This window comes from Octopus bimaculoides, chromosome 2, assembly GCF_046866305.1.
Source record: "Octopus bimaculoides isolate indiv1 chromosome 2, ASM4686630v1, whole genome shotgun sequence".
NCBI lineage: Eukaryota > Metazoa > Mollusca > Cephalopoda > Octopoda > Octopodidae > Octopus > Octopus bimaculoides.
Window position 1 is genome coordinate 995 of NC_142929.1, and position 576,716 is coordinate 577,710.

The 576,716-nt window shown below is 39.3% G+C and overlaps 14 protein-coding genes and 3 pseudogenes across 38 annotated transcripts in view; 5 read left to right on the forward strand and 12 right to left on the reverse strand.

Annotated features, from left to right (window-relative positions):
- Positions 1 to 2,281: 2,281 nt before the first annotated feature.
- Positions 2,282 to 29,440, reverse strand: LOC149136849 (glutamine amidotransferase-like class 1 domain-containing protein 3, mitochondrial). Of its 3 annotated transcripts, none has more exons than XM_089339982.1 (7): positions 29,226 to 29,440; positions 24,032 to 24,084; positions 17,900 to 18,010; positions 14,958 to 15,077; positions 10,714 to 10,806; positions 4,659 to 4,812; positions 2,282 to 2,724 (listed from the first exon to the last, which is right to left on the reverse strand). In XM_089339982.1, exons 1-7 carry the CDS (start codon positions 29,331 to 29,333, stop codon positions 2,599 to 2,601), a joined length of 765 nt encoding a protein of 254 aa, XP_089196108.1. In that variant the 5' UTR covers positions 29,334 to 29,440; the 3' UTR covers positions 2,282 to 2,598. The 3 variants fall into 3 exon arrangements, with proteins under 3 accessions (XP_089196108.1, XP_089196112.1, XP_089196120.1); XM_089339986.1 differs by lacking the exon at positions 29,226 to 29,440 and adding an exon at positions 28,970 to 29,131; XM_089339994.1 differs by lacking the exon at positions 29,226 to 29,440 and adding an exon at positions 28,310 to 28,372.
- An 11,727-nt stretch (positions 29,441 to 41,167) lies between these two features.
- Positions 41,168 to 80,406, reverse strand: LOC106870756 (nicotinamide/nicotinic acid mononucleotide adenylyltransferase 1). 3 transcript variants are annotated; one of them, XM_052975170.2, is made up of 10 exons: positions 80,187 to 80,406; positions 79,028 to 79,123; positions 66,842 to 66,930; positions 60,886 to 60,953; positions 56,331 to 56,455; positions 51,252 to 51,382; positions 47,314 to 47,415; positions 44,253 to 44,311; positions 43,467 to 43,565; positions 41,168 to 42,429 (listed from the first exon to the last, which is right to left on the reverse strand). In XM_052975170.2, exons 2-10 carry the CDS (start codon positions 79,119 to 79,121, stop codon positions 42,162 to 42,164), a joined length of 1,035 nt encoding a protein of 344 aa, XP_052831130.1. In that variant the 5' UTR covers positions 79,122 to 79,123; positions 80,187 to 80,406; the 3' UTR covers positions 41,168 to 42,161. The 3 variants fall into 3 exon arrangements, with proteins under 3 accessions (XP_052831130.1, XP_014772438.1, XP_014772437.1); XM_014916952.3 differs by lacking the exon at positions 79,028 to 79,123 and having other exon boundaries at positions 80,187 to 80,390; XM_014916951.3 differs by lacking the exon at positions 80,187 to 80,406 and having other exon boundaries at positions 79,028 to 79,692.
- Positions 80,407 to 84,513: 4,107 nt separating this feature from the next.
- On the reverse strand, positions 84,514 to 108,046 carry LOC106870754 (uncharacterized). 2 transcript variants are annotated; one of them, XM_014916950.3, is made up of 5 exons: positions 107,878 to 108,046; positions 104,557 to 104,673; positions 99,396 to 99,521; positions 95,107 to 95,241; positions 84,514 to 88,628 (listed from the first exon to the last, which is right to left on the reverse strand). In XM_014916950.3, exons 1-5 carry the CDS (start codon positions 107,884 to 107,886, stop codon positions 88,569 to 88,571), a joined length of 447 nt encoding a protein of 148 aa, XP_014772436.1. In that variant the 5' UTR covers positions 107,887 to 108,046; the 3' UTR covers positions 84,514 to 88,568. The 2 variants fall into 2 exon arrangements, with proteins under 2 accessions (XP_014772436.1, XP_052831135.1); XM_052975175.2 differs by lacking the exon at positions 107,878 to 108,046 and adding an exon at positions 105,736 to 105,800.
- Positions 108,047 to 118,386: 10,340 nt separating this feature from the next.
- LOC106870749 (Fanconi anemia group I protein) lies at positions 118,387 to 221,982 on the forward strand. 2 transcript variants are annotated; one of them, XM_014916943.3, is made up of 33 exons: positions 118,387 to 118,476; positions 129,231 to 129,346; positions 130,968 to 131,043; positions 133,811 to 133,941; positions 139,516 to 139,601; positions 150,014 to 150,142; positions 152,259 to 152,424; positions 155,318 to 155,400; positions 155,985 to 156,120; positions 159,285 to 159,377; positions 162,222 to 162,358; positions 169,468 to 169,642; positions 172,352 to 172,442; positions 179,347 to 179,548; positions 182,569 to 182,683; positions 183,496 to 183,624; positions 184,898 to 184,966; positions 188,465 to 188,566; positions 190,761 to 190,985; positions 191,634 to 191,755; positions 193,230 to 193,382; positions 195,930 to 196,109; positions 197,859 to 198,016; positions 198,472 to 198,557; positions 200,840 to 201,005; positions 202,588 to 202,718; positions 204,361 to 204,529; positions 206,223 to 206,407; positions 209,594 to 209,710; positions 216,557 to 216,628; positions 217,370 to 217,468; positions 219,366 to 219,512; positions 220,516 to 221,982. In XM_014916943.3, the coding sequence occupies exons 2-33, from the start codon at positions 129,263 to 129,265 to the stop codon at positions 220,573 to 220,575; spliced, it is 4,074 nt and encodes a 1,357-aa protein (XP_014772429.1). In that variant the 5' UTR covers positions 118,387 to 118,476; positions 129,231 to 129,262; the 3' UTR covers positions 220,576 to 221,982. The 2 variants fall into 2 exon arrangements, with proteins under 2 accessions (XP_014772429.1, XP_014772430.1); XM_014916944.3 differs by having other exon boundaries at positions 155,991 to 156,120.
- Positions 164,220 to 166,405, reverse strand: LOC149136850 (uncharacterized; annotated as a pseudogene).
- LOC106870748 (tudor domain-containing protein 1) lies at positions 221,183 to 282,995 on the reverse strand. Of its 5 annotated transcripts, XM_014916939.3 has the most exons (24): positions 282,851 to 282,985; positions 280,017 to 280,047; positions 279,019 to 279,126; positions 267,922 to 267,976; positions 265,739 to 265,824; positions 262,975 to 263,116; positions 259,907 to 259,972; positions 256,098 to 256,123; positions 255,228 to 255,292; positions 252,193 to 252,417; positions 250,311 to 250,364; positions 249,015 to 249,114; positions 248,439 to 248,526; positions 244,827 to 245,180; positions 244,431 to 244,529; positions 244,016 to 244,243; positions 243,193 to 243,349; positions 242,905 to 243,013; positions 241,383 to 241,583; positions 236,596 to 238,028; positions 233,061 to 233,174; positions 231,165 to 231,329; positions 228,496 to 228,666; positions 221,183 to 227,269 (listed from the first exon to the last, which is right to left on the reverse strand). In XM_014916939.3, exons 2-24 carry the CDS (start codon positions 280,025 to 280,027, stop codon positions 227,208 to 227,210), a joined length of 4,119 nt encoding a protein of 1,372 aa, XP_014772425.1. In that variant the 5' UTR covers positions 280,028 to 280,047; positions 282,851 to 282,985; the 3' UTR covers positions 221,183 to 227,207. The 5 variants fall into 5 exon arrangements, with proteins under 5 accessions (XP_014772425.1, XP_014772426.1, XP_014772427.1 ...); XM_014916940.3 differs by lacking the exon at positions 279,019 to 279,126 and having other exon boundaries at positions 282,851 to 282,995; XM_014916941.3 differs by lacking the exon at positions 252,193 to 252,417.
- A 12,290-nt stretch (positions 282,996 to 295,285) lies between these two features.
- On the forward strand, positions 295,286 to 323,226 carry LOC106870745 (polyamine-modulated factor 1). The gene is made up of 5 exons (XM_014916935.3): positions 295,286 to 295,585; positions 303,952 to 304,057; positions 310,764 to 310,867; positions 315,292 to 315,490; positions 320,215 to 323,226. The coding sequence occupies exons 1-5, from the start codon at positions 295,419 to 295,421 to the stop codon at positions 320,266 to 320,268; spliced, it is 630 nt and encodes a 209-aa protein (XP_014772421.2). The 5' UTR covers positions 295,286 to 295,418; the 3' UTR covers positions 320,269 to 323,226.
- A 7,121-nt stretch (positions 323,227 to 330,347) lies between these two features.
- On the forward strand, positions 330,348 to 387,519 carry LOC106870753 (eukaryotic translation initiation factor 2-alpha kinase 3). 2 transcript variants are annotated; one of them, XM_014916948.3, is made up of 19 exons: positions 330,348 to 331,114; positions 335,294 to 335,420; positions 344,560 to 344,757; positions 348,416 to 348,552; positions 350,855 to 350,994; positions 352,403 to 352,509; positions 355,015 to 355,135; positions 357,093 to 357,209; positions 357,410 to 357,535; positions 360,288 to 360,393; positions 360,797 to 360,935; positions 364,915 to 364,971; positions 366,381 to 366,487; positions 367,154 to 367,276; positions 369,052 to 369,195; positions 370,329 to 371,010; positions 380,152 to 380,355; positions 381,529 to 381,708; positions 382,298 to 387,519. In XM_014916948.3, exons 1-19 carry the CDS (start codon positions 330,897 to 330,899, stop codon positions 382,457 to 382,459), a joined length of 3,195 nt encoding a protein of 1,064 aa, XP_014772434.1. In that variant the 5' UTR covers positions 330,348 to 330,896; the 3' UTR covers positions 382,460 to 387,519. The 2 variants fall into 2 exon arrangements, with proteins under 2 accessions (XP_014772434.1, XP_014772435.1); XM_014916949.3 differs by lacking the exon at positions 364,915 to 364,971.
- Positions 387,520 to 388,455: 936 nt separating this feature from the next.
- On the reverse strand, positions 388,456 to 406,772 carry LOC106870758 (ras-related protein Rab-28). The gene is made up of 6 exons (XM_014916955.3): positions 406,534 to 406,772; positions 400,010 to 400,106; positions 397,051 to 397,139; positions 394,470 to 394,602; positions 390,321 to 390,424; positions 388,456 to 388,733 (listed from the first exon to the last, which is right to left on the reverse strand). The coding sequence occupies exons 1-6, from the start codon at positions 406,606 to 406,608 to the stop codon at positions 388,563 to 388,565; spliced, it is 669 nt and encodes a 222-aa protein (XP_014772441.1). The 5' UTR covers positions 406,609 to 406,772; the 3' UTR covers positions 388,456 to 388,562.
- A 3,429-nt stretch (positions 406,773 to 410,201) lies between these two features.
- LOC106870746 (chitinase-3-like protein 1) lies at positions 410,202 to 443,888 on the reverse strand. Of its 2 annotated transcripts, none has more exons than XM_014916936.3 (11): positions 443,761 to 443,888; positions 442,340 to 442,462; positions 436,549 to 436,720; positions 433,805 to 434,063; positions 432,439 to 432,539; positions 424,800 to 424,923; positions 423,471 to 423,656; positions 416,455 to 416,571; positions 413,094 to 413,248; positions 411,407 to 411,474; positions 410,202 to 410,400 (listed from the first exon to the last, which is right to left on the reverse strand). In XM_014916936.3, exons 1-11 carry the CDS (start codon positions 443,789 to 443,791, stop codon positions 410,246 to 410,248), a joined length of 1,491 nt encoding a protein of 496 aa, XP_014772422.1. In that variant the 5' UTR covers positions 443,792 to 443,888; the 3' UTR covers positions 410,202 to 410,245. The 2 variants fall into 2 exon arrangements, with proteins under 2 accessions (XP_014772422.1, XP_052831173.1); XM_052975213.2 differs by lacking the exon at positions 443,761 to 443,888 and adding an exon at positions 443,208 to 443,450.
- Positions 443,889 to 474,308: 30,420 nt separating this feature from the next.
- Positions 474,309 to 516,084, forward strand: LOC106870744 (chitinase-3-like protein 1). Its single transcript, XM_089340101.1, has 12 exons — positions 474,309 to 474,368; positions 479,570 to 479,624; positions 481,031 to 481,226; positions 488,214 to 488,466; positions 497,482 to 497,591; positions 500,095 to 500,218; positions 500,878 to 501,063; positions 502,477 to 502,596; positions 505,684 to 505,817; positions 507,339 to 507,364; positions 508,306 to 508,502; positions 515,863 to 516,084. Exons 2-11 carry the CDS (start codon positions 479,570 to 479,572, stop codon positions 508,494 to 508,496), a joined length of 1,395 nt encoding a protein of 464 aa, XP_089196227.1. The 5' UTR covers positions 474,309 to 474,368; the 3' UTR covers positions 508,497 to 508,502; positions 515,863 to 516,084.
- On the reverse strand, positions 492,157 to 492,915 carry LOC149136851 (uncharacterized; annotated as a pseudogene).
- On the reverse strand, positions 493,753 to 494,965 carry LOC149136852 (E3 ubiquitin-protein ligase arih1l pseudogene; annotated as a pseudogene).
- Positions 516,085 to 517,822: 1,738 nt separating the features above from the next.
- LOC106870750 (uncharacterized) lies at positions 517,823 to 553,718 on the reverse strand. 13 transcript variants are annotated; one of them, XM_089340161.1, is made up of 6 exons: positions 553,477 to 553,718; positions 552,503 to 552,783; positions 534,818 to 534,869; positions 526,211 to 526,396; positions 521,278 to 521,413; positions 517,823 to 518,615 (listed from the first exon to the last, which is right to left on the reverse strand). In XM_089340161.1, the coding sequence occupies exons 4-6, from the start codon at positions 526,277 to 526,279 to the stop codon at positions 518,179 to 518,181; spliced, it is 642 nt and encodes a 213-aa protein (XP_089196287.1). In that variant the 5' UTR covers positions 526,280 to 526,396; positions 534,818 to 534,869; positions 552,503 to 552,783; positions 553,477 to 553,718; the 3' UTR covers positions 517,823 to 518,178. The 13 variants fall into 13 exon arrangements, 12 of the variants coding, with proteins under 12 accessions (XP_089196287.1, XP_089196276.1, XP_089196266.1 ...); XM_089340150.1 differs by having other exon boundaries at positions 553,314 to 553,718; XM_089340140.1 differs by having other exon boundaries at positions 553,294 to 553,718.
- Positions 537,311 to 565,248, forward strand: LOC106870751 (lupus La protein). Its single transcript, XM_014916946.3, has 13 exons — positions 537,311 to 537,436; positions 543,738 to 543,808; positions 544,090 to 544,159; positions 545,552 to 545,658; positions 545,976 to 546,077; positions 546,715 to 546,822; positions 548,603 to 548,703; positions 550,503 to 550,574; positions 550,759 to 550,783; positions 551,483 to 551,623; positions 554,264 to 554,381; positions 555,719 to 555,847; positions 564,799 to 565,248. Exons 2-13 carry the CDS (start codon positions 543,746 to 543,748, stop codon positions 564,837 to 564,839), a joined length of 1,077 nt encoding a protein of 358 aa, XP_014772432.1. The 5' UTR covers positions 537,311 to 537,436; positions 543,738 to 543,745; the 3' UTR covers positions 564,840 to 565,248.
- Positions 565,249 to 565,391: 143 nt separating this feature from the next.
- On the reverse strand, positions 565,392 to 571,511 carry LOC106870752 (uncharacterized). The gene is made up of 3 exons (XM_089340197.1): positions 571,079 to 571,511; positions 566,206 to 566,368; positions 565,392 to 565,599 (listed from the first exon to the last, which is right to left on the reverse strand). Exons 1-3 carry the CDS (start codon positions 571,155 to 571,157, stop codon positions 565,449 to 565,451), a joined length of 393 nt encoding a protein of 130 aa, XP_089196323.1. The 5' UTR covers positions 571,158 to 571,511; the 3' UTR covers positions 565,392 to 565,448.
- Positions 571,512 to 575,827: 4,316 nt separating this feature from the next.
- Positions 575,828 to 576,716, reverse strand: part of LOC106870757 (mitochondrial pyruvate carrier 2) — a 16,016-nt gene continuing 15,127 nt past the window's right edge. Inside the window, exon 5 of the mRNA XM_014916953.3 lies at positions 575,828 to 576,001. Coding sequence (XP_014772439.1) covers positions 575,977 to 576,001 — 25 coding nt within the window. The 3' untranslated portion in view covers positions 575,828 to 575,976. The remainder of the gene's footprint in view (positions 576,002 to 576,716) is intronic.

Genomic DNA, 576,716 nt, shown 5'->3' on the forward strand with positions numbered 1-576,716 from the left:
TATACATATATATATACACATATACATATATACAAAAAGCACCATTTGAGCATGATCGTTACCAGCGTCGCCTTCCTGGCACTTGTACTGGTGGCACATGAACAAAACATTCGAGCGAGGTCATTGCCAGTGCCACTGGACTGACTCCTGTGCAGGTGGCACGTAAAATACACCATTTGAGCGTGGCCGTTGCCAGTAGCGCCTGACTGGCCCTCATGCCGGTGGCACGTAAAAGCACCGACTACACTCTCGGAGTGGTTGGCGTTAGGAAGAGCATCCAGCTGTAGAAACTGCCAAATCAAATTGGAGCCTGGTGTCGTCTCCTGGTCCACCAGTCCTCAGTCAAATCGTCCAACCCATGCTAGCATGGAAAGCGGACGTGAAACAACGATGATGATATATACCTATGACAGGCTTCTTTCTGTTTCCATCTACCAAATCCAATCACAAGGTTTTGGTCAGCCTTAGGCTCTAGTAGAAGACAGTTGCGCAAGGCGCCATGCAGTGGATCTGAACCCAGAACTATGTGGTTGTTAATCAGTCTACTTACCATACACACACACACACACATATATACACATATGATTTGATTTGATCTAGTTTCTGCTCATGAGTTATGGCCATGCTGGGGCACCGCCATTTGGTGTTGCTACATAATTTTACTTCACTAATGCATTTTAGAAATTGACGTTTGGTGCATGAGGGAGTTTGATGCCGTTGCCCTCATCTTCTCCACCTGCATTGAAGTTGGCTTGACAGTAAGAGGTCCAGTTTCATTTTGAAGCTACCTACATCAACCCCATGCAAGTCTCTCAGGTCCTTTGGGAGGATATTGAAGAGCTGTGGTCCCCTGAAGACCAGGCTCTTGCAGTGTCTTGTCCTATCTCTTCAAGGCAAATCTGGAGTCCTTGGTGACCTGTTCTAGTATTTGTGTAACTCTCGATGCCAAAGTTTGGGACAAGCCCCTCCAGGATCTTCCAGATGTATATTATGGCATATCTTTCTTGCCTATGCTCTAAGGAATAAAGTCGAAATCTTGAGTCATTCTCAGTAGCATATATGCTGTAAAGAAACTATCTTCTTCGTGTAGCTTTGTTGGATTGCCTCAACTTCTGAGATTAATTTGACACTGGTTGGTGACCATATCTGAGAGCAATAGTCAAAGTGGCTTAGGACAAGTGTCCTCCAGAGGACCATCATGGTTTCCTGATCTCTTGTTCTAAAAGTCCTAAGAACCCATCCGGTCAGTCGCCTGCATTTCATTGCCAACTTAGCAACATGTACGTGGAAGGATGCATCATTACTCATGTAAATACCCAGGTCTCGCACTGACTGTGTCTCTGGGATTGCAATCCTTCCAGGTCCAGTGTATTTAATGGGTATTGCATTTAGTTTTGCATGCTGATAGCACAAGGCTTGAAACTTTTCAGCATTAAACTGCATGCTATTCTTTTCAGCCCACCGGCATATTCCATCCAGCTCACATTGCAGGTGCATAGTGTCTTCAGGGTTCTGTATCACCTGTGAGACTTTTGTGTCATCTGTATAACTCATGATTGTGGCTCTCTGTGTGACTAAGGGCATGTCTGAGAGGGCCATTATGAACAGTAGTGGTCCCAAAACAGTGCCTTGTGGAACACCACTTACTATATGCGGGTCATTGGAGGTGGCCCCATTGGCTACTACCACCTGACTTCTATCCTTCAGAAAGTCATACAGCCAGTCTCCCAATTTTCCGACTATGCCAAGATCATGCAGTTTGTGACATGCCATACCATGATCGACTTTATCAAAGGCCTTTGTAAAATTGAGATATATCCCTTCCACATTTGAGTGGGAAAAGGGACCAATAGAATAAATACCAGGCTTTAAAAAATTAGTACTATGGTTGATTTGTTTGACTAAACTTCAGAGGAGGGTGGATGTCCCAACATGACTGAAACATGTAAAAGAGAACAGATTTATCTGCTTGTCTCTAGTTTCTCTGGTCATTAAATGGATTTTAGAAAAATCTAACCCCAAAAAGATCAGGAACCGAATTTGGCACTGAAGGCTAACAAATTAAGTCATTTTACAGAATGAGTCCCGCTTCAAAGAGCAAAGTCATTGCTACAGGTAAAGTAAAGTAGTTGTGATAGGGCAGGAAAATGCTAATCTTTTAGCTGTCCAGTCTTTTAGCCACTCAACTACCTGAGAGATCCCACTTGCATTAGATAAGATGAAATAAATAAAGAAGAAATATACACTACATTTTCAAAAAATATAATAAACCAAACCAGAGTAAATGTGTAGAAATATAATAAATATATTTGACTAAAATTAAATACAGTAAATCTTGATTGAGTGTTTTATTGGGAACACCTGCCCAATTTTACAGCATCTTCATTTCAAAATTTCTCTAAATTTCCAAGTGTGAAATTAACTTAACCATTGAGGGAGATCTTTCTTTGTTTTAGTTCCGTGTTATTTAATTTTTTAATAATTGAATTGTTTTTTTTTTTTACTGTTATCTAATAAGTGAATGAAACTGCAATCAGAAGTGAAGAAACAAAACAGCAATATTTGCTGCATTCTTGGAGGTAAAAAAAAAAAAAGAAGTTATTTAACCAGCTTCAGTACTCCCGTTACCATTTCACCAATACCATCAAAAACTTCGTGTACTGCTGTTTCACACATGAAGGCTGGAGCAGTCACAATGCGGTTATTGATATCAATATGGGCTTCATAAAAAAACAAATGTCAAGGAAAATAACAAAAATAAATAAAAACATTTTATCAAAACTGTTTCAATACCAACCTGCCTTAGACTGTATCATAGAACCAAGGGCAACTATCTTTTTAAAAATCATTTAATTAAAACCTTACATCAAAACTTCATATGTTCCAAACTCCAGTTTAATAACAATTATTTGAATAAATTCATCGATATTTTCAAAATGAATCATTAGGGTCATCCATTACCCTGAGAAAGTGCTTGAGAACCACTGATGACACTTTTACCTGGGCCAACCTTATCAACTCCTTTCGGTTTTCTGCTTACCTTTGTGAACTGAAAAAAAAAAAAATTATATTTCATATGCTCTTCCAACCAAGGAGCAATATACACAGGCATTCAACCTGCTAGAAATAGCAGACAAATTTTCCACAAATCACATATCATTTTAAATACTCAAGAAGACAAAATAGTAACAAGTGGGACACCTTTCATCATAAGTTTCTTCATTCAGGGCTAACCTTCAGCTGAACAATAATTTGCTCCTTTGGAAGGCTAAGGTCTTGAAACCTCCATCATAGTATTCCAAATATATGAAATCTATAAGCCACATAGGTTATCTGTCTAGAAGGGCAGATACTCAGATAACATCTGATGCAGAGTAGAAGGAATTTTTTAGTCCAGTCACACACAATCTTCTTTCTAATGATGGTAGCACTCTAATAAAAATTCGTACTGTAAGACACAGACATCAGAGTTGACCATCTTTTTCTCTGCTGTATATGCTTGATGGGTGGAGGCGCAATGGCCCAGTGGTTAGGGCAGCGGACTCGCGGTCATAGGATCGCGGTTTTGATTCCCAGACTGGGCGTTGTGAGTGTTTATTGAGCGAAAACACCTAAAGCTCCACGAGGCTCCGGCAGGGGATGGTGGCGAACCCTGCTGTACTCTTTCACCACAACTTTCTCTCACTCTTACTTCCTGTTTCTGTTGTGCCTGTAATTCAAAGGGTCAGCCTTGTCACACTGTGTCACGCTGAATATCCCCGAGAACTACGTTAAGGGTACACGTGTCTGTGGAGTGCTCAGCCACTTGCACGTTAATTTCACGAGCAGGCTGTTCCGTTGATCGGATCAACTGGAACCCTCGTCGTCGTAAGCAACGGAGTGCCAACATGTTTGATGATGAAAAGCAGCAATGAGTGATAATGATACAAAATGAAACAAGTCTTCTTTCAGTTCCCATCTACGGCCTGGAGATTATAGTAAAAGAGGTGACATGCAGTGGGACTGAATCTGAAACCACATGGTTGGAAAGTGAAGTGCTTCACTGCATAGTAATGACTATGCTTATACTGAAAATTAGAAATGATTGTGTGTTCCATCTAAACATGATTAATTTCTATCCTCATATATGTATTTTTCAGATGTCTTCAGTTATTTCAGGAGGCAGAATTTTTCCACCAAATAGTCAAAGAATGTGAACCATAGAATTTCTTAAGACAAACAAACTACAGACACTAACTAGAGTAGTGCCATCATGAGCAACCTGATGAAGGTAACACAAAGATATGAATTTCATGTAAACATCTCATAATATATTGTTAGATATTCATAATCTATGGCAGCATACGCTCTATAAATTTGGTGATAAGCCATAACAAAAGAACACTGCCTCAATGAATATGGCGGCTTCTGTCAATTCTGTGCATTATTATTCAGCAATTTCTTTTTTTTAATTGTTCATACTGCCATTTTCAGCCAAAACCATTTAAATGAGAAAATAAATGGATAAAACTTTAAGAAAAAGGCTACCAGACAGGGTTAATTTTCCAATTTCTTAATAATACAATAAATGGATTTCTGCAATCCAAAAAAGAAGAAATACATTTCATTTTAGTTTTATGAAAAGAGAACCACTTTTTAAATTGGAAAGCAAAGGATATTGTAACATCTTTGTTAATATGTGTGGCACCCAGTTCCTTAATGTCCTTTGTTGTTCTTGCATATGGCCATCTTTCATCTTCTTTGTCAGATCCTACTGTCACCTCACAACCAGGTATCACTTTAGCAGCCAAGACAGGAGCAATGCAGCACAAACTGGTTTAATGAAATAAAAAATTCAAAAGAAATATATCCTGTCAATTATCATTGTTATTCTCTTCACAAAAGGAACAACTGTCTTAACTATAACTTTGGTTATAATAATAATAAATTTATTGTATACAATGCTCAGGTGCACTCAGCAGAAAAAGTAGCCAAAAGTGCATGAACAGTACATGGAACATGCACAGGAAGTGAACAGTGAATAAGTTGTTTAAAGAAAAGTAAAATAAATTGGGGGTGGGGGGTGGAAACCAAGTGTAAGGAAGCATGGAAGCTTTGAAGATGTAGCATCCCAACAGCTGACAACTGATGCAGGTAACTTATTGCATTCTTCAGTGATTCTGAGTTTTAAAAAATTGTTCCCAGAAGTCATCGGTGCTGTATTATGGTGATTGGCAAAGTCTCACTCACAATTCCTTTCTCATAATCTTGCAGATACCTATTTTTGGCAGGGTATTTACCTTATGAGATATTTAAAAGGAATTTACTTACATTTACAAGGAATGTGATATAAATCAGTCTAAAAACTCAGTCTTCAACTATGCAACAGCACTAATAATACACAACTAAAATTGTGTTGAGAATATTAGACATTCAAGTTCCCTTTTAATGGTTGTCTATCTCTTACTTAGAACAAAGAATTATTTTATCCATTAATGGATATCGTCACGGTTTCACTGTTACTTGTTGCCATGTGATGGAGTATAGGCCAGTTTTCAAAGTCACAAATAAGCTATTACAGCACATTTGTTCTGCTGAATAAGATGTCAGACTCTTGTATGTTCAATACTGTTGTCTATCAAAACAGTCATATAATTACATGATGCAATTACCTTCTTATCACTTTTTGTCAAATAGAACTCTGATTGAAAGCATTTCAATCATAACCATCCTGTCTATTTTATATAATATCCAATATGTCCTTCTTTGTCAGTAGAATATAATTTGAGGAAGATTTGGCTGCTATTTCAAGCAGACAAAGAGACCATAGTGAAATGAACATTTGCCAATGAATTTTTATAAAAGTAGATCAACGCTTAAGGGGAGGTAATTAGCACGAAAACTTAAAAGATTAGTATTTCTTGCTTAAGACATTGGATTAGGGTTAGGTAAATCCCTAAGTAATAATCAGTAGCTGCTCATGAACAGTTGAGTGCAAAGATTGTTGATGCCTGCCTGGCTTTGATACTGCACTTTTCTGATCCCAAGTAGTTACATTTGAAAATAAAATGGAAATAGAATGTGTACTTATTGAAACTCATCTTTTAAACTGTTTGTTTTAAATAATTAATCTGCAAATCTCCAAATAACAAGTAAATATTACAATATTCATCTACTGAACATGTACAATTTAATCTTAATAAATAAGATGTATATACAGGGAGGGGATGATGATAACTTCAGAATATACAACATTTCTAGTTAGTTTCCGTATATCATGATGGTCCCAACGTCTTGGATTTGAATTGTAATTGAGAAACTCATTTTGGTCAGCATAAATTCTTATCTTGTCTGGGTCTCCAACCCTGCTTATAGCAACGTATAATTGACCGTAAGTAGAAACTGGATTTGGTTTGTAAATGGCACATTATGACAGACTCTGTCCTTGGCTTTTATTTATGGAAATAACGAAAGCTGGTCTTATTGGAAATTGGCGTCTTTGTAATGTAAAGGGGAAGTCAGAATCAAAAGGCATTAAACTGATCCAAGGAATCAGAACCATTTGTCCCACATCAACTCCAGTCAAATTTTTGGGAGTTATTAGATTGTTATTTGCAGTTACAATTTTATACCTTGTGCCATTACTATGACCGTTTTTGTGGTCAAGATTTCTGAGTAACATTATTGATGCTCCAATTTTTAATTTAACCTCATGCGGAGATAGACCACTGATAGAAAGTCTTCTCTTCTTTCCTGTGATAAATTCTCTCAAGCTGTGCGATGTTGTTCAGCATTTTGATGTAAAATTCCTCCTCTTCTTTCCTGTGATATATGCTCTCTTTCTACTCAATGTTGTTAAGAGTCCTGCAGTGAAATTTCAGAGCGCTGAGCTTGGCTCAAGTTAGCCTGCACTTCTCTCTGTCATGCAGCATTTATGTTTCTTACAGCATCTTGTCAGTCACTGCTCAATCTTCTTCACCTCTCCTGTTGATGAAGTCTGGCTGCTTCTCTTCTCTGACTGGCAATATCAATACTCATAATGGGGTCTTAATAGTTACAAAAAATAAGAAAATGTGTGTTTAAGCAGTGAATTCATATTTATCAAAATAAGAGCTTAGCACATTTACAGGGTTTTCAGTGCACATAATTGTTTTAGGAACACCACTATATATTCTGCTTCATATCCATTAGTATAGTATAGATTTTAATGAGCAAATATTCATCAACCTATTACAGAAAAATTAAACCTCCTTGTACTCCTACCTTTATTATATTTTAAATAGTTATTTTATTTTCTCTCATCTTCCTTCCTATCCTACTAATGGTATTACCCTGCTGTCTTATTAAAATCCAACCATGTTGCCTGAGATACACTAACACAAGAGGGTATCATTTGAAGGAGATTTGGTTGCTATTTGTCACAAGTCGGGCGACTACATAGATGTTTTTGGAGTGTCAAATGCTGAAAGAGCAACAGATAAGAGAAAAGAGTCCCCAATGTCGCCCGCAGAATACTGCAATCTGAGTCTATGTGTCTATGTACCAACTTTTCTTTTCATCTATGTATCTACTGTCTCTCACCTTCTCTCTCACTTCCTCTATGCCCCTCCTCTCTCCCGCTTTTAATTTAACAATGTGTGTATGTGTCTATGTATCTACTTTTTTTTTTTTTAATCTATGTTTAATCAGGCACAGGAGTGGCTTTGTGGTAAGTAGCTTACCACATGGTAGACGGAAACTGAAAGAAGCCCATCGTAGATATGTATATATCTATGTATGGGTGTGTATATGTTTGTGTGTCTGTGTTTGTCCCCCCACCATCGCTTGACAACCGATGCTGGTGTGTTTACATCCCCGTAACCTAGCGGTTCAGCAAAAGAGACCGACAGAATAAGTACTAGACTTACAAAGAATAAGTCCTGGCGTCAATTTGCTCGACTAAAGGCGGTGCTCCAGCATGGCCGCAGTCAAATGACTGAAACAAGTAAAAGAGTATGGATCTATTTTCCTTTGTCTGTATCAGTCGACTTACAAACATTTTTCCTCTCTTCCTTTCCACTCATTCCTCTCTCTCTCTCTCTCTCTCTCTCTCTCTCTCTCACTCTCTCCCATTTAAATAGAATTATTTAATCTTAGAATGTGTGATACCATTCTTTTAAGTTAACTGCTTCAATTTCTTCCTATGTAATTAACTACTTGAATTTCTTTCTATCTTAATACTGAAGTGTGATGGACAGGCGGACAGAGAAACAGAGGCATGTGACTCTTATAGTACAGATTAATTCTTGAGGAAGGAAGGAAGGAATATATTTTTCTTCATTGTTCACAATGTCTTGCCAATGTTCCAGTGGCATGTCAAAACACAGGTAACTCAAAGAATTCATTAAGCCATGTTTCCAGTTCCATGTCATTGATGAACAAAATACCTCACAGTCTGCTGGAAAGTGACCAAAAAAGGTGATAATCTAAAGACCCTATATCAGAAGAATATGGCAGGAATAGCAGAACTTCCCAACAGAGCTCTTGAATAGCATTTTTGGTTAAATTAGTGACATGGGGGCAAGTGTTGTTGAGTTGAAATTGTACACTGTGTCACTGGTCTGGTCGTTTCAGCTGCATTACTTCACTCTGCTGGTGCATTTGGTAAATGTGAAGCTCTTCATTGACAGTGTAGTTGCTTTCAAGCATATTGTAGTGGATTAGTCCTTCCTAATCTCACCAAACACAAATCATTGTTTTGTGTGCATGAAGCTCAGGCTTAACTTGAGGTGTTACTTGCTTGCCAAGATTCAGCCAGTCTTTCCTCTGCTTCATACTAATATTAAAGATATTATTTATCATCACCAGTGATAATGCAACAAAGAACTCTACATTTGTCCACAAGTAACCCGATGCAGAGTGAGCAGACTGGTGGTAATGGAGGAGCACTGAAGTGCAGAGTATGTGCAACCCTTGCAACAAGTTCTTAGACCTTACCCATCGAGTGAAGGTGACAAACGATAATATGAGTGTACCCCATCAGCTGGGGCTAGTTTTCTGGTGGATTGGCAAAGATCCTCATGGATGAGCTTATTCAATCAATTCTTATTGAAATGAAAAGGTCAGCCAGAAAGTGGAGAGCAAGTCTGTGAAGTTGTGCAAAAAACATTTCTGTACAGTTCTTTCAGCACCTTCTCAATACACAGTACAAATGTCTCAAATAGTAGCTTTGGAACCTTGATTGAAAGCAAAAAGAAGCAGGTGTGAAAAACGCTTTTTTTTTTCTTTGGTACTTGGCACCACTTTGCCATGTGTCTGAAAAGTGGTAAAGTTTATTCGAATTTCAAAAATGATAAACAAAAGTTGTTGAAGAAGAATAGAGCTACAACCCCCACCCTAAAGCAATACAATAAAAATATTTGTGATGATTTAAATAACTTTCGAAAGAAACAAACAAATTCTTCTGACAACCAATCTTCACCGTTACCATAAAAGTTTGCTTTCACTCTATGAGATGGAACTGCAATTCAAGGAAAGACTGGAGGCAAAAGTAACAGCATAATTCCAAAAAGTGTAGAAAAACGCAAAATCTAAAACTCCACTCACTGATCAAACAACACTGCTAATAATTTATTATTTGAAACTATAAAAGCAGAGTTTACTTGGTAATATTGTTACCATTATCTTTAGTGTTTTCCAAGGTGGTATGATTTAAGGAGATCTGTATCACAGCATCTTTTGTGCATCTTGATCCCATGTCATCTCATCTTTGAAAGTCCATGCTGATTATTTTATATTTGGTCTTCATTGATCTAATCCAATCTTATATCACCTATTTATAATAGATCTCTAGATCTGCAGCTCCATTCCTTTATATTTTGATACCACAATTGACAATAATAATAGCTGACAGTTTTTTGCCATTTGTTTCTCATAATTACATAGTCAATAGAAAATTTATTATTCTTCTCAAACATTGCATAGTTTCTGTTTTTACTATCAATGTAAACAAAACTGTCAATCAACATCATTATCATCATTGTTTAAGGTCCGTTTTCCATGCTGGCATCGATTGGACAGTTTGACTGATGTCTGGAGAGCCAGTGGGATGCCCTTCCTAACACCAACCACTCTGAGAGTGTAGTGGGTGCTTTTTACGTGTCACTGGCACAGGGGCCAGTCAGGTAGGCCTGGCATCGATCACATTCGGATCGTGCTTTTTACATGCCACCAGCATGGGAGCCAGTCAGAGGGGTACTGGCATCAGCCACATTTGGATGGTCGAAATGATAATTTGGCCCTGTCTTCTCATGGCATCAAAAACAGGATCAAAACATTTGTTATACCAATCTTCCTTTTTGTTCATCAAACTAAGTGAAATAGGTGCCAAGAGAAACATTGCAGCAAATGATAGCTGAAACACTCATTAAACAAGACTTGTTGGCATTTCAATCCTTTCCAAATGTGCTAACTTTTTTTTTGACTACACTTTTATACTGATTGCATATAGCTTGTCAGCATGTCAAAAGACTTTTTTCAGTTATGGGCAACTAAACTGACAAATGTTATCCAGTGCTTTGGTAGTAAATTCTGAATATAGTTGTTACTTATGATACCAAACAACCCAAAGGATGAAAGGTAAATATTAATTCCAGCAAGGAACACCATCAATAATACAATCCATTTACATTACCTCAGGTAACCAAAAGATGTGACTGTCTGCAGCAAGATGGTTTTAATGCTTTGGCTACTTACCCAACAGGTTTCTTGGCCTCATGAAACTCTTTAAGAATCCGCTCAACATCTGCAATTACCTTCATGTCAGGCCCATCAATTGCAAAAGAAGATCTGAAATGAAATTATTTATCAAACATTTTAATCTGTATTTTCTTTTTATCCTGGAATGAGTTGGCCTACTCTCAAATAAATCTTTTTCCCTGAGGCTCAACATTTTCAGATCTGAGCAAAGCACTTCTGATATTTTCCTTGGTTGACTACTACCATGGACATCTTCTGCTACAAAAAAGTGTATCCCCTGTAAACACACAGTCATCACTAATGCTTTTGATGTACAATGTAATAGCCTCTGTTTAATTCTGTTTCCATTGTGAAATGATAAAATTAATTCTTCCCTGGATAAGAAGTCAGTAAACTGCAAGTATCATGACCAGGAAGTTCTCAAAAGCTCAGTGAACACAGCACAGAAAATACATTGAGTGTCCAAATGTATGCAAATGGTTTTGAATTGTCAACACAGCAACCAGTAGGTATTTGAATAGTGTATCCACTGAACTGTAAACATTTGCTATCCAGGCATTTGAAGTTTACTTCCCAACCACATGGTTCCGGGTTCAGTCCCACTGTGTGACACTTTGGGCAAGTGTCTTCTACCATAGCCCCAGGCCAACCAAAGCCTTGTGATTGGACTTTGTTGTGAGTGTGTGCGCACACACATGCTTGTGTGTGTCACATCTTGATATCATGCAATAGTTGTAAACAAGTGTGACCATCAAACAAGTCGTTTTGTTTGTTTCCAGTGTTTCAAGGAAATATGTCCGACCAAGGAGAATAATTACCTTGAAAACAGGTGACAGTTGATGACATGATGGAATAGTGGATGTTAAAATGATGATAGTGAGTACAAGAATTTAGACAAACTGACATCTACAAAAATGCTTCAGGGATTCAATCTCAATCAAAGTAATGCATCTTTCATTATCACTGACACCACCACCACCACCACTCAAGGTGACAACATTCCAAAAGAGTGTATATGCAGATACTAACAGAGCTATCAGTTATATATAATAAACATAGCGGAATAGCATAAACAAAAGCCCTACCATATCTCATGCTGTCTTCATACAGCTACAGGGTAGATTTTGCAACATGGCCCCATCCCACAGTTGTGCATGACAACTTTAATGCAGAACCCAGAAGTTGCATCATAGACTGAGTAAAGAATACTTACTCATGGATTGCAAGTACTACAGCTTTGTTTCTAGGCCGAATTACATTTAATATACACAATTTCATTCACTCAGCTGAACAAGAATCTACCAAAACAATGTTACCTACACCCTATTCAGAGAATTATTAGCTTTCATCTGTTTAATGCCAAAATGTCAGTATCGGCTCTCAAATGTCTCAGACTGTTTAGAAACATATTCTATACAATTTGTTTCCTTAGTGCTCAATTAGCTCCCTCCTCTTTTTAAAGTTACTGCTCACAGTATTCCGCCAAGATCAACTTTGCCTTTCATCCTTTCAGAGTTCATAAAATAAACAGCAGTTGGAGTTGATGGAATCAATTGAACTCCTTCCCCAAAATTGCTGGCCTTGCACCAAAATTTGAAACTAATATCACTGCTTCACATTAAAGCAGCAAGCTGTCAGAATTGTTAGCACACCAGGCATTTTGTCCATCTTTACATTCTGAGTTCAATTTCTACTGAGATCAACTTTACCTTTCATCCATTCAGGGTCAATAAAATAAGTACCAGCTGAATACTGGCTTACCTGCCTCCCTTGAAATTGCTGGCCTTGTGCAAACATTTGAAACCAATATTACTGCTCACAGGCTTATGAAATTACCCACCCTCTTAACGTACTTCTGAAGGATATTCAGAGTGACACAGAATGTGACAAGGCCAGCCCTTTCAATTTCAGCTACCCCTCAATTTTGCCAGCAGACTGGACTGGAGCAACATGAAATAAAGTGTCTTGCTCAAGGACACAACGAACTGCCAGGAATTGAACTCATGACCTTAAGAGCATGAATGAGCCAAATACCCTAACCACTAAGCCACATACCTTCACAAAGACAAAAGTACACATGCATACAACAGGCTTCATTCAGTTTCCATCTACCAAATTCACTCACAAGGTTTTGGTTGGTTCAAGGCTATAGTAGAAGCCACTTACCCAAGGTGTCACATAGTGGGACAGAACCCAAGACTACATAGTTAAAAAGCTTCTTAATTATACAAGCACACCTGCATCTACAAATCTCTCTACTAAATAACAATTGGCAGCAGCAGCAGCAATTTAATGTCTTGAAGAATCCAATACTATTGTTGATGAGAGTCTCCATGCATTGGTACGGACAATAGTTGAGGAGTCACGACACAGCGAGCGGCTGAAAGCACCAACGAACGAGCTGAAACAATTGTTCAGCATGCAAGAGACAGCAGCCAAATTTCACTGAAATCCCACTCTAAAGTCTTGATAAAAATGAAGGACACACTCGATAAAACAGTCCTAGGTACACTTATTTTTATTTTTTATCTTTTCCTTGTTTCAGTCATTAGACTGCGGCCATGCTGGGGCAATGTCTTGAAGAATTCTTAGTTGAATAAATCGAGCCCTAAACTTATATTTTTTAAAGCCTGGTGCTTATTCTATTAGTTACTTTTGCTGCACCACTAATTTATGTGGATGTAAACAAACCAACACTAGTTGTCAAATTGTGACACACACAATGGGTTTCTTTCAGTTTCTATCTACCAAATCCACTCACAAGGTCTTGGTTGGCCCAAAGCTATAGAAGAAGACACTTGCCCAATGTGCCATGCAGTAAAACTCAACCTGGAACCATGTGGTTGAGAAGCAAGCGTCTTACCACACAGTCACACCTGTGCCTATCTGGGAAAAAAGATGCTATTGTCATGATTGGAAAAACCTTTGACTATAAGTTCTGCTCAATCAAGGATGACCTGCAGCTAAACAACAACTAACAGCAACAGTAGTAGCTTTGTCATTGTCTATGGTCAGATGCCCTTCCTGTCACCAACCATTACCTGTTTTTAACTAAGGTAGTAATTCACTGTAGCTGGAATCCATGGAATGCTGGAGATGAATAACATTGTTTATAGGCTAAGTGAAATCATAGTTGTGGCAGATACTGGTGTTATGTAACTGGCACCTGTGCCGGTGGCATGTAAGAGCACCTATTACACTTTCAGAGTGGTTGGTGTTAGGAAGGTCATCCAGCCATAGAAAACCATACCAAATCCAACTAGAGTCTGTGCAGGCCCTCAACTTGCCAGCCCTGCTCAAACCATCCAAGCCATGCCAACATGGATAAGACATTAAATGATGATGATGATGATGATGATCTCAGAAGGCTGCCAAAGAGATAAAATTAAATACAAAAAACAAAAATCCTTTTGTTCAATACACTAGTGTTTCTGTCACTCATGCATCAACATTCAGGAATAAACACAAGGTAATTTACCAAAATTCAAATAGAAACAGGAATGACTGGTGGCTGTGGCAATAGAGCTAGCAACAATAAAAAGAAACATGTTGGAAAGAAGTGGAAATATGAACATGTGGCAAAACAATATGCTTGAGCAATTTATCTGTATTGTTAGATAAAAGAAAGAAAAATTAAGAAGAAAATAATAATAAAGAGAATAGACCCAGGATGACCTGGGATGAAGTGGTGAAACACAACCTTCAAACGTTGAGCCTCACAGAGGCGATGACAAGTGAGCGAGACCTTTGAAGATATGCTGTGCTTGAGAAGACCCAGCAAGCCAAGTGAGACCGTAACCGTGGCCTGTGCCAGTGCAGCATAACCGGCCCATTTAAGAGCACCCTTCAATCATTGGGCAATAAACTGCACTTACGAAGACCTGTGGAGGCAAGGGAAGTCATTGTGGCCGATGCCAGCACTGCTTGATTGGCATGTAAAAAGCACCATTCGAATGTGATCGATGCCAGTGCCGCCTGACAGGCTCCCATGCAGGTGGCACATAAAAAGCACCCACAACACTCTCGGCATAGTTGGCGTTAGGAAGGGCTATGCCAAGAGTGTTGTGGGTGCTTTTTATGTGCCACTGGCATGAAACTTTCCAGATCAGATTGGAGCCTGATGCAGCCTTCTGGCTTGCCAGTCCTCAGTCAAACCGTCCAACCCATGCCAGCATGGAAAACAGACGTTACACAACAATGATAGTGATTAAAAAAAAAAAAAAACAGAGAAAACAACTTACAAATTTTTGGCAGCTCCAAATCCCCCAGGAAAGATTACTGCATCAAAGGCACTTGCTTGTAGTTCAGAAAGAGAAGAGATTTTGCCTCTTGCAATGCGAGCAGATTCTAACAGCACATTCCTGAGGAGAAGAAAAACGGAAACGAAAAGAGAAAATTTTGAAACCCAGAGAGCACAAGATGAGGGATTGTGTCACCATATCAAATGATTTCTCCAAATTGATGCATGCTAGGTATGAGGGGGGCAACCCAAAAGAAACTGGTATTTTGCAATATTATATTATTTTATTCACTTAGTTTTACATGTTTACACTTTTAATGCCTTTAAATTATTCTCCATTTGAAGCAATACACTGGTCCGGATATTTTTTCCACTGTTTGAAACAGTCCTGGAACTCTTGCAAAGTTATGCCTTTTAATGCCTCCGTTGTTTCTTCACCTCTTCCACATCTGCAAAACATATTCATTTAAGGACTATTTCATTTGGGGAAACAAAAAAAGTTGCAAGGAGCAAGATCGGGTGAATAGGGATCATGCCATTTTTGGTCAAAAACTGTCTCACACTCAAGGTGGTGTGCGAAGGTGCATTGTCATGTTGAAACCACCACTCTCCACTCTCTGGTTAGCAGTTTGAACTGGAGCGACAAATTCTGTGTGGACAATTCCTTTTGCACCAATGAAACAAAGCAACAGCATCTTGACATCGGACTTCACTTGATGGACATTTGGTGGGGGGGCATGGAGACATTGAATGCTTCCATTGATTTGATTGCTGCCTTGTTTCTGGGTTGTAGCCATAACACCAGCTTTCATCACCAGTGAAGAAAACCTTTGAAAAACGTTTGGATCAACTTCCTACTGACTGTTTTTGCAGCTCATGGCATGCATGACCATTTTTGATCTTCTGTGAGCAACTGAGGCACAAGCTTTGCTGCAGCTCTTTCCATTTGTAATTCTTCGCTCAAAAGTCGTTGGGAGGAGCTCCAGCACACAGCAGTCATATCAACAAGTTAGTCATTTGTTTGGCGATGAGGTTGGTCTTCATGCGACAAGTGACCATTCCTGAAGTGTGAAAACCACTCATAAACTTGTGTTTTGCTTGTGGCAGTGTCCTTGTAAGCTTCACAACTGTTTTGGCCACCATTTTCCCCAGCAGTACAATGAATTTCATGGAAGTACACTGTCCCTTCATTTCAACCATCACAAAAATTGACAAACAGGGGGGAAACCCTGCAAAGCAAGACACACCATGCAGCAGTAAGAGTTCACTTGACAATGCCAGTCGGTAGATTAATGACTGAGGGTTGCATCAAGTGGCTTCTGGCAGCAGAAACCTGAACTACAACAGTCTTGTCCCGCAGACAATGTTTCCGGTTACTTTTAGGTACCCCCTCGTTTTTGAAAATGCAAAGTCTTTCCCAGCTGATGAATGTACACCTCAAATGGGTTACTGAGGAGTAATTTCAATCTTAGAGCTAGAAGGACTCAGACATCTTAACTGAAGCTTTTAATAAACAGGAGTTAGTGATGTATAGCACAGAGAACAGTCAGAAGTTCCAACAGGACAATCTACGAAGGGCTGCAGAGAGCTACAAATTTGTAGGTGACCTCAAGATCCTGAGCCAGACAGAGGAGATGACAAAGGACAGGGATCTCTAGTGACAGGAAATTGTTGACAAGGCCCATCTCATTGGCAAAACCGAATTCTAGAAGTGCTTTGTATTGTGCTTACCACCCATGTTTATGGTGACTCTTCTCCCCCTCCCATGCATTAGGCCTACCTCTTCTCCCTGCCTCGTGCAAACTACCAACCATCTCAACCTTCTCTTTTTCCCTCCCCACCCCGAACAATTATATTATATTTACTGCTCCCCCACCACCCCAACCCCAGATCTTCTGCAACTGTCCCCTAATTCATGGCTCCTTGCTCATTTTCCCTTCAACCCTGCCCATTCCAGTAGTTTACTCCTACCTTCATCCCACTTCCCATAGAATTTTGCAAACTGATTCTTCAACTCACCTTGTGCCCCTTGTGTGATCATCTAGGGATCCCATTATCCCATTATCTCTTGCAGCCCCTGCTGCTGTTCATTTGTGTCTTCCCTTTCTTTACAAGATGTGAGGAGCCATGCAGATCCTCTACAAGAACCTGCACTGCTACACCTTCTCATATTTCAATCCCTCATCCCCTTAGCATGAAGTTGACGCCCTGCCCCCAGGGCTTATAGTGGTGTTTTACATGACAGACCCAAACTGTTAAGTGGTTAGTGTTAAGAAGGACAACCATGTCGAATCAGACATTGGAACGTGATGCAGTCCTTGGACATATCAGATCCTGTCAAATACGCTGAAAAAGAGCAAAATCATGGGAAATGGATGGGAAAAATCTTGCTCAGAATCGTTCATTTTATGAAGGTAAGCAGTGTACGATAGGAGGAAAGAATTTGAGCAAAAGAACATCAAGCATGAACAACCCAAGAGATGTTGTAAAAATGTTGATGTGAATTTACCAGAGTTTATTCACAAAGCCTAATCTAACATGCAATGAATGTGGGTGCGTCTGTCTAAGTAAGGCAGCTCTTACAAGTCATTAGAGTAACCACATACTCAGGGTAGTTATTAACCACACATGATATGGCATTTCTATTTGGAGATAGTATGGAAAAGACTGAGACAGCATATGAAGGTTCAGCGAAAAAATATTGTAAGTTACAAGAGGCACCTATCATTTCCACATTTCTACAAAAGAAAGTCTTTCACAGGACTGAAAACCCACATCCATAATGTTTAAGAAAACAATCAAGCATTGGCATTGCTTGAAAGTGAGCTGCAGTCATTATGTGTGTGAGCATGCAGGCTAACACACACACACACAAAAAAAAGAATTACTAACAGATTACCATGTGTTACTATGGTTAGAACCAAAAAAGATATTTACCCCTACCTGTTTGGCTCCATTGGTTCTCCCTTTTGGTGGTTGATAGTGTGCATCTGTTCAACATCTGGTGCAAACATGGACACACAGGCTTGATTACGACTCAAGTGCACCAATACACTGTCATGTAAAAATTGAGGAGAAGATTTTAAAATATGTTAATTTTAAACACTGGTTTTAAATATCAACAGCGTCTCTGAAAAACACGAATCCTCAGGTATGCAAAAGGGTAACAGAGAAATGAAACATTTATGATGGTTCTCTACAAAGTATAAAGCAACAGCAATTTCATGTAAGGATTTAGATATATAAAGGACCCGGTAGTCTGATGACATTCTAACCCTTCTAACATGCATTAGTAATACAAGTGAAGTGAAATAGTTACATCAAGGACTTGAAAAGGGATTCATATGGCAAATAATACTCTGCAATGCTGGTAACTATAACAAAAAGAAAAAGAAAAAAAAAGGAAACAACCCTCAAAACCAAATCCATTTTGGTTTCCATTTTTCTATATTCATTTTAATCGTGTTTATTGAGTGACATCTACAACATTGAAATGGTATCTAAAACAAAGCAAAATTATCAAAAGTATAAAACTAAAAATATAGCAAACAAATCAATAAACAAGTTATTGACAAGGCCTCAACTGATTGGAAATAACAGTCAAATTTTCTCAACATCTAAGAAAAATAATGAATTAGTTTCAGATATATAGAAATACCGGATAACCATGGCAGAAACATCTTTGATCCTAGATATGTTTATCCCTATTTGTTTTAGTACAATGTCTTGTCATCTCCTTCATGAGATTCTGTATTCTGAGGTCAACCTTCACCATGAGCTTTTTCTTTTCTATAGCTTCATTCCATTAACATCATTTGCCACATCCTACATTCATACCAACATCACTACATTTGACTCTTTTCTATTGTTTCGCTCTCAGTTCATTTCTCTCCGTTATCCATTCACATGAATGTCATGTGGTCTGGTGGAGTGTAAGGGTCTCATTTCTTTCCAACCTTTCAACATATTTTGTCCTTGTTTCAAACTGTGGCAATGCTTGGACATTGCCCTGAAGAAACTTTGAGTGAATCAACCTCAGGAATTATTCTATCAACCCATTTTGTTAAACCACTAAGTTACAGAACATAAACACAGCACAAACACGACGGGCTTCTTACAGCTTTTGTCGGCCAAATCCACTCACAAAACTTTGGTCAACTTGAGACTATAGTAGAAGACGTTTGTCCAAGATGCCATGGAGTGGGAGTGAACCTGAAACCACGTAGTTGGGAAGCAAACTTCTTACCACACAGCAATGCCTGCACCTCTGTTTATATTTTGCTGTTATGCAATATTGCATTTTGCACAAATGCATCCTACTCTCTGTCCTTAAAAGGATAATCCCTTTACTATTTCAGCAGAGATAATAGCTCCTTGAATGATGTCCACCCACTTCTTACTCGGGCTGCTATGTTTTTGGAACACCTACCCCTAACTCTTCAACAGATTTAGCTAGTGTTCTCAGCAACTAGACTACAGTGTGTGGTACTACATTCTTTTGCTAACCTGAGTGGCATGTTATCTAAGCTAATTTTCTTACTAATTGTACTCTTCATTAATTAATCTTTCTGTTATACTCCTTACTCGCTCCATCAATTTCATGCATCCACAGTCACTTCATTTTGTCTTGAAATGTAACAATTGATAATGTAGAAAATTGCAGAATTATCTCCCTTCGCATGAAAATCAGTGAGTGAGCTCCCTTGATTGCAACTGATTATCGCGTGCGTATTTGGAAGCTTCTAGAATGTTCTAGAAAGCTCCAGGATTCTCCTTATAAAAGCTGCTCGCAAAACCAGAGATTTGCTCTCAGCTATTCTCTACTTAGAGCCAGTCACGGGATCTTTTCCTTTTAGCCGGCACATAGAAAAAATAATTTTTTGTAACTAAACACTTTCAAATTTCGTATACTGGTAAAATGTGTCATTTAAAACATCATTTACTCTTGGCGTTTTTAAGAAAATTCTTTATTTTCGAAGTTATTTCTTGTTAAAGTTGTCGTATTTCGGTAATTTCAACCAATCAATGACGTCTATTGAGGTGAAAACAATTACTGCTGCTGTTTGTCAACAACTTCCGGCGGTGTATATTTAGTTTGTCACTGTTATTTCTGATATATTTACATTTGAGATACACGTGTGTATCATCATCATCATCATCATCATCACCATCGTTTAACGTCCGCTTTCCATGCTAGCATGGGTTGGACGATTTGACTGAGGACTGGTGAAACCGGATGGCAACACCAGGCTCCAGTCTAATTTGGCAGAGTTTCTACAGCTGGATGCCCTTCCTAACGCCAACCACTCAGAGAGTGTAGTGGGTGCTTTTACGTGTCACCCGCACGAAAACGGACACGCTCGAAATGGTGTCTTTTATGTGCCACCCGCACAAGCCAGTCCAGGGGCACTGGCAACGATCTCGCTCGAAAATCCTACGGGAGCCAGTCAGGCGGTACTGGCAACGGCCACGCTCAAAATGGTGCATCTCATGTGCCACCCGCACAAGAACCAGTCCAGGGGCACTGGCAACGATCTTACTTGGCTTGCCGGGTCTTCTCACGCACAGCACATTTCCAAAGGTCTCGGTCAGTAGTCATCGCCTCGGTGAGGCCCAATGTACGAAGGTCTTGCCTCACCACCTCAGCCCAGGTCTTCCTGGGCCTACCTCTTCCACGGGTTCCCTCAACTGTTAGGGTGTGGCACTTTTTCATGCAGCTATCCTCATCCATTCTCATCACATGTCCATACCAGCGCAATCGTCTCTCTTGCACACCACAACTGATGCTTCTAATGTTCAGCTTTTCTCTCAAGATACTTACACTCTGACGGGTATTCACATTGACATTACACATCCAACGGAGCATACTGGCTTCATTCCTTGCGAGCTTACGTATGTCCTCAGCAGTTACAGCCCATGTTTCACTGCCATGTAGCATGGCTGTTCGTACGCATGCGTCATACAGTCTGCCTTTTACTCTGAGAGTCCCTTTGTCGCCAGCAGGGGTAAGAGCTCTCTAAACTTTGCCCAGGCTATTCTTATTCTAGCAGCTACACTTTCAGCGCACCCACCCCCACTACTAACTTGGTCGCCCAGATAGCGGAAGCTATCGACTACCTCTAGTTTTTCACCCTGGAATGAGATAGAAGTTGTTTCCTGTTTGTTTACAGTCTTTATTGCACCTGAACATCTGCCACAAACAAAAACTAACTTGCTAGTTAACCTGCCTTTGATGTTGCTGCACCTCTTATGTGTCCATAGCTTGCACCGGGTACATCTTATAGAGTTACTACCTACTCCTTTTCTACATACTGAGCAGGGCCATCTACCTGAAGGGGTTTGTGTTTTATCTACCTTCCTACTTATTAGGATTTGGGTTTTAGCTAGGTTGACTCTAAGGCCCTTCAATTCTAGACCTTGCTTCCACACCTGAAACTTCTCCTCTAGTTCTGATAGTGACTCCGCAATTAGGGCAAGGTCATCAGCATAGAGGAGCTCCCAGGGGCAACCTGTCTTGAACTCCTCTGTGATTGCCTGGAGGACTATGATAAATAAGAGGGGGATGAGGACGGAACCTTGGTGGACCCCTACCTCTACCCGGAATTCATTGCTGTACTCATTTCCAACCCTCACCTTACTGGCAGCATCTCTGTACATGGCTCGCACAGCTCTCACTAACCATTCTTCTATCCCAAGTTTCCTCATTGACCACCAGATAAGGGATCGGGGGACCCTGTCAAAGGCTTTCTCCATGTCAACGAAAGCCAGGTACAGAGGTTTATCCTTAGCTAGGTATTTCTCCTGCAACTGTCTCACTAGAAATAAGGCATCAGTAGTGCTTTTACCTGGCACAAACCCAAACTGCATCTCATCTAAATTGATTCGCTCCCTAATTAGTTGGGCTATGACCCTCTCTGTAACTTTCATTACCTGATCTAACAGCTTGATGCCTCTGTAATTATTTGTATAGTTTAATCAATTCAGTTATCAGTTATTTTAGCGTTTTCGAAATTGCCTATTTTGATTGTTGAATAATTTTCGTTTGCTTAGTGTTTCGTTACAAAAAATTAATTTCTCGATGTGCCGTTCAAAGGGAAAAGATCCCATTTTGCGCCCCTCCCCTCCAATTTCTTCATTTTTCCGTAACTCTAACCCTAACCCAGACCCTAAAACCCTAACCCTAAAGCTAAAATCAGTACAAACGCACGAACGATGTCATAAATAACTGATAAACTAAATATACACCGCCGATAGTTGTTGACAAACAATGACAGTAATTGTTTTCACCTCAATAGACGTCATTGATTGGTTGAAATTACCAAAATACGACAACTTTAACACGAAATAACTTCGAAAATGAAGAATTTTCTTAAAAACGCCAAGAGTAAATGATGTTTTAAATGACACATTTTACCAGTATACGAAATTTGAAAGTGTTTAGTTACAAAAAATTATTTTTTCTATGTGCCGGCTAAAAGGAAAAGATCCCAGTCACATCGTTTCTATTGTCGTATTCTTTTCGTCTCTGTTATTACATCATCATCATCATCGTTTAACGTCTGCTTTCCATGCTGGCATGGGTTGGACAATTTGACTGAGGACTGGCGAGCCAGATGGCTGCACCAGGCTCCAATCTGATCTGGCAGAGTTGCTATGGCTGGATGACGTCCTAACGCCAACCACTCTGAGAGTGTAGTGGGTGCTTTTATGTGCCACTGACACGAGGGCCAGTCAGGCGGTACTGGCAATGACCACACTCAAATGGTGTTTTTACATGCCACCTGCACAGGAGCCAGTCCAGCAACACTGGCAACGACCTCGCTCGAAATTTGTTTTTCACGTGCCAGTAAGGCGACACTGGTAACGATCATGCTCGGATGGTGCTTTTCATGTGCCACAGCACAGGAGCCAGTCAGCAGCCCTGGCAATGATCACACTCGGATGGTGCTCTCAGCGCTCCACTAGCACGGATGCCAGTCATGCAGTGCTGTCATCGAATTTGATTTCAATTTCACTTGCCTCAACAGGTCTTCGCAAGCGGAGATTAGTGTCCAATGAAGGAAAGGTACGCATAAGTGGGCTGGTTACACCACTGGCATAAGCCACGGGTTATGGTCTCACTTAGCTTGCCGGGTCTTCTGAAACACAGCATATTTCCAAATTTCTGCTTTTCCTGCAAAGACTATCTAACTCTCCTATTTATACAACTAATTTTCATACCTTGTAACATTAGATTTAAGTAACTCTACTTTGTAATTCAAAGAAAATTAAATATATATTTTTATGTAGCAATTCGTAAATTCATTTCCTTTCTTCTTTTGTACAAGAAATTTTGTTACTTTGCCACAAACAGCCAGAAATCAAATAGCAACGATCTATATCTTTCCAAACTATCCACTGTCGACTACGATAATGATTCTGCTATAATGAACCACTCTGAATTCCCTGATTAGCTACAGTAGTGTACAACATGTTCTACTTGGGTAAGAGAGGGGATGTGGCTTCATGGCTAGGGTATTTGGTTCACAATTGTAAGATCATGAGTTCAATCTTGGTGGTGTGTTGTGTCCTTGAGCAAGATATTTTATTTAATGATACTCAGCTGGCAAAAATGAGTTGTACCTGGACTTCAAAGGGCTAACCTTGTCACATTGCATGACACACTGAATCTCCCTGAGAACTACATTCAGGAAATGTGTGTCTGTGGAGCACTCAGCCACTTGTACATTAATTTCACAAGCAGGCTGTTCAGTTGATCAGATGAAGTGGAACACTTGTCCTCATAACTGAAAGACAGCCAAACCACATTGCTAAATATTTTCAATGTCTCAGTGATCTTTGATGGTCCAGCTCCTTTCTCTACCTTCATGTCCTTGATTGCCCTTTCAGCTGTTTCAATTGCAGTAGTTGGTTGTGTTGAGTACATGAGTAGACTCCCACACACACACCTCTCTCTCTCTCTCTCTCTCTCTTATGCATACTCTTCATATATGCTGTTTTCTTTTCAGTACAGATGAAGGCAAGTGTGTTGCTATCATGCCATAAACAAGTTTCTCATTATCATCATCTACTTACGCAGAAGCTTCATGGATTTCACTGCCATCATAAACACCACAACCAGAGAGAACCTAAAAACAAACAAAATTTAAAGTTATATTTTAATATTTCTATTAAAAAAAAAGTGTGTCTATGTGGTAATGTGTATGAGTGTGTATATGTGCACAATGCAGTGTAGGGTTAGGCTACAAAGTAGAGTATGATGTAGATTGATTTCTCATTTAACTTACTTCTTCATCATCATTAACTTAGCATCTACTTTTCCATGGGCTAGACAATGTTGGGGCAGATTTTGCAATGGTTGAAAGCTTTTCCTATTTCCAAATGAGGCAATAATCCCGAAGTCAATCAAACAACAGCCTTCTAGTTTCGGTCTAATAAATCCACTCACAAGGTTTCAGTCAGCCAACAACTATAGTAGGGGACCATAGCAAGGAGTCATGCAGCGGGACTGAACCCTAAACCATGTGGTTGAAAATCAAACTTCTTAACTACCCAGTTATGCCTGTGCCTTTATACAAAGCATTATCTCATCAACATCATTGTTTTAACAATCCCTTTTCCTTCCATGCTTGCATGGGTCAAATGGAATTAGTTGAGGTAAATTTTCTACAGCTGGACGTCCTTCCAGTTGCCAACCCTCATCTATTTCTAAGCAAGGTAGCAATCCCTTAACCAATTGAGCAATGAACAGAAAACAAACAACATGGTCTGAGTGAAAGATCCCACGTGTAAAGAAGCAGAGACCTGCCTCTACAACTGACTGCAAGCAAAAACACAGGTTGCAATGACACTGTTGTTAACAGTTAGGGAAAATAGGAACCTATTCACACAAAGACAAATAGACATACACAGTTTTATTGAAACAAAGATTATCTCCTGACTCAAGCTTCAATAAAGCCATATCCTTGATAAATACTGAGCAATTATTTCTCATTAATCCAGCATAAATCAAACATATATATATATATATATTTATATATATATATAAAAAATAAAGAGAATGAATGGGAGAAAGAGAGCCTGCCGTATGTCGACCCAATAGAGGGACCAGCTATCCGAGTTGATAGTACCAGGGTAGATAAAGCAATTAAGAGTATGAAGACCGGGAAAGCCCCCGGCCCATCAGGAATCATTGCAGAGATGCTCAAAACATCTGGCAGTGTTGGCTATAGCCTAGTCACCCGTATTACGAACCAGGTGATACACGAAGGAGTCATACCCAATGACTGGTGTAGCAGCATCATAGTCAACTGCTACAAAGGTAAAGGTGACGCTTTAGATACAAATAATTACAGAGGCATCAAGCTGTTAGATCAGGTTATGAAAGTTACAGAGAGGGTCATAGCCCAACTAATTAGGGAGCGAATCAATTTAGATGAGATGCAGTTTGGGTTTGTGCCAGGTAAAAGCACTACTGATGCCTTATTTCTAGTGAGACAGTTGCAGGAGAAATACCTAGCTAAGGATAAACCTCTGTACCTGGCTTTCGTTGACATGGAGAAAGCCTTTGACAGGGTCCCCCGATCCCTTATCTGGTGGTCAATGAGGAAACTTGGGATAGAAGAATGGTTAGTGAGAGCTGTGCGAGCCATGTACAGAGATGCTGCCAGTAAGGTGAGGGTTGGAAATGAGTACAGCAATGAATTCCGGGTAGAGGTAGGGGTCCACCAAGGTTCCGTCCTCAGCCCCCTCTTATTTATCATAGTCCTCCAGGCAATCACAGAGGAGTTCAAGACAGGTTGCCCCTGGGAGCTCCTCTATGCTGATGACCTTGCCCTAATTGCGGAGTCACTATCAGAACTAGAGGAGAAGTTTCAGGTGTGGAAGCAAGGTCTAGAATTGAAGGGCCTTAGAGTCAACCTAGCTAAAACCAAAATCCTAATAAGTAGGAAGGTAGATAAAACACAAACCCCTTCAAGTAGATGGCCCTGCTCAGTATGTAGAAAAGGAGTAGGTAGTAACTCTATAAGATGTACCCGGTGCAAGCTATGGACACATAAGAGGTGCAGCAACATCAAAGGCAGGTTAACTAGCAAGTTAGTTTTTGTTTGTGGCAGATGTTCAGGTGCAATAAAGACTGTAAACAAACAGGAAACAACTTCTATCTCATTCCAGGGTGAAAAACTAGAGGTAGTCGATAGCTTCCGCTATCTGGGCGACCAAGTTAGTAGTGGGGGTGGGTGCGCTGAAAGTGTAGCTGCTAGAATAAGAATAGCCTGGGCAAAGTTTAGAGAGCTCTTACCCCTGCTGGCAACAAAGGGACTCTCACTCAGAGTAAAAGGCAGACTGTATGACGCATGTGTACGAACAGCCATGCTACATGGCAGTGAAACATGGGCTGTAACTGCTGAGGACATACGTAAGCTCGCAAGGAATGAAGCCAGTATGCTCCATTGGATGTGTAATGTCAATGTGAATACCCGTCAGAGTGTAAGTATCTTGAGAGAAAAGCTGAACATTAGAAGCATCAGTTGTGGTGTGCAAGAGAGACGATTGCGCTGGTATGGACATGTGGTGAGAATGGATGAAGATAGCTGCGTGAAAAAGTGCCACACCCTAACAGTTGAGGGAACCCGTGGAAGAGGTAGGCCCAGGAAGACCTGGGCTGAGGTGGTGAGGCAAGACCTTCGTACATTGGGCCTCACCGAGGCGATGACTACTGACCGAGACCTTTGGAAATGTGCTGTGCGTGAGAAGACCCGGCAAGCCAAGTAAGATCGTTGCCAGTGCCCCTGGACTGGTTCTTGTGCGGGTGGCACATGAGATGCACCATTTTGAGCGTGGCCGTTGCCAGTACCGCCTGACTGGCTCCCGTAGGATTTTCGAGCGAGATCGTTGCCAGTGCCCCTGGACTGGCTTGTGCGGGTGGCACATAAAAGACACCATTTCAAGTGTGGCCGTTTTCGTGCAGGTGACACGTAAAAGCACCCACTACACTGTCTGAGTGGTTGGCGTTAGGAAGGGCATCCAGCTGTAGAAACTCTGCCAAATTAGACTGGAGCCTGGTGTTGCCATCCGGTTTCACCAGTCCTCAGTCAAATCGTCCAACCCATGCTAGCATGGAAAGAGGACGTTAAACGATGATGATGATGATGATGATGATATATATATATATATATGCTAGCATGGGTTGGACGATTTGACTGAGGACTGGTGAACCAGAAGGCTGCACCAGGCTCTAATCTGATTTGGCAGAGTTTCTACAGCTGGATGCCCTTCCTAACGCCAACCACTCCGAGAGTGTAGTGGATGCTTTTACGTGCCACTGGCACGAAGGCCAGTCAGGCGGTACTGGCAATGGCCACACTCAAAATGGTGTATTTTATGTGCCACCCGCACAAGAGCCAGACCTCTCTCTTTGCAGCCTCTTTAAATGCAAGTGAGCCATCATCTATGCAGATACATCTCTCTCCTACGATATCACGATTCATTCTCACACACTGTCTTTCAACATGAAACACCTCAAATCTTAGGTCCTCACGATACAGAACACTAGCAAATCTTTCTCATCTGCTTCCCCTCTGGCTAAATAAACCTGTCTCCTAGCTTCCTTTCTGGCAGTCTGATACAATTCGCTGCTACCTGTTTTCTTTCCCTAGTGGCCCTGTCAACTACATTGTTTACTAAAAGACTAAAAATTTATATCAAATAAGTATTGATACATATGCACAGTGACTTCACAGTATCACAGACTTACAGGAAAGCAACCCATTATGCTTTTAATAATATTAGCTATGATGCCAAATATATAGTCTTTAAAGTTGGTATAGAAGATAGGGTCGAGACACTTGTGAAGAAAAAGGCTTTTATTAGAAAGATTATACGCCAAACTTTGCTTTTAACCCCTACATGCTCTGATGAGCAAGTAGTTATTACTTAACCATGCTCTTATCTAACATCTGGTTTAATACCCAGAGTGAAACTGGTGGGTAACAGCTGTAATGGATATTATAATACTGTACATTTTGATTAATATATATAAATATATGATTGGAAGAATAGATGGGGATCTTTCATATTAGGTACACAAAATTCAAACAGAAGTGAATTTGTAAAACATTACAGAAAAATGCAATGGACGTGTTGTTAATACGACTGCAGATGGATTGGAAACAGTTGAAAACGGATAACTGAAACTTCCATACACTTTTTCACATTCAATGTTTGTAGACAACATTAGGAAAGTGTTTGAATTTTATGTACAGATACAAATAGTTTAGAATCAATGTAAAAATTATAAGAAAGTTAACAAACGTTTTTCCTTGGGTCTTCCGAAAAGCATATTTTACTTACATTAACAGAATAATGTGTGGTGTGTATGACAATCCGAAAGATTGTCATATAAACATATTTTGTTAAGTGTTAAATCACGAAACTCTCAGCTCTTGTGTCACTCTGTTGATTCAGTTAAATATCAATAACACACACACACACACACACACACACACACACACACACACACACACACACACATATATATATATATATATATATATATATATATATATATATATATATATACACACTCATGTTCTGAGTTGTATTTTTCCTGTTTGCATCGCCAGAACTATGTGTGTGTGTGTAGATGAACTTGCCCGCTATAGCTTAATAATTGAAAATCATCTGCCTATGACCTTAACGAGGATGTTGTTGTCGGTCGTATTATCGGGAATTGCTTGGTGTAGGACACTTGCATCACTCAATTGGGTAAAGGACATTGGGACCGTGTGCTTTTCAAGGTGCTCTGATGTGGCTACGGAATTATATATGTGTGTGATGAATATTTAATAATATAAAATTCGGATTATATATATCAATTAAACTTTTTTACTGTAAAAACAGTTCATTTCCACCGTGTCTTGTAAATGTCCTAATTTGGTGTCCTTGTGATAAGTAAATAAAGACATATTTCATATACAGGTATTTTAAAGTTACAACTTTCTCATAACCTACCTCTATAAATCTGTGAAAGAGGAGATAGATAGATAGATAGATAAATAGAGGGAGGGAGGGAGATAGAGAGATAGAGATAGAAAGATAGATAGATAGAGAGAGAGAGAGACAGAGAGAGAGATAGGTGCACTGAGAATACAGGATCATGTTTGTGCGTTAAATGATCATAATTAGTAAATTAATTACTGAAGTAAAAAAGAAAGCGAAAGCGAGAAGATAGAAAGAAAGAGTTGAAGGCTTAAGGATTGATACTTACCACAGCAACTTTGGCCTCGGCCGGGATTTTTGAACTGAAGGCCCTGCGGAGAATAGCATTCGAACCGGCGTACAGGGTCCGACCTGCGGAAGCTGTAAAAGATAACATGATGAACCTTTCTTGATCAAACAAATCAAACAAGAAATTTTTCACTACGCCACGAGTGAACAGTGACGGCGGCTGACGGAAATTAACGAAAGTTGCCGAAAATATCACACACACACACATTTTATGTGTATGTGTGTGTGTGTGTTATATATACACACACACTACATCATAGATAGACGGAGACGAGACAAACAAACGTGAAAAAGCCATGAACTCGTTAGGAGAATCGATCTTTTTTTAAAACAAAAACACAGACTTTTACAAAAGGCAAAAGAGAAACTCAAGGTGGAAATGGAAAGAAATTTATTGTCACGTAAACAAAACTAGGACGTGAAAAAAATCTTTCTTCCGTGGTGGTCACGTAATGCTATTTAATTCCTTCGCAAAACATTTATTTATTAGAAATACTTATTTTTAAAGGGCAAAGGAAGATACAGAAGAATCGGTAAATAGACAATCAAAATAGAGGCGTGAAGACGAGAGATGGCGGTATGCATGAACACACACACGTACATAGTAAAGACCACCTTCGGTCAAGATTGACCATGGGATTGCACCTAGAAAGTTACCCTCAGAAGCACAAGTCTGGAGAAGGTTGCTTATAGAAGACACGGCAATTGCCCACCAGTCTCCCCTCCTATGTCAATGATGTTATCCAAAGGAAAGACGAAAAGAACAACGTGAAATAAAGTGTCTTGCTCAAGAACACCAAACACAGCCGGAATCGAGAATCGAACTCACTACCTCATTATTGTAAGACTGACGCTCTAACCGCCGAGCCATGTACCTTCACATGTGATATATCTATCTATCTATCTATCTATCTATCTATCTATGTATCTCTCTCTCTCTCTCTATATATATATATATATATATATATATATATATATATATATATAATCATAAATATACAGGGATTAGCATTGAGTTGCTTCTCCAACATACTGAAAATTTAGAAATAGCAGTCAAAGAACTACTGATTCTAAACTACAAATTTTTCTCTAAACGGATGGCGATATTTATGGCACACATAGAACAAAAAACCGGAGGGAAAAGCGTAAACAAAACAAGTCTTTAGTTAATTGGATACGAATCGTTTCATGGTTAAGCGAATGAAAATTTCACTATTCTAATCTTCAGTCCAATAAAGTCCGATAAAGGTTTTTTCATACTGAACTACTTGGCAAAATTGTTAATTATTAATTCTATTATTAATTGACGATTCCCTGCCCTTATTCTTGTATATATATATATATATATAGTTATGCCTATAGATGTTACCCCATCGACTTTGTTGCCTCATAATTTCCAGAAAAATGGATATTTTTTAACGAAACTTTCTACAAATAATCGCTTAAATCCTGTAGATTGAGTGTATGTAAAGATTTATTGGAAAATATTTTTCCGATAGGTTGGGGAGAGGAGTTTCGGAAAATTCACATGACTCGACATTTTCCCCCTCATAACTTTCAGAAAAATGGATATTTTTTTAATGAAATTTTATATGAATACCTTTCAGACAGTGTAGATTACGATTACAAAGAAATTTGTAGGCAAAATCTTTTTGGAAGGAAGGGGAGTTTCTGGAAAATGGTTTCTTGAAACCCGTGTGGGAAACATTGTTGGTTAAAAAGATATTATTAATAATTTCAGAGTACAATATGTGATTTAAAGGAGATCTGGCTGTTGTTTCTAGCACAGCCCAAGACCTCCCTCCTCGGTTCTTTCTCACTCTCACATCATGGCCTTTCTTGCCACCTGAATGCTGGTCGCTCCGCATGTCATATGGAGTTGAACCTCATACTTAAGAGGAACTTGGCCCAGGCAAACATCTCCTCCATCTTGGAACCATCTGGATTGTCCAGATCTGATGGAAAGAGACCTGACAGCCTCACTCTGTGCCCCTGGTCGGACCTTATTAAATTGTATCTACAACCTAACCCCACTTCACCCCACCCTTCTCCTACAGGCACCAACCAGTCACTGATCCCAATCCTGCCACCACAAATACACAAGCATTCACACAGGAGCCTCTAATCCTGAGAAAAGAGTCCCATTGTGTTGTTGTTGCTTAATAAAGAGAATGAATGGGAGAAAGAGAGTATTGCTTAATAAAGAGAATGAATGGGAGAAAGAGAGTCTGCCGTATGTCGACCCAACAGAGGGACCAGCTATCCGAGTTGACAGTACCAGAGTAGATAAAGCAATTAAGAGTATGAAGACAGGAAAAGCCCCCGGCCCATCAGGAATCACTGCAGAGATGCTCAAAATATCTGGCAGTGTCGGCTATAGCCTAGTCACCCGTATTACGAACCAGGTGATACATGAAGGAGTCATACCCAATGACTGGTGTAGCAGCACCATAGTCAACTGCTACAAAGGTAAAGGTGACGCTTTAGATACAAATAATTACAGAGGCATCAAGCTGTTAGATCAGGTTATGAAAGTTACGGAGAGGGTCATAGCCCAACTAATTAGGGAGCGAATCAATTTAGATGAGATGCAGTTTGGGTTCGTGCCAGGTAAAAGCACTACTGATGCCTTATTTCTAGTAAGACAGCTGCAGGAGAAATACCTAGCCAAGGATAAACCTCTGTACCTGGCCTTCGTTGACATGGAGAAAGCCTTTGACAGGGTCCCCCGATCCCTTATCTGGTGGTCAATGAGGAAACTTGGGAAAGAAGAATGGTTAGTGAGAGCTGTGCGAGCCATGTACAGAGATGCTGCCAGTAAGGTGAGGGTTGAAAATGAGTACAGTAATGAATTCCGGGTAGAGGTAGGGGTCCACCAAGGTTCCGTCCTCAGCCCCCTCCTATTTATCATAGTCCTCCAGGCAATCACAGAGGAATTCAAGACAGGTTGCCCCTGGGAGCTCCTCTATGCTGATGACCTTGCCCTAATTGCGGAGTCACTATCAGAACTAGAGGAGAAGTTTCAGGTGTGGAAGCAAGGACTAGAATCGAAGGGCTTTAGAGTCAACCTAGCTGAAACCAAAATCCTAATAAGTAGGAAGGTAGATAAAACACAAACCCCTTCAGGTAGATGGCCCTGCTCAGTATGTAGAAAAGGAGTAGGTAGTAACTCTATAAGATGTACCCGGTGCAAGCTATGGACACATAAGAGGTGCAGCAATATCAAAGGTAGATTAACTACGAAGTTAGTTTTAGTATGTGGCAGATGTTCAGGTGCAATAAACACTGTAAACAAACAGGAAACAACTTCTATCTCATTCCAGGGAGAAAAACTAGAGGTAGTCGATAGCTTCCGCTATCTGGGTGATCAAGAAGTAGTGGGGGTGGGTGCGCTGAAAGTGTAGCTGCTAGAATAAGAATAGCCTGGGCAAAGTTTAGAGAGCTCTTACCTCTGCTGGCGACAAAGGGACTCTCACTCAGAGTAAAAGGCATACTGTATGACGCATGTGTACGAACAACCATGCTACATGGCAGTGAAACATGGGCTGTGACTGCTGAGGACATGCGTAAGCTCGCAAGGAATGAAGCCAGTATGCTCCGCTGGATGTGTAATGTCAATGTGAATACTCGTCAGAGTGTAAGTATCTTGAGAGAAAAGCTGAACATAAGAAGCATCAGTTGTGGTGTGCAAGAGAGACGATTGCGCTGGTATGGACATGTGGTGAGAATGAATGAGGATAGCTGCGTGAAAAAGTACCACACCCTAACAGTTGAGGGAACCCGTGGAAGAGGTAGGCCCAGGAAGACCTTCGAACATTGGGCCTCACCGAGGCGATGACTACTGACCGAGACCTTTGGAAATGTGCTGTACGTGAGAAGACCCGGCAAGCCAAGTGAGATCATTGCCAGTGCCCCTGGACTGGCTCCTGTGCAGGTGGCACATAAGATGTACCATTTTGAGCGTGACCGTTGCCAGTACCGCCTGACTGGCCTTCGTAGGGTTTTCGAGCGAGATCGTTGCCAGTGCCGCTGGACTGGCTCTTGTGCGGGTGGCACATAAAAGACACCATTTTCGAGCGTGGCCGTTGCCAGTACCGCCTGACTGGCCTTCGTGCGGGTGACATGTAAAAGCACCCTCTACACTCTCGGAGTGGTTGGTGTTAGGAAGGGCATCCAGCTGTAGAAACTCTGCCAAATCAGATTGGAGCCTGGTGTAGCCATCTGGTTTCACTAGTCCTCAGTCAAATCGCCCAACCCATGCTAGCATGGAAAGCGGACATTAAACGATGATGATGATGATGAATGAAGAGCTGGTGAAGGAGTTAAGATCCCTACATTCAATTCAATTCTCCCTCTTTCTCGCTTCTCTTTCAGGCTCATTTATTATTGTTATTCATTCATTTATCTAATGTTGTCACAGTTTCGCTGACCGAAAACTGTTGGCCATAGCTCTAGTTTAACAATGCAAATGTCCAATTCAATCTCATCATCATCATTTAACATCCGCTTTCCATGCTAGCATGGGCTGGACGCTTTGACTTAGGACTGGTGAACCAGATGACTGCACCAGGCTCCAATCTGATTTGGCAGAGTTTCTACAGCTGGATGCTCTTCCTAACACCAACCACTCTGAGAGTGTAGTGGGTGCTTTTACGTGCCACCGGCACGAAGGCCAGTCAGGAGGTACTGGCAACGGCCAAGCTCAAAATGGTGTATTTTATGTGTCACCTGCACAGGAGCCAATCCAGTGGCATTGGCAATAACCTAGCTCGAATGTCTTTTTACATGCCGCCGGCACAAGTGCCAGGAAGGTGACGCTGGTAACGATCACGCTCAAATGATACCTTTTATGTGCCACTGGCACGGAAGCCAAACAGCTGCTCTGGCAATGATCACGATCTTGTTATTATTATTATTATTATTATTATTATTATTATTCTTTCCCACCAGCAGCCAGAGCAATTGCTGTTTCATGGTGCACCCACCCATCCCACCCCTCCATCTAAACCGGAAGTCTTTATCCTCTCACCTCTATTAGATGTCTTTCCCCTAAACATCTCCAACGGCTTAAATGTTTCCCCCATCCCTTCTTAGTGTTTATCTCCCATGGAATGTAGTGATTATGTAGTGTATGCAGGTTGAAGGCTATTGTATGTTTATGAGTTCTGCCAAATGTGAGCTTTCTTTTCATATACATGATGCTGCTGTCCCCCATCCCAGGGTCTCATGGGCTCACACCTACCACACCCTGTGAGTTGGCACACTTAATATTGGCACGTTGAAAAGTACATCTGGTGAGATTGTTGAGTTGACTGAATGGAAACATGTAGATTTGTGCTGCATCCAAGAAGTAAGGTGGGAAGCTAGTTCTGCTAGGTTCCTCACAGGCAAAGAACATAGGTATAAGATTTTCTGGGTAGGGAACCCTGACAAGGTCAGGTGTGTGGATATACTTCTTGCAGATAAATGGGTTGATAAGGTAATCGAGGTAGTCAGAGTCTGTGATAGAACACTTAATCTTAGATTAGTGCTGCAACATGGATTAGCAACCATTTTCTTGGTTTATATCCATCAGCCAGGGCTAACTGATGAACAGAAAGACCGATTTTATGACACCCTCCTGCAGACTACCTTGTTGATGAATGACAGGGACCTTCTCATTGTGACTGGTGACTTCAGTGGGCATGTTGAACAAGAGGCAGGGAACTTCCATGGTGTACATGGTGGCTATGGATTTGGTTCCCGCAATGAGGAGGGAATCAGGCTGCTGAAGTTCTGTGATGCAAATGACTTTATGGTTTGTAACACTAACTTCAGGAAACCTGCCAGTCATCTATTCACCTACCGGTCTGGTGGATACACAATGGCTACTTATAAATGCCAAAGCCTTCCCAGGTGAAGAATGCACCCCACAACATAGGTTAGAAGTTAGTGACTACAGGATCAGGGCTAAATAGATGCCCAGAAGACGACCAGCATAGAAAAGAAGGGTCTGGAAACTTAAGGATCTTGTGAATGGACAGAGATTTAGAGACGTATTATTCAAAGATTTTGACGATGAAGAGGAGAATATACCATCACATAATGTGGAAGACAACTGGGGGTTTCTACAGGACAACTTGTTGAGGGCTATTGACCAGATCTGTGGATGATGCAAAGTCCCCTCTCGACATAAGGCAACGTGGTGATGGAACAATGTAGTTGACAGGGTCATCAGGCAAAAGAAACAGGCATGGAAAGACTGGAAGAACGGTAGTAGCAGAGAACTGTATCAGATCACAAGAAGGGAAGCTAGGAGACAGCTTTATTTAGCCAGAGGGGAAGCAGATAAGAAGAAATTTGCCACTGCTCTGTGTTGTGAGGACCAAAGACTTGAAGTGTTTTGTGTTGCAAGACAGTGTGTGAGAGAGAATTGTGATGTCATAGGAGAGAAATGTGTCCACATGGATGATGGTGCACTTGCATTTAATGAGGCTGCAAAGAGAGAGGTTTGGAGATGCCACTATGAAAGGTTGCTAAATGAAGAGAATAAATGGGAAGAAGAGAGTCAGCCACATGTCAACCCAACAGAGGGACCAGCTATCTGAATTGACAGTACCTTGGTAGATAGAGCAATTAAGGGTATGAAGACAGGGAAAGCCCCCGGCCCATCAGGAATCACTGCAGAGATGCTTAAAATATCTGGCAGAGTCAGCTATAGTCTAGTCACCCGTATTGTTAACCAGGTGATACACGAAGGAGTCATACCCAATGACTGGTGTAACAGCACCATAGTCAACTGCTACAAAGATAAAGGTGACGCTTGAAATACAAATAATTACAGAGGTATCAAATTGTTGGATCAGGTAATGAAAGTCACAGAGAGGGTCATAGCCCAACTAATTAGGGAGAGGGTCAGTCTAGACGAGATGCAGTCTGGTTTTGTGCCAGGTATAAGCACCACTGATGCTATATTTCTGGTAAGGCAACTGCAGGAGAAATACCTAGCCAAAGATAAACCTCTGTACTTGGCTTTTGTTGACATGGAGAAAGCCTTTGTCAGGGTCTCTTGATCCCTTATCTGGTGGTCAATGAGGAAACTAGGGATAGATGAGTGATTAGTGAGAGCTGTATGAGCCATGTACAGGGATGCTGTCAGTAAGGTGAAGGTTGGCAATGAGTACAGTGAAGAATTCTGGGTAGCTGTCCACCAAGGATCAGTCCTCAGCCCCCTCTTATTCATCATAGTCTTCTAGGCAATAACAGAGGAATTCATGAGAGGATGCCCCTGGGAGCTTCTCTATGCTGATGACTTTGCTTTAATAGCTGAGTCACTATCAGAACTAGAGGAGAAGTTTCAGGTATGAAAGCAAGATCTAGAATCAAAGGGCCTTAGAGTCAATCTAGCAAAAACCAAAGTCTTAGTAAGTAGGAAGGCAGACAAATCACAAATCCTTTCAAGTAGATGGCCCTGCTCGATCTGTAGAAAAGGCATTGCTAGGAATAAAAGTCAAAGAGGAGACAACCTCCTCACCACAACTGAGTGGCATGCTGAATTCACGTGAAATTTAATGCTCATCAGTAATGCTTACTCCATAGTGTATGGTGATGTTAAATTCTACCCTGCCAGTATAGATAGAGTTTACCATACGACTAGGAGTTTACCAGTGACTGATTCCACAAAATAGTAAAGTGAAAATTATAAAATAATTAAAGTGGCTAGACACAATTCAAAACCAAAAAGGAAATAATTCACCGTCCCTAAAATGTAGTGAATGGTGCAGGGAATACCAGCATTGCTAGAAATAAGAGTCAAAGAATTCTTCAGCTACAGAAAGTACATTTTCTATTTACTGACAGGGGAGACAACCTCCCCAAAGAGAGAGAGAGAGAGCAGAAGAGCATAATTTCACAAATAATTCATATTTCACTTCAGCAACAGCTATTTCATTAGCAATAAACATTGATAATTACAGAGTTACATAATTATGGTGCATAATTAATTGAAATCTAATTTAAAGCAATATTTATCTCAAATAATCAGGAATATTATGATTTGTGTCAGCCAGAAACAATTATGGGCTGAATAAGGGGGACAGAAACCAATAGGAGAATGAATATGTGTGTCTGTGTTTTTACATGTGTGTGTGTGTATATATATATATATATATATATATATATATATATATATATATATATATATATATATCGTTGCATACTGCAGCCTCCTGAGCACCACCAACATGGCTCCAACAGTCTAGTCAGCAGTAAGGAAAGCCACAGGTCAGCCCAGCAAGCCAACTTACTTTGAGAGGAAGTAGTAGTTATAGAAGTCAGGAGAGTTGACAATAACAAACAAAACCATTGAGTATAAGCAAAATAAAAGAACTTTAATTGTGAATAAAAATTCATGGAGTATATTTTAGTGAGTTCTTTCGTTTACCTCTAAAATGTGTAGAATCAAGTTCTTTTGGTGAGCTCTTCTTTAATTCACCAGCCAAAGGATTTATTTTTTCATCTTTTCACGACTGGACTCTGTTGTTACTTCCGATTCATGTTAATCCAGTAGCCAACTTCTATAGATTGTGAAGGAGTTTGTGACTTCTCTCTATAGTAACCGGCACCCATGCCAACGTCTCTTTCATTGAACACTAAACTCGGTTTGCAAAGACCTGTTGGGCCAAGCGAAGGGTCGTGATGGCACCTGTAGCAGTGGAGCACTAAGAGCACTGTCTGAGCGTCGTCTTCCTGGCACTTGTGCCAGTGGTATGTGAAAAGACATTTGAGCGAGGTTGTTGCCAGTGCTGCTGGACTGGCTCCTATGCAGGTGGCACGTAAAATACACCATTTTGTGCGTGGCTGTTGCCAGTACCGCCTGACTGGCCTTCATGCGGGTGACACGTAAAAGCACCCACTACACTCTCGGAGTGGTTGGCGTTAGGAAGGGCATCCAGCTGTAGAAACTCTGCCAAATCAGATTGGAGCCTGGTGTAGCCATCTGGTTTCACCAGTCCTCAGTCAATTCGTCCAACCCATGCTAGCATGGAAAGCAGATGTTAAACGATGATGATGATGATATACACACACACTATTTTTATACCATATTATATCCTTTCAGATTTTTTCAAAATGTTGATAATTTTTTTATATACATATTTTTCCAAGGTTTTTAAATAAGTGTACCTGTTACAGAAATATCATATTTTTTAGCCCTTAATCTTTTGTTTTGAGACAATAGAAAATGTATACCCCTACTCAGATGATATCTGAATTTTATTACAGATTCATTGTTGAATAGTTTTATCTAGAACACCTTAACATTATGCTAGAAATAAGCATTATGAGGTTTCTTTTTATATAAAAGGACCCCACTCTTATGGCTTACATTGTTTTATCTATCCTTCTTTTACTGGGTCCTTATATCCTTTTCTAAATTTTAATATTTTAGTAGATAAGTTTAGATGCACATTCCTACCCCCACCCCACCCCGTATTCCTAGTTCTCACGCTTAGATCTCAATATGACCTCCTTTGTTTTTCCATTTTAGGTGCCTTTTAGTTTATAATGGTAATATGTTAGACCACCCCTCTTTCTGGTTATCACCTTGTCTTAATATTATCTCACTACCATCTTCTGAGACATTTTCTTTTATGTAGGGATGGCAGACTTTATGAAATAAGGGTAAGAAAGAGTATCTGACATTAATTAATTTATCACCAACAACAAGAACTGTCAATTCCCAATGGTTTCAATTCTAAGGGGATGTAGACTATTTGCTGCATTAGGTCTGTTGAATGTGATAAGGGGAAAAAATGAATGTCGCTCTATCACCATTCCTTTTTATTGACCCCAATTATTGCCTTCTGCCACTCTTAATTATAGAAGGATTTAGGTATTCTTTTCCCCTAAATTCATTCTGCTACAAGAATAGCAGAAAGAAGCAATGTATTTTAGTCTCTGGTACTGATGAAAAATTTGCTAAAAAAATTATATGGAGTATCCTGTATGTTGGAAATCTATCTGGTCGTATGTTTCCGAGGAGAGCAGTTTCTTTCAAACTGATGTTATGTTTGCAATGATCAATTAAATAAAACCGCTTGAAACAGCCATAATGTGCTGATGCCTGGACATCCTTGTTACTTATTTGTGTTATATATATATATATCATCATTGTTTAACGTCCACTTTCCATGCTGGCATGGGTTGGACGATTTGACTGAGGACTAGCGAACCAGATGGCTGCACCAGGCTCCAATCTGATTTGGCAGAGTTTCTACAGCTGGATGCCCTTCCTAACGCCAACCACTCCAAGAGTGTAGTAGGTGCTTTTTACGTGCCACCGGCACAAGGGCCAGTCAGGCGCTACTGGTAATGGTCATGTTCAAGTGGTGTTTTTTACATGCCACCTGCTCAGGAGCCAGTCCAGCGGCACTAGCAACGACCTCGCTCAAATGATTTTTCATGTGCCAGTAAGGCGATGCTGGTAACGATCACCCTCAAATGGTGCCTTTTATGTGCCACCAGCGTGGAAGCCAGTCAGCAATCATGCTCAGATGGTGCTCTTAACGCTCCATTGGCATGGGTGCCAGTCATCGAATTTACAAATTTGATTTGATTTTGATTTCACTTGCCTCAACGGGTCTTCGCAACAGGTCTTGCCGGGTCTTCTCACGCACTGCATATTTCCAAAAGTCTCGGTCACTAGTCATTGCCTCGGTGAGGCTTAGTGTTTGAAGGTCGTGCTTCACCACCTCATCCCAGGTCTTCCTCTTCCACAGGTTTCCTCAACCACTAGGATGTGACACTTTTTCACACAGCTATCCTCATCCATTCTCGCCACATGACCATACCAGCGCAGTCATCTCACTTGCACACTACATCTGATGCTTCTTAGGTCCAACTTTTCTCTCAAGGTACTTACAATGTCGAGTATGCACACTGACATTACACATCCATCAGAGCATACTGGCTTCATTCCCTGCAAGCTTACACATGTCCTCAGCAGTCACAGCCCATGTTTCACTGCCATGTAGCATGGCTGTTCGTACACATGCGTCATACAGTCTGCCTTTTACTCTGAACGAGAGTCCCTTTGTCACCAGCAGAGGTAAGAGCTCTCTGAACTTTGCCCAGGCTATTCTTATTCTAGCAGCTACACTTTCAGCGCACCCTCCCCCACTACTAACTTGGTCACCTAGGTAACGGAAGCTATTAACTACTTCTAGTTTTCTCCCTGGAATGTTCTCTGCATATTCTCAGTGTTTATTGCTCCTGAGCATCTGCCACATACAAAAACTATCTTCCCAGTTAGCCTTCTTTTGATATTGCTGCACCTCTTATGTGTCCATAGCTTACACTGGGTACATCTTAGAATTTCTACCTACACCTTTTCTACAGATCAAGCAGGGCCATCTACCTGAAGGGATTTGTAGTTTGTCTGCCTTCCTACTTATTAGGACTTTGGTTTTAGCTAGGTTGACTCTAAGGCCCTTTGATTCTAATCCTTGCTTCCACACCTGAAACTTCTCCTCTAGTTCTGATAGTGACTCAGCAATTAGCACAAGGTCGTCAGCACAGAGGGGCTCTCAGGGGCATCCTGTCTTGAATTCCTGTGTTATTTACTGGAGGACTATGATAAATAGTGGGGAGATGAGGACTAATCCTTGGTGGACCCCTACCTCTACCTGGAATTCTTCACTGTACTCGTTGCCAACCCTCACCTTACTGAGGGCATCCCTGTACATGGCTTGCACAGCTCTCACTAACCATTCTTCAATCCCTAGTTTCCTCATTGACCACCAGATAAGGGATTGGGGAATCTTGTCAAAGACTTTCTCCATGTCAACGAAAGCCAGGTACATAAGAGTTAAATGATGATGATGATGCATTGTACTTTTTAATTGCTACAAGAAATATTTTAATTATATTCAAAAGTTAATGATATTGTTGTTGCTGATTTTGTTTTTATTGTTTTTCTTAAAATAATAACAAACAATGAAATCATTAACAAAAGTGGGAGATACAATGGTGTTGTGTCTTGCAGGTTTATACTTTGTTGATATTACACAATTATATTTCATTCATCAGCATTTTTACATCCCTTTCCTTATCCTACCAAAGCTTGGACAGCTCAGGTTTCATACAGTATCCTCTCCACATGTTCTAATATATATTTATACATAAATAAATATAGAAAACAACTTGTTATTCATCATTCATTTATACAAGCATAGTTGTGTGTGTATACATATGTATGTGTAAAAGAATTGATATGAATATAAAAATGTACCCAATATAGGAGTGGCTGTGTGGTAAGTAGCTTGCTGTATAAGCGCAGGTAAGCAGCTTGAAATGCGTGGTAAGTAGCTTGAAATATAAGGGCAAGAGTAGCTGTGTGGTAAGTAGTTTGCTTACCAACCACATGGTTCCCGGTTCAGTTTCACTGCATGGTACCTTTGGCAAGTGTCTTCTACTATAGCCTTGAGCCGACCAAAGCCTTGTGAGTGGATTTGGTAGGCGGAAACTGAAAGAAGCCCATCGTATATATGTGTGTGTGTGTGTGTGTGTATGCATGTCTGTGCTTGTCCCCCCAACATCACTTGACAACTGATGCTGGTGTGTTTACGTCCCCGTAACTTAGCGGTTCGGCAAAAGAGACTGATAGAATAAGTTTTTAGGCTTACAAAGAATAAGTCCTAGGGTCGATTTGCTCGACTAAAGGCGGTGCTCCAGCATGGCTGCAGTCAAATGACTGAAACAAGTAAAAGAAAATATATATATATTTATATAATAACAATAATCCTTGTGTTTGCATAGGTAATTACATCAACAATAAGCCACACAGAAAAGGCTAAGAGGAACAGTCAGAAGTTATTTTTAAGGGGGGGTTCTTGCTCAAGTATTTGTTTTTCCTTTTGCATGTTTTTAAAATTCTTCTTTAAACACATGTTTCCGGTGTAAAAGCCATTCTAGCACTTTTCACTTTACGCATCAAGCCACCAATATCTCCCATACACGTCCTGCGCTTCGGTGAATTTTGAATGTAATCAGTTTCATCAAATTCCCTTTGCCTTTTTGGTGAATGAGATGAAGATTCTGTGGAACTGAAGGTTGATGATTGCAAAGACATTCCTTTCACTTCTACTACATTCTTGAATGTGTGGGAGTACATGAACTTTACAATCTCATTAAGATTCTTGTTAGACCTGAGAATAAGAAATGAAATGATGAGTTGCAACCTTCTCTTTCACACATAATAAATATGCTCAACAGTGCTTTAGTAAACAATACAAACCAATATAAACAATGTATTACAAGATGTATGTATGTATGTGTATAGATTGTTTGAAGTAGTGTACAAATTCTATGCATTAAGAAAAAGGAGGTAATCAGGATTTGGCTGAAAGCTATTGATTGATTTGTTTTCACGGGCTTTGAAAGAAGGGATTTTGGGAGTGGTTATTTGAAATGTTCCAGATGTCATTTGGAATCTATATGTGTGTGTATTCCAGGGTAGTGCACAAGACTTACAAGGTGGGTATGCTCAAAACTTGCACTCAAATCCAAAGACAGGGGGAGCTCCACCCACACATCCCCATTTTATCTGGAGTCTATGAGGCCAATAAATTGTTACACCCCACCTACCTTTTTCAACCAATGCACTCAGCAATGGCCTTTGTCTCTGTGAGAAATTGTACATGCTGCAGCAGCAACTAGCTATATCTCCTAACAATAAAAATGAAGTGACATTCTCCTGATCTAATCAAGACTAATTTGAAATCATTAACAACTACTAATTATCCCATAAATTTTACCCTCACAACTTTTCTTTACATGAGAACCGGTCTTCTTACGATGACACTAATGACACTGAATGCAAGACATTAATGACCGATACCTTACATAAGTTTTTTTCTTCTGATACTTCCATAATATTTACTTCAACAATCTTCTGTAAACTTCCTTCAATGCTTCAATGTATATCATAAGAGCGAATTTAACACATAAAAGAGAAACAGACAAGTGCAAGATAAATCTTTCGGTGGCTTGATTTCTTGTCCCAATGCAATTGGTGCTAATAATGTTTAAAATCCTTTGTGGTCATTTCTAGTTTCAGTAGTTGTTCAGGTATCAGAGAAGACACTCGAGTAATCAGACAGGCTAAATACTGTGACATATGGTGGTGGCAACAACTTGATACAGGTAAAATTAAAAGAAAATTGAGTAGAAATTGAAAACTTACTTGAAAGTGTTTACGTTATAGAGTTGGTGCTGGTGAATATAATCTATAACTGGTTCTTGCAAGAGGAATTTCACGCTTTCACCACGCCGCAAGGCTCGGCTGCAATATAATTTCATAATCACAATCCTAATCCTCTTTATTAGTGCCCCCACCACCACCACCACCACCACCACCACAAGACAGAAAGAAAGAAATAAAGGAAAAGAAAAGAAAAATAAAAGACAAAGGGAAAGGTAAAGACAGATGCAAAAGAACATATAACAAACAATATATCCATGTAGAGGAATGGTGGGGGTGAGAGAGGCGGGAGGGGTATAAGGGAGTGAGAGAGGGGAAAGGGGTAGACAGGAGGGGAGAGAGAGAGGGAAGAGTAAGATGGGTAAGGGATGAGAGAAAGGGATAGAGGGGGAAGAGGACAGATGGATACAAATAATTGATTACCACAACCAGTCATAGTATGATGGCTGCAATATAATAAGAGGTATCCATTTCTTATCAGTTTGTAGTAGTCCTCTTTCTGGTATCTGATGCTGAAGAGAAATAACCACTCTGAAATACATGCATCCATTGACCTGGTTCTCCATAACAAAATACAATGAATGGATTTCCTACGGGGTTTGTATATGTGAGAAGCATATTTGAACTGGTAACAAGTTTATATTTATGTACATCATTGTTTAGCACTTCTATTTTATATAACAAACAATGTAGCCATCTAGAGGGAAGAGAGAGCGAGAGAGAGAGAAGGGTGACAGAAGGGGAAAAGAAACTGAAAGATAAACTCACCGAATCTTTGTAGAACTAATGTCATTTCGTATCCATTCTGGGACAATAAATATATTTTCCTAGCAAAAAAACAAAAACTTGATAACTTGAAGTTGAAAGAACAAATAGATGAATAATGACTGGACACACACACACACACACACATACATACAATCCAGCATCCAACCAATGTCAATATGAAAATCACATATAAGTGAAGATATATTTTGTTTGTCCATTTTTATGCCTGTTTTTCCATGTTGCCATGGCTTGAATGTGTCATTTTACATGGCTCAACATGGATTTCCTTAACCCAAATCTCATTTACAAGGGATAACTTCATCATGTCTTTGAATATTTAAAGCAAGCTATTTGTTGACAGGAGAGGGGACAACAGCAACATAACTTAAAGCTTAGATAAACACACACACACACACAAATAGCCTTTAAAGTTCATGCCATTTGTGTTGCTTTTCTATGTATGCCAAACCTGAAATCAACCCCAAAATTGCATTTATGGCTTAAATGGGATTCGACACTTCCATCTCTCCAGCATCCTCCCAACACCTGATATCTTCTTCATTGTTATTTACCTCACTGTAAACTCTATGTTATTTTGTACCAACCATTTCTGGCTTCCCACCTGTTGATGTTCCAATGCTATATTGAATACTTACAACTAGAAGATATAACACCTGAAGAGACACTAATAGTCTATATATCATTGATGGAAGATTTGGTTATTATGCTGCAGCTGGCCATCTATCATAGTAGGGTGAAATCACATAATCTGGTCATTCTGGCAGCCATAGCAGATAATTCTTGCCTGTCAACGATACAATTTTGAATGTTCTCAGGCACCACTGGTCCTTATTCAGCTCCTCTCAGGGTAAATGACACAGTATTCTGTGTTCTAATACAACCTCTACTTTAAGTGTGAGGTCAAGATTACTTTTTTAAGTATTAACACTGCTTCCAATGTTATTAATTATATAAATATATATATCGTTGCTTTTTAGGAGCCACTGGCATGTAAAAAGCACCCACTACACTCTCGGAATGGTTGGAGTTAGGAAGGGCATCCAGCTGTACAAACCTTACCAGATCAGATTGGAGCCTGGTGCAGCCTCCTCGCTTGCCAGTCCCTGGTCAAACCGTCCAACCTATGCCAGCATGGAAAGCAGATGTTAAACGATGATGATGATGATGATGTTAAACTGTCGTATGTCCAAATTTGGCCAAATGCATATTTTTCAATATTTATTTTTGCTTACAATAGCCGGTTCTTTTGGTCAAACTATCATATCTCCAGCTGCTTCAGATGCCAAGATATCAAAAATTGTCAAAGTGTAGTTCAACGTTTTTGCTATAGAATGGTGAAACTATTTTTTTGTTTTCTGAAAAAGCAAAGTTTTGGACTTATGACACTTTTGTATAATAGCAACAATATATAGGTTTGTATATTATTATACAAATAACTTTTCACCATCATCTTTGTCCTTTCTTCTTTTCTTTTTATTTCACTTCTCCCACTGTTTCTCTTCCTAGTTTCCTCCATAGGGGCTTTTATTACTCATTTTTATCTACCATAAGCAATAAACATCTCAGCTTTCAGCTCAATGGTTTCCCATCATTGACACTACATATATATTAATGAGATTATAATCTACTGAAACTACTCCATAAATCTGAGGATGCTGATAACAAAATGAAACCCTAACCCCTATCTCACTAAAGTAATTGGTGAATAAGCATCGCTTCTTCGATTCACATTTATTTTCATTTTTTTCCTGTTAACCGAATCTTTGCATTCTTCTCTGCAGCAGTCTAATTTCATAACTAAAAAAGTCCTGGAGGACAAGGCACAGACAGGAGAGTTATGGGCCATTGGTAATGTTATATACGATGCATCCAATGTGCTTTTGAAACAATTGTAGGGTCCAATAATCGTTTCCATCCCTTTTACCTACAGACTTGGTTATTGCATTATAAGCAACATTTGTAGCTTTCAAAATGGAATTGTATTGCATCTGCCATGTTATTGGAATTTTTTGTCTAATCTTGATAAGGAATGACCCATTAATTAATTAGTTTTATTGATCAATTATCAAGTCATCAGTGTTCTCTATAGAAGCTGTGTTTATGTTGAAGACTAATAAACTGTGTTTCACCACAGCTATTCAACTAAAATTCTTCAAGGCAGTACTCCAGCATGGCCACAGTCTGATGAGTGAAAAAAGTAAAAGGAAAAAGATAAAAGGTACGTATATATATATTTGAGATGGGCTTCTTTCAGTTTCTGTTGTCCAAATTCACTTACAATACTTTGGTTGGCCAAGAGCTATGGTAGAAAACACTTGTCCAAGATGTTGTACAGTGGAACTGAACCTGAAGCCATGTGCTTGCAAAGTGAACTTCTTAACCACACGGCCATGTCTATACACACACACACACACACACACACACACACATATCCTCATCATCTAACATCCATGCTCCATGCTGGCATACACTGAAGAATGGATCCAAGGACAGCAAAGTGTCCACTGTCTGCTTTCATCTGGTTTCTATGTTCGGATGGCTTTCTTAGTGCCAACCAGTTCACAGCATAGACTCGGTGCTTTTTCTATGCTACTGGTGCTACTGGTGAGGTTGTCATCCAGACACACAGAGATGAAACCAGTTATTTGAAGTAAATTAAATATTACACCTGTTTTTGTCTCTTTAATTTGTCTTCAAGGGCTACAATAATTATATAAACGTTTGCACATTTTACCAATTTGTGTGTGTGTTTATGTTTATTTATTTTTTATTTTAGACATTTATATTTTTGATTTTTTTTTTTACAATGGGAGGATTTGAATTTCAGAATGAAGATCTATGAAACAGTATCAGTTTATAGTGTTATTTTTATATGTATCAGAAGAAAGAAGGTGCCATCTAATATGAGTGATTGTACCTGAACAACATAACACTGCCGCCGCCACCACTCACAACACCACTACCAGCAGCAACAACAACAACAACACTGCCACCACCAACACCATCACCATTAAAAAACAAATTCAAGCAAAACATTTACCTGGTATTTGTTTAACATATCATTTTCATAAATGAACTTTCTTGGGTCTGAGTTCTCTCGAGTGATACAAACAAGACCATATTTGGAAAGTATTTTCTCCAGCTAAGAAAACAGAATGAAAAGAATATAAGAAACTGCAATACATGAATGTATATTAAAAAAATCAAAAGTTATGAAACCATAACAACTCCAAAATGTCACAGTGGTTTGTTAATAAAATTTAGTTCTACCTTTATTTTCACAGTCACAAATTTACAGGTATGTAAACTTGTGTAATAAGAGAAGTATTTAACTAAGAACGACTTGTTGTACTTGGCATTCGTTGGTCTAGAGAAAGTCTGTGACAGAGTACCCCACTCTGTTATACGGTGGTCGCAGAGAAAGCTAGGGGTAGATGAATGGCTTGTGAAAGTGGTGCAGGCCATGTACAGGGGTGCTGTTATTAAGGTAAGAGTTGGCCATGGCTACAGTGATGAATTTAGTGTACAGGTAGGTGTTCACCAAGGCTTAGTTCTCAGACCCCCTCCCTATTCATCATCATCCTCTAAGCCATAACAGAAGAATTTTATACTGGAAGACCATGAGAACTACTATATGTTAATGATCTGGCCCTCATATCAGAATCTGTAACAGAACTAGAAAAGAAATTCCAGGTGTGGAAACAGAACCTGAAATCAAAGGGTCTTAAAGTTAACTTAGCAAAAACCAAGGTTCTTGTAAGAAAGAAATTGGACAGGACCCTTCACCTTTCAGGTAAATGGCTCTGCTAGATATGTAGGAAAGGTATGGGCAGAAATTCCATTTGGTGCACCCAGTGCAAGCTATGGACACACAAGAAGTGCAGTGGAATAGAAGTTAATAGAAAAAGCAATGCTTGTGTGTGAAAGATGTATGAGAGCCATAAAGACCACAGATACATGGGAAACTGATTTCTTTAAATGTCCCAAATTTCTGCTACCTAGGTGATCTAATTAGCAGTGGAAGAGGATATACAGAAAGTATAATTGCTAGAATAAGAATAGGATGGAGAAGTTGAAATAGTTTTTACCTGTTTATACTCTGCTGGATATGCAATGTCAGTGTAAATGTGCAACAAAGTACTTGAGTACTGAGAGGAAAGTCAGGTGGAAGTGGAATTGTATACAGTGTGCAAGAGAGGAAAGTCAGGTGTTGATATGGTCACATGATGCAGATGGATGAGGTCAGTTGTATAAAGAAGTACCGATCAATTTAAGTGGAGGGAAGCTTTAGAAGAGGGAGACCCCCCAGAAAGACAGGGGGCAAAATAGTAAAGCTTGATCTCAAAACCCAGAGCCTTACAAAGGAGATGGAAGATGACTGAGATATGTGGCACCCACCACAACAGCATTCCTATCCTAAAATCAAGGTAACATGTCACAAGTAACCAGTATGCTGAGCCAAACTGAGCCAAAACAGACTATGGAACCCATTGCAGCCCTTGACAAGTGACCAAGACCTTTGGAGATCTGCTGTGCTTGAGAAGACCCGGCAAGCCAAGGGAGACCATAATCGTGACTGATGCCAGTGTCACATGACTGGCCCATTAAAAATCATCCTTCAATCATCAGGCAACATGCTGTGCTGGTGAAGACCCATTGAACAGAGTGAAATCATAGTTGTGGCCGATGCCAGTGCCAGTGGCAAATAAAAAACACCATCTGAGCATGCCCAATGCCAGTGCCACCTGACTGACACCCATGCATGTGGCAAATAAAAGGCACCATTTGAGTGTGGCTAATGACAGTACCACCTGACTGGCTCCCATGCCAGTGGCATGTAAAAAGCACCCGCTACACTTTCGGAGTGGTTGGCATTAGGAAGGGCATCCAGCTGTAGAAACCTTGCCAAATCAGATTGGAGCCTAGTGCAGCCTCCCAGCTTGCCAGTCCTCAGTCAAACCATCCAACCCATGCTAGTGTAGATAGCAGACATTAAACAATGAAGATGATGATGATGATGATATATATATATATATATATACCCTAGCACCTGCCACCATCCCTCTCCTGCTCTTGCTCCCTCTCTCTCTCTCTACGTAACTATCTCCCTCCTCTTTAGCAGTACACCTGTTTCTGCCCTCATTCATGTTAACACACACTCCCTCTCTCTTTCCCTCTCTTTGGCTGGGTAACCAGGTTCCTCCTCTGCAGCAAGACATCTGTTTCTGTCCTCCTCCAATGCCCCCCCTCTCAAAGATGCCTTGTCTTGCAAAGTTACTTGGTGACCCGGTCAGTGCTAGTGCTACTTAAAATGCATCCAGTTCACTTCTGTAAAGTGGTTGGCATTTGGAAGGGCATCCAGCTGTAAAAACCATGCCAAAACTGCCCCCCACCTGTGCAAGTGCCATGTAAAAGGCACTCAGCCCACTCTGCAGAGTGGTTGGTGTTAGAAGGGGCATCCAGCCATAAAAAATCCCTGCCAAAACAGACACAGACGCATGGCACAGGCTCCTGCCTGGCCAGCTCCTGTCAAACTGTCCAACCCATACCAGCATGGAAGGAGGACGTTAAATGATGGTGATGATGATGATGATGTATTACCTATGCATATATAATACATACACACATGTATTACATCTACCTATGTAATACATGTATAGAGCTACATTGTAAAAGGTGAAAAACATCCTGAAACCAATACATCATCATCAGAATCTCTAAAAGCCATCCAAGTGTCTGGCTATTGAGACTCTGTTAGCCTGTATGTCTTGTGTTAGAACAACACACAGGACCACTTAACAACCAAATAACTTCAAGATCCTTGCTTCCAAAAGGGAATTATTCCATTTTCTTTTAAAAGTTTTAAAATTTCTTTTTGTGTCAACAACAAACACTTTTCATAGGTAAGAATAAAGTCTCTAAAATGCAGTTGGAAATTCCAAGGATTGTTTTGGTCTAATGGTAGAAACGTCTGTCATGTCTACAGGAGACATGTGTTTGAGTCCCATGAGCAGCTTTTGACTTCTTCTATCCAAAATGGATTTCCAACCTAATATTTATATGGTATCAGTTATAGCTTTATATGTACTTTGAGGTCCAACAGAAAAAAATGAAGTGACTGCATGGTAAGAAGTTTGCTTCTCAGCCACATAGTTCTGGGTTCAGTCCCACTGTGTAACACCTTGGACAAGAGTCTTCTATTATAGCCTCAGGCTGAACAAAGCCTTGTAAGTGGATCTGATAAACAAGAATTGAAAGAAACTCGTCATATATATTTATATATACATCTGTGTATGTGTCTTTATTTCTGACAACCAGTGTTGGTATGTTTACGCCCCTGTAACCTAGTGGTTCAGCAAACGGAACTGATAGAATAAACACTAGTCTTAACCCTTTCGAGACCAACCCAGCTGAAACTGGCTCAGGCTCTGAGTACAAATGTCTTGTTTTCAAAAGTTCTGAATTAAAATCTTCCACCAAACCTTAGTCACAATTTATGTTCTTAACACCAGCTTAATGACAACTAAGTTATTTTACTAAATTCTTTCTAATATTCAAAATTAATTTAAAGAAACACTGAGCATCTCAAAAGAAATCTGATAATGAAAGGGTTAAATTAGTACTGGGGTCAATTCGTTCAACTAAAATACTTCAGGGCAGTGCCCCAGCATGGCCACAGTCTAATGACTAAAACAAGTAAAAGACAAAAGGTTATGTTCTCTTGAAAGTTTTTAAAATCTTTTAAACATTCAAAAAAAGAGAAAAATAGAAATTATATATTTTTCTAAATAATTATTTTTTGATTATGTGACCTCGTTAGCTTCAGTTGTTTCTGAGATATGCAAAGTAAACATTCAAATAAAGAAACATCATAAAAGCAGTGGCACTTAATATTTTGGAAGATGTATATGTTAGAAGAGGAGAGAATAATGGTCAAGTAAAGAAATATGAAACTAAAATAGAATGAGTAAAACACACATCTTCATCTTTCCAAAGTCCTGGTTTTGCAAAGGATTCTAAAAGATCAGCACCACAGAGCAGCTTGATTTGGAGAGTTGGCTGTGTAAAACACAAGTTCTGCAGAGTCATTCGTGTGCCATCAACTTCATCTGAAATGCAAAATTCAACAAAACAATTCTCTTAGATCGGATGATATATACTATCTCAGATGTTACAGTTTCTCAATCTACTGAGAAATAACTAAATTAGACCTGTTTATATATACATAGCTTGCATATAATAGCTTGGATGATATATATCATCCAAGCTATTGTATATATATATATATATATATATATATATATATATATATATATATATATATATATATATATATATATATATATAATAGCTCAGATGGTATATAATACCAATTAGCCTTCTAAAATAATAAATATTTATGTTAGAGCCATACAAGACATGTACAGGGATGCGGTCAGTAGGCTATGAGTACAACGACAAATTTGGTGTACAAGTAGGGATTCACCAGGACCCAGTTCTCAGTCCCCTTTTATTCATCATAGTCCTCCAGGCCATAACAGAGGAATTTAAAACTGGTTGTCCCTAGGAAATACTATATGCTGATAACCTCACTCTTAACATAGAATTTGTAATGGAGTCAGAGAAGAAATCCAGGGATGAAAGCAAAACTTGGAATCAAAGAGCCTTAAAGTTAATCTAGCAAAGACCAAAGTTTCTGTGAGCCAAAAAGCAGATAAGACCATCTTTCTGTCAGGTAATTGGCTCAGTTCCATTCATTGCACCCAGGGCAAGCTATGGACACTTAAGAAGTGGAATCACATGCTGGTTAACAGAAGAAGTTGTATTTGTATGCGGCAGATGTACAGGAACAATATGTGACAAGGACACACAGGAATTAGATACTCAAATTCCTAGGAGACTCCATTGAGGTTGTAGATAGTTTCTGTTACCTAGGTGACCAAATCAACAGAGAAGGAGAATGTTCTGAAAGTATTGTTGCTAGAATAGGAACAGTATGTAAGAAGTTCAGAGAGCTATTATGTCTGTTGACAACAAAAGGACTCTCTCTCTCTCTCTCTCTCTCTCAGAGTGGAAGGCTTCGATACGAACTGCTCCATGGTCGTGAGATATGGGCTCTGAATTCAGAAGAAATGCACAGACCAGAGAAAAATGAAGCTAGTCAACAAATGTGCAAAATCCATGTGCATATACGATGAAGTGCAAATGTGCCCAGAGAAAAAGTTGGACATAAGAGGAATCAGATGTAGAATGCTAGGGAGAGACTACGATGATTTGGACATGTGATACATATGAATGAAGACAGCTGTATAAAGAAGTAGCAATTGCTTAGATTGGGTGGAATCTGTAGAAGAGGGAAATCCAAGAATACATGGGATGAAGCAATGAGGGCCAATCTCAAGATATTGGGCCTCACAGGGATGACAATGGACTGAGATGTCTGCTGATATGAGATTCTTGAAAAAGATCCTCTCACCTCAGCAAAACTGAGTTCTGAAAGTGCTTCATATTTCACCCACATGTAACATTAATTAACATGCCCTACACCAATGAACCAATTTACATCTCTTCTTCATGCACTCTGCTTTTCTCTCCCCAACCATTCCTACAGCCAAACACTGCTCTGTCAACTCTATCATTACTCTTGCGTCTCTTCCCTATAAACTCATAATTCATCACTCACTGCATTCTCCCTTTTGCACTCTCATGAACTCCCTACCCATGCACCCACAACAACTCCTTACCGTTCCATTTATATTCACATACCTTGAGAGTATGGCCCTGGCACATCACCACCATCTCTCTCTCTCTCTCTCTCTCTCTCTCTCTCCTCTCTCCTTCTCTCTCTCTTTCTCCCTCTCTCTTTCTCTGACTGGGATATCCATATATCTTCTCTACAGCAAGACACCTGTTTCTGTCCCTCTACCATAGTGTAACCTTTCATCACCTGTCACAAATCCATGTCCTTCAACACCACTCCCCCTCTCAGTTGAGGGATCTTTGTCTTGCAAGTTACGTGGTGACCTCACCAGTGCTGGTGCATGGACCCAACACACACTAGCATGGGAGATAGACATTAAATGATGATAATAACAATGATGATGATGATGATGATGATGATGATGATGATGATGATATGTGTGTATAACAGTTAAACTTCTGTACAACATAGTCTTGTAAATTTCTGCCAATGCTTTGATTGAATCACAACGGGACCAAAGTCCAAGCTGATGGTCGCAAGACAATCTTGATAAACTCACCTGTAGCAATTGATCATTTTGGTTCATTTTATTTGGAGAATTACAAACCTTTTCACAATACAAACCCAAATATTGCCTCAACAGCATATCACATAAGGAATTACAGCTTTCTTCCACAACATATGGCAAGAGAAAAACCTTTCCTTGGATAGAACATCAGGATGAACACAGTGCAGCAGCAGTAGTAGCAGCAGCAAGCTATCAGTTGCAAAACTACCCTGTTATTTGTGAGAGATGCAAAATCTCCACTAAAACACACCTGTTCTTGTCTCCAGGTAATTAATGTAATTGTCTTCTTCTATGTTTCACTTTTTTGTTTTTTTTAAAGCAGATTCACATCCAATGCACTTCCGTTTGTTGTATTTGGTCAGCATGAGATAAATTGTGTTGGCCAATCAAGATCTTCTCCAGGAGAATCTGAAGTCAGAATCTGCAGGAGAATCGAACTTTTTCTAGAAAATAGTTATTTTTAGTGTTCTCTCTCTAATTGTTTTGTCTGTAAAGAAACATCATTAGGGCCCGACATAAAAAAAAAAACATAAAAAACAAATCACTAAGAAACTGTACTTATCATCATCATCATCATCATCATCATCATCAACGTCCATTTCCCATGCTGGTATGGGTCGGAGAGTTTGACAGGGGCTGGCCAGGCAAGAAGCTGCACCAGGCTCCATTGTCCATTTTAGTATGGTTTCTGCAGCTGGATTCCCTTCCTAACACCAACTTTATAGATAAGATACTGGTGCTTCTTATGTAGCACCAGCACTGACAGGGTTACCAAGTACCTTGCATGATCAAAAGAGCAAAAGTTCCTCTGCTGGAAGGGGGACAGTTGTCGCAGGATGGCTGTGTGGTCAGGCTGTGCCATTCATAACGAGATGGCTTTGGATTCAGTTTTATATGGGGCAACAAGGTTCAGATCTTGCCTCTGGAAGGCCTGCAAAAGTGACAGTTCCTATTCTTGGATTAGTAGATTTAATCCATAGCTAAGTTTAACATCCGCCCCTGGGTGCCTTTATTGGGTTCTACACTGTTGCAAGCATTGATGTCTGCTACGCAATTTACGGATAACTTTCTCATTTCTTTGCACCTTTCAATCTCAGACACCTTCCTCTTCTTCTCAGTTGTACCAAAAAGCAAACAAGACACTTTAATCCCTTGAGTCTAACTTTCTCCTCCACCTGGGCTTTTGAGCAAAAAAAATAAATAGATGCATACACAAATCAAAAGCAATGATTGGAGGTAAACTAATGGATGGAATCACAAAAAAAAATTCAGGTGAATAACAATAATGAGCCCATCTCCCGAATCACTACCTTCCTCATCATATTCTCCAGTCTCATTGTCCAAATCACACTATTTGTTCACCCGAATCACTACCTTCCTCATCACATTCTCCAGTCTCATTGTCCAAATCACTCTCATTGCCTGCCTAAGGGTAGACTCTTCAACTGAAGAATAAACATCATCAATAATTTCCTCATCTGTAAAGAATCTAGGCCTTGCTCATTTACCAGATGAAGTGCTGGGTTCATCCCATGCTCATGTAATTGTAAATAAATCTTCTTTTTTTATATATTTTCGATTAAAAACGAAAATAAACAACAGCTATGGGGTAAACCATTAAAAGTGAGTCACAAACACACTTGACTACAAAAGCTGCAACAAGATCTCTTGTCTATTTTTAGCATATCTTTCTTCTCTATGTGTGTGTGTGGTTCATTATAACTTTATTGAGAATCTGGTAGAAATTATGTTTTGGCTATTCTCGCTATACCAGGAACGACAACACAATATAGAGTTAAGATATGACACTCTGAATGTGTATATAATTTAAAGAATTTTTTTTTTTTCTGAATGAGTCCATTTGAGGAATATATCCGGCATCCCAAGTGTGCTTGTTTGCACATGTATAACCAATTAATGTTGTATTTAGGTGATTTACAATATATGAAGTGAAGGTTTGGCTCACAATCATAATGGTGTGGGTTCAATTCGTGGATCAGATGGCACAGTGTGTCCTTGAACAAGGTGCTTAATATCACATTGCTCCAGTCTACTAAGATGACAATGAGTACAAACAATGTTGGTGCAGCTCCCTCCAGCCATGACATTCTCTATGGGCCATTGGATCATATCATAAGATAACAAATTGAGAGAACGCCTATGTCTGCTCACAACTATATAGGTACCTTCAACAATTTGTTAGAGTACAGTCTCTTATTACCAAATCGTACTCATTCAAGAGTGACAAATGGTTCTCTCTTGAAGCTGAATTTAAACATCATATAAAATCCAACATTTTTTATCCATTTCTGGTGTAGAATCTGGTAGTTTTCCATATAGAGAAGTATTTGAGGCAAGCTTCTCTGTAGATTTTACCTTCAACATAATACAGGACAATGATTGAAAAGGCATTCTAAGAATTGCACTCAGTGACAGTGCCATTGGAAATCAGTATTACCTAGAGTTTACTCTACATCTACATCTATACAAGCTATGCCTGCTTCTACGTCTCACATCTGCTATTTATGAAAACACCACTACCTCCACCCCCTTACATCCTCATATTCTAACAGTCTGTAAACATTAGTGGTTTTGTAAAGATTATTGGTAGGAAGAATTTAAAGTCCACTGACATTATTAGTCTGCTGTTCTAAATAAACTTTAGTAAAACAAATTTAAAGTGTTGACAAAAGATTCTGCATAATTTGTAGAAACGCTTCTGAAAAACAAAAAAAAAGGATTGATTTAAAAGTTATTACTGTTAAAATCCTATTCAGATAGTTCTTACCTTTCGAAACATTTTTTAAAGATATATTAGCATTGCTGTCAACTGTACGTAGTTTGGAACTATGATGCTCCAAGACATGGAGAGTCTCTGTCCATTTGTCTTGTTCACTTTCCCATGTGTCTAACCTAACATGGATAGAAATGTGAAGAAAGAAAGAAGAAAAATATGAAAAGACAAAAAAAGACTAAATAAAGAATAACAAAAAGAATACAAGAGACAACAAAAGAATGAAAAAAAAAACAAAAAGTTATTTTGGTTAGTTTGGAATTAATATTGGATCTTTAGTGAAAATGGTAAAACAAAAACCACGCAGTGAGGTCAGGTCAGGTAAAGGGAAAGGACATGCACTGTTGCGGTGCATTGCTGCATTCACCATTTGTCGATATATTCTGGGGGTTCTTCTGGGCAACCTGAATCCCAGTTCTGTTCCCACAAGATACCTCGTCTGACATGACCAGGTGCCATATGGTCAGCCATCAACCCAACCAAACCCTCACTGAAGAGAACATGGTAAGTAGGGTCTCTAACTCAGAAAATCAAGCAACTTGGCCAAACAGTCTGAGATGGCACTCTCAAATCATACAAGTAACAGGGTGCATCCCAGTTTCTGAGCAGAATTGTTGGTAAGATACAAAATCCAACAAATGGTAACCTATAATCCTGTGGAGTCTCCAAGTACCAAAGGAGTTGAAGCAGCTCCTAAGGGCCTTGGACAGTGTCCAAGTCTCACAACTATAGAGCAGAGGACAAGAGACATAAAGGTCTGAACTGTTGTTCCTCTGCACAGATATTGCTGGTGCCCAACATCCTTGATCAATGAGTCCACAACTGCACCAGCTCATCTAAGTGGTTGTAGGACTTCAGATTCGCAGTTGATGCCTCTATGAATCTTGCTGCCAGAATAAGTGTACCAGATAATGTTTTGATTGTTCTGTTTAGATTTAAGCTTATTTATTCTATTTTGCCAAGACCTAAATCAAGCAGGTGATGACATAAACTGCAATCCCTCTGACTTACCGAATATGATCAACAATAGAAGTGGATGGCAACACAGTCACGTACAAGTTCATACAAGCAGTGTGACCAGATGAGGACAATGAATGATGAGACTAAATAGTTCAAAGAATATATGTATGGGCTGAATGGTTTCAGACTGAAGAGAGTCTCATCAATCTCTTTGGTGCTTCCATATCAGCCAATTTCTATTGCATACGTTTGCTGCATTGCTCAAGATTAGCATGTGTGGATTGTTGGCATTGTCATCATCATCATCATCATCATCATCATCATTGCTTAATGTCTGTGTTCCATATTGGTATGGACTGGACAGTTTGATGGGAAACAAATCAGAGGATTGCCTCAAGCTCCGATGTCTGCTTTAGCATAGCTTCTCCATCAACACCCTCTACAGAATGTTCTGGGTGTTTTTTCCATGACAGTGGCTCTAGTGAGGTCAGCAGGTAACTTGCCAGACAAGAGCCCTCAACTGAGTGGAGGTGTAGTATTGAGGGAAGTAGCTTTACACCAGATGTTGAGAGGTTAAAGTATGATAAAGGGACAAGTGCAGATGTCTTGCTGCAGAGGAGACAAATGGCTTCCCCAGTTGGCAAGAGAGCAAAGAGACAGTGAGGTAGAAGGTGAATAGAATAAGGATTCAAAGTCAGAAGGTTTGTGAGAGTGTGAGAAGAAAGAGACAAAGGGTTGGAGATGAGGTAAATGTGGTCTTGGTGAGTGGGAAGACCAGGGTGGGGTGGGGTTAAATTATGAGTGTGTCAAGGAGGAAGAGGAGGAGGTAATAAGTAGCAGTAATAAGCAGACGATATAAAGTGTTGGGGGATAATTTAGAGCACTTATGCTCTAGTTAGAAGATTGATAGAAGGGTGGGTATTAGAAGATAAATTATGGGGGAAGGTTCACTGGACTTCATTTTTTCTGACCAAATCTTCTCAAGTACAACATATGGACAAAATCATGTCAGTCCATTGTTATCTCATCCCTGAGGCTCAACATCTGCAGGTCAACCTCAACTACTTCATCCCATGTCGTTCTGGATCTCCTTTTCCTATAAGTTCTATCTACATTTAGTAATTACCACTTCTTTATGCAGCTGTCCACACCTTTGCACTTTCTTGTATGTGCACACTGACATTGCACATCCAGTGCAGCTGACTTCATTTCTTCCTAGCATTTGCATATCCTCTCCATTCACAGCCTACCTTTCATGGTCATGGAGCATTGCTGTTCATACATGACAACATTCAAAATAGAGTTAGTTTTTTCATTGTATCCAGAGTAGGGAGGTGTGGTAAGAAGTTTGTTTCTCAACTGCATAGTTCTGGGTTCAGTCCCACAGCGTAGCATCTTGGACAAGAGTCTTCTACTATAACCTGGAGCCAGCCAAAGCCTTGTGAGTGGATTTGGTAGACAGAAGTTGAAAGAAGCCCATCGTGTGTGTGTGTGTGTGTGTGTGTGTGTGTGTGTGTGTGTGTGTGTGTGTGTCTATGTTTGTCCCCCCCCCCACCACCATTACTCAACAACCAGTGCTGGTGTGTTTATGTTCCCATAATTTAGCAGTTTGGTAAAAGACATCAAGAGAATAAGTACCAGGCTTTTAAGAAGAAGCGCTGGGGCCAATCCATTCGACTAAAATTCTTTAAGGCGGTGCCCCAGCATGGCTACAGTTTAATGACTGAAACAAGTAAAAGATAAAATAAACTGTTTAAAACTTTCATCAATTTGGAAACGAGCTTTCCCATTTATGATCTAATCAGCATTTTCTGTAAACTATGAACTTCTATTTTCTTGGTTTGTCAACGAACAACAAAAGGTAGGCAGACTAATCTGTCAAATAAATATCACTTTGCCGCAACAAACCATCAAATTGACATTCTAAAACACACAAATACATATGGACGTTCCCATAACATATATCACAGTATTTCGTTTTGCAACCCTTGCAATACTAGCAAGAATATTCAAGGTTTATAAGTTAATACTGTGTCTTACATTTCATGTTAGCAGAGTGATATTCTCACGCTAGTTTATTTCTATGGAATTCAAAGCCAACACTGCAAGTTACAATGTTGCATTGTGTTACACCCCTAAACTAAGTGGGTGTTTTAAGCATTCAGGAATATTTAATGGATTGGATTTGGTGCTGATTCGTGAAATATCAATATATATCCATTACCTATTTTTTCTATCTATGATTGCATTGTTTACATAGACAGATTCATATACAAAATTCTGTAACTTACAGTGGTAGCCTTTGAATTCTTTAGAAAATCTATTGGGATATACTTAAAAGTGATTCTATCATTCACCATGATCAGTAATATTTTTTTAAGTCTACTGAAGCAGTATTTTACAGTTGGATACTGTTCGAGTCATTTTAGTTACATCTCAGAACACATAGGTATACAGGTCACCTATCTTAAAACTAGGATGCAAGCAGTAAATGATATATATTAATATATTTAACTTGGTATCATGTAATCGAAGCTTGTTTCTTTTTTATCATGGTTAGTGTTTGTAATGTTATAGTTCTTAATCTGTATTCACAAACACGTTTATATAAACTTTGTCCTCAAGATTAGGTCTGGTTCAAAGAGTTATCCTGCTAGACCCCTATTCCAGGTAACATAATCCATAGATTAAACAGATACCAAAATGAACAGAACGTATCAAGTGTCAGGAATTATTATGAACCACAGAGAACAACACAGCAAGAAAACTTCCTGCTTCACATTCGGGAAGACCACCATTTACAAGTGTGACGAGTTCCTAATCATGCACAGTTAACAGAGTAGTGCAAGGGAGATAACTTGCGATCATGAAGAAACAGAACTTACTAGAACATCGCCTAAAGATCTGCTGTGCTCTGTGGATGAATTCTTTTTCTATTTCAAAACTTTATTCTGAACCCAAATGCTGCTGTGTAATTACTGTTGCATTAGTATACCAACAAAATTGAAATAAAGCAATAATTATAATTATTTCTATTGTTATTCCTTTCAACTTCCTACATGTGTTTCATTGGTTGGCAATGTGAAGTTCTGACTCTTTTTTTAAAGTTATTCTTCATCCAACAGAGATTTAACAGTGGCAGTGCATATCAATTCTCTTCTCACTATCATCACCACTAAAGCACAAGACTTTAGATTTGAAGGCAAGATGTCATTAGCACAGTGAGAAAAAGGCTTAGTGGCATTTTGTCCATCTTTACATTCTGAGGTCAAAGTCCACCAAGGTCGACTTTGTCATTGGTTTCAATGTAATCAGCTTACCTCTGCCCCCAAGATTACTGGCATTGAGCTAAAATTTAAAACTAATATATAACAACTGGTACTAATTTTCTAAATCCCACTGGAAAATAAGAAATGAAAAAATTCAAAAGTGACACCAGCCAAAATTGAACTCAGAATGTTGTAGGGGAAAATTGATCACTGCAGTGCACTTAGACTGCTGCTCTACTTCTGCCATATCACCACCCTCAATAAAGAGAATATTGGAGAGAAAAAATAGAAAATCTAAATGAAATTTCTTATACTGATACCTGACCCAGTCCATTGATTCTAATGCTAACTGAACCATTTCACAGCGATGAGAAGCTTTCTCCAACCCCTGAAAGAGAAATTTTACAGTCATTAGGTAGAAGCTTTTGTATATGTGTGATTGGGTGTGCATACGTTTTACACAATCATCATAATCATAATCACCACCACCACTGCTACCATCGTCGTCACTGCCACCACCACCACCACTACTACCATCATCATCATCATCATTATCATGGTCACCATTTAATGTTCGCTCTGCTATGTTTGCATGGTCAGACAAAATAACTTGAGGCAGATTTTTCCACTGCCATATGTCCTTCCTGTCACCAATCCTTGCCTGCTGTTTCCAAGAAAGGTAATAGTTTTCAGAGTCCTTTGAATACAAACAGCACAAAGGCTGCGCATGACTTCACAGAGGATTAGAAATGAAAGACATTCACCTGTATTTGATGGTGACATTCATTTAAAACAAGGACATAATCCAAACACAATAGGACACAGACACACACACACACACACACACACAAAGGGATCTTTCTGTTTCTATCTACCAAATCTACTTGCAAAGCTTTTGTTGTTAGGTTGGTACAGGGATATAGTAAAAAACACTTGCCCAAGATGGATAGTGGAATTGAACCTGAAACCACATGGGTAGGAATCAAATTTCTCAACTGCACAGTCATGCCTGTGCATAGCTATGTCATATATATATATATATATATATATATATATCATCATCATCATCATCATCATCATCATCGTTTAACGTCCGCTTTCCATGCTAGCATGGGTTGGACGATTTGACTGAGGACTGGTGAAACCGGATGGCAACACCAGGCTCCAATCTAATTTGGCAGAGTTTCTACAGTTGGATGCCCTTCCTAACGCCAACCACTCAGAGAGTGTAGTGGGCGCTTTTACGTGTCACCCGCACGAAGACGGCCACGTTCGAAATGGTGTCTTTTATGTGCCACCCGCACAAGCCAGTCCAGGGGCACTGGCAACGATCTCACTCGAAAATCCTACGGGAGCCAGTCAGGCGGTACTGGCAACGGCCACGCTCAAAATGGTGCATCTCATGTGCCACCCGCACAAGAGCCAGTCCAAGGGCACTGGCAACGATCTTACTTGGCTTGCCGGGTCTTCTCACGCACAGCACATTTCCAAAGGTCTCGGTCAGTAGTCATCGCCTCGGTGAGGCCCAATGTACGAAGGTCTTGCCTCACCACCTCAGCCCAGGTCTTCCTGGGCCTACCTCTTCCACGGGTTCCCTCAACTGTTAGGGTGTGGCACTTTTTCACGCAGCTATCCTCATCCATTCTCACCACATGTCCATACCAGCGCAATCGTCTCTCTTGCACACCACAACTGATGCTTCTAATGTTCAGCTTTTCTCTCAAGATACTTACACTCTGAGGGGTATTCACATTGACATTACACATCCAACGGAGCATACTGGCTTCATTTCTTGCGAGCTTACGTATGTCCTCAGCAGTTACAGCCCATGTTTCACTGCCATGTAGCATGGCTGTTCGTACGCATGCGTCATACAGTCTGCCTTTTACTCTGAGTGAGAGTCCCTTTGTCGCCAGCAGGGGTAAGAGCTCTCTAAACTTTGCCCAGGCTATTCTTATTCTAGCAGCTACACTTTCAGCGCACCCACCCCCACTACTAACTTGGTCGCCCAGATAGCGGAAGCTATCGACTACCTCTAGTTTTTCACCCTGGAATGAGATAGAAGTTGTTTCCTGTTTGTTTACAGTCTTTATTGCACCTGAACATCTGCCACAAACAAAAACTAACTTGCTAGTTAACCTGCCTTTGATGTTGCTGCACCTCTTATGTGTCCATAGCTTGCACCGGGTACATCTTATAGAGTTACTACCTACTCCTTTTCTACATACTGAGCAGGGCCATCTACCTGAAGGGGTTTGTGTTTTATCTACCTTCCTACTTATTAGGATTTTGGTTTTAGCTCGGTTGACTCTAAGGCCCTTCAATTCTAGACCTTGCTTCCACACCTGAAACTTCTCCTCTAGTTCTGATAGTGACTCCGCAATTAGGGCAAGGTCATCAGCATAGAGGAGCTCCCAGGGGCAACCTGTCTTGAACTCCTCTGTGATTGCCTGGAGGACTATGATAAATAAGAGGGGGCTGAGGACGGAACCTTGGTGGACCCCTACCTCTACCCGGAATTCATTGCTGTACTCATTTCCAACCCTCACCTTACTGGCAGCATCTCTGTACATGGCTCGCACAGCTCTCACTAACCATTCTTCTATCCCAAGTTTCCTCATTGACCACCAGATAAGGGATCGGGGGACCCTGTCAAAGGCTTTCTCCATGTCAACGAAAGCCAGGTACAGAGGTTTATCCTTAGCTAGGTATTTCTCCTGCAGCTGTCTCACTAGAAATAAGGCATCAGTAGTGCTTTTACCTGGCACGAACCCAAACTGCATCTCATCTAAATTGATTCGCTCCCTAATTAGTTGGGCTATGACCCTCTCCGTAACTTTCATAACCTGATCTAACAGCTTGATGCCTCTGTAATATATATATATATATATATATATATATATATATATATATACAAGGGTTGGACAAAATAATGGAAACACCTAGCATCATAATTTTGAAATATCTATAAAACTGTCAAAACCTTGTTTATTTTTGTTTTTTTTAAATTTATTATTAGTGTTGCTTAATATGTTTTGCTAAAATTGTTGTTTCTTTTCAGATATCATCAGGAAAAGGTAATTAAAATTCATTAAAACGACAGATCTATCAGACTTACAAAGAGGTCAAATTGTTGGTGTTCGTATGGCAGGTGCTAGCGTAATGAAAACAGCTGAAATGTTTGTTGTATCAAGAAGTATTATCTCAAAAGTAATGACAGCTTTTGAGAAAGAGGGAAACACTTTCAGATAGGGCCTGTCAGACTCATATGCAAATTGTTAAAAAGGATCACAAAAGTACAGCTCCCCAAATTACTGCAGAGCTTAATGACTACCTCGAGAACCTAGTTTCCACAAAAACTGTTCGCCGGGAATTGCACAAAGCTGGATTTCACAGGAGGGCTGCAATCAGAAAACAACTACTTGCAAAAACAAACATTGCATAGCATTTAGTGTGGACTAAAAACCTACAGAATTGGTCCCTAGAATAGTGGAAGAATGTTATTTTCTTGAATGAGTCATCCTTTACCTTATTTCTGACCACAGGCCAAGTATACGTGTGGAGACACCCAAAAGAAGCATTTGACCCAAACTGCCTTCTTCCAACTGTTAAACATGGAGGAGGATCTGTGATGATTTGAGGGGCTATATCTTGGAAATCTGCAAGCCCAATGGAAGAATTAATAGTCAAGACTATTTAAGCATTTTATCTGATCAAATTCATCCTATGGTTGCAGAACTGTTTCCGGAGGGAAACACAATCTTTCAGGATGATAATGCACCAATTCACACAACTAAAGTTGTTACTAAATAGCACGAGGAACATTCTAGTGAAGTCGAACATCTTATCTGGTCATCACAGTCTCCAGATCTCAATATTATTGAACATTTATGGTGCATTTTAGAAAAACAAGTAAGGAGTCAATATCCTCCACCCTCATCACTACAAGAACTGGAGACTGTTTTAGCTGAAGAATGGACAAAAATTCCGTTGGAAACAACTCAAACTTTGTACTAGTTCATACCTCGTAGAATTCAAGGTGTAATTACTGCCAAAGGTGGTCCTACCCCATATTAAAATAAATTTGTTTGAAATTTGAAGATGTTTCCATTATTTTGTCCAACCCCATATCAGTGGCATGTAAAAAGCACCTATTACACTTTTGGAGTGGTTTGGTATTAGGAAAGGCATCCAGCTGTAGAAACTCTGCCAAATAAGATTGGAACTTGAGCAGCTCCCTGGCTTACCAGTTTTTAATCAAAACATTCAAGCCGTACCACCATCGAAAGCAGACACTAAATGATGATGATGATGATGATACACACACATATTTATATATATATATATATATATATATATATATCATTATACAAGTGAGTGGACAAACAAGAAGCACTTGCCCAAGGAACTGGTTTCCATGCCGGTGGCACGTAAAATGCACCATCCGAACATGGTCAATGCCAGTGCCACCTGACTGGCCCCTGTGCCGGTGGCATGTAGAAAGCACCCACTACACTCTCAGAGTGGTTGGTGTTAGGAAGGGCATCCAGCTGTAGAAACCTTGCCAGATCAGATTGGAGCCTGGTGCAGCCTCCTGGCTTGCCAGTCCCCAGTCAAACTGTCCAACCCATGCTCGCATGGAAAGCGGATGCTAAACAATGATGATGATGATGAGGATGATGATAGCTGTTACCACCAGTCTACAGCCATTTCTTCTTCAAACTACGTGCAGTCTTCTCTTCATGGCAACAACGGTAGCTTCAGCATTTGCCATCATTTCACTTACTATATTAGTTGTGCTTTATTAACATTATGTCATCTGCTTTCCAACCGATTTCCTCTTTTTTTGAGATTCTAACTCAGGATTTCATTTTTCTTCATCTGATTGGATTATAAACACCATTTTTTACCGGTTTGAAAACAATGCGAAGAGAACCTTGTGGAATTACGATACAGCTTAGCGGGGAGCACACTGTCGTCATTGTGTCTGTGTGTTTGCTACATGTGAACTGTTTCGTTACAAGCTCCATACTTCACTATTTTTTTCCCCCTTAATCAGGTACGACTCAGTTTTTCTCGCCGAAGAGAATCACATCACTCTGCCCCACTATCATGGCTGTCCTAAGATGTGGCTTGCCCAGCTGGAATCATACTTCGTATCCAATAACACTCAGTTGGCTCAGCAGCAACTGCACATCATGCTGAGTGGAATTCCTTCGCCATTAGTGCTCATCATCAGAGACCTGATCACAGACATACCACCCAACGCCTCCTACGACAGCATAAAGGCAGAAGTCCTCCAAGAGCCACTTTCACACACTCTTAGAGGACAAATATTTGGGAGACAGAAGAACCCCAACAAAGTTTTTACGCAGAATTCGTGAGTTGGGCCAACGGCTCAACAGAAGAAAATTTGTTCATGAAATAGTTATTTTTCTCTTGACTGCCATCCAACGTCCAGTCCATCTTAGTGCCAAATGAAGGAGGTTAACTCACTGGAACAGATAGCTACATCTGTGGACAAGAACCTGGAGTTCTCCAGGCCTCCCTTCTCTGCTGACAAGGGTGTAGCTATCATTTCATCTAAAAGTAGTTGGGATTCTTCATCAACCAATGTGGCAGACCATGCAGAAACCTTGACGGCAATTAAGGACTTGGTGCAACAGGTTTTGCAGTTGTGTTGTGTGCACACCGTCTTTTTCCTCCAATTGCATTCCAGGAATTGTTCTTCTTCTCGCCAGCGCATCATCACTTTGTCCAACATGCAGTGTTAGTACCATGAACAATTTGGGGATAAGGCACATCAGTGTGTGGCTCAAATCTTACATTAAATTAAGGGGTTAAAAAACTTGATAAATTTTAAACAACCAAGACTGCATACAAAGTTTACTGATTGAAACACAATTAGAATGCCAGTGAAGCACAACAAAAACAGAGGCTTTTGAGGGTCACTGGGGAAGCTACGCTCACTGGACTCCCTTAGCTATGAATCTCATGCCTTTGGCACCCAAGCTATTTCCTGCAAAAGCTTGGGGTAGTCTTGTACAGCAAGTATAGCTCAAAACCCACTTTATAAATGGGGGTCGTCTTGTACACCCAGTCAGATTATACACCAGCATATACGGTATATAGTTTGCAAATTCATTCCAATGCTTGTTGGAAATTAAGGAGTGAAAATAAATAAAAGCAAAATAAAAACAGTTAAGAGGTCCTCATAATATATACAAAATAGATGTTGAATTTAGGCAATGGTAAAAATAAAAATGGCACACTGACCTTTTTGGAATAAAAGTCTGAGACAGGAGACATAATTCCACTCACAACTTGATATCTTCCTGTTTTGTTTAGAGAATCTCGAGCTAGTTCTAAAAGTGAGAGACAAAAGTGGATTAATGTGGTGAATCTGAACATTCACGTGTGTGTGTGTGTGTGTGTGTGTGTGTGTGTGTGTGTGTAAGTGCTTGAATTATTATGGTTATTAAATTATTAATTCAAAAGTTTTAAATTCACATCATCCACTGCAACACATATTCTGATGCAAGTCACACTTGAGTTTTAAAAAATTACCCACAAGAGATCAGACACAAAGTATTTTCTGAACCTGAATAGGAAATCTGGTCTTAATGATGACGTTTTGGCAATGTGTGTGTGGTGGTGGTGGGGTGGGGATTGTAAAGCAGTCACAAGCATTCCCCAGAGATTGTGTGACCCAATATTTGTAGTGACATTGAGGGGTTTTAGTTGTTTATGATTAGAGAAGGTAGACTATAAAATTATATCATCTCTGTAATATTGAAGGGGTCTAGTTGTTAGAGAAGAATGTTTGCTTATGGAGATGTTATCATCCTTCTGGTGTGTTGACTGTGTGTGTGTGAGAGTCATCTAGGTATGTGTATAATTAGAAGTATCAATTAACAGGTCCTTAAAAGTGTACGGGGCTTGACTGAACCCTGACAAATTTTGAAGAATTCATGTTTAAAATTGCCTTTACATCTCAGTATTTGATAAGCAAAACAAAAAACATAATTCTAGAAACAAAACTTAGTGATTGTTGTTGTGAATGGAGCATAAGAAATGAGTGCAACAAGTGGTAAGATATGAGACATGTTGTACCTTATGAAAGCATGGACAAAGAAAAAAGTAAAACAATGATAAAGAGAAAGACAGAATCTCTCTTCCATCTCTATGAAAAACAGATGTTAAATGATGATTAAATCAGTTTATTTAAATGTTACAAACAATTTCATAATTTTTTCACTTGGATATTTCCTGTAAGTGTCCAATCTTTAATAAAATATCGCAGAACACCCAAACAAACATTTACATATTTTATTCACTGCCTTTTGGCAATCATCACAAATTCCTTTACATTCTAGTTTTTTTCTTTTCCATTTTTAAATTTATTTATATCAAATATTTTTTCATTCATTTTACGTCTGTTTTCCCCCACAGACATAGGCTAGAATGATATGTTATTGAGGCATTGTTTTGTGGATGTCTGTGTATGAACAGTGATGCTACATGGCAGTGAAACATGTGCTGTGACCACCATGTGTAGGCTTGCAAGAAATGAAGCTAGTATACTCCGCTGGATGTGTAATGTCAGCGTGCATGTACAACAGAGTGTAAGCATCTTGAGAGAAAAGTTGGGCATAAGAGGCATCAGATGTGGTGTACAAAAGAAACAACTGCACTGGTATGACAAAGTGGTGAACTCTAACGGTGGAGGGAACCTGTGGAAGAGGTAGACCCAGGAAGACATGGGACAAGGTGGTGAAGCATGATCTTCAAATGTTGGGCCTCACAGAGGCAATGACAGGTGACCAAGACCTTTGGCGATATGCTGTGCTTGAGAAGACCCATCAAGTCAAATGAGATGATAGTCATGGCCAATGCCAGTGTTGTGTAACTGGCACGTAAAAAGCACCCTCGAACTTTGGGCAATATGCCATGCATGAGAAGACCTGTCCAGTCAAGTGAGACCATAGTCATAGTCTATGCCAGTTTCACATAACTGGCACCCGTGCCAGGTGATTGAGATCTTTGGTAGTATACTATGCTTGAGAAGACCTGTCAAGCCAAGTGAGATCTCACTGTCATGGCTGATGTCGGTGCTGTGTGACTGGCAACTGTGCTGGTGGCACACACAAAAAAGCACCCACTACACTCTTGAAGTGATTGATGTTAGGAAGGACATCCAGCTGCAGAGACCATGCCAAATCAAATTGGAACCTGGTGCAACTCTCCAGCTTACCAGTTTTCAGTCAAACCATCCAACCCATGCCAGCATGGAAAACAGATGTTAAATGAAGATGATGATGATGTCCTTCCTGATGTTAGCCCCTATCTGTTTGCAAATAAAGGATCTCTCCATTATTTACATTGGACAGATATGTGTCCTCATATTGTCTGTTGTTACCTCAGCGTTTCGGCTGATTTACTCTCCAGCCTTCATCAGGTGTCCTGGCAGAATTTTGAACCCAACCTTAGGTTCTCATTCCTAAGGTATTTTTTTGCTGATGTTATTATTATTATGATTATTATCATCATCATCATTATTATTATTATTATTATTATTATTTATTCAAGGCACTGCCTGGAATTGAACTCGCAATCTTGGGGTTAGTAGCCTACGCTTTTAACCATTACACCATATGCCCGGGCGTACCATGAAACGGCAAAAACTCAGGCTGCCAGTGTGAAAAAATATTAATGATAATGAGAGGGAGAAGGGAAAAAGAGGGAGAGTTGGATTGAACGAAGAGATCTTAGGTTTTTTTTTTAAATATATGGCATGGAAGACGAAACTGTGTTTACATCGATAATGAAATGAAATAATAAAGTAACTGGAAAAGCACTCGGAGAGCGCAGACCTCCGCCAAGCAGCTCGTTTTAAGATAGATATGTCAGTAAAATTACTAATAGAGAAACAAAAATAAACTTTAAATACAGCAACACCAACATAGGTTACGTTGAAACGATGAACGTGTTTTCAAGGGAGATAATCAAAGAGCGTAACATTGTAATACTTCATGTAAAGTAAATATAACAAATGAAAAACCCTTCAAGAATCCATAAAAATTCCCAGATCACTACCAAAATTTCATCATCTGTTCCTGGTGTCATTACCAACTTTTCCTGCAAGTTTCATCAAATACTGTCCACAACGTTTTGAGTTATTTTGCACACAGGCGGACAGACAGACAAACCAACACTGATGAAAACATAATCTCCTTCTTTGGTGGAGGTAATAATAATTTGCACTGAAAAGGAGGTTTTAGATGTGTACTGGGTTGGAAAACAAGGTTGTTTATCTGAACATCTTCTTATATATATATATACTCTTGTGTCTGGGGAGAGTCATTCTCTTTTGGCGCCTTATAATTTAACACACTCACTTGTAAAATTTCCACTTATTTTTTAAAATTTTTCTAAAACTTTCATTGCGTCTTGCAACCTTTTAGAAAAATTTTCGAAAAAGGAAAAAGAAATGAGTGGAAATTTTACCGGTGAGTCTGTTAAATTATAAGGCGGCAAAAGAGTATGGCTCTCCCCAGACACAACAGAATATGCTTCAACACACAAACTCACATAAAGAATCTTGCAGACCAAATCCCAAAACGAAATATATATATATATATATATATATATATATATATATATATATATATATATATATATAGATGTACCCGGTGCAAGCTATGGACACATAAGAGGTGCAGCAATATCAAAGGCAGATTAACTACGAAGTTAGTTTTTGTATGTGGCAGATGTTCAGGTGCAATAAACACTGTAAACAAACAGGAAACAACTTCTATCTCATTCCAGGGAGAAAAACTAGAGGTAGTCGATAGCTTCCGCTATCTGGGTGACCAAGTTAGTAGTGGGGGTGGGTGCGCTGAAAGTGTAGCTGCTAGAATAAGAATAGCCTGGGCCAAGTTTAGAGAGCTCTTACCTCTGCTGGCGACAAAGGGACTCTCACTCAGAGTAAAAGGCAGACTGTATGACGCATGTGTACGAACAGCCATGCTACATGGCAGTGAAACATGGGCTGTGACTGCTGAGGACATGCGTAAGCTCGCAAGGAATGAAGCCAGTATGCTCCGCTGGATGTGTAATGTAAATGTGCATGCCCATCAGAGTGTAAGTATCTTGAGAGAAAAGCTGAACATAAGAAGCATCAGTTGTGGTGTGCAAGAGAGACGATTGCGCTGGTTTGGACATGTGGTGAGAATGAATGAGGATAGCTGCGTGAAAAAGTGTCACACCCTAACAGTTGAGGGAACCCGTGGAAGAGGTAGGCCCAGGAAGACCTGGGCTGAGGCGGTGAGGCAAGACCTTCGAACATTGGGCCTCACCGAGGCGATGACTACTGACCGAGACCTTTGGAAATGTGCTGTGCGTAAGAAGACCCGGCAAGCCAAGTGAGATCGTTGCCAGGGCCCCTGGACTGGCTCTTGTGCGGGTGGCACATAAGAGGTACCATCCTGAGCGTGACCGTTGCCAGTACCGCCTGACTGGCCTTGTAGGGTTTTCGAGCGAGATCGTTGCCAGTGCCCCTGGACTGGCTCTTGTGCAGGTGGCACATAAAAGACACCATTTCGAGCGTGGCAGTTTTCGTGCGGGTGACACGTAAAAGCACCCACTACACTCTCTGAGTGGTTGGCGTTAGGAAGGGCATCCAGCTGTAGAAACTCTGCCAAATTAGATTGGAGCCTGGTGTTGCCATCCGGTTTCACCAGTCCTCAGTCAAATCGTCCAACCCATGCTAGCATGGAAAGCGGACGTTAAACGATGATGATGATGATGATGATATATATATGTGTAGTGTGTGTGTGTGTGTGTGTGTGTGTGTGTGTATATATATATATACTCCATAAATATACATATATATGTGTGTGTGTATATGTATATATATATATATATATATATATATATATATATATATATATATATAAGCAATGTTAATTCTCTAAATGAAGTATTAACAGTAACTGCACGATAAAGTGTAGTATATTGCCACTTAAGTGTGGCTGACCCCTAGGGGTGGATGTTACTGTTGCTTTTAGCCCCAGGAGTACATCTCCTCCAGCTGGCTTATCGACACACGACTGTGTCCTGTTTGCCAAGGGAAGTTATCCCTCTCACCTCGATCAGCAGCACGAACGTATCCGGATTTCAGGGTTATTTCCCTTCGTCGGCGTTCGACAGCTGATGACCTTGGTGAGAGAGACAAAAACCTGGCAAATTTATATCTTCTTTTCCAGTGAAATTCTTCACTGATATTGAAAAGGTGAAAACAAGCAATGTTAATTCTCTAAATGAAGTATTAACAGTAACTGCACGATAAAGTGTAGTATATTGCCACTTAAGTGTGGCTGACCCCTAGGGGTGGATGTTACTGTTGCTTTTAGCCCCAGGAGGACATCTCCTCCAGCTGGCTTATCGACACACGACTGTGTCCTGTTTGCCAAGGGAAGTTATCCCTCTCACCTCGATCAGCAGCACGAACGTATCCGGATTTCAGGGTTATTTCCCTTCGTCGGCGTTCGACAGCTGATGACCTTGGTGAGAGAGACAAAAACCTGGCAAATTTATATCTTCTTTTCCAGTGAAATTCTTCACTGATATTGAAAAGGTGAAAACAAGCAATGTTAATTCTCTAAATGAAGTATTAACAGTAACTGCACGATAAAGTGTAGTATATTGCCACTTAAGTGTGGCTGACCCCTAGGGGTGGATGTTACTGTTGCTTGGCAAACAGGACACAGTCGTGTGTCGATAAGCCAGCTGGAGGAGATGTCCTCCTGGGGCTAAAAGCAACAGTAACATCCACCCCTAGGGGTCAGCCACACTTAAGTGGCAATATACTACACTATATATATATATATATATATATATATATATATATATATATATATATATATATATATATATATATATATATAATAATAATAATAATATTAGGGATAAAATCCAAAAATACAGGTAAAAACTCAATTAAAATCAATTTATTAAAAATTAAAATTAAATTAAGCTTCACAGTATAAAATATATTAATATATATTTTATACTATCTTGATCTTATGATATTTACTTTGTATTATATTATACTTATTTACTGTACTTTTAATTATAAATTTTTTCTATATGTGACAGTGGATTTTCATCGATGAGTTCATAGATCTTGGTTCTTTTCCCTAATACTATATATTAATATATATATATATATATTAATATATATATATATATATATATATATATATATATATATATATATATATATATATATATAACTATAAGCTTCTATCTTAATTTATGTCTCTTTACAAATTAACATTTTCTAATTACAGATTGTTCAAAGATGTCCCCAGGGTGGTGACCACCATGGACTGCTGGTCAGTCTACAACAGATCCTACCTGGGGATGATGGCACACTGGCTGGGCCCCAAAACCCACATGAGACAACACGCAATCCTGGCTTGCTCTTGGCTCAGAGGACATCAGACCTTGATGTTCTTGCCTAAGGCCATGGTGGACACCCATTACAAGTTCCATCTACAAGACAAGGTGACCAGGACCGTGATGGACAATAGCAAAAACTTTGTTAAGACATTTATGCAGTTTGGTAGAAAAGTTGCTAGACTCTTGCCAGACATTCCTAAGGCTGCTGCCAATCCAAACATGGAGGACACTGAGGATGTGGACCTGCATGTGGATCCCAAGGCTGGGGATGTGGACGAAATTGAGTACGTCTCTGTTGATGCCATCCTTGATGAGTCCAGTGGCCTGGGCTTAAACTTGCCAGTGCACACGAAGGCCCATACCTTCAAACTGGTAACCAAGGCCCATACCTTCAAATTGGTAACCAAGGCCCATACCTTCAAACTGGTGACCAGCGTGAATGCCGACAAGGCATCACAAAAAGGTTTGTGCTCCTCTTAGAAGATCTATAGTGACAGCTAGCTGCTGCCTTCCATCCCAAGTTTCACCCGTTCTAGCTGGAGCAGTATAATAATAACCAGGTTAGCAGAGTAACGAACGCCATGGAAACCGTCATAGAGACAGCCCTAATGGAGACCAATGAAGAAGGCAGCAGCACCAGCAGCAATAAGGATGAGGAAGATGATTTCTTCAGCAACATCACTCAATTCCAGGAGAGCAGGAGCCACAGGTCACTGAAATCCAAGGCACAGAACTTGGTGAAGAACTGGCTGGAGGCCATCTCGAAGAAGGTCCTGACTGAAGTCTTGATCAATCTGTTCACCAAGTATAACACCACCATCCAGTGCTGTAGTTGAGTGCCTATTCTCTATAGGCAAAGATAGTTTGAGGGCCAAGAGAGCCAGCCTGTCAGGTGGTAACTTTGAGAGGCTGATGTTTATGAAGGGCAACCAAATCCAAAACCAGGAGAAAACACAAACATGAGCAAAGAAAGGAAAAAAAGGAGACAAAGAGGAAGAAAGAAAAGCAGAAAAACATTAATGCAACACCAAGTGCATCAGCTGGTCACAAACCACAAGATTCAACGGAACCTACTGAAGCAAGCCAACATGCTTGTGGCATTACAATGGGCAATGGCAGGGTTAAGGTATTAGAACAGGCAAGTGCCTTCACAAGCAGTACCCCAAACGCCTTGGTGAGGCAAACCATCAATGATGACAAGAGCTTCCCTGTTAGCAGCCTTGCCCTTCCAAACATCTCAAACACCACAGGCTGAAAGAAATGGTTCACGGACAAGACCCAGTAGTTAAGGATTTTGTTCCGTTTAGCTACAGAAGCAGTGACCATCACATTTCCTGCAGAATCCAGGATGTAGGAAGCAGCAAAGGAGTCAGAGACTGTGACATCCCAGATGAGACACCTACCTCTTACCCAGGGACAAAAAATAAGACCATTTCTTCCCATCACTTCCACAACTGAAAGGATTTTAACCTGAGCCAGGGCCCACTTAATGATTAAGAAAGAGAAAAAAAACATTGGTGTGACAAGCAAAACAACCAGCATTTAGGCAGTAAGACAAACCATGGAAGCCTGTGACGGCTTATCACAGCACCATCTCAGACCCCCAACTCTGAGTGCAATGGAGACGCAGAGCTCATCCAGGCTGAGTAGACCACCAATGTTGACCACAGGCAGGGCATCAATCCAGTCCTCCGAGACACCTTGAAAACTGATCAGATTTATGAGAGAGTTCTCCATATTTTCAATTCAAATGATCACCAGGTACATAATGACTAGTACTTTTCCAACCATGAAAGAGGAACAGCAAAGATGAATATTCTGCAGGATTTGAACTCAGAATGTCAAGAGTCAAAAATAAACACAGCAGACATCTAACAAGCTGCAAAACTCACACCACTACACTATGCCTCCCTAATTATTTAGTGTTTAATAAAAGGGTCTGACATGAGAGATGGCTGGAATAAAATTTTTTGAATGCATTATTTCATTTTTTTTGCCTCAACTTGTCTCTGGGTAATGTCAATAGAGTCCTTGAGAGGGTCTATGAGGTGTCATGCAAACCTTATTGGGCCTAAGACTTTGCAAAGGCATTGTTGACTTTTTCCTTTACATGTGTATTGCTTCTTTCTCTCTCTCTCGCTCCCTTTTTTTCTTAAATACATCATCATCATCATCGTTTAACGTCCGCTTTCCATGCTAGCATGGGTTGGACGATTTGACTGAGGACTGGTGAAACCAGATGGCTACACCAGGCTCCAATCTGATTTGGCAGAGTTTCTACAGCTGGATGCCCTTCCTAACGCCAGCTGTAATTTGAAAGTCCTTGGTGATGGGAAGCATGCAGACCTGACAGATTGGAAGCTTGTAGTCAGCGACCTGCATGTAGGGAGCCCATGTTAGATATAAAGTCATCTCCTTGTCACCAAAGACAGTGACGGGATTTGGTTGCTGCATGGGTATCTGAGCAGCTCCATTTGGGGAGGGCACTGCTCACCCAGAGGCCAGGGAGGTTCCAGAAAAGGTGAACCAAAAATTGCCTGTCTTTCACAACTGATAGATGTCCATCTTGCGCTTGAAAAGCAAAGAGAATACTTATAAAATCTTGAAGAGTGACTGTAGGCTTGAAAGATGCACTGCACTTGTTGCTTGCAAGTTGAACCGTTATAACACTGATATAGCTGCACTTTCAGAAATTCATGTAGAAGGTGATGGTCAGCTTGAGAAAGTAGGAGGTGAATACACCTTTTTTTTTGGAAGGGGAAACCAAAGGAGTACAAAGAGGCTGTTGTTGGCTTTGCAGTTTGATCTGAAATCTTTAAGAATTTGGAGGAGCTTCCTGTTCTTATAAATGAACATCTAATGACTCTACATTTGCACCTGAGAAGTGGGCAGTTTGCTACTTTAATAAGTGCCTATGCACCTACTCTGACTAATTGTGATGAAGATAAAACTTTTTTCTATACCCAGTTGAGAGCCATACTTAGGAAAATCCCCAATTCTGATGAAGTCACTCTGCTGGGGGATTTCAATGCCAGGGTTGGAACAGATTGGACGTTTTGGTATAGGGAAGATGAATAAAAATGGTCTCATGTTTCTGGAGCTTTGTGAGGAATATGGACTTTACATTGCAAGCACTCATTTCATGCACAGGGGTGATCACACAACAATGTGGATACATCCAAGGTCTAAAGTTTGACACTTACTGAACTATCATTTGCAAGCATGACATTTTGTGATGTCAAGTCCTTTCATGGTTCAGAGCACTGGACAGACCACAGCCTGGTGCAAGCAAAGCTCCAGATGATGATCAGAATGAAAGAAAGAAGAGGACCAGTTGGCATTCCTCAGTGTCTGAATGTCCATAAGATATATGATGCTGTGATGAGGAAAGAGCTTCAGAATCCAGCATTGAAAATACTACAACATGGGAAGATTTTCGAGACCAAGTTTTTCAATGTGCTGCTGAAACACTGGGATGTGCTACTGCCAGACACAGAGACTGGTTTGATAAAAATGATGCTGAAGTTCAGTGACGATTGGTTGTAGAGTACCATGCCCTCAATGTATTGCTGCACAGAGGACTTTCAGCTGTTCCGCAAAATTTAGCACTGGCCCACAACAGCAGTGTAAAATCACTATTGTAGCAATCTCTCAGGAAGGTGCAGAACACCAGGTGGGAGGGTCTTGCTCATGATGTTTAGGCTGCTGCTGATGCAAATGACAGCAAGAAGCTTTACCATCTTATGAAGCAAGTTTATGGGCCTAAGAGCTCTACATCAGCTCCTTTGCATTCCAAGGAGTCTTCCACTCTATTTACTAAACCAACAGAGATCACGGGTCGCTGGATTGAACATTTTTCTGAACTCCTACACCACGAGTCATTTGTGGACAAAGCAATGACTAACACTATGCACAAGAGACCTGTCATTTGCTCTTTAAATTCCATACTCTTAATAGATGAAGTAATGACAGCAAAAAGTGGATTGAATCTTGGTAAGGCACCTGGTAAGGATGGTATTTGTGCTGAGGTCCTGTAATTTGGTAGTGATCACATCACACAGTCCCTTCATGAACTTATTAGTGTAATTTGAAGGGAAGGTACAATGTCTAAGGACTGGAAAGACGCAATTATTCTTCCTCTCTATGAAAGAAAGGGAGCCAGAGTAGAGTGTAGCAACTACAGAGCTATTGTTCTACTGTCAGATCCTGGCAAGTATTCTTCTTACCTGCCTGAATAGGTGTCTTGTAAATGATGTCCTATCTGAATCTCAATGTGGTTTCCGATCTGGAAGAAGGACAATGGATATGATTTTCACAGCAAGACGGATGCAGGAGAAGTGCTAGCACCAGTTACGTTGGACTGGACACCTTGTTAGAATGAATGATAGCAGGATCCCTAAACAGATGCTATATGGGGAACTTGTTTGTGGAAAGCAACCCTGGCAGAAGCCAAGACTGCAATTTAAGGAGTGCGTAAAGTCCTCGTTAAAGGCCTGTGAAATGTGGGAGGTGACTGGGAGAGCAATGCTTGTCATCACCACGAATGGCAGAAACAGGTAAAGGAAGGATACCTTTGAAAGAGCACACATTCTTCATGAAGAATTCAAGTGTGCTGCTCGAAAATGCACTGCTAGTGTAATGAATAGAGAAAGCTTGGTCTGCAATGCTTGCAGTCATGTATGTTTGTCAAAAGCAGGGCTTGTTGGTCACCAACATAGATGCAAGTGTGAAGTATAAGGTAGTCTTGAACACACAATGTTCTTAATGGTCAGTACTGGTTTTCCTCAGTCATGAGTGGATGGCCATCATCATGTATGTATGTATGTGTATATATATATATATATTATGTTCAGTTATAATAAAAACATTTCGTCTTTGTAATTTTTTGCAAGATTCCTGTTGTAAAATCGTGTGATGAATCAGAAATTGTTATATTTGGAGATGGTCATGAAAAGACAGAATGGATTAAACAGAACAGGAGGTTATATGTGGGATGGAGAGTTGCTGAAGAGGTCACAGCATGTGTGACGAAAGATTTACAAAAGACACTAAAATAAGAATAATAAGAATAAAACTTAGCTGAAGACCAAGGATATATTGTGTTAAATTTGGCAAAAACACGATCATCCCCAAATATAATAATATAATAAAAACAATTTTACATTGATTTGATGGGTTACTCTATTTTTGTAGAGTGCGAATTTATTATTCTTATATAAGAATGCTGACAGTGACTTCGAAGTTTTGGCCAGTTCAACGATGGCTTTGCTAACTGAAATCTCGTAGTCACTGTCAACATTCTAATGTAAGAATAATAAATATCTATTTCTCTTTCTATACACATACGCACGCACACAATCTACCATCACTGGGGACATTCAAATTTCATAGGTTCCCCACTTCATGAATTTATATTTCCGCTTCAAAAGACAGTAATTAGCCTGAATAGAAACAAGTTTCTAAACAGAGACGTATGAATTCTAAATTATGAGACGAGCGAAAAAAGCTGTTCGTGACATTTCTAGATTCACTATCTTCACTTTCACTTTCGTCTTGATTTGCCGAATTTAATTTCTGGATGGCTTTCAAGTGTTTAGCTACGCATACATACACACATACATATATACACGCACACATACATAAATTCGCACATATATGTCATGTTATGTTATGTGTGTGCGTGTATGTATGTGTCTGTGTGTATATATATTTATATTTTTGTGTGTATGTATCTGGAGATTAGACACTGTAATTTGAGAAAGAAATGGAATAAACCAACCGATAGGACAGAATTCAAACACAACAGCCACTCTCTTTTATTTTCCCATCGTAAATTGGTCTTTATGATATCTAAAATAATTAGAATTTTAGCAGTTAATTGTGCGTGTGTATGTATGTGTGTATCTATGTGCGTAAATGTGTGTATGTATGTCTGTATACACGTACCAATGATGATTATGTTATTAAATGGAAATTATTAAAGGACCTTTAACTTACCGAACATCCTCAAATGCATGTTGGTGACAGGGTTAAAAGATCCACAAGCAATTAAAACCACCCGTGTCGGTGACTGTGTTAATGGTAAGGCCATGTCTGATAGCAATAGATAATTATTAGTAGCTGTTATATTAGTATATACGACAGATATAGATCAGTAATAGTAGGTAATATATATATAGCAGAGATCAGAGATAAATATAATCAAGCAGTTATACAGAGAAGAGAGAAATAGACGAGAGTCCAGGGGCTTGACTTCACAACAAATGTGTTTCTACAACGTTTGGGATGTTTTTAACTGAATCGGTTAAAATAAGCTACCGGGTGTCTCAGTGTGGTTTCCCTTGTAAATTATGAATACATTGCGTCACCAACAAACAAAAGTAACTTGGTCGACGGTCAATGTTTGCGGTTTTTTCTTTAAAGTTCCAGTTACGTATTTCTATAACATTTTCATCAGTAGTAAGACTATTTAATGGTTAATGTCCATTATGGATATTTGGCATTCTTTCGTTCCACGTGCTTCGTTGACGTGAATGCTGGCACTAACGAAAGAATAGTTAAATTGTCGAGATAATATCGATGTGTTTTGATTGTTTTTGTAGCCTGTTACTTGGTGCGCGCGTGCAACAGTTTCATTCATGTGTGTGTGTGTGTGTGTGTGTGCGTATAACTCTCTCTCTCTCTCTCTCTCTCAGTTTAGTCCGAAATAGATGCTAACAATCACTAATTACTGATTTCAGCAATAAAATGCCTCCCAACGAATGTCGATATTATATATATATATATATATATATATATATACATATATATCATTGGAGTGAACGAAGAAAATACAAAAAAAAAAAAAAGGAAGAAGAAAGAAATTGTTGTGATGTGACTGATGGATGGATTTATTAGTTTTGCAGAAACTGCGTCATTCATTCTGACACTGATTCGAATGAATCGATTTCAGGACAGGATACAGGATGGGAGTTTCTTTCTTTCTTTTTTTTTTTTTTTTTTTTTGTATGTATATATTGATGTTGGAAAGAGTTAAACTGAAAATATACACACACTGACACATACACACACACATTCTTGTGTGTTTGTGATCGGGTAGAGAGAGAGAGAAGAGAAGAAAAAGAAAGAGATTGAGTGTTCTAAATATGGCACAAACCTTAATAAGTCATTGGGTCATCACTAAATACAATTTTCTTTTTTTCTTTTTTGCAGCATTGTATAAAATAGTTTACGCGATAATCACTGAATTATTTTTTCCAGAAAGTCCAATGGTGACCTCCACTCCATATCAGTTGGTTGTATTCTGCAACAACTCACAGTAAAAGTGTGTCTGTCCTCGGTTTCTAACTGCCTGTCCACTGAATTTTTCCCAACTCAGCTAGGGGGGTGGGGGTGCAATGCTAGGTTGTGAGGGGCTGCTGCTAATGCCACTAGGGTTTTCACTAAGTTGCCTTCTAAGTCTCCAAAGGTCATCTTCAAACTAGACTTCAGGGATGCCTTCAATTCCATCACTCAGGATGTCATCCTCCATGCAATAGGGGGAAATGCTCTATAGCCCAATCAGTTTGCTTGGTAATCTCATCAGGAACCCTCCTATCTCTCTTTTGGTGACCAACTCATCCCATCTGCCTCTGGAGTCCAACAGGGTGACCCACTAGGACCAGCTCTATTCGCACTGGGTATTGACCATGTTACCAAGATGGAAGCTGGCCTGGACTTGAATGTTTGGTAACTTGATGATGCTTGTTTGGGAGGGCCCTCCTGATAGGGTCCTTGCAACTGTGAGGACAATGATTGAGGAACTTGGTCGTAGGGGCTTTAGCATCAACAGTCCCAAATGCAAGCTCTGGCTCCTCAACCCTCCAGATTCACATTAGCAGACTGTAAACCTGTTTACAAACTCCTTCCCCTCTATCACGGTTCTTCCGTCATCAGCATGGAGCTCTCCAGAGTCCCAATTATTGTCACAGCTTTCTTAAGCTATACGTAAACAAACGAGTAGAGATGAGTATGCATTTACTAAAGGTTTATTACTTTAGGTACAATAGGGCTTAAGTCGTCAGTTATTTTTGTATAGTTCCCTTAGATTCTTTTCAGCTACGTCACTGAGTCTTCTGTTATCATTCTCCTCCCAGAAGTCCTTTTCTTTCCAGCTGACCAACTTCCGAGCTAGCCCACAGCGAAGTATCCGTATACAGTTCGTTTGCCACGAATCCTACCCTACACCATCTTTCAATCCATGATGGTTAACCTTGAGTAACTTTTAAAAAAACCTTGAGGTAATGGAGCCCCACCAAGGTTTTTTTTACACTTAGGAATTACTTATAGATTCCTAAGTTATAGTATTTTGTCAGCATTAGTCCCTCTTATAGATTTTCATCATCTCTCCAATGCCAATCTAATATTCAGGGAACTCAAATGTTTGGTCAATGTCAGACTCTCTCTCTAGAGTCCTGCAACAAGGCTCCTTAGCCCAAATGGTTTCTGTGTCTAAGTTTGCGCAAGTGCTTGTCTCTATCTCTTCCCTCCATCCATGCTTGCTTCCCTTCGGTAGGCAACATCCTCTCTTTTCCAACATGGACTAGTTCCAACAGGAAGATGGATGAAACTCTGTTACAGTGAGAGAGCTGGGTTTGTCAGTTCCTGTTACAGTTGAGGAGAGATGGAAGCAGAAAATATGAAGCAGTCTGCATTCAGGTGCCACTTTCGACTCTTTCCTTGATCAATTTTCAAGGTGTCACCTACTTTCTGCAGGTGTGAAATTCTCAGGGAACTGGATTAACGTCTTGCCTGTGGCCAACTTTGGAGGAGGTCTACTCAGACTAGATGAGCTCTGCATCATCATTGCACTCAGAGTGAGAGCCAACACTTGTGGGGGGCTGAGATGTCACTGTATTAGGTACCTCAACTCCACAGATCTTTACAGTCTGTCTTGCCACCTAAATGCTGGTCATTTCACATGTCATACTGGGCTGTGGCTCAGGTTAAAATCCCTTCAGTTCTGGAGCTGATGGGATTATCTAGAAGTGATGGGAAGAGACCAGATGGCCTTACCCTTTGTCCCTCACCTGGGACGCCACACAATCCGTTACTCCCTCCCATATCCTAGATGCTGTAGTAAATGGGATGGTCACTGCTTCCATAGCTGAACAGAGCAAAATCCTTGCGACCTGTCAGTGAACCATTTCTTCCAGCCTGTGGTATTTGAGATGCTCGGAGGCAGTGGGCCACTAACGGTGAAGTTCTTGTCATCGTTAGTGTCAAGTGATGTCCATGTGCAGACTTGGCTGTTCCAACACCTTAGCCGCACCATCACCCATGGTAATACTGCAAGCGTGTTGGCTTGCTTCAGTAAGTTCCATTGAATTTCTGAGTAGATTCAAACACAAATATATGCAGCCATCTTTTTTTTTTTAGTGCTGCACCAACTAATGGTGAAACCCATCTTGTGGAAGCCATTAACATTTTGAATTGTAAAAGATTGATAGTTGCAATAGCGACATTAGTCTCTTTCTATCACCTTTCAACAGCATTATATATTAAGGAACAGTAGAACGATTAACAACATAATAAAAATAAGTTTTATTTTTGATGATGCTTGGTTTTACAAATCCTGTGTCATTCAGCTTAGCAGCCGCTAATTAAGTTCTAAATGGAATTGGAAGGTTAAGAGCTTCCTTGATGCATGCCAGAGGAGCAAATAGCCATCATATCGATAGCATCGTGGTGAAAAGTGCTTCGTTGAGGAGCAAGGTGTTGTCACGTCGAAGGTATCGTGCTGAAGAGACTTACAAAGTGAAACAAACTCTTTAAGTACTAGTTTTACTACGCATGCGCACTCAAGGGGCTTCTGGAAAGGCAAGTCCATTGCGCATGTGCAGATAGTACTTCCTCAATGGTGGCTATAATTTCGTGCCACTACAGAATCATATCCAGTCTTAACGCATGTTTAATTTCTTCTAATTCTTTCTTTGCACAAAACAGCATTTGTTTTACAACCTGTCATTCGGGTTTTATATCATGGTTGATTGTCAATTTTAACAAAGTCTTTCAACTTACCAATGCCTTTGAATACTTCAGAGAATCGATTAGTAATTAAATAGTTAACGATTCATTAAAAATCCACCCCAACTTAAACATCTTTTTAGGTTTTGCAATAATACCATTTGGTACCCCTGCCCCCATCACATCATAACTCTGCAAAGGAATATTCTTACAGACATATGTAAGCAAGGTTCACAGACAACAGGTGGACCTATGCAGTTGCCATGTGGTAACCAAGAGATCATAAAACCCCATTTGGAAGATCGCCATGATGATTGGAAGAGGATTTCGTTAAGCAATTTGGGTCAGGATGGAAAAGAATGATGTAATCAAGACAGAAATGGAAGTGCATTGCGACCAGCCATGTATAACAGCATCTAATAAATATCTAACATATTTAGCTACTGATATGTCTACTTCTACAACTATGTCAGTTTACAAATACTTCCATATTCAGATTTCTTGCAACAAAAACCTGTTTCACTGATAGGAAGTGAAAAGTTTTCTCATTTTTCTCACAAACTAATAAGAACAAAAGATAGTGATCTTGACTCCTGCTAACACAAACCAATGATTGTCCTCTCCTTGTAATAGCAGTCAAATCTCCCTCAACTCCAAGCTGTCTGAGGATATAGTAATGGATGCAGAACGCCTGAAATGGCAGTCACAGAATGATTGGCTACAACCACCACCAACAACTATTAGCTGTATAAAAATCAAATGCTTTGTTAGCTTGCAATGCTGCATCTGCAAGTGTTGCCATATATGGAACTGGGAATAGAATCAACTGAACAAGTTAATCTAAAGCTAGTTAGTGTGTAATAATGGCCAATACTAAATAAACACTGCAACAGGTTAAATAAGTTGAAACCTTTGATGTCTGATACACTTAAGTTACAAATAATACATTTAAGAAAACTAACATTATTATATTGTTGTGCTGATGAGATCCAAATATGCCCAGAGTCATCTCTTATAGACTATTACCATCAGAGTAGAAGTCAGTGTTTAATGCTCAAAGAACCAAATACAAATGACAAAAGGCATGTGATACTGAATTAAGGCAAATTTATTCAGTATTTTAAATTTGATCAATCTTAAACCTAAAAGAGAAGAAACAGTTTGTGGAGCATTCATTGCTTTATTTATTTACATTAAAATTAAGTAAACCATTAAATCCAACCTTATGTAAAAAACAAGAGAATATTTTCTTTGCTGTACTCACTGTGTTTTCTTTGCTGAGGATCCAGTTGGCAGCTTGTATTGATCAACCACATCACACGGTCACAGCAGATGAGGGCTGACTGTGGCTCTGCCTGACAGGACACCCAGAAATGACCCCAGAATATACCAGCAAATGGTGAATGCAGCCACACTGCATGACACATGCCCCCACACCTCACCTGACCCTTGCATTAAGTAATCAACAACACCACACCATTTATGAGACATGTTTATTAACAAATAAATTACATGAAATATTAAACCATCATTTCTACCAAATTACATTAGTTAAAGAGGTAAAAAGAGAGAGAGAAAATATTGCAGACATTTTCTGGAACACAGTAAATATCTTTTTTAAGACATTAGCTTTAAAAGGAAGAGAAAAGTCCATTAATTCTTCATATTTGAAGAGTTAGTATATTACTGAGATAAACTTCGAGTTCAGATAGTTGGAGATTTTATAATAACCATTCTCAACTAATGATTCCTGTATTTAGAATAACTTTGGTATTAAAAAAAAATTATTGCCAGTTAATATATTTATTATTTTTTTAGGCACAAGTCTACACATTAAAGTATGGAAATGGTACTGTGTGGAGTTTCTCAAAAATGAAAAAGTCATTTGAGTCAATTCGTTTCAAGCATCAAAATGATTCTCAACTTGCCAACAGCTTTGTTCATTCTTTCAGGCATTCACCTGTCCTGATCAATATTGATTACTTTTTGGATTAGGCATAAGACCTTGTTTGTTTGTTTTGTTAAAGAGGATAAAATAAGCTGAATCCCCACCAATATTACAGGGAGATAGACTTCAGTCCCACTCTTTAAGATCTAAGTTTACAGAAACTAGCGCTACTATTTCTGTTTGTTCACTGCACCTTGTTATAAACCAAATTAACAAAATTTATTAAATTTAAAAATAAATGAAGGAAGACCAGTAAATTACCTTTAGCTGCTACACAAATATTTTTTTCAAAATATAAATCGGTCTGAAAAGTCTCTCCTAGATTCAAACTGGCATCATCAACAGAATACTTAAACTTCTCTCATTTGATGTTTTAGTCTTTTCACAAACTAAGTTAAAATTGTGAATAGATATATGTTGTGGAGTTCATACCTTTTCTAAAGGTATTTTAAGTGCAGCGACTCTGCATTGGAATCAAAATCCTACAGCAGAGAGCATTTATTTGCAACAAGATGTTCGAAACTGCTCAAGGAAACAACAGTTAAATGCAAGAAGATTTGAGATCAACACAATTCCTAATAACATAAACAGTGTATTTGGCAGTGGTTTTGAAAATATTTGTGATTGAGATCAATATCAATGAGATGAAAAAATAAACCCAACCTAAAGTCAAATTACAAAATTTTCTAAATATCTTTTAAAATAAGGACTAAAGTAGAAAAAAAGAAAAAAAAAGATGGGGAGCTGAACATTTTATGAGGACAGAAAACTGGACAATTCTGCAAATGGACAAAAACAATTTCTTTCTTATGAAACAGGAAAAAGAAAATCTAGGTTTACATTTTGAAGTAGAGCAGAATAAGGTGAGAGCTGAGAGAAAGGGGGAAAAAACATTCCACTAATTAAATTTGATATTTTTAAGAAAAATTTAGATGAATAATCTGTTATAAAAAGGAAGACAAGAACTTGAAATTAGTTTTTATTTTCACAATCCCCTAACTTTTGAGTACTGGTCCCTTAAAGTGACTCCTCATAAACACTAACACAACTGAGACGACATCCAATTCTTTGGTTCAAAACTATCCATTTTGAAATGAGAAAATCTAACTCAAACCCTTTCCATCCAATGCCATGTATGAAGCCCCTCATGTTGCATATAATGTTTCTAATTTAGGGAGGAGGTCAGAAATTTGGAGGAAGGGCTTAAGTTGGACAACTCCAGCATTTGACTGGTCCTCTATTGACTCTGGCAGGATGAAAGGCAAGGCTGAATAGAATTAGTTATTATACTAAATGCTTCCAACTTATTTTCAAATAACTAAAAGACAGCCAGTATATTTCATAAGAAAGCATGCAAACTAAAATCTGTATTACAATCTGGTCTTACATGTACAACCATTTCCCATTATTGCACATTAATCATTGAATTTGTTTACACAATATCATTATTAATTAATAGTAGCAGGAATTTTTGTTTTAATGTAAATTATAGTTCACACACAAAAAAAAAAAAAAATCTTATGAAACATATCGACAGTCTAATCTGAAATTTATAAAAAAAAAGGTATTTTACTACATTATAGTTGGTCGTTTTAGAAGTTAAAATCTGAGATAATATGAAAGTGGAAACATCAACATCATCGTTTAACGTCCGCTTTCCATGATGGCATGGGTTGGACGGTTTGACTGAGGGCTGGCGAACCAGAAGGCTGCACCAGGCTCCAATCTGATTTGGCAGAGTTTCTACAACTGGATGCCCTTCCTAACATCAAAGAAAATAGAAAATTTTAATCAAAATGGAATGTATTGCTTGCTCCATTGAAAAATTACTTGAATTCAATACAACTATTTAAGAACTAAGTGGAGTTTTCTCTGGCAATCTTAATAGTTTCTTTTGAGATCCTGAGCCAGGTTTCATAAGTAAAGATTTGAGTGAATCATCCCAAGTGTATTACTGATTGTTATTTATGAAAACATGGAGGGAGGAAAGATAAAGTTAACTGGCAGGAATTGAACTTGACACATACAGAGCTGAAGCAAGACACTAAATGTAAACCAGGAACAGGTATCTTGCCGTTCGACCACCATTTCTGAAAAATTATCACCAACTTCTAATATGAAACATTTTAAAAATGACCCAGAAAGTTATCATATTTGAAAATATGAAAAGAAATAGGGAAAAAAAGCAAACAAAATACTTTGATAAATGCTAAATTTAAAGTTAAAAACAATTTTTAGGCTTCAGGATAAAAACCAAAGAAAAAAATAAACTTTATTAGGTTTGCTACAATTAATATGAGAACCGAAGTGATGTAAAAATGATGTGGAATTATTTAATTTTAAATTGGTCAAAACATTAGCAACCATCCTGCCAAAACAAAAGATCAAGGAGATCCATAAAAAAAAAAGCTTTTATTCTTTATAAGAATATTAGAATATCTGCAATTTGAATCAAATGACATGCTTGGGACATAAATATCCAGAACATGTTACTTTATTGGTTTACATTTTTAGGCACAATTTTTACAAACTAAATTTAAACAAACGGCATATAATTTATAAAATAATGGTGGAGTTAATCTTATAAAAGGTTCAGCATACTAAATATTCCACCCACATACTTACACAACACTTTTATACTATATTTATTTCATATTCTCCTGTTTTTATAAAATGAAATGCAAAGTAACTTATAATGTGAAGATCAGCTTCTTTCTGCAGCCACAATATGCCGTGTATACCTGTGCAGTACTGTGTGTGCGAGAGAGCGAGAGAACAGAATATAAGAACTAAAATAAAATGAAAAAAATGGTAAGTCAAGAGTTGCTTTTTCATTTTCTCAGAAAAAAATAGTTTCTAACAAGATATTAAAGAAAGATTAGATTTATAAATTTTCTTCTTAACGAGAACTTTTGATTATATCTACAGAAATGAACAAATGGCAGTGATTAAATAGAGAGTGAAACATATATATATATATATATATATATATATATATATATATACACATACATACACAGATGTAACTTTCTACTCTGTGTATACAATGTAAAGTTAAGGAATCTTTATTCCAAAAATGGAGGAAGTGGAAAACTGGAAACAAGAATATATACCAATTTTGGAAACATTATCCTCTTTTCTTACCTTGCTTCTATTTTGAATGTGTGTGAGTGTGTGTTTGTGTGTGTAATTCAAAGACTATTTTACTAAAACAGTTAAAAAAAACAAAGAATGAAAATAAAGGGACTAACAAGTTTTCTCAAGTCTTCATCAATTGCAAAATAAATTCAATATATTGATATGAAGTGGTAGGGTTAAAACTGGATTATTCCATTGATGTCTAAAATCTACCCCAAGACTACAACCCCTCCCCACCTTAATTTATTCTTTTTGTAATTGTAAATCAATTCCAACAAATTGCCTTTTTCTTACTGGAAACAAAATTAACCGAATACAGTTCACTGTTTTAGGGGTTTTCTTCTTTCTCTTTCAGACCATATTTGTTAAATCATCCAAACTTCAACCCCAAGTATCAAAGCTGCCAAAAGTAATATGGAGAACAGGTTAAACGGACATCAGCTTATGCTAAAAGCCAGTGGAAGGAATAAACTCTGGAGCATTTGGATTTAGCCGACTATTTGCAATCTGAAATTTAAGAAATAAAATAAAGTAAATGAAAAAATTTTTTAAATTATAAATATATCACAGAAAGAAAAGCAAATCTAAAAGAGGAGTTTTGGGAGTTTTTGTTAAAAAGTCTAAACATATGCCTTGTATTAGCATAGTTTTTATGTTGAATTAGATAATTTAGGAATTTACAAACTTAGGAACAAAGCCAGTGATTTTGTTGAGGCCCCAGTGCTCAACTGGTACTTATTTTATCAAACTGAAGAGGATGAAAGGCAAAGTCGACCTCACCCCAGCAGCATTTGACCTCAGTAGTCACAGTTCTGTCAGCTCACTGCCTTATTTCTTTTCGTGATATTAATACTAAATATGGTATGCAGGAGAGGAGGATGCGTATGAGTGAAGGTAGCTGTATACAGAAGTGGCTGGTACCTGTGAAAAAAAAAGGGGGACATAGGACAAAGTGGTGAGGACTGATCTTGGGATGTTGGGGCTCACAGGGGAAATGACGGTGGACCGAAACGTTTAGAGATATGAAGTTCTAGAGAAGATCCATCCATGAAACTGAGTGCTAGAAGAGTTGTGTCCCATCTACTTTACCCTAAGAAATCAAACTGCAACTCCTCTTTTAAACTGCATCTTTCACTTCCTCACATTTCCTCTTCATAAATTATGATTGTTTTCCAATCCCCTTTCTAGCCCTCACTGTATCACTGTTCCCCACACCCCCAACTCTCACCGCCTATTTTTCTAACCAGGTTCTACGCTCATATTCTTGTTACTTGTGAGTATACCCCAGCACTAAACCATCTCTCTTCTGCTCTCTCTCTCTCTTACACTTTTGCTGTTTCCTACTCACTCTCTCTCTTACACTTTTGCTGTTTCCTACTCACTCTCTCTCTCTCTCTCTCCATTTCTCTTTGGTCACTCTCTCTCTCTCTCCTTCTGTTTAGGTAACCAAGTATCTCCTTTACATCAGCACACTTGTTTCTGGCCTCTCTCTCTCTCACTGGGTAACCATGCACCGCCTCTATAGCAAGGCACCTAGTTCTGCCTCTCTATTTTCCTGTTACATTCTAACCTTTCATCACCCCTTCTAATGCCCCCACCCTCTCTTGTGGGAAGACACCTGCTTCTGTCTCTGTTGTATTCCTCTCGGGAGACTCACAGAGAAAAGACGAGTTGTACAAATTTATATATTACATTTATTTACCAATTACAGACAAAACGCACTCACCCAAAGTTCGTTATGAATAAACAAGAATCATGTCCGCGCCATATATATCAATGACCTTTTACTACTGCAGTCACACAAAACAACAACGAAAACAAGGAACTTAGACGAACCACATTGACACACAAGACGTCAGTCGAACAACTTATCCAACAGTCCATATAACACCTCCCCACTGAAATTGATGCTACACAAGAAGTATCAACAGCAAAGTTTCTCTTGGGTTTTACGGGTTCTCTTGTCCATACTCTGGAACGGGTAACATGGTCTTGGGTCTGGTTTGTCTTTGAGTTAGTGGCACAGTTTCCGAGATCTCCATCGGGTGATCTGTTGCAAATTGAAATAGTGTTTTCTGCATCACCAGGTTCATTGTCTTCCTCAGTTGTGTACCGCGGTCGCAGCTGTTCCCAGTGTCGTCTCCACATCGGGCCATGAGGTATGACCTTGACGTTAAAGCAACGAGTACCCAATGACTTCTTAATGATTGCTGGTACCCATCGGGGATCTTTGTCTCAGCGAGGTCCATAGTATAGTGCATACACAGGATCTCCGGCCTTGTACTGCCTGGTAACTTTAGCGATATCAGCCGAGCTCGGAGTCACCTGAGACTTATGTGCTTCCTTAGACTGTTTGCCTTGAGCAATGTGTGCTGGCGATGGCAGCAGAGAATCAATCCTTGTTCGTATCTGCCGGTGATTCAAAAGTTCACTTGGAGAGAATCCACAGGATGTCGGTGTTCTCCGGTACTGCATCAAGAACTCTTGAAGTGCTTGTGTCGGCGGAAGAGAAGACTTCCTCAGAGCTTGTTTGAAGGTCTGCACCAAACGTTCCGCTGCTCCGTTGGTAGCTGGGTGGTAAGGTGCCCCTGTCAGGTGTGTGATCCCACGTTCTTTGCACCAGCTCTGGAATTCCTCAGACGTAAAAGTTGATGCGTTATCAGTGACCAGTGTGTGAGGAAATCCGAAGTGCGCAAAATCTTCCTCAAGCAGATTTAAAGTGGCTTTGGAGGACGTGGAGGAAGTAGGATGAATGCATGGATACTTGGAATAAGCATCTGTGATCACCAGCCAATCTCTACCCATAAAATTTATTGCGTGGTCCAGATGTATGCGGCTCCACGGTTTTTCTGGTAACATCCATGGGTGAACTGGAGGCTTAGATGGCTGCCTTTGATGTTCATTACACGAATCACATCGTCGACTGACTATCTCTATAGCAGCATCGATACCAGGTCAATAAACAGCAGTTCTTGCTAGTTGTTTCATGCGTTCCATGCCAAAGTGTCCAAGATGCAGAAGATTGAGGATCTTTGGCTGCAAGCTATGTGGAATCACAACTCTAGATCCATGTATAAGGCATCCATGGCAGATACTGAGTGAGTTTGATAACTTACGGAACTTGTTGATTTTGTCATTAATCTCCTTGTTCTTTGGTGGCCAGCCTTCACGGACGTAACGCATCACTGTAGATATCACTAGATCTTTCCCTGACTCTTGACGGAGGACGTTAGCATCCACAGGTTGGACTTGAATACTAAGAGCTTTGATGGCACACACCATGTCTATGTCTTCACCATTTTCCTTTCTGTCAAAGTCGTTGTCATCACCGAATGGCAAGCGACTGAGGGCATCAGCATTGCCATGATCTGCTGATTTCCGATATTCAATGGTGTAGTCAAACTGGTTCAGCCACAGGGCCCACCGTGCTAGTCTGTTAGCAGCGAGAAGTGGCGTCCCTTTCCTCGGACTGAATAGTGATGTCAGTGGCTTGTGGTCAGTCACGAGTACGAATTTACGACCGTACAAATACTGGTAAAACTTCTGCAAGCCAAATATGATAGCCAGGGCTTCCTTTTGAATTTGGCTGTAGTTACGCTGTGCAGAAGTGAGAGTCTTGGACATATTGGATATTGGGCACTCGCTTCCATCAGGATAGCGGTGAAACAGGACTGCTCCAATACCAACGTTTGATGCGTCGCAAGCCAGTCCCAAAGTTTTGTTTGGATCAAAGTGTATCAGAACTTGACTCGATGAAAGTACATTCTTCAAGTGATCAAAAGCTGACTGTTCCTCATCTCCCCACTTCCAAATAGTTGACTTTTTTGTAAGGCAATAGAGTGGCTCTGCTATACTGGCTAGGTTTGGGATAAACTTTCCATAAAACTGAACTGAACCCAAGAAAGATTTCAAGCTTGATTCGTTCGTTGGAGATGGCATCTTTAAGACTGCTTCGACCTTGGATCCCTTCGTGATCCCTTCAGCCGACAAAATGTCTCCAAGGTATTCTACACTGGGTAGTGCAAACTGGCACTTTTCATGGCGACATCTGAGTCCATTGTCGCTAGACGTGTGAGCAGACACTTTAGGTTGTTTAGGTGACTGTTTGCATCTTTCCCACTGATGAGCATGTCGTCCTGGAAGACGGCCACTCCAGGTAGATCATGGGTCAGGTTTTCCATGATCTGAAAGTAACCAGGTGCTGACTTGATTCCGAAAGGGAGTCGTTGTTGCAGGAGTACTCCACGGTGAGTGCTGAGTGCGAGTCTGCATTGACTCTCTGGAGCCAGCTTGATCTGATTATAGGCATCAGCAAGGTCAATCTTTGTATATCCGAATCCACCTCCGAGTTTCTGCATCAGTTCAGCAGGGAGTGGCATTGGATGACGGTGATCAGCAAGTTGGTCATTAATTCCCACAGAGTAGTCACCACAAATCCGTAGTTTGGGCTTCAGGTTGCTTGAAGCATGTGCTTTACGAATCGGTACCACTGGCGTTCCGTATTCGTTGAACTGGACTGGCTTCCAGATTCCCTTGGCAATGCCTTCTTCGTAACCTTTGTCCAGGTCATCACGAAGAGCAAACGGGACCGGACGTGCCTTGTGAAAGACTGGTGTTGCGTCCGATTTGAACTTCACTTCCAGTTCAAAGTTCTTGAGACATCCCAATTCTTGCTTGAAAAAATCTGGAAATTCATCACACATGTTGTGACAATCTTGTTGCAGGGAAACATAGGGCTTACTTGAGGTCTTTGGATACATCACTTCAGCACCTTCCCTCTTGGCTTGACTGTCTATGCTTTTCAAACCTAGAGCAGTGTCCACAGATATTCCCAGAGTCTGGATAGCATTCCGACCCAGCAAATTAAGATCAGAGATCTTGGTGACAATATAAGGTATAAGATCCTGCTTACTGGTTGTTGGATCCTTGGTTTGGCCCATGAAAGTTCCCAGAACAGGCAGGTCGTGCTTGCTGGCAGATTCATAGCGATGCTTGACATCTTGCAGCTTTGGTTTTCCTAGTTGTTTCCAGACTGACAAGGAAACAAAATTGCTCGTAGTGGCAGTGTCCAATTCCATTGTGAACAGTCTGTTCTGGATTGTTATTGGCACAATCAAACTATGAGCATCCAGGGAAACTTCGCCTAGGATCGCCTTGACCAGCTCAGCTTTTGTGATTCTTTTCACGGGAGTTTGTGAATGGCCATTGCGTTGCTGATGTTGTTTTTTCCTACACACCGCTTGCAAATGTCCCTTTTTGTCACAAAAATGACATTTGGTTTCTCTGAAAGGACAGTCTGTCGCTTTGTGGGCCTTTCCACATCGGTAGCATTTCTCCTGGTTTGTGGAATAAGACTGCTCATGTTTCTTTTAAGGACTCTTATTCTTGTTCTGTTGGACCTTGTAGACTTGCTTGGTTTTGGAACTGTATACAGTTTCTTTTGCAACCTTTGCTGCGTCTTCAGTCTCGATGGCAACTTGGACAGCATGGGAAAAATCTAGTTCTGTGTCTTTTATCTTAAAAAGCGCCTTCAGAACCGCTTCATTGTTGACCGAACATATGAATCTCTGTCTCAAAGCTTCATCCTGTGGGTTGGTGATCGCTGGAAAATCACAGGTAGCCGCATCCTGACGTATACGTGCTGCCAGCTCCTGGAGAGTTTCGCCTGGCTTCCGTTGCATATCACTCCAAAACTTGAAATGCTCTCTCACAATGAAAAGTTTAGGGTCGAACTGTTCCTTCATGAAGTCAACGATTTCGTCCATTATCAAGTTGTTGATATCTTTAGGCGGATTTTGTTGGGTAGCCAGATTAGCAAGTTGTTTGTAAACAGTAGCAGTCTGATTGGTCAGGAACACTTGTGCCATGCGTTGTTCAGGTACAGCATTAGCAGCCACAAACGTACGGAATCTTGACCAGTAATCAGGCCATAGTTCTGTCGCTGAATCAAATGCAGCAAATGGTGGAATCGACACTGTTGTCGAAGCAGCTGAAAAATAGCCACTGGAATTGCCTTCAACTTGTCGAGCACCAAACAGTTTTAACAGAGTGTCCATATCTCTCTGATGTTGTTGCATTTGCTTGTCCATTTGTTCCCTAAACAATTTAATAAGTTCTACTGTCTGTTTTTCAGCCATTGTTATTAAGATAAACAATTTTACGGCAAAGCATGCATGTAATCCTATCGGCGACGCCAATAAACTCTGTTGTATTCCTCTCGGGAGACTCGCAGAGAAAAGACAACGAGTTGTACAAATTTATATATTACATTTATTTACCAATTACAGACAAAACGCACTCAACCAAAGTTCATTATGAATAAACAAGAATTATGTCCGCGCCATATATATCAATAACCTTTTACTACTGCAGTCACACAAAACAACAACGAAAACAAGGAACTTAGACGAACCACATTGACACACGAGACGTCAGACGAACAACGTTTCCAACAGTCCATATAACAGTCTCTCTGTCCCTTTCTAACACTTTCTAATACAAGTTACCCCCTCAAATGCCCCCCTGCCCCTCTCAAAATTCCTTGCCTTGTGAGTTACTTGATTACCCTGCCAGTGTTGGTGCCATGTTAAAAGCATCCAGTCCACAATGTAACGTGGTTGGCATATTTGGAAGGGCATCCAGCTGTAAAAATCATGCTAACCCTAACCTTGCCTATGCTAGTGCCGCATAAAAAGCACTGAGTCCAGTCTGCGGAGTGGTTGGTGTTAGGAAGGGCTTCCAGTCATAAAACCCCTGCCAAAACAAACACAGTAGCCTTGGGTAAGTCTTTCTACCTGGCCGGCTCCTGTCAGCCATCCTACTCATAGAAGATGGACATTAAACAATGATGATGATGTAATTGATTCAACCCCTGCCCCTAGACTGCTGGTCTTGTACCAGAATTTGAAACCATTATTAGTTACTCCATCTAAGAAGTTCAGGCAAATGATCAGACTATCAAATAGATTTCTTTTAAAAGAAATACCTGTTCTTTTGTGAGTGGAGTCGATAAATGAATGTCATTGAATCTTTCCGTTAGACAACTGTTTGATAATAAACTGGATTGTTGCTTCTCATTTAACATTTCTTCGTAGGCTTCTTGCAGGCGATTCCATTCCAACTGAAAACCAAACATGCTATGATTATTAGCCACAGACAAAATATCAAACACAGACATTTCATTTCACCTAATTTGATAAAGAAACCAAATTTAATTAGGATTGTCAAAGAAGCTCTAAGTAAGCCCTGATTAGGTTGACTTCTGATCAAAGGCTCTCTAACCATGACCATCTCCTCTTTAATTCAGATCTAGTTTATCTATATACTCCTAAAGCTCTCTGATTGCTTGCTTGTCTGTCATTTAATACAGCCAGACGGGCACATAATGGGAAAATACTATGAATTAAGGTAACCCTGAAATGTGAACACAAACAGAATAACACAAGTTTCGCGTAAATCAGACCAGAGGTAAGTGGGGTTTTGCGGGTATTCATAAATATCCAAAACAGTGCATAAAGGAAAAGACTCCAAAAATAACAAAACCCTGAAAGGGGAGAAACTCTAACCTTTTGATTAGAGACATTATGGTCCATGTCTTCTGTATTTTGAAGACAAACTTCATGACCTGGACAAAGGTCATGAAGTGACCTTAACTTGCCAATGAAAAAATACGAGTTTCTTATAACAGTAAATGTTTCTATTTTTGCTTTTGTTAAACACAATATTGTAATCATTTAGAAATATTTTTAAGTGAATTTGAGGTAAATATTTCATAAAGGACCCGTTCATACCTCGGTGTGAAATCCTTTTTTTCCACAGGTTTTTGTGAGTGCATTCAACGTATTTGACCTCCAACCTGCTGCAAGCCACTTTTTCCTGGAAAAGAAATTGGTGGACGGGTGGTGGGGATCTCGGAGTTTCCCAGCAATGGAGTTTTGTTTCACAGGTTTTCTTTTTCTTTTCCAGGTTATTTTGCATGCTTTCAACAAATGTGACATCAAAATCATGTGTAATCGGCTCCTTTCTCCAGGAAAGGAAAAATTTGGCTGCTATTTCTAGCACACCCTGCTACCATGTAACAGCTATTTATGTGGTAGCAAGGTATGCTATAAATAGCAGCCAAATCTTTCCTTTTTTCTAGATAAAGGAGCCGTTTACGTGTGATTTCAATGAAACATTCATTGAAAGCATGTGAAATAACCTGGAAAAGAAAAAAGAAGTGCTAAACAAAACTCCTTTGGTGGAAAACTTCGAGGTAGCTCATCCCTTTGCCCCTTTCTTTTCCAAAAGAAAGTGGCTTGCAGTGGGTTTGGGGGTGAGATATGTTGAATGCACTCGCAAAAACCTGTGGAAAAAATTATTTCCCACTGGTGCCAGTGGAACATTGAAAGCACATCCAAGCGTGATTGTTGCCAGGGCCATGGATTGGCTCCCGTGCCGGTGACACGTAAAAAGCACCATTTGAACATGATCGTTGGCAGCATCACCTTACTGGCACATGTGCCAGTGGCGCCAGACTGGCTCCCATGCAGGTACCACATAAAAACACCTTTTGAGCGTGATCGTTGCCAGAACCGCCTCACTGGCCCTCGTGCTGGTGGCACGTAAAAGCACCCACTACACTCTCGGAGTGGTTGGCGTTAGGAAGGGCATCCATCTGTAGAAACTCTGCCAGACCAGATTGAGCCTGGTGCAGCATTCTGGCTCACCAGTCCTCAGTCAAACCGCCCAACCCATGCTAGTATGGAAAGCGGACGTTCAACGATGATGATGAAGTACAAACAGGTCCTTTACGAAATATTTATCCAAGATCGGGACAGGCATGCAAATAGAGGAATCGATGTGGCTGATATAGCAAACGGCTGAGCATCTGGCAGAACAGAGAGAAAGAGACAGAGGCAGGAGACATTCTGAATTGGATATTCATAGGAATACAAAGAGAATAAAACAAGTTTCATGTAAGTTGGACCATGGATTACTGAGATATATGGGTTTTTTCAGGTATCTTTATAAATAGCTAAACCAGTGTATAATGGGGAAAATGCTTTGAAAATAAGGTACCACTGAAATGTGAATCATCATCATCATTGTTTAACGTCCACCTTCCATGCTAGCATGGGTTGGACGATTTGACTGAGGACTGGTGAACTAGATGGCTACACCAGGCTCCAATCTGATTTGGCAGAGTTTCTACAGCTGAATGCCCTTCTTAAAGCCAACCACTCCAAGAGTGTAGTCGGTGCTTTTATGTGCCACCGCCACGAAGGCCAGTCAGGCGATACTGGCAACGGCCACGCTCAAAATGGTGTATTTTACGTGCCACCTGCACAGGAACCAGTGCAGCAGCACTGGCAACAACCTCACTCGAATGTCTTTTCACGTGCCACCAGCACATGTGCCAGGAAGGCGACGCTGGTAACGATCATGCTCAAATGGTGCTATTTACATGCCACTGGCATGGAAGCCGCACAGCTGCTCTGGCAACGATCACGCTCGGACGGTGCTCTTAACCCTTTAGTATTTAAACCGGCCATAATATTTAATCTGTTTTATGTTCAAACTGACCAGATCCAGGCTCTCACACCTACCCTACAATGTTATTCTACATTAAGTAGTTACACCATCAAGATCTTGAAGATGAGATAATGCATGATTAATTCAAATCAATGTGAATCAATAAGCATATTATGTTTGATAGAATAATCTGAACACTAAAGGGTTAACACAAGTTTCATGTAAATCGGACCACAGATTCTTAAGAGACGTGATTCTTTTGGATACCTTGAACTATTGGTGACCCAACGGGTCACGGGTAGTCTAGTTTAGGATTACATTATCCAATCAGTCCTTCTAGTAAAGTTTCATGTTAAATAGTTTGTTTACTATTTCTAACAGATAGAACCTCCTTGATTGGCTCAATTATTACAAAGTCGATGGACAGTGGAAATTCTTTGTAGTACTTATGTGTTGGGTGGATGCTCCAAGAGCATAGCTGTGAGAATAAGAATAGGCTGGGCAAAGATCAGAGAGCTCCTACCTCTGCTGGCAACAAAGGGTCACTCCCTCAAAGTGAAAGGTAGATTGTTTGATGCCTGTGTGCAAACAGCTACATGGCAGTGAAACATGGGGCTGTGACAGCCAAGGAAAATGCATAATCTTGAAAGAAATGAAGCCAGTATGCTTTGCTGGATGTGCAATGTCAGTGTGCATGTTCGACAGAATGTAAGTGTCTTGAGAGAAAAGTTGGGCATAAGAGGCATCAGATGTGTGCAAGAGAGATGACTGTGTTGGTGTGGTCATGTGATGCATATGGACAAGGACAGCTGTGTAAAGAAATGCCAATTTCTAACTGTGGAGGGAACCTGTGGTAGAGGTAGACCCAAAAAGACATGGGACAAAGTAGTGAAGCATGATCTTCAAACTCTGGGCCTTACAGAGGCAATGACGAGTGACCAAGACCTTTGGTGATATTCTGTACTTGAGAAGACCCCCTCAAGCCAAGTGAAATCATAGCTGTGGCTGATGCTGGTGCCATATGACTAGCATGTAAGAAGTACCTTTTGAGCGTTGGGCCTCACGGAGGCAATGACTGAGATCTGTGGCATTATGTCGTGCTTGAGAACCACACCCACGAAGCTGAGCAAAATCACAGTTGTGGCAGATACCGGTGTCATGCAAATGGCACCCATGCTGGTGGCACATAAAAGTACCCATTACACTCTTGGAGTGGTTGGCATTAGGAAGGGCATCCAGCCATAGAAACCATGCCAAATGAAACAGGAATTTGGTGCAACCTTCCATCTTGCCAGCCACAGAAAAACCATCCAACCCATGCCAGCATGGACAACGGATGTTAAATGATGATGATGAAAGCTAAAGGAAAATTAAATGAAATGAATTAAACAGGGTCGTAGACCCAGTTCAATGTTGTACCCAATACAATTGCTGTAGATGTCTTATTGTAGGAGCCTCCATGTGGCCAAATACTCTATTCTTTTAAAAATGGGAAGAACACATTGGATAATGTAGTCCGAGATACACTTGTTCAGGAATAATCATGAATGAAATGTGTTACCATTAATCCACTCCATCAGGATTGACCCATGGTTAAACAATAACTGTGTCTAAAAGATGGAAAACAAAGTTTTATTGAAATTGCAAATCCAAAATACTGAATTAAGAATCATGCAAAGTCCTACATATCATCATCATCATCATCATCATCATCATCATCATCATAGTTCTGTTTAAGAGGTGGGATGAAATAAAAATTACCTGCTCTTCTGTGATGGGTAGAGAAGGTAGCTGATCTGCATTCAATTCAGATTTTAGCTGAGACCCTGCTGAGAAGAGCCACCAGTGCCCTTCCTTCAAGATTTCTTCAAGGATTTCTTTCTCAACCTAAATGTTGGACAATTCAAAATAAAGAAAAATATTGGGTTTATTCTATTTCTATCAAATTATAAAGGAAAAACAACAACGTATTGGGAGAAGTCATTGAACAAGAATATAATTGATTTCAATTTGGCCTGAATACTTGAGCAATTCAGTGAGATTTGAACAAAATATAATAACCATTTGATATGAAGGTTTCTTTAGCCTTTCTGTGAATCCTTTCATTTCAGCTTTTGGCTGAGTTACACATGTGATATTTGAGCAACAAGAAGTAGTTGAAGAGAACTGAAGGTGAGGGTGATAAAGAGAGTAATGAGTAAAGATGGTGGGGGGATGATACTGACTTGATTTTCACAGAAAGTTATGCTAACTTCTTTCTAGCTTTTTAAGAATTGGAGAAAAGAATAAACCATGTGATGAAATCTGAAACTGGAGTTTTGAAGCCAGTCTTCTTCACTGAATTGCTCAGGACATTTCCACAGCGACACCAATATAGAGCTGTTTAGTACTTGCCAATCCCTCAAATAACAGAATCCTTGCTGGGAAGGGGAAAACCTATTGTATAGATCACAGCTACTCCTTTTTACTAAACTATAGAAGAGAGAAATATCAATGATGCATTTCCATAGCTTTTTGAAGACAAAAGGATACCAATGCCAACTTTGGCTAGTAATTAGTGTGTGTCTAATTAATTAGTATTAATTAAACACACATACACTAATTTACCTCAGAGATACAAATAGATATTATTAATGATGAGGCCAAAAATGTACAGCAAAACCTAGCGTTGTTGACTTTACAGAGAACATTTGAATGTCAAAACAATCCTTCACTAGACATACAATATTAATAACAAATCTCAACACCAATCCTCTAGAATCTTGCCCCCCCCCCCCCTCTACTGCCATTCAGAATTTGAATGCTCAGAAAATAGATTCCCTCACATGCCAGGGGGAGAAACTGGAAGTAGTTGATAGCTTCTGTTACCTAGGTGACCAAGTTAGTAGTGGGGGTGGATGTTCAGAGAGCATTGCCACTAGAATAAGAATAGCCTGGGCAAAGTTCAGAAAGCTCCTACTTCTACTGGTGACAAAGGACATCTCGCTCAGAATGAAGGTTAGATTTTATGATGCATGTGTGCGAACTGCCATGCTTCATAGCAGTGGAACATGGGCTTTGACTGCTGAAGACATGTGTAGGCTCGAAAGAAATGAAGCTAGCATGATCTGCTGGATGTGTAATGTCAGTGTGCACACACGACAGAGTGTAAGTGCCCTGAGAGAAATGCTGGACATAAGAAGCATTGGATGTGGCATGCAAGAGAGACATTTGCTTTGGTATGGTCATGTACTACAGATAGATGAGGAGAGCAGTGTGAAGAAGTGCCACTCCCAAACAGTGGAAGGAATGCAGGGTAGAGGGAGACCCAGGAAGACAGGGGATGAGGTGGTGAAGCGTGACCTTCGAATGTTGGGCCTCACAGAGGCAATGACGAAAGACCGAGACCTCTGGAGATCTGCTGTGGCTGAAAAGACCCGGCAAATAAAGTGAGTTCACAGCTGTAACCTACACCAGTGTCACATAACCAACCAACTCAAAAGTACCCTTGGATCGTAGGGTGACATGCCGTGCTTGAGGAGACCTATTGAGTCAAGAACATTAAATCAAATTACAATCAAATGTAAATTGCAGTTGTGGTCTCTGTGCCGGTGGCACGTAAAAAGCACCCTCTACACTCTCGGAGTGGTTGGCGTTAGGAAGGGCATCCAGCTGTAGAAACATTGCAAGATCAGACTGGTGCCTGGTGCAGCCCCCTGGCTTTCCAGACCCCAGTCGAACTGTCCGACCCATGCCAGCATGGAAAACAGACGTTAAACGATGATAATGATGGGGATCCAGGAAGACATGAGACAAAGTGAGAAAGGCAAATCTTAGGACCTTCAACTTCATAGATGAGATGACAAAAGACTGGGATGACTAGCAATATGCAATTCTTGAGAAGACCTGCCTACCTCAGTGAGACTGAGTTATGGTTGAGTTATGTCTGTATATGCTCAACTACTTCCCCCAATTGCCTTCCTCTTCAAGATACCTTCACCACCTATCCAGTCCCTAAGACACCACTTACTCTCCTTCCTCCCCCACAGCCATTTCATTTATTATCCACCTGTCAACCATTAAACACTGTCCTCCTCACTGGCATTTCCATTGGTCACACTCTACCCCCACCCTCAATCATCTCTCCTCATCCTCACTCTGTTAATATACTACACCTGCCCCCCTCTTCCCCATCTACTCCTACAACCAAGTAACATCGCACTCCTCTTGTCTTCCTCACAACTGCTTCATCATTGTTATTCTGTTACTCAACTCCTACCCTCCACCCCAACTCATCACTCTTTGGTTCCATTCAGTCATCCCCACCACCCTCTTTTCTAAAATGTGAGTGGTCACCAGCTCCTCTAAAGTAAAAAAAAACCTCTTATATTCTGGCTCCTTTTCTCACACTTTTTTTGCCCTTCATCTCCTAGTATACTGTTATACCCATCAAGTTTGCAGTCATACAAAATTGCATGGTGGCCTCACTGGTGCTGGTGGCATGAAAAAAGCACCCAGTCTCCACATACTGTAAAGTGGCTGGCATTAGGAAGGGCATCCAGTTGTAGAAACCATGCTAAAGAAATCACTGGAGCACAATGTGTTCTTTGGGCCCATCAGATCCTGTCAAACCATCCAACCCATGCCATCATTCTCCGCTCTCAGCTGAGGAGTCTTTGTCTTGTGAGCTCATGAGTGCAGGTGAAATGTAAGAAACACCAGTGCTGGTACCACATAAAAAACACCCTTTGTACACTCTATAAAGTGGGTGGCATTAGAAAGGGTATCCAGCCATAAGGGTATCATGCCAAAACAGACAACTGGAGCCTGATGCAACTCCCTAGCTTGTCAGCTCCTGTCAAACCATCCAACCCATGCCAGCATGGAAAGCAGCCTTTAAATGATGATGAAGATGATGACATAGCCAGGCCTGCACCCATTAGTGTGTGTGTGTGTGTGAATGCATGCAATCTGCATCCTAAGCATGAAATTGAGTAAGGAGTAAAAGACCCTGGTGACATTTTGTGGAGATCTATTGTTAATACATGACTCCATAACTCTGCCCTTTCAAAGACAAGTGAAATATAACAAAAAAATTCTTTGAAAAAGAGTAAAAGTTTTATTGATAGGAAGAGTATCCGGCTAATATTATTACCTCATAAATAAATCTTTGTCCAACCTCTACTAGTATGGAAAAAGCAGATATTCAATGAACAAAACAACCTATGCATCATATCTCATTTAATCTGAAACATTCTTCAAACCTGCGCAACATCAAATCCAAAGTTAACAAACTGATCCACAAGAGAGAGAAGTGGGCTTTATGATTCATATTTTATTGCTTTACATTCAATTTCTTCCCTTCTAGCATGAGTGCAATGTCCAGGAACCCAATCAACTAGAACAGGACCCCACTGTCACTTAAGCAAGCTTCTATGTCATACTCAAAGCACCAACCAATGATTCTAATAAAACACCATGAGTGTACAAGACTAGTGTATATAAGGAATAATCCAGTTTTTTCACTGCACAATTTTTATCTTTTATCCCTTTTTCAATGCTGATGTTAGTGGGGTTCTTTTTCCCACATATTTGTAACTTTGCATCTCAACTCTCAGATCAAAAAGAATTAAATGTCAACCTAAGGCACAATAAATGCGCTTTGTCCAAAAATATTGCACTGTGAGAAAAGTTTCAACTTGTTAATAATATGGTCAATAAAAACATCTATACCACATCTGCATAACATATATTGAACATCTATACCATATTCATAGGACATCTATGTAACTTTTATGTAACATTAAATCTGGTCCAATACAAGGAATAGTGTTGCACTATGGAAGGCAAAAAATAAACCCTTTAATGAGTCAAGTATTCATGAAAAAATACTTAACCAAGATATAGCAGAATGGAAAACTGAATTCTTCACATTTTGTATGAAGAACCAGTGTTTGTCTGTTCAGTCAATTATCTTTTTTATTAGTAAACAATTTTAATCCTAATGGGAAAAGGGAGAAAGATTTCAAAGAGAAGGAAGAAATTAATTTGGCATTCAGTGAATTTAGAAAATTACCAAAAACATTTTGATTACATTGGACTAATATTCTATCAACTAGCTTCGCTGGTTTAACAGATCAGTCCATGTTGATATTTCATCCAGAACATTATTATTTTCATATTAAGTCTTAATCGACAAATTGAATAATCATCATTCACCATCATTGTTTAACGTCTGCTTTCCATGCTGGCATGGGTTGGACGGTTTGACTAAGGACTAGTGAGCCAGAGGCTGCACCAGGCCCCAATCTGATCTGGCAAAGTTTCTACAGCTGGATGCCCTTCCTAACACCAACCACTCCAAGAGTGTAGTGGGTGCTTTTACATGCCACCAGCATGAGGGCCGGTCAGGCGGTTCTAGCAACGACCACGCTCAAAAGGTGTTTTCACGTGCTACCTGCACGAGAACCAGTCCAGCAGCACTGGCAACGACCATGCTCCACTGTGCTGTGTTTATAGACAAAATAACTAGTTTGTTCAGTTCACTTGAGTGTAAGGATCAAGAATGCACTGTGGCAGGTGTCTTGTTAGCTTACACCATATGAAGCTAAAGGAAAGTGGAGCTTCAATAGACAACCTGTGTTGGTCCACTTTGTAAGAACTGAGACCAGGCTCTGACTACTAGTTGTATGTCGTGTCCTGTTGTTTAAAAGTTCATCTCATTTTAAATTTATTAAGCAGACAATGGAGCTTAGTGCAGTCCTCTCGCTCACTGGATCCTGTCAAACCAAAGACAGACGTTAGATGATGATGATGATGTGTACAAGCTTCCATCACCAGCTATGTTAGTGAAATAGGTAGAATATTAGACAAAAGCAAGGACGCAATAATTATTTTGAATTTCCATCTAAAAAAATTAGAACATAAATAAAAGCCAGTTTACCTGCCGATCAAAATTCTCTACACCTTCCTCTCCCATCCACATGTATTCTGAAAAATCAACTTCTGATTTCACAGGGTCTGCTTCCATCTTAATTTTATTCGAATACTTCATATTTGCCTAAAAAAGAAATGAAAAAGAAAACATGAGTAAGAATATCTTGTAATATAGAAACAAAGACTCCCAGCAGGCCAAGACAAAATAGGGTCTCAAACTGCGTCATGTCCATTCATCAAAAGTTCATATTGTATCAGAAGCTTGCAGATGTTTTCCATTTGAATATTGGTTTCAAATTTTGATACAAGGCCAGCGAATTCAGAGAAGGGGCTAAATTGCTTACATCAATCCCCAGTACTCAACTGGTACATATTTTATCAACCTCAGCAGAATTTGAACTCAGAATGTAAAGATGGGTAAAATGTCTAGCAGTATTTCATCCAGTGCAGTAGCGATTCTACCAGCTCTCACTGCCTTTCATAATAGGGATTTCAAATTTTGGTAAAAAGTCAGCAATTTTGGAGGAGCAGAGTAATTTCAATTATATCAACCCCAGTGTTTGATGAACCTCTTTTATTAACTCAGAAAGGATGAAAGGCAAAGTCGATCTCACTGGAATTTGAACTCAAAGAAGAAATGCCATCACAAAAACAAATTCAGCATGAAAAAGTACATCAATGCACCAAATTTTAAAGTTTAAAATTTCAAAATCTGTGACAAAAACAGAAAAGATTTTTCTCTCTTCTCTCTTTGTCTATCTCTTTCATTTTTCTCTTTTCTCATTATAAATTTCCCCCCTCTCTATAAATTTATCACTCACTCTCACTCTCAAATATAAGTATATTGCTCACATTGAGCGTGTATATGTGTGCATGCATGTGTGTAAGGAACTTTATTAGGGTGATGGAGTGATTTTGAAAAACCTATTTAAAAAGATAATTTATTTTAACGGCATACTTATCTGTCAGTAAATATGTTTTCCTTACACACACACACACAGAGTCACTTGGTTCGGGGTGAAGGTTAAAAATTAGGATTACAAATTTTTTTTTTGGTTGTTGCTTAAATCCCAGCCTGAGCTAAGCAAACTATAACATCAGCATCATTATTCCATAAAATGTGTTTATGGGGAGGAAAATATTGAAAGACATCAACACATGAGAGACAAAGAAATTAGGGAGGTACCAAGTGATCGTAGGATGTGTCAGAAACAACAGCTAAACCTCCCTTAAATCATACACCTTTTCAACTGAAAATTATTCTGAAATTATAAACAGAAACAAATTGCAGATTAGGACTGCCTGTAATCAAAAATTGTGATTTTCAAAAAAAATTCGATAAATAGTTAATATTTTAGGATTTCTGTGATGGGGTGGGGATGAAAGAATTTTTTAAAATTTCACTATGTTTTTAAATTACATTTCATTTTCTGTTTGAAAATAAAGTGGGAACTGTAATTAATGGTGATCACCGATTTCCCAAAATTTCTTTTAACTGATAAGGCTTCTCCCACTGCTAAGTGCATAATGCAAAAAAAAATTTTTTTTTTAAAGGCCAAAATTGGAACTCAAGGTGGGGGAAGAAAGGGGGTTTGAAGAAAAAATTATATTTTCATTTTTTTTTTCTTTTTTACCGAAAAGGCATCTTCCATTATTTTAAATGCATAATGCAAAAGAAAAAAATTTGACAAAATTGATCCAGAAGAGGAAGATGGGGGATTTATAAATTTAAAAAAATATTTTTTATAAAAAGCTTCGAGAAAATCAAACTTATATGTGCGTGCTATTCCGAAAGTCCGCCAAGGCTTTCTAGTGTGAAAATTACCAAGTAACGACGGGATACTCAGCTAGTGTGTGTGTGTATGAGTCTGATAGTAGTACAGATAGCCGATACTTCGAAGTCACAGGCAATACTATTTTTGTTAAAGAACAATGAATTTATATTCTAGTAAATATATTGAGCAATCCTTCAATTTAAATTTGAAATTGTTATTATAACATAAAATCAAACATTAACATACACACATAATCATCGTCATGGTTTTAATGGCCATTTCAACATTTGCATGGGTATATATTCATATATACACATTATACAGACATTACATATATGAATGCACATCTTTGTGTCGGTTTGTCTCTCATCACCGCTTAACAACCGGTGTTGATGTGTTTACGTTCCCGTAACGTAGCGGTTCGGCAAAATGGTCTGATAAAATAAGTACCAGGCTGTAAATTTATCAAAAAATACTGGTGTCGATTTGCTCAACTAGAATTCTTCAAGGCAGTACCCCAGCATGACCGCAACAAGATATTGTAAGGCAATATTAAAATAGGAGATTCTTTCCAAGTCTTACAAACAAAAAGAATCCCTTAAAATGGTACCAAATATTTCATTTCAGCTCTCTCCCTCTATATTATAACTCTATCGTACATTTCTCTCTCTTTACACACATATATATATATACACACACACACACACACGTATATTTTTTGTTAGACGTTTATATATATATATATATATATCTATATATATATATATATATATATATATATATATATATATATATATATATATATATATAGCCATAAACGTTCTACACCCGATTTAAAAATTATCGTTAAGGATGTTGATTTAGTTCAGTTTTTAGTTCTAACCGTTCCATGTTTTTGGTGGTGGAAACAGTAAACAATGACTGTCCTTAAATGACCACCACCCCGCAAAATATTTCAGCCTACCTATGTCCTACCTTTTTAAAAATTATTGTAGCAATCAAACCATTTTAAAACAAGAATCCTCTGATGTCGATATTCTTAGCTGGAGCAAGTGTTTGTGGTTTTAAACCTGGGTCCGTATCACCTGAGGAGGGGATTCCATATAAGATTGAGGGGGGGGGGCATGCAAGCAAATATCAAATAGGGAATCCACAGCAGTATTTAAGGGTCCATGAAAAATATTGTTTCAGATATATGACTGCAAGAAACAGCTTGGTTTACTTCTCCAACATTTTACATTGTAAGATCTACACACGTGAATGAGTGAAAATCAAAATAGACATTTTGAAAGAAGCATCTTTAAAACTATTTTTTTAAAAACATCGAATGGTTGCTTATGGGGTCTGACAGAATAAAATAATAATTAAAAGGGGTCCAAAGATAATAATAAAGAAAATGGTTGAGAATCAGTGTGGGAAATAATAATAACTGATTGATTAATTATAATTAAAACTAAATAAACAGGTTTAGTAGATAAAGAGTAATAAGAGTCAAAGTGAAGCAAGATGAAGCGAATAATAATCATGAGTTGAAAACCAAAACAGAAGCTTACCGACGACATAGAGGAAAGTGATGAAATGAGACAAGGAAAGCAGATGGTGGTGGTGGTGGAGGTGAAGGAACTGATGTGGGAGGAGGAGGAAGAGGAGGAGGAGGCGTGTAATTAGTGCTGATGGTAGTGGTGGGAGATAATAGTATCAGAAATAGTAAGAGGGAGAGATGTACTACTGGCAGTTGGGCTGACAGCAATGGTGATGGTCGTGGTTGTGGGAATAGTAGTACAGGTAGGAGTGGTGGTGGTGGTGGTAGTAATAGCAGTGGGAGTAGTGATGGTGATGGTGGTTGTAGTAGTAGTAATAGGGGGATAGTGATCGTCGTCGTTATAATGGCAGTGGTTCTACTCAGCTAGTGTATACATATACATACATATACATACATATATATATATATATATATATATATATATATATATATATATATATATATATATATACACCATCATCTTTTAACGTCCATTATCCTTGTTGGCATGATTTGGACGGTGTGACCAGAGCTGGTAAGCTGGTGGTGACGGGGGATGCATCAGACTCCAGTCTGATTTGGCAGGGTTTCTACAGCTGGATGCCCTTCTTAATGCCAACCCCTTTACAAAATGTGCTGGGTGCTCTTACGTGACACTGTACGAACGCTTTTACATATATATTCTTTTATTCTTTTACTAGTTTCAGTCATTTCACTGCAGCCATGCTGGAGCACCGCCTTTAGTCGAACAAATCGATCACAGGACTTAATCTCTTTTGCTGAACTGTTAGGTTTCAGGAATGCAAACACACCAACATCGGTTGTCGAGCAATGGTGGGGGGGGGGGGACAAACACACACACACACATATACGATGGGCTTCTTTCAGTTTCCATCTACCAAATCCACTCACAAGGCTTTGGTCAGCTCGAGGTCATAGTAGAAGATACTTGCTCAAGGTGTCATGCAGTGGGACTGGCCCTGGAACCATGAGGTTGGGAAGCAAGTTTCTTACCACACAGCCTCATCACCATCACCATCATCATCATTTAATGCCCATTTTCCATGCCAGCATGGGTTGGATGATTTGCCAAGAACTATCCAGCTGGAGGGCTACACCTGGCTCCGGTTGTCTGTTTTGGCTTGGTTTCTATGGCTGGATGCCTTTCATAATGCCAACCACTTTACAGAGTGCACCAGGTGCATTTTACATTGCATTAGCAACAGTGCTTTATTATATGTGGTGCCAGCACAGGTGCTCTTTGCATGGTACCAGCAATGGTGTTTTTTTTATGTGGCACTGGTAGAAGTGTTTTTACCTGCACCTGCGAGCTCCCAAGAGAAGGATCTCTCGGCTGAGAGAGGGGGAGTAGAACTGAGAGATCACAGCATGCCAACTGTAGCTCTCTTACTATCTGAGGAGATACTTGGCTACCTTAAGGAGGTTGGTGGGATCTGCAGTGGGTGGTGGACGTATGGGGAAGATGGTTTGTGGAGGAGTTTGATAGAGGACAGAATTATGTGTGAGTGGAGGAATGGTTGTAAAGGACAGGCCTGTACGCATGGTCGTGATTTTACTTAGTTTGACATGTCTTCTCAAACACAGCAAATCACCAGAAGCTACGATCTCTTGTCATCTCTTCAGTGAGACTCAACGTCTGTAGATCCTTTCGCATCACTTTGTCCTACATCTTCCTGGGTCTACCTCTTCCACACATTCCCTCCACAATTAGAGATTAGTACTTCTTTATGCAGCTGTCCTCATCTATACACATCAGATGACCCTACCAGCACAGTCTTTTTTCTTGCATGTGACATCTGAAGCCTCTAATACGCAAGGAAAAGCTGAGTTTTTGTAATGAGCTGTAGGCTAAGATAGGGTAGTAAACAGGCTATCCTGCATGATCCAATTTAGAGCCTCTGGCTGGTTATCTGCGACAAGTTGGTGCAACCGAGTAGGAGGACAAATTGCACTGATACCAACCAATCAGAGTAGTGCACACAACGTGATTCAAAGAGCAGCCAAAGACTAGCTGTTCCCTGCTATGTATAATAAGTGGGAGAGAGCAATTTCTCACAAGTCTACATTACAAACCTATAGCATTTTATTAAAGTAACAGTAGTTGTCACCAATGTAACGTGGGTTCGATTATAACATGGTGTGTGTAGTGACTAATTTAGAGTGAGTGTTCTGTGATTTAATGTATGAAGAGCATCTGTGAGAGAATCCATTTCAATGTCCTTTTCAATAAACATGAATAAAGAATGTTCAGAAAGCAGTTCATTTACAATGAAACATTGCAAACTTTACTTAGATGAAACAATTACTGGCAAGTAGTAACAATGATTAATCTGTTTGTGTATGGGAACCAAATGCACATGTATGCGAGACAGGAAAAAATCTCATGACTGACTTCGTACACAGAAGGGTTATGTGGAAGCCGTTGTAAGCTAACAAGAATGAGAATGTGCCAATCGTTTTGAAGCAGAGTGATAGCTGATATCATTCAAGTGAGTTGCATGCAGCTGGTGGTGATCACAAAAATTGTTGCAGCTGGTGGTGAACACAAAAAATGAAGAGAAGTTGTTTCTAGACTGTCGTTTCTGCAACTTGTTTAAAACTGTCACTTTGCTGCTATAGTGAGTTCCCTGAGCTAAGGCAGATCACTGCTTGTTCATATGCCTCCAGCGCTGATTAGCTGGAATCTGCCACAGTACAACTGAACTGTGCTGGTGAAAAAATAGATCTTTCCTGACTCATTGCAAGCCTTTTGTTGCCAACAAAGGTAGGAGTTCTCTGAACTTGGCCCATCCTATTCTGATTCCAACAACTAGATTCTCAGAACATCCACCTCCTCTGCTAACTTGGTCACCTAGATAATGGAAACTATCAACTACCTCTAGCTTACTCCACTGGCTTTTGATGCAGTCTATTTTCTGTACATTTTTAGTGTTTATTGTACCTGTGCACCATCCACATACAAAAACTATTTTCCCAGTTATGCTTCCTCTGATATTGCTGCACCTCTTATGTCTCCATAGCGTACACTGGGCATATCTTTCCTATAGATCAAGCAGGGTCATCTGCCTGAAAGGATTTGTCATTTGTCTGCTTTCCTACTTACAAAGACTTTGGTTTTCGCTAGGTTAACTCTAAGGCCCTTCGATTCTAGACCTTGCTTCCACACCTGAAATTTCTTCTCTAGTTCTGGTTAGTGGTTCAGCTATGTGAACAAGATCATCAGCATAGAAGAGCTCCCAAGGGCAGCCCATCTTAAATTCGTTGGTTATTGCCTGGAGAACAAGAAGAGGCTGAGGACTGATCCATGGTGAACTCCTACTGGTACACTGAGTTTATCACTAAACTCATGGCCAACCCTCACCTTACTGGCTGCATTCCTGTAAATGGCTTGTACAGATTTCACCAACCACTCATCTATCCCTACTTTCCACATTGACTACCAGATAAGAATTCAAGGGACCCTGTCAAAACTTTTCTCCATATCAACAAAAGCCAAGAACAGAGGTTTATCTTTGGTTAGATACTTCTGCAGCTGCCTTACCAGAAATATAGTATCAGTGGTGCTTCTCCCTGGCACAGAACCAAACTACATCTCAACTACACTAACTCTCTCCCTAATTAGTTGGGCTATGACCCTCTCAGTGATTTTCATCACCTGATCCAACAATTTGATATCTCTGTGCTTATTTCTTTCTAAGGCATTACCCTTACCATTGTAGCAGTCGACTATGGTGCTGTTATCCCAGGAGTATGACTCCTTTGTGTATCACCTGGTTAACTATATGGGTAACTTGACCATAACCCACACCACCAAATATTTTAAGTACCTCAGAGATTATTCCTAATGGGCCAGGAGCTTTCCCTATCTTCATATTCTTCATGGCTTTGTCTACAATGCTACTGTCTATTCAGATTGCTGGTCCCTCTTTTGGATCAACATTAAGCAAACTCTCCTTCTCCCATGTATTCGCTACAGTTAGCAGTATTTCATAGCGGCAGAGTCACTAACTGCAAGTGAACCATCATCCATGCTAACACACTTCTCTCCCACAACATCACAATTTTTCCTGACACACAGTTTTGCAAACCAAAGCACTTTGAGCTGCTGGTCCCCATGCTGCAGAACATTGGCAAACTTCTTCCTTTCTGCTCCACTCCTGGCTAAGTGTACCTGCTTCCTAGCTTCCCTTCTAGCTGCCTGATATAGCTCCTTCCTTCTGCCGCACTTCCAGTCCTTCTAGGCTTGTTTCATTGATCAAATGGCCCAGTCAACTATTTTGTTCCACCAGCATGTCACCCTAGGTCTGATTGGAACTTTGCACTACACACAGATTTGATCTGCAGCTCCCAGTAAGTTGTCTTGTAATGTGTGTGTGTGTGTGTGTGTGTGTGTGCATATTTGTGTGCGTGTATACAATCATCATCAGCAGCATTTAACATCCATTGTCCATGTTGGCATGGGTTGGACAGTGTGGCCAGAGCTGGCAAGCTGCGGGTGAGGGATGCTGCACCAGGCTCCAGTTGTCTATTTTGGCAGGGTTTCTATGGATGCCCTTCCTAACACCAACCACTTTACAGATTGTGCTGAATGCTTTTACATGGCACTGCATGGGTGGTTTTACATATGCCACCACATGGGTGTTTTATGTGGTACTGTCATGGATGCTTTACACAACCAGAAGAATCGGTCTTAACACTTCTGCTGTGGCATAGAGCTCTTCTTGAGTACAGCCAGGTGCCAGGTATCTCAGTCCTTTGTCATCTTCCCTGACAGATTCAATGTCCTGAAGTCATTCTTCAGTACTTTGTCCCATCTCTTCCTGAGTCTCCCTCTTCCACATGTTCCATCTACAAGAGATCGGCATCCATCTGCATCACAAGACCACACCAGTGCAGTCTTCTTCATTGCACACTGCATCTAATTCCTCTTCTGCCTAATTTCTCTCTCAAAACACTGGCACTCTGTCGAACATGTACACTTACATTACACATCCAGTGGCACAGACTAGCCTCATTTCTTTCTAACCCTCACATGTCCTCTGCATTCAGGGTCCATGTATCACTACTATGTAGAATTGTTGTCTGTATACACGCATCACACAATCTTCCTTTCACTTGGAGAGAGAAACCTGTCATGGCTATCAGAAGTAACAGCTCTCTGAATTTCCTCCATCCTAATCTTATTCTAGCTATCACAATCTCTGTGCATTCTCCCCCACTACTAATTTGATCCCCTAGGGAGCAGAAATTATCTACTATCTTTAATGAGCTACCAAGGCATTTGAGAGAATCGATTTCCTGAGTCTTCAAAGTTGTTATGGATCCTGTGCATCTTCCACATACAAAAACTATCTGCTAATAACCTTCCAATTAACCCATTGCACTTCTGACATGTCTGTAGCTTGCACTGGGTACCCTGTATGGAGTTCTTACCTACACCTTTCCTACAAATCAAACAAGGCCATCTGAGGTGGGTAGGGTCCTGTCAGTTTTCTTGCTTATTAGGACTGTATTCTTTTTTAAGTTAACTTTAAGGCCCTTAGATTCCAGATTTTGCTTCCACACTTGGAATTTCTGTTCTAGCTCTGATATGGAATTCACTATGAGGGCAAGATCATCAGCATATAGTAGTTCCCAGGGGCTGCCGGTCTTGAATTCCTCTGTTATGGCCTGGAGGACAATAATGAAAAGGGAGGACTAAGGACTGAGCCTTGATGAACCCCTACCTGTACACCAAATTCTTTGCTGTACTTGTGGTAACTCTCACCTTACTGACAACATCTTTGTATCGCTTTCACCAGAGAACATGTGAAAGCTTGAAAGAAATGAATCTAGTAGGTTCCACTGGATGTGCTATGTTAGTATGCATGTACGACAGAGTGTTAGCATCTTGAGAGAAAAATTGGGCATAAGAGGCATCGGATGTGATGTGCAATAGCCTCGTCTGCACTGGAATGGTCATGTGACATGTATGGATGAGGAGAGCTGCGTAAAGAAGTGATCTCTAACTGTGGAGGGAACCTGTGGAAGTGGTAGACCCAGGAAGACATGGGATGAGGTGGTAAAGCATAATCTTCGAATGTGGGGTCTCACAGAGATGATAAGTGATTGTGACCTTTGGCAATTTGCAGTACTTGAGAAGACTCGTCAAGCCCAGTGAAATTGCAGTTGTGGATGATGCTGATGATGCATAACAAATTCCATGCTGATGACGCATAAAAGAACCCATGCTGGTGATATGTAAAAGCACCAGTGACAGATCAGCACAATCTTCTTTCTTGTACACTTCATCTGATTCCTCTTGTATGTAGTTAAGGATTTTCAGGCGGCGTTCGATGGTCAGCGGTGGATGATAGAGTGGCAATAGAATGACAAGCCCCTGATGCTGAAGAACAGGGTGAGCTGCTGCCAGTGTACCCTGAAAGGTCATGCCAGAGTTGAGTTTGAAGACAAGGTGGAGAGATGGATCAAGGAAGGAGTCCTTATCCTGTGGAAGGAAGAGGTGGTGAGTGGAGTGCTACCTCTGATGGTGGTAGTGCAGCTAATGAAGGGAAAAGTCAGACCGGTGCTGGACATTAGAGAACTGAACAACCATATATCATTCCACATGGGAGGCAAGGCGACGGACATTTGTGGCAAGACATTCATTACATGTGTGGAGACAGTTGACCAAGGCAGCAATGATTGTTGACTTGAAGTCGGCATATTTGCAGCTCCATGTGAGTGACAAACTGTGGCGATATCAGCTGGTGCGGTACAAATGCCGGACATACTGTTTAACCAGGCTGGGTTTCGAACTGAATTCCACTCCAAAGTTCATGGTAATGGTGCTCAAGTCCATCCTAGAGAAAGAGGAGAAGATAAGAAAGGCCACCAGTTCCTACATAGATGACATTTTGGCGGACGAGACTGTAGTGCCAGCCACTGAGGTAGTGAGACATCTGGAGAAGTTTGGGCTGATTGTGAAGCCATCGGAAACGAGGGTGGGGGAAGCTGCGCTGGGGCTGAAGCTATGAAGAGATAGATTGGGTGAGCTGGTGTTCCAGAGAAGAAATGAAGTCCCAGAGCTGAGTTCCAGCGTCAGCAGGAGAGAGCTGTTCTCGGTGTGTGGGAAGTTGGTCGGTCATTACCTGATCGCTGGATGGTTGTGCACAGCATGCAGTTACACCGTTTGGTGTGATGCTAGCAGTATAGCAATAAGGGATGTGTTGGCGATCGAAGACGCTGGCGTGGAGGACACGGCCTGACTTCGGAAAGCAGACGACTTTAACCACATCAATGTTGCTGAATTAGATGCGGTGCTGAAGGGGGTGACCTCGGCCCTGAAATGGGGGCTGTGCTCAATCAAAATCCAGACGGATTTGGCCACCGTGCTTGGCTGAGTAGAATTGGTGATCACTCATGAGAGGAGAGTTTGGACGAAAGGTACCATAGAGATGTTGGTGAAGCGCCGCCTAGGAGTTCTAGGAGAGCTGATTGCCGAATTCGGATTGAAGCTGAACGGGGTTTTCATGCCTTCAGAGAGAAACAGGGTGGATGCACTGACCAGGGTGAAAAGGGGAATGGTTGGAGGAGCTGGAGGAGGCAAAGAAAGGGATGACTCCGAATTGAAGAGACTACATGCTATGCATCACTTGGAGTGGATAGGATCCTGTATCTTATGAAGATGATTGATGCTGACATCACTAGGAGAAGCATCTGGAAAGTGGTCAGGAGCTGTCAGTTCATTGACCCTACTCCGTGTGGGCATGAGCAGGAAACCTTTCGGTGGAGCACAACTAGAAGAGACTAACTGTAGATGTGACGCACTACCGTTAGGGAACATATCTCTCCATGGTCGACTACGGGCCGGGCCGCATAGCCATTTAGAGGGAATTGAGGATGGGCATTGGTGACAAGATTGCACAGATCTTGAATGGGATATTTTTAGAGGGGGTCCCATGGAAGAACTGCTAATGGACAATGGGGTGGCGTTTCGTTTGGAAGCGTTGAGGGATATGCTCAACCAGTGGAAAGTGCGTCACTTGTTCAGAGCAGCGTATAGGCCAAGCGGTAACAAAATCATAGTGAGGCACCATCGGACAATCAAGGCCATGGAGGAAAGAGGGCACATTTTGCCGTTGGAAGCTGTTTTCTGGTATAACATGTCTCCTTGATCCAGACAAGCTGAAGAATCTGTGCCACATGGAGCAGTATTTAAATACAATTGGAGGCATCCCAGTAAAGCGCCGGAGTGTATCAAGGTAGAGAAGGAACCTGTTTGCATGAAAACAGAGGAGAAAGTTTGGGTTAAGCCACCGAAGGCATGCTGCATGTCTCAATGGAGCAGAGGAACGGTGAAGGCAGTCAATTCCAGAAACAACGTCTCCGTGGATGGAATGCCGCATCACATTTTGGACCTTCGTAGGATTGTTGCTTTGTTGGATGACGATTGTGGAGAGGAGAATGAGGTGCCTAGCTTGAGGAGATCTCGATGCGAAAGGCGCCCGCTCGGTTGGATGGTGGACTTCGGCGTGCAGTAGGGGGGATGTGATCTTTAAGATCAGGGTGGTGTATGGGATGATGTCAGTGGCTGGGGAGCTGACTGGAAGAGGAAGGGCACGTAGGTGATACGTGCACAGGGGGGGAGATTGTACCCTTTTCGATTGGGGAAGCCGCGAGTGCAGGACGTGTCAGTGCTTTGTTTAGGTGAAGGAAAGTAGCTGCTATTTTTAGCGTTGCGGAACGGGCCACGTGGAAGGATATGTTACCACCCAACAGATCTGCACTGACGAAGAGAAGATAGGTGTCTTACTTCTAATCTCCCGCATTCACTACAGAAATTTTAAAGTTTATTGAAAGTTTGGTAAATTGATGTAGTTTTCCAAGCTGAATCTCAGGAGATATTTCACTTTTTCTAGAAATTTTTTTTAAAAACAGTTATACAGGTTTAAAGTTTCGTAATTTTCCCCCAGTCAAAGGTAGTGAATTGACAGAAACGTTAGCATGCCGGGCAAAATGCTTAGCAGTGTTTTGTCTGTCATTATGTTCTGAGTTCAAATTCCACCAAGGTCGACTTTGCCTTTCATCCTTTTGGGGTCGATGAATTAAATACTAATTGCATACTGGAGTCGATCTAATCGACTGGCCCCTTCTTCCAAAATTTCGGGCCTTGTGCCTAGAGTAGAAACGAATTTTTACCCAGTCAAAAAACAGAATCTGCAAACTGTCATTTTGTGTGTTTTAAAATGAAACTAAATAAATCAACTCCTGCTTTATGCCCAACAGATAACCCCTTATAACTTTTTTATTTTGGGGAATTTTCTGAAAACTTTTTGCAAATTTGTATTCTATACTCAGGAATTCATACAATTATACAAAAACATAAACGAAAAAATTGGGGCGGCGGTGCTTGATTTAAGGCCTATTTAGCTGTTATTTTTAGCACATCTCTTGACCAGAGTACAACCAGCAGATGGGCACAAGCAACAGAACACAGGGTCGACGATCACGCTTTTGCGAAAAATATGTTTGTTAACACGTACTGTCTCACAGACAAAAAAAGTTCTCGGAAAGAGGCATGAATGTGTCTGTGTCTTACAATTAGCTACAATTACCCCAAATTTGCAAACTTTAAAAGTTAACTCTTTATTCATTGATTTATGGCGAAAATGAATTTGATAGTGGATCTGTTCAATCTCAAACACAGATTTTTTAATTAATTAAAAAAAAAAACTAAACAGTTTGAAACTTCGGATATTGGTTGAATGTATCACGTAGAACACGGTTTGAGATTGAAAAGATCCTTGATAGCATTGATTAGCATATCATTACACCGAATATAGAATAAATTCGAACAAAGATTGAAGAGATTGAAAATTGGCAGCCAAACAGAAAAGGTCTGTTTTCTTAGTATTGAGCATCATAGAATCGTTAGCACGCCGGGCGAAATGCTTAGCGGGATTTCTTCTGTCGTTACGTTCTGAGTTGAAATTCCGCCGAGGTCAATTTTGCCTTTCATCCTTTCGGGGTTGATTAAATAAGTACCAGTTGCGTACTGGGATCGATATAATCGACTATCCGGTACTACTAAAGCAGCGCGGACACGAACGCGCAGTCGCACGTCCGCGCTAGCTAGTCGTGAGTGGTTGATCCTAACCCTATTCCTAACCCTAAACACGTATTCATTTGCACACGCGGGTTAGGGATAGGGTTAGGGTTAGGGACAGGGTTAGGGTTAGGGTTAGGGATAGGGTTAGGGTTAGGATCGACCACTCAAGACTAGCTAGCGCGGACGCGCGACTGTGCGTTCGGGTCCGCGCTGCTTTAGTAGTACCCGACTATCCCCCCGCCTTAATTTCAAGCCTTGTGCCTATAAAAGAAAAGATTTAATATCTCTATCCTTTTTTGTTTTGAAATTGTAGTGATTTGAGAGAAATTTGGCTGCTATTTCTAGCAGGGCTTCTTGATTAGTTCACCAGGACGATTATAATTAAAACCCTTGTGTAGTAGAACTCTCTACTTTTTGAGGCTTAAATATGCTTTTGGCGCGCTAATTGTATGGCGATATGAAACCAAACGGACTTCACCGGTCGAACATTCTTCTCCGCTGTTTTTCCCATTTATTTCAGTAAGTTTGCAATATTTCTGTTTTCTTAAGGCGGCAAGTTAGCAGAAACTTTAGCACACCGGGCGAAATGCTTAGTGGTATTTCGTCTGTCTTTACGTTCTGAGTTCAGATTCCTTTCGACAGCTATAAATTAAGTACCAGTTGCATACTGAGGTCGAGCTAATTGACTAGCCCCTTCCCCAAAAATTTCGGGCCTTGTAGAGTAGAAAAAAAAAAATTCTCTTTCCTCTCGCCAATGTATGTTTTCTTGAATGTCTTTGTTGTTTATTTTTCATTTGTTTTCAACAAATTATGAAGCAGCGAAAGTGGCGAGAAGTCTCAACAGGTGTCAAAAAATTACCGTCATTTTTCTTGGAGAAGTTAACAAAATTCAACCAAGTGTTTAAATGTCAATATTTTTCGAAAATAAACCTGATTTAGTTATAAAAATTTAGGGCAGGCAGCAAAAGACGGTCAGTTCACTTTTTGGCGGTTAATATAAAGACCTTCACCCGGGAACAAAAAAACAAAAAAAAAACTAGCTTGGGAGGTGGGGTGTTAACAAGTGTGTGGAAAACGAATATTAAAAAAATGTGCGCTGACAACCTTGGCGGCGTGGCGAGTGGACTTTCGGAAAATTCACAAGATCCGATTTTTCCGTCATAACTTTTGGGAAAATGGATATTTATTGATTTTTTTTTTTTTTTTTACGAAATCTCACGTTTTAGGGTATAGCGATTCGGATTCTGAAAAAAATTTTTTCCAAAAGCACAACTTCAAAATTTCAATTTCCCGCCCCTCCCATTTCTTTATTTTTCACTTTTTCCGGAATTTTTTTGGCAAAATACGTACACATGCTAGAAATTTGTAATCAATCTTCTCACCTTTCTGCAAAGATTTCTTTCAGAGTAATTTCCCGCAGTAATATGAAATTAAAGTTTTTTTTTTTTTTTTGAAAGTTACAAAAAAACGTGAGTTTTGTCAAGAAGTATGTTCAGGGAAGCCGCACCAGTGGAATTGAGGTGAGTGGGGGGGGGGGATAAACTTCTGCAATGTGTTTGAGAAATGTATAGAAATTCTGGAAGTTTTTCTTCGCAGTAAATCCATACATTTCTCGATACATCCATTCATTGACATGGGACCATTTCATGTCGCCCGATGATCCAGTCACATACATTAGCCGTCTTTTGATACGGGGTTCGTGCAAGCGCCAGTTTCAAGGTGGACGAAATTCTTTGAATGGTTAACCGTTCTGTAAATGTAACCCAGCTGTTGTATGTTCCTATAGCTGGCCCATTTGTCTGTATGAATTACAGTACCGGGCAACACATTTTCAATTATAACAGCTTCTAGTGTTGCTGTGCTTCTGTCGGTACACACTGTAGAAATCCTTTTTCCACAGTGGTGTCATAGCACCTGACAACCCACGTTTGATGGCCTATTCTCCCGATGTGGTTCTTCTTTTAAAGAGCAAGCTCTCATCTATTTCTACCTCATGGAGCACTAAGTGGATCTTTGTCTCGAAGCATCGTCCCCGAACACACTTCTCAACCAAACTCATACCACTGGGTCACGGTTTTGTTATCTACTCCGGTATATAAAGCCGCAGTAGATATAAGTGCCTCGAACACGAAATGGAAGACAATGTGAAATATTTTCTGTAAGGATAACTTTGACTTTTCCATAAAAGTCTTCATCCTTATAGAAATATTTTTCTTACAATTTCATTTGAAAAAAAAAGAAATTTAAGGGGGGAAGGGTTCCGTTTACATATCCTCCATCTGGACCATCCCGTCAACCCATCTGTTCACACTCAAAATAGTGAGCGTTTATGGGGAACTCTCAAGAAGAGCATTATTCGACCCTGGAATGGGGCCTGAGTACCTGAAGCAGTATGTTGCTCGGTTCCTTTTCCTATGGGCTGCCTCACCACCAACCCAACGACTTCATAAGTTTCTTGTGGAGGTTGCAACATTATATCCAGGTTCCCAAAGACACAGCAGACTATACACAAAAATGATTTTAATTAGTATCTTTTAAAACACACCCAACACATTTATTTGCAGTTAACAGAAACAACACAACACCACACGTTTTCATAACACAAGGTATATTCATTGACTAATATGTTTTCTCTCTTTTCCAATATTTAATGAGAACGTATGTTGTTCCCCAAAATGTCAGAGTTTTAATTTCAATACCCACTTTCCTATCATTTACATGGAGAATTGCAAATATGGTATATAAGGATAACTTAGTTTCATAGAATTTCTATCAATACCTTTCTGTAAATGTTTTTCTTGCACACTCCCCACTTCACACACACACACACACACACACCTGCAGGCGGATACACATGAACGAATCCATAAAGTTTTTATTCTTTCTGAATGAAGAACACAAACATATTATTGAACATCATGTTTGCTTCTATCAGGACTGTTTACCTTTAAAGCAAAAATGCAAAACCAACGTATATAACACGTATGTAAGACATATTTCGGTGTATTTTCTGTTCATTCATACACAAACACACACAAGCTGTTCATTTTCACTTTTAGACAATGGTGAACAAATGCAAAGAGTTTGTATTTAATGGAACTGGAAAAAGACCACCACTACTGAATGCTCTGCCTACAATGAAATATCAATGGTCTCCTGAAGGTTCTTACAGATTAAAACAGCTGCTCTGTATTATTGAAAACCTTCCAAACTGATTCAGTAGGTTTTCATATGCAAACTTTGCCATTTATGTGCTCAATGATTACATGGTGCATTTAATGCCGGAGGTGAGAGACTCCTTCTGGAAAAGGGGTTATGTGCTCGTCATCATCGGTGGTGGTGGTCTCACCAGATTTGTTCAAGTTAACAACACGCACTTTCACAAACAACTGAAAGCAAAATATCACGAAATCGTCATCATCATCATCATCATCGTTTAACGTCCGCTTTCCATGCTAGCATAGGTTGGACGATTTGACTGAGGACTGGTGAAACCGGATGGCAACACCAACCTCCAATCTGATTTGGCAGAGTTTCTACAGCTGCATGCCTTTCCTAACGCCAACCACTCAGAGAGTGTAGTGGGTGCTTTTACGTGTCACCCGCACGAAGGCCAGTCAGGCAGTACTGGCAACGGCCACGCTCAAAATGGTGTATTTTATGTGCCAGCCACACAAGAGCCAGTCCAGGGGCACTGGCAACGATCTCGCTCGAAAATCCTTACAAATGTCACGGGCACAAGTGCCAGAAAGGCAATGCTGGGCACAGGTGCTATCCCGATTTTGCTATTCGCTTGCCCCAATAAGTCTTCGCAAGCTGAGTTTCGTGTCCAATGAAGGAGACGACGTTGGCATGGGTGCCAGTCATCGAATTTAGTTCGATTTCACTTGCCTCAACAAGTCTTCACAGGCGGAGTTTAGTGTCCAATGTAGGAAAGGTACGCATGAGTGGGCTGGCTACACCCCTGGCAGAGGCCTTGGATTATGGTCTCACTTGGCTTGCCAGGTCTTCTCATGCACAGCACATTTCCAAAGGTCTCGGTCAGAAGTCATCGCCTCAGTGAGGCCCAATATTCGAAGGTCTTGCCTCACCACCTCAGCCCAGGTCTTCCTGGGCCTACCTCTTCCACGGGTTCCCTCAACTGTTAGGGTGTGGCACTTTTTCACGCAGCTATCCTCCTCCATTCTCACCACATGTCCATACCAGCGCAATCGTCTCTCTTGCACGCCACAACTGATGCTTCTAATGTTCAGCTTTTCTCTCAAGATACTTACACTCTGACGGGTATTCACATTGACATTACACATCCAACGGAGCATACTGGCTTCATTCGTTGCGAGCTTACGCATGTCCTCAGCAGTCACAGCCCATGTTTCACTGCCATGTAGCATGGCTGTTCGTACACATGCGTCATACAGTCTGCCTTTTACTCTGAGTGAGAGTCCCTTTGTCGCCAGCAGAGGTAAGAGCTCTCTGAACTTTGCCCAAGCTATTCTTATTCTAGCAGCTACACTTTCAGCGCACCCACCCCCACTACTAACTTGGTCACTCAGATAGCGGAAGCTATCGACTACCTCTAGTTTTTCTCCCTGGAAAGAGACAAGTTGTTTCCTGTTTGTTTACAGTGTTTATTGCACCTGAACATCTGCCACATACAAAATCTAACTTCCTAGTTAACCTGCCTTTGATATTGCTGCACCTCTTATTTGTCCATAGCTTGCACTGGGTACATCTTATAGAGTTACTACCTACTCCTTTTCTACATACTGAGCAGGGCCATCTACCTGAAGGGGTTTGTGTTTTATCTGCCTTCCTACTTATTAGGATTTTGGTTTTAGCTAAGTTGACTCTAAGGCCCTTCGATTCTAGTCCTTGCTTCCACACCTGAAACTTCTCCTCTAGTTCTGATAGTGACTCAGCAATTAGTGCAAGGTCATCAGCATAGAGGAGCTCCCAGGGGCATCCTGTCTTGAATTTCTCTGTGATTGCCTGGAGGACTATGATAAATAGGAGGGGGCTGAGGACAAAACCTTGGTGGACCCCTACCTCTACCCGGAATTCATTACTGTACTCATTTCCAACCCTCACCTTACTGGCAGCATCTCTGTACATGGCTCGCACAGCTCTCACTAACCATTCTTCTATCCCAAGTTTCCTCATTGACCACCAGATAAGAGATCGGGGGACCCTGTCAAAGGCTTTCTCCATGTCAACGAAAGCCAGGTACAGAGGTTTATCCTTAGCTAGGTATTTCTCCTGCAGCTGTCTCACTAGAAATAAGGCATCAGTAGTGCTTTTACCTGGCACAAACCCAAACTGCATCTCATCTAAATTGATTCGCTCCCTAATTAGTTGGGCTATGACCCTCTCTGTAACTTTCATAACCTGATCTAACAGCTTGATGCCTCTGTAATTATTTGTATCTAAAGCGTCACCTTTACCTTTGTAGCAGTTGACTATGGTGCTGCTACACCAGTCATTGGGTATGACTCCTTCGTGCATCACCTGGTTCGTAATACGGGTGACTAGGCTAAAGCCGACACTGCCAGATATTTTGAGCATCTCTGCAGTGATTCCTGATGGGCCGGGGGCTTTCCCTGTCTTCATACTCTTAATTGCTTTATCTACCATGGTACTGTCAACTCGGATAGCTGGTTGGGTCCCTCTGTTGGGTCAACATACGGCAGACTCTCTTTCTCCCATTCATTCTCTTTATTAAGCACTCTATCGTAGTGGCATCTCCAGACCTCTTTCTTTCCAGCCTCATTTAGTGCAAGCGTACCATCATCCATGCGAACACATTTCTCTCCTACAACATCACTATTCTCTATCCTACACTGTCTTGCAACATGAAATACCTCAAGTCTTTGGTCCTCACGGCACAGAACATTGGCAAATCTTTTCTTATCTGCTTCCCCTCTGGCTAAATAAACCTGTCGCCTGGCTTCCCTTCTGGCAGATTGGTACAATTCCCTGCTACCACCGTTCTTCCAGTCCTTCCAAGCCTGTTTCTTTTGTCTAATAGCCTTGTCTACCTCCTTTTTCCATCACCACGTTACTCTGGGTCGAAAGGGGACTTTACCCCAGCCACAGATCTGGTCGATGGCTCTCAGCAGGTTGTCCTGCAGAAATCTCCAATTTTCTTCCACGTTGTATGATGCTATATCCCCTTCTATTTCGTCAAATATTTCGTGTAACTTGTCTCTAAGTCTCTCTCCATTTGCAGGGTCTTTAAGTTTCCACACCCTTCTCCTCCAAGCCGGTCTACTTCTGGGCACCCATTTTGCCTTGATCCCGAAGTCGCTAACTACTAATCTGTGTTGGAGTGTACATTATTCGCCAGGGAAGGTTTTGGCATTTATAAGCCGCCCTCTTTCCCTATTTCTGGCGAGGATGTAGTCGATTTGGCTAGAGTGTCTGCCGGATCGATAGGCAGGGTTTCTGAAGTTGGTATTGCAAACCATAAGATCGGTTGCATCACAGAACTCCAGCAGTCTGGTTCCCTCCTCGTTGCGGGAACCGAAGCCATAGCCTCCATGTATGCCATGGAAGCCTCCAGCACGACGTCTGACATGACCATTGAAGTCACCAGCCACAAAGAGAAGGTCCCTGTCACTTGTCGACGAGGTAGTTTGCAAGAGGGTGTCATAGAATTGGTCTTTCAGCCCATCCGGTAGCCCCGGTTGAGGGGCATAGGCTGAGATGACAGTAGCTAGCCTTTGATGAAGCACTAGTCTAATCTTAAGTACTCTGTCACATACTCTAACTACCTCGATTACCTTATCAACCCATTTCTCTGCTAGAAGTATTCCTACGCCCCCGACCCCGTCAGTGTTCCCTGCCCAGAAAATCTTGTACCTGTGTTCTTTGCCTGTGAGGAACCTCGCAGAACCTCCTCTCCATCTTACTTCTTGGATGCAGCACAGATCTACGTGTCGCCGTTCAAGCATCTCAACAATCTCACCAGACCTACCTTTCAGCGTGCCGACGTTGAGAGTGCCAATCCTGACAGTGTGGGAGGAGTGGGCCCGTGTGACCCTGGGATGGGGGAAAGCAGTGTCGTGTACCTGAAAAGAAAGCTTGCATTTGGCAGAATTCATAAACAAAACAATACCTACAACCTTCATATACTACCCAATCTTTATACGTTATAAGGTCGATAAGAGGGGAGGGGTGGTACAAGGTCACTACCAGTGTTCGCGGGAGACAGCTAGGGATGGAAGATGATCAAACTTCCGGTACTGGTGGAGGGGGTGGGAGGACAGGCGCCGGGCTAAGAGAGCTTTGTTGTGGGTTCTATCAGCGTAGAAATTCCAATACGAATTGGGATGAAGTTGGAAAGTGAACTGGTTATAATAGGTTTGGGGACACGTACGAGTCGAAGAGGAAGTGGGGGAAAGAAAGTAGTGATTCAGAGAGAGAGGATAGAGACAGTAAAGATGCTAGAAAAGTTAGTTCAGACTCTGAATAAAATACCCATGCCCAATCGATCCGAGATGATGCAGATGCTACATGCAATTGGAAGAATGATGACAAAGCTGTTCTCAAGTCGACATGGGCAACAAGCACTTTTGATGGCTCTGAAGATTATAAGGTGTCAGGCTGAATCATGTACCTCGTTGGTCCATCAGTTTCGTCTAAAGATGATGTCAAAACCCTGCCCAAATACTATTCAGAAAGCCATTAAGAACTTAATTCCTCAGAAAGGGATCAAGTGTGCAAACAACATTGAAGGTTCAGAACTATTTGATGGTGACAGCATCGAGGAAAAAGCTGCCCAGAATGAGTCGGAAGATGAAGGCAAGCCATCTGAGAAACTTTTGGAGGGGATTGACCTATCTGGTGAAATCCCCACGGCGGTTTTGCAGGAGCCAAAACACGATCAGCCAAGCATGATGATGAGATGCTCTGTCTCTCTTGTAGGACTCAGCAGTGATGATCGGGTTAATAAAGATGCCCTGTTCCTTGGAAAATTCAGAAGGAGTTGGACAAAAATGAGACCTCTACACTTTTCTTGATGTATCGAAGCAAACTCCTGTCAACTGTCAGTGAAGAAGTGAATATTGAAACCAAAAAACCTGCAGAAGGACAGTGATGAAAAATCATGAGTCTATCATTTTATACCCATTTATGGAGTGCTATGTTTTATTACGTATAGTAGAATAAATACTGCAAGTTCACAAAACAGTAATTATACATGTTTCGTTGTGTTTTACTTTTCTTTCTTTTTAAGACGTCTTGTTTGTATCAATATCTGTTTAATCCACAGCATTAAAAAAAAAAATCCCATAATTACCAAATGTCTTATTTTTATTATCCAAATGTATATCTTAATTACAGTGAATGTTTGAAGCATATCTATGTGCTAATTTCACTTGCCTCTTGTTAATTTCTTTTGCCTCGTTAAGCTTTAAGATGCTTTTTACCTAATTTTTGTACATACACTATACAGTTACTGATTCCCACCCACCCCTGCTTATTCCAACCCACCTGCTTATAACAATTTAAGCAAATCTACTCACCTGCTTATTCCACTCCCCCTATTATTTGGGACTCGAGAGTACATATACAGGGTTCTCAAGATATTTGAGGACAGATTTGTTTATAAAAAAAAAAACATAACAGATAATAACTTTATTTATCAAAAAATACTTCTTTTCTCTGATGTTATTCAGTAAAGCCACCTTCAGCTTCAACGACTCTTTCTATATGAGATCTAAATCATCTTCATGCTTGAATCAAATGGTCCTGGTTCATTACTCTGACTATGGCAGCTTTCAAAGAATCTTTGGTATTGTGGGCGTGTTCATTGACCTCTCTCTCAACAACGACCCACATGCAATAGTCCAATAGATTGAGATCTGGGGAGTTAGGAGGTCAAATGTTAGGGGTTATGTGATCATGAAAAATTTTCAGCTTTTCATTCCTGTGTTACTAGAGCCATGTGTGATAGCACAGTCTTAATGAAACATATGGCTTTCCATTGCATACACTGTCTATCCAGGGCTTAATTATTTCCAGGACCTTGATGTAGGTGGCAGAGTTAACTCTAAGGCCTTGTGGAAGGAAGTAAGGAGGCATCACATGTCTTTCATTGCTGACAACCCCTAAAACCATGACAGTTTCAGGAATTTTTGTATGCATAACACTTGGAACTTCAGAAGGGTTTTCCCATAACCATCTGTTACCTCTTCTGTTAACTTTTTGATCTTGGTTGAAGTTTTTCTCGCTTTAGCTATGGCTTGTTTTGTGGATTTGAAGGCTGAGGTCATTGCACCATCCCACTCCATCTGTTACCTCTTCTGTTAACTTTTTGATCTTGGTTGAAGTTTTTCTCGCTTTAGCTATGGCTTGTTTTGTGGATTTGAAGGCTGAGGTCATTGCACCATCCCACTCCATCTGTCTTTTTGAACCATCTTTTGACAGTGCCTTGTATAGGGGTCTCATCACTCCTGCTGCAGAAGGGATGAAGGGATGGTAAATATCTATCATATCCAGAAATTGGCATAGAGCTTACTTGTAGTTGGGCATGGAAAAGATGTCCTTCGCTTTTTCTGGCAGTGGTGTAACACCAGCACCTGTGGTTTGATGTCTCAGGAAGTCGATTGCTGTAACACCAAAAACATACTTGGTGGGTTTGATTACTAGACCATACTGTTTCAGTCAGTGGAGGTGCAATGGCCCAGTGGTTAGGGCAGCGGACTCGCGGTCATGGGATCGCGGTTTCGATTCCCAGACCGGGTGTTGTGAGTGTTTATTGAGCGAAAACACCTAAAAGCTCCACGAGGCTCCGGCAGGGGATGGTAGTGAACCCTGCTGTACTCTTCCACCACAACTTTCTCTCACTCTTACTTCCTGTTTCTGTTGTGCCTGTAATTCAAAGGGTCAGCCTTGTCACACTGTGTCACGCTGAATATCCCCGAGAACTACGTTAAGGGTACACATGTCTGTGGAGTGCTCAGCCACTTGCACATTAATTTCACGAGCAGGCTGTTCAGTTGATCGGATCAACTGGAACCCTCGACGTTGTAAGCGATGGACTGCCAACAACAACTGTTTCAGTCAGTCAAAAAGAGTCACTAGGTACTTCTTGTGTAGCTCCACATTTTGTCTTGTGATAAGGATATCTAAGTATATGCAAAGACAAAATCAAGACCCCTGCACAGAGTGTCAGTCAAATATTGGAAGGATTGTGCTACATTTTGCAGGCCAAAGGGTGTATGTAAGAATTCATACAGCCTGAAAGGAGCGATCACAGTGGTCTTCGGTACATTGTCATCATGTACTGGTATTTGGTGGTAACCTTGGATGTGTTTGACCTTTGAGAAAACCAAGCTCCTGGCTAGCTGCGCTGAGAAGTCATATTTGCATTGAGACAGCAGTAATCTCTGCAAAGTCACCAACCTTTGTTGGGTTTTGGTACCACATGCAGGGGTGACAACCAGGGACTGCTTGATCAGCAAACTGTGCCCAACAGCTCCATATTAGCTCCTTAAACTTTTTCCAACCCATTCTTACCCTGAATACTATACTTTCAGAGCAGCCACCTCCCTCGGTAATTACATCTAAGTAACAGAAGCTGTCAACTACCTTCAGTGAAGAGCCTGGGAATCTAAGAGACGTGATTTCTGGTGTGTTTCTATGAACTGTTCCAGTGCATCGACCGCATGTGAAGATTACATTTCTACTTAGTCTGCCAGTGATGCCATTACATTCCCTGTGTGTCCGTAGCCCAATATATAGAGTTTATACCTCCTCCTTTTTTGCATATTGAGCAAGACTTTTTCCCTGAAGGTACCAGGTTCCTGTCTTCTTTCATCATCATCATCATCATTGTCACCATCCTTTAACATCCATTGTTCATGCTGGCATGGGTTGGCCGGTTTGTCCAGGGCTGGCAAGCCAGAGAACTGCACCAGGTTCCAGTCTGATTTGGTTTCTACAGCTGGATGTCCTTCCTAACACCAACCACTTTACAGTTTATACTGGGTGCTTTTAACATGGCACCAGCACAGGGTTCTTTCTTACGTGTTAAAACCCTTTGTCTGTCTGTGTGCTTTTTTTCTTATACATTTCATTATCCCAAGGACCACTCTCTGTTTAACAAGAAAATTGAAAAAATTCACACTTGTCATGTGACTCGCCAACATTAATTTTTAATTAAACCTTTCAGAAAGAATTGTTATTCCTGCATTAATGCTGATAACTGTAAGAAACGAACTTTTAGGTTTGAAGTTCCATATTATGTATGTTTATATCATAAATGATTACAGATTGGCAGTGAACTGAAGTATAAAAAAGCACCATGGATGCGAAAGTTATTGCATTGGCTGACGAAAGGAAGACAGACGAACTGAGCAATGTCTTAAAAGAGGTTGACAAAAATCAGGTAAGGATGACTTGTCATTTTGTCCTGAATCTTTGCTGAAGTTGATCACATCTTTTGTCTTCCCTGTTCCCTGCTGATATGGGTTGGATGATTTGACAAGATCTGACAGGCCCACTGATTGCATCTTACTCCAATATCTGCTTCCTTATAGTTTCTATGACCAGTTGACTTTCCTAATGCCAACCACTTCACATTGTATTCTGGGTACCTTTTTTTTTATGTCACCAACTCCCGTGAGGTCACTATACAGCTTGCAAGATTAAGATCCCTTGTGACTGAGTGGGGCTGCTGTACTAAGGGAGATGGGGTTATACAAGGAGATGAGGCTAAAGAATGAGAGAAGCAACCAGAAGGGAATAGGTTTCTTGCTGTAGAGAAGCTCCATGGCTACTTCTATTATAGAAGAGAGGGTGGGAGTGACTAGGGTAGAGGAGTGGACCTTTAAGCTACAAGATGGAGTAAAAGTGATTGGGGACAGAAGAATAGTGTGTGGATGGGTAGGGATTGCAAGTGTGTATGGGATGGTTAGAGATTAAGGTCGGGTGAAGGGTGAGGGATAAATATAATGAATAAAGGACAAGTATGAAGGAGTAGCTATGTGGTTAAAAGCTTGCGTCCCAACCACGTGGTCCCAAGTTGCTTACCTTGGATAAGTGTCTCCTATAACCTCAGGTCAACTAAAGCCTTACAAGTGGATTTGGCAGACAAAAGCTGAAAGAAGCGTGTCTCATATATTATCTCATCGTCTTCATTTTGTTGTCCAAGCTGGTATGGGTTAGACGGTTTGACCAGGGCTGGTAAGCTGAGGGGCTGCACCAGACTACAGTCTGATTTGGCATGGTTTCAACAGTATCACTGGACATGGCTTGTACAGCTCTTACCGATCACTCATCTATCCCTACTTTCCGCATTGACCATCAGATAAGGGATTGGTGGACCCGTCAAAGACTTTCTCCAAATCAACAAAAGCTAAGTACAGAGGTTTATCTTTGGCTATGCATTTCCCCTGCCGCTGCCTTACCAGAAATATAGCATTGGTGGTGCTTCTCCCTGCCACACACATATTTATCTCTGTGTGTCTGTCCACTTGACAACTGGTGCTGGTTTGTTTACATCCCCATAACTTAGCAGTTTGGTAAAAGAAACCAATAAAATAAGTACTAGAGTCAGTTCATTCAACTAAAAAGTTCTTCGAGGCAGTGCCCCAGCATGGCCAGTCAAATGACTGAAACAAGTAAAAGATATATGTTGTTTGTGTAAGGTAGGGAAAAGTAGGTGATGGGTTGGGGAGTGGTGGTGGGGGGTTGATCAGTGATAACAAACAGAGAAGTTAAATGTAAATGTCTCTGTGATCTCCAAGAATTCTGAAATATTTTGACCAAGACATTATTACTCTTAATTGTAAACACTAACGAACAAACAAGAGTCTCTACTTTTTCGTGAAGTGCACAAGTTCTTTCCAAGGACAAAGGAGGTAACTGGTTGCCTCATATTCATAAGAATATTACTTATATTCATTTATGAAAAGAAAAAACAATCTCCTTGTCATCGCTTGGAACTTTATATTATTTAATCTCTGGTTTCATTAAATTCCCATATTTTTATGTCTTTTCGTATAAAGGTCGACAAGTTGTTAGAAGACCGTATTGTGAAAGAAACCAGTGAGCCCATAGCGCTAATAAAGGCCCTCTTATTTGGTAAGCCTTTTTTTTTTGTCATCAATTTATCTTTATTCATCTACTTTTGAATTGGGTTCTGTTGAAAAACTTGTCTTTTCTCTTTTCTTTGTTTCAGTGATTAGACTGTGGCCATGCTGGGGCACTGCCCTGAAGAACTTTGAGTCAAACGAATCTATTCTAGTACTTATTTTTTTAAAATCCTGGTGCTTATTCTATCAGTCACTTTTGCCAAACCACTGAGTTATGGGAACATAAACACACCAACACTGGTTGTCAAGCAATGTTAGGGAACAAACATAGACACAAAGATACAGATGCATATCAGAGGGAAAAGGACAACAAAAACCAAGGCAGGACGAGTATCTCAAGTCATTTAGAATAATTTAATTAAGGTAAGGTGAATTTTAAGTCTTACAGCTGTTTCTCAGACATCCCAAGTGATAGGCTAGCAATGTCTATACACTGGGTATTCCATCATCAGAGACAAGGTTTTCATGAAAGTTCTAGGCAGGGGAATTCACAGTTTATAAACAATAAAATAGGAGATAGAAGAATAGTTTTCTATCTACTATTTTATTTTTCTATTTATTATTCTTCCATCTACAATTTTATACCTTATAAACTGAATTTCCCTGTATAGAATTTTCATACATACTCACCTTGTCTCTGATGGCAAAATACCCAGTGTATGGACATGCCAGCTTATCATTTGGGATATCACAGAAACAGTTGTTAGACTTCAAATTCACATTAACCTAATTAAATATTCTAAATGACTCAAGAAGCTTGTCCTGCCTTGGTTTTGATATCTTTTTCCTCTAATATAATATATACCTGCTAACTCCGAAGCCTACTACGGATCCCTAGCTCCAGCCTCAGCTGTGAATTTGGAACCTAACGGTTGACCAATTATAGCACTTACTCAATGTACCTATTTGTTTAGATCACCAGTGAAGTAAACCCCTTATATTCTCTCCCTGCACACACGCATATATACAAATGATTAAAGACGTAACATTTTTCTATTTTATTTAAAAACTGCTCACTGGAATTCAAAGAAATTTTCACAGAATGATGGCAACAGTTATATGCCCATGATGTGTAAAAAGACGTGCGGTTCTGTAAAACAACACAGAAACTATGGCCATTTACCAAATTTAAATAAACTTTCACCGTTTCAAATTATTAGCAAGGTGTAATTAAAACTTATGTAAACAAGAAAATACCAATTTAATTGTTTAATGTACACGCTAGAATGAACAGATACAGTCATAAACATGGAAGAAATAGAAATAAAGAAGTCAGCAGCATTCAGAAACGAGAGGTGAGCTGGTTAGGATTTGTTTGAACTAAGTTGGAAATGGTTCATGGAAGATACTCATTTCTGGATTTCCTTTGATCTTATACCATGGGATACATCCACTGTTGCCTGCCACAGTCCATCCTTGCTTCTAAATTGGTGTTTATTCTCGTAAACTCATTGCTTTAGAATACTCCACAAATTTTCTATTGGATTTAAGTCAGAACAAGCAGGCCACTTCATCTTCGAAGGTTCACAGAAGCCTAATTGTTGCAGATACTCTGTAGTTTTCTTTGCTGAGTGTAAGGGTGCATTATCTTGCATGAATATTATGGTTGCCTTGAAGGTGATCCTTTGCTTTTTCAACTAAGATTCAAGGTGCTCCCTCAGAAAGACTATATAAGCATCTGCAGTCATTTTAGCACTGTCAGGCTCCTTCCAAGGACCAACCATAATGCCTTAAATAATACCTACCCAAATCATAATGTCTCCTCCCCATTGTTGGTGTCTCAAACATTGATGATGCTCTTGTCCATTTACATCTCATCCCTTGCTCAGGTCCATTAAGTGTAGCACAAGTTTCGTCCATAAACAAAGCGTGTGGAAAATTGACCTTCATGTTATCTTTTGCCCATTTCAGACAATTTTGTTTGAGGGAAGCATTTCAACTGTCATTGGTTTATCAACCTTTTTCAGAAGACGACTTCAGGTAATTCTGCACACAGTTGTTTCACCAATGCACCTGAAATGTCGCCTGACCCTTGTTGGCTCCTTTACGTATCTTCGTAGGAGATGTATCAAATTTTTTCACAGATTGGTGATATCATCATCATCATCATCGTTTAACGTCCGCTTTCCATGCTAGCATGAAAAGCGGACGTTAAACGACGACGATGATGATGATATCACCAATCTGTGAAAAAATATCTTTCTAATTATTTTAAATATTTCTAATGTGGAGTTCAGAAGTAATAACAGATTTCTCTGAAGCAGTTAAGTCACATTTACGACCCATAATTACACAATTATCAGACCACTCTTAATTTGGAACACTGAAAGTTTGTGGAAACCATGCAAATGGCTGCGATTTGTTTACACTTGTGCAAAACCTCATGTTTTTTTTATGCACCACGTGTATATAGCTGTTACCATCATTCTGTAGAAATTTCATTGAATTTCAAACGAGTAGTTTTTAAATAGAATAAACAAATGTAATATTATTAATAATTTGAAATGCAGAGATGGCAAGGGTGCATGAGATGGAGTGGGATCACAGGCAGGGCTGATAGAGAAAAGAAGCTTTATATGTGTAGGAGTAGTTTGCAATAAAAGTACCCTAATGTTTAATGGTTCCCTCAAAGGAGTCGATAGCGTGTGTCACCTCGGTCAATAATTTGTTCCTGTTTATATAACTTGCTGCAATATTCATTTATAGACACTCGTTCTTATAGTGTATTTAGAGGTACTTATGTCTTCTTTACACAGGATATTCTTTGAAAGAAGAGGACAGAGCTGCAAAATGGTTGGACATCTATTTGTGCTGTATTAATTGTCTTCAGAAAAAAGACCAACATTCAAAGGTTTCTGAAAAAGTCATAGATTTCCTTATTTGGCAGGTAAGGTTTTTGATTTATTTTGAGAAGAGTAGCCCCAAGACATTTCAGATATTGTTCACCTGGAGGTCTGAGTTTTATTACTCATCACTTAATGTTCTTCCAGGCTGACCAGGCTGGAGAGCTGCACCAGGTTCCATTGTCTGCTTTGGCATAATTTTTATGGTTGAACACTCTTCCTAAAGCTAACCACTTCACAGAGTATATTGTGTACTTTTATGTGGCACTAGCACCAGTGGAGTCGACAAGTAACTTGTGAGACGAAGACCTCTCAGCTGGGAGAGGGAGTGTAACCAGAAGATGTAGGTTTGTGCCAGTTGAGAGATTAGAATATTAGAACAGAAGGAAAGAGATACTTGGCTGCCCCAGTAGGAAAAGACAGGAGAGATGGTGTTAGAGGTGCATCAGGAGCTACTCTCAGCTAGCAGTAGGGTGGGGAGTATAAGTGGTAGAGAAGGGATGTGTCCATAAGAGTGTGAGGGGTGAGATATTTAGAGGTGACTAACAAGTGATGGTGAGAGAAATTGGAGTGGCTGGTAGACATGTGAAGGTATGGCAAGTGTGTGGATAGGCACAGGAGGGAGAGAGGAGGGGGCCTTTAGTGGGTGGTGGAAAACTCATTAAAAGAAGGAAAAATGGTACTAAACAATATCAATTACAAAACAAAGCATTGTGAAATAAAGGAAATCAGTAGCTGTTTCCTTTTTATCATATAATAATATATATATGTGTATATATATATATCATCGTTGTCGTTTAACATTCACTTTCCATACTGACATGGGTTGGACGGTTTGTCTGAAAACTGGTAAACCAGGGGCTGCACCAGGTTCCAATCTGATTTGGCAAGGTTTCTATGGCTGGATGCCCTTCATAATGTCAACCACTTTACACAGTGTAGTGGGTACTTTTTACATGCCACCAGCACAGGTGCCATTGAACTGACACCAGCATTGGCTATGACTACAGTTTCACTTGACTTGACAGGTCAACGCAAGCACGGTATATTGCCAAGGGTCTTGGTCCCCTGTCACTGCTTCCATGAGGCCCAATACTCAAATGGTACTTTTTACATGCCACCGTCACAGATGCCAATCAGAAGGCACTGGCATCAGCCGCGGCTACAATTTCACTCTGTTCAACAGGTCGTCACAAGCACAGCATATCGCCCAACGATTGAAGGATGTAGAGTATGTCACTGATTGAATTAATCACAGTATATTACTGGTACTTATCAACCTTAGAGGAATCCATGCCAGAGTCTCTCCAGAGAAAAAAAAAGCACTGAGGACAGCCGTGTGTGTGTGTATTTATATTTTTCATTCTCATTTATTTTGCCCTCTGTGTATATCTCCGGTATCAGTGGCAGTGGCTTTATCTCATGTCCAAGAATTTAGTTTTCTTCTTTGTTGAACGCTTCCTGTATAGTGATGATGACTAAGTAGATCAATTCTTGCATAGAAGAGTCGATGGCATTGACTACATGGAAATATTGGTGGAGGTCAAGGTTGATTTTGTCGAGCCTTTCTCTCCTCTCATTTGATTTCTTCTTTTTCTCTTCTGGTCACTTCAAAACTTTTGGTTCTGATGGTAATGGAGCACTGCCACTTGGTATGGTCTTGGGTTTGTGTTTCAAATGATTTAGGCACAAGTCCAGTGACTTTCAGTGTTGTTTTGAGTTGGTCTTGTAATCTCACTGAATAAGTCTTGGTATGGGAACCATGGCTCTTCCATTCTTGCTACATATCCTGACCATCGAAGACAGTGTTTCTGTGTGGACTGAGATCCCCGTTGGCAGGCCCCTGATATTGAATAAAGTCTTGTGAGCTCACTGAATAAGTTTTCCCTGATATTGAATAAAGTGTTTACACCTATGGTATGCAAATTAGTAGCCCCAGTTCTCTGCAGCCACTGGAATTGATGAAATTGATGTGGACACCTGATGAGAATCCAATAAGATTCCTAAATCAATTAAAGTCGTTCATTTTTTTTCAGTCTGCAGAGAAATAACTAAACTTGTCTTGTTTATATATCTACTGTATAGGTTACATCATCATTTAACGCCTACTGCCCATACTGGCACCAGACTCCAGTCTAATTTGGCATGGTTTCTATATCTGGATGCCCTTCCTAACATGCCAACCACTCCAAGAGTGTAATGGGTGCTTTTACATGCTAGTTGTGTGACACCAGCATCTGCCACAATTACGATTTCACTTGACTTGAGTCTTCTGCTCAAGCACAGCATATTGCCAAAGGTCTTGGTCATTTGTCATTGCCTCCATGAGGCCCAAACTCTCAAAAGTTGCTTTTTACATGCCACGACTATGATTTCACTTGGCTTGACAGGTCTTCTCAAGTACAACATATTGCCAAACATTCACAAACCATGCTTCATCACCTCGTTCCATGTCTTCCTGGGTTATATATATTATTATATTATGTTACTGTTGTGTAAACACTGCTCTGCATTTCTGTTATTTCTCTCACTTCCACTGTTCTATGTGCTTCTGCTAATTATTACGTAATAATCCCCTTATTGATGAATTAAATTAAGGTTAGGTATGACTGAGTTAAGTAATTCCATTTGTAACCATGTGGCTTTAGGGTTTCTCCAATTCTGCATGACATTGTAAGCAAATGTCTTCTCTGGTTTTGGGTTGACCAATTTTTTTGTGAATGAAATTGGAAGACAAAAATTGTTTGGAAGCTCATCTTGTATGTGTGTGTTGAAACTGTTCACTTTAGTGTAAAACAATGCTGCCACATAGGTGTTGATGTCATTTAAGTCTGCCATGACAATGTTTGGCCATTGAGCGGTTCATTGTGCAAAAGATTCAGAGAGTAAGTACCTTACATGGAAACAAGTAAAATACTGCCTCAACACGTCTTATCTGATCTATGCCAGTAGAGAAACAGAAGATATAAAAACAAAGATGATGACTTACAAGAACTTATATGAAAAACCTTATCAAAAAACAAAGGTACAAATGTAGCATTCAGCTTCTTGAAGAGTCTGCATAAAGTATTTCACCTTAATCTCCTTATTGCCAAAGAATTATGGCTCAGCAGCATCTTTTATAATTCACACACAGTTTACTTAAAATGTGCCACAGCCTAGCGGTTGAGGGTACCTGTGGAAGAGGTAGACCCAGGAAAACCTGGGATGAGGTGGTGAAGCATGACCTTCGAACATTAGGCCTCACCGAGGCAATGACTAGTGACCGAGACCTTTGGAAATATGCTGTGCATGAGAAGACCCGGCAAGACAAGTGAGACCATAACCCGTGGCCTTTACCAGGGGTGTAGCCAGCCCACTTATGCGTACCTTTCCTTCTTTGGACACAAAACCCTGCTTGCGAAGACCTGTTGAGGCAAGTGCAATCAAAATCGAAATTGAACCAAATTCGATGACTGGCACCCATGCCAACCTTCCTTCATTGGACACTAAACTCAGCTTGTGAAGACCTGTTGGGGCAAGTGAGATTGAAACCGAACCAAATTTGATGACTGGCTCCCGTGCCAGTGGAGCGCTAACAGCACCATCCAAGCGGGATCACTGCCAGAGCAGCGGTCTCTCTTCCGTGCCGGTGGCAGGTAAAAAGCACCACTTGAGTGCGATCGTTTCCAGCGTCGCCTTACTGGCACTTGTGCCGGTGGCATGTGAACAAAACATTGGACTGACTCCTGTGCAGGTGATATGTAAAAAACACCATTTGAGCGTGGCCGTTGCCAGTACCGCCGGACTGGCCCTCATGCCGGTGGCACGTAAAAGCACCCACTACACTCTCAGAGTGGTTGGCGTTAGGAAGGGCATCCAACTGTAGAAACTCTGTCAGATCGGATTGGAGTCTGGTGTAGCCATCTGGTTCGCCAGTCCCCAGTCAAATCGTCCAACCCATGCTAGCATGGAAAGCGGATGTTAAATGATGATGATGATGATGATATTATGTGGGTTGTACCAAAAATAATGCAAAAATGGATATAACTTTTTTATTAATTGCCATATCATCATCATCATCATCATCGTTTAACGTCCGCTTTCCATGCTAGCATGGGTTGGACGATTTGACTGAGGACTGGTGAAACCGGATGGCAACACCAGGCTCCAGTCTGATTTGGCAGAGTTTCTACAGCTGGATGCCCTTCCTAACGCCAACCACTCAGAGAGTGTAGTCGGTGCTTTTACGTGTCACCCGCACGAAAACGGCCACGCTCGAAATGGTGTCTTTTATGTGCCACCCGCACAAGCCAGTCCAGGGGCAGATTGTTCAAATTGCACATTCAGTATAGTAACTCTTTTTCATTTTCTTCATTGCCAATAAAATAACCGGTTTCAATCAGAAGTAATGTGTTGTCCTTGAATTCTTGATAAAAGAGGGGCTCCAGCTTTCTGATGTACACAAAAGTTTGAAAGTTGTTTATGAAGACGGTATTATTGAGAGGAGTAATGTGTCCAGACGGATGATGAAGTTTCTAGAAGGGAGACCAACATTGAAGACAGCCTTACAGAGGGAGACCATCAAATGAGACTGCTGCTAGGAATCAACAGTGAATGGCTGAATTAATTCACAGACTGTCCATCTGTGAGTTTGCTACACAATTAGACTATAGTCTCACAATGAATTATGGAGGCTGGTGGAAAACATTGGGTCCTGGAAAGTGTGTGCCAAGCGGGTACGTTGGCAATTGATATCTGACTAAAAGCAGAGAAGGTTACAAGTCAGCTTTGATCTGCTGGAAGTGTTTGAAACCAATGAAGACCTGTTTTTTGTTTTCTTATGTGGTGATGGATGAAATGTAGGCCTAACTGTATGATCTGGCAACAAAGGCTCAGTCCAAAGAATGGAGTCATACCTATTGTCTAAGACCTAAAAAATTTAAGAGCCAGTGATTAGTAGAGAAAATCATGGTGGCTGTTTTGAAGGATAGCAAGGATGACATTCACCTTGATTTTCTGGAATGTGACTACACTATGGACACCTGGTGGTACATTGTGACATTCAGAAAGTTCAGAGAAGCCATTAAGAGGAAGAGATTGAACAAGAATCTAAAAATGATTTACATTTACAACAACAATGCATAATTACATGCATCCTTGACCAAAACTAAGGCCATTGGCAAATTGGGGGAGTTGTTGGTTCCCCTTCTATCATACATCCCAGTCTGGGTGTCCTGTGACTTTCACCTGTTCAGTCCAGTGAAGAACAGTCTTGGTGACAATGATTTGATGTAGAGGAAGTGAAAGTTGCTGTGAAGAAGTGGATTCAACAGTGTAGACCGACATTTTTTCAAACAGGATTTGAAAGTTGATGGTCAGTGATGGTACACCTGTATTGGTTGTTTTGGAGACTGTTGAATCGTTTTACCTTTGTATTTGAGGAAGTGTTACTCTAACAACATATGTCATTCAAAAATATTTTGCCCCCTTTTGCAGTAAAACCTTCATATTTAATATTATGACAGACTCATATTGGTTTATATCCAGAAACAACAGCAACTTGCATTTTTCTTTCTTCCCTTAATTTTTCTGTTTTTATTCTTAAATTCATATTTTTGCATATCTGGTTGTTTCAGGTGGAAAACTTAACTGATACCAACTTAGTTTCTCTTCTCAAATATTTTGCTGAAATCATTAAAACTGGAAATCTACAAAATAGCAAGTAGGTTTTTTTATGAATTTATTATGTGTTTATTAGATATCTATATTTGCATATTTATCCAACCCATGCCAGCATGGAAAACAGATGTTAAATGATGATGATGATTTCATTTCCACCACCACTACCATCATTACCACTGCTATCATCATTTTAGCAGCCACTTTTTTCTGCTTGCTTGAGTCAGATCAAATAAGTAAAGGCAAGTTTTCTGTTATCAACCCTTGTTTCCAAGCAAGGTAATATTTACCCTTGGCCAGACGTGTTTTCCACAGAAAACTGGAAACAAACATCACCACTTATATGATGTGAAGACACATACACTCTTCATCATTATCATCGTCATCATCATCATTTACCACTTGTTTTCATGCTGTAACTGGTTGGATGCTTTGACAGGGTGCGTCAAGCTCCTGAGTCAGTTTTGACTTCTCTGGTCTGATGCCCTTCCTAACGCCAACCATTTAACAATGTATTGGATGCTTTTTGTATAGCACCAACACTGCTAGGGTCAACAACTTGCCTGATAGAAAAAAATAAGGAAAAGTGCCCACGACTAAGGAGGGGAAAGGAAGTGGCTAAAGAAAAACATCTTCAGCCACTTTTTGAGGCCAAAGAGAGATGCTCAGTTTTGGTTGTCTCTGACCTGTTTTGTAGTTATTTTTAACTCTTGAACTGTGACATATATTTCAATGTGAATTTATATAATCATACATATAATGTGTGTTAAGGTAGTGAAGAAAACAGACAGAGAAGAGAGAGAGAGATGTGAAGAGAATAGAGAGAGGAAAGGCAGAGAAACATGGATGGCAGTGCAGAGACTGAGAGAGAAGAAAGAGAATAAGAGAAAGGGAGTCAAGAAAAGGTGAGAGAAAGAGACAGAGCAAAAAAAGAAATTGGAAATGAGAGAGAGAGAGACGTAGATAAATTGGTGTATATTGAAGTGGTAAAATACACAGATCAATGAGAATGCAATTATAGATAAGATAAATATAAAAGGTGGATGCTTTCAGGGTAAGAGAAGAGATAAAGGAACAGTGAACGTAAAAGAGACTGAGAAAACAAAGTAAAAAAAATAAGAAACAGCTAAATTGAGATATATATATATATATATATAGGTAAAACCTTGGCAAAATTGTTAATTATTAATTCTATTATTAATTGACGATTCCCTGCCCTTATTCTTGTATATTTTATATATATATATATATATATATATATATATATATATATATATATATATAATGTTATACTCATGTGAGCATGGAAAACGGTTGCTAATCAATGATGTTGGTGATATATATACACACACACACACAAATGGAGAGATATACGAGGCGATACCCAAAAGAAACAGGAATTTTGCAGTATTATTTTATTCACTTAGTTGTACATGTTTATTCTGCATTTGAAGCCAATGCCTTGGTCCAGACACGTTTTCCACTGCTTGAAGCCATGCTGGAACTCTTGCAAAGTGATGCCTTTTCATGCCTCCATTGTTTTTTTTTTTGTTTTTTTCGCCTCTTCTACATCCGTAAATTCTGTAGCCCCAGTTTTTATCACCAGTGATGACCTTCAAAAAAAAAAAAAACGTCCAGATCAACTTCCCATTGTTCACAACATGCATTTAGTCATGATTGCCTTTGATCATCTGTGACGCTGTTCTTTCGTTTTAACCATCGCAAAAATCGACAAACAGGGGAAAAGCACTTATAAGCACTTTTTCCCCTCTTTTTTTTTACGTTTTGAGCCTACGTTCTTCGACAAAGGATTAGGAGGGGGGAAAAAGATTAAGGAGAGATAGTGAAAAAAATATTTTAGGAATTAACAGTTCAACCTGATAGAAGGGAGGTAATTATGGTGACCCAGGAAAATAAATTTAGTCTCAGATGCATTTGTGTATGTGTGGGCGAGCTACTAAATATATGGGGACCTGTATGTGTGTGTGTAAGTGACCCAGTGCGTACATTATGTGGATATGCGTTACATGTACTGGCATGCATGTGTGCAGTTATCATGTGAGTGTGCAAACGCATTGGCCTGGATGTGTGTATATGTGAACAAGTGACCTAGTGTATGTGTTGTGTGGAATGATGTGCATTTTGTGTATTTGTGTGTGCATATAGACGCGTATATATGTGCGAGGCTAATATGTGTGTGTGTGTGTGTGTGAGAGATCATGTAGTGTACATGTGTATAGTGATGTTTGTGGGCAAAAGTTATCTGTGTCTATGCATGTTGCATTTGTTTATGCATGTGTGTGTATATATTGTCTGTGTTCAGGCATTATATTTTTGTGTGGGAGTGTGCATGATGGCATGTGGTGTCATCATCATCATCATCATCATCATCATCATCATTTAACGTCTGTTGTCCCTGCTGGCATGGGTTGGACGGTTTGACTGGGCTGGAAGGCTGCACCAGACTCCAGTCTGATTTGGTTTTCTATGGCTGAATGCCCTTCCTAACGCCAACAACTCCAAAAGTGTAATGGGTGCTTTTATGTGCCACCGATATGGGTTCCATTTTCGTGACACTGGGGTGCGTTTATGTGCCACCAGCATGAGCACCAATTTGTGTGACACTGGTATCTGCCATGACATATTTTGCTCAGCATGATGGATTTTCTTCTCAAGCACAACATGGTGCCAAAGGTCTTGGTCATTGCCTCCATGTGGCCCAACACTCAAAAGGAACTCAGCCATTGTGCCTCCGTTGGGTCCAACACTTGAAGGACAATCAGCCACTTTGCTTCTGTGAGGCCCAACGCTCAAAAGATGTTCTATATGTGCCACCAGCACTGGTGCACTTGGCTTGACAGGTCTTCTCAAACACAGCACATCACCAGAGGTCTCGGTCACCAGTCATTGCCTCTGTGAGGCTCAAAGTTCAAAGATCATACTTCAGCACCCCATGCCATGTCTTCCAGGGTCTACCTCTACCACAGGTTTCCTCCACTGTTAGAGATCGGCACTTCTTCACACAGCTGTCCTCCATACACATCACATGACCACACCAGTGCAGTCGTCTCCCTTGCACAGCACATCTGATTCCTCTTATGCTTAACTTTTCTCTCAGGATGCTTACACTCTGTCGAACATGAACACTGACGTTGCACATCCAGCGAAGCATACTGGCTTCATTTCTTTGGTTTTTGCTAGGTTAACTCTAACACCCTTTGATTCTAGACCTTGCTTCTATACCTGACGCTTCTTCTCTAGTTCTAGTAGTAACTCAGCTATAAGAGCAAGGTCATCAGCATAGAAGAGCTCCCAGGGGCAGCTCATCTTAAATTCCTCAGTTATCACCTGGAGGATTATGATGAACAAGAGGGAGGCTGAGCACCGATCCTTGGTGAACCCCTACTTGTACACTGAATTCTTTGCTGTACTCGTTGCCCACCCTCACCTTACTGGTAGCATCCCTGTACAAGGCTTGTACGGCTCTCACCAACTACTTGTCTTTTCCCACTTTCCGCATTGACCATCAGATAAGGGATTGGGGGACCCTGTCAAAAGCTTTCTCCAAGTCAACAAAAGCCAAGTATAGAGGTTTATCTTTGGCTAGGTATTTCTCTTGCAGCTGCCTTACCAAAAATATATAGCATCAGTGGTGCTTCTACCTGGCACAAAACCAAACTGCATCTCATCTAGACTAACTCTCTCCCTAATTAGCTGGGCTATGACTCTCACCATAACTTCTGATCCAACTGATTGATACCTCTGTAATTATTTCTAAGGCATCACCTTTACCTTTGTAGCAGTTGACTATGGTGCTGCTATACCAATCATGGGGTATGACTCTTTCATGGACCACCTGATTTACAATACAGGTGACTAGACCATAACCAACACTGCCAAATATTTTAAGCATCTCAGTGGTGATTCCTGATGGGCCAGGGGCTTTCCCTGTCTTCATATCCTTAACCCTTTTGTTACTAACCCGGCCGTAGCCAACTGAAAAAATTTTTTGTTCCTAAGACTTAGCCGCCCGAGCGTACCCATTGTTATTTAAATGTATATTTGAACCCAAATCTCGTTAGTACATTCGTTAAAACACTTAATTTCACTTTGCAAACAGTTGAGTTATTGTCTCTGACATTGTTTGGCGTGATATTTGAACTCAGTGAATTTTGGAAGATTTTTTTCCACATTTTTTGCGGCGTTAATTTTTTTCAACTTTGACGATAGAGAGGAGTTTCATGCTATCAAGCAGTGATTCCGAATTTGAAGGTTTTTCAGCAGAAGATATGGAGATATCGAAGAAAAGAATGAATGAGCTACAAAAGCACGTGGTGAACGATAATGAATCGGATATTTCTGTCTCCGAAACCGAAATCAGCGATTCTGAAAGCGGCGACGGTGACAGTGAGGATGATTTTACACCAGAATGGAGTAAAAATTAAAACAAACGTTTTTATTAACAATTTTTGTGAGGAAACAGGGTCTAGCCCTAGTCTTTCTCAGGAAGCGAAACTTTTAGACTTCTTTTTCATGCTTGTTTGAAATGATTACTGCGGAAACAAACCGTTACGCAAAATGTAAACAAACCGGAGAAAAAGATAGCTTGCGGTTTCCTGCAACTGTAGATGAAATAGGGGCATTTTTTGCCATAAATATTATTATGGGTATTAGACAGTTACCCAGAATAACAAATTACTGGAGCGATCAGGAACCTTTTGGCAATGAATATATTTCCAGTATTATGACGCGAGTACGATTCGTGAAGCTGAACCAATATTTACATGTGAGAGACACTAGTAGTACCCCAGTACGTGGAGAACTTTGAGACAAAACTTATGCAATAGAATTGATTAAGAACCCTTTCTTTAATTATGTTCCAAATATCACATTAATATGTTGATAAATAAAAAAGTTAGAGGTGTTTAATGAGACTAGTCTAAATTCATGATTATTTCAGAATTTAATTGAAACTCATGAGGGGTGTATTTTGGTCAGAAATATAGTAACGAAAGGGTTCATTGCCTTATCTACCAAGATACTGTTAATTCTGGTTGCTGGTCTCTCAATTGGGTCAACATTTAGCAGACTCTCCTCCTCCCATTCATTCTCCATGTTTAGCAATCTTTCATAATAGCATCTCCAAGCCTTTTTCTTTGCAGAATCATTAAAAGCAAGTGCACCATCATCCATTTCTCTCCTATGACATCGCAATTTTCTCTCACACACTCTCTCTTGCAATCCGAAATACTTCAGTTCTTTAGTCTTCATGATGTTAAACACAGGCAAACTTCTTTTCTGCTTCTTCCTTGGCTAGATATACTTGTCCCTTAGCTTCCCTTCTGGCTATCTGGTACAGTCCCCTGCACCTCCCACCCCTCCCACTCTTCTAGGCCTGTTTCTTTGCTCTAATGGCCCTGTCTACAGTATTGTCCCACCATCACATTACCCTAGGTCTGGATGGGACTTTGCACCTGTCACAGATTTGGTCTGTGGCACTATATATGTGTGTGTGTGTGTATACTCTTTCTTTCCTCTCTTCCTTTCTCTTATTCTTTTACCTCCCCTTCTCCCTCTCTTTTTTTCTCTCATCCTATCTCCAAATCTTTTCCTCTCCCCTTCACAGTTCTCTGTCTGTCACTCTCTCTCCCTCACTCTTCCTCCTTTGCTCATGTGGCTCCCATGTGACCATCAGCCATTTTTCTTTCTTCTCCTAACTTGTGTTTCATTCTTTCTTCTTGTTGCAGCTCGAAAAGAAAGACATAGTCTTCTCTGTCTCTTGTTCAAGCTTGTTTTTTCACATTCGCCACCACAACCTTGTTTAGGCTTAGCAACCCTTCCTGCTTCTTTTCACTGTCCTGTTTTTGTCACTAATTTTGACCCTCTGCAAAATCCCAAATTTTATTTAATTTGCTTTGCAGGAGCAACTGTTTTATTGAAGGTGTATCTTGTCGTGAATTGCTCGAAATTGTGTTGTTTGTGTTGTTTTTCATTTGTTTCTTTCGTTGTTCGCAAAGTTCATGTTCCATGTCCTCGTACTTCGTATTTTTTGTTGTTTACATTTTGTGACGTCCTGTGCCCACATATATATATCATCATCATCATCATCATCATCATCATCATCATCGTTTAACGTCCGCTTTCCATGCTAGCATGGGTTGGATGATTTGACTGAGGACTGGTGAAACCGGATGGCAACACCAGGCTCCAATCTAATTTGGCAGAGTTTCTACAGCTGGATGCCCTTCCTATCGCCAACCACTCAGAGAGTGTAGTGGGTGCTTTTACGTGTCACCCGCACGAAAACGGCCACGCTCGAAATAGTGTCTTTTATGTGCCACCCGCACAAGCCAGTCCAGGGGCACTGGCAACAATCTCACTCGAAAATTCTAAGGGAGCCAGTCAGGCGGTACTGGCAACGGCCACGCTCAAAATGGTGCATCTCATGTGCCACCCGCACAAGAACCAGTCCAGGGGCACTGGCAACAATCTTACTTGGCTTGCCGGGTCTTCTCACGCACAGCACATTTCCAAAGGTCTCGGTCAGTAGTCATCGCCTCGGTGAGGCCCAATGTACGAAGGTCTTGCCTCACCACCTCAGCCCACCTCTTCCACGGGTTCCCTCAACTGTTAGGGTGTGGCACTTTTTCACGCAGCTATCCTCATCCATTCTCACCACATGTCCATACCAGCGCAATCGTCTCTCTTGCACACCACAACTGATGCTTCTAATGTTCAGCTTTTCTCTCAAGATACTTACACTCTGACGGGTATTCACATTGACATTACACATCCAACGGAGCATACTGGCTTCATTCCTTGCGAGCTTACGTATGTCCTCAGCAGTTACAGCCCATGTTTCACTGCCATGTAGCATGGCTGTTTGTACGCATGCGTCATACAGTCTGCCTTTTACTCTGAGTGAGAGTCCCTTTGTCGCCAGCAGGGGTAAGAGCTCTCTAAACTTTGCCCAGGCTATTCTTATTCTAGCAGCTACACTTTCAGCGCACCCACCCCCACTACTAACTTGGTCGCCCAGATAGCGGAAGCTATCGACTACCTCTAGTTTTTCACCCTGGAATGAGATAGAAGCTGTTTCCTGTTTGTTTACAGTCTTTATTGCACCTGAACATCTGCCACAAACAAAAACTAACTTGCTAGTTAACCTGCCTTTGATGTTGCTGCACCTCTTATGTGTCCATAGCTTGCACCGGGTACATCTTATAGAGTTACTACCTACTCCTTTTCTACATACTGAGCAGGGCCATCTACCTGAAGGGGTTTGTGTTTTATCTACCTTCCTACTTATTAGGATTTTGGTTTTAGCTAGGTTGACTCTAAGGCCCTTCAATTCTAGACCTTGCTTCCACACCTGAAACTTCTCCTCTAGTTCTGATAGTGACTCCGCAATTAGGGCAAGGTCATCAGCATAGAGGAGCTCCCAGGGGCAACCTGTCTTGAACTCCTCTGTGATTGCCTGGAGGACTATGATAAATAAGAGGGGGCTGAGGACGGAACCTTGGTGGACCCCTACCTCTACCCGGAATTCATTGCTGTACTCATTTCCAACCCTCACCTTACTGGCAGCATCTCTGTACATGGCTCGCACAGCTCTCACTAACCATTCTTCTATCCCAAGTTTCCTCATTGACCACCAGATAAGGGATCGGGGGACCCTGTCAAAGGCTTTCTCCATGTCAACGAAAGCCAGGTACAGAGGTTTATCCTTAGCTAGGTATTTCTCCTGCAACTGTCTCACTAGAAATAAGGCATCAGTAGTGCTTTTACCTGGCACGAACCCAAACTGCATCTCATCTAAATTGATTCGCTCCCTAATTAGTTGGGCTATGACCCTCTCTGTAACTTTCATAACCTGATCTAACAGCTTGATGCCTCTGTAATTATTTGTATCTAAAGCGTCACCTTTACCTTTGTAGCAGTTGACTATGATGCTGCTACACCAGTCATTGGGTATGACTCCTTCGTGTATCACCTGGTTCGTAATAAGGGTGACTAGGCTATAGCCAACACTGCCAGATATTTTGAGCATCTCTGCAGTGATTCCTGATGGGCCGGGGGCTTTCCCGGTCTTCATACTCTTAATACTCTTAATTGCTTTATCTCCCGGTCTTCATATATATATATATATATATATATATATATATATATATATACTAGCAGAAATACCCGGCGTTGCCCGGGTTAAAGAGAATAATGATATCTAAAAACGCCGTCTAGACTATGCATCATCTTTATATATAGAGATGTATATACACACACACACCCAAACACACGTATATATATGTATATCAATATAAATATATGAAAGTCAATGAAGTTTCGTAAAAGAAGGTGATCATGTACATACTTTCTTGCTGTTGTGATTATAACACCTCGTTGTAAACTATGTTCCTTGTTTTCCCTTGTGGGGCATATACAAATAGGTTTTTTTTTTTTGCTGCCCACTCTTGAGCAGCCAACATACAGTTGTCCATGTGAGAAGCAGGGCTCTTCCAATAGAAGACCAGCTACAGACAGTGTTTGACCCTGAGATTTGTTTATGGACATGGCAAAAGTCACACGAACGGGGAATTGTAGTCTTCTGAATGTAAAAGGAATGTCTGCTCCTGATGGAGTAAGAGGAATTCTTGGAATAAAGACGTCATCCCCTTTTGCACATCCAGAAAGAATGGTAGCCTCGATAACGTGTGACATCATTTTCTAAATAATGCTCATCTGTTATGTTCGGGTTAAAATTTCATCAACATCAAAAATATATGAATTTTCATGGAAGTTATGGCCGTTATGCAAAGAATATAATTTCCAAATTTCATAAAGATCCATTCAGTACTTTTGACGTAGTTTTGGATAAGAAAACAAATGACTAATGTGTGTGTTTGTGTGCATGTGTATGTGTGTGTGATGGGTGTATATATGTATAGATATCTGTATGCATGTATATATGTATATATGTGTACATATTACATGTACATCTATATATATATATATATATATATACGTCTACACATATGTATACATATACATGTATGTATAGATCTATATATATATATATATATATATCTATACATACATATACGTGTACATCTATATGTAAACATATACATCTCTCTCTCTCTCTCTCTTTCTCTCTTTCTCTCTTTCTCTCTGAAAGTATCTGTCATTACAGTATCGAAATGGTGTACATATACATGTATATGTATACATATACATCTCTCTCTCTCTCTCTCTTTCTGCCTCTCTCTTTCTGTCTCTCTCTTTCTCGCTGTGTGAAAGTATCTGTCACTACAGTATCGAAATGTGATTGTTTCAGTTAGTGGAATAGTTTCATTTTTAAAGTGAAAGTATTTGACATGAGTGTTTTTGTTTCACTTTTGACACGTAATACTTAAATAATGGAGGAGATATTATGTTGCCGTGTGCTCGAACTCTGCAAGAAGTTAATAATTTTTTTTGACTAAAACACAACTGGAACCCTAAGTAAGGCATGTGTAAAATTTGAATGAAATTGGTTGCGTAGTTCTCGAGTTTTAGGGATTCACACAGACAGACAGACAGACACACATTCTCATTTTTATATATATAGATTATTTATATCATTTTATACACACACACACACACACACACACTCATATATATATGTATGTATCATCTGTATGTAATCATCTGTTTTCATGCTGGCATGGTTTGACTGAGGGCTGCACCAAGCTCCAATCTGATCTGGCAAAGTTTCTACAGCTGGATGCCCTTCCTAACACCAATCAAGCCTAACAGGTTTTGTGCATGGAATATAAATATCAATGGGAAAATATATTTCATCTTACAGCAAGATTTTCAGGAACACATTACTTCTGTACTGCAAAGGATTATGGTATTTATATTCTGGCCATCCATGTAGAATGTTGCCTACAATAATTCCACTATTCTTCAATCTATCTTCCCACTGCTGAGGAATCTTTAGGTAGTTCTGATAATCTGTATCCATTGCCAATCTATCTTTTAAGGGGAGACAGAAGAATTGCTGCCATTACCAAACTGCTCACTTTATCTGGAAAACAAAACTGATTTCCTTAAAAGTCTCTCAGCAAATGCAACTGGGGCATTGTCATCAACAATCTGTACCGGATTGACAACATTTTCAAAATTGACCAAAAAAAGCTGAAGGTGCCTTAGCATTATGTCAGTTGTTAACTGTGAGAACACTTTTTTTCATTCCAGACTTGTCACAATCCATCAACTTTACTCCACACCTATCTTCATGCTCTGGTATCTTTGGATGTTGTTACCTGTTCTTACTATTGTTTAGTCTCCTCTGCTGAGTTGTGCACCTGAGCACTACATACATACATACATACACACATACAGTAAACACTTTATAAGTATTGAGAGAGCTTTATTAATTATACCATGTTGGGTTCCTTTTTCCGAATGATGCAGGATTCTTGAATTATTCCCAAAACTGCTGTCAGTCATTGCAACAAGAGAAAAGGTTCCTATTGATGACATCAACTGGTTGAAAGGTTCAGATTTCAAAAGTCAAATCCTCAACAAAATTTGTTCCAACAGGTTAGTATATGCTTCATACTGTTGTTGATATATGTTATAAATATATACTCCTGTTGTTGTCATATCTTCCTTTAATGTCTGTTTTCCATACTGGCATGGATTGGACAGTTTAATGAGCTGGCCAACCAGGATCCATTTGTCTGTTTTAGCATAATCTCTGAGGCTGGATGCCCTTCCTAACACCAACAACTTCAGAGTGTACTAGGTACTTTTTATGTGACCCCAGCACCAGTGCTTTTTACATGGGGCCAGCTTGGGTGCCTTTTATATATGAAGTGTCCTTGATTTTCCTTTTTAGCGGTATACTGGTACAACATTACACCAAACTCAGTGATGTAGAGGTATCCATGTAGTATTCCACTAAATTTAGATTATATAACAATGTTCTGTCATAAAAGGAAAATGAGACTCCATAGAATGATAAACAGAATTTATTTGGGATAGAAGATAGAAACACAGTTTTTTACACAATTTAAGAAATCAAATATTAACATGTTGTGGACCCTTTGGACAACAAGAAAACACTAACTAGTTGTGAAATAGATCTGTAAAGATATCAGAAACGCATGTGTGGTGTCGTGTGTGAGGCTTCATCAGAAAACATATTCAGTTCATAGCTTGGACTTACGGCTACAAATTCATAGCAGGTGTCAATGATGTTGGTCACACTACAGTCAATTGATTCGTAAGATGTGGCGGTAGAGTTAGTTGCTGAACAAATCACCATGATAGTGCAGGGAAATGATGGTGGTCTGAAATCTATTAGGCAAGCGTCATAAGAACGACAGTAATAAGAAGACTGCTAGGCAAAGGTCATTATGACGATGGTAACTGCATGTGGTCTGTGGCCTGAGTCAAAAGAGAGATCAGTGCTCCTTGGTGTCCAAATGGCGAGAGAGAAAGACAACTCTCCACCACCAATATATGTGTGTCAGCTGTGATGCCACCTGGTGGCATTTACCAGCGAAGGGACGTAATTCTGCTATCCTTGCTACTTGGTGGCGTTTACCAGCAAAGGGATGTAAGTTTGCTATGCTACTACACCTTTGTATCCAGTCATTGCAGTTGAGCTTTGTAAATGGCCAACATCTTAATTATCAAATAACCTCACTTTACCTAACAATAAATGTATTTTACTTTGGGATAATCAAAACATTGTATGGATAACAAGTGTATCATTAGCTTTCAGTTGCCATCATCATCGTTTTATCCCTATTTTTCCATGGTTCCTGGATGGATAGGCCTCAACACTTGTCATAGTCTGTGCCATCTGATATGCACAGCAACGGAGAACACCAACCATCTGTGTGATGTAAATTGGATGCATTTTAATATTCAGTGGCATTGGTGATGTTGTCTAAAAGATGAAGGTGAAACAGTTCCCACTTCTTATTTGGTGTTGCTACCCTCCTAGACAAGTAGACTGTGATGTGACTTGGCTGAATCTATGTCTCACTTGTACATTCGCATTGCTTCTATAGCTGGATGCTTTCTCACCAACCACTGGTGAAACTTGACTGGCTTCATTTTATATACCACAAACACTAGAAGGGTTGTTCCATGGAGTGAAGAGTCCTTTCTACCATGTTTCTTATAAACAGTTGCTAGGTTCTTAGAGGGGTGGCTTGCATAGTCTGTTTTACTTGTATTTTAAATTCTTCTCTGAGTGTTGTGTGGAATAGGGTGGATTCCACGAGGTTGACTCTCTTCTAATAAAGAACTTGAAGACAAAAACTCTCCCGTTCAATAAGTTATGGGGACTCATTTTTTATTTCAAAGATATTTTACAGGGGAAAAGTCTTTTAAAAAAAGCATCAAAATCTTTATTTAGCCCGCTCACTCCAAAATGTCTTCTATTATATTTAACTGTTTTTGTGGGAAGCAAAATTGATTGGATATTCTCATTGTTACAGCAGTGAACTAAAATAGACCAATTGTTTTGTGTGGCCAGTTATTGAGAAGTTTCTTTTCTAGAATCAAAGACTCTTTACACACTATTCACTTCAATGAAACTAAGTCCAAACTAGATCCCTAAACATGTAGAAGACCTTTTTTTTTTTACCAAGATATTTTTAATGTTATTCCTTTTTTTTCTTCTCATAATTTACTTTTCAAGATGGAATACCAAATTTGTGATTCAACTTGTTGACATGCTCAAAGATGTTCAGATGTCCAGTGATGAGTTAGAATTTGTCATTGACAAGACACTTCGCATCTTTCCAGAGTTAGATCTCTATGATCTACCAGCACTGGTCTTGAATTTGCTACTTTTATCAATAAAAGTGTGTATTCTTTTTTCTATTAGCTTACTTTCGTTATATTTTAACTTTTAAAATGATTTTGTGTGTTTCTGCTTTTCAATTTCTTTGAGGAGGAACCAACAGTGCCCATCACCATTTTCATTCAGGGCTTCTTAAGATTGCTGACAGGAATAGAGGACATTATCCAGCTGAGGACCTGGACTGAATGAAGTATTGTTAAAAAAAATCAAAAATTATCAACAAAATTTTATGGTTGGGCCATAACAGTTTGCTCAAAGCAGCCATCTTCAGTTCCCACCTCAGCCTCAGGATGGCTCTAGAACCTAGCACATGCATTTCTCACTGTTATCCATGGGAAGGTCTTTGAACACTTTGATCTTGGCCACCAGTTTGGCCTTGATGTTGCAGGCAGAGTGCTTGGTGTCAAATGCACCATGGGATTACAGCTGAGGGAATTAGGGAGCTGGGGCTGGTGAAGTTATAGAAATTTTCCAACAACTACTCCTGACTCTTTCTGGAGGTATGGCAAGAAGACATATCCTGCTGCCATACATATGGTCTTCCAGCAGCAACGTGCTCCAGCCAGAGTTTGACCAGTCCTCAGCAGCTGAATTGAGCCTGAGACCCTGTTCAAAGATGTGGTGCAGCATGGCATCACCTTCACTAGACACACATCCAAAGACCATCACAGTTTGGGAGAACTTGGTTTTCATGATACATGGGACTTCAAATAGATTGTAGGTAAACCACCTGTTACTCTGGATGTTGTGCAACCCATCCTAGCAGAAGTGTTTTTTCCTTGGAAAAGAACCAGATCGTCCCTGGTTCAACAAGATGCCTCAGTTTGTTCAGGAGCTTCTTTGCCTTGGCTATCAGAATTTATCTTTTACACGTTTTATATGAGTGTTAGCAAAGGTTTTCATTCAAGGCTAGCTTCATGGTGGCAACTCCAACACTCATCTCTCTCATCAAAGCCCAGATTCTCTTGGTCGGATCATCCATCACCTTGTCCTGCAGTTGTTGGATGAATTCCAGGGTAGGAACTATCAGAATGCCTGCTATGTCCCTTCCCGCTAGTCACTGTTTTGTAGTCTGCATTTCAGCTGTCCATGTCATGTCTTACCCCCAGACTACCGAATAGCAAAATTGCTCGAATATCACACTTTGACAGTTCCATTTCACTCTAAACTTTCAAAAAGGAGGTTATGGTGACTGTTTGGTGGTGTACTGTTGGAATCATCCATTATAACTTCTTAAAACTCGGAAAAACCATTACTGCAGAAACATATTGCCATGAAATTGCCAAAATGAACGGAAAACTGCTACTCCTCCATCCCAGACTGGTCAACAGAAGAGGGCCAATCATTTTTCATAACAATGCTCGACCACACGTTTCACTAATGACGCTCCAGAAGTTGAGGGAACTTGGCTACAAAGTTCTTCCCCACCCAGCTTATTCTCCCAGACTACCGACTACCACTTTTTCAAGCACTTTGATGGTTTCCTGCGAGAGAAGAGGTTCAAAAATCAAACCAATGCTGAAAGTGCATTCAAAGAGTTCATCAGATCCAGAACTCCAGATTTTTATGTTACCAGAATAAACTTCTAACTCATTGATTGTAATGGTACTTACTTTGATGAACAAAATTTCCGCATTCATCATCATCATCATCGTTTAACGTCCGTTTTCCATGCTGGCATGGGTTGGATGGTTTGACTGGGGACTGGCAAGCCTGGCGGCCACACCAGGCTCCACTCTGATCTGGCAATGTTTCTACAGCTGGTTGCCCTTCCTAATGCGAACCACTCCAAGAGTGTAGTGAGTGCCTTTTATGTGCCACCGGCACGGGGAGTCAGTCAGGCGGCTTTGGCAATGACCTACGCATGAACGGTACTTATTGCATGCCACCAGAATAGGAGCCAATCATGCAGCACTGGCATCGGCCACAATTAAAATTTTCATTTGATTTTGGTTTACTAATAAATACCTGATGTGTATTGCTTATATCTCCACTTGTAGTTCACTGCATGTCCACAGGTGGTGTTGTATGTGCCATGCGTTACATGTTTTATTTGCATCACATTTGTTAATGGTGATACCAAAATTTTGAGAGATTCTCTGCTTCTTTGGCTTCAAGTTACCCTTAGCAATGGCTACTACAGGTGAAAGAACTGAGGGCATCTATGTTGATCTAAAATAAAGAAAATCTGTTGAGAAAAATGGACCCACATGTTTCAGTGCATTGGTATGTGATATCTATAGCATTGGTTCATTTTCTGTTTATGGTATGGAGAATCAAAGACATAAAGATATTGAAGCTTTATGCAAACACTGATTTGAAGAAAGGTCATTAGAAAACTTGTGAAAGATGGTGAGAGTACTGATCCTGGTCAAGCGATGATGGAATGGTTTCAATGTATGGCAGGTGTATAATTATCTGGTTACAGGTGTACTGATGAATTATTCCTTGACCATGAATGGTTTGGCAGAATAGTTAATCTGCCAAAGCTCTGGAACCAAGGATAGAAACTCAGTGGTGTACTGGTATAAGAAGAAATGATGACTGGATGTATGCTATGAGTTTTTTTAGTCTCTCTTTCTCTCCCTCCCTCTCAACTGTTTATTTTGCAGTATAAATAGATTCGAAGAAAATATGGGAAGTAGATATGTCCCTCGTTGCTGCAGTTATCTCTCAAGTGATAGTGCAAACTTTCAAAGGTTTATTCTCACTGAATTGAGACAAATGGAGGAATCTAGTTTTTAGGGCTCCAACAGCCTTTGCTTTCATGACAAAATAAAAAGGGTTGAAAACTGCAGAAGTTAATATCAGTGACATCAACAATAACGATAGTTTAAACATTAGAATTTTGGCATCATTTCAAGAACTAAACTGTTTTTTTTTTCCTTTTTTAGGGCCACCAGCGGAAAGTTCTGGAAGGTATTATGGATTTCTTTATTGAAAGAGATAATGTGCTTCGAGAACAGGACAAAAACATGTGAGTTATTTTTCTCTTGCAGTTTGTTATTGTTTATCCAGATTCAGGTCAACACTAATCAAGCACACCTGTAAGCAGAGCTTATCACCATCCCGTCTTAAGGATACATAGAACTACATTATCCTATGTCATTTTTCCTTCAAACAGTAGTGTGATTTGAAGGAGATTTGACTGCTGTTTTAAGCAAGTCAAGTAACTACATTGAGGTTCCCTTGTTAGATGATCGTTTGTCAGTGTTGTCCTGCGGTTCTAAATATTGATAGTTGTCTCCCAAATGTCAACATCCTCACACATGTCACACCAATATCCTTTGAACAATGTTTCCAGTTCAAGGTCATGTTTCTGTAGAAAATTCTAGTGCTTTATTCCATTTGTTTTTATGGGGTTGATAAAATAAGTACTAACTGAATACTGGGATCAATGTAATCAACTTAGCTCCTTCCCTGAAACTGCTGGCCTTGTGCCAGAATTTGAAACCAATATACTTTCTGCTTCTTGTATGGAGATCTTTCATGTTACATTTACAACCTGTTCAATGTTCTTCTATCAGTTGTAATGGTTGTTTTGTTTTATCTTTTTACAAGAGACAGCTTGAATCTGAGCGAGGAGCTGATCAACAAGAGCACCTTACGCAATATAGAAGGGACAGTCATCTTCCATTCTGTGTATGCACTTAAGCAGGACAATAATCTGATGAAAGAATTCATTAGATTTCTTAAAGTAAGTCTCAAACATCATTAATACTATTTTGACACTGGCAAATGTTTTGATGGCTCTGCAATACGGTACCTCTCTGTACTGTCTCTTCTGTTTTATGTTGCTCTTGTACTGTACCCTCCACTGCCAATTTGTTTTTCTACGCTTGCATGTCTGTACCAGAGCAGCTGTACACATCAACTGATGTATATATAATCGATGCCTAGGAAGACTCCTGTACCCATCCTTACTACACTTTGATGTCTTTAACACCCAGTTATACATACAGAAACAGTGTTGTGTGTTCATGTATAGAAATGCATATATATATATGTATATATATATACTTAAATGAATGGCATTATCAGCTGCCTGTGTCCTCCCAAACTCTGGTCATATTCTTGTTAATTTTTGCTGTTGACTGGCTGTCCTCATGGGTCATGTCATTGAGCCAGAATGAGGACGAAGAGTGTGACAACACCATCACAGTAAATGAAACTAGCAAAAGAAGTGCAGAAGGAATCCTACAGAGATAAAACTGCTGAACTGATAATATGTGCCATGGTGTCACAGTGATAATTCAACAGTATTTAGTTTCATCCCTTTATATTTTGAGTTAAAACTCTACTGTGGTCATTTTTACCCTTATATCAACCCAGAGTTGACAAACTAAATCCCTGACATCTATTAGAACTTGATTCAATCCTTTTTATCTTGATGGCCTTTTTTGCAAGCATAATTAGAGATTTCACAATGAGTAAAGTAAGAGTTAGCCATGAGTTTAGCAATGAATTTGGAGTACAGGTAGACATGCACCAAGGCTCAGTTCTCAGACGTCTCCTATTCATCATTGTCCTCCAGACCATAACGTTGTAATCTCAGACCAGCTGCCCTCAGGAACTACTATAGGTTGATGACCTCGTTCTCAGAGCAGAATGTGAAACAGAATTAGAAAAGGAACTCCAAGAGTGGAATCAAAATGTTTTAAAGTTAACTTCGCAAAGACCAAAGTTCTAGGAAAGCAAACAGGACTCTTCCTTCAAGTAAATGGTTCTACTCGATATGTAGGAAAGGTGTCGGAAGGAATTCTTTGGAGATGTGTGTCAGTGGACAGTGGTGGAAGTAGAGACATTATAGTTGATAATAGTTGAAGACAAAGAGAGGATATTTTGGAGGAGTGAGTGTTTTCCAGGCTCTTGGATAATGTTGTCTTGGGTGTCTGCATGGAAGTGACACCATCTCAATTGCGAGAGTGGTGTTCCTTTGTGGGTCTTTGTAGAAATAAGTAACTGATCAGTTGGAGTGTTTTCTAGTCTTGAAGAGATGAATTCTTTACAATGCAGTTTGTGCTATGTTACCAAGTGTTGGATCTGAGAGACCTAGCACATGAACCAACTTGAAGCATTTTCATTGTATATAGTCTTTGAGGGTCCTAATTATGTCCTGTCCAAGACAAGAGAGGCTGAAGTACAAGATTGTTTCTTTGATTTGTGCTGGAACGATTGTGTGTTCCTCTGTAAGAGTTGAACTGTTAACGCTGAGACTAAGAAAACACTCAACCTTGAACATTAGTTGTTAAAAGGAAAACATTAGCAAAGTGGAAATTCTGGAGAGGGAGAGAGTGATTTGGAATGCTAATGAGTTAATCATTTCTCCTTTGTCTATTCTATGTCAAATGTAATGTTTATTTATTCTCATTGTTTTGAATTAATTATACATAATCTTGCAGCTTTGAGATTTTGATGTGATTGTCAATTTTTAAACTGACATCATAAATGTAGGTGTGAGAGGTTAGATTTGGCTGGTTTTGATGTAAAATGGATATATAGTATTTGGGTCTGATATCTAAGAGATGCAGCATGCCATACATGTTTGACATGTTTAGTTGTAAAGAATTAGCTTTTTCTGATTCTCAACAGTGCCATGCATCTTGATTATTATTATCATTATTATTCCTTCGTGACACAGTGTAGGTAAAAATGCACCGGAGTCTTTAGTCATCTGTCAAGTCACAACAAGGACCTCAGACAGATAATACTTTCCATAAAATGTGTGCCATGCCCAATAAAGCTGCTTTTTGTAAGACATCAATCTTGCATGGGATTTCCAGTTACCTTAAAAAATCTTGAAGTTTCAATGGGACTGACCCCAGCGTTCTTATCACCAACGGTATCACTTTTACATGACCCTCTTTGTTTGTCCATGGACAAGACATCTCAAGAAACCGCTGGATGGATTCGGATGAAACTTTCAAGGATGTTTGATCTTGTGACTGGCGCAAACTGATTAGATTTTGGGATCAATCCAGTACCGGACAAGGATTCTGGATTATTTTTCCGTTGTTTTTTTTTTTACTTAATATTTCAGAGCGGTCAGGTTCATTTTTAGTCTTCTCGTTTGTGAGAGCAGTCGACTTTATTTCAGATATTCTCATTTTAAAAATCATCTCTGGCTAATTGCTGAGAGGATGTTGGTGTTGCCTTGGCAGAAGTTTGCACTCTCTGAGTGATATTATTATTATTATTATTATTATTATTATTATTGTTATTATTATTATTATACCTTTGGAAATGTGCTGTGCGTGAGAAGACCCGGCAAGCCAAGTAAGATCGTTGCCAGTGCCCCTGGACTGGCTCTTGTGCGGGTGGCACATGAGATGCACCATTTTGAGCGTGGCCGTTGCCAGTACCGCCTGACTGGCTCCCGTAGGATTTTTGAGTGAGATCGTTGCCAGTGCCCCTGGACTGGCTTGTGCGGGTGGCACATAAAAGACACCATTTCGAGCGTGGCCGTTTTCGTGCAGGTGACACGTAAAAGCACCCACTACACTCTCTGAGTGGTTGGCGTTAGGAAGGGCATCCAGCTGTAGAAACTCTGCCAAATTAGATTGGAGCCTGGTGTTGCCATCCGGTTTCACCAGTCCTCAGTCAAATCGTCCAACCCATGCTAACATGGAAAGCGGACGTTAAACGATGATGATGATGATGATGATTATTATTATTAAAAACTTGGTGGATGAAAGGAAAATGATAGCTATAATCTTTGTAGTCAATCAGTGTTGAGAACGTTAGTAAAGACTTTATTTTTTGAGGACTTCCAATTTTATAAGGCAGATATGTTTCAAGAATGTAAATTAATACATTTAATTATATCCATTAAAATTTATATCTAGATTTTTTTTTTTTCAGATGGAACTGCAAACAATAACAATGAAGTCTTTGACTCCGTTTGTGCTGGCTATGTCTTTGACCATTGGTCAAGTATTTCGCTTTAAAGATCAGGTAAGTTTATATTTTGCATCTTGCATTCATCAAGGAGCAGAGCCAATGGTAAGGGCATTTTGTCTGTCTGTCTGTCTTAGCAATGGTGCTTTACACTCTATGCCTTGTAATGTTGTTTGGAAATAGGGAACTCAAATGCACCCATAAAGCTTTACTTGATGACAAACAGGCAGATTTGAAGCAAAGCTGACATGAAAAAGAGAGACTAGGTCCCTAAAGAGGTCACTGATGGTCAAAGCAGAGACACTCACACACACCTGCAAGCAGACATGAGCACGTATACCCACTTGCATGCACACACACACACACATCCCCCACTTCCTTGATTCTTCCCCTTCCCTCATAAGTGACCCACATCTCTATACCCTGTACATGTACATAGAGACACTGGACTAATTCTCAGATTCAAAGCAGACCTGCAGAAGAAAGGTTTGTCATTGATGAGGTCAACAACAGCAAGAAGAGGAAATTGAAAAACTGAATGATTGTTTAACCAACAGATCAAACAAGCGATTGATTAATTAGTTGCTAGCATAACGAACCAATTGACAAACAATAAATGAGTAAAATCAAACAAGTCAGCGTTTAATATTATTACCTCCGCCTTAGCGAAAGTAGACGTATTGTTTTCAGTCATGTTTGTTTGTTTGTCTGTGGACAAGATATCTCAAGAACTGCTGGATGGATTCAGATGAAACTTTCAGGGATGTTTGGTCTCGTGACTGGTGTGAACTGATTAGATTTTGGGGTCGATCTGGTACCAGACAATGATTCTGGATTATTTTTCCTGTATTTTACTTAATATTTGAGAGTGGTCAGGTTCATTTTTAGTATTCTCGTTTGTGAGAGCAGTCGACTTTATTTCAGATATTCTCATTATAAAAAATCATCTCTGGCTAATCGTTGAGAGGATGTTGGTGTTGCCTTGGCAGAGGTTTGCACTCTCTGAGTGCTCTTGTTATGATTATTATTATTATTATTATTGACATAATGACCCTCCCTAGATACAACATAATTTTAGAGGCTCTTGTACAATTATGTTTCCATAAACAATAAATGGTTAAGTAAAATTATTAAAATCTAACCTTACATTTTTCATCAGTGGTCTGGAAAGTTGGTTAAAAAATGAAATATTGACTCTCTAAAAGATGCAGTACTCTAAAAATGTTTGGAAACATTGCTGTGGATATTGAGTTCAACATGAAGTCAGTTGTTGATAAAGTGCAACTCTTCAACCCTATCACACCATGTTTCCAGTTTAGCAGGAAAATAGCCTAGATGTAATCTCTACCAGATTCCCATTAAAGTGGTTATAAAGAGAGACACTCATGTAGAAAAAGGAGATAAAACACTAAAATAGACAGCCTATCACATTACAACTTTGTAGCCAAATGTGTTAGTGACTCACTGTTGATGGTGTTCCCCCATAACTGTTTTTATTGAAAAAAATATGGAATGAACCCAGCACTTCATCTGGTAAATGAGCAAGGCCTAGATGATGTTTATTGATGATGTTTATTCTTCAGTTGAAGAGTTTACCCTTAGGCAGGCAATGAGAGTGATTTGGACAATGAGACTGGAGAATGTGATGAGGAAGGTAGTGATTCGGGTGAACAAATACAATAGTTTTGAGATGGGCTCATTATTGCTATTCTCCTACTAAATTCTTGTTGCAATTCCGACAATTAGTTTGCCTTCAGTGAACAAATACAATAGTTGAGAAGTAAGCAATTCTTACTCTTGAGCTGTGAATGCAACTATTTACTCTTTTTTTTTTTTACTCAGGAGCCCAGTGGGAGGGGAAAGTTAGACAGAGGCATTCAGGGTCTGAGAGGGTTGATCAATGCCTGTACCCAAAATCAATAGCAAAATAGACTGATGCTTTGGTCGGAGACTAAGTAATTCACCAAGTTTAAGGTGTGTTGGTCTCAGTGTCTTCTCATTGTTTTTCCCTCGGTACTTTTTCAAATCAAATACTTTTATTATTGGGGTTGGTAGAGTGTTGCAGTTCTAACTCTGCCTTCTTCATCCTTCACTTTCAGTTGATGATAAAATGAAGCACCAATTAAATACTGGGGTCGATTGTACTCTTCCTAAGCATCAGATACTTAGTGCCTACTTTAGAAATCACTATGGTTACCAATGGTCAGGTATCCATGCATCTCTTCTACAGCAGCACACCTGTTTTTGCCGTCTCTCTCTGGGTAACCATCTATCTCCTTTACAACAAGACACCTGTTTGTCTCTCTCTCTCTCTCATTCTAACCTTTCATCATCTGACACAATGTCACTTCCTCAAAGGTTCCCTCCTGTCTTGTAAGCTATTTGATGACCCTGCCAGGGCTGGCCCCACTTAAAAAGCATCCAGTCCACACTGTAAAGGGGTTAACATTTGGAAGGGCATCCAGTTGTAAAACCCATGCCAAAACGGACCTTGCCTATGCTGGTGCCATGTAAAAAGCACTCAGCCCAATCTGCAGGGTGGTTGGTGTTGTTAGGAAGAGCATCCAGTTGTAAAAACCGTGCTAAAGCAGACACAGAAGTCTGGTGTAGTTAAACGACAATGATGATGATGACTGTTATCAAAAACATAACACTGTTTGCTTAACTGACAACAGCTTTCTGTTTTTGAATGGTTTCTATGATGAATTGTAATCATTAAAAAATCAAAGCAAATCAAAATAAAAACAAAATAAAAATTCCATCCATGAAATAAAGGGTTTTTTTTAAATATTTTATTTCCTCATTGAGATTTTGTTATTTTACTCAATAATTTAACAATGTGAAATTTTGGGAAAAAAAAAAGTTTTGTTAATTTTTTTTTTTTTCCTTGGAAATTAACAGATCTTTACTTTGCTAAAGAGTATTATCTTGAAGAGCTTCAGTGATGCTGAACAACAGCAGCGATGTACATGGCTACACAAGAATATTGTTATTGTTCCTAAGCTTGATACATTTGTCCTGGAAATCATAGAAAACAGGTAAACTCTTGTTTATTGACACATTTATTGATTAGTTAGAACTGGTTTCTTGTAAATTATGAGCAGTCTTCAAAATATAAGGCATGAGAGTGTGGGGTTGAGAAGTTCTCTTCACAAGGACATTGTTGATTGGTTTGATCCCACTGGACAGTCACTTGCCTTGGCACTTCTTTATGTAACTGTCCTCATCCCAACACATCAAATGACCAAACCAGTGAAGTCTTCTCTCTTGTGCACTACACCTGATTCCTCTTGTACTTCATGTTTCTCTGTACATTTGCACTTTGTTATGCATGAACACTAGCATTGCACATCCAGCAGAACATACTAGCTTCATTCCTCTCTGGTCTTTGCTTGTCCTCTGCATTCAGGGCCAGTGTCTCACTACCATGGAGCATTACTGTGTGTGCACAAGCATCATACAATCTGCCTTTCATTCGGACAGAGAGAGAGAGGTTTTATGTTTCCAACAGAGATAATAACTCTTGGAGTTTTCCATCTTATTCTTATCACAGTAACTACATTTTCAGAACATTCTCTTCCACTGTTAATTAGATCACCTAGGTAACAGAAATTATTTACTCCATGGCATTTGCGAAAATCAATTTCCTTTGTAACTTTAGACTTTATGGCAACTGTGCATCTTCTCCATACAAAGACTTTCTTCATTAACCTTCCTATTATTCCACTGCACCCTCTTCCCATTACTGCTCACATTTTGTTTTCCTGACAAATTTCCTACGTCCATCTTTCATTATGTGTGTGTGTCTCTCTCTCTCCATGCATATCTGTAAATATTTACAAAACTGCTCTCAACTCTGGTATAGTGACATCATCATCTCACCTACAAATGGTGATGGTGTCACATGTTGTTGGGCTGCAACAAGTGTCGATGTGGTGTCGTCGCCGTCGTCGTTTAACGTCCGCTTTCCATGCTAGCATGGGTTGGACGATTTGACTGAGGACTGGTGAAACCAGATGGCTACACCAGGCTCCAATCTGATTTGGCAGAGTTTCTACAGCTGCATGTCCTTCCTAACGCCAACCACTCAGAGAGTGTAGTGGGTGCTTTTACGTGTCACCCGCACGAAGGCCAGTCAGGCGGTACTGGCAACGGTCACGCTCAAAATGGTGTATTTTATGTGCCACCCACACAAGAGCCAGTCTAGGGGCACTGGCAACGATCTCGCTCGAAAATCCTACAACAACCCCACACAAGAGCCAGTTCAGGGGCACTGGCAACGATCTCGCTCGAAAAACCTCATGTGTCACCCGCACAAGAGCCAGCCCAGGGGCACCGGCAACGATCCCGCTCGAAAGATTTCATGTGTCGCTCGCACATGAGCCAGTCCAGGGGCACTGGCAATGATCTCGCTCGAAAATCCTACGACGGTCCCACACAAGAGCCAGTTCAGGGGCACTGGCAGCGAACTCACTCGAATAATTTCATGTGTCACCCGCACAAGAGCCAGTCCAGGTACACTGGCAACGATCCTGCTCAAAAGATTTCATGTGTCGCCCGCACAAGGGCCAGTCCAGGGGCGGAAAAAGACAACAAGAAGCAAAAGGACAGAAGGAAACGTTGGACCTTACCTTGTCGACCGCTGCAGAGTACACGATCGCTCCTGATCAGAACACGTCTTTCTCGTAACCTCTGTTTTCTGACTGACTCCACGTGCTAGCCTTCGACCGCGTGTCCGACTTTCGATCTGACCCTTCCGGTCTGGCTTCACCTCTGTTTGCCTCACCCCTCTCCACCACAACACACAGCTCATCACAGCCCATAACACCACACGCCCCCCCCCCCCCGATCTATAGATCATTCAACCGGCTCTCCCACTCACTCCTCCTCGCTCCCGAACTACCTTAATTGGTTTCATAATCAGCCAACCAGGGAGGAGGGTACCGCTCCCTCTGTGGTCGCTGTGCGACCCCGGGACTGGCCTGAGTTCCTGGCGCGCTGCCTTCATCATCTTGCCTACTGCTGCTGTCTTCATCATCCTGCCCACTGCAGCTGGTTCCATCCTCTGAAGCGCTGACAATCTTCCGCACATCCAAAACATGGCGTGGCATACCATTGACTGAGACGTTGTTCTTTGAATTGATGGAGGTTATAGTTCCTTTCCCCCATTGTGATGTGCACCGTGCATTTGGGGGTTTTACCCAAACTTCTTCCCCGATCTGCACGAAGGTGTGCTCTTCTTCTCCCCGGAGTCGCATTGATGCAATACACAGGTGCCTCCACTCGTACCTGAATATTGCCCTGTGTGGCACTGACTCCTCAGCCTGTCCTGACCTGGGCGACATATTGTACCAAAATACGGCCTCGATTGGCGAAATGTGGCCCCTCTCTGCCATGGTCTTGATGGTACGATGATGCCTTTCCACCACTCCATTTCCACTTGGCCGGTATGCCGCCCTGAAGAAGCGGCTGACCTGCCACCTGTCAAGCATTTCTTTCAGGACCTCCGAGCGAAATGCAGTGCCATTATCCAGCAGCAGCTCATCCACGGGGCCTCGTTCCAGGAATATCCCATTTAATACCCCTGCGATTTCCTCTGCAGTCCCCGTCTTCATCTCCCTCCATATGGCCATCCGCCCCGGTCCGCAGTCAACCATTGAGAGGTACGTGCACTGCCGGTAGTGTGTTACGTCCACTGCCAGTCGTTTCCAGTTGTGGGCCATTGGAATACTTCCCGCCTCATGTATGGCCGGAGCAGGGTCAATAGACTGGCACCTGTCACAGCTGCTAACCACTCTCTGCACGCTCCGCCTCGTTACCTCAGAGTCAACTTTCCTGGCGAGGAACAATGTCCTGTCCACTCCCATGTGATGCATGGTATGCAGTCTCCTCAACTCCGAGTCACTCAGACAGCATACTGCAGCCACAGCCTGCTCCGCATCCTCTGGCACCTGCAACCAAGCTTGCTTTACCCTGGTTAGGACGTCTGCCCTGTTCTTTTCGGAAGGCACAAAAATTACGCTCAGCTCCAGATCGAACTCAGCGGTTAGCTCCTGCAATATTCCCAATCGGCGCTTTACCAGCATCTCCGCAGCCCCTTTGGTTCGCACCCTTCGCTCATTGGTGATGACTGCCGACACCCAACCAAGCACAGTGGCCGAATCGGTTCTAATTTCGATGGTGCACAGCCCCCAATTCAAGGCCAGGTTCACCCCCTTCAGCACGGCATCCAATTCTGCCGCGTTGATATGGTTGCAGTCATCCATCTTCCTGAGCCAGGCTGCATCTTCCACCACGGTGCCTCCCATTTCCAAGACAACCCCTATTGCGATGCTACTGGCGTCACACCATACGATCCCGCTCTTTGATTTGGGAACATACCAACTGCCCCTCACTGGATCCTCTGCACTCACTCTGACCAAGACTTCCTGCATCATGTCGGTCGTCTTCTCCCCCACTCTATCGTTCCACTTCACTCCTTCGGCTCGTCTCTTGATGAAGCTACATGCTGTCCGGAGCCATCCTGCAATCGGGTAGTGTCCCACCAGCTTCCCACACACCAATAACAGTTCCCGTCTACTCATGCTGGTGCCCAGTTCGGGGACCTCATTCCCTCACCGAAACACCAACGCGCCGGCCTTGTCTCTCCATAGCTTGAGGCCCAGTGCAGCGCCTCCCTCCATCGCTACTGGTGGCTTGGCGATCAGTCCAAAACTCTTCATGTAGCCTATGACCTCCGTTACTGGCATTATGGTTTCATCCACAAGGATGTCATGGATGTACTAATTGGTGGCCCTTTTTACTCTGTCCACCTTTCCCAGGATGGCCTTGAGAATTGTTGCCATAATTTTTGGCGCTGAATTTAGCCCAAACCCCAGCCTGGTCAAACAGTATGTCCGGCCCTTATACCTGACAAGCTGATGCTTCCACAGTCTCTCAGCCACATGCACCTGCAGGTATGCCGACTTCAAATCGACGATCGTGGAGGCCCCTGTCATCTGCCTCCATTCTCGCAAGGTGTCTCCGCAGACATCTGTGGCCTCGCCACCCGTATGACATGATATATGGTCATTCAGTTCTCGGAAGTCAAGCACTGGTCTGACCTTATGCTTCATGGGCTGTACCACCGCCATCAGCGGCAGGACTCCGCTCTCTCCTTCTTCCCAAGGGATCAATATGCCCTCCTTAATCCACCGCTCCACCTCCCCCTTGAACTCGCTTCTGGCATCTCCTTTCAAAGTATGCTGGTAGGAGCCCACTTTATTTTTTAACGTCGGGAGCTCTCCCTTCCAGTGCCACTCCACTGTCCACCTCTGCCCATCGAAGACGGCACGAAAATCCTGGTCTTCAATAGTGTGCACGGCATAGTTTTCTTCGCGGTTCTCACCAATGCACGGCGTCGCCATACACGGTTTCCCCGCGACCCCGAAAGTCACACCGGCCTCGTTGACAGTGACACCTCCTAAACGGGTGATTGCATCCATCCCCATCACCACGTCAATCTCATCCACCAAGTGGCCAACTACAATTGCTTGCAGCGTCAGCTTTGTTTCCTGCACCTCAATCTGCACGTCGTACCTTCCTTTCGTCAACCGCCCTCACACTGCTTTCTCCACTCCACGTCTCTACCACTCCCGGAGTCATCAGGGTCGTTGTACAGCCTGTGTCCACGAGGGCACACGACATCTTCCCATCCACCAGCACATCAACAACGGGTAGAAAAAATTGCGCCTTTATTGATCTGAAAGGGAGACCACTGGCGCAGTAGTCTCCCTTAGACCGTTTCCCTGCAGACATTCGCTGGCTATATGTCCCGTTCCTCGACGACGGTAGCAGATGACCTCAGGCTTGGGTAACTTGCAGTCTCGCACCATGTGCGGGCCCTGACACTGGAAACACTGTCCTTTGAACGGTCGCACATGTTCCTTGTTCGACCCCTCTCTGCCACTCCTTGGCCGGCCACCTTTTGCTGTCGCCGCTGCTGCCAACGGTGTCGATGTACAACACGACACTAATATACGAGCTCTCGTTATTATATTCGCCATGCGCTGTAGAAACTCTGCCAAATTAGATTGGAGCCTGGTGTAGCCATCCGGTTGCACCAGTCCTCAGTCAAATCGTCCAACCCATGCTAGCATGGAAAGCGGATGTTAAACGATGATGATGATGATGGGCATGGTGTTCACGTCCGGCAGTTTCTGCAATTCGACCGACAGGTGGTCAGGAAACCCAGTTATAAACGCCAACTTTACTGTTCTATCCAGCGATTCTCCCTCGTACCCCGCCAGTCTAGCCAACCTCCTATGTTCGTTGGCAAACATGCCGACCTGTTCGCCGGTCCACTTCGCTCTCCCCAGGCGAGTGTACGCCTCAAACATTCCTTCTGCGAAGGCCTCCATCAAGCGGATTTCTATTTTCTCCGCGCTAACTTGGTCCCTCTCTTCCATCTCTAAAAATAGCGCCAACACCGGACCATCCAAGTAGAGCAGTAGAAAACTTGCCAAGTCGCATATCCCTTGGAGCTTCGCGACCAGCTTCATCTTTTTTAGCCATGCGACCACGTCCGTGTCGCCGCAAAACGGTTTAATTATATCACTAGAAATCCGGATTACACTCATAATTTTTTTTTTTTTTTTTTTTTTTTTCCTTATGGGCCGAAATAGCTTGTGGTGTGATGGAGGAAAAAGACAACAAGAAGCAAAAGGATAGAATGAAACTTTGGACCTTACCTTGTCGACCGCAGCGGAGTACACGATCGCTCCTGATCAGAACACGTCTTTCTCGTAACCTCTCTGTTTTCTGACTGACTCCACGTGCTAGCCTTCGACCGCGTGTCCGACTTCCGATCTGACCCTTCCGGTCTGGCTTCACCTCTGTTTGCCTCACCCCTCTCCACCACAACACACAGCTCATCACAGCCCATAACACCACAGTCTACTAGTTCAGCACTTTCGTATTCCTCTGGAATACAAAATTCCTTCTTGAAAAACAGTTAAAAGTTGACATTCAGCCATAAAAATCCTAAGGTTTACTCTTGTCTCATCCATACTGGCATGGAAAATTATGCTAAATGGAATGAATGTGTGTGTGTGTAGTCCAATCCATGCCAGCATGGACATTAAATGATGATTCTCTCTCTTTCTCTCTCTCTCTCTGTCTCTCTCTCTTTCTCTCTCTCTCTCTCTCTCTCTCTCTCTCTCTCTCTCTCTCTCTATATATATATATATATATATATATATATATATATATATATATATATATATATATATATAATAAAACAAAAAGTCAAATTCTGATCATGGAGTTAGCAAAAGGTTTCATATCCATGAACGACAGTCTTGTGGACAGCTCGTCAGACTCTATACAAAGACAAAACCTTTGGTAACTCTATGACCAGAATTTAACTTTTTGTTTTAATAATTACTGCTCTCTTCTCTAGAATGTGTTTCTTTTCTGATATATGTTTTATCGACTATTACACACACACACACACACACACTCTCTCTCTTTTATGAAGGTTGGAATCACTGATGTCATGAAGATGTCCATTTGGCATTGCTATCCTGGCTTTCAGTATTTTAATGGATGCAGGACCAAAATGAATTGAATAGTGACTGAACAACTTTCGGTAATTTGGAGACGGGAAACCTTTAAGAAAATGTGGGTGTTGCTTAGCCTTAGGTCAGCCTTAATTGAGCAAATCTACAACAAAGGTATTCCAGCCGTAACAACACAGTATTATTTTCAGACAGTGGATGCATGTATGTGTCCTTTTTTAAAGCTAGTTTGATTTGAGGGGAATTTGACTACTATTTCTCTCAAATAAAACAAAGGCTTGATACAGAAAATGACAAAATGTTCAACAAAATGACTTTGAAATATTTTTTACAAGAAATGATTTTAAGAATAGCGGCAGACAATTATGAAATATAACCATGTCAAAAATATTTCACAGAAATTAGCAGTTTTCTCTTTATTGTATGTCAGATGACTTGAAGCTGTTGTGTAGTCATATCAACCATGTTACTATGGCAAAACAGACAAACAACAGAATAATGATGGTAACGTACTATGGATATGTAATTGGTGTATATACTTGTAAGATTATCATATTTCTATATATGGGTATTGTTCTACATTTATTCAGCACTTCTGGATGGGACAACGTTGTGCCTGGCTTAGTACAACTTGGATTTATTTTAATGGATTCTTTTGGACCTAAAAGTTCCTTTGGGCGTGTTGAAGGTATAGCCTTAAATCAACCTGCCTTACACCAAAAAGCCTGCAATTTAGGCCTTCAAATACTCCTACAAACATTCAAGGTAAGAATCATTCTCCCCTGCATACACACACACATACCAGCTGTTCGTTGCAGCTCTTGATTTTAGTGTAAATGGTTCTTTTCATTAAAAAATGACAAAAATTACACAGGATTTTCTAAGTTTTCAGCACTGAGCTGAGTTTGCAATCTGGTTTTGATGGCCAGTTTGCAATGAATTTCAATTTGTTTATTCAATTGTCTTAGATGTTCATTACCTGGTTGTCTACATTTGTTTCCTGTCTTTTGTATATCCCAATATTTCATGGGACATTGAAATATTCTAGGTTAGGTGGGGGCACCAGTATAACTCTGCATGCCCCTTTTCTCGTTTCTGGTAATGCTGAGCACCCCCCCCCCCCCCACCCACAAACGAGAATACCAAAGTAGAAATGTCTTCTGTTCTTCTTTAAAGTGATCTTCAGATGGCCCTTGAACTGCTTCTCTGGCCCTCCAGAGGAATGGTCTAACTGGCCATACATAACCCTGAAAAGGAGTCACAGGTCTGACAGTTGTTCTTCGTAGCCAAACCATCTTGACTAGAACTGTATAATATAGGTTCAATAATGTATAGGTATAGTATAGATTGAATACAATATAAATACCATATGGTATATGTTGAATACTGTGTAGCATAGATTCAATATTATACAGATGTTATATAAGTTCAATATTGTTCTATGTTTGAGAGATGAGGAATTATGTGCATTATTTACATTTGATATACTCTCCAGCCTTCATCAGGTGTTGTGGGGAAACTTCGAACCTGGGTTCTCATTCCTAAGGGTTTTTTTCGATATTATGATTATTATTCAGGTCACTGTCTGGAATCGAACTCGGAATCTTGGGGTTAGGTTAGTAGCCCATGCTCTTAACCACTATGCCACATGCCTGTGGGCAATTATGGAGTGAATTTTGGGGTTTATAAACTGATTATTTTTGTATCCTTCCTTAATACCGGTTCCCATCTGCTGTTCATATCTGCACAAGATCTGCTTAGGAGCTTATTGCATCCTAGCATATGTGCTCCTTCTTTTAGTTTTCGTATTTTCCAGTGGTGTTCTCTGTCTATTATTTTAACTTCATCCCACAGGGGGAGGTGGTCTCCATTTTTCCATATGTGATCAGCTATACCCGATTTATATTTCTTCGTGTCACAGCTTTGCGATGCTCCTCTACCCTTATTTTGAGAGATTGGCATGTTTCACCTTTGTATCACCTACCACAGCAGCATGGAATGGAGTACATGCAGTCTTTGGTCATATTCTCTTCTATTCGTGGTTTTACTCAAAGGAGATATTTGCGAAGTGTTGTATTACTCTTGAATATTGTCCTGATGTCATATGGGCTGCATATCTTTTGTATCTTTTCGGAGAGGCTGTTCACATAGGGTGGACAGACTGTGGTCAGTTTAGGGGTTTCATCCTCTCTTTTCTTCATAATTGGAGTGGATGAAACCCCTAAACTGACCACAGTCTGTCTACCCTATGTGAACAGCCTCTCCGAAAAGATACAAAAGATATGCAGCCCATATGACATCAGGACAATATTCAAGAGTAATACAACACTTTGCAAATATCTCCTTCGAGTAAAACCACGAATAGAAGAGAATATGACCAAAGACTCCATCCCATGCTGCTGTGGTAGGTAAAGCATACTGCCCCCTCAAAATAAGGGTAGAGGGCCATTGCAAATCTGTGACACGAGGAGATATTGATAAATTGGGTATAGCTGATCATGTATGGAAAAACAGAACACCACTGGAAAATAAGAAAACTAAAAGAAGCAGCACATATGTTTGGACATAATAACCTCCTAAGCAGACTGAGTGCAGATATCAACAGCAGATGGGAACCGGTATTAAGAAAGGAAAGGAAAATATTAGGCTTACAAGCCCTAAAATTCACTCCATAATTGCCCATGGGCATATGGCATAGTGGTTAAGACTGTGGACTACTAACTCCAAGATTCCGAGTTCAATTCCAGGCAGTGACCTGAATAATGATAATGATAATAATAATAATAACATCATCAAAAAATACTTTAGGAATGAGAACACAGGTTTGAAATTTCCCCAAGTCACCTGATGAAGGCTGGAGCCGAAAGTTGTTAACAACAAACAAAATGAGGACAAATATCCATCAAATGTAAATAATGTAATTTCAATATTGTACAAATGTTATATAGATTTAATATTGTACAGATGTTATATAGGTTCAGTGTTGCTGGTGTTGCTTCAGTAGATAATTGCATTATCTCACCAGTTGACTGAAAGGGTCTTCTAGAAACCCTTGAAGTCTCCCATTGAAACCTTTTTATATCTCACAACTTAGAATTGAAAAGGACATCTGTTTGTCAAACTTAAGTTATAATAAGTCCAGGAGATTCAATTTCCATGTTCTTCTTGAATTTGTAATGTCTTTCTTACCCTGTTGCAAAGAATGGAACTCGGCCCTGTTTGTCAGTTTCAGTGTTGCATGTGCTATCTTATTAGAGCTAATCTAGATGGATCCTCAATGTTCTGAGTTCAAATCTTGTGCATGGCAACCTTGCCTTTCATTCTTCTGCCAGTAGAATTCCTGACATTATGGAATCACCTATGCCCCATAAAGTAGGGTCAAATGACTGAAAGCAGCAAAAAAATTAATAAAATGATTTTAATTACCTTTTTCTTCAAATTTTGTTCAGACAATCTCTTTGGGTTTATTTTAAGGTACAGTATAATGCTGTCAGGGAGAATATTTTGGATAAGATATTTACCAGGATTGGCTCATCAGAATCGAAACCCATTACTCATATTCTAGGTATATTGTAATTGTTTTTTTACCTTTTCCTATCATTTTCTTCTTTCTTTTCTTTTTGTTTTTGCTTATTTTCTTTCTTTTGAAAGAGGGAACAACAGAAAAGGGTCTTATTTCTCTACAATTTTGTCCCTCCTGATTTCTGAGTTGTGATTCTGTTGAAGCTGACCCTGTTCTTCATCCTTCCAGGATACATGAAAAGAGTGCATCATCATCATCATCATCATCATTCTTTAATGTCCATTTTTCCATGCTGGCATGGGTTGGACGGTCTAACTGAGGTCTGGAGAGCCAGTGACTGCACCAAGCTCCAATCTGATCTGGCAATGTTCCTACAGCTGGATGCCCTTCCTAACACCAACAACTCCAAGAGTGTAGTGAGTGCTTCTTACGTGCCACCAGTACAGGAGCCAGTCAAGCGGGCTTGGCATCGATCATGTTGGGATAGTGCTTTTTATGTGCCACCGGCACGAAGGCCAGTCAGGCGGTACTGCCATCGGCCACGTTCAGATGGTTCGGTCACTACCTGTCATATATTGAGGAGGAGTAGCACAAATTGTAGATCTGTTGGTATTTAGTTTGTCCCTCTTCAGTCATCATCATCATCATCATCATCACTGCCACTTTTCAATGCTTGCACAGGTTGGATGAAATTGATAGATATTCTATGGCTGGACGCCCTTTCTGTTGCCAACCTTCACCTGCCTTCCAGTGATATTGCCCCCACCTCCAGGGCCAGACATCATCATCATCATCATCATCATCATCATCATCATCGTTTAACGTCCACTTTCCATGCTAGCATGGGTTGGACGATTTGACTGAGGACTGGTGAAACCAGATGGCAACACCAGGCTCCAATCTGATTTGGCAGAGTTTCTACAGCTGGATGCCCCTTCCTAACGCCAACCACTCAGAGAGTGTAGTGGGTGCTTTTACGTGTCACCCGCACGGAGGCCAGTCAGGCGGAACTGGCAACGGCCACGCTCAAAATGGTGTATTTTATGTGTCACCCGCACAAGAGCCAGTCCAGATTGGAAATGAAGGACAGTGGTCTGTATGTTCACAACCATCACAAAATGGTGAGAAAAGGAGACACTAACACTAATACTTCATCTCCACCATCTTTTCCCCCTTTCCTGCCGGGTTTACCATGGATCTTGTCTGCAGCCCTCAAACTATTCCTCTTCTCTCCTATCACACACAAAACCACCTCCTTCAATACTTGTACCTCAACTCAATCAAAAGGTCTTCTCATACAACTTACTTGGCAACCTTACTCAGGCTGGTGCCTCAAAAAATCCCCTTAACACACTCTATAAACTTGTCATCCAGCTGTAGAAAGCTTGCCAAAGCAGACATCTGGGCCCAACACATCTCTCTGGCTCTCCAGAACCTGTTGAACCCATCCTACCCATGCCACCTAAACAATGATACAATCATCATCATAATCATTTTAACATTCTTTGTGGTCCTCCAACGCATCAACTCCTGTTAGACTAACTCATTATAGCAGGATTTGATGAGTTGGAAGACCATAGCATGTTCCAGTGTCAGAGTTTCTGTGGCCGGATGCCCTTTCTAAAGCAAACCACTTTACAAAGAATGCGTTTCTCCTTGCCTTCGTGTGTGTGTGCCCTGATTGTAAACAAAAGTCTCACCCTACATATAGTCTACTGCAAAAGCGGATCCAGGTTGTTTGATATTCAATAGACTTAGGAATTATTAGCTTGCTTGGAGACAGCTGAGGTAGAGTTACGAAGAGGAGCATCTGGCCATAGAAAACTTTACTTCAGTGTAGTCTAGTTTCACTTATGCAAGTAGGGGAAGGTAGACATTAAAATGATGAAGAGGAAGGTTATATATCTCTACTTTCATCATTTAATATCCAAACTCTGATGCCACATAAAATGCACCCAATACACTCTATAAAGTGGTTGGCATTAGGAAGGGCATCCAGCTGTAGAAACCATGCCAAATGAGACAATTGAAACCTGGTGCAGTCCTTGTCAGCTCCTGTCAAACCATCCAACCCATGCCAGCATGGAAAGCAGATGATGATGGCATGGGTGGGGTGAATAAGAGGATCTCATGAGTTAGGTGATTGCATCATGGCTGGATGCCTTTACTAATACCAGCCACTTTACAGATTGTGCTGGGAGCTGTTTTCATGGCAAACTCTTGCCTCCCACATTTGTGAGATTAAGGGCTTAAAGTGACCCCTGTTACTAAAGGAGAATAGGAGAGAGAGACTGTTCATTGATTCTAGGAAGGGTTAGGGTTAGGGGAAGATAAGATGAAAGGTATGAATTTATAGTTGCAATAGAGTGATGGGGATAAGGTAACAGCAGGCAGTGAGGTAGGGACTACCTGGGGAGGGAAGAAGCATGGCAGGGGAACAGAGGAAAGGAGTTGGGGATAAGTTATTGAGGAAAAACAGAGCGAGTTTAAGGGGCCTAAAAACTGTTTTTCAATATAAGAGTGATTGAGGATGGGAGGTGTGCAGGAAGAGAGCAATAGATTAGGAGGAGTCATTAAAGGGAACAGGTGGAGGGAGGAGTTGGAGAAGCTGGGGAGGGACACAGAGACATTGAGGGAGAAGAAGTGTGTGTGTGTGTGTGCATGCAATGAGAGGAAAAGATGTGGAGGGCAGCATAGAGGTTCAAGTTGGGCAATGTGTGGGGGTGGGGCAGTGGAGAGAAGCAGTAAGTAGGTAGGTGCAGTGAAAGAAAGACATGATAGATGTGTAAGGGCTGGTGGTAAAATAAAAGGGAAGAGGTATTGGGTGGAGATGGAGAAGTGCTATGAGGGGTGAACAGATGGGAGTCATCGTGGAGGGTTAGGGTGTAGGGTGGTGGGGTTGGGGGCAAAGGTACATCATCAACACAGTTTATTGTTTGTCTTCCATGGGATGGCTGCTTTGACTAGATTCAAGGACTGCATCATACTCCAATGTCTTCTTAGGCAGGAGTCCTGTGGGATGGATGCCCTTCCCAATGCCAACCACTTTGCAGAGTGTGCTGGGTGCTCTTACGTGACACTGGCACTAATGAGGTTATCGTGCAGCTTGCAAGACTAAGATCTCTTTCAAGTGAGTGGGGCTACGGTAGAAAGGGAGGGATAGTTTTATGTTGGATGAAGAGAGATTAGCATGTGAAGGAAGGGGCCAGAACAGAACGTCTACCATGCCATGACAGCAGCAGCAGCAGTAGCCATCATTTGGTTAGCACCACTACTGTTGCAGTCTCTGTTTTTGTGGAAACCCTTTGTAGCCATGGCATCAGCGTAGCCATTATTGTTAGGGACAGAATAGAGTTAAGTTTGCTAGTTCTGCTCCTTCTATTGTGTAGTATTATTAAATGTGGTTTAGTTTTGACTTTTGCCTTATACTTGAGATAGTCATAAATACCTGAGGGTTGGGGAGGATTGTAAGAGGAAGACATGTGGCTTGGTGGACACACAGCCAAACAGTAAATAGGCTCAGTAGATGCTGGAGATCAACAATGGAACAGTCCACAGCCTTCTGTAATAACAAAGAAGTGGCCACACCTGTGTGGTCAGCACAGGTCAGATATGTTGTTTAGTACCACAGCAATCAATGAAGGCAGTGGGAAACCTTGGAGAGAAGCAACTCATTGTCTTCTGTTTTAATTACCAATAGAAAATATAATAACTATATAGTTATGTGGAGAATGGAGAACCAAACAGAAGAAGAAGCAAGTCAACTGGGCTAGTTAGCCATTGATTTGATTATGTGGAGATTATGTAATGAGTCATTTACGTACGTTTCGATGTGCCAAATGGTTTGGCAGATCTCTTCAGAATGTTGAGGAGTATGTTAGAGTTCATGGTGTGAGAGATGCAGGAGAAACAATTAGTGGATATATTAATGCATATGGTGGTATAAGAATAGCATTAGGTAACGTTAGTCTTACATTTTAGTTGAAGTTGTGTATATAAATATATATATATACATACATATGCACCATTGAATTTTTGCTTTCATTTTACAACTTTTGCTATGATTTACAGTTTCCATAAATTGTGCAGTTTGTAAATATTGACAGCTGCTTATTTCCTGCATTTGTTATCAGTTCTGGAAAGTGTTTGGAGATGCTGCAATTTTTCCTGGACATGAAAGAAGGATTTTTAAGAGGCTGGGAGAAATTGAAGGATTATGTACTCACAGTCATTTATTTTGAAATTGCTAAACTTAGATGGTTGGAGGCGTTTAAGAGTGTTCTTGCAATGAAAAGGAGGTTTACACATTCATATAGTCATCATCATCATCATCATCATCATCATCAAGGTGGCAAGCTGGCAGAATCATTAGCATGTTGGACAAAATGCTTAGCGGTGTTTCATCCATCTTTATGTTCTGAGTTCAAATTCTGCCGAGGTTGACTTTGCTTTCATTCTTTCAGGGTTTTGTAATAAGTAGCAGTTGAACATTGGTGTCGATGTAATCGACTCATTCCCTCTCTCAAAATTGCTGTCCTTGTGGCAAAATTTGAAACCATTATTATTATTATAATTAGGCGACAGGTTTATTTAGCCAGAGGGGAAGCAGATAAGAAAAGATTTGCCAATGTTCTGCGCCGTGAGGACCAAAGACTCGAGGTATTTCGTGTTGCAAGACAGTGTAGGAGAGAGAATAATGATGTTGTAGGAGAGAAATGTGTTCGCATGGATGATGGTACGCTTGCACTAAATGAGGATGCAAAGAAAGAGGTCTGGAGATGCCACTACGATAGATTGCTTAATAAAGAGAATGAATGGGAGGAAGAGAGCCTGCCGTATGTCGACCCAATAGAGGGACCAGCTATCCGAGTTGATAGTACCAGGGTAGATAAAGCAATTAAGAGTATGAAGACTGGGAAAGCCCCCGGCCCATCAGGAATCACTGCAGAGATGCTCAAAATATCTGGCAGTGTTGGCTATAGCCTAGTCACCTGTATTACGAACCAGGTGATACACGAAGGAGTCATACCCAATGACTGGTGTAGCAGCATCATAGTCAACTGCTACAAAGGTAAAGGTGACGCTTTAGATACAAATAATTACAGAGGCATCAAGCTGTTAGATCAGGTTATGAAAGTTACAGAGAGGGTCATAGCCCAACTAATTAGGGAGCGAATCAATTTAGATGAGATGCAGTTTGGGTTCGTGCCAGGTAAAAGCACTACTGATGCCTTATTTCTAGTGAGACAGCTGCAGGAGAAATACCTAGCTAACGATAAACCTCTGTACCTGGCTTTCGTTGACATGGAGAAAGCCTTTGACAGGGTCCCCCGATCCCTTATCTGGTGGTCAATGAGGAAACTTGGGATAGAAGAATGGTTAGTGAGAGCTGTGCGAGCCATGTACAGAGATGCTGCCAGTAAGGTGAGGGTTGGAAATGAGTACAGCAATGAATTCCGGGTAGAGGTAGGGGTCCACCAAGGTTCCGTCCTCAGCCCCCTCTTATTTATCATAGTCCTCCAGGCAATCACAGAGGAGTTCAAGACAGGTTGCCCCTGGGAGCTCCTCTATGCTGATGACCTTGCCCTAATTGCGGAGTCACTATCAGAACTAGAGGAGAAGTTTCAGGTGTGGAAGCAAGGTCTAGAATTGAAGGGCCTTAGAGTCAACCTAGCTAAAACCCAAATCCTAATAAGTAGGAAGGTAGATAAAACACAAACCCCTTCAGGTAGATGGCCCTGCTCAGTATGTAGAAAAGGAGTAGGTAGTAACTCTATAAGATGTACCCGGTGCAAGCTATGGACACATAAGAGGTGCAGCAACATCAAAGGCAGGTTAACTAGCAAGTTAGTTTTTGTTTGTGGCAGATGTTCAGGTGCAATAAAGACTGTAAACAAACAGGAAACAACTTCTATCTCATTCCAGGGTGAAAAACTAGAGGTAGTCGATAGCTTCCGCTATCTGGGCGACCAAGTTAGTAGTGGGGGTGGGTGCGCTGAAAGTGTAGCTGCTAGAATAAGAATAGCCTGGGCAAAGTTTAGAGAGCTCTTACCCCTGCTGGCGACAAAGGGACTCTCACTCAGAGTAAAAGGCAGACTGTATGACGCATGCGTACAAACAGCCATGCTACATGGCAGTGAAACATGGGCTGTAACTGCTGAGGACATATGTAAGCTCGCAAGAAATGAAGCCAGTATGCTCCGTTGGATGTGTAATGTCAATGTGAATACCCATCAGAGTGTAAGTATCTTGAGAGAAAAGCTGAACATTAGAAGCATCAGTTGTGGTGTGCAAGAGAGACGATTGCGCTGGTATGGACATGTGGTGAGAATGGATGAGGATAGCTGCGTGAAAAAGAGCCACACCCTAACAGTTGAGGGAACCCGTGGAAGAGGTAGGCCCAGGAAGACCTGGGCTGAGGTGGTGAGTCAAGACCTTCGTACATTGGGCCCCACCGAGGCGATGACTACTGACCGAGACCTTTGGAAATGTGCTGTGCGTGAGAAGACCCGGCAAGCCAAGTAAGATCGTTGCCAGTGCCCCTGGACTGGCTCTTGTGCGGGTGGCACATAAAAGACACCATTTTGAGCGTGGCCGTTGCCAGTACCGCCTGACTGGCTCCCGTAGGATTTTCGAGTGAGATCGTTGCCAGTGCCCCTGGACTGGCCTGTGCGGGTGGCACATAAAAGACACCATTTCGAGCGTGGCCGTTTTCGTGCGGGTGACACGTAAAAGCACCCACTACACTCTCTGAGTGGTTGGTGTTAGGAAGGGCATCCAGCTGTAGAAACTCTGCCAAATTAGATTGGAGCCTGGTGTTGCCATCCGGTTTCACCAGTCCTCAGTCAAATCATCCAACCCATGCTAGCATGGAAAGCGGACGTTAAACGACGATGATGATGATGATGATGATTATTATTATTATTTTTTAAATTTTTATTTTCAGATCTTTTTTCTCGAGTGGTGAAGACCAGTCCCCAACTTCTGTTAAATTCTGACAAGAAACTCACAACTATCTTTGATCATTTACCAACTTTGCCACCAAAAACAGCTGCCAGTTTGTTAGACATCCTGCAACCTATTTTGAAATTTAGTAGAACTTTGCGTGACACACTCATGTTGCTGCTACGTAAATCTATGTTCTCCAGGTGAGAAATGTTGTTGTTGTTTTTCTTGTGGCAATCAATAGCAGAGTCATTAAAGTGATGGGAAAATAATAATAATAACTTCAAATTTTGGCACAAGGCCGGCAATTTTGGAGGTGGTGGGTAAGTCAGAACCGTTGACCCCAGTGTTCAAGTGATACTTATTTTATCGACCCTGAAGAAATGAAAGTCAATCAACTTGGATGAAATTTAAACTCGGAGCATAAAGACTAACAAATTGCTGTTAAGCATTTCGTCCAACATGCTGACAATTCTGCTAACTCATTGCCTTAATGATGACAATAACAACATCAGTTTCTGTTCTTTGTTCAAATCCAAGACTGATGTTCAGGGGTTGATAAAATAAAGTGCTAGTCAAGTACTTGGGTTGAGGGCATCAATTTACTCCCCTCCTTCAAAATTACTGGCCCTCTCCTTACATTATAAAAGAACAGTTATTATTATTATTATTATTATTTACTTTATTGTTGCTTTGTTTTATACAATTTGTTGCAAGTCTCACCTCAAGAAACAAGTTAGATGTTTTACTGGGGATATTATATATGAGTAGCATTGTATTTTCAGGAAAAGGGGCTGAGAATTAGGGTTTCATTAAAAGCTTGTTGTAATATTTGTGATTTTAAAAGACAGTGGTTTTCTTAGGATGTGGGCCCTAACTCTGAGAATAATTTTCTGCAGCTCTGATACTTTAGGGTTTCCTGGTATTTGGCCATAGTGTTTAAGAATGCCAATTGGTATTGACCCTAAAGCTCTGCTGATCCCAGGTACAGTTGTTGTTGTTCACAGATTCCACATTTTTGAGACCTCTATTTCAAGGTCCTTATATTTACTGAACTTTTCAAATGTTTTAAACAAGTGTTGCTGTCTGCTGGGGTTGACGTATCTATGATCAAATATGCTTTCTGATTTCCCATCACAATTTCTGCTCTATTGGCCTGAATAAATCAATCAGTCTAAATACTAAAATCCCAAAGAATGGTGATCTGTTTATTTTCTACTACTTTGGTAGGTTTATGTGTCCCCACTGGTTCTCATACAGGAGTCAAAACACTGACCACTCTTTTCTCAAGTGGTGAAGTCCAGTCCCCAAGTTTATGGCAATCAATATAATCATTTGAGGCCAACATAGAGTAGCTAGAGATGAGGGATGCAAGTGGGGGTCAATTGGTTCTCTTGTACCACAAAAGGATCTGCATCATCTTTAAGAATGTTGGTTTGGTAATTTCTAGAGGGCAGAACACTGCTATGTTGAAGCCTTCTTTTTCTGATTTAAGGATTTAAGTCCAGATACAGCCACTGATGCATCATGTTTGTATCAATATCAGGATTTTTATACATTTAATTCCCAATTTGTGCAGTTTTTCTGGTATGTCTAATTTCCCTTCATATACACTATTCATCTAATAGCATTCACTCATCATCATCATCATCATTTAATGTCCGCTTTCCATGCTGGCATGGGTCAGATGGTTTGACTGAGGACTGGCAAGCCAGAAGGCTGCACCAGGCTCCAATCTGATTTGGCAAGATTTCTACAGCTGGATGCCCTTCCTAATGTCAACCACTCTGATAGTGTAGTGGGTGCTTTTTATGTGCCACCAGCATGAGGGTCAGTCAGGTGGCACTGGCAATGACCATGCTCGAATAGTGCTTTTTACATGCCACCTGCACGGGAACCAGTTGGGTGGCACTGGCATCATCATCATCATCATCATCATCATCGTTTAACGTCCGCTTTCCATGCTAGCATGGGTTGGACGATTTGACTGAGGACTGGTGAAACCGGATGGCAACACCAGGCTCCAGTCTAATTTGGCAGAGTTTCTACAGCTGGATGCCCTTCCTAATGCCAACCACTCAGAGAGTGTAGTGGGTGCTTTTACGTGTCATCATCCACAACAATAATTTCACTTGATTCAACAGGTTTTCTCAAGCACAGTTTATTAGGCCAGTTATGCTACACTGGCATAGGCCATGGTTACAGTCTCACTTGGTTACCCGGGTCTTCTCAAGCACAGCATATCTCCAAAGGATAGAGTCACCTGTCATTGCCTCGGTAAGGCCCAACGTTTGAAGGTCGTGCTTCACCACCTCATCCCATGTCTTCCTGGGTCTGCCTCTTCCACAGGTTACCTCCACTGTTAGGGTGTGACACTTTTTCACATAGTTGTCCTCATCCATTCTCAATAAATATATTTAGAATAAAAGCAAACATCTCAAAACAGTGTTAGAACTGCTGAAGGAATCCGATGCGGACTGAACCATGTAAAAGTCTTCTTTTTATTGTATACTAGTTTAAAAGCCACAGAGGGCTAATTGGGAGACTAAAGAGAGGTAAATAACATGACTATAATACGTCTAGAATGAATATATACCACGGTGGTGTTTGGTGAGAGGTTATGGACGGATGAGAATGAATTCTGTATTGCAATCATTCTATTGTTCCAGTCCCAAGTTGAATTTCAGCTTTTGGCCAATTTGTCCCAAAGTTCTTATCTCAACGTAAAAGTAACAAAGTGAATGTCATTCTAGGAATTGGGTCCTATTTTGATAATTCTTGGCAGCCAGCAATAAAATATTCTCTGGTCTTTGTTATATTTTCTGTTTATTTTTAGGCTTAGGTGAACTTGAAATGATCAGACTTCAAAGATATTCCAGTTATAACTAACAAATCTCATTTTCAGAAATAGACTTAATCTGTCAACGGCCACATATAATGTCTCCTCCCTTTCCCAAGACAGTAGAGTATGATTTCAAGGAGAGTCAGCTAATATTTCTAGCAGGTTACTTACCCATTATATGGTTCTCTTGTATATATTTTCCATCTCTTTTGTCTGACAGATTTTTCACTCAGTTTTGTTATTAATATATTTCCAGAGCCATTTTATGAATATTTTTTTTTTTTTTTGATTTTTTATACTGTATTTATCTTAGATTTTATCCTCATCAGAATTTTTTTTTTTTTAATGTTAATTAATTTATGGATCTCAATCCTCTTTCAGACATCTAAATGCAAGGAAAGTGAGTGCCAGAGGGTTCTTAATGATTTTGAAACAGTTCCGTATTGTTGGCAGTGTTCCTTGTAGCCAGATGAATCAGACATTTTCTTTGAGTCAAGTAAAGTATTATTTCATAATTTTTATGCACTTTTACCACATTATTAGAAAATAATCCTTCTCCATCAGAACCAAAAACAAATAAAATCATGTGATGACAAAGGACCCAGACAACTGGTGATCTGCTGTGCTTGAAAAGACTGGCCCAGCTAAGTAAAATCCAGGAGACGGGGCACAAAAGAGATGCTCAGTGCTAGGGATGGTAATAGTGGGTGATGGAACTGCCACTGGCAGTATGAGAGGGTGTACAGGGGAAGGTGGGAGGTGAAAGAGGTGTTCAGTAGAAAATAATGTGTTAAAGAATGATAGAATGCAAGAGACCTGATTTCAGGGAGGGTGAGTGGTCGCACAAGAAGGGGTAATGAGATATGTGCTGCTGGTCTGTTGTTATATAATTATAGTAGGTGAGTGATGGAGGAGTGGGTATTAGGAAGATGAGTAATAAGGGAGAGACTTGTTGGGGACATCGACACAAATAATATGCTTTTTGAGCAGGCCCTTTTTTAATAAAATGGACAGGTGTTGGGCACAGCAAGTTACCTATCATTGTGAACCTTTGTCACCACCTCCTTGAGGCTCAACATCTGTAGTTTGGTCTTCACTACTTTGTCTTGTGTTTTCCTGGGTCTTCCTTTCCTGCAAGCTCCATCCAAACTTGGTAATCAGCATTTCTTTATACAGCTGTCCTCATCCACACACCTCACATAATCATACTAGCACTGATTCCTGTTATGCCTAATTTTTCTCTCAGCACATTTCCATTTTGTCATGATTTTATATGTTATTCTTTTCTCTTCCACAAAAAACATCCAGCTTTCAGTTGATGTACATTCGCAGACAAAATATAATCCTGTTGCTAACAGTACTTTGTGTTTGGAAATTGTCCGAAATTTGCGGAGATGTCTTAGTCAACAGGCTGAAATACGAGTCATAATATATTCAGTAAGTGAAATATATTTTATTTCTTCAACTTAATCTTCCAACAAACTAACTCAACAGTTGTAACACCCAAGTTTGATTCTTGTTACAGCTTTTACCCTTTCTTATTCCACTTTTCTTTTCTTTTTTTTTTTTGGTCATGCAAGATACTTGGTGAACCTGTCAGTGTTGCAGTGCTGGTGCCACATAAAAAAGCACCCAATTCACTCTATTAAGTGGTTGGTGTTGGAACCAGCTGTAGAAACCATACCAAAACAGATAATGGAACCTGGTGTGGCTTCTGGCCTTGCTAGCTCCTGTCAAACCATCCAACCCTTGCCAACATGGAAAATAGACATTAAATGATGCTGCTTACAGAAAGTGCATGCTTGTCACTACTAATTCTTCTCAAGCCCTGAATTCTATCAAGCTGATTGATACTTTTGATCCTAAAATGTCAAAGAACGGATTTGATATAAGTATGGAGAACTGGTAGCAGTTTCTGGGGTTAATAAAATAGACAACCTGTAATACAGTGGGTTTAATTCAGTCAACTTACACAACTGCCTGCAAACTTGTGGCCTAATGCTAATGTAAGAGACTGTTATTACACAAAATATTTTGTAGCGTAGGAGTGGCTGTGTGGTAAGTAGCTTGCTTATGAACCACATGGTTCCGGGTTCAGTCCAACTGCGTGGCACCTTGGGCAAGTGTCTTCTACTATAGCCTTGGGCCAACCAAAGCCTTGTGAGTGGATTTGTTAGATGGAAACTGAAAGAAGCCTGTCGTATATATGTGTATATATATATATATATATGTGTGTGTGTGTCTGTGTTTGTCCCTCCAGCATCGCTTGACAACCGATGCTGGTGTGTTTACGTCCCTGTAACTTAGCGGTTTGGCAAATGTGACCGATAGAATAAGTACTAGGCATACAAAGAAGTTGGTGCCATGTAAAAACCACCCAGTCCACCCCCCTAAAGTGGTTGGCATTAGGAAGGACATCCAACTGCAGAGACCTTGCCAAAACAGACAATGGTGCTTGGTATATCTTCTGACTTGACACTTCCTGTTAGATTGTCCGATCCATGCCAGCATGGAAAATGGATGTTAAATAAGGATGAGGACTGAGGTGACAAGTGTTGTTGGTTCCTTGTGTTTTCCTTTAACTGCTGTGGACCCTTTTTTGTCTGTCAGAATATGTATCAAGTTTTCAAAGTGAAAAAGTTGACTCTCTTGCAATCTGGATTGATTTACTTAAAAAACTGTCATTTATTAAGCATTTCTTTTTATTCAGGGTTTGTGCGATTGCCTTTCCAAAAATTCCAAACTACAGAAACCCATCTTGAATCTCCTACTTTACCAGGTACTTTTATTTATTATTTTTTTCTGGAATAGCACTTCTTGTACATGGAATTTTCTTTCGTCTCTTTTCTAGCTCTCCATTTTGCCTTTCTCTTCTTTTTCTTAACTTTTCTGTCATTCTCACATCTTGATGAAGAGCTTATGCCCAAAACAATATTACTATTTCTTTGCATCTGAAGCTAATACATTGTTTTGTTGTTTTTTGTTGATATTTCTACACTTTTTCCACACTCCACGTATGGTGGTGTATAAGCTATGTACAAAGTAAAGTAAGAGTCAATGATGAACTTAGCATGAAGGTCAGAGTTCATCAAGATTCAGCCTTCACTTTTGTCCTCCTCTTCATAGTCTTACAGGTCTTCACAGTTTGACCAGAGCTGATAAGGTCAAGGACCATTCCAAGTTCCATAGTCAGTTTTGGCTTGGTTTCTGCAGTTGGATGTCCTTCCTAATGCCGACCACTCCATAGAATGTACCGAGTGCTTTTTACATGGCCCCATCATCAATTCTGCTATGGTGGATGGCTCTTCTTGAGTACAGCAACGTACCAGATATCTTGGTCCTTACTTACCTTCTTCGTAAGGCTCAGTATCCTGGGTTTCCCCCCTTCCACAAGTTCCATCCACTTTAAGTGATCAGCACTTCTCTATGCAACTGTCTACCTCCATATGCATCACGTGACCTAACGACCACAGACATCTCTCTTGCATCCATTTTCTATATGTCCAAATTTTCCCTCAAAACACTAGTGCTCTGTCACACATGTGCACTGACATTGCACATCCAGCAAAGCATACTAGCTTCTCTCCCCGCTAGCTTTCACATGTTTTCTGCATTCAGGGCCCATTTCTTACTACCATGTAGCATTGCTATATATATATATACATGCACCATGCAATCTTCCTTTCACTTGGAGAGAGAAAGAGACCTTTGGTTGCCAGCAGCAGTAAAAGATCTCTGAATTTTCTCCATCCTATTCTTATTTTAGTGATTACACTTTCTGTGTATTGTTCCCCACAGTTAATTAGACTCCCTAAGTAGTCGAAATTATCCACTACCTCTAAAGGTATAGTGCAGATAAATTGAGACAATTTTTACGATGCATAAAATTGGTTGTAAATACCAAAAGAATGGTGGTAGACAGATATAATTTTAATTTAACATTTATTATAACAAAAACATTTATCACTCAATATGGCTGCCCTTTTGGATAATTACTGCCTCCACACAAGAAGAACAAAGTTTTTTTTGTAGCTGCTGCAACCTCCGCCCTTTTGATTTTGTTGCACGAACAATGCAGGTCTTCAAAGTGTTGACCCTTGAGTGTGGTGAAGCATTGGTCCTTGCTTGAAGTGTGCCCCATAAAAAGTAATCGAGATGGTTGAGATTTGGGCTATCACTGGGCCAGATGTTGGACCTCTCCAAAAAAAATGGCACCTTCTCCTCAAGGAAGGCTTGTGTTGCTTTTGACCCATGGCATGGTGCAGAATCTTGGATAAGCACCACATTGTCAAGCCTAAACTTCTGCTCTATCCAAAGTAACAGAGTTCTTCTTGTGCCAGTCTTCAAGCCAGACTCAATGAAGTGGGGATCCATGACATTCCCATCACTTGCCATGGTTCCAAATACCATCACAGAGGCTGGAGTCTTAGTGTCAAACATGGAGGGTGTCAGAAGGGTTGTATGTTGAGAATTTGTGATTCACTTCAGTATCTACAGTGAACTTCTCATCTACAAACACTAGAGTTTTTCCTGCACCTTGATGCCTGAGGAATGACAAGCTTTGGGCATCTCTTGGCTCTGATTGTTTTGGCCTTGGCTGTTCGGAGGTGACAGTGTTATCGTAACTAGTCATGCTGAGGGTCTTGTTTACAGCTCTTGACACTGTGGAAAGAGACACATTGCATTTCTTTGCAAGAGTTGTCATGGATGTCGATGGGTTGGCTTCAATCGAGTGTTTGAGGCCAGCAAGAAACTTTGGATTGTGCTTGGAACTACTTCAAATCCTGTGTTCTTTTCTATCAATTTTTCCCTCTTCTTTAAATTGTTTATACACACTATAAACTGTTTTAGGAGTTTTGTCAACAATTTTATTGGCAGTGCTCTGAGTGGTTGGCGTTAGGAAGGGCATCCAGCTGTAGAAACTCTGCCAAATTAGACTGGAGCCTGGTGTTGCCATCCGGTTTCACCAGTCCTCAGTCAAATCGTCCAACCCATGCTAGCATGGAAAGCGGACGTTAAACGATGATGATGGTGATGTGCCTGACACATGCCAAAACAACAATGTTGGAATGATTCTGTTGTTCTGTGACTTTCTGTTTTCAAACCAGTTCGCTATTTACCTGAAAAATAGAGGAGGATTAGATTTTCAAGCAAGCAAGGTTTTGTCAAAAAATGAAATGCTAAACCCAGTAAGCCAACTGCTTAAAATTGGTCTCAATTTATCTGCAAGACCATATATATATATATATATATATATATATATATATATATATATATATATATATATATATATATATATATAATTCTTTAACAAGAATAGTATTGACAGTGACTTCGAAGTTTTGGTTAACTTAGAATGTAAAGAGATGGCAGAAATGTTAGTAAGCATTTCTGCCAGTCTGCTAATGATTCTGCCATCATCAGACTGGCACTATCCGTTACTATTCATGTTGAAGAATAAAAAGAATTTGTACATTACAAAAGTACGTACAAAATATATTTTGTACATACAGGGTATAAGTTGAGTAGATAAGGGGAAGGAAATGATGCAGATAAACAAATTAAATATATTAAAGGTAACAGCTTGAGTTATGAAATGGGAAATAGGTATACATGCAAAACAAGAGAAAGCAAAGAGTGAAGACTTTCAGACGATGACTATTTAAGTGTAAATATATAAATATTTATAGATGAATAGACCAAACATACAGAGAGTACAAATGACAGGCAAAATTAAATGGTAGGAAATAAGGGGTTGTAAGTCCAACAGCTGTTTCTGGCAGCTCAGAGATCCGTTGTAATGTCAATAGATGTAGTCCATCACAATGTGCAAGCCACAATGGAGGCAATCAACATATTTTGCCTGCATACTTTGATGAACTACCTCTACCAACATTATAATGGATCTCTGAGCTCCCAGAAACAGCTGTTGGGCTTATAACACTTTTCTTCTCCTGTCTTTTGTTCTCTGTAAGTTTGATATATTAATATATAAATATCTATATATTTATACTTAAATATTCATCATCAGGGAAACCTTCACTTTTTGCTTTCTCTTGTTTTTTTTTTTTTTGCATCTACATACCCAATCTTTTATATTTAATATACTTGAATTGTTTGTCCACATAATTGCCTAGATATATGTGTGTGTGTGTACATGTATGTATATCTATGCATATGTACATATGTGTGTATACATGTGTATGTTTACAAATAGATGTATGTTTCTTTTTTTTTTTTATTACTATATAACAGGCTTTTATTAAATCTTCTTCAGATTAAGAAGTACTTTGAAGTAGTTGAATATGTTATCCCACCTCTGCGTTTAGAGGCTTGTCTGCTCACCCATGGATCAGAGATCTATCTTGGAGAACCACTGGTAAATATTCCTCTAATATGAAACTGTTTTTTTTTTTTTTCTTAAACTTTTTTCTTTTCTATCATTTCTTTAGTGAACAGTCATTTACTTTGGTGACAACTGTCCAGTTATTATTACCATCTAACTGTTCCCATATTTTACTCTAGTAGAAAGAAATGTCTTTCTGTCGATCATTATTATCATGCTTAGCACTTTTGGCTGTTAACCATTGCTTTCCTTATCTTACTCTACAACTCACTTTTCTTTCTTTTCCAACTGGAATATCTATATATCTACTCTTTACCTTATCCTCTTTTTCTCTCTCCTTTTTCTTTCTCCTCTAATCACATGAAAGCATTATAATTACATTCCCTCTACTTCATGTGATGGACGCTTCTCCCTCCCTCCCTCTTCCCTTTTCTCTAATCCTGTGAAAGTATTACTGACAAGCTAAGTAATCCAATGACAGATAGAATTATTATAAGATATGCAATCTTTCAGGTGACAAAAATTTTTTGTTGCCTGAAGACAAGAGTTTGTGAGTGGTGATGGAACGAGTGATGGAAGTTTGAACAATAAACTAATAAGGTCTACAGAGTCTATAACATATATTGAATACTCTTTCTCCTGTTTTTAAATCCAATATACACACATATATGCATAGAGAAACCATGCCAAAGTACATATTGGAACTTGACATGGCCTTATGGCTTACTGGATCCTGCCAAACTGTCCATCTCATGCCAGCATGGAAAACACATTAAATGGTGATGGTGTGTAATGTAAGTGTGCACACATGACAGAGTGTGAGTGCACTGAGAGAAAAGTTGGGCATAAGAAGCATCAAATGTGGTGTGCAAGAGAGACGACTGCGCTGGTATGGTGATGTGTTATGTATAGATGAAGACATCCGTGTGAGGAAGTGTCACTCGCTAACTGTGGAGGGAACCTGTAGAAGAGGTAGACCCAGGAAGACATGGGATGAGGTGGTGAAGCATGATCTTCAAACATTGGGCCCTCACAGAGGCAATGACTTCTGACTGAGACCTTTGGAGATACACTGTGATTGAGAAGACCCAGCAACTAAAGTGAGATGGCAGCCAATCATGTCCTGCCCTGTTAAAAATACTCCTGATGCATTGGGCGATATGATATACTTGAGAAGACCTGTTGAGTCAAGTAAAACCAATATCATAGCTGGGGCTGGTGCCCTCTGGCTGGCTCCCGTGCCGATGGCACACAAAAGGCACCATCCAAATGTGGTCGATGTCAATATCCCACTGACTGGCTCCTGTACCAGTGGCACTTAAAAAGTACCATCCGAATGTGTTCGTTGCCAGGCCTGGCTTACTGGCTCCAGTACCATGGCATGTAAAAAGCTCCAACCGATCGTGACTGACACCAGTACCCCCTGACTGGCTCCTTTGCCGGTGGCACGTAAAAAGCACCTACTACACTCTCAGAGTGGTTGGCGTTAGGAAGGGCATCCAGCTGTAGAAACTCTGCCAGACCAGATTGAAGCCTGGTACAGCCACTGGCTCTCCAGTCCTCAGTCAAACCGTCCAACCCGGACGTTAATCGATGATGATGAAGATACACACACACACACACACACCAACTATGAGTTAGATTTGAAACCTGTTCATCAGTTGAGACTGAAACAGAAGAAAGGGTCATTTCCAATGACTGTCCATGTGGTCAGTGATTGATGTGAGTTGTTTTTGTCCTTTCTTCAAATCTGGTTGAGGTCAACTTTGTCTTTTGTCTTTGTTGATTTTAAAAAGGTACCAGGGTCAGTTAAATCAGAAATTTGGAACTGGAATCTTTAATAAACAGTTCAGTGTTTCTTTTAGTTCCGGAATACTTTGCACTGATATTGGACATTGCCCTTCCCTTGGATATCAGTGGGGGAGCATGGAGAGAGCAGACCAGCCGCAAGGGCCACTGATGCATTTCCATACAACTTTGGCCTCTGTCACATTACTTCTCTCTTCCAACACACTGAAATAATATTTTCTTGGTAGAAATCCAGGGTCTCACAAGACATATGGATGCCAAAACAATGATAGGGGGGCTGGCACTGGTGACTACAGTTGCATAATCTTGTTGCAGCAAGGTTTAAACTCCTGACCATGTCATCAGTAGAGCAACATCTTAACCTCACAATCTGTTGTGATGCTTTATTTAAATTTGTTTTGCTTTTTTTTTTTTCTAGGCTCATCTCTTGCGTTGTGTCAGCCAATGTGTATTGAAAAGTCAAACATTAAATGAAAATAAAACCAATAGCAGTGGTCATGATGATGATGAGGAGGAGGAGGAAGAGGAAGAAGAGGCAGATGATGTTGATGATGAAGAAGCTAACTGTTTGAAAGAGTTGGAGAAGATTCTTGCATCTCTGACACAACGCATGGTAAAATGTGAACTGGAGGAGTTTGAACTGGTAAGATTTTGGTATGGGATGCAGTCTACAGATTAGTTAAAATAGATTAGTAAATGCAGTGTTAACGTTTTTAGAAGCATTTTTGTAAGGGTGGTGAGCTGGCAGAATCATTAGCATTATTTTGCCCATCCTGACATTCTAGGTTCAAATTGTGCCACAGTCAACTTTGCTTTCATCCTTTCAGGATCAATAAATAAGTACCAGTTATGCACTGGGGTCAATGTAATTAACTTATGCCCTCCATCAAAATTGCTGACCTTGTGCCAAAATGGAAAAAGTCTTTTTAGGCACTTCATGAAAGATTCTGGTAACTCTTGGGAAATTGCCTATGTGTATCAAAGAGTAAGTTAATCTAGCAGAGTTCATCCATTATGTCGTACAGTGCTCTGCTCCGTCTTTTCATTTTGTAAACTGTGAGAGTTCAATTCAATGTCAACTTCCATTTTGTCCACATAATATACACTTCACATCTTACACAACAACATTAATTCTAGGAAAGAGAGATCACACACACACACACACACACACATGCTTCACATGTAGAGTTTGGTCTTTCTGTCTTTCATAATTTCATGATTTAATCAATCAAAACTGTTATTCTCATTAACCTGCTTTAGAACCAAGATTTTTTTTTTTTTTTTTTACCAGGATAAAGCCTCTGACTATTCTACCAAAACTAACGTTGGTGTCAAGAACACCATTCTGGCATCTTTGATCCTTGGTTTATATGAATCTTTGATGGAGTATAATTTTTTCTCTGGCAGATGCAGGTACGTCACATGTAATGAGTTGTATGGGAATTGCTTCGAGGCTGCCAGCTCGTCATTGTTTGTCTGTGTCTGTCAGAATTGGATAAGAAACAAAAGATGAAGAGGTTTATATTTTGTTGAGCTATTATGTAGAGAAACATTTTGTGCAGCATCGTTTATTGAAGGATCTAGTGCTAAAATATTTCACATGGAATTTTACCAAAACTGCATCCTAGAATTTTTCCCCTTTCAGTGTAAATGCGTCAGCTCTAATCAGTTGTTCTATAAAGATCAAATAAGGAAGACATGGGACGAAATGGTGAAGCGTGATCTTTGAACTTTGAGCCTCACAGAGGCAATGACTAGTGACCAAGATCTTTGACAGTATGTTTTGCTTGATAAGACCCATCAAACCAAGTGAAATCGTCATGGCCAGTGCTGGTGTCACGTAACTGGCACCCATGCTGGTGGAACGTAAAGAGCACCTTTCGAGCATTGAGCCTCAAAGAGGCAAAGTGGCCAAGTTCCTTTCAGGCATTGGGCCTCGCAGAGTCAATAACTGAGACTTTTGGCTTTATGTTGTGCTTGATAAGAAGACCCATCAAGCCAAGCAAAATTGTAATCATGGCAGATGCCGGTGTCATGCAAATGGCACTTGTGCTGGTGGCATGTAAAAGCACCTATTACACTCTTAGAGCGGTTGGCATTATGAGGGGCATCCAGCCATAGAAAACCATACCAAATCAAACTGGAGTTTGGTGCAGCCTTCCAGCTTACTAGCTCCGGTCCAAAAAGTCCAACTCTTTCCAGCATGGACATTGGACATTAAATAATGATGATGATAATATATATAAAAACCATCATTGTTGTTTAATGTCCATTTTCCATGCCAGCATAGTTCAGACAGTCTGACAGACGCTAACCAGCTGGAGGGCTGTTCAGGGCCCCTATCTGTTTCGGTATGGTTTTTTTTTTTATGGCTGGATGCCCTTCCTAACACCAAGCACTTTACAGGGTGTGGACTGGGTGCTTTTATACAGCACTGGTACAGATGCTTTGTACATGGCACCAGCACTTGCAAGATTAAGGGTCCTCAGCTGGAGAGGGTTGCAAGGGACGAACCTGCACTCAAGGGCAACCACGCTTTACTTACCTTGTCATGTCTTTCCAAGCTTGGCAAACCACCAGGAGTCCCGGTTCCCTGTCATCCCCTCTGTGAGTCCCAATTTTTGTAGATCCTTAGATCCTTTCTCACCACTTCATCCCACATCTTCCTGGGTCTACGTCCTCATTCATATGCATTACCACCTGATATACTGGGGCCTACTTCTTGTTACTGGGCTAATGAGGTTTTGATTCTAAGCTTTGTTAAACTAGAAAATTAGTATTAAAAGACTTTTAAAGAAAACGGGAAAAATAACAAGTAAAATTGTCCAAACATTTACGTATACAGAAGGATGCAGATAATTTATTTTGTTTTCATATTTATTTTCAGTGAAAGTAGCTTTGAGAATGTTCTGGATTTGTTTGCAAAATATGTGAAGCTGACTGGTATTTTAAAGAGCAAAGTGAAAGGACAAAGTACCAAAAATGACCCCAGTTTATTGTCTTTGCATTTCATAGTCGAGATCTTATACAGTTTCTATGAGTGAGTATTGATACTTTAGCACGTATAATGTATGATGCTGTCAACAATGCTACACCGAAAGAATCCGAAAGCAAGGAGTTGTAGTCAAGATCAAAATGTGACACTTTTATTTACGGTCTCAAAACAACGCTGAACAATTTTCCTGTATTACAGGAAAATTCACTGTGTGTATAATCAAAATTTAGGCCTTCAGTCAGGCAGGAATAATAACATGGCAAGAAATGAATATATTCGGTTGCATTTACTAATTTTTGCCGGTTCTTTAGTCTGGGACTGGATATTAATCCCATAGTACAAAGTCAGACAACTAGTCTTGCTGCAGCAGTCAATTTCAGCAAACATGGTAAAATGATAGAATAAGCTTCAAAAGAGTTTAAAAAGGAAGGCGAATGCCAAGTGAAGGAGTGAGCAGAATGATTTTGATTTGGAAAAAAAAAACAACTTACAGTTCAGTAGTGACTAAGAAATTGAACAAGTAACCTTGCAGCTTCTAAATGAAGCTGACAGAATGAGAAGCTTGACAGTGTATCAAGAATTCAACATCTTCACAGCAACTAACTTAACCATTTAGGTTTTAGACGTGCTTTAGATATGGGTGCAAGTTGTTTGAATTCACACCAACCTTAACTGGTCAGCGTCTGTGCCAAACGACTAATTTATGCTCCAGTAAAAAAATAGATTTGTTTGACTTACTACAATACCAACTAACAGTTGATCGTAAGCCAACAAAATCTCATAATCATGAGCAAAAATGCTTGCTGATATTTAATTCCAAAGTAACTGCTCTTGGCATCAAATGCCAACAATTATGACTTTTTAAAGTTAAGTTAGCTTGGGAGCCGATATTTATTGGTTAATTGTACTTGGTTGTTGTAAAAATTTCTTCTTTTGACTATAGGCGTAGGAGTGGCTGTGTGGTAAGTAGCATGCTTACGATCCACATGGTTCCGGGATCAGTCCCACTGCATGGCACCTTGGGTAAATGTCTTCTACTATAGCCTTGGGCTGACAAAAGCCTTGTGAGTGGATTTGGTAGACGGAAACTGAAAGAAGCCTGTCGTATATATGTATATATATATGTGTATGTGTCTATGTTTGTCCCCCCAACATTGCTTGACAACCGATGCTGGTGTGTTTACGTCCCCGTAACTTAGCGGCTCGGCAAAAGAGACCGATAGAATAAGTACTAGGCTTACAAAGAATAAGTCCTGGGGTCGATTAGCTCGACTGAAAAGGCGGTGCTCCAGCATGGCCGCAGTCAAATGACTGAAACAAGTAAAAGAGTAATTTAAAATTTTTGTTTTAAATTTGCCTTTCTCCTTTGGCCCCTGTTCTCATAAGGGGAGGGAATGGTGTTGCTGTGAAGGGGTGCCGGCTGGTTGCTTACTTCTCACAGATGTTGCTGATGTAGGTAACTGTTATCATCCCTAGTTGTAAGTGGGAGAAGAGGTTCTTGGCTTTCATGCTTCACTCCTGGCAAATGAGGGGACAGGGAAGTCTTTCTAGCAACTCAGTTGTGCCAAGGGTTGCTTTGGGACTGGCAACCTCCAGGATTTGTTCTTGTTGTTTTTGGCAGATTGAGTAAAATGCTCCTAAATGTCTTTTATACTATTACAGTACAACAAATGCTGAGTTTTAAGATTTTTCTTTCAGCATCCGCAACAGATTACATCTTCTCTGGGTTGTTTTGTGCTCTTGCAAAATATATCTGTAGTAACCCCACCCAACTACAAGTTAGATGGTGTACTGACCATCAACCCATATTGTTCCATGAAGATAAGAACTAGCCAAGGGTCAACAACATCACCAATGTCCCTGACTGTGATTCTCATATTCCTCCTTCCCAGATATTGCTGGATCGGCTTCTGGACACACACTTCACATACAGTTTGGTCTTATCCTTTAACCTCATTGTTTTAACAATGGTACAAACAGTGCCATCTACCTTCCTCGTTTTAATGAAAGAGATTTCATTTAAAATGCATTTCAGGGCTGAATCCAAGTCTTCTTTGGATGGAACAAGAAAAATCCCTGTTGCTTTAGCAAAGAACAACTCAATTGTGAATTGTGTTGGATTATCACAGACTGACACCTGTCTTCGGGACAGGTGTCAGTCTATGTTGCTAAGCATTTGCTCTTTCAGCAAAATGTTTCTTATCAAGTGTTTTTTATGATTCAGAAGAACATTTGTAAAGGATAATCTCTACATATGTATATGGCAACATTTCTATTCAATGTATTCAAACTCAATGTTAAAATGTTTGTTTTTGATTCATGGCCGTTATTAATATTTTGCATTGCAATTGTCTTTTTCTTTTGCTTATTTTCTGTATGTGAAATGTGTTATTTTGTACATTTTCAGGAAGTATTTATAGTTTTTTGTTTTTTTTTTACATGGCTGATTAGAGGCAAAAAGTAAAAACAAGAAACCTTATTTTTTCTTTTGTCTCATTTCGTAAAATCCTCTGCTTCACAGAGTGAATTGCAAGCAACAACTATTTTATTAGCAGTGAATGATGATGATGATAAATACTTTCCTTTTTGCAGGGATTCTAGTTCAGATTCTTCACTGTCATTGAAAAGTTTGAAAGAAAATAAAGATTTTGTGCAACATATACTAAGTGTTGGCTTGCAGAAAATTCATTTATTAAAAGATCATGGTTTCCGTGATGACAAAGAACAGATGGATAAAGACAAATTAATTTTACTTTCATGCCGTCTTGGAAGGTATGTTGTTTATTGTTGTTGTTGTTGGTTTTGCAACATCTCTTCCTCTCCTGTACCGGGTTTTTGCTCTGTAAAATCTCCAGACTTGACACTTCATCTCAATACATTCACCAATAATACAATATTCTCTACCACTGACACCTGTTAGCTGTTACACTATGTGTTCCTGTTATATTGTCTATTTTCATCTGTTTTTCTCTTAATATCCAATGTCCCAAGGAAGTCAGATGTAGATGTATTGTTTTTTTGTGGGGGTTTTTTAAAACTATTTTTACTAATTATTCGAAAGATGACCAGAACCCAGTAATGTGGTAACCAGGACTTGCTTCACTTTTGACAATTCAGAAACTTACATATGTGTATTGAAGTTTTAATTAAGAAGGAATCGCTGATTGGTATGGTGGCAATGAAACCCGTCCTAAGCAACTTTTTTTTTTTGTTTTTAACTGCCTTATATTGATGATTTAATATTGATTTCAGATTTTGGCACAAGGCCAGTAAGTTCGAGGGAGAGTGGGCAAGTTGATTACGTCAGACTCAGTACACAACTGGTACTTATTTTATTGACCTTGAAAGGATGGAAGGCAAAGTTGACGCCAGTGGTATTTGAACTCAGAACATAGATGAAATGCCACAAAGCATTTTGCCTGGTATACTAACCATTCAGTCAGCATGGGAAGCAGACATCTTGCTAACCTGGCTGAGGCTGACCTTGTTTATGTATTTTGCAAAATTCTTGTGGAATTGTGTAAAAATATTGATGGTGGATTAACTATTATTAGAAATAACAAGTTGCAGCCATTAGCACAATGGCTAGCTGGTTAGATGAATCATTGTACAAGCACCTAAGACCTGATTTTGTGAGAGAATTTAACACACAACCATTTCTAATCCATGCCAAGCTAGTGTTAAGTATAAAACTATACAAAAAAAGCCACATAAGAGAAATAGGAAACATTCTTGTTACACAAAATTCTTTAGAAAAAGACCTGTCCTGCACTTCTTCCATTTTCTGTTTTAAGATACACAGTCTTTAATTAGAGACACACAATGAAATATAGACCTGTCCAATCATATTTAATATGTTTGTGTACTCTGGCACGGAATGACATATATGCTTCAGTATTTGTCTCAAAAGAAAAAAACTCTCCTTTTATAGACAGTAAGTGTGAAATCCCACCATTGGGCTCTGACTGATGTCATCAGACATAGGACACATTTCTGTGTTATTGTGCATCATCAGCTATGGATAGTGAGCTTCCTTTCATAGTTGCTAAGACCAAATTATTACATTAGAACAGCAACTGGTTCAGTTTCTAATGTCTGCAAAGCTCTGCCATGTCTGATTGTATACAAACCTGTCAAATATTATTGCAGACACCCATATTTCATGAAATACTGTTTAGTGTTCCTCTCAGTTATTAATTCCAACTTGTCAAAGCTTTGCACGCATCAACATATGTACCACTTACAGTTACAAGAACAAGCTGTTCTTAATGGTTATGAACTCAGTATCCGTAGATGATGTGTAACGATGCAGAAATGCCTATATTCTATGGTCCGATGGCCCACGTTTTCACGCATACCATCTGTAAAGAGAGTTTTTCTCTCAAGATTTGTTTGTGCAGTGTAGATCTTTCCATGTCCAAGTGTACCTGAACATGTTAAATCTGATTGTACATGTCTACATTACACTGAGCCTTGTAATGGTTGAAGCATTTAACTTTTAAATAATCATCTCTTTAATAGACTCTGTTTGAAACATTACCAAAGAGTTGGTCCCAGCAGTGATAAAAAGAACAAAAAGACTGAATCTACTCTTTGCTTAGAGATTTTAAGTGCTATTGTACAGCTTCTATTTGACTCTACATCCCCAGACACTCATAAAGTGTGGTTTACTCAGTTGTGTAAGTAACTGCTTATTTTAAACTATTGTTATGTTAATTGAAAATCTGAAGTTGCTTGTTTATTTTCTCTGTATGTGACCATCAGTATGGCTTTTATAGGGTCTGTTCTACTGGTGACCCTATGGTAGTAGGAAAAGAGAAAGTGAACGTTAACACCCAGCTGGGCAGTGAGAGGCTTGGACAGGTGGAATTGTACAAGTATCTTGGAGCCCAAGTTTCTAATGAAGATACATGTAAGAAGGAAATTAGGACACAGCCAGCCATGGAAAAGCTTAATAACATCTGGAGTAGCAAAAGTGTCCCAAGATAAAACAAGCCTGGTGTGTGAACACTCATTTGGCCAATGGGCATTTATGGTTCCAAAGGATAGACTCTAAACATAATCCATACATTTCTCATCCCTTCTTAAACTTATTAGTTTTTCTCTAACTATTTCTCTTGTCATTTCTTTGCAGTAAAAGTTAACGAGGCCACAGATACCTCAAATTCCCAAATGTCTAACAAGCAAAGCATTTTAGAAAAACATACAAAACTCATTCAGGTTAGTGACTAAATATTTTGGTTTGTCTGTCTTCTCTTTAATCTTTTTGTTTTTGCTTTTTTTAGAAAAAATAGACAATTTATATGTGAAGGTACAGAGCCTAATGGTTAGGTTTTTGCACTCACAATCATCAGATCATGGGTTTGATTCCTAGGCTGGGCAGCATTTCGTGTTCTTAAGCAAAACCCTTCATTTTCTGTTGCTCTAGAGCTGTGTTCAGACCTGCATGTCAAAGAATAGATCCAACATTTCCTTTGTGTGTCATAAAAAAGGCGACTTAAAGAGGTTGCGGTAGGATTTGCACTCTGACCTTGTAAAACCCTCGCTAGCAATGCCTTACCCAACAAACCCATGGGTTTGTTGGGTTGTTGCGTGAGCGGTCAAAGGTGTCATCTGCACTGGAAGTAGGAGGGAATCACCAACAGATGGTGGGTGTAATGACATGCCCCCATAAAATGAGAAAATTTATCTCATTTTGCTCCCGAAAGTTTAAGCAAATATAGGTACCAAAAGCCCTGATCCTTAGAAAAGTACTTTCCTACAGTAAATGTCCACATTAAATATATTTAGTTGGCACTGATACATGAGTTGTTACATGGATAATCAGAGTAGCAGTAAGAAATACTTCCCCAAACATAACCAGTCCTGCATGGCAGATACTAAGTAGTAAGATTCCACCATACATTGACTATAGAAAGTAGTTTAATATAAGTGCTATAAACTCCCAACAGAAAAAAATGGGCATTAGTCATCATCATCATCGTTTAACATCTGCCTTCCATGCTGGCATGGGTCAACCCGCACCTCTTACCTTCACAATAAGTGTACTAACTGATTACACCAACATAGCCATCCATTTGTTTTCCATTGAACTTAAAAACTATGATTTCATAGTGGTAAACATGTGCATATTCTGCATATATTAAGAAATAATGACAAGTGAACATTTTGTAAATATAATTATTAGCTTCCACCATATATTGACTATAGAAAAATAGTCTGATATTAGGACATATAAACACCAACACATGCTAATGCCCATTTTTTCTCATTGGGGAGTTTATATGCCTTAATACATGACTATTTTTCTCTAGTCAATGTACGGTGGAAGCTAATGAATCTAGTTATAAAATTTTTGCTTGTTTACAGATAAGAAGATTTTTTTGAGAATATTTTAACATGGCAGATCCTGAGTTTGATGTGGTTTACAGTGTTTGTTGCTGATGCATCTGCAAGTCACAATCTCAGACAGTTGGATATTGCTTCTGTTTCTATAGAAACAGATCAGTAATTGGCAGAATCATTGTAGAGTGTTACTCAAAAATGTTTTGCGCTTTTACATTCTCAGTTCAAGTCCCCCTGAAATCAGCTTTGTTTTTCATCCTTCCAAGGGTCATATGGAATCAATTGACGGTTACTAGCATCTTTTGCTCTTCAAAAGACTATGCCTGAGAATGCTTCGGCTGTCTTTGAATTGCTTTCTTTTTTTTGAACAGTGGAATGACCATTGTGTCACTGTGAGGAGTAGTGGATACTCCAGGTAATGTTAGCCTTGAAGGACCGTGATGTCACAAAACCACACAGTTAATGGGATATGTGACTTGTCCACCATTATTCCCTGATGCGAAATGAAGACGGTGACAGACAGATAAGAGAGTGTACCAGTTCCAGTAAAATAGATTGTTTTTCGCACACTGCATCCACTGAAGCAGCACTAAATGCTTCAAATCAAATACAAAACATTATTGAATCTTGGATCTCGATGCAATCGAGTTGAAGGAAAATGTTTTGAGAAACAACAGAGGAGAGAAATGGCTGCTCAAAGAAGAAACGGATCGAATCTTCAATTGTTTAGGTAAAAGTGTTAGGGTTAGGGTTAGAGTTGATAACTGAAAGTCTGTTACACTGGATGTGAAACAATCAGCCATGTATCTTGTTGATTTATTAACAAATAAATCAAAACCTGAAGAAAAAAAATCTTCAGAATGTCTCCCACTTCCAGGGTTTCTCTGTCACAGTAAAAGTTTTATTCTAATCAGTAGTCTTAGAGGTAACGATTTCCAGATGATCTGCTACCTAATTCCACCTACTAGATTAACTAAAACATGGTAGAAGATTTCAACTCAATATTCATGAAGAGCTAATCTATAATCTCATTCTATCAGCTATTTACACTTGTACAATGTCTTAAAGAACCTTACTTTAAAAGAAAAAAATGAAGACAAAGAAAGGCCTTTATAAATCTATGACAATTGCTAACTTTAACCTTGTTGTTTCTGTAGAGACTGGCTGTGAATATTGTTTCTTCTGACAAAGAAACTAAGACCATTGTTGAACTAAACATTTTACTAGAAATTCTTGGCGTTTTATGTGAACACCTAAATCCAGGTCAGGTTTATGAAGAGATATTACACTGGATTGATGAAGTTGCTAAATCAGATGCTATTGGTAAGAACATAATCATTTCTTAATCTGATCACGGATTAGTTAATCTGTCTGTTGAACTCAAAATCAATCTTAACTCTGCAGACATATATTTAAAACTCCAACTCTGACTGCACAAAATTCAAAATTGATCCTGACTGAGCAGACATACTTTAAAACCCTAAATTAACCGTAACCTATATTTAAAAGCATTCTAACCATGACCATCTCAAATACTTTTTCTTTTAAGCAATGTCTACCTTGAACTACATTATCCAATGTGTCCTTTTAAACGATGTAGTTTAAGGTGGATTTGGCTGCTATTTCTAGTTTGTTAACCAGATCACAGAGAGGGTCTGTCATCTCACAGAGTTCTGCTAAATTATAGCGAGTTATATAAATTTATATATATATATATCATCTGCCTGCTTTGCATCTTGGTCTGGGTTGGTATCAGAGTCCAGCTCAGTTCTTGTTTGCAGTTATTAATCCTCTCACATGTGTCAGGGCTCCGTGTGTTGCATCTACCTTTCATTCTGGGCATGTTTTTTGTGGATGGCTTAGGATTAGAGAGATTGGGACTGGGCTGCTTCTTGTTTTGTTTTTTGTCCTCTAAAAGAGTACAGCTAGATGATTGATCTCTAGTATGTTAGAGATAGTTATCTTATTGTCTTTCCACATTGATGAATAAAATGCAAAGTTAATCTCAAAAAGGTTAGGAATTCAACTGAGAGCTGTGAAATAAAGGCTAAAGTAACACCTTTCCTCTCCCTACCATCCACACCATTTCTACTTTATTTTTTAATGTGTGTGTGTGTGTACATGTAAGATTATTGCGTATGAGAATAGAAGTGTTTTTATAATTCAATGACCCAAGGCATCTTATTCTCTAACTCAACTATCTCTGTCCCTTTAATCTATCATCAACTGGCAAAAAGCCACCCCGCTCAATACTACCCCCCGCTTCCAGCTGAAGGGTTTTTGTTTTGCAAGTTACTTGGTGATGTTGTTGGTGCCACATAAAAAGCATCCTTATGCACTCTGTAAAGTGGTTGGCATGAAAAAGAGCATCCAGTTGTAGAAACCAAACCAAAACAGACAACTGGAGCCTGGTGCAGCCCTCCAGCCTTGCCAGTTCCTGTCAAAGTGTCCAACCCATGCCAGCATGGAAAACAGACATAAAATGATAATTTAGATATCATCTTTATATTATTGCTGTAATAGTTTGAGCTTTTCTCAATATTGATATTTATGCACATGCAAAAACAAACGCAATACGTTGTTTGTTGATGCACAAAACGACCTTTAAATAGCTATTCAACCTGTTAAAAATCCCTTTCAAAATCCCGTCTTTAATTATAGGGATGACCTCAGCTAAACAATAATTGTTGTTGTTTAGCTATCTTAGTCTCAAAAGGTAATAGAATCTCTTGCAACCACAATAAAAGCAAGTTTTCTTTCACAATTTTGACAATAATTCAACAAGGATTAACAGACATTCATCGATTAATAATTTTCCCATTTTAATAGCTTTTTCTTGTGAATTTCTTCAGTTATCTTTCCTTTTTTGGTTTTTTATTGTTGTTGCTCTGTTTATCTTTCCTAGATGCAGATACGAATGTAGTTTCTAAAGTCCTTGGTTTGCTATTGAAAATGTCAAAGGATGTACGAAACCCTGTTGGAATGTTAAAGAAAATATCAAGAGACCTCCACAGTAAGCTTGGAGACATTGACAAGGTACGGTTAGCATAGAAATTCTTGTGTAACCCTGCTCAGTTTAACAGGAACAGTATGTTTGAAAGAGTGAAGTAGAATGAAGCCAAGACAGAAATGTATGAGATTGCAGGGAAAGAAGAGTGAATGGATAGATTCCGAAGAGGAGTGAGGAATTGTAGTGTGTGTGTGTAAGAGAGAGAACGCGTATGTAACAGTGAAATAGAAGATGGTTCAAGGTAATAGAATTTGACATAAACATGTGTTTGTGTGTATAGAGACTGAGCGAAATAAAAATTGAGAGAGACTCCATGAAGGATGGACAGTCTCCATAGCCAAATTCTTCTAGACTGAGATAAACAATAACTGTGTGACGTTAGTAGTGTTCAGTGAAATTTTCATTGCAGTTGAAGACTGATGTCAAAATGCTGAACCTTAGAAAGATGAGAGAGGACCACGATATGTGGTGAATTGCTGTACTGAAGAAGACCACCCATCACAACAGAAGTGAAATCCTAAAACTAAGGTGTCACATAAAAAGTACTGTTGTGGGTGCTGGTATCCAGTACACTGTGTAGGGTGGTTAGGGTTAGAAAGGGTATCCAGCCATAGAAACCAAGCCAAAACAGACTATGGGACCTGGTGTGGCCCCTGGGCTTGCCAGTTCCTGCTCACCTCATACCAGCATGGAAAACAGACATTAAATGTTAATGATGGGGAGGAGGCAGTGGAGTTGGGTGGTTCACGGAAAGATGAGAGCACATCTCTGACATTTCTTCTCCATTCAGATATCAGCTGACAAGGGCAAGAATATTTTCTGGTTATCTTGAAGAGAAGGGATATAGTCCTAGTATTTTTGTGAAGGGAGATCTGGATGATAATAGAGCCCGACATTTGTTTAGTATTGGTGTGGCATAACATGGATCTTTAAATGAGAACAATCTGGTCACTATTTATAAAGCTCCTAACACCAAGATGGTCTTTTATAAATAGTGACTAGATTGTTTTCACCTGAAAATCTATGAATTTGTTAATAGTGTTTATTGTTAGTAATATAACTTTGCAATTTATTAGGTGAATGTTTAAGTAATGAAATCTATGAACTTTTATTTCAATTTTGTAATCAAAGCTTGGAGTTTTTCTCTGATGTTTTATGAAATAACAAAAAATGGTGACATGGTATGAACATATGGTTGACTGATAAATACTGAGAGGGAAGGCGGTTGTAATGCTGACCAAGGAAGGGGTCAGCATCGCAGATGAAGACTAAGGAAAAAAGGAGTGAGATCAAATTTGATGCTGGAGTATGCAGACAAATTGGCAAAAGATTATTACCATACTTCGGACTATCAACTGTTTTTTCTGTTTTATATAGAAATTCTTTCATCATTAAACAAAAAAAAAAAATACTAGATAAATCATGTAAATTATATTAATGTGAAAATATAACTCAACACACAGCTAATGCATTTTGGTAACAAACACAGAAGCTCGGCGGCGGGAGGGGGACATGTTTATATCTTATTGGGTGTCATTAGAGACATATAGTCAGACTTGCTAAGGGAGATAACTCAATTGGAACAATTACAGGAATTTAGATAATTCAGGGGAAGTGAAGATGTATTGAATGTCATTTGCAAATTTTCAATGGCTTGTTTCTTTCTAGGAATACGAAGTTGAAGAACACAGCTACTATGGTACCATTACTAGCCAAACTTCTAGTTCCGTGTTAAGTCTAGTTTTGGCTCATGTCTCAAATGGTCTTGATGAAATAAACTGGATTCTCCAGAAGATGAAAATGGAGTTGTATGGTAGCAAGGACGACACAGTTACAGGTGACACAGCTCACTACTTTATTAATGTGTGTGTGTGTGTGTGTGATGCACTTGAATCTGAAACAGAAGTTGCCTATAGTTAGAATTCAATAAGTTTTGTTGTTTCACTTGTCCCTCTGTCGCTTGTCCCTCTGTCACTTGTCCTTCTGTCACTTGTCCCTCTGTCACTTGTCCTTCTGTCACTTGTCCCTCTGTCACTTGTCCTTCTGTCACTTATCCCTCTGTCACTTGTCCCTCTGTCGCTTGTCTCTCTGTCGCTTGTCCCTCTGTCGCTTGTCCTTCTGTCGCTTGTCCCTCTGTCGCTTGTCCCTCTGTCGCTTGTCCCTCTGTCGCTTGTCCCTCTGTCGCTTGTCCTTCTGTCACTTATCCCTCTGTCACTTGTCCCTCTGTCGCTTGTCCTTCTGTCACTTGTCCCTCTGTCGCTTGTCCCTCTGTCGCTTGTCCCTCTGTCGCTTGTCCCTCTGTCGCTTGTCCCTCTGTCGCTTGTCCCTCTGTCACTTGTCCCTCTGTCACTTGTCCCTCTGTCACTTGTCCCTCTGTCACTTGTCCTTCTGTTGCTTGTCCCTCTGTCGCTTGTCCCTCTGTCGCTTGTCCCTCTGTCGCTTGTCCTTCTGTCGCTTGTCCCTCTTTCACTTGTCCCTCTGTCATTTGTCCTTCTGTCACTTGTCCTTCTGTCACTCATCCCTCTATCATTTATCTCTCTTCCATCCATAGCAAGGCATAGGGATCATATCAGAGCTGTACATATCCCTTCCTCTCTACAACTACACCTGTTTCCAGTCATTACCTTCTTCCCATCCTGGGCCACTTGTTATTGGCAGCCATCCCTTACTGCTTATCCACCCCTATTACTATCCCTCACCCTCTCCTTTCCCCTACTTCTTTCTACTGCCCTCTCATCACAGTTATTGTCGATGGGAGATCAAACCCCCTACACAATGTACACACACACACGCTACTCTTATACAGAATACACACACCTGCACACTCACATTTATCATTTAACATCCATGTTCCACGCAATTAAATGATAAGTGAGTGTACATGCGTGTTTGTGTACCCCTCGTACAGAGCAGAAAAGTGTTCAGACCGCATTCCTTGGTGAAGCGGATTGGCTTGCAAGAATCCAGTATCAATGCCACACAAATGCACTTGTGCCAATGGCATATTAGAAGCACTCAGTGCACACACTGTAAAGTGGTTGGCATTAGGAAGGGCATCCATCAGTAGAAACCAAACCAAATCAGACTGGAACCTGGTGCAGCCCTCCAGCTTGTCAGCTTTGGTCAAACCATCTAACCCATACCAGCATGGAAAACAGACGTTAAAGAATGATGATGACATGTGTATAGATATAAATACCTGGAACTACCCTGAACCAAACATAACTGGCTTGTTTCTCTTTTTCAGCAAGTTGCCATTATTTTAAGGTACTTAGAACAAAAGGGTGAGAGATAAGAGAGAAAAATAGCCTTAATGCTTAAAATAGTTTGGTTGTTTCAAGTGTCGTCAAAACACCAATGAAAATCCTATTCTTTCTCGATTATGTTTAACCGTAAACTCTGGGTTCCTTGTTATTCAATCAGCTACTTATGACTTTCCTATTAATGGAATACACTAACTATTTTCTAATATGTCTGATGCAGTGAAATTCATTAATTTCTCCTCACATTTTTAATTCTCTTATTTTTAGATTCCAGCAGCCAATTACCCAGTCACCATGAGGACATCTTGTCAGTGGTCTGTACACGACTGGCATCTCTTGTGGCTGCATTTCATGAATTAGTTCAAACATCCATACCAAACTGGTCCAGTTGTGAACAGTTTATCAAGCAATTAACGAACCTCTACTCTACATTTTGCCAATACATTAAATATGTAAGTAGCTCGTATTTTCCTATGTCATATGGTGAATCTGATAAGCTGTTTCCATAAAAAGAGTGACATTGTTTCCATGTGATTCAGGCATGTCAGATGTGTTCTCAAGCTGTATCTCTGTATATTAGCACTGCAAGCCAATCTATGTATATTAGCACTGCAAGCCAATCTCTGTATATTAGCACTGCAAGCCAATCTCTGTATAGTAGCACTGCAAGCCAATCTATGTATATTAGCACTGCAAGCCAAGTAAAAGCTAATCAATTGTTTACAGTAACAAGTTGTCACTGACATTTAAGTGCTATCAGATATTTCAGCTGTAGAAACTCTGCCAAATTAGACTGGAGCCTGGTGTTGCCATCCAGTTTCACCAGTCCTCAGTCAAATCGTCCAACCCATGCTAGCATGGAAAGCGGACGTTAAACGATGATGATGATGATGATGATGATGAAAGGTTTTGCAATATTTTAGTGGCTCTTTTGCTTTATTACAAGAAAAGCGTTTGGTGCCATGCTGATACCAGTTCTTGTCTTTCAAGCGAAAGAACTCTTTCACTGAAGCTTCCACCTACTTTTGGTTGATGAAAGTGAGCCATGGATCAGACCAAGTAATAAACCAAGGGAGCTATGTCTGGATTATAGGCTGACTGCGGCATCAGTTCAATTTCCTTAAGCTCCCGCACTCATTTCAGCAGTATAAGGCCTTGCATTGTCTTGTTACATGAAGAGTTCCCTTTCTGTTTTTTTTTTTTTATCACACAATGGCATAAATTTGCTCCAGCTGTTCGGAGTATAGGTTGGCATTAATGATTTCAACCATTTGAATGCAGTTCTCAAAGTGAATTATCCCTTCATCATTGCACTAGAGGCAGTGCATCTTCTTGTGTTCAAAACGTCCGTGTTTGGCATCAGGTTCCAATAGCTGACTACTTATGCATATTAGGATTGTGGAAAAAGATCTCCCTTGGATTATCACTTGTTCTGATCCATGACTCCTTATTGCACGTGCAACCCTTCATCATCCAAGAGGAGGCGGAAGCTTCAGTGAAGGAGTTCTTCACCTCAAAGGACAAGAACTGGTATCAGTGAGGGATCAAAGAACTGGCAGAAAGGTGACCTTAAATTGTGCAACACGGTGGCCCCTACTTCGAATTCTAGGCTGCTTTTATTGTAACTTGATGAATAAAATAAGTTAGCAAAATGTTGCAAAACTTTTGACTCGACACAATATTACAGAGTTCGTTGTCTTAGTTCTGGACACATTTTCAGTGATGAGATACAAACTGGGAAACTGTTGTCTGTGACTCTGTAAACTTAGCCACCATTTCCACTGTCTTCTAATACAATGGTTTTATGGAGTTTAGTTTTGGTTTATTCAACTGTGGGTTCAAATCCTATCAGGATTGACTTACCTCCTTCTGGCAAGAAAGTACATTTAATAAATCACTCCCCAGTAATATACTAATTTTTATTCAATCAACCATATTTCTTGCCTCAAACTTGTGTTTAAGTAAAAAAAAAAAAAAGATCCAACCTCAGTCCTATGAAATATTGAACCAGATACCATAGAATATTTAAACAAGCCTCTTTCTTAATCTGTACCATTGCAACTGCCATTGTGGATATGTTTTTGTATGGGGTGGGGGTAATATTAATGTTGTGAGTGATCTTTATGACATGAAGATCTAGCTCTGTATAACCCTGGGTGTTGGCTGCAGTAGATGGAAACAGATAATGAAAACAATTTCCAAGGTTTTATGCAAGAGATTGGGCCATGATAGAGGTGGATAATGTGTAAGGTAACCTATAATTCTCCTGGATTTATTCAAGGGATCAGGTTAAGTTGAGCAAAGGGACAATATGGTGTTCATTGTTACATAAAAACCATTCAGTTTATTGAAGTTTGTACTGATGTGTGTGTGTAGTTCATGATGGTCTCCTTACTTGGATGGGAGAAATAGCAGTTGCTGGTCAATGTTGTAATGGTGACAGACCAACATGAAATAGTTAATCTCTTGTCACCAGCATTGTGTGTGTGTGGCTAAGGCACTTAATTCGTCATGGCTCAGTTCACTTAACTGTAAATAAGTTCTGTAATTCACCGTTGCTCTTTGTGTTTTTATTGAAATTGTGACCACAGTCCAGTTGCTCCCACATTGGAACTTCTGTGCCTGCATGAATCCATTTGCCAACTGGTCCCTTGTGTCAGTGATTACAATTGATGGGCTCCCACTGACCAGTAACGAAGGTTGACTTCATTACTGCTTTCCCCTCCTTTAATATTCTTCATTTATTTGTGCACATTTGATCTTGTCAATGATATCATCACCTGTAGATCTTTGTGGATGTTTGACAGCCGGCATCCCTCCTTTGTCATGGAAAGTGGACGTTAAATGACAACGATGATGATGATGCCATGTATCTTGGGCAAGTTCAGACCAAACCATGCCTTGTGAGTAAAGTTGCAAAGACAGAAACTATATAGAAAATGAATAAAGGATTCTTTTGATGATTTGGCAGACCTGGTTGAAGAGCAGAGATAAAAGTTGCTGTTGTATTTTCCAAGAGTAGTCTATGCATAAGTGTCTTATTGCATATCCTATCTACTTTGATCACTTTATCAATTCCTCTGCTAAAAGGATGCCCACCCACCACCACCACCACACTATTACCTTCCTAGAAGATTTTGTGAGGAACCCGGCTATGGCTCTACTCCATCTTGCTTTTTGCAGCACACATCTGCATGCTTCTATTCTAGCATTTCAACAATCTCACCAGAGCAACCTTTCATTGTGCCAATGCTGACTGTGACTGTTGTCCTAAAGTTGTGACCTTGATAGAAAGAGCAAGTAGGGAGCTGGGCATGATGGGGTGAGGGGGCAGCGGCTTCCAAGTTCTGGAAGAAAAAAGGCTTGTTGGAATGTTTGCCTGTGGGCAAGCTCCCTCTTACACATTACCAGATATACAAATATTACAGCCACAAACACAAACTTCAATCACTTACCTCATTTCAATGTGTTTTGCTGTGCTAAGTCTTCCCTAGCATTGTGTATTGCTAATTGAAAGTCTTTTGTCATCTCTCCCAAATGCAGCATCTGATGGAGGAGATGATAAAGGGTCATTTCTTGATTATTATATATATTAATATATTGTGCTAAAAGAATGGCTTTTTTGCTTCTGTTAACAGTATTTGCAGGCATACAACTTGAAAGTTGGCCATTTAACACAACTGACTGAGAAACTAGTAAAACTTATCGGAACTCAATTAACTCCTCAAGTCTATGTCTTTATAACTTACATTCAGGTCAGTATAATTCATTGAAATCACTTTTCTCTGTCATTTATTCTTACTTTTTATAACTAGTGTTGTGATCATTGTCATTGTTTTACATCTATTTGCACCATACAGCTAGGATCTGGACAAATGTCTCACCAACTGTCCTGTCCCTTTGTCATGGTTTCTACATTCCCACTGGTTGGCATTAGGAAGGACATTCAGCCTTAGAAACCATACCAAAGCCGACAGTATAGCTAGGCACAGTCCTTTGTCAAGCCATCCAACCCATGCCAATATAGAAAACAGATGTTAGATGGTGCACACCCACACAAATTCCTGGAACTACTTTGAACCAGATATTGTGTCTTATCACCAGCCTTTTTACAAACTGGATGCATTTAATTGTGCCACTAATAGCTTTTTCATCATCATCATCATCATCATCGTTTAACGTCCGCTTTCCATGCTAGCATGGGTTGGACGATTTGACTGAGGACTGGTGAAACCGGATGGCAACACCAGGCTCCAGTCTGATTTGGCAGAGTTTCTACAGCTGGATGCCCTTCCTAACGCCAACCACTCAGAGAGTGTAGTGGGTGCTTTTACGTGTCACCCGCACGAAAACGGCCACGCTCGAAATGGTGTCTTTTATGTGCCACCCGCACAAGCCAGTCCAGGGGCACTGGCAACGATCTCGCTCGAAAATCCTACAGGAGCCAGTCAGGCGGTACTGGCAACGGCCACGCTCAAAATGGTGCATCTCATGTGCCACCCGCACAAGAACCAGTCCAGGGGCACTGGCAACGATCTTACTTGGCTTGCCGGGTCTTCTCACGCACAGCCCATTTCCAAAGGTCTCGGTCCGTAGTCATCGCCTCGGTGAGGCCCAATGTACGAAGGTCTTGCCTCACCACCTCAGCCCAGGTCTTCCTGGGCCTACCTCTTCCACGGGTTCCCTCAACTGTTAGGGTGTGGCACTTTTTCACGCAGCTATCCTCCTCCATTCTCACCACATGTCCATACCAGCGCAATCGTCTCTCTTGCACGCCACAACTGATGCTTCTAATGTTCAGCTTTTCTCTCAAGATACTTACACTCTGACGGGTATTCACATTGACATTACACATCCAACGGAGCATACTGGCTTCATTCCTTGCGAGCTTACGTATGTCCTCAGCAGTTACAGCCCATGTTTCACTGCCATGTAGCATGGTTGTTCGTACGCATGCGTCATACAGTCTGCCTTTTACTCTGAGTGAGAGTCCCTTTGTCGCCAGCAGGGGTAAGAGCTCTCTAAACTTTGCCCAGGCTATTCTTATTCTAGCAGCTACACTTTCAGCGCACCCACCCCCACTACTAACTTGGTCGCCCAGATAGCGGAAGCTATCGACTACCTCTAGTTTTTCACCCTGGAATGAGATAGAAGTTGTTTCCTGTTTGTTTGCAGTCTTTATTGCACCTGAACATCTGCCACAAACAAAAACTAACTTGCTAGTTAACCTGCCTTTGATGTTGCTGCACCTCTTATGTGTCCATAGCTTGCACCGGGTACATCTTATAGAGTTACTACCTACTCCTTTTCTACATACTGAGCAGGGCCATCTACCTGAAGGGGTTTGTGTTTTATCTACCTTCCTACTTATTAGGATTTTGGTTTTAGCTAGGTTGACTCTAAGGCCCTTCAATTCTAGACCTTGCTTCCACACCTGAAACTTCTCCTCTAGTTCTGATAGTGACTCCGCAATTAGGGCAAGGTCATCAGCATAGAGGAGCTCCCAGGGGCAACCTGTCTTGAACTCCTCTGTGATTGCCTGGAGGACTATGGTAAATAATAGGGGGCTGAGGACGGAACCTTGGTGGACCCCTACCTCTACCCGGAATTCATTGCTGTACTCATTTCCAACCCTCACCTTACTGGCCGCATCTCTGTACATGGCTCGCACAGCTCTCACTAGCCATTCTTCTATCCCAAGTTTCCTCATTGACCACCAGATAAGGGATCGGGGGACCCTGTCAAAGGCTTTCTCCATGTCAACGAAAGCCAGGTACAGAGGTTTATCCTTGGCTAGGTATTTCTCTTGCAACTGTCTCACTAGAAATAAGGCATCAGTAGTGCTTTTACCTGGCACGAACCCAAACTGCATCTCATCTAAATTGATTCGCTCCCTAATTAGTTGGGCTATGACCCTCTCTGTAACTTTCATAACCTGATCTAACAGCTTGATGCCTCTGTAATTATTTGTATCTAAAGCGTCCCCTTTACCTTTGTAGCAGTTGACTATGATGCTGCTACACCAGTCATAGGGTATGACTCCTTCGTGTATCACCTGGTTCGTAATACGGGTGACTAGGCTATAGCCAACACTGCCAGATATTTTGAGCATCTCTGCAGTGATTCCTGATGGGCCGGGGGCTTTCCCGGTCTTCATACTCTTAATTGCTTTATCTACCCTGGTACTATCAACTCGGATAGCTGGTCCCTCTATTGGGTCGACATAAGGCAGGCTCTCTTTCTCCCATTCATTCTCTTTATTAAGCAATCTATCGTAGTGGCATCTCCAGACCTCTTTCTTTGCATCCTCATTTAATGCAAGCGTACCATCATCCATGCGAACACATTTCTCTCCTACAACATCACTATTCTCTCTCCTACACTGTCTTGCAACCCGAAATACCTCGAGTCTTTGGTCCTCACGGCGCAGAACATTGGCAAATCTTTCCTTATCTGCTTCCCCTCTGGCTAAATAAACCTGTCGCCTAGCCTCCCTTCTGGCACATTGGTACAATTCCCTGCTACCACCGTTCTTCCAGTCCTTCCAAGCTTGTTTCTTTTGTCTAATAGCCCTGTCTACCTCCTTGTTCCACCACCACGTTACTCTGGGTTGGGAGGGGACCTTACACCACCCACAAATCTGGTCGGTGGCTTTCAACAGGTTGTCCCGCAGAAATCTCCAATTGTCTTCCACGTTGTATGATGCTATATCCCCTTCTATTTCGTTAAATGCTTCAAGTAACTTGTCTCTAAGTCTCTGTCCGTTTGCAGGGTCTTTAAGCTTCCACACCCTTCTTCTCCAAGCCTGTCTAATTCTGGGCACCCATTTTGCCTTGATCCCAAAGTCGCTAACTACTAATCTATGTTGTGGGGTACATTCTTCGCCAGGGTAGGTTTTGGCATTTATAAGCCGCCCTCTTTCCCTATTTCTGGCGAGGATGTAGTCGATTTGGCTAGAGTGTCTGCCGGAGCGGTAGGTGACTAGGTGACTGGCAGGTTTCCTGAAGTTGGTATTGCAGACCATAAGATTGGTTGCATCACAGAACTCCAGCAGTCTGGTTCCCTCCTCGTTGCGGGAACCGAAGCCATAGCCTCCATGTATGCCATGGAAGCCCCCAGCACGACGTCCGACATGACCGTTGAAGTCTCCAGCCACAAAGAGAAGGTCCCTGTCACTCGTCGACGAGGTAGTTTGCAAGAGGGTGTCATAGAATTGGTCTTTCAGACCATCTGGTAGCCCAGGTTGAGGTGCATAGGCTGAGATGACAGTAGCTAATCTATGATGAAGCACTAGTCTGATCTTAAGTACTCTGTCACTTACTCTAACGACCTCGATTACCTTATCCACCCATTTCTCCGCTAGAAGTATTCCTACGCCCCCGACCCCGTCAGTGTTCCCTGCCCAGAAAATCTTGTACCTGTGTTCTTTGCCTGTGAGGAACCTTGCAGAACCTCCTCTCCATCTTACTTCCTGGATGCAGCACATATCTACGCATCTCCGTTCAAGCATCTCAACAATTTCACCAGATCTACCTTTCAGCGTGCCGACGTTGAGAGTGCCAATCCTAACAGTATGGGTGTTGGGGGTGTGGGCCTGTAGCCTGGGAAGAGGAAAAGCAGTGTCGTGTACCTGAAAAGAAAACTTGCAATTGGAAGAATTCATAAGCAAAACATTACCTACAACCTGCAAACATTTCTCAACCTTAATGCGCTACCCAAAGGTAGGGGAGAGGATGGCCAAGGCCACTAGATGGGTTCCGGGAGACAGCCGAGGTTGACAGGATGACAAAGGGATGAACTTCCGGTGGAGGGGGCGGGATGGCAGAGGAATGAACTTCCGGTGGAGGGGGTGGGATGACAGAGGAATGAAACTTCCGGTAGAGGGGGTGGGATGACAGAGGAATGAACTTCCGGTGGAGGGGGTGGGAGGGCGGGTTACCGCCAGCGAGTAGAGAGGGCTCTTAATTGTAGATTTTAAATATTTGAGAGACAACAATGCATAAATCGTAATTTTTTCTCGGTTTTTATTTATTTATTCTTCCACAGATGTGCTGCCTCTGTTGCACAATGTTACATAATCCTTGTTCTTGTTCTCACACTTATACATATCTATACATCTCCTCATCTCTGCTTTGTATCCATTTTCTATGCTGGCATGGGATAGACAGATCATTACTGTTTTCGTAGAAGAATCAAGAGAACCAGATCTTGCTTAGAAGTTTCATTTTGGTTTGGTTTCCCCAGCTGCATGCACTTTCTAACACCAACCACTTTACAGAATGTACTAACTGTATTCATAACACCAGAAAAAAAGGCGTTTGTTGTGTTTCTAAGCAGACCAAAGGAGCCTTTCAACTAAACACATAACACAGTGCACCACTGTTTATCTCTTTGCAGCTCCTTTTAAGATTTCTAACCCTCTCTTCTAAATCTGAGCAGCCATGTAACCCCCTCTTTAAGAACCTGCTCTGTCTCCTTCTCATGTACTACTCCTTGTTGTCTAGCATAAAGCTGTCCTACCCCTTTCGATATTCATAGTTTTGTGAGCTGCATGGCAACCTCATTGGTGTTGGTGACACTGTAAAGTGGTTGGCATTAAGAAGAGCATCCAGCTATAGAAACCATGCTAAAGCACTCTTTGGATCCATCAGATCCTGTCAAACCATTCAACCAGCCTGCAACATAGACATTAAACGATGAGGATATATATGTCATCATCATCATCATCATTCAATGTCCATTTTCTGGATGGTTTGACTGGTGCTGGCAACCGCACGACTGCACCAGGCTCTGTTGTCGGTTTTGGTATGATTTCTATGGCTGGATGCCCTTCCTAATATCAACCACTCCACAGAGTGTACTGGGTGCTTTTCACATGGCACCAGCACTGGTGGGGTTCACCAAGTAACTTGCAAGAGAAAAAAAAACCCTTTAACTGGGGGGTGGGGTGTAGTATTGAGGGAGATGGCTTTGTGCCAGTTGATTGGTGAGAAGTTAAAAAGTATAATAGGATAGAAATTGGCATTTTGCTGCAGGGAAGGTAGATGTCTACCCCAGGTGAGAAGAGAAAAATGATGGTGGAGATGTATCAGGACATAACGTTGAAGTGCAGTGGGTGGGGTGAATATAAGTGAAGTGGTACAGAGTATTGACCAGGTTGAGTGGGCAAGGAAGATAGAGGAGGAGGAAGTTTCATAAGAGTGTGGGGAGAGATGGAGTAGAGTTGACTGTAGCTAGTGATGGTCAGCAATGTAGGAGTGGCTCAAGGGTGCCACGGTAGATATGTGAGGGCATTGCAAGTGATAGCAGACAAGAGAGGAATTAAGGATGGAGTATAACAGCAGAGAGAGCAATCACTGAATGCTTTGTGTCTTCCTCTTCTACAAGTCTCATCCACTTCAAGCAATCAACACTTCCATATGCAACTGTCCCTGTCCCCATACATCACATGACCAAACCCTAACAGTCTTCATTCTTCCACACACCACATCTGATTCCTCTTATCCCTAATTTTTTCTCTCAATACATTTGCACTTTGTTGTGCATGCATGCTAACATTGCACATCCAGTGGAGCCTAGAAGCTTCATTGCTCTCTAGTCTTCACACATGTCCTCTGCATTCAGGGCCCATATCTCATTACCATGTAGCATCTCTGTACGTACACAAGCATCATGCAATCTGCCTTTCACTTGGTGGGAGTAGGAGAGAGGCCTTTTGCTAATAGTTCTTTGAATTTTCTCCATCTTATTCTAACAACTACACTTTCAGGACATCCTCCTCCGCTGCCAATTAACTCTTCTAACAGAAACTACCCATTACCTCTAAGGAGCCTCAATGGTATTTGAGAAAATCAATTTCTTGTGAAGCCTTAGACTTTATGGCAGCTCTGCATCGTCCACATACAAACGCTACATTCTGTGTTGACCCTCCAGTGTAAGCAATGGGCACACAAGGGGTGCAGTGGGATAACAGGAAGGTCAACATAGGAAGTGGCATGTGTGTGTGTGGAAGATGCACAGTTGCTATGAAGTCTAAGGTCACACAGAGGTAGTGAATAGTTTCTGTTACCTAAAAAAGTTAATTAGTAGTGGAGGAAGATGTTCTGAAAGTGTAGTTGCCAGAATAAATGATATCTGTTCTGTTATTACCTCACTTATTCTCACACACCCCCAATGTCCTTGAGGGGATTACCCTGACACATCATCACCTTTCTCTTTCTCTTCCAAGTCGGGTATCCATGTATATTACCCAACAGTGAAACCCCTACATCTGTCCCTGTACAAATCTTAAATATCTCAACTGGCACAAAGCTACACCCCCCTCAATACTACCCCACCTCCCAGTTGAGGGATTTTTATCGCTTGGTATTGATACCACATAAAAAGTACCTAGTACACTCTATAAAGTGGTTGGCATGTTAGGAAAGGCATCTCACTTTGTAGAAGCCAAGCCAAAACAGACTATGGAACCTGGTGTGGCTCACGGCTTTGCCAGTTCCTGTCAAACCATCCAACCCATGCCAGCATGGAAAACAGACGTTAAATGATGATGATGTATATATCTTTCAACTCCTGTAAAATATAAAATTTTAATTTTTTAGCGAGAAGTCAAAGGGACACGAAAAGGAAACGGCAAAGAGAAGAAGACTGCATCAAGTTCTTCAAGGCCCCTGGTAAGTTCCAGATTTTCTGTTGTTGCATCAACAAGGCAGCAATGTCAATTTGATTCTGGTCTAATTTAAACTCGAGGGCCTCAGGGCCAAAACATTCCTATAATTTTACACATGAGGGGCTCAAAAGTGCTATTAGTGCTGCCTGCAACCCCCAAATGGGTAATAACTTAAAGGTGACAAGGTTTTTCTTTTCTTTGGTTAAAGTCATGGTTAAAATGCGAAAACCAGGATCTTATGTAAACACTGAGAAAGCAAACTTTGTTGCTTCTACCTTCCTCCTCTGCCACCAGTTTTCAAAGCTCTTCATTGTGTAAGAAGTCACAGACTGCTAATAGTAGTAGTAGTAGTAGAATAGGGGCAGGCACTAACAGTGTGTCGCTGCATCCTAGCAGTGAGTGATTCCCTACTCTTAGCAGATGGCACCTTTGCGCCACTCGGGTGAGAAGTCTCCAACCCATGGGCCTTAATGCATGCAGAATTTCACAGCTCTAACATAGCCAGCCTCAGTATAATGTAACAATATTGGTTAAATCGACATGAGTAAAGATCAGCAAACTAAAATTGGCAGAAACAGTGGAGAAATGGATGTGTTAAGTTGATGGTTAAGTTGATGGTTAAGTTGATGGTTGACTGAGGAAGGGCAGAAGCTGGTGATGTCTCTTCAATGCTATTAGACATTGACCCAATCTAATTCTCTACTCATCTTTTAGTATATTGAGATTGATTTCTGTTTATTTTTAGGACTCTTCCATTGTGAAGCAGGGCAAAGTTATGCCAAAACTTATTTTTGCCATTGAAAACTATGAAAAATTCTTGGTCCAACTTGCAAAGAAATCCAAAGTAAGAAGTGTATTGTTTTTTTTTCTTTTCTTATTCAACATCACTAGATTTCCTGATAATTTTAAAGGTTGCTTTATTTAAAAAGAAAGATCTCAAGATATTAGCACCCTGTTTATTTTTCTTTCTATTTCTGTTACGGTTATCCCTTAAGAAAGTGCCTGGCACAGCAAGAACGTGCCCGGAGCAGCAATTATGTGCCTGGTGCCATAAGGACGTGCCTGGGGCCGCAAGAATGTGCTTGGCGCTGCAAGTACATGCTCGGCTCCGCAAAGACATGCACGCTACCGCAAGAACGTGCCCGGCGCCACAAGAATGTACCAGTTTCCTCAAGAAAGTGCCCGTTGCCGCAAGAACGAGTCCGTCGCCACAACAAAGTGCCCGATGTCGCAAGAACGTATTGGGCAACGCAAGCACATGCCCGGCGCTCGACATCGCAGCAACGTGGCCGGCACCGCAACAAGAACGTGCCCTGATCTGCAAGAATGTAGCTGGCGCCACAAGAGTGTCCGCAAAAACGTGTCTGGAACTGAAAGAATGTGATCAGGACCGCAACCACGTGCCCGGCGCTGCAAGTATGTGCCTGACGACAAAAGAACGAGCCCAGCGCCGCAAGAACATACCTGGTGCTGAAAGAATGTGCCTGGAGCCGCAAGAACGTGCCTGGAGCAGCAAGAACATGCCTGGCGCCGCAAGAACGTGACTGCGCAGCAAGAGCGTGGCCAGGGCAGTAACTACATACCAGGGGTCGCAGATATGTTCCTGTGACCATGAGTACTTGCCCGGGGCCGTAACTACGTGACTGGGGCGGCAAAAACGTGCCCAGTGCCACAAGAAAGTGCTCGGTGCCGCAAGAACGTGCCTGGGCTGCAAGTACTTACCTGGTGCTGCAAGAACGTGCCCGGGGCAGCAACTACATGCACGGGGCCGTAAGTATGTGCTCGGCGTCGCAAGAACGTGCCTGGCACTGCAAAAAGAAAGGCCTAGGACCACAAGAATGTACCTGGGGCTGCAAGAAGGTGCCTGGCATCGCAAGAATGTACGTGCCCGGGGCTGGAAGTACATGAGTACGTTCCCAGCGTTGCAAGAACGTGTGCGGGACAGTAACTACGTGCCTCGGCCCGCAAATGCATGCCTTAGGACGTATGTACCTGCCTGAGGTCGTAAGAACGTGTCTGGGGCCGTATCTACGTGCCTGGGGATTTAAGTACATGCCCGGCGCCGCAAGGACGTATCAGGCACTGCAAGAAGGTGTCCGGCGCCTCAACAAGTGCCTGATGCTGCAAGAAGGTGCATGGCATCGCAGCAACGTGCCCGGCACCACGAGAAAGTGCATGACTCGAAAGAACCTGTCCGGCGCAACAAGAACATGCCCGGATCCACAAGAATGTAGCTGGGGCCGCAACCACATGCCCGGCGTCTTAAGAATGTGGCCGGGGCAGTAACTACGTATCAGGGATCGCAGATACGTGTCTGGGGCCGTATGTACTTGACTGGGGCGGCAAGAATGTTCCTGGTTCCGCAAGAATGTGCTTGGTGCCGCAAGAACGTCCACAGGGCAGTAACTACCTGCCTGGAGCCGAAAGTACGTGCCTTGGGCTGTAGGTATGCGCAAGGGGCCGTAAGTACGTGCCCTGGGTCTCAAGAACATGCACGGGGCCGTAAGTACGTGCCTGCAACCCATCTCTTCTCGGTCTTTGGGGCCCTTTAGTCTTGAAATCTTCACTTAGTGATGGTGCCATGAAAGATCATTACATTGAATGAGAACAATATGACAATGAAAAGGATGAAAGACAAAGAGGGAAAGCATTTGGATGATGGGAACAAAAAGATTTTGTGAAAGAGAAAGAAACTAGCAAAGCGGTAAATAATGTTTGTTGTTTCTGTGACCCTTGTACAGGTTAATCTCATGGAACATGTGAAGCCAAGTGTAGCCAGGGATTTCCGCATCAATGGAGCTGTAGTGCGTGCGGTTCTGCAAGAAATGAGTAACAGCGAAGATGACAGTGAAGATGATGAGAACAAAGCAAACACAGCCAATAAGCAGGTAAATAAAAGAACAACTCTGTGCTTTTGTGTTTTAGATGGAAAACTTGTAGGAGGGATTTGGTAGAATCAGTAGAGCATCCAACAAAATGTGATGCAGTATTTTGTCATTACTGAGTTCAAATTGTTTCTGGGTTTTTCTTTACTTTTTCTCATCCTTTCAATACTTCAGATGACTTGCTTCGTTAGAAGTTCATTGTTTCTTCCAATTTGTCATTTGTAATCTTTTTAGAAATTAAAGCAACAAACTGGCAGAATCATTGGCACATCATAAAAATGCTTTGTGGCATTTCTGAGTTTAAAAGCTGCTAGGGCCTACTTTGCCTTTCATCTTTTCAGGGTCAATAAGTACCAGTTAAACACTGGGTCGATGTAAGTGACCCCCTCCCCCAAAATTTCAAGTCTTGTGTGCCTGAAGTAGAAAGGATTATTATTGTTTGGGTAGTGTGAATTGGCAAAATCTCTCCAAGCATCAGGAAAAATGCTTGGTTCTGTTCTGGCAAACGCTTTTCCTTTTGTGCCCCAAGGTTGATGCTTTCAACAAATCTTCACCCCCAGTAAAATTGTTGAGCTTCTGCCTGCATCATCATCATGATTATCCAAATGAATATCAAAGTGATGGTGTTTGTTAGAGACAGTTTCAAAGCCATCTGGCTGACACAAAAAAAGCAGGATCCACACAATGTAGCTTCCTGCCTGTGAAGCTTAACACTATTCTTTCAAAGTTACTTCAATTGCTGGCGCAGGTAATTGTGGTTTATTTAAGCCCCAGGTTATTCATTATTGAACAAAACCTATGATAAAAGGTCTTCTAGCCAGCATCCTACTTCAGATATTGGCCAGCTTTTCAGGTAAAGTGCAAGAGAGATTTGGGTGCTATTTCTAGAGCTGATGAGTATTAAGCTGTCTGATTTAATCTGACCAGTTGACCAAATGGGTGTGTGTGTTGTTACAAAAGAACTTCTTTGCCAAATCGTATAAACCTTTCTGTTTTAATTATTCAGGTTGAAAATGTTGGATCTTCAACAAGTGATGAACCTCCATCAAAGAAAGCACGTAGTTGAAATAACTGTTTGGGTTTATTTTAAATAATAAATTTAGATTATTTTTCAACCTTTTTTTTTTTTCCCCCCCTCATTTGTTTGTAAGTTACAGCTGGCTGGAAAACCCCAATGGCAGTCCTCATTTCTAAGAGTAAGCCAAACATAAAAATTCAGCCAGGTTCATTCAGCCTACATTATTACAGGTGACATTTTGTTATAACATTTCCAAAGAATGAAATTTATTTCAATTCTTCTTGAAACAAAAAGAACTTTATTACAAAATGTACCAGCCAGTTATTGTATTTTTAGATTTCCCCGTTGGTCACTGCTGTGGTCATCGGTGTATCCTTGACCAAGAAAAATCTTAGTTCTAAAATCTCGTTCAGGCTCAGCCTGCAGTTTTTAATTTGTTGTTAATGTCTGTAGAATGGAAAAATTGGTTTCCTTTATTAACTGAACGTTTAAAGTAGATAATCCTGGCTATACTGTTTGACAACATGGTAGGCCGCCTTAGCACCGAAAAAAAAAAAAAGATTGTCTGTTAATATCATAGTTGTTCAGGCAATTTGGTTAGAACAGAATTTCATTTGTAGAATGCTGTTGATATGAGAAAAAGTTACAAATACAATTTAATTTGAAAGGTTTTATTTTCAAGTTCCAACATTTGTTACAAGTAGCTGCATCAGCAAATATTCAAAACTTTGGCAAAAGAAAATATTCCAACCAAATAATCCATTTGTACTGAATAGAAAGAGTCACACACACTTCAAAGAAAACAAAAACAAAAAAAAATAGTCACTGGGTCCTATGAATAAGAATATTAAATCACTAAGTATATCCATCCTATTTTGACCTTATTAGATGCTTGGTCAGTTAATAATCAAAATTGTTAGCTTTTTCTCAACAGCCCCTTAATATTGGAAAGGCTTCCCCTGATAGAAAACCTCAAGAGAAATTTCCTTATGAATGAACTTAGACAAGTAAATTAAAAATGTAGTCCAGTTGTGATCACCCCATGTTTTTTGTCAAGGCTATCTTGGATTACATTATCTAAGATGGTTAAGTGTGAATTTTGGGGAAATTCTGCTGTTATTTTTAGCTAGTCAATCAGCTGAGTTGAGGATCCTTCATGGGATTGTGTTAGGGTCATTACAAGAACTCAGGAGGCTGTCCAAAGAAGAGCAAAAGATTCTCACAGGCAAGCTAAAAATTTCAGTGAAAAAAATCACAGCATAGAGTCTCAAGCTTCTGTGAAATGACAGAAACAGTAAAAAAAACTTCATTAAGATCTTTGTAAGGCAGTAATAAGAAATAAAACAACCTTGATGTACACAGCATGGTGCATATTTATAAGACCAACTCAATTTTGAACATGCTGCTTTTTATGAGTTATTTGGAATTAATAAATATAAACTTTCTTGAAATTAATTCCCGTTTTGTTTTGAAAACACTGCAAATAAATGTTACAGAACCACAGCCTAAAACACTGCACAATTGAGTTAATTTTGCTAAAATAGATAAAGGTTTTTTTAACACTTTAATAGTTATTTGTAGTAAACAAAGAAAGTTGTATTTTATTTCAACCATGTCACAAGATAAACAGCCACCACAACTTGAGTCAGCAAGAAACAGCAACTCAACTCAAGCATTTAATGAGAGCAGTTAGCAACATTTTTTTCTTTGTGCAGTCAAAAGATCTACAAGAAAGGAGTTAGTCATTAGAAGAGCAGCCGACAATTCTGTGACAGAATGGTGTGAAGATCCAACATTTCTTAAAACTTTGTCATGATGGGCTGTGTAGAAGGAACTGAAGAACTCACCAAACCTAGGATTTTCAAGACCAAAAAAAAAAAAAAAAAATCCAAAAGCAAAGATTGAATTGTTCAGAACACAGATGGAAGTCTGTGACTGGTCAGATGAGAAAAATTTGGTTTGTCCTATTGGCATGATTTGCACAAAGTGATGGGAAATGGTTTGTCCAGCTTCTAGACCACTTGGAAACGCATTTACACACAGCTTAATGCTGCCAAGTATCAGTCTTTTCCTGATACCTTGCTTCCACATGGTGAAAGAATTGTTGGGGGCAACAATGCTCCGATTCTATCGCATACAAAGCGAAGCAATGGTTTGAGAGCCTCAACATTAAAGTTATGTTCTCCTGGCCTCAATTCAATCAAAAAATACCTGTGTGGTGGCCTTCATTTTTGCCCAAGAAATGAAAAAGTCTATAAGATGTATGGACTTCATTAGACGAGGCCTCTACAGGGTAAAATGGGAGAGACTTTGTCAGCACATGGTTTTTTTGTGGTTCTCCAGGGAGGTGTTACAACTTTCTTTGATATTAAATGATCTTACAATTTTGAAACATTTATTTTCAGTATTTTTCAAAACAGAAACATTTCTCATAATAAAGTGCCAGATCACTTCCATAAGTTCAACATTTAACTAGTCTTATAAAACATGCCAGGACTAAGTTCATCCAATTCTCAATGAAACAAAAACAGAATTATTTAAGTGTTCTGAAATCAACAAACATTAAGGGAAGGTCTAAATAGAACCTTCCAGCTGAACTGGACTTGGTATAAAGCTTGCAAAAATCTAATTTTTGCAAGCAATTTCCCACATTCAAATTTGTGTCAAGATATACAATGACTGTGCGTCACTGTGCAGCAACTAGGACTAAAAGAATTAAATGATTTTCCTTTCTAAAAAGTCCTGTTTAAAATATTCTCTCCCCCCAACACACACAGATAAATGATCTTCCAAAACTAAAAAGAAAGCAACTTAGAATTCTCCCCATTTTTCAGCTTTGTGAAAATGAAAGAAAAATCTTCTCCAAAGAGGAGCCAGAGGAAATATTCATAGCAAGGTCAGCTAACTTGACCAATCAGTGCTACTTCTCTGTGAGTGTTTCACTATAAGAAAGAACTCCACACATTTTCTAATGCATGTAGAGTAATCCAGATAACATGTAGGAAAAAAATTTTATAAACACACTTTGCATCTTTTGGAACCAGCTCAAAAAGCTTTGAAAAGCTAAGATTTTCTTTATCAACTGGCCAAACCAAAGCATCAACTGAGAGCCTTGTGGTTGCACTAATTTACTGCTGCCAGAAGATTTTTAGGTGTTTTAACAATAAATTCCTCAGAAGGTCCCAACAGTGCACCAATGAAACCCCTCAGAAAATAAAAGGTTTTTGTGGACAAGGAAAAACTGACATTGCACCAATAAAAACCTCTAAAGTTGATGAAAATCTCAAATGCTTTCCCCATAATGTCTGGAATCAGGAAATTATAAAAAGATAGGTTTGTTTTTAACATTACTGATGTTATGTTGTTATTATTATTAGTGGAAATACAATTTGCATTAAGTAGAATAAGAAATCATGAACAGTTTGTTCTTGTTGACAAAAAACAATTTTGCAAAAAATAGAGATAATTGTAAAATGTAACTACATTCCAATTAATAAAATAAATAATAAAAAAAAGCAGCAGACAAGCAAACTGGTAACTCAGAATTTCATAAACATTTTCTGTGACACAAAATCCAATTTTTTCAAATGGACATGGGTAAGGAAAGTGATTTCAGCAATACATACACACACCACCTGCAGTGATGGGCTGGTGCTCTAGAAAAACCACTACAGTTCAATGAAGTTAAAATCCATTATGATATTGTTTAAATGTACGGTTGCAGTCTACTTTGAGAGAAACCTCACTGAAACATTGTAATGATTGATGTGTTTTCATCTTCTATCAGAACAAGTTTCCTCAGCTGCAGATAGCAGAAAAGGAATTCAGCCTCACCTGGACATATTTAATAAGTTTATCCAAACAGAATGATGATTAAAATCTAATGTTTTTGCATAAACTTTTAATGTCATAGATAAAGCATTAATGAATGAGCAATGGATACGACACCTGCACTTTTCCAGAAACAGGGCAAACAACTAACTCTGTAGTGGCTGCTGCTAGCATCATATTCCAATTCCTCTCGGCAGCATTATTTACATGAAAAGAACTAAGTTTTGGACAATTCTCTCCTCCAAATAAATTTAGAAATGAAATATTTGTGGCATTCATACTTTTCTCTCCAATACAAACTATATTGATGACCGAGACAAGAAATGAATGACCCAAAGTTAACTTGGTCTAAAACGAATAGCAAACTTTGCTGACCACAAGACTTGAGACTTTTATCTCAGAACAAAGTTGTTAGGTTCATTTGAATTGAAGATCAAGACTAATGTAAAAATTTGTTTTGTCAAGAAAATAGAAAAGGTTTTTCTTTTTGTCAACCAGTAACATGTCTTTCAAAATGGCTCAAGTAAATGGAGAAATATCTTCTATCAAAAATAGGATAAAAGAAACCAGAATCCAGGGTAGTTTTAGTGTACAGCATATAGAGTGAAAAATAGTGTCTTGGGAAATAGAAAATTTGACTAAGAATTAGAAAAAAACTTCAACAGGAAATTAATATTAGGGGTTAGCTTTATTCAGCTTCTTTCCATCCAGTTTGCAAGCACCTTTGAAACTTGCTCTCTGAACAGATAAAAAAAATAAATAATAATAATTCATATCTAATCAACAATTCATACCAGATAACCCCATTAATTAATATACAGTCCTAACCTCGATGTAATATTGAAACAAAATGAACATTTTTTTATGTGACATCACTGATATTTGTGATGATCTTTAAGACCTAATTAAAAATGTGTTAATGACAGTGAAAAGAAGATGGAAATTATCAGAAAACTTACCAGATGCAATGATGAAATTTGAAACTGATGCCCAGGACATAATCCTTTGGAAAAGAATTGTTACAAAATACATTATGCTGTGTAAATTGAACTGTTTTGGTTAACATTGCAGCCACAAAACTGCTTAGGCCCCAGAGCATCAAAAGCTTTTTTAGACAGAAAGAATAATTCAGTCAAGTTCTCTCATTACACCAGAAAAGGTTTGCTGAAGAAAATAAAACTACTTTTAAAAGGAAACCAACTTCTACTTGACTGTCTCATGAGAACAGAGTTAATTTTTACCCCCAAATCTTTTAAATTACTCCTCAATCTGACCTTAATGTTCTAACTGAACTTTTAAAACTGTGTATTGGTTATATCAAATCTTAAACTTTACCTGACTTAAAAGAAATCTTTAGTGTTTACTGTTGCCTGATAAATGAACAGCATCGAACATAACTGTTTCAACACTCTTTAGTTTTGTCCATCAACTACCACTGTACACTTCACCATAACCAATGAGCAGCACTGTTAAACGTCATGCATTTAACAAGTACAGTGAAGTGAAAAAAAAAGTTGATTAACGCATTTTGAGAAACATTCCAGCCAGACACTAGTTTTGCATTTCCCTTCTCACCTGTTTTTGGCATTTTTATCTCTACAAATGTTTTAAAGGAATATGCAATATGTTTATCCAAAAACTACCGTGAGATGATGACAGCTCAGCCACTACAACAGTTATACAAACTCCGAACAAAGTAATAATACACTTCCAGAAAAAACTAACAAAGTGAATAAACAGCTAAAAGCTGTGGAAAAGATCCATGACATTGATAATCTGAGAGAAACTGGATGTGACCATTTAATTATCTTGATCAGGTCTTAATATCACTACATTGCTGGTTTATGTCTTTATTGTTGAGGCCTATGTGATATCAAGTAGCTTTATACACCCAAATGCAATTGTCAAAAGGAAAATTCTATAACAGTTTGAGTCTATTTCCTATGACACATTCGGTTATTCAAACTCTAGCATTATTTCCATAATGCAATGCACCCAGGCAGACAAGTTAACCTGGTTGTGCCATTCGTCTGTTTTAATGCCAGATAACATTTGAATTGATGAAATGTTTGTTAACAGTGACAATATTGTCACCGTTAATATTAACGATCCCACATTTGAACAACAAACGTTAAAACAGCAAAATGCTGGTGGAGGCTGGTGATGCCTTAGAAAACGAGAAAATGCATCTCAAGTCAGCTCTCCATTTGCTTCCCCCACTATTTTTTTTATAAAAAAAAAAAGGAAAAAAGTTTGATAAAGCCACTTAAAAAAAAATCATGGCAAAAACCAAGTTATCTTAAATGAAAAATTATTAGGTATATTTAGTAAATTTTTTTTTAAATGGTGTATTCAATAAGGAGCATTTTATGCTCATGCATGTTTATAATTGTAAGTTTTAGTATGATTGCACTAAATCTTGACCATATTAAAGATATATATATATATATATTACCTATGGTCTACAAAATTCATACCAGATTTGAGCTCAGGGTGCACTAAATAATCAGCCACCATTAGCTACAACTGCACTGAATTATCATTGTGTGAACAGAAATTTCAACATTATGAAGCCCCTGTGAGCTAGGGTTCAATAAGATTCCGAGATTACATGAATCCTAAATCACATAATTGCACCAAGTTTAAATTTCATAGTTACACATTAGATGTGCTTGTACAAAATAAAACTACCTGAGCCTGTAGTGAGCTACAAATTGACAAATATAGCAGCAGGACGATAAAGGAAACACTGACTGAGTGATTTTCTTAGAATCAATTCAGTCAGGTGAAAGGAAGAGATTAGAAAAAAAAAGTTAAACTATTTCTTGAGTTGTTGAAGAAAATGTTTGTTAATCCATTGATTCTAGCTTCTTCTTTAATTCTTCAATCTGTTGGAGAATTAGTTCTTTGGCTGAAAACAAAAGAAAAAAAAAAAATTTTTTTATTGTTACTTGTCCTGTTTGAGATGCAGGCATTCACATCTTATATGGACAGAGCACCTATGCTGGTGTTACATTCAATACACTGTGTAAAGTGGTTGGCATTAGGAAGGACATCCAGCCATAGAAACCATGTCAAAACAATGGAGCCTGAACAGCTTTGCAGCTCCTTGTCAAGCCATCCAACCCATGCCAGCATGAAAAACGGACGTTAAATGATGATGAGAATGAACTACATCTACACAGTGATTTACCATTTCAACAGCAAAAAACAAAGACACATTAATGGCAGGTTTTTCTGCCACACTCCATCTGAAGTGTTAAGGTTAGTAAAACTATCAGACATACCTGTAACCCCCTTAGAAAGGGGAGGGTGATTAAAACTAATTTTGTATGTAAGATAATCAGAGTACTTCATTAACACCCTTCACAGGTGCAACAGTACAAGTCTCCTTAAAGCTTTCCACCCAGCAAAAGAGAACAGAGTCACAAAGACTAGGGTTCCTCTGTATCCCAGTCAGAAATGGCCCATAACATTCATGTTGAACACCTGTACACCTATAACTGCAATTGAGGACACTATTTAGCGAGAGACCCAGATTGTAAGTGAAGGGGAAAGACAAATGCTTTAAACATTGTTTCTCTTGAGCTGTCAGATATACAATACATCAGTGAGAGTTTCTTTACCAACAACATCACTTCTTTTGGCTGTCATTATAGATGGTCTCACAGCTCCAAATGTTTCAATATCCAATGCCTGTATACATTATTTACAATGGACGGATACTTGTCCTCATCTTGTTTGTTGTAATCACAACGTTTCGGCTGATAGACTCTCCAGCCTTCATCAGGAGTTCTGGAAATGGATATTTCTCCAAGATACTTTATTGTGAGCAATAGTGGTGGCTTTGTTAATTGTGTCCTCAATCTGGTCATTCGCAATGATATCTAGGAGATGAAACGTTTTCAGTAAGCAGTTGTCTTTTATATCGCTAATGAAAGGGAGACCGAAGCCTTTTGTTCAGTGAACTGGAGCAAGTTATGTACGTTGGTTGAGAATCGGAACAGCACAATTCTTCTAAGATCTCATCTTCCAACCATATTGACACCAGAAAACATTTGGACTTTTTACTGTGTCTCAAATTACCAAATCTTTGAATTTCTTCTCTTTCTAAGAAAAATGAAATCAGAAACTTACCAGAAACACTTTCATTTGATGGTGATGCAGCATTTGTTGCCTTTTTGTCCTCAAAGTCCTCCTCCAAGATAATACTGTAAGAATTAAGAGTTTCACCAACCACTGCAGCATTAATTGGTTGTTCCCGAAGTTGAAGGAGCTTCTCTTTTGTCCACTTTTCTTTTGATTTACCTAATTGAAATAGAATGGAGAAGAATTTCAGTGCTTAATTATTGTGGCAAGGGATAAAAGGATTGGCCAAATCCTAAATAAACAGAAAGCAGATAAGACTCTTTCCATCAGGTAATATGGCCCTCCTCACTATGTAGGAAAAGAGTTGGAAGTAATTCCATTCACTGCACCCAGTGTAAGCTATGGCCACATAAGAGATGCAGTGAAATTACAGGTAGATTAACCCTTTTGTTACCAAACTGCCCGTAATTACATATTCATATTTAAATGAGAATATCAGAGCAAATCTCGTTAGTACATTCGTGAAAACACGTGATTATACTGCGTAAACAATTCAGCTACAGTTTTGTACAATGATCGATGTGTTATTTTAATTCTGTAAATTTTGGGAGATTTTTTTCCCAAATTTGTTCCTGTTGTGTTTTGAAAATTTGTAATTCTGACAAAAAAATGGATAAGAATTTCATTCTGTCAATCAGCGAGTCAGAATTTGAAGGATTTTCCACGGAAGACCTTGACAAATCTAACTCTGTAACTGATAAAAAAAAAAAAAAGGCGGGTGGTATTTGATAATGAATCCGATGTTTCATTTTCCGAAAGTGAAAGCAGTGAATCCGAGAGCTCCGATGACAGCAATAAAGGGAATGAATTGGTACCTGAATGGAGTGAAAATTTAAAAACCGTTTCTTTCAGTGATTTTTCTGAAGAAACTGGACCAAGTCACAGTCTTTCTCAGGAGAGCAAAGCTTTGGACTATTTCTTTTTACTTTCCCCTATGAGCTTATTTGAAATGATTACAGTTGAAACAAACCGTTATGCTGAAAGTAAACAAAGCGAAAAAAAAAAGGATAGTTTGTGGTTTCGCACAAGCTTAAGAGACACTGGATGAGGTGGTGAGGACCAATCTCAGGATGTTGGGGTCACAGTAGAGATGGTGACAATGGACTGAGATGCCTGGTGAAGTTCTTGAAAAGACCCCCACCCACTTCACTGAAACTGAGTTCTACAAGAGCTGTGTGTGTCCCACCCACATGCAACAACAAGAATAAAATTTTTCTCAAACCAAACTACATCTCTTCTTCACATTTCCTCTTTTTGATGCACTATATGCTTATCTCTCACTCTCCTCATCACCCTACTCATTCCATCATTGTTATCTTGTTGTCCCCCACCCCCTGCACTTTCTGCATTCATGTGAAGACTCTACTCCCTACTCATGCACCTTTGGCAATATCCTATCAATTTATATTCTCACCATCCCATACCTTGAGGCTATGCCATGGCACTTTGCCACCATCTCTCCCTTCTGAACGGGTAACTAGGTCTCTCCTCTACAGCAACACACCTGCTTCTGTGTCTCTTTCACAAGCTTACTTCTTCCAATGCTCCCTCCCTTCTCAAAGGATCTTTGTCTTGCAAATTACTTGGTTCCCCATAAAAAGCATCCAGTCCACACTGTAAAGTGATAGGCGTTTGGAAGGCCATCCAGCAGTAAAAACCATTCCAAAACTGACCTCACCTGTGCTGGTGCCACATAAAAAGCACTCAGTCCACTCTGCGAGGTGGATGGTGTCAGGAAGAACATCCAGTCGTAAAAACCCTGCCAAAACAGACAGTCTTCTCAAACCGTCCAACCCATACCAGCACAGAAAGTGGACGTTAAATGATGCTGATGGACAAAGCTGAAACATCGTTGACCAAAAGTCTGTTCAACAAGGGCTAGCCTGATGTTAATAGTCTGCTTCCACTGAAAATCAACAACAGCGCTTGTATGAAAATAAGACAGAAATGGGAGACAAGTACCAACCGCTTTGGCGATGGCAGCTGAAGATTAAAATACGAAGAGGAGGGGTCAGATCTGAATATTGGCACCAGAGATGCAACAGCAAAAGATCCATTGTGAATGATGATCAGTTGTACAGCAGACCCTGCAATTTATGAAGACTTGAAATCAATATATAATATTTAGAGGACGTCAGCAAGATGGCACAATTGCTTGTGAGGGAAAATGCAGATGAAACGTTTAAATTCTGCCATGGCTGACTTTATCATTCATCCCTACAGGGTCGATAAAACACCAGTTGAGCCCTGCGGGTCAATGTAACCCACTTTCGACACCAAAATTGCTAGCCTTGTGCCTAAGCTTGGAACCACTTCTACTTAAGTGAGAAAGCCTAGCTTTATGTGGTGGCTGCAGCTACACCACAAATTTAAAACTAACATTTCTCTTGTAGACTGAAGTATACTGAGCAAGATTAATCCTATTAGCCTCATTTATACAGAAAGAAAAGAAACCTCGTGATTCCTACTCTTTCACGGCAAGCAGTTATGAAACAGTTTTCTAAGAGCAAGTACCTGAGAATTGCATTCTTCAGAAATTCATACAAATAACTGAGTTTTGTAAACTAACCTAATTACATGAATATTGTTTTAGAAGGGAAAAAAAATCATGCAAAAGAAAATCTTTGATTAATTAAAAGAGAGTTTAATGTATTTACCTGCCAAAGAACATCGAGCTGCTAATATCGGTATTTCTGCCAACTCGTCTGTGAGAGGCATTATCTCATTTTGGGTAACTCTACCACTACAACCAAAATCAACATAAAATACAGAAAATTCTGCCTTGGAAACTGCCATAACTTTAGCCCGGTACCATTTTCCATCTGTAAAAACAATGAAATAGAATCTTCAAACAATTCAGAATTAGGAATCAAAATGATAATTCAAGATTGAACTAAAATGTTAAAACATTTGTGGGTACGAAGCTTAAGTCTCACTTTAGGCAAGGGTCTTCCACTATAACTACAGGCTAATCAGAGCCTCGTGTGTGGGATTTGACAGAGAGAGACTGAAAGACACTCGCATGTGTGTGTGTGTGTGTATAGCCTTGTTTTCCCATCAATTGATGATTGTAACTGGGTATCTCTATCATAGAAGCAATGGTGTTCATTTTCTGTTATCTATGGGGAAATGTTACCTTGCTTGAAAACAAACGAGGGTTGGCAGCAAGTATAGAAAATTTGCCTCAGCAGATTCTTTCTGACCCATTGCAACTATGCAAAAGTTGATGTTAAACAACAATAATGATGATGATAGTACATTATTTACAATTGACAGATATTTGTCCTCGTCTTGTCTGTTGTTAACACAACGTTTCGGCTGATATACCCTCCAGCCTTCATCAGGTGTATTGGGGAAATTTTGAACCTGGGTTCTCATTCCTAAGGTATTTTTCGATAGGAGGGGCATCCAGCTGTAGAAACTGTGCCAAATCAGATTGGAGCCTGGTGTAGCCATCTGGTTTCACCAGTCCTCAGTCAAATCGTCCAACCCATGCTAGCATGGAAAGCGAACGTTAAACAATGATGACGATTATTATTATTATTCAGGTCACTACCTGGAATCGAACTCGGAATCTTGGGGTTAGTAGCCCATGCTCTTAACCGCTACGCCATATGCCCATGGTGTTTCTTGTAGACTGCTTCAGGCAAATCAACAACTGCAATTCAATGATTCAGGTCAGACCAGATTTCTTGATGACCTGCAGCATTCATTATCTACCATATATGGAGTCCAATTTCACAGCAATGTAGCTGAAGGTTTCCAAGGCAAAAAGTACCACTCCATATCTCGGTAATTCAGAAAACAGCCAGCTATGAGAATAACAAGCTTCAATTTGAAAGTTTGTCTTTTATGTCTGCTGGGTGGTTCTTATTAAAAAGGGTGTCCAGCCAAAACAGACACAGAAGTCCGGTGCAGGGTCCTGTCAAACTGTCCAACCCATGCTAACATGGAAGGCGGATGTTAAATGATGACAATATGTATAAAAAAAAATTTTTTTTTAAAGTTGCTTTCACAGGGAGTCTGTTGTGAGGGAAATGTTAATTCTTTGACAAGACTCACTAAGTTCCACATTTATTCGTTTTATCTAAACACGTTACTGACTAGCAATATTCATTTTGTTTCACAAAATACAGCTTCTATTTTGTTGTTTCTAGCAGAACATTAAAGTCTTGCCACAACTGTTCTGGCTCATTAGTTATACTTGATATTACAGGGTTAGGATGCGTTGGATCACAGCCAGCTTGGAACAATGCAAGAGAGGAGCGAGTTGCCTACGTTACGGCTGTCATCATTAACACATTTCACAATTCCTGAAATCAGAGAATTAACTTTAATTTTTGATATTTTCTTAACTTTAGCTTCTACAAAAATCATTTCAGTCAACAGCAGTAACGTTCAACCATTATTTTTTCATTTTTATCGACCCCTTTCATTCCTATTTTACTCTACTGGGCCCCTGTAGCCATTCAATGTTCGACTCAATTTGAGAACAAATAGTTTACAAGGAAAAAAAAAAAAACAACCCTGACTTATTTGAAACTAAAACTTACCTGAATATTTGCAACAAACAACTTCTCCAATCTCAGGTTGAATTACTGAATTCAGATGAGAAGTCTCACACATTTTATTTAATTGTTCAGTCATGTCAGTCAAAGCTTCCATAGCTGAAGAGAAAATGGTAACTTTTAAACATATAAAACTGCTAATCACACAAAAATCAAATGAGAAGAATAAAGACATTAACGGAACTGTGATATTATGCATAATCCCTTTATTGTTAGTATCATTGAGAAGGCAGTGAACTAGCAGAATGGTTAGCATGCTGGACAATATGCTTAGAGGTATTTCATCCCTCTTTATGGTCTTTGTTCAAATTCTGCCATGGTTGACTTAGCTTTTTAGCCTTTCAGGTTTGAGAAAATAAATACCAGTTAAGAACTGGGATCCATGTAATAGATTACCCCCAACATCGCCAAATTTTGAGGCCTTGTGCTTCCAGTAGAAAGGATTATTATTATTGACTGAGAGAGCAATGCACGTCATCAAAGTGACACTAAGGCATAAATATATGAAGCCCAAACCTTTTCCCAGGTGCTGAATACCCACCCCCACCCCACATCCCCAGTTTTCAAAGTTGGTACACTGAAAGGTAGGTCTGGTGAGATTGATGAGATGCTTGAACAGGTGATGCATATGGATGACAAGGACAGCTGTGTAAAGAAGTGCCAATCTCCAAGTGTGGAAGGAACCTGTGCAAGAGGTAGGCCCAGGAAGACATAGGACGAGGTGATGAGGTGACCGAGACCTTTGGCAAATATGCCATGGCTGAGAAGACCTGTCAAGCCAAGTGAAACCGCAGTCACAGCATGTAAAAAGCACCCATTAAATGTAGGGTCGTAGGCTGTGCACGAGAAGACCCATCAAGCCAAATGAAATCATAGTTGCAGCCAAATCCAGAGTCACATAAACGGCACCTGTGCCAGTGGCACATAAAAAGCTCCCTTTGAAATTTGGCCATATACCGTGCTTGAGAAGATCTGTCGAACCAAGTGAGGTCATAGTTGTGGCTAATGCCAGTGTCTCATAACTGGCACCCATGCTGGTGGCACATAAAGAGCAACCACCACACCCTACTGAGTGGTTGGTGTTAGGAAGGGCATCCAGCTGTAGAAAACCATGCCAAACCAGATTGGAATCTGGTGCAGCTCCCCAGTTTTCAGTCAAACCATCCAACCCACACCAGCATGGAAAATGGACATTAAGTGATGATGATGATGATGAATAGACTCAACATGACTACTCATTTGATAACTTTACACCAGGCACCTGCATCACAACCATGTGTGTGCAACAGGATGACCTCATATCAAGATAAACAATGCAGGTGGGGCCCAGTTAGAAAGTAGCCCAAAATGTCTCTGAATAAGGGTTAAGGATGATGAATGAAACACTCATGTTTCTAAAAGTGAATAATGCAAACCCCAAAGAATTCCTCTCAACACATGGCTATGATGTTCCCCAACTACTTCTGCTCGTGACAGAGATGCACATATAGTCAACCACCAAGGGACATGCTCAACTGGTTAAGGTCAAGCAACTGACAAGCAAATCTGTGGTATTGAGCAGAATACTTGTTGTAGCCCATCTTTTATACCAAGACAAAACAAACAAGCTAGCACTTGCAATCAGTTGAGATGAGAAGCCAAGAGAGCCACTGCCTGGCGCTGGGCATTTATTATTACTAAACTAATTATTAAAGAGTATTTGTTGCAAATCCTGTGAACTTCGGTTTCAAATTTTGGCATAAGGCCAGAAAAGTTTAGGAGAGGGGATAAGTCATTTACATTGACCCCAGTATTAGACTGGTACATATTTTATCAACCCTGATGTGAATTTAATATTATATAATAAACAACTACAGCTGCAGACAAACTTAGAGCTAAATCGATTAGCTTATCATTATTATTATTATTATTATATTATGTTGTTATTTAATATAAATTCTGTAATCTTTAATATTGTAGAACAGAGCTCAGTGAGCAGCTACCCTTCAAGTCAAAAAGATGCTTGCGGCCATTTTTCATTAAAAGCAAATGGAACTCAATATTGGTCATTACTACATATGGACATGATCATAGATTCACTGCTATTGTTTAATCCAAGGCCAGTCCTCAGACCAATGGCTCTCAGGAAGAACGTCTGCCTGTCACCCACCTCTCCACATCATGCTATAAGCAAATGAAAATGTGGAGTTTCCAAGCCACACAGGCAGGCACCTCTACCAAGAGAAGAGCCTTTAGCCCAGCCACAGAAAACTTCTCTAGTTGCTGGTGGTATAAAAAGCATCCACCCTATAAAGTAGTTGGTGACAGGCAGGGTATTTGGCCATGAAAGGAACTATATGAGTGAAAGAACAAAGATAATATAGAGTCCTTAAGTCACATCAGAGGTTAACCATCGAGGAAGACATCAAATAAGAAGTTAGACATGAATGTTCTGCTAGAACAGACTATACTCTGCAGTAGATACGAGAGAAAGCCTCAGACTGGCTTTTGCTGCAAAATGCATGCTTGTTTATATTGCTAGCAGGGACAGGTAAACTCCTACCATCTCCAGCACCAAGACCACCTAATCACATGACTTTGACCTTCGTTGGTCTTGTCAACGACGGATGCTCAACCGCTAGAGACAGCAGTGACTCATCTCCCCCACCAGCAATATTTTGAAAAACAGTACCAAAACAGGAACTAGTGTCACAATTAGCCAGTGAGCTTGTTAAAAAAAAAAATTACACTGTTTTTCTATATATCACTGGCAAAGAGAGGAATCACTGCTATCTCTAGCAGTCGAGTGTCCATCATTGACAATACCAAGGAAGGTCAAAATAATGCAATCTGGTAAGTTTCCATGCTAGAGATGGTGGGGATTTATCTCCTCACTAGCAATATAAACATGAGTGCATTTGGCACCAAAAGGAGAGTTTCTCTCATAAGTAGCACAGTAAAGTTTGTTCTAACAGAACATCCATGTTGAGGGGGGGGGGGGTAAATATTACCTCTCAGTATTAATACTGCCTCTGTTGCTTGTGTATATTTGGCCAAAGATAATCTGTCCAGAACCAGTCCACATTGTAACAATGGCAAGGATACTCAACAACAAAGTTGATTATTTATTTGGTTTACTGTGAAGGCACATGGTCTAGTGGTTAGGGTATTGCACACACAAATGTTAGAGTATGGGTTCTATTCCCAGACGAGGTGGCATGTTGTGTTCGATATAGGAACCCATTTCCTCTATCTTAATAAAAGAGGTTGAAGTAGGATTTGCACTCCAACCTCGGAAATCTGTGATCAGCAACAACAGGTTGGAGGGTTGTCACCTGAGTGGTGCAGAGGTGTCGTCTACCAAGAGTTGAAGGGAACCACTAACAAATATGGTGGATGCAGCAATGCAGTTACAGTGCATATCCCCCTCTCCCCATACTATTACAATATGGGGACAAGATATAACCATGCAAGACAATAGGCAAACAGATATATACAAACAAAGAAAGGAAGAGAACTAAAAAACAAAAGTCTCACTGACCCACTTCATCAAGGATTTGACAGTAGAAGCAGTCTGTGTCTACAACCCATTTACAGAGCAGTTCATATTGTGTGTTCACCTTCAGCTGTAGACATCCCATGCTTTTGGCAAAATACTTTACTCTGTTTGCTTGCAACGTATCTTCTTGACAAACTTCCCGCTGTGAAGCTTTGGTGCTTAGAGATAGCATAATGGATTCCTTTGTTTGTCTATCATCAGGCAATTTTTTCTCAGAAGAAAACTGGTTCTCAAAAATATGTTCAGTAGAGTCCCTATGATGTCGATGACAAGATGGAGGATAGGTCATTTGTACAGGAGATGATGCATCCACTGGTTGCCCTTCAATGCTTTGAGGAGACTGAGAACGAGATCTGAACGGAGATATTGAAAGAGAGCTAGCAGATTTTACAGAGTTTGACTTTGATGTAGCAGTGCTATTTAAAGACTGACTTCTGGGAAAATAGTCATTAGGAGCATTCTTCTCCAAGCTTTCTTCAAAGCAATCATTAACACAGCTGCCATCACTGGTATAAACGACGACTTCATAGACATTTTTGGAGCAGCCTTCTATCTTATATTTGCACACATTGTTGCAGATGAGCTGACTAAATTTCTCATTGTCTTTAATACCACACACACCAGGAAGATAGCAGTGTAAGGCTTGTTTAGGATAAGGAGTGAAATGCACAGGAAATGGCTGCAGTTGTAATTTATCAACATACTCAGAGTTGCCATAATCAACAAAAAAAACTTTATATCTGCCATCAGCAGTGTTGCTGATTATCTGACCACGATACCACTGGTTGTCCTGTGAAAACTTGGCCGCAACCATTTCATTGAGACAAGGAGTATAACCGTTATGGTCATCTTTCTTTTCCAAGTAAGTATTGAATTCTGCAAGGAAACTGATCTGTTTCTCGCTGACAACAATTATATAAAATGAATCATTAAGAATTTCGACAGCCAAACCATCCAAGACCTCACCAATACTGACTTCACAACCTTTCAATTCTGAGGCCATGACTTTCAATGGGGAAGTCAACAAATCCATGACAGAAGTCTCTCCATTACAATCATACAAATTCCACTGACATTTCTTTCCACATCCCATGTATAGACCTAAAATACATTCTTTGGAAAAATCTTCACTTTTAGTTAAGGATTTTAAAATTTGATTGAATTTATGATGCATCTTAAAAGAGTCATCATTTCTTCCAAAAAAATTTACACTTTCAAGTTTTGATGGAATACAAAGACAAGGATAATCCAAACAGAAAGGCATAGCAGAGCGATAATGTTCCAAGTGTATCATCTTTTCTGTGCCAAAATCTATCAGAGAAACCAGTAAAGAATCATTATTGATGTCCAACACTTCAGCTCGGGTCCATTCCTCTGTTTCTAATTTTATCAAAACTAGCTGACCTTTGAAGGGGCTGCAAGAAAGAATAAAAAAAAGAAATACTATTGTAATCCATTTCAAAAATATCACAAACTGTATAAGACTTGTGTACAAAAATCAGATGCACCAAATGTAGAAGCTAAACTGTGTCATCATTTAATGTCATCATTTAATGTCAATTTTCTATTTTGCAAAGTTTGGCAGAACCTGGCAAGGCTAGGAGTCACACCAGGCCCCATTCTGTTTTGGCTTCTACAGCCAGATGCCCCTACCTAATGCTTTACAGAATGGACTAGGGGTTTTGTACCAATTCAAAGATTAAAAGTATAGAGGGACATAGATAGGTGTCTTGCTGTTGATACCCCAGATAGAAAATGGTATATATTGAACTGTGTGATGACATTCCTACAAGGTAGTGGGGGGAAGGGAGGGACAGAGGTTTGGGGTGGGTGAGTTAGGTGGGATAGAAGGGAAAGTTTCATAAGAGCGTGAAGAGAGATGGTGTAAAGGTGACTGTAGAAAGTGATGGTGTGAAATATAGGAGTGACTTGGAGGGTGAATATGGAGTGTGTGTATAAATATTGGGTTGGCAATTAAGTTCCGGCCATTTAAAAAAAATTTTGGAATCTATTTTATTTTGTTTTTTTCTCTAGTTAATTTAAGTTTTTTTTTTTTTTTCCAGCTCATTAAAATGGAATGCCAAGTTAAGAAAAACAAGCATTTTCCACACCTCCTCCTTTTTACTTTTAATCAAGGTTCTAAGGTCACAAAAGCTGCTCGCGACATTTGTGCTGTGTATGGAGAGGGAGCCATAGCTGAAAGAACTGCTTGTGATTGGTATGCCAAATTCAAAAATGGAAATTTTGACCTCAAAGACGCATCTCGTTCTGACCGTCCAATTGAGTTCGATGAAGAGCGATTAAACCAACTTTTGCACGAAAATTCTCGTCAAATGACAAGGGAACTAGAGAAGCATCTTCCCTCGATGGGAAAGGTTCAGAAGTATGGAGCATGGGTTCCGCATGCTTTAAGTGACCACAACAAAAATCAACAAGCCACAATCTCCACTGGTTTGCTTGCTCGCCACCACTCAACTCATGGACACAGGCATTGATTTCTTTACCGAATAGTTACCGGCGACGAAAAATTGTGCCTTTACATCAATATGAAGCAGCGTAAGGAATGACTTGGCCCCGGTAAATAAGCGACACCATGCGTGAAACAAGATCTTCATTCACGAATTGCTTGAATGGAACCAAACGGTCAACGCGGAACTTTATGTTCAACAGATGGAACGACTCAACATGGCTATTCAAGAGAAAAGACCAAATCGACAGCATGGAGCTCTTCTGCTGCCCACCCTCATATTGCCAATATGACCAAGGAAGCCATTCAAACGCTGCCACACCCACTGTAATCTCCTGATTTGGCACCAATGGTTATCCACCTCTTTCGATCTCTTTCAAATGCTATGTGCAGAGTTTCGTTGAATACTGATGCAGAATTGAGAGCTTGGTTGGATCAATTTTTCGAGTTGAAATCAGGTGATTTCTACCAACGAGGTATTGAAAATCTTGTTGAACCTTGGGAAGAAGTTGTAAACGACAAGAGTGAATACATTATTGATTAATTAGTTATTTTTTATTAAACCTTTTAAAAAATTTTAATTTAAAAAACAACAGCAGGAACTTAGTTGCCAACCCAATATATATATGTGTGAGGGCATTGAGAGTGCTAGCAGAAGGGATGGGGAGAGGGAGAGGGAGAGCAAAAGGAAGAGAAAGGACTGGTAGAAATAATAGGGGCAGGGAAGATAACAAGAAACGGAAATAGTTGGGGGAGTGGGTATCCAAAGAGAGGAGATATAATATGTGCTTACTCTGCTCTCAGGTGATTATAGCAGCCAAGTAATGCCACAGAGAAGTGATGAATGTTAGGTGGTGAGGTGTGGGGGAAATTCTTGACATAAAGAAAATGGAGATGGAGAATGAGCTCCACATATTCAATCATTACTAAAGTGATTTTAGGATATCAATTATGGATGGGTCTTCATGACCACATGAAGCTGCCCCAGTTATCTCAAAGAACCATCATCTTGAGACTGACCTTGTCCCAAGTCTTCTTCCACAAATTCCATCCACCTTAAGTGATGGACACTTTTTTATGCAACTGTCCTTGTCCATATGCATCACATGACCAAACTGACACAGTGTTCTCTCTTGCACACTACATCCAATCCCTCTTATGCCCAACGTTTCCCTCGACACATAACCACTGTCATACATGCAAACTGACATTGCACATTCAACACAGCACATTAGCCCCATCTCTATTTTCTAATCTTCACATGTCCTCTGCATTTAAGGCCCAGGTCTCATTACCATGTAGCAATACTGTTCATACACATGCATCCTGTACATATTCTAGCAATTATACGCTTGGAGCATCTTCCTCCACTGCTAATTAGATTGCCTAGTTAACAGAAATTATCCACTAACTCTAGAGAGCTTCACAGGTATTTGAGAAAATCATCTTCCCGTGTGACCTCAGACTCTATGGCAACTTAGCATCTACATACAAACACTACTTTCTATGTGTTCGCCCTCCCATTATTCCACTGCATCTCTTGTGTGTCCTTAGCTTGTACCGAATACACCTGCCTTACATATCAAGCAGGGCCACTTACCTGAAAAGGACAGTGATCCTGTCTGTTTTATTGCTTACTAGAACCTTGCTCTTTAAGACCTTTCCATTCTAGCTTTTGATGCTGGTGATTTTATATCAAGTAGAACTAAGTACTGAGCAAGACCACATCCCTGAAGATAGCAGATTTCTCTCTTCTTTCTTTCTTATTTAGTCTTTGCTAAGTTTACCTTGAGGAATCTTAAGTCTAAGTTTAGCTTCATGCCTGGAATTTCCTAATTCACTCCCTCTCCTTCTCCACAACTATGTAAATCTCACTCTCTCCAGTCATTACACCCGTTTCTCCCCCACCCCACCCATGCACTCTTCCAACCTACCCGATCACATGTCATTTCGCTCTACCGTAGCCTTTCTTACCCAAAGAGGGTCTTAGGATGCATGGCAACATTACTAGAGCTGGAGCCATAAAAACAAAGTACCCAGTGCACAGTTTATAAAGTGACTGGCATTAGGAAGGGCACCTGTCCGTAGAAACCATGCCAAAGCAGACATCAGGGCACACTGCAGTTGTTGGACCGATCAGATCCTGCTAACCCGAACCCAACCCATGCCCACAAGGAACAATGGATATTAAACGATAATGAGGACCCACCTTGTGCCCACACACAAATCCATTGTCACCTGACACATTTTTTCCAACTGTCATACCTGCCTAGGCTCACACTAATTTAAAAAACAAACTTACATTTCTGAAACAGGACGGCATGACTCAGCATAGCTGCTCAACATTTTGGTAAACTGACAAAAAGCTCTGGATGGCTCATCAGCAAACTGGACCAGAAAATCCTCAGGAGATTTCACATCAATAACTCGCAGCTTGTGCTTACTGCCATATTTAAGGTTACCAGAAACAAGAGGAACATCACAAGCCATAACAGGAGACGACCTGAAGTTTGAAAAAAGAAAAGATTATCATCCAGATTTATAATGCAACAAAACAAAATACCTTTCTTTCAAAAGACATTTCCTTCCAATGTTAGTGAAGAGTTCAATTATTTTTTTCTTTCCGATTGCTGAATTCATACATTTAGAATTTTGTAGGAAAGGTTTTCCCTACTGTTGGGTGCTCATCTGACCACTGACCACTCAAACAGGAACTGAATCTATGAGTGATGCTAACCAAAATCATTAGAAAAAATATTATTTAGCTCTTTCACATTCAAACCAGCCAGATCTGACCAAACTATTTAACCTGTTTTATGTTGAAACTGGCCAGATCCAGCCTCTCACCTCAATCCTACAATGTCGTTCTAAGATTAAACAATCACATTAGTGAAATCTCTAAACTGCAAGATAATCCAGGATTAATTCAAAAACAAACAAACAATATTTAACAACAGAGTAACCTGAACAGTGAAGGGTTAGATATTAAAAAAGAAGACTTCAGAGATCTACAATCTGTCCCTATCTTTAAGCAACAGGTAACTTATTGTCATGCGCTTAACTTATTCCAACATGTATTGGATTTAATCTTAAACCTTTTATTTTTAAACTTATGGTAGCAATCTTCTTCACTGAGAATTGTACAAGTGGATTAATTTGGGAATAAGATTCCCAGTTTGTGTCCAGTCCAGAAAAAGAAATCAGAAAGCAGTGGATATACATTAATTATACACTTACAGAAAAAAACGGTAATTTTAATAACTTCTCTGAGATACTTAGTCTTTAAGGTCCAGCAACGAACAGTTGCTGGACCTTAAAGTTGTCAAAAAAAAATAAATAAATAAATATAAAATAAAAAGATTGTTTCCAGGAAGCAAAAGTGCTTTTCATTAAGGAACAGCAATGCCAATTGCCTTATTCTGCAAGAGGAGCTCTCAAACAGAAAGTTTGAATTACAACCATTGGTTGTCCTCAAATAGAACACAATGAGGAATACAAGAGGTATAACAATGGGATTAAGTGATAGGATTAAGTCAACAATCCAAGAATATAATGTTAGCTCTCAACCAAATACAATCAGATCATCAAAATCCCAAAGTTAGAATTCAAAACAGTGTGACTAAATAAGCATTAGATTTGAGAGAGTAATCTGAATGTGTTAATCTGGGAGGAGTCAGGGACAGGTTTGTTGGGGTGGAGATTTATGGCCAGGTTCCACTCGACATGGGTGGGTGAAGAGAGAGAGAGAGAGGGAGAGAGAGAGGGGGAGAGAGCAGTGTAAACTGGTCAAGATGACTTTGAAAGAGTCAAAGAGGAGAACTTACTTCACAATCTGGGGAGTACTCACACTACTCGTTTTAGTAGTTCCGCTTGGTAATGCTGTGCTATTCAAATCCAAACTGCTGACAATGTCTTTGTTGATTTTATTTCCCTCTGATGAAAGTAAAGAAAAAAAAAGAAAGAAAAAAAGGTAAATAGAAAAAAAAGAGTGGTGGACAAATTGGTGAAGTGATTCACAAGTTTTATCAACTGAAACAAATTCCAGAGATTTATAAGAGGGAGACAGAGACAGCAGGGGTTAAATTTCATTAAAGAACCACCATATAACTTACCAGCATCATATATAAATACTTCTGGAGGAGTTGAATCCTTGACTACTTTCAGCTGATATTGAGAATCTTGGAGTATATGCTTTCCAATGAGAGCAGCAAGTTTTGTAGAATTCTTACAAGTTGCTTCACGAGGAAGATTCAGCACACAACACACTGCCTGCAAAAATATATTTACATTGAGCAAGAATTTTGAGGTCCTGTTACTTACATTCAATGTTCCTACTCCCACAAGTCTTCTACACTCAAATGCCAATACAACATCAAATGTAAGCCCTTGTATAACCCTTTGGTTACCGTATTTAAGATGCTCTGTGTTTCTTTCAATTAATTTTAAATATAACAAAGAATTAAAATAACTTAGTTATCATTCAGTTGGTGTTAGGAACATAAATTGTGACTAAGGTTTGGTGGAAGATTTTAATTCAAAACTTATGAAAACAAGACATTTGTACTCAGAGCCAGAGCCTGTTTCAGCCGGGTTGGTATCAAAATGGATAGTAGTCCATTATTATGTGTATGGAGAAAACAATTTTTTAGGGCCTAATAATGCAACAGTTCTCTTAAATTCATTCCCCCCCTATCAAACCCTGAGGGTTATAAGTTTAGTTCTACTTTCAGCATTTCGTTAGTCAAGTGACTTCTAACATTGCCAAGAAAGAGCCATGCAAAGCCACTCAGAAAACCATACACACAACTCACAGTTACTTCTCCTATCAGCTAATCTCCTCACTAACGTCTTAGCATCAGTTTTACAGCACTTTTTCACTTTTTATCACCAATTGCAATAAAATCCCCTTCCCATAAAAACAGAATAGAAATTTACCTGTTGTGGCACTTGTTTTAGTTCAGGAGGAAGTACTCTCAACTTGTCAATTGTAGTTATTTCACAATTACCAAAATCTATGTATTTCACTTTTACTCTGTTAGGCTTCAAGATTTCCACAAGCATTGCTCGATACCAAACACCATCTTCACTAAACACACAGGCATACAACTGGCCAATTCTCAATGACCTCTTGTTCCATACTGGAGAATCATCATCTTTACATGACTGAAACATGATACAAAACAAAAACCAAATTAAATTATGTATATTGAATTGTTAAATTCATTTATGATAATAAAAAAAATTTGTCAAATCTTAGTCATTTAAATAGTTTTTTCTCAATGTTCAGCCCGTAAGAAGACGGATATTAAATGAGGATGATGAAAAAGTAAAGATTTCATAATGTTCTTACCTCATATAATTTACAGACAATTTCCTTTTGTATATTTTGGTTCTTTTCTGTACTTAACTGAACAAATATGTTCAACTCATTGATATAAGTCACCAATACCTTTAAAAGAAAAGAAAAAAAAAAGGTTATAAAAGACACAAACATATACCACAAGCAACCACTTATTGTTGCAAAAAAAAAAAAAAAATTACTCATGCCCACACAAACTTGAAGCCATTTAAAAATACAATTAAATTTAGTTGATGAAACAATAGAATTTTAGATTTCATTTGTGAAATGAGATGGTTGTCTTTCAAATCTTTTTTTTTTTCACATTCTCTCTCATCTTAGATGATAATGAAATTTATGAAAGGTTAATTTGAAGAAAAAAGAAATAGATGAAAAGAAGCAACGAACCTGACAAGTGCCACGAGATGGTAATTCAACAGTTTCTAATTCATTGCTTTCTCCATTAGAAACCGTGGAACCAATGTAGGATTCTTCAAAATCATCATTCCCAGCCACTGTGTGTTCATGTTTGCTATTACCATGAGCAGACTTAGTACGAGACAGGACACTCCCTAGCCATTTATCAGGAATTTCAAGATCAGAAAAGGCATTTTCTACATCTGATTCCCTTTTTGAAAATGACTTTCTTGAGGATTTGCCAGGTTTTTGCTTTACAGCATCAGATTTGGGGGGAAAATCACAAAGATTTTGATTTGACAATGAAGAATTATGCCTTGTTTGATGGTTGTTCTGGCGGGATTGCTGAAACAGGAGAACATTAACTCTTACTAAGTACACAATAATCCAGTTCTCGAAGGATACAATCTAAAATAATTGACAAAAGACTTAATGTTGTCCAATGACAATGCATGAGTCTAATTAAAAGGTGTTAGGAAGGGCATCCAGCTATAGAAACCATCCAAATCAGACTGGAGCCTCACGCAGCTCTCCAGCTTGCTAGCTCTGGTCAAACTGTCCAACCTTTGCCAGCATGGACAGCAAACATTAAATGATGATGTAATACATGAAAATATTCATCAAAACATACAAAAAAAGAAAAAAATTATAGGTTGTTTTTTTTCATACAAACTGAAGAGTTTTAACTATTCCCAAATTATGAAATTCCACTTTCTCTACATCAATTGGACATGCTGGAGCAGTAGTTCAACTAGCCACTAGTACTAGCAACATAAAAAAACATCCTGAAACTAAAGCTGTATAAAATAGTTGCAATACCAATTAGTTCTCTGAACTGAAATTGTACCATCTTGTAAAGATCTCACCATCACAAACAAAGAATCCTCAAATTTACCAGAAGAACTTATGCATAAGAGAATATCCACCATCCTAATTTTATGACATCATCATCATTTAATGCCCGTTTTCCATGCTGGCATGGGTTGGACGTTTTGACAGGAGCTGGCAAGTCAGTCAGCACATAGTGGTCAAATATTATTCGAAACCGTTCGGCCGATCTAGGAGCTGACCAGGTGCACTGAAGGTTTCCACCCTCTCAACAACAATCACTAAGGACATCTAAGGAACAAACTTATTTCAAAAGCACTTATTCTCTTCTCTATTTTAGTCTCTGAAGTACAACCATGCTGGGGCACAACATTCAAGGTCCTTTTTTGCTGAACTGCTAAGTTACTGGGATGTTAACAAACCAACACCAGTTGTCAAGCAGTAGGAGAGACAAACATAAACAAGGGGTCTCTTTCTCACACAAGTATATTGTTTTAACACCTACTTTTCCATCCTTGCATGCAATAAACCAGAGCATGTTGAGGCAGAGCTTCTGTGGCCCAATGCCCTCACTAAACCCTGACTGCTCCAATAATCTATTAGTCTGATCAGAGAAACAACTCTGGTCCATTTTTACACAGAAAACTGGAAATAAAAACCATGTGAATGAGACTTTTGCTTACAATGACTGCACAAATTATATCAACAAGCCCTGCTTTCACAGTGGACTGCAAACAAATGACATCATTGTGCTCATTGTATCCAATCAGCAAACATAGACAAAGGCAAGGCTAATACAAATTTGCACACACACACACACACACACACGATGGACTTGTTTCAGTTTCTGTTTAGTAAGCAAAAGTACACCAAGTGATACTTGTACAATAGGAAGGGTGAATATCTAGAAAGAATCCAAAGACAGAGATGTCCATAAATTACTTCAGTAATAAAGGTGGTGTCAGGGGAGAATGGGAAGATGGAAGAGGCACACCTAATCCCTGCATTAAAAAGCATTTAAAACTTGTTACCACAAGAAACACCAAAGTAAAAAGACAAACATTAAGAGCAATACTATACTTCATAAGACAAATTATGTGGCTTAGTCCTAGTTCTGAGCAAAATACATTTATGAACCTGTAAGAACGACCGAGCGAACTCATAAAAAGAGAAATGGTGACGAATGGAAAAAGAGAACTCCTTTTATTTAATACGAGTCACACGGTCGAACACAAAATAATATATCAATGATGATATATAAAATAATGTTATACTACGATAACACAAATAGCCAGTAATGAGGAGATAGAAAAGACAACCATATAAAATGAATAACAGAAATATTTATTGTAGCGTTAAAGATGTATGTGTATGTGAGAGTGTGAATGCGACATATAAGAACATAATAAAAGACAGGCCGTCGTACAAAGAAAAGAGAGTATGTGAGTGATACATGTATGTGTATGTGAGATATTACAGCAGATAGAAAAAGTCAGTAACACGTAAGCATTTATACCAGTTTTGAGTACACGATAGGAAGAGTCTGTATGAGAAAGAAGTTGAGGCTGTGAGTGTGGCAGGGCTTATCACTAGTTGTGTGTTGGCTTCTATGCCAGGGCCGGAATCTTGAAGACAGACGTTTATCGCAGGCTGTAACTCTTGTCTGTTTATTTATCGTGGTGAAGCTGAGTCGCCTAACAGAATCGAAGAGAGAGATGTGCCGCGGAGGTTTGGTTTGGTGTACATAGTAAGTCGTGTCGACTATGGTTGGAGATGTTGGTGGCGAAAAGGCTGCTTGGCAGTAGTCGTAGACTCGTGTTGCTGATGTGGCGACGGCGGTAGGTCGTGGCTGGACGAAGCTGTTGAAGTGGTCGCTGGCTGATTGCTGCTGTCGTGTGGTACACGGCACAGTCTCTATAGAGAAACTGAACCGAGACGAATTTGCCGCTGAATTAAAGCTATTTTTATAGTTGATGGGAGGCTCACCAGACAACAGAAAAATACTCTATCACATGACCTTATTAGGGGCCGTGATTGGTCAGTTTGCGTTCTGGCGGGAACGGTTCGAAGAAGTTGCCGCTTCGAATAATAATCAGTCACGTGATGACAGGGAATGTGTTTTCCGCTACGGCCGATCTTGAATATATTTATAACAGCAAGAGGGGAATGGCTTCTTTGTGTATCATGGCGATCAAGGTGTTAGTTTCACTACAAACCTAAAAACCACACCTGGCTTTCAACTACTTGTCACACAACCACTAACCCTTAGAATTTCCATTCTACCATCTTAAAAATAGATCACTAAACTACATAAAGCAGTCCTCACTACACTGAAGATGAAACTGCCATGGTTCGATTGACACCAGTCAAATAATGGAAATGTGACACTGAAAAATGGTCAAAGGAACAAGCGGTCCAGTCATTACTACAGTATCTTCTACCCAGACAAACGCACTGAAATAGCAACGTTACACTGCAGCCGCTGTACCTGGATGGATATCATAGTTCAGAGGGCGAGTGACTGCCATGCTCTGACCAAGTGTATCTGGCCATCACTAGAATCTATCGATCTACAGAAATGGGGATAGAGTCCAGATCCAGGATTCATCACTAAACCTCATACAATAAACTAATGCCTGGTAAATCCCAGAACAGAGGTAGGAGTGCAACACCTAAATGTTCAACAAACAACTACCTGAAGATTCCTCAAAACCAACAATACTGCAACTATCTTCAGTGATTAAGCAAGATAAGACCTTTTCCAAACGTACTCACATTGTCTTTAGACTTGGACTGGTTCCCAGATGTATTCAAATCTAAATCAACATCGAATCGGTCAGCAAGTTCCTGCAGAGTCATCTTACTAAAAAAATTTTTAAAAAGAAATATTTCTTTTATAAATAAAATTCATTGTTCTTGCATAAACTGTAAATTGTTCTGGATATACCAGTACACAGACAAAATATGAAGTTACACATTGTAATTTTATTAAAACACAGAATTATTTCCCGTTGATGTTAGAGGGAGCCAAAACAGACACTGAAGTCTGGTGCGGGCTCCTGTCAAACTGTCCAACCCATGCCAGCATGGAAGGCAGACGTTAAACAATGTTGATGACACATATGTACAAGAGAAGTTTCCAACTCATCCTCCTGTTCCCACTTCTTGTGAACCTTTCAGCCACATTCAGTGATGACCACAAGAATTTTACTAAGGCATCTGTGACAAACAACAGACCTATCAAGCTGGTTGCCTGCTATTCTATGAACTCCACAAAATCTCAGATTTGGAGTCTAAAGTTTCAATCATGAGAGTTAGAAATCTGATCACAAATCAAAAGGAATACCATACCTAAAACTATAACATGCCTTTTCATGACCATTCATCCAGTCCTTCGTTTGACAGCGAACACTACAATATGGTACTTTGCAGTTGGAACATCTTTTGGTAGCTGAAAAACAAGTTGTTTTAAACTTTTTGTTGAAAATACCAAGTCAGGCTTAGAAAGAATAAAACAAATAAGAAGCTATGACATTCAAGCCTTTCCTTCAATGCAAGTGAATGGTGTTATAGTGTTGGTTTTGGCAGACGCCTTTCTTAAACATACCTTCAATGACAAGTGGCTCCCACCCTGTGCAGTTTGCACACCCAACACAACCCTATCACATGAAGTTACACAAATAGCCCATCAACCTATGGAGTTCTTTGAGAGTCTGCTGTGGAGCAGTAAAATTTTATTGCAGGTTTGTATCCAATATCATCGGATTAAAGGCCTTTATTTCAACTAGTGACCCATTGTGGGCCACAGACCTTCACATAAAAGTTGTGGTTGTTAAGAAATAATCTCACATTTCGAGTTGTTTTCTTTACACTAATACCAGAGTCATTTTGACAAGAAGAAATAAATTGGAGATGAAATTCAACGAGACATTTTCAATCAGTTGTCTCCATATTGAGATGCAGACCATTCCAATTGTATTTGCTCTCAGTCACTGATAACTCAGTTGAAATATTTACATGTTCTTTGTTGCTAGACAGATATTGAATCTTCACAGAGACTTGCTCTAAGATGTGCATGTTATATCATCAGGGAAAGTAATCAACATGCTTGGCACACGCAGACACAGAAACACTAATGGCATGCAGACATGCTCTGGCACATGTCTACACATGGTTAATTATTGTCAGTGTGCAAGTACATGTGCCAAAATTATTCATATGTGTGCATGTCCCAGTAGCATCATTGGAATCTCTCACTCTCTACTGCACACACACTTTTACCACCTCTTTCCAGAGCGTGACAGATTTTGTCAAACCACAAAAATCTATCATTAGCAGTTTCATATCATAAATGCTGCTGTTGTGCTCTAGCCCCTCGCCTGGCACACGGCCACTTCCTTTGTTTCCACTCCCTCTCCTGGATAGGAGGTCTTTGTTTTGCAACCAACTTGGTGACCCTGTTGATGTGACTAAAAGACACTCAGTATACTTTGTAAGTAGTTGGCATTAGGAAGGGCCTCCAGTCACAGAAACCATGCCAGAGAAAACACTTGGAGCCTGGTGCAGCTCTCCAGCTCCTGAAAAACCGTCCAACCCATGCCAGCATGGAAAACGGACATTAAATGATGATATTAAATTTAATCTTACCTTGACTCCCACAATTTACACACTTGTTCTTCAACTGCAATATTCCAGAACGATCTACAATTATAAAAGAAAGAATACATTGATCATGAAAAGCCAAAGAACAACTCAAAAGCATTTGACATCCATTAGCTGAGATTAGTTGAAAGAAAAGTTGCGGAATTTTTCTCCCAGACACATATTCAGGAGTAATGAGGAGCAAAGTCAGAAGTGAGGGTGAAGGGCAACCAAGCACAGGAGTTCACTGAAATTTTAGTACAGCTGTTGGGTTTTAATCCTGGACATGAGTTTACCTGACTGACAAACTGGTTCCACTCCCTAAATAGAAGCAACAACACCCAGCTATAAATATCAACCGATATAAAACTGTTTCAACAAAACTCATTCCAATTTTACTAAGGAAGAAAAGTGAATATAAAAACCAGAAATTTGCAAACTGTCTTTCCTCGTGCAGTGAATGGAAGAGAATATTGTTTGTCCCAGTCACTCCTAGTGAAGGCAAGTAGCATAGCGGTTAGGTGCATTCAGCTCACAATCGTGAGGCCACACATTGTGACCTTGAGCAGATGATGATGATGATGATGATGATGATGCTGCTCCAGTCCACTCACCAGGCAAAAATGAGTCATACTTGTATTTCAAAGAGCCAGTCTTATTACAGTCTGTATCATGCTGAATCTGAGAACTATGTTAAGGGTACACGTGTGTGGAGTCTTCAAATCACAAGCAGGCTGTTTTTCTTAATCGGATCGACTGCAACCAACAGAGAGCCAGTTATAGTCACTCCTGCTCTAACAAAGCCTATCAGCAAAAGCTGTCCAACCACGAACACCCACTAAACCCTTTATATTTACTGTCTACATTCTTTATTGTGTTGTTCTTTTTTCCAAGACAGTGGAATATAATTTGAGGTAGATTTTGATGCTATTTCTTGAAGGTCAAATTACCATAGAGACACTACCCGTTTGGCTGAACAAACCACCATTTAACCAGTTTCAAAATGGCTACTCAGTGAAGAAGTGTGTATCTGCCTAAAACAATTATATTTTTTCTCTTTCTATGGTCCAATAATACAATTCAGTGAAGGTAGGCCTGCAAACTGAAGAATTAGAGAAGAATTATCTCAACACCTGCTTCTCTCCACATCTATCAATGTCACATTATCAACACTTCAACTATTCCAGGTTTTTTTAAACACATTCACACAATCAGTTGCGCACTCACACATTAGTGGTAGTGATAGACTCATTAGGAGTCATTTATAAAAAGAGACCTAAAAATGTTTCAGTCTAGCAAGTGCCACATCATAAATGGTAAAATCCAAGCAGTCTTGGACTGGTTCAATATTGTGGAGTTATTTCCAGTAAATGTTTGAGACTGACAACATGCAAATTCCACACAACAAATGTCAAGAAGACAATTAGGTACAGACATGGCTGTGTGGTAAGAAGCTTGTTTCTCAACCACAAGGTTCTCAGTTCAGTGCCACTGCATGGCATTTTGGGCAGGTGTCAGCCTTGGGCCAACCAAAGCCCTGTGAGTAGATTTGGTAGATGAAAACTGAAAGAAGCCCATCATGTATGCGTGTTTGTGCTTTGTGTCTATCCCCCAAAACCACCACCACTTGACAAGAATTGATGCATTTACGTCTGTGTAACTTAGCAGTTCAATACAAGAGACTAATAGAATAAGTACCAAGCTGGGGTTGATTCATTCAACTAAAACTTCAAGATGGTGCCCCATCATGGCCACACTCTAATGACAAACAAGTTAAAGATAAGACCAATCACCCAATAATTGTTTAAGACCTTATTCTTGAGCTATGATTCAACAAATATTAGGCAAAAAATTTTTTTAATTAAGTGCAAAATAGAATTATCTGAACCTTGAGAATTATTCAAAGACTTGGCAGGAGATTTGGAAAATTTTTTCTTTGGTGAAGATTTGGGTTTTGTAGATTCTTCATCTGAATCCCTATATTTCCACGTATCATTAGAAACTTCTAAATTTCCATAGTTTTTGACATTCTTTTCCCGTTGCTGAAAGTGAGTCTTTTGTGGGTTTTTTGAAGAGTTATTTCTTGAAAAACACTGCTTTTCATGAGGAGAATCTGGAAAAAAATGTTTGATTTATTGATAGATGACAAACAAGTGATACATTTGGCTTCTTAGAGTTCACTTAAATGTGCTTTTTGCATAAAATTTCTCCCATGGTACTCTCAGACCACTTTTCAAGACAGGTAGGTAGAACTAACTCATTGCAATTCAATGAAATCTAACAAAAAAAAAACTGACTAATCTATCTCCTCTATTCAAATGAGTAGAAATGGATGTGGAATTGAGTAAATCAAGGGATGGTCCTTGCCAGAAATAATTACTGCATAAAAGAAGTGATTAAGTTGAATAGATGGAAAGAATGGCTTCAGGTTTTTGCTCTTCAGCTGAGGGAAGAGGAATTTGGCACTAGTTTGGTGGGAAATAAAAAAAACTAAAGCTACTACTACTACTCCTAATAATAAATAATAATAATAATAATAATAATCCTTTCTACTAAAGGCATAAGGCCTGAAATTTTTGGAGGGGAGGGGTTGGCTGATTACATAAACCCCCACTGAACTGGTACTTATTTAATTGAACCCGAAAGGATGAAAGGCAAAGTTGATCTCAGCAGAATTTGAACTTACAACGTAAAGATGGACAAAATGCCACTAAGCATTTTGCCTGGCATACTGCTAATGAGTCTTCCAGCTTATTAATAAGGGTTTCTAAATGAGACAATGTCCACCACATGGCCATCACACTTTCCTATCTCAAACTTGCCGACAGAGGCTCCGCCACTTTTCCTCCTCTTCCAAATAATGATGGTTTTGTAAGCAGTAACCCTCACAGAGACAACCTCCCTCTTTTTGGTGCTTACTTTGCCTCTACCATTACACCCTTACTCAGTCCCCTCCAAACCTATACCATTCTACTCGTACACCAAGTGTGCAAATACTGCTAGATGCTTCAAACAAACATCACTAGCCCAGACAATGTCCCTTCTGCTGTACATCAGAATTTGCTTCTGCACTTACCAAACTATTTAAGTCTCTCACTCTCTACAGAAATACACCCTGACATTCCAAAGAAACGTAACTCCACAGAGCCAGGCAATTATTGTCCTACTGCTTTCTCCTCAAACCCCTCTCAGGTGATAGAGACAGCCATTAGCAATGATCATCTCCAGTGCCTTAAATCTGTCCCCTCCATCAGTGACCACCACTACTACAGTTTCCAAGTAACTTGATCCCCTGAAGGTCTACTCTGAAACGTCATTCACCAATAGGCCCTCACTTTAGTAAGTTCAGTGAAAGCAATGTTGTTGTCATAGACATCAGCAAAGCGTTCTTCACCTGTGTCCAGAAGAAAATCTACAAAACATCCTACCTATAGGCTCCAGTCATCCCTTGAATCCGAAGCTTCCATCGCAACATGTGTCAACTGAGCTCTCTCTCTGTCTTCCTTTCATTCAGCTCCAAAGTCCCCCAGGATTGAGCTTTGTCCTCCATCCACTTACTTCTATATATTGATGACCAACCTGTTGCCAATGCATATGTTGACAGAAGAATTCTTTGTTCCTCCCTAACCTTCTACAACCAGACTCCACAACACACAGCCCAAACTACACACACTAGACCTGCTTCAATTCTATACATGGAGACCTTCAGAGCATTGTTTCTTTAAACAGCAAAAAACTCTTGAGGATTACTCGGCTCAATAGGCCCTCACCACCACTCCATCCCAAACACAAATGACGCCTAGTCAGAGTCTCCACACTCACGGCAAACGTTGGACTCTTACCATCTACAAGGACTTTGATGAGAGCAGTCTCAGGCAAGATGGTGTCAAAAGGCTGGAAATACACACAGGCTGTATGCTCTCTGTGCTATCCTTTTACCTTGGTTATCATGCCAGAACTGGTGTCTTATGAATACCAAATCTTTCACCAAAACCTGAACAACACATTTAAAATACCAATTACTGACATTCAAGTCCACTCACCCTTAGACAGATCAGGCATGCATGTACACATACTCACATGCACGCACCAAGATAGTGTAAAGAAAGGGTGAATCGTGGTAAGATTTCAACCAGTCAAAAATAAATAATGGGGCATTTAAAGTAAACCAGTTTTACACACACATACACACTCTTCATTTACTCTCACCCTTCTCTTGTAAGCAACCATACATCTACATACACATGCATGAGATTAATCATTCTCAGACAGACTCAAGCCAGACTTTGAAGAGGTTGAGAATAGCCATGGAAGGACTTTGAGAAACAGACAACCAACTCATTGTTTAACCAACACATTCAACAAATGATTGATTAGTTAGCTGGTTAGATATTTAACTGACTGACTAACAGTAATTTTGAAACAGTGCATGTTTATTATTATTATTATTATTGGCATAATGACCCTCCCAACACAAGATTTATTTGAACACACTAATCCACAGAAAGAATCTTCCTTGTAACTTCCTTATTCTTTCTTTCTTTCTTTATGATCTGGTACAAGACTGTTTGCAATGAGGTGGAACATAGCCAATAAAACTGACACCAGTATATTACTGCTAGACATTTATCACCTCACTAATTCAATGATGGTGAATAAGTATAGGGTGTAAATAATTTGCCTAATGTTCTCTCCCTCTCCTCCACTCAAGCGGCAAGTTGTGGTCTGATGCCTGAATACCTCCAGCTTCATCTCTCTCTCTCTCTCTCTCTCTCACACACACACACACCCCAGCTCAAAGAACTGAGATCACACAGCAGAAAGTGGTCAGTCTATGAACTTGTCTTATGCCAAAGTATAACTCAATATCACAACCCCAAACAAATATTTGGAGTTTTAGAAAAATGAAACAAGTGTACACACATGCTGAGGGTATTGAATGCTGTGCATATTTATCACTGGGTTTTTCACTCCTGGAATAACAAGGCCTGGAATAACAAAATCAAAAAGAAAAATCAAAATCAAAATAAATTAACCAGAAATATTTTAGAGAACAATTATAACAGATAACCTTCCTTTTGAACAAGATCAAATGTTCCATCACAATAAATCCATTTTTCCAGACAGTTGCTAATTCTTGCAAAGTATTCAGAAAGGAAAACAAAACTTTTAACCAAAATAAACTCAGATTTCCATATAGAAAACAAAAATATTAAAACTGTTGCAATAACCAGAATTATTGAAGCCACCCCATTGTTTTCATCTTTTGAGATGGTTAACATCTTTGCTATGCAATATCTCGTAAGAATTTTATAAATTTTCAAAAGAATGGGCAGCCTTCAACTTTTTCTATCCAAAAGAGTCTTTCAATCCAATATTTATATGTTATTATTTATAACTTTGTGATGTGCCTCAAGACCCAATGTTCCAAAAAAAAATTATCTTACTGATATTGCAATCGAAAGAGGTAAAACTAACATCTTTTTACTTTCCATGAAATAACTATATAGTCAATGTTCTGAACAGATGAAACAGAAAATCACAAAAGATTTTCAAGATCGTTTCTTACAATGAAAGTATACCAATCTAATAAATTTCAGTTTCATACTCAGAATTTTTAACTCAGAATATGCAAAAACAATAAATACAAAAGAACATTTTGTCCCAAACTTCACTTTGTAAACTCTGGTACTTTCCAGTGATTAAAAGTAACAAAAGTAACAAAATTTTTTTAAAAAGTAAACTCAGAGACATCATGGCTGATATCCTCTCAGATAAATAAAACCTGCTTACCTTGTTTCTGAATCTGAGTAGTTGTCCTGGAAAGAAAGAAATTCAAATTGTTAGAAGCTCATGAGAACTGCTGATTTTGAAGCTCAGTGCAACAATTAATACTAACATGTATGATGTTATGCAAGATTAGTCCTGTTTGAGCAAACCAATGATCTAGAAACTCTAGCTGTTACCAGCCTTCTCCACAAACTAGATCTGATGCATCACTTCTTACAAACAAACCACAAGTTTTGCAACTTTAACAAGCCCGTATCCACTGGTCCAAGATACAAACACTTAAATTCACTCCAAAAGAAGATGGTAGCAATCGACTCGTTTCAGTTACTCAGCTTCAAAGTCTCTCGCTCTCTCTCTCCAATTCCCCCACATCTGGCCCCTCTATCACTCTCTCAATTCGTCAAACCACCAATGGAGGAGGGTGTATAAGTCTTTGACTAGATACCCTCCTCCATTGAGAACACATCTCATTTCGCCGTTCTTCAAAGCCATCACCCTCAATGACTCTCTCCCATTCATCCTGCAATGATGGTGGCTGCTGAGAAGAGAAGCCAACTTCTTTACTATTATTCATTCTTCACTTCATCTTATTCCATCCTAGCACACAGCCACTATTGCTCTCCCATCTCAAAACCTTGTCTCTCTACCAAACCCTGTCTGATGCACTTATTGCACCATCCTACTACCGCCTTGTTGCAAATGCCCAACACAGTGCACCATCCTCATTCCCTGATCCTATGGAGCTGATTGAAGCTCCATAGCCATAATGTCATTCTGCAAAAGCCCCCAACTCCTCTCTTCCCAGGGAGCACCAATGCAGCTTACTAAGTTTACTTTTTTAAATCTAATGGAGCTGATTGAAGCTCCAGTAGATTTGTTCCAGTTATCCCTGGCAGCAGACAAGCCTCACTCCTAATTCATCAGAAACAGCTAGTCAGGTGACTGAAGCCATTCATTAGACGTATCTTCAACAAAACCTAAATGTTCCAAGCCCCATAATGTTGTCCACTCAGAGCTGTGCAAGTAAAAACAAGGCCAACAATACCTAGAAAATCTTCCCCACTTCTGTGAGGGGCATTTACCGAGCAGTGCAACTGCAAAAAATGCCTTTATGTATCACATGGCCCTCCACTTCAAATCAACATGATCACAAGCCACGGCAATGTGCCTTCCACTACACTCAATGTGCCTCAGAACTTGTTCCTCACTAAACTGTTCAGTCTTTCACTTTCCAGGAACATCCTGGTATTTTGAAGTACATTACAATGTTTCTCATTAAAAAAAAAAAAAAAAAAAAAAAAAGAAACAGTTAACTTCTCTGACCCAACCAACTAGCATTCTACTGCATTCACCCTCAAATATCCAAAGCCAATGGAGACAAGACAGCCATAATGTCATTCTGCAAAAGCCCCCAATGCCTCTCTTCCCAGGGAGCACCAGTGCAGCTGGCAAGAACTGGGGAAATTTGGTTGGTTTTTCTGACCTTTGCCCTCTCTGATTTGAGCCCCTTGCGCAGTGTATCAGAGAAACTGTTAGAAGTAGTAGTCAACTGCATGGTGCCAAGGAATCAAGTGCTACCATCCTAGACATGATGATAGGCAGGGATCACCTATTCCTGGTGTACAGTCATTGCTATGGTTTGTTTCAGCTGCCTTTTGCACACCCTGTACAAACACGTGTGTGTGTGTGTGTGTGTGTGTGCTTTCTATCTTTCAAATTTTACTCATAATACACTGGCCAACCCAAGGCTACAGCAGAAGGCATTTGCCCAAAGTCCCACACAATGGAGTCAGACACCAAAATCAGTTGTAAGTAAATGACACAAGCTATGCCACTGATGAAGTAGCATCTTATCCAACAGGAAAATGTATCCAAGGCACAGCCAAGGATACCTAGCTGAAAACAACACTGTGGCTGGTATAATTCCCCAACAGAGGCGAGGCAGTGGAAGCACAACTGAATTGTCCGGTAGTTTCCTGGCTTGCAGTGTGGAGTTAAAGTCTTATGCAAAAAAAGGAAAAAAAAGGAAAAAGAACCCCTGCTTTTGAAAGATCTCCTCTGGTTGCCTAACAAATTGAAGCACCAAGGATGCTTCCAATTCATATGAAGAATTTAACAGTTGGGAGTCATTTCACATCACTAATCTCAGAACTAAGAAAGAATCAGAACCAGCTTGTCTGGAATGTGCAACTTGTAAAGAAGAAACAGAGAAACTATGGTAACAAACTTGGAACTCAATAAGAAGATTCCATCAACCCTTTCGATACCAACCCACCTGAAGCCAGCCATAATGACCTATTCATATTTAAATGAGAATTTCAGCACAAATCTCATTAGTTCATTCGTAAAAACACACAAACAACTGAGTTACTCTGTCTGACATCATTTTACATCTGAGTGAATTTTGGAGATTATTTTTTTCCCATTTCGATTTTTTGAAATGTTTTACTATGAATGAAAACTGGATACCAGTTCCATATTGTCAAGCAAACATAAAACCTACATATGTGGGGATTTTTTTTTTCTTCCAAAAGTGAAGCAATTCTAATAGTTCAGGTAGTGGGAAGTTGGGGGGGGGGATACCTGATTACGGTAAGAATTTAAAAACTCTTTTTGTTAGTTACTTTTAGGGAGATATTAGACAGTCACAGTCTTTGCAAGAAAACAAAATCTTTAGATTATGTTGTTTTTTTTACTATTTCCCTGGAATCGATTACTGCAGAAATAAATTGTTCTGCAGAACATAAACAAAGAGGAAGAAAACAATATTTTGAGGCTTCCCCACACGCTTGGAAGAAAGAAATCTGAAAACTTTTAGGAACATTGTGTGTGAATATATATAAGTTTGTATGAATTGGATATTTCTTTTTCCAAAAGAAACAATTCTGATAGCTGGAAAAAGAAAAGAATTTGTACCTGAATATAGTAAGAATTTAAAAGTTCTTTTTGTTAGTTATTTTTAGAAAGATCTTAGACCTAGTCGCTGCAAGGAAACAGAACCACGAGATTTTTATTTCTACTTTTTCCTCCGAATTGAAGAAACAAATATAAATAAAGAGGGGGTGGGAATATTTGGAGGTTTTCTGCATACTCTAATCTGAGAATTTTTAGGAATATTGTGTGAATATATATTTTTTTTCTGACTTTACCTCATTATTTACCTGTAATTTTAATTTACCTATATGATGCATGACAAAATTTGATTAATTTGCATTGTGAATCATTATATGTGTGTGTATGTATTTATGTATATATATGAGCTTATTTCTCAAAAACAGATCCCAATATTTTGTCGTTTTTACCTTTATGGTACACCTATTTCATTCTGTTTTACCTTTATGGTGCACCTGTGCATAAGTTTAAATGTTAAATTCAGTAATTTGCACAATTCCTCTCTATTAAAATTTTGTTGTATACTTATTGAATATTAGTTAATAACTCATTTTCTATGCTGATGTTTAAACAAAATTTTAATAATTTTATATTTTGTTGGATTTTCCTGCATCTGCTTGTAATTAGATTCACTTTGAGACAAAAATCATGAAACAGATTTGGTTAAGAACCCTTTGTTAAATTGTGTTCCAAAAACCACATTAATATATTGATAAATAAAAGAGTTGTTTTATTAAACCAGTCTAAATTCACGATTATTTTAGAATTTAATTGAAACACGAGGGGTGTATTTCGGTAAGAAACGTAAAAATGAAAGCGTCAAAGGTTCACTAAAATGTAAAATATTGCCTACCACCCACCCAGACACAAGACATTTCCTTGCATAGTTTCTAACAAATATAAATGATAAACCGTCTTACCTCAGAATCACTTTCATTGGAAGATTCAATCCTAGAGTGAATGTTATTGAAGAATGCAGATTCTTGCTGAAAAGAAGATAAAACTTATGAAAATGGTAGATTAAAAAGAGAGTTGAAACAGTAAAGTAAATATGGGGAATTTTTGCAATGTGTTGGTTGAGTAATGGAAGAATGAGGGTTGGCAACAAGAAAGGCATCCAGCCGTCCACAAAAAATGTTTCATTCCATTTAACTCATCCAGGTGGGCATTAAAGGATCATACTTGCATGATGAGCTTCTTTCTTCAAAATGAATGGAGTCATAAGCAGAAGAAGAAATAAGATTCAGATCTACCTATCTTAGAAAATACATTTAAACCCAGATGTTTACAAGATAGGGGTTCACCATTAGACATCCGTTTTCCATGCTGGCATGGGTTGGATGGTTTGACAGAAGCTTGTAAGCCAGAGTGCTGCACTCGGTTCTAACTGCCTGTCTTTGGCATGGTTTCTATAACTGGACACCTTTCCTAATTGTCAACCACTTTAGAGTGTAGTGGGTGCTTCATATGTGACCCCAACACCAACAGGGTTGCCAGGTAGCTTGCAAGACAAAGAACTCTCAGCTGAGAGAGAGAGAGGGAGTGGAATCAAGGGAAGGGGCAGTGTGTTAGGTGAGAGGTTAAGGGATAAAAGAAGGACAAAGACAGTTGTCTTCCTTTCCGAAATCTCAAGGGTTCAAAGAGTAGCTCTTCCCTATTCGACATTGCCCTTGCTCCACGATTACCAACCAACTCAAAACCACCTCACTTAATAAGTCATATTTAAATCAAAACATTGGTAGAAATCATGCTACTAATCTAGTGATAATAGGGATTATGTTGACAGAGTTACAGGTGAACAATGCTTTTAAATGGAGGTGTGGCACTATTTATCCATTTTCCTTTTCTCACATTGCTCTAACCTTCCCATCATTTTGAAAAATGGATACCAATGTTTCTAGATTTTATAGTAGAAACTCGAAGGAAGTGAAAACAACTTGGACAACAATAACAATAATGGGGAGGAATATATTCTGAAAACAAGCAAGTAAAACTTGAAAATCTGTCGGTGGCAACATACATGAAGCCAACCCACAGAATAAGCATATGGTAGCTTGGAACATAAAATTACTTCTGTACATAAAGCAAAAATGTCAGCATGAAAATTATCATGCTAATACAATAACCAGGATTTTCTAATTAGTATTATATCTTGGTCAAACAACTTTCAAGTATGACTGCAAATAGAAATGGGTTGCTTTTTTTTTTGTATATATAAAAAAAAATCAAATGTTTTTGAAATGCCATCTCACTGCCTCTGATCAATCTACAGAAAAAAATGACAAGAGCCACAGCAAAGTTGCCAACATCAGGAATAGTAACCATCCAGTAAGATGAACAAGTAAAATAACTCCCCAATACAGTGTGCAGGATTGTATTTTGCAGGGGGGGGGGGGGGGACTGTCTTTATAACTTTCCATGAAAGAAAGAAAACTTTAGATAATTTTGTGTTTCAAGAGGAATTGGAAGGCAGAAACCTAAAGCCAGCCATACATGTGAAGGCTTATAAACAAGGGTCTTCATCACACTAACCTTGTCATTCAGTTCTAATACTTCATCAGGGTCGGCAACAGGAAGGGGATTTGGCCTTAGAAAATAGGGGATTTGGTCATAGAAAATCAGACTCAAAGACTTCCAGCCAAGCCACATAACCAACGGAAAGTAAACTTAGAACAATGACGATTCATTGACTGGTGCCTCATCGAGAGATTTAGCAAATCTTATCACCCCACAACTCCATTTATCAAAATGCTAAGTTACAGGACACAAACGAACCATAAACACCAATTCCTAGTTTAACCAAAAACCTAACCATTTTCCTTCCTTGTATTGTTTTGAGAGTTTTGCATTCGGAAATCAACCTCCACCTCTGCAACCAATGTCCTGTTTGATCCTCCTTTACCATTGGTTCCTTCCACATAGATCTCCTAGTACTTCATTACATCATCCATACACATTACAATTCCACATCAAAACAACTGTCTCTCTTGAACACTCATTTTCTACTCAAGCATCAATGCTCTTATTGTGGCAACTATGCTTCCACAGCATTCTCACTGTGTACCAGAAGCTATTCACTACTTCTATAGACTCTTCTGAGCATTGCAAGGAATTTATTTTATCAGTGCTGACTGCCAACTACTCTTGTGCATCAAGAATTGAAATTTTTATTCCCTATCAACTAGATTTCAATTCCATTACACCTTTCATGCATCTATATACCATACTGACTACACCACATGGAATTTGTTGGGTTTTTATTTTTTCTGCAGACTGGTTTTCTTTCCCACACATGATTCAAAGTTTTTATTTCCACAGACTCTGCTAAGAGAGTTAAGATCAGTAAATAGGAGTTTCACAGACAATCAGTCAAACTTCTATTATTTGTTTTTCTGAATTGCATTAACCAAAGAATATATTTAGAGCAATGTGATGAAATGGAGTTTAAATACCAAAACTGAAGCTAAATGCATTTAATCATGAACCTCTCAAGCAAAAAAGAGTAATGATAGTCACCAGAACGCAGAAAGAATGAAAAATCTATTTAGCATCTTGGCCCCACTATATAAATGAAAATCCGGCTCCCATGCTGGTGGCATGCAAAATGCACCATTCGAGTGTGGTCATTGCCAGTGCTACCTGACTGGCTTCCATACCAGTGGCACTTAAAAGCATCATTCGAGAGTGGTCGATGCCAGTTGCCACCTTACTGGCCCTCGTGCCACTGCACTCTCAGAGTGGTTGGTGTTAGGAAAGGTATCCAGCTGTAGAAACCTTGCTAGATCAGATTGGAGCAACCTCATGGCTTGCCAACCCATGCCAGCATGGAAAGCGGATATTAAACGATGATAATGATGATAGTGAAATAAACTGAGTAAATTTCTTTTTCCATCCTCCCCCTTTTACTTCAATAACAAGATTTCCAGTAAACAACAATACCTCAGTCAAAACAGTGAAATGGAAAACAAAACTAATATAGAACACTAACCAATTTCTGTTGATGATCTCTGACCCTCTTCTCATCTTTGAAAGAAAGCTTAACATTTAATGGCTCATCACCAGCTATTTTCAAATTGTTAAATTTTGATATTGCAACTTCTGCCTCATTGAGCTGAGCATATGTTACAAAACTGAAAATAAAATAGAAATAAGAAGCAAACATTTATTATTGCTTACATGTATAACAAGGTTGGTTATTGATTATGAGTTTTGGTGAAGTTAACTGTGGCTGGTTCATCTTGATGTAGCTGTGTGTTGGTTATGTATTAAATAGTCTAGTCTGTGTGCCTGGAGTGACCATAGATGAACAAATGTCAAGGAGAACCAGGTAAATTCAATGCAACTGTTATTCATTACAACCCATTATAAAAATACATGGCAAATGTCTTACATATTCTTTTCTGCTCTAGGTACAAGGCCTGAAATTTGGGGGGAGGGGGCCAGTCGATTAGATTAACCCCAGTACTCAACTGGTACTTAATTTATCAACCCCGAAAGGATAAAAGGCAAAGTCGACCAGAGCAGAATTCGAACTCAGAACGTAAAGACAGACGAAATACTGCTAAGCATTTTGCCTGGCACGCTAACATTTCTACCAGTCCACCATTATACAACCTGTTATAAAAAAACATGGCAAATGTCTTACATATTGCAAAGTAACTGGTGTTGGTAATTTTAACTAACTCCATCTGGAACAGTGGAAGTTGTGTCACAGTTGAAATTCAGTAGCGTGTTCATGACTCAGTTTTGTTTTGCTGGGCAGCATCGGCAACAGAAACGAACAGCAAGACACCTGGTTACTGTGATCTTGTCTCTCTCTCTCTCCTTCTCTTCTAATGTGTGAGGGACTGTTCCTTATATAATGATTGCTGGGCAGGAAGAGAATTTTTCTGCGCTGGGATAAAAACGGTTGCTCAAATAACCAATTGGCTTAGTTAAGACCATCCGATTTTTGCAACAGAATTAGTTCAACCCTAATCACATGATCAAATGCTGACAATGTCAACATATGCCCATTTCATATAATTTAAAACTGAATAGCCGGGTAGACATGCTTGCTACAAATGCCTTAATAGTTGCATCTCATCTAAACAGACAATGTCGGGACTTCCAGTTCAAATCACAACAATCTCAGTGTTATATACAACTCTGAAATCATCTAGTCACCATCATCATCATCCTCCTCATTTTACATCCGTTTTTCATGCTGGCATGGGTTGGATGGTTTGACATGTCAGGCTCCATTATCTGGTCTGACATGGTTTCTACAGCTGGATGCCCTTCCTAATGCCAACCAGAGTGTACTGGATGCTTTTTGCATGGCATCAGTATCAACAGGGTCACCAAGCACCTTGCAAGACAAAACCTCTAAACTGGGAGTGGAGAGTAGTACTGAGGGGCTTTGTGCCAGTTGGAAGATTGAAGGTATAGAAGGGACAGAGAAAGGTAGCTTATCTATATGGAGGTATCATGTAGGGGCTATAATTCACTACCCTAAACAGCAACAATATGGTATATAATGTTTTGTTAGCATGCACTGCCATGTCATCATCGGAAGAGCCTACTTGAACATGCTTCCTTGGAAATTCTCTAGATGTAGAAGCTTGTATCGTTTACCTGTCTCTCGTGGTAACAGGTGTGAACCCTTCCCAGGTTCACTCTGCTTTTCATTCTTAAATTTTGACTAAAACCAGTGAAAGAATATTTAGTCGAAAGAAAAGGAGATGTCCGCATGTGTTGTAGTCAGACTGGTACAGTTTATGGAACATATGCAGGCAAAGAATTCTATAAGAGTTTAATATAGTGTTTGAGTAGGACAAAATGCATAAACAAAGTTGACATAGCAACTGACTTGGAGTAGAACACAGATTGCTCGTTCAGCCCACCCCAAATGTAATGTTCAATGAAGTTCAGGAACACTTAGTATTTATTCATTTAGGACGCCATTTGAGGAATGCATTTCAATATCAGAAAATTCTTATTGTAATTATAGTACATTTAGTAGCTTCAGCTAGTACTAGCCTAGTTTCAAGGGATTCTACTGATTACTTTCACCTAAACCAGTACTAATCAGGCAAACATGCAAGCTAAAGACTACACACCCACCGGGAACAGTAAAAAGCAGGTTCTGAACCCTCTGTCCTTCCCTATCGAAGAACTAATCACTCAACAGACAAACAGTTACCTCGGTATAAGGTGGCAATGAATTTGAAGAGAATCTGGAGAAAGGGGTTAAGGAAGCTGAAAGATATTTCTATTAAGGTAAAAACCATCCATCCACAGTAGTGATAAATTTGGAGACTTCTATAGACATAGAATCTGATTAAAAGAGTAGACTTCCATCAGATTACAATGTAGAAAAACAACTAACTACATTGAAACTGCAATCTTTTAGACTAGCACACCAACATGTTCTTCGAGTGACTGCATACAGACAACTTCCAATAACACTTTTGTCATATTTCTATTGAAATGCATTGCCTTTGTTTTTAATCTAGTAAAATAACTCATTATGTTGAAGTTTTGATGGCAAATCTTAATTTAGATCACTTTAATATCATATGACAGGATCAATAGAAGTGCCAGGAGAGTTGGTATCGAAAGAGTTAATGGGAAAACCAATTGGTAAACCTTTTCCAACATACTGACAGATTAAGGAACAGTCAATAAAGCTATTTTCAAGAAATCTACCAATGAGCAGGACAATTCATAAATAACATCATTCATTAAAATAAAATAATGTATAAACCTACCCATAAAGGGGCTTGCCATTTTTACCAGGACATATTTTTACCCTTTGTACATAGCCAGCCTTAGAAAATAGTGCTCGTAAGCCATCCTGTGAAAGAAAGGAAGAAAAAATGTACAAATCCATAACATAACAGCATTATCTGAATATTTTAGTTAATTTGTAGGACAAATGAGTTGATGTATTAAGACCACCATTCTTATATTCAAAAGATCACTCAAGATGAAAGGTTGGAACACAGACAAACACACACAGGCATAGTTTAAAATGTATAAAGGCGAACCCCAGAATGATGGTGCTCCAAAAGAAGCACCTAGTATAATCTGTAAATGATTAGCATGAGGAAGGGCATTCAGCCATAGAAATCATATCAAAAATGAGACAACGGAAGCAGACACATTGAATCCAGTCAAACCATATCCAATACAACAATGAAAACTGTTGTATGATGATGATGAATATGGTGTAGGTAAGAGTAATATTCACTTAATACATAATGATAAGTCATTGGTGTGAGGAAGGGCATCCAGCTGTAGAAACCATGCTACAACAAGGCAGCTCTGCTAACCATGTCCAACCTATGCCAGCATGGAGAGTGGACGTTAAACGATGTCCATCTTCCATGCTAGCATGGTTTGACAGAAGCTGGTACCAGAGGACTGTGCCAAGCCTCACTGTCTACTTTGGCATGGTATTTACATCTGGCTGCCCATCCTAACACCAACCATTCATGAGTACATTAAATATCATGCTTGTAATGGGTTAGACATCTTGTTAAGACAGGTTTAACACTGCTGAATGCCCTTCCCGTTGGCATTTCTCACCTTGTTTCCAAGATAATATTTCCCCTTGTCTGGATACGTTTTCAAAGACTCAAACATATTTGATACCATTCCCATGGTGATAGCACTCACAATCGACAGGATACCACCACAAAATACTCTCACGCACACACATTGGGTTTCTTTCAGCTTCCGTCTACCAAATCCACTCACAAAGCTTTGATCAGCCAAGGCCATAGTAGAAGACACTTGCACAAGGTACCATGCAGTGGGACCGAACCCAAAACTACGCAGTTTGCAAGGAGAATTTATTAACAGAGTCCTTAACGGATGGTTCAAGGGTCGTGCTGGTCTCCAGTGTCTGCTTTAGCAAGTTTTCTGTGGCTTGACCTTCTGAACACCAACCACTTTACAGAGAATACCAAGTACTTTTCTTCACAGCACAAACCCTAGTGGCGCCACCAAGTAACTCACAAGACAAGATTCCTTTACAGAGTTGGGGGGAGGGGGGGTGCAGAGTATTGAGGAAAGTGGCTTTGTGCAAAGAGTATAGAAAACAGGACCAGGTGATTAGCTGTAGAGGAGACATATGGATACCCCAACATGAAAGGGAGAAAGGATGGTGGAGATGAAGTGTCAGGGTGTGCCCTCAAGATAGAAGGAAGTGGAGAGAGAATAGGGGCAGAAAACTGAGGAAGGCTGAGTAAGTAGGTAGAGGGGGGGAGGGTGAAATGTAGAAGAAACAGAAGATGCAGAGATGAAGTGTAGAGTTCAAACAAGTAGCATCGGCAGCAGAGAGGATGTTCTGGGCAAACAAGCATTCAGTGGCCACATCATGCTGAGGGATGATGGGAAAGCATGATGGAGGGCAAGCGGGGAGGGGGGGGGTTCAAGATGTGAGATTAGTCATAGCACAAAAAGGAAGGAAGGAAGGAAGGAAGATGTGGAGTTCTGCTCTCATAATTGCTGTAGCTGAGAAAATAATACAATAGTTAGAACGATGGGTGTTAGGAAGAGGACTTGCTGGAATGGTTTGACAGATATAGATTGGGTGATATACTTTCAGGACCTAGATTCTGCAGAAATGGAAAGGTTTACTTGTGCACAACAAACCACCATCTCAGTTGTTTTGTCATCATCTCTGTGATACGCAACATTTGGAGGTCATTCTTCACTATATCCACCCGACTCCCATTTCTAATTATCCCTCATTTTCCTCATGCACTCTTACAACTTCCATCCACTCACTCACTTTTCTAGACTCCTACTTCGAGGGTATATTCACATCTCACCACCTTTATCTCCGCAGCTCATGATGCAAAAGTCTAACAGAAGAATCCAAGTTGAAATAGCTGCCATTTCTGGCAGCATAAATTTACTGGTCCTCACAAAGAAAACCACTCACCTCTGTAAACTTTCGTGGCAGATTCCTTACAAAAAGATCAACAAATTCAGGTTTTCTACAAAGAACAAAAAAAATATGAAAAGATTATAAAATGCATACATAAATGATGATGACAATACATACCAGTCCATAAATTCATATTAAAAATCCTAAGAGAGTCGATTAAAAGCAAAGTGATTTCCATTTGCCAGCTTTTCATCCATCACATGATTGAACATAGGAAAGGATTTGACTCTTAGAAAGTCAACTATCCAGTTCAGGCATCCCATCCCTTGTTTTTCCATGATGCAACAATTTCAACAGATTTCCAAAAGCTACATAATCACACCAATTGCTTCATTAGTTTGTCTCTCGCTTTAGACAATTCCAATGTATTTTAAGCAGTTCTTTGATTTTCAGTGACCTCTCTTTATATCAACATTAACTCCATTTTCATAAAAGTAACTGGCAAATACTTAGTGAATCAAATTTAACAGAACAGAAGCAGTATTTAAGCCCGCAGTGTATGTGTGTCTTCCCATAACCACTGAGCAGTAGTGAGGTTCCTTTACATCTCAGAAAGAATGCTGCAGCTTGGCAGTTTCAAGCTGAAAACCAGTGGAACAAAAAATTACCTTAGTTGAAAAGCAAAGGTTGGAAACAAGGGCATTAGGCTTTTGTCTTGCCCAACCCATACCAACACAGATGATGATGATGATGATGATCTCTTGCACACATCAACTAACCTTTCTCATGAATTTTTCATCTTAGAGATCAGTGTTGCAATTGACACTGCATGTCCAAAAGATCCTGACTGGCTCCTTTCTTCCAACCTAGCCTTCTACACGCTTCGCAAAAGACATAGTTACAACTGTGTGGTTAACAAATTCATTTCACAACCATGTGGTTTCAAGTGCAATCCCATTGCATGGTACCTGAGGCAAGTCTATTCTATCATAGTCCTGGGCCAACAAAGACTCGTAAGCGGATTTTGTAGACACAGAAAGAAGCTCGTCATGCAAGTATGATCATTTAATGCCCACCTGGATGAGTCAAATGGAATTCAATGAAACATTTTTGTGGATGACTGGATGCCTTTCTTGTTGATAACCCTCAATTAAGAAAATATTTCCCTATGGCTGGATATGTATTCACAAAAGATTTGAAACAAATGCCACTTGTATCACAGGGACACTCGTTTACAACAATCACATGACAAGACAAGGAGACACAAGGAAACACACATACACACAGCAAGTTTCTAAATATAATAGACCCAGGCATAGCTGTGTAGTTAATCTTATAGTTTCAGATTCAGTCACACTGCATATCACTTTGGGCAGTTGGTCAACTGTCTCCAACTATGGCCTTGGGCCAACCAAAACCACAAGAATGGATTTAGATGGCAAAAACCGAAAGTTCAGTGAGTGTTGCCAGTGCCCCTGGACTGGCTTGTGCGGGTGGCACATAAAAGACACCATTTTGAGTGTGGCCGTTTTTGTGCGGGTGACACGTAAAAGCACCCACTACACTCTCTGAGTGGTTGGCGTTAGGAAGGGCATCCAGCTGTAGAAACTCTGCCAAATTAGATTGGAGCCTGGTGTTGCCATCCGGTTTCACCAGTCCTCAGTCAAATCGTCCAACCCATGCTAGCATGGAAAGCGGACGTTAAACGATGATGATACATACACACACACGCTCACATATAAATGAGAGAGAAAGAGAGAAGCAGAGGCATGGATGTGTGGTTAAAGTTTGCTTCCCAACCAAATGACTTTGGATTCAGTTCCACTGACCTTGGAAGTGGATTTAGTAGGAAACTAAAAGTAGCCTCTTCTAGTTCTGGGACAGAACTAGAGAAGTTTCAGGTGTGGAAGCAAGGTCTAGAATCAAAGGGCCTTAAAGTTAAATTAGCAAAAACCAAAGTTCTACTAATAAGAAAAACAGACAAATCACAAATCCCTTCAGGTAGATGGCCCTGCTTGATCTGTAGAAAAGACAAAGGTAGAAACTCCATAAGATGTACCCGGTGTAAGCTATGGACACATAAGAGGGGCAACAATATCAGAGGAAGGTTAACTGGGAAAATAGTTGTGTGTGGCAGATGTACAGGTACAATCTATATATATAAAAATGAGAATGTGTGTCTGTCTGTCTGTGTGAATCCCTAAAACTCGAGAACTACGCAACCAATTTCATTCAAATTTTACACATGCCTTACTTAGGATTCCAGTTGTGTTTTAGTCAAAAAAATTAACTTTTTGTAGAGTTCGAGCACACGGCAACATAATATCTCCTCCACTATTTAAGTATTGCGTGTCAAAAGTGAAACAAAAACACTCATGTCAGATACTTTCACTTTAAAAATGAAACTATTCCACTAACTGAAACACTCACATTTCGATACTGTAGTGACAGATACTTTCACACAGAGAGAAAGAGAGAAAGAGAGAGACAGAAAGAGAGAGGCAGAAAGAGAGAGAGAGAGAGAGAGAGAGAGAGAGATGTATATGTATACATATACATGTACACCATTTCGATACTGTAATGACAGATACTTTCAGAGAGAGAGAGAGAGATGTATATGTATACATATAGATGTACACATATATGTATATATATATAGATCTATACATACATGTATATGTATACATATGTGTAGATGTATATATATATATATATATATATATATATATATATATAGATGTACATGTAATATGTACACATATATACATGCATACAGATATCTATACATATATACACCCATCACATATACATACACACAAACACACACATTAGTCATTTGTTTTCTTATCCAAAACTATGTCAAAAGTACTGAATGGATCTTTATGAAATTTGGAAATCATATTCTTTGCATAACGGCCATAACTCCCATGAAAATTCATATATTTTTGATGTTGATGAAATTTTAACCCGAACATAACAGATGAGCATTATTTAGAAAATGATGTCACACGTTATCGAGGCTACCATTCTTTCTGGATGTGCAAAAGGGGATGACGTCTTTATTCCAAGAATTCCTCTTACTCCATCAGGAGCAGACATTCCTTTTACATTCAGAAGACTACAATTCCCCCTTCGTGTGACTTTTGCCATGTCCATAAACAAATATCAGGGTCAAACACTGTCTGTAGCTGGTCTTCTCTTGGAAGAGCCCTGCTTCTCACATGGACAACTGTATGTTGGCTGCTCAAGAGTGGGCAGCAACAAAAAACCTATTTGTATATGCTCCACAAGGGAAAACAAGGAACATAGTTTACAACGAGGTGTTATAATCACAACAGCAAGAAAGTATGTACATGATCACCTTCTTTTACGAAACTTCATTGACTTTCATATATTTATATTGATATACATATATATATACGTGTTTGGGTGCGTGTATGTATATACATCTCTATATATAAAGATGATGCGTAGTCTAGACAGCGTTTTTAGATTTCATTATTCTCTTTAACCCGGGCAACGCCGGGTATTTCTGCTAGTTAACACTAAAAACGTACAGGAAATAGTTTCCATCAGATACCAAGGGTGAAAACTAGAAGTAGTTGATAGTTTCTGTTACTTAGGTAAGCAAATTAGTAGGAGGGGTGGATGCTACAAGAGCATAGCTGTGAAAATAGGAATAAGCTGGGCAAAGTTCAGAGAGCTCCTACCTTTGCTGGTAACAAAGGGCCTCTCACTCAGAGTGGGAGGCAGATTGTATGATGCCTGTGTGCAAACAGCCATGCTACATGGCAGTGAAACATGGGCTGTGACTGCCAAGGACATGCTTAGGCTTGTAAGAAATGAAGCTAGTATGCTTTGCTGGATGTGTAATGTTAGTGTGCATGCACAACAGTGTGAACGTCCTGACAAAAGATGGTCATAAGAGGCACCATATGTGGTGTGCAAGAGTGACGACTGCATTGGTATGGTCATGTGATGCATATGGATGAGTACAGCAGTGTGAAGTGCCACATGTTAATGGTGTAGGGAACTTGTGGAAGAGGTAGACCCAGGAAGACATGGGACGAGATGGTGAAGCATGATCTTCAAATGTTGGGCCTAACAGAAGCAATGACAAGTGACCAAGACCCTTGGTGATATGCTGTGCTCGAGAAGACTCGTCAAGCCAAGTGAAATCATAGATGTGGCCGATGCCAGTGTCGTCTGACTGGCACCCATGCCAGTGGCACATAAAAAGCGCTGTTGAAGCGTTGGGCCTCACGGAGGCAGTTACAGGTGACCTTTGGCAAGAGCTGTGAACATCACCTTCAGCATGACTAGTTATGTTCGATAACACTGTCACCTCCCAACAGCCAAGGCCAAAACAATCAGAGCCAAGAGATGCCCAAAGCTTGTCATTCCTCAGGCATCAAGGTGCAGGAAAAACTCTAGTGTTTGTAGATGACAAGTTCACTGTAGACGCTGAAATGAATCACAAATTCTCAACATACAACCCTTCTGACACCCTCCATGTTTGACACTAAGACTCCAGCCTCTGTGATGGTATTTGGAACCATGGCAAGTGATGGGAATGTCATGGATCCCCACTTCATTGAGTCTGGCTTGAAGACTGGCACAAGAAGAACTCTGTTACTTTGGATAGAGCAGAAGTTTAGGCTTGACAATGTGGTGCTTATCCAAGATTCTGCACCATGCCATGGGTCAAAAGCAACACAAGCCTTCCTTGAGGAGAAGGTGCCATTTTTTTTGGAGAGGTCCAACATCTGGCCCAGTGATAGCCCAAATCTCAACCATCTCGATTACTTTTTATGGGGCACACTTCAAGGAAGGACTAATGTTTCACCACACTCAAAGTCAACACTTTGAAGACCTGCATTGTATGTGCAAACCACAAAATCAAAAGGACAGAGGTTGCAGCAGCTACAAGAAAACTGTTCTTGTGTGGAGGCAGCAATAAAAGTGCATATATATGTGTGTGGGGGAGTGTGTATCTATATGCATACATATACATACACACATGCTTTACTAACTCTCCCAGCAAGACATCTACCTCGGCCCTTCTGTTTCTAATTTCTCATCAACTAGCACAAAGCCACTCCACTTAATACTATATGCCAGTGAAAGGGTTTTTGTCATGCAAAGTACTTGGTGACTGTCAGGCATGGTCCCATGTAAAAAGCACCCAGTACACACTGTAAAGCATTAGGATGGGAATCTAGTTGCAAAAACCATGCCAAAACAGACAACGGAACCTGATACTGCTTCTGACCTTGCCATATCCCGTCAAGTTGTCTAACCCATACCAGCATGGGAAACAGGCATTAAATGATTTATATATATATATATATATATATATATATATATATATATATATAATGATTATATATATATGTTGTTGTACTTGGGGATGGTCATATTGCCAGTTTAGCCAATAAAAACACACGCACTGTATATTTGGTGTTAATTTGCTTCAGCTTTATATTACATTAATCTTATTTCGGCCAGAGTTCTTTCGTCACACTTCTGTGACCTCATCAGTGGTCCTTTGCTTTCTTCTTTCTTATGTGTGTCTCACCTATCAGCCATTTTGTATCTTGTATTCCTATTGTATGTGTCTACGCATGCGTATCCTTCAACATGTCTATGTTTTGTAAGTGCATGTGTGTATGGGGAGTGCCTGTATTATCTATATCCTCTGTTAATACATGTTCGTTTGTTTTTGTTTTTATTTATTTATTTGTTCATGTGCTTATATCTATTTTTTTTTTGTATTTAATTAAATTTTGTTATCGTATGTAGTATTTAATTCCCTTTGTTTATCTATGTATTGTATTATATTTTGTTCATATTGTTATTGGTTTATGGGGAACGTATTGTCACATGTTGTGGTTTGTGGTTTGTTAGGGGTGTGTGTTAGTGTTCCATTTTAGTTTCCTATTCAGGCTAGGTTTATCTTCTATTATGTGTGTAGCTTCAGTAATTTGTCTAAGTGCTGCGTCTCTGCTATGTGTGGATAAGATTTTAATTTCTGTTGTTGAGTGAGCCTCCATGTTCTTGCTCAGCGTGCTGGTACAGAACTGATGAGCTCTTCCCTTCCTTAAGTTCCCTCCAATGTTCATTTGCCCGCTCCCCTATGCTCCTTGCTGTTTCGCCTACATATGTCGTCTTGTTACTGCATCGTCCCTCTGTACATCTTATACTATAGACTACATTTCTGGTTTTACAGTTCGTTTATGGGCTAAATCTACATACGGTACAGTTCCTATCAGTGCAGGGGGTTCTACTAAAAGGGTATGCTCTACTGATAAGGGATTTAATAGGGTTGCCTGGCCTTTCAACAACCTTAATTCTTAGCTTAAGTTTGTCTAGGGCCCTTCTAAAGCGGTACGCCAGTTCGCCTCTAGGGGTGGTGTCGACGAACATGACGCTCTGGTATTTGTGGCTATCATACCATGAGCTGGCCTTCCCTATTTTCTTCTTAGTCCTTTCTATGGTGTTCCATGATTTGCTCTTATAGAGTGGGCAAACCCCATTATATCGTTGCGTTTGATTGTTTCAAACTTCTTCATAGCTCCTTTGTATACCCTGATCCTTTCTTTATGGCTGTAACCTGAGAACTGCATGCGGTGGACGAAATGTTGTATATGTCTCTTTAATTCTGTAGGGTCGCACATGCAGGAGACATTTCGCATTACTCTGACGAGGTCTGCCATCAATATGTTGAATTTGGCATTGTCCGCAATAGCCGAGTTCCGGTGGATCAGGTATTTGGAGGCCATAGGTTTTGTATAGTGTGAATGGAGGATTCTGGTTTTATTATTCTTAGTTTCTGGCCAGAGTTCAGTATCTAATACAGGTAATCTATGGTTAGGGTGTTTATTGGGGTAGTCTATCGTAACTTTAATACTCTGGAGGATGGAGTTAGCTATTTGCTGGATGCTCTCCATAGTCTTAGTTTCTATTTCTATTTCAAGAGTACTCTCTTGTGGGGGTGTCTTTACCACTAAGTTGATATCATCAACATATCGAGAGTACATATTCACGAGTATGGAGTTCTGTGTCAGGCGTTCCTTAAGCCTTCTGTCCAACAATACCATGAAGGGATTGGCCACATCACCGGCGAAGAAAAGATCTAAATTCTTCTGGGTCAATAGATGTAATGAGGTGGAGGGTGTGAGTATACTTTGGACTGATAAATGAGTAGATAAGGTGATTTAGGTAATCAGAGTGTGCTTTGGGATACTTAAGCATAGACTTCTAATGGAGGACATGACAGTGACAAGGAGATAGAGACTTATAACACACAGGAAAACATGTTCACATAGAACAGTGTACTGCAGACAACAGACCAAATTTCCAGCCAAACCAAAAGTGATGCAATGGGGAAATGGAGTTAGCATTGAAATATATTGAAATATAGCAGATAGCTAGAAGAGAAGCCAGGCAACAGGTTTATCTAACAAGGGAAGAAACAGAAAAGGTCTGTCAATGAGGTATGGCAAGACAGTGTGTCAGTGAAATAATCATGATATTGGAGGAGAGACGCGTGTGGATGGATGGATAATGGTAGGCTTGCACTGAATGATTCTGAAAAGAAGCATGGAAGTGGAACTAGGAGAGGCTACTAAATGTAAAGAGTGCATGGGAGAAGAGCCTTCCTAATGAGAACTCAACAGAGGGACCAGCTATTATATGTAACAGCAGTATCATAGCTCAATTAAGAGAGTTGGCCTAGATGAGATACAGTTTGGTTTTGTAACATGTAAAAGCACTGCTGATGCTCACTTTCTAAGTAAAGAAACTACAGAAGTATTTAGCCAAAAATGAATCACTACACTTGACATGGAGAATGTCTTTGACAGGCTATCTTGCTCCCTCGACTGTGGTCACTGCAGAAGCTAGAGCTAGATGAATGGCTTGTCAGAGCCATCCAAGCCAAGTACATAGGCACTATCAGTAAGGTAAAAGCCGGCAATGACTACAGCAACAAATTTAGTGTTGCAGGTAGGAATTTACTTGTCATAGTCCACCAGGTCGTAACAGGAATTTCTGACCAGCAGTCCTACTATATACTAATGACCTTCTTCTTATAGCAGAATCTGTAGTAGAATCAGAAAAGAAATTCCAGGTGTGAAAGCAACACCTGATAAAAAAAGAGCTTATGGTTAACTTAAAAGCCAAAGTTCGAGTAAGCAGAAGACAAACCACGAATACCTTCAGGGGAATGGTATTAGTGGTTGTTATGTACAATAGAGATGTTGGTAAACATTCCATGCAATGTAGTTGAATCACAGAAAGGTTAACAGAGAAAGTAGGCCTTGTGTGAGACAGGTAATGCTGACGAGGACAGCTGCATAACAGAGTGTTGATTACAAAATGTGGGTGGAACTTAAAGAGGGAGACTTATGTAGACAGGGGACAAAATAGTGAAGAATAACTTCCAGATGTTGAGTGTCATGGAGGAGATGACAAAAGATGGGAATGTTCAGCAATTTGCTATGCTCAAGAAGAACCCTAAAAAAAAAAGTGTCTACACCCCTGACCCAATCGGTCCCTGATGTGTCTTCCCCAACTCCAATTCCTGATCACAGTACAATTCATTTACTTTCTGTGATTATATGAATGAAACAGAACATATTTCACCCCCCCCCCCACAGTTTTATACTATCACTCTCTTTTCTCTGGAATCACTTTGTTTCTTGCATAACATCCCTTAACATCATTAATTCCCCTTTCACCTCCACTCTTACATACCCTTTCATTCTGATAATTGTAGCCCCACTACTTACTTTCATCTCCCTATGTACCCATGATTTTGGCCCTGATACGGAACATCTCTTGCACACTACCCATCCCACCACATCACCTCCCTTACCCAGTCCTATTTCCTTCCCCCTTCAAATTGATATTCACCATTTACCACATCTCTACTCAGGTTTCCTATTCACCTCCATCTTACAAACCTTGCCAACCCATTCACTCTGTCCAATCCTCCTCCTCCTCCACACTCCTCTCTAATGTTCACCTTTCTGTAATTTGAGGATAATGCCACGACACCTTTTCACCATCTTCTCTCCTTTACCAACTCGGATACCCAGCTGTGCAAGACACCCGCTTCTATCCCCCAGTAAAAAGCTATCTCCCACAATACCATGCCCCACCCCAGTTAAGGGGTCTTGGTGACCTCTCTTGTGCTACATAAAGAAAAGCACTCAATACACTGAAGTAGTTGGTGTTAGGAGGGTGTCCAGCAGTTGAAACTAAGCCAATGCCTTGTAGCTCACTGGCTTCTCGCAAACTGCCTAATCCATGTCATTATGGAAAAAAGATGTTAAACAAAAGGATAGATATATATATAGATGTGCATGTGTATATATTTATATATATATAGATGTGTGTGTGTGTGTGTGTGTGTGCGTGTATATAGTTATATATATATATACAGAGAGATACACATTTTTGTGCTTTAATTTCACAAGGTTTTTCTTCCAAAATATTTAACAGGTAAATGTAAAACAGCATTTTTGGGGTGGGTTAGATAAACTTTAGAAGATCATAATGTTAAGAACTACAGGGTGCAGCAAAATGATCCGACACATTTGTAGGTTTCATAAAAATAGAGTAAAGAACGATGTTTATTTTCGAAATGTACATATAATACCATTTTGTTTCAATTGGTACCATTTGGGATATTTTGTTTTTAGTTGTCAACATGAATTGGACGGGAAGGTATCATGCTTTCAATGTGAAAATGTTTATCAAAAACAACAAATCCGTAACTGCAACACAAAGAGCGCTCTGTGTGCATTTTAGACTTGAAAACATGATCCTGTACCTACTCGAAACCCAATTTTGTTATGGATTACCAACTTCAGAGCTAGTGGATCAGCTTTGAAATGAGAACTGACTGGCCAACCTGGGACCGCCAAAACTCTGGGAAACAAGGCAGCAGTAAGAGCTGACGTTCTCCACAATATTCTGCACGGAAACACGCCGCTGCTCTTAGGCTTTCCAATAGAAGTTTGCAAAGAATTCTTCACAAGGTAATGCAAGTGCATCCATACAAAATGGTTTTGGCACAAGAACTCAGCGAAAGAGACTTTGAAACTAGCAGAGCATTGTGTTTGGAAATTCAACGTGTTCCCCATGCAGCTCTCATGTTGTTCAGTGACAAGGACCATTTTCAACCGTGTGGCAGCATGAATAAGCAAAACTTCCAATAGCAGGCTGAGAACAACCTTTGGGAGTTGCACAAAAGCCCCTTGCATTGTCCCCAAGTGACTGTATGGTGTGTGGTAGCAGAATTCGGCATTTGGGGTTCGTACTCCTTCTCAGGGGACAATGTTACAGTGACCGTGAACCCTGATCGATATTGTGTGATGCTAGAGGCTTTTCTGAAACCCAAACTGAATGAACTTGATGACAAGGGACAATGTTTGGTTTCAACAGGATGGGGTACCAGCCCACACTTCTCAATGTGCAATGGGGATTTTGAAGATGTTCCCTGCTCATTTAATCTCATTGCATGGTGATATTGGTTCAACCGCCTGATCACCGTGTGATTTTTTTCCTGTGGGAATACCTGAAATCAAAGGTATACACTCATTGCCCTTGATATTTATTGAACAATTAAGATGCCATTCGTCAAGAAATTGCTGCCATTCCACATGACCCATCATGTTATGGACAACTTTCGTGAACACCAACTATGTGGACTGATTTAATTTTTAATACCAAAGGAGACAAAATGGTGTTCTATGTACATTTGGAAAATGACACATTTTTCATTCTTTACTTTGCTCTCATTAAAACTACAAATTTGTCAGATCATTTACTGCACCGTGTACCTTCAGGAATAGTATCATCTAGAAATGAATCAGTGACTTTTTTAAGATAGTAAGGTGTGACCTATGGGAGATCTAGTTGCTATTTCTAGTAGGGGCAAGCAAATAAATTCCTTCATTGGCTCAATTTATTGAAGATTAAGAATATTTGAGGAGACTAAGTGACATAACCAGCAGATGATGACCTGGAAGAAAACAATGGCTGGATGAAATTGGAACAGATCACAACAGCAGTCTAGCACCTTAAATTCCACACAACTTACTTGAAAATTTCCAGATATCAATAAAGGAAAAAGAAATTTACCTTTCACCCATAGTAAGATATTTGCCTGGTCCGCAGTCATAACTATTGAACTCTGTATTATCATAAGCTTCTTTTAAAGGATTCCACTCATTTACATCAAAGGAGGCGCTAGAAAACAAACAACCCGAACATTACAATGGGAACAATAGCTAAAATCAAGATGCTAAACAACTGATATGATCAGGGGCTGCGAGCAAGACACACAAACATTGCTGGTCTCAAATGCTTGATGCACAAAACAAGTTGCACTTGTACTTTACAATAAGTTTGGTAGCAGTTTACAATTAACTGAGTGAAATTTAGAGCTAGAGTTTTTCATAACATTAATTCCTAGTTTCAGGTCCCATTCAATGGTTGCAATTTTTGGTGTCATGAAACCACACACACCTTTGTTATAATGATGCTAATGTAAGTAATAATAATATATATTTAACTAAAGCTCTTCCTTTCACAACCTCCCACACTCTACTCACACTTCACACTGCCACATATCAACAAAGAGAATGTTTTGACAGATAGAAATTGCAAAGGATGTCAGCTGATTTGCTGTTAAATAAGGGAACTTCTGCAGGGTCATTCAACCTGTTGGAAATAGTAGCCAAATCTCTCAAGTCACGTCTTAGTGTGTTTAATTCAGGAAGAATATACTAGGCAATATGGTAACATATTCCTTTCTGTAAAGCAGTTGGTTTTAGGAAGGGCACCCAGCTGTAAAAAATCATGCCAAAGTAGACAGTGGAGCTTGGTGCAGTCCTCTGGCTTCCCAGCTCCTGTCAAATCATCCAACTCATGCTAGTATGGAAGGCAGACGTTAAATGATGATTATAATAATTCCACATCCAGACAGGTATAAAATCTCAACTATACTCTACATTTCAGTCTTTCTTTTAAAATTGTCAAATATTATATGAAGATTTTGGCTGCTAGTTCCGGTAAGTTGAATAACCATAAAGTTCTGTTTTTTGTTGGTTTTTTTTGCAAAGATTTTGAAATCTTACCTGTTAGACATATTTCAAAATTTCGTTTTGCCTGAAAAAAGAAAATTATCACAAATTTTTATAGTTTATAAATGAAAAATAAAATTTCTAGACTTTATACCTACCCCCATGTTTTTCAGATTAAAACTGTTAAACCAATATTACGAAAAAAGGAAAAAAAATCTTGCTTTCTAGTTCTTCACCAAAATTGAAATTTCAACAAAATAACATTAAAAATGATTTCCTACCAATCAATTCAATTCAGGATGCTTCTCTTTTTTTATATTTTGTTAAGACATTGATTTATTAAAAAAAAAAATTGTTCATCAATTTCAAACGTAAGGAATAACAGAGTTACTTGCAAAGGGAACAGAAAAAGCTGTCAGCGTATGCAGCAGTGGTGGGATCAAAGATAAGCGACGTAGCGAAGAGGTGAGTGGAGCTTGTGGCAAGTTTCGATACATTTGCAGAGCAGCTAACAATGGTTTTTATGGAGTCCAGCACACATTCTTGTCAAACATATAGGATGTCTTGAATGCAGCAGCTGGGGTTAACAATGGCCCCAAATTAGAATTAAGGAAGCTAGGCACTAGTGTGATTTTCAAAAAATAAATCATGGTAATTAGGACTACGAACTTCCAAGTTTGTCATTATTTAGTCTCTGGTTAGATTGATAATCAAAGCTGTTTCAGTCACAGGGTATACACAACACACACACACATATATATATATATATATATATATATATATATATATATATATATATATATATATATATATATACATACACACACACACACACAGTTATCCGACTGGGTGGGGAGTTAACTTGGACAAGTGTCGACCAACAAAAGTGAGGTGAGGAGTTTCGAAAACCCCACGCGAGACGGCTCTTACCTCCTAACTTTCAGAAAAAATGGATAATTTCCAAAGAAATTTACTCTAAAACACCTTTCAGAGTGTGGAGATTACGAGTAAATCGGAATTTAATATGAAAAAATGAAATTTCCAAAGATTGTGTTGTCAGTGAGTGTGTGCGCTATTTTTCTTTTCACATTAAATCCCGATATAATCGTAATTTACACACTCTGAAAGGTATTCGTAGAAAATTTCAAAACAAAAAAAAAACCCCCATTTTTGTTAGTTATGAGAAAACAAAGCCAATTTGTGTGAATTTTTCTAAATTCCTCTTCCCACATGTAGACAATTTTTCTTTTCTTTTTTCACAATTCTGATATAATCAGAATCTACAACATCTGAAGTGTATCTCTAGAAAATTTCATTTTTCTGAGTTATGGGGAAACAAAATTGGTTGGGGGGGGGGGGGCACACATGAGTAGGTATGTCTCTATATATCCCAGATGGAAGGGACAAAATAGACATGGTCCGAAACATTGCCACAACAAACCCCGATTAAGGAAGCTAAGGGCATGGAGATGATAGAACTGTTAGACGAGATCCTGGCCCCTCTTCCCAAACAGGATGAAATCCTAATGGTTAGAGTTTTGGGATACATCTTCGAGCGGAGGTAAAGAAGGATACGCACGCCACCAGTTTTCGGCCTGACCCTTAACACCGGGGGTGCCTTCGTCTTTCTTCGAAGTTTTTTCAACAAGAATAATTTTCAAAAATGTTTTTCCCCATGTTTCAAGCAAAATAATAAAATCCGTGCGATTACCAATTATTGTTTTCAACAACTAAAAATCAATTTTTAAAAATTTTCTCAGTCAAAATAATACAAAAGCTGCATTTAATTAAACTGAGTTTGGCCACTAAGAAGGATCGCCGCCGATATCAGGATTAGTTAAGGATTATTCTTGCAATTCCACAGAAATTGAGATGTAGATTAGGCTAAAATACTAAAGAGAAAATAAGTAATGGTTAAACTTTTCTATTATTCCTCCTAAAATAAAATGTGGGGGATTATTTCTCAAGTGAAACACGTGTTGTTGCAGGGACAAAAAATGGATTTTCTTTAAACCATAAAAACTATATTAACTCTGCTTTAGATTTCAGAAATAAAAAGTTTTAAATTAAATTTTTAAATTACTTAAAAGTGATTAAACAATGTTTTTGCAGGTAATTTATAATAATTAATTCAAAGTCGGATTGAATGACCAATTGTTATAAATTCTTTCTACGTCGACTTCGATTCTTGTGGAAAACATTTCATTAAAAAATATATAAATATAAAGATACTCGTTAAAGATTTTCGGGGTTTTTTTTTTTCTATTAAGTTGCATTTAAGAGTTCACATCACATTTGGCGCATCATTTCTTCCACATACAGGTGTGTGTGTGTGTGGTGAGAAACTGAAAGCAAAATTTAATGGAATGACGAAAATAACTATTCGAGAACTGTAACAATGTGTAAGAATGTTGCTAAACGACAACTAAAAATATTTTTGCTTTTTAGCCACATAGCCATCATAAATGATGCAGTAGTCCGTCCCCACTCTCGAATCGCCCCCCTGCCAGAAGTTCATCTTGCAGATCCTTGTTTTTCAAACGACCAATATGCGTTGTAAACTTTTAACACTTTCACTTTTTTTTTTAATACTTTATTCGAAGAGATATTTGTAAATATCAGTTCCAGGTAAATTTGAACTTAAAAAGACCAATTATTTCTCGAAATGGGGAGGGACCTTGTCGTTAAAATCGACAATTATCAGGGCCGCCAAGTGGCGATGGTAAAAGCGACCGTGCTCCCTTCGTCTACATAATTTCTGGTTTGGACAATCATTAAAAACATTACTATTTCTAACCATTATTGTTCAGTGTAAAGACAGAGAGACAAATGGGGATTAATAATAAAAAATGAACAAATGAGTGCATGCGATAAATCTGGACGCTTACCTGGAAAATAGCAGGAAGTGCAAGGAAAAAGAGAAATGTTAGCAAAGAAATGAAAGTTGGGCGAGAAGATGAGAGGAAGACATCAACAGAAACTGAAGAGAGGAACATTCATAGGAGTAGATGGAATTAGCCAATAGGAATAAGTGTTTATTTTCATCCAATCAAATCTGTCGTTATGAAAATAACTAAAACACGCTTTTGAGCGTTCAAGGGAGATTATTATGTTCCCTTTAATTTAGAATTTTTTTTAAATGCCATTTTCTTATGAAAATTATTTATTCTCTAAATCAATATGTTTTCAAATTTGTTAGCAGCTTAATATAAAATAATAATCCAATGGATGGGATGCAGCTATAAAAATGGAAAAGAAAGGAAAGCATTGAAATAATAAAAATGAGACAATTTGGGAAAAAGTAGCTTTAATAATCAGATAACCACTGGATTAAATATTACTATTGTTAATCAAGACTGTATAAATTAACACAGTATTTGAATAGTTGTTATTTCTGATAACTCTTTCTACATTGCTTTTGTAAATTCTTATATAATTCAAAACATAGGTTTGTAACACCTTTTAGGTACATCCCTCCAAGACTCAAGAATTTCAACATTACAACCACTACTATCACCCGCAACAGTTGCAAGATGACAATCGGGAAAAGAAACGATGCTTTGCTGCATCGTTCTAGTACTTTAAAATTGAAACCCTAACCCTTCAAATCTTTGTCAGGGTTTTTTCAGAATCCTCTTGACCACCACACACCCTAACCCTAACCCTAACCAAACTACATCTCTTCCTCACATTCCTGCCTACCACCCACTCCCCAATCCTGTCCTCACAGCCCTGTTTCTCTGCATCGTTGCTATCCAGTAGCCCTTCCCCCACTTCTAATATGCCCAAGTTTTCACTACTCACTAATCGTGCATCTTTGGCAATATTCAGCCACTTATATTATGACCTTTAGACCTCAACGGTATGCCCTGGCACTTGCCACCATCTATATATCTCTCTCTGCCTATACTCGATCATCCCATTTATAATCTGATCCCTGCCTCTTGTCAATGTGCTCAGCACTTTGCCACCATCTCTATCCTGATGTCTCTCTCTCTCTCTCTCTCTCTCTCTCTCTCTCTCTCTCTCTCTCTCTCTCTCTCTCTCTCTGCTCTTCCCTTAGGTTGGATAACAATGTATCTCCTTTGTGGCAGCACACCTGTTTCTGTCCTCATTCCTGATCTCTCTCTCTCTCTCTCTCTCTCTCTCTCTCTCTCTCTCTCTCTCTCTCTCTCTCTATCTCTCTCTCTCTCTCTCTCTCTCTCTCTCTCTCTCTCCGGCCAGATAACTTTGTACCTCCTCCACAGCAAGACACTTGTTTCTGTCTCTCTCTGTCTCACTACAACCTTTCATCCTCTGACACAAGATCACCTCCTCCAATACTCACTCTCCTCTCAAAAGATTTCTGTTTCGCAGGTTACTTGGTGACCCTGGCAGTGCTGGCCCCACTTAAAAAGCATCCAGTCTACACTGTAAAGTGGTTGGCATTTGGAAGGGCTTCCAGCTTTAAAAACCTTGCCACCAGTTCCAGTAAAACTCATACTAGCATCAAAAACAGACACTAAGTAATGATGATGATTTTAAAAACAGAAAATTAATTTTATTTTGTCTGGTGTCATTCTACATTTTTTTTAAATGGATGTTATGGTTCTGAAAAACATTTCTTTTAATATTTCAATTTTTAAGGCTGATTGTTTTTGATAATTTTCTGCTTTTTAGTGATTATAAACTGAAACCATTTCCCCCAAATCCCACTCTGTGTGTCAGACATTCACAGAAGCTGGATTTCTTTTCTTTTTTCTTCAGTGTAAAAGTATAGTATATACTGCCAGCCCAGTCCACCTGCTCTACCTACTTTCACACTTTTCATTACCACACCTGTATTTCATTCTTCTTATCACTTGCTTAAAACTTTACCCAAGTATTTTTTACCTGAAATACATCCTCATTGGAACTCCCTTGCAGTCCTACTTTTTTCACAGCCAAACACACAAATTCCAACTGAATAAACCTCAACAACATCAAATTCATCAATCAGAAGCTGCACCTCCCCTCTGTCTAAAATCATCTCTGCTACTGCATTCTTGCCATCTTTTCCTCACTAATTCATAATTTTATGCCCTGCTCCCACCTTAGTTTGTTAATTATTTCCTGAGTGTCATGAGATCATAAGGTCTGAAGTTACCTTGTGAATTGTGACTCTATGAAAATGAGCACTGCAGATGGTGATATTTTCCCAACAGTTCTGGTACCTCATGCTGACATCTGGATAAAATAACAATTAAACTCAATATAGTTGCTGGTTTCTGGGTGTGTCTGATTAGATCTGAAAACAACTGAATAACAAAATTTATTTTTGGTGTGTGTACAGTGCTCACCAATCATACCTAGAATATGTGACCCTGGTTGCAGCTACAATCAAACATATGTGTGTTTGTGTGTGTGTGTGTATATGTGTAGTGGCTTCATGCAGGCATAGCATGGATTCGATCCTTGATCGCCAAATTTCACTTAACAGTTCAACAGCACTTTTCACTTGGTAAAACAATAGTTTTTTCTGTGAGTGACAGCAGTTACATTTGCCAGATGCCTTCTCTAAGCAGAATAATGTCTTTGCCACTTCACCCTTCCAACCACTTCTATTTCACCAAAAGCTAGATTAAAGATAACAGACCGCCAACGAAATCTATTGTTCTCAACAATATGTCCATCTTTCTGACTAGTTTTGGATAGTTATAAATACTAGAATCTGGCAAGGCAAAATTAGTTAGTGAATGGACAACTAGAGTCATGGCCACAAACAGGCAGCCACTAGAGATCAAATGGCCAGAGGGAGACAGAAAGTTACAATCAGCGACTATGCGAGACAACTTCCCACGACTCTCACTTTCTTTTCTCTGTAACTTTACCAATCTCTCTCTATATATACTACTATGAGAACGTGTATACACATACCAGCCAATATTAACTCTTTTTTTCCTCACATGCTTTTCCATTTAATAATTCTACATACCAACCTGTTGTGGTTTTGGATATGTACAAAATAACAGTAAATAAATATTTTCTTAAACTTCGATCACTGTTACACACACGCACATATATATATTATATTATACAATATATACATATATATATATATATATTATATTATATTATATTATATTATACAATATATATTCATATTATACAATATATATATATATATATATATATATATTATATAGTACAATATATATATATGTGTATATATAAATTGCTCAGCATACCAATCTCCTGGAGACTGTTCAGGAATGTGCAACCAGACGAATAACCACCGTCAGGTGTCTATCATGCTCTGAATGTCTTTCTTCTCTGGAAATGGACACATTAAAACGCCAATGTCTGGCAACTGATCCAGCAGACACCCTCAAGATTATCTACCATTTTTCCAACAACAATCTTGGGCACCTTTTTGAATTCCATTCATCTAACACTCATGTAACATGCTTTCAAAATCAAAACTCAACACAGCACCTATAACTTTCAGAAACATTTTCACATTCAGAATTGCTGAACCATGGAATAAACTCCCTACATCAGTTGTTTGCAGTTGAGACACTACATCCTTCAAAACTTCCATGCTTCTGAAATTCGTCAACAGTACACCTGTTACCCCCCCCTCGCTCCCGTTTCGTCTTCCATTTTTTTAAGACGTTTTCACTGTTCACTTTTTGTGCATATTATATGCAATGTTCATGCAGTTTTAGTTACTTTTTCTGATGAGTTGCAGGGCACTTGGGTGCTTTTACATGTCACCACCATAGATGTTGCTATATGTCACCAGCACAGGCCACAATAAGGATTTCACTTGGCTCGACAAGTCTTAAGTGGTTGGATGAGCAGTTTGGAATCAGTCATGAAGATCAGGAAGGCACAAATATTGATAGCTTGTCACAAACTAAAGAAAGTCTGCAACACCAAATTGCCCAGGCAAATCAAAAAGAAGCTGTTCATTGCAGCTGTTGAATCAGTGCTATCGTATGGTAGTAAAATATGGACACTGACAAAGAAATGATCAAATGGGCTAAATGGATGTTACACAAGGATGCTACAAATGGCTCGATCTTTCCATACAGACATAACACAGGTTTTTTGGATAAAGTTTTTAGAAATAAACCAATAGGATTATTCTGTGAAATATTCATTGGTCCCACTAGTGCAAATTAATATCCATTCTTGTACACCAGAAAGATCAGAAATTCAACAAAGATTAAAATATCTAGGGCAAATGAAAGGGAATCATAAAAAAAATGGCATGATATGAGATTAACAAAACTTGACTAAATCAAAAAACTCAACATCAGATATTCACCATAGCTTCTTTACAATCTTCTGGAGTGGCTCTTGGTAGAATTCTGGTTTAAGCAGCCCATATAATTCCTCATAATTTTTAAATCTCTTGGAATTTTCAAAGCATTTTTGTGAATTTGTGTTCAACACATAAGAATTCATACAACAATGAAAAAAACTTTGTTTTTAATTTTTCAAATTTTTTTTTTAAATCACAGTCTGAATTTTTGGCTTCAATCCCAGGAATTGGCCATTAAATGTGTTTCTGGGGAGAAAAATATTGAAAAGCATCAATATGTCAGAGTGACAAAGAAGCAAGGAGGGTATCAGGTGGTTGTGAGATGTTCTAAAAATGATAGCTGAATAGCCCTTAAATCAAACACAAAAGTAATTTTTTTTGTGGGGGTTCTTTTCATAGTTGTATGAATTCCCATGCGTAGAATACAAATTTGCAAAAATTTTCTGAAAATGCCAAAAAAATTAAAATTGAGGGATTATACGGGGAGCTTAAAACAGAATTGCACCTGGCTCTCTTCCTGATGCATTTATGCACCATTCAGTTGAAGAGAAGAGATTACTGAAATTAGTTGTTACTTGTTTTGCCCCAATTTAGACATAACTTTTTGAAAACTGGAACATTATCAAATTGGACATCAACATGGGAAAAAATTGATGTGTAGTCCAACAGAGAAAAGAATATTGATTGTTAAACACTGAAAGGATAGTGGAAAAATGGCACATGACCTGAAGTTACTGAAACTTTAAATAAATCTAAAAACTCAACATAAAATATTCTCTATCTGCAGAAGTGGCTCTCTTCATGATTATATTCACACATCAAGCAATTAAAGAGAATAAATTACTGGTATTAGTCATTACTCATTTTGCCCCAGTTTAGTCAACCATTTTTGAAAATTTGAAAATGATCAAATTAGACATTGGTGTGTGAAAAATCTGACTTGGAGCCCAACAGAGAAAAGAATTTGGATTATTAAACACCAAAAATTATCTAGATATTTTATTAGCAAAGGTGACGCTTTAGATATAAATAATTACAGAGGCATCAAGCTGTTAGATCAGGTTATGAAAGTTACGGAGAGGGTCATAGCCCAACTAATTAGATGAGATGTAGTTTGGGTTCGTGCCAGGTAAAAGCACTACTGATGCCATATTTCTAGTAAGACAGCTGCAGGAGAAATACCTAGCCAAGGATAAACCTCTGTACCTGGCTTTTGTTGACATGGAGAAAGCCTTTGACAGGGTCCCCCGATCCCTTATCTGGTGGTCAATGAGGAAACTTGGGATAGAAGAACGGTTAGTGAGAGCTGTGCGAGCCATGTACATAGATGTTGCCAGTAAGGTGAGGGTTGGAAATGAGTACAGCAATGAATTCCGGGTAGAGGTAGGGGTCCACCAAGGTTCCGTCCTCAGCCCCCTCCTATTTATCATAGTCCTCCAGGCAATCACAGAGGAGTTCAAGACAGGTTGCCCCTGGGAGCTCCTCTATGTTGATGACCTTGCACTAATTGTGGAGTCACTATCAGAACTAGAGGAGAAGTTTCAGGTGTGGAAGCAAGGTCTAGAATTGAAGGGCCTTAGAGTCAACCTAGCTAAAACCAAAATCCTAATAAGTAGGAAGGTAGATAAAACACAAACCCTTTCAGGTAGATGGCCCTGCTCAGTATGTAGAAAAGGAGTAGGTAGTAACTCTATAAGATGTACCCGGTGCAAGCTATGGACACATAAGAGGTGCAGCAATATCAAAGGCAGGTTAACTAGGAAGTTAGATTTTGTATGTGGCAGATGTTCAGGTGCAATAAAGACTGTAAACAAACAGGAAACAACTTCTATCTCATTCCAGGGTGAAAAACTAGAGGTAGTCGATAGCTTCCGCTATCTGGGTGACCAAATTAGTAGTGGGGGTGGGTGCGCTGGAAGTGTAGCTGCTAGAATAAGAATAGCCTGAGCAAAGTTTAGAGAGCTCTTACCTCTGCTGGCGACAAAGGGACTCTCATCATCATCATCATCATCATCGTTTAACGTCCGCTTTCCATGCTAGCATGGGTTGGACGATTTGACTGAGGACTGGTGAAACCGGATGGCAACACCAGGCTCCAGTCTGATTTGGCAGAGTTTCTACAGCTGGATGCCCTTCCTAACGCCAACCACTCAGAGAGTGTAGTGGGTGCTTTTACGTGTCACCCGCACGAAAACGGCCACGCTCGAAATGGTGTCTTTTATGTGCCACCCGCACAAGCCAGTCCAGGGGCACTGGCAACGATCTCGCTCGAAAATCCTACAGGAGCCAGTCAGGCGGTACTGGCAACGGCCACGCTCAAAATGGTGCATCTCATGTGCCACCCGCACAAGAACCAGTCCAGGGGCACTGGCAACGATCTTACTTGGCTTGCCGGGTCTTCTCACGCACAGCCCATTTCCAAAGGTCTCGGTCCGTAGTCATCGCCTCGGTGAGGCCCAATGTACGAAGGTCTTGCCTCACCACCTCAGCCCAGGTCTTCCTGGGCCTACCTCTTCCACGGGTTCCCTCAACTGTTAGGGTGTGGCACTTTTTCACGCAGCTATCCTCCTCCATTCTCACCACATGTCCATACCAGCGCAATCGTCTCTCTTGCACGCCACAACTGATGCTTCTAATGTTCAGCTTTTCTCTCAAGATACTTACACTCTGACGGGTATTCACATTGACATTACACATCCAACGGAGCATACTGGCTTCATTCCTTGCGAGCTTACGTATGTCCTCAGCAGTTACAGCCCATGTTTCACTGCCATGTAGCATGGTTGTTCGTACGCATGCGTCATACAGTCTGCCTTTTACTCTGAGTGAGAGTCCCTTTGTCGCCAGCAGGGGTAAGAGCTCTCTAAACTTTGCCCAGGCTATTCTTATTCTAGCAGCTACACTTTCAGCGCACCCACCCCCACTACTAACTTGGTCACCCAGATAGCGGAAGCTATCGACTACCTCTAGTTTTTCACCCTGGAATGAGATAGAAGTTGTTTCCTGTTTGTTTGCAGTCTTTATTGCACCTGAACATCTGCCACAAACAAAAACTAACTTGCTAGTTAACCTGCCTTTGATGTTGCTGCACCTCTTATGTGTCCATAGCTTGCACCGGGTACATCTTATAGAGTTACTACCTACTCCTTTTCTACATACTGAGCAGGGCCATCTACCTGAAGGGGTTTGTGTTTTATCTACCTTCCTACTTATTAGGATTTTGGTTTTAGCTAGGTTGACTCTAAGGCCCTTCAATTCTAGACCTTGCTTCCACACCTGAAACTTCTCCTCTAGTTCTGATAGTGACTCCGCAATTAGGGCAAGGTCATCAGCATAGAGGAGCTCCCAGGGGCAACCTGTCTTGAACTCCTCTGTGATTGCCTGGAAGACTATGGTAAAGGCAGACTGTATGACGCATGTGTACGAACAGCCATGCTACATGGCAGTGAAACATGGGCTGTAACTGCTGAGGACATGCGTAAGCTCACAAGGAATGAAGCCAGTATGCTCCGTTGGATGTGTAATGTCAATGTGAATACCCGTCAGAGTGTAAGTATCTTGAGAGAAAAGCTGAACACTAGAAGCATCAGTTGTGGTATGCAAGAGAGACGATTGCGCTGGTATGGACATGTGGTGAGAATGGATGAGGATAGCTGCGTGAAAAAGTGCCACACCCTAACAGTTGAGGGAATCCGTGGAAGAGGTAGGCCCAGGAAGACCTGGGCTGAGGTGGTGAGGCAAGACCTTCGAACATTGGGCCTCACCGAGGCGATGACTACTGACCGAGACCTTTGGAAATGTGCTGTGCGTGAGAAAACCCGGCAAGCCAAGTGAGATCGTTGCCAGTGCCCCTGGACTGGCTCTTGTGTGGGTGGCACATAAGATGCACCATTTTGAGCATGGCCGTTGCCAGTACCGCCTGACTGGCCTTCGTAGGATTTTCGAGCGAGATCGTTGCCAGTGCCCTTGAACTGGCTCTTGTGCGGGTGGCACATAAAAGACACCATTTCGAGCGTGGCCGTTGCCAGTATCGCCTGACTAGCCTTCGTGCGGGTAACACATAAAAGCATCTACTACACTCTCTGAGTGGTTGGCGTTAGGAAGGGCATCCAGCTGTAGAAACTCTGCCAAATTTAGATTGGAGCCTGGTGTTGCCATCCGGTTTCACCAGTCCTCAGTCAAATCGTCCAACCCATGCTAGCATTGAAAGCGGACGTTAAATGATATGATGATGATGATGATGAATTACAACTGGGTCAGAAAACTTCTTGAAAATAAAGCACCTGTTACTTGACAGTTTCAAACTGCCTCAACTGCAACAACAACAACAATGGTAGCAAATGTTTACTCCCAAAGATGATGCAAAAATACAAAATGGTGATGCAATACTTGCACAATGTAATTGTTTTCAAACTTATTTCAAGTATTTGACAGAATGACAAAAAAATTGACAAAAAAAAAGCAAAAGATTCGATTTAACAAAAGACGTCTGAGCACAAAAACAATAATTCTAAAGCTGTGAAAAAATGCTTCGGCCTGTTGAGGGTTGTTATAATTTAAACTAAATTCAAAATTTTAATTTTGGAACATATTCATTACTTAATTGTGAGGAAAATAAGACTAGTTTTCAATGTCTCACTGAAATAATGAAGTTTACAATGGCAATATATGTGTGTTTAATTATAAGTGGTCAATCTAAGGTCACTGTTCAGTCATGTGTTGAAAGAAGGAATTTGAACTAGAGACAATAAATAACTGATGAGATTATTCTAACTACTTTGCTTGTCACAATAGATAACTTCATTCCAGCAATCTCTTTATCTAGCTTTATATACATTCATACTCAATAATCTCTCTCTCTCTCTGTCTCTCTCTCTCTCACACACACACACACACAGATACATACATACATTTTTCAGAGTCTTTTGTTGTTTTCCTTTTATCTGTAATTGTTCCCAAAGTAGCCACAATTAATTCCCAAAAGAATTGTAGTTGCTTTGAGTCTGGATAACAAACTGTTTTTTAAATGAATGAATTGATATCAGAAATGCAGTTAAAATTATGGTTATTTTTTAAGATATGTTTCTTTATTGAAAGAGAACCTCTGCATGCAAAATTGCATCGAGGTGGAAGGGGCCTTCCTGTATTGAGTACTACATACCCTTCTTAGCAGGTGGAGACTAATATCTAGCAGGAGCCTGGGACAATTGCCACCTTCGACCCCTTATAAATCCAGCCTTGGCTGTCCTCATCCATACACATCATATAACCATACCAGTGCAGTTGTCTCTCTTACACACCACATCTAATGTCTCATGCCCAACTTTTCTCTCAAGACATTGCACATCCAGCAAAGCATACTAGCTTCATTTCTTGGAAGCCTTTGCGTGTCCTCTACAGTTACAGCCCATGTTTCACTGCTATGTAGTATGGCTATGCACACACTAGGCCTCATAAATCTGCCTTCACTCTGAGTGTAAACTATGGACACGTAAGAGGTACAGTGGTATCACAGGTAGGTTAACAGATAAAGTAGTCTTTGTATGTGGCAGATGTGCAGGAACAATAAGCACTAAGAGCACGCGGGAATAAGATTCTCTCAAAGGCCCAGAATGCTCTCTTGAGGTTGTAGATAGTTTCTGTTACCTAGGTGACTAAATTAGCAATGGTGGAGGATGTTCTGAAAGTATTGTTTTAGAATAAAAATTGGGTGGAGGAAGTCCAACAAAAGGACTCTCTCTCACAGTGAAAAGTAGATTGTATGATGCTTGTGTACAAATGGCTACACTCCATGGTAGTGGGACATGGGCTCTGAATGCAGAAGACATACGTAGACTGGAGGGAAATGAAGATAGTATACTCCATTGGATGTGCAACATCAGTGCACATGTATGGCAAAGTGCAAATATACTGAGATAAAGGTTAGGGATAAGAAGAATCAAATGTAGCATGCAAGAGAGAAGACTACATTGGTTTGGACATGTGATGTGTATGAAAGAGGACAACTGCATAAAGAAGTGCCCATCACTGAAAGTGGATGAGACCCACAGAGGGAGACCCAGGGAGACATGGAATGAAGTGGTAAGCACCGATCTCAGAAAGTTGGACCTTACAGACGAAATGACAATGGACCAAGATGTCTGGTGATATGAAGTTCTTGAGAAGGCCCGCCTATACGAGTTAGCAAAACTGAGTTCTAAAAGCACTGTGTGGTCCTCCCACACTTCACAAGAAAACTTCCCACACACTCTACCACAACAAACCAAACTATGTCTCTACATCACTTCTCTTCCTCACATTTCCACTTCATGTCCTATGTTTACCTCTCACTCCCCAATCCTGTCCTCTTGGCCATGTGCCACTGTATCATTGCTCTCTCCTGGTCCCTGTCCTGCGCATTCTACTCACATGTCCTGCCTCACTCACTCTATTACTTCTGTCTACTTACTCCCGACTTGTGTGTTCCACCCACACATAACAAGAAAACTTTTCCCTCACCCTACATCTGCTCTCCGCTTGCCCCTGACCTGTGCGTTCTACCCACATACCCTGTCTCACTCACTCTATTATTGCTATCTGCTTGTCCCTGACCTGGGTGTTCCACACATAACAAGAAAACTTTCCCTCACCCTACCCCAACAAATCAATCTACATCGTTCTTGCATTTCCTCCTTCATACACTTTGCCTAGCTCTCACTCCCCAACCCTGTCCTCACACCCCTGTTCCTCAGTATCATTGCTATCCGGTAGCCCCTCCAACTCTCTATATACCCAGGCCTTTCACCACTTACACTCTTTAATCACACTCCCTTCGCAATATCCTGCCACTTACATTATGGGATCTGAACCTCAAGGGTTCGAACCCTGGCACTTGCCATCATCTATACCTCTAGCTTCCTTTCCTCTAACATCCCATTATATTCTGATCCTCATCCCTTCTGAGTATGCCCAGCACTTTGCCACCATCTCTATCCTGCTGTCTCCCTCTTTCTTTCTCTCTCTCCCCTTCTCCTGCACTTCCCTCAGGTTGGGTAACCATGTATCTTCTTTGCAGTAGCACACCTGTTTCTGTCTTCCTTCTGGATCTTTCTTTCTCCGGCCAGGTAACCTTGTACTTCCTCGACAGCAAGACACCTCTATCTGTCTCACTATAACCTTTTCATCATCCCCTCCTCTTAAAAGTTTTCCTAAAAATCTCTTGCAAGTACTTTGTGACTCTGTCAGTGCAAGTGACCCTTAAAAGCACCCAGTCTGCACTGTAATGTGGTTGGGGTTCGGAAGGGCATCCAGCTGTAAAAACCTTGCCGAAATTGACCTCATAGCCTCTGCTTGTGCCACATAAAAAGCACTAAGTCCATTCTGGTGAGTGTCTGGTGTTAGGAAGGGCATCCAGCTGTAAAAATCCTGCCAATACAGTCACATGGATGTTAAATGACGATGATGAGTGTGTCCTGTAGAGAGACTACATAGAAGTTCTTGATAAAGTAATTTAAGCATCTCAAACTGCTGAACAGTGTTTGACTGTCAAACAGTGTAGATTACTTTTATACAATAGGGACATAACAAAAAGTAATCTGCGGTACTTTACCGTTGACATAGTGTCTATTAAATTTTATTCCCAGTAGTAATGGTGGTGGTGGTGGTGATGGTGGTGGTGGTGGTGGTGGTGATGGTGGTGGTGGTGGTGGTGGTAGTTGGTAAGCTTCTTGGTAACAGCTTGATACTGCCGAAACAGGCACCTATATATCTGTGGCTTTCGATTGGTTACGATTACCCAAAATTTGCAAACTTTAAAAACCATCAACTCTTTATTTATTGATTTATGGCGAAAATGAATTTCACGTCAATGATTACATACAAAGCTACATCATTGAACCAAATATGAAATCAATTGGAAGTAGTAATAGTGGTGGTGGTGATGGTAGTGTTGTTGTTGTTGGTGGTATTAATAGTGAAACAAAAACAAAAATATTTTGTCCGGGAATGTTTTCTTTTTTTTTTTTTTGTACACGGAACATTATAAATTAGTTCTCTTTCTATGCTAAACACCGTACAATTCAGAACAAACGCAGCGAACAAGGCGGGAAGTTATCAACGTATTTCTCTCTCTCTCTCTCTTTTCCATTTAATTACAAATCCTCTTTGAATAGGTTATAATCTACCAGAAAATGAGTGATCCTTGTAAAGTAACCGAGCCAGCCATGTCTTCCAACGATATGCAAGATCAAAACTCAGAAGATAGCAGCGATAAAAGAAATAATCAAGTTAAACAAAAACGTTTTAAATTATTAAAAGATGCATTAGACAAAGTTTTCACCAAAGTTGCGACTGGCAAGTGAGTTCAAAAATTTCCCTCTTGCTAATGATTTATTTTCTCTTTGCGCTTAAAAGACTTTTTTTTCCAGACAAAGAGCAATACATTATTTGCTTTGAAGTTCAACGTTTGGGACAGAAACTTTGGTCAGATCACACATTTAAATATAGACATTTCATCATGACAAAATAATTGACTCCACTTTGTGAACTTTTTGCCCCATCACTAGACTACTGTTTCGCTTTTACGTTATTTTAAACACATATTGATTCTTTTGTAAATAAGGAATTTGAATTCTTCGCTGATGAAATCATAAGGTAGAACTATGCTCAAAATTACCTCCCGTCCTTCACCAATAGGGGCTTAATGCAGTTTCGCACCTCGTCTTGAAAAATGCATTTTTTTGAAAAGTTTTTTTTTCATATTCCGGTCAAATGTTTCAGATGTCGGAGATTACGAATATACAAAAAAAAAATTACCCCTCCCTCCCATTTAAAATTTCGAACTTTTTCGAAACTTTTTTTTCCCCTATGTTTTTAGATGACGGAGATTCCGAATATGCAAGAAACCATGTTTTGAAACTTTTAAATTCACTAAGCATATAAATAGGTGTATAAAGAGATAGATAGATAGATATGAATGTCTTCCTGGGGCTAAAAACAACAGTAACACCGTCCTCTATAGGACCGCCACATTTAGGTGACAAATATATTTTATGAATAAATAGACAAATAAATAAATGGATGAAAAGGTTCAAGATTTAAAATTGGGGGAGGTGAAATTTGAGCCCCTTATTAAACTTCATAACATTGAATTATTAAATATTTTAATGATGTTTGTTTCTCATAAAATGGTGTATAATATAATTTACATTATATTGTTATTTACCATTATTTAAGGCAAACAAAAGTAAAACGCAAATTCTTTTCCCTTTAATGATTTTGTATTTAATTTCGATTTGCAATATGTTCGTCAGTTCACTAAAATCTCTTTAAAGTAAACAAAATCAAAAATTTGAATTGAGGGTGGGATGGGAAGAGATGGAGGTGAATGAAATTAAATTTTTTTTTTAATGCATATTCGTAATCTCTGACATCTAAAACGTAGGAATCCGAAAAAAGTTTTTCAAAAAAGTGCATTTTTCAAAGAAAGGTGTATCACATTCAAGACACATCGGTTTTAAGTCTACAGATACAAAACCCAACATAAAATCTTTGTAGTTCCTCAGTTTTGCCTTTTTAGCAGTTGGTTCAGACATTATTACAACTGATCTTTAAAAAAAAATAAAAACTTTATTTCTAATAATTAAAAATATCAAATTTATTATTAAACTTGTGATTATAAAATTTAAATTATGTAATTGTTGATTGTAATATATTATTGTTTATATATTATACATTATTGATTCTTATGGAATTATAGGAAAGTTGGTTATACATCATTAGATGTATACCTGACTTTCCTATATAAAATTAGAAATATGACGGAACGCTGAACTCCAGACTATCAACTTAAACAACATTTTATTCAGGTGGTAAATATATACATCTTTAGCTCTTGTTTTTACAGCTTCTATGTGTGTGAGCATAGTTGTTGGGACGTTGTTATGTAAGTGAGCTGTCGAGTGTAAGTCCGAAAGATGGAGAGTGACAGCTATACACGTAAAGAGACTGTCTCCAGAGTTGGGTGTTGGTTGTAGAGACACTCTTGACACGTCCATGCTCATGGTCGGCCGACCGTAAAAGAGATAGAATTAAGCGGGAACGCTTGCTTGTTTAATTCCACGCATGCGTGAGACTACGCATGTGCACGGCGTTACTACAGAATAATTACTGAATTTTGTTTTCTTATTATTCTGTCTTCATATAAATCATTATTAACTAACAGTGTCTTTATTATCGAACAATATTGTGTAGATCTGAAATGGCTTCAATTTTTTTATGGTTACAAATTCTCTGGGGACCACGTTGGGAATCACTGCTGTAAAACATTCAATACAACTCTTCCTATTCCCCCCACCACTAGGCTTGTTAACTTGCTTATTGGTGACTGAAAGAACTTAAAGTAATTAACCGAAAATATTAAACAAACTAGGAAAGTATCAGATGGTTGTGAGATGTGCTAAAAACAACAGCTAAATCGCCCTTAACTTTTTTTCCATAGCACTCAAAAAATAATTTCTTTTTAAACAGTTTGCTGGCACAAATTTATGGGATCTTTTTTAAAACGGGGGCCACATTTTTCATTAACGAAACACTTTGAAACTTGGAACACTGGTAGAATGTGTCATATAAAACATCTTTTTCTCTTAGTCTTCTTAAAAAGAAAAGAAATCAATAAGTTATTCCATGTTAAAGTTGTCGTATTTCTGTAATTTCAACCAATCACTGACGTCCATTCAGCCGATATACATTAAGTGCCGACTACATAAACAAACGATCCTGAAACAATTAACCCTAACCCTAACCCTAGGGTTAGAGTTAGGGTTAAAGCAAATTTAAAATGAAAAAAGCAAATAAAACGAAGGTATGGAGATTAAATACGCTTTACACCGCTTAATCAGCCAAAGGAGTGATTGGTTGAAATTATCGAAATAAGACAATTTTTTACATGAAATAAATTTGAATACAAAAATACTTTTCTGTTCTATAACACAAAATAGATAAGTATACGAAGTTTGAAAGTCTTTTCGTACCAAAAACACTACGTAAAACATTAATGAAAAATGTGGCCCCCGTTTTAAAATAGATCCAATTTATGTTCTGATATTATTTTAATACACTTTTTTTTTTTACACCTATTACACTTGTTTTTTTTTTTCACTTCGTTATAATCCACATTGCAAAATGAAATAAATTTTAAAAAAGGAAAGACTTCCTCCCCACCATTTTCTCGTAAATTATTGTTTTTTTTATTTATTTATTTTTTTTTTGCCAAAAAACCCCGATTTTGGATATGAAAATTCTGGAAAATTGCCAAAAATCTTAATTTTGAAATTTTTTGCTCCCCTCCCCCTATTTCTTCATTTTTCGCTTTTTTCTGTAACCCTAACCCTAAACCTAAAACCCTAACCCTTAATTTCCTAACTCTAACCCTAAAACCCTAGCCCTAACCAGAAAAATTTTTGGAAATTTTTTCAGAATCATAATCTCCGTATTTTTCTGCATATTTAAAAAAAAAAATTCTGAAAGTAGGGAGGAGGGGTAATTTCAAAACGCCGATTTTTGTCAATGTTTGGGAAGATTTGTACCAAAAACAGGGGTTTGTGTAGAAAAAAAAAAAATTAAATATAAAATAAAAAGTAGTTTTGGGAGGTACAAAAGGAAGTCTTGCCAAAAAAAAAAAAAAAGATTCTGAATTCATTTGGAAACTAAGGCACAATGAATATTGAGAACAAAGTGACATTTTGAATACCTTATATGCTGGTGTATAATCTGACTGGCTGTACAAGACAACCCCCATTTATAAAGTGGGTTTTGAGCTATACTTGCTGTATAAGACTACCCCAAGCTTTTGCAGGAAATAGCTTGGGTGCCTAGCTAAGGGAGTCCGGTGAGCTGTAGCTTCCCCAGTGACCCTCAAAAGCCTCTGTTTTTGTTGTGCTTCACTGGCATTCTAATTGTGTTTCAATCAGTAAACTTTGTATGCAACAATTCTGCAGTCTTGGTTGTTTAAAATTTATCAAGTTCTTTTCAAAAAGTGACCAAATAATGTAATTTACCGATTACGATACGCATCAAACATACCAGGTTGGTGTAAGCACTACCGTAGTGACATTACTTAACTGTCGGTTATTTTACAGGAACTAACATAGTGTTAAGTATACCACAATAACACCATTTACTTGAAATGGATTTACAGTAAATGTTAGTCTGAAAATGTTTAAAAATAACCAATAACTAAAGTTTATTGTCATTGGTCTGATTGACACAAAATGGCCAGTCACTGAAAGTACAAGTTGCTAATCTGTTGTAACGGGTTGGTTAATTACGGTAAACTACACTTGTCCTGAAAGCCGTCGGCTGACTGAGCACTGTATGAGTGAGCGCTCTAACAAGGCAGTGGAAACAGAATGGACTCTGGGACTGGCTGGACAGCAGGCTGATTGTTTACATTTTCTGTGTTTTCAGCTGTTGCAAATAGTAATTGGTCTCTGTCCACTAGGTTTGCTGTGCTGTTATTTTAATATCTTATTGTTAATCCAGTTTCCCAAACATCCATGTAAGTATCAGTAGAAAATAATGAGTTGTAGAACCATAGGATGTCTGGGAGTGTTTTACGCTGTTCTCCATTGCCGTTGGTGCTACTTTAAACCACAGGAAGTTACGGTTCAGATTTTATAAGACAACCCCTAGTTTCAGGGTGATTTCTTTAAAATTCAAATTCCATCCTGTACGCTGGTATATATATGGTATACGTAGAACTATGTCTAAGTATATGTATAGTTATATTTGAGTATATTATGTAGTTGTGTGTGATGCTATCTTCCTGGCAGGGTAACTGCAAGAGAAGGATTTAGCTAAAAATAAATTGCTATACTTGGCATTTCACAACGTAAAGAAACCCTTTGACAAGGTCCCTTACTCTCTGATCTTGTGATCAATGTAAAAGCTAGGGGTAGATGAGGGACTGATGACAGCCATCCAAGCCAACTATAGGGATGCTTTCAGTAAGGTGAATGTCAGCAATGAGTATAGCAACAAATCTAGTGTGCAGGCTGGAATTCACCAAGGATCAGTTTTCACTCCTGTCTTATTGAACATAGTCCTCCTGGCCATAAAAGAGGAATTTAAAACTGAGTTGGGAGTTCCTCTCTACACAAATGACCTTGTTCTTATAACTGAATTTCTAGAAGTAGAGTAGAAATTTCAGGGGAGGAAGCAAGAACTGGAATCAAAGGGCCTTAAAGTTAATTTAGCAAGGACCAAAGTACTACTTAGCAGAAAAGCAGGTAAATTATGAATCCCTTCAGGTTAATGGCCCTGGTCAATATGTAATAAAAAAGCGTGGGTAGAAATTCCATACAGTGTACTCAGTGCAAGCAATGGATACGAGAGGTGCAGTGGAATCACAAGAAGATTAGCAGAGAAAGTAGTCTTTGTGTATGTCAGATGTACAAAAACTACAAACACTAAGAACACACAGGAAATAGATTTCCTCCAATGCCTACAAAATCCTTAGAGATAGTAAACAGTTTTATTTACATAGGTGACGAAATGAACAGTGGTGGAGGATGCTCTGAAAGCAGAGTTGCTAGAATTCGAACCAGTTGGGCAAAGTTCAAGAAGCTGTTACCTTTGTTGGTAATAAGGAGTCTCTTGCTCAGATTGAAAGTAGATTGTATGATGCCTCTGTATAAACAGCTATGCTACATGGTAGTGAAAAATGGGCTGTGAATGCAAATGTCATGTAAAGGCTTGAAAGAAAGGAAACCAGCTTTCTTCACTGGATGTGCAATGTTAGTGTGTATGTATGACAAAGTGTGTTTTTGAGAGGAAAATTGGGTACCAGAAGTATCGGATGTAGTGTGCAAGAGAGAAGACTGTGCTGGTGTGGTCATGTGATGTGCATGGATTAAAACAGCTACATAAAGAATTGCCAATCTCTAAATATGGAGGGAACCTGTGGAAGAGATGGGATGAAGTGGTGAAAAATGACCTTTAGATGCTGAAACTCACAGACGAAATGATGAAGGACTGAGACAATTGGCAATTATCTGTGCTTGAAAAGATCTGCCCAGCAGAGATCAAAAAAACCATATCGTTTATGTTCAGACTCCCACATAGAATTTGTCTTTGACAAACACCTCTTCCCAACACATCCCCTCCTCCCACCCGATGTTCACCACTCACTGTTTTCCCCCTCCCACTCTCCATTGCAAACCTCTCTGCACACAATGTCTTGTTCCTGTCAAATCTCTTCCCCCCTTCAACATTTCCTCCAAATACCCCCCTCCCTCTATTTGTGTCCACTTGATACATTCCCCTCCCCTTCATTTCCCACTCCCCTGTTGCTCCCTGACAACTTACCTAACCACTCACCCTATCTAATCCATGGCCCATTCCACTTTATACATTTCCCTATAATTTAAGTTATACACCTTATCACATCTCTCTCTCTCTCTCCCTCTCTCTCTCTCCCTCTCTCTCTCTCCCTCTCTCTCTCCCTCTCTCTCTCTCTCTCTCCCTCTCTCTCTCCCTCTCTCTCTCCCTCTCTCTCTCTCTCTCTCCCTCTCTCTCTCTCCCTCTCTCTCTCTCCCTATCTCTCTCTCCCTCTCTCTTCCCCTCTCTCTCCCTCTCCCTCCCCCCTCTCTCCTGCAAGATGTCTATTTCTCTCCTGTTCATTCTCTTCTTCTCATTCAGCACAAAGCCATCTTCCTCCCCAGAATTACTCCCCTCCTCTCAACTGAGGGATCTTGTCTTGCATCTTACTTGGTGACCTCATTGCTGCTGGTGCTGCATCAAAAAGGTGCACCCAGTACACCCTGTACAGAGGCATCATAACAATCTGCCTTTCACTCTGAAAGAGAGGCCCTTTCTTACCAACAAACCTAATAGCTCTCTGAACTTTGCCCAGCTCGTTCTAATTCTAGCAACTGTAATTTCAGAGCATCCTCCTCTGGTGTTAATTTGGCCTCCCTAGGGAAAGAAACCTATCTGCCACTTGTAAAGTAATTGGTGTTAGGAAGGACATCTTGTTCTAGAAACCATGCCAAAGTTTAGGAGAGCTTTCTGCATTGTTCTGACTTGTCATCTGTCAGACAGTCAGACCCATGCCAGCAGGAAAGGAGGATGTTAAATGATGATGATGATGTTGATGTGTGTATTTGTATAGCTATAGGCGTGTGTATATGTATATGTATAATCCTTCAATTCTTTAAAGTGTTTCAGCTTTAAAGTTGCGGTCATGCTGGGGCACCAACGTTGGCTGTGCTACACAATTATTTGGAACCTCCGCTGATGTGTGGCATTTGGTGAATGAGGGAGTTTGATGCTGCTGCCCTCATCTGTGTTTCTGCTGTGAAGTAGGCTCATCTGGAACCCTTGACAGGAGGAGATCCAGTTTTGTTTTGCAGGTCTCTCAGGCATTTTGGAAGGATATTGAAGAGCTGTGGGTCCTTGAAACCCAATTCGTTGCAGTATCTGGTCCTGTATCTTGATGGTGATGCTGGGATCTTTGGCACTATGCAGTGGCACCCCGTTTTGCTGTTTGTATAACTTTCAATGTACCAAAAGTTTGGTACAAAGCCTTCCAGGATTTTGAAGATATATATCACTGCATATCTTTACTGCTTTTGTTTGAGGGAGAACAGTTTTAATTCTTAACTCTTTCAGTTTTTCCTAGTCGCTGATACATTGTATTGAGACGATTTTCTTTGTGTATCTTCATTGGATTGCTTTGAGTTCCACCGTTAATTTTATATTGTGTGGTGACCATAGTTGAGAGCAGTAGTCCAAGCTGCTGAGGACATTTGTCCCCCAAAGGACCATCATTGTCTCCTTTTCTCTTGTTTTGAAAGTTCGGAGGATCCATTCATCCTGCATTGTATTACCAAATTAGTGATATGCACCCGGAAAGATGCATCATTGCTCATGTCATGCACTGATTTTGATTCAAAGATTGCACTTCTTCCCAGGCCAATGTATCCTGTCTGTGTGTCATTCAGCTTTGTGTGCTGGTGGTGCAGGATTTGGAATTTTCCTGCATTAAACTGCATGTTGTCCTCAGTCCACTTGTATATTGTGTGCAACTCCTGTTGCAGAGGCGCAATATTTCCAGGATTTTGTTTTGCCTGAGAGACTTTTGTGTCATCTGCCGAGCGAGCGAGGGTGGCTGAGCAGCTGATGACATGGCTGAGAGGGCCACTGTGTATGCATATAGTTGTGTGTGTGTGAGTATAATCATATGTATGTGTGCATTGAGCATGTGTACAGCTGTTTGTGTGTGCATGCACACACACACACACACACACACACACACACACACACACATTTTTTACTCCAACTCTTATATTGTTTACTTTTCACTTTCATTGGGTGCAGCTTCTTTCACTTTATTTTATTAATTCTACAAATTTTCAAATATTCCATAAATATCGCTGTTATATTCTTGTGTGTGTAACAAAAAAAGCAACTTCAAACTTTGACATTTTCTTTCTTATGTATTTATATTTTCATTTCTTATTTTATGAAGGTTATTTTTTTCTCATTTGTTTCCTTTTGAAATGTGGGCTTATAACAGTGAAATGCCAGTCTTTATTTACCCAAGACATGCAATTTTTCTATAATGTTTTTACTTGGTTAACTTTTCTAAAAGTTTGTCTTTTCTTTAAATTCCTTGCAATTATCTTCTAATATGACTGATTAACATTCACCATCTCCATTTAGGTTGTCTTGGTATACTAAACAGTTCCCAGCTTTGCAAGCAAAAGACCCAGGCATCTTAAAACTTCTCCGAGAACAAGTTACTCACCAGCTGGAGTCAACCATCAAAGTAAATTTACATCATGATCTTTTTTTTATGCCTGTTTTCCCAACGGGGCATGGATTGAGAGGATGTGTTTTAGTATAATATCTCACCATTTGTTCTGCTCCTTAAAAACAAAATGATATGTTCTGTCTTATAATCTTTTCTGTTTGTTGAACTCAATTGAATTGAAAAGTTCAGTATAGATGTAGTTACTTTCCCAGAAGTTTTTATGCCTAAAATCTTCTGGGAAGGTAATCGCGATGGGGTAGGTGGTGTGGGCATACTTCTTGCAGGGATGTGGGTGCATAGAGGTAGTCAGAGTATGCAATAAAGTACTTAAGCTCAGGCTAGTCTTGCAGAATAGTATAGTGGCAATTATCTCTGCCTATGCCACTCCCCAACACCACCACCACCAACTGGGCCCACCAAATGAACAAAAGGACTGTTTTTTTATGATATTCTTCTGCAGGCTATGAGTGACAATGATCTCATCTTTGTGGCTGGGGATTTCAATGGGCATGTTGGGCAGCAGCCTGGTATTTAATCCATGGTGTACGTGGGGGCCAGGAAATTGGTTCCCAAAACAAAGAAGGAACAAGGCTACTGGAGTTCTGTGATGCAAATAACCTTTTGATCTGCAATACCAACTTCAGGAAGCCAGCCAGCCACCTGATAATCTACTAATCAGGTGATTATGCTAGTCAGATCAATTATATTCTCACCTGACAGTGGGATTCATAGTTGCTCCTAAATATCAGGTCATCCCATAAGTTCTGTCCGATTTTACCTTTTTTATAATTGAATGAAATTTAATAGTATTTTAGAATGTCTAATGGGATTAAAAATTATTTTTATGCATTTGTGTACATTTAAACTAATTAAATATTATTTTACAGAATAATAGAATTAAAATTTCTTTGATTAAAACCCTTTCTAACAGGGAAGTATCCAAAGAGCATTTGAGGCACATAATGCTTTATGAGTACAAAAAAGGAAACTCTGCAGCCGAAGCGACTCAGTTTATTGGAAAGAATGCTTGAATGAAAGAACTTGCAGAAGATGGTTTGCAAAATTCAGAAGTGGAGATTTCAGCCTTGAAGATGAAGATTGAACAGGACATCCAGTTGAGTTTGATAAGCCCCTTGAGGCATTACTTGAAGAAAGTCCTGCATTATCAGTTGAAGAATTGGCAATAAAGCTTAGTTCAAACCATACAACTGTTCATCGTCGTCTTCAACAACTTGGAAAGGTTCCTAAACTTGGAAAATGGGTGCCTCATGAATTGTCCGAAAGCAACCACAAATCCTGAGTGGACATCTGCTCTTCTCTCCGTTCTCCGTTCTTTTTGGATAGACTTGTTACTGGTGATGAAATATGGATCTTCTATCAAAATATTAAACATTGTAAACAGTGGCTTGGTAAAAGGGGAAAAGCTCAACCACAACCGAGAAGGTAACTTCATGGAAAAAAGTTTCTTTTCTCTATCTGGTGGAATTGGAAAGGAGTAATTCACTTTGAATTGTTACCACCTAATGCAACAATCAATGTTCAAGTCTACTGTCAGCAGAGCGTTTGAACCAAGCTTTGAAGAAAAAAATACCCACTTTAGTGAATCGAAAAGGAGTGATGTTTCATCAGGACAATGTGCGAAACCACACTGCAAAGATCACATCACAGAAGATCGAAGAGCTTGGTTGGGAAAAAAATTCCTCATCCACCTTATGCTCCCGACCTTGCTCCTTCAGACTACCATTTGTTTTATAGTTTACAGAATCATTTGGGGGACATAACTTTCGCAAACCAGGAGGAGGTCGAAATTGATATTTCAGAGTTCTTCACTTTAAAACCAAAAGAGTTTTACATTGATGGGATTAAAAAGCTTGTAAATAGATGGAAGGAAGTCCTAGATAATCAAGGAAAGTACATTGATGATTAAATTAAAATATAACATTTGATCATTTGTTTTTTTTTTTTTAATTCACAATTTGAACAGAACTTATGGGATGACCTGATAGAAAGACCTTCCCTGATGAAGAATGTGGGCCCCCAGCATAGATTAGTCATTAGTGACTTTAGACTCCAGGCCAGAGGGATGCCAAGAAGTTGACCAATCTTGGAAAGAAGAATTTGAAAGCTTAAGGACTCTTCATATGGTCAGAGATTTAGGGACGTCCTAATTGAGAAATTTGATGAGAGGGAGGAGGAACATAGAGGACAACTGGGAATTCCTATGGGAGAGCTTGCTGAGTGCCACAGACCAAATCTGTTGCTGGTGCAAAGTCCCATCCATACCTAGGGTAATGTGGTGATGGAACAATGCTGTAGACAAGGCCATTAGGCCTGGGAGGCCTGGAAGAGTCAGGGTAGCAGGTAGCAGGTAACTGTATCAGATAGCCAGAAGGGAAGCTAGGAGGCAGGTATATCTAGCTAGGGGGAGAAGCAGAAAAGACATTTGCCTATGTTAAGCGATGTGAAGACCAAAGACTTGAAGTGTTTTGGATTGGAAGACAGTGTGTGAGGGGAAAATTGTGATGTCATAGGAGAGAAATGTGTTTGCATTGATGATGCTGCACTTGCATTTAATGATTCTGCAATGAAAGAGGTTTGTAAATGCCATTATGAAAGACTGGTGAATGTAGCGAATGAATGGGCAGAGGAGAGTCTGCCAAATGTTGACCCAACTGAGGGACCAGCTATCCAAATTGATAGTACCTTGGTAGAGAAAGCAATTAAGGGATATGAAGACAGGGAAATCCCCCAGCCCATCAGGAATCACTGCTGATATGCTTAAAATATCTGGCAGTGTGGGTTATGGTCTAGTCACCCGTATTGTTAACCAGGTGATACAAGAAGGAGTCATACCCAATGACTGATGTAGCAGCACAGTAGTCAACTGTTATAAAGGTAAAGGTGATGCCTTCAACAGAAATAATTACAGAGGTATCAAATTGTTATGGAGAGGGTCATAGCTTAACTAATTAGGGAGAGAGTTAGACTAGATGAGATGCAGTTTGGTTTTGTACTAGAGAGAAGCACCACTGGCACTATATAGGGCAGTTGCAGGAGAAATACATAGATAAACCTCTGTACTTGGCTTTTGCTGACTTGGAGAGAACCTTTGACAGGGTCCTCCGATTCCATATCTTGTGGTCAATGCGGAAACTAGGGATAGATGAGTGGTTGGTGAGAGCTGTACAAGCCATGTACAGGAACGCTGTCAGTTAGCTGAGGGTTGGCAACAAGTTCAGTGAAGAATTCAGGGTAAAAGTAAGGATTCACCAAGGATCAGTCCTCAAACCGCTCTTGTTCTTCAGACAATAACAGAGGAATTTAAGACAGGCTGCCACTGGGAACTCCTCTATGCTGATGACCTTACTCTTATAGTTGAATCACTACCAGGACTAGAGATGAAGTTTCAGGTATGAAAGCAAGATCTAGAATTGAAGGGAGTTAAACCTAGCAAAAACCAAAGTTTTAGTAAGTAGGAAGGCAAGCAAATCACAAATCCCTTCAGGTAGATGGCCCGGCTCGATCTGTAGAAAAGGTGTTGGTAGAAACTCTATAAGGTGTATCTGGTGTAAGCTATGGACATACAAGAATTGCAGCAATATCAGAGGAAGGTTAACTGGGAAAATAGCTTTTGTGTCTGGAAGATGCACAGGTACAATAAACATCAAAAATGTACAGAAAATAGACTCCATCAGCTGCCAGTGGGGTAAGCTAGAAATAGTAGACAGCTTCTGTTACATAGGTGACCAAGTTAATAGCAGAGGTGGATGCTCCAAGAACATAGCTGTGAGAATAAGAATAGGCTGGGCAAAGTTCAGAGAGCTCTTACCTTTGCTGGTAATAAAGGGCCTCTCTCTCAGAGTGAAAAGCAGATTTTATGATGCCTGTGTACAAGCAGCCATGCCACATGGCAGTGAAACATGGGCTGTGACTGCCAAGGACATGCTTAGGCTTGAAAGAAATGAAGCTAGTGTGCTTTGCTGGATGTGCATGTATGACAAAGTATAAGTATCTTGAGAGAAAAGTTGGGCATAAGAAGCATCAGATGTGTGCAAGAGAGATGACTGTGCTGGTATGGCCATGTGATGTGTACGGACAAGGACAGCTGTGTAAAGAAGTGCTGATCTCTAACTGTTGAGGGAACCTGTGGTAGAGGTAGACATGGAACAAAGTGGTAAAGCACGATCTCCGAACTTTGGGCCTCACGGAGACAATGACTAGCGACTGAGACTTTTGGCGATATACTGTGGCTGAGAAGACCTGTCAAGCCAAGTGAAATTGTAGTCGTGAGTGGTGCTGGTGGCACATAAACAGCACCTTTCAATCGTTGGGCCTCACAAAGGCAAAGTGGCCGATGCCAGTGGCACATGAAAAGCACCTTTTGAGTATTGGGCTTCATGTAGGCAATGTCAAATGACCAAGACCTTTGGCATGATGCTGTACTTGAGAAGAAGACCCATCAAGCCAACTGAATTCACAATCGTAGCAGATACTGGTGTCATGTAAATGGCACGTAAAAGCACCCATTACACTCTTGGAGTGGTGGTTGGCATCAGGAAGGGCACCCAGCTGTAGAAAACCATACCAAATCAGATTGGAGTCTGGTGCAGCCTTCCAGCTTAGCAGTCCTGGTCAAACCATCCGGCCCAAGCATCAGTGGTGCTTTCTCCTGGCACAAATCCCAACTGCATCTCATCTAGACTAATTTTCTTCCTAATTAGTTGGACTATGGCCCTTTCTGTAACTTTCATCACCTGATCCAACAGTTTGATATCTCTGTAATTATTTCTAAGACGCCACCTTTGCCTTTGTAGCAGCTGACTAATGGTACTGCTACACCAGTCATTGAGTATGACTCCTTTGTGTACAACCTCATTAACCATACGGGTGACAAGACCTTAACCCACAGCGCCAGGTATTTTAAGCATCTCTGTGGCGATTCCTGATGGGCCAGGGCTTTCCCCATCTTCATTATCCTTCATGGCTTTATCTACAAAGCTACTGTCTACTTGGATTGCTGCTCCTTCTGTTGGATCTACATTAGACAACCCCTCTTTCCCCCATGAGTTCTCAACATTTAGCAGCCTTTCATAGTGGCACTTCCAAGCTTCTTTCTCAGCAGAGTCACGAACTTCAAGTGAACCATCATCCATGCGAATGCACTTCTCTCCAACAACATCACAATATTCCCTGACACACTGTCATGCAAGCTGAAACACTTCAAGCCACTGGTCCTCATACTACAGAACATTGTCAAACTTCTTTTCTGCTTCCCCACTGGCTGGGTGTACCTACCTCCTAGCTTTCCTTCTGGCTACCTGATATAGTTCCTTGCTACTGCCACGTTTCCAGGCCTGTTTTTTTTGCTCTTATGGCCCTGTCAACTCCACTGTTCTATCACCATGTGACCCTAGGTCTGGTTGGGACTTTGCCCAAGCCACAAATTGTTCTGTGGCTCTCAGTCAGTTGCCTTATAGGAATTTCCAGTTATCTTCTATGTTATGTGTCTGTAAATCTCTGTCTATTCAGAGGATCCTTAAGCTTCCCCATCCTTTCCCAGAGTAGCTTGCTTCTTAGAATGCGTCTTGCCTGTAATCTGAAATCACTTATGACTAATCTATGTTGAGAGGTAGATTCTTCACCAGCGAAGGCCTTTGCATTTATCAGCAATCAAATCTTGCTTTCTGGTGAGAATGTAGTCAGTCTGGCTAGCATGGTCACCAGATTCATTGGTTATCAGGTGACTGGTTTGTTTCCTGAAGTTAGGTCGTTTGCATCACAGAACTCTAGTAGCCATGTTCCCTCATCGTTGTTTTGGGAACCAATTCCATGGTGCCCATGTACTCCATAGAAGACACCTAGATGCTGTCCAACATGTTCATTGAAATCACTCTGGCGACAACCCTCCAAGCGATGGGGCTGTTTGGGTAGTTGTTGCTGGTGAGGGTTTTTCAAAGTCACAGTGAAAATCCTACTTTGACCCCTTTTCAGTCACCTTTTATGACTTGCAAAGGAAATGTTGGGTCCATTCTTTGTCATGCTGGTCTCTACACAACACTAGAACAACTTGGATTGAAATGTTTTGCTCAAGAACACATCATGCCACCCGGTCTAGGAAGCAAATCCACAATCTGGTGATCAAGAACATAACACCCTAACCATTAGACCACTCGTTTTTCACACAACTGCTACAACAGAACATGAGAGGTTATCGGCACTGACTCTTTGTCCTCACTGTAGAATGAAAGACATGGTTGAGTAAGAATCAAGGAAGCATCTTTATCATGTCCCCTTGCTGTGTATTTTCCAGTTTTTGTTTGGTCCTTTCTCTAACTACAATGATATCTAATATCATTGCGCTCTCTCTCTCTCTCTCTCTCTCTCTCTCTCTCTCCCTCTCTCCCCCCCCCTCTCTCTCTGCCATTTGTAATATTACTGCTGCTCATCCTAATGACATTGTTGCTCAATTTGCTAGAAAAAGCAACTAAATCTCAAGTGAGGGCCTTCTGTCTTAAAAAGAAACACATTAGGTCTCACAATTCGACTACCTTTCAAAATAGATCTGCTCGGTCAAGACTGAGCTGGGCTAAAGTAATACATATTTTCCATTCATAAAGACGTGGTTGTTACAGAGTTCTTTACTTTGTATTTTTATTTTTGTTGTGTGTATGTGTTTGTGCTTCTGTAAAATGTATTGTTTGTTCATTGTTTTCTAAATTAGATGGAGGTTGAAACAATGCTGGAAGAGGAAAACCTGATGGAAATAATGAAAGATTTAAACCAAAGAATCAAATCCACCAAAGCTCAAAAGACGGATTTAGCTTGGTAAGTAAAGTGAAATGATAAATTGACTTGAGTCAGTGTACATCAACCCCAGTATATTACTGTAACATATTTAATCAATCTCAAAGTAGTGCAAATCGACTCGGTTTGAAACAAAGGAGCCTTTAGGCAGAGTCTCTTGACCTGCAAATAATAATAGTCACCTGCTTCGAAGAAAGGAGACTTTGGGTAACAGAGTTCTAGATTGACAAGAGGATGGCAGGGCCTCAGCTGGAACATTTGTAATCATAAGTTTACTTGATCAAAGCTGATTTCAAGCCTATGCTCAGAACTTTGAAGTTACAGGGACAAGCTCTCTTTATCCTTCACTCTAACTCACTCTCATTTCTCTTCCAACCAGAGTAGCCATGTAGCTGCTTGACAGCAAGACACCTGTCTCTCTTCCTTTAATGTCTTATCAAATGGCACAAAATCAACCCCTGCAATGTTACTTCCCCACTCTCCCTGTTGTAGGGTTTATGTCTTACAAGTTACTTGGCGACCCAGTTGGTGCTGGTGCCATGTATAAAGCACCGAGTACACTCTGGAAAGTGGTTAGCATTAGGAAGAGCATCCAGCTATAAAAAACAGACAATGGAGCTTGGTGCTGCACCTGGCCCTACTAGCTCCTGTGAAGCCATCCTGCTTCTGCCATCAAATGATGATGACGACATCTACTCTGGTCAGTCATGGTTGGAATCACTTCCCTTTCTAGGTGGGTGGCAGGACCAAGTCTCACTGATACATTTCCATATTTGACAGAGTTTCTACAACTGGAGGCTCTTTCTAATACCAACCTCTTTACAATGTGTACCAAGTGTATTTTATTATGGTACTATCTGCTCTGGAAATGTTGTCTTGTTCTCAGCAAGCTGGAAGTCCTCTTAACTCTAAATTATTTCCAATTGTTGAAAGCATGAGAAAGAGAGAATCTGGACGAGAGGATAGTGGCAGGAATAGAACAGTAAGAACAGTAGAAGACTTGGTAATAGGTAACATGTTGATTATTGTTGTTGTTGTTGATGATGATGATGTGTATGTGCATATATCATCATCATCATCATCATTTAACATCTGTTTTTTATGCTGGCGTAGGTTGGACGGTTTGACAGGAGCTGGCAAGCCAGAAAGCTACCGGGCCTCCAGTTGTCAGTTTTGGCATGGTTTCTTTGGCTGGATGCTGTTCCTAATGCCAACCACTTTACAGAATGTGGACTGGGTGTTTTTTTTACATGGCACCAGTACATATGTATGTATACACACACACACACACACACACATGCTGATTATGATGGCTGTCCACTTGTGATGAAGGAAGACCATCGCTGACAATTGTCCAAGCAAGATGCCAGCAATGCCTGTACATGAGGTCTTTGTGCCAGCAGTCACTTCTGCAGTCTCCATGTTCACTATGATGTCCTCCTACTTGGCTGGGCATTCAATGGTCCCCTTACCAAATGTTGCACAACCTCAAATTTTAGGTCCAATAAAGCTTGTTTTGTATCTCACAGACCCCCTCCACCCAACTCACATGATCCAGATAGAAGCCAGTGCAAGATATCCAGTGCCAATATGGGTCGTAGGCTCAAGAATGTGGGAGTGCCATGATCTCAAGCATGAACAAAACATCCCTAAAATGTCCAATACCATTCCCTGCATATCTGGTTTTATACCTGAGTGACCTTCTCCTAGAGGCAAAGCTGAGGAGGAGGGGGGGGGGGGCTGTTATTGCTGGATAGTTGTTGACCATACATTAGATTCATCTGTCTTTTTGATAGGTCTTGTATCAGGTCCCTTGTGAGGTGCCTCAAGAGAGCTACCGGTAACATGCAATCCAACCTGTTGCATGCTTGGATTGTTGGCAAATTAAACCAGCACCCAAACAGGCTTGCTTGGTGGGGAGGGTTGCTAAAAACCCAGCAGGATCCATATACCATCATCATCATTTAGCATCCACTTTCCATGCTGGCATGGGTTAGACAGTTTGACTGGAACTGGTAAGCTGGAGAGTTGTACTAGGCTCCTGCCTGTTTTGGCTTGGTTTCTACAGTTGAATACTCTTCCTAATGCCAACCATTCCATAAAGTTTACTGGGTGCCTTTCATGTGCCACTGGTACAGATGCCTTGTATGCGTCACTGACCACAACTATGATTTCATTTGGCTTTGATGTCTCTTCTGAAGCACAGCAAATCTTCAAAGGTCTCAATCACTTGTCATTGCCTATGTGAGACTCAACATCCAAAGATCATATTTCACCTCTTTGTTCTATTTCTATATCTTCTGAGTCTACCTCTTCCACAAGTTCCCTCCACAGTTATAGAGGATGAAAGGTAGACTGTATGATGCATGTGTGCGAACTGCCATGCTACACGGCAGTGAAACATGGGCTGTGACAGCCAAGGAAAATGCATAATCTTGAAAGAAATGAAGCTAGTATGATCCGCTGGATGTGTAATGTCAGTGTGCATACACAACAGAGTGGAGTTCCCTGAGAAAAAAGTTGGGCATAAGAAGCATCAGATGTGTGCAAGAGAGATGACTGCACTGGTATGGTCATGTGTTGCGTATGGATGAGGAGAGCTGTGTGAAGAAGTGTCACACCCTAACAGAGGAAGAGGTAGACCCAGAAAGACATGGGATGAGGTGGTGAAGCATGACCTTCGAACGTTGGGCCTCATAGAGGCAATGACAAGAGACTGAGACCTTTGGAGATATGCTGTGCTTGAGAAGACCTGGCAACTAAAGTGAGACTGCAGCCATGACTGATGCCAGTGTTGCATGTCCGGCCCATTTAAGAGGACCCTTGATGCATCGGGTGATGTGGTATGCTTGAGAAGACGTGTTGAGTCAAGTAAAACCAAAATTGTAGCTGTGGCTAGTATCCCTTGACTGGTTCCTGTTTTGGTGGCATGTAAAATGCATCATCCGAATGTGGTCAATGCCAGTGTCCTCTGACTGGCTCCTGTGCCAGTGGCACATAATAAGCACTCACTACACTCTCAGAGTGGTTGGCATTAGGAAGGGCATCCAGCTGTTTCTACAGCTGGATGCCCTTGGGTGGAGAGGGTCTGTGAGATATAATGCAAGCTTTATTGGACCTAAAATTTGAGGTTGTGCAACATTTGGTAAGGTGACTATTGAATGCCCAGTCGAGATCAGATTGGAGCCTGGTGCAACTGCTGGCTTTCCAGACCTCAGTCAAATTGTCCAACCCATGCCAGCATGGAAAGCAGATGTTAAACGATGATGATGATATACACACACACATATATATATATACACACACACACACACACACACACACACACACACACACACACACACATATATATAATGTACACACACACAGAAAGATATAATACCTGAATCATCTTTGTTTTTCACTTTTTCATGTTTTCATGGTTGATAAGACACCAGTGAAATATTGGAGACAGTTCTTTCGTTTTCCAGGGAGGGAAGAGTACCATGTGACATGTTTATTCCATGTCTGAAGATGTCTGGGGTTGGTTGTTCGTGTTTCGCTCAGACTTGCAAGGCTATGGCTTCATTGTGTTCTTGAGCAAGGCACTCCTTTTCATGTTGCTCCAATCTTCTCAGCTGAAAATGAATACTAGCCAAGTGATTTCAATGCTGTCCTTTCTCCTTCCAGCTGTCACATTGTCAGTGTTCTATTGAGTCAAGAGGCTGTCTGACTACACAGGGATCTCAAACAGTTACTGAATGCCCTGTTTATATTTGTTTGCTAGTGGAAGCCCTGCTTTGATATGCACACACATAAGCATGCTTGGAATGGCTTTCCTGCTGTTTCTGTCTTGCAATTCGAACTCAGAAAGAAAATGTGAAACCATGGCTCTGTAGAAGACACTTGCTGTATAGGGGGATTGAACACGAGACCACATACTTGCTAAGAAAACTTCTTAACCCTGCAGCTGTACATAACCTCATGCTATGTCACAGGGAAAACTGCTTAACCCTACAAACTATAAACCATGGCCTGGCAAGGCCAGAGAGATGCACCAGGTTCAGTTGTCTGCTTTCGCAGGTTTCATGACAGGATGCACTTCCTAACACCAGCCACTTTATAGAGTTCACTGAGTGCCTTTTATGTGGCACCAAACACTAGCAGGGTTGCCAAGTAACTTGTGAAACGAAAACCTCTCAGCTGGGAGAGGGAGTGCATCTGTGGGAAGTGGTTTCACTCTCATTTCTGCCAGTTGAGAGGCTGAAGTATAAAAGAGGGATAAAGAGGGGTGTCTTACTGCAGAAGAGATATTTGGCTACCCTAGTAGGAAAAGAGGAGAGAATGGGGAGATTGACACACACAATCACACATCTATACATACATCCATACATACACCCCTCAGGTAACAATTCTGGGCAGTGTTTTTATGTTTTACTGCTAATCAAGTTAATTACTGTTGCCAGGCGTCCTACAGGTAATGTTGATGATGACATCCGTGCACACTTGATGCCAGTAAAGATGAAATTACGAGACAACTTACAGACTATGTTGAGTAAATTGGAAGAAGAGAACAAACAGTTACAAACCATTGTATGTGAGCGACAGAAGAACCTGATAAAAGCTGAACAAAAATTGAAAGACTATAATGGTTTCTTTGAAAAAGTGAGTTGAAATTTGAAATAATCTTTTTTACTGACATTATTTTTTTATGTTTTGTATTTTATAGAACAGTGTGTGAAACCAAGCAATATTGTGAGTTAGAAATTGCCAGTGGATCAGTCTATAGACTCATATGGAAACAGCAACATAAGCAAGTTGGGAATGGATGGGGGTGTCTTTACTGATTTTTACATCCTTCAACAATATACACCAAAAGATATAAATCTATCATCATCATCATCATCATTGTTCAACGTCCGCTTTCCATGCTGGCAGGGGTCAGATGGTTTGACTGAGAACTGGCAAGCCAGGAGGCTGCACCAGGCTACAATCTGATTTGGCAAGAGTTTCTACAGCTGGATGCCCCTCCTAACACCAACCACTCCGAGAGTGTAATGGGTGCTTTTTATGTGTCACCAGCAGGGACCCAGTCAAGTGACACCGGCATCAGCCATGCTCAAATGGTGCCTTTTCCATGTCACTGGCATGGGTGCCAGTCAGGCGGCACTGGCATTGGTCACGCTCAAATGGTGCTTTTTATGTGTGCTAGTCGGGCAGCACTGGCATCAGCCACGCTTGAATGGTGCTTTTTACTTGCCACCAGCACTGGTATTGGCCACAACTAAGATTTCACTTGGTTCAACAGGTCTTCTCAAGCACAGCATATTGCCTGACGCTTGAAAGGTGCTTTTAAACAGGCCAGTTATGAGACACTAACATTGGCCATGACTATGATCTCACTTGGCTAGCCGGGTCGTCTCACGCACAACATATCTCCAAAGGTCTTGGTCGCTTGTCATTGACTGTGAGGCCCAACATTCGAAGGTCGTGCTTCACCATCTTATCCCATGTCTTTCTGGTTTTACCTCTTCCACAGGTTTCCTCCACTGTTAGGGTGTGACACTTCTTCACATAGCTGGCCACATCCATCCATATCACATGACCATACCAGTGTAGTCGTCTCTCTTGCACACCACAATTGATGCTTCTTATGCCCAACTTTTCTCGTGATTGCACACTGACATTACACATCCAGCAGATCATACTAGCTTCATTTCTTTCAAGCCTATGCATGTCCTCAGCAGTCACAGCCCATGTTTTACTGCCGTGTAGCATGACTGTTCACACACAGGCATCATACAGTCTACCTTTCATTCTGAGGCCCTTTGTTACCAGCATATATATATGTATAAAAATTTGTAGTGCACTATATAGATTCAAAGAATCATGTTGCTATCATGGAAAGCTTCTCTAGCAAATCCAGCTAGCAGACCACACAGGAATCCACTATAGAGGAAGATAATGCAGAGTTCTTTGCAGTTGAAATCCAGGAGTTCCAATCAATGCAATTATTTCCTAAGGAGTGTATAGAACGAAAAAAGTCAAGAAGTATGAGAGGTGATTATATTTGTTTAACCACTTGTTATTTTTAGGATTATGGCTGTTTTGCAGCCTTTCAACATGTTATAATAATTTCAGTGTATAATAAAATTATTTTACATGTCTTCTCTAATATGCAACTCTTAGGGTGAGGCATTGCTACGACCATGATGTTCTGGTGATCTGATAAGCTTTCTTCCTTTATCTGCACTGATTTGTAAATATACAATTTTATTGTATTAGGTGAAACATGCATATTAGTGCAGGCATTATTTTCATCAGCATCATTGTTTAATGTCCGTTTTCCATGCTGGTATGGGTTAGAGAGTTTGATTGAGGTTGTTCTGCTTTTTCATGGCACCAGAGGCTGAACTGAGTCTTGTTGTTATCCACTTTTGAGATCTGCTGTCTTTGGTCAAAGTGAATCCTAGGTACTTGTTAGGGATCCACTTCATCAAGTCTCTCTCTCTCTCTCTATTGAGCATGATGTTGATTGCTGTGTCTTGGTTGTTCCTGTTAACCATGATCTTGCTCTTTTCTGGTCTGGTCTTCATCCCATATACTTCTGCTACTTTTTGCAGTCTGGTGGTGACCTCCTGTAGTTGCGCTCTGCTGCTTCCTAATAGGTTAATGTCATCAGCAAAGTGCAGGTTGGAAATGGACCATCTTCCAATAGAAACAGACAGGTGGCAGTCTTAAGTGTCTCCAGAATGATGTTCTCTGGGAAGATGCTGAAAAACATTGGAGAGAGGGTACGTCCTTGTCAAAAACCCACTGTTATCCTGAAGAATTCTCCAATGTTGTTGTTCAGGAGAACTGCACTACTTGAGTTTTCATACATCACAAGACATTTGTAAATAAGCATCATCATCACACAAGCAATGTTGTTTGTTTCCAGTCTTCTGTGAAAAACTGGTCTTGGGGAAATGTTACCTTGCTGGGGGGATTGGTGACATGAAGGGTATCCAGCCATAGAAAATCTGCTTCACCATATTCTGTCTGATCCATGCAAGCATGAAAAAATGAACATAAAGATGATGATGATGATATGTAGCTGTACCATAAAAAATGATAATATTTTTCAAGAAATAGACTGAAACTAGTGTTTAGTAAATTCATTGACATAACATTCATCCATGTCTTTAATAGAGATTGTTACAACACATCATGTATTGCTAAGCTATGTTCTGATCAAGGATCATTTATAAAAAGTTATAAATTTTGTCAATAATCAATGAAGTGTGCAGTTATCTGCATGAACTGATGCAAATTGCAAGATTTAGTGAACTTCAACAGCTTGAACACACATTGCAGCTGCAGGGGTTGCACCACTCCAAGGCCATCTGGTCAAGAGGCAGTCATGACACAAAAATACCATCCATTGCCACTGTAGGCAGTGGTGAAGAATCGGGAATTGCAGAAAAGGGTACAAGGTGATGTCAGCTGATTTGCCTGAGAAGCACCACTTAATCCTACGTTTCTAGATAGAGGGACTTGGAGGAACAACCTGGTCTGCGAAAAGAGGTTATGGAAGTTTGAAGACTCAGCAAACCGGCAGAAATTAAGACATTTTAAAGGAAACTTCTGAGAAGGAGGAAGAGTTAGAGACATATAGTATGGATGACAACTGAATGTTCTTGCAGGACGACCTACTGAGAGCTTCAGACCAAATCTGTGGATGGTGTATTATAGTCTTGGTCAGGCTGAGAGTGACATGGTGGTGAAAGAAGGAGATAGACAGAGTTATAAAAGCAAAAAGACAGGCTCCAAACCTGAGAAGAAAGAGGTATGGAAGTGCTATTGTGAAAGGTTGCTAAATGTGGAGAGTGCATGAGAAAAGAGAGTCTTTTGACCCTCAACAGAGGGACCATCCATCAGAGTGGATAGCCGTATGAGAGATGAGGCAATAAAGGATTTGAAGACAGGGAAAATCCCCTAGACCATCAGAAATCACTGCTGAGATGCTTAAGCTATTTGGTGGAATAGGATATGACCTAGTCCCTTGTATAGTTAATCAGATTATCCAGAGAGGTGTCATCCTCAGTGTAAGTAGTATTGTAGTTAGTTGCTACAAGAGTAAAGGAGATACCTTAGATACAAACAATTATAGAGGTATTGAACTGGTGGAACAGAGAGAGAGAGAGAGAGAGTTATCGCCTAATTGATTAGGAACTAAACTAATCTAGGAATTTGACAGCAGGGGATGCAGTTTGGTTTTTGTGCCAGAGAAGAGTGCTACAGATGCCATCTTCCTAGTGACAAAGCTACAGGAGAAGTATCTAGCTAAAAGTAAACCATTGTGCTTGGCATTCATTGATCTGGAGAAAGCCTTCAACAGAATCCTTCGTTTTATTACTGGGGGTCTCTAAGAAAGTTAGGGGTAAACAAATGGCTTCTCTCAATATGTATAACGCTTGAAGGAATGCTGTGTTGACCATTTCAGCAACTGACTATACCCTACATATACTGATCAAAGCTATGACAGGACAGGATAGTATCAAAAATGAAACTGTTTTTGGCAAATTAGTCGCACACTGGAGATTGATTGCCCAGTGCTTGACAACAACAACACAAAAATAAGGTAAAAAGATTCAAATAGTATTCTGTTTTGAGAAGACTTGTTGAGTCAAGTGAAATTGAAATCGTAACTGTGGCCAGTGTCACCTGACTGACACCTGTGCAGGTGGCACATAAGCAATCACTACACTCTCAGAGTGGTTGGCATTAGGAAGGGCATCCAGCTGTAGAAACCTTGCCAAATCAGATTGGAGTCTGGTTTAGCCTACTCTCTTGCCAGTCCTCAATCAAACCGTTCAACTCATGCTAGCATGGTAAGCGGACGTTAAATGATGATGATGATATATACATTCATACATATCATCATCATCATCATACACCTGATTTTCCTACTAGCATGGGTTGGATGGTTTGACAGGAGCTGGGAAGCCAATGAGCTGCCTGGCCTCAAATTGTCTGCTTTGGCATAATTTCTATGGCTGCATGCTCTTCCTAATTCCAGATACTTTACAGAGTGTATTAGGTGCTTTTTTTCGTGGCAATTTCCTTCAATTGTAAAGAAACTCACATTAGGTGACGTAGTCATGGATACACCAAGATTACATTATAATGTAATCATAGCTAAAAAAAAAAAAGGGAGTCAGGGATCAATCAGATGAATGATGCCTTTGATCATCTGTTTTTTCGGTTCTAGTTGAGCTGAGGCTGAACAACAAGAAAAGATCCCAAAATGAGAATTCTCAGGAACATTGCTGATTGAGCAGTTGAGAAAATAAAATACAACAAAATATATATTTTAGATATTTCTTTTTTCTTTTTTTCTTTTGCAGATAGCTGTGAGCGCTGAAGTGATCATGAAATCATCCGAACTGTCAGAAGCCTAAGAATTCTCTCTACAAAAGTGCAGGTCATTTTTGTTAAGGATGGATCACATTAGAATGAATTAATAGGGATTGGGGATTGGGTTGTATAGTAAATTGAATTAACAGCCTTATCAGTTTTGGTCAGAGGTTTCAAGTAAAAGATGTAAAAACTACAAAAACCAGCGACCCATTGCCTGCCTATCTGTAAGACCCTAATGTTTTCTGTGAGGAGATGAGTTCTCAATTTGGTGGATTCATTCAGATTTCATTGACAAATAATTCTTTATTTTACCAATTATAAATGAATGTGTGTGTATGTGTATATATGTGTGTGTGTGTTCATATGAATAGGTTTGTATATGTATATAAGTAAATGTGTGTGTGCGTATATATATATATATATATATTTATATATATCATCATTATCGTCATCATCATTGTCGTTTAACATCTGCTTTCCATGCTGGCATGAGTTGGACAGTTTGACTGAGGACTGGCAAGCCAGGAGGCTGCACCAGGCTCCAATCTGATCTGGCAAGGTTTCTACAGCTGGATGTCCTTCCTAACGCCAACACTCCAAGAGTGTAGTGAGTCCTTTTTACGTGTCACCTACACGAGAGCCAGTCAGGCGGCACTGGCATTAACCACATTTAGATAGTGCTTTTTATGTGCCACCAGCACAGGGAGCCGGTCAGGTGGCACTGGCATCGACCATAACTACAATTTTGCTTTTGATTTTTGGGAGGCCATAAATAATGTGGTTTTTCATACCACTTTTATTTTTCAAAGTTAAGTTAAACAAATTTCTTTTTTAATCTAAAATATACTCTCCTTCATTTTCTACAATGCTCTTCCATCTATTTGGTAGACTTGCAAGGCCTCTTTTTCAAAATTCACTTGTCTGTGACAAAAAAAATACTCCTCCAGTACTGTTCTGACTTCGTCTACAGAATCCATATCTTTTAGGTTTAAATGGTTTTGAAGACTGCGGAATAAATGATAAGCAGATGGAGTAATGTCCAGCGAATATGGTGGATGAGGAATCGTTTCCCATGCAAACTGCTCCAGCCTTTGGGATGTCATCCTCACTATGTGACTGAGCATTATCCTGATGGAAGAACACCTTTCGTCTTGAAACCAAAGATGGTCGTTTTCTTTCTAGCACTGACTTAAGCCACTCAAGCTGCTCACAGTAGATCTCCTTTGGTATCGTTTGGTTTGAGCTTAAAAGTTCAAAGTGGACTAAACCTTTCATATCCCACCAAACAGATAACAACACCTTGCGTGGGTGAAGATCTTCTTTAGCCTGGGGTGCCGGTGTTTCTCCTTTCCCTACCCATTGTCTTCAGTGCCTGACATTTTTATAGAGAACCTATTTCTCATCACCAGTCATTATTCGGTCCAAAAAAGGTTCATTTGTGAGACGTGACAGCAAAGAAGAGCACACATTCGCTCTCTGTACGTGACTAGACTTGGAAAGTTTGTGAGGTACCTATTGACCCAGTTTGCTGACTTTTCCGATGGCACACAGGTGTTGATGAATGGTTGAATGACCAAATCCAGATTTTGTTCCATCACGGTTTGCAGGACGTGCTCGTTGAGTTCTACAGATCTTCCAGAATGAGGCTTGTTTTCTAGGCTGTAGTTTCCAGTTCAGAATTTCTGGAACCACTGATGACACTGGCTTAAGCTTACCCATATACTGCATTAATATTCCTCGCACTAAGAATAAGTACAAGGTAAAATTATTACCTGCTTTTATAGCAAGTTGATATATATATATATTTATATATACACATACAGGGGTTGGACAAAATAATGGAAACAGCTTAAGATTTAAGACATTTATTTTAATATGGAGTAGGACTGCCTCTGGCAGTAATTACACCTTGAATTCTACGAGATATGAACGCGTACAAAGTTTGAGTTGTTTCCAACGGAATTTTTGTCCATTTTTCAGCTAAAACAGTCTCCAGTTCTTGTAGTGATGATGGTGGAGGATATTGACTCCTTACTTGTTTTTCTAAAATGCACCATAAATGTTCAATAATATTGAGATCTGGAGACTGTGATGACCAGATAAGATGTTCGACTTCACTAGAATGTTCCTCGTGCTATTTAGTAACAACTTTAGTTGTGTGAATTGGTGCATTATCATCCTGAAAGATTGTGTTTCCCTCCGGAAACAGTTCTGCAACCATAGGATGAATTTGATCAGATAAATTGCTTAAATAGTCTTGACTATTAATTCTGCCATTGGGCTTGCAGATTTCCAAGATATAGCCCCTCAAATCATCACAGATCCTCCTCCATGTTTAACAGTTGGAAGAAGGCAGTTTGGGTCAAATGCTTCTTTTGGGTGTCTCCACACGTATACTTGGCCTGTGGTCAGAAATAAGGTGAAGGATGACTCATCCAAGAAAATAACATTCTTCCACTATTCTAGGGACCAATTCTGTAGGTTTTTAGTCCACACTAAACGCTTTGCAATGTTTGTTTTTGCAAGTAGTGGTTTTCTGATTGCAGCCCTCCCGTGAAATCTGGCTTTGTGCAGCTCCCAGCGAACAGTTTTTATGGAAACAGTTCTCGAGGTGGTCATTAAGCTCTGCAGTAATTTGGGGAGCTGTACTTTTGTGATCCTTTCTAACAATTCGCGTAAGAGTCTGACAGTCCCTATCTGCAAGTTTTGCTTTTCTTCCGGAGTTTTGTTTTGACGAGGAAGTTTTCCCCTCTTTCGCAAAAGCTGTTATTACTTTCAAGACAATACTTCTTGATAACCAAACATTTTGGCTGTTTTCGTTACTCTAGCGCCTGCCATATGAGCACCAACAATTTGACCTCTCTGAAAGTCCGATAGATCTGTCATTTTAGTGAATTTTAATTACCTTTTCCTGATGATATCTGAAAAGAAACAGCAATTTTAGCAAAACATATTAAGCAACACTAATAATAAATAAAAAAAAAAAACATAAAAATAAACAAGCTTTTGACGGTTTTATAGATATTTCAAAATTATGATGCGAGGTGTTTCCGTTATTTTGTCCAACCCCTGTATATATATATGTGTGTATTATATATATATATATATACACACACACACACACACACACACACACACACACACACACACACACACACACACACACACATATGTCCTCATTGCTTTAACAGCCACTTTCCTATGCTTGCACGGGTGGTATAGGGTTCATTTTAGCAGAATGTCCACATGCAGATGCCCTTGCTATTGTTAACCCTGAACTGTTTCAAAATGAGGTAATATTCTCATGTTCTTAGAGAAGATTTGCTGCTTCTATGACACTTGTTTAAAACTATTACAAGATGTTCAAAGGATGCACATTTACATATGTTGGCAGCAGCATCTTTGCTTTCCATACCAGTGACATGTAAAAAGCAGCATTCGAGCATGGCCAATGCCAGTACCACCAGACTGGCTCCTGTGCCAGTAGCACATAAAAAGCACTCTCTGAGTGGTTGGCGTTAGGAAGGGCCTCCAGCTGTAGAAACCTTGCCAAATCAGACTGGAGCCTGGTGCACCCTCCCAACTTGCCAGTTCTCAGTCAAATCATCTTACTCCATGTCAGCATGGAAAGCAGACATTAAACACCAATGATGATGATGTTTGTGCAAAAAAGATAAACTGACTATGTATGTGTAAATGGATTGATTCTGCCAGTGTGTGTGTGGAGGGTGTATATATATATATATTTATATATATATATATATATATATATATATATATATATGTATATATATATATATGTATATATATATTTGTCACAGTGGCTAATGTCAGGAAATGAGGCATACATACCATAATTATAATTGAATGTTTATCAAATTTCATGGTGTGAATGCAAAAGTTGATATAAATACTAATTTTCTAGACAAAAATATTTATTACCTTAAAATGAAATTGAATAAAATAAATTTCTCATTTGTATAACTCTGTCCTCACTGTGTTTGTAGTGTCCATTTACTCATTGTCTTCCACCAAGCTTTGTATGTGCTCTCATCTTGTGCCTTTTATGTTAACTCTTTGTATATCTCTTTCCCCTTCTCTATAAGGCATAACAAGAGAAATCAAACAATCAACATTTATATGAATTATTTTATATATAGCATGTTCAAGGCACTGTTTCTTGTCTGATCACCAAAGTTGAGCAACATCAAACCTAGTTGGTACTTCGGTGGGTGACTACTAAGGAAACCTGGATGTTGTAAGCATCTCACTTCTTATGTGTAGGCATGGCTGTGTGGTAAGTAGTCTGTTTCCTAACTGAATGGTTCTGGGTTCAGTCCCATTGCATGGCACCTTGGGTGGGTGTCTTCTACTATAGCCTCAGACTCACCAAAGGTTTGTGAGTAGATTTGGTTGATGGAAACTGAAAGAAACCCATTGTGCGTGTACCCACACACACACATACTCATTCACATAAGGGTGTGCTGAAAAGTTCCTGGCTTTGGGTAAAAGAAAATATGGGTGGGGGGGTCAGTTAATTATGATTTTATCCAACATATTCCCCTCTCTAATTCACACACTTACTGCACTGGTCCTTCGGCATTTCGAAGCCCTGTAAAAGGACTCAGAAGGTTGGGCTTCCAACCAGGCCTTTTGCAATATCCTAAAGCCAGGAACTTTTCAGCACCCCCTCATATCTATGTATGTATGTATGTATGTGTGTATGTATATATATACACACACACACACACATACACAATTTTTTTTTGTTTAGAATGGAGCAAGATAAAATTATAGACAGAAATACAATTACTTTGATAGAAACACATTTGAAAATGGATTTGTTTCGTTGGTCTTTTCAATAACCGGTTGCAGGAAATAACAAATTGTGGCATAAAATCATCATATTATAAAAATTGAAGAAAACCTTAATTAAAATAGCTTATAAAGAAGGAAAAGGGCGTGAATATCCAGGGTAAAGAATTAGATGTAAAAATAATAATAATAAATTAAAAGATATATATCCATTTAAAAATTTTTCATGCTCGATTGCATATACATTTAGCAATATATACACATACCACATCCCAAACAATCTATAATATACGTGTGTACACCAAATATACAGACGTAGGTATATGGCTACATACATTTACAGCCATATATAGGCAAAACAAATATATACAACAGAGTACAATATTGGGGTGGGCATAGCATGGGGAAATAAGGTACAGACTCCCTGTAAAGTATTTATAAAGTCTATGGTATTTCATCCAGTGGTGGGTGGGTGAATAAAGTCACTTTCAGGAGGGATAATTTTTCAGGCAGTAGTTCACATTGTGTTTCCATTGAACAGTGGGGGGGGGGGGGTAGTATGCTATGTGGTGGGTTTGATGGTATGATCCATGTTAGATGCCCTTCCTAATGCCAACCACTCCGAGAGTGTAGTGGGTGTTTTTTATGTGCCACCAGCACGAGGGCCAGTCTGGTGGTACTGGCAACGGCCACACTCAAATGGTGTTTTTTACGTGCCACCTGCACAGGAGTCAGCCAATGTTTTGTTCACATGCCACCGGCACAAGTGCCAGTAAGGCGAAGCTGGAAACACTCAAATGGTGCTTTTTACCTGCGAGACCACTGCTCTGGCAGTGATCCCGCTCGGATGGTACTGTTAGCAATCCACTGGCTACTTCTTTATACAGCTGTCTTCATTCATAACATAGTCTTTCTCTCTTGCTGGCTACATCTGATCTCTCTCTTATGCTCAGCTTTCCTCTCAGCTCTTTTGTTGAACATGCACACTGATGTTGCATGTCATTTGCAGCATACTAGCTTCATTTCTCTTCAATCTATGTATATCATCTGCATCCAGGGCCCACATCTCACTACCATGAAATATAGCCATTTGTACACAAGCATCATACAATATGCTTTTCACTCTGAGAGGTCTTTTGTTGCCAATGGAGGTAATAGCTCTCTAAACTTCCGTTCTTATTCAAACAACAATTCTTCCAGAACATCCTCTGTCACTGCTAATTTGGTCACCTAGGTAATAGAAACTATCTACAACCTCAAGGGAGCTTCCTGGGATTTGAGAGAGTCTAATTCCTGTGTGAAGATGACTTTCTCTGTTAACCTTCCTGTGATCCCACTGCACTAATGAATAGAATTTCTTCCAACACCTTTCATATATATTGAGTAGGGCCATTTACCTGATAGAAAGAGAGTCTTGTTAACGACTTTGGTCTTTTCTAGATTAACTTTAAGGCCCACTGATTCCAGGTTTTGCTTCCATACCTGGAATTTCTTCTCCAGTTCCAATACAAATTCTGTTATAAGAGTAAGGTTATCCGTATATTGTAGTTCCCAGGAACATCCAGTTTTAAATTCTTCTGTTACAGCCTGGAAGACTATGATAAATAGGAAGGGACTGAGATCTGAGCCCTGGTGAACACCTTGAATACCAAATAAAGGATTTTGTAATCGATTTCTAATGAAGGTGTTGATTTACTCAAACCAGCATAAAAACTTGATCAATCGACCTGTATTCGTAGCCGACTCTCACCCTACTGGCAGCTCTGCTATACATGACTTGCACAGCAGCTGTAACAAGCCACTTGTCTACTCCTAATTGCCTTTGAGACTAACAGATAACAAGAGTGTGAAACTCTGTCGAAAGCTTGGTTTACTTTTGCCTAGTTACTTCTGCAGTTGTGTCACTAGGGAAATGTCAAAAGCATATCCAAGTCTTGCATGGTGGATATTGCCCTATTTTCTCTGATTGCAAAGGAGTTCTTATTACAGAAACTATTAAAGTCAAAGCAACATTTCCAGAAGTGAATGCTCTCAAAAAGATGAAGCTGGATTCAACAAGAACATTACAAGAAATGAATATCTTTTGTGGGTATTGTACAGATGAAGCACCAGTTATGTTGGGGACAAAATCTGGATTTCAAGTTTGTGTGAAAACATAAGAACCAAAAGAGAAAAGGCATTCATTGTATGACCCTTTGTTAGGCAACTCATCTTAAAAGCACTGCCAACTCCACAAGAGAAGGTTTCTGATTAAACAATCCAAATGATCAATTTTGTCAAATTTTCCAGCAATTATGTATTAACATAGCTATAAGTCATCAGTCTCTTCTTTCTCATACAAATGTTCGATGGCTTTCAAAAGGAAATGAAACAGTAACTTATTTGAGTTGATGGTTGGAGGATAGAAACAAGCATGTATCTTGCTTGTTTGGTTGACATTTTGTGCATTTGAATAAACTGAATCTATAAATGCAAGGAAAGAATGCAAACATCAAAAAATTCATGTATTCCTTTGAAAGTCTTTCTGTGCAAGCTGGAAAATTGAAAGAGAAAGGTCATCATTGTTGCAATGTTTGAGAAACAGTCATCAGTTCTTGCTGGTGATGGTGAAGAGCAAAAGCCTCCACAATTTTCAGAAAATGAAATTGGACAGCAATGGAAAATAAATTCAGTTCTATAATGATGAGTTGGATTTAGTGCAAAATCCATTGAAATTAAGTTGAAAAAGTTCCTGTCATGACTAGCTTTCTGGATTCTGAGGATGCGAAACCAAATCTACATTTTTCTATAAGTTCTTGGCCTTTGCTGTAGGAAATTTGAGTGTCAACTGTTGTAGCCTTTTTGGAAAATCCTTTGTTTGGCCCAACTTAATTTAGATAGAAAAAAGGATAAATGCAGAATCCCAAATCCTCTTTACGCTTGGTCCCTGACCAAAAGAAGTACTTCACATATGACCTGTCGTTGTGCAACTACATAACTTTCACCCTCTCTATTTGTCTAAATTATCTTATTCTTTCTCTCTCCTTTTTTTCCATCTGTTCTAGCAGTCAACAAAAGTTGAACTTAGCTACCTACACAGTATGGATGACAGAATGGCAAATGATTTGTGTACAACAACAACTCAAAGAAGTTATATCTTACATTGTAATAATGCAAATAAAGGGCTCTTTGAACTAATAATATAAATCATTACATTTCTAATGACTATCACAATGATTTCCAGGAGCAAGAGATATTTGCTAAGTCAATCATTGATTGCTTTATATGTGATTCCTACTCAAAAGTAACTGAGAGCTTTCTGTTTGTGTTGACCTCTCTTTGCAATTAAAGAATTTCAATTTTGTTGCAAATGAAAACAAAACAAAGCCATGAATTAAGAGATGAAAATGACTTGCACTCGGCACATTCCTAAACACGTCTCAGAAACGGGATACAACCACTGGTTTCTCTTTAGAATAAACTGTCATTCTGTTGGACTTGGTTTTTGTTTTTTTGGTACTCTGTTGTTTACAATGATAAGGGTACCGGTTGATCTGAGCAATGGAATAGCCTGCTCGTGAAGCTGATGTGCAAGTTCTTAACGTAGTTCTTAGGGAGATTCAGCGTGACAGAATGTGATAAGGCCAGTCCTTTGAAATACTGGTACTACACATTTTTGCCAGCTGAGTGGACTGGAACTACATGAAATAAGTGTCTTGCTCAAGGACACAACGCACTACCGATTATCAAACTTACGATTCTGAGCCAACTCCCCTAAACACTAAGCCATACACTTTTACAAGAGGAATTCAGTGTAAGAAACAATATATTGGGTCGGGGCATTGTTAAAGAAGTCTATAGTAGCTTGGTTTAAACTATTGTCTTGGGACAGTCATTTCGTCATTAATAATAAACACACGCATTGGTTTAATATCATTTCTTTATTGTTAGTCAATCAGTTAAATATCTAACCAACTAACTAGTCGATTGTTTGTTTAATGAGCTTGGCTAAACAGTCATTTGGTTGCTTATCAGAATCCTTTCGTCGCTATTCGTGGCCTCGTCAATTCCATGCCTTCTCTCTTCAAATTCTGGCGTAGTGATTTCCCGCAAGACACAAGATTTATTTTAACTCACAAATTCACGTCAAGAATCTTGCAAACCGAACTCAATATTTGTTTTTATAAAATTGAACGTAATTTTAATTTATAAATAATTTTATTAGGAAATCAATAAAAGATTTTCAAAATAAATATTAATAAAATTGATATTTTATATTTGAAAAAAACCCTAACAAAAACCATATTAATTCTGTTTGGGTGTTATCGATGCCTCTAACCTTAATTACGTTTATTTTTAGAACATTCTATTTTTGCTCATAAATTCTCTCTAGAAAATGGAAAGTATGTTAATATTTTATTTGAAATCTATCTAAACTCAGTACTTTGGTACATATATAATTCTTATTCAGAAAATCAAACATCTGAAATACTTTGGCGAGGAATAAATATTTTTTAAGTGAAAAAAATGTAAAATTAATTACGCTTACAGATTATTCAATTAATATGCCATTGTTGGAGACATGATCTTTGAATTAGGTAGAAATAGCAGTAAAACTATCTTAAACCATGTCTTATCGTCTTAAGACATAAAAAAAAAAAAAACATTAGAGGTTTACAGTTGTAACGCTTCAGGTTTCTAGGGTGAGCTGTGGGGGGTGTTGCTTATTACTAATAACTCACTTCGTAATTTTTCAGACTTTTAGGGTTAGTCAAAAAAAGAAAAAGAAAAAGAAAAACAAACAACAACTATTCCAGCCGATGCAGAATTTAGAAAAATGAAACGGACAAGTCATGTAATTAAACTTTACAGAAAACTCAAAACATTAATTGCAAACTTTTGCCAACGTGGAAACAACGTCATGCAAAGCACGTGCGGTGAGAATAAAACAAAATGTTTCAGCCGATAAAATAACTTTTATTATCAAATCTCAATCATGTACAAATGGACAAATGGACAAATGCAAAAGTTTGACATTTTAAGTTTAAAGAAAACTTATAAAAGTTAATGTAAGAAATCCGTGGAAAAAAACCCCAGCAATGAAGCAGCGGAAATGACATCACTATGGACACGTCTCGCTTTCCTATAACTTTCTTTGGAGTGTGTGTCACATTTCAACGAATCGCAGACATTTGTAAACATCACGTGAGATAAATCTCAAGTTGACACTCACCAGTCTCTCTCTTCCTCCTCTGCTTCTTCTTATTTTCCCTCCCTTTATTAGTTTACGCGGGTTTCATCTCCTCTCACTCCCCTCTCTCATTTCGTCATTTACTTCATTTCGTGCACTTTGTTTCATCGAGAATCGTTGATCGCTTTAACAATTCAGTTTTTACGTTGGTCTCGGTTGTCGTGACCGACAAATTATATTAATAGGTTTTTATTTTAATGCACTTCTTGTCATTATTTGCATTTTCACCGTGTAATTTCAACCGAGGTGAAATAAGTAAAGGACGTGATTCAGGCGAAGAAAGAGAAACAAAAGAAAAAGGAAATATCGGAAGATTGTTGTGGGTAACGTGATAAAGCAGACTAAATCATGTAAAATTATTATCAAAAAAAAAAAGAGCTCATGTAAGTTATACGAATTGTATAACAAAATTAAGGACGGATGTTATTGTTTGTGATAAACTTGTAAATCCAGTGTTTAAACAATTTACGAAATCGACCGACGACACAGTTTTTTTAGTGTGACCAAAGAACAAAATCCAAATAATAGAACATGGGTCAGTTTAGAGTTTAAGCAGGTTAACCATATAAAGAGTATCATCAGTGACGACTAGTATTTTCTGACCAGGATTATGTACGAGTCTTAATGGGTGGTTACAAACCATCCCGTGGTCGGTTTTTGTGCTTTTCATTAACAGCACCAACAACAATAATAAACATAACATGCCTTTATTTTGTTGTCATCTCGTTTTGTTTCTGTTACGGAACCCTTAAACCCAATTCACACGACGAGACTACTAACACATATCAACAAACACAGTCATGTCCCTGGATTCGGTACCTTTCCAGTAATCAAGACAAAACGTAAGTAAATTAGCAAAAAAACATTTGGCATATTTTATAAATAATGACGCTATTTGTTTGTCTTTTACAACAAGAAGACAATCAATAAGCTTCAAGTTTTTTTTATTCTCACTTCTCATAATATTTACGATGTGTTTTTTTTCATTTATATGTAACAATAAGTTATAAATTACTTCAATGTTTATACATTTACTCCTATCCGCGTGTTATCCTCATGGAAATAAAATTACGATTCTGTAATAAATCTTTTCTGAAAACTTTAAGGGACATAACATCTTTATAGTATCTGTTGATTGGCCTTATTAAGGTTTTTTTTTTTTGCTATCAAAATAAATAGAAAAGAAAAGAAAAAATTCCAGTGTTTGTATGATTAGAGCAGGATTAAGGTCCACCTTGTTTTACTGCCCCACTCCGACTAATTTCCTTAACTTTTAAATATTGTATCTCGGTTAGATCCCCAAATATAATTAATATCTTATTCGGACACATCCACCTGGAATTTCCAAAGACAGCTTTTTGTGTGTGTAGATTTCGAACATGTTAACATTTTACACACAAGCATTGATGTTTGTCACAACAGGAAGAGGACATATTGTAAAATATCCTCCAAAATATTTGCATCAGTTCATTGATTATTTACTTTCTGAATGAATATAAAAATATTTACAAAAATTCATCACTATAATCGTATTCTACACGTTCAAACACGTATCTCCCTAAAATTTCTTGAAAAATATGTATTAAAAAAATTACATGGATATAAAAAAAACGGCAAAAATTTACCCCCAAAACTTTTTACACACTTAAATGGCTTTCTTTTACAACTAATTGATTTTATATAAACATTTAAAATATTAAGAGGTCAGACTGTACTTTTCGTCATAGCTTAAAAAAAAAAAGTATTATTAAAAACGATTTAATTTTAGACTTGAATTTGGTTACTTATTAAATGAAATAATTTGAATGCGAGCATTTCATAAGGATTAAGTAAATTGATAAAGCACCGAGATCAATTGATAAAGCACTGAATACGTTGTAAATTGAATTATGTAATAACAATTCTATTAACAATTTAGTCGTCTCTAGAAGACGTCTTCAAAGATTTTATTAATCATGTACACGTTGATAAATTAATGGACCATATATCAGGAAAAAAAAAAATGAAATTAAAGAATCAACATTAAATATATATGTGTGTGTGTGTGTGTGTGAAAGTATATTTGGCCTAAATACGGTTTATACATGTCATCGATTGTTTGTTTACATTAAAGTATTAAAACTAATGGATTGCCAACTGATATTTGCATAAAAGTGAAAATGAAACGTATTGATTTTTGATTAACTCTTCAATTACTCTCCAATAGTGTTTTCATATCTCTGAATATAAAATCTAAAATTGTAAAAATTCTAAATCTACTATAAAATCTAAAGAAAGAAACAAGGTTGAACTGCATTTCTTTGCTCCTATCTGTCTTTTGAGACAGTTAATGAGAAAGAAGGATGAATATGACCGCCCCCCCCCCCACCGCCCCAATCTCTTCTGCATCTGTCTTCCCCAACATTGGATTCGGACCTGGTAAGCCGAAAAACTACACCAGGTTTTAGTTGTCTCATTTGGCTTGGTTTCTATGGCTGGATGCCCTTCCTAATGCCAACCACTTTACAGAGTGTACTGGGTGCTTTTTATGTATATGTTTGCAAACTGTGTGTATATATATATATATATATATATTTAAACTTTTAAATTTTGTAAACATATTAGGAAGTTATATATAGAGAGATATTATTTTTAATGAAGATATCTTAGAATTTGTATGATTAAGTAGGATCTGTTAATAATAATAATAAAGAAAAATCACCTGAGGACGCATTGGTGGATTTATGTATTAGATATAGCCTGGTAAAACAAACCACCAGCGCAGAAACACGTGTAGCGTTGATTAATATTATCTTCTTTCCCCACAGTTAATAAGAGGTAAGGTATATATATTTTTTGTAAAATGTGTTTATATAATTTTTAATTCATTCTAATGTATGTTATTTTATTGCATGATATAGTAGAGCATCCAGCTGTAGAAACTGCCAGATCAGATTGGAGCCTGGTGCAGTCTTCTGGTTTGCTAGCCCTCAGTCAAACCATCCAACCCATGCCAGTGTGGAAAGCGAACGTTAAATAACGACAACAACGATGATGATGATATATTTATATATATATGTATATCTACAGATATGTGTGTGTATATATATATATATATATACATGTATATATATATATATATATGAAGGTCAACTGAAAAGTTCAAAAGTTGATAAAGATGAAGTTTATTTTTCAACATAGTCGCACATGCGTCTTCCATCAGTGTTGCGGTTCTTGGATCCCATTGATGAAGAAGCTCTCATCCTGTCGGTCAAAAAAGTCATCAACAGCAGACATGACATCTCCATCACTATAATACTGGTTCCCAGCCTAGAGTTTTTTCATGCTGGGGAATAGATGATAGATGGGTCAGATAAGGAGAATAGGGAGGGGGGTGGGTGATTAACCCATTCAAAACCACAGTCACACATAGCAGCCATTGAAACCAAGGACTTGTGTCCTGATAAAACAAGACCCCTTTCATTAGTTTCCCTGGACATTTGGTCTTCATTGCCTTTCATAACAGTCTCAGCAAGTTGGCATAGTACTCGCCATTGATAGTATGGCCCTTTTGAAGTCTGTAAATACAATGCTTTTTGCATTCTAAAAACTGAGGCTATCACCTTTCCTGCAGACGAAACGACCTTGGCCTTCTATGGAGTAGGTGGGGAGGGGGTGTTTCCACTGCATGGATTGTCTCTTTGTCTCTGGCTCAAAGTTATGGAACCAACACTTGTCCTGGCTTAGGAAATGTTCAAAAGAACCAGCTGGATCTGCCTCAAGCAATGTTAAATTTTCCCCATGATGTGATCAGCCTAGTGCACTTTTGACGAGGTGTTAGAAGACAGGGCATCCACTGAGCAGAAACCTTCCTTATGCCAAGTTCATTGTGCAGAATACTCTCAACTCTCTCACAAGTTATGCTAAATAGCATTGGCTATTTGATTTATAGTCATTCATCAGTCATCCATCAGCATGTGGTGAACACAGTCAGTGTTTTCCTTGTTGGTGGCAGTTGCAGGACGGCCAGACCTTGGGTCATCTTTAAGATTCTCCCTTCCCCTCCTAAATTTAGCTATCCTTTATTGCACTGTTGATAAAGCTGGAGTGTCATCACGTAATATAGTGACCATGTCAGCATGAATATTGTTGGGGGCTAAACTCATTTTCTGCAGGGACTTGGTACCTCAATGTCAAATTTTGTCCATTTTCAAGAGAAGTCACTGTTAATTACTTTTGAAGTCTTCTTTGATCAGTCAGATGTCAGTTTTTACCGGGAAAGAAACAATGCAGTTATTAATGAGAAGGGTTGAAATTAATGTATGCAAAATTTCACAGCTCTAGCATCACTTCTTCATAGTCAACCTATGAACTTTTCAGCCCACCCTCATGTTTATATGTGTATATATATTTATATGTATGTATGTACTTAGGTCTGTTTGTCTGTCTGTCATTGTTTTATTTGAAGATTTCTTGCCAATAGAGAAAGAGCTGGTTTCTAACCTAGATCCATGGCTCCTTTATTGAATTTTGACATCAGCAACAGGGTATTTTTGAATGCATGTATGTATGTATCTGTGTAAATTTGTATGTTTTGTTTTATGTGTGTCTTCTCATGCATATAGTTACATGTCTAGACATGCTCATATATATATTTAAATGATGAACTTCTGGAAAGTTTTACAGAATTTTACAGTTCCAGTGATGGATTGGATCTGTAGTCTTCGAATCAGCTTTCTCCTTTCTGGTTTTGAGAAACCTAATTTCTCAAGATTGGTATTTAGGCAGTCTTACATATCCCAGGGCCCCAATAATTACAGTTATAAACCTGAACTTGTAACCTGGATATGTTAACATCTGCTGAGCAGCTAATTGACATCAAAGTTCCATACCAAACCGTTTGGGATCCTCCATTTGTATATCACTGCATATCTCTCCTGTCTTTGCTCCAGGGAGGAGAGACATAACTTTTATATTTTAAAATAATTTTGGAAAGTTGTCAAGTTGTTTCACATACGAACATTTTTTTGTTTTCTTTCTAGTGTTTTCATTGTCAGCACATTAGACGGCAGAGTGCAGGCTTTTGATGTGAAGAACAATGGAAAAATTTTATGGAGTGTCCAAGCTAATTCTCAACCATTACTGTCATCTAGTATCAGTAAGATAGAGGTGAGATTAATTTTGATTTTTTATTTTAATTCCAATTTTTTAAAGATAATTTTTTGTGTACATATTTATATATTTTGAGCTTTTGTAATGGAAACTCCTGTTAGATTACTAAGATACACTACTACTACTACTACAGCCAAAATAAACCACTTACAATAATTTTGATATGATGATACATATGTTAAGGGTATATTTAGGAACATAAAGTTTGTTTTTGTTTATAATTTTAAGAAACAAAGAAATGAATATAAAATAAGTGCTATCAACTGAATTTTCTTTTTAGATATGAAATAGTCGACTGTTTAGCTTTTTTCAGTGTATTTAAAAAAGTTATTTTCTTATTTAACATTATCGGCAAATATCTTTTTTCATCATATTGTTGGATCAATTAATGCCTTGACAGTGAAATTAGCTTGAAAGAAATTGTATGGAAGCTATCAGAGAAACAATTCCTATTCTTGGATAGAACACAATCCATTGACTGGTTTAATAACATTCACTGGTCATTGCACTCCATTTCAACCCTTCAGATTAAGTATCCAATTTGAGAGTAAATTGTCCCTCTCCAATCTTTGAACCTTTGAAAGGGATCATGGGCAACCCTTCTTCTGGAAAACAGATCCACTGATAGGATTTGAACTGTAATTCTATTAGTTGCCACAAGACCATTGTTGCCAATTGCAGAGCGCATTTGTCAATCTCTCTCCTGAATCTATTTTTTTCATGCTTTTTAATGTATCTTTAAAAATCGTAACTATTTTTATCGCCACAAGCTAAATTATCTTGTCAGTTACTTAGCAAAGTAGGACAAATTAAACTTCATTTATAAATGATATACATTGCTGAAATAAACATTGAAGATGCTTTGCCATGAGCAGAAACTTCAGGATTACTTGAAGCTCTTTCTCTTGGTGGAGAACAGAGTATTCATGTTGTTGGCAACCCGTCTGCATTTTCAGCTGGTATCTGAGAGTCACAAGTATTTTGTACCTTAGCCTGTTGAGGCCAGTGAGGACTCTTCAAGGGTGAGTCAGAAAGTTTTGATTTGCTCTCGTATATACGAGAGTCAGTCAAAAAGTAACACAAATAAAAATTGCATTTCATCACCCTTGTGAATTAGCCTTCATCTGCAGAAAGGTTCCATTTGTAGTCTCTTGTCAGCCGCCACTTCAGCTGCCCCCAGCCTGCTTGGCTATCTTCCTTGGGACTTTTTTCAGTTGTTGGGTTCCAAAGCAGGGCTTCTGGAAAAAACAAAAGAAACTCGTATTGATCTTGATGGGAATTGGGGAATAAAGATGGTTGCCGTCTTTTGACAAGAGCCTCATGAATCAAATTCTGGTACTTGGCTTTCTTCTGTTGGTGAGATATATTAAGTCTGCTCTTCCATGTTACTGTGAGGTAGGCTGCTAAAATGTTTTTTCTGTTCCTGGAACAATATCTGATTGGATGTGAGGTTACTGCTACCAGAATGATGAACCTTTCTGGAAGTGATGGCAATAATCTCACTTTGGTTACTTGCATGTCCCAGTCATATGCTTGAGGGAAAGTAGGAAAGCCGGTTCCTTAGAGCTGTTTTTCTCCTCTGAAGAATTACAGCGTGATGTGCTGCTTGACTGGTCCCCCCCCTCTCTCTCTCTCTCTCTCTCTCTCTTTATATATATATATGATGATGATGATGATGATCTTTTCTCCCGCCATGCCTCTGTCTACCCCTCCATCCTCTCTCTCTCCCCTTCGTAGTTTTTCCTTTAAGGTCTTCAGGTTCTGGCTATATATAAATGAGAAACCCATTCTAAATTATCTCGCTGACGTACTACGACGAAATACCCAAGATGCAGATAAGATAGAGATTTTTATTTATTTACGGCCTCAAACATCTCAATACCTTGCGCTTTAGTTTTTTGTCCCTTATTATTTATCTTGTTTCTCTCCATGAAATTCAATTGAATTCAGTTGTTGTCTTAAATTCATGCTTATTCATTTTCTAAGCTTCCTAAATTCATGCTACGTTATATTCTAATCACCCAGAATTCATTGCTCTTTTAAAAAATTACGATTTATGCATTGTTGTCTCTCAAATATTTAAAATCTACAATTAAGAGCCCTCTCTACTCGCTGGCGGTACCTACCCACCACCACTACCCATTTTCCTTTATTCAAAAATTCTTATCGCTCCTTAAAATTATGGCTTTTAAGTGTTGATTTCTCAGCCCAAGAATTACAGCGTGATGTGCTGCTTGACTGGTCCCCCCTCTCTCTCTCTCTCTCTCTCTCTCTTTATATATATATATGATGATGATGATGATGATCTTTTCTCCCGCCATGCCTCTGTCTACCCCTCCATCCTCTCTCTCTCCCCTTCGTAGTTTTTCCTTTAAGGTCTTCAGGTTCTGGCTATATATAAATGAGAAACCCATTCTAAATTATCTCGCTGACGTACTACGACGAAATACCCAAGATGCAGATAAGATAGAGATTTTTATTTATTTACGGCCTCAAACATCTCAATACCTTGCGCTTTAGTTTTTTGTCCCTTATTATTTATCTTGTTTCTCTCCATAAAATTCAATTGAATTCAGTTGTTGTCTTAAATTCATGCTTATTCATTTTCTAAGCTTCCTAAATTCATGCTACGTTATATTCTAATCACCCAGAATTCATTGCTCTTTTAAAAAATTACGATTTATGCATTGTTGTCTCTCAAATATTTAAAATCTACAATTAAGAGCCCTCTCTACTCGCTGGCGGTAACCCGCCCTCCCACCCCCTCCACCGGAAGTTCATTCGTCTGTCATCCCTCTGTCATCCCACCCCCTCCACCGGAAGTTCATTCCTCTGTCATCCCTCCACCGGAAGTTCATTCCTCTGTCATCCCACCCCCTCCCACCGGAAGTTCATTCCTCTGCCATCCCACCCCCTCCACCGGAAGTTCATTCCTCTGTCATCCCACCCCCTCCACCGGAAGTTCATTCGTCTGTCATCCCTCTGTCATCCCACCCCCTCCACCGGAAGTTCATTCGTCTGTCATCCCTCTGTCATCCCACCCCTCCACCGGAAGTTCATTCCTCTGTCATCCCACCCCCTCCACCGGAAGTTCATTCCTCTGTCATCCCACCCCCTCCCACCGGAAGTTCATTCCTCTGCCATCCCACCCCCTCCACCGGAAGTTCATTCCTCTGTCATCCCACCCCCTCCACCGGAAGTTCATTCCTCTGTCATCCCACCCCCTCCACCGGAAGTTCATTCCTCTGCCATCCCACCCCCTCCACCGGAAGTTCATTCCTCTGTCATCCCACCCCTCCACCGGAAGTTCATTCCTCTGTCATCCCACCCCCTCCACCGGAAGTTCATTCCTCTGTCATCCCACCCCCTCCACCGGAAGTTCATTCCTCTGTCATCCCACCCCCTCCACCGGAAGTTCATTCCTCTGTCATCCCACCCCTCCACCGGAAGTTCATCCCTTTGTCATCCTGTCAACCTCGGCTGTCTCCCGGAACCCATCTAGTGGCCTTGGCCATCCTCTCCCCTACCTTTGGGTAGCGCATTAAGGTTGAGAAATGTTTGCAGGTTGTAGGTAATGTTTTGCTTATGAATTCTTCCAATTGCAAGTTTTCTTTTCAGGTACACGACACTGCTTTTCCTCTTCCCAGGCTACAGGCCCACACCCCCAACACCCATACTGTTAGGATTGGCACTCTCAACGTCGGTACGCTGAAAGGTAGATCTGGTGAAATTGTTGAGATGCTTGAACGGAGATGCGTAGATATGTGCTGCATCCAGGAAGTAAGATGGAGAGGAGGTTCTGCAAGGTTCCTCTATGCTGATGACCTTGCCCTAATTGCGGAGTCACTATCAGAACTAGAGGAGAAGTTTCAGGTGTGGAAGCAAGGTCTAGAATTGAAGGGCCTTAGAGTCAACCTAGCTAAAACCAAAATCCTAATAAGTAGGAAGGTAGATAAAACACAAACCCCTTCAGGTAGATGGCCCTGCTCAGTATGTAGAAAAGGAGTAGGTAGTAACTCTATAAGATGTACCCGGTGCAAGCTATGGACACATAAGAGGTGCAGCAACATCAAAGGCAGGTTAACTAGCAAGTTAGTTTTTGTTTGTGGCAGATGTTCAGGTGCAATAAAGACTGCAAACAAACAGGAAACAACTTCTATCTCATTCCAGGGTGAAAAACTAGAGGTAGTCGATAGCTTCCGCTATCTGGGCGACCAAGTTAGTAGTGGGGGTGGGTGCGCTGAAAGTGTAGCTGCTAGAATAAGAATAGCCTGGGCAAAGTTTAGAGAGCTCTTACCCCTGCTGGCGACAAAGGGACTCTCACTCAGAGTAAAAGGCAGACTGTATGACGCATGCGTACGAACAACCATGCTACATGGCAGTGAAACATGGGCTGTAACTGCTGAGGACATACGTAAGCTCGCAAGGAATGAAGCCAGTATGCTCCGTTGGATGTGTAATGTCAATGTGAATACCCGTCAGAGTGTAAGTATCTTGAGAGAAAAGCTGAACATTAGAAGCATCAGTTGTGGCGTGCAAGAGAGACGATTGCGCTGGTATGGACATGTGGTGAGAATGGAGGAGGATAGCTGCGTGAAAAAGTGCCACACCCTAACAGTTGAGGGAACCCGTGGAAGAGGTAGGCCCAGGAAGACCTGGGCTGAGGTGGTGAGGCAAGACCTTCGTACATTGGGCCTCACCGAGGCGATGACTACGGACCGAGACCTTTGGAAATGGGCTGTGCGTGAGAAGACCCGGCAAGCCAAGTAAGATCGTTGCCAGTGCCCCTGGACTGGTTCTTGTGCGGGTGGCACATGAGATGCACCATTTTGAGCGTGGCCGTTGCCAGTACCGCCTGACTGGCTCCTGTAGGATTTTCGAGCGAGATCGTTGCCAGTGCCCCTGGACTGGCTTGTGCGGGTGGCACATAAAAGACACCATTTCGAGCGTGGCCGTTTTCGTGCGGGTGACACGTAAAAGCACCCACTACACTCTCTGAGTGGTTGGCGTTAGGAAGGGCATCCAGCTGTAGAAACTCTGCCAAATCAGACTGGAGCCTGGTGTTGCCATCCGGTTTCACCAGTCCTCAGTCAAATCGTCCAACCCATGCTAGCATGGAAAGCGGACGTTAAACGATGATGATGATGATGATGAACCTGTTACTTGTTGGCTTCAACTCACTACATCTCTGGTCATTTGTCAAATTTTGTAAAGACTTGTGCCTTCACTTGTCTCAGTCTTCTCTCAATACTTTAGGACTTAAGGTTGACCAAACTGAAAGTTAGGGGAACTACCAGCCATCCTTGTACGAATTTACTGCACAGTCTCTCTTCCATTTGAGTCATGAGGAAGTTGTACAGCATGAATGCCCTTTGCAGTCTGGACATAGTAGTGTACTGGAGAACTGTCTATTTCTTCCAAGTAGCTGGTTATTATCAAATACTTCCAGCCACAAACTGGGTATTGCTGGTGTCCTACAGAGTGCTGTCATAATTCTTTCTAATGCTACATTCCAGGGAGAAAAACTAGAAGTAGTTGATAGCTTCCGCTATCTGGGTGACCAAGTCAGTAGCAGGGGAGGGTGCGCTGAAAGTGTAGCTGCTAGAATAAGAATAGCCTGGGCAAAGGTCAGAGAGCTCTTACCTCTGCTGGTGACAAAAGGCCTCTCGCTCAGAGTAAAAGGTAGACTGTATGTCGCATGTGTGCAAACAGCCATGCTACATGGGCCGTGACTGCTGAGGACATGCGTAAGCTTGCAAGGAATGAAGCCAGTATGCTCTGTTGGATGTGTAATGTCAATGTGAATACCTGTCAGAGTGTAAGTATCTTGAGAGTCATGTGGTGAGAATGGATGAGGATAGCTGTGGATAGATAGTGGTTGAGGAAACCTGTGGAAGATGTAGACCTAGGAAGACCTGGGATGAGGTGGTGAAGCATGACCTTCGAAAATTAGGCCTCACCTAGGCAATGACTGGTGACTGGGACCTTTGGAAATATGCAGTGCGTGAGAAAACCCGGCAAGCCAAGTGAGACCATAATCCATGGCCTCTGCCAGAAGTGTAACCAGCTCACTTATTCGTATCTTTACTTCATTGGGCACTAAACTCTGCTTATGAAGACCTGTTGAGGGAAGTGAAATCGAAATCAAACCATATTCGATGACTAGCACCTGTGCCAGTGGAGCACTAACAGCACTGTCCGAGTGGGATCATTGCCAGAGCAGCTGTCTGGCTTCCATGCCAGTAGCATGTAAATAGCACCATTTGAGTGTGATCATTACCAGCGTCGCCTTACTGGCACGTTAGAAAACATTCGAGCAAGGTTGTTGCCAGTGCCGTTGGACTGGCCCCCCCATGCTGGTGGCACATAAAAGCACCCACTACACTCTCGGAGTGGTTGGCATTAGGAAAGGCATCCAGCTGTAGAAACTCTGCCAAATCAGATTGAAGCCTGGTGCAACCATCCGGTTCACCAACCCATGCTAACATGGAAAGCGGACGTTAAACGATGATGATGATGATGAATTTCAAGCTATGCTGTGTTCTCTGGATTGATGTGACTTCACATGTAACTTCTGTTCTGGTTAGATGTCTTTGTGTGATAGTTGCAGTATTGGGTTGCTGATTTTCTATCCTGATATATATATATATATATATATATATATATATATATATATATATATATATATATATATATATATATATATATATAACTCTCAAGGGAAGTCTCGTGCAACCATGTGGAAATCATGAGATGAGAGATGAATGAGCTTGCAGCCATAAAAGGAGCGATACCACTACGCATGTGGAGGATGCTAGGCACTGTACAGTGTGGCCCTCGGAAGTGAACAGTGTAACTTGCAGTTATGAACATTCAATATATTTTCTAAATGAGTGAAGCATAACACTTTGGTCTTCTACACAGTTTTCCTTCTAACTTTAGGTTCATGAATACAATAATGGATTTTGTAGATTTTGCCATTACATCCTTCTCAAATAGTGCTTTGATGGTGAATTTCATCTTTAACAAATCTTTGTGTGACATCCGAACCATGACTCCCACTACTCTCAATACTTGGTAGTGTTCCAATTCATTCTGGTTCAGTCGGTGGGGCATGCTTGGATAGGCTTTGACAAGATCTAACCAAATGACTGTGTGACAGCTTTTGGCTTCTTTAATGATCATTCAGAATTCTTTATTTTTGGATACTTGTATGAATATAATATTCTCATTGATAAGTGAACCTGATATTAGCCTTTTAGCAATGATTGTCGGAATACTTTCTCTTCAATATTTTACAAGGAAATCTCTCCAAATTGGTCAAATTCTGATGGGTTCGGTTCTTTAAGGATAAAGCAGACTTAGTGAGTTCCTGCTGAATTCCTGTTTTTTCTTCCAAAGCATTCATAAAACTTTCAACAGCAGTATTTTTGTAGCAGAAGGCAGTTTTTGTTGATCCTTTAAGAGATACCAGATGGTTGTGGGGCAGAGCTTCCGTGTGCTTTTGCCACCATTTGTGTCTTTACTTTTATCAAGTGTGAAATCTGCCTTGTTGAGAGGGGTTTCTGGCTTGGAACATTTACAGTTGAAGAAGACAATCTCCCAGTATGATGTCTCTGCTGGTGAGGGTCATTGTACTGGGGGTCTCTCTATCTTTTACTTCTTGGCTTTCCATGAAGGTCAACCATAAAACCACAAAGGGGTTTCCTTTGTTTATGCTCCACTCTCTCCCTGCTTATTCTGCATTGTCTCCACCATATAATGCTGAAGCAGAGTTGTTTGCAGCCATGAACTTGGCTGCTTTCAGGCTGCTTTTTCTCTGTCGTCTTTTCCTTAATAATCTTCCTTCTTCATTTCTATGATGTGGTATGGTTTCATTCTGGGACCACATGGTTTGTCAGATTTTACTTTTTTCATGCCCCAAAACCTCTTTGCATGCTTCATAATCTTTATCTTTCTAGTTGCATCTCCTTTATGCTCTGCTGAAATGTGTTATAGTATGCTGCTGCTGCTGGTAAATTCGGTTTAGATTTCTACTCGAAATCCTCATGGCTTTTGGAGTCATCTTTTTCTCCTGTGCTTTGATCTCAGAGTACATTGAACTCTTGAACCCTGAGCTGGACAGAGAAGTCTCCCAGTACTGTGGATTGTATCCTGGTTTTAGTTTTCCACTGATTAACAAGCAGTTCTGATAAGCTCAGATTGTTTTCTGGGCCATGTTTTGCATTACTACAATTGCTTTTTGCATTTCGTCTTGAATTTTCATATTGCATTCATTCTTGAATATTCCCCTCTTTTTGGCATCACTCTCCTATCTCGTCTTTATACCATTGTTTGTGTCATCATTTAGTATTTATGGTTTGCTAATACAGTACGTCAGGCTGTTGGCCCTATCTTTTTTGGATATCATCTTTGTGCTGCTACCTCATTCTTTCACTGATGTCATTTAATACTCACACCAGTACTCCATAAAGTACATTAATAACCCATTATACTCGGAATGAAATTAACTGTGAATATTTTCAATGTGAAATGAATCAATTTGCGACACAAGAGAAAGAGGCTTCCTGACAGTATCTAAACAATATGTCTGTTGCTTGCCAGTTGACTTGTTACATTATTTATCGATGTTGACAAGTGAATTGATCTCCAAAGATAACAAATTTGAAGACACAGAAATATGTTGCTTTTGTTTTACACTCTCTGAGAGTTTAATGTTGGTGGCACATTAAAAGCACTCAGCGCACACACTGTAAAGTGGTTGGTGTTAGGAAGGGCATCTGGTTGTAGAAACCACGCCAAATCAGACTGGAACCTGGTGCAGCTTGCCTGCTCTGGTCAAGCCGTCCAACCCATGCCAGCATGGAAAATGGACATTAAAAGGATGATGAGATTACTCTTATCAACAAAACAAAATAACAGCAGAACAGACCATCTCAATTCTAAATGTTAAAAGAAATCCTATTTATTATGTTTGTAAAAATATCAATAACTTAATGAACTTGTTGCTTCTGTGAATCTGTGCTTTGTGTTTAATTCTAATAGAATATTCTAGAAACTTGAACTAAAGATGCATTCTAAATTTAGACAACACATTTGTAATAGCTACTAATGACATGATTTAATTTGTTTACAGCTGTCAAAGAATGGAGTGAAAACACGATTGATTCCCTCTCTTGATGGTGGTTTATATCAAGAGGATGGCACTAATATCGAACGGCTTCTTATATCCTCGGAAACCCTTCTTAGTTCTACATTCCGCATTGATGATGATACTATGATGATAGGAGGGAAAACTATTCAAAATTATGGAATTGATATGAACTCTGGACAAGTAAATATTTCTAAAATATTTTCAGAAAAGAAATTTTATTAAGTATTTTTTCTTCATTTTTTAAAGTTTTTATTTCTGATTGTAGGCCAATGGAACTATTCAAGTTTTTACTGTTATAAACCATCATTAGGTTTTGCTTATTCTAGTTTTTACTGACAGGGGTTATCACTTCCAGTGCAAGAGATAAATCCTCAAATGTGCAACTTTGCTAAGAGATTCTCAAATGTGCAAATAGAAAGAGAATGCCAGCACATGGTGTAGGATAGCAGGTCTGTTGTAAACTTGGCTCTGTAGAATTATATTGGTGTTTAAAGGATAGGAAAATGGAAGGAAGGCTTTATCACATTGTTTTCTAAAATTGGAGTAGAAACATGTAGACAAAGAAAGAATGAAGAGTTTAGCGAAGACAAAAGGCAGTGCACTGCACTCACTCACGCACACACTCACTCACTCACGCACACACTCTCTTTCTTTCTTTCTTTCACACTCATTGAGATGATAAGGAGAATTGTCAAGAGGGTTATTTTGTTATAAGTTTTTGCACATATAATAATAATAATAATAATAATAATAAATAATAACAGAAGAATGAGGCCTCTATATTAGATAAATAAAAGATTATTTATATAAGACCTTCGTACATTGGGCCTCACCGAGGCGATGACTACGGACCGAGACCTTTGGAAATGGGCTGTGCGTGAGAAGACCCGGCAAGCCAAGTAAGATCGTTGCCAGTGCCCCTGGACTGGTTCTTGTGCGGGTGGCACATGAGATGCACCATTTTGAGCGTGGCCGTTGCCAGTACCGCCTGACTGGCTCCTGTAGGATTTTCGAGCGAGATCGTTGCCAGTGCCCCTGGACTGGCTTGTGCGGGTGGCACATAAAAGACACCATTTCGAGCGTGGCCGTTTTCGTGCGGGTGACACGTAAAAGCACCCACTACACTCTCTGAGTGGTTGGCGTTAGGAAGGGCATCCAGCTGTAGAAACTCTGCCAAATTAGACTGGAGCCTGGTGTTGCCATCCGGTTTCACCAGTCCTCAGTCAAATCGTCCAACCCATGCTAGCATGGAAAGCGGACGTTAAACGATGATGATGATTATTTATATAGTAATCAGAATTTTGAATGTCGGCTAATTTAAATAACGGCAACAGATGAGAATGCATTGTAGCCCTTTGCTCCGAGTACTATAATGACAGTTTACTGTTTGTTCTAAATTAACACACACACACACACACACATGGACTGGTGGGTTGAAAATGATGAACCTGGGTAATACATTTATATTTGTGTGTGGTGGGAGTTATCCATGTGTGAAGGAACCTGAGCTGCTGGTGTCCCAACCAAATGTTATCAGCCATATTGTGTTTTTACTTGGATGAGTCATCAGAGTTGAACTCTTCCTTTTGTTATTTTGAGTGAGTGTTTACATCTTGGAGTTGGGTTATGGAGCCTGGTGGATTGATTGGCAAGATTCCTATATTTGTTGATTGTGGCAGCACACCTGTTTCTGTCTTCATTCCTGATCTCCCCCCCCCCCCCCCCCCGGCCAGGTAGCCTTGTACCTCCTACACAGCCAGACACCTGTTTCTGTCTCTCTCTGTCTCACTATAACCTTTCATCATCTGACACAAGATCACCACCTCTCAAAAGATTTCTGTCTTGCAAGTTATTTGGTGACCCTGTCAGTAGAGGTGCCACATAAAAATCATCCAGTCCACACTGTAAAGTAGTTGGCATATTTGGAAGGGCATCCAGCTGTAAAAACCTTGCCAAAACTGGCCTTGCCAATGCTTGTGCCACACAAAAAGCACTAAGTCCACTCTGTTGATTGGTTGGTGTTAGGAAGGGCATTCAACTGTAAAAATCCTGCCAAAACAGTCACAGAAGTTTAGTGCAGGTTTCTGTGTGGCCAGTTCCTGTCAAACCGTCCTACCCATGCCAGCATGGAAGGTGGATGTTAAATGATGATGATGATTAATGTCCTTTCTATCATGCTGTAGGTTTCTACTTTGAATTTCTGCATTTCTTGTATGTTGTCTCCTATTAGTTCATCTTCTGAATGTATGAGTTTATAAATATTATTGCAGTGTGGAGCCATCGTAATGTAAAATCAGGGCATTTTTTTTTCTCTAAAAGCAATTTTAAATTGTTCCTGCTTTACTGTAGAATTTTGATATCTTATTGTTTGATGTTTATAATCATCATCATCATCATTATGTTTTTAAGAGCATATTCTGTGAGGACCTGTTGTGCTGTTGCTCTTATTATTTCTGAGATGTCGTGTATTAATCTGGAGCTTTTCTAATAGTTTCGAAGATAGCCTTTTATTATTTCTGATGACATCTGTTGGAAAAATATTTTCTGTGTCAAACCTGCATTGTTTGTCTAGCATTCAAGTTGTGACCAATGTACAGTAACCCCTCGCCATATTGTGGTTTATTATTCAAGCTTACATCGATTCCTCTGGGGTGTTGTTTTGCATTTATAATAAAATAAATATCTACAAATTATAGAAATAATAAAACAAAAATATACAGTACTGTTTCTACTTCCCAGATTTTCACCTACTGCAGGAGGGTTTGGAATGTAACACCTGTGATAGTCAAGGGATTACTGTCCATGCTTTGTCTCGTCTAAAGACATGCTGTCTCCTCTATCTGCTTTTTTTTTTACCACTATTACAATGGTCTTTGTTCCTCTCAGCTGGCTGGTTCCCTGCCACCTCCACTCAGGTACTCCTGATCCATTTGTTTTCCTCCTCTCATCACCCAGTTTTAGCCGGCCAAGCAACTCTGTAGAATCTATTTTGTTGGCTTTTGGTGGTTATGTGACAGCAGCAATTTTCATCACTTTTGTATTTGACATTGAAATGACAGTGTGGTGATAATAGCATCAGAGATAGTTTTCTTGGTTTATGAATATTGAAGTCATATTCCATTACTGATTATTCTTATGATTTTGGACAAAGTACATAACTTTGTTTATTTTAGATTATGTGGTTAAAACAGGTTAAGAGTGAATAATTTTTTACTTTAGCCATTTTTATTTATTATCATCATTATTGTTTTAGCATTCACTTTTCTTCCTTGCTTGCAGAATTCTTTGTGACAGATTTTCTTTGGCTAGATGCCTTTCCTGTTGCCAATCCTCAAGTAAAGTAATATTTTCTCCTGGTCAGGCATGTTTTTACTGAAGAGTCACTGTCATACAAGTGGTGTGACAGTGACTCTTATCAACAACTACCATGCAAAGTCTAGACAAGCAAACACTCAAACATACTGACATGCACATATACATGTGTGTGTGTGTGATGGGCTTCTTTCAGTTTCCGTCTGCTAGATCTACTCAAGAGTTTGCTCCACCCAGCTCTATAGTAGAAGAAACTTGCTCAGTGCCACACAGTAGGACTGAACTCAGAACTATGGAGTTGGGAAGCAAACTTCTTACCACACAGCCATGTTTGTACCTCATAAGATAGAAGAAATATACCAGTTTAAGCCATTATAAGCTGATGACATCCAGACGAATAAAAAGGATTTAAACCTCAATTTTTCAGCAGATCTTTATGAATGTTGATTTATAAGATTTTGGTAATTAGCTTTAAAATGTCATTAAATATAATTACAATGAATGGATATATTTTTTTAAAATTCAGCTCCGATACACATGTTCCTTGAATGGATGCCAGCAATTTGGTTATACAGATTCATTGGGTGATGAAGAAGATTTGCTTGTTATTACTAGAAACACTCAAACAATACGAGCTGTTGACTCACGGACTGGTTCGGAAAAGTAAGATGCTATAGTTATTTTTTGTTTCTGTCTGTTTGCTGAGTGTGTATCTTGTATTTGTAGCACATGACAAATCTAAATTGGTTGAGCAAATGAGAGTAAAAAAAAGTTTTGCTTGGTACAGAATATTTGTACGATTCTGATGTAAGTATTGGGAAAAAGTGTTTAGTTGGTATTTTCTTCTAAGAAAGGAGTTTTAATTTTGTTGTAGTAGTTATCTCATGTTAATAGAAATTTCAATGTTTGTGGACAACATACAATGGTCTGCTTGTCTCCTGGTTGGCATTCCATCATTTGCATGATTGTGGCATGCCAGAGCATTGCTTTGAGGAATTTTAGTCGAATAAATCAACCCCACTGCTTAATGTTTAGCATGGTACTTATTCTAGTGGTCTCTTACCAAACCAGTAAGTTACAGGAATGTAAACACACCAACATCAGTTGTCAAATGATGGTGGTGAAGGACAGACAGACAGACACACAATGGGCTTACCTACCAAATCCCCTCACAAGGCTGTGGTTGGCTTGAGGCTATAGAAGACACTTGCCCAAGGTGGGACTGAACTTGGAATGGTGTGGTAGGGAAGCAAACTTCTTGCCACATAACCACACCTGCACCTAATACAAAATGCTCTGGATTATTTTTGTTGCACCTCAATTTACTCAACAAGTGAAATTTGTTTTAAGTCAGCCATTAAATTTTATCAAGCAATAAGCAATCAATGTTCCTTTATTTTTTCTGGTTTTCCTAACCAGAGTGCTCCCGCCACTTTTCAGCTGGCATTCAAAGAGATGACAGGTATTAGTGAAGTACCATTGTGCACTTTGCTTCAATCCAGATTTAATAGGATTACCTGTAAAACACACACACAGTGGTTTTACAATGTCATTTTGAATCTCCTTTACATTTTGTGGTAACTAAGTGGTTCTGGTGCAAACCTGCAGAATGACTTTAATCCCACTGGAGGTCTCGAGTATGTTGTTCATGGTTATCCTACAATCTTGGATGCACATAGCATCCTTTATCATAATCCAAATTTCTTAATGTTTGAAATAGCTGACTTTCATCCACAACATTTTACTTAAACTGAATTCATTTAACTAAAGGCTTTCTATTAGTAAATAGTAAAAACATCCACAAACTGTTTTTCACACTGGTAATCCAAACAGCACCTTTGCACAGTCGCTCAGTTTGAAAGTTGAACAATTTTTCATCTTGTTATTCAGTTAAAAATATGTTGGCTTCAAAGGGAGAATATTTTGAAGTTTATTAGGTCTGTGTAACATATTTGTTCCTGACATTGACAAGCCTTGGCACACACCATATTTTGTGTAGCATTCATTAAGCATACTTCCACTTCTCAATGGAAATAGCTGCATTGACTTCTATGCAAGATGCATCAACTTTTACAACATAAGGTTAGATGACTATAAAAACGATTTCTTCAGTGGTTCCTTATGAACACGTAACTCATTCTTGTCTCAACTTAGGCCACTGTCTTTATCAAAGACTTAGTTGTGTTGGTGAACCAGATAATGGACTTTTCTTTGCTTGTTTTCTCTGGTACATTTGGGAGCTGTGACATCATCAGTACATAACTCTAGACCTGGGGCCTGCAGACTTCTGGTGGTCTGTGAACTAAATTCAAAATTTCCTATATATATATATATCTATATCTACATAAGGATAAGCATATTAAAAGGGGTTCATGGAAAAACTCATTTAAATAAAAAAGTTGGAGACTACTGAAAAGGTGGGAACCTCTGCTCTAGATCGTTTCCACAAATTGAAACTTAAACCTACTGGAAATGGCAGAGAAGCAAGAACAAGCAAGCTGTGGGTTATGTGGCCTCAGTTTCGTCGAGACGTGGGGGGTTCACAGTGTTGACATTATTGGAAATTTGCTGAAAATGCTTGTGAGTGTGGCAAAGCTTGTTCCCAAAGGAAATTTCTCAGCTCTGGAAGCAGAAGTGAGCTTTGTACTGTCTGCTCAAATCCATAAGAATTGACTTGTGTAAGAGATTACTTAGGCTTAATTTGGGATTAAACAGAAGATATTTAGGTTAGTAATTGTTGTTATAGAATTATTTACTCCCTTATTTGGAGCTGATTCTTTTGTGCATTTGATCTCTTAGAGGAGGTTAAATGCCATCAGCTTATTGATTCCACAATCGGCCATACTGTCAGGATTGGATTGTATGTGAAATTGATGGTTAATACATCTTTTTCCTCTCTTTTTTTTTTTTTTTTTTTTTTTTTGCAAATTCAGTTTAAAATTTCTCTTTTTTCTATTTCAAACAGATGGAATTTCAGTGTTGGTCACCATGATGTCAATTATGTTGGTTTGTTGCAAAACAAACTGATGAAGTCTTCGAACACAGAAGTGGACGAGGCTTCAGAAATGGATGCAGAATTGGAGAATAACTTTGTAACATGTCCTGGTTAGACATTTAATTTATTGACGTATTTTTAAAAACTGAAATCATGAATGGCTGCCTCTTCTTTCTACTAAGTCTGATAAATTCTTTTTTATTTTTTAATAAATAAATCTTTTTTAACACTTTAAACAAGGATCCTTTAAAGTTGGCATAGGAATTTATTTAATATTTGCTTAATATTTATTTAATATTAATTAATATCTATTTAATATTAATTAATATCTATTTAATATTAATTAATATCTATTTAATATTAATTAATATCTATTTAATATTAATTAATATCTATTTAATATTAATTAATATCTATTTAATATCTGCTTAATATCTATTTAATATTAATTAATATCTATTTAATATTAATTAATATCTATTTAATATTAATTAATATCTATTTAATATTAATTAATATCTATTTAATATTAATTAATATCTATTTAATATTAATTAATATCTATTTAATATTAATTAATATCTATTTAATATTAATTAATATCTATTTAATATTAATTAATATCTATTTAATATTAATTTAGTACAAACTGAAATTTGTGGAGACTTGTAGTATTAGTAGTTGTTTATAATTGTAGTCGTTATAGAGCAGAATGCAACGAAGCATAGACAACGTTCAGTGTTTATGATGCTGACAAAATAAAATGAAGGTTCTGGATAATATGTTTAGTATTGCAGACACGAGACGTGGGAGGGTTTATTTCTTGTACCATTTGAAAGTTTTCGGTTTGGGGTATCTCTGAGTCAGCACTCTTAAATAGTTTCTGTGTCGCATTACAAGGTCTTTTTTCTCTCTCTCTGGTATAGTTCTTTTTTTCTTAGTACAATGTGATAATATGAACCCATAATTCTTGAACCAGAATTTTAACATTTCATTATCCAGTTAATTGTTGCAACTACACACCAGTAACATGTGCTGGCAGCAGGATTTTTTAAGTGGACTATTGTCTAATGGGGTTTACTTCCATTCCTAAGTGAGACATAATCTTTTGACCTGAGTTGGAGGGTAGTAACTCTGTATAAGAACTAACTTGGACTTTGATGACCCATCCAATCCAGGTCAGCATAGAAAGTGGATGTAAAATGATGATGATGGTGGTGGTGTGACATCATCTGAAGTAGCTGCCCCTAAACTAACCTGTACTTTACATTTTAGAATCTTGACAAGGTATAAATAGATCCAATCTTTCCTTTCTGAGCAATCGAGAGAAATCTTATTTTGAGCAGAAATAAAATTTTCTTCTCAAGATTTGGTGAAAGAGAAAAGGGTTACTTTTAAGGGGCATACTTCACTGAAATGTTATTTCTTTTTTTTTTTTTTTGTGTGTGTGTGTGTGTGTGATGAGTAAATATTCATATTTAGAGAATCTAAAATTGGAAATGTTTTAAATTGTTGCAGATGAAATGAATGATATTGTAGAGTCTTCACTAAAGATTGTTGTACCCCAGGGCATAATCTTCTGTACATGTCCTGATGATCCAAATCAGATGCTATGGCAACATAAGGTATGTTTGTCAAATGTTTATCAACAAAATCATGGTACTTTTATTAACTTGTTTGAAATTTAATTTTCTAAAGTTTCTCATTTTTGAAATTTAATTTAAAATAATTTCTCAGACATTCTTTTGTGTCACTTTAATTTCTTTATGCAAATCAATAGACTTAATTTTTCTATATTGTATAAAAAGTAATTTGTTGAATAAATGAGTTCATTTGATTATCCTTTGCGTTTCTGAACAACAATTTCAGCATTTAAAAATAGAATGGCTTTAATAAGTTTGCAGATTAAAAAAAAAAAAAAAGAAAAAAACTATTTGGCTTTTTTTTTTTTAAGAGCTGATCTTCATTATCTTAAAGAATTTTTCTATGGATGGCATGAGTTGGACGGTTTGACTGAGAACTAGCTGGCCAGGGGGGTTGCACCAGACTCCAATCTGATTTGGCAAGGTTTCTTCAGCTGGATGCCCTTCCTAATGCCAACCACTCCGAGAGTGGGTGTTTTTTTACATGCCACCGGCACTGGAGCCAGTCAGGCGGCACTGGCATCTGCCGTACTCGAATGGTGTTTTTTACATGCCACTGGTATGGGGGTCAGTCAGGCAGCACTGGCATCGGCCACGCTCGAATGGTGCTCATATATCCATGTTGTTACTCTTGCTTTGGTCATTGAACTGCAGCCATTCGGGGTTTAGTCTTTAAATTGACCTCAGTATATTTTTTTAAGTCAGGTACTTATTCTATCGGACCCTTTTCATTGAACCACTAAGTTACAGAAACATAAACAAACCAACATCTGTTGTCAATTAGTAAGAGACAAGCACAGACATTCACACATTCACACATTCAAACACATACACCCCCCCCCCCCCCCGTGCATGTGTGTGTGAAGGCATGTAGCCTAGTGATTAAGGTGTGTGATTCATGATCTTAAGGTTGTGAGTTCGTTTCCTGGGCCACTTGGCAAAGCACTTCATGTTGATATGTGTATGTACTTGTACATTGGCGTCACAAGTTCTGATCGAGTGCAAGGCCCAACTCTAACATTCCTGAACTTTGGGAAGTATGTCGACATTTATGTAGAAAGAAGTGAATAGCTGGGCAGGGAATTGGTGTTTCTTGCAGATTGACAGGCTCAGAACTTCAGATGTGACAAATATGCACAGGACTTGTTAATAGTAGGAACACCCAGAAGCTGAATAATTCAGACATCTGATGCAGTTTGATGGTTTTTGTGACTGACGTAGTTTTATTAATACAAGTTGTAGGTTTTTCTGAAGTTATCTCCCTTGCTGGACATTGTTAATAGCCTCTGACAGTCACTGGAGGTGGAGGATATGAAATGGTGGTCATCTGGAATGTGCAGGTAAGGAGTCTCAGCTGTGAGGTTCTCTGTGCTGCAGCAGAACTTGGACATTGATATGCGATGTTCATTGTGTTCTTCATCTACGGATGATATTACCTGGGTGGCAGTCCAACTGGTCATTATTCATTGATTCGAATCTGCTCCTACCAGTTATGTACCAGTGGTATTCGTAGTAAATATGTAAATGCTAGAATAGATACAGTATAAAATATAAGGTGGTGGTTGTGGCGAACTTAGTAATCTATTGCTTCTTGTTTGCATCAGAGAGTTTTTTTTTCTTTGTGCAATACATAGAAGCCATATGAAGCATGTTTAAGAAATGTGATGTTCCATATTTGTGAGATATCAGCATTAATAGAGAATGTCTACAAAAGATGAAGGAAAATGTTGGGTATGTGATGAGAGGAATGCAAGTGATCTAAGATTAGCTGGTTTTTTTTTTTTTTTAAAGATTAAAGGCATCAGTTTAAAAGTGCAGGAAAGGTGACTATAAAAGTATGAACATCATCATCACCGTCATACATCTGTTTTCCATGCTGGCATGGGTTGGATGGTTTGACTGAAAACTGGTGAGCGGGAGAGCTGCACCAGGCACCAGTCTGATTTGGTTTCTGGATGCCCTTCCTAATGCCAACCACTCCTAGAATGTAATGGGTGTCTTTTACATGTCACCAGTAGCGACCACAACTTCTGAGTCTTCTCAGGCACATCATATTGCCAAAAGTCATGATCACTTGTTGTCGCCTCTGCGAGGCCCCAAATTTGAAGATCATGTTTCATCCCATGTCTTCCTGCACCTTCCACCTGGACGAAAAATGTTACAATGCTCTTGGTGGTGGCTCCATGTGGAAAGGGAATATGTAGAAAATAAGGATCAGAACTTGTGGTAACCTTAAAGAAACGATGATTATAAGTGAAGAGAATTTCTAATATATTGTACAAGAAAACCCATCCAACACAAATATAAAACAAAAATAAGAATGAATGTATTGTCTGTGATCTATATTTTCTCCTTCCTCTTTTTAAGTAAACATTGTTTCAGATTATTTGGATATTGTTTTTCATCAAAATATTGATTAGCAATTTCCTTTAATATGATGAGGACGACAACAAAGTCTATGAAATTTGTTGATTCTTCTCGTTTCAGTTGTCTTCTCCTGTTGCTGGGGCTTGGCTTCTGCATCAAAATAAACTCAGACCTATCAGTCTTTTCAACAAGAAGAATATTCCAACATTGCCGGATAGTAGTGTGCCTTTAATGTATATTGGTAAGTAACAATTTTAGAGAAGCACATCATCATCATCATCATTTTCATGTTCCCTTTTCCTTGCTTTCATTCGTCAGACTGAATTTGTTGAAACAAAATTTTCTGTGGCTGGATGGCCTTCAAGTCACCAACCTTCACCTGTTTCCAATCCACGTAATAATCCCCTACTCTGACAGTGTATTGGACAACAAATAGCCCAGACATTGTTAAGTAGTGAACTGGAAATAATTGACACAACTTGAACGAGTTTCTTGTTTACATAACACATGCAACATGTCTTGGCATGTCAGAAAACCTGAGCATACCTTTGCTGTTAATGGCAAGCGGATGACACTGCCAGTATCAATAGTGAGGGTGTTTGTTTATAGTCAGTGAACACGTGTAAAGATGAGAGAAATGTGAGGTCACTCACTCACTCTCACTCACGCTCTCTCTCTCACTCACACTCTCTCTCTTACACACACACACATCCTACTTGAAATATTTTGAAGAGAAGAAAAAAAAACAGGAAGTTTCAATTCTCTATTGAAACGTTCGGTATTCAGGAGGTAAAAGGAGGTCTTACAATAACTTTGGTCTGATTTATATAGCAATTTGCAAGTGGGAATACGTCTCTGGTTTGTAATAGTCCTTCCTTTATCTTATTTATTTTAGCTTTTTCTTTCACATAATTTATATTTTCTATCCCAATGACATAAAAGTCAGGAATTACTCAATCAATAGGATGTTATTCATGTCAGAAGATTCAAGTGATATAAAGTGAATCTTATCATAAACCCACAGGTATACCGCAGCAGCAGCAGCAAATCATTTTGTTAGAAATTAATGCTGTGCCTTACTGGCGCGTGAAAAACAATATTTGAGCGTGGCCGTTGCCAGTACTGCCTGACTGGCCCTTGTGCTGGTGGCACATAAGAGCACCCACTACACTCTCGGAATGGTTGGCGTTAGGAAGGGCATCCAGCTGTAGAAACTCTGCCAGATCAGATTGGAGCCTGGTGTAGCCATCTGGTTTGCCAGTCCCCAGTCAAACCGTCCAACCCATGCCAGCATGGAAAGCGGACGTTAAACGATGATGATGATGATCAGATCATATAATGTTTTAATTCAAAATCTTCCTGTGAATATTGTTTGGATAGGAACAGAGTTCATCAGGCAAACTTGCCCTGAATAATGTCTTCTTCAGTGCTGCTTAATGGATTATGGCAGTTACTATTTACTGTGTCCAGTTATTGGGTGACACCCAAATCTATTATTTTCTTACTCTTGATTATTTCTGATTGAATTTACTCAACGGTGACAATGTTGAAAGCAGCTTATCAGTCATTATATATTCCCATCACATATAATATTCCAACAGTTGTAGTTTTCTTCCCCTTTCATGACCTGTTCCTTCTCAGCACATTTCATACCAAAACTAATGATTCTACATATTTCTTTTCTAGCATCTGTTTTTATCCATGATTATCTTCAGCTGTTGTAAACCTTATAACTTGTATGGAGTTGGAATTACTTTTTTATGAATAGATTTCTTCAAGCTCTTAATCAAATATTCTTTTTGTAAAAGTGCAGATATAAAGTTAAATTTACTTCAATTTCTAGAGTTGGTTCAACTTCTCGGCTCAGTTTTGGTTGGCCTGACATATGACCAAAGGAAATCCAGGCATGCCCAACCCATCTTTTTATTTATTATTTCCAGGCACATAATTTAGCTTGGACTACTAAAGCGTCCATTAAGGACTTGGAAGGAAATTTGGCTGCTATTTCTTGCAGGTCAAGCGACTGCTGCTGTAAACTGGAAGAACTGAGTGACTTTCCTTTTGAAAACAATACTGATGTCTGATTAGACTAACAAAATCTTTCAGTTGTACTTTTGTGATGTTGGATATAAAGCATAATGATTACATTGCTATGTTGACTATTTTATTAAATATCTTTTTAAATCAATTTATTTCAGGACAACATCATGACCAGCCCTATGTTCAAGTGTCAGACCAGAGTGTTGAACAAGTAGCTCCAAGACAAATATTCAAGCATCTACCTTCTGTTGGCTGGAAACCATATGTAGCATCCTGTAAGTGTTTGTCTGTCTGCTTCTGTGCATAAATGACATTTCATAATTTGTTGTTATTTTCAATTCTGCTCATCTGTCTGATGCTGGTAGTACAAAACCTTGAGTTTATTATCACATCTAGCCTGTAGTTGTCGTTAGTAAGAAAGCATTACACGTGTGTTCAATCCTTATTTTCTATTTTGTTGGTTTTACAATTTTAGCTTTGTCCAGAACTCCAGCATTACGTTCAAATACCAATAATAAACCTCTGATTGGCAGAAAAACGTTCAAGAAAAAGAACCCAACAGATACTGCTGTTGCTGTTTGGCATCAAAATTATCCATTTGGTGAGTTTGATGAGATTTTATAAAAACTTGAAATGGGATCCATTCAGTGGTTGATATTGTCTCTTGGACCCATTTTTTATAATGCCCAACTTTAGAATGTTATCTTGATGTTTTCTTTTGAATTGGTGGATGAGGTCAAGTCTTGCAACCTCTGCAGGTCTTCTCAGACTATTGAGATTAATGTGTTTGTTTTGTTTAAGAATGGTAGGGAAAATGTGAATGGAGAGGTGGTTCCGAAAGTTTGAGAAACGATTGTGAACATGATTCTCATAGCACTCAGTCAGTTATGACGATAGGGGTACCAGTTGATCTGTGAAATTAACAGGGTTATTAGGAAAATATGAATTGTTTTGAATAGGCAATGACTTCAGTGTGTTGATAAAGGAAGATGCAGTAATGGCTGAATAAAGTCTGGCATGAGAAGGGATGAGAGCAGTCAAAAGGGTTGGTGTGTTGTTTTGGGATGCAGTAAGGACATAAACTAATGCTGATGTTTAGGATAGTTGATGCTCAGGATAATGTGGTCTCTGCACAAACAGTATGAGAGGGAAAAACTAGGTGTGGGCATTGAAATTGCCAGAGATGGATGAGTTGACAAAAGACATTTTCACCATCATTGTTGCTGCTACCACCATTTCAGTGACATCCACTTTTCCATGCTTGCATTCAATCAGACAGAAATCATTAAGATAGATTTTCTGACACTCTTCCTGTCACCAACTACGAGTAAGGTAATATTTGACAGAAGACTGAAAACAAAGCAGACCACTTGTATGATGGTGGAACTTGTTTACAATTCTTGTGTAATAACAAGACAAGGAGACAAAAGCACTCATACACACCCACACCTTCATGCAACCACATACACATACATATATGATGTGTTTCCACCCATTTCTCTCTGCCAAAGTGTACTCAGCCACAGGCTGTAGAATTGAAGACATTTGGCCAAAATGCCATGCAGTGGCGGCACTGGAACCGACTTCTCAACACTCAAAGCCATGTCTGCACAGATGTCTTTTGGCTTGTCTTTCTTTCATTTGTTTCGGTCATTAGACTGTGGCCATGCTGGGGCATCACCTTCGAAGGGTTTTGTTGGCCAAATAGGACCCTAATTATAATTAAAAAAAAAATTTTTAAGCCTGGTACTTATTCTATGAGGCTCTTCCTGTCTAACTGCTAAGTTATGGTGATGTAAGCAAACCAACACCAGTTATCAAGTAGTAGTGGAAGACACACAAAGTTTCTCTCTCTCTCTCTCTCACACACGACAGGCTTCTCTCGGTTTTTGTCTAACAAGTTTTCTCACAAGGTTTTGGTTGGCCCAAGCCTATAGTAGAAGACACTTGCCCAAGGATCCACACAGTGGGAATGAACCCAAAACTATGTGGTTGGCAAGCAGACTTCTTACCACACAGCCATTCCTGTCATATCATCATCTAACATCCGTCTGTGCCTATAAATATATATATATAAACTAGCAATGCACCTCGGTGTTGCCCTGGTGTTATGACCTACAGCCACATTATTGGTTCCTTTCTTTTGGGCAGAATTGGCACGACCCTTTTGATAGTGTTCTGCTAGTTTTAATAAGGAAAAAAAAAAAAACTATATTTATATTGGAACTTAAACAAATCCCCCTCCTCTTCTTCCTCCTCCTCCTCCTTCCATGGGTTGGATTCTTTGAGAGGAGCTTGCAAGCCAGAAGATTGTATCAGGCTCTCCTCTCTTGCTTTGGTTTCTGTGGCTGGGTGTCCTTCCTAACACCAACTTATGGACAGTGCTGGGTGCTTTTTTTTTACGGGGCACCAGGAGCAGTGGAGCCACCAAGTTACTTGCAGGACAAGACTCCTCAGATGAAGGAGGTGGCTTTGTGTCAGGTGACGAAAGATTAGAGTATGGATCGAGGGACAGAGGTAAGTGGCTTGTAGTAGAGGAGATACGTCATTTAACATCATTTCACATCTGTGTTTCATGCTAGCGTAGGTGGGACATCATGGATATCTCAATTAGAGAGAGAGAGAAATGGTGAGGGGGAGAGATAAGATGGTGAAGGTGTAACAAGGAAGTGTCTTTCGTAAAGTGGACAACGGATTGGATATAGTGAGTGTGTGGGTGGGTAAGTTTAGGTGGCAAAAGGAGAATGGGAGATGGAGGGGTGGCAGGGAGGAGGAAGGAGGGGTGAAAATAAAATGCCCACTTAAGCAGTTATCTTGAGTTGATATGAAACCAAACAAAGAACAGAAAGAAGAAGGAAGTTGGCGATGATTAACATCTCAGAGTCATTGTCTAAGACGAAGAAGAAGGGTGGGCACATTACACACATTTCCACTTAACAACTTCTCTTTGAATCCCGGCAAAATACTTTCCAGAAATACAGTGTAAGAATTAATAAATGAATAATATTACTGCACAAACATTCTACACACTTGCCATCACATAAACATCTCCCCAATGCAATTGCTGGTATGCAAAAAGAAAACTGCTCACAAGTTAATCTTGTATTTATAAGATTTGAAAACTAAACTGATCCACAGAGATAAGAGAAGAGACCAACAAAAGTAGATAAGAAAGAACTGTATAATAATCCTAATTAGTGCACAAATTGATTCAGCCAGAATATTACATTTCATTATATTAATGTCATTAAAACTATATGTTAGGTGGATAATCCAGTTTGTTGTATGTCATAATCTTCACTAAACGATTGTTTATTATTAAATGATGACCAAATTTTATTTTTATATTTTAGATGATGGTTATTATATTTTCCCTGATTTCAAAATACTTTTTGATGAGGAAAAGAAACACATTTCTGAAGATGAGAAAGGTGTTTCAGGCAGTTACTTCGACAGGTGGTGAGTTAGCTTTGATTCTTTCAAAGTTCCAGGAGGACTTTTAACTGCACTCTGATTTTATGCTTGTTTGAACTCTGAAAAAGAGCAAAGTAAAGAGAAGCCACAACCACCTCTGGTGGCAAAAACCAATCTTGTGACTCGCTTCACTTTCTTATTTACAACTGTTTTGTTAATGCATTTAGAAAAAAAATCCATTAACACTACAATTCACATTCTCACCATAGTTATTTCTAGTTATTTCTATCTAGTTATTAATAAATAAGCAATTTTCTGTGTTTATTGCAGCAATGCCAAGAATAATTTTTTACATTTCAATTTTGAAACCTTTTGTAAACCAACTTCATATTTTTTTCAGTTTGTAATTAATGTGTTGTGTTTCTTCATTCTTTTTTTTATTTTCTAGGAAAGAAATTATTCTTATTACCATTGTCTTGTTTGTAACAATTCCTTTGGCTCTCAGCTACCGAAATAATTTAAATCATTCGGACCATGACCAACATCACATTACTTCCTCGGAAAGATTTCCCAGCTCACAAGAACAGGTATTTGATTGGTTTATGCTGTTATTAATTTGCATGTTAATCTATCAGTCTAGGAGTTGGTAGAAACTAGTGGCAACAAGAATCTTCAAATTTAAGGTTTTTGGTTGTAATCCTCTTATTTAGTCTTTAATGCTCTTGAGAAAAGTTTGAATTTCATGTAATCTTGTTTCAAGAAACCCATATTATATTAGAATAATATTATTTTTCTAAATGTTAACACTCAGGACGCTGATTAGAAGACAACAGTTAGAGAATGACATGATTAAAGAATAATTTGTAGATTTGGAATATGATCCCTGGGCCCTTTGCCTGCACCTGTCACATTTTCCTGACGTCCATCCCTCCATCCCTCTTCTAACTATGGCACTATTCAACTGCTGTAATCATGTGGGAGCAGAACTACACATATTTCACCACCTTCCCCTCTTCTCTCACCAGTTGATCAACCACTTCCTGCAACTGTTTCCTTTTAACATCTATCTTTCATTCTCAATATCATCCTTCCCCATTTGATTTTCTCTTGATCACCTCTTTTGGAATCTCTAGTGATCTCTCCTTCTCCCTTCAGTTACCTTTTTATGACTGCAACGCATTGCCTTTAAAACACACTCTTTCATATCTGCAGTTGACAGACTCCCCCCACCTCTATCCATTCCTGTGTACCTCTGACCTCTCTTTCTCTAAATCACTCATTCCACTCATCACCTCCCTATTTTCTGATCTATTTACAGGTTACTTTTTTTCTGCTACTGTCCATCCTTCCTGAACTGCAACTTAATACCTTCTCCTTCCTGAGCCACTCCTATTTTTTTACCCTCATACCTGAAGTGATATCTAATATTGACCCCAGCTTCATCCTTGTTCACCATTCACTACATTCACCTCTATTTCCATCTGTCATTCCCTTCTTACAAACTTAACCAATCACCCTTCTCATTCCTTACTCTGTATTCTCTCAACTTTGGCTGTTGAACAAAACTAAGAAGAACGTGTTAGCAATCTTGGAATGATTGCTTATAACGGGGACGTGAAATAGTTGATAGCTTCCACTACCTAGGTGACAAAGCCTGTAGTGGGGGTGGATGCTCTGAGAGCATAGCTGCTAGAATAAGAATAGCCTGGGCAAAGTTCAGAAAACACCTACCTCTGCTGGTAACAAAGGACCTCTCACTCAGAGTGAAAGGTAGACTGTATGATGCATGTGTGCGAACAGCCATGCTACATGGGCCATGACTGCTGAGGATATGCATAGGCTTGAAAGAAATGAAGCTAGTATGATCTGCTGGATGTGTAATGTCAGTGTGCATACATGACAGTGTAAGCACCCTAAGAAGAAAGTTGGACATAAGAAGCATCAAATGTGGTGTGCAAGAGAGACGACTGCATTGGTATGGTGATGTGTTACGTATGGATGAGGAGAGCTGTGTGAAGAAGTATAACACCCGAACAGTGGAAGGAACCCGTAGAAGAGGTAGACCCCAGAAGACATGGGATGAAGTGGTGAAGCATGACCTTTGAATGTTGGGCCTCACAGAGGCAATGACAAGAGACTGAGACCCTTGGAGGGTACTTTTAAATGGGCCGGACATGCAACACTGGCATTGGCCATGGCTGCAATCCCACCTTAGTTGCTGGGTCTTTTCAATCATAGTACTATATACAATCAAAATCATAAAGAATTCTCAGAGGTGGAATTTCAAAAAAATATAGTTTTGATAATTTTTGTTGAGGATTTTTATCTTTCAGAACTTTGAATTTTCTTTCTCCACATATTTCCAAGTGTTTCCTTTTTTTCATCCCTTTAATTTTAATGAGAACTTCTTTATAAAGTGTAGCTCCATTGTTTTTCGGAATTTTGGGTCTTTCCTTGAGCATTTATAGAAGGGGAAGATCTTGAATTTTCCTTCTCCACATATTTCCAAATGTTTGGTCAGTGGAATTTTCCATAGTTCCTCTTGTTGGATGTACTAATAAATGCAAAAGAATGAAAAAACAAGACTTGGAAATGCAATTATAATTTTTACTGAAGAAAGTCAAAAACAACATCTGGTTTTTCAATTAAAAACTTTGACCAATTCAAATACAAAAATTCTTTTTCTTCCCCATCCCAAAAGTCTCTAAGTATTGAATCCTAAACAAACAAGTCTGACCATACCAATACAAAAGCCCCCCCCGCCTTCTCAAATTTTTTTTCTTTCTTTTTCCTTGGTTGGAAAACTCCACTATTTTTTATATATAGAAAGGCCAAGAAATCTAACTTTAAACCACTTTTTGATAAATCTGATAACAGAAGAAAGTGCTAAAAGTGTAAATAAAAGTATATATAATCAACCAACATTCTGACTATCTTATTACTCTGAATATATATATATCATCATCATCGTTTAACGTCCGCTTCCATGCTAGCATGGGTTGGACGACTTGACTGAGGACTGGTGAAACCGGATGGCAACACCAGGCTCCAATCTAATTTGGCAGAGTTTCTACAGCTGGATGCCCTTCCTAACGCCAACCACTCAGAGAGTGTAGTGGGTGCTTTTATGTGTCACCTGCATATATATATATATATATATATATATATATATATATATATATATATATTGGGTTTGCCATTCAAACAATTGAATTGGTCTACAAATTCCCAATGCCATAGTTTAGTATCTTAACCTTTTTGATACCAACCCGGCTGAAACCGCCTCTGGCTCTGTAGTACAAATGTCTTGTTTCCAAAAGTTCTGAATAAAAATCTTCCACCAAACCTTAGTTACAATTTATGTTCCTAACACTAGCTTAATGATAACTAAGTTATTTTTCTAAATTCTTTGTTATATTTAAAATTAATTGAAAGAAACACTGAACATCCCAAAATAACCATGGTAACGAAACGGTTAACAGACTCTTATTCTGCTGGCCTCTTCAAAGAAGTATGTCTAAATGAATCTCGATATCCTTCCAAGGTCATCCTTTATCTTTCATTCTTCTGAAGTCAGTAAATTGTGGTCCCAATCAAGAACCGCATCTTTCCCCCTCCTTTCGTCGTTTATTTTTTTAAGTGGTCAGACTTAAATGGCTGCGATGCATCTTGACATTCTACACTGTCTCTGTACTTCATTCATTTCCAGTTTCATGTTCTCACTGGCTGTGTACTGAGTGGTTTTGTCTTCTGTTGAGGTGCAGAGTTTTTGATGTGGCTGTTATTCAACACGTTAGCAGTGGCCAGTGAAGCCTACCCTGCATTGGCCCTTAAATCTACTCATTGACCTTATGCTTATGCCGTGTTTTGAGACTTGTTGAGAAACCTTGTGTATGTAATGTAAAGACAGCTCCTTCATATTACACATAATGTTTTCTACAACATCCTGAAGAAGGCCAGCTTTGTTGACTTTGTTGTGTGCCATCATTCGAATAAATTGGTGAATGGCTTTCTTTTGGTTATGTATACGATCAAAGAGGCTGAGTTCAGCTACAACATTCTCATAGGATATTAACAAGACATGTGCACCACACTTGATCTGCAAAGACAAGCTCACAAGTATAGTGAGATAGATCAGTGAGATAGGTACAGATTTTGTTGATGTGTTGATTGCTTTGATGGTGAGGCTTTTGATTTGAATACGATCAAGATTTTGCCTAAGGATGTAAGCCACCATAGTCTGAAAGGAAGTGACCCTTTTGGGAAACCCAACAACTACTGTTCTCTGCTTTTGCAACTCATAATATCTGTGACCTTGTGTCAGTATTAAAGATCAACAAGTTATTAAAATTTTCAATTATAAGCTTCTAAAATCATTTAGTTTAATTCTTTATTGCTGAGTCACCACCTCATTCTAGATTGAGTTATATGTATGTCTAAGACTTATTTAATTGTAATCACCAAAATTAGAAATATTAATGTTGGCTATTCAGTTAAATTAATCCAGTTTGATCTTTATTACTTATTAGAAGGTGAATGATTGAATAAATAAACTTTTTATTGTAGATAGAGTCTTTTAATCTTATACTGCGGTCTATGTTGGAGATCCTGCCATGTATTTTGGTAAGAATGATTCACAGAAACACTTATGCATTGGCATACATTTCACCAAAATGTTTGCTTTCTCCAGTTTATATAAATTCTCTCCAGCATCAATGTCAGTGTGTCTAAAATAAATGCTTTTTTGCTTTGTTGGTGTAATAGTTCCTGCATCAACTTCTCTCTACACTCACATTGTTTAGTCGTCGTTTGAAACATTTCCATAGGTCAGCCTAGAATCATATTTATGTAGTCTGATCTGCAGAAATGTCACATTTATTTGAAATAGTATCTCATTTAATTCTGTTTTGTTTACATTTGCACATTGGGGACTTAGTTACTGCTATTTTCTGTATTTGATATAGATTAATTATTTCCATTTTATTACTAAATTGCACATTGTGTGCCGAGAACATTATAAAAAATGGAATTTAATTCACTTTATTTACACATTGTATGCAGTGTACTTCAGCTACAAGTGTGTTACTGATAAACTGAATTATGTCTTGTTTAATATAATATTCCTCCAAGCAAAATACAAACCACACCCAAGAGATTAAATCCCAGTTAATTTCTGAAGTTGTTGAGTGGAATCACTGTTAGACTGAAGCATTACTCTTACACAGTAGTGGTCAGTGGTCATTTGCACAATAAGACATCCTTATATTGTTAGCTGCTTAGTTGTTCTAACAAATTTATTTCTTAAATTAATATCAAGAATGATTTTTGTTAAAAATTTGGCTTTGCCAAAACTTGAAGAAAGTAACTTGGAGAAACCTTTGTACAAAATTTGATGACACTTTTACAGAATTTGTATGATTGCAAAAGAAAGTCTTTCTCAGAATATGCTGTAGAATTGTTACTGGTCTGCTTGAGAGAATTACTATCCAAAGATTCACATTTTCTATCCTGACATCAGCACTCTACTGTGTCTATTACAATATTTTATCAGCCATTTCAAAGCTAGTTTTCATCTAACCAAAGCTATTAAGGTACAAAAGGTGAATTACGAATGATTGCACCCCCACTGATTGGAAGACTAGTCTGTTGCAGACTAATCCATTTACAGCTAAGTGGACTAAAGCAACTTGAAATGAAGTGGTTTGTTCATGAACAAAACATACCCCTTGGTCCAGGAATCGAACCCATAATCTGGTGATTGTGAGTGCAATGCTCTAACCACTTGGCCATGCACCTTCACATAAGCCACATGGTAAACAGTACATACACAATACACCTTTGCAACAAAGAATTAATTTTCAATGAAGCTTAAAGAGATTTTTTTTCTGTGTTAATAAAGTGAATCAAGTCAGAGAACATATATTTAGCATTTTGCTTCAGCTTCTCATCTGCATTATTTCAGTTGCATTGAGTATTTAGGTTTTATATTGATTTCTATGTTCTAATTATGTTTTTCTTTAAACTACGTCCAGGATGAGACAAAATCTGGTGAAGAATTAGTTGTGTCCAAACAACCAAAAGAAGACCTTACCCGACCAGGTTCATTACAAGTCCCCAGCGAAATAGAGTATGTTTCTAAGTAAGTCCTGCTTTCTCTCTCTCTCTCTCTCTCTCTCTCTCTCTCTCTCTCAATAAATGGCATGATATTGCAAGGAGGCGTGATTAGAGGGAGCGGAGGGAGAGGGGTGGCGAAAACCTGGGTATGCATAGAGTTGGTGGTGGTGGTGGTGGGGGGGCTGCTGGGTAGCAATGATGCAGAGGAACAGGGGCTGTGAGGGCAGGATTGGGGAGTGGGGGGGGTAGGCAAAATGTATGAAGGAGGAAATGTGAGGAAGGGAAGAGATGCAGATTGGTTTGTTGGGGTAGAGTGAGGGAAAAGTTTTCTTGTTACGTGTGGGTGGAACACACAGGTCACGGGCTAGCAGATATCATTGATACAGTGAGACAGGGTCAAGAGGACAGGGTTGGGGAGTGGGGGGTGATCATAGGACCTGAAGCAGAAATGTGAGGAAGAGAAGAGACGTAGTTTGGTTTGTTGGGGTAGAGTGTGTGAGAAGTTTTCTCGTTAAGTGTGGGTGGGACACACACAGGGCTTCTAAAACTCAGTTTTGCTGACATGGGAGGGTCTTCTCAAGAACTTCATATTGCCAGACATCTTGGTCCATTGTCGTTTCCTCTGTGAGGCCTGAAAAATTCTTCTTTATCTTTGAAATGTGAAATGAAAGTTTTGTTTTGTTTTTTACAGATATTACACAGATTTTGAACATGTCGAGAAACTCAGCCACGGGGCTTTTGGTATTGTCTTTGTAGCTAAAAATAAATTTGATTCTTGTCAGTATGCTGTCAAAAGAATATGCCTTCCAAAATGGTTAGTGACATTTTTTTTTAACCTTTGGTAGCATATGTGTAAAATACATTTTATTTGTTTTCAAAAATTCAACATAAATATAAACAATAAAAATATTACAATTTCTAAATTTGTTTAGTATTTTAGGCAGTTTTTTTTAAATGTCAGTCTAAGATTCCCCAATCAATGTCTATAACAGAGATGAACTGCTTTTAGTTTGAAAGTTAATCAAAGTATAAGGTTTAAGCATAAGATTTCTTAACAATGTAATGGCTTGGTACGAAGCTGCCATTATAAACTTTAGCTTTACTAAGTTGTCAATAGTTTACATCTCCAAGGTCCAAATCGTCATCATTATTTAACATCTGCTGACATGAATTGGATGGTTTGACAGGAGTTCACCACCAAGTTCCAGTTTAATTTCGCTTGTTTCTCTGGCTAGATGCCCTTCCTAATGCCAACCACTGGGAGCTTTTAACATGGCATTGTATGAGCACTTTTACATGGCACCGACATGAGGACTTAAAAAGTCCATGGCTCTGGTACAACTTTTGCAGGACGGTCTTCTTGAATGCAGCAAGGTTCCAAGTATCTCAGTCGTTTGTTATCTGAAAGGTTCAGTGCCTTGAGGTTGTCCTTCACTACTTTGGCCTGTGTCTTCTTGGGTCTTCCACTTCCATCCACTTTGAGAGATCTGCATTTCTTTATGGAGCGGTTGGCTTCCATTTGTATCGCATGACCAAACCAGTTCAGTCCTCTCTCTCTTGCACACTGCATCTAATTCCTCTGATGCCTAACCTATCTCTCAAAGCATTATCACTCTGTTGAAATGTACACTAACATTACACATACAGCAGAGCATACTAGCCTCATTGCGCTCTAACCTTTGCATGTCCCTTGTAGAATTGCTGTTTGTATGCATGCATCACACAACTTTCCTTTCACTCAGAAAGAGAGAGAGACCTTTGGTTGCCAAGAGAGGTAAAAAAAAGCTCTTTGAATTTAGCTATTACACTCTTTGTACATCCTCCCCCATTACTAATTGTATCCCCTCAGTAGCAATCATCATCCACTACTTCTAACAGTCCTCTGGGGCATTTGCATTTTCCCAAGCATCTGCTCTTCTTATGACTCCTGTGCATCTTCCACATATGAACGCTACTTTCTCTGATAACCTCCCTATTCTTCCACTGCACCTCATGTGAAGAAATGATGAGAAATTCTGATTAGCACCACTTGACAGGTGCTTCCCCGTATAACCGAATCAATCCCATTTCCTCAGTTTTGGAGTCAGATACATGACTATCAGGACTTTCGGCCATGTAGAATGCTGACTTAGGTTCTTATATTCTGCCAACACTTTATCTTGTAATCATCATCATCATCATCATCATCATTTAGCGTCTGTTGTCCATGCTGGCATGGGTTGGACTGTTTGACCAGGGCTGGCAAGGCTGGAAGGCTGCACCAGACTCCAGTCTCATTTGCCCTTCCTAACATGCCAACCACTCTGAGAGTGTAATGGGTGCTTTTATGTGCCACCGGCAGGGGTGCCATATGAGTGACACCAGTATCTGCCACAACTGCAATTTTGCTTGGTTTGATGGGTCTTCTTCTCAAGGCCCAACACTTCTCCGCATTCGAAAGGAACTCAGCCATTTTGCTCTATTAATCTAAATATGTTTAATTCAAAAATCTTGAAGGTATTTTTTGAAGTTATTTAATTAAATATGATTATTTCTATTGATTTAAATTAAATTTCTTGAAAATCTTGATTGTTCTTCATTTCTCTTCAGTGCAAGCAGTGAAGAAAAGGTAATGAGAGAAGTGACCACACTTGCAAGTCTTGACCATGCTGGAATTGTTCGTTATTTCCAATCTTGGTTTGAATGCCCACCTGCTGGATGGCAGGAAAAGATGGATTTAGAACTGGGGAATAAGTAAGTTAATATTCATTTCAGTCTCCTTTGAATCATTTGGAATGTGTGCGTGTGTGTGTGTGTGTAAGAGAAATAAATGGAGGTATGGTTGTACCTTTTCTTTTCTTCAAGAAAGAATTACTGATGATAAAAATTATACATTCTTGAAAATTGTTAACTAAAAATAGCGATGGATTATTTTTTTCCCCTTTATTTCAGTCACTACCGTTTGAATTTTCTCATGGTTATCTGACAGTTGACTTGTGTTGGCTTATTCCTGTTACCATTCAATATTCATTTTCATCACTTATCCGAAGAAATGAAATTATATATCTTCTTTATTGCTTCCCATATCGGTGACAGACCTAATCTGTTGTTCAATTTAACACCACTATTTAGCTTTCAGCTGTCTTTAGGAAAGCCAACTCTATTGCAAGTGTTTAGATCATGTCTCTGACCTGACGGTAATTAGATATCTTGATGTGGTACTTTCTACTCTAGTAATCCATGAAGGATGGTTTCTTCCTCCTTTTCCCCATATGTTATTGCTGGTTCAATCTCCATGTCTTAGCACTTAATTATCATCTCCCAAAACCATTAGCCTAAAACCTAAGTTACTTTCAAATTTGAAATTAATTACTGAAGATTTTGAATTGATTCTGCAATTTTCAGATTCTCACCGTTATTTGTTGCTAAGATTTTATTATTAGAAGAGCTTCTTCTTATGACTTGCTTCGTTCATTTGTCGTTAGTTTCCTTACTTTGCTAATTAGTCGTAGTGTCAATCTTGAAAATATTTAAATTGGTTTGTTTGTATGTATAAAACTTTCTTCCACTTGTCTAAAATAAACCTCTGTGGTCAAGCACTCAGGTGCAAATCTAATCTACGGTCAAGCACTCAGGTGCAAATCTAATCTACGGTCAAGCACTCAGGTTCAAATCTAATCAGTGGTCAAGCACTCAGGTGCAAATCTAATCTGACATTGTAACTAATTTATAACAGCTTTTCTATTTTTTTCAAGCTTATCTAGTAAAATCTTTCTAGTCAGTAACACAGGTAATTCCGTTTTTAAGCTAATTTGAATATTTGATGGAATGCAATTGAAAATTGTTTCTGTTCAGTGAGGTGAATATTTTATGTTCTTTCCTTTCAGCGTTTGTCTTACTCCTAGTCCAGTTACACAGACCACAACTCCCTCTGGTGTTACCTCAGAAAAACCCAATAATCATATTGCTGATTGTCTTGATCGTAATCCACTGCGACCTTTCAATGATCTCGACTTTTCAAATATTTTCCCAAAGACTAATGGTGTTAGTGGTGGATTCTCAAGTTATAAAGAAAACGATGAGAGCGGTTCTTTCAGTATCTCTGACACAAATCTACAAAGTACCTCTTCCAAAAATGAAAGCAAGCAGAGCAATAGTAGCAATGAAAGCCAAAATAAAGAAATTCCTTTTCAGCAATATGAAAAATCTGATCAATCTTTGAGTATAGTATTCCAAGACTCAGGCTGTGAAGAGAAGGGACTTAGCAGTTATGACAATTCAACACAACTGCTCTTTCCTAGTGAGAAACACTTGACTGTTGATGACATTAAATCAACGAACCAAGTGGCTTGTAAAAAAGATAATAATAACTCAAAAAACAAGAAAAACAATAGTCCTAAAATGTATCTCTATATACAAATGATGTTGTGTAAGCGTGAAACATTAAAAGACTGGCTCACACAACATACAGAGAAGCGGAATCCTGAAGTTGTTTTAGATTACTTTGATCAAATTGTTGAAGCTGTGGATTATGTACATAAGAAAGGAGTTTTGCACAGAGATCTGAAAGTAAGGAAATGATTTTTTTTTTTTTTATATCCATTTTACATCTCTTTTAGTAAATGTTTTTCATCTTTTCATTAAAAAAGTGTGCAAATGCAGATCATTATACATGGAAGTTGGATCATATGTAGGTTTTGACAGTAGGGTCTCAAACTCCTGGAAGTATGCTTAACCATTCATAGCCAAAACTGTGTTGTATCTGAACTAAGATATTTGACTCTCAACAGCTTAGTTTGCCTAACTCTTAGTTATCATTGCTGGATGCATTGTCGAAAAGTACAACAACTCTCTAGAACTGATTGGTTCATTTAAGCCTGTTTTCCATGCTGGCATGGGTTGGACAATTTGACAGGGGCTGGCAAGACTAGTGGGTGGGGGACACACACGAAGTTCCATTGTCTGTTTTGGCATGGTTTCTATGGCTGGATACCCTTCTTAATGTCAACCACTTTACAGAGTGTACTGGGTGTTTTGTTATGTGGCACCATCACCGATAGGGTCACCAGGTAACTTGCATGACAAAACCCTCTCAACAGGGAAGTGGGGAGTAGTATTAAGGGTGTGTAGCTTTGTGCCAGTTGAGAGATTTAAGGTAAAGATGGGGGACAGATACAAGTGTGTCTTGCTGTAGCTACATGGATACCCCAAAGGGGAGTGAGTTAGAGAGTAAGATAAAGGGGTGGCTAAGTTTAGTTTGTTCCTTAGGAAAAACTACATGCAATTGAACAATGTTCTCTGCATATTTCTCATATTCAGCTAAACCATCTCTCACTATAATCCAGTTATGGATAGATGTTTATTGATGGTGACCTCATTTGCTATTCAATCTACTCAAAGTCCTATGGGGGTCGAAGGCTGGCAATGTGGATGGCCCTAACCTGTTTGAAGCAGAAGATTACAATTTTCATCTGTCTTCTGGGCTTCAGACTGTGCAGAATTGCAGTGGGGCTGCATAGTAATCTAGAAGGCCATGGATAGAAAGTCAGAAATTCTGTTGGCAGTGAGGAAACACAAATAGATGGTAATCATATGTGAAGATGGTGCAATTACCATATATACATGTGTGTGTGTGTGTGTGTGTATATGTATGTATATATATTTATATACACACACACACATGTATATATGTGTGTGTGTATATATACCTATCTATATATTTGGAATTTACAAGAAAACAAAAGATGAAGACGGGTGTATAAACAACAAACAGGTATATTAGTTTAATGCTTGGGAAGGTGAGAAAGTCTTTTATGTTTCGAGCCTAGGCTCTTCATCGGAAAGGAACACAAGAAAATAAACAGAGAGCGAATACAAAAATGGTTTACTGGTTAGCAATGTGTATGAATATTTTAGATGTTCCATACTTAATGTGTTTCATTTAAATGCTTCTAGGCTCCAGCATTTTGTCCATGGGAAGTCCCTTTAACCCTTTAGCATTCAGATTCCTTTGTCAAATGTATTGCTTATTTATTCACATTGTTTTGTGTTAATCATGAATTATGTTATAGCTTTGAAATTTTGATGACATGATTGTTTATTTTTATAGTGACATTGTAGGATAGGTGTGAGGGGCTGGATCTGGCCAGTTTGAACATAAAATAAGTAGAATATTTGGGGCTGAATACAGCTGGTTGAAATGTTAAAAGGTTAAGATGTAGAGTTTTAAACTCCACTGTTATGTCTCCAAACCAGGTGAAATGAATCACTTTGACAGGTGAATAAGTGAGAGAAATTGTTCTTTTACTGCTGTTTCAAATCATTGGTGCTGAATATTTAAGTCACCTGTGAAACAAATTGAAATCGCTTGTCTGAGACATGTGCATAAAATCTATGTATTGATGTGCAACAGCACTATGCAAGTAGGAAGAAAAAATTAAATTTTGAGTCGGAAGCAGCTTTGATAATGTAGACATTTTGGATTAAACAAACTTAATGTGCTTTGTTTAAACATTTTGTATAAGTTGCTTTGGTTTGAGGTCTACAGGTGCTTTTTAAAACTCTACGTCTTAAAGGGACTTTTCCTGGATGAAATATTGCAGCTGAAAAGTGTTTAAACAAAAGTTCCTGGCTTTAAACATATTACGGAAGGCCTGCTTGGAGGTTCAACCTTCCAAGTTCTTTTACAGGGTTTAGAAAAATTGAAGGACTGCCACAATAAACGTGAAAATCTGAGAGGGGAATATGTTGAGAACAATCAATGATTTTTTTTTATAATGATATAATATACTCATTTATCAATTAAAGAATTTGTTAGAAATGGCCGTAATGATTTGATACCTGTCCTTCAATTGTCACTTATTTATCCCAGAACATGACCCTCACATGGACTATATATTTAATAAATTGTACATGTCTGAATAGCTCAAGAGTGGATTATATACTCAGCCGGGTCAAATTGATTGAATACATCAGCCGAATATCATTCTGCCAGTACTCCTCTACCAAAGTTGGTACAGGTGTACCATCTAAACATTACTGTGCTTGCATTTTATTCCATCCTAACTAGGTGCCTTAACCTTATTCCACTGAGTGTCCCAGCATGGCCACAGCCTTAGGGCTAAAACATAAAAGATTCATCATCATCATCATTGTTTAACATCTGCTTTCCATGCTGGCATGGGTTGGACAGTCCAACTGTGGTCTGGCAAGCCAGGAGGCTGCACCAGGCTCCAATCTGATCTGGCAAAATTTCTACAGCTGGATACCCTTCCTGACACCAACCACTCTGAGAGAGTACTGAGTGCTTTTTATCTGCCACCGGCACAAGGGCCAGTCAGGCGGTACTGGCATTGACCACACTTGAATGGTGCTTTTTACGTGCCATTGGCATGAGATCAGTCAAGTGGCACTGGCATTGACCACGCTTGGATGGTGCTTTTTATGTGCCACCAATCAGGTGGTACTGTCATCGGCCATGACAACAACTTCACTTGACTCAACAAGTCTTCGCAAGTACAATTTATTGCCCAATGATTGAAGCGTACTCTTAAATGGGTCGGTTATGCTACACTGGCACAGGCCACGGTTATGGTTACTTGGCTTGCTGGATCTTCTCAAGCACAGCATATTTCCAAAGGTCTCGCTCACTTGTCATCGCCTCTGTTAAGCCCAACATTCAAAGGTCGTGCTTCACCACCTCATCCCAGGTCTTCCTGGGCCTACCTCTTCCACAGGTTCCCTCATCTGCTAGGGTGTGACACTTTTTCACTCAGCTATCCTCGTCCATTTTCACCACATAACCATACCAGCGCAGTTGTCTCTCTTGCACACCACATCTGATGCTTCTTAAATCCAACTTTTCTCTCAGGGCGCTTACATTCTGTCATGTATGCACACTGACATTACACATCAAGTGGAGCATACTGGCTTCATTCTTTGCAAGCATGTCGATATCCTCAGCAGTCATAGCCCATGTTTCACTGCCATGTAGCATGGCTGTTCACACACACATGCGTCATACAGTCTACCTTTTACTCTGAGCAAGAGACCCTTTGTCACCAATAGGTAGGAGCTCTCTCAACTTTGCCCAGGCTATTCTTATTCTAGCAGCTACACTCTCAGAGCATCCACCCCTGCTACTGACTAAAACATGAAAGAAACAAGGGTTAAAACATAAAAGACTATATATATATATATATATATATATATATATATAAGGAAAATAGGACAAGGTAGAAAATGCTAAAATAATTTTATCATGAACATTTTGGTACCGGTTTCAGCCTTTGCATGAAAAACAATTAAATTATGGGAAAATTAAATGAAATTTCTTTTTTAAATCCACCATTTGGAGTTGCTACATAATTTTACTTCACTAATTCTGTTTAGAAATTGATGTTTGCTGCATGAGGGAGTTTGATGCCGCTGTCCTCATCTGCATTTCCTGTTGTGAAGCTGATTCATCTGGGACACTTGGCAGTAAGAGGTCTAGTTTCGTTTTGAAGACACCTACATCCACCCCGTGTAGGTCTCTCTGACCTTCGGGAGGATATTGAAGAGTTGTGGGCCTTCAGAGCCCAGGCTGTTGCAATATTTTGTCCTATATCTTGATGACAAATTTGGAGTCTTTGGCACTATGCAGTGACGCCCTATTCTAGGATCTTCCAGATGTATATTATGGCATATCTTTCTCGCCCACGTTCTAAGGAATAAAGTCTAAATCTCTTGAGTCTTTCCCAGTAGCTTATATGTTGCATAGAGACTATCTTCTTTGTGTAGCTTCGTTGGATTGCCTCAACTTCTGAGATTAATTTGACACTGGTTGGTGACCATATCTGAGAGCAATAGTCAAAGTGGCTTAGGACAAGTGTCCTCCAGAGGACCATCATGGTTTCCCGATCTCTTGTTCTAAAAGTCCTAAGAACCCATCCGGTCAGTCGCCTGCATTTCATTGCCAACTTAGCAACATGTACGTGGAAGGATGCATCATTACTCATGTAAATACCCAGGTCTCGCACTGACTGTGTCTCTGGGATTGCAATCCTTCCAGGTCCAGTGTATTTAATGGGTATTGCATTTAGTTTTGCATGCTGATAGCACAAGGCTTAAAACTTTTCAGCATTAAACTGCATGCTATTCTTCTCAGCCCACTCATATATTTCATCCAATTCACTCACATTGCAGTTTTGTATCATCTGCATAACTTGTAATTGTGGCTCTCTGTGTGGTTGAGGACATGTCTGAGAGGACCATTATGAACAGTAGTGGTCCCAAAACAGTGCCTTGTGGAACACCGCTCACTATTTGCATCTCATTGGAGGTGGCCCCATTGGCTACTACCACCTGACTTCTTTCCTTCAGAAAATCATGCAGCCATTCTCCCAATTTCCTGACTATGCAATAATTGAATTACGAACAAGGCTTATGAGTAGCACGGCAATCTATGTTTCCGATTAACCTAGGAATAGAAAATCAAATTGAAGGCTTGATGCTATTGTGGAGTTCGTTGCACTTTAATGATCATACAGGGTGAAAAACTAGAGGTAGTCGATAGCTTCCGCTATCTGGGCGACCAAGTTAGTAGTGGGGGTGGGTGCGCTGAAAGTGTAGCTGCTAGAATAAGAATAGCCTGGGCAAAGTTTAGAGAGCTCTTACCCCTGCTGGCGACAAAGGGACTCTCACTCAGAGTAAAAGGCAGACTGTATGACGCATGCGTACGAACAACCATGCTACATGGCAGTGAAACATGGGCTGTAACTGCTGAGGACATACGTAAGCTCGCAAGGAATGAAGCCAGTATGCTCCGTTGGATGTGTAATGTCAATGTGAATACCCGTCAGAGTGTAAGTATCTTGAGAGAAAAGCTGAACATTAGAAGCATCAGTTGTGGTGTGCAAGAGAGACGATTGCGCTGGTATGGACATGTGGTGAGAATGGAGGAGGATAGCTGCGTGAAAAAGTGCCACACCCTAACAGTTGAGGGAACCCGTGGAAGAGGTAGGCCCAGGAAGACCTGGGCTGAGGTGGTGAGGCAAGACCTTCGTACATTGGGCCTCACCGAGGCGATGACTACTGACCGAGACCTTTGGAAATGGGCTGTGCGTGAGAAGACCCGGCAAGCCAAGTAAGATCGTTGCCAGTGCCCCTGGACTGGTTCTTGTGCGGGTGGCACATGAGATGCACCATTTTGAGCGTGGCCGTTGCCAGTACTGCTGGACTGGTTCCTATATATATATATATCATTATTTAATGTCCGTTGTCCATGCTGGAATGGGTCAGACAGTTTGACCGGGGCTGGCCAGCTGGAAGGCTGCACCAGACCCCAGTCTGATTTGGCAGGGTTTTCTATGGCTGGATGCCCTTCCCGATGCCAACCACTCCGAGAATGTAATGGGTGCTATTACATGGCACCGGCACAGGTGCCATTTGCGTGACACCAGGGTGTGTTTACATGCCACTGACACGGGTGCCAATTTGTGTGACACCGGTATCTGCCATGACTGATTTTGCTCAGCTTGATGGATTTTCTTTTCAAGCACGACATAGTGCCAAAGGTCTTGGTCATTGCCTCCATGAAGCCCAACGTTCCATAGTTGATTCTTTATGTGCCATCAGCACAGGTGCATTTGGCTTGATGAGTCCCCTCAAGCACAGGACATCACAAAAGGTTTCTGTCACTAGTCATTGCCTCTATGAGGCTCAAAGTTCGAAGACCATGCTTCACCACCTCGTCCCATGTCTTTACCACAGGTTCTCTCCACAATTAGAGATCGACACTTCTTTACAAAGCTGTTCTTGTCTATACACATCACATGACCATACCAGCACAGTTGTCTCTCTTACACAGCACATCTGATTCTTCTTAACTTTTCTCTGAAGATACTTTCACTCTGTCGAACATGCACACTGACATTGCACATCCAGTGAAGCATACTGGTTTTATTTCTCCGAAGCCTACACATGTCCTCGGTTGTTACAGCCCATGTTTTACTGCCATGCAGCACAGTTGTTTTCACACAGGCATCAGACAATCTATCTTTCCTCCCAGAGAGAGGTCCTTTGTTGCCAGCAGGGGTAGGAGCTCTCTGAACTTTGCCCAGCCTAATCTTATTCTCACAGCTACACTCTAGGAGCCTCCATCTCCACTACTAACCTGGTCACCTAGATACCAGAAGCTATCTACTACCTCTAGGTTACCCCACTGGCAGTTGATGGAGTCTATTTTCTGTGCATTTTCAGTGTTTATTGTACCTGTGCACCTTCCACATATAATAGTTAGTTTCCTTGTTAACCTCCCTTTGATGTTGCTGCACCTTTTATGTGTCCAAAGCTTACACTGGGTGCATCTTATGGAGTTTCTACCTACACCTTTCATACAGATTGAGTAGGGCCATCCACCTGAAGTGATATGATTTGTCTGCCTTCCTACTTACTAGACTTGGGTTTTTACCAGGTAACTTTAAGACTCTTTGATTCTAGACCCAACTTCCATACTTGGAAATGCATGTATATATAGAGAGGAAAGTTCTTATGAGACGGTGTACGAAGATTGTAAACCGTCTCAACAGAGAAACCAATAGCAGTGAGAAACCCCACCTGCTTGAGATTGAGAAACGACTGAAGCACTCCCACGAGGAGGAAAGAGCAGACAGAAGCCCAGGTGATAAAAATATAAAATCAGACCCTAAAGCCTTCTTTAGGTATGCCAAGGAGACTGCTTCTATGCATTGCAGGGTAGAGCCACTCCTCCAAAAAGATGGTTCCCTCAAGGAAAACCCAACGAGGATAAGGGAAACACTGAATGAACCGTTCAAAAGTGTCTTCATCCCACCTCTGTGGCACATGCAAGTTGGCAAACCTGTGGAATTCTTTAACGCTACAGAAGCTGAATGGGAGGCAGTAACAATTGATTACATCAACATTGAAGAAAAGGATGTAATGCTAGCAGTAGATGATGTAGATGCCATCCCGGCTGCTGGCCATGATGGATTCCCAGCAATCCTCCTCAAGACATGAAAATAAATCCTTGCAAAACCATTGCAGCTACTGGACAAACTAAAGGTGTGTGTGTGGGGGGGGGGGGGAATAATATGCCCTGTCTATAAAGGAGAAAGCAGAGCAGATGCTAAAACCTGTTTCTCTCACCTCACACATCAGCAAAGTCATGGAATGAATAATCCGAGGGAAATAAATTGCATTCCTTGAAGAGAACGACTGACATCCAGCATGGTTTTCGACCAGGTAGAAGCTGTCTGGCACAGCTCTTGCAGCATTACGATTGGGTGCTAAAGCAGCTGCTCAACAACTCAAATGTGGACGTAATGTATCTTGACTTTGCAAAAACCTTTGACAAAGTCAATCATTTTATTTGTCACAAGCTGTGAAGTGTTGGCATAGCTGGAAAACTTGGAGAATGGTTACAGGGTTTTCTAAAAGAGAGAAGTCAGGTAGTGGTTGTCAATGCGGCCACCTCTGAGGAAGCACAAATAATGAGTGGGGTTCCACAGGACACTGTCCTGGAGCTGCTACTAATCATAGTGGCCCTCTCTGATATGCCCTCCCCTGCTCGAGTAGCTACCCTTGATAGCTGTTCTGATGATGCCAAAGTCTCTCAGAGGATACAGAACTCTGGAGACATTGTGCATCTGCAATGTGAAGTGGACACAATATACAGGTGGGCTGAGGAAAATAACATGCAGTTTAATGCTGGAAAATTCTAAGCTCTGCACTACCAATACAAGAAGTTCAAGGAAAATCAGACTGGATACTGGCCCCAAGGGGGATTCCAATTCTCGAACCAAAATCAACATGTGTTCTGGGCATCACTTTAGTGATCGGGTCTCACTTTAGTTACCAGGTCTTCTCAATCACAGCATATCTCCAAAAGTCTTGGCCTCCTGTCATTGCCTCTATGAGGCCCAATGTTTGAAGGTCATGCTTCACCACCTCATCCCATGTCTTCCTGGGTCTACCTCTTCCACAGGTTCTTTTTACAGTTAGGGTGTGACACTTCCTCGCACAGCTCTCCTCATCCATACGTAACACATGACCATACCAGTGTAGTCGTGTCTCTTGCACACCACATCTGATGCTTCTTATGTCCAATTTTCCTCTCAGGGTGCTCACACTGTCGTGAATGCACACTGACATTACCCATCCAGCAGAGAATACTAGCTTCATTTCTTTCAAGCCTACGCATGTCCTCAGCAGTCACAGCCCATGTTTCACTGCCATGTAGTATGGCTGTTCGCACACATGCGTCATACAGTCTACCTTTCATCCTGAGCGAGAGGCCCTTAGTTGCCAGTAGAGGTAAGAGCTCCCTGAACTTTGCCCAGGCTATTCTTATTCCAGCCGCTACACACTCAGAGCAATCACCCCTTGGTCACCTACGTAATGGAAGCTATCAACTACTTCTAGTTTCTTCCCCTGGCATGTGACCCTGGTGTTGGTGGGCTTACATTCCAGTAACTTAGTGGTTCAGCAAAAGGTAACAATAGAATAAGTACCAGGCTTTAAAACCTAGTCCTGGGCTTGATTCAGTCAACTAAAAATTCTTGTAGGTACTGCCCCAGCATGGCCATAGTCCAATGACTGAAACAAGTAAAAAAATGATATTTAAAATGTATGATTACTTTTCATTGTTCCGTCAGTGTTTTTCTACTGTTTTACAATTGGATTTATATTTTTCATTTTTCGTTTTGGCAGCCTTCAAATATTTTATTTTCTAAGGATGGTTTAATAAAAGTTGGGGATTTTGGATTGGCAACAGCCATGACCAACTTTTTAGAGTCAGAAGCAAAAGTAACAGATAACATGAAAGAAACAACAGACACTGATGAATATGTAAATGTATCCTATAAACGCCATACTGGTGGTGTGGGCACGCAAATATATATGAGTCCTGAGTTGGTAAGTTTTCTCTTTTCTTTATATCAAATAGGAATGATTTTTTATCAATCAAGTTCTGCAATTTCTCAAACTAAATTTATAATTTCAATTTCCTTTGAAGTTCTAAGAACAATTTTATCTGTAAATAAACTTCTTAAGAACTAAAAGCATAAAGATAACACCTCTGAAAAGCAATTGCTGATGGTTATGAAATCTCGTAAAGTATTTATCATTAGTGTCAGGTGTTCAAGAAATGCAATTAAAATTTCAGTAGCAGTAAATCATTTTAATTATAATACTCTTTTGGTTAAGAGTTTGGAAAGCATTGTAGTTTTCTTAAAAGTTCTTCAACTAATTCATTTCCATACACAACAGCAATTATTGCAATAAATTACATATTTGTCTGTTCTTTTATGACAAATGTCCTTTCTCTTTCTTTTAGGGAATTTTTGTCTCTGTTTTGATTTGTAGTTTATTGATGGTTTATCTAGTATTGTGAAGGCACGTGGCTCAGTGTTTAGAGTGCCAGGCTCACAATCATGAGGTAGTGAGTTTGATTCTCAGACCGGGCTGTGTGTTGTGTTCTTGAGCAAGACACTTTATTTCATATTGCCAAGTTGTATCAGGTTTTGTCTTTCCCTTGGATAACATTGGTGATGTGGAGAAGGGAGGCTGGAGTGCATGGGTGACCGCTGCTCTTCCATAAACAACCGTGCCCAGACTTGTGCCGTGGAGGGGAACTTTCTAGGGGGTCTTTATCCTTTTATCTAGTATTAAAAATTCTGTAAAAAGAAAATAGGTTTAATCCTTTAGCGTTCAGATGACCTTGTCGAATGTAACGTTTATTTATTTGCATTGTTTTCAAATAATCATGGATTATCTCATAGCTTCAAGATTTTCATGTTTGCTTATTTTTAGAATTTTAGGCTAGGTGTAAGAGGCTGGATCTGACCAGTTTGAACCTATAACAGGTAAAATATTTGGACTCGACAGGGCAGGTTTCAGTGCTAAAGGGTTAAGGGAGTCAATCCAATTTTTCACAGACAAGAGAATCTTTAGTTTCAAATAAATGAGTCAATTCTTGTATTTTCTTATCTGTGTATTTTCTCCTCAGTGGAGGAAGAACTGTGTATTTTCTTATTTAAAAAAATTTTCACATCTCTGTATTTTCTTATTTTATAAAATTCTTTATAGATTAACGGAAAGGATTACAATGAAAAAGTTGACATTTTTGCTTTAGGAATGATTCTTTTTGAATTATTTTACCCTTTTGATACGGAATCTGAACGTAGGAAAAAACTTCAAGATGTAAAAAAGCGACGGTATCCTGATGATTTTCATACATATAGTCCTGAATCTTATCAAGAGGAGACAGTAAGTAATTTATTTTGTAATTTATGAAGGATTTTTTTTTTTAATATAAAAACAAAATTTTGTCTATTTGAAGTTAACCCTTTTTCGAAATCATAGAGATCAATAGAAAGTACATCAATACTTAAAAAGATGTGATATCAATAACCTTAAGTAGATAAGAGCTAATCTGGATTGGACATTAAGACTGGCAGGTGATGTCCTCCACTCTCAACCCCCCCCCCCCAAAAAAAAAACAAATATGGTTTGTACTTATCGTATACATTGTGTAGCGTAAATGGTTGAACAAACAATATATTATAAACTTCCCTGAATTATAGATGTTGTATTATCACCTGGTTCATAAATTCAAATTCTTTTACTTGTCCAAGGTTTGACCAATTGGTCAAGGGGTTAGTTATGACACATATAACTGCTGGATGACCTGAAGGAAAGCAATACAAGAACTGTGTATATAGGTCGAATACATTATTCATCTTCTGCAAATACTGTAATAAACCAAACAAAATATCATATGATGTTAAAAATTATAAAATTATTAATTCTATCAAAATATCTTAAAATGTTTTGTTTTTCCTTTTATTTTTTTCAGTGTGACTTGCTCAACATTCTGCTTTCACCTGACCCAGCCGAACGGCCAAGTGCTGAGCAGGTCCTCAACAGTAGTCTTATGATAGATTTTGTTTATAGCAAAATCCCTCGAAGGTTCCGAACACGAACACTGTCAAATAGCAGCAAAGAAAAGCAAAGTTGAAAAATGCTTGCTTATGAATTATTAATATTTGTCATGCCTTTCATTTTTAATCTTTAAGAACTTAAAAAATTTTTTTTTATTTCAATGGGTCCAGAACAGTCAAAACTTTCTTTTAAAACTCTTTACAAATGTAATTAAAAAGTTGTATATACATTTTTGTTATAAATCACCCATTCACTTCGAGGAGAATAGAAAATAAATCTATATTAGTGGTAAAGTGTAAATGTTACTGTTTTATGTTTTTTTTACTCCTGTGGACCAAAAGATTTGGGGATTTTATTTCCAAACATTTGTGATTATTTGTATATGTTTTGTCAGTTTGTATTTACCAAAACAGAATGTTCAGAAATCTTCAACATAAGGAAAATTCCATTTTTGTAAATGTCGAATTTAAAAAAAAGAATCTTTTGCTGCCACTCTTAAACAGAAAATTTTGTGAAATTATTTTAGGCATTTTTAGTGTTATTGGTTTAGTGATGGTTGGTAATCCCCACATAAACACTTTTTTGTTAAGATATCATTCTCTGTCAGAGATGAACTATTTCTTGCATCAAGTTCTCAAAGTATATCTAAGTTCTCTTTCAGTTGATTTTGGTTAATTAGCACCAGTGCTGGTTGCTGAATAAGCATGGGGCTGGGTCTTCTCATTAACTATTGTGTTATCATCATCATATTCATCATTATTATTATTATTATTTGTAGGGTGGTGAGCTGGTAGAATCGTTAGAATGCCGGGCGAAATGCTTAGCAGTATTTTGCCCGTCGCTATGTTCTGAGTTCAAAATTCCACTGAGGTCAACTTTACCTTTCATCCTTTCAGGGTCGATAAATTAAGTACCAGTGAAACACTGGGGTTGATATAATCGATTATTCCCCATCCTACAAATCTGAGGCCTTGTACCTCCAGTAGAAAGGATTATTATTATTATTATTTAAAAAAAAAAGTTTTATCTATTCAAAACTCTTCCAAGTATTTAAAAAAATTCCATCTATGGATTATTCCTGTAAAAGTTAGAACATGATTCACTCATGAACTTTCTGATACAGTCTTCAACTATTCCAAGATGCTGTTGGGACCGGCATTCATTCTCCAAGGTCTAATATAAAAAAAACAAGACAAAAGTTTGAGTCAGTTCAGTCTAGTTTCTTCTTCCGGCCAACTCAAAAGGTTTTCAGTTGAATACTTTAATATTAAAGCTAGAGATTCAAATTCCATTGATACAGTTGCAAATGCAGCAACGTTGAACTCGAACCGGTGATTGTGTTACATTGAGGCACTGTGACTCTCCCCAGGCACAGCAAAAGCTAAAGAAATTGCCTTGGAGTTGTTTCTCGTGGTTATTCTGCTTCCATTTTGATCCATGACGAAGAAAGCTAAATCATTTCAATTGGATCTTTAGTCTGGTTGAAAGAGACTCCCTCCACTTTTGTTTGAAAGTGGCTTTAGGCCCCCCCCCCCCCTTTTTTTTTTCATTTGAGAACTTGAACCCATGTAAAGAACGAAAACTAAACCTGCAAATATATATTTTGATGTTGAACAGGATTCTTCAGTGCATCTAGTCAAGTTTTGATTCATTGTTCTTAGTTGAAGCGTTGCTGTGGTTGATTTAATCCACTGAAATAAGTACATGACCGATAATAAGCTGGCACCAGTGCTTGGCATTGGTTTTGTGTCTAGTCAGAGAAAATTAATATTAAACTTGTAACTAACAGTTTGGGAAATCTGGTTAAAAAGGTGTTTAATATGAAAGTTTTCAATTGAATTTTTAAAAATACATTTAAATTTTAAGTAAAAAATATTTGATGCTAAATATTTGATTACATTTTATACTGAACAGTCATTTCCCCCTCCATACAATACCCAGGTAGATGTATGATTAAAAAGCTTGCTTCCCAACCATGTGGTTTGGAGTTCATGCCCACTTTGCAGTGCTTTGAGCAATTGGGTTCTGTTATAGTCCTGGACTGACCAAAATCCCCGTGAGTGGAATTGGTAGATGGAAACTGAAAGAAGCCCATCATGTGAAGAGTGTATGTTTGTACTCTTGTCTCGACATTTTGTGATCGTTGTGAGTGATCATCGTCATACAAGGAATTAACCTTTTTTCAAGATTTGCACTAAAAACACCCCTGCCATATCCAGCCAATTCTAAATTACAACTGTCTCTTTGTACATTCTAGATTGTCTAACCACATCTTTATACATTATACTCAACCTCCATCCTATAATTTAACTAATTGAAGTTCCACCAGTTCTAAATTTACTCTATTATGTCCCTTCACACCTTTCTTTCAACTAAAGATTGTAACCCTGAACAACTATGTCAATGAGGAAGCCTCAGTGGAGTTGCATGACTTGCTAGAAATAGCAGCCAAATTATCTCAGCCCACATCCTACCATCTCAAAAAAGAAACATTGAAATAATGTATTCCCAGATACTTTATTTCTGAAAACAAGATGTGGTGGTCACAGATGGAACGCCTTTGATTAAAGGTTGTCTGTTCAGTCAGGTTTTTTTCATTTTAATAGTTGGACATTTCTGTGAATTTAGTAATAATTACCTTTTTTTTTTCTTTTCTTATTTGTTTCCCCCATCTTAATGTGATTTTACAATTCATTTCATAAATTTGATGTGAGATGTAAATTTTCTCTATTTTTCTGTTTAATGAGATCAGTATGTGAAACCCTTGTTTTGTTGAGCATAAAAAAACTGTTAATATAAAAAGTTTTGTCATTTTTTCTCTAATTCTAGTTTTGTACAAAGGTTGCTATGCAAGAGTTTATAAATCACAGTTGGAATGTAAGTCTATTTTGATTCATGTCATAATGCAGGATTTAAACTTGTAATCTTCCAATAATTATCTGAATCCTGATAAGTAATAATTCTTGAGGCTTCAAGAATTATTACTGATAGGAAGAAAATGACAAAGGGGAAAACTTGGATTTGCAATTTCTAAGGATTCTTTGTTTGAACATTACCAGATGTGAACAGTTGTTAAGAATTGATATTTTAATAATTAATTTTTTTTTTTACGTAAAACATACTCCTTACTCTTAGAGAAGCTGAAAAAGACTAAGAAATAATTTTTAGCTATAAATCAAGAATTTAGATGTTATAGGTTTTTAAAATTTTATAGTAGTTTAGGTGTTAATGACTGTTACTTATTTTGTCGATGCTGGTCAAATTTTTATTTACCATGTCATTGAATGCTGCTCAACCAATTAATACCAACTTTTCCAGTAAAGATAATAACAAATCTTAAAACTCCTTTACAATACTTATCAACAGAAAATATATTTCTCATTAAAAAGTAGTTTCTAGTTTGTAACTTCACTTATATCGATTTAATGTTAATTATCAAATTAGTTATACGTATAGAATGCAGATGTGGCTGTATGGTTAGAAGCTGGGCTGCTCAATGCCTTGCAAGCAGAGTCGGTAGATGGGAACTGGAAGAAATTTGTTGTATATACATGTGTGTGTGTCCCTTACCACCACTTGGCAATCAGTGTTGGTGCAGTTATGTCCTTTTAACCTAGCAGTTCAGCAAAAGTGATTGATAGAATAAGTATCAGGCTTTAAAAAAAAAATAAGTGCTGGGGTCAGTTCAGTTGACTAAAATTCTTCAAGATGGTGCTCCAGCATGGCCACAGTCAAATGACTGAAACAAGTAAAAGATAAAAGATATGTAATTTAATTGGTTAACATCTTGCCAAAATTGGTTTTGCTTATTATTCCATTTGGGCCAGTCAAACAGCCTGGGGTTCATCCAGTTAATCATCCTGTTTCTGTAAGTCTGCAATTGTGTCTCGCATGTTAGACATTCTACATCCATCCATCTTTTCTGCCTAGGAAGATCATGGGGTAGAGTCTTATGTCCCCCATACAATCCTGCCAGAAACCACTGTTTCCCACTGTGATTAATGTGACTGAATATCATTGACCATCTCGTTTTTTGGTCTTTTTCCTGTTGGCTTCGCTTGAAGAATCCGTCGTGTTTCTTTCCTGTGATATTGTAGCATTTTGTTTGTAATACTGGAGCTTTGACCTCTTTTCAATGTGGAGAAGTAACAGCTTGACTTGGAGAGACCCCTTCGTCTCCAAGCTATGCATCCAATTGAGGTCTGTCAGAGGAACCCCGTTTCTGCTGCTTCTGTTCAGGATTGTACTCCTTTGACATTTATAACCATGGAAACTGAATTGAAGATGAGTTTGGCTTTTTTTTTTAACTATTTAAATTTCTTGACAAATTTAGGTCTTTTCACCAGTTAAATATCCTTAGCTTTCAAAGCTAATATAGCTGCAACACTTTACATTTTCCACCTTGAAAAACTTTGGCCATTAACACAAATGTAACATTGAATGTAACATTGACCAAAAATGATCATCTCAAGTGCTTGCACTGGTGAGACACGTCTGCATATTACTCTCACATTATGGAATCATCATAAATTTTAATTCTCCATAATTGTTCACATTTGCTTTGATGAATCAAGTCTTTACTGTTTTTATCAAATGCATTTTATAACCAATTTATTACATAAAATCTTTGTATCAGAAACATATCTAATTCAATATAGATTGCTATTTTCACTTTCTGTCTCCACTTGGATCCTCATTTCTCAATTTTATTTTTATGAGTGTAAAAGAGAATAAAATAATTTCACTAAGTTTGAAAAATGGCCTTCTTGCAGAGCATTGTGGAATACACCCTTCAAGATCTGATCTCTTATTTTCAATAAAATGGCACTTTTTATGTTAGCAAAAAGCAAGATATTTCCCATACTGATTTCAACCTTTTGACTTCTATTGTTGGATGAAATTGTTTTGAAATAAAGAGAAAAAGTAAACTGCATACACTAAACACCTTTTACTTCAAATTCTAATTAAAAAAAAAAAAAGCAAAACTTTTTGTTCTCATTCCTAAAAACGTCTGTTATATATATAACTTGTGTTAAAATATAATGTGGCAGCAGCTAATACAGAATATCTACTTCATGAATTTGTATTATTTTTGTATGTAGATATTATGTAAATAAACTTTTTCTTAATAAACTATCTTGACTGTGTTTTAGTTTTTTGGTTAACAGAACGATGATACAATAGAAAGAGTTTTATTGTATTTCCATTGTATCCTACTTAGCAAGGTGGCAGAAATGTTAGCACACTGGGTGAAACAATTAGTGGTATTTGGTGCCCCACCAGTGAGGCATGCGTGGGATTATGTTGAATTTTTATACCCTTTGTACATAATGTTTAGTATACCAATAGAGAAAGGGGGCAATTTGAGAATGCATTATTAAAAAAAAAATTATCTCTACATCCCTTTCGTGGACAATTTTATCAAATTTTTGGCACTTTAGAGACACCAGGTCACTTTCATTTTATTGGAAAACCTTAATTAAGATCTGATGTCTCTAAAGTGGAAATAGAAAGCAATGCCATCTTAATTGGACACTTTAGAGACACCAAATCGTTTTCATCTTATTCACATCTTATCCTTAAGATCTGATGTCTCTAAAGTGGAAATAAATTATTTCTTTTGATTTAGTGGTATGTGAAAACCTGTAGAAAATTACAAATGCGTGCAGTATAGAACTGGTCAGTACTGAAAGCAATGCCATCTTAATTGGAGAGATTTTCTTGAAAGTTAAGACGAATTGAAGTAGACTCTGGTAAATTTTCCGAAATGTCCCAACTCCAAACCCTCCTAAAATACTCCACCTACATGATATAACACATATTCGTAGACAATTTGTTTTCATATTTGTTTCCTACACATTTTTTGTTTTATTTTCACCAAATTTTGAATAACAAAAATTAAATACCACAAGGGGGCATCAGGATTTTAGAAATGATTCAGTGGAGCATGGCCAAAAATTGGTTGGGAACCACTGGTCTAAATCCATGTTACCATTTAAACATGGATGTAAAATGGTGATGAATTGAAATAATATCTGTTAACTGGCAAAAAAAATAATTGAAGAAGACAAATTACAAAGAAAGAAAATTTCTTTTTAATACTGGAATTTGTTATGATGAAAAATATTTTTTGTTTATGTTCTTTTTATTTCTTTTCAAAATTCCTCTGGAACTGGTTTTTATTGTAATGAGCAGATTGGGCTGCGAGGAGAGTTTTGAACAGAAGTGACTTTTGGAGAGGATTCACATTCAATGTTTGCAGTAACAACCTGTTGGTGTTGTTCTTTCTCAGCAGCCGTTAACTTTAACCCCACCAACTCAGCAGCGATTCGTTGGAAGCAGACAGACACCTAAAAGGAGAAGAGAGAAAGGAAACAAGAGAAAATCAACTGAAATATGGCTACTTTCTAAATTATTTAAAATATTCTCGAAAACAGACAACAAAACTCTACTTTTTGCAGGGAGTTAAAAAAAAAGAAAAGAATGAGCCCATAGCAAATTGCTTTGTTTCAGTCTTTAAACTGGCCATGCTGGAGCACTGCCTTCAAAGGTGTCAACTCCAGGGCTTATTTTTCTTATCTAAGCTTGGTACTTATTCAGTCTCTTTTTGCTGAACCACAAGGTTACAGGAATATAAACAACCCAACACTTGTCAAGTGGTTTGTATGTGTGTGAGGGACGCGGACGAAGAGACGCACGCTGCGTTTCTTTTAGTTTTTGCCTATCAAAAGTGCTTGAGGAAACCCATCAAGCCAAGTGAGATCATGGTTGTGGCCAATGCCAGTGTTGCATAACTGGCAAGTAAAGAGCACGCTTCAAGCGCTGGGTAGGATGCTATGCTTGAGAAGACCTGTGAAGCCAAGTGAAACCATAGTCATGGCTGATGCCAGTGCTGTCAGACTGGCACCTGTGCTGGTGGCACACAAAAAGCAGTTTGAGCATTGGGCCTCATGGAGACAGTGACAGGTGACAGACCTTTGGCAATATACCGTGCTTGTATAGACCTGTTTTGCCAAGTGAGATTGTAGCCATGGCTGATGCTGGTGTCATGTCAACGGCACCCATGCCAGTGGCATATAAAGAACATCCATTACACTCTTGGAGTGCTTGACATTGGGAAGGGCATCCAGCCATAGAAACCATGCCAAATCAGATTGGAACCTGGTGCAGCTCCTTGCCTTATCAGTTTTCAGTCAAACCATCCAACCCATGCCAGCATGGAAAACAAACGTTAAAGGATGATAATGATGGTGTGTTATATGAAGGTTCGCCTAATTCTATAAGACATCCATTTGATCCAAAATATCTCTTTCCATATATATATATATATATATATATGTACAGAATTCCAATTTTCCTACCATCACCATCAATAAACCAACAGATGACATCTTTTATAGATTCTTATTACTTAGATTTATTCATCTGGAGGAATTTTCTTTCTTATTTGAACGAAATGTTTACCTCTTGTTGTGACTCATAATACTATTTCTGAAAGTTTGTGCAATTTGTTACATGAATATTTCAGTTATTTGCTGTCTCAGCCATAACAATAGTTAAGCAACTGATAACAAATCACCCTCTGATTGCCATTCCCTTTCTAAAGACGTTAAGGAACATCAAGCAAGTTTTAGCATATCCTCTTCCAGAGAATGATATGCTTTAACATGTTTCAGAATTGTGTTTCAATGGCTGATTGTGAAGTTGAAGGAGAAAATTTATAGAAAGACACTGTAGGAGGTTTTAGAAATAATAATTAGCAATTTACTGTACAAACACGCTACAAGTGGGGGGTGGGGGGACTCATTAAATTTATGTCATGATACAATGTAGCCATAAAGTCTTACAAAATATGAATTGTTTTAATTAAGTTAGTATGATCAATGATTAATCTTTTATTTACATATTCATTAACATTATTATATAAACGAACTTACATATTCACCAGTCTTTGCACTAATAAAGTGGTTGGACATATTATGATCTGCAGCAAACTTGACATGCCTTTCTTCACTGACAGCTCTGACATGTTCAAGATCAACTGAAAAAGCAAACAGCAAACCATAATCGAAATTGTTGCTGTTCAGCCAGAGTCTGGGACTGTCCTTATATATACGGGTTGAGCCTTTTTGCAATTAAGCAGCCACTCTTATGTCTTGAACTTTCCTAATCATTTCTACAGCTCTGCTTTGAGTGTTTTTTTCATTTCTTGTTTTGTCTGTTTCTGCTGTGTTATGTCCAGGGGGTATGGGTAGATACAGTTCCCCAGGACTTTGCAAGCACCTCTGGACAAATGAAGTGTGAGAAAAAGGGACAGCGCAAAGTTTGGGATAGGCGGGATGGAGAATGGCAGAGAAGCAGGTGCAGTGGGTAAACTTTGGTGAGCTCAGGGCTGAAGGAGATGACATTTGCCTAAGGAGTCATGCAGTGGGACTGAATGTGAAGCCACATGGTTGGGAAGCAAACTGTTGAACCACACAGCCATGTCTGTACATATGGGCTGGCAAAAAAAAAGAACTGTTTGTTCACAATGAACTTGAAGCACTCTGATAAGTGGTGGCTAACCTCAATCTGTTCCTTGTGCATTCATACTTGTTAGATGCTTGACATTTCAATGTAGTTTGACACAAACTTGTAACGAGAGACAAGTTGTATTTTGTCTGCTTGGGGAATCAACAGGTCAGGCTTTTCTATTTTAAAAAGAGCAACAAGGTGATGACGAGAGGATGTTATGGAATGTGTGTGCCAGAAGTGGTTTTCAAGAGTTTGACTGGCCAAGTGAGAGCAACAAAAATGAAGGGGCAGCTTGACACTGACCCCGGTTATAAGACCAGGATGAACATGGATGTTCTCTAAATATCCAAACTGAGTGTTGAAAACCATCTACATCATCTTGGTTACATCAGTAGGTCCAATGGTTTGGGGCTCACATCGATTGAATGAGACTAACCTTGACCAATGAATTTTCATCTCTGATTCAGAAACATGAAGAATGAACAATGTATTTTTAGGAAAATGGTGGCAGAGGACAAAAGAATGGATCATCTTTAACAATGTGAAGTGCAGATGGTCATGAGGCAAGTATGGTGAACCATCAGAAACAACCTCTAAAAGCAGGATTTTACTTGAAGAAAGTTATCGGGGTGGGGTGGGGAATAGTGTTGTCTTTTATGAGTGTCTTCCCTTGGACATGACCATCAATTCATATGTGTACAGTGACCAGCTGGACAAGTTAAATGCATTGAGCCACCAGAAACATCCAGCACTTGCTAACTGTAAGAACATTTTCTTTTGTGATGACAATGCCAGATCGTAAACTTCTTTCAGACAAAGCAAAAGTTATTGGAGCATGACTGAGAAGTTTTGATGTATCCTCCATATTCACCTGAACTGGTGCTTTCAGATTCCCCACTGTTTTGGTCTCTTCACAATTCATTGAATGGACAGACCATCAAATCTGAAGAGGATGTGAAAATTAATCTGAAAGAGTTTTTCACCAGTAACGATAGGAAATTCATTGAGCAGGGAATAATGGATCTGCCTACAAGATGGCAGAGGATACGGGAGCAAACCCCTTATTATATCAATGATTGAACAAACTGCTTTGTGCTTAAAACTTGCCTTATTTGTGTTTAAAATCTCATTTTGAGCAACTCAGTATATCATCATCAACACCATTTAGCATCTGCTTTCCATGCTGGCATAGATTAGATGGGTTGTTTGGAGTTGGTAAACCAGAGAGCTGCACCAAGTTCTGGTTTGGCATGGTTTCTATGGCTGGATGCCCTTCCTAATGCCAACCACTCCAAAGAGTGTAATGGGTGCTTTTTACCTGCCACTGGCACGGGTGCTTTTGTGTGCCACTGGTACAGGGGCTTTTACATACCACCAGCATGGGTGCCAGTTATGTCACACTGGCGTTGGCCATGATTCCACTCGACTTCTCAAGCACAGCATATTGCCAAAAGTCTCAGTCATTTGTCATCACTTCCATGAGGCCCAACATTCAAAGATCATGCTTCACCACCTTGTCCCACATCTTCCTGGGTCTACCTCTTTCACAGTTAGAGATTGGCACTTCTTTACAGAGCTGTTCTCGTCCATACACATCACATGACCATACCAGCATAGTTGTCTCTCTCTCTTGTACACCAAACCTAATGCCTCTTAAGCCCAATTTTTCTCTCAGGACACTCACACTCTGTTGTACACACACACTGACATTACACATCCAGCAAAGCATACCAGCTTCATTTCTTACAAGCTTATACATGTCCTCACTGGTCACAGCCCATGTTTCACTGCTATGGAGCACAACTACTACTAGATGTGTCCCCACTGGCATTTGATGGAGTCTATTTTCTGTACATTTCAAGTGTTTATTGTAGCTGTGTATCTGCTCCACCCCACACACAGACTATTTTCCCTGTCAACCTTCTTCTGATATTGCTGCACCTCGTATGTGTCCATAGCCATTTCTATATATGGAGTAGGGCCATCTACCTGAAGGGACTTATAATTTGTCTGCTTTCTTATTATCTAAGACTTTGTTTTTTGCAAGATTAACTCTAAGGCCCTTTGATTCTAGACCTTGCTTCCACTCCTAAAATTTCTTCTCTAGTTCTGGAAGTGATTCAGCTATGAGAACAAGATCATTAGCATAGAGGAGTTCCCAGAGGCAGCCTGACTTAAATTCCTCTGTTATTGCCTGGAAGACTATGATGAACAAGAAGGGGGCTGAGGACTGATCCTTGGTGAACCCCTACTTGTATCCTGAACTTTACCTTACTGACAGCATCTCTGTATATGGCTTGTACAGCTCTCACCAACCACTCATCTACCCTTAGTTTCTGCACTGAGCACAAGATAAAGGAGCAGGGAACACTGTCAGAAGCTTTTTCCATGTCAACAAAAGCCAGTTACAGGGGTTTATTTCTGACAAAGTATATACATACCTTGTCAAAAATAAACCCGTGTAATTGGCTTTTGTGTGTGTGTGAGGAGCAAACATGACTGTTGTTAAGAAGTTTGCTTTGTTATCATGTCATGACTGAAATTAGTAGATGAAACTGTGCAGAAGCCTGTTTCACATACACATGTGTGCATTTGTGTCCACATGTCTTTGCTCGACATCATTTTAGTGGCTATGTTTATGCTTTCCATAAACAAAAATGTCTGGCAGTGGTTTGGTGTGTGAAGACAAGGAAAAAAAAGCAGACATAAAATGCTGCTGCTGATGATGATGATGATGTGTGTGTTTTATTTCCCCATCACCTGTGCCGATTGCATCATCTTTATCACTTCCTTCATAAGTGACTGCATCAAACTGTCTGCACCCAATATACTCTAACTTCCATGTTTTTATACATTACTTACCATCATGTTCCCTACCCTGGCCAACCGACCACCTCCTCCTGCCTTTGTTCATGTCAGGGACCCAATGTTTCCTCTGCATGTTAACTAAAAGAAGGATTTGCACCCCAACCTCATAAAACCCTACTCACCAGTAACCACTACTCAAACAGAGCCCTGGGTTGGAAGGTTGTCGCCTGGGTGGTGCAACGGTGTCATCTGGCAGGAGCAGTAGGAGGAAATCACCAACAAATGCTGGATGAAGCAACACACTGTTGCAATGCATTCTCCCCATACTACTACTACTACTACTACTACTACTACTACTACTACTACGCCCTGAATTTGGAGCCCAACTGTAAAGAAGTTTGTTCCCTGTGAACTGTGAAGGAAGGCAACATTAATTGCACTTGACTGGTGAAGAAAAGAGACTTTGTCCAGTAACGCAGGAAGCAACTAAATCATGATGTAGTTTGTAATGAAATGCCAAACGTGATTATGGAATATTGACTCTGCAACATTGACTTTAATATACAAACTCTTTCTAATTATTTTCATGCTAAATAATTTGACAGGAGAAGAGTATCAATCGTTAGTACTCAACAGCAACAATGGCACAAGTTGAATTCCCGAGACAACTAAACTAACTCAATGTCTTTCATTGTGTGATTAAATTACAGCAAGCATCACTGCCATGCCCCTACAAACACAAATGTTCAAAGATCAATAGTTACCTTTGTTTCCAACGAGTGCCAAATGTGATGGAGATTTCCCACTGTGGAGACTGGATCTGTTAATAGTTAGCAACCAATCTTCCAGGTTCTCAAAGCTGATATAATTGGTAATGTCATAAACCAAAATAATTCCCTTTGAATTGGATTAAAAAAAACAAACAAAAACAAAACACAAAATTGGGGGGGAGGCTAAAATTCCATTTTTCAGGACAGTATTAGCTTGAATATATTGGTAATACAGTATCAGTCAACATGTAGTAAATCTTCCTTGAATGTAGCTATTATTCTTAACTCCTTAGTCTTTCTCATCATCATTTAGTGCTCACTTTCCCATGCATGCCTGAGTCAGGTGGAGTTTATTTGAGGCAGATTTTCTATGGTCAAATGCCCATTCTTGACACCACCCTCCCCTATTCCCAAGCAAGCTAATATTTTCCCAGAATATTGGCAACAAGTGAAACTGCTTGTATGACAGTAACACTCACAACCCTCAAGCAATGCCAAAGAAGCACACACACAGAGTTTCCATCAACCAAATCCACTCATAAGGTTTTAGTCAGCCTGGGGCTACAACAGAAGACACTTGTCCAAGGTGCCATGCAGTGGGATTGAACCCAGAACCATGCTATACTGCAACTGTTGCCAAATCCTGAACCACATGAAATTGCAATTCAAATAATGTTACAGTCAAGAGTCAAAAACTGGAACTAATTTTTTTTCCATGGGTATTTATAAGCCTGCAATGTGATTAGATGATGCTTATTGGGTTGGGTAGGGGTAGAATATCTGCTGGTGTTAATATATTCAATGAACAAGCAGATATGCTTCAACTATTTTATAAAAGTTTTCTTTTTTATAGCTTAGCCAAATCGGAAAGAGATATGTCCACAACTCTCGCTGGCCCTTCAGCATTGGTCAGCTTCATACAGCAGAGCGAAAGCTGTATCTGGATGTCTACTGAAAACGTGTGGACAGGAGAGTAAAGCCAGAGGGTAGGTATTTTGAGGATGAGGAATTAGGTGTATTGTTTAGCTCGAGCAGCAGAAAAGAAGTCAGTATGGGTGATGAGATGAAGAGAAGTGCGTGTGTTGGGTAAAATTAAAAGAGTATAAAAAATCAGTGAGCTGAGAGAAGCAGAGGTTGTTGCAGTAGAAAAGGTGAGAGGGGTGCAATGGGAAGTTAAAATTTCCTTGCTGGACATTGTTAACAGGAACTCGGGGAGGATATATAAGTGGTGGGCTCTTGAAATGTGTTGGGGAGGAGTCTCAGCTGTGAGGTTCCTTGTGGTACAGGTGAACTCAGACATTCTTTCGGGTATCCCTTCTTCTATGGACGATATTACATGGATAGCAGTTCAACTGGTCATTACTTGTTGACATGAATCTGCTCTTAAGAAGCCATTCCGGAGGAGATCAGCATTACCTGTGGGTTAGAGATTAAAGTACGAAGGTTCTTATTAATGAGTTAGATGGCTTTTTGGTGTTCTAAGATCTTTGTGTCTTTCTTTAGCAGCATCGTTTTAGATGTGGGAGCAATCTTCCATTGTCAGGATCACCAAACTTTGTAGAGTCAGCCATTGTTCAGGAATGAAGTACGTTGGACTTTGGTTTGTATTATGTTAATGAATGAAAGGTAATCAAGAGAGATCGTTAATAATTGGAAGCATTTGTGCAGTGAGAGGTACAAGCATGGATGGGTGCACAAGGAGCTTGCTTTGTAGCCATGGGATCTCAGGTTCAATGCTGTGTCTTGGCACAAGTGTCTTCTACTATAGCCCCAGGTTGGCCAACCTTGTGAATGGATTTGGTAGATGGAAACTAAAAAAAAGTTTAAATTGTGTGCATGTGTGTATACACATATACATTTACATACACAACACCTATGTATGTATGTCTGTATGTACCTTGTACTGACATCATGTGATGGTTGTAAACAAGCGTTACTGTCATACTAACAATGATATTCATTTCCAGTTTTCTGTAAGAAACATGTCTGGCCACTGGGAAATATTACCTTGCTTGGAAAGGGGTAAGAGTTAGGAGCAGGAAGGGCATCCAGCAGTTGAAAATCTGCCTCAACAAATTCTGTCTGACCCATGCAAGCATGGAAAAGTGGGTGTTAAATGATGATAATGATGATGACTATCTTTAAACTGTTGATGGAGACAAATTGGAGAATGTTTTTTGAGGTCTCTGGTGTGGAAACAGCGAAGGAAGAATGAAGAATTACATGAGAAGGTTGTTAATATACAAGAGGAGAATACAAGAATTGATGAGTGCATCAGAGAGAGAGAGAGAGAGAGAGAGTCTAAAAACATGCAAGATAACCAAGAAATTCTTAAGCCACAAACAATCAAATGCTTTGTTATGAGATTGTTTTCACAAAATATTTTTGCTGAATCTGAATTTTTAGTTGAAACAGAAAAGAAATACAATTTGATCTAAATTTTGCATTTTTTTTTACTAGTATAATAGTAATAATAGTGATTTTCTTATACAAGTGTCTTTGATGGGTTCATAGACTAATGTGGGAATTTCTGTCACTATTTATAAATTTATGGAAAAAAGAAAACAAGCCTTACCTGTGCACCATAAATGTAATTTTCCAGCATGCTGCTCCCTAAACAGATCCCACTGATATCCCAGATTTGCAGTACCACATTCATTTGACCTGAAACAGAAAGTACAATTCCAAAAGTACTTTAGGATAAGAGGAGATAAACAAGTCACTGATGGCATTCAAAAGGTTTACAAAAGTTTGCATCAAGTTTTTTTTCTAAAATTCCACAAATTCCACAGAACCAGGAATGAAATTTCATTGCTTCTTTGCATTGTGGAGATTATCTGAATATAAACAGATTGGGAAAAGAAGTTAACAGGAAGTTTCTACTACAGCAGTTGGATGAAATCTGATACAGGAGACCAACAGGTGAATCCCAGGTGACCAATTTCAAGTCCTCAGGGAAGGGAAGTTGACTAAAATAATAATAATAATTTGAACCAATTAAGTTGCAGAATCACACTGAACAATTTTTCATTTTGAGATAATCCTGAACTTTACCAGACTGTAAAACAGTTAAAAAAGAAATCCTAAGCAAAACGAAAAACCAAGTGAGCTCTGAACTTAGGCAAATGCCCCAATAAGCAAATAGCTGAAATTCTCTTCAACATTGGAAGATGTGGGACGAAGTGGTGAGAAAGGATCTACAGACATTGAGACTCAAAGAGGGGGTGATAGGGGACAAAGACTGCTGGTGGTTTGCTGTACTTGAAAGGACACATCAAGCTAAGTAAAAGCATGGTGGTCCTTGCATACAGGCCGTCCCCTGCATCCCTAACCTTGTGGGCTCATGGGTGCTGAGGCCACATAAAAAGCACCTGCACTAGTGCCATGTAAACGCACCCAGCACACTCTGTAAATTGGTTGGCATTAGGAAGGACATCCAGTAGTAGAAACCATGCCAAATCAGACAACTGGAGCCGAGACAGCACTTCAGCTGGCCAGCTCCTGCCAAACCGTCCAACCCATGCCAGCATGGAAAATGGACATTAAATGATGATGATGATATATAGAGAAACATAGACACACATACGATATATCGAGAACGTTAAATGATAAATTCTAGGCATGTGTCTGTGTTTGTCCCTCCCCTGCCACTGCCTGACAACAACCTGAGATACTTTGTTTACATCCCAGTCACTTAGGTCGATAGAAAAAGTATCCGGCTTTAAGTACTGGTGTCAATTCAGTTGACTAAAGAGATGCTTCAAGTCGGTGCCCCAGTATGGCCACAGCCTAATGACTGAAACAAGTAAAAGATAAAAGGTAAAATAATAATTATCGTTATTTCAATTTGCATTTAGTTACATGAAAATATTAGCTTGAAATTTCTTCCTGTATTTGTTATATTGGTTTCAAAATATAGCACAAGGCCAGCATTTACAGGGGAGGGAGTAACTTGGTTACATCAACACCAGTGTGCAACTGGTACTTATTTTACTGGCCCCAAAAGTGGATCTCAGCAGAATTTCAACTCAGAATATAAGGATGGATGAAATATTGCTTAGCATTTTACCTGCTCTGCTAATGATTTTCACCTGGCCTGCTAATGATTTTCACCTGATCTGCTAATGATTTTCATCTGGTCTGGTCTGCTAATAATTTTTACCTGCCAGAAGGTTGCACCAGGCTCAATCTGATCTGGCAAACTTTCTACAGCTGGATGCCCTTCGTAACGCCAACTACTTCGAGAGTGTAGCGGGTGTTTTTACGTGCCACCAGCACAAGAGCCAGTCAGGCGGTTCTGGCAATGACCACGCTTAAAAGGTGCTTTTTACATGCTATCTGCACAGGAGCCAGTCTGGCGGCACTGGCAATGACCATGCTCAAATGTTGTTTTTCACGTGCCAGTGGCACATGTGCCAGTAAGGCGACACTGGCAACAATCACACTCGAATGGTGCTTTTTGCATGCCACTGTCACGGGAGCCAATCCGTGGCCCTGGCAATGATCACACTCGGATGCGCTTTTAACATTCCACTGTCATGAGTGCCAATCAGGTGGTACTGTCATCAGCCATGTCAGCGATTTTGATTTCACTTGCCTCAATAGGTCTACATAGGCGTAGCAGTGGCTGTGTGGTAAGTAGCTTGCTTACGAATCACATGGTTCCAGGTTCAGTCCCACTGTGTGGCACCTTGGGCAAGTGTCTTCTACTATAGCCTCGGGCCGACCAAAGCCTTGTGAGTGGATTTGGTAGACGGAAACTGAAAGAAGCCCGTCTTGTGTGTGTATATATATATATATATATATATATATTTATGTATGTATGTGTGTGTATATGTTTGTGTGTCTGTGTTTGTCCTCCCTAACATTGCTTGACAACCAATGCTGGTGTGTTTACATCCCCGTAACTTAGCAGTTCGGCAAAAGACACCGATAGAATAAGTACTCGGCTTACAAATAATAAGTCCTGGGATCGATTTGCTTGACTAAAGGCGGTGCTCCAGCATGGCTGCAGTCAAATGACTGAAACAAGTAAAAGAGTATAGGAGATAAACGATGGGCTTCTTAAAGTTTCCATTTACCAAATCCACTCATAAGGCTTTAGTAGGCCCAGGGCCCGCCCATAATGCTATGCAGTGGGTCTGAACCTGAAACGACATTGTTGGGAAGTGAACTTCTTAAGTACACAGCAGCTATGCATACCTGTGCAAATTTTTTAACAAAATAAGACATTGTTGCACCTGGAGATGAATCCTACCCAAGTTCAATGGGGCATCATTGACTCAGATATTGTCATTTTATCTTCATGCTATACCCATGCCATACTTAATATTTTATCCATAAAAAGGATTTGAAATCACACAACTAAATGAACTGGGTCATTTGAGAGTGAACAATGCAAGCTGTTGACCTATCAGCAAACAATTTGTGACTGAGTTGGCCAACAGGATTTGTTTAATCTCTACTGACATTGACAACAAAAAAAAAAAAAAAAAAAAAGAATATCTAGAAAATGAAAAACAAATATCACTTACCCCTTAGAATTATTCTTTTCAAATAAAAGTCTACTCCCATCGTTTTTTTATATTCTTTCCAGAAATTGTCCTGGGTGTATCGAGTTGCTATGGAAGTCTGCAAATTTAAAGAGTTGATTGATTTAGATTTAATGGCAATGCATAGAGATTTCCTTTTGTAAGCAAATAGTAGCTAGGCTGAAAATATAATCTATAAAAGGTAAAAATAAGACAGCTCTTAAAATTTCAACGATTATTTTGATAAGTTGTTAGCATGCTCTAAATCTTCCTGTCAGAAAAGACAAGAATGCTGTTAAGCTGTTTTTAATAAATCCATATCAGTAAGAATGACTGACAGAAACTTTAAACCTCAATGGTTGAATATCAGTCAACACTACCAATGAATGGCTTTGGGAAAGTCTTGGATATATTTAAGCTACGATGACAGACAATGACAAGAGAGAAGTGATAGAAATGTAGCTTCACAAGTTAATGCACAACATGGCATACATGAATTAAAGATGAAGTTGTCTGGAAATGACCTTTCTAATATTTCAAGGGTTAAGGCCATAGATATTTGGATAAGTGATCAATGAAACGTTTGCCCTGAATGACCTTTCACTGCACCATTGCTACCAACCGAAACATAGGACCATAATAATGGCAGCACCAATGAAGGCGTTTGATGGACACTGGTAGGCATAACCAAACGGGTAGTGGCAGCAGGCTCTGAGAATGGACGACAGTGACTTTACAGAGTGACCCGTGAAGAGATGCAGTAACCCTTAGTATAGTAGATCCCTAAAATTCTTCTTGGATACCAGTTGTGAAAAAACCTCAAAGGAAGGAGATCTTTAGTCTGTAAAAAAGTATTGCAACCAAACAGAAGGAACAAACACTTGAAACATGTGGATAGATTTGTGTTGTGCTTGATTACTCTTGAAAATGCCATGAAGTAAATATAAGTTGCCAGGAATGTGTTTAGTATGTAAAATTGGTCTCTCCAACTGTGTTACACTACTAAGCTGATTGGGTATTTTAGCAGTGTGTTCACGGATGGTTAAAAAGTTGGATGGAGTGTTGAAGAAGGAGCAAGAACCTCTGAAATGGGTATCATCCACCCATTACCCACCTGTCATCTATTTTTACTATCTTCATTTGCATTGTTTAGATGAATGCATTTATGTACAAAATGTTTGTAATGGTTAAGATTGATTAGGGACACAATAATATGAAATGTCGGAGTCAGCAGTTTTAACGATAAAAATTTGTTGTTATAACTGCATGTCGTAGGATGTGAAAGATGGACAATGGATGAAGTTTTAAGAAAGTATTTATTTACCGTTACGTTGAAAAATACCTTGCCTCATCGGGCAGGTTATAAAATCTGAGAGCATGTGAAAGTAAGTTGGATGTGGTAGAATTTTTCTTTGTATAGTTTTGTGTACATGTTCTCTTAGCAGTAAACCACTGATAGTGATAGAATGATGTTGTAAGAGAACAGATATAGAGCTAGTGAAAGTTGTAGGGTTGTGGGACATTGTCTCACAGTTGCTGACAGTAAATTTCATTTCTCCGTCTGACTATTGTCTTTAGTAGCTGCCTTGCTTGGGATCATGATTCTAACAGTCTGTTCCTTAACTGATTGAGTTGTCACGAGCCAACTCACTCAGTTGTCACCAAGTGACCTCTGGTTTTTGCTTGGGGGTTCTTGCTTTTATAACTATCCAGAAGGACAGACATACCGTTGAGAACCATGGGCTTCGTTGGTGGTGCTGTGATGTCTCTATTCTAGCTTTTGGTGAAGTAGAAGGGGTTATAAGGGTCAAGTGGGGAAGACATTATTTTGGCCTAGTTAAAAGGCAATCTGGCAAATGTAAAACTGCTGTCACTGAAAAAAAGCCATTGTTCTACTGTGGGAAAAGTTCTGTTGAATTGTTAATTTAAATTTGGCTATGGTGGATTGAATCCACTTCATGCTTGCAAGATTCACTACATGTTGTATCTTTCAGTGGTGGTTCTGAGTTCTATAGATGTAAACTTCAGAAATAAACAGAAGTAGTTATGCTGACATGCCTTTTAATTTCATTCTTGCATTGGATGACAGAAAGAAACATTTCAATTAAAACATTTGTTGAACTCTTACAACTTGATATCATTGACATTTCCATTGACATTCAGACAAACCTGCCCCAAAGCATTTCAGGTTGTCCAGCATGACCCAAAGATCAGTACATGATGAACTCAAGGAGAAATATCATCAGTATAATGGACGTGTATTGCCAGTGTAGATGGTGTCTACAAATGAATGAAAACAATTTGTCAAGCAAAGTGAAACAAAGTTGGCATCATGAATCATCATCATCATCATCGTTTAACGTCCGCTTTCCATGCTAGCATGGGTTGGACGATTTGACTGAGGACTGGTGAAACCGGTTGGCAACACCAGGCTCCAGTCTAATTTGGCAGAGTTTCTACAGCTGGATGCCCTTCCTAACGCCAACCACTCAGAGAGTGTAGTGGGTGCTTTTACGTGTCACCCGCACGAAAACGGCCATGCTCGAAATGGTGTCTTTTATGTGCCACCCGCACAAGCCAGTCCAGGGGCACTGGCAACGATCTCACTCGAAAATCCTACAGGAGCCAGTCAGGCGGTACTGGCAACGGCCATGCTCAAAATGGTGCATCTCATGTGCCACCCGCACAAGAGCCAGTCCAGGGGCACTGGCAACGATCTTACTTGGCTTGCCGGGTCTTCTCACGCACGGCACATTTCCAAAGGTCTCGGTCAGTAGTCATCGCCTCGGTGAGGCCCAATGTACGAAGGTCTTGCCTCACCACCTCAGCCCAGGTCTTCCTGGGCCTACCTCTTCCACGGGTTCCCTCAACTGTTAGGGTGTGGCACTTTTTCACGCAGCTATCCTCATCCATTCTCACCACATGTCCATACCAGCGCAATCGTCTCTCTTGCACACCACAACTGATGCTTCTAATGTTCAGCTTTTCTCTCAAGATACTTACACTCTGACGGGTATTCACATTGACATTACACATCCAACGGAGCATACTGGCTTCATTCCTTGCAAGCTTACGTATGTCTGTTGCTATTAACCTCAAACACATGGATTCTTATCTTTGCCATTTACCCCGTGGCTTACTATTGGCTTTCATACTATACTACAAACACTGAAAATAGATTCTAATTATTTACTTACAATGACTATTCACTTCTGGGACTACCATTTATTTTCCAGTAAACATTGAAGTATGAAAATTAATCTATACAACTACCAGCAGAGCAGATCATAGTTTGATGCAATTTGTTTGAAATTTGTAACAGGACAAAAATGGATGATAATGTATTTGTAGTAACTGTGTCAGTGGATCCTGTGCCAGTGGCACATGAAAAGCACCATTCGAGCATGATCATTGACAGCATCGCCTTACTGGCACATGAAAAATAACATTCAAGTGTGGTCGTTGCCAATGCCACCGGACTGGCTCCTGTGCAAATAGCACATAAAAAACAGCTTTTGAGCATGGTTGTTGCTAGGACTATCTGACTGGCCCTCGTGCCGGTGTCACGTAAAAGCACCCACTACACTCTCGGAGTGATTGGCGTTAGGAAGGGCATCCAGCTGTAGAAACTCTGCCAAATCAGATTGGAGCCTGGTGCAGCCTCTGGTTCACCAGTCCTCAGTCAAACCGTCCAACCCATGCCAGCCTGGAAAGTGGACGTTAAACAATGATGATGATGATGTATTTTTGTTTTAAACTGAATTTTGATTTTAATTTGTTTCAATAATTTGCTTCTTTTTTCCTTTTTTTTTTTGTAAATATTATCCAGTTCCTTATTGACTCAATAATGGTGGGAATTCCAACTAATCACACTGAATCTCTACTTGTATACATTCTTTTATTCTTGGGAGCTTTCTGCTGTAAAATAAAGGCTTGTCACAGAAGTCTGACCTATGTTTCAGTAGTATTTAGCAAATGGAATATACATTTTTATCTGGATAAGATGCTGTAGTGGGGTTTAAATTTGATGTCACACTCAGAAAACGAATGTTTTCACTGAGCAACAAGCAAAACGGCCACATCATATCAGGTGACTTGCTTTGAATCCCGACCAGCTGCAATTGTACAATTCATGGAATTTTCCATGAGTTTTCCACTAAACATTGTTATAAATTGAGGTTTGCACCAAGTTCTCACAAGCAGAGGGATGAGATGCATGCATCATGTGTGGCAAAGGTTGAGAGGTTCCAGAAAAAAACAGACAAACGCAGAATTCTTGGTCAAATGCTTGACCTCAGGTTCAAAAGAATCACTTGTCTTCCATGAACATAATATTCTCATTTCTTCAAGCAATGACTAGAGCAAAACACTTCATTTCACACTGCCCCAGTCCACTCAACTGGCAAAAATAAGTAATCCTGCAACGGATCGGCATCGCATCCAGGTAAGGAACATATAGTGTGAGAATTTACAAAAAAAAACAAAAAACAAAGAAGGGTATGTAAACAACAAACAGATGCATTAGTTTAACGCTTGAGAAGTGAGAAAGTCTTTTACGTTTTGAGCCTACGCTCTTCAACAGAAGGGGACACAGAAATAAACAGGGAGAGAGAAATGACAACAGGAAAAAGCAGAAAGTACAAAAAGTTCAAATGTCGTGGTGTATTGGAGCGATTTCTCATCAATGGAAGAGTCCAGTGTAATCTATGGGTAGGAGAGGTGCAGCCGAAGTGTAGGAGTCCGAGTGTAGGCGAGTAGAAAGTCCAGGTAGAATAACCCAAGAAAAGTTCGAAGTGTTATGAGGTGGAGACAGGATGAAACTGGAGCGACCACATGAGCGTGTAAACAACAAACAGATGTATTAGTTTAATGCTCAGGAAGTGAGAGAGTCTTTTACATTTCGAGCCTATGCTCTTCAACAGAAAGGAATACGAGGAAATAAACAGGGAGAGAGAAACGACATGCTACCGAAACTGGGAAACTGACCCTTGTGAGCCTGGCATGGCTTGAGAAGGAAACATTAATTAATAAAATATCTGAATAATTTTTGGTGTTTAACAATCAATATTATTTTCTTTGATGATTTCCAAGTCAATTTTCCTTCACACTAGTGTCTAATTTAATCATTTTCAAATTTCAAAAAGTGGGGTAAAATGAGTAATGACTAATTTCAGTAATTTCTTCTCATTAACTGCATGATGTATAAATGTATCAGGAAGACAGGCATTCCAGCAAATCGTAAAGAAGCTATAGAGAATATTTTGACTTTTATTATTATTATCATTTAGTGGAGTTTCGTTGATTTCATATCATGTGCCGTTTTCCCTTCATCCTCTTTTATTTGACCTAGATAGTCATTTATTTTCTTTTGTATTTCTGATCTTTCTAATGTCTAAGGATTGATATTGACGAGTATGAGTCTGTTTTCTGGAGAACTGTAGTGGCGTATTTGCCTTACAATGGCTTACTCGTTTTACCCCAGCCAAATTTGTCTTTTACATACTCAGAGAACGGCGATAATTTCCTGAAATAGTGATCAGATTATGTTATAATGCTTCTAATGCATTTAGGGAAGGCCATTTGCCTAGTTGATATAGTTTTGTGGCAATCAATCGGTATTGGTCTCGAGAAACAAAAACTATATTTTCGGCAAAGTTCCGTTAAAAATGCAGTGAAAAAAACCCACCTCATTTTGCCCCATCAACTCATATCTATTTCCGACTAAATTTCAACATAGAGAATAAAATATTTCGAGTTAGGAACAAAAAAGTAAATATATATTTTTTGCAATCTTTAATTCAAGCCACAAAATTTATGCAGTTAATAAGTATCGTTCAAATTTCTCTCATTACTTCGGTGTTTTGTTTATTCGAACTTTGGTTTTGCTATTTAAATGATTGAAATGGTTAGCAGAAATATTGGAAGGCGATATCAACCGGTTGGAGTCGTTCACCAAATCCTGGAAAATTAATTCAATAATGCAAATATGCCAAATTGTTTGCTGTATATTTTAAAAATTCACTTAGAACGGCTACACAGATATTTACTACGACTTGAGATCCGAAGGAGCTTCCTTTCCTTTTCCATTTTTACAGTAAACTAACAAAACAAAACAAAACAAAAAATGTGCGACTTTTTCGAATTTCGAATAAATCTTTGCGACTCATTCATTACGAAATATTTTAAGTATTTGTAGAAAAAACAAAATAAAACCAGAAAAAAAAAGCAGTTGGTAAAATAATTTCCTAATCAGGTTACATAATTAAATAAATTTCACGAAAGAAACGACTGAAAATAGTTTAATTGAAGTTGATTGAATGAAGAACATTTTAAAGAATTAAAATGTTTTTTTCTTCTGTTTTTCAGTCGTTGAAAGAGAAAAACTATTTTCAAGTTTATTTCTTTATAATTGAATCCCGTAACAAAAATTATTTAAACTTCATATTGAATATAATTACGAGTTAAATAAATGATTGACATTTGAAACTGAGAGGGTTCTGGAAAGTGGAGGCTGGGCAAATATTTACCTTTCCCGTGAGACGATCGCCAACGATAACAATCTTAAGTCGTTCATCAAAACATTCATTGTCCGAGTCTGACATTGACGATCGTAATCTGGCGGTTGTTTACCAAAATATATACATAGACTGGATCGATTAATGAAGCATTTACAAGTCTCTCTCTCTCTCTGTTTGTTTAGCGATAATAAAAAGAGAAGATGTCAGCAACGACCAAGACAAGACAAAAACAAGGAATGGCTTTTGACGTCATATCCGTTGCTTCTTGGCTCCGGCAACAGGTTGAAACAATCAGTTTCCTCACACTTCGGAGGTGGAATTGAAAAATAAATTTTTAGAGAGATAATTTATTCATATAAAACTTTGTTAAAACTTATTTACTATTTTGGAAGTGGTGAATATCATCTTTTTATCTTTTACTTGTTTCAATGATTAAAATGCTGCTATTGCTGGGACACTGCAGTAGAAGGGTTTACTAGAAACAAACCGACCGGAGGACCTTTTTTTTAGTTTTTAAAGTCTGCTATTTACATTATCGATTGCTTTTGTTGAACCACTGGTTTACAGGGTTCGTAATCAAGCCAACATCAGTTGTCAGGCGATGGAGGGGACACTAACATGAGGACATACACACACACAAATGTGTGAGTATGACATATATATAAATTACACACACACACACGGTCCTGGTAGGGTAGATAAGAGAGAGATAGGGTGTTTCCAAGGCAGCACTCAACCTGAGCTTTTAGGCTATCTACACCGTCGGATTCCAGACTAATGTCGAAATTCCTCAGGTGTAGAAAATCTTGGTTTCACGTCGGTAAAACCATTTTGTGGGTTTAACCGAAGAGTAGAATATAATCCCAGCAAAAAGTCAAAGAAAGATTTCCTCTTCAAACTCCTCCTCCACCTCCCCATTTACTCTTCTTCTTTCCTTCTTCTTCTTCTTCCTCATCTTTTCTCCCTTCTTCCCCTCTTCTTTCTTTTCGTCCTCCTCGTTCTCGTCCTCCTCTTCATCCTTCTCGATGTCATCGTCATCCTCCTTCACGATCTCCTCTTCCTCCCCTCCTATTCACCTTTCCCTCCTCCCCTCCCCTTACAACACCTCCCTCCCTCCCCTTACAACACCTCCATCCCTCCCCACCCTCCCCATCCCTCCCCTATCAATCTCTCTCATCCCTCCCGCTCCTCCCCTTCCCTTCCACCCCCCTATTTTCTTTTACCTAAAACCAGGAACTTTTCCGCATCCCTTCGTATATATATCTATGGTGGACTTCCGTACTTTTCCGCCTACCAAATAGTAATCTAGTGGAAGACACTTGCCAAAAGTGCGTGCAGTGTAACTGAATCCGAAACAAATGTGAAAATGCCGAGAGAATGTGACGCGTGTAATTGGATGCACGAACAAAAAGGTGCAGCGAGAATTAGCATGAGAGAACTGCAAACATTTATACGAAAACATGCAGCAACGACAATTGCAGAAAGAGTGTTTGGTGTGAACGGATGATGGATGGTGTGAATTCGGCCACCACGAAATAAGCATGCGTATACAGGAAACTGTAAATTGCATGTGTGACTGCAAGAAATTAGTATGCTACAGGGATTCGAAACCTAACTGCAAGATACTCAGTTGGGCACCTGGTGTGAGCCACCAGTTCACGTGATTGATCTATAAATAGTGTGAAGCTATGGTGTGATATGGCTTTTCTAGATTGTTCTAGAATTTAACCTTTTGTCCCCTATAAAAACCGTTTTTGGCGTTCAGTTCATCGCAGTGTGTTGAAGACGGCTGACTGATTCACGAGCCTCCTCGCATGCCATTCAGACTGTTTGGGACATTTGTGTAAACAACTCCAGGTTCTTGGACAGATTCATTCTGAACATTCACACAATGTCTCAAAAGTAACTTCTACAGATTTTTTTCTCTCTATCCCATTTGCAAGCTCTCCAGCCTCGAGCAAATATACGCAGTGGGCCAGAATCCAGAACCATGTGGTTGGGAAACAAACTTCTTACTTCAATGCTGTATACCTGCACCAACCAATTCAAATTTTTTTCTTAATTGAATTATTCACGACACTTAGTCCCATGTCGGTTCTGACTGAGTGGGTCAGAGGTCGGGGAACATTTTTTCAACCCCGAAATATATTTATTTACACCAACGTTATTCCACTTGATTTGAAAGGAAGAAAATCGTAGATTCTTTGAATTCAAAAGGTTTATTGAATCTATTTATATGGAGAATACAATTATAAATATAAAAAGTATAAAACAAATGCGATAAAATACATTAATATCCTCATTATGAAACTTTTTCACTTCAGGTTTTGGAGAAATGATGTTTCATCTTTGTTAAAATTACATCAAAATTGGGACATTTTAATGCTAGAGCAATTTGGATACAGCCTTCGAGGTCCAATTGATTCCTCCTTTTTTTGTTCATTAGAGTAGAAAATCCTTATTCGCAAAGGTAGGTTGTTGCAAAAAGCAGCAACTTTTTCACTGCCTCTTCATGCCAGCAGAAAAACTTCTGTCATAAACAAGGAACACGTTTTTTTTTTATGTAATTTGACTTATGTCTTATGAGTCCTCATTACCCATAAGAATTGCATTTTTACCCCACTTGGGTAATTTACGCCGACCTCTGGTGTAGACTTGTAGCAGAGCTACATAACTTAGGCATAGTAATATGTGACCAGAGGCGCTATGGTCGACCTGCACAGCAGACGAATACATCGGTAATGTAGCTAGTCACGCTTTGATACGGTAGCCTCATTCTGATATGGTAGCCTCATTCTGATAGGGTAGCCACGTTCTGAGCTACACTGTGGAAACGAGCTCAGTTACTGCTTGGTCAAAAGCACATGTCTTCACTGCAGCTCCATGTGCAATCTCCCACATGTGTAACTCATATGTCTATTTGCCTCGACACAAGATATATGGTTTGTAAACGAAGATATTTTATCACACACACGTTCTGTGTGTGTGATGACTGTTCTCATCCCACACACAAGCATACATACTGTGATTCAAATATTATATGTTACTTCTTTCAGTGCCAAAGGTAAAAATCAAAACTTCCTTTGTATGTAAACATGTTTTTGTATCATACCACATGCTTCCACCACAAAAGGTGAACACAGAATAAACAATATATTTATACACAAAAACGTCATGTGCTGATTCATGCTGTCTTTCCATTTGATAACATGCACTTGAACAGCCAACGACAACCACTATAGACTTATGATCAATTGCTCACCTGTGAATAAAATGCTTTTTTTATTATTGTATATGAGATAACATTGTTTAACGTGTTCTTCGTCTCTTTATGACAGTAGGGTATTATTTGAAGTAGATTTGACTGCTGTTTCTAACAATTCAGGTAACCATGTAGAGTCTCCCTCATTGATTCCTTTAATAAGTAGTAGGTATGTGAAGCGAGTTTTCCTTAAAATTCACACCTCTTTAAAATAGCAAAAGCCATTTTAGGGAAAAATGGGGCGTAAGTGAATTGAGCTTGTACTAATCAAACATGGAAGTCGGGGTCATGATGTTGACTTGTTCAGAACTTACTTTAGAAATAAGTTCCAAAATCAATGGTATTATAAAATTACAAAACAAAGAAACAAATATTGCAAAGAAAATATAAATTTTAAAATAACCAAGTGAAATACTTATATTGTTGATAGCATGTTTATTCTGTAAAAGGAAAATGGAGTTAATGATGGTTGTAATTACATGCTTGAATACGTGGGTCCCAAACCAAGGTTGGTGGACATATGTAGCGATAATCACGTCCTAAGTAACAAACATGGAAAACATGGCAGTTGTATGGGTCACCAATTATCACATTCACATTTGGTGGACAGATAGCTGTTGGAGAAAAGAAAAGTAGCTTCTGTTATAATTTCTGAAAAAGTGTAAGGTTATTTACGGTAAGAAAATGAATTTGTTCTTAGGTACAGATTAACATATACATGGAAGTGATTTGAAGAAACATTAATCAATTCACCAAAGGCTGTTTAAGAAGTGAAAAGCAATCCAAATAAGGTCTTGTACCCAGTTGGGTACTTACTTTTCACCCTGTTTATTGATTTGGATATGAATTTCTTTTGAGTTGGTACCAAGTCAGTTTTAGTTAAGGTAATATATAATCAACCCAATACAGTTTGTAAACTTAGGCAAGTGAAACGGGAAGTAGAGAGCCCCCCACCACTACATTTGAATAGCAAAAGTTTCAAAGTTCTTACTGTTTAGTATTCAGTTCAACTTTCATCCTATTATTGGTACCTTGACTACTTTTTCTATATTACTGAAATTATCCTGTGCTTGTAAAACTTCTCTGAAGAGAGATACTTTATTGGAATGTGAAATATTGTTCTTGAGAATTCTTCTTGTTATCATCACTCAATTGGAAGGTTAAAAATAAGCTTTATGAAATGGAAATCCAACTGGATTCTGCAGGTTAAGAGAGAAGATAGCATCAGTAAGACCATATTTCCAGTTTGTCATTTACATTGATGCTGTATTGCCAAACAATCTGTTTATGAATTTGTTATTGACTAATACACATTTTTGAAGATGGTGCTGTCTGAGAGATTAAAGTTTACTGTTGAGACAGTGAGCAGCTTATATGCTGTGCTAAGCTCAAATCCTCTCATGGCTTTAGAGAAGGCAGTGGCAAAACATTGCAGCATGTTATTCCTTGAATTAGTGACAAAAAGCCACAATTTTTAGAGATGTCCTAATAACTTATAGGATATTAATTCTAAGAGTGTCTTAGTATTTTTTTGGACTTAGGTAGTGCTAAAAATACTTTCATAAAGCCCCCATCTTTAGTAAAACAAAATTTAAAAAAATTAATAATGGATGATATTACAGTGTGGAATATTAGGTGAATGTGTCCATATTCTTGGAGTAGTGGCTTGTGGTCTGACTGTATAGGATCTATAAGAAAGCGAAAAATGCAACATAATTTAATAGATTTCAACAGAATACTCACACAAACTCTCACACACACACACACATATAGACACAATGCATATATCTGGAAGCACAAATAGAAGACATTTTTGTACTCAACCCATGCCAGCATGGAAAACAAACGTTAAATAATGATGATATGATAATGATGATGATAATATAGTTTGGAGCTGATGATTTACTCCATCACTCTTCAGAGCTTCTCATTATGTTCTGTTTTTCAGGCAACCAAAAATGAGTTCCTTTTTGTCATGAAGGATTGTACATTCTAATAAATTTGGAGAAGCAGTGTAGTACAAGCATAACTAAGAAGGGGAGGGGGGATATTTGTTTGAGACAGCACTTTATACATGTTATTATGTTGTATATTCCATGATGAGTGGCAAATCAAGGACTTCTTTGATGGCACAAATCCAGTTACACCACAGCCTCTGAGTGAATCCTCAATGTCAAGTTGAACGACTACAGCCAATTGTTCAAGTGAATTTTGCTTTGCTATTGATTTCACCTTTTTTGCAACTACATTTGCTGCACTTCCCTCATGCTGTTCAACCTGGGTATTATGCATAAACTCACTCGTGATCAGAGATGCACATATCGTCAGCCACTAAGGAACATGCTCAACTGGTTAAGGTCAAACAACTGACAAGAAAATAATCTGTGGTATTGAGCAGAATATTTGCTGTAGCCCATCTTTTATACCGAGACAAAAAATGTCATGAAAGCCACTGCCTGGTACTGCATCAGGGCGTTTATTATTATTATTATTATTATTATTATTATTATTATTATTATTATTATTATTATTATTATTATTATTATTATTATTATTATTATTATTATTATTATTGAGTGAGAGAGCAGAGCATGCCATCAAAGTGACACTGGGCTAAAATATATGAAACCTAGTTTACCCATCATGACTACTTGTCTGATCAGGTTACACCAGGCACATGCATCATAACCATATGTGAGTGACATGGTGATCTCGTATCAAGATAAACAGCGTATGACTTTGGAGGTGGGGCCCAGTTAGAATTTTCTTCAGGTCAAGTAGCTCATCTCACTCAAAAGGTCCCTGAATAAGGGTTGTTTAAGGATGTTGAATGAAACACCCATGTTCCCACAGATGAATTATCCAAGCCTCAAAGAATTCCTCTCAACAACACATAGCTATGATGCTCCCCCACTACTTCTGCTCATGATCAGAGATGCAGATATCGTCAACCATTAAAGGACATGCTCAACTGGTCAAGCAGCTGACAAGCAAAACTGTGGTATCGAGCAGAATATTTGTCGTAGCCCACCTTTTGTACGAAGACAAAACAATGCACATGATAACACTTCCAATCAGTTAAGATGAGAGGCCATGAGAGCCAGTGCCTGGTACTACATCAGGGAATTTATTATTATTATTATTATTATTGGGTGTCATCGTGTTATGTTTTTCCAAAGTGTTATGGCATAAGAAAGAAAGCAAATGATTAAGATAGAATGGATTGGGAATAGAATCTAAGTAGATTCTTCGACAGTTTAAAATCACATAAGAATAAGTTTTAAATGAATAAGTGATAAAAACGAACCGAAAGGTAGTTGGTCTACGATTATGGAGTGCCAAAGAAGATACTAGCGTATTTAACAATGGAAAGCGGCCTTGCCGACATGCATTGTCGAAGTCGTCAAAATCTAGTGACCAAATCATGGCACCAGCTAAATTCCTGCTCACAAGGTAATTGCCCTGGAATAATAACAAGAAATTTAAGTTTTGATAAACATTTGGTACATTGAAGATAATAAAACAATTCTGAGAATTGTTGAAATTCACATAAAAATGCAACTTTCAACAAGACATTTTTCTGTAGACGATGGAAAAGGATAATTATTTTTACGACATGTAGTTACAAATTTCTAGAGGAATTGAGAATGAAATGATGAGACCTGAATTACTGTCCTATGAGACTTTAAATCTAACAAGATGGCAAATTGGTGAATAGGTAGAGAATTGGAAGAGTTGTAAGGGTATCAGAAAGCCTGCTCAGAGTTCAACTTTGCCATTTGTCCTTTCAGATCGATAAATAAAGTATCAGTCCAAAGCGGTGTTCTGATAGAAACATTTTGAGTGTCAGACAGAATGTCTTGTGTTATTTGCTCTGGACCTATGCATTCTGAGTTCAAATCTTGATTTCTGTTATCGGAATTAGTGGATGGTAACCAAAAGATAGTACCACTAATGGGGAAAAACAAAGGGAAAATAGTTTCCTTCGTTCAATAGGAAGATCAACTGGCACCACCATTAAATGATTTAACACACATGTTACCACTTTAGCACAAGTGCAGCACAGTTTTAACATTAGTTGCTGGGAAACCTTGATTAAGCAGACCGATAATCAGAAATATTTCAGGTGTGGAAGCAAATGATTAAGATAGAAGGGCCTTTGAGTCAACCTAGCTAAAACCAAAGTACTAATAAGTAGGAAGGCAGCCAAACCACAAATCCCTTCAGGTAGATGGCCCTGCTCGATCTGTAGAAAAGGCATAGGTAGAAACTCTACAAGACGTACCCAGTGTAAGCTATGGGCACATAAGAGGTGCAGCAATATCAAAGGAAGGCTAACTAGCAAGATAGTTTTTATGTGGCAGATGCTCAGGAGCAATAAACTCTGAAAATGTGCAGAGAACAACTTCTGCTACATTCCAGGGAGAAAAACTAGAAGTAGTTGATAGCTTCCGTTACCTAGGTGACCAAGTCAGTAGTGGGAGAGGCTGCGCTGAAAGTGTAGCTGCTAGAATAAGAATAGCCTGGGCAAAGTTCAGGGAGCTCTTACCTCTGCTGGTGACAAAAGGCCTCTCGCTCAGAGTAAAAGGTAGACTGTATGTCGCATGTGTGCAAACAGCCTTGCTACATGGCAGTGAAACATGGGCTGTGGCTGCTGAGGACATGTGTAAGCTTGCAAGAAACGAATCCAGTATGCTCCGATGGATGAGTAATGTCAGTGTGCATACTTGACAGAGTGTAAGTACCTTGAGAGAAAAGTTGGACCTAAGAAGCATCAGTTGTGGTGTGCAAGAGAGACGATTGTATGGTCATTTGGCGAGAATGGACGAGGATAGCTGTGTAAAAAAATGCCACAGCCATGTGGTTGAGAGTACCTGTGGAAGAGATAGACCCAGGAAGACCTGGGATGAGGTGGTGGAGCACGACCTTCGAACATTAGGCCTCACCGAGGCAATGACTTGTGACCGAGACCTTTGGAAATATGTTGTGCGTGAGAAGACCCGGCAAGACAAGTGAGACCATAACCCGTGGCCTTTACCAGGGGTGTAACCAGCCTACTTATGCGTAACTTTCCTTCTTTGGACACTAAACTCTGCTTGTGAAGACCTGTTGAGGCAAGTGAATTTGAAATCAAATTGGATGACAGCACCAAACGACTGGCATCTCTGCTTGTGGAGCGCTAAGAGCACCATCTGAGCATGATCGTTGCCAGGGCTGTTGACTGGCTCCTGTATCGGTGGCACATAAAAAGCACCATTTGAGCGTGAACGTTACCAGCGTCACCTTACTGGCACTTGTGCCAGTGGCATGTGAAAAACAACATTTGAGCGAGGTTGTTGCCAGTGCCGCTGGACTGGCTCCTGTGCTGGTGGCACGTAAAAGCACCCACTACACTCTCTGAGTGGTTGGCGGTAGGAAGGGCATCCAGCTGTAGAAACTCTGCCAGATCAGATTGGAGCCTGGTGCAGCCTTCTGGCTCGCCAGTCCTCAGTCAAACAGTCCAACCCATGCCAGCATGGAAAGTGGACGTTAAATGATGATGTCAACCATGACCATTCCGCCTTTTAAATGATTTTCAGAACAACATTATCCAATTTATCCCTAAACTTGTGATTTGAAGGAGATTTGATTGTTATTTTTAGTAGGTTATTTGATTATTACACAGAGGTTCCTGTGCTGTATTCATTAACTGAAGAGGGCAATGTCGGATTTTAAGTAAAACTTGAAAAGTACATAAATCGATTTTTTACAGTAAAAAAACAAAGTCATTTTAAAGAACGTTAATATTTACTTTGCGACTTTGTGACTTTTGCATGATTCAATTCCATTATGTTTAGGAAGATGTGAACATTATTTCCAAAGGTGAAATGTGACAAAATAACTGTAATATTGATTTTTACAGAAGTTTGGTTTGTCTTCAGCTCAACTCTAGTATTATATTAACATATTACTTGTACTTGTTTCAGTCATTTGACTGTGGCCTTGCTGGAGCAGCACATTTAGTCAAGCAAATCAACCCCAGGACTTATTCTTTGTAAGCCTAGTTCTTAGTCTATCGTTCTCTTTTGCCAAACTGCTAAGTTATGGGGATGTAAACACACCAACATTGGTTGTCAAGTGATGGTGGTGGTGGTGGTGGGGGGACAAACAGACACACACAAATACACGCGCGCACACACACACACACACACATATATGACAGGCTTCTTTCAGTTTCCATCTACCAAATCCACTCACAAGGTTTTGGCCAACCTGAGGCTATAGTAGAAGACACTTGCCCAAGGTGCCACGCAGTGGGACTGAACCGGGAACCATGTGGTTAGGAAGCAAGCTTCTTACCACACAGCCACTCCTACGCCTATCTATGGTGTTTTGTTACTTTAATTGTCTAAACTTTCGTTGTCGTTTTTTGCAATGTGATACCATTAAAAGTGTAGAAGACAAATTTCACTTCTGGTGGTTGTGTTGACTTAGGAGACTTTAGAACGAATACAATTTAATTATGCGTTCAGCTTTAAATAAAGATCAGAAACTGTTTAATTTCTTGGCTTTGAATATGGAACAACATTACTGACACGGTATGGATGGTTAAATCTTTAACCTGAATCCCGAGCGAATTGCAACCCAGTTCCTGAATAAATAGTTGGAGAATGCTTCCCAATACTTACTTTCAATCGCACACTCTCTTTGTTTTCATATCCAACCCATTGATTTCCTCGGACAAGATAAGGAACTTGATGATCGTTATCCCAATGTCTCGACCATGATTTTTCTACTAGGCATATCTACAACATCGAAATAAAAGAGAAATTTACACATGTAGCTTTGACACTGAGAAATTTATGTTTATAGGAGAGACAAAAACTAATAGAACTGACAAAAATCAAAATGAATCTAAATGAGAGATGGAGAAAATCCACTCAGAGATAAATGCTTCAAATCAACAATTATTTCCATCATTTCTGTTCCAAATTGAAATGTCTCTTTCTAGTCAGCAGATACCATTTTCGAATTATTGCATCGAATGAATTTATTCTACTGCAATAAAATCCAGCTCACAAAGTTTAGAAATCTAAAGGCAGAAAGACGAAATCAAATGCCGCAATTAACAAATTCCGTTTCGGCACAGATTCGCCAATTTCGTTGTTTTAGGAAATGTCTAACATCGTTTTTGGTCAATGATTCAGTTTTATTGGGTTACAGCAGATTGATGTTTTACCTGAGGGAATTAACTGCGTAATCTCTTTTTACAAGACTATATATATATATATATATATATATATATATATATATATATATATATATATATATATAGCAATGTTAATTCTCTAAATGAAGTATTAACAGTAACTGCACGATAAAGTGTACGCCGACGAAGGGAAATAACCCTGAAATCCGGATACGTTCGTGCTGCTGGCTGTGGTGAGAGGGATAACTCCCTTGGCAAACAGGACACAGTCGTGTGTCGATAAGCCAGCTAGAGGAGATGTCCTCCTGGGGCTAAAAGCAACAGTAACATCCACCCCTAGGGGTCAGCCACACGTAAGTGGCAATATACTACACTTTATCGTGCAGTTACTGTTAATACTTCATTTAGAGAATTAACATTGCTTGTTTTCACCTTTTCAATATCAGTGAAGAATGCCACTGGAAAAGAAGATATAAGATTTGCCAGGTTTTTCTCTCTCACCAAGGTCATCAGCTGTCGAACGCCGACGAAGGGAAATAACCCTGAAATCCGGATACGTTCGTGCTGCTGGCTGTGGTGAGAGGGATAACTCCCTTGGCAAACAGGACACAGTCGTGTGTCGATAAGCCAGCTGGAGGAGATGTCCTCCTGGGGCTAAAAGCAACAGTAACATCCACCCCTAGGGGTCAGCCACACGTAAGTGGCAATATACTACACTTTATCGTGCAGTTACTGTTAATACTTCATTTAGAGAATTAACATTGCTTGTTTTCACCTTTTCAATATCAGTGAAGAATGCCACTGGAAAAGAAGATATAAGATTTGCCAGGTTTTTCTCTCTCACCAAGGTCATCAGCTGTCGAACGCCGACGAAGGGAAATAACCCTGAAATCCGGATACGTTCGTGCTGCTGGCTGTGGTGAGAGGGATAACTCCCTTGGCAAACAGGACACAGTCGTGTGTCGATAAGCCAGCTGGAGGAGATGTCCTCCTGGGGCTAAAAGCAACAGTAACATCCACCCCTAGGGGTCAGCCACACGTAAGTGGCAATATACTACACTTTATATATATATATATATATATATATATATGGATTTGCCATTTATCGGCTGTTGTTTGTTGGCCACCTATATTATTGTTATTATTATTCATTTTATCAATGATAATAATAAATTAATATCTATATAAATATTTTCGAATATTTGTTTATTTTGGATACATATATGTATTGTGTGTGTGTGTGTATTGTGTGTGTGTGTGTATCCATGCATACGTTTGCGTGCGTGTGTGCGTGTACTCATTTATTCTTTTATTTGTTTCAGTCATTTGACTGCGGCCATGCTGGAGCACGGCCTTTAGTTGAACAGATCAACTCCAGATCTTATTCTTTGTAAGCCTAGAGCTTATTGTATTGGTCTCCTTTGGCAAACCGCTAGGTTACAGTGATGTAAACACACCAACATTGGTTTTCAAGCGATGATGGGGGGACAAACACCAATGCACAACATATATATATTATACAGGATGTCCACAAAGTCTGGGTACATGGGGATTAACACATACTTTAAGAAATTATTATTTCTTATGTTTAATTGTTTATGTTATGATTTTATTTACTCCATGTACCCAGACCTTGTGGACACCTTGTATGTATATATATATATATATATATATATATATATATATATACACGACGGGATTCTTTCAGTTTCTGTCTACCAAATCCACTCACAAGACTTTGGTCAGCCCAAAGCTATAGTAGAAGACACTAAGCTAAGCAATGGAACTGAACCTGGAACCATGTTGTTGGAAAGCAAGCTTCTTACCACACACCCATGCCTGTAGCTATCTATCTATCTATCTATCTATCTATCTATCTATCTATCTATCTATCTATCTATCTATAGATAGATAGATAGATAGATAGACAGAAACAGAGTAGAGGGTGAACTAGTTAAGAAGCTAGAAGAGGCAATTAGAAGTGGCATCGCATCCGACGTTTTGGCGGCGAGGTTGGCCCTTGACCAACACTTCAACGCCAAACACGAAGGGTGCGTTGTCAGGGCTAGGATGCGTGCTCTAAGAAACGAAGGTGTTGGAGCCGCACGAGAGGCCCGGGTGGCGGAGGCGCAACAGGGCAACAAAGCCACCATTCGGTCTCTGGTGGACGAACAGGGGCGCGAACTGCTCGAGCCAAGCAAAATGTGTGAGGCCTTTCAGCGGCACTTTGCTCGACTGTTTGGGACGAATGGCGAGCGAGAACGCAGGGTGGACTTCAGTGCCTACCTGCACAGCCTGCCACGACTCTCGGCAAGAGAGGCGGAGTGCTGCGAAGGTGCCATCACGGCGGCGGAAGTGAGGGACGCGATGGCGGGATGCTCGAGGGACAAATCTCCGGGTTTGGATGGTCTGCCCTACGAGCTTTACAACTGTAAGCCAGACTTGTTTGGAGACGTCTTGGTGGCGGTGTACTGCAACTGGCAGCAAAACGGGAGCATTCCCGGTTTTGTGAGTCGAGGAGCCGTAACGCTGCTGAAGAAAGATCCAAACAAGGGGGACGTCATAGATAACTTTAGGCCCATCACTCTGCTCAATGCAGACTTGAAAATTTTGGCCAAGGTGTTAGCCAAGCGGTTGGCGCTTGTCATCGAGAAACTGATCGGCAAGGCGCAAACGTGCGCGGTGCCGGGCAGGAGCATCCATGACAACCTCCATCTGATGCGCTACATCATAGAGAGGGTAGTTAAGGAACCTGGCATGGGTGGGGCCCTGATCAATTTAGATCAATCGAAAGCTTTCGATAGGGTAGACCATCAATACTTGGAGGCTGTCCTCATAGCAGCCGGCTTCGGTCCCATTTTCCGCGGCTGGATGGCTGCCTTGTACAGAGGCATCCGTTCGGTAGTTCGCGTCAATGGGCATCTATCAAGACCCTTCGACATTGCACGTTCGGTCCGTCAGGGATGCCCCCTCTCGTCGCTTCTGTACGTGTTGACTCTCGAGCCACTACTGCGGAAGCTGGCGACGCTGAGGGGCATCCCGCGAGAGTTGGGATGCGGGACGAGCGTGTCGGCATACGCGGACGACGTCACCGTCATAGTGTCTAGCCAAAAGCACATCGAGCTTGTCGGCGAGACACTGAGAGACTACGAAGCGGTAACGGGAGCGAAAATCAACCGGGATAAGTCAGTGGGCTTGCGGCTCGGCACCTGGAGAAGCAACCCCATGCCGTCAAGTAGCGCCTCCGTCGTGGGACGTTGGACTGACGGTCCGGTTGAGATGCTCGGGGTCTGGTTTGGTCCAGACCTCCAAACGGAGAAGAACTGGGACGAGATAACGAGAAGGGTGGCCACTCTAGCCCGGCAATGGGCCGAGAGGAAGCTTTCCCTGAAAGGTCGGGCGGAGGTGGCGAACACGTACATCGCGTCCGTCATCTACTACCGCCTGACCGTCGTTCCTTGTCCCGACCCTACCATCACCAAACTGGAGCGCATCCTCTTCCGCTTCTTGTGGAAAGGAAGCGTTCCGATGGTTAGGCGATCCGTTTGCTGCCAACACCCGTTAAAAGGAGGACTGGGCATGCCGTGGTTGATGATGCGCAGACACGCGCTGAGACTGCGACATCTCCGGCTCTACGTAGACAGCGGTGAACAGGTGTGGTCACCGTTTGTGCGGCGCGCTTTCCCGCAGCTCGTCTCCATGACCGAACTGCAGTCATGGATCAAGAAGAGGCCGAGGAAGAGCGAATGGCACCGCGAGTGTCGCGCTGCTCTTCGGCAACTCCAACAACCCGGGTCAACCTTGAGCGACTGCATCACAACTAACGCATTCTATAGTGGATTAGTGGAGGGAAGGTACGACGACGATCTCGGGGCGAACCTGGGCGTCGACGAGGAATACCTGACCCGCCTGTTTAAGACGACCTTCGGGCCGGGACCTATGGACAACTTCCAGAGATCCCTGGCCTGGCAGTGCTATCGAGAAGCACTACCCGTTCGGGATAAGCTCTACAGGCATGGCTCGAGAAACACGGGGCCGACCTGTCCGAGATGCCGGCAGAGCGACGAAACTGTTCTGCACGCACTCGTACAGTGTCCCACCATTTCCGAGCTGTGGGCTTACGTCGAACAACTGCTATCGCGTGTGGGACGAGTCGGTCTATCAGCCGAGTCTATCGTGAATATTGTCGCGCCTCCTTCCTTTAAACGGGAAGGAAGAGCTATTTTCATCGTACTTGTGGCTATGGCGAAAGAATGTGTATGGTGGACGCGTCTGAAAGGTCTAGAGACAAAGACTTTCCTCTCTGGGCAATCTCTCATCAACTTCTTCAAGTATCACCTGAAGAGGAAGTTGAGAGTAGAAAGGGAAGTCTTGTCTAGTGAATGCTTCAAAAAAAGATGGGTGAATGTAGCAAGGATGGCACGTGTGAACGACGGAGCCATCTTGAGCATAACCCTATGAACAAGAAAAAAATAAAATAAAACAAAAAGGCAAAAGAGAGTCACTTACTGTTATAGTTTCTTCAATGAGAATATTGACCAAGGTTACCGTGGTCTTTTCCGTGGGCTTTTCCTTCCACGGCTAAACCTAAACTGTCCTCCCCTCTTTTTACACGAGAACATTACTGTGTGATACACGATCCCTATTGATCGGCCTTTCCTTTTCTTTTTTTTCGATCCCTTTTGATCGAACTGCCCCTTTTTCCCTTCCTACGATCCCTTTTGATCGACACCACCAATTTTTTTTTTTTTTTTTTTTTCCTTCCTTCCCCCTCCCCAAAAGAAAAGCTCTACATTGTATTTGTCCCATCTTCGTTGAGCCCTGTGTGGCTAATAAAAGAAATGTATCTATCTATCTATCAATCTATCTATCTATCTATCTATCTATCTATCTATCTATCTATCTATCTATCTATCTATCTATCTATCTATCTATTTATCTATCTATCTATCTATCAATCTATCTATCTATCTATCTATCTATCTATATATATATATATATATATAATGGTTAGGATTTGTTGTTATTGCAGCATGTTGGAAATATTGTTCTCTTTCGAGTGGAAGATGGAATATTTTGACATTACAAAGTATTAGTGGCACAAGTTGATTAAAATAGCATTGACCAGAAACCAAAACCAATTCTTGAAGTCAGTTTCCTACATATTTGTCATTTAACTAACTGTATTTACTCAAATATAAGAGGTTGAGTAAAAAGTAAGCAACGTTTTGAACCATGAAGAATTTGTAGCGGATTTTTGCAGAGTTTTGAATTTTTTAAAACACTTTTTTTGCAATTGTCTGATGATACAGACACAGTCTTGCCCAAATGCATCAATTAACATTGATATTTTTTGTTGTTACAATCATCTGAAATGAAACTGTCAAAGTGCGATATTCGAGTAATTTTGCTATTCAACTTCGAAAAAGGACGTAAAGCAGCTGAAATTGCTCGCAATATCAAGGAAACGTTTGGTGAGGAAATGACCAGCTCGAAATGGTCAGCTCGAAAATGGTTCAAATGATTTTGGAGTGGAGACTTGAGCTTTGAAGATTTTGAGCATAGTTGATGGCCATTTGTCACCGATGGCGGTCAATTAAAGACCAACATTGAGAAAGATCCGTGTAAAACCACTCGAGAACTGGCAAAAGAACTTCAAGTTAGCCAAGAAACTGCCTGCAACCATTTGAATGTGATCTGAAAATCAGAAAAGCTCGACAAATGGCTACCACACGATTTTAATGAAAATCAGAAAATGCGCAGATATGAAATTTGCTTGTTGCTTCTTCTCCATGACCAGACCGATCCATTTCTGGATCGTATTTTAACTTGCGATGAAAAGTGGATTCTGTACAATCATAAAAAAAAAACGTTCTTCGCATTGGTTGGACTAAAATGAAGCATCGGAAACCGTTCCTAAATCCGAGCTCTTCCAAAAGAAGGTTATGGTGACTATTTTGGTGGTGTACTGCTGGAATCATCCACTATAACTTCTTAAAACTTGGAAAAACCATTACTGCAGAAACATATTGTCATGAAATTGCCAAAATGAAGGGAAAACTGCCACTCCTCCGTCCCAGACTGGTCAACAGAAGAGGGCCAATCATTCTTTATGACAATGCTCGACCACACGTTCCACTAATGACGCTCCACAAGTTGAGGGAACTTGGCTCCGATGTTCTCCATCCTGCTTATATCCCAAACCTTTCTCCTATCGACTACCACTTTTTCAAGCACCTTGATAGTTTCCTGCGAGAGAAGGAGTTCAAACATCAAACCGATGCTGAAAGTGCATTCAAAGAGTTCATCAGCTGCAGAATTCCAGATCTTTATGTGACCGGAATAAACAAACTTGTAACTCGTTGGCAAAAATGTGTTGATTGTAATGGCACTTACTTTGAGGAATTGCATTGTTGAAATATATTGTAATGAATTTCATGTTTCAAAACGTTGCTTACTTTTTACTCAGCCTGATACAAATCAAACAGAACATACTTCCTGATAAGACATAACGCCAGATGAATGTATTATGGGTCCCGGAGTTCCTGGTCTTGTTGCTGGTGCCATCATACCATTAAGCTGGCCATCGACTAATGTAAATGATCGTCCGTAGAATGGTATTCCCATAATAAGTTTGTTTGCAGGAGCACCCTTTGACTTCCAATAAGTCACAGCATAATCCTAAATGAAGGAGGAATATATGAAAAAAAGCTGTTGAAGAAAAGGCAAAAATAAGGGCCCTCTTACCTCGAGACGAAATCAAAACACAAAATCTAGCTTCGTTAGTCGTACCTACATGTGAACAGTGCCTCAATCTCTGGCTAAAAAAAAACTATTCTCTCTCGGAGACCCTTTCCACACGTCTGTTCTCTGCGACATCCTGACATCCATTAGATCTCTCTGTTTTCTAACTCAGTAATATATATATATATATATATATATATATATATATATATATATATATTTTAAAATTGGGGAAGGCTGGTTTATGGAATTACCTTAGGTTTCTCGTCCATAAAGGGCTTAGCTTTATGGCGTATCGTCAGATCCCAAAAACCTGTTGGCTCATGACCTCTTAAAAATATGGCCACGTTTGTACATATTTACGGAAACCAGGGGTCTGTCATAAATATAGAACGATTTGACTTCGGCTACTCCACTAAAAAGAGATATTTTAAAGAGGTCATGGGCCAAGAGGCTTTTGGGATCTGACCATATGCCATAAAGGTAAACCCTTTATGAACGGGAAACCTAAGGTAATCCCATAAACCAGCCCCTTCCCCATTCTTAATATATACTGCTTTACATCTTAGAGTATGCTTCCTCTTTCGGATCTATGCTTCTTACAAAACGATATATATATATATATATATATATATATATATATATATATATATATATATATATATATATTAGAACACACGCGCGCGCACACACACAAGTATGTGTGTGGGCATCTTTCATCGACATGTATTACTGAAGAATGTTTATCGAGAAAACCGCTGCTCTTCAAACGAAATTCTTTTCTAAGTTCCAAATGTTTCTTTGTCACTTCATGATCAGAAATGAAGTGAACCAGCGATCGGTCAATTAGAAGTTTCGAAACAACTACATTACTGTTCACAAACTGCAATATAAAATACACAAATATATCAATGGAACAAGTGTTTTAAACAGAGAACAGTTTCGCACTGGTGAAGAGATGTGGACATCGAGTTTAAAGCATTACCTTAATCTAGAGAAAGTTAAAATAAAGCATTTTTCGAAATAAACTGCTTCCATTAATCGAACAAGAACTTGAAAAGTTTTCTGCTTATAACTCACCACATTGAGATATTGTCTTCCATTGGTCTCTCCTTTCTTTGGATACAATGGGGAAAGGTGTCCTGTCAGTTTCTCCCATGAACCATGGAAATCGTATGTCATCAGTAGTATGTAATCTACAGTCCTTGTAAGAAGAAATAATTTAAAAATCTGTATATATAATTTTACTTACAGAATACACACACACGCACACACACATGCATACACAGACACACACATGCATACACAGACACACACGCACACACATACACATACATAATTGATAGAAAATGGAATGAACGACATTCTTCATTTAAATGCACTACAATTGTTTCGACGTATTTTTACACACATAGTACATTGGTGAGACGGTTCAAATTCAGTGTCTTGCAGAGCTATCAGCGATAACACGATAGACGAAGTGGCGTATTACCATTCCGGTATTAGAAGAGATACACTGTACCAACACCGTTACAGATAGTTAAACTCACGCGTACAAATGGAAGAAAAAGGAAGAACATAGAGTTCCTAAAAATAGACGCCAAAAAGAAAAAAAAAACATTAAGTTGTACAAAAAAAAAAGAAAAAGCTAAAAAAAAGGGAGGTAGGGGTGAATAAAGTAAAATAAAATTACTTCCCAAAATGAAAAAAATTAAAAGGGGAAACGTCGTAGTGGAAATGGCACACACCCTCCCATGGAACAAGAGCAACTATTTACACACACACACCCAAGCGACGAAGTAGTCACTGCATATATATATATATATATATATATATATATATATATATATATATATATATATATATATATATATATATATATATATATATATATATATATATATATATATATATATGTATGTATATATATATGTAGTGAAACCACCTCTCTCACGGTTATATATTACAAATGCGAGCGTAGCAGGAAACAACTCTTTCCCGCCTGCTGTGTCATCATCTGACTGACTATTATTTGAGCGGCAATTGTCTCCAGTCAGTTTCGCGCCAGGACGCAAACCGACCAACCGTAGCCACTTATAAGGTCACGTGAGAGTGTTTTTCTGATGGTTTCTGGAGCCTCTATTTTCCTATAAATAGCCTGTTAGATACCCGCCAATTCGTCGCGGCTACAGATCCTCACAGATCTGGTCGTTGACCACACGCGTAACACAGCACCAACCAACCAGCCAGTTCCAGCGACGACATCACCAGCATCGTTCAACTACGTACTACCAGCATCGTCGCCAGCGTCAACACGACTCTACGTACACAAGCTACCAAACAGCAACCGCAGCTTCTCTTCTCAACCCTGTTTGTGTGAATCGCCTCACCACGAAATTAACGGCCAGAACTCAACTTGCGAAGAACATCTGTATCAAGAATCCGGCCCGGCATCGAAGCCTCAACTGCACGACAAGTGACTTAGCTCTGCCCCAACACCTTAACCTCATTCATACAGACCTACAAATCTACTGTGTACCTTAACAGAACTGGTATCTTATTATTCTGTGTTACAGACTCTTTCTATGCTTTGTATCTCTTGCATTCACATACATATATTTGTACACATACACTATTTTGTTTACATGACGGCCTGTCTTATATTGTGTTTTGTTGCGCAGTACATCGGTAAGTGGCTGAGCCACCTCGGCGCAGTGTGGTAGGAAACGCCGGTAGAAGTTAATCAGACCCAAATATTCGCGTAGTTTTCGAAGTGATGTAGAAATGGGGAAATCGACTATCGCCTCCACCTTTTTGGGCAGGGGCCGGATTCCGTCCTTGTCAATGATATGGCCGAGGAAAGATAGAGACGAGACACCAAAAATACACTTACTTGTGTTGATTACGATGCCGTAGTCATTTAACCGCTGGAATACTTGCTCTAAATGTTTTTCATGTTCGGCTTTGGATTTACTAGCTACCAATATATCGTCGATGTATGCATACACGAAAGGTAAGTCCCTAGTTACGGTATCCATAAAGCGCTGGAATGTCTGCGCTGCGTTACGGAGAACGAAAGGCATCCGCAAAAACTCGAATAGTCCGAAAGGCGTGGAAATTGCCGTTTTAGGAACATCGGCGGGTTCGACGGGTATCTGATTATAGGCCCTCACTAGGTCGATTTTTGAAAAAATCTGTGCTTCGTTCAGCGAAGCAGAAAAATCCTGCAAGTACGGAATCGGATAAGCATCGGCTACTGTAGCCTTGTTGCGGGCTCTGAAGTCTCCGCATGGACGCCAGCCGATCGTCTCTTTCTTAGGCACCAAATGTAGCGGACTGGACCAACTGCTGCTGGATGGTCGAATTATCCCCAGATCTAACATATGTTGAAATTCTTCTTTAGCGACCCGCAGGCGGTCTGGAGGCAGTCGAATCGGCTGGTCTCTTTCCGTAACATGACTGGACCTACTGTGGACATACGTGCGGTTATACCGCGTACAGTGAGGTCGGTCGTTGTATCAACGAGTCTACGTTTTTTGACGTCGACCAGGAGGCCGAAATGGTGTAAAAAATCAGCACCTATGATAGGAGTGGGTAATTTTGCCACAACGAAAATCCACTGGAAAGCGCGACGAAGGCCTAAATTTAGTGTGAGGGATTGCTCGCCAAAAGTCTAAATAGGGGATTGATTCACAGCCTGAAGAAAGGTTGGAGTTTGTTTCCTATGTCCCGAGGTTAGTGAGACGGGGATGATGCTAACTTCAGTTCCAGTGTCCACGAGAAAACGGGTACCTGTAGTATGGTCCATAATGAAGAAAAGGCGACTTTGTTTACCTGCGCCAGGAGCGCCGTTGCCCCTACAACCTGGCTTGATCGTTTCCCGGGTCAGCAGGAGTCTGACTGTGGAAAGAACAGGGTGGCTTGCAGGAAAGCGCGTTTTTGCCGTATTTCCTGTGGAAATAGCAAAACCGAGGAAACCGCCGGTTGACGCTAGGGCTCCCCGAACGTCTTCTATGAAAGCGTCGGGGTTGGTTGTTCTTGTGCGGTGAGCGGCTGCGACATGTCAGCTCTTGCAATTGCGCTGAGAGTGTCTGTATCTGCGCTGCCTGTTGAGTCAGAAGTGCACGTACTTCCAGCATTTCCGACGAATCCAAAGAAGTAGCAAAAGGATTGGTGGAAGATATTGGCGCCATTGTCGAGAAGGGGTTGGCTGTCTCAGCGATTCGATCTGCTATCTCGGCCAGTTCATCGACAGAAGCCGACTCTTTCGTAGATGCCAGTATCACTTGTGTGTTGGCAGGCAGACGTTTCAGGAATATCTGTTTAAATATCCCGTCTGGCAAGGTCTGATCACCTAGCAGTTGTTTCATCCGTCGTAATAGTTGAGATGGAGTTTTATCTCCCAACTCTTCGGAAATTAAGAGTTGGTGTAGCCGCCGTTGCTCCGAGACGGTGATCCTTTTAATCAGTTCGTTCTTAAAAGTGTCGTAAGACACGGAACCTGGTGGGGCCATAATCAAGTCCCTGACCTCCATCATTATTTCAGGAGAACGGGCACCGATTAAATGCATCAGTTTCGCTGCGTCGCTCGTTATCCTATTCGCAGCAAACTGAGCCTCGCCGTGGGCGAACCACAGGGCCGGATCAAAAGACCAGAAGGATGGCAATTTTACAGAAATTGCGGCCTGAGGCAGTGCCATGTCTGCAGACGAAGAGGTTGCAGGTGTGTCTTGCTCCGGAAAGTGCATATATTATGAAAATGAGTTGGTATTTTCTCTTGGTTTAGCGACTGTAGATCTGAAGAATGTAGTTCTTTAGTTCGAATTCAGGAAAAATGCAGAAGGTAGAAATTCTTTCGCTCGGAGATCACCATGTGTAACGGTTGATGTTTTTGTGAAGGCTGCGATTCTCTTGTTCGGGGTCACCACTTGTAACGGTTATAAGATTGAACGATGATCAACATTTTTATAAGAAATTATTTATTTATGCCGTTACATCCTATGTTGCCATACCACGACGGGTAGGCCAGTGTAATAGTATATAAAACATGCAAGGGTGAGAATTTTGGCCTGTATCTGTATGTACCTTTTTTATAGCAGTAATTGTATAGAGGGAGAGATGGTAGGGTTATAATGTGGGCGACAGTGGCTGACAGTAAAGTTATTTCCCCCTCTGCCAAGTTGTAGCTGATCAGCCAGGCATCATTCTCCATGAGACGTCAAGTGACCACTGGTCATTAAAAGAGAGAAAGAGGAAGTTTGCTTGGAGTGTCCTGTTTTTATAGTCATGAAGCCGGGCAGTGAGTGCAAAGGATTTAGCTTGTTTACCTCAATTCTAGAAGAAGTCAGAAAAGGGTCAAGTGGTGGAGACCGCTGAGGCCTAGCTATTAAAATATAGGTATAGTGGATCGAATCCACTTCACGCCTGACAGATTCATATATATATATATATATATATATATATATATATATATATATATATATATATATATATATATATATATATATATATATATATTGTGCGTTTCATACAGCATTAAGGATTTTAACTCTTATTTCTTGCAATATAGGTGCTATTTAGCACCCGTAGTCACAATTAGTCGCGATTATATATATATATATACATATATATATAGTCAATTCAAATAAACGAACAATAAAATTAACAATAAGAAACAGCAAGATAACGTGCACAAGGAATGTAGTAGTTTGACGCTCAACAAAAAGAGAGTTTTTCACACTTTGAGCATAGCTCTTCGTCGGAAAGGAAAAAGGGAAAAGTCCAAAGAAGGAAAAGAAATCGCCAACAGCACGTGTGTGTGTGTGTGTGTGCGTGTGTGTGTGTGTGCGTGTGTGTGTGTGGAAAAAAGAAAGAAAAAGGCACTCAACACATTTAGTTGGAGTCACATGCATTATTGTTTAAAACGGTTTGATTCGGTTTCATGCGACTTAGTTTCGCAGGCTTTACGTAGGTGCGCGTGCATGCATGGATGAGCGTACATGGGTGAGTGTGTGCGTGTACATGTGTGTATGTGCCTATCTGCATGTGGGTGTCAGTATGTACTCTTTTGCATTTGTGTATAAACTATGATGGGTGCCTGCATGCATGCGTGCCCACGATTGCCAACTCCACCGCCGTGAAAGACTGTTCACCGTCCATCAACCTGCAGGATCCATCGACAAGAAATATGAACTATCCTTTTGCTGGCAACAGAGGTACTCCCTCCTGGTGAACTTCAAACCACTGGCTTTCGACAACCCAGATATACCACCTTAACATTGGCCGCTCCGCAACTCTAGCTGCTCCAAAGCCAAGGACAGCGTTCCCAACCACCAATGTCTACATAGACCGACTCCACAACCTTACACATCCCCTACAACCCCTACTTTTGCCTCCAAAAACGTGGTGTGCGCATATGAACATTCATGCAAACATCTGTGCCCCCACACCTACACACGCCCACATATATTGTGAATCCAGTTCTGGAATAACTAACATATTTCACGTCATAAAATCATGCACCTGTCTTTGTCTTTTGTTTTTCTGTAAATTTCAACTATATGTGTGTGTGTGTGTGTGTGTGTGTTACACGTTCATAGATAACCAGAAAAAAAAAATGAGGCATATACAACAATACAAATTCAAAAGAAGTCAGACAAGAAACGAATAAACATTGACTTAAAACTGAAGATTGACACTGGAGCCCAGAGTGATATCTTACCTGTCAACCTCTACAAAAAGATGTTCCCAGAACACGTGACACAAGAGGATAAAGTCAAAGAAGGAATTCTCACACAAAGTGATGTAATCCTCACTGCATACGGAGGTACCAGGATTCCACAACTGGGCAAAACAACCATCACAGGGACACACAAAAGAAAAATAATCAAGTGTTCTTTTTATGTTACAAGAACAGAAGGACCTGCAATTCTTGGACTTGATACCTGTCAAAAGCTGAATATTGTGTCAATCAACGGTGAAGTGAAGGCAGCTCCAAGCAGGATTGACAGAGATATGCCTATCAAGAACCGACCATCAATCACAAATAAAGAAGAACTGATAAGCATGTACCCAGAATGCTTTGACGACACTGTCGGGTGCTTTGAGAAATGTCGATACCACATAACAGTCGACCCCAATGCCGAACCAATTGTCCACCCACCTCGCCGAGTTCCACTAGAACTAAAAGAGAAGCTGAAGGCAGAGTTGGACAGAATGGAAAAAAAAAAAGAAATAATCACCAAAGTCAAACGGCCAACTGACTGGGTGAACTCTATCGTAATCAAAGAAAACCCAATGGTACCCTACGAATATGCCTCGACCCAAGAGATCTGAACAAGGCATTAAAACGAGAGTATTACCCAATTCCAACCCTTGAAGAAATTCCACCATCATTAGCTGGATCCAAGATATTTAGCAAACTGGATGCCAGTAATGGGTACTGGAATGTGAAAATAGACAAAGAATCATCGATGCTAACTACTTTCAACACACCCTTTGGCAGATACCGATTCAACCGACTCCCATTTGGATTGAAAGTGAGCTAAGATGTTTTCCAGCACCAAATAGATGAGACCTACCAAGGCTGCAAGGGAGCAATTGGGATAGCAGACGATATCCAAGTGCATGGCACGAATGAGATCACACATGACTTCAATTTACATGAAGCTATGGAGAAAACCCGACAAGCAGGTATCAAACTCAATGCAGACAAGTGTGTGATCAAAGCAAAAGAATGTAAATTCTTTGGAATGATACACTCTGCAGAGGGAGTAAAACCAGACCCCGCTAAAGTGGAAGCCATCAGAGATATCAAAGAACCCAAAGATAAGAAGGAACTCAGGAGCTTCCTGGGACTCATCCAGTACATGGGAGCCTTCATACCCAAGCTGGCCGATCACACTGCAAATCTCCGAGAACTAAACAAAGATGACGTAGAGTTTGATTGGTTTGCTTCACACACACAGGATTTCAACGCAGTCAAAAAGCTCATCAGTAAGGAGACAACTCTGCAGTCCTATGATAGACGCAAACCAGTAACGCTCCAAGTTGATGCTTCTATGAGAGGAGTTGGCGCAGCATTGATGCAAGAAGGTAAACCTATTGCATTTGCCTCGAAAGCTCTCTCACCCACAGAGACAAGGTATGCAAACATTGAAAGGGAACTCCGGGAAGTAGTATATGGCTGTGAAAAGTTTCATACATACCTGTATGGCAGACATTACAATACTGAATCAGACCATCGCCTGCTCGAACAAATATACAGAAAAAAACCTCACAAAAGCACCAGCCAGACTACAAAGGCTACTGTTGAGGCTCCAAAAATACGACTACAATATCAGGTACAAGCCAGGAAAGGACCTGATATTGGCAGATGCTCTTTCCAGACTATCCTCACATGATAAACAGGAGATGGAAGGACTAAGTGTAAAGGTCCACCACATTGTAAATGTAACAAACACAAAGCTGGAACAAATCAGAGAGGAGACCAGCAAAGATGAACCTAGAACCATGTGATTTGGGAAGCAAGCTTCTTGCCACACAGCCACTCCTGCGTCTATATGTGTGTGTGTGTGTGTGTACGCACAGTTAATATGTATACACAAACACATGTAAAATGTCCATTTGTAAAAAAAAGACAAAAGAAAAGAATTTGAGGTTCACGAATTGTGAAGTTTATAAATGCAAACAGATACACACACGTATAGGTTCAGCTTACCTTGCAATTCGTTGTACATCATAACCAACATCAATAATTTGTTTACCTGCGGCTACAGCAATAGTTAACAGGTATCTGCGTGTTAATCTTCGCCTGAGCAGCTATTGCAAAATATATGCAAGGTGCAAATGTTTATAAATTCATGTGACCAAAGATTTTGACTAACCAGAGAAGTGAGTACACACACACACACACACACACACACACACACACACACACACACACACACACACACACACACACACACACAATCAATTCTCTTTTAACGTTTTCTCAAATGTTCTACAATTTAATCTCTAGTACCCTATAAAAAAAACAGTTTTTGCGGTTTTGCTGATCGCAGACCGTTGACTGTCTCACGCGCTTCCACTCTTGCCATGGTGATGGTTCTGGTCATTTGGGAAGACAACTCCTGGTTCTCAGAAAGACTCATTCTGAAAATTCACTCAGTGTCTCAAAACTAACTTCAATAGACGTGTAGTGGCGCGAAATTATAGCCGCCATTACGGAAGTACTATCTGCACATGCGCAATGGACTTGCCTTTCCAGAAGCCCCTTGAGTGTGCATGCGTAGTAAAACTAGTACTTAAAGAGTTTGTTTCACTTTGTAAGTCTCTTCAGCACGATACCTTCGACGTGACAACACCTTGCTCCTCAACGAAGCACTTTTCACCACGATGCTATCGATATGATGGCTATTTGCTCCTCTGGCATGCATCAAGGAAGCTCTTAACCTTCCAATTCCTTTTAGAACTTAATCAGCGGCTGCTAAGCTGAATGACACAGGATTTGTAAAACCAAGCATCATCAAAAAATAAAACTTATTTTTATTATGTTGTTAATTGTTCTACTGTTCCTTAATATATAATGCTGTTGAAAGGTGATAGAAAGAGACTAATGTCTCTATTGCAACAATCAGCCATTTTACATACGCGTCGCATTTTTGTCTCTCTTTCTCATTCGGCAGTTATTTATATTGTTCGTTGTAATTAGCTAACATCAAATCTGGCAATAATCGTATCAAGTTAAATGTTTATGAGCTTGCTTCCTTTATTCTACACGCATCTTTTTCCCAACAAAGAACCATACATTCTCCGCGACCCAAACAAGCATCTACATTTATATAGACCTATAAAGATTCCCATTACAGTATATACAATTCATGCTAACATTCGTACGCTCTGCTGTTAGGTAAAAATTGCGGAATATACTTTTGCTCGACTTTAGTACGGCACCAATGATCTTAACAGAAATTTCAAAGTGAAATTACCTTAATTACCTTTTCCTATACTATGATACATTCCATGCTAAAAAGTTTCATAAATGCTATAATAACAATTAGAAATTATGTAAAACAGTTGTGTACCTGTAAAAGTAAAACAAAATTATATTTGTCTTTTGGTGATCCGCCTCTGTATGCTACTGCGGGATATTCCCAGTCAATGTCTAAACCGTCTAAGCTGTAACGATTTAAAAACTTCGAAGCGCTGTTTAGAAACTCTTCTCTCGACCGTGCAGTGGAAGCCATTGAGCTAAATTTTCTGGCATTTGTACCCCAGCCTCCCACAGAGAGCAATATTTTTAGTTGTGGGTTGCGTTTCTTTAGACGAACTATTTCATTCAGCCTTCAAATATAAAAGTATTTAAAATTTGAAAGTGTAGTGTTGGTATATTTCAAATATCGGTTAAAGTTAACAATTCATAATATTTTAGTTACGCTTGAAATCTGTTAGGACATGAATAACTAAGATAAACCTGAAGTCTGCAGGCAATTATAATCAATAACTACATATCAGATACATTTGTAATTCACCTGGAAATAAAATCAATAACAATAAATATACATTGGTTTCAAATGTTGGCATAAGACCAGCGATTCTTGGGAAGGAGCTAAGTCAATTATAGCGATCCCCAGTGCGCAACTGGTACTTATAACATCGACGCCGAAAGGGTGAAAGGCAAAGTGGACCTCGGTGGAGATTGAACTCAGAAGAAATAGATAAAATAATGCCAGTGGGTTTGTGAAGTTTACTGAATGAACGAATCTATCAATAACTGGGTTTTTGCATAAGCAAAAGCAACAAAACGCATACATACAAACACACACACTCACACACATATACATGAACATATTTATGCAAACACACACACACACACACACACACTCATTATATAATAGCACATAACTAAAGGAAGTGACGTCAAGTAATCCGGGTGCTATGTTGCTGCCGAAAAGAAAGACTTGCAAAAGGGACCTGCAGCAGACTAGGCTGCAGTGTTGGAGTGTCTATCAATGTCAAAAATCAAGCGAAGAAGCCTGTACCCGAGTGTTTTTAAAGGGAAGCAAGGCCTTTCATTAGGCAAATCCTGATCTCTAATCAACGCATTGCCTTTGCCCCCAAACAAGAAGAATTAGTCTACATAATCTCATACAAACGAAGTTGTAGGTGTTACATTAGAGCTTTCTTTCTCCAACAGTAATATCTAAACAAAGGCCACAGTTCTCTAACTCCCAGCTGCCGGATGGCCGTTGACTCTACTGGTTTCATCCACCCTTTAACAGATTACGTTTTTTGTCCTGCAGAGTGTCCAACGAAAATCATCCCCCCACCCCAACAAGCATTGGTAGGGTGGCCGGTTTAGTCGCTGTTGGCCCGACCAGGCAACAAGTTCGACTGGATTACATGTTACCAGTAGTATCATACATACATACATACATACATACATACATACATACATACAAGGAATACTAGTGGAATGTACCAGTGAAGACCTCAGTAAAATGTAAGCACAACAGACCTGATATAATGATTTGGGACAGAGAAGAGAAACTGTGCACAGTTGTGGAAATTATCTGCCCAGCGGATGTTAACATAAAGGTGAAGATCAGTGAAAAAGAGAACACCTATGCTGAACTATTGAGAAATCTGCAGTTACTCTGCCCAGATTACAAGTTCAGGTTTATACCTGTAATTAATGGGGCCCTGGGATATATAACATACTGCCTAAATAGTAATCTTGAGAAATTAGGCTTCTCAAAAGGAGAAAGGAGAAAGCTAATTCGAAGACTACAAATCCAATCTATCACTGGAACTGTAAAACTCTGTAAAACTTTCCAGAAGTTTATCATTTAAGTATATATGAGCATGTCTAGATATGTAACTATAGGCACGAGAATACATACATAAAACATACGAATCTGCACATTCATACATACATACATGCATACGTACATACATACATACATACATACAAACAAAAACAAAAATACCCTGTTGTTGATGTTGAAATTCCAATGAAGGAGCCTTGGATCTAGGTTAGAAACCGGTTTTTTCTCTACTGGCAAGAAATCTTAAAATAAACTGAATAATGACATACATACATACATACATACATACATACATACATACATACATGCATGTATAACAGGCCGGATATTGTTGTTTGGGATAAACAAGTGAAAGTGTGTGCTGTCACAAAGATCAGCTGTCCTGTTGATGTGAATATCTCCTCAACAACCAAAGAGAAAAAAAGATATCTATGGACAATTGCTTTGAAACCTCCAGTTTCTATCTCCAGATTATGGATAATGACCAAGTGACAATCTGCATAAGCTTTGATTTGCAGTAAAAGAAATCAACCAACTGACTCTTGCACATTAAAAATACAACCTGTAAAGGGAACAGTAAAACTCTGCAATACTCAAGTTTAAAATGCGACTTTGCTTTTGTTATCTCCATTCCAGCGATGGAGTTTTGTATCTTTCTTAGAAATCAGATCCTTCCTCTGAGGAAGAATTAAAATAATTATAAACAGAAGAGAACACACATACACACACACACACACACACACACACACACACACACACACACACACACACACACACACACACACACACACACACACACACACACACACACACACACACACAATAGAAATGGATAATAAGGAGGTATGGAGATGTTGGTGTATTCAGCTGTAATGGAAAATGAGAAAGGGTTGACGGTAGGTGAATTAATCATGAAAGCCTGATAATGCATGTTCAATATAACATGGACAATGTAACAAACACGGGGCAAGTAACAAGAGTTTGGCGAAAGTTTTACTTACATTGCAACGTCATTCCACTCTGTCGTTTTCACTTGGTTCCCATTTAATGTGGCAAAAGCAAATAGAATATGGGTGCATAAGCTTGGATCGATATTATTTGGAATAAATTTTCCTGAACCTCTTCGATACTGTGACCAGTTGGTGTAATAGCAGAACAACAACTGCGAAAGAACTGAGTAGGAAAAAAAAAAAACTCTTTTACGGACCACAATTCTTAAACGGGAAGATTGCAAGGAGTTGAGTCAATAGTTGACTCGTATTTTGTCGCCTACATTTCGATGCGCCAAAACATTTACAAACCAACACCGAACTATAATTAGGTACAAATGTGGAGTACAACAATATACTCATCTTTCTGAATTGACGGGCACCACTTGTTTTCTTAACGAAACACTTTCAAACTTGGGACACTGGTAGAATGTGTCATATAAAACATCTTTTTCTCTTAGCCTTCTTAACAAAAATTTCTACATTGCAAGTTATTTCATGTTAAATTTGTCGTATTTCTAGATCCCAATATACGACTGACTTGCATTTCTTTGGTTTGCAATGTCGAGATTAATTATTCCTGAAATTAATGCTTGAAAAGGTTTCCACTTGCTTTTTAATATAAAAGATCTTGAGTAAGTTTTTGCGATTAGGAGAAACAACTGTATCTACATCAAGTGAATTCAGGGGATACAATGTGGATTCTATCTTTTACTTGTTTCAGTCATTTGTTACTGCGGCCATGCTGGGGCACCACATTGAAGAATTTTTAGTCGAACAAATCGACCTCAGTACTTTTTAAAGCCTAATACTTATTCTACTGGTTTCTTTTGTCGAACCGTTAAGTTATAGGAATGTAAACAAACCAGTATCGGTTGTCAAGCGATGTAGTGGGAGACAAACACAGACAAAAGTATATATAGATTATATACAGATATATACATACGACGGGCTTTTTTAAGTTTCCGTCTACGAAATACACTCACAAGGCTTTGGTTGGCGCGAGACTTTAGTAGAAGACATTTGACCAAGGTGCCACGCAATGAGACTGAACCTGTAACCATGGGGTTGGGAAGCAAACTTCTTACCACACAACCACCGCTTCTGGCTTTATAAAAATGCCTCATGTATTTTCTATTTATTCGCAGCTAAATAACTGCTTTGCTCAGACGCGACCGATGCTTGTAGCTGGTGGGGGTTCCCCATCTATGTTACCCACAAGCATTATACACTTAAAGGCTGAAAAAAAAGACAGAAAGTAGTGTATAATGTTAGCCAAGAGAGTCAATACTTCGTTAATGCAGGTCATATTTGAGCTTTCCAGAAAGGTAGCGGTTAATCTGGAGTGAAGTATTTCCTGGAACAGGAAGTTCGTCAAAGAGCATCAGAGATTGTAAATCTAAGTAAATATATATATATGTATAACTGCGCATTCATATGTGTGTATCATCAGAACATTTGAACCAAGCAGAAAACCTCACTGGCCGGTGTCGTCACCAATTACAGCGACAAACTGAACATTTGCAAGAAGTTCTTAAACTGGAATCTGCCAGAGATAATTCCATTGCATATAATGATGTAATGACTGAAGAGTTTTGAGACCTCCAACCAAAGAATATAGAATTCAATCAACAAGCAGAAGAAGCAAGATCGTTAAAAGATGAAGTTGATGAACTTCGATACTTAGCTTCACAACAAGCAAGAGATGAAACATTAATTTAATGGTATAAAAGAAAATTTGAGGAAATGGGTGAACTAAGAAATAAAGTGAATGAACGATATGGAAGTAATAACAAACATACTGAAGAAGAAAAAAATTGCTATGGAAACGGAACTGTGCGAGTTTACCCAGTAGAAGTCTCAACTGGACGTGATGGCGAGCCAGATAACCAAACTTGAGAATGGCTTTGCATACCAAACCCAGAGAGCTGATAAAAATGAAATGGATTACAGAATGGCTAAAAATGAATTAACTAATCTCCAAAAAGAGAAAAAGAAATTGGAGAATGAACGTGATGCTATGAAAGAGGTTATTAAAAAAGATTAAGAGAAAAGCTGTACTTTACAGACACTGACCAGCTTGGAACATCCAGAAACATTTATAGGTTCTCCCTTTGCAGGGACCAAAGTACTGACTTATTAGTAAAATACTCACTTATTAGTAAGATTAAAATAGTCACATTATTAGTAAGATTAAAATAGTCACATTATTAGTAAGATTAAAATAGTCACATTATTAGTAAGATTAAAATAGTCACATTATTAGTAAGATTAAAATAGTCACATTAATAGTAAGATTAAAATAGTCACGTTATTAGTACGATTAAAATAGTCACATTATTAGTAAGATTAAAATAGTCACGTTATTAGTACGATTAAAATAGTCACATTATTAGTAAGATTAAAATAGTCACATTATTAGTAAGATTAAAATAGTCACATTAATAGTAAGATTAAAATAGTCACGTTATTAGTAAGATTAAAATAGTCACATTATTAGTAAGATTAAAATAGTCACGTTATTAGTACGATTAAAATAGTCACATTATTAGTAAGATTAAAATAGTCACATTATTAGTAAGATTAAAATAGTCACATTAATAGTAAGATTAAAATAGTCACGTTATTAGTAAGATTAAAATAGTCACATTATTAGTAAGATTAAAATAGTCACATTATTAGTAAGATTAAAATAGTCACATTATTAGTAAGATTAAAATAGTCACATTATTAGTAAGATTAAAATAGTCACATTAATAGTAAGATTAAAATAGTCACGTTATTAGTACGATTAAAATAGTCACATTATTAGTAAGATTAAAATAGTCACGTTATTAGTACGATTAAAATAGTCACATTATTAGTAAGATTAAAATAGTCACATTATTAGTAAGATTAAAATAGTCACATTAATAGTAAGATTAAAATAGTCACGTTATTAGTAAGATTAAAATAGTCACATTATTAGTAAGATTAAAATAGTCACATTATTAGTAAGATTAAAATAGTCACATTATTAGTAAGATTAAAATAGTCACATTAATAGTAAGATTAAAATAGTCACGTTATTAGTAAGATTAAAATAGTCACATTATTAGTAAGATTAAAATAGTCACATTATTAGTAAGATTAAAATAGTCACATTATTAGTAAGATTAAAATAGTCACATTAATAGTAAGATTAAAATAGTCACGTTATTAGTACGATTAAAATAGTCACATTATTAGTAAGATTAAAATAGTCACGTTATTAGTACGATTAAAATAGTCACATTATTAGTAAGATTAAAATAGTCACATTATTAGTAAGATTAAAATAGTCACATTAATAGTAAGATTAAAATAGTCACGTTATTAGTAAGATTAAAATAGTCACATTATTAGTAAGATTAAAATAGTCACATTATTAGTAAGATTAAAATAGTCACATTATTAGTAAGATTAAAATAGTCACATTATTAGTAAGATTAAAATAGTCACATTAATAGTAAGATTAAAATAGTCACGTTATTAGTACGATTAAAATAGTCACATTATTAGTAAGATTAAAATAGTCACGTTATTAGTACGATTAAAATAGTCACATTATTAGTAAGATTAAAATAGTCACATTATTAGTAAGATTAAAATAGTCACATTAATAGTAAGATTAAAATAGTCACGTTATTAGTAAGATTAAAATAGTCACATTATTAGTAAGATTAAAATAGTCACATTATTAGTAAGATTAAAATAGTCACATTATTAGTAAGATTAAAATAGTCACATTATTAGTAAGATTAAAATAGTCACATTAATAGTAAGATTAAAATAGTCACGTTATTAGTACGATTAAAATAGTCACATTATTAGTAAGATTAAAATAGTCACATTATTAGTAAGATTAAAATAGTCACATTATTAGTAAGATTAAAATAGTCACATTATTAGTAAGATTAAAATAGTCACATTATTAGTAAGATTAAAATAGTCACATTATTAGTAAGATTAAAATAGTCACATTATTAGTAAGATTAAAATAGTCACATTATTAGTAAGATTAAAATAGTCACATTATTAGTAAGATTAAAATAGTCACATTATTAGTAAGATTAAAATAGTCACATTATTAGTAAGATTAAAATAGTCACATTATTAGTAAGATTAAAATAGTCACATTATTAGTAAGATTAAAATAGTCACATTAATAGTAAGATTAAAATAGTCACGTTATTAGTAAGATTAAAATAGTCACGTTATTAGTACGATTAAAATAGTCACATTATTAGTAAGATTAAAATAGTCACATTATTAGTAAGATTAAAATAGTCACATTATTAGTAAGATTAAAATAGTCACATTATTAGTAAGATTAAAATAGTCACATTATTAGTAAGATTAAAATAGTCACGTTATTAGTAAGATTAAAATAGTCACATTATTAGTAAGATTAAAATAGTCACATTATTAGTAAGATTAAAATAGTCACATTATTAGTAAGATTAAAATAGTCACGTTATTAGTACGATTAAAATAGTCACATTATTAGTAAGATTAAAATAGTCACATTATTAGTAAGATTAAAATAGTCACATTATTAGTAAGATTAAAATAGTCACATTATTAGTAAGATTAAAATAGTCACATTATTAGTAAGATTAAAATAGTCACATTATTAGTAAGATTAAAATAGTCACATTATTAGTAAGATTAAAATAGTCACATTATTAGTAAGATTAAAATAGTCACATTATTAGTAAGATTAAAATAGTCACATTATTAGTAAGATTAAAATAGTCACATTATTAGTAAGATTAAAATAGTCACATTATTAGTAAGATTAAAATAGTCACATTAATAGTAAGATTAAAATAGTCACATTATTAGTAAGATTAAAATAGTCACGTTATTAGTACGATTAAAATAGTCACATTATTAGTAAGATTAAAATAGTCACATTATTAGTAAGATTAAAATAGTCACATTATTAGTAAGATTAAAATAGTCACATTATTAGTAAGATTAAAATAGTCACATTAATAGTAAGATTAAAATAGTCACATTATTAGTAAGATTAAAATAGTCACGTTATTAGTACGATTAAAATAGTCACATTATTAGTAAGATTAAAATAGTCACATTATTAGTAAGATTAAAATAGTCACATTATTAGTAATATTAAAATAGTCACATTATTAGTAAGATTAAAATAGTCACATTATTAGTAAGATTAAAATAGTCACATTATTAGTAAGATTAAAATAGTCACATTATTAGTAAGATTAAAATAAAAATTTTCCCCTCAAAAAAAAAAAAGCCATCTCTACTCATTCTTTCAAATATATATAATACTGTACCAAGAACTTTCTCTTTATTATTCTACTATATATATATGTGTGTGTGTGTATGTACGCGTGTGTAAATATGTGTGTGTGTGTGTGCTGGTGCATTTGCGTCCCCGTAACTTTGCAGGGCGGCAAAAATGACCGATAGAATGAGTTCCAGGCTTAAAAAAAGTAAGTACTGGGGTCGATTTATTCGACTAAGATTCTTCAAGCCGCTGCCCCAGCATATTGGTAGCGGTGGGGGTGGCGCTTGATAATTTACAGACCTGTTTTCAATATTATTTGGAAAAGAAGCATTGCATGGAATATACATGAACAAAAACGAAATAACCCCAAAACGTTTGTAACAAAATATTTAGATAACTAATGATAACAATGTCAATATATCATTAAGAATTCATTTAGGAACAATAATAGTTAATTAGCATACATTGGAAAGTAAGGAAAAAGGGATAAGTATTTTTAAAATTGATGCTAACCTGGAAGGACCAATCCAATCCAAACAAGAAATGCAAGACAGTGCTGTGCAAGTTTCATTTCCGAAACGAAAATATTGGCCAATTCTTGAGCAATTGTTGAAATTTGGTAATTTTCTGTTGTGGCTGTTGAAATACATTAGGTATGATATTACAATCAATACCATACATACTCACGCGCGCGCGCGCGCGCATATATTCCTGGAATACATATATGGTATCATATTTATATATAGGAGTATATATATATATATATATATATATATATATATATATATATATATATATATATATATATATATATATATATATGTGTATATATATATATATATATATATATATATACCGGAGTAAGCACATGAAATGTGCAACAAGGTGGAAAAAAGAGTACTCAAATACCAGAGGTAGAGTAATATGCTTTATTTAAAAGCAGCAGAAATATAACAAAAAAACCGTTTTTTTGTTATATAACGGTTTTTTTGTTATATTTCTGCTGCTTTTAAATAAAGTATATATATATATATATATATATATATATATATATTTCGGTTTTGGATTTAATTTGCAAGATTCTTTATGTGAGTTCGTGTGTTGAAGCATATTCTGTTGTGTCTGGGGAGAGTCATTCTCTTTTGGTGCCTTATGATTTAACACACTCACCGGTAAAATAAATGGAAATTTTACAGGTGAGTGTGTTAAATTATAAGGCACCAAAAGAGAATGACTCTCTTCAGACACAACAGCATATAATATATATATATATATATATATATATATATATATATATATATAAACATACACACGTATGCGTGTGTGTGTGTGTGTGTGTGTGTGTGTGCATGTGTGTTTGATACTGTAGTATGTTGTCTACCTTTCGGCTGCAACTTCGTTCCACTAAAAAGGGTAACTGAGTGAGCGAAAGTGTTGCTGCTTCATTTTTATAGCTGCACTTATTTATCTTGTTGACAATGCAATAAATGAATTTGTGAGAAAACGTTTTTTTCTTCTCAGATTTGTCGTTTTGGTTTCTCAAAGAGCTTCACAGGAAAAGCGGTAAATGAAAAGAGGCGGGTATAACAACTTTACTACTTAACAAGATTGTATATTTGTAAGCAATGTTTATATATATATAAATGTATGTGTGTATGTGTGAGTGTTTATGTATGTACGTACCTATTTACGTATGAATGCATAAACTCTTTTATATATTCTTCTGGCTTAGTTTTATAAATTGTTCACAAAGAGAGAAAGAGCAAGTTGTTTATTCAGTGTTAAGACTCCTTCATTGGAAGTTTGACATCAATTAGATAATCACCCATGCATGCACAGCAACATTTCATATATCTAATGCAGTGAGTTGAACCGAAGTTATCCTTATGATTAGAAAACAAAATCTTTATTATTAAACTTAATCTTAGGCCTACCTCCACCCAGCCTCCGTGTTTTGAGAATCATAAATAAATTTCCTCAGCATAGTCGAATCTTCCAGAATTCTCTTCGCTGCTAGTCAACTGGTCCTCATGCATTTGAGCTCTTCTTCGAATGTCCGATGCTAGGCGTTCATAACCTCCTCCTCCTCCTCCTCCTCCTCCTCCTCCTTCTTCTTCTTCTTCTTCTTCTTCTTCTTCTTCTTCTTCTTCTTCTTCTTCTTCTTCTTCTTCTTCTTCTTCTTACTTAATTGTAGATTTACATTCCAAATGACCAGCTACTGCAAAATATGACCCACTAAGGCGCAGTGCCACAATGTTTTGCAGAAAGTTTTCGTCAATTCTAATTCCATCCTACCAGATAGTTTTGAGGATTATCCGTAGACGCCATTGATGGAATATGTCCAGCTTTTTGTTTACCTTTGTCGTCATTTCTGTCTGTGTTTCCATTACCATTGCTTAGAAGAGAGAGAATTTTTCAAAATCTCTTCCACAATTTGCTGTTCGATAAAGATAAAATATTCAGTTGTGATATTAATCTGCATCATTTCGATCTTTCTACGGCTAATTCTTTTCTGTTTGTATTTTAAGTTTGATAGTCAGTTCTTGCAGTTCACCCCTGTTTCTACTCGCAGTGTTTAGGTCACAAAGCCTTTCTATTTCCTTCCACTACAACCTTGCAATGCTCTCAATTGTTACATTTTTCATCACATACTCAAATCTGTGTGTAGAATCAGAAAGCGAAATCGAAAATTCAACTAATGAGTAGGCGAAGGTCACTGCCAACTAGCCATTTGCCGTGAAGAGGCGAAAAGATACCATAACGGCCGAAGAACGTATTTCAGCCATTGTAGTACGTCAACAGTGCGGAAGAAAAGTAAGCCATGTTGAGAACAGCAGTGAGAAAAAGTGCAGAATATGGTTGCAGAGGACAATCAAGAAAGGAACAGTGGATAGGAACTTAATGAGGCAGCATTGAGCTGCGACGAACAGGAGAGAACAATTAAAACAATCTATCTAGGGTTATCTAAAAACAGCAAGCAACAACGATGTCTCTAATAAGATTAATTAATGAACTTTTGGAAATATAGATGTATTTATGTTTGAATGTAATGATCCTGGTTATGATTATCAACAATATAGTTAATGGAAAACTCCAGAGGAGCATTCAAAATACTAACGAGGATACGCAACTGTTTAAAGTATGTGATATGGTGGGTTGGGAAACTTAGATCAGCTGCGGTTATCCATGCAACATGTAGAAAACCTTCCTCTAGCTGTGTTGAAAATATAAAAATAATAACGTCCAAGAAAATCTGTTAGTCGAGGTTTTCGAAATATTCAATTGATAATTCTCAAGTTTTCGTATGCGCATGTCATACATAATTTGTTGTTGCTTAGCCCCAACTCATCACTGTTACAAGATGTAATTGAAGTTTGAAGGGAATTGAGCTGCTTTTTCAGGCAGATCAAGTGACAGCACTAAGACTTCCTCATCGACACAAAAACCTAGGCAATTATCGAGGCGTGCTTATACATGCCTGTCTTCAGTTATATCTTAGTTTCCCCTGATTAGAGTTATAGAATTATTTCGAACGGCCACCTATTTGGTAGCAAGATTGCAAAGGTTTTATTTTTTTTAAAGGAAAGTGGACCACGTTCTTTTCGTTATCCTTAGCATTGTTATTTGCTCTTTAGATTCTAAGATCTCTTTGATTTTTGTTGCCCCAAATAGCGTGGTCATCTTTATTGTATTGAATCAATGGAAATAACGGAATTATGAGAATAACATATTTTCAATAGAATCTAAGTTTAACCATATTTTGATTCAGGTAGGTTAGTACACAATCGCTTACTTCAATAACGAGCATAAAGCTGGATTTGTAAACTTCTCACCAACGGTCGATAGATGTCTTCTTTCACTTGCATCGTTTTTCTTTTTACCAGTGATATCATAGGGAGAATTAAAAGGTCTGGTGTGGTGCACCGACATATTTATACCATTACACCTTGAAGGTTACCTCCATGAACTTCGGGAATGTAAACAACAACTAAGTACTTTCTACACAAAGCACATAAAGTATTAGCAACATCATTAACCACGAGAACATCCAGGGACGACCTTCCCATAAGGCATGATGTAGTCGTCAGTGAAATCTATAGTAGACGTAAAAGAAAATAAACTATAAAGATGTATAAAAAAAGGGTCTTTTAAATATTGTAGTTTCAGCGTCAGACAACAATAACAAGTTAGTTGTGTCTTATTTACATGAAGTTTAGTCTCTCTTAGGCTCATTACTGCTACATCACATCAGTTTTTATTCTCAGCTTCCACCAATATTCTTTCGCTCCATCTTTATTTAATTTTTTGTTCTTTCCAAGCCTGTTGGAGATTGCCCTGGTTACTTCGTCATGCTTTATGGAAAGGGAGTATCTAGAAGATATTCTCTCACAGTTGGTTAACGATGTTGCTAACGTCTTCAGTTTTGGCTTTGCACAGCCAACATTTCTTGTCAGCTGATTCTGTGTTTTGTACAAGAAGGAACTTGATGAAGTTTTCTTGCTCCGGAATTGCATGGAGGTTACTTTCAAGGTGTGATTTTATGAACATGTCACAACACCATACCAGACTTTTATTGTGGTTTGTTCTTTTTACTCCCTGTATTTTTCCTTTCAAGTACCTATGAACTGGCCCACGGCCAGATTATTTTTTTATTTCGATGGCTTTGGTCGGTCCGAGGTTATAGTAGAAGACACTTGCCTAAGGTGCCATTCAGTGGGACTAAATTCGGAACCATATGGTTGGGAGGCAAACTTCTTGACCCACAACCACGCCTGCGCCTTGATAATTATTTGTAATTACCACAGGAAGGACTTTTGAATTCATTGTTGGAAATGATTTTAATAACAACATTATGCTACAATAAGAAGCAGTACCTGGATGGTGTTTTCGAGTATCGACTGATACAATATAAAATCTTCTAGAGTAATGGAAAATAACATTTTCTGACTCGTATTAGGCTGGTGGCTTGCCTGTTTCTTTTCTTCATTTAGCGTTCTCTCCCCAAGAACCCAAGTTCAGCCATACTTTGCTGTATGTATTGGGTCATCTCATAAATAATGTGGTTTTTTTAATACTTCTTTTATTTTTCAAAATTAAGATAATCAAAGTTCTTTTTTAATCTAAAATATACTCTCCTTCATTTTCTACAATGCTCTTCCATCAGCCTGGTAGACTTGCAAGGCCCCTCTTCCAAAATTCACTTGTCCGTGACGAAAAATACTCCTCCAATACTGTTCTGACCTCGTCTATAGAATTCATATTTTTTCCGTCCAAATGATTTTGAAGACTACGGAATAAATGATAACCAGATGGGGCAATCTCCGGCGAATATGGTGCGTGGGGCATCGTTTCCCATTGAAACTGCTCCAGCCTTTGGAATATCATCCTCACTGTATGTGGCTGAGTATTATCCTGATGGAAGAACACCTTTCGTTTTGAAACCAAAGTCACTATTCGGTCCAAAAAGGGTTCATTCGTGAGACGTGACAGCAAAGAAGAGCACACATTCACTCTCTACACGAGATTAGACCCGGAAAGTTTGTGAGGGGACCCATTGACCCAATTTGCTAACTTTTCCGATGGTTTGCAGGTGTCGATGAATGATTGAATGATCAAATCGAAGCTTCTCTGCAAGTTCCTCAACAGTTACGATGGAATTTTGTTCCACCAGGGTTTGCAGGACATCCTCGTCGTCGTGCTCTGCAGATCTTCCAGGACGAGGCTCATCTTCTAGGTTGTAGTTTCCGCCTCGGAATTTCTTGAACCACCGTTGACACTGGCTTACGCTTATTGTCCGGTCCTCATATACTGCATTAATATTTCTCGCACTTTCCGTTGCGATGTTGCCTTTATTGAACTCATAAAGCAAAATATGCCGAATATGCCGAATATGCTTCTTAGTCACTTCCGTTGTAGCTTTGAAAATATAACTGTTAAAATAGAACTGCACTCTTCAAAACTTGCACTAAGAATAAGGACAAGGTAAAATTACTACCTGCTTTTATAGCAAGTTGATGCAGGTAGTTTATCCCGTCCCCTTCCGAGTTTTAGTTCATGCAATTGGAAAAACCGCATTATTTATGGGATGACTCAATATGTATGTATGTAATTGTTCAGTTTTATTTCAAGATTTCTTGCCAATGGAGAAAGAGCCCGTTTGAAGGCTCCTTCATTGGAATTTCAATATCAACAATAGGGTATTTTTATTTGTATGCATGTATGTATGCATGTATGTATGTATGTATGTATGTATGTATGTATTAGTGTACGTGTGTATGTATGTCTTCCCGTCGGCCCTGCCTGGACTGACCACTGATCAGAAACAGTTCAGTCGTGACTAGTTCCTCTTTTTCCTATGACCATTGATTATCCTCGGATCATCATTTGAGACTGAGAGATTTGAAGGAGAGTTGGTTGCTCTTTCTAGCAGGTTGAACGACTATTTAGAGGCTCTTTCTTTCACGTGTGTGTGTGTGTGTGTGTGTGTGTGTGTGTGTTTGCGTGAGTGAAAGTAAGGGGAGAGAGATAGGGAGAGAAAGAGAGAGAGAGAGAGAGAGAGAGAGAGTATGTACTGAGAGAAACGATGATAAAGATAAAGAAATTCTAAGAGGAGTGGCTATTATGGTATATATATATATATATATATATATATGTAACCAGTTAATTTACTGCTGTTCTACAAGTGACAGTTGCCTTATCCAATCATATTCACCAAAGGAATATTTACATCTGTTTACTTACAAGGTGTTCACAGCTTGACAACACAAAAAAATACATTATTACTGTGTTATTATTTGTCACCTTTGTGCAGTGAGCTTTTGCTGTTTTTCTTAGTTTTTCTATTTTTGTATTCTTTGCGTTGATTTATCTTATACGGTTGTTTATGTAACCGTCGAAACTAAAACATTGATAGAGAACTTCACCAAATCTTAAATGCAGATGTTAATATATAGCACAAGAGACATTAAAAAACCTACTTTGCAGTTAACAAGTTGGTTGAATTCTATTCAGGCTTTGAGGGGATTCTCAAAGGTTGTGGTCATTGCCTTTTCTTTCATTTACAAAAAGAGAAAAAAAGTTTATCTCGATGTGCAGAACTGACACTATTATAAGTATTTAACCATAGCCAACGTTTTCATTCGAGCTGTTGTGTATGTATGTATGTATGTATGTATGTATGTATGTATGTATGTATGTATGCATGTATGCGTGTATGCATGCATCTACGTATATATCTGTGTATGTATGCATGTCCTCTCCTGTTTTTAATTATTCCGATTCTTCCTCCGAAGAAGGAGCTGGTTTCTAACGAAGATACAAAGCTCCATGCTTAATGGTTAATCTAGCGCTGGGTATGAAGCATTAAAATGTTAACACAGTGGATCACTGGATTTGTAGTGGGGCGTTGTCACGTAAAAACCATGAGAGCGACCTTTCAAACTCAAGCAGAGTGTGAAATGGAGTTGTTGGGTAGAAAACTCAGACAAGGTATCTATCAAAACTGACAAAATGGGCAAAAGCGTATTAATTAACTGAAAATATATTTTCCTCTTTTGGTGAATTGAAAACAATTGGTTTCTGGTTGAGTTAAACAAAATCTGTGAACATCTGGTTAATTATGTATCACAAACACCTTGAATATTGTGGCCTTGCAAGTGAGCGTCTCAAGTACCAGATGTTTAGTGACGAAAATTGCGAGACACTCTTTGCGTTATACAGAAATGTAAGAGACGACCGTGCGAACTCATAAAAGGAGAAATGGTGACGAATGGAAAAACAGAGGACTCCTTTTATTTAAACGTGTCACACGGTCGAACATACAATAGATATATATCGAAGATGATATAGATGATATGTTATGCGACGATAACATAGATGACCAGCAATGAAAGACCACAACCGTATTAGATGAATAACAGAGATATTTATTGTGGCGTTAAAGATGTATGTCTGTGTGAGAGTGTGAATGCGACATATAATAACATAATCAAAGACAGGCCGTCATACAAAGAAAAGTGTGTATGTGAGTGATACATGTGTGTATGAGAAATATTACAGCAGATGGAAAGAGAGTCAATATATAACACGTGAACAATTATACCAGTTCTTGGGTACACAATAATATGAATCTGTATGTGAAAGTGAGGAGAGGCTGAGTGTGGCAGTGCTGATCACTAGTTGTGATGTCGTGGCATCGATGCCGGGCCGTGATTCTTGTTATACAGATGTTCGTCGCTGGCTGAGAATTTCTTGTCTGTTTAAGAACTCTTGTCTGTTTATTTACCGTGGTGAAGCTGAGTCACCTAACAGAATCGAAGAGAGAGATGTGCCGCGGAGGTTTGGTGTACATAGAAGGTCGTGTAGACGCTGGTGGAGATTGTTGCTGGTTAGTAGTAATCGTAGAATCGTGTTGGTCATGATGATGATGCTGGATAGTAGTAGTAGACTCTTGTTGCTGATGTGGCGACGGCGGAGGTCATCGTGGCTGGACGAAGCTGCTGAAGTGGTCGCTGGCTGCTGCTGCTGTCGTGTGGTACACGGAACAGTTCTCAAAGAGAAACTGGACCGAGACAAATTATTGGGTATGAGTTAAAGCTATTTATAACAAACTATGGGCTCCCGATGGCTTCAGAATTTTACTCTATCACGTGACCTTATTAGGGGCCGTGATTGGTCAGTTTGCCTTCTGGCGGGAAAGGTTCGAAGAAGTTGCCGATTCGAATAATGATCAGTCACGTGATGACAAGGTTAATGTTTTCCCCTACGTTCGCGTTTGTTTATATTTAAATGAGAAGAATGGCGATAGCAGTTTTGTATCTAATGGCGATAGGTAGTTTCACTACAGAAATATAAGTTCAAACATCACAAATTTCTCATCGCTGAAACTCGGAACATTCAAATGCACGATAGTAACCAACTATAGAAGTGAGTGGTCGTTTTAAACCTCGATAGCAGCATTTGAACTTTGTTTCCACTCATAGAGAATAATACTCTGAAGACTGGAGTTTGCGTAAGGATTCCCCAAAACAGCGACCAAAGACGAATATCCATGCCGAATAAGCTTATGTTTTGTGTATGGTGGGATCATAAAAGCATTATTTATTATGAACTTCTCCCACAAAACCTGACCATTAATTCTGGTGTGTATTGTCGTCAGCTGGCTAATTTGAACCAAAAAAATCAAAGAATTTAGGCCGGAGATTGCCAACAGGAAAGGTGTAGTGCTTCAACAAGACAATGCCCAACCACGTTCACCATATTCTCCTGATATTGCGCCATCCGACTACCACTTGTTTTTGTCTCTGCAGAACTCATTGTAAGGAAAATATTTAACGATTTAGATGGAATCAAAATGTATCTAGATTACATCTTTTATCTTCAAAACCAGTCAAATTTTATGATGGAATATTTAAATTGTCTGAGAGATGGGCAAAAGTCATTAATAATAATGGAAATTATTTCATTGAATAACATTTATTGAAAGGTCAATTATTTATATCCTTTTTTGCATATTAAAAAAACTCTCAGAACTTTCCGGACAACCGGAAATCTGCGAGCAGATTTTGGTAGCCTGGAGGCTTTTGGGGAAGACACTTTCTCAAGGTGCCAAACAGAAGGACTGATCCTAAGGCCATATGGTCTTGAGAATCTTGCTTCCCAACCACACAGCCATGCCTGTGCTCTGTTTATGAAAATGTTATGTAAAATTTGATAACATTACACAAATAGTTAATAACAATAAACTTTTGATATTCTAAAGTCATTTAATGTGGCTGGTAAAGGACACGCACTTCTAAATATTGTCTAATATTTAGATAGGTAGATAGATAGATAGATACATAGATAGATAGATAGATAGATAGATAGAGAGAGAGAGAGAGAGAGAGAGAGAGAGAGAGATGGACCGAGAGAAAGACAGAGAGGTATGGTAGCATGAAACGTGAATTGGGGGTAATACATAAGGTTATAGCCTGCAAAATGACCAAAACGTTTAGTCACTTCTTAACTTTCATCGAACCAAAAGAAGGCAAGAGCTGTCACCATATTGCCAAGATGAGACTCACTCCCCACTACATAGTTCTTATTCTATTTATGATTTATTAAAATACTGGGATTGTCATTGATCATTAAGTTAGTCAGCGTTTCTTCACGCTACTAAAATAAGTTTAATTAATTAAAATTTCTAAAGATACTACATTACGGATGTTAGCAATGACCTTATCATTTATGAAGATTAGTTTAACTTCCTCCTTTATATCTAATTGATTAACCAATCTTCTTTTGACGAACAAAAAAAACACTCTTCCATTCACACGCTGATAAAAAAAATGTTATGCAACTGGTTGAAATAAATTTATTTATATCTCAAAACTGTTTGACAGAAACACCTTGTATATATGTATTCCACAGAATTGACGAAGGTTGCAAGACATACAATTTGGCTGCCACAACAGCGAGAAAGATACATATACCCTCTCCAAGTCCTTTTCCAAACCTTCCACAAAGAAGAGAGGCTTTCAGCAATCAGTTTTGGAAACTGTGACTGGAATCATCCTGCATACGGGAATATTATCATTGAAAAACCTCTTTTTACTTCGAACTCGGATTGATTCTTTCTTTAAGTTCTCTCAAATAATATAAGATGAATCCATTCTTCAGGAATGTGTGTATGGGGAGGGCGAGAGCGAGTGTATAAAAATTTTTTTAAATACAAGGGGGAAAATAGAACAAAAACAAAAATAAAATGTACAATCACGCAACATATATGTAGCAATAGGTATATAAAGATTGACTAATATTTATATATGCCTTTTATTTTTTTTAAAACTTGTAAAAATCAAGTCGGAAAGGATAAAACATTTTTTTGTTAAATTTTAGAAGAGATAAACCGGTTAGTGAAGTATTGTTTATTGATTAAGTAATCTTTGAAGTTGCAGGACTCGGCATTCTTCTTCATACAGTTCATACAATGTCACGTGAAAATATTATTGAAATAACATGTTTCTTGTCTTCAGAAATATTACTGCTATACTTTTATTGATAATTAATACCATTGGAGATAGTATTGATTTGAAATTTTGGCTCAAGGCCATTAATTTCGGGGAGGAACAAGTCAATTACATCGACTCCGCCCCCAGTGCCCAATGGGTACTTATTTTATCGACCCCGAAAGGATAAAAAGTAAAGCCAACGTCGACGGAGTTAGACCTCAAAATGTTAAGACGGACGAAATGCCGCTAAGCATTTAACAATTCTGCCAGCTCGCTGCCTTGTCTTTGGAAATAATATTAGCTGTGTTTGCTGCTTAAAAGTTCATTGAACTCTTTTATTAAAAATTATAGGCTTCTTGTACCAACAAATAGCAACAGAGAAAGGTTATAATCTGATTTATAAAACTTATTCTGGTTAGTTTATTCTACAGCACTTATTCATTTAGCTGTATAAATGATTCTCTAGAAACTTATTAAGATTGTGTATAATTTGGTCACGCAAAATATTTTAATTGTGATTTTGTTTTTGTGTTATAATATTTATATATAATTCTGGAATATCAACACATGTAGCCATACTGTTTAAGGTACATCTTAAAGAATATTAACATTTTATAATACTGATTTACTATCCAACCACTTCCAAAAGGTTTCCTGCAATGTAAATATTTCTATGACGTCTGTCAGTATTTAATGTGACGCAGGCTTTAGTTAAGGTTTTACTTTAAACATGCACCTCCTCTGCTTCGGTCACCTTATTTTACGGATTTCTACTCGTGTGGAATAAAATAACTTTGTTTTATATATATATATAAAATTGTATACACACACACACACACACACACACACACACACACACACACACACACAGATTACCAGATTACTCCACTTACTGCTGACTACCCATAAATCCGCGTTAGACGGAATTTACTCTGTGGCTATTGAATGTATGCTCAAGTTAAAACTTGAAGACAGAAGTGAGCCACATAACCCTTTTGAACCTCGGATAAACTTAAAAGACCATAAAATTAACTTTTGGGACAACCCTTCTGTCCGGCTTATTTGCATGACTAGATCGAACATAGGATGCTGAAGTAGAGCACTGCTAGATAGAATTGGCCCATACTTAATCCCGTGTATATCCCTCCAGTCATGGTCTAATATAATCGAGGTCATACACTGGTTTTCTTTCAGAGGTAATAAAAGTAAATAATTATTTTTACAGTTTAATATTAATTCTTACTACTCTAGTATAACTCCCATACTCTTAATCAAGGCACTAGTATTTGATGGAAAGTCTTCTTCTCTCTTTAAGAATAATATTGACATAATTTTATTAACCCAAAGAACTGTTGTTGAATTTGAAGGTAAATTGTGGACGAGGCGTAATACCCCCGACATTTTCGATATAGCAATGAAATCTAGTGACTCGGCTCAAGTTACTGATCTACTTGGTATCTATCTCCTCTACTGCCTCCAAGATATTTTTCCTGATCTGCAGGCAGACTATATAGGGATGATGCTCTGTTCATCATCCCTACTAATAGCAAAGTAGTTTTAGAAAGGACTAGAAAAAAAAACTTTAAAACCTGGACATAACCTTCATGCATAATACTAAGGCTGTTAATTTCCTTGACGCTACTCTAGACCTTAAATATGGTCTATATTACCTCTATCGAAAACATTCTGAGATTACTACATATGTAAACCGATTACATGCCCCTTGCGTACTTAACTCACAAGTTAAAAGCATATTGACTCGAATTACGCAACTCTCTGCTAGCGTTGACGTGTTCAGTGCATATCTTCACCATTACAACTCTGCTCTATCTAATGCGGGTTATACGCGAAGCATTGTGCTTTCATCTGAAGTCGATTAAGCTACCCACAGCACTAAATCCAGCGAGTCTATATTTCTTAATGATAAATCTCATACTAAAGGTGCGCTGAGGCATCGTAACCGAAATAAATACAATCATAGGAAGCGTTCTAAAAATATGATCTTAGGAAACCTGTTTATGAGTCTACAAAGGATATAACACCTAACTACAGCAATAATAATAACAAAACCAAAAACAAGAACAACAACAATAATAATGATAATAATAATGTGAATGTGATACCAAAAGTAACTGGCGCGCTTGGAAGTATCAGCACTCAACTACTAACATGGTTCAAAAAGATTGGTAAATTTGTAAAGATAGAACACCTACAAAAATCAACATTGCTTGGAACTGTAAGAGTTTTCTATAGGGTTCTTGAAGCATGACCAGTAAACAAGTGTCACTTTAGTCTGCTGGCTGTGGACAGATGACCCCCTTTCCATCATACTCAGCAAAATAAACTGAGAGTTTACATCAAATAATAATAATAATAATAATAATAATAATAATAATAATAATAATAATAATAATAATAATAATAATAATAATAAAAATAATGGTAATAATAATATTAATAATGCTAATAACAACAATAATAATGTTAATAGTGGTGACACAGTTAATACTGAGTCAAAGTGTTTGCACAGATACGTAAATTCTGCTGGAAATGTAATTGCCTGAACGTAGCCATAGATACACCAGGAATTCATGCCTACCTTTACGCCATTGATAATAAATATACTTCGCCGAATATAAACAAAAACCACGGCGGTAAAGACCGCAATTCGGATTACTGAAGCAGATTATGTAATGATGACGCAATCTGGTATAATCCTCTTTTTAATAGCGCTGTATCTACTAGTATCTCTAATAAGCTGTTCTACATAGAAAAACTTCCCTCCTTCTATCAGATACTACAGTATACTCTGTATAAGAAAAATTTCATACTCTAGGGACTGTAATGGCGGGTAGGATCTTTTCTGTTTGGCTACCAATTTTTAATCTCTTCAATTTCTGTTCGAATTGATTTCATATTCGCTGTAATGATGTAGTTTCATATACTAATCAATGCCATGAAATTCATTTTCACCATAAATCAATAAATAAAGAGTTTTATTTATATATATATATATATATATATATATATATATATATATATATATATATATATATATATATACACATGCATATATGGGTACAGGACGTCAAAAAACGTAAACAACATGAAAAATGAGAACATGAAATACAAAAACATGGAAAACAAACCTTTTTTGCGAACAACGAAAGAAAGAAATAGAAAAGCAAAACAGGCAACATAAGGAACAACCCCTTCATCAGTTGTCCCCTGTTTTATCTACTCTGCATTTCGAGCTTTAGGACAAGATGCGTCTTCGTCAAAACAGTTGCTCCTGCAAAGCAAATTAAATAAAATTTGGAATTTGCAGAGGGTTGCCTGTATGTATGTATGTATGTATGTATGTATGTATGTATGCATGTATGCACGAACGATTGTATGTTTATTTGTTTGTATGTGTGTGTACGTACGTATGAACGCATATGTATGTGTATATGTAAAAACGTATGCACATGCGTATGTCTGTACGTATGTGTGTATATATTGTGTACGTATGTGTGTATGTATGTGTGTACGTATGTGTGTATGTATGTATGTATGTATGTATGTATGTATTTGCTTTGGAGTTCATTTAATTAAAGTCGTTATTACTAAAGAGACTTTTTATTTGAGCCAGGACAATCTTTGACATTTGTGAATTGGTGCGTGCACGCGCGTGTAAACTCGCGCTCATGTCACTTTGGTTCACGAATGTATGTTTTAACACTGTGTCTCTATCTGAGTTCACATAATTAGGAGCAAATGCTCAATCCAAGAAATTAAAGAATTCCTGGAATGTTTTATAAATTTGAACTCTACCACTATGTATGTATGTATGTATGTGTGTGTGTGTGTGTGTGTGTGTGTGTGTGTGTGTGTGTGTGTGTGTGTGTGTGTGTGTGTGTGTTAGTCCGCTCATTCGTTCAAAAGAATCTCGCTTCACACGGTAAATATATGTAATACAATTGTAACTCAATGGGGGGGTTAGCTCGCCTATGTCTTCGCATATAATGGATATAAGTTGACAGGTAAAATTATGAAAAGGGTGTCAGTTTTTTTCAACAAGTTATTTCTTTAGTGAAAAGTATAAATATAAAATTTGATAGTATAAAACAAAAACAAAAACAAACAAAACATAAAACGCCAGACGTGCTTCAAATAAATTAGAGAAATATGAATACACTTTCTTTAAAATTTCGTTCAAACTTTGTTAGGTGTGGAAATCAGTTGGTTTATAGACTTATATCTGCGATTTGGACTTGCATACTAATCGTTTGGAGGAGTGGATGGAAATTTTAAAGAACAACAAACATGAAAAAGAATTTTTGTAACTTCCTAGGTTAAAAACAAAATAACACAAAACAAAACAAAACAAAAAAACGATAGTTTATTATTTCAAAGAAAAGGCAGTCGCAACAGCCTAAAGCTAATAACAGGAACTAATTACCATAATCTATATGCAGCTGCAGAAGAGAGACAAATGTTGACCTCAATGTTAGAAACATGACCGTAACAATATCAATCTGTCATGTTTCCTTCTTTTGCAGACATACAATAGCTTTATTTGAGTAAAACAGAAATTCTTAACTATCTTTTATATATCTATATCTATATATCAATGTTTTACCTTCTAATTTTCTTTTTCTAATTTAAATTGAGAGTACCTTCCATTGATTTCTCTGATACAGGCATATATTTACAAGGCCGATCAAAAATAAAACCATTGACAAAATTGTTCCGCCCCCAAATGCAATAACATGCTGGAGATATCGAGGTGTAGTGAAACTACCTCCCGCCATTAGATACAAACTACTATCGCCATTACATACAATCTTCTCATTTAAATATAAATAAATGCGAGCGTAGTAGAGAACCCATTCCTTGTCATCACGTGACTGATCATTATTCGAATCGGCAACTTCTTCGAACCGTTCCCGCCAGAACGCAAACTGACCAATCACAGCCCTTAATAAGGTCACGTGATAGAGTATATTTCTGATATCTGGTGAGCCCCTTAACGCTATAAATAGATCAACTCATACCCCACAAATTTGTCTCGGCCCAGTTTCTCTTAGAGACTGTTCCGTGTACCACACGACAGCAGCAGCACCCAGCGACCACTTCAGCAGCTTCGTCCAGCCACGATGACCACCGCCGTCGCCACATCAGCAACACGTTTCTACGACTACTACCAAGCAGCCTCAATCACCACCAGCGTCAACACGACTTACTATGTACACCAAACCAAACCTCCGCGGCACATCTCTCTCTTCGATTCTGTTAGGTGACTCAGCTTCACCACGATAAATAAACAGACAAGAATTCTCAGCCAGCGACGAACATCTGTATAACAAGAATCACGGCCCGGCATCGATGCCACGACATCACAACTAGTGATCAGCCCTGCCACACTCAGCCAACTCACTTCACATACAGATTCATATTATTGTGTACCCAAGAACTGGTATAATTGTTCACGTGTTATTGACTCTCTTTCCATCTGCTGTAAACACTCATACACACATGTATCACTCACATACACACTTTTCTTTGTATGACGGCCTGTCTTTGATTATGTTCTTATATGCCGCATTCACACTCTCACACAGACATACATCTTTAACGCCATAATAAATATCTCTGTTATTCATCTTATATAGTTGTGGTCTTTCATTACTGGTCATCTATGTTATCGTCGTATAACATATCTTGTATATCACATTTGATATACTATATTTTGTTTTCGACCGTGTGACGCGTTTAAATAAAAGGAGTCCTCTGTTTTCCCATTCGTCACCATTTCTCCTTTTTTGAGTTCGCACGGTCGTTCCCTTACAGAGGTTTTTCTTTTTATAGTAATTAGTATGGTCAAATAATTTCAGTTTGAAAATTTCAGTGTTGTCTTCATGTTTTTTTTTTATGTAATGAGATGTTAAAAGGCTTGTGGGTGGGTAAGTATATTGTGATTGATTATTAGGCATGTGTTCGGTGTTGATAAAAGTGACCACATAAATGTGTTTCCATACATATATTACGTTAGGTAGATTTCTATACTACACTTGTACATTTATTTATGCTATGTCGCAGAAACTTTTTGCAAGGATGTACGCGATAAAGGTTTACAATATGTAAGATAAAGAGAATCTAGTTAAACCAGTCAAGTTACATGTGCCCCATTATTATTATTTATTATTCATTATTATTATTATTTTGGTTTGGCTCAGCTTCTGGTAGGATTTATATGGGTAGCGAGTTACTACCTGTAACTGTAGGTATCCACACTTTTTCGGTAGTCTTTCAAGTGCTTAAAACCCTCCTGATAATCCTTGATGTCCTTAAGGGGCAAACTTTCAGCTGGAGTTCTACTGGGCGTTCTATTCCAATCTCCTTCAACCATTTGTTTATATCTTGGTTTACTGTTCCCAACACACCAATTATTATAGGTATGACCTTTACTGTTCGCATTCTCCAAATTCTTCCCATTTCAAATTTTAAAGGATTGCATTTTCTTTGTTTTTCTTTCTCTTTCTTTACGATCCTGGAATCAAACGGGCGTGATGGGTCGATAAGTAAGCAACTTCGATTTTTCTCATCTATGATTGTAATATCTGTTCTATTATTTTCTAACTTCTTGTCTGTTTGAAGGGGAAAGTCCCACAAAATCTTACATTTTTCCGACTCCCGTACTCTTTCGACTCGATGATTGTACCATGTGTTTCCAGCTTTAACTCCCCATTTCTGGCACAGTTTCCAGTGTAAAACTTTTACAACCGGGTCGTGCCTCCATTTCTCATATTCTTCCTGCGCCAAGTTGGAGCATTCAACAACAATGTGTGCCACTGTCTCGTTCCAAGTTCCACAGGCTCTACATTCTTCTGTCACATACTCTCCATATATTTTTTTCTCAAGTTGTTGTTTGTTTTTATCACTTGATCTAGGATTGCTACAATTAGGTTCTCTATTTCTTATTTTAATTGCCCCTTTTTTAACCAAGCCCAGGACTTTGTTCCACATACATCTTCAGTGGCTCTCCAAAATTGGCCTTGCAAAGATTTCTCTTTGATCTGTCTGATGTACTCTCTTTTTATTTCGTTCTTGTCCTTTTTTTCCTATTACGCACTTCATCACTTGTTCTTTCTTAACTAACTTTTGTAGTTTTTCTATGCTGTTCTGTAAATACTCTACTAGATTTTTTCTTTCCATCTGTACACATTCTTCTATTGCTATTAAACCTCTTCCATCCTGGTCTCTCCTCAAGAACAACCGATTGATATCAGCGTTCGGATGGTGGGCTTCATAACTTGTCAACAACTTCCTAGTTTTTCTGTCTAGTTTCAATATATCGTTTCTGGTTCAGTGATAGAATTATAAATTCCAACTCCATATCTATTAAGGGTACTGCTCTTGAATTTATTGCTTCAATAAGATTTTTGGAATTTAGTCTTGACTGCAATTATTATTATTATTGTTCAGTAGTTTTATTTTTATAACGTGCTTTCACTTCACTACCGAGCGCAGCTCTGTGCGCCTTGGGTATGTGCTGTGGTTTGCTGTGGTGCTCTTATGGTTACTGTATTGAAAGTGTTTTGCGTAGTGTACTGTCTGTAGTAGTGTTTCTAGCTCTTTGTCATTTTTAGCATATAATTTTAGGTCATCCATATATAAAAGGTAGCTAACTGTTTTTCCGTAGCATTTGTAACCGCATCCAGTTCTATTTAGCAATTCTGTTAAAGGTGTGAGTGCCAGGCAGAACAGGAATGGAGAGAGCGTGTCTCCCTGGAATATTCCTCTTCTAATGGGAATGGCTTTCGTTTTCACAAGTCCCTCTTTTGTTTGGAGCTGTAGCACTGTCTGCCATTTGTTCATTGAATGCCTTATGTATTTTATAATAATTGGTGCCACCTTGTTTATGGCCAGTGTTTCCAGAATCCACGTGTGGGGAACACTGTCGAAAGCCTTTTGGTAGTCCACCCAGGCCATACTGAGGCCTTTCTTCTTTCTGCGGCTGTCTTCAGTTATGGCTTTATTGATCAATAATTGGTCTTTACAGCCGTATGAGCCCTTGCAGCATTATTATTATTATTATTGAGTGAGAGAGCAGTGCGTGCCATCAAAATGACACTGGGGTAAAATATACGAAGCCCAGTATACCCGTCTGATAAGGGTACACCAGGCACATGCATCACAACCATATGTGCACGACATGGTGATCTCATATCAAGATAAACAGTGCATGACCTCGCAGGTGGGGCCCAGTTAGAATTTTCTTCAGGTCGAGTAGCCCATCCCGCTCAAAAGGTCCCTGAATAAGGTTTGTTTAAGGATGTTGAACAAAACAACCATGTTTACAAAGGTGAATTATCCAAACCCCAAAGAATTCCTCTCAACACATGGCTATGATGTTCCCCCACTACTTCTGCTCATGATCAGAGATACACATATCGTCAGCCACCAAGGGACATGCTCAACTGGTTAAGGTGAAACAACTGACAAGCAAATCTGTAGTTTTCGGCAGAATATTTGCTGTAGCCCATCTTTTATACCAAGACAAAACAATGTACATGATAACATTTCCAATCAGTTAAGACCAGAAGCCATGAGAGCCACTGCCTGGTACTGCATCCGGGCATTGCTCCCGGATTATTATTATTATTATTATTATTATTATTATTATTATTAGAGTGTTACTATAAGTTATTATAATTAACCTCTGCTGCATGGCTGAAGAATTTATCCAACGTTGTTCGACGTTTACAGCATAGCGTCTCAACATCGGAACTGAGCTCATTATGAATCTTTGTAATTTTTATGCTGCGTCCATTGTCATCAACATAGACTCGCATATCTTCGTCTGTAATTGCCAACCATTTTCGCTGTATTCTGTTTAGTTGGATGAAGTGGAGTAAGCGGAGAATTCGCTCTCAGTCCAACATCGCCAGCGTCAAAATAAAAAAAAGAACAACCTTCCTATATGGAGCACCAATATTTCAATTACATCAACTATAACTTTCAGTGTCACAATATCTTATTGACTACCGGAAACCCTACAAAGTTACTGATACAGACTGGCCTTATGTTTCATGATCTCGAATTTTATTCAGAAGTCTCTAACTTTTATTGTCCCGCCAATTGCTTCTATGAGTTATTCAAAGTTTTTTTCTCATATATGACGTATATCAGGAAGTTAGTCTTTTAGAGAAATATTTCAATCTTGTCTTTTAGAGAAATATTTCGATCTTGTATTATGAGGGGAATCATTTAAGTTCACGGGATAAAATGAGCAATGCTTTGTTGGAAATATTACGCTCAGCACTGTGCCCTTTTACAGCTGTGACCAAAATGTTTGTCAACCAATCTTGGTAAAAAGACTTCATAGTAGATTAAACATAGTATAACTCTTAAAGGCCCTTTTAGTTTGAAGAGGGACATATAAGTATGGGTTTTAATGCCACATCCTACCAGAATAAGTATCAGATGACTTTTGGAAGCTCTAAAAGTTGGTTTTTCTTTACTAGAAATAAATGTCTCAGGAGGGATGCGCTCCCAAGTCGCTTTCATCGACATTGCACGCTTGTTCTACTATAGCGCCACCTTCAGCAATAATAATATTCCTTAATGTAATTAATTGCAGCCTCTGTCTTTGTACTGGCAATGCTAACGATCATTTTTCTATTGTAAAAATTAAGGTGTCCCTTAAACCCTTTCAAACCAGCTTTTACTAACAAGAAATGGATTTTGCCTCAGAAGGTCACTGCCGCTTCCTGAAAAATCTTCATTTGAATAACCCTTTTGTTTATTGGCACACGTTTCATTTGAAGCATCACTTCAGATCTAAGAAAAATTAAAACAATGCTTGACATTTAACAGAGGAGCTACCCGAGGCTGTGACCTAATTTGATCTTGTTTCGTATGTAGTGAAACCACCTCTCTCACGGTTATTTATTTACAAATGCGAACGTAGCAGGTAACATCTCTTTCCCGCCTTGGACCCCGGCTGTTGTCCATCACCTGACTGACTTTTATTTGCGCGGCAATTGTCTCCAGTCCTTTCGCGCCAGGATGTAAACCGGCCAATCGTGGCCATCTAATAAGGTCACGTGAGAGAGTGTTTTCTGATGCTCTCTAGAGCCTCCTTGTACCTACAAATAGCCTGCTTTATACGCGCCACTTCGTCGCTGCTTCAGATCTGCTAAGGTCTGGTCGTTGACCACACGTAACACAGCTAGCCAGTTTCCAGCGACGACATCAACAGCATCGTTCAACTGTTTACTACAATCCTCGTCCCCAACGTCAACACGACTTCTCTACGTACACAAGCTACCAAACAGCAGCCGCAGCTTCTCTCAATACTGTTGTGAAATATCTTCACCAAGGTTAACAGAATTCAACACCTGCGAGAAACCATCTGTATCAAGAATCCGGCCCGGCATAGAAGCCTCAACTGCACGACAAGTGACTTAGCTCTGCCTCAACCTTAACCTCTTATATACAGACTTTCTAACTACTGTGTACCTTAACAGAACTGGTATATTCTTATCCGTGTTACTGACTCTTTTCTATCCTCTGTATCTCTTGCATTCACATAACATATATTTGTACACATACACTATTTTGTTTACATGACGGCCTGTCTTATATTGTGTTTTATTATGTCGCATTCACACACACACACAGACATACAGTTTAATGCTCTAATAAATCTTACTGTTATACATCTTTATCGGTTGAGTCATCTCTAACTTTTTCCTTACTGGCACTTCTTAGTTCTCTATGTTATAGTATTATAACATATATCATTATATTTTGTGTCGACCGTGCGACGCGTTAAAAAGGAGCCTATTTCCATTCGTCACCATTTCTCCTTTGGTTCGCAGGGTCGTTCTACACGTATATAGGGCAAGCTTTAATTTTTTTTGCAAAGTGGCTGAGTTTCTCTAATACATCAAACTTTTGCAAAGCATCAAGTTTAACATTCAACGTAATTACTGCCTTCTCTTCTAATTAATTGTTATATTTCCAGACATTTTGATCACTATACCTTACATATTGGTCGTTAAATCCAAGATTGGATGTGGCTGGCAAGAAATTCACGCCAACAAGAAAAACAGAAGAGTTCGATGAAAGTAACGATGATTTGAACGGAAAAATATGCAAAGAAGTGGAAAGATTAAAGTCCGTGACATGATCCACATCAGCTGAACTAGTGGAGAGTAAAGAGTAGGGAACAAGTGGACACTGGTAAGTATGTTGAGATCAGTGGAAAAAAACAAAACAAAAAAACAGGGCCACTTGAATTACTTGACGCACAAAATGGGTTGAAGGAGAGAAAGCATAGCCACTGGCGATGTTCAAGAAAAAATATGCAGCATAATTTTAAAGTTGTTAAAATTGATGCTAGTTTTCCTTAAAGTTGAATTACAAGCCGTATCTCGAATTCTCGTAAGTGTGGAATTCCCTGAACAAAGATTTCATAATACGAAGTATGTTTGTATTTTGGTTATTAATAAGTATGAATTCAATTTTATGCGAATATCTGAATATCATAAATGAGTTGATGATACGTACATCATTTATAATGTATGTACAAACATTTCTTCAGAAATTTTGAGTGCGATTAAAAAAAAAATCTAATGCTGTTTCATGTGCGTACATCAGTTTGACATAATCGTGGCTATTTTCAATAAAGATCAGTAAATGTTTTGTTTATCGATTTCTATAGAGGAACAGAAGTTCTAGCCTAGCTACGAATGACCGAAGGCTGCTTGTCACCGAGGAGGCGAAACTAAATCCAAACACAGCGTCTCTGTCTCTCGCACTCTTCTTCATGTCCTTTAACGAAAAAAATAAATGGAAATTCAACTTCTTATACGTGATAGAAAAGAAATAAACGCGATCTCTATTCTGAGAACTCTTATCTCTCATAATGAATCGCATAAAAAGACAGAATCATTCTGGAATCAGTGGTAAAGGGCCAACAGCCACGAAGCGGACGAATGTACAGAAAACCATACACCTCTATATATCCAACCGCCTGAAACTGTCCTTCGATGGAAAACTATCATAAAGCATCCAATGTGGAATTAACTACATTGGAGCTTACACATCCGAAATCAATCCTAACTTGTTATATCTTACCAAATTTTATAAGCATTTCAGAATATCTTTTCAGAGTTGCTTAATCTTTAATGAGTCCAAGTTGTTTTTGTAGCTAAGAGACATGTAAACTTAACTCAAATAAGCCACAGCCTTAAATTGTAAACCCTTTATTATACAATTCATTTCGCTTGGTGTAAACCTTTTCAGAAGCATTTTTGTAGACTCTTCTAAGTTTCATTCTCCAGATAGCTTTGTACGCTACAAAGTCTACTTCAGTTTGTGTCACCCTTTTCCCTAATGCAGCTTTTGTGTGGCTTTTGCGATTATTACAATTACCAGAATTTTGTCTTTCAATAACTTGTTGATTTTACTCATTACACGCGCGCACACACACACACACACACACACACACACACACACACACACACACACACACTGGTTGGCTGAGTCAGGCAACTTAAAAGCATTGAAGAGCAGCATAAGCAATACAAAAAGTGTACTGAAGATAACGTGACTTTGTTGATATTCAAAATGTTTCTCAAAAGATAAAAATATAAATAAATCAACAGCATTATCTTGTTGTCATTAAGTACGTCTGGCTCAAAACACTTGGATCACCACTCGTGTTCCTCTGTGTGTGTGTGTGTGTGTGTGTGTGTGTGTGTGAGCGTGTATATATGTATATATGTATGTATACGTTTATATATATATGTATATACAGGAACCCTTGCGTTAATGCTGTAACGCGTATCTAAAATCTGGGCTCAGCGCGAAATTCCGTGACGAGGATAGTGAGATGAGCTCCGACGGATATTTACAAAAAAAATAATAATAAATAAAACTAAGCAAAATGACCACTTTTCTGCATAAAAATAACGATTTTTAAGCACGCAGAGTACAATAAAGATATTAGAAAAGACTGAAGCGTAATACGCTGGGGGATAAATAAGAATCACAATATCGTAACAGAGAACGTTCTTAGTACAAAAACAAACAAACAAAAAGACTGTGTGGAAGGGTGGTGGTGGCGGGGTGGGGGTGGGGTGGAATGATGATTCCTGGGAGAATGAGGCTTACTATCTTCTGTTTTGTAGTTCATCACCATTAACATCTGCTCGAGTTGTTTGGGGCATCACCTCTTTGTATAACTTATTTAGGTGTTATTTAACAATATTCTTTGCAGTCAATTTTAATGGGGTTGGCTGAATGACCGTATTGTCGTCTGAATTCACCAATATTAATTACTAGCTCCTCGTTAAATGCACTTTCCCTATGTAAGGGTGAAATTACAGACCGTATCTTGATATTTGTGCCCAAACCTGACGATTTCTGTGAGCGCACAATCTTCGAGGTAACCATAGAGCGGGTTACCTCTGTTTCCTCTATACTTAACACCCAAGCACCAGCTTCAAAATCCTCACTGTTCCCAACGAAACAGTTTTCTGAGCGTGTTCTACCCTCATGTCAATCTCAATTTCTCAAACTCGGTTGTTAATACTCCCAATGCCATCTCCCGGTGTTGGTCTTGTTTTTCCCTTCTTTTTTTTGAGGTATTACCCATGCATCGCTTTCACTTTCCATTTGTGCAATCTTTGCTCTCCATCTTGTTTCTTAATTTCTTGTGTCACATTCGGTATTTCGTTGTTATTTCTAACAGAAACAACCAAAGTTTCGATCGGATGCTTGATGTATCATCCCAGATTGTTTTCCTCACTAGCAACACAGCCTATGAGATCTCTTCCTCTATTCTTTCTAGGCACATACACTCTATCGACATCACTTTTGGGTTGCAGTTCCTTGTTCACTGTCATCACTTGCCTGGTTTTCCTATCCGTTTCCTCAAACTTGTTCTTTGTCAATCTAACAACACCTGCGCCATATTGCATTAAAGAGGCAGTCCATGCATTCATTGTCTCCTGATCTTGTTCTTTCCATTGAGTCTACTCTACATAATTAATTTGGTCCTCCTGAGGTATTCTTGCCTAAACCTTTCTTTTATCCCACTCTCCTTGGTTTTGTCATACTCTAAAACACCCAAACGCTTGCATCCGTCCACCTCAACTTCCTTGATTCTCTTGTCGTTGACTAGGTCATTACTTCGCCTTTTTGATAAGATCATCACACTTATTAATCCATATTCCACCCCGTTGTTGATCATTTTATTCATTTGCGCAGCTATTCGTTTGGCTAATGCTGGGAAATTTTTCAGCCAGTACTCTTGTACTCCATCCGGGTCTGGACATTTCCAGTTTGGAACCTTTGTTTACTGTTTGGTCAACATTTCAGTTGTTATTCTTATATTGCTCTGCTTCGCTTCATTTTACTCTCATCTTAACTCCTTCTACCTTTAGGCATCTTTCTTATGATTTCTTCCATTATCCCATATGTTACTTCAAAAGCTCCTACTTTCTGCAGCTTCCGGTTTCTGTGCTGTTAACCATTTCTGTTTCTATTGGTATAATCTATTTATCTTCTATTGTTCAATATTTTGACGATATCTCTTAACTTTTGCACCTTTAGCCTGCAGTCTTTGTTTCAGTTCTTCAAGGACTGCATTTACCCCTCCCCCACCACTTTTTATCCTATATCCACGTTCTTGTTCCTGATATTTCTCCTTCCTTATTTCTCATTGTATCTTTCTTTCCAGGATGTTAATATGTTTTCGTAATTCGTTCATTGCTTGCTTTATTCTTCTTTTCCACCAAAGCATCTTTTCTACATTTCCTCTTTTACGGTTTGGTTCAAAAGCTACTTTTCTTCCTATTGTAGATGATACAAACTTTAATCAATCTACTCATTCCAAAGGCGGTGAGCTGGAAGAAACATTAGCACGCCGGGCGAAATGCTTAGCGGTATTTCGTCTGTCTTTATGTTCTCAGTTCAAATTCCGCCGAGGTCGACTTTGCCTTTCATCCTTTCGGGGTCGATAAATTAAGTACCACTGGGGTTGATCTAATCGACTGATCCCCTCCACCATAATTCCGGGCCTTGTGCCTAGAGTAGAAAAGAATCTACTCGTTCCAGTTATATTATCCGTTATAATTTCTTTCAGTAATTTATTCACCTTTCGAGTCCACCCCTTAAACAAGATTCTATTCACTTTCCTGAATCAATTTATTTCCATGCCTGACTTTTCTCAATTATGCCAGTGATGTCTTCGATTATTCTTCTGTCCTCATCGCTAAATATCTCTACATTCTCAAAATTTAAACCGGCATGATTCTCCTGAATACTTTCATTAACTAGAAAAGCACTCGGAGAGCGCAGACCTCCGCCAAGCAGCTCGTTTCCACCCATAGACACGCATGCTGAAAATCGCCCAATTTCCCAAACCAACGCCAGCAAAAACATAACCTCCTCCCATACTTATCTCGACCATCGTCATCATCAACACCGTCTCTGCTTTCACCACAATCACCGTCAAAACTACGATCACCACAACCGGTTTCTGTACACAGTTCAAAATCCATTATCCGATACTCAAGGGACCGAGATTGGTGCAGATTTTTGATTTTTTAATTTCAGAGTGCTTTATTAAAAAAAAAAAAAATTGCATCTACAAAACGGAACAGTTTGAGGATAGAAACCAGGTCTGAACACAATAGCTTATAGACATACTCTGAATGTAGTTAATTTTTTTTTATACTTAAGACCATCAGAAATGTTAAGATATCAGCCTCTACCCACGTTGTCATGCTTCGATTAAAAGGTTACAGCATAGATTAGATTACTTAGATAAGTTTCGGCCGAAGTTGACTCAGGCCATGTCTAATTTAATAGCACCACCTGGAAGAGATACACAGTCAGCTCTGGGGAACCGTAGCCCATTCAAGCCGAGGGTTATTGTTTTCAGAGACATATCTGTGTGTGTGTGGTTTATCTGGTATTTGTTGGAGGTAATCATCTAGGGATTGTTTGAATGCCATGAATTTACTTTCCTCCTTTATGTATGTCTGGCACGATGTTGAAGAGAGCAGGGCCAATTGAAGTGAAATAGTTTTCAGCATAGTTTGCTTTCTTTCTCAATTAAGACTATGTCCGGCTTCCTATTCTCTATCTCATGGCCGCACTGAATCATAAAATCCTATAGCATCTTTGCATTTCTATTTTCGACGATGCCTGCAGGTCTGTTATTATTATTACTAGCAGGCGTACCCGGCATTGCCCGGGTGCGTTAGTTCGAAAAAGCTTTGAAACTAATAAAGCGATTAACACTCTCTCCCTTAAACACTTTTCACGCTTTATGGCAAGATTAACACCTCAGTAACTCTTTAAGGGAACCGCACGTGTAATATTACGACAACAATCAAGTGAAAAACTAAAGCAACAACAATTATAACAACAATAACGTAGGACTGAAATATGGCGCCAGCACAGCAAGTCTACAAAACTTCCTTATAAACAACATTTTTTAGTTATCCCCTGGGTTATGAAGGCATGTAAACTGTTCCTACAACCCACTCTTGAGCAGCCAACGTACAGTTGATTGTGTGAAAAGCATGGTTCGGCTAAGTAAAGTCCAACGACAGACAGTGACTGCCTCTGGGACTTATTAATGGACATGGCGTAACTGAGTCTAATTGGAAACTGCACTCTGCAGAATGTGAACGGTAATTCTGCAGCCGAAGACACAAGGGGAATTTGCGGTATGAAGACGTCTTGACCTTTACCACAGATGGTCATAATCGTTGCTTCAATGACATTGGGAAGTAATTTTGTGATAACAAGGCGTGTACCGTTGCACAACGTCGGTGGATTTAAATTCCTTATCAGTATAACAGGGATACCTACTTGAAGAGTGTAGTGACGCCTCAATAGCAGACGACATTTCCGGAAAGTTTATCCACGCATGCGCAGGGACTAGTTCCGGAAGGAATACAGGAAGAGTCTCATGCGCATGCGTAGTCATCGACATCCAAGCTTTCGCGCTTCTTTTCATTCTCTTTCACCCTGGCCGACGAAGGGCCTAGACGTCGTAGCAGCCTCTCTCCAACATTCCAACTCTGGAGCTAGACAAATAACCACTCAACATCATCGACGGTGTCTCAGTAACCAAAGGGCGAAGTGCTGCCGAATTCTATTGTAATAAATATTGTTGTGTTGATAGTTCAGAATCTGCGTTCCGTTGTTTCTTCAAGAAATTTAATGTACGGAAGCGGAGTACACCTAATGGTGTATAACCACTTCCCTACAAAAGTAAGAATGTGTGGAGGTACACCTGAAGGCTCCAAGGAATTCAAAAATTCAGTGGGATAATCAACTACCTCATCCTGATTGGGAATGGTGTCTACTGTCTTATAGACTGTCACGTCCCCAGGCAAACGCAGTAAGATGCTGTTGTTGATTGCATTGACCGCGACGTTTTTAGGAGCTAAAATGGCTCTTTGGTAAAGTCAATCAAGATCTCCGTTGTGGACTTCTAGGCCTGGGAAGATCTGGTCCTGAAGACTCTGGATAGTACTGACATCTTCATTTTTGTCTTCTGGAACTTCACCATTGCCAAGAAGGAGAATATCCCACGCAAAATCTTCTGACAATAGGTCCTCATGGAGGCGCGCTCTTATGTTGGATTCAAACTTTAAAGTAACAACATGACCCCATAGAGGTGAAAACTTAAGACACGCCATTAATTCATCCGGCCTTGTGCCTTTCGGAATCACTGGCAAGGTTTGTCTAAAGTCCCCAGATAGCAAGACAGTGACACACCCCATCAGTTCGTGGCTTTCCTTTATGTCTCGCAAAATTCTATCTAATGCCTCAAGGGCACCCTTGTGAGCCATTGTGTGCATTCATCCCAAACAATCAGGCGGCATTGTATGAGCAATTGCCCGTTGTCCGACGTCTTTGAAATGTTGCAAACAGGCATTGGTGAGCTTGCGAGGTTAAGGGGAAGCTTAAACGTAGAGTGTGCAGTCCTTCCACCAGAGAGCAGAGTAGCAGCTATGCCTGAAGTTGTCACAGCTATTGCGATGCACTTTTTGTAGCCTTACTTTTGCAAGAACGAGTCTAGTTACGAACGTTTTGCCTGTCCTGCCAGGAGCGTTAAGGAAGGAAACGCCACCTTTAAGACCCTGGACTTGCTGAACGATAGTGTCGTAGGCGTGCTTCTGGTCAGTTAGCAGGAGTACCTCATTGATCTGTACATATGTGGATAGTTCAGTAATGTCATAAGATGTTTCTCGAGCAATCTCAGAAGGGAGATCATTTGAGGTGTGCTTTGCAGCGGGGTGGGGTGGGGGGTAGAGCCCGTAAATGGTCATTACGTCACCGTCTAAAGCTAGAGTCTTCTTTTCAATCTTAATCAGCGCTAGGTTGTATATTGTATCGGTGAAACCATACTCAATTTCATCTTTACCAAATAATTTGCGAAGGAGGGAATGGGTTATTTCCCTTGGAAGCTTAAAAATAATTACGCCCTCCGTTCAACTGCTCCCAAATGTTGTTCCTCTGCCGTTTACTCCAGCATTTTTTCGAAATCAATTTATAGTTAGAACCTCCAGAGACACATAAGCAATGTGAGTGTGAAATTGAAGAAGAATCGGTCGAGCCGTTTTGGCGCAAAACGAGGACATAGGCGCAGGAGTGGCTGTGTGTAAAGTAGCTTGCTTACCAACCACATGGTTCCGGGTTCAGTCCCACTGCGTGGCACCTTGGGCAAGTGTCTTCTACTATAGCCTCGGGCCGACCAAAGCCTTGTGAGTGAATTTGGTAGACGGAAACTGAAAGAAGCCCGTCGTATATATGTATATATATATATATATATATATGTAGTGAAACTAACCTCTATCGCCATTATATACAAACAAACCATCTTCTCTCACTATAAATATTGACAGACGCGAGCGTAGTAGAAAGCAACTCATTCCCTGTCATCACCTGACTGACTATTTCTTTTCGCGGGTAAATTATCTCCACCCGTTCGCCCTAGGACGCAAACTGACCAACCGTAGCCCCTAATAAGGTCACGTGATAGTGTTCTTCTAATGCTTCTCTGGAGCCTACCTTCAGCTATAAATAGCCTACTAGATACCCGGCAAATTCGTCGCGCCTCAGATCGCCTAGATCTGGCCGCCGGCCACACACGCGTAACACAACCAGCCCGTACAACACCAGCCAGCCAGTTTCCAGCGACGACATCGACACCATCGTCCAACTACGACTACCAGCATCGCCGCCAGCGTCAACACGACACTACAACTACCAGCATCGTCCCCAACAGCGTCAACTTGACTCTACACGTACACAAGCTACCAACAGCTAACAGCACTTCTCTTCGATCCTGTTTGTGTGATTTCTTCACCACGATAAATAACAGCCAAGAATTTAGCCTGCGAAGAACATCTGTATTCAAGAACCCGGCTTGGCATGGAAGCCCTAACATCACAACTAGTGATCGCTCTGCCCCACATGCCTTAACTTCTTATATACAGACACTTACCACTGTGTACTCTAATTAAGAACTGGTATCTTAAATTCCGATACATGTTACTGGCTCTTTTCTATCCGCTGTATCTCACGCATTCACATACATGTATTACTTGCACACACTCTTTTGTTTACATGACGGCCTGTCTTTTATTGTTTCATTATGTCGCATTCACTCACACACAGACATACAATTTAATGCTACAATAAATCTTACTATTATTCATCTCATACGGTTGTGTTCCTATCGTCTTCCTTACTGGCATTTACGAATTCTCTATGTTATCGAAGTATAACATATATATATCATTTGATATATTTTGTGTTCGACCGTGTGACGCGTTTAATAAAGGAGCCTGTTTTTCCATTCGTCACCATTTCTCATTTTGGGTTCGCACGGTCGTTCTTACATATATATATATATATATGTGTGTGCGTATATGTGTGTGTTTGTCCCTCCAACATCGCTTGACAACCGATGCTGGTGTGTTTAGGTACCCGTAACTTAGCGGTTCGGCAAAAAGAGACCGATAGAATAAGTACTAAGCTTACAAAAGTAAGTCCTGGGGTCGATTTGATTCGACTAAAGGCGGTGCTCCAGCATGGCCGCAGTCAAATGACTGAAACAAATAAAGAAAACATACTGATACACACACACACACACACACACATTTTCAGTTTTAATATTATTATTATTTATTATTATTATATTATTATTATTATTATTATTATTATTATTATTATTATTAAGCTTGTATATGCTAATTTAGTTAGCAGAGATTCTTCTTAAGGATTCTGTTATAGCGAATTGCAAATTCTAGGATCTTCAACTGTTTATTTTGTATTCTCTGATCATGCCTGGACCTCTTGTAATTGAAGGGATTCGCACATCTATATTTTTTTGCCATGGGTTCTGGCAATGGAAAGAAAGTCTGTTAAAGGGGGAAAAAGAAGAGGAAAAAAGAAGAAAAAGAAAGGAGAGTAGTTTTTTCTTTTTATTCTCTTTCTTTTCATTTCATTTCTATCACTTTCCTTTTCTTTTGCTTCTTCATTTTTTCCTTTATCATACTTCCTCTTCATCACCACACCCTATAACTACACTCACACACACACACACACACACACACACACACACACACACACACACAACATAGCATCACCTCCTTCGAAATAGTCACCTTGCATACCAATACACTAATCCCAGCTTCCCTGACACTTTTGGAATCCGGCCTGGAAATCATTTTCCGTAAGCAAATCGAGGACCTTCTGTGGTTCGCTCTGGACGTCGACAACGGTATTAAAGCGGCTACTTTTAAACTGTGTTTTCTTCTTGGGAAAGGGATGGAATTTCTCGGGTGCTAAGTCTGTCGAATAGGACTGGTGCAGAAGCGGTCACCATGTTTTTAGTGAGAAACTCACAAGCTTGCAGAGCTCGTTGGCAGGTTGCATTGTTGTCGTGAAGAATCGAATTCTTCACGCTCCACAGATCCGGCCACTTTCGCCGAATGGCCTCCTCCAGACGGGGGTGGGGATTTAATCGGCTAATCTCCCTTTTTAGGCTTTGTGCTTACATTAGAAAGTTATCTTTTAGGAAGATATAAGTAAACTCAAACCTTATGACATCCTCCAACAACGAACTTGATATTCAAACACTCTAGTTATTACTCAAACATTACTCTCTCTCTCTCTCTCTCTCTCTCTCTCTCTCTCTCTCTCTCTCTCTCTCTCTCTCTCTCTCTCTCTCTCTCTCTCCTAGCAGTAGATAAAACAATGAATGTTCTTCAATAACGTCTGCATTTTCCTCTGTGGCCGTTCATATCACTTTTACTTTCCTTTGTATAAATGTTATTTTATCTCAGAGCACTTCTACCGTCAACATTATCTTTAAAGCTAAGGCTCATATCTATCGATTGAGAACCAACACCTGCATTGATAATACTCGATTATATAAATATAATACAAACATTTCTATTGTGACAACCTTTAGGTTTTTATAACGTTTTACACCATAGGAGAGAGAAAATAACTTCGAGGTAAGCACAATATTTTATATAAAGTGTTTCAAATGTTCAACAGAGAGAGGGGGAGAGAGAGAGAGGGGAGAGAGAGAGAGAGAGAGAGAGAGAGAGAGAGAGAGAGAGAGAGAGAGAGAGAGAGAGAGAGAGAGAGAGAGAGAGAGAGAGAGAAGCAATGAACTACATTTCTTACAGAATTTAGTTTCCATCCCTCTACGTTTTGAATTCAGTTGCTGCTAGATTAGACTTTCTGTTCCTCGTTCTGATGTCAGGTTGGACTCAATGGAGCATACAGTTCTATTTCAAATGCGTGGCTTTGGGTCCCGTGGCATAGAACTGCTGGCATACGGAATCGAAATCGATTGTAGATTTGCTTAACCGACAGCTTAACTTTAAAGCATTTTGTCAAGGGAATCCACATCAGCGCACACATTTGCCTTACAAATAATTTACCAAATTAACGTCGTGGGCCGGACATGAATGCTGGATTAGATTCATTTGTTAATAGAATTGCAAATTGTAGGGAAAAGCCCAGATCGCTTTGTTAACAGCAGTTCTTGACCAGCGCCACTAGAATTATCGAACATCGGACCCTGGCGTGATTTGAGCTGAAAATGTAAATAAATTGCGCACGGCATTCTATTGGTTCTACCAATAAACGCTCGTAACTACCAAAATATAATAATAATATACTGACAACAACAACAACAACAACAACAACACTGATAGTAATAAAGTTTTCAAATTTTGGCACAAGGCCAGTAATTTCGAGGAAAGGAGCAAGTCAACCTAGTGTTTAACTGGTTCGACCCCGAAGAGCTAAAAGGCAGAGTCGACTTCGGCGGAATTTGAACTCAGAACGAAAAGACGGACGAAATGCCGCTAAGCATTTTGTCCGGCGTGCTAATGTTCTGCCAGCTTGCCGCCTATTCAAAATACTGGTTTCAGATTTTTGCACAAGGCCAGTAATTTCGTGGGAAGGGATAAGCCGACTACATCGACCCCCGCCGTTCGACTGGTACTTATGACTTCAAAAGGATGAAAGAGAAAGTCGACTTCAGCGGAATTTGAACTTAAAACGTAAAGACGGGCGAAATGCGCGCTAAAGATCTTGCGAGCTCACCATCCTAAGCATAATAATATAAATAATAATAATGGCCTGCGTAAGATCTCTCCTCTGACAGTCAAACCCCACTCCTTCGTCAAACCAATAGGAGAAGAGTGGGAAAAGGCGAGTATCCGTCGCCTTGAAATAACCAGTGCACCGGATAGGCTGTACTCGTTAGCCTTGGATGGCTGCCTTGGAGAAAGAACACTCTGAATTGAAAAGCAGAGGAGCAACGCCCCTGCCGCCTTAGCGGATTACCTTGGTAGACATGGTGTCTCGATAAAAGTATCGGTTGGTAGTAACCTACGAAAACAAACCACATTTGTGAGTGAAAATGTCAGGCAAAATAGGTGACCATAATGGTGTGAACGGAATTGGAACCAATGGTGAAGGTACCGCACCCCGTAGGTGCCCCACTGTGAAGCAGTGTGGGCCTGGTAGTAATCCAGTAACTGTTAACCATGTTACAAGACATAAGTGGAGTAAACAAGTAAACATGATGGTTATGGATTGTTACCAGCGGTGCACCTCAGTGGATGCGAATGGCGTGCCTGTCAGAGGATGCAGGAAACAAATGCAAAAAAGATTGGTGTAGGTGTGAAGGTAGAACACCTACAAAAATTAGCATTGCTTGGAAATGGAAGAAGTTCTTCGCAGGTTTCTTGAAGCATGAACAATAAACAAGTGTCACCTTAGTCTGCTGGCTGTGGACAGATGACACTTTCCATCATACTCAGCAAAATAAGCTGTGAGTTTTCATATAATAATAATAATTAATAATAATAATAATAATAATAACAATAATAATAATAATAATAATAATAATAACCCTCACATATTTATGATTATTTCAAGTACAAGACAAAAGTTGAAACTAAACAACATTTAATAATACCTTATAATAATAAATGGAAATAATAATGATGATAATGATGATAATTTAGCCAAAACTCATGTCGGATCAGAAGAAATATTAGCGTTGACAAATCATCATCATCATCATCATCGTTTAACGTCCGCTTTCCATGCTGGCATGGGTTGGACGATTTGACTGGGGACTGGCGAACCAAATGGCTACACCAGGCTCCAATCTGATCTAGCAGAGTTTCTACAGTTGGATGCCCTTCCTAACACCAACCACTCTGAGAGTGTAGTGGGTGCTTTTACGTGCCACCGGCACGAGGGCCAGTCTGGCGGTACTGACAACGGCCACGCTCAAGTGGTGTTTTTTACATGCCACCTACACAGGAGTCAGTTGAATGTTTTGTTCACATGCCACCGGCACAAGTGCCAGTAAGGCAAAGCTGGAAGCGATTGCGCTCAAATGGTACTTTTTACCTGCCACCGGCACGGAAGCGAGACCGCTGCTCTGGCAGTGATCCCGCTTGGATGGTGCTGTTAGCGCTCCACTGGAACGGGTGCCAGTCATCAAATTTGGTTCGGTTTCAATCTCACTTGCCCCAACAGGTCTTCGCAAGCTGAGTTTAGTGTCCAATGAGGGAAGGTTGGCATGGGTGCCAGTCATCGAATTTTGTTCAATTTCGATTTTGATTGCACTTGCCTCAACAAGTCTTTGCAAGCAGAGTTTAGTGTCCAAAGAAGGAAAGGTACGCATAAGTGGGCTGGCTACACCCCTGGTAAAGGCCACGGGTTATGGTCTCACTTGGCTTGCCGGGTCTTCTCACGCACAACATATTTCCAAAGGTCTCAGTCACAAGTCATTGCCTCTGTGAGGCCTAATGTTCGAAGGTCGTGCTCCACCACCTCATCCCAGGTCTTCCTGGGTCTACCTCTTCCACAGGTTCCCTCAACCGCATGGCTGTGGCATTTTTTTACACAGCTATCCTCCTCCATTCTCGCCAAATGACCATACAATCGTCTCTCTTGCACACCACAACTGATGCTTCTTAGGTCCAACTTTTCTCTCAAGGTACTTACACTCTGTCGAGTATGCACACTGACATTACTCATCCATCGGAGCATACTGGATTCGTTTCTTGCAAGCTTATGCATGTCCTCAGCAGCCACAGCCCATGTTTCACTGCCATGTAGCAAGGCTGTTTGCACACATGCGACATACAGTCTACCTTTTACTCTGAGCGAGAGGCCTTTTGTCACCAGCAGAGGTAAGAGCTCCCTGAACTTTGCCCAGGCTATTCTTATTCTAGCAGCTACACTTTCAGCGCACCCTTCCCCGCTACTGACTTGGTCACCTAGGTAACGGAAGCTATCAACTACTTCTAGTTTTTCTCCCTGGAATGTGGTAGAAGTTGTTCTCTGCACATTCCCAGTGTTTATTGCTCCTGAGCATCTGCCACATAGAAAAACTATCTTGCTAGTTAGCCTTCCTTTGATATTGCTGCACCTCTTATGTGTCCATAGCTTACATCTTATGTGTCCATAGTGGTAACAAGATAAAAATAATAATAGTGATAATAATAATAATGAAAGGAAGCGGTTGAAATCTTCCTACCTCATATGAGTGACAGTGAAAAGACAAAATATTGTGAATAACGGTGCTAATGAAACTGAAGACCTTGATGGTGACAGTGTTACATTCGGCAGGCTGAGAGATACTGGTCCGACTCCAGCCTGTCATTATCCAGCAAGGGACCAGCACACACGGCATAGATGGAACAAACAAGTCAATGCTAAGGTCATGGATTGTTACTACCTGAGCAACCCCGTAGACGAAAATAGTGTTCATACTAGGGGATAACAACAACGTATGTATAATCTATGGAGAGAAAGAAGGGTGTTTCAAGTCACGGAACAGAGATTATGTGATCAAGCTAGAACAATAACAAAAAATCGTTGGTTCACAGAAGTAGAGCTCGAAGCTATCAAAAGACGGGCCATGGAAAACAGTAGCAGAAGAAACGATGAAAATACAGTTGCAACTGTTAAAAGTAATCTCATAGCAGAAAACAGAGGTGAGATCCCTAACAAACCACAGGAAAAGAACAGTGATATCATGCTCGATGAGAGACATATAGATGGTTTGGAAGAAGACAATAAAACTGATGGTAACAGGACAGATGGGCAAAAGGCAATCAACGACAGAATAAAGGCAAGATTACAGGAGCTCGGTAACCACATTATTTACAACCTTAAAAAGGTTGATTGGCGAAAATTGAACCAACAACAACAACAACAATAATAATAATAATAAACCAGACATAATCTTAATTGAGAAAGAAAGCAAACTATGCTGGATCATAGACATAGCCTGCCCAGCTGAGAACAAGGAATGCGATGAGGAAGAGAGAAAAGTCGGGAGATATGACAGGTTAGCTTGGGAGGTTAAGCAGTTGTGGTCGATGAAAAAGGTGGTAGTAGTACCAATAATTGTCGGAGCCCTGGGAACAGTGAGCAAAAATCTTGAGAAGTACGTGGAACAAATAGGGGCTGTAGAAAACAGCACTGCTTGGAACCGCTCGAATACTCCGGATGGTGCTCGAAAAATAAGGGGGTGTTACCTTAGTTCACTGGTAGTGAACAGCTGACACCGTAGTACATCTCCAGCGTTAGAAAGTATGCAAAGACAACAAGTAATAATAATAAGATACTTTTGTTGCATTGACAACGGAATGTTTTGTTTTTTTTTACTGCTGTTGTTGTGACTTCCATTATTGATTCTTCTATCATGACTGATTACTGAGATGATGATGACTTTGTTTCTGTTATATTACAATCTGTTGCTGTAGTTATTGTGGCGGTGTTGGTGGTAATGAAACCTCTCCCTCTGGTGGGAGTACTGAGAATGTTGGACCTAAAATTTGCCCCTGCAAAAATTACTTGCTCTAAATTCAATAATTTATCCACGCAGCACTTGTTAGCAACTCTGGTAACACTCGCCTTGATTTGTCTTTCATGTCGTAGCACTTTTGCATTCCACCAATATTGCCAAGAAATATTGCAAAGTTATCACATTGGCAACACTAATTCGTTAACAACATTGGCATAATAAAATAAAGGCAAATTTTAGACATTTTAATATAAGATTAATTTGAAAGTAAAAGAATGGGAAGTTTTCAAGACAACGAAAAACATTCTAAAACGCTGATATAGTTGTGTAATGTATTAATTTCGAACCTTTTATTATTTTCAGATGTTGCTTTCTTTATTTATCGGTTTATCTGCTGTAATGGCAACCCAAGCAGTCGGTAAGTAATTCCATCCCATTCGTTGCTTTCTTCGCTGTTAAAGATATTATTCTCATGGAATTTAATTTTAACTACAGAATCCACTAAGTAAGTCACATGTTCCAAGCACACTTGAATACCACAAGCTCTGCAACGTGAATAACGATGCTAATTACTCTTGCCGAGGCAACATCGTTCCTGATATTGTGTACTATAATAGGAAAAAGCATACACTTGCGCAGGGTCTGCTGCACTCATCCACTTGCAACTACCAACACCAACACATCTTCTCAGCGAGGGCTGTACCTTTCCGTAGATGAACACTTTCCATAGGAGAACACTCCCCGTGCCTAATGGTATCCTAAAAAAAGGACAGAAGATTCACAGCGTATGTTCTCAGGGGAAAACTCAGAGAGCAGTGTCCAGTTTTCTGTCACCTTTTTTTCTGGAGGCTTTAGAACCAGAAAAACGTCGTGTATTTGTGTGTGTACACACACACACACACACACACCACTTAATGTACACAATATAAGGATATTACCTGCCAATAGTTTCTTGCAGCGGAAACACGTGTCTAAACAGGTTTTTATAACACATCTTGTGTTTCCAAGCAATCTCCGGGCTCTGTTTGTAAATCAGGACATTCATATTTTGCATCAACCTTCTCGTTTTTTTTCTCTCGTGATTTATGTGCCAGAGTCCCTAATTTCAAACAGACCATCAGACCATGTACTCAGAACCTGAAGTGTTTTCACAGCAAGAGACTATTAGTAATTTGTATCTTTATACTGCGTGCATTAAACGACGTTTATCTCTGGAGGACTTGTTTTACTTATCTTACCTTAACAAAACAGTAAACTATATATATATATATATATATATATATATATATATATATATATATATATATATATATATATATGAGAACGATTCCGAAATATTATTATTTTGCTGATGTTTATTAAATCTCTTTTGGAGCCTCAAGGGTGTTTATCTGGGGAATGCATTTTCTGAATTTGAACCGAATTTGTCCGCAGATGTGCTGTACTTACGTGTACGTGTGGTGGCATTCACCTGGGTTGGATTGAGCAGAGGATTCGCTGACCAAATCATCGGCGAGCCTGGGATTGAAGTGAGTGGTACACATACCAATTAACCCACGGCTGGACCCTAATAGGTGCTACTACTCCGGGTCAGAACAGACTTGGAAAAATAGTGACTAAGAGGTGTTCCCATGCTCTTCAAAACCCAGAGGCGGTTTCAGCTGGGTTGGTATCAAAAGGGTTAAATTTTGAAGGAGGCGAAGTTAGTTACATCAACCCGACTCCAATATTTAACAGGTAATTCTTTTATTGCTCTTTCGTAAGAAACCATTGTCGTTGTTGTTATTGTTGATTTGACATTTGGAACTTTGCTTTCTCTTTCAGATATTCCAAGCAACGCTCGTGTCTGGTGCTACTATACCAGCTGGTCTCAATACCGACCCACTGGAATGAAATATACAGTTCAGAATATGGACGCCTCTTTGTGCACACATATAGCGTTTGCTTTTGCTGTTATGAAAGATAACAGTATAATTCATTTCGAATATAATGATATCAACGGAACCTGGACAAAAGGAATGTAAGTCTAGATTAATCACAGCAGCGTCTGTCTCACTTCCCCTTCTTCTCTTTCTTCCTTTCCCTTTCTCACTTACACACACGCATGCATACGCACACATAGAAGTGTCTTCGAACATTTGAAGGGAAGAAGTAGTCAAGACATATAACTGTTTATTCGTTTATTCAAAGTTGAGATTTTCCTCCGTCGTTACTTAGAAAAAATAATGTAGCGAGAAGGATAGTCCCGGTTTCGAATTAATAATTGTGTGCACGATCGCGCATGCATGTGTATGCGACACTCACTATTGCTCGGCGGTGGGGGGAAAACACACAGATGCACACATACGCACATAAACTATATTTTATAACGAACAGGTCGTGTAGAATCAAGTGTTCTTGTGAAGACTATTTGGAAACAACGTGGTACTATTTGTTCTGCGAGCTGGCAGAATCGTTACCGTGCCCGGCAAAATGCTTAACAACATTTCTTCCGACCTTACATTCTGAGTTCGAATTCCGCCGGGATCGACTTTGCCTTTCATCCTTTCGCGGTCAATAAAATAAGTACCAGTTGAACACTGGGGTCGATATAATCGATTTATCTCCTCCCCAAAAATTGTTGGCATTGTGGCAAAATTTGAAACCATTATTGTCTTGCGTTATTTTTATTGTCATTACGTTCTGAGTTCAAATCGTGTCGAAGTCAACTTTGCTGTTTATTTCTCAAGGATCTATAAAATATACTATCCGATTTCTAACATAGATTCAAAGCGCTCCTTCATTGGAATTTCAACATCAACAGGGTTTGTTTGTTTGTTTGTTTGTATGTATGTATGCATGCATGTATGTATGTATGTATGCATGCATGTATGTATGTATGTATGTATGTATATGTGCATATTTGTATGTTTTGTTTGATGTATGTCTTCTCGCGCATATAGTTGCATATCTAGACACACTCATATACATTCAAATGATAAACTTCTGGAAAATTTTACAGATTTTTACAGTTCCAGTGATGGATTGGATCTGTAGTCTTCGAATCAGCTTTCTCCTTTCTGGTTTTGAGAAGCCTAATTTCTCAAGGTTAGTATTTAGGCAGTGTGTTACATATATCCCAAGGCCCCAATAATTACAGGTATAAACCTGAACTTGTAATCTGGATAGAGTAACTGCAGATTTCTCAATCGTTCAGCGTAGGTATTCTCTTTTTCACTGATTTTCAGTGAATGAACTTGTGTGTATGTCTGTCTCTTCTATTTTTTAATCATTATAAATTCTCCACTGAGGAGGGAGCCGGTTTCCAACAAAGATACAAGGCTCCATCTTTGGGATGTAGTTAACACAGACAAATTCACATTTGGAACTTGAGAAAAGTCTTGCATATTTTTACTGTTCCACTGTCGGATTGCACTTGTAATGTACGAAACAAGCGGCCAGTTTCTCTTTCTGAAAATCCCAGCTTATTCAGATTCTCCTTTAAGCATTTACTAACAAAACTTAATGCTCCAATTATTATTGGTATGAATATGAATTCATAGTCTGAATATAGGAGCTGGGAGTTTCGAAGCAGTTATCCATAGAATGTCGGTAGAATGTTAGCTTCTTGTACCAATATCCAACGATCAAGTCTCTTCCAGGTACTTTTCCATTCTGGAGTCTCTGGATCACAGTTGCAAGAGTTTCACGTTCAATGTTGTATATCTTGGATGTAACACAGGAACAATAACTTTTTAGGATTTCTTCCAGCCACAGAGCATCTTGGTTAAATTCTCTTCACTCCAGATTTTCCTCCAGAAGGAGTCTATGTCTTCTCGTGAAGGAGTTTCTGTGATGTTTACTGCTCCTCCTCTCATGTCTCTGTATACTTCTGTCTAGATGCCGTTAAATGTTTTTTTTTTTTTTTGTTCTTCTCTCGGTTCTTCCCTTCTGATGTCGGAGTTTCTCACTGACAGCTTTTAGCTTCTGCTTGAGAGTAATCAGTTTGCAAGTGCGTGTCCCCTTTTTGCTGTCTCCAAACACCATTTCTCTCTCCTTCTTTACTTTCTGCTGATGGGACATATAGTGATTTGCTTGTTTGCATGCAATAAGCATCCATTACATGACCGATGGTCATCCGTAAACCAGTTATCTTTTTCTCTGTCTTCAAAACCCATGATGGTACTTTTTTTGTTATTTTACGTAATTTTACAGTAGTAGCCAGAGCATAAAGACAGGCGTTAATCTACCTGTATGTAGGTTCATCACACTGTTGTGAATATTCATCACCAATTTCGTTAACAGCTTTTAATACCGTATCTGGTGGGTTCTTTTTTTTACTTACTTTGGTAGAGAATATTCTCTCCTCGAGAGAGTCCTTCAAAGCTAAAATTATTTTATCTCGGAAAATTTCAGTAAGGGCACATTTCACCGGCATATGATCCTGACTACTACTACTACTACTACTACTACTACTACTACTACTACTACTACTACTACTACTATATAATAATTGCTGTTGTGTCTGCTATTTACCATAGTCGTAGTATGGGGACAGTGGTCAGTTACTTGAGCCAGTAATGTAGTTTGGCTGGCAGGCACTATGGAATCTGTCAGAATATCACTAGATGCAAAACCACATGTTTTCGTTTTCGTTATACAGTTGGGAAGAAGGTTAATTTTCAAGTTTTTTATAAAGTTACAGTTACTAACCTTCTTTCAATGAGTTGTTATAGTCGACCCCAATAGTCAATGCCTCTCGTGCAGTCTATGTTTCTTGTTATTGACCTCTGGAGTGCTTCCACTTTCATAATGAGTTGCTTCGTATGGGCGGACCACATTTGTATGTGTGTGTGGCTGTGTATGTATTTATGTTTGAGCGTGAGTGGATGCGTCTCATATTTAGTAGATCGGTGGCATTCTCAGCTATGATTTCTTTCTGCTAAACAAAGCCTGGCCTATTAATGTCTGACGTAGATCACTCAACGATGTCCCACATGATGGTGTTTGGGTTATTTTTGGTCTTCAGGCCCCTGATGTGGATTGTTAGTTTAATGGTTTTCTTCTTGTCAGTGTGCCGAACAGAAGACCGGTGGTTGACTGATGGTTACCGATCCCTAGTCTGCTTTCGTACTTAGAATCAGTTGTCATACGAATGGTAAATTTAAATAAATTTATCTCTAATAGATAATGCTTTTGAGTCCATTCTATTGTCCATTCATGCACATCTCTTATGAGTAATGTAAATTTCCTGTCTCCAATTTCGTTGCACAGTCAGAGCGTTAAATAGATAGACCATAGCAGAATGATTTTATAAATAAACAAATACGAAGGGATCATATTAGCAGACGACAGGTAATTGCTCTACAGCGCATGCATTATGAAATTAATGTTAAGAGATTAATTAGTTCGATAGAAAAACTTCGCTTTTTCTGCCCTCATCTCATAACGACCACTGTCATCAGCTTTATTAGTCAACATCCCTATCGGTGACACCACTACCACGTTAACTCCGCCTACAGTTCTCAGTATGTGTCACACATCTGTGTATGTGTCACACATCTGTGTATGTGCGATTATATGTCTGTAAGTCGATTCACTTTCTGCTTCTCTCTGCCACCAGGTTCCTTCCAGTAAACACTGTTCTTTCGTCCCTTTTCTATCTCTTTGCCTCTACCATCAAATAACTATTTCCCAGCGTAACATACATAAGTAGAATAATGCCATATATATATATATATATATATATATATATATATATATATATATATATAGGAAAATGACAAAAAGCCAGAATGCTGAACTGGAAGCATATTTTAATAAAGATTTCTTCTAACCGGTTTTCATTGCGAAAAGCAAATTATCAAGAAGAAGGAGAATGAAAATGTTTTTTTTACAAAGAAGTACAAAATGAAGAAAATAATATATAAAACAATAATATATAAAAAATAAATATACCCATACATTATATTGTCTTTGAGCTTTTGTAGTTCAATAGTAGTTCATGTATAAACTGGTAGGAAAAATAAGGATGCATGAGAGTTGAGAGTTTTGTTAGGTTTTAAAAAAAGGGTTAAAAGTTTGTGTTAAGCAGGAAATGTGGTGTCAAAACAGGAAGTGTGTGTAAGGGGAGACAAGTGTTTTTAGTTGGAGTTATGAACTCTTTTTCAACAGGAAGTTTGTGTCTGTTCATAGAGAAATAAGGTCACTGAGGGGTGTGTGTGTTAAGAAATGGTTGGAATTTCTCTATGAAAAGATTCTCCTTGTTGATTCTTTCTTGTGTGGAGATTCTGTCTTTACATTGTTAGAAAGGGAATATAATGAATTTAGGGTTTTGTTTCTGGCGCAAGAGTCTATGTGGCCACTGAGTGGAATTTGGCGGTATTGAGGGAGGTTTATTTGTTCCTTATGGACAGCTACTCTTCTACGTAATGGGAGGCTCGTCTGTCCGATATAGAGGTTTTGGCAACCTGCGCAAGTGAGGACATAAATGAGGTTACTCGAGGAACAAGAGAAATTGGTTTTAATTTTAAACATTGTTCCTCGTTTGAAGGTAAATTCAGAGCCTTCAAGTAGGTAGGGGCAGGTGCCACAATTAGGGCGTGCACATTTTTTAACTGATGGGGGTGGAAGTGGCGGATGTAGTTTGGAATTGGTTAATACTGTTTTCAAAGATTTGTGTTGTCTTTTGCATTTAAGAACTTTGTGTGTATTAATGATATTGTTCATTTTCGGGTCTGTGGTGAGTAAGGGGAGGTTTTGTTTAATTGTGGTGAATGCTTCGATGTTTTTGGGGTCATGGGTGGAGATGTATGGAAGTATTTTGGGGTTGGGTGTGTTATTATGTTGGTTGGTTTTTAGTGTGTTTTTGTCAAGTTCCTTGGCACGTTTTATTCCAAGATCTATGAGTGTGGAGGGATATTGGCGTTGTAACAGTGTCTTTTTGAGATCTTGTAAGCGTATTTCTCGAGTGGTTGGGTCAGAGACAATGGTGCAAATTCTTTTAGCTAAATTAAAGGGGATATTTATCTTGGTGTGTTTTGGGTGGCATGAGCTAAAAAGGAGGTATTGTTGTGAGTCTGTAGGTTTGTGGTAGATGTCGGTTGTGATTTGGTTATTAGGTGTTTTTATGATTAAGAGATCAAGAAAAGGGAGATGATGTTTGCTGAATTCCATAGTGAATTGAATGTTGGGGTGTATGTTATTAAGAATGGATTTGGATTCTAGAAGTTTTTCATAGGGTTCATTCCATATGATGAAACAATCATCCAAATATCTTTTCCAGTTATCCATTAAAAAGATGTGTGGAAAAGATATTTGGATGATTGTTTCATCATATGGAATGAGCCCTATGAAAAACTTCTAGAATTCAAATCCATTCTTAATAACATACACCCCAACATTCAATTCACTATGGAATTCAGCAAACATCATCTCCCTTTTCTTGATCTCTTAATCATAAAAACACCTAATAACCAAATCACAACCGACATCTACCACAAACCTACAGACTCACAACAATACCTCCTTTTTAGCTCATGCCACCCAAAACACACCAAGATAAATATCCCCTTTAATTTAGCTAAAAGAATTTGCACCATTGTCTCTGACCCAACCACTCGAGAAATACGCTTACAAGATCTCAAAAAGACACTGTTACAACGCCAATATCCCTCCACACTCATAGATCTTGGAATAAAACGTGCCAAGGAACTTGACAAAAACACACTAAAAACCAACCAACATAATAACACACCCAACCCCAAAATACTTCCATACATCTCCACCCATAACCCCCAAAACATCGAAGCATACACCACAATTAAACAAAACCTCCCCTTACTCACCACAGACCCGAAAATGAACAATATCATTAATACACACAAAGTCCTTAAATGCAAAAGGCAACACAAATCTTTGAAAACATTATTAACCAATTCCAAACTACATACACCACTTCCACCCCCATCATTTAAAAAATGTGCACGCCCTAATTGTGGCACCTGCCCCTACCTACTTGAAGGCTCTGAATTTACCTTCAAACGAGGAACAAAGTTTAAAATTAAAACCAATTTCTCTTGTTCCTCTGGTAACCTCATTTATGTCCTCACTTGCGCAAGTTGCCAAAACCTCTATATCGGACAGACGAGCCTCCCATTGCGTAGAAGAGTAGCTATCCATAAGGAACAAATAAACCTCCCTCAATACCGCCAAATTCCACTCAGTGGCCACATAGACTCTTGCGCCAGAAACAAAAACCCTAAATTCATTATATTCCCTTTCTATCAATGTAAAGACAGAATCTCCACACAAGAAAGAATCAACAAAGAGAATCTTTTCATAGAGAAATTCCAACCATTTCTTAACACACACACCCCTCAGTGACCTTATTTCTCTATGAACAGACACAAACTTCCTGTTGAAAAAGAGTTCATAACTCCAACTAAAAACACTTGTCTCCCCTTACACACACTTCCTGTTTTGACACCACATTTCCTGCTTAGCACAAACTTTTAACCCTTTTTTTTAAAACCTAACAAAACTCTCAACTCTCATGCATCCTTATTTTTCCTACCAGTTTATACATGAACTACTATTGAACTACAAAAGCTCAAAGACAATATAATGTATGGGTATATTTATTTTTTTTATATATTATTGTTTTATATATTATTTTCTTCATTTTGTACTTCTTTGTAAAAAACATTTTCATTCTCCTTCTTCTTGATAATTTGCTTTTCGCAATGAAAACCGGTTAGAAGAAATCTTTATTAAAATATGCTTCCAGTTCAGCATTCTGGCTTTTTTTCATTTTCCTATTATTTCTCCACGTGCGGTTAACACAACCCCACTATTTACTGACTTATATATATATATATATATATATATATATATATATATATATATATATATATATATATATATATATATATATATATATATATATATATATATATATATATATAAATATATGACTGCATTAAAGTATATACTTGTATTTATTGTAAATTAATAATTTTCTTTCCAGGTACTGGTATTTCAACCAATTCAAACAAACCTACCCCCGTATAAAGTCATTTTTATCTGTGGGCGGTTGGAATTTCGGTTCCGTAAAATTTAGTCAAATGGCAAACAGCCCTGCAACAAGAGCAACTTTTGTCAACTCTGCTGTAGATTTCTTAAAGAAATGGAAATTTGATGGCTTAGATCTTGATTGGGAATATCCTGCTTTAAGAAATGGCTTGAAAAAGGATAAAGAACATTATACTCTTTTGATAAAAGTAAGTTATGAAAATCATTTTAAAGATATTTACTCTTTTTTGCCTTTGTTTTACAGATAAACATGTAATGGTTGTTTGTTTTTTTTTATTTGTTTTTTCCTATTGTGGTAATTGGGGTGGGAGCGTAAGTCCTCTCGCAAGTCCTCGCGTAACGTCTATCCTTTCCAGCCAGGATATATCCGTAGGAGTCCTACCCATTTCACCTCAACCCACGTTGCCACCGCATCCGTCCTACCCACCAACCCCAAAGCAAAAAAGGCCCATGGTAGTCATCCTTCTGCTCACATCACTTCCTTCGCTCCTTTCCTTCAGAAAGGCCCCTCGGCTGTTTCCGTGACGTCACTGACCCTATACTCCCAGTCCATTTCAACCCCACAGTGAAAATTGCTTTAATCTCATTGTCAGCGTATGGTACCTATTTCTCCATCTTGTAACAACAGCTGCTGTGTACCACCCGGAGAAAAGAGGTAAACTCCACGAGGATGAGTTGGTAAATCTGTTTTCATATCACTTCTATCATTAATGATCTTAAAAAGGCACGACAGCCTTAAATTTCAACAATATAGTTGACGGAAGGACACCTATGGAACGTTCTGTACACCAAATAGAAATATTGTTGATGAAAAACTAAGATTAACAGCGATTGTTCATGCAATCAGCAGGCAAACGCTCCCTCCTAGAGTACTTATATACTAAAAAGCAACAAGCTTTCTTCCCTCGGTCATATTGTTGATAAAAATCCTCTCTCTCTATTGATTACTGATTTCAAGGCAATGTAGGGATGTCATTTTGAGAGTCATCAGCACGCATGCGCAGGGTTGGAATCTTCTGGAAGGCCTGCCGGAAGTTCCCTCATGCGCATGCGCAGAAAACTAGCAGCCTCAGAGTTCTCTTGTATCTCAGACTTGAGACGCAGCCCATGAACTAGGCGGACGTGTTCTCAGCAGCTCTCTGTTCGCCTCTGCTGCTGACCGTTATTTGACCAGCTCGGTATTTGACCAGCTCCGTTGTAGCTGGACTAGTGTGAAGAATGCCTTCGCAAAGTATGATCGACTCCGACTTTGCTGCTTCCACATCAGACCTGGCTACTGATTGTCCTGGGGTATACATTTTTGTACTTACAAAATAAAAGGATTGTTTTTATGTTTGGATGTTTACTTGTTCTGCTCATTTTCCTCAAACATTGATGTAAGGAATTGTGTGGCACCCTTCCAGTGCCAACCAATATTTATCATCTTCGCAGCAATCAAGTGTTTTGCAAGGATTCGGAGTACGGCTCGTACCCATCACTTACAATATTCTTTTCTACTCTAGGCACAAGGCCCGAAATTTTGGGGAAGGGATTAAGTCGATTAGATCGACCCCAGTACGCAACTAGTACTTAATTTATCGACCCCGAAAGGATGAAAGGCAAAGTGGATCTCGGCGGAGCTTGAACTCAGAACATAAAGACAGACGAAATACCGCTAAGCACTTCGCCCGACGTGGCTAACGTTTCTGCCGGATCGCTGCCGTCCTCCATCAGTTACAATATTGAACGAGTCATGAGTGATATCCTGTCGCATGAAATCTCTTTAGAGTTTCGGTTACATCCAACTGAGGTTTTTTTTTGTTTGTTTTTGTTCTGCTCGGATTTACTTTAATGTTGACATACTCGAAAAATATGTCTTTAAATATCATCTTTCCTATGGTATGAAAATGGGACTTTGAGAAATGATGTCAGAAAATGATTAGTACTCCGTTTGTTACCGTCCTAAAGATATCAACCTGGCACATTTGGTATCATACAATACTTGTAGCGTGTCCACTCCCATGTGATGCATGGTATGCAGTCTCCTCAACTCCGAGTCACTCAGACAGCATACTGCAGCCACAGCCTGCTCCGCACCCTCTGGCACCTGCAACCAGGCTCGCTTTACCCTGGTTAGGACGTCTGCCCGTTCTTCTCGGAAGGCACAAAAATCATGCTCAGCTTCAGATCGGATTCAGCGGTTAGTTCACGCAGTATCCCCAATCGACGCTTTACCAACATCTCCGCAGCCCCTTTGGTTCGCACCCTCCGCTCATTGGTGATGACTGCCATCACCCAACCAAGCACAGTGGCCGAATCGGTCCTAATTTCTATGGTGCGCAGCCCCCACTTCAAGGCCAGGTTCACCCCCTTCAACACGGCATCCAACTCCGCCACATTAATATGGTTGCAGTCATCCATCTTCCTGAGCCAGGCTGCATCTTCCACCACGACGCCTCCCATTTCCAAGACAGCCCCTCTTGCGATGCTACTGGCGTCACACCATACGATCCCACTCTTTGATTTGGGAACATACCAACTGCCCCTTACTGGATCCTCTACTCTCACTCTGACCAAGACTTCCTGCATCATGTCGGTCGTCTTCTCCCCCACTCTATCGTTCCACTTCACTCCTTCGGCTCGTCTCTTGATGAAGCTACATGCTGTCCGGAGCCATCCTGCAATCGGGTAGTGTCCCACCAGCTTCCCACACACCAATAACAGTTCCCGTCTACTCATGCTGGTGCCCAGTTCGGGGACCTCATTCCCTCACCGAAACACCAACGCGCCGGCCTTGTCTCTCCATAGCTTGAGGCCCAGTGCAGCGCCTCCCTCCATCGCTACTGGTGGCTTGGCGATCAGTCCAAAACTCTTCATGTAGCCTATGACCTCCGTTACTGGCATTATGGTTTCATCCACAAGGATGTCATGGATGTACTAATTGGTGGTCCTTTTTACTCTGTCCACCTTTCTCTGGATGGCCTTGAGAATTGTTGCCATAATCTTTGGCGCTGAATTTAGCCCAAACCCCAGCCTGGTCAAACAGTATGTCCGGCCCTTATACCTGACAAGCTGATGCTTCCACAGTCTCTCAGCCACATGCACCTGCAGGTATGCCGACTTCAAATCGACGATCGTGGAGGCCCCTGTCATCTGCCTCCAGTCTTACAAGGTGTCCCTGCAGACATCTGTGGCCTCGCCGCCCGTATGACATGATATGTGGTCATTCAGCTCTCGGAAGTCAAGCACTGGTCTGACCTTATGCTTCGTGGGCTGTACCACCGCCATCAGCGGCAGGACTCCGCTCTCTACTTCTTCCCAAGGGATCAATATGCCCTCCTTAATCCACCGCTCCACCTACCCCTCGAACTCGCTTCTGGCATCTCCTTTCAGAGTATGGTGATAGCAGCCCACTTTATTTTTTAACGTTGGGGGCTCTCCCTTCCAGTGCCACTCCACTGTCCACCTCTGGCCATCGAAGACAGCACGAAAGTCCTGGTCTTCAATGGTGTGCGCAGCATAGTTTTCTTCGCGGTTCTCACCAATGCACGGTCTCGCCATACACGGTTTCCCCGCAACCCCGACAGTCACACCGGCCTCGTTGACAGTGACACCTCCTAAACGGGTGATTGCATCCATCCCCATCACCACGTCAATCTCGTCCACCAAGTGGCCAACTACAATTGCTTGCAGCGTCAGCTTTGCTCCCTGCACCACAACCTGCGCATCTGTAATGCCTTCGCAGTGTATCTTTCTTCCGTCGACCGCCCTCACACTGCTCACTCCACTCCTCGTCTCTTCTGGAGTCATCAGAGTCGTCGTACAGCCCGTGTCCACAAGGGCTCGCGACATCTTCCCCTCCACCAGAATGTCGACTACAGGTAGCAACAAACGCGCCTCTATTGATCTAAAGGGATAACTACCGGCGCAGTAGTATCCCTTAGACCGTTTCCCCGCAGACATTCGCAGGCTATATGTCCTGTTTCTCGACACCGGTAGCAAATGACCTCAGGCTTGGGTGACTTGCAGTCTCGCACCATGTGCGGGCCCCGACACCGGAAACACTGTCAATTGAATGGTCGCACACATTCCTTGTTTGACCCCTCTCCGCTACTCCTTGCTCGGCCACTTTTCGTTGTTGCAGTCGCTGCTACCGGCGTCGTCCTGCAACACGAAACTAGCACGCGAGCTCGAGTTATAATATCTGCCATCGCCATAGAGTTGACGTTCGGCAGCTTTTGCAACTCGACCGACATGTGGTCAGGAAAACCAGTTACAAACGCTAACTTAACCGTTCGGTCCAGCGATTCTCCTTCATATCCCGCCAGTTTAGCCAATCTCCTGAGTTCGTTGGCAAATACGTCGACCTGTTGACCAGTCCACTTTGCTTTCCCCAGGCGAGCGTACGCTTCGACCATTCCTTCTGCAAAGGCCTCCATCAAGCGGATTTCTATTTTTTCCGTGCTAAGTTGGTTCCTTTCTTCCATTTCTAAGCATAGCGCCACCGCCGAACCATCTAGGTACAGCGGTAGAAAACTCACTAAGTCGTCTATCCCGTGTAACTTCGCAACCAGCTTCATCTTCTTTAACCAAGCGATTACATCCGTGTCACCGCAAAACCGTTTGACCATATCGTTCGAAATACGGACTACACTCATCATTCGTCTTTTTTTTTTTTTTGATATGGGCCAACATAGCTTGTAGCGTGATGGAGGAAAAAGACAACAGGAAAAGAAGCAAAAGGGAGAAAGAAATACAGAGATCTTACCTGTTGACCGTGGCGGGATCAGTGATCACTGACCAGATAAAAACACGACCTTTCACATGCGCCGTCTCTCATCGAACTGCACGCACGTGCTCTGTGTCCACGCATGGCCCCGTAGCTTTTCCGCCGGCCCTTGCAGTCTTCACATCCGTTTGCCCCATCTGCAATCTTCTCCACCAACACCACATAGCTCATCACAGCCCATAACACCAAAATACTATTAGCATCGGAAAGACATCCAACATAAGAGCAAATGCTAAATGTACCCAGCACTGATGTAGACTTCTTTTGTCGTATATAAATCACAACCAACAAATGCTGAAAATCGTTTTAGCAAACTTTAAGCAGGTAGAAGGTTGCAGATACCTGTGGAGTATCTCCTTCTCCCATTACAATTATTTTTTGTAGTCTTAGGATTCTGGAACTCGAAGAAGAAGAGGCTTACAAGCGGATGCAATTCAATGGTTGTTTATTTGGTTCTCGTTTCATGGGGTTTGCTCCCGGCAACCACCTGTATGTCAGCGCGTAGTTCGTTAGCTCCGTTCGCAAGAGGTACATTACCTCTGGAGATAACGGGTAAAGTTAGAGCGGGTTAAGAATCTGCTGTGAGCAGCTAGGTTGCAGTGTTGTTCAACGTGAGCGCCACAGGTATTGCCTAATTTATGGTTTAACAATTTTTTTTTTCAAACACAGAAACCTTTGTATTAACAATAAGTACTTCAACAAATAACTACAATCTATATTTATCTTGCACTTTCTGTTTAATATCTGCTAACATGTCTGAAGTGGTTTCTCGTTCTTGATACTCAGAGAGTTGTTCAATTGCAATTTCTAGATCCTTTTGATTTTCTTCAAATATAATGGACTGCGTATTCTTCTTTAAATAGAATGCAGAAACATAAGTGTACATAAGTGTCGAGCGACATTGACAAAGTACATCTACGGCCTTTCTAAGGAACTGAACTTCAATTCAAGACATGTGCTATTGCATCTCTTCCATTTTACCTTCACCAATGCATACAACTTGAGTTCAAACTTTAAACATATGATTCATATATCGATTGCAGTAAAATAGATAACGCTATAACGCCGCCCAGGACTCCTGAGCCTCTCTTGCGTTATTTTTTTAATTTTTTTATTTTTTTGCTTCTTCTTCTTCTTCATCAAATCAGTTGCAGTTGTACCAGGAAGGGCCATGAGGTTATCAGGACCCTAAACAGACCCAGCAAAAATTTGCTTTACAATTCTGGTTTTTGTATACCATGTGATTACAGCCTCCAAAATTCTCTATAGTGACATGGCACTTGGGACATTCCTTCGTATTAGCAGTAATCCAATTTGAAGTTTCGCTATCGTCATCACATTTTTTAAACCCCTTCCTTAACCATTTGCACCTGACAGGATCATACCAATTCTCTCCACAATTAATGCAGAATGTATGTCCACAAAGACACGGTTTAGTACCATAATGTGCTGCCTTTACTGCATAACCACAATCTGGGGCTGGACACCATCGCAATAACCGACTGCATTCAACGAAACTATTTGTTATAATTTGTTGATATTTTCATTTCACTTTAGTGTCAGTCACAAGTGACATCACAGTTGAATAGTCCACGAAAATATGACAACCATGAGATAGCCGTACAAGAGATAAGTCTGTGCCATACCTTCGTCCACCACTTTTGTTGTTAGAAATTCCATCCAACATTGATTACAAAAACGATGACCACACTCAAGAACCAGTCATATCAGGAGTAGGTTTGGATATCAAACAAATTTCACATAATGTTTCACCTGACGGTGGTTGAGATGAAGTCGATCTGGGGATTTTCCTAGGCCCCCACCTCCCTTCTGTGAAGATTGATAACATGATCTTTGGAGAAGAGGCTGTTCTGATCCTCATTGTAACACCGTTGATTATTGTGACCGTCCAAACACATCTGAGAAGTTCAGTGTCATGTGTCAATTAGTCAAGACAAATATAGAAAAAATAATAGCTGCTTTTGCTGTCTACATCTCTTAATATTTGTTTCAAATTTTGGCACAAGGCCAGCAATTTCAGGGCACGGGCTGAGTCGATTAAACTAAACCCAGTGCTCAATTGGTACTTATTTTATCGATTCCAAAAGGATGAAAGGCAAAGTCGACACAGGCGGCATTTGAACCCAGAGTGTAAAGAAGGATAAAATGCTTCTAAGCATTTTGTCTGGTGTACTAACGATTCCGCCAGCTTCCCACCTGCAATTTTAATATTGCCAGCAGTTCACTTGGAAGGGGGCAGTTAAATTCGGTTCAATGTGAGATACTATAAATGAGAAGAATGGATTGAACCAGAATCGGTGATAACCATATAAGCTATTTAATAGCAAACAGTACCCGTTAGTTTTACTAAAACGATTGAATTATTATTATACTGATAAGGAAGTAACGATTTGAACACAGTATAGCCATGAAACGTTACCTTCTTGTTCGAAAATTACCTGCTTGTCTATATAATGCCATAGAAAAAGCAAAAGATTACATAAATTAAATTATTATTATTTGCAAAGGTGGGCACCGTTAACCAAAAAGTTTACTTCGATAACTGTTAATCAGTTAATTCTTTCAAAATGTAATGGAAGTTGACGATAAACCATTAACATTAATTTTTATCATAGAAAAAAAAAAACAGCATGAGATCAGTTTTTGCTCTAAAAACACATTTAAAAAGTGCCAAAACTATAAAATACGTAAACTTCAATTGAATCGAAGTTAAATGTAACAGAAGGTAATTAGTCCAATGATGGTTTCCAAAGTTAATTTAAAAAGTTAAATTGCTAACGAAAATATTAATTTTGTTAATTGACAATTAATGGATTAACGGTTTGGTGCCCATCTGTGATTATTTGATGGAAAAGGTTGTAGGGATGTGGTTATACACCATTAGGTGTACTCCGCTTCCGTACATTAAATTTCTTGAAGAAACAACGGAACGCAGATTCTGAACTATCAACACAACAGTATTTATTACAATAGAATTCGGCAGCACTTCGCCCTTTGGTTACTGAGACGCCGTCAATGATGTTGAGTGGTTATTTGTCTAGCTCCAGAGTTGGAATGTTGGAGAGAGCTGCGACGACGTCTAAGCCCTTCATCGGCCAGCGAGAAAGAGGATGAAAATCCGCGCGAAGCTTGGATGTCGATGACTACGCATGCGCATGAGACACTTCCTGTATTCCTACCGGAACTAGTCCCTGCGCACGCGTGGTTAGAAACTCCGAAAATGTCATCTGCTATTCAGGCGTCACTACAAGGTTAACAGCTTTTATTTGTAGTGTTTATTCCATATTCCTGTGAAAAAAAAAAACTGTTTTAGAAAGCCTCTCTCTACATTAATTAAACCGAAGAATGTTTGGGTGGAATCAGCTAATATTTTCAATGTTGACCAAGGGAATTTAGAAGGCAAAACACGAAGCATATTAAATGATAATAAACGATTCTTTAAACATTCAAAACATGGAAAATGTTATGACTAAATAGAGAGACTACCTGGGGTACATTGGGGTTTGGCTCCACAGAATTAAAAAGTTCAAAAGTGAAAATAACAGAAAATAACGCATTAAAATAAGAGAATGCAATGAAAAGAGATTGATCGGTTTGTTAACCTTGAACACGTTCTACTTTCATTATTGAATTTCTCTCTGGTGGCAAACTGGCAGAATCATTAGCACGCTGGATGAAACGCTTAGCGGTCGCTACATTCTGAGTTCAAATTCTGCCGATGTCGACTTTGCTTTTTATCCTTTGAGGGTCGACAATATAATTACCAGTGAAACACTGGGGTCGATGTGATCGACTATACCGCTCCCCACAAAAATCCAGGCATTTAGTAGAAATAATTAATTCTTCTAAGATGGCAAGCTGGTAGAATCATTAGCACGCCAGGCAGCATTTTGTCTATCTTTACATTCTGAGTTCAAATTCCGCCTAGGTCGACTTTGCCTTTTATCTTTTGGGGTCGGTAAAATAAGTACCAGATCAACACTGGTATCAATCTAATCGACCCCTCCCGCGAAATTGCTGGCCTTATGGCAAAATTTGAAGCCGTTATTTAACTCCTCTGCGTTTGGATACTTATTCTACCCTCGTATTCCTTTATTATTCTTATGATTATTACGCAGTCGTGATATTTCTTTCTTACAGATCCATTTGGGTCATTTTTTGAGGTAGAAATAAGTTCTTTTTAATAAAGAATTACAACTCGCATTTAAATGAAGGGAAAACTTGATTCCAGCTTCGGGATGATCTATGTTGGCTAAATGAAAAATTAAAATAAGGCACACGATTAGGTTTGTTATTGTTCTGAAATACTGAAATACCATTGTTAGGGAAATTATTGATGTGTAGAGCCGAAGACATTTCGTTTTCTTTTTAACACCATCATAGAATATATAATATAAACATTGTTTTCATAAAGGAGCTCCATAAGAAATTCAGTCTACAGACGCCAAGATTGCTGTTGAGTTTTGCTGGACCGGCACCAATTGAGAAAATCGAAGTTGGATTTGAAGTAGCAAAGATTAGTCCGTAAGTATTTGCGGTTGCTGTTTTAGTTACTCTTCCAGTCTCTGCTGCTGTTGTTGTTGTTGTTGCTTCTGCTGCTGCTGATAATGAATGAATGTTATTTTGTATTAATTGATATTTTCCTTGGATTGATTGTAATCAGTGGTTCCCAAACTTTGTGAGGTTGCTGCCCCCTTGACATCCAGACCACATTCCTAGCGCCCCCACCCTAACTAACCATCACAAACATAAACCTCTCTCTGAAGCAAATTCAAAGCAATTGCATTTCACAAATAAAACTTAACCTAATGAACCCATTATTTTGTTGTTTTACATGACTCGCCCCTTTTGGCTACTCCGTTAACGCCCCACTTTTCTTCAACGCCCCCTTGGAACTTTCCACCACTCCCAAGGGGCGGGGTAATACCGCTCACTTTGAGAACCACTGATCGTAATGATTCTACTCCTTTCGGAATCTCTTGTATTCTCCAAACGATGAAGAGGATACAACATTGTTAACCGAAACGGTACTCTTCCTGTTTGGAAATATACATTATTCTGATGAAGACTAGAGTTGAAGATTACGGACCTATCACAGTTTATTATTAACTCTTTTACAAATAGTTTGAAAATCTACGAATTTTGAATACCATAAACTTTAACGATTGCCTATTCTTGCTTCATTTAGGATGCGCTCAGTTACACAAAACTTGTCAGGAATGACTTTTACTAATATATATGTGTGTGTGAAAAAGAGTGTATAAGCGTGTGTGTGTGTGTGTGTGTGTGTGTGTGTGTGTGTGTGTGTGTGTGTGTGTGTGTGTGTGTGTGTGTGCGCGCACGTGTGATCAAGACATCATAATGAAGAATGGAGATATTATACAGTTTCAAAATTTATTTATCATAGTATTTTCTTTATATTCCTTTCCGACATGTATTTCTGCTGGATAAGCATTTTAGTACCATTCAATACAATAGTTTTGTGCATTTAGCTGATTTATATTAAATCAATTGCAGAACACATTCGAATCTAAAGGGAAACAATCCTATACAGCTTTATTTCAGGTGTTTCCCATACAGGTGGATGAAGCGAATTGAAAATTAACACATTAAATATACGTTCTTTAAGTATATCCTCAGTGAGAGAAGACTATGGCCAAAGATAGCAGAAATAGTAGTGAAATATGATATGTTTACAGTTCTGGTTTCATTTAGACATAGAATGACCTTTTTAGGTATTAAAGAAACATTACTTCATTACACTTGTTATAGAAGGCTCCTTAAATCGGTTAAGATGTATTCACACAACTGACCGCTCATATTAAAGGTAACAGAAGTAAATGGACAGATTTAAAAGATCGAAATAAAGAAAACTTTATGAACGTCTGTATCTGTATACTAAGACTCTGCTAACGAAGAAATATTCAGAAATTGTGAAAAATACCATAATAGTCTTAATTATAATGTCTTGATAATATACTCTGTATAAATGAGGCAATCAGTTTCCAATTTTTCATCGGATAATTTTAAAAGTTAAAACCGTACTTTGTTTTGACTTGTTCATACACCTGGACTTCTAGATATACCATGATTAAGTTTGTGTATGTTGGGGTAACTTTTGTTCCAATCACAGTTCCAAATATTTGTTTGTAAGTGTTTTCTTGAAACTGAAGTTGTTTTTGAAGGATGAATTTTGATCTCTCTATGATGAATTGACCAATTTGGTCTGGAATTTCATCAAGGTATTTTCTTAGCCAAAATGCTATTGCCTTTAGTCTGTACTCCTGTAGGATTGTAGCATACAGATTTACTACATCAAATGAAATGATTTTTTTTCAGGAGATGGTTTAATAGATTGAGGTCATCCTTTATGAAACTTGGTACAAATTTTAAGAAAAGCTTTAACTGTATGTCAAGTTAGTTCCCAAGCCACAGGCTGAGTCTATCGCAATCAGTCTTCCTTTGAGATCCTTCAAAAAGGATACGTTTGTGCAGAATGAGTGATATTCTTTGCAGGCATCATTAATTGTTTTATTTTTGAGTATTTTGGGAAGTCCGTAGAAGAAACTCACTTGGCCTATAAAATATTGTTAGATAATCAATTTCGTTATTAGTTAAGCCTTTTTCCTTGTTGGTTTATGAGGTTGCTTTTATTTGCTGGTAGTTGCTTACTATTCTGTCATGGTATCTTGAAGAAGCAGAATCAATGCAACATTTTTGTATTGTTCTCTATTCATAATAACTACAGCACTTTCCTCACCAGCTTCTTTTATAATTAAGCTATTATTGCTTTTTAGGTTATGTATAGTTTTCCATTCTGTTTGACCACACACACACACACACGCACACACACACACACACACACACACACACACACACACACACACAGATAGATAGATAGATAGATAGATAGATAGATAGATAGAATGATAAATAAATAGATCGATAGACAGACAACTATAGATATAAATATATTACGTGTGTATTTTGAACCACAGTGATAAGAGTTGTTTTATTTTATTGTCAGTTATGTGGATTTCATCAACATCATGACCTATGACTTCCATGGCTCCTGGGAAAAAAACACTGGTCACTCAAGTCCTCTTTTCCCTCATTCAACTGACAAAGGAGATCTTATAAATTGGAATGTGGTTGGTATTCAGATTTCATGCCCATGTTCTTTTTCCTTTCTATTATTGTAAATTATGATGAATTGAAATATTTATAATATAGCACACACAGGCCTGATAAGCAAGAAGCCCACGGCACTGAGTGTGTGATTGTTCACTTAAAAACATTACATTTCACTTAAGAGAGTCAATGGTATTGACAATTGAAGAGCAATAGAGAATAACAAGGCACACACACACAGACATACGCAAATGCACCACACTCACACACACAAGAACATACATATGAAATTCTTCTCTCTCTCTCTCTCAATATATATATATATATATATATATATATATATATATATATATATATATATATATAAAGAGAGAAAAAGATAAAGAGACCAATGGCAAAGTTAGAAATATATTTTATGGATAAAGTCTTACAGCTGTAAGGGAATGTTTTTATTTTTCATTCCCTTCGAAGTTTTATCTCTAAATAGTGGTATGGAATTTAACTGTTCTTTCTAGCGTGCAAGAAATCCATATGATGGATTCCTCTTATGTGTTTAAATGTAGACTGTATTTTCATGTATATATATATATATATATATATATATATATATATATATATATATATTTGCTTCAGTATTCTCTCAAATATGTGCTGCCTTTTCCAAATGTTCTTTTTACAGGCCTATTCTGTGGCTAACTGGCTTCACTTAGGAGCTCCAATAGAGAAAATCAATGTGGGTATTCCATTTTATGGCCGGACTTTCACTTTATCAAACCCATCAAACAGCTCCGTTGGAGCACCGGCACCGCAACCAGGTAAAAATGGAACCATCACCAGAATTGCAGGGTTTCTCTCATACTTTGAGGTAAATTCCAAACAAATGTTTTTGACAAGTTTTAAAGTTTAAAAGATTTTCAGAATATGGTTTGATTAAAATATATTTAGGGTAAATAAAGAGGTTGAATTTTTAAACAGAATTCAGTTATTAGATGTGGTTAACATTAAAAAATGTGGGCTTGTGGGTCAGCAGTGTAGATTACTGAGCCAAATATGTTGATTGATGAACCAAATATGTTGATTAATGAGCCAAATATTTGACTTAGATTCAATTTTTATTTGCATCATACAACTTTATTTTCTCTTGTATTACCAGCCAGAATAAGAGATGTTATTAAATGTGATCTATGACCCTAAAAGATAATTTTTACAAATAAATTATGGAGAAATTTTTTTTATTGATATAGAACTGCAAATAGTGAAGGTTTCTATGTGTGAGTGTGTGTGTGTGTGTGTGTGTGTGAGTGTGTGTGTGTGTGTGTGAGTGTGTGTGTGTGAGTGTGTGTGTGTGTGCGTGTGCGTGTGTAAATGAATAATGTGATCAAATAGCAAAGAGAAAAGATTAAACATTAGATGCAGGTGTGTTAGGAAGCTTGCTTCCCAACCACATGGTTCCAGTTTCAGTCCCACTGCAGAGCGCTTTGACCAAGTATCTTCTACTTTAGCCTCAGGCCAATCGACGCCTTGTGAGTGGATTTGGTAGACAGAAACTGGGGGTGAGGTGGTGAAGCATGATCTTTCAACATTGGGCCTCACAGAGGCAATGATTAGTGACCGAGAGCTTCCACAATATGCTGTGCTTGAGAAGAAGACCCATCAAGCCAAGTGAAATTGTAGTCATGGCAGATACTGGTGTCTCACAACTGGAACCCTTGCTGGTGGCAAGTAAAAGCACTCTCAGAGGGGTTGGCATTAGGAAGGGCAACTGGCTGTAGAAACCATCCCAAATCTCTCAGCTTTGGTCAAACCATCCAACCCATGCCAGCATGGACAACAGATGTTAAATGATGATGATATATGTGTGTGTGTGTGTTTCTTATGTCTGTGTTTGTCCCCCACCATCACTTGATAACCAGTGTTGGTGTGATTACATCCCCATAACTTAGCAGTTTTGCAAAAGAGATCGATAGAATAAGGTGTCAGACTTAAAGAAAGAAAGTACTAGGCTTGATTTGCTTAACTAAAAATTCTTCAAGGCAGTGCCCCAGCATGGCTACAGTCCAATAACAGAAATAAGCAAAAGATAAAAAATACTAAATATATAATTTTTCTCTAAAATAATTTTACAGCTGAAATTAATCTTTTAGTTTTTCTCTCCAGGTATTAAAATAGTAAAATTGATTTTGAGGAAGATTAGCTGTAAAGATTATAGGATTTATGGAGTGTGTTTATTCCATTCTAATTGTTCTCTGTCATAAAACATCTTTCCTCTTCTCAACAGACCTGCAAGATGTTACAGAAAGGAGCTAAACGTCACTACATTGATGAACAGAAGGTTCCATATTTAGTGCTGGGGGATCAATGGGTTGGATATGAAGATGAGGAAAGTGTCAGAGAAAAGGTAAGGATTAAAACATCACAATCTGCTTTACAATGGAACCAAACTCACCATAATCCTCATGCAATTTTTCATCCTAACTTTGTTTTTTTTTCCTTTTTTTTCTTATATATTGATTTCCAGTTAACTGAGATCAATCAATTACAGATGGAATATCAATATATTTCACATCAATTAATCAAACTCAAAGTCGTTACATCAAGCTGGGTCATTCCATCTTTTTTTCCACTTTCTCTGATTCAATCGAAGGAGATTAAATTTAGAATCCAAACAACAATGGTTTTGCTTCTCTTATGTCGGTTCCAGCTCAGCAGTGGATTAATATCTACGTTTGAACAAATATTCTGATTGATCTTTGTGGTTGTTGTTGTATTTTAGTTTCAGATAGTTTCATCAAAGGCTTTGGACATCTCTATTTACAAGTAGCTCAGGACTGTATTATATGGTGTGATTTAAGGGAAATTTGAATGCTATTTCTAGCAGGTCAAGTGACCACATAAAAGCTTTCTTGGAGGTTTGAAACAGGCTCTGGTGTTAAGATCCTTATCTGTCCTGACTGAGTAGATCTAGGGTCAAAAGCATTCTAGCCATGACCAACATGTCTTTTTGTGTATGAGTGACTACATTATCCAATGTATTCTTTACTTTAGACATTAAGGTGTAATTTGAGATGAGATTTGGTTGCTATTTCTAACAGGCTGAGCAACTAGTGATGTGTCTGTTTTTGATTATCAAAGTATATTCATTATGCTTACCAGAATTATGATGAGTCTCCACCAACTCAGTGAGAAATGTTCAGGTAAAACATCTGCTTGTGGAATGAATTATTGTGTGTGTGTGTGTGTGTTTGTGTGTGTGTGTGTGTGTGTGTGTGTGGTGGGGGAGATGTTTCAGTGTGAATGTGTGTAGAAACAAGCAAATGCATGTTTGGATTGAAGCAAACTGAACATAGCAGTAATTAACTAATTATGATAATAACCCTTTTGAGTAACAGAATGTCTTCATTCTTCAAATGCTCTTATTGATGGTCAAATTGTACACTACACTCTTACTGCTATTTCCTCCAATGCATCTATTATAAATGAAATTCTTCTTCTTCTCTGTCAGACTCTTTTGTGTGTTCATTATTTGTATTGAGCCATTTCCCAGTTTGGAGCAGTTTTCTGCTTTCCATAATTTTCATCATTGCTAAATTGATTTCTATGTTTCTCATTTCTTGACTATGCTTTCGTGTACATTTGGAATTGTCTTCTAATTATTCATCTATGAGAACTCGGTTGTTGGCATTCAAAACTTCCCATGGACAGACAATCTTCAACTTCTCTGTCATCGTTTTGATATCTATAATAAATCAAATCCTGAAAAATACCTACTTGTTCACAAATTTGCTCGTTGAGTTCATCACTAACTCTTACTTTGCTCACAGCAACCAAATTCATGGTTTATATGGATCTCACAAACCATTCCTTTAACTCTGTTGAATGCAGTACTTTGTCAATAAAAATTATAATACTTTGTCCTTGACTAAAAAGTTCTCTTGCAGTTGCATTGAAGAAGATATTGGTGGTTCCATAAACCAAAACAGTATCTCATCTTTGTTCTCTCTCTGGTTAGCTTTCTTGTAACACTCTTCAACACTTTCGTGATTTAATTTATTGATGCAAAACCTCTGTCTTACTTCTTTCCTAAGCATCTTGTAGCAGTTAACTAGGCTACAACTACACCAATCATTTTCATTCAAGCATTTCTCTTCATTACCTGGTCAACCATGTGAACAACCAGCACACGATATTTCCCTGCTGATCTAACTGCTTTTTGTGCCTTTCATATTCTTAATAACTCTTATTCGTATATGACATTAAAGCTTGATAACTAATCTCTCTCTTCATCCTTACCATTTAACATTTATTTTCCATGTTGGCATTGGTTGGATGATTAGACAAGGAGCTGGCAAACCAGAGAGCTGCACCAAGCTCCAATTGTCTGTTTTGGCAAGGTTTCTATGTCTGCATGCCCTTCCTAAAGCCAACCATTTTACAGGGCACACTGGGCGCTTTTTATGTGGAACCAGCACCAGTGCATTATGCCTGACATCAGCATTGGTGCCTTATATGTGGAATGGTACAAGTGCTTTATATGTGGCACTGGTACAGTTAGTTCATATGTGACACCAGCTGGGGATTTTTACATGTGGTACCAACATGGATACTTTATACCTAGCATCAGTACATGTCCTTTATATGTGGCACGAGTATGACTGCTTTTTACTTGGCGCCATGACCTCTTTTATTCCATTATTCTCTTCATTCAACAACAGCTTGCTCTATCACTACCCTAACACCTCTCTTCTCAGTATTAACGAGGATTAACTGTAATGTCTTCATTTATTCTGATGCATTGCCTCTCAATCTGGCACATCGTATGCCTCTCATTCTCACAGCATAGAACATAGGCAAACCTTTTTCTTTCAGTATCACATGTTGGAAGATCTATCAAACATGTGGCTTCTCTTTTAGCTACCTGATATTATTCATAAGTTCAGCACATCTTCCACCTGTCTCTTAGCTTCTATTGTCTCTATCTACTCTACTAATCCACCACCATATAATCCTAATCCTAACTGGGTCTTACTCCATCACAGATTTTATTTGCAGATCACAAAAATGTCTGATTGTCCTTTATCTCTTCTTTCTGTCATCATGACTACTTTTTGAAAGTTACAAATGGCAGCAGACTATATTAACTTCTGAGTCTCCCTTCTACAGCTTTAAATGGTACATTCTTCATCAGGAAAGACTTAGCGTTCACAATCAGCTAAATATCTCTGTCATTTCTTGATGAGGATGAAGTCTGATTCACCTGTTTACCTGAGGAGTAAGTGATCACGTGGTTAATCAGCTTTCTGAAGGTTCTTGAAAAGTCTGGATGAAAATGAACTTGTAATTAGTTTATCATCTACGCAAATACATTAACCAATTCAGCCAACATTATCATCAAATAATTCACACCATCAAAATAGAAAAAAATAATAGAATAATTAAGTTCAAAAATAATTTTTGCTTTAAATAAATTTCTTTTCTTGACTTGTAGGTTCACTACCTGAGAATGCATGGTATAAATGGAATGATGATTTGGGCAATTGATCTTGATGACTATAAAAATTACTGCAACAAAGGCTCATATCCCATGATGCATACAGTCATAAAAGCTTTGAAAGACACTGAGTAAGTCCTGTTTAATCTTTTTTCTTTTTTTTAAAAAAAAGCATTCGCTCGTTACAAGGTTGTTAGACCACTGAAAATGTAAGAGCTACTAAAATAAAATGGATGCTAGACAGAAGTGAATAGGTGACGATGTACATTAGACTTAAAAGACTGGAGAAGGACATATTGAAGAAGAAAACAAGACTGTGGACTTGTTTTTGTGAAAGATTGCTTTTGATTTCAACAGATTTTCAAAATTGCAGGATCATTTTGGATTCTGCTTAATGTCTTTGAATTAATGTTGTCTATCAGTTGGGTTTTTTTTTACTTATAGTAATAAATATTTTCTATATGAACTATTCATTTTCATCAGAAAATAATAGAAATAAAATATTTGGCATAATAAAATGTGCACCCCACCCTTACTACACACAAAGTAGTACTTACATTACCTTTGGTGGTGCCCCTTCTACAGGGACATTAACCAAATGCAATGACAGTTCAGACAACAGAAAGGGCATCTAAATGATAAGTATTTGCTAACATGCTAAAATTCTTAATCTAACAAAAATTGTCTTCTTTCTCACTTTTCTACAGCTGTTTCTCTGGGGTTGCAAGCTTCAATAATCCCATTCATTTTTACCTGATGTATCTGCTTTTTATTCCTCACAAAACAACCAAACTGAATACTTTGTCCAATCCTTCTTCTATAGAGCTGCTGCTGCTGCTTGGAACACCCTCCCACCCAATCTTTTCCAGACAGAACTCAAAGCTCATCAACTAAGTTGATTTAAGAAGGATCACAAGAACCATGGAGCTCACTGACAAAGAAAAATAATAGGAGTTGGTCCAATGGGTCTTTGACTTCCAATGGTTAATGTTTAACCAGTGTCTCATAGCACAATCGAAGGCATTTGATGTTTTGCATTCGTAAGATTTCAAGCTATTTACTCTATAAGGCCCCACTTTGTGTCAGGGTTCCTTTTTCAGTGAATTGGAGCAATATGAAATGAAGTGCCTTGTCTAAAGACACAATTCACTACCTGTTCTGGGAGTCAAACCCATAACATTACCATCAATGTGTCCAATAGGCCATGAGTTTTCACAGTACATATTGAGTTCAATCATATTTTTTTCTCTTTTTGTCTCAAAGAAACTAACTTAAAACTAAAACAAAAACTTTCGACATAAAATAAATAAATATAAATATAAATGTGTGTGTGTTTGTGTTTGTGTATTTCTCAAACCAGTGCTTGACAACCAGTGTTGGTGTGTTTACATCCCTGTGACTTAGCTGTTGGGCAAAAGAATCCATTAGAATAAGTACCAGGCTTAGAAAAAAAAGAAAAAATCTAAGTACTAGGATTGATTCATTTGACTTCTTCAAGGCAATGCTCCAGTATGACCGCAGTCTAATGACTGAAACAAGGAAAAAATAACAAAATATATTTTCCCTTTTATGTCAATAATTTCTGCCTGTGTAAAGATTCTTTGCTTTCTAAATGTTTTACATTTCTGTTTTATTTCTGTTTTATTTTACAGAAATTTACGTCCTGAAGACAAAGCTGGTGTGTATTGAATTTTCAATTTCTCTCACCTTGTTGTGGTTCAATTCAACCTCAGTATTAATGAGGGTGAATGCATGAGACATAAGGGGTTTGGGTATTTGGCTGACCTAACGCCAGGAGCTTGATTCACAGTGCTACATTGTGTCCTTCAGCAAGATACTTTCATTCATGTTGTTCTAGTCCAACCAGTTGGCCAGAATGAGTTGTACCTGTAATTCAAGAGGGGCCATCCTTGTCACATCCTGTGCCATGCTGAATTTCTCTGAGAATTATGTTAAGTGTATGCATGTCTGTGGAGTACTCAGTCACATGTATGTTAATTTCATGAGCAAGCTGTTCTGTTGATTGGTTCAACTGGAACACACATCGTCATAACTGATGGAGTTTCAGTATTAATGAGATCAATATTTCTCCAAAATATTTAGGTTTCTATTGGTTCTGTTGGGATTTGGTAATTCTTATTTGAAACGAATTAGATATGAACAAAAAAAGAGAAAAACAATCTTCATTATTCCATGAAAAACAGAAAAAGGATTCTATGTTGAATGTTCTTTGACAAAAGGACACACAAGACATAATCAAAACTCTTATGCTGCAGTTTGATCCTTACGGAAATATTTGTTCAATTTGATCCTAATTCTCATACAAAAACTGCTTTATCACTGACAAAACACCAAAGTCAATTTTTTTCCCCATAACTTTCCTATGAATATAATGCAAAATCTTAATAATGTTTATGTTATGAATGCTAAAACTTAAAAATACCCTATAAATATTATTTAGGGAGATTGTTTTGATTTAAAGAGAGATTATTAAAACAATAGAGGTAGGATATGAACTGCTGTTGCTTCAGATGGTAGTAAAATGTATTTTCTGCTTAAACATTTATGAGATGTTCTTAAAATGTGCAATTACTGAATGGTTTCCATTTCATTTATCAGGAATGATTAAAGACAACAAATTTTGCTTCAGAAAGAAAGCAGGTTTCTATGCAGATCCCAGTAACTGTCGAAATTATATTTACTGTGGTTCAGTAATGGAGAAATATACAGGACATTGCAACAAGGGTCATCGGTGGAATGATACAAAAAAATCATGCGAAGTTGATCAGAGCAACAGTTGCACACAATAGTTGCTTGTAAGTTAGTTGCATTTTCTTTTTAAAATCTTTTACATTTTATTTAAAAATTTAAGAGTACCCTAAGATAGACACATACCATCTGCAATGTGCAACATTTGAAAATTTTGCTGGAAAGCATGTAATCGATGCAGTTATGTGAACTAACAAGTTCCATCCCTCACTTAATTCCTAAAATCTTGGCTTATCAAAGCTTCACCAGAACACATTCAATTTTGCAGATAGACAACTATACACAGATTTACAACCACATAACATTACATATATAGTCATGTTGGTAATTAATTTAATGTTGATTCATCATCTAGCATTTAATTTATCTGTCATCCGTACATAAAAAGGAGTCCATTTTGAAATTTAAAAAATTGGTTTATGCTCAAACCTCAGTTTAATTCTAAAGGTTAACCAGTACATCAATAGCTTCTCCTACCCATCCACATAATTTTTCTCTCTTTCTTTTTCCATCAACTATCTACTGTCCCACCCAGCCCTCCCACCAGCCTATATATTCTGAATAATGGATCACGTTGAGCCACAATTCATATCCAGTCTGATAAACACATCTATGTATGTATGCTCGCGAGCGTGTGTGTATGTGTGTGCATGTGTGCTTCTTTCAGGTTATTCAAGTTTGTCTCAAGAGACTTGAAGCTGGTCATTAACAAAGCAGCAGACATTTTGAGTGGAGAGAGTTCCCTGTCATTAACAAAGCAGCAGACATTTTGAGTGGAGAGAGTTCCCTGTCATTAACAAAGCAGCAGACATTTTGAGTGGAGAGAGTTCCCTGTCATTAACAAAGCAGCAGACGTTTTGAGTGGAGAGAGTTCCCTGTCATTAACAAAGCAGCAGACGTTTTGAGTGGAGAGAGTTCCCTCTCATTAACAAAGCAGCAGACATTTTGAGTGGAGAGAGTTCCCTGTCATTAACAAAGCAGCAGACATTTTGAGTGGAGAGAGTTCCCTGTCATTAACAAAGCAGCAGACATTTTGAGTGGAGAGAGTTCCCTGTCATTAACAAAGCAGCAGACATTTTGAGTGGAGAGAGTTCCCTGTCATTAACAAAGCAGCAGACATTTTGAGTGGAGAGAGTTCCCTGTCATTAACAAAGCAGCAGACATTTTGAGTGGAGAGAGTTCCCTGTCATTAACAAAGCAGCAGACATTTTGAGTGGAGAGAGTTCCCTGTCATTAACAAAGCAGCAGACATTTTGAGTGGAGAGAGTTCCCTGTCATTAACAAAGCAGCAGACATTTTGAGTGGAGAGAGTTCCCTGTCATTAACAAAGCAGCAGACATTTTGAGTGGAGAGAGTTCCCTGTCATTAACAAAGCAGCAGACATTTTGAGTGGAGAGAGTTCCCTGTCATTAACAAAGCAGCAGACATTTTGAGTGGAGAGAGTTCCCTGTCATTAACAAAGCAGCAGACATTTTGAGTGGAGAGAGTTCCCTGTCATTAACAAAGCAGCAGACATTTTGAGTGGAGAGAGTTCCCTGTCATTAACAAAGCAGCAGACATTTTGAGTGGAGAGAGTTCCCTGTCATTAACAAAGCAGCAGACATTTTGAGTGGAGAGAGTTCCCTGTCATTAACAAAGCAGCAGACATTTTGAGTGGAGAGAGTTCCCTGTCATTAACAAAGCAGCAGACATTTTGAGTGGAGAGAGTTCCCTGTCATTAACAAAGCAGCAGACATTTTGAGTGGAGAGAGTTCCCTGTCATTAACAAAGCAGCAGACATTTTGAGTGGAGAGAGTTCCCTGTCATTAACAAAGCAGCAGACATTTTGAGTGGAGAGAGTTCCCTGTCATTAACAAAGCAGCAGACATTTTGAGTGGAGAGAGTTCCCTGTCATTAACAAAGCAGCAGACATTTTGAGTGGAGAGAGTTCCCTGTCATTAACAAAGCAGCAGACATTTTGAGTGGAGAGAGTTCCCTGTCATTAACAAAGCAGCAGACATTTTGAGTGGAGAGAGTTCCCTGTCATTAACAAAGCAGCAGACATTTTGAGTGGAGAGAGTTCCCTGTCATTAACAAAGCAGCAGACATTTTGAGTGGAGAGAGTTCCCTGTCATTAACAAAGCAGCAGACATTTTGAGTGGAGAGAGTTCCCTGTCATTAACAAAGCAGCAGACATTTTGAGTGGAGAGAGTTCCCTGTCATTAACAAAGCAGCAGACATTTTGAGTGGAGAGAGTTCCCTGTCATTAACAAAGCAGCAGACATTTTGAGTGGAGAGAGTTCCCTGTCATTAACAAAGCAGCAGACATTTTGAGTGGAGAGAGTTCCCTGTCATTAACAAAGCAGCAGACATTTTGAGTGGAGAGAGTTCCCTGTCATTAACAAAGCAGCAGACATTTTGAGTGGAGAGAGTTCCCTGTCATTAACAAAGCAGCAGACATTTTGAGTGGAGAGAGTTCCCTGTCATTAACAAAGCAGCAGACATTTTGAGTGGAGAGAGTTCCCTGTCATTAACAAAGCAGCAGACATTTTGAGTGGAGAGAGTTCCCTGTCATTAACAAAGCAGCAGACATTTTGAGTGGAGAGAGTTCCCTGTCATTAACAAAGCAGCAGACATTTTGAGTGGAGAGAGTTCCCTGTCATTAACAAAGCAGCAGACATTTTGAGTGGAGAGAGTTCCCTGTCATTAACAAAGCAGCAGACATTTTGAGTGGAGAGAGTTCCCTGTCATTAACAAAGCAGCAGACATTTTGAGTGGAGAGAGTTCCCTGTCATTAACAAAGCAGCAGACATTTTGAGTGGAGAGAGTTCCCTGTCATTAACAAAGCAGCAGACATTTTGAGTGGAGAGAGTTCCCTGTCATTAACAAAGCAGCAGACATTTTGAGTGGAGAGAGTTCCCTGTCATTAACAAAGCAGCAGACATTTTGAGTGGAGAGAGTTCCCTGTCATTAACAAAGCAGCAGACATTTTGAGTGGAGAGAGTTCCCTGTCATTAACAAAGCAGCAGACATTTTGAGTGGAGAGAGTTCCCTGTCATTAACAAAGCAGCAGACATTTTGAGTGGAGAGAGTTCCCTGTCATTAACAAAGCAGCAGACATTTTGAGTGGAGAGAGTTCCCTGTCATTAACAAAGCAGCAGACATTTTGAGTGGAGAGAGTTCCCTGTCATTAACAAAGCAGCAGACATTTTGAGTGGAGAGAGTTCCCTGTCATTAACAAAGCAGCAGACATTTTGAGTGGAGAGAGTTCCCTGTCATTAACAAAGCAGCAGACATTTTGAGTGGAGAGAGTTCCCTGTCATTAACAAAGCAGCAGACATTTTGAGTGGAGAGAGTTCCCTGTCATTAACAAAGCAGCAGACATTTTGAGTGGAGAGAGTTCCCTGTCATTAACAAAGCAGCAGACATTTTGAGTGGAGAGAGTTCCCTGTCATTAACAAAGCAGCAGACATTTTGAGTGGAGAGAGTTCCCTGTCATTAACAAAGCAGCAGACATTTTGAGTGGAGAGAGTTCCCTGTCATTAACAAAGCAGCAGACATTTTGAGTGGAGAGAGTTCCCTGTCATTAACAAAGCAGCAGACATTTTGAGTGGAGAGAGTTCCCTGTCATTAACAAAGCAGCAGACATTTTGAGTGGAGAGAGTTCCCTGTCATTAACAAAGCAGCAGACATTTTGAGTGGAGAGAGTTCCCTGTCATTAACAAAGCAGCAGACATTTTGAGTGGAGAGAGTTCCCTGTCATTAACAAAGCAGCAGACATTTTGAGTGGAGAGAGTTCCCTGTCATTAACAAAGCAGCAGACATTTTGAGTGGAGAGAGTTCCCTGTCATTAACAAAGCAGCAGACATTTTGAGTGGAGAGAGTTCCCTGTCATTAACAAAGCAGCAGACATTTTGAGTGGAGAGAGTTCCCTGTCATTAACAAAGCAGCAGACATTTTGAGTGGAGAGAGTTCCCTGTCATTAACAAAGCAGCAGACATTTTGAGTGGAGAGAGTTCCCTGTCATTAACAAAGCAGCAGACATTTTGAGTGGAGAGAGTTCCCTGTCATTAACAAAGCAGCAGACATTTTGAGTGGAGAGAGTTCCCTGTCATTAACAAAGCAGCAGACATTTTGAGTGGAGAGAGTTCCCTGTCATTAACAAAGCAGCAGACATTTTGAGTGGAGAGAGTTCCCTGTCATTAACAAAGCAGCAGACATTTTGAGTGGAGAGAGTTCCCTGTCATTAACAAAGCAGCAGACATTTTGAGTGGAGAGAGTTCCCTGTCATTAACAAAGCAGCAGACATTTTGAGTGGAGAGAGTTCCCTGTCATTAACAAAGCAGCAGACATTTTGAGTGGAGAGAGTTCCCTGTCATTAACAAAGCAGCAGACATTTTGAGTGGAGAGAGTTCCCTGTCATTAACAAAGCAGCAGACATTTTGAGTGGAGAGAGTTCCCTGTCATTAACAAAGCAGCAGACATTTTGAGTGGAGAGAGTTCCCTGTCATTAACAAAGCAGCAGACATTTTGAGTGGAGAGAGTTCCCTGTCATTAACAAAGCAGCAGACGTTTTGAGTGGAGAGAGTTCCCTGTCATTAACAAAGCAGCAGACGTTTTGAGTGGAGAGAGTTCCCTGTCATTAACAAAGCAGCAGACATTTTGAGTGGAGAGAGTTCCCTGTCATTAACAAAGCAGCAGACATTTTGAGTGGAGATAGTTCCCTGTCATTAACAAAGCAGCAGACGTTTTGAGTGGAGAGAGTTCCCTGTCATTAACAAAGCAGCAGACGTTTTGAGTGGAGAGAATTCCCTGTCATTAACAAAGCAGCAGACATTTTGAGTGGAGAGAGTTCCCTGTCATTAACAAAGCAGCAGACATTTTGAGTGGAGAGAGTTCCCTGTCATTAACAAAGCAGCAGACATTTTGAGTGGAGAGAGTTCCCTGTCATTAACAAAGCAACAGACATTTTGAGTGGAGAGAGTTCCCTGTCATTTTGAGTGGAGAGAGTTCCCTGTCATTAACAAAGCAGCAGACATTTTGAGTGGAGAGAGTTCCCTGTCATTAACAAAGCAGCAGACATTTTGAGTGGAGAGAGTTCCCTGTCATTAACAAAGCAGCAGACATTTTGAGTGGAGAGAGTTCCCTGTCATTAACAAAGCAGCAGACATTTTGAGTGGAGAGAGTTCCCTGTCATTAACAAAGCAGCAGACATTTTGAGTGGAGAGAGTTCCCTGTCATTAACAAAGCAGCAGACATTTTGAGTGGAGAGAGTTCCCTGTCATTAACAAAGCAGCAGACATTTTGAGTGGAGAGAGTTCCCTGTCATTAACAAAGCAGCAGACATTTTGAGTGGAGAGAGTTCCCTGTCATTAACAAAGCAGCAGACATTTTGAGTGGAGAGAGTTCCCTGTCATTAACAAAGCAGCAGACATTTTGAGTGGAGAGAGTTCCCTGTCATTAACAAAGCAGCAGACATTTTGAGTGGAGAGAGTTCCCTGTCATTAACAAAGCAGCAGACATTTTGAGTGGAGAGAGTTCCCTGTCATTAACAAAGCAGCAGACATTTTGAGTGGAGAGAGTTCCCTGTCATTAACAAAGCAGCAGACATTTTGAGTGGAGAGAGTTCCCTGTCATTAACAAAGCAGCAGACATTTTGAGTGGAGAGAGTTCCCTGTCATTAACAAAGCAGCAGACATTTTGAGTGGAGAGAGTTCCCTGTCATTAACAAAGCAGCAGACATTTTGAGTGGAGAGAGTTCCCTGTCATTAACAAAGCAACAGACATTTTGAGTGGAGAGAGTTCCCTGTCATTAACAAAGCAGCAGACATTTTGAGTGGAGAGAGTTCCCTGTCATTAACAAAGCAGCAGACATTTTGAGTGGAGAGAGTTCCCTGTCATTAACAAAGCAGCAGACATTTTGAGTGGAGAGAGTTCCCTGTCATTAACAAAGCAGCAGACATTTTGAGTGGAGAGAGTTCCCTGTCATTAACAAAGCAGCAGACATTTTCAGTGGAGAGAGTTCCCTGTCATTAACAAAGCAGCAGACATTTTGAGTGGAGAGAGTTCCCTGTCATTAACAAAGCAACAGACATTTTGAGTGGAGAGAGTTCCCTGTCATTAACAAAGCAGCAGACATTTTCAGTGGAGAGAGTTCCCTGTCATTAACAAAGCAGCAGACATTTTGAGTGGAGAGAGTTCCCTGTCATTAACAAAGCAGCAGACATTTTGAGTGGAGAGAGTTCCCTGTCATTTTGAGTGGAGAGAGTTCTCTGTCATTTTGAGTGGAGAGAGTTCCCTGTCATTTGTGAATATGTGGTTGGGTTGCTGTGTGCATAGATGTAGGTGTATGCGTCATTACTTTTTGCATGTGTATCAGTGTATTGAACCGAGTGTACGTATATATTCATTTAAAGAATCTCATATGGAAAAATCTTTGCAATGTCGTACAAGTTGTCACTGTACGGCTAATAAAAGGCATTTGGAGGATGCAGGTCAATGTTTTTTTTTTTGCTCTTTCTTAGAAAAATTTAGTATTTTTTGGTTTTGACAAATGAGAATTTATAATCAGGGCACAAGAGCTGTAAGTTCTGCATTAATTGACCATAAATATTCTCATTTTCCTGAACTTTTGATATTACATTTGCGTCCATTGAGCAGCTGAGGTCTACAGCATTCCCGTCCCACAGAACAATATCAGGTTTTGTCCTGGATTGCTACTTTTATTCAAATATTCCACCTGTATTTCTGGTTTTCAAAAGTATAAAAACATTTTGGTTCTGACATGCGATTGATATATAGCTTTCCTGTAAATAGCATTGTAATTGGTTTTTGCCAACTACATCATATTTCATGGGCAGGGGTGTAATATCTGGTAGACATTTTAGGGCAGATGCTGATGAAGTGGGTGATATCTTTTTCACTAATATAGCATAACCGATATTTTCTGTTACCCCATGGAGGTTTTGATGGAATCTTTGTCTCTCCTGTTTATCAAGTATTTAGTAGTTATTTTCTGTTCCTGGATAGCAAAGGCATATCCTCTAGGTCGGATGTAACATATCTATTGTATATCCGAGAGAGGCTACCCTTCCTATCAATAGTGCCACTATCCTTTAGCTTGTGGTGTATGTACCCATTCTTCTGGTAGTGTCTATCCATGGCCTTTCTATAGAACAGGTATAAATCTTAGTTCAGTTCAGAATTTCTCACGATAGCTCCAAAACTTGCAATAGCTGATTCTGGTTTCTTGTCTATCCATGGCATTGTAATTTTCCGTGTGGATTTCTGTTCATAAACTGACATTTGCGAAAACAGAGAACTTTTTCAAATTGCTGATACTGAAGTTTATATATGTAAATGGATATTTATATGTGTAATTGTAATAAATTGTATAATCATGACAAAATGAATTCATATTCATTTCAGAGTAACTTTTTTAATTGGAAGAATGTACAGAATGGAAGCAGCATAAACTATGCAAGGCAGAAATTCCAGAATAATCAATGTCTTTATATGCGTAATAATCAATGTCATTATATGCGTAATAATCAATGTCATTATATGCGTAATAATCAATGTCATTATATGCGTAATAATCAATGTCATTATATGCGTAATAAATAAAATAAAATATTTTTTAAAACTCAATTGTCTACAGAGTTTTTTTTCCCCCCATTTTTTATTAGTTTAAATTCAAACATAAAATGAACTTTTGGTGGGAGACAAACACACAGACGACAAGCTTCTTTTAGTTTCGGTCTCCCAAATCCACTCACAAGGCATTAACTGGCCTAGGGCTATAATAGAAGACACTTGCCAAAGGTGCCATGCAGAACCATGTGGTTGGGAATCAAATTCTTTAACACACTGCTACATGTGTGTGTGTGTGTGTGTGTGTGTGTGTCTGTGTATTTATCATTGTCATTGTTTTACATTTGCTTTTCCATGGTTTGAACATGATTTCTGAGATAGCATTTAACAGCCAGGTGCTCTTCCAGTCACCAACACTTTTAGTCCCTTTTGAGGACATGAAGGGACACAGTGTGCCTATTCTAAAATCAGCTACATCCTGGACCTTATATACATTCTTTCAACGATGTCATGTAATATTTTATGATGACTGTATCCCATTAAAGCAGGGGCTCTCAACCAGGGTTCATAATGGTCCTTAGGGGTTCATACAAGAATTTGTTGTTAAAATTTATTTGGTAAATTCTAGAAGTAAAACCAAAAGATTGCTTATATTTCTTCTGCAAGACACCAAATATTTTAACAATTATTTTACATAATTCTTAATAATATTTAATTATAAAAATGTTTTTTTTTTTTAAAAGACATCAACTGGCTGTGAGGGTCCACCCAACGAAAATTGGAATCAAAGGGGTCCATCATCATTTAACATTTGTCTTCCATGCTGGTATGGGTTGGGCGGTTTGACTGAGAACTGGTAAGGTGAAGAGCTGCACTGGGGAGTTGATTTGGCATGGTTTCTATGGCTGGATGCCCTTCTTAATGCCAACCACTCCAAGAGTGTAGGTCCACAGGGAGAAAAATGGTTGAGAACCATTGCATTAAAGGAATAGTTGTTAGTTTGAATTTTTATAATTTCATTTTTTCTTTTATTCATAACATTATACATAATGTGATTAATGTAAAACTACTCCAGTCATTCACATCATCATTTGATATCCTTCTTCCATACTGACATGGGTTGGATGGTTTGACAGGAACCATATTAGGTTCCAGTGTCTGTTTTAGCATGGTCTCTGAGCCATGCCAAGGTGCATAGCTCAGTGGTTAGAGCATTGGGTTCTTAATCATAAGGTAGTGAGTTCAATTTTTAGACCAGGCTGTGTGTTGGGTTCTTGAGCAAGACACTTTATTTCACATTGCTCCAGTTCACCCAGATGTAGAAATGAGTTGTGACATCACTGGTGCCAAGCTTTGACTTTCCCTTGGGTAACATCAGTAGCAGGGAGAGGGGGAGGTTGTTATGCATCGATGACTGCTGGTCTTTCATAAACGACCTTGCCTGGACTTGTGCCTCAGAGGGTAACTTTTTAGGTGCAATCCCATGGTCATTCATGTACTCCTCTACAGCTGTATGCTTTTCCTAATGCTAACCACTTTATAGAGGGCACTCGGTGATTTTTATGTGGCACCAGCACCAGAGCTTTTCATGTGACACCATCACCAACAGGATCATATGACCTCCAATTTTATTTCAAACAGTAAATGAACAATAAATCAATTGTAACATTGCAACAAATATGAAGTCAAGACAAGAAAATGTCTGCAGATCAGGTAACTGTAAATGAAAATATTATTATTCTGTACTGAAAATAAGCTCTATTACTTAGGAGAAAAAAAAAAAAAAATGAATGCATTTGTTTGAAAAGGAAATTTTATTTAAATGCTTTTGATGTTTTAACTGAATCTGCAATAATTTTGAGTGAACTGTTTTTAGCACTGAAGTAATGTGCTCAATATTTTGAAATGGAACAAAAGAGTCCTTTGGTAGGTTACATAATATACCATCTTAATTTATGATGTGCTCTGATATCAAATTATACATGAATTTGTATCCCTTATTAAACAATAAATTCATCTTTTGTGATACAATTATTGTTAACATAACAAACACAAACCTAAAGAGCACTGGAAATATTATGTAATTTTATAGATTGATTTCGAAATGTATGTCGCTGTGTCAGAACGAGCTGTTTGAAAATCTAACGCAAATTATTCTTCTTTTGCTCCTTTGAAGGCAGAAATAACCTGGTACTGTTTGTTTTCAGAACCATGAGTTTCCATTGTTACATTTTCAAATTTATTCTTACGAAGCACATCCATATATAATTCTATATCTGCGTTGCCATATTTCAGAAAACCCTTTTCTTCAGAAGCTTTTAACCTTTTACAATCAGCTGTTGTTATCATAAATGTGTTAGGCTTTAAAACACGATATAACTCTTGAGCACATTTGTCAAAATCTGGCCAAAAATAAAAACAATTGCAATGAAAAATCCGATCAAAGGTATTCGACTCAAATGGCATTTCCATAACACTTCCAAGATGCAATTCCACTTGATTATTGGTGATGCCTTCATTCATTAGTTTGCTTGCAGTTTCCAACATGTAAGGTGATAAGTCCAGACCAAATAATTTACCTTTGCCATCTAAAATAAAAGAAACAAATATAGGAACTTATACTCACATATTCACTACAGAAGTGCATGTCATGTATTAAAAGAAAGGTTAGGGCAAGCTTTTTATGGTAGCAAAACATGGATTCTGAACAAATATGAAGAGGACATAATCAATGCATTTGAAATGCAGGTGTGTAGGAGAATGTTACAAGTTTCTTAAAAGACCATTGAACAAAAGAATGGGTGTTGATGTAAGACGACAGTGACTGGTTTAAAAATAAAAACCCATCTATTATGGCCATATTCAAAGAAGTAAAGGTCTGCAAAACATTGTCGTAGAAGGAAGAATCAGGGAAAGAAAGCAATGGATGGCCAATATCAGGGGCTGGTTGGGCAAGAATGGCAAGGCAGCTGGAGAAGTCGGGGTTAATCAGGAACACTTTTGTTGTAATATCATCAATGTGCTGCACACAAAAGAGACATGATCACAACGATATAAATGTATCTGAAGAATTTTCATAATCAGTCAGAAAAATACACTCGTTAGAGTAAGTAAATTATTTATTCAGTATAATAAATCAATCCCTAGACACATCAAAAATATTACTGGATGGTTTCCTATGAAATTCACCTCACTTACAAGAACAGATTATCACCAGCTAAAAATAGACAGTTTGCAATCCATTTTCAAGCAACAATATCTGTTAATTATTTAATTAATCCTTCCTTGTAGGGAAGATAAATTTTGTATGAAACCATCCAGTAACATTTTGATAGTGGTGGTGCCATGCATAAGTGCATGTGCAGTGCCACATAAAAGGGTGCATGTGGTGCCATGTAAAAGCAGCCAGCACACTCTGTGGTTGAGATTAGGAAGGGCATCAAATCAGACTGGAGTCTGCTGTAGCCCTGCAGCTTGCCAGCTCTGATGAAATCACCCAACCCATGCCAGCATATGGATATATATATATGTATGTATATGCTTGTGTGTCTGTGTTTGTCCCCATCACCATCGCTTGACCGTGACAACAAATGTTGGCGTGTTTAAGTCCTTGTAACTTAACAGTTTGGCCAAAGAGATTGATACAATAAGTACTAGGCTTACAAAGAATAAGTGCTGGGGTTGATTTATTCTCTAGCATGGCCACAGTCAAATGACTGAAACAAGTAAAAAGAATATATATAAAGAACTCTAAACTAGAGAGTTTTAGTCAGTGCCCTCATCAGAGGAAAGTTGTGTTGGAAACATGGAATTCACCATTTGCTGACTAAGGAAATGCTGTCATTCTCAGACATCTTTAGCAGGCTCATTGTAGACATAACCGGTACTGGTCTAAGGGGACATAACTCTGCCTCACCCAAAGCTTTATCAGCTTCATACTGGATCTTTTTTGTTTACAAAATTTACTGATCATAACATCTTCCTTCCAGTTGTAGAGAGGATGTGTGCTTCTAGCCACTTGAGTCTTATGAGTCACCTATACAGTTAAGCGCCTGATAGGGGTGAAACCAATGGTCACTCTATGAGCAGCCATAACAAACAACCTTCTAAATATTACTACTCTAATGTTTTAAAGTATGCTCCATTTCAGGATATATGAACTACTGACCAATGTGTGTGTGTGTGTTTACTTACTTTTACTTGTTTCAGCCAAAGGTGAGGGCATGCTTGGGTACTGCCATGAATCTGATAGCGAGTCTATTTCAACTCACTTCCACGGCTGTTTTTCTTAGTTTGGTTCCGGTGAAGCAGCGAGTTGAATAACGCTACCCTAACCCTAACCCTAACCCATATTTGCATTTCTTGCCATAATTCATTTGGAATCTCAGATAAAAATTTCTCTTGATGTTCTTTGAACAATCCACACCTTGTAGATCTCTGCTGCAACTTTTCTGCGAGGAACTGAAAAGCTGTTGGCCTTTAAACCCTGGGCTGTTACAAAACTGGATCCTTACTCACAGAGGTGTGGGATCTTTGGTATTATACAGTGGTGCCCAGTTCAGGGGTTGATATATCTCTCAATCCCACAGCTAGGCCAGACACTTCCCTATCTTTTATGTCTTTGTTCTAAGCAGGAAAGTTTCAGCTCATCTGTTGTACCCAAGCAATCTTTTTGGTGTGGCAGCATTAGATTGTCCTGAGTACCACTGTTAGTTTGTAGAACCAAGGGCAGCAGTCCAGGCAAATGAAAAGAAATGTTCTCAGTGGGGTCAAAATGGCTTCTTATTCTGAATGATGTCAGAATCTAACTAGTCAGTCACCTGCATATTGTTGGCATCTTGGTAATATGCACATGTAATGAATCCACTCTAAAGGGGTGGTCATTAGGAAGGGCACCCAACTGTAAAACCCATGCGAAAACAGTGGAACCTGGTGCAGTCCACTGGCTTGCTAACTCTTGTCAAACCATCTAACAGATGTTAAATGATGACAACGATGATGACGATGATGATGGTGACAATGACGACGATGATGATGATGATGATGGTGACAATGACGACAATGATGATGATGATGATGGTGACAATGACGACGACGATGATGATGATGATGGTGACAATGACGACGGTGATGATGATGATGATGGTGACAATGACGACGGTGATGATGATGATGATGGTGACAATGACGACGGTGATGATGATAAAAACTCCTCTATCAAAAACAAAATACAGTGGTTTTCCAAGTTACCTTTGATTTTATTGTATGCTGCTTCAAGACCTATGCCAGGACCAAAACCAACTTCAAGAACATAATGGTCAGCTTTAATACCGCAATGTTCAACAGCTTTCTCTTCTACAAGTCTATTATCTCTTTTGAGAAAGAACTGAAAATCATAAGGAACATTTTCATTAATTATGCTACATAATTCAAAAATACTAACCTAATGATGTTTTCATTTATTTGTATGCACTTTTTGAGAGTCTATGCTTTAAAAAAATTAATTTGAGAAGTTTCACATTAGCTTTTATTTGGATATATATATATATATATATATATATATATATATATATATATATATATATATATATATATATATATATCAGACTGGAGCCTGGTGTTGCCATCCGGTTTCACCAGTCCTCAGTCAAATCGTCCAACCCATGCTAGCATGGAAAGCGGACGTTAAACGATGATGATGATGATGATGATATATAAAAGAAAGAAAAGAAATGTAAAAGTCACAGAAAGTTTGTATAATAAAGTTTATGGTGATATTAGGATCATATTGCATCATTACATCATTACAAATTAAATAAGTACCGGTTTCACAATCAACGATTGTCAACTTATATAGAGAAAACTTTTTTGCTGTCAATAGGACGCCATCTTTGAAAAAAATAGCGAACAGAGATGAAGCAATATGTCAAGGAGGGCAACTCTTATTTTTTCATGAAGCTCTTCAGTGATTTTTGGCAAGCATACAGTTACAGGAGTCATTTCATTTTATACACAGTTAATTATATTACTGTACTAGGTTTTAAAACCTAGTACAAAAAAAATAAGAGTTGCCCTCCTTGACATATTGCTTCATCTCTGTTCACTTTTTTCAAAGATGGCGTCCTATTGACAGCAAAAAAGTTTTCTCTATATAAGTTGACAATCGTTTGATCGCGAAACCAGTACTTATTTAATTTCTAATGATGTAATATGATACTAATATCACCATAAACTTTATTATACAAACTTTCTCTGACTTTTACATTTCTTTTCTTTCTTATATACCTATCCCATGTGTATACAGAACTTTCCATTCTTCACTATATATATATATATATATATATATATATATATATATATATATATATATATAAGTCAGTAAATAGTGGGGTTGTGTTAACCGCACGTGGAGAAATAATAGGAAAATGAAAAAAAGCCAGAATGCTGAACTGGGAGCATAATTTAATAAAGATTTTTTCTAACCGGTTTTCATTGCGATGAAGCAAATTATCAAGAAGAAGGAGAATGAAAATGTTTTTTTACAAAGAAGTACAAAAAAGTACAAAATGAAGAAAATAATATATAAAACAATAATATATAAAAAAAATAAATATACCCATATATTATATTGTCTTTGAGCTTTTGTAGTTCAATAGTAGTTCATGTATAAATTGGTAGGAAAAATAAGGATGCATGAGAGTTGAGAGTTTTGTTAGGTTTAAAAAAAGGGTTAAAAGTTTGTGCTAAGCAGGAAATGTGGTGTCAAAACAGGAAGTGTGTGTAAGGGGAGACAAGTGTTTTTAGTTAGAGTTATGAACTCTTCTTTTCCAAACAGGAAGTTTGTGTCTGTTCATAGAGAAATAAGGTCACTGAGGGGTGTGTGTGTTAAGAAATGGTTGGAATTTCTCTATGAAAAGATTCTCCTTGTTGATTCTTTCTTGTGTGGAGATTCTGTCTTTACATTGATAGAAAGGGAATATAATAAATTTAGGGTTTTTGTTTCTGGCGCAAGAGTCTATGTGGCCACTGAGTGGAATTTGGCGGTATTGAGGGAGGTTTATTTGTTCCTTATGGACAGCTACTCTTCTACGTAATGGGAGGCTCGTCTGTCCGATATAGAAATTTTGGCAACCTGCGCAAGTAAGGACATAAATGAGGTTACTCGAGGAACAAGAGAAATTGGTTTTAATTTTAAACTTTGTTCCTCGTTTGAAGGTAAATTCAGAGCCTTCAAGTAGGTAGGGGCAGGTGCCACAATTAGGGCGTGCACATTTTTTAACTGATGGGGGTGGAAGTGGTGTAGTTTGGAATTGGTTAATAATGTTTTCAAAGATTTGTGTTGCCTTTTGCATTTAAGGACTTTGTGTGTATTAATGATATTGTTCATTTTTGGGTCTGTGGTGAGTAAGGGGAGGTTTTGTTTAATTGTGGTGAATGCTTCGATGTTATTGGGGTTATGGGTGGAGATGTATGGAAGTATTTTGGGGTTGGGTGTGTTATTATGTTGGTTGGTTTTTAGTGTGTTTTTGTCAAGTTCCTTGGCACGTTTTATTCCAAGATCTATGAGTGTGGAGGGATATTGGCGTTGTAACAGTGTCTTTTTGAGATCTTGTAAGCGTATTTCTCGAGTGGTTGGGTCAGAGACAATGGTGCAAATTCTTTTAGCTAAATTAAAGGGGATATTTATCTTGGTGTGTTTTGGGTGGCATGAGCTAAAAAGGAGGTATTGTTGTGAGTCTGTAGGTTTGTGGTAGATGTCGGTTGTGATTTGGTTATTAGGTGTTTTTATGATTAAGAGATCAAGAAAAGGGAGATGATGTTTGCTGAATTCCATAGTGAATTGAATGTTGGGGTGTATGTTATTAAGAATGGATTTGAATTCTAGAAGTTTTTCATAGGGTTCATTCCATATGATGAAACAATCATCCAAATATCTTTTCCAGTTATCCATTAAAAAGATGTGTGGAAAAGATATTTGGATGATTCAAATCCATTCTTAATAACATACACCCCAACATTCAATTCACTATGGAATTCAGCAAACATCATCTCCCTTTTCTTGATCTCTTAATCATAAAAACACCTAATAACCAAATCACAACCGACATCTACCACAAAACTCTCAACTCTCATGCATCCTTATTTTTCCTACCAATTTATACATGAACTACTATTGAACTACAAAAGCTCAAAGACAATATAATGTATGGGTATATTTATTTTTTTTATATATTATTGTTTTATATATTATTTTCTTCATTTTGTACTTTTTTGTACTTCTTTGTAAAAAAACATTTTCATTCTCCTTCTTCTTGATAATTTGCTTCATCGCAATGAAAACCAGTTAGAAAAAATCTTTATTAAATTATGCTCCCAGTTCAGCATTCTGGCTTTTTTTCATTTTCCTATATATATATATATATATAAGTAAAATAAGAAAATGGAGTTAAATCAATTAATAAGTATATTTATTAATGCAAAAATAAACATAATCTCTTACAGCTGTTTGAATTCATACTTTAAAGATCATAATTGTGATAATTAAATCATTTTATAAAGCAGAATCTCGTCAGTAGCAGAAATGAAGATTTACCATTATTAGGTATTAAGTATACGGAACATTACTGAGCATTGTTATGTGGATGAATTTGGTATAAACCTTGGTGGGGGGCATAGGGTGTATATTTAGAGAGAAAGTAAATATATATTAATATGCTCTGAATAATAGTTAGAAGGTATGGAGATAGATAACTATTCTAATGAAGCATCAGCTTGACGTGTTTAGCCAAAGAATGGGTTGGAGGTTATCAGCCTTGAGATAAACATAACTAAAAATTATGCTGGCAGACACTAACAAATTAATGAAATCACAACTCCTTTTTGTGGTTGAGCTAGGATAATTCAGCAAAGAAATGATTGGCTGATGAAAAAAAGGCTTTTTGATCACTCCTACTCAGCTTGTAACTCAATCATAAAATTGTTCACTCATAACATTTGATAAACAATGCTGAATTGATTTCGATAATGATCAGATAGTAAGCCTGATAAGAAGGCAGGTTACCTTATGACAGAATTGCACATAAAATTTGCTGGATCTTTCTGTTTCCAAAGCATGTTTTACTGAATTGTGACTGCTCATTCTTATTATTCATATATGCATCATTGTCGTCGTTTAACATCTATTTTCCATGCCAGCATGGGTTGGACAGTTTGACAGGATCCGGTCTGCTACAAGGCTGTGCTGGGTTCCAATGATAGCTCTGGCATGGTTTCTATGGCTAGATGTCCTTCCCAACGTCAACCAATTTAGAGTACATACTGGGTGCTTTCTTTTAATGCCACCAGCATTAGTGAGGTTGCCAAATAACCTAAAAGGTTGTTTTGTAGAAAATTTCTCGTTGATTTTTCAGATAATCTTCAATATGTTGTCTTATATCATGAGCCTTGTGAAGAATTTTACTTCTCAAATATTTTTGCATGTTCTTCATCCTTCAAGACACAAATGTTGTTTGGTGCAAAATCTGGGTTAGAAGGGAAGTCATTCATAAAACCTGCTTTTTTCTTGTCCATCATAAACTAATATTTCAACACTGAATAAAGAGGACATCTGTGTGGCTTCTGATGAGGATGGTGGCATTTCATCAGGAAATCATTCTATATATTTTACACATTTCTGCTATCAAAACCATTTTTCTTTTGCAAATGCTCAGCATCAGAGACTCCCAATGCGATGTTCCAGATCACATCTTCTTAGATTCTGATTCTAAAAGAAACTTCCAATCAGTTAATTACATTTAGACTCTGGAATCATCATCATCATCATCATCATCATCATCATGAACATGATCATCATCACCATAGTTGTCACCATCATCAATACCAGCAGCAGCACATTTATTACATTCAGTTTGCATGATGGTACAGGTTGGAGAGGTTGTCATGATCAACTTTCATCAATCTGGGGCTGATTAAATCGACTAAGCCCTTCTACCAAAATTGTGCCATTCTACTGATGCTTGGAATTACTTCTAGGATTCATCTTTCTATATATGGAGTTCAAACATTTCTCCAAGACTGATTCAATAATCGCCAGTAATACACTGAAAGGAAAGTATTCGTTCAATTAGATTGATTTTTTTTTAATTAATAAATTCAAAATAAATTTGAAAAATGATGACTAAACCTGAGTAATTCTTCCTGCAAATGATTTTTCTGGAACTTTTAGGTTTTTTGCGATTGCGTTAAGAGCCATTATGATGTTTTCAAGTTGACAAAAGTTGATTTCTTGTACTAAAAGATTTGACGTTAAGTGTCTTAGTGTATAGAGTTCCAAGTCCAGTAACAGACTCTGGCATTGGTAGGTGCCTAACTAGCAACAGAGAGGAATAGAATAAATAAAATTAAATAATACATCAAATTTATGAACATTGAAATTTAAAACAATTGACAATTCTATAGAGAGAGTCACATATCAATAATATATCAATGATATTCAGGCAGCAAGATGGCAGAACCATTAGCATGCTGGGGGAAAATGCTTTGTGGCACTTTATCTATCATTATGTTCTAAGTTCAAATTCTGCCAAGGTCAACTTTACCTTTTATCCTTTCAGGGTTCATAAAATAAGTACCAGTAGAGGACTGAGGTTGAGGTAATTGACTTGCACGCCCCCTCGTAAATTGCTGGCCTTGTGCCAAAATTTGAAATTAATATTAAAAAAACAACAAAAACACTCTAATGGAGATACAAGCAAGTAAGTGCAATCCACAACCATCAAAATTCACATCATTATATCTCAAACACATACTTTCATGTGCAAGATAGTCTCTCATTACCACAACATACAACAATAAGATAGGTGTGTATATATATATATATGTATATAATTAAGTATCTAAGTGTTCCCCTATGTATAACTGCAACAAAAAATATATAAACAATTACATCTTCAATACAACAACTCTTCTATTTATTTAAATTAACTGATATAAAAGAAAACTGCTTAAATTAACTAATAATAATCTATATTTATTGTTTATCGGAGGGAAAATTCTGTAGCAGATATGAATAGAATAGATAAGAATATGCTCTCTTCTCATGTTAAACTGGTTCACCCCATCCCACCCACCTCCTTTCACTATTTCATACCTACCCCCATCTCTTTCCCAGCTAACGTCCCTTTGCCCTGTCCCTGTCAACTACATCATCACTACCTTGCCACTCTCCCTCTACTCTAACCCCAACCACCCTCCCTCCCTCCTTCCTCAACTCATCATTCATTAGTCATCACCCTTCGACTACACAACTTTTTCACTGTTGCAGACTACCTCCCAGTCACTCATTTGTTCCCCAAACAATTTTAAAAACCTCAATCCCAACCACCCATTCACTTTTACCCAACTTGGGCTTTGTGGAGCCTCCTAGACACCTCAGCCCTAACAGCTATCTCTTTGCAGCCCCCTACAGATCATTCTCTCCCTCTCCTGCTAAATGTAACCCTGCAGCTCTTCTACAAGAATCTACTTTGCCCATACCCCTCATATTGTATTCCCTCAAGCCCCAGCTTAAAACCCTAACCCTAACCCAACAGTCCTGGGGGTTGTAGTCCTGCAAGATGCATAACCTCGATAGTGCTGGTGGCAGGAAAAAAAAACCCCACCCAGTATACATTGTAAAATAGTGTTAGGCAGGGCAACCAGCCATAGGAACCATGCCAAAACAGACAGTTGGAGGTCAATGTGGTCCTTGAAGCCATCAGATGCTGTCAATATATGTCAGTGTATATATATATATATATATCTCATCATCGTTTAACGTCCATTTTCCATGCTGGCATGGGTTGGACAGTTCGACTGAGGTCTGGGAAGCCAGGAGGCTGCACCAGGCCCCAATCTGATCTGGTAGTGTTTCTACAGCTGGATGCCCTTCCTAACACCAACCACTCTGAGAGTGTAGTGGGTGCTTTTTATGTTCCACTGGCACAAAGGGCCAGTGGAGCTGGCATTGACCATGATCAGATGGTACTTTTTATGTGCCACTGGCACGGGGCTCACAACTACAACTTCCATTTGATTTGATTTTGATATTGCTGATGTTTATGTACTTGACTCAATAGTCTCCTCAAGCACAGCAGGTCGCCCTACGATCCAAGGTACTTTTGAGTGGGCTGGTTATTTACATATACTGAAGGAAGTACAAGAATGTTCCACAGACACACAGACACACACACATGATGAGACTTCTGCCTACCAAATACACTCACAAGAATTTATCATCTATCTTTGTATTAACAATGGCTGTGCACCACACTCTCTTCTGTTAGATGCAGCATGATATGACTGATGGTAGATTAAATGTGAGGACAACTGATGAGATCTGCCTGTTGGCAAACGCCTGTTCAAACCTTCTTTTTGGACGCTAATTGCCCCCCCCCCCCATCTTCATTTCCTCTTATAACTCCTACATCCTCAGAGTTGGCACTGTCAATGTAGGTACTTTGAAAGGTAGGTCTGGTGAGATTGTTGAGATGCTAGAATGGAGGCATGTAGAAGTGTGTTGTGTTCAACAGAGAAGGTGGAGGAGAGCTTCAGCCAGGCAAAGAAACATCATCATCATCACCATCCTTTAACATCGATTTTCTAAGCTGGCAAGACCAACACCAGCACTAAATTCCATTGTCTGTTTTGGCATTGTTTTCTAAAGGTGGATGTCCTTCATATCATCAACCACTTTACAGAGTGTAATGTATTGAGTGATTTTTATGTGGCACCAGCACTGACGGGGTCACCAAGTACCTTGCAAGATAAAAAGCCCCTTGACTGGGAGGGGTAGTGGTAGTGGTGGAGTAATACTGGTGAGATGTTGCATTGTGATAGTTGAGAAATTTAAGGTATAGAAGGGACAGATGTAGGTGTCTTGTTGTAGAGTAAATGCATGGCTACCCCAGTTGGGAAAGAAAAGAGAATTGGAGGGTTAGGAGAGCAATAGCGAGAGAAATGATGGCAAAGATGTGTTGGGAATTCTCATAAGAGACATTGAGGATGGTGAGAATAGGTGAAGTGACAGAGAGGCTTAGGCTGGGTGAGTGGGCAGGATGTAGCAAATGATGGAGAGAGAAATATAGGAGAGGCTCAGTGGCAGGGCTTGCGGTAGATATGTGAAGGCATTGAGGGTGGTAGCAGGTAAGCAAGGTGTTAATAATGGAGAACAGGAGAGGGAGGGAAGAGGAGGTGGATGGGGGAGGTGATTGGTGGAGTAGGCAGGGAAAGAAAGGGAACCAAGTGGGGCTGGGAGCAGTGACTAAGCTTATTCTGTTCTCAGATGATAGAGAAAGCGAGTGGGGGAAGGGGTTGCTGGGGGCAGAGCCCTTCATGAACATGCATTGCTAAGGTGGTTTAAGGATATCAATTTAGCTGTGACTGGGTGTTTATTATGCAACTCCATCCAACTGCTTGTCAAAACAATAGTTTAGAGCGAGAGTGGACAAGAAGTTTTACAAAATTATTTATAGAATTATTCAAAGTCACTTCGATAAAATGTTATTTAAGGGAAATCGTTCGATTAAAAATCGGATACACAAAGGAAAAGAGAGGGCTTCTACGAGGGTTGCTCTAACTGCTAGAAACAGCAGTCAAATCTACTTTACATCACATCCTGCAAGTTTAAGACGTGATGGTCATGGTAAGAATACACTTCACCTTTGAACAACTTGTTTAGCGCCAATGAAAGAAGCCTCTTTGTGATCAATCAATCAGCTAGAAATAGCAGCTAAATTTTTAGCCAATAACGCAATTCTTGATATAGAAAAGGGCCATGTAATTATATATATATATATATATATATATATATATATATATATATATATATATATATATATATATATATATATATATATATCCCCGTGCCGGTGGCATGTAAAAAACACCATCTAAACATAGTTGATGCCAGCCCTCTCGTCCCTTGCAGGTGGCACGTAAAATTCATTATCTGAACGTGGCCGATGCCAGTACCGCCTGACTGGCCCTCGTGCCGATGGCACGTAAAAAGCACCCACTACGCTCTCGGAGTGGTTGGCGTTAGGAAGGGCATCCAGCTGTAGAAACATTGCCAGATCAGGTTGGGGCCTAGTGCGGCCTCCAGGCTTTCCAGTCACCAGTCAAACCGTCCAACCCATGCCAGTGTGGAAAATGGACGTTAAACGACGACGACGATGATGATGATATATATGATATATATATATATATATATATATATATATATATATATATATGGAAAGTATATAACATAAATGTGTCAGATGTTGTTTACACGTAGTTGTAGATATTTAAGAAAGAAAAATATATAAAAACGCACAGGAGGTTTGTATAATAAAATTTATGCTAATATTAAGATCGTAATGAAACAAAGAATTATATGACAACATTATATAATAAACTGGGAGTACCGGTTTCGCGTCTTACGCTTATCGAACTTCCAAGGTCTTAGATTTCAGCCAGTTTTGTTGCTGAGAATAATTTTTGCAGTCAAAGGGACGTAACTCTTCAATTTTTCTGAAGATAATTTGGGATGGAACTGTTGAATTTATCTGAAAATGACAAGTTACTTTCAAAGTATTGTATACAGATTTGGTTCTGGTTTATATATCTGGATGAATGATTTTTTTTATTAAGACGAGTTTGTGTTCAGGTCCAGTCAGCAAATTTGTACAGACGGAATACACACATATATATATATGTAATTAAAAAAGTTAAAACGGGGAATTTTGCCTTCATTGCCTGTTTGTTGCTTCCGTAGAAATCTACGGATGCACAAACGCACAAAACGGAGAAAATGAAACAAATATGGACGATTAGTTCAGAAACACCCGCAAGTGGGGAAACAGTTCTCAAAATAGCCCCCAATTGTTTTCCCCCAAAATTCCTATGTCTCGGAATATACATAGTCCGAGGTATAATTTTGTAGAGAATTTCATTAAAAATATTCATTTTCTTGAAAGTTAAGACTAATTGAAGTGGACTCCAGTGAAGTTTCTGAAATTCCCCGATCCACCTCCTCCTAAAACACCCCCCCCCCCACTATATTCGGAATCTGTATGATATAACACATATTCGTAGAAAATTTCATTATAAAATATCCATTTTTTAGAAAGTTATGATCAGCCAAAATCGGGGGCAGAAATCTGTAGTTATACCTATATATAACATAAATAAAAAGTGGCGCCCGCCAAATCAGAAAGATCCATATTGATCCTATATATATTTTATTACCTTCACGGTGTTTACCATTTTACAAAATCAAACTAGAAAACTGGACAAAACAGAGAACACAATTGAGGTACTACTAAAGCAGCGTGGGCCCGAACGCGCAGTCGCGCTAGCTAGTCTTGAGTGGTCGATCCTAACCATAACCCTATCCCTAACCCTAACCCTGTCCCTAACCCTAACCCTATCCCTAACCCTAACCTTAACCCTAACCCGCGTGTGCAAATGAATACGTGTTTAGGGTTAGGGTTAGGATCGACCACTCATGACTAGCTAGCGCGGACGCGCGACTGCGCGTTCGGGTCCGCGCTGCTTTAGTAGTACCCACAATTGATATCGAAGGAATACACAAACAAAATTTAACATTTACTCTTTGTTGACAAAAAAAAAAAAGATAATAATCCAACGAAATATTAACTTAAAATCATTTTTGCAGCAGAATGTAATGGAACGAAAAAAAGCAGATTTAGAGAGAATGTAAACTCACATTAGAACTAAAATTATGAAAAGTTGGACGGAGTAAAACGGCGCGGTTTTTATAGCAAAGAACACCCAAAAATATAACTTGGCTTCCCGTATAACCGAAACGAATAAGTTAATGCTTCGATGACGGAAGGAGGGTTCACAATTATTTCCTTTATTCACTTGCCCTATTAACCTATTAACCCGTTTGGTTGTTCTTTGTTTATCTGTTTTTAAGATTAAGCTTATTCATGAGTAACTCGTACGTTGTTTTCTAACCAATACTCAAGAAATTATGTAAATCTGATCGAAAGGTCTTACTCAACATTTTATTAAATTCAAATTCAATCGTTTAAACAGTTTTATAAATAAAACAGGAGTGCTCTCCCTTTGTCCATATTTCTGATAAAACACCTTTTCTTCTGAGAGTTACTTGTTGAGGAGGAGGTTGACAAGTATTGCATTTCTTAACTAATTCCTCAAACTACTCTAGACAGAATTTAGATAAATGACTTGAGGTCATGATGGAGAAAAATAGATAATGCAATGTTTATTTCATGAGCATGACAATAATTCAACACTACAAGACATGTAGAATATTGAGTGATAGAGCTTATTGCAGCAACCTAAAAGTCACTCAAACGCTCCGATACACCCCCTCCTCCCAAATGTAAGACGACTAATAGTTCAACTAATGACTTTTCAGATGATGTAAAACTTGCCACCATTACATACTATTCTTTGTTTTTTGTGTGTGCATGATAGTCTCATTTTCATAAAATGTGCTCAGCAGTCCATGCTGTGTAGTCAATCCCAGCACTTTATGGGTCAAACAAAAATGCTATTATTTATTTGGAGATTATGTCTGTCCCACAGCAAATGCTAAACAGGAACAAAATAAACGAATTTTGAAATTCAGTATCTCCCATATTTAAATCTTCAAAACCTAAAGATTATTTTGAACCAAAAAAAAAAAAAAAAAAAAAAAAAAAAGCACCTGGGTGGTATGGGATCCAACCCATTTGAAATTTTTATTCCTTTTGGAAATTCAAGAGAACCAAATTATTTTTGTATATTCCTCATTATTGTTGTTTTAATTTGTTTAAGCATGTTACTCTCCTCGAAGAGTTCGAAAACAATAAATTGTTTTAGGTCAATCCAATGGACCTGTTTTTATAGTATGAATAGGAACGTGCCTTCCATATAATTCAGAAAATATCCAACATAAACGGATTGAAGAACCTTGAAACAGCTGCAGTAAATATATGTCAAAGTTTAGCTAACATGTTTCTTGGTAGGTTTTTTTTTTAACAAATATGACATTAATTATTTTATTATATATAATACATATGTATATGGTACTTATATGGTATATGGTACATATGTATATGGTACTTATATGGTATATGGTACATATGTATATGGTACTTATATGGTATATGGTACATATGTATATGGTACTTATATGGTATATGGTACATATGTATATGGTACTTATAACTTAGGTTTTGGCCAGTATAGGCCCAGGCCATGTCTAACTTAATCGTACCCAATACCACATTAAATTCAAAACTCAAAGAAAACACAGACATGAGCAAAGAAAGAAAAAGAAAAAAAGAAAAGAGGAACAAAGAAAGAAAAAAAATTCAATTGAACACCAAAAGTGGCCCCAACTGGTTGCAAATCACAAGGTTCAACAGAAGCAAGTCAACACGCTCACAGCATTACTTTGGGTGAGGATGAAGCTAAGGCATTGTAACAGGCAAGCACCCTTACAGGCATCACCTGACACCTTGGTAAAGCGAACCGTCAACTATGGCAAGAACTTTGCTCTTCATAGACCAGTCTCTCCAAATGTCTCCTACTGATAAGTCCTGACACTTTGGGATTTTGTTCCATTCAGTTATGGAAGCAGTGACCATCCCATTTACCTCAGCATCCAGGTTGTGAGAAGGAGCAAAGGATTCAAAGACTGTGGCATCCCCACTGAGACACCTACTTCTTACCCAGGGACAAAGGACACTGGCATTGCTTTGGTTAAACTATACACCAGGGTATAGTATGTAAAGTAATGGAGAATGTACAAAGAGTGCGAAGACAAGACTATTTATGCACGAGAGAGAGAGAGAGAGAGAGAGAGAAACAAACATAGACTTAAAGAGAGGAAGTATTGCAGAGTGTGTAAGCGAGAAAGAGAAGAGATAATTAAACAGAGAGAAATTGCTTGAAAACTGCAGTTTTTACAGAAAAACCCATGTGAAAAACGCGGTTGGTTTCTCACATTATGTGGGAAGTCTGGAAAAAGTGTTATAGTTCATAACCATCCTTGGTACATAAGTAATGTGTGTGTAAAGTTTGGTGAAAATCAGTTGAAAAGTGGAGAAATGCATACATACTACACACATACGTACACACACACACATTCTTTGTTTTATATAAAGAGATTACAAATCTCAATGCATTTTTTTTTTCAGCTTTAGAATTATTGCTTTTATGGTCACATGTTTTCATTAAACCAAATCTTATCCTTCACTATTTTTTGTCATTTTGTCAAATACTTGAAATAAGTACAGGGTGGGGGGAATGGGGAAAAATGAGTAATTACCAATTTCTTGTTATTTTCTTGCTATTTGTTTGAAAACAATTACATTGTGCAAGTATTGCATCACCATTTTGTGTTTTTGCATCATCTTTGAGAGTAAACATTTGCCACCATTGTTGTTGTTGTAGTTGCAGTTGAGGCAGTTTGAAACCGTCAGGTAACAGGTGTTTTATTTTCAAAAAATTTCCCTCAACTTTGACCCAATTGTAATTGAAGTTGCTAATTAAATATCTAGACAATTTTGGATGTTCAGCAATCCAAATTCTTTCTTTAAAACAAAAAGTTTTAAAAATCCATGTCTTTTCAATGTTTGTCTCTTCCCTCACACAAACACACTCATCATACCTTTAGAACAACAACCACTAAAATTATATATTTTTCTTCTTCTTAATTTTCTGTCATTTTCTCATATTCTGCATTCTGAAACATTTGTAACCCATGTTAGTTAAAGAAAAAATCTCTTACCTCACCCTGCCCTTCTTCATTGTACTTTTCACAAGGAAGGAAAAGTCAAACACTGCAAATAGATGTGCGAAAAACGAAATTTGAATTTTGAAAAGTGTTTCCATAAAGCAACATTTTCAGTTGTTTATTTAAACATTCTCTGCTAACTCATAAAATATAAATAATGCAATAGGTGGGTTTTGAGATATAAATTTGCTAATTTTCCAAAATTTTAATTCTTGTGCATGAAGGGACCCACCGAATTAGAAGTTCCCCCCCCCCCCATGGTTTAAATGTGGTTCTGGATGCGAGATAACATTTCAGTTTTTTTTTAATATCAAGGGTACTGTCTTCAAGGGGAAATAGAGAACTGGAGTCCCAGCTGGATCTATTTTAATATAAAAACAAGACTATTCAGACCTTTGTAAAGAAATTAGAAATAATATGAGACAGAATGAGTATGAAAAGAAGCCATGCTGCTGCACACATTTGTGTATGCACATTTGTTTCCAGCAGCACAGCTAACTTTCATACTCTCATTTGATAGAAATGCTGCTTAAAGATAATGAAGACCTATTTCACTTTAATACAAGACTGACAGGAATTTTAGCGCATTTCCACATGCTGTTTCCTTTTAAATGGCATCAGCTTATAGCTTTTTTTTTTAATTGGGACATTTAAAATGGGGGTCAAACTTGTTTCATGGTTTGTAGCAAATTACATTCAATTCTTATTTCTTATCATTTATTTGTGTTATGTTGTCACATGATCATGACTCGAGAAACTTCCAGAATATCAGGAATTAATTGATGATGTCATTTCCAGAATATTCAAGACTGTTCCATGACATCATGTATATTTGAGAATGTTCTGGAAAGTTTTGCAGAGTATATAAACCCATGTGTGATGCTATGGTAGTCAGTACATTGTCAGTTTTTTCTCTGTGCATCCTCTGTTCATTCTGTGTTTGTGCAGGGCTCATTTCTCTTGTGTCTCTTATAAACTGTGATTATACTTAATGTTATTTTTCTTCTAATCAACTTTATCCATGTTTTTTTTCAGATTATAATTCTTACAATAACAATTAACCCTTTATTATGTCAAAGGAAATGGAATGATGATTATGTGCAGTTTGGTTTCACTTGAACTGGAACAACTGAGGATCTGCAAAAACCCCAGTGCATGCTTTGTCTTTTCAAATGCAAATAGAGAAGTTAGGCATAAGAGGAATTAGTTGCTGTGTGCAAGAGAGAAGACTGTGCTGGTTTGGTCATGTGATGCAGACCGCTCCTTAAAGAAGTGCCAATCTCTCAAAATGGGTGGAACACGTGGAAGTGGGAGACCCAGGAAGACACGGGATGAAGTATTGAAGAACGACCTTAGGTCGCTGAACCTTTCAGGTGAGACGGCTAAGGACCAAGATGCCTCGTGCCTTGCTGTACTCAAGAAGACCTGTACTCAGTGGCAGAAGTGTTAACACCAATCCCTCTGGTGGTGAAAAACACTCGTGGCAGTGTCGAGTGAAAGCACCCATGCTGTGCCACGTAAAAGCGCCCATGCTGTGCCACGTAAAAGCAACCAGCACTCTGTAAAGTGGTTGGCCTTAGGAAGGGCATCCAGCCGTAGAAATCATACCGAATCGGACTGGAGTCTGGTGCAGTTCCCCAGTTAGCCAGCTCTGATGAAACCGTCCAACCCATGCTAGCATGGACAACGGACGTTAGATGATGATAATGATGATGATGATAAAGTATGTCTGTTTGTGTGTGTATAGGTCTATGTGTAAGCTGAAAAAAAATATTTAAAAAAATGTATTTTACGGATATTGCCGAACAAATAGATAAAATAACGATGTTTTTCCATTTTCACTTCTGTGATACCATCTCCGAAGGAATTTCAATTTGGTTACAGTATTCAATCCATTATACCTTTACTTATTAATCGACTATACCAGGCGTACCTACATAAATGTGCTCCTCAACTTTATTTCCTCACAACTTTCAGAAAAATAGCTATTTTTAAATGAAATTCTCTACAAATACCTTTCAGATTGCGCGAATTAAGATTATATCGGAATTTAATGTGAAAATAATATAGTGTTGGTCACACACACATATATGCTAACACATCACAAATTCTTTCAAAATTTCAAGTTTCATTTTGTAGATTCTTGTGAAATATAATCATAATCAACACCATCTGAACAGTATCTGTAGAAATTTTCAATAAAAAGGATCCATTTTCCTGACAGTCGGTGATGGGGCGCGTTTGTGTAGGTATGCTCTGTAATCTTCTCCGATATTTGCTGTGTGTTGAAGGCCAGAAAGAAATGGTGCAAAGCAGAACAATGGATTCTCTCAAATTTCAATGGGAATAATGAGATTCATATATTTTTATTTTTATTTTTAGAGACCAAATCATGGGCCCGGGCACCGATCCACTCCACTAAAAATTAAATGTTTATTTTTTTTTTTGAAGCTTCCTGAAATCCCCGGAAGTTCATAATTGTCACGCATGCGCAGGACACTTCCTTCACGGCAACGTGCTCTTCGCAACTTTTCCTCGTTTTTCTGGAAATTCTGTTTTTTATCTCTTTTAATTTTTGTCGCATTCGAGAAAGAATTTCATTGATTTTTAAAGGTAAGTATTTTTTTTCGGTCAGAATATTTGAATAATGTTATTCTTTTAATGAATCGTGGATAAGTTTTTGTGTTTTAATTTAAACGATGAACATGTGCTGGTGTTTGCCCAGGTGGACGTTCGCATTCTTTTCATTAATTGAATTCCTTTTGAATGAAGCCAGAAAATCAGTCTTAATTCAACGAAAACAATTATGTGGAATGTAAATTCATTAAAAACATATATTTGCATATTTGGAAAGCTGTTGCCCCAAATTGTTATTATTTTAGGCTTAATTCGAAGCACATGACCAGCCAGTCGATGATAAAATGGAATGTCTCAGAATATTCAGGATAAAGTTGACAAATTTTCAACAACTGCTGTTATTCGTTACGTTTAAATTACGGGTATTTTTTTATTTAGTCTTGAAATCCTGTTTAAATAAGGAATTTTTAGTTTCGTCATTTTAAAATAAAAGAGACAAAAAATGCTGGAAAATAAACAGAAAAGGATGATTGTTGGTCCTTTTCGTGAAAGAAGACCTTTTGCCAGTCTCTGAAAAAGAATTGAAGTTCATTTATTGAGAATATATTTAGGTATTTCAGTGAAAATGTTTCGATATAAACAGAAACATTATCGATCTGTTTGTAAATCTGTTTATTCGCCCAACATATGATGAATAAAGCAACGGACCTCACCCTTACATAAATCCCTTCAAAAGGAGCAAAATTTAGGGGTTTTTTTCATAAATCTTACTCTTCTGATGACTTATAAACGCTTAATCTACTTTAAGGAGAAGGTAAAGAATACGTACAGCACCCCTTTTCGGCAGAATAAAAACCCCTTAACCCTAAACCCGGTTAATACTTTCCGCGCATTTTTGTTTTCATATTTTTTGACTCCTGTTGCACTTTCTGTTTTTTTTTTTTCGTTTCCGGGTAATATTTGTAAACATTAAACCGCCGGGTGTACGTATTTCTTTACTTTCGCCCTACTTTGGTTATGTCAGAACCTCCTGAAGCATTTGAACTCTAATCATTCCAACTCGTAATTCGCATTTAAGCTACCAACGAAGGACTCTGCCTTGTCGTTTTATCTGTTAGAAATAGAAGCGAAATTTCCCTCAAATCACATTCACCACTGTAAAAAAAAGAAAAAAAGTGGGTTCATTTAACCAAGTGTAAATCGATGCTTCGATCTTACCCTCATGTCATGTCTTTTTTTTCCCGTAGGCCTTTTATGACATGATGAAATATTGAATTCATGTGGCGTAATACATTTGTTTATGATCTGTCCTACTTTGAAATCATTATTTCTGAAGAACTGTTTTTATATCGATGTATGTTAAAAATAAAACAGAAAAGGCTCACCTACACAAACATGACTCCTCTTTCTTGGCCTTGTTTCTTCACAACTTCCAGAAATATGGATAGGTAGGTGGGGCAAAATTAGTAAGTCCCACTTCTGATTTCTCGTTATTTTCTCCCTGCTTTTTTGAAATCATTACATTGTAAGTATTGCATCATCTTAGAAGTAAAAATTGGTGAGCATTGTTGGTGTGGAAGTTAAGAGTCCAAAACATAGTCAGGTAACAAGTACTATTTTTTTAAAGAAATTTTTCCTCAACTTTGACCCGATTGTAATTAAGGTAGCTAGCAAAATATCTGGACAATTTTTGGTGTTTAACAATCAATATTCTTTTCTCTACTGGATTCCAAGTCAATTTTTCCCCTCACCAGTGTCTAATTTGATAATTTTCAAATTTCTAAAAATGGGGTAAAATGAGTAACGACTAATTTCTATAATTTCTCATTAACTGCATAATGTTTTATTATATCACGAAAAGGAAACTCCAACGGATGATGAATAAGCTATAGACAATACTTTTTGTTGAGTTTTTCTTATTTAGTCGAGTTTTGTTAATTTCATATCGTGCCATTTTCCCCTGATCCTCTGCCATTTGACTTAGATTTTTTTTTTTACACTTCTGATCTTTTTGATGTCTAAGGATAGATATTGATGTGTATGAGTCTGTTTTCTGAAGAATTAAAGCAGCGAATTTACCTTATCTTGGCATACTCATTTTGCCTCTGCTAAATTTGTCTTTTATTTACACAAAGAGAACAGCAATGTTTTTCTGAAATACCTGGCTTTCGTTGACATGAAGAAAGCCTTTGACAGGGTCCCCCGATCCCTTATCTGGTGGTCAATGGGGAAACTAGGGATAGAAGAATGGTTAGTGAGAGCTGTGCGAGCCATGTACAGGGATGCTGTCAGTAAGGTGAGGGTTGGCAACGAGTACAGTGAAGAATTCCGGTTAGAGGTAGGGGTCCACCAAGGTTCTGTCCTCAGCCCCTTCCTATTTATCATAGTCCTCCAGTAAATAACACAGGAATTCAAGACAGGATGCCCCTGGGAGCTCCTCTATGCTGATGACCTTGTACTAATTGCTGAGTCACTATCAGAACTAGAGGAGAAGTTTCAGGTGTGGAAGCAAGGATTAGAATCAAAAGGCCTTAGAGTCAACCTAGCTAAAACCAAAGTCCTAATAAGTAGGAAGGCAGACAATCTACTAATCCCTTCAGGTAGATGGCCCTGCTTGATCTGTAGAAAAGGTGTAGGTAGAAACTCTAAGATGTACCCAGTGTAAGCTATGGACACATAAGAGGTGCAGCAATATCAAAGGAAGGCTAACTGGGAAGATAGTTTTTGTATGTGGCAGATGCTCAGGAGCAATAAACACTGAAAATGTGCAGAGAGCAACTTCTGCTACATTCCAGGGAGAAAAACTAGAAGTAGTTGATAGCTTCTGTTACCTAGGTGACCCAGTCAGTAGCAGGGGTGGGTGCTCTGAAAGTGTAGCTGCTAGAATAAGAATAGCCTGGGCAAAGTTGAGAGAGCTCCTACCTCTGATGGTGACAAAAGGCCTCTCACTCAGAGTAAAAGGTAGACTGTATGTCGCATGTGTGCAAACAGCCATGCTACATGGCAGTGAAACATGGGCTGTGGCTGCTGAGGACATGTGTAAGCTTGCAAGAAACGAATCCAGTATGCTCCGATGGATGTGTAATGTCAGTGTGCATACTCGACAGAGTGTAAGTACCTTGAGAGAAAAGTTGGACCTAAGAAGCATCAGTTGTGGTGTGCATGAGAGACGATTGCACTGGTATGGTCACATGGTGCAAACGGATGAGGATAACCGTGTGAATGGCATTGTGTAGAATATATTTGTCAACATGTGCTTTCTCGCTAATGAAAGAGTCCTTATGTTTGGCTTGTTGTTACTATGGAAACAAGCATGAATGTGTCTGTGGCTTATGATTGGCTAAAATTACATCAAATTTTCAAACTTTAATTGCTACTAATTCTTTATTGATTGATTTTTGTGAAAATGATTTTCACATCATTCATTAGCCTATAAAAGTGTATCATTACACTGAATATGAAATCTATTCAAACAGAAAATGCTGCTGGCAGCCAAACCAACCAGATCCACTCTTTGAACTTGGCCTGGCCTCTTCTTATTCTAGCAATTACACTTTCAGAGCATCCTCCTCCTCTGCTTACTTGGTTGCCTAGGCAGCGGAATCTGTTTACTACTTCTAAGCATCCGCCTGAATATTTGAGGGAGTCTGTTTTCTGTACATTCTTAGTGTTTATTGTACCTGCACATCTATCACACACACACACAAGTAGTTGTATATGCTGACAGAGTTGGACAATCAGAGCTTGGCTGTAGGCCTTAAAATGAACAGCATGGAAATAAAATATATGCAGTCGGAAGACGTAGCTCATGGTCGAATAGAGGTGGAAAGCAGTGAAATCGAGGAGGAAAAAGGAGTTTGTCTAATTAGGGGACACACTGAATAGATGTCCAGGTATGGATGCTGATATCTGAGAGAGAATAAGGGGCAGGATGGAAGGCATTTACTATCAATAATGGATGGGACCAAAACAAAGATAGACAATACCATATGTGCCAGACTCTTCAATAGCTCTGTCCTCTCATACACAAGAGAGATGTGATTACTACGAAGAGGATAGAACATTGGATTGGGTGAGACATGTTGCAAGGTTTACAGACAACAAATGGACCCTTGCAGTTGCTGAGTGGTTCCCAAGAGATTGGTAAAGGTCACTTGGAAGGCCTCTACGACCATGGAAAGATGATTTAGTCAAGCAATTTGGGTCAAGATGGAAAAGACAGGCGCAATCCAGACAGACTTGGAAGTGCATTGTGACCAGTGGTGTACAATAGCATCTGTTGGTCTGGTTGATACTGCAGTATATATATAGATATCATCATCGTTTAATGTCAGCTTTCCATGCTGGCATGGGTTGGATAGTTTGATAGAGGACTGGAGGCTGCACCAGGTTCCAATCTGATCTGGTAAGGTTTCCTAATGCCAACCACTCCAAGAGTGTAGTGGGTGCTTTTTACGTGCCACTGGCACGGTGGGGCCAGTCGGGCAGCACTGGCATTGACCATGCTTAAATGGTGCATTTTACGTGCCATCGGCAAGGGAGCCAGTCAGGTGGCACTGGCATTGGCCATGACTATAGATGTGTGTGTAGATATATATGTTCATGTAGATATGTGTATATATATATATATATATATATAGATAGATAGATAGATAGATATGTGTGTGTGTATATGTATATATAATATGTACATATATGTTTATATAGATATCATCATTTAATGTTTGTTTCTACTGCTTATAAGGATCATCCTTGATGTTTGAGGGAACCTGCCACATGTAAAGACTACTTTCCCTTCCAGTGATACCACTGTACTTCTTATGTGTCCATTGCTTGCACTGGGTACACTGTATGGAGGTTCGCCCAACACCTTTTCTACATAGCAAGCAGGGCCATCTCCATGAAGGGGTCTGTCACACACACGTATATATTGGTTTTGCACAAATCCACTTATATGACAACAAACACTTAAAATGATAAAGCATTTGGACTTTGCAAGGAGCACACTTTATTGCTATACTCTCTTTCACTTGTTTCAGTCATTTAACTGCGGCCATGCTGGAGCACCGCCTTTTTTAGTCAAGCAAACCGACCCCAGGACTTATTCTTTGTAAGCCTAGTACTTATTCTATCGGTCTCTTTTTGCCGAACCGCTAAGTTACAGGGATATAAACACACAAGCATTGGTTGTCAAGTGATGTTGGGGGGGACAAACACAGACACACACACACACACACATATATATATATATATATATATATATACACACACACACACATATATACGACGGGCTTCTTTCAGTTTCCATCTACCAAATCCACTCACAAAGCTTAGGTCGGCCCGAGGCTATAGTAGAAGACACTTGCCCAAGGTGCCACGCAGTGGGACTGAACCCAGGACCATGTGGTTCATAAGCAGGCTACTTACCACACAGCCACTCATACACCTATGCTATGGTGAATTCCATCATTTATAGTTAATGCCAATGCAATGTAAATAGCTGGCTCATTTAGAATACACTCTTCCACCTATTCCAGACAAATAACATCATCAGCCTGAAATACTATGCACCAGGGCTATGTGCAGGGGGACAATATCACACCCTGACAAAGTCCATCTTGTCTACTTTTGCTGTGGTCACCAAGGCAAGAAATACAAGAAACAGATTAGATGGAAGTCGAGATTGCTAGATGTTCAGACTAAAACACTGCATTCAGTACAGTTAACCACAGTATGTCTAGCTAGGCGGAGACATGGTGTATCCTGAACAATTAGATCTGTTGTAGGTATTTTGTCATAATATGCTAAATAAATCTGCTCTGGCCGTTGCCAGTACCGCCTGACTGGCCTTCGTAGGATTTTCGAGCGAGATCGTTGCCAGTGCCCCTGGACTGGCTCTTGTGCGGGTGGCACATAAAATGCACCATTTTGAGCATGGCCGCTGCCAGTACCGCCTGACTGGCCTTCGTGCGGGTGACACGTAAAAGCACCCACTACACTCTGAGTGGTTGGCGTTAGGAAGGGCATCCAGCTGTAGAAACTCTGCCAAATCAGATTGGAGCCTGGTGTTGCCATCCGGTTTCACCAGTCCTCAGTCAAATCATCCAACCCATGCCAGCATGGAAAGCGGACGTTAAACGATGATGATGATGATAAAGGAGTTTTAATAAATGCTGAATAAGTTAATGGTTGAGAAGCAGATTTTAGCATTGAAATTGGACACAACCAGTTCCGTTGAAACTAATCTAGCAAATTGCTTAGAGAATAATATTTTTTTCTCTTTTTCAACAGTCATCTATGAATGCTAAAGAGTTTTCTTTTTATTGTTTCGTTTTAGAGGTTGTAATGGCTGAAACAAACGGTGAAACTTTAACAAATCTTGAACAAAAAATTGTTCGACAGATTGAGGTATGCTAAACAGTTACTTCATTTGGTTCCATTCTTTAACATTAAATCTCGTACCATTTGTGCTTCTTGCATTTGTTGTTTAACCTCAAATTAACCTTCAAATGTATTCATGACCATCCATATTTTTTTCAAGAATTGTGTGTTCCCAAATGTCTTTCCTCTTTCAAATCAGTTTGGTACGAGGTTTTAGCTGCTATTTTTGTGTTCGTGTCATCCACAAAGTGGTTCCCTATTTGGCTTGTCATTATTTGTGTTTATTGTGTGTGTTCTCTTTGTTTCAGTATTATTTTGGAGACATCAACCTTTCCAGAGATCGGTTTCTTCAAGAACAAATTAAGTTAGATGATGGCTGTATCCTTTTTCTGCTTTTCATTGTTGATGTTTGTTTTTTTTATATATACATTTTTTTTTTTTCCATTTTACATAAAATACATTTTATCAGAACTTCAATTTATTTAGTGTTTTAGCATGTTTATTGCAAATTAAATAGGGTTGCAGTACATCTGTGTATTCATTTTGCATTCACCTTATGAAGCCTGACTTCTTGAATATGCCAACAATACTAAACACAGGCACTGGTTGACTATCACTTCTTTATTCTTAGTCACCTGGTTAAATATCTAACCAGCTAACTAATCAATCGTTCGTCTTGTGTTTGTCAAAGTCCTCCCATTGCTATTCGTGACCTCATTAATGACATCCTCTCTCTTCAAGGCCTGACTTGAGTCTGAAAATTAGTCTTATTCTTGTGTGTGTAGATGTGTGGTTGCTTACAAGAGAAGGGAAGGGTGAGAGTAAATGGAGAGTGTGTGTGTGTGTGTGTGTGCGCATACCTGCCTGTGTGAGTGTGCGTGTGCATTGGTCATCCATGACCTCTTTAATAGCCTTTTTGGCCTCCTTGTTTGAGGTCAGATCTGCTCAGATTCGCTTGTCATCCTGTCTAGATTTATGGGGGTAGTTCCTTATGTGAGGAAGGGCCGGGTGGGGGTGTTCAGGATGTGTGTTGTTGAATCATTTCTGTGAATGTTTGTGTGTTTGTTGTAGCTGTTTTTGTTTTTGAACAGGTAAGCATCTGTGTGTCTGTTCTTGGGTGCATGTATGTGTGTGGTTGTGTGTTTATGCATGTGTTTCATGTGCATGGTTATGTATTGGAATTGTTCATAATTACATGTATTTATGAACAATTTCAATACACACAAGACCCAGCTACACCACACACACACACACACTCATTCTTTACTCTCACCTTTCCCTTGTAAGCAACCACACATCTACATACACTGGAATAAAACTAATTCTCAGACAGACTCAAACCAGACTTTGAAGAGAAAAGGGCATTTAATTGATAAAGTCAGTGATTGTACGAAAGGTCCTTTGCATGTATTGCTCTTGTCACTCCCTTAACTTAGATTTAGAATAATTACATAAACACATCTATGAGGCCAATACTCTTTATTCTCTTGGCACTGTTGATCCAGTAGTTTCATTGTATATATCATACTTCATATAATGGATTTTCTCTCAATGAGCTTTAGGTTTAACTTACTTTCATCCTTAGCACAACTGTTAATATTATCATCACATTTCCTTTCCCAAGCTGGAAATATTTGTCAAGGAGGACAGTCTGTGATGAAATGGGCTGAACATGTGGGGCTACTTTTTGGGTTTATATCAGACTGTTTCCTCTTTTTGCTGCTGTTCATTGTATTTCAATTGTTCTCCTTCACCAACATTTTAAACAAGGGGTTTCAATGGAAATCATGCTAAAATTTAACCGACTGAAAACTCTCAGTGAAGAGGCTCAAGTGATATGTGATGCTATAAAGAAATCAAAATCTGGTCTAATGGAGGTTAGCTTTAAGCTTTTATACATCTTTTATTAAATATTTTTGTAATTATTGTAAATGCTATTTGTGCCTTACAGTATCTTCTAATGTACATGCCTGTTTTTGACCTTCACAAGTTTGAGGGATAACAAACATTTAAATTACAACATTTCTGTCTTTTGGAAATTCTAAATCATAAATGTGGCTATAGTCAGAAAATCCTCAAAATATTTTGAGTTATTTTATGCCTGTAACTTGTCATAATTCACATGAATTAAAAAAATTTTTTTTTGGATTATTTGAAGTTTAAGTCTTTCTTATTTTCTCACCCTGTATTATAGGTCAATGAAGATAGCACAAAGATCCGTCGTTCAACTGCAAAGCCATTGCCAGAGAACACACGGGAAAGAAGGGAAGAAATGAGCAATCGAACGCTTTATGTGGTATGCTTTTCTTTTCTCTGTATTGTTAATTTGACTTACTTGTTTGCTGTTTTGCATCTCCAGCTTCTACTTGGTTTTGAGTGTGCAGCTACCTTTTTGTTTATTCAAAAAGACAAGATCTTCAATTTGTTAAAGCAAAGTTCACAGTTGGTGATCATAAGTTTCAAAGCTTTCTATGGTGTTCACCTAGCATCTGTCTTCAGTTTGGTTGCATTGATTATGCAGGATATATCTTTGTCTGAACAGTTTTGAAGATAGAACTATTTTAAGACCATTGTTTTAACACTAAATCACCATCCTTTAACATCCATTTTCCATGCTGGCATGAGTCGGATGGTTTGACAGGAGCTGGCTAGCCGGAGGATTGCGCCAAGCTCCAATTGTCTGTTTTGGCATAGTTTCAATGGCTGGATGCCCCTCCTCATTCCAACCACTTTACAGATTGTACTGAGTGCTTTTAAGGGACACTAGCACCAGCACAGGTTAAGAATAATGTGATATTGTTTAGTTGTTGGGAAAAGAAAAACCTGAACTGGATATATTTGTATGTTTGATTCAGTTTTGTGATTAAAAAACAGAAAACTAAAGGAAAATTTTTCTTTGAACTAATTTCATTTGTGTTTTGTTCTTTGTACAGAAAGGCTTCCCAGATGATGTAAGTCTTGATGATCTGATGGCTTTTTTTGCAAAATTTGGTGAACTTGAGAATCTAGTAATGAAGAAAAATGGAAGTAAAAAATTTACTGTAAGTGTGTTCAGTTTTTTAATATTTCAATGCATTTTAAGGCAGCAGAATTGTTGGCCGGACAAAATGCTTAGCAGCAATTCGTCTGTCTTTACATTCTGAGTTCAAATTCTGCCAAGGGTTGATTTTACCATTCATCCTTTCAGGGTTGATAAAATAAGTACCTGTTGAGCACTGGGGCTGGTGTAGTCAACTTGCTGGCCTTGTGCCAAAATTTGAAACCAAGATTTCAGTGCATTTCATTGAAATTTTTCTTTTAATTATTATTTTTTTCTTTTTGCCTTGGTTAACTTAGGAAACAGTAGCTTTCACCTGGGATGGGTTGAATCAGCTTTGACTGAGCTCACCATGTCCTTCATGCATGTTGATCACATCCGGCAGTCAGATGCAGTTGATGTTGTAATGGATACCCTCTCCTTTAGTTAATTTGTATGAAAGTTTGCAGAAAAATCTGGTATAGTTTTTTACAAAGTAAAAGGGTCTGTTTGGGAGAAATCTGTTAAGAATAACGTTCTAAAAAATAGCATGAACAGTAGAGTTGATTTGAAAATAATAATAGAATAAATCCTGGTCAATCATCATCATCCTCCTCCTCCTCATCATTTCACAGCTATTTTCCATGCTAGCATGGGTTGGATGGTTTGACTGGAGCTGTGCCAGGCTCCAGTTGTCTATTTTGGTATGGTTTCTATGGCTGGACACTCTTCCTAATGCCAACCACTTGACCAAGTGTACTGGCTGCTTTTTGTATGGTACCAGCACAGGTGTGTTTTTGTTACGTCTCAACGCTACTGCTATCTAGCACCTTCGGATGATCTCTACTCAACCGTGACATGACTGCTACTCAACACTCCTACCCTGGCCAGACTACCTCTATTTATATGTCTTGGGAGATCCTACTTCTTCGCCTAAGGGCGTCGACACAACAGTTTTACGTAGCACGCACCATTGGGGTTGCCTAGTAGCTTGCAAGACAAAGACCTCTTAGTTAAGAGAGGAAGTGGAATGAAGGGGAAGAGGGGCTGTGGTGCCAGGCAAGAGGTTAGAGTATGATAGAGGGACAGAGACAATTGTCTTACTATACAGGAGAAGACACTTGGTTACCCCAGTGGGACAAAGAAGGTGAGAGAGAAATAGGCTGTGTTGGAGATGTATTGGAGCCTATCCACGGGGAACAGTGTATGGGGTGGGAGTTCAAATAGTACAAAGAAAGGGATGGATGTTAGGGGAGACGTTTAGAGATAGGGAAGACGATTTGATGTAACAGCCTCAATTTTCTGTCAACTCATTTCAATATACTTTCTATGCACCTTCAGTTTGTCAGTGGCAAGCAAGCAAGTGTAGCTTCTTTAGAGTGCAAAATAACTGAGATTTTATTATCTTGGTTAATCTCTACACACATGTATGCTGACTCTGAACTCTTAATTACTTATAAAAATGTACTGTTATTGATTCGGTAGCTGCATAAATTTGTATGCTAAATCCAGCTTGTGTTTTGCTTGATTGCAGAATTTAGTAAAATCTAAGAAAAACTAATTTACATAATTTATAGTGACTTTGGGATGGTTTCAAGGTTTTTCAGTGTGAAATGTTTAGTTAAATAGAATTGGTGTACACGAAATTTAATTTGCTTGTTAAGTTACTTAATAAACAGAATTTGGAGGCAGCTTTGTTGCTAATATTTTTCAATTTTATGACATGCAAAAAAAAAAACCCAAAAAACATTTGATTTTCTTTTCGCTATTATTTGAATAACTAGGATGTACATTGTATTTTATAGGGTTCTGCTTTTGTTGTCTTTTTGGAAAAAGATAAACTGGAAGAATTTTTAAAGGCTGAAGATGTCAAATATGGAGAAAATGAAATAGTTAGATATCGCAAGTGAGTAATTTTGCAATTTTGGGGGTAGGTTTAGAGTTGAAATTTTTGGCAAGTGTAAAGACATTTGAGTGAGATTGTTGCCAGTGCCGCTGGACTGGCTCCTGTGCAGGTGGCACGTAAAATACACCATTTTGAGTGTGGCTGTTGCCAGTATCGCCTGACTGGCCTTCATGCCGGTAGCACGTAGAAGCACCCACTACACTGTCGGAGTGGTTGGCGTTAGGAAGGGCATCCAACTGTAGAAACTCTGCCAAATCAGATTGGAGCCTGGTGTAGCCGTCTGGTTCACCAGTCCTCAGTCAAATCGTCCAACCCATGCTAGCATGGAAAGCGGACGTTAAAAGGAGAGAGAGAGTTTTGTGTTGTCCTTTCTCCAGTTCTGGGATGATCCTTGTAAAAACATGGTAAATCATTCCTGTTCCACTCAGTACCATTCTATTATTCATAATTAATGCTATTATTTAGCTTTAAATGTTTCCTCCCAAAATTTTCAAAGAAAATATTTTAACTCGGCTTTATAGAGTCAATATTTTGGTGATATTGTTTGTGTGTGGGAATGGCAAAACATGCGCTGGTTAGTTCTAATTTGAATCATCATCGTTTGACGTCTGTTTTCCATGCTGGCATGGGTTGGACGGTTTGACCAGGGCTGGCCAGCTGTACAAGGCTCCAGTTGTCTGTTTTGGTAGGGTTTCTATGGCTGGATGCCCTTCCTAATGCCAACCATTTCACAGAGTGTCTGCTGGGTGTGTGTTTTATGTGACACCAGCACCACTAGTGCTTTTTACATGGCATTGACACCTACAGGGCCACTGAGCAACTTGCAAGACAAAACTCCTTGGCTGGGAATAGTATCAAAGGATACTATTTGTGCCTGTTGAGAGATTAAAGATAAAGAGGATGAAGATAGGTAGCTTGCTGTAGAGTAGATACATGTCTATCCCAGTTGGAAGAGGAAGGGGAATAAGTTAGAAAGTATTTGCCTTAAGCACAAAAAAAGATAAGCTATTTGTTGCCAACAGGTAGTATGGTTTCATGCAGTTATCCCCGTTACAAATTAAATCATCTTTTGGCTGACTAAAAATATTTCCTGTGTCTAGCAAGCCATTGAAGAGTTCATGGTGGCTCTTACCTGCGAGCTGTTTTTAAGCATCTCATCCAGGGTCTTTGTCAGCCTGCCAGAAATCCTCTTCACTTTTTGTGTGTCCATTGCTTGACCTGACGACACATTAAATGTCTGCTTAACTCCTTTCTACATCATTCAGAAGTTTTCTGCTTTCCTTAAGCATTTCTAAACTTGTAGTTTTTGTGAAATAAAGATGAAAATAAAACTGCTTGTAGATTGCACTTTGAAGTGGTATGAATAAACCTTATGCATTTGTTATTGATTTATAATAATCGATGCATATTTTATTTTATGAGAAATTTTGGCAATTCACTAGTCGATCCATTGGTAGACTTTCTCTGACAAACAGTTATTATTTATGGAGATTGGACTTCAATTTTGATATTTTAAAATTTCTTTTGAAGCTCTGGTCAATTGTAGCAGTCTTTTAGAAATATAAATTGTAACTTGCCTTGATGTTTCCTACTTTGGAATAATATTTGAACGCTTTAATGGAATCAGAAGTAATCTTTGAGGGTTGTGTTTGAAAAGGTTCAAAGATTTCATTTGTTCTCTCTTTTAATATTCAATTTGGAATACGGAGCAGCAGATGTAGATAATTTTGGTTTTTATTCATATTTATTATCACTTTCTTTCGTAGAAATATTTTCACTAACACAATCTCTCTTTTCAGGGATGAATATTATAAGAAGAAAAATGAAAAGAGGAGACAACATAAGGAACAGCTCATGAAAGAGAAGCAAGAGTGAGTTTTCATATAAAAAAAAAAAAAAAAACTTTCTTTTTTCATTCAAGTATGTATATAGGAATTTGAAGAAAAGCTTCTATTATAGTTAAAGCATTAAATTTCCCTGTTTTTATATTCAATTTCCAACTTGGCTTGCATAAAGCTTTCCCTTTTTACTCACGTACATATTTTCATTTTGTAGGCAACATTTAAAGAAAATGGAAGAGGTAAGTTTTCTTTTTCTTACGTTGTCAGGTAAAAAAAAAAAAAAAAAGAACTTTGCTTGGAAATATGAGATTGTAACCAGACAAAAGGGTTAACATTGTGAAAGGCTAACAAAAGGGATATAAAGCTATTTTGAAGGTTTTTTTTTTTTATCCCATTTTTCTGTTACTTCAGTGGCATTGGAATCTTCCAATTGTTAATCTTGCTGTTAACCAAACAAAACATATAGATATATCCTGGTATAGCTTGTAAATGTTATTCTTCAGTTTGTATTCTTGTATTGCTTGATAACAAAATTAGAATATTTTGTTTAAAAACCAGTTATTAAAACAATTGCCCTATCAATATACAAATATTCAAATTTTACAAATGCTTTCCAAACCTTCAAGAATTTCTTTTTTCCCATTTCATCACTTAATATTGTTGAAGGTGTGGCAGAGAGATTGAACTCCTCTGTTGCCATGTTGATGCTGTTTCCTGTTGCTTCTTTGGCTCAGAAGAATTCTGCCATGCAAGTCATGAGATACTTATTCAGTCGGTTGGATTTCCTGCTGATGTCTGCTCCTGATTATATATTGTCTTGGTTGTAAAGATAAGTCTGGACGTGGTGACAGCACATGAATACCTGTTGAACTTAATCAGTTGTGTTTCTCACTTTGAAGGAATAACAAATGGAAATAAATTTTCTTTTGTGTTTTCAGAAAGAAAGAATAACAATTGTTCCTGGATCAGTTCTCCATTTGTCAGGATTTACACAGGATTTAGACAGAGAAGACATCAGGACTTTCTTCTCTGATTTTGCTGCTGTAGCCTGGGTTGACTATAATAAAGGTGACACAGAGGTTGGTTTTGTTTTGTGATTCTTCAATTGAGAAATAGTTTGTTGATGGCTGGAAAAATTCAACCAAAGATTTTGTCTTTTCCTAACATTTATACCTTGCATGTTAATATTATGAACGTTCTTGCCATGTTCTGATGTCAAGCAGCTAATGCTAATAAGGGGCCTGTTAGTGTTCTCCAGTATTCTGTTGATGGGCATTGATGTCATTCATCCATTACTTAATGAAAAAGGTTTTAAAAATTCAATCATATTTCCAGTTATTAAAAAGGATTTAGAGAAAGGAACATTATATTTGCTCCTTGAAATATCTGAATGCTTGGATTTCAGAATTACCATGCAAAGGGCTTAAAAGATTTTGAACAACTCAGCCAATTAATTATATAATTAGTCTTGGGAGGTTCATTTGTTTATAAGTAACAAGTCAATGTACAAAACAGGAAAACAGAAATCAATTTGAAAGCTAGGGAATGGGTGATGCTTGTTATATTGACAGACATCATTACTTGGCATAGTGCTACAGTAGGATGAGTCTAGAAAATTGTAACACATTCCAATATGAAGAGCTGCATTGTAGCATTTGAAAATTTGATAATTGAAATCTTAAACTAAAATGAATAAGTGTGAATGAATCTGAGAGCTTATTAACTAAACTAGCTGGCCCCTTGCCATCAAAAATAATGGCTAATTGTAGTATTTTATATATAAATAAGGTACAAAATAATCACATATACAAACATTCACATACTTCCACTCACACAGAGTTGAAATGCTGTTTGATTTTTCTTTGCAGCATTGAATGTTCACCATCCCACTTTCATTGCACACACACACACACACAAACATTCACATGACTCTGTTTTAGATACATATATATACTCACACAGAGTTGAAACGCTGTTTGATTTTTTTTTCACCATAGAACTTCTGTCATTCCACTAATAAGTTTGCCATCACCCCTTCCTTTTTCGTAGAGCATGACCTCCGAACACGGTCCTCACAAGGGCAATGACAAGAGACTAAGACCTCTCGAGATATGCTGTGATTGAGAAGACCCAGCAAGTAAAGTGAGATCACAGCTTTAGCTTACACCAGTGTCACATTAACCAACCCATTTCAAAAGTACCTTTGAATCATCGGACGACATTCTGTGCTTGAGGAGACCTATTGAATCAAGTAGAATAAAAAAAATCAAAATCACAATTTCAATTGCATCAAAATCAAGAATGGAAATTGTAGTTATGGCTGATGCCAGTGCTACCTGACTGGCTCCCTGTACCAGTGGCACATAAAAAAGCACCACCTGAGTGTGGTCAATGCCAGCCAGTCCCCCCTCCCCTCCACCCTGATTGGCTCGTGCTGGTAGCACGTAAAAAGCACCATCCAGACATGGCTGATGCCAGTGCCACCTGACTGGCTCTCCGTGCCAGTGGCATGTAAAAAGTACCCCCTACATTCTCGGAGTGGTTGGCATTAGGAAGGGCATCCAGCTGCAGAAACATTGCCAAATCAGATTGGAGATTGGTGCAGCCTCCTGGCTTGCCACTCCCCAGTCAAACCGTCCAACTCATGTCGCCATGGGAAACGGACGTTAAATGATGATGATGTTGTGATGGAGAAATACACAAGAGTATTGTTATAGTAGAAGATATGGATGGTAAACCAAATTAATACCCTTGTCTATGTTCACATACATTCACATGCTTCTCTTGTCCATGCACACACACAGTTGAAATGCTGTTTGGTTTTTCTTTTCAGTGTTGGACGTTCACCATCCCACGTCCACCGCACACAACCATTCACATACCTCCCTTTTACTCACACAGTTGAAATGCTGATTTTTTATTTCTTTTTTACCATTTCCTTTGTTATTCATCTATCACCCCTTCCTTTCTCATCCATGTGTTGTGACAGAGAAAAACAGAAGATACACGGCGCGCTATTTGCTACTTCTCTCTCGTTGCTGTTACTTTCTCTCACTCCCTCTCTGTCGAAGCTGCTACTCTCACTACTTCTCCTTCGCTGAATTACTATTTTCTCTCCTACTCTTTCTCCTATTGCCCCCGGCGTGATTTTCGACAGATATATAAAAATACTACGCTCATTATTATATTAGGGGATGGCATGCAATAATATTTTTTATTTGTGACGTCACGTCACACTAAGAAAGATTACTCTGGTCTCAAGAGTTATCTCCCCATTTGCATTTCGTCAGAAAGAAAAAACAATAATTACCTAAAAATACGAATGCAGTAGACTTCTGAAGTACAAAGAATGTAATAAGATAACTTTATTTAAAATCCTTATGGTTTTCATTGATTTGTTGTAAAGTTATGAGGCTGAAACATAGAGCAGTGATTGTATTCACAATCTATGAGGTTGAATTTGTAGTTTTCTAAGCATTTTTTAATAAGAATCACATGAAGCAGTAGCAACGTGTGAGTAAATAATTTTAGGTAAATCGTTGGTGACAACATGTTAAAAAATTTCTTTTCAGAGTTTTATTTGGCAGGGGAATCAGTTTTTTTACCTTTTTCTTTTTTAAGTTACTTAAAAAATATTTGTATATGAAAATGTATACAATTTGCAAGAATATTAACATAGTAAATGAAAAACAAAAATTTCCTAATTTTTCTCCACTAAGGCCTGGGTCCGTTTCCTTGAAGAAAATCAAGCTAAAGTGGTTCTCGGGAAAGCCAAAGATTGTGACAGTGAAGACATAAAGCTAAAAGACAATGTCTTGAAGGGTGATGTTCTTGAAGGTATGTCATTTCTCTACTTTTTCAGTGAGTGTGTGGGATGAATTGGTTTTGTTTATTGTGCTAGTAATCCGTGTGCGATTGTAGAAGTCCTTTCCATCCACAATCTGCTGCTGCTCAGTTGCTTTTATTATTGGATGGTTATCAGGAAGAACATTGTTTTAGCAAAATGCTATTCGGTTAAATAATTGTGTTTTGTAACAGTGAAACTCAAAGCAAATAAAGTCATAAATGATAGAATGTAACCATCCAAACGGTTTTTAATCCAGTGCTATTATTTGTAGCTTTATAAAGGCAGCGAGCTGGCAGAATCATGAGCACACTTGACAAACTACCTAGAGGTATTTCATCCGTCTTTATGGTCTGAGTTCAAATTCCACCAAGGCCAGGTTTGCCTTCCATCCATTTAGGGTCACTGAAATAAGGACAAGTTGAACCCTGGGCTTGATGTAATCAACTTAATCCCACCCCCAAATTACAAACCTTGTGCTTAGAGTAGAAGAAAATTATAGCTTTATCTCCTTTGAGTTTCACTGTTCCAAACAAGAATTATTTCATGTTCTCTCTTGAAGTTTCTAAATTCTTACAAAGTCAACTATCCATTAACTAATATTCTTTCTAGCACGAACTGGTTTGTTCAGTAGCAAACCAGTAAAAAACCGTCAATGTTGGTTCCAGTATAAAACTGGTACCAATTTTTCAGATATTTTCGTTATAGGCAGAGAAACAGAATTTGTTGTTTTAGCTACTCAACTTTTATTTTTTGGTTCTCCAAACGCATTTCCAGTCAGCTTTCTGCTCACTTATCATCATCATTTAATGTCCGTTTTCCATGGTTTCGATGCTTTGACAGGAGTTGGTAAGGCTGCACCAAGCTCCATAGTCTCGTTTTGGCATGTTTTCTGTGGTGGGATGCACTTTTTAATGCCAACTGCTTCAGAGTGCTTTGGTTACCTTTTGCATGGCACTGGCACTGAAAGGGCCAATGAGTAACTTGCAAGGCAAGACCCCCCTCTGCTGTGGAGAGAGAGAGTAATGGTGAGGGGCCGGTGGTGGCTTTGTGTCAGTTGATGAGTGATTAGCAGTAAAGAGGGACAGGGGTGGTACTCTGCTATCGAGTAGAAGCATGAATCCTGCCAGTCATTCTAGAATTTCCTCTTTGTGACCCTTTTTCTTCCAATCACCATCATTCCTAAATGTTACACCTGTTTTCTCCTGTTATATATGCTCCCTAATTTAGAAATCCTGTCTGCTATCCTTGTTACTCAAACTAATGTAAACATTGTAGTTAATAATTAATATAAAGTGCTGTATTTAATTAATAATGATAATGTTTTCAGGAGATGCTGAGCATGAACACTGGAAGAAAATTTCTGAAGCTAAATCTGCTGGGATGAAGAACAAGAAGCTTGGCAAAATGGGTGGCAGAAAGAAATTTGGCAAAAGGCATGCAAAACGTGGCAACAGTGGTGAGTGTTATCGTGAACATTTTGCTGTTCTTTGTTGCATCATCATCATCATCATCATTATTTGATGTCTGTTGTCTATGGTGGCATGGGTTGGATGGTTTGATGAGAGCTGCACCAGGCACCAGCCTGGTTTGTCATGGTTTCTACGGCTGGATGCTCTTCCTAGCGCCAACCACTTTTCAGAGTGTTGGGTGCTTTTGTGTGGCACTGTCATGGGTGCTTTACACCACCAGAGGGACCGGTCTTAAGACTTTTGCTGTGTAGTACGGATCTTCTTGAGTACAGCAAGGCACCAGCTACCTTGGTCCTTTGTCATCTCGCCTGAAAGGTTCAACGTCCTGAAGTCGTTCTTTAGTATTTTATCCAATGTCTTCCTGGGTTTCTCACTCCCACGTGTTCCATCCACTTAGAGAGATCGCTTCTTCTTTATGGAGTTGTTGGCATCCATCCACATCATATGACCAAAGCCAGCACAGTCTTCTCACTTGCACACGGCATCTAATCCCTAACTTCTCTCTCAAAACACTGTCGAACATGTACAATTACATTACACATCCATCGGAGTGAAAATATATTAACCAGACAATATGTAAGGGTTTTTGATATCCCCAATTCCTCATCTCGCCCATCACATATTACTGCTGGATTTCTTTGTCGAATGTAGTAATGCTTATTCATTTTCACGGTTTTGAAATAATCATGCTTTGTCTCACCTACCCACCACCACTACCCATTTTCCTTTATTCAAAAATTCTTATCGCTCCTTAAAATTATGGCTTTTAAGTGTTGATTTCTCAGCCCAAGAATTACAGCGTGATGTGCTGCTTGACTGGTCCCCCCTCTCCCTCTCTCTCTCTCTCTCTCTTTATATATATATATGATGATGATCTTTTCTCCCGCCATGCCTCTGTCTACCCCTCCATCCTCTCTCTCCCCCTTCGTAGTTTTTCCTTTAAGGTCTTCAGGTTCTGGCTATATATAAATGAGAAACCCATTCTAAATTATCTAGCTGACGTACTACGACGAAATACCCAAGATGCAGATAAGATAGAGATTTTTATTTATTTACGGCCTCAAACATCTCAATACCTTGCGCTTTCTTGTTTCTCTCCATGAAATTCAATTGAATTCAGTTGTTGTCTTAAATTCATGCTTATTCATTTTCTAAGCTTCCTAAATTCATGCTACGTTATATTCTAATCACCCAGAATTCATTGCTCTTTTAAAAAAATTACGATTTATGCATTGTTGTCTCTCAAATATTTAAAATCTACAATTAAGAGCCCTCTCTACTCGCTGGCGGTACCTACCCACCACCACTACCCATTTTCCTTTATTCAAAAATTCTTATCGCTCCTTAAAATTATGGCTTTTAAGTGTTGATTTCTCAGCCCAAGAATTACAGCGTGATGTGCTGCTTGACTGGTCCCCCCTCTCCCTCTCTCTCTCTCTCTCTCTCTTTATATATATATATGATGATGATCTTTTCTCCCGCCATGCCTCTGTCTACCCCTCCATCCTCTCTCTCCCCCTTCGTAGTTTTTCCTTTAAGGTCTTCAGGTTCTGGCTATATATAAATGAGAAACCCATTCTAAATTATCTAGCTGACGTACTACGACGAAATACCCAAGATGCAGATAAGATAGAGATTTTTATTTATTTACGGCCTCAAACATCTCAATACCTTGCGCTTTCTTGTTTCTCTCCATGAAATTCAATTGAATTCAGTTGTTGTCTTAAATTCATGCTTATTCATTTTCTAAGCTTCCTAAATTCATGCTACGTTATATTCTAATCACCCAGAATTCATTGCTCTTTTAAAAAAAAAATTACGATTTATGCATTGTTGTCTCTCAAATATTTAAAATCTACAATTAAGAGCCCTCTCTACTCGCTGGCGGTACCTACCCACCACCACTACCCATTTTCCTTTATTCAAAAATTCTTATCGCTCCTTAAAATTATGGCTTTTAAGTGTTGATTTCTCAGCCCAAGAATTACAGCGTGATGTGCTGCTTGACTGGTCCCCCCTCTCCCTCTCTCTCTCTCTCTCTCTCTTTATATATATATATGATGATGATCTTTTCTCCCGCCATGCCTCTGTCTACCCCTCCATCCTCTCTCTCCCCCTTCGTAGTTTTTCCTTTAAGGTCTTCAGGTTCTGGCTATATATAAATGAGAAACCCATTCTAAATTATCTAGCTGACGTACTACGACGAAATACCCAAGATGCAGATAAGATAGAGATTTTTATTTATTTACGGCCTCAAACATCTCAATACCTTGCGCTTTCTTGTTTCTCTCCATGAAATTCAATTGAATTCAGTTGTTGTCTTAAATTCATGCTTATTCATTTTCTAAGCTTCCTAAATTCATGCTACGTTATATTCTAATCACCCAGAATTCATTGCTCTTTTAAAAAAATTACGATTTATGCATTGTTGTCTCTCAAATATTTAAAATCTACAATTAAGAGCCCTCTCTACTCGCTGGCGGTACCTACCCACCACCACTACCCATTTTCCTTTATTCAAAAATTCTTATCGCTCCTTAAAATTATGGCTTTTAAGTGTTGATTTCTCAGCCCAAGAATTACAGCGTGATGTGCTGCTTGACTGGTCCCCCCTCTCCCTCTCTCTCTCTCTCTCTCTCTTTATATATATATATGATGATGATCTTTTCTCCCGCCATGCCTCTGTCTACCCCTCCATCCTCTCTCTCCCCCTTCGTAGTTTTTCCTTTAAGGTCTTCAGGTTCTGGCTATATATAAATGAGAAACCCATTCTAAATTATCTAGCTGACGTACTACGACGAAATACCCAAGATGCAGATAAGATAGAGATTTTTATTTATTTACGGCCTCAAACATCTCAATACCTTGCGCTTTCTTGTTTCTCTCCATGAAATTCAATTGAATTCAGTTGTTGTCTTAAATTCATGCTTATTCATTTTCTAAGCTTCCTAAATTCATGCTACGTTATATTCTAATCACCCAGAATTCATTGCTCTTTTAAAAAAATTACGATTTATGCATTGTTGTCTCTCAAATATTTAAAATCTACAATTAAGAGCCCTCTCTACTCGCTGGCGGTAACCCGCCCTCCCACCCCCTCCACCGGAAGTTCATTCGTCTGTCATTCCTCTGTCATCCCACCCCCTCCACCGGAAGTTTCATTCCTCTGTCATCCCACCCCCTCCACCGGAAGTTCATTCCTCTGCCATCCCACCCCCTCCACCGGAAGTTCATTCCTCTGTCATCCCACCCCCTCCACCGGAAGTTCATTCCTCTGTCATCCCACCCCCTCCACCGGAAGTTCATTCCTCTGTCATCCCACCCCCTCCACCGGAAGTTCATTCCTCTGTCATCCCACCCCCTCCACCGGAAGTTCATTCCTCTGTCATCGCACCCCCTCCACCGGAAGTTCATTCCTCTGCCATCCCACCCCCTCCACCGGAAGTTCATTCCTCTGTCATCCCGCCCCCTCCACCGGAAGTTCATTCCTCTGTCATCCCACCCCCTCCACCGGAAGTTCATTCCTCTGTCATCCCACCCCTCCACCGGAAGTTCATTCCTCTGTCATCCCACCCCCTCCACCGGAAGTTCATTCCTCTGTCATCCCACCCCTCCACCGGAAGTTCATTCCTCTGTCATCCCACCCCCTCCACCGGAAGTTCATTCCTCTGTCATCCCACCCCCTCCACCGGAAGTTCATTCCTCTGTCATCCCGCCCCCTCCACCGGAAGTTCATCCCTTTGTCATCCTGTCAACCTCGGCTGTCTCCCGGAACCCATCTAGTGGCCTTGGCCATCCTCTCCCCTACCTTTGGGTAGCGCATTAAGGTTGAGAAATGTTTGCAGGTTGTAGGTAATGTTTTGCTTATGAATTCTTCCAATTGCAAGTTTTCTTTTCAGGTACACGACACTGCTTTTCCTCTTCCCAGGCTACAGGCCCACACCCCCAACACCCATACTGTTAGGATTGGCACTCTCAACGTCGGCACGCTGAAAGGTAGATCTGGTGAAATTGTTGAGATGCTTGAACGGAGATGCGTAGATATGTGCTGCATCCAGGAAGTAAGATGGAGAGGAGGTTCTGCAAGGTTCCTCACAGGCAAAGACCACAGGTACAAGATTTTCTGGGCAGGGAACACTGACGGGGTCGGGGGCGTAGGAATACTTCTAGCGGAGAAATGGGTGGATAAGGTAATCGAGGTCGTTAGAGTAAGTGACAGAGTACTTAAGATCAGACTAGTGCTTCATCATAGATTAGCTACTGTCATCTCAGCCTATGCACCTCAACCTGGGCTACCAGATGGTCTGAAAGACCAATTCTATGACACCCTCTTGCAAACTACCTCGTCGACGAGTGACAGGGACCTTCTCTTTGTGGCTGGAGACTTCAACGGTCATGTCGGACGTCGTGCTGGGGGCTTCCATGGCATACATGGAGGCTATGGCTTCGGTTCCCGCAACGAGGAGGGAACCAGACTGCTGGAGTTCTGTGATGCAACCAATCTTATGGTCTGCAATACCAACTTCAGGAAACCTGCCAGTCACCTAGTCACCTACCGCTCCGGCAGACACTCTAGCCAAATCGACTACATCCTCGCCAGAAATAGGGAAAGAGGGCGGCTTATAAATGCCAAAACCTACCCTGGCGAAGAATGTACCCCACAACATAGATTAGTAGTTAGCGACTTTGGGATCAAGGCAAAATGGGTGCCCAGAATTAGACAGGCTTGGAGAAGAAGGGTGTGGAAGCTTAAAGACCCTGCAAACGGACAGAGACTTAGAGACAAGTTACTTGAAGCATTTAACGAAATAGAAGGGGATATAGCATCATACAACGTGGAAGACAATTGGAGATTTCTGCGGGACAACCTGTTGAAAGCCACCGACCAGATTTGTGGGTGGTGTAAGGTCCCCTCCCAACCCAGAGTAACGTGGTGGTGGAACAAGGAGGTAGACAGGGCTATTAGACAAAAGAAACAAGCTTGGAAGGACTGGAAGAACGGTGGTAGCAGGGAATTGTACCAATGTGCCAGAAGGGAGGCTAGGCGACAGGTTTATTTAGCCAGAGGGGAAGCAGATAAGGAAAGATTTGCCAATGTTCTGCGCCGTGAGGACCAAAGACTCGAGGTATTTCGGGTTGCAAGACAGTGTAGGAGAGAGAATAGTGATGTTGTAGGAGAGAAATGTGTTCGCATGGATGATGGTACGCTTGCATTAAATGAGGATGCAAAGAAAGAGGTCTGGAGATGCCACTACGATAGATTGCTTAATAAAGAGAATGAATGGGAGAAAGAGAGCCTGCCTTATGTCGACCCAATAGAGGGACCAGCTATCCGAGTTGATAGTACCAGGGTAGATAAAGCAATTAAGAGTATGAAGACCGGGAAAGCCCCCGGCCCATCAGGAATCACTGCAGAGATGCTCAAAATATCTGGCAGTGTTGGCTATAGCCTAGTCACCCGTATTACGAACCAGGTGATACACGAAGGAGTCATACCCTATGACTGGTGTAGCAGCATCATAGTCAACTGCTACAAAGGTAAAGGGGACGCTTTAGATACAAATAATTACAGAGGCATCAAGCTGTTAGATCAGGTTATGAAAGTTACAGAGAGGGTCATAGCCCAACTAATTAGGGAGCGAATCAATTTAGATGAGATGCAGTTTGGGTTCGTGCCAGGTAAAAGCACTACTGATGCCTTATTTCTAGTGAGACAGTTGCAAGAGAAATACCTAGCCAAGGATAAACCTCTGTACCTGGCTTTCGTTGACATGGAGAAAGCCTTTGACAGGGTCCCCCGATCCCTTATCTGGTGGTCAATGAGGAAACTTGGGATAGAAGAATGGCTAGTGAGAGCTGTGCGAGCCATGTACAGAGATGCGGCCAGTAAGGTGAGGGTTGGAAATGAGTACAGCAATGAATTCCGGGTAGAGGTAGGGGTCCACCAAGGTTCCGTCCTCAGCCCCCTATTATTTACCATAGTCCTCCAGGCAATCACAGAGGAGTTCAAGACAGGTTGCCCCTGGGAGCTCCTCTATGCTGATGACCTTGCCCTAATTGCGGAGTCACTATCAGAACTAGAGGAGAAGTTTCAGGTGTGGAAGCAAGGTCTAGAATTGAAGGGCCTTAGAGTCAACCTAGCTAAAACCAAAATCCTAATAAGTAGGAAGGTAGATAAAACACAAACCCCTTCAGGTAGATGGCCCTGCTCAGTATGTAGAAAAGGAGTAGGTAGTAACTCTATAAGATGTACCCGGTGCAAGCTATGGACACATAAGAGGTGCAGCAACATCAAAGGCAGGTTAACTAGCAAGTTAGTTTTTGTTTGTGGCAGATGTTCAGGTGCAATAAAGACTGCAAACAAACAGGAAACAACTTCTATCTCATTCCAGGGTGAAAAACTAGAGGTAGTCGATAGCTTCCGCTATCTGGGCGACCAAGTTAGTAGTGGGGGTGGGTGCGCTGAAAGTGTAGCTGCTAGAATAAGAATAGCCTGGGCAAAGTTTAGAGAGCTCTTACCCCTGCTGGCGACAAAGGGACTCTCACTCAGAGTAAAAGGCAGACTGTATGACGCATGCGTACGAACAACCATGCTACATGGCAGTGAAACATGGGCTGTAACTGCTGAGGACATACGTAAGCTCGCAAGGAATGAAGCCAGTATGCTCCGTTGGATGTGTAATGTCAATGTGAATACCCGTCAGAGTGTAAGTATCTTGAGAGAAAAGCTGAACATTAGAAGCATCAGTTGTGGCGTGCAAGAGAGACGATTGCGCTGGTATGGACATGTGGTGAGAATGGAGGAGGATAGCTGCGTGAAAAAGTGCCACACCCTAACAGTTGAGGGAACCCGTGGAAGAGGTAGGCCCAGGAAGACCTGGGCTGAGGTGGTGAGGCAAGACCTTCGTACATTGGGCCTCACCGAGGCGATGACTACGGACCGAGACCTTTGGAAATGGGCTGTGCGTGAGAAGACCCGGCAAGCCAAGTAAGATCGTTGCCAGTGCCCCTGGACTGGTTCTTGTGCGGGTGGCACATGAGATGCACCATTTTGAGCGTGGCCGTTGCCAGTACCGCCTGACTGGCTCCTGTAGGATTTTCGAGCGAGATCGTTGCCAGTGCCCCTGGACTGGCTTGTGCGGGTGGCACATAAAAGACACCATTTCGAGCGTGGCCGTTTTCGTGCAGGTGACACGTAAAAGCACCCACTACACTCTCTGAGTGGTTGGCGTTAGGAAGGGCATCCAGCTGTAGAAACTCTGCCAAATCAGACTGGAGCCTGGTGTTGCCATCCGGTTTCACCAGTCCTCAGTCAAATCGTCCAACCCATGCTAGCATGGAAAGCGGACGTTAAACGATGATGATGATGATGATGATGAGGTGATTATTTATTTTTACAGTAGCATTGTATGGTAGGTGTGAGAGGCCAGATCTGGCTGGTTTGAACATAAAATATTTTTGTTAGTATGAGTATTTGATGAGAGTTTGCTGAAGTTTTGAGCTGTCCAAATGGAAGAACTCTGTGGAAGGGTAGAATTGGAATCTAAAAAGGGATGAAGGGACGACATCGTGTTGTGTGAGAGGGCCAACTGATGCCAGCAAAATCTTATCCTTTGTCATATTGAATGGGGTCATAAAATACATCCAGTCATTAAGAATGAAATGTCCGATTTTCTTATGCACCAAGTTTGACAGTTGTTAACTCCAATGTTTTATCCTGACAATTCTTTGTTTTACAACATTGAAGAGTTACACCAATACTTTTCGAAGTGAAATTCATGGTGTCTGATTATATTGTGAGTTTTCTCTTGTAAATCAATTTTTATGAAGCCATGGATAGATAAAAAATTTGTGTTGTTTATGAATATGAGTTCTGTCGTGGAACCACTGCATCCCAGACAACTCGAAACATCAATGAAGTGTTTGGTGAAGATGTGGCGAATGAGCGCACTGTACGTTGATGGTTTCAGAAGTTCTGGTCTGGTGACTTTACTCTTGAAAATCAGCCCCATGGTAGACCTGAGACGAAGGTGGAAAACATCTGAAACTACGTGTGAGTTAGCAGCAAGGTTTGATGCTTCGATTCCAGCTCCATTGGACCATCTGAAAGTAATCAGCAAAGAAGCTGGACAAGTGGATGACACAGGAATTGAACGGGCATCAAATGACACAGCATCTTGAAACTTGATGTTCTTTGCTGTCACGGCATAAAAGCAAACCATTTTTGCATCATATAGTTACATGTGATGAAAAATGGATTCTTTTCAACAATAGCAAGCATTCTATACAGCGGTTGGATAGAGATGAAGTGTCAAAACACAATCCAAAAAAGAATATTTGCCAAAAAAAGTTAATGGTGTCTGTTTGGTGGTCCAGCGCTGGTGTCATCCACTACAGCTTCATGAGACCTGGTGAGTCCATTACTGCTGATGTATACATCAACCAACTGGATAAAACAATGAGTGAACTTGCAATGAAACAACCAAGATTGGTCATTAGAGACAGGCCAATTCTCTTGCAAGACAATGCTTGACCACATGTTGCACAAAGAACACTACTCCAGTTACAGGAACTGAACTTGGAAATACTCTGTCATCCACCATATTCACCAACTGACTATCATGTTTTCTAGGCATTAGACAATTTTTTTGTAAGGAAAAAACTTCAAATCTGAAAAAGATGCAAAAACAGCCTTTCGTCATTTCATCACCTCTTGCTCTCCCGAATTCTTCACTGCCAACATAAATAAGCTACCAATAAAATGGCAAAATTGCGTTGATAATTTAGGTGCATACTTTGATTAACTGCATTGTTTTTTTGTTGAGATAAAGTAAAATAAACTTTCAGTTCAAAATTGGACCTTCTATTTTGATATAGTAAAATCTGAAGTGATCAATATTGTGAGAGGTTTTCTAATTCCTTATTTTGTTTATTTCAGGTGATGAACCAGCTGCAAAGGTCACTAAAACTGAAGCCTAATTAGAAATGAAACACTTCTTATATTTTATAAATCTTTTATTAAGCTCTCTTGAAGACCTACACACACACACACACACACACACAAACTCTCTCTTTCTCTAATCGTGCATAAAAACTCATTAAATGATTGCGACCATCAAGCTGTATGAATTTTGTCCACCACCACAAAATGTCTTTGCAATTCAGCTTTTTTATGGAAGCCAAGTATTTTCTGTGCCGGTTTTTCTTCAGAAATGATGTGTTCTGGCAATCTGGAGATTCTGTGGAACATTGTTGATATTTTATTTGCTCCTAAAGATATTCCAGAAGCAATTTATCTTGCTGAAAGCAATGCTAACAGGGGTTTTGTGGCTCAAGAGAGCAATGGGGAAGTCATTTTACACATTGTAAATAAATTCATTGAAGCATATTTTTTTCTCTCTCCATATTCAAAAAAAGCCAAAATGTATTCCAAGGCTCTGGATGCAGAATGAGCCTTGGTAGATTTATTTCAATTCTCTGCTTACTCTTTCACATAACTCTTGTTGTTGACACCCACACTCTGCATTCTGTGTATTTGTATTGACTGTAAATAGGAGTAAATGGCAGGGGGTCTTCCCCGCAAACTTATTAGCTCTGTACAATTCTCATTCTTGTTAATGGTCTCTTTTGCCAGAGTTTTAAGGTAGTTACTGAAAGCACTGTTAATCCACAAAGGCAAAGGAAACCAAGGCAACTATTTATCCATATGAAGACTGAAAGTTCCTTCATTTTTGCAAAAGTTATCTGGTAAAGAAGGGGAAAAAAAATACAATACATTGGATTAATTAAGACCATTGTAGTTTTTAATTCAAAACTTGCTATAATCATTGTTCTTTTCCTTATCAACGTGTATTACTTTGTTTACCTTAGTTTGCTTTGAGATTGGGGCATTCTAAATTTAGTAAAAGCACAACAATCTCAATTATCCAGGGTGACTATTTTTCTGATCTGATTACTTACTGACATTAACAATATTACTTCACTGAAAGTGTGCAGAGTGACAATTGCATTCAATTTATTGGATGACAAAATCTGTCATCTTCCTGCACTTGACAATATATCAGTGTGCTTGATCTGTGATTTCTTCAGATTATTCCATCAGTTATATTGAAAAGACAGTGGGTTTGTTAGTCTTCCACCTGTCTTGTTTCCATGGCTGGGATGGTTTTTGCAAGTTTCCTGGAGAAGCTGAAAGCTGCTATAAACTGTAGCATTGTCTGCTTACTGTAAGAAACATTCACAAAAACCAAGTTAATCTCTTCGTTTCCCTGCTTTGTACTGAATTGATTTTATCAGGGAATGAACCCTACCCACCTGACTCACTTTTGAGAGTTGAAAGAATTGCTTACTGTGACAGTGTTTTGTCCCACATGGCCGAACATCAACCCTGGTTCCAATGCATGTCTCTCTTGTACCATTGTTACACCAACGGAATCGATGCTGTACACCTTGCCCACATTCATTACTGCAGGGTCTCCATGGATACCAAGAGGTCCAACCAACTTTTCCTTGTTAAAAAAAAAAAAAGAAAACTAAATGAGGCAAACTCTGTGAATAGATTATTCTCATTTTAAAATCTGATATGTTTTCTAATCCTGATTTGAAATAAGCTGATGAAAATCGAGTTATAAAACTGATAATTAAAAAGTTTTACATGGATCTGGGTACTGGTGTCGTGTAAACGTACCTGTGCAGGTGTTGCATAGAGGCACCCAGAGTACACTCTGTGGAGTGGTTGGCGTCAAGAAGGGCATCCAGCCATAGAAATCATACCAGACATGGAACCTGGGTACCCCTTCAGCTGGCCAGCTCTGCTCAAACCGTCCAGTCCATACCAGCATGGAAAACGGACGTTAAATGATGATGGGATCTTTAAAACCAAATTGGAGATGAAGGGTGATTAGTATCAGGCAGCTGGGGTGGGTGGGGGTGGGGGGCAGAAAGGAAGAAGGTTTGCCAATGTTCTGTGGCATAAGGACTGGTGGCTTGATGTGTTTTGGCTAGCAAGGCAGTATGTCGGGGAATATTGTGATGTTGTTGGAGAGAAGTGTATTCGCATGGATGATGGTTCAATTTCAGTTCGTGACTCTGCTGAGAAAGAAACTTGGAAGTGCCATTATGAAAGACTGCTAAATGTTGAGAACTCATGGGGAAAAGAGGGGCTGTCTAATGTAGATCCAACAGAAGGAGCAGCAATCCAAGTAGACAGTAGCTTTGTAGATAAAGCCATGAAGGATAATGAAGATGGGGAAAGCCCTGGCCCATCAGGAATCGCCACTGAGATGCTTAAAATACCTGGCGCTGTGGGTTAAGGTCTTGTCACCCGTATGGTTAATGAGGTTGTACACAAAGGAGTCCTACTCAATGACTGGTGTAGCAGTACCATTAGTCAGCTGCTACAAAGGCAAAGGTGGCGTCTTAGAAATAATTACAGAGATATCAAACTGTTGGATCAGGTGATGAAAGTTACAGAAAGGGCCATAGTCCAACTAATTAGGAAGAAAATTAGTCTAGATGAGATGCAGTTTGGTTTTGTGTCACGGGGGAACACCACTGGTGCTATATTCCTGGTAAGACAGCAACAGGAGAAGTACCTAGCCCAAAACGAACCTCTGCTCTTGGCTTTCGTTGATGTGGAGAAAGCCTTCGGTAGAATCCTCCTTTCTTATCTGGTGGTCATTACGGGAGCTAAGTATAGGCAAGCGGCTGATGAGAGCTGCACGAGCCACGTACTGAGACGCTGTCAGTAAGGTGAGGGTTGGCAACGGGTATGGAGATGGATTCAGAGTACAAGAGGGAGTTCTCCTCCCCCTTTTCATCATAGTCCTCCAGGCAATAACAGAAATTTAAGTCAGGCTACCCCTGGCAGTTTCTCTACACTGACGGTCTTTTCTTTAGTTGAATCACTACCAGGAGTGGAAGCAAGGTTTGGAACCAAAGAGCCTTAGAGTTAATTTAGTAAATAAGAAAGTAGACAAATCACAAATCCCTTCAGGTAGATGGCCCTGCTTCGTAGGTAGAAACTCCATAAGATGTACCCAGTGTAAGCTATGGACACATAAGAGGTGCAGCAATATCAGAGGAAGCATAACGGGGAAAATAGTCTTTCTGTGGGGCAGATGCACAGGTACAATAAACACTAGTAATGTACAGAAAATATTCTCCATCAAATGTCAGGGATGATACCTAGAAACAGTTGATAGCTTTTGTTATCTGGGTGACCAAGTCAGCAGTGAGGGCTGATGCTCCGATAGCATAGCTGTTCGAAGAAGAATAGGCTGGACAAAGTTCAGAGAGCTACCTTTGAAGCAAGAAAGGGTTTCTCCCTCTCAATGTGAAAAACAGACTGTGATGCCTGTGCACAAACATCCATGCTACACGGTCGTGGACTGCAAAGGCTTGAAAGAAAGGAAGTTTGTATATTTCGCTGGATGTGCAATGTCTGTGTCCATGTGCGACAGTGAGCGTCTTGAAGGGCATCCAGCCATAGAAACCACGCCGAAACAGACAATTGGAGCCTGATGCAGCACTCCAGCTTCGCAGCTACTGTTAAACGTGGACCGTTTAACGTCCATGGAAAACGGACATTAAATGATGATGAATATGTTCTATAATCAACCTAAACAATAAGGAAACCAATAACAAGATTATGTAGGTACTGATACTACCAGATAATAGGATTCCCTTGGTGTTTTATGCAATTGTAAACAAAAGCATGAAACGTGGAGTTGCAAATATGAAACAATTTCAACATTGATTTCTTTAGCTCAAATTCGTAAAAAATGATTATCATTAGACATTCCAGATTTTGTAAGTGAAACTAAATATGTTTCAACCGGGAATTGAAACCGGATCGCAAACTCCATGTTTTCGACGACTACTTCTTTTCACAATGGTACAAACAACGTGCCTGTTTCTGCACTGATTCGTGGGGAATGTAAAAGTCCCAACTGAAAATTTCAGCCATTTCTTCCCTTGTTATTCCAACATTCATCTTAGCGAGAGTCTATTAATAGTATAATCTCGTTTGAACCGAAGTCATCAAATGTTGCCCTTCATTAGACCTTTATTAGACCTTCATTAGACCTTTATTGCCCATCTTGAAACACCAATCGCATTCTCGGATACAAATGAATCCTTGTTTTCGTCATAAACCCTACTCTGCAAGTTTCATTCAGAAGGGAATAAAATTAGTGATCAAACTTTTAAAAAATGTGAATTCATCTCTTTTATCTGCATTACACAATAAAATAGTTTGGCGACAAGGGAGAACGACCCGCCCCCGAGTGGCGTTTATGAAGGTGGCACTTTTGGGGCGAAAGGGCAAACTCAAGGGCGCACACACACACTAGCTAAGTCATGGGGCATTACATTGAACTGACGGTGTTTTCCAATGCTTCCACGACAACTGTTCCTGGCTGGGTAAGAATGTTAGCTGTAGGTACCAACTCATATTTAATGAGCAATTTTCAGCATATCAGAAATATGTTTCGAATTTAATACGATTAATTCATATTCGCCATTTAAAACAATAAGATATATTCACTTGTTTTGTATTTTACGATGTAGTTAGTACATCATTCAACGTTCTTTCAATATCTTGAAACATTTAAAGGCGGCGAACTGGCAGGATCGTTAGCACACCGGCCAAAATGCTTGGTGCCATGTCGTCCGTGTTCAAATTCCGCCGAGGTCGACTTTACCTTTCATTCTTTCGAGGTCGTTAAAATAATAAGTACCAGTTGAGTACTGGGGTCGATGTAATCGACAACCCCCACCTGTCCGGAATTGCTGGCCTTGTGCCAATATTTGAAGCCAAAATCTAAGTCTATGTTTTGATTGGATGCTTTTAGCCCCAGCAATAGCCTGATTATTTCCAGCTCTTTGAGATCCTACTCAAGAAGGTTCGTCGCTTCTAGCTTGTTGCCCACCTCACGTCTAAATTAACATAATGCGAATTGGTAACAGATAAAAGATTCATTACTTCATACAAACATAGTTTAAGTATCTTAAATGTTTATCTTTGCGAAGTGGATACAAGTTTTACAATTATAAGTATCCAATGCACATTTACTATGCATATGTGCACGCAGCTAGTCAAGGGCTTATTGTGTGTAATAATTCTCCTAGAAAATTAGCGCTTCTGATGGCTTCTATGGCCATCGTATATGGAAGCGTTCAAGTTTCCAGATCGGGATTGTAGGTTGTGAGACTAAAAATACTTTGTTTCATATCTTGGTCAGAGTTCACGCTTCATCGGTTCCGAATCTTCCTTTTATCACTCCAGTGTTGTTTAATTTGTAGCGAGTAATAGGATTCGAAAGGCTTTTTCTAAATTATCAGTTTGCTATTATGAACGAACCACGTGTTTTATTTATTAACCAACCGACTTCCAGGAGATCAAGTCACAAAGTTTGAATAAAGTGAAAATCCTTGAGATTCGCGTCCTTTTCTCTAGTTAAGGAGTTCGGCATTAAAAATTTTCGCCGAAGGATTCACACTCCTCTCCTTTTGCCAAGCAGGCCAGGGTAATCGCAGAGGGTGAGAAACTTAACGGAGAGCCACGCATGATGTTATGAAAAGCACCACTTGTCACACAATCTAAAGACAGAGCTTCAGCAATATTCGGCGAACTCATATTTCTTTTGTCTTTTACCCCAAGATAACTAATGGTTGAGCAAACACAAAGATACCTCATTTTACTTCTGGTCACAAGCAAGCCAGAAATGTGAATAGATTCAGATAAACTCACATCTCAATTTCTACCCAAGACCAATTCGCTCTCGTCTCTAGAGTAAGCCATTAATATCTGCAGAATTCAGACATGAAAGTCTCTCTCTCTCTCTAGTGAGCATTTGAAAGTTCACATCTATAAATGTTTAGCCTTCCCTTAAATAAATTTATTGTTAAATGTTCACGAGTTTTGCTCTTGTTATATACGCAGCCAGCTTAATCCATAATAATTTAATATTCGTTGCGACATTGGCGAAAAACATGACAACGCTAACTCGCGACGAACTTCTGATCAAAGACGATCGATGACAAGGTCCCTTGAATTTTGGAAGTCCATCGCGTATCAACAACGATCAATTTAATCGATTCTACCTGTCTTCGAAACTGTTGTGGTCTTGCGCTATGTTGAGAAATCATAGAAATACATTGAAACCACAGAAAGACAATGAATAAAGCAAGAAAAAGAATAATATGGAAGGACTTACGTTCTTCGAAGGCTTGAGATTGGATTATGAAGTTTGCTGTTACAAACAAGACATCACAAGGAAAGACACCAAACACCATTTTGCTAGTTTGGAATGTTCAGAAAGAGTAAAAGTAAATAAACGAGCTGAGGCTGTGTAAGTCAGCCAAAAGATATGTTATTGAATAATCAGAAGTAACACACGCGCGCGCGTGCACACACACAACAAGAAGTGACTTAAATTGTATACATCCGTCAGTTAATCTGAGAGGAGAGAAATGCCTTCCAAAAATGGTTGCAAAGTCGCATTTGACACCAACCGTTGGTAATTTGAGGGGTAAATTCTAAAATAATTATCCGAAATTACAACTCTGTCGTAGAAATAAATGTTATATCGAATGTCACTGTTACGTTAGTTGAGGATTCAGACGTCGACTAACATTTTTGCGTGAGAATAGGTAAGAGAGAGTGTATAGGTCGGGGGGAGAGAGAGAGTGTATAGGTCGGGGGGAGAGAGAGAGAGCGACTTTTTCAGTTGTTTCTTTTTTTTCTATCACAACATCAACAGTAATTTATGTCAATGAAAGAACTCGTCCTGCTTGAAATAACAACCAAATATCCCTCAAATTAGCACTACCGCTTTAAAAATGGGTACTTGTTTTGGATTCTCTGCGCTTTCGCAAAATATGGGATGGTCTCGGCTAAATCTAAACAACAATATAGCTTTTTTGGGGTTCTTTTTTCAAAATGATTGTAAAGTGCATCAAATGAGGTCAAGCTATTGTTGTGTGAACAGACAAAGCAAATGAGTTTTTTTGTCTAAAACTTCTTCAATAAATCTGTATCGTGCCCCAGCATGGGCGCATCGAGCGACTGGTATTGGTAAAAGAATAGAACACACACACACACACAAACACACACACACACACATAAGCAACTGAAGTTTCTTGAATTGTTACTCTGCGTTTAACGTTGCCGATTGTTCAAACGATTGAAGAATGGAAGGAGTATTTCAATATATCGTCTATCTTGTACTTGTTTCAGTCATGAGACCGCGGCCGTGCTGGAGCACCGCCTTGAAGAATTTTTTTTCTTTTGTCGAAAAAATCGACCTCGATTCTTATTTTGTTTCTAAGCCTGGTACTTACTAGCGGCATATATTCCGGGGGTGCTAGGTGTGCCTTGCATACCCAACGAAAATGGCAAATTCATTATAAATATCAACCTTACTCATTGAGTGGGGCAGCACACCCAATACGACAACCACCATACGACACTGGTACTTTCTCTATCGGTCTCTTTTTTGTCGAATGCTTGTTACGGGGACGTAAACAAACCAACATCGACTGTCAATCGGTGGTGGTAGACAAACACACACACGATGAGCTTAAACAACGTTGCAATATAAAGACACAGAAACATCCAATTTTTACAGAGAGGCACCCAAATTTTGTGCCTTCTTCAATTTATTTCTATGTATGAGTCAGTCCTAAACGCTTGATGACAGCTTAAGCTGCCTTGCTTCTACTTCCCATCTGCTATTGAACTTGCTTCGTCAGACTTTCTTAACGCTGCTTGCTATATTCTTCTGGCATTTCCCATAAAGTACACAGACTATGCTTTCTACCCTTCAGGTATTTTCTCCTCATTCCTCAACACTACCCCGCTTGGGCCATGGTCTACATAGAAGAGCTTGTATACAGAGTTTGTATTCAGCAGGGCAGCTATTCACGACATCGATGAACGTCTGGTAACGGAGTGGTTACCAGAATGTAACGGTTGCTGTCTATGCTGAAAGCAAAGATGATGATGTTGATTCCATGAAAGAAAGACAGTGGCCGAAGTTGTGGTTGATATATATTTATTTCTCCGTTGCATATAATTAAAGCCAAACCACGACGGGCTGGTGTGTATAAAAACAGACAGAAAGCATACAAAGTAACGACAGTTATATTCTTCTGTATGAATGTCGTTATTTTCGTGTTTAACTACTTGATGCTAAAATAGGAATCAGAGGAAGATAGAGTGAATGTAAGTTTAACAAGTGGATAGCGTGAGACTTGCATTCTTGGATCATTTAAGCAGCAGATGGTGAGAGGGAGGGAGAGAGAGAGAGAGAGAGAGAGAGAGAGAGAAAGAGAGATGTTGAAACAAAAGTAAGTTAGTGAGAAGGGCTTAGAGAGTGGTGGACAAGACAGCTGCATCGCTGGGTGATTCCGTAGCTGTCCTTCTTTGATGTTTCTTCAGTCGAGACAGTCAGCCCACTCCCTGTTGGTCACACTCACTAACTGATTTTCCTTTGGAGAATGCTGGTATTTATAACTATGCAGACTAGTTAGAAAGATGGATATACCATTCTGACAATGGCTAAATTAATGTAGGTCACTCCTTATCTATTTCAACTTTTCATGGTGTGGCAGTTTGTCGCTACCACCACCTTAACGTTGTCTGTTGTTCTCACGTTGGGTTCACTCCATGGTTGTTGGTTGAAGATGACAATGTCGGCGAAGGTAGTTGTTGACAGCAGTGCATGGCAGACAGACGTCGCCAACTGTGTTCATTAGTTGTGTGGTGATATAAAACAAGTCGCTCTTGTTCAGTAGTAAAGCTTTATTCACAGCAGTATGGGTTAAATACAATGTTAATGTTTTACAGAGATGTCTGAGGTGTGGTAGCGGTGAATGAATGTGTGAAGACGTTAGTTGTGCTTTGTGTATATAGAAAGAGACTTGATCGAAGTGTTTCTAGTTAGCATGGAGAGATAACGGCATTGAATTTGGTCTTTACTGCTGGCACACTTGGAAGAAGGATGTTCTTGTGTGAGAGAGCAAAGCTGCATGCTGGCAGTCCTTTAAAGAAGCAAGACAAGGAACTCGATGGACCATGGCGGCAGCTACATTGTATAAGTGACAATCGGACGTAGCAGAGAGCGCCTGTCAGAGGGGGCCTGTTCATTCGGCCAATCACAGGCTGAGTAGAGCTGTAAACTTACTCTTGTGATCAAAAATGCATGTCTAAACCAATACTAATACAGACATGCTACAATGGCATAGAAAAGGGTCAGAGTCAAGTAGAAGACACACATATCAGCATTTATCCCTGACAGAACCATAAGGTGTATGGCTAGGGAGAAATTACAAATTTAGTTTTGAATCTCAGTTAGGGGCAGGTCCCACAGTCTGTTTCACTTTTCTCTTTGTGGGTGCATATATATATGTGAGCTGGCGTGGCTGTGTGGTAAGAAGCTTGCTTCTCAACCACATGGTTCGGGGTTCAGTCCCACTGCGTGGCACCTTGGGCAAGTGTCTTCTATTATAACCTCGGGCCGACTAAAGCCTTGTGAGTGGATTTCGTAGACGGAAATTGCATCTATTTGGTCACCTGCCATCGCTTGACAACCGATGCTTGTGTGATTATGTCCCTGTGACTTAGCAGTTTGACATAAGGGTCTGATAGAATAAGTACTAGGCTTACAAAGAATAAGTAGTGGGGTCGACTTGTCTGACTAAAAGCAGTGCTCCAGCTTGGCCACATTCAAATGACTGAAGCAGACGTAGTTGATAGCTTCCGCTATCTGGGTCACCAAGTCAGTAGCGGGGAGGGGGCGCTGAAAGTGTAGCTGCTAGAATAAGAATAGCCTGGGAAAGGTTCAGAGAGCTCTTACCTCTGCTGGTGACAAAAGGTCTCTCTCAGAGTAAAAGGCAGATTGTATGACACATGTGTATGAACAGCCATGCTACATGGCAGTGAAACATGGGCCATGACTGCTGCGGACATGCGTAAGCTCGCAAGGAATGAAGCCAGTATGCTCCGATGGATGAGTAATGTCAGTGTGTATACTCGACAGAATGTAAGTACCTTGAAAGAAAAGTTGAACCTAAGAAGCATCAGTTGTGGTGTGCAAGAGAGACGATTGCGCTGGTATGGACATGTGGCGAGAATGGATGAAGATAGCTGTGTGAAAAAGTGCCACACCCTAGCGGTTGAGGGAACCTGTGGAAGTGGTAGGCCCAGGAAGACCTGGGATGAGGTGGTGAAGCACGACCTCCGAACATTAGGCCTCACAGAGGCAATGACTTGTGACTGAGACCTTTGGAAATATGCTGTGCATGAGAAGACCCGGCAAGCCAAGTGAGAACAAAATCCAAGGCCTCTGCCTGGGATGTAGCCAGCCCACTTATGCGTACCTTTCCTTCATTGGACACTAAACTCTGCTTGCGAAGACCTGTTGAGGCAAGTGAAATAGAAATCGAACTAAATTTGTAGACTGGCACCCATGCCAACGTCTCTTCGTTGAACACTAAACTCAGCTTGCGAAGACCTGTCGGGGCAAGCGAAAGCGAAATCGTGATGGCACCTGTACCAGATCACTAAGAGCATCATCTGAGCGTGATCGTTGCCAGAGCACCAGCTGTCTGGCTTCTGTGCCGGTGGCACGTAAATAGCACCATTTGAGCGTGAAAAGACATTCGAGTGAGATTGTTGCCAGCGAGATCGTAGCTAATATGGGGGCTAAATATACTTTCCTGCTCTAGGCACAAGGCCCGAAATTTTTGGGGGAGAGGGCCAGTCGATAAGATCGATCCCAGTACACAACTAGTACTTAATTTATCAACCCTGAAAGGATGAAAGGCAAAGTCGACATTGGAGGAATTTGAACTCAGAACATAAAGACAGACGGAATACCATTAAGCATTTCACCCGGCATGTTAACGTTTCTGCCAGCTCGCTGCCTTAAGGGGCTGGGGGCTAAATACAACAACAACAAATGTTTAATATGTGTATCTTAATTTATTGCTTTAACATGGTCATTTTATAAATCAACAAATAATTATTCCAAAAATTTAAATAAATCTTCCTTTCCTTTAATGATAATGAGCATTTCAAATCAAAATTCCTATATTTTGCAGTATTTCCAAATCATGACTTTTGATAATAGCGATACCTGTAAAAAGAAACATTATTTCAGTTGCGAAGTAGAAAAGAGAATTTAAAAGCAAATAACTGAATAGAAAATTAAAACAAAATGTTAGAATGGGAGAGATTTTGAAAGACACTAACAAGGGCACCTAACACAGGCACACACACATACATGCACATGGACACACATATACATGCACACACACACACACAAGCACATGCATGCACATGTACACCCACAAGCACAACAAACATGCATGCACATGTACACCCACAAGCACAACAAACATGCATGCACACACACACACACACACACACAGAGTTAAATATTTCACTCAGGTATTGTGATACGAACAACCTGGTGTTGGAACTCATAAAGCATTAACTGAGTAAAGAGTGTAATATGAAGTTCGATAAATAACAAAGGAAGAACAGATTATACACACTTGATATCATATACACATTTATACACACACAAGCATACATAAGAGAAAGAAACCCATACATACATATAAATATGATTGTATATAGGTATACACACCTGCACACACACATAAATTGACAGACAGACATACACAGACCCAGAGACAAAGGAAACCACACACCAACACAGAAACAAACACACACACACATATACCTATATATCCGTATACACACACACACACACACACACATAAATATCTACAGTTAAAGGGTGAGAGCCAGAGATGCTCAACATAGAGACATGTAGTTGTGCTCAA

Coding starts and splice junctions, on each gene's coding strand:
- LOC149136849 (XM_089339986.1), bottom strand. CDS start 29,116: ATGATCCTGTATTCTCAGTGCACCTATCTCTCTCTCTGTCTCTCTCTC. Junction 24,085..28,969: donor TCTTTCACAGATTTATAGAG/GTAGGTTATGAG, acceptor GTTTGTTTTTAG/GTTCTCTCTGGTTGTGGTGT. Junction 10,807..14,957: donor TTTGGAGCTGCCAAAAATTT/GTAAGTTGTTTT, acceptor ATTTCATTTCAG/ATCTTCTTTTGCAATTGATG.
- LOC106870756 (XM_052975170.2), bottom strand. CDS start 79,121: ATGGCCTTACCATTAACACAGTCACCGACACGGGTGGTTTTAATTGCT. Junction 56,456..60,885: donor GAATCAATGGACTGGGTCAG/GTATCAGTATAA, acceptor TATCCATGTTAG/GTTAGACACATGGGAAAGTG. Junction 42,430..43,466: donor TATAACGTAAACACTTTCAA/GTAAGTTTTCAA, acceptor TCTTATTCTCAG/GTCTAACAAGAATCTTAATG.
- LOC106870754 (XM_014916950.3), bottom strand. Junction 95,242..99,395: donor TACCCATCACAGAAGAGCAG/GTAATTTTTATT, acceptor TTTGGTTTTCAG/TTGGAATGGAATCGCCTGCA. Junction 88,629..95,106: donor CTCCACTCACAAAAGAACAG/GTATTTCTTTTA, acceptor CTTAAATTTCAG/ATTGCAAATAGTCGGCTAAA.
- LOC106870749 (XM_014916943.3), top strand. CDS start 129,263: ATGGATGCGAAAGTTATTGCATTGGCTGACGAAAGGAAGACAGACGAA. Junction 182,684..183,495: donor AGACATTTTCTTTGAGTCAA/GTAAAGTATTAT, acceptor AAAAACATCCAG/CTTTCAGTTGATGTACATTC. Junction 198,558..200,839: donor AACATACAAAACTCATTCAG/GTTAGTGACTAA, acceptor TTGTTTCTGTAG/AGACTGGCTGTGAATATTGT.
- LOC106870748 (XM_014916939.3), bottom strand. Junction 249,115..250,310: donor TGTAAATTGTGGGAGTCAAG/GTAAGATTAAAT, acceptor CTTGTTTTTCAG/CTACCAAAAGATGTTCCAAC. Junction 231,330..233,060: donor TGTTTGTTGCAAATATTCAG/GTAAGTTTTAGT, acceptor TTGTTTTTACAG/ATGGAAAATGGTACCGGGCT.
- LOC106870745 (XM_014916935.3), top strand. CDS start 295,419: ATGAGTGATCCTTGTAAAGTAACCGAGCCAGCCATGTCTTCCAACGAT. Junction 295,586..303,951: donor ACCAAAGTTGCGACTGGCAA/GTGAGTTCAAAA, acceptor ATCTCCATTTAG/GTTGTCTTGGTATACTAAAC. Junction 310,868..315,291: donor CAAAAGACGGATTTAGCTTG/GTAAGTAAAGTG, acceptor TACTGTTGCCAG/GCGTCCTACAGGTAATGTTG.
- LOC106870753 (XM_014916948.3), top strand. CDS start 330,897: ATGGGTGGTTACAAACCATCCCGTGGTCGGTTTTTGTGCTTTTCATTA. Junction 367,277..369,051: donor AGAATATGCCTTCCAAAATG/GTTAGTGACATT, acceptor ATTTCTCTTCAG/TGCAAGCAGTGAAGAAAAGG. Junction 380,356..381,528: donor TATATATGAGTCCTGAGTTG/GTAAGTTTTCTC, acceptor AATTCTTTATAG/ATTAACGGAAAGGATTACAA.
- LOC106870758 (XM_014916955.3), bottom strand. CDS start 406,608: ATGTCAGACTCGGACAATGAATGTTTTGATGAACGACTTAAGATTGTT. Junction 400,107..406,533: donor GCGATCGTCTCACGGGAAAG/GTAAATATTTGC, acceptor TTAAATTTGCAG/ACTTCCATAGCAACTCGATA. Junction 388,734..390,320: donor GTGCAAAGACTGGTGAATAT/GTAAGTTCGTTT, acceptor TTCTCCTTTTAG/GTGTCTGTCTGCTTCCAACG.
- LOC106870746 (XM_014916936.3), bottom strand. CDS start 443,791: ATGATTCTCAAAACACGGAGGCTGGGTGGAG. Junction 416,572..423,470: donor GCGTTATGTCTTATCAGGAA/GTATGTTCTGTT, acceptor TCGATGTTGTAG/ATATGCCTAGTAGAAAAATC. Junction 413,249..416,454: donor AAGAGAGTGTGCGATTGAAA/GTAAGTATTGGG, acceptor TTATTATTCCAG/GGCAATTACCTTGTGAGCAG.
- LOC106870744 (XM_089340101.1), top strand. CDS start 479,570: ATGTTGCTTTCTTTATTTATCGGTTTATCTGCTGTAATGGCAACCCAA. Junction 497,592..500,094: donor GAAGTAGCAAAGATTAGTCC/GTAAGTATTTGC, acceptor TTTTATTGTCAG/TTATGTGGATTTCATCAACA. Junction 505,818..507,338: donor AAAGCTTTGAAAGACACTGA/GTAAGTCCTGTT, acceptor TTTATTTTACAG/AAATTTACGTCCTGAAGACA.
- LOC106870750 (XM_089340127.1), bottom strand. CDS start 525,166: ATGAGCAGTCACAATTCAGTAAAACATGCTTTGGAAACAGAAAGATCC. Junction 521,414..525,088: donor ATGTGCAATTCTGTCATAAG/GTAACCTGCCTT, acceptor TATGATTTTCAG/TTCTTTCTCAAAAGAGATAA. Junction 518,616..521,277: donor AGCATACAATAAAATCAAAG/GTAACTTGGAAA, acceptor CTTTTATTTTAG/ATGGCAAAGGTAAATTATTT.
- LOC106870751 (XM_014916946.3), top strand. CDS start 543,746: ATGGCTGAAACAAACGGTGAAACTTTAACAAATCTTGAACAAAAAATT. Junction 550,575..550,758: donor CTCATGAAAGAGAAGCAAGA/GTGAGTTTTCAT, acceptor TTCATTTTGTAG/GCAACATTTAAAGAAAATGG. Junction 550,784..551,482: donor ATTTAAAGAAAATGGAAGAG/GTAAGTTTTCTT, acceptor TTGTGTTTTCAG/AAAGAAAGAATAACAATTGT.
- LOC106870752 (XM_089340197.1), bottom strand. CDS start 571,157: ATGGTGTTTGGTGTCTTTCCTTGTGATGTCTTGTTTGTAACAGCAAAC. Junction 566,369..571,078: donor ATCTCAAGCCTTCGAAGAAC/GTAAGTCCTTCC, acceptor TTTTTTAACAAG/GAAAAGTTGGTTGGACCTCT. Junction 565,600..566,205: donor ACAAAACACTGTCACAGTAA/GCAATTCTTTCA, acceptor TTACCAGATAAC/TTTTGCAAAAATGAAGGAAC.